The sequence below is a fragment of the Rhinichthys klamathensis genome, unplaced genomic scaffold (assembly GCF_029890125.1).
Source record: "Rhinichthys klamathensis goyatoka isolate OS25496 unplaced genomic scaffold, OSU_Roscu_1.1 h1tg000295l_1, whole genome shotgun sequence".
NCBI lineage: Eukaryota > Metazoa > Chordata > Actinopteri > Cypriniformes > Leuciscidae > Rhinichthys > Rhinichthys klamathensis.
In genome coordinates, this window is record NW_026606814.1 from 190,755 (window position 1) to 687,685 (window position 496,931).

At 38.9% G+C, this 496,931-nt stretch overlaps 26 protein-coding genes and 8 non-coding genes across 51 annotated transcripts; 21 read left to right on the forward strand and 13 right to left on the reverse strand.

Annotated features, from left to right (window-relative positions):
* Window positions 1–2,554: 2,554 nt before the first annotated feature.
* On the forward strand, window positions 2,555–8,219 carry mfap5 (microfibril associated protein 5). Of its 3 annotated transcripts, none has more exons than XM_056269961.1 (7): window positions 2,555–2,639; window positions 4,090–4,174; window positions 4,293–4,322; window positions 5,376–5,414; window positions 5,490–5,577; window positions 5,690–5,763; window positions 7,703–8,219. In XM_056269961.1, the coding sequence occupies exons 2-7, from the start codon at window positions 4,129–4,131 to the stop codon at window positions 7,804–7,806; spliced, it is 381 nt and encodes a 126-aa protein (XP_056125936.1). In that variant the 5' UTR covers window positions 2,555–2,639; window positions 4,090–4,128; the 3' UTR covers window positions 7,807–8,219. The 3 variants fall into 3 exon arrangements, with proteins under 3 accessions (XP_056125936.1, XP_056125938.1, XP_056125937.1); XM_056269963.1 differs by having other exon boundaries at window positions 5,690–5,799; window positions 7,703–7,792; XM_056269962.1 differs by lacking the exon at window positions 2,555–2,639 and adding an exon at window positions 3,180–3,297.
* Window positions 8,220–15,820: 7,601 nt separating this feature from the next.
* Window positions 15,821–18,584, reverse strand: aicda (activation-induced cytidine deaminase). The gene is made up of 5 exons (XM_056269959.1): window positions 18,519–18,584; window positions 16,906–17,071; window positions 16,501–16,780; window positions 16,281–16,396; window positions 15,821–16,019 (listed from the first exon to the last, which is right to left on the reverse strand). The coding sequence occupies exons 1-5, from the start codon at window positions 18,536–18,538 to the stop codon at window positions 15,969–15,971; spliced, it is 633 nt and encodes a 210-aa protein (XP_056125934.1). The 5' UTR covers window positions 18,539–18,584; the 3' UTR covers window positions 15,821–15,968.
* A 4,715-nt stretch (window positions 18,585–23,299) lies between these two features.
* nat14 (N-acetyltransferase 14 (GCN5-related, putative)) lies at window positions 23,300–25,770 on the reverse strand. The gene is made up of 3 exons (XM_056269954.1): window positions 25,634–25,770; window positions 25,108–25,193; window positions 23,300–24,428 (listed from the first exon to the last, which is right to left on the reverse strand). Exons 2-3 carry the CDS (start codon window positions 25,186–25,188, stop codon window positions 23,667–23,669), a joined length of 843 nt encoding a protein of 280 aa, XP_056125929.1. The 5' UTR covers window positions 25,189–25,193; window positions 25,634–25,770; the 3' UTR covers window positions 23,300–23,666.
* A 676-nt stretch (window positions 25,771–26,446) lies between these two features.
* Window positions 26,447–35,585, reverse strand: znf628 (zinc finger protein 628). 2 transcript variants are annotated; one of them, XM_056269942.1, is made up of 7 exons: window positions 35,274–35,585; window positions 33,502–34,046; window positions 33,277–33,349; window positions 30,789–31,874; window positions 30,367–30,709; window positions 29,973–30,127; window positions 26,447–29,092 (listed from the first exon to the last, which is right to left on the reverse strand). In XM_056269942.1, exons 2-7 carry the CDS (start codon window positions 33,876–33,878, stop codon window positions 26,834–26,836), a joined length of 4,293 nt encoding a protein of 1,430 aa, XP_056125917.1. In that variant the 5' UTR covers window positions 33,879–34,046; window positions 35,274–35,585; the 3' UTR covers window positions 26,447–26,833. The 2 variants fall into 2 exon arrangements, with proteins under 2 accessions (XP_056125917.1, XP_056125916.1); XM_056269941.1 differs by having other exon boundaries at window positions 35,120–35,585.
* A 1,335-nt stretch (window positions 35,586–36,920) lies between these two features.
* Window positions 36,921–43,544, reverse strand: il11a (interleukin 11a). The gene is made up of 6 exons (XM_056269960.1): window positions 43,121–43,544; window positions 42,351–42,511; window positions 39,245–39,337; window positions 38,791–38,952; window positions 37,856–38,041; window positions 36,921–37,814 (listed from the first exon to the last, which is right to left on the reverse strand). Exons 1-5 carry the CDS (start codon window positions 43,125–43,127, stop codon window positions 37,868–37,870), a joined length of 597 nt encoding a protein of 198 aa, XP_056125935.1. The 5' UTR covers window positions 43,128–43,544; the 3' UTR covers window positions 36,921–37,814; window positions 37,856–37,867.
* A 38,552-nt stretch (window positions 43,545–82,096) lies between these two features.
* On the reverse strand, window positions 82,097–96,188 carry rasip1 (Ras interacting protein 1). The gene is made up of 16 exons (XM_056269945.1): window positions 95,853–96,188; window positions 94,682–94,803; window positions 92,943–93,391; window positions 91,359–91,619; window positions 91,035–91,264; window positions 90,607–90,768; window positions 90,004–90,208; window positions 87,948–88,246; window positions 87,476–87,637; window positions 86,520–86,560; window positions 84,654–84,808; window positions 83,995–84,107; window positions 83,616–83,904; window positions 83,304–83,467; window positions 83,047–83,188; window positions 82,097–82,581 (listed from the first exon to the last, which is right to left on the reverse strand). The coding sequence occupies exons 2-16, from the start codon at window positions 94,801–94,803 to the stop codon at window positions 82,403–82,405; spliced, it is 2,973 nt and encodes a 990-aa protein (XP_056125920.1). The 5' UTR covers window positions 95,853–96,188; the 3' UTR covers window positions 82,097–82,402.
* A 2,066-nt stretch (window positions 96,189–98,254) lies between these two features.
* Window positions 98,255–105,316, forward strand: LOC130103667 (cytochrome c oxidase subunit 6B1). The gene is made up of 4 exons (XM_056269965.1): window positions 98,255–98,330; window positions 98,833–98,959; window positions 99,384–99,484; window positions 105,023–105,316. Exons 2-4 carry the CDS (start codon window positions 98,854–98,856, stop codon window positions 105,074–105,076), a joined length of 261 nt encoding a protein of 86 aa, XP_056125940.1. The 5' UTR covers window positions 98,255–98,330; window positions 98,833–98,853; the 3' UTR covers window positions 105,077–105,316.
* A 4,777-nt stretch (window positions 105,317–110,093) lies between these two features.
* slc2a3b (solute carrier family 2 member 3b) lies at window positions 110,094–119,881 on the forward strand. The gene is made up of 12 exons (XM_056269952.1): window positions 110,094–110,202; window positions 110,975–111,116; window positions 114,987–115,088; window positions 115,179–115,339; window positions 115,439–115,679; window positions 116,904–117,066; window positions 117,230–117,417; window positions 117,997–118,101; window positions 118,296–118,397; window positions 118,586–118,645; window positions 118,763–118,963; window positions 119,053–119,881. Exons 2-12 carry the CDS (start codon window positions 111,093–111,095, stop codon window positions 119,308–119,310), a joined length of 1,605 nt encoding a protein of 534 aa, XP_056125927.1. The 5' UTR covers window positions 110,094–110,202; window positions 110,975–111,092; the 3' UTR covers window positions 119,311–119,881.
* A 3,440-nt stretch (window positions 119,882–123,321) lies between these two features.
* ephb6 (eph receptor B6) lies at window positions 123,322–184,971 on the forward strand. 2 transcript variants are annotated; one of them, XM_056269943.1, is made up of 19 exons: window positions 123,322–123,461; window positions 142,883–142,947; window positions 144,327–144,599; window positions 146,698–146,861; window positions 147,146–147,441; window positions 161,906–162,061; window positions 163,082–163,353; window positions 164,932–165,013; window positions 165,880–166,004; window positions 166,498–166,660; window positions 167,353–167,467; window positions 167,766–167,821; window positions 169,445–169,561; window positions 169,737–169,984; window positions 170,972–171,190; window positions 171,372–171,521; window positions 182,365–182,549; window positions 182,632–182,787; window positions 184,342–184,971. In XM_056269943.1, exons 1-19 carry the CDS (start codon window positions 123,398–123,400, stop codon window positions 184,445–184,447), a joined length of 3,012 nt encoding a protein of 1,003 aa, XP_056125918.1. In that variant the 5' UTR covers window positions 123,322–123,397; the 3' UTR covers window positions 184,448–184,971. The 2 variants fall into 2 exon arrangements, with proteins under 2 accessions (XP_056125918.1, XP_056125919.1); XM_056269944.1 differs by lacking the exon at window positions 182,632–182,787.
* Window positions 184,972–189,520: 4,549 nt separating this feature from the next.
* On the forward strand, window positions 189,521–196,699 carry trpv6 (transient receptor potential cation channel, subfamily V, member 6). Its single transcript, XM_056269948.1, has 17 exons — window positions 189,521–189,604; window positions 190,156–190,316; window positions 190,654–190,751; window positions 190,836–190,958; window positions 191,064–191,204; window positions 192,061–192,159; window positions 192,259–192,434; window positions 192,545–192,691; window positions 192,871–192,950; window positions 193,683–193,818; window positions 193,913–193,999; window positions 194,116–194,192; window positions 194,572–194,737; window positions 194,830–194,896; window positions 195,621–195,889; window positions 195,974–196,080; window positions 196,173–196,699. Exons 2-17 carry the CDS (start codon window positions 190,186–190,188, stop codon window positions 196,423–196,425), a joined length of 2,157 nt encoding a protein of 718 aa, XP_056125923.1. The 5' UTR covers window positions 189,521–189,604; window positions 190,156–190,185; the 3' UTR covers window positions 196,426–196,699.
* A 101-nt stretch (window positions 196,700–196,800) lies between these two features.
* si:dkey-26c10.5 (uncharacterized protein LOC563797 homolog) lies at window positions 196,801–202,214 on the reverse strand. 3 transcript variants are annotated; one of them, XM_056269958.1, is made up of 7 exons: window positions 201,971–202,214; window positions 201,625–201,738; window positions 199,568–199,678; window positions 198,402–198,521; window positions 198,131–198,282; window positions 197,933–198,033; window positions 196,801–197,001 (listed from the first exon to the last, which is right to left on the reverse strand). In XM_056269958.1, the coding sequence occupies exons 1-7, from the start codon at window positions 202,074–202,076 to the stop codon at window positions 196,878–196,880; spliced, it is 828 nt and encodes a 275-aa protein (XP_056125933.1). In that variant the 5' UTR covers window positions 202,077–202,214; the 3' UTR covers window positions 196,801–196,877. The 3 variants fall into 3 exon arrangements, with proteins under 3 accessions (XP_056125933.1, XP_056125931.1, XP_056125932.1); XM_056269956.1 differs by lacking the exon at window positions 201,625–201,738 and having other exon boundaries at window positions 201,971–202,212; XM_056269957.1 differs by lacking the exons at window positions 201,625–201,738; window positions 201,971–202,214 and adding an exon at window positions 199,764–199,881.
* A 394-nt stretch (window positions 202,215–202,608) lies between these two features.
* zgc:92606 (uncharacterized protein LOC100000242 homolog) lies at window positions 202,609–208,036 on the reverse strand. Its single transcript, XM_056269964.1, has 5 exons — window positions 207,961–208,036; window positions 205,908–205,997; window positions 205,437–205,515; window positions 204,444–204,562; window positions 202,609–203,084 (listed from the first exon to the last, which is right to left on the reverse strand). Exons 2-5 carry the CDS (start codon window positions 205,995–205,997, stop codon window positions 203,019–203,021), a joined length of 354 nt encoding a protein of 117 aa, XP_056125939.1. The 5' UTR covers window positions 207,961–208,036; the 3' UTR covers window positions 202,609–203,018.
* Window positions 208,037–209,460: 1,424 nt separating this feature from the next.
* Window positions 209,461–226,233, forward strand: leng8 (leukocyte receptor cluster (LRC) member 8). Of its 2 annotated transcripts, none has more exons than XM_056269946.1 (15): window positions 209,461–209,756; window positions 210,709–210,847; window positions 212,766–212,912; window positions 213,360–213,434; window positions 213,543–213,963; window positions 214,046–214,223; window positions 214,431–214,601; window positions 215,031–215,249; window positions 217,890–218,054; window positions 218,159–218,453; window positions 218,625–218,726; window positions 219,880–219,948; window positions 220,028–220,157; window positions 223,529–223,736; window positions 223,832–226,233. In XM_056269946.1, the coding sequence occupies exons 1-15, from the start codon at window positions 209,716–209,718 to the stop codon at window positions 223,992–223,994; spliced, it is 2,523 nt and encodes an 840-aa protein (XP_056125921.1). In that variant the 5' UTR covers window positions 209,461–209,715; the 3' UTR covers window positions 223,995–226,233. The 2 variants fall into 2 exon arrangements, with proteins under 2 accessions (XP_056125921.1, XP_056125922.1); XM_056269947.1 differs by lacking the exon at window positions 209,461–209,756 and adding an exon at window positions 210,195–210,361.
* Window positions 226,234–229,287: 3,054 nt separating this feature from the next.
* On the reverse strand, window positions 229,288–244,891 carry tpi1b (triosephosphate isomerase 1b). Its single transcript, XM_056269955.1, has 7 exons — window positions 244,730–244,891; window positions 241,898–242,021; window positions 241,666–241,750; window positions 236,786–236,918; window positions 236,626–236,711; window positions 236,432–236,519; window positions 229,288–229,418 (listed from the first exon to the last, which is right to left on the reverse strand). Exons 1-7 carry the CDS (start codon window positions 244,839–244,841, stop codon window positions 229,300–229,302), a joined length of 747 nt encoding a protein of 248 aa, XP_056125930.1. The 5' UTR covers window positions 244,842–244,891; the 3' UTR covers window positions 229,288–229,299.
* Window positions 230,571–230,626, forward strand: LOC130103682 (U7 small nuclear RNA). Its single transcript, XR_008809387.1, has one exon. It is a non-coding gene; the product is annotated as a U7 small nuclear RNA (small nuclear RNA).
* LOC130103680 (U7 small nuclear RNA) lies at window positions 231,074–231,129 on the forward strand. Its single transcript, XR_008809385.1, has one exon. It is a non-coding gene; the product is annotated as a U7 small nuclear RNA (small nuclear RNA).
* On the reverse strand, window positions 232,410–232,465 carry LOC130103686 (U7 small nuclear RNA). The gene has a single exon (XR_008809390.1). It is a non-coding gene; the product is annotated as a U7 small nuclear RNA (small nuclear RNA).
* Window positions 233,521–233,575, forward strand: LOC130103684 (U7 small nuclear RNA). The gene has a single exon (XR_008809388.1). It is a non-coding gene; the product is annotated as a U7 small nuclear RNA (small nuclear RNA).
* Window positions 234,588–234,643, forward strand: LOC130103688 (U7 small nuclear RNA). Its single transcript, XR_008809392.1, has one exon. It is a non-coding gene; the product is annotated as a U7 small nuclear RNA (small nuclear RNA).
* LOC130103681 (U7 small nuclear RNA) lies at window positions 236,098–236,153 on the forward strand. The gene has a single exon (XR_008809386.1). It is a non-coding gene; the product is annotated as a U7 small nuclear RNA (small nuclear RNA).
* On the forward strand, window positions 239,004–239,055 carry LOC130103687 (U7 small nuclear RNA). The gene has a single exon (XR_008809391.1). It is a non-coding gene; the product is annotated as a U7 small nuclear RNA (small nuclear RNA).
* Window positions 244,892–246,030: 1,139 nt separating the features above from the next.
* On the forward strand, window positions 246,031–246,084 carry LOC130103685 (U7 small nuclear RNA). Its single transcript, XR_008809389.1, has one exon. It is a non-coding gene; the product is annotated as a U7 small nuclear RNA (small nuclear RNA).
* Window positions 246,085–247,488: 1,404 nt separating this feature from the next.
* On the forward strand, window positions 247,489–277,258 carry lpcat3 (lysophosphatidylcholine acyltransferase 3). Its single transcript, XM_056269921.1, has 13 exons — window positions 247,489–247,646; window positions 249,162–249,269; window positions 252,332–252,438; window positions 253,075–253,168; window positions 253,873–253,907; window positions 255,530–255,711; window positions 256,799–256,907; window positions 260,966–261,052; window positions 262,330–262,496; window positions 262,619–262,766; window positions 274,056–274,211; window positions 274,340–274,467; window positions 275,779–277,258. The coding sequence occupies exons 1-12, from the start codon at window positions 247,562–247,564 to the stop codon at window positions 274,457–274,459; spliced, it is 1,398 nt and encodes a 465-aa protein (XP_056125896.1). The 5' UTR covers window positions 247,489–247,561; the 3' UTR covers window positions 274,460–274,467; window positions 275,779–277,258.
* A 534-nt stretch (window positions 277,259–277,792) lies between these two features.
* Window positions 277,793–299,744, forward strand: clstn3 (calsyntenin 3). 2 transcript variants are annotated; one of them, XM_056269929.1, is made up of 19 exons: window positions 277,793–278,050; window positions 278,937–279,003; window positions 281,379–281,501; window positions 282,310–282,520; window positions 282,634–282,842; window positions 284,556–284,705; window positions 284,832–285,017; window positions 285,365–285,652; window positions 286,325–286,437; window positions 286,602–286,761; window positions 288,442–288,501; window positions 288,673–288,821; window positions 289,071–289,219; window positions 293,722–293,948; window positions 294,970–295,131; window positions 296,567–296,712; window positions 296,881–297,016; window positions 297,427–297,611; window positions 298,214–299,744. In XM_056269929.1, the coding sequence occupies exons 2-19, from the start codon at window positions 278,937–278,939 to the stop codon at window positions 298,361–298,363; spliced, it is 2,871 nt and encodes a 956-aa protein (XP_056125904.1). In that variant the 5' UTR covers window positions 277,793–278,050; the 3' UTR covers window positions 298,364–299,744. The 2 variants fall into 2 exon arrangements, with proteins under 2 accessions (XP_056125904.1, XP_056125903.1); XM_056269928.1 differs by having other exon boundaries at window positions 277,794–278,114.
* Window positions 299,745–300,719: 975 nt separating this feature from the next.
* pex5 (peroxisomal biogenesis factor 5) lies at window positions 300,720–318,609 on the forward strand. 4 transcript variants are annotated; one of them, XM_056269925.1, is made up of 17 exons: window positions 300,720–300,981; window positions 302,678–302,835; window positions 303,357–303,395; window positions 303,510–303,627; window positions 303,705–303,848; window positions 307,256–307,346; window positions 307,749–307,839; window positions 308,801–308,923; window positions 310,061–310,171; window positions 310,944–311,027; window positions 311,139–311,258; window positions 313,643–313,786; window positions 313,916–313,986; window positions 314,113–314,334; window positions 315,521–315,686; window positions 317,431–317,588; window positions 317,666–318,609. In XM_056269925.1, the coding sequence occupies exons 2-17, from the start codon at window positions 302,722–302,724 to the stop codon at window positions 317,904–317,906; spliced, it is 2,037 nt and encodes a 678-aa protein (XP_056125900.1). In that variant the 5' UTR covers window positions 300,720–300,981; window positions 302,678–302,721; the 3' UTR covers window positions 317,907–318,609. The 4 variants fall into 4 exon arrangements, with proteins under 4 accessions (XP_056125900.1, XP_056125898.1, XP_056125897.1 ...); XM_056269923.1 differs by lacking the exon at window positions 310,061–310,171 and having other exon boundaries at window positions 300,721–300,990; XM_056269922.1 differs by lacking the exon at window positions 310,061–310,171 and having other exon boundaries at window positions 300,722–300,981.
* A 509-nt stretch (window positions 318,610–319,118) lies between these two features.
* Window positions 319,119–323,906, forward strand: cdca3 (cell division cycle associated 3). Of its 2 annotated transcripts, none has more exons than XM_056269968.1 (7): window positions 319,119–319,232; window positions 319,416–319,560; window positions 319,752–319,854; window positions 321,330–321,922; window positions 322,702–323,041; window positions 323,475–323,554; window positions 323,660–323,906. In XM_056269968.1, exons 2-7 carry the CDS (start codon window positions 319,423–319,425, stop codon window positions 323,750–323,752), a joined length of 1,347 nt encoding a protein of 448 aa, XP_056125943.1. In that variant the 5' UTR covers window positions 319,119–319,232; window positions 319,416–319,422; the 3' UTR covers window positions 323,753–323,906. The 2 variants fall into 2 exon arrangements, with proteins under 2 accessions (XP_056125943.1, XP_056125942.1); XM_056269967.1 differs by having other exon boundaries at window positions 319,120–319,232; window positions 319,409–319,560.
* A 1,704-nt stretch (window positions 323,907–325,610) lies between these two features.
* On the reverse strand, window positions 325,611–334,204 carry gnb3a (guanine nucleotide binding protein (G protein), beta polypeptide 3a). Its single transcript, XM_056269972.1, has 9 exons — window positions 333,956–334,204; window positions 331,931–332,070; window positions 331,656–331,801; window positions 330,779–330,842; window positions 329,485–329,647; window positions 329,266–329,332; window positions 328,936–329,137; window positions 326,496–326,712; window positions 325,611–326,386 (listed from the first exon to the last, which is right to left on the reverse strand). Exons 2-9 carry the CDS (start codon window positions 331,985–331,987, stop codon window positions 326,280–326,282), a joined length of 1,023 nt encoding a protein of 340 aa, XP_056125947.1. The 5' UTR covers window positions 331,988–332,070; window positions 333,956–334,204; the 3' UTR covers window positions 325,611–326,279.
* A 3,928-nt stretch (window positions 334,205–338,132) lies between these two features.
* On the reverse strand, window positions 338,133–345,080 carry p3h3 (prolyl 3-hydroxylase 3). Of its 2 annotated transcripts, XM_056269969.1 has the most exons (16): window positions 344,733–345,079; window positions 344,339–344,523; window positions 344,046–344,204; window positions 343,225–343,411; window positions 342,933–343,064; window positions 341,559–341,701; window positions 341,306–341,395; window positions 341,137–341,189; window positions 340,974–341,053; window positions 340,741–340,868; window positions 340,544–340,639; window positions 340,287–340,437; window positions 339,592–339,709; window positions 339,131–339,206; window positions 338,494–338,634; window positions 338,133–338,407 (listed from the first exon to the last, which is right to left on the reverse strand). In XM_056269969.1, exons 1-16 carry the CDS (start codon window positions 345,019–345,021, stop codon window positions 338,240–338,242), a joined length of 2,196 nt encoding a protein of 731 aa, XP_056125944.1. In that variant the 5' UTR covers window positions 345,022–345,079; the 3' UTR covers window positions 338,133–338,239. The 2 variants fall into 2 exon arrangements, 1 of the variants encoding a protein (XP_056125944.1); XR_008809384.1 differs by lacking the exon at window positions 338,133–338,407 and having other exon boundaries at window positions 338,498–338,634; window positions 339,131–339,201; window positions 344,733–345,080.
* A 3,738-nt stretch (window positions 345,081–348,818) lies between these two features.
* On the forward strand, window positions 348,819–364,018 carry usp5 (ubiquitin specific peptidase 5 (isopeptidase T)). Of its 2 annotated transcripts, none has more exons than XM_056269926.1 (20): window positions 348,819–349,137; window positions 349,629–349,757; window positions 351,315–351,381; window positions 351,507–351,634; window positions 351,860–352,005; window positions 352,127–352,311; window positions 352,954–353,048; window positions 353,153–353,346; window positions 354,195–354,266; window positions 354,589–354,679; window positions 354,848–354,973; window positions 355,063–355,216; window positions 355,344–355,518; window positions 355,599–355,687; window positions 357,335–357,520; window positions 357,861–358,004; window positions 358,098–358,240; window positions 363,028–363,178; window positions 363,274–363,358; window positions 363,499–364,018. In XM_056269926.1, exons 1-20 carry the CDS (start codon window positions 349,030–349,032, stop codon window positions 363,590–363,592), a joined length of 2,562 nt encoding a protein of 853 aa, XP_056125901.1. In that variant the 5' UTR covers window positions 348,819–349,029; the 3' UTR covers window positions 363,593–364,018. The 2 variants fall into 2 exon arrangements, with proteins under 2 accessions (XP_056125901.1, XP_056125902.1); XM_056269927.1 differs by having other exon boundaries at window positions 348,820–349,137; window positions 357,335–357,463.
* Window positions 364,019–364,733: 715 nt separating this feature from the next.
* On the forward strand, window positions 364,734–369,655 carry cd4-2.2 (CD4-2 molecule, tandem duplicate 2). Of its 3 annotated transcripts, none has more exons than XM_056269932.1 (10): window positions 364,734–364,830; window positions 365,914–365,963; window positions 366,088–366,249; window positions 366,337–366,468; window positions 366,589–366,816; window positions 366,904–367,145; window positions 367,489–367,591; window positions 367,931–368,106; window positions 368,192–368,259; window positions 369,283–369,655. In XM_056269932.1, exons 2-10 carry the CDS (start codon window positions 365,927–365,929, stop codon window positions 369,413–369,415), a joined length of 1,281 nt encoding a protein of 426 aa, XP_056125907.1. In that variant the 5' UTR covers window positions 364,734–364,830; window positions 365,914–365,926; the 3' UTR covers window positions 369,416–369,655. The 3 variants fall into 3 exon arrangements, with proteins under 3 accessions (XP_056125907.1, XP_056125906.1, XP_056125905.1); XM_056269931.1 differs by having other exon boundaries at window positions 364,780–364,830; window positions 367,973–368,106; XM_056269930.1 differs by having other exon boundaries at window positions 364,782–364,830; window positions 368,195–368,259.
* Window positions 369,656–371,645: 1,990 nt separating this feature from the next.
* On the forward strand, window positions 371,646–390,255 carry cd4-1 (CD4-1 molecule). Its single transcript, XM_056269918.1, has 11 exons — window positions 371,646–371,784; window positions 380,213–380,328; window positions 383,008–383,101; window positions 383,202–383,369; window positions 383,454–383,597; window positions 385,601–385,849; window positions 386,237–386,611; window positions 388,738–388,977; window positions 389,064–389,170; window positions 389,290–389,336; window positions 389,796–390,255. The coding sequence occupies exons 2-11, from the start codon at window positions 380,305–380,307 to the stop codon at window positions 389,824–389,826; spliced, it is 1,479 nt and encodes a 492-aa protein (XP_056125893.1). The 5' UTR covers window positions 371,646–371,784; window positions 380,213–380,304; the 3' UTR covers window positions 389,827–390,255.
* A 24,893-nt stretch (window positions 390,256–415,148) lies between these two features.
* cxcr3.1 (chemokine (C-X-C motif) receptor 3, tandem duplicate 1) lies at window positions 415,149–420,209 on the forward strand. Its single transcript, XM_056269920.1, has 3 exons — window positions 415,149–415,237; window positions 416,860–417,243; window positions 419,318–420,209. Exons 2-3 carry the CDS (start codon window positions 416,863–416,865, stop codon window positions 420,047–420,049), a joined length of 1,113 nt encoding a protein of 370 aa, XP_056125895.1. The 5' UTR covers window positions 415,149–415,237; window positions 416,860–416,862; the 3' UTR covers window positions 420,050–420,209.
* A 24,642-nt stretch (window positions 420,210–444,851) lies between these two features.
* On the reverse strand, window positions 444,852–447,631 carry cxcr3.3 (chemokine (C-X-C motif) receptor 3, tandem duplicate 3). The gene is made up of 3 exons (XM_056269919.1): window positions 447,465–447,631; window positions 446,608–446,961; window positions 444,852–445,628 (listed from the first exon to the last, which is right to left on the reverse strand). Exons 1-3 carry the CDS (start codon window positions 447,474–447,476, stop codon window positions 444,882–444,884), a joined length of 1,113 nt encoding a protein of 370 aa, XP_056125894.1. The 5' UTR covers window positions 447,477–447,631; the 3' UTR covers window positions 444,852–444,881.
* Window positions 447,632–481,470: 33,839 nt separating this feature from the next.
* On the reverse strand, window positions 481,471–484,222 carry cxcr3.2 (chemokine (C-X-C motif) receptor 3, tandem duplicate 2). Of its 2 annotated transcripts, none has more exons than XM_056269940.1 (3): window positions 484,193–484,222; window positions 483,257–483,382; window positions 481,471–483,173 (listed from the first exon to the last, which is right to left on the reverse strand). In XM_056269940.1, exons 2-3 carry the CDS (start codon window positions 483,290–483,292, stop codon window positions 482,061–482,063), a joined length of 1,149 nt encoding a protein of 382 aa, XP_056125915.1. In that variant the 5' UTR covers window positions 483,293–483,382; window positions 484,193–484,222; the 3' UTR covers window positions 481,471–482,060. The 2 variants fall into 2 exon arrangements, with proteins under 2 accessions (XP_056125915.1, XP_056125914.1); XM_056269939.1 differs by having other exon boundaries at window positions 481,471–483,166; window positions 483,247–483,382.
* Between the last annotated feature and the right edge of the window lie 12,709 nt (window positions 484,223–496,931).

The following is a 496,931-nucleotide window of genomic DNA, read 5'->3' on the forward strand; positions in this document are numbered from 1 at the left end:
TCGTGGGTTTTGTTTTCCCTGTTTTCTGTTATAAATAAACCTTGTGTGTTTGCATATTGTCTGCAATTGGGTTCATCCTTCCACCACATGACAGAATGAACCGACCATTACAGAACCCAGCAGACTGTATGTCTTTTTCTGCTATTCAAAAGTCGACTGACCAGGAATTATGGTGGCAGTCGGCTATCGCAGACAGCAAGTTAGGCAAGCTTCCTTTCCCTCCCCAGGGAGAGAGGTCCCTGAGGAAATATGCCCAGGCCATGGAAGCAAGGAGGCTTTTCTTACCTGCAGATCCTCGCCAACCGTTACCTCATCGCGGGTCTCAATGTTCCCCCTCCTCTGGCTGAACGGGAGAGGCTGGTCCGCCGCCCGTTCCGGGACATGGTGGACTGTTTGTGTCGAAAGGAGTCGCAGGGGCCCACCGTGTCGTCACCTCCTGCCAGGCTGTCTGTGATCCCGGAGGGTCACGTTTTAGCCATGGTAACGCTGGGGAACCAGGCTCCTTCCCCCTCGACTCCCGAGGCGTCGTCCGCACCAACAAGTCTCCCCGGCAAACGGGGAAGACGTGTCTCGTGGGAGTCGGCATCAGATTCCTCCTCGACGGAGTCCTCCTTGTCTGCGGTGGTTTCTCCAACACCAATTACGGTCTCCGCTGAACCTTTCCGCCCGGTCACAGGTCCGGCTACGGCCTCTGCCCCGCGACCCAGGAGAAAGAAGAGGAGGAAGGGAATCGTCTGTTCTCCGTGTCAGTCTTCTCCCAAGTCCGTGTTGGTTCTCCAACCCGCCGCTGCAACAGAGAAAGCTACTTCTGAATTTGCTGCAGAGAGAACTGTCCCCGAATCCGCTGCAGAGAAAGTGGTTCCTGAACCTGCTGTTCTGGAAGTCGTTCCTGAGGCTGCTGCAGTTAAAGGTTGCTCTGAGTCTGCGGCAGAGAAAGCTGCTCCGGAGTCAGCTGCAGAAGAGGCTGTTCCAGAAGTTTCCGCTGTTATCTCTACTTGTGAATCAGCTGATGTGAAAGCCGCGGTCGATTTGGCGGCTGAAGCTGTCCTGCAGTCTGTATCGGCCCGCCAAGAAATGCCTGTCGTCATTGTGGCCAAGACTCTGTCCGATTACCTCTCTAGTTTTGTCAAGTTACTAGAAGTTCCTGTCATACCCTCAAGTCCTGTACCCATAGCATCCGAGAGTGCTGTCCCTGAGTCAACTGCAGGCAGAGTTGTCACCGAGTCGACTGCTGAGAGTGCTGTCCCTGTATCAGCTGCAGAGAACGCTGGGTCCAAGTCAGCCTCAGACAACGCTCTTCCAGAGTCGGTTGCAGGCTACGCTGTTTCTGAATCTGAGATGGGGAGCGTCTGATGTGAAGAGCGCTGGTACTGGTTCTGCTGTAGAGTTCGCTGACCCCGTTCCAGCTCCGCAACCAGCCGCAGCATCATCTCTCCATGTTCCACAGTCGCCTGTATCTCCCCCTGTCATGCGCCTAGTCCCCTTACCTGCTGTTCCCCTGGTCAGGTTTCCCATTTCGCCGCCCTCTGTACCCCTGTGGGTTTCCCCGGACGCCCCTGTCACCACTTCTCCCTGGACTGTTTCCCCCAAGAATGTTCCTCGTGTGTCTCCATCCAAGTCCCGCCAGATTCTCCGTCCTCAGCCCTCGTCCCGAAGACCCAAGACCCCCAGTCCACCTATTCACCATGGATTACCCCCTATGGACTTTGTGTTTCCCCCACCCCCTCTTCCTTGTTTGTTGTTTTTATTGTTTCACCCCAACCCTGTAATTGTTTTTTCATGTTTACCGTTGCTGTTATTTGTTATGTTTTGTTGGTTTGTGTCTTTGTCACAGTCAGTCATGTCCCGTATTTGAAGTTCCCTTGAGGAGCGTCTGGTAGCCGCTCCTTAAGGGAGGGGTTCTGTCATGATTCTGCCCTTGTGTCTTTGTATTTCTCTAGTCTTGAGGCAGGATCATGACAGACCTATGTTTTGTGTACAAGCACATGGCCATTTGTTTGGGCCATGTGCTTGTGTTGTCTCGTTACATTACCCCGCCTCCTTGTTATCCTCGTCTTGCCATTATTGTCTAGTCCGCTTCACCTGTTCTTGTCATTAGTGTCTCCCTATATCATCCCCTTGTGTTTGCTGTCCTGTGTCGGTTCATTGTCAATCAATGTGTAACCTGCCTGTGTTTGTATCATTGCTGAGAAGTCCTTGTCAAGTAAGAGTTTTATGTCTGAAGAGTTGTATGTAGTATATCCCAGTTCTTAGTCTAGTTATAGTCTTGCTTGTGAGAAGACCTTCCTTACCTCTGTTTTACCACCTCGTGGGTTTTGTTTTCCCTGTTTTCTGTTATAAATAAACCTTGTGTGTTTGCATATTGTCTGCAATTGGGTTCATCCTTCCACCACATGACAAACAGGGCCCAAGACCAAATTATAAGGTCAAGCCCCCATACAATTATTTTTATAAAACCATATTATCTATAAGGGCTACAACTCCAAAATTTGGATTAAAATGGGAAGAGCGAATGAGCAATAGAGAGAAAGAGAGAGAGACAGGCGGAGGGATGTTGAGGCGAGGGAAGAGAAAGGGAGGGGAAAGTAAAAGCCAAAGGATTCTGAAAAACAGAAGGAGCAACAGAGGTTTGGAAATTTGTAAGTATTATAAAAACAAATTCTTTTTAGAATATTACATCATTACCATCATATAACACATCATCTAGTCATTGCTTTTAACATGCACACAGTAAAACAGAAGATATGCATTCAGAATGTGGGTAGTAAAGAATCTTAATTAGATGAATATGTAAAAATCTGCATTACTCTTGAAAAAACATGCAGCGGTATAAGAAATACACACTTTAAATGAAAAATAATGCCGAATGTGAGTGTAAACTGTGTGTTGATGCATGCACTCTACATTTGAGTTGTCAGTTTATGAATATGGAATTGATCCTTCAGGCGAAACTATGGTCTGAGGGAATGCATATGAGTGCATATGTGTTTATGTATGAGTTTGTATGATTTTATGCATCTGTGTGTATATGTAAGCATGTGTGTGTGTGTGTGTGTGATTTTGTTGAGTCCACAGGGAGGGGTGGGAATGCACATTCTTTAGTGTGAGCTCATGTCTTGGACACCGAGAAATACAGGCTTAAAAAAAGACTTGGGGAGAGACAAGGAAACAGACAAAGCTGGACGGATGGAACAGCTGTAACTGATATCTTTAATGAGGGATTGAGAACAGAGAACTTATGTTCTGTGACATCAATAAATGAGAATCTGCATGAGTCAGAGGCAAATGGAAATCTAGGTTGGTCTGCCTTCTTCTCATACAGAATTCTTTTAGAATTTATATATTTTGTCCAAGTCTTTCGAGGATGCCTATAAATGGTTATATTTTGGAAGTGCAACAGGGCCTATCTGTTCTGCCGGCACACGGTTAGTGACTGGGCTGAAAGGTTTCTCAAAACAAAATAGGATATAAATAATAAGTGCTGTTCTTTTGACTTTCTAATCATCAAAAAATCTTGGGGGAAAAATTATCACAAATGTCCACAAAAATATTAAGTAACACAACACTGATAATAAAAGGGAATGTTTCTTGAGCAGTAAATCATCATATTAGAATGATTACTGAAGGATCATGTGACTGAAGACTGGAGTAATGATGCTGAAAATTCAGCTTTGCATCACAGAAATAAATTACATTTTAAAACATATTAAAATAGAAAACACTTATTTTAAAATGTAATACTATTTCACAATATTATTGTTTTTACTGTATTTTTTATCAATAAATGCAGTCTTGGTAAGCATAAGAAAATTATTTCAAAAAGAATCTTACTGACCCTAAACTTTTGGACGGTAATGTATAAAAGCGGATAAAAGCGTCTGCTAAATGAATAAATGTAAATGTAAATGTAATGTATTAATTCTTACTATATCTCAACAATAAACTTATAATCTTAGTTTATTTTATTTTTTACTCTGAAGATGAAACAGTCTTCCATACCATCCACTTTAATTTTGAATACTCTGAAAGCTATTTCGGGGTTGTTATGATAAACATGCTCATAACCGTTGATGCTCTCTCTTTCTCCAGGCCCTGAGCTGTGATCGGACCCCGTAAAGACCCTGAAAGATGGGCAGCTATCCAGTCTCTGTGCTGCTATGCTGTTGTCTCTTTGGTAAGTTCATCAAAACAACCAAACAGAAGCCAATTCATTTAATTAATATGAATGAATGATTCCTTTTGAATGCCCAGCCAACAAAACTTTTCTGCTTTTTTTTCTTCTTCTCTCACAGTACTTGTTACTGTCCGGGCACAACAAGCTGGTAATTCACTATGACACTGTTTTGTTAAAATGATTGTGTGTGTGTGTGTGTGTGTGTGTGTGTGTGTGTGTGTGTGTGTGTGTGTGTGTGTGTGTGTGTGTGTGTGTGTGTGTGTGTGTGTGTGTGTGTGTGTGTGTGTGTGTGTGTGTGTGTGTGTGTGCTTTTTCAAGAGTAGTTTGACATTGGTTTCAAACATCTATTACATGTCAGGGGCAAGTTGTCATGTTTTATCTGTTGTCATTTAAATAAATTTTTTTTTTTTTTGCTGTTTCATGAATAATTAGTGTTTTACAATAATTTAAATGTATTGTTATTTTTTACCAAAAGTCTAAAAAGTAATAAAAAAAATCAAGAAAATCAATCAATAAAAAAAAGTCAAGAAAATATTTCTAATGAACGTATATATTTATTTCGAGTTATGTCAACCTCTAAAAATATTTCATCTGGTAGAAATTGCTATTTGTAAGTAAAAAAATAAAATAATTAAAACCTTGTAATCACAAATGACTAAAAGTCATATAAATTCATTGGTAATAAAAAGTGTAAACCCTAAAGAACATTCAAAAAGATTATTTATATATTTTATTAAATCATTTTAGTTAAATATTATTGTTATAAATTTAGCCTAGTTTATAATATTAATATTTCATTAAATTAATTTGTAATGCCACTCTTAGTTTTAGTAAATTTAAAAAAAGGATGAAAACTGCTGTTTGTAGAAAATGGCTCTCTTGTCTAAAGATAAAGTATTTTATTAATTATTTCTATTATAAATCATATTTCAAAAAAGGCATTCTTCTCATACTGCCTCAAAAGTCCTTGTTGTGTCGACTCACCCATTTGCCTGTTAAATGAACTGTATCTGTTTCCTTGGTCATAACGCAGAAATGTTCTTCAGCGTTTTTGTAGCCAAGACTTAAAGTATTAAGTATTAATGTGTCTTTACACACACTGACTTTCAAAAATAAACCTACCCTGAGTCAAAAGCGTGATAACTAGCCCTGGTCTCCCGTACACGCTTTTAGTTTGCTGTGTTTTTCTTTTTCTTGCCAGAAACACAGGACATTGATGTTTCTGCTTTGCCACCACCAGGTGAGTTTGTATATGCAGTATATGCGAGTACGCCATTTGTATCAAGACAATAACAGTCTTGCTTCTGTCCCACAGACTGCAGAGAGGAAACATACCCCTGCACCAGGATGTACTCGGTTCATCGACCGATAAAGAGATGTATTCACTCTCTCTGTCTCTACAGGTGACTAACACAGAACTCTCTTTCCTGCTGACATTCTCCTCTGCTGAACATACAAAACGAGATTTTTATTTGACATGGTGCATATGAAATAAATGACATCTGTTTCCTCCAGTCTTCCAAGAGTCTATGTGATCAACAAAGAGATCTGTGTGAGGACCGTGTGCCAGCAAGACGAGATCCTGATGGGTGAGACAGTCACAAACTACAGAACGTCCCACTAATGTGAATTGGAACTTGTGATTTTTGAATGGACCATCTTGTTATATACACTCACCTAAAGGATTATTAGGAACACCTGTTCAATTTCTCATTAATGCAATTATCTATTCAACCATTGCATTTAGGGGTGTGGTCCTGGTCAAGACAATCTCCTGAACTCCAAACTGAATGTCAGAATGGGAAAGAAAGGTGATTTAAGCAGTTTTGAGCATGGCATGGTTGTTGGTGCCAGATGGGCCGGTCTGAGTATTTCACAATCTGCTCAGTTACTGGGATTTTCACGCACAACCATTTCTAGGGTTTACAAAGAATGGTGTGAAAAGGGAAAAACATCCAGTATGCGGCAGTCCTGTGGGCGAAAATGCCTTGTTGATGCTAGAGGTCAGAGGAGAATGGGCCGACTGATTCAAGCTGATAGAAGAGCAACTTTGACTGAAATAACCACTCGTTACAACCGAGGTATGCAACAAAGCATTTGTGAAGCCACAACACGCACAACCTTGAGGCGGATGGGCTACAACAGCAGAAGACCCCACCGGGTACCACTCATCTCCACTACAAATAGGAAAAAGAGGCTACAATTTGCAAGAGCTCACCAAAATTGGACAGTTGAAGACTGGAAAAATGTTGCCTGGTCTGATGAGTCTCGATTTCTGTTGAGACTTTCAGATGGTAGAGTCAGAATTTGGCGTAAACAGAATGAGAACATGGATCCATCATGCCTTGTTACCACTGTGCAGGCTGGTGGTGGTGGTGTAATGGTGTGGGGGATGTTTTCTTGGCACACTTTAGGCCCCTTAGTGCCAATTGGGCATCGTTTAAATGCCACGGCCTACCTGAGCATTGTTTCTGACCATGTCCATCCCTTTATGGCCACCATGTACCCATCCTCTGATGGCTACTTCCAGCAGGATAATGCACCATGTCACAAAGCTCGAATCATTTCAAATTGGTTTCTTGAACATGACAATGAGTTCACTGTACTAAAATGGCCCCCACAGTCACCAGATCTCAACCCAATAGAGCATCTTTGGGATGTGGTGGAACGGGAGCTTCGTGCCCTGGATGTGCATCCCAAAAATCTCCATCAACTGCAAGATGCTATCCTATCAATATGGGCCAAATTTTCTAAAGAATGCTTTCAGCACCTTGTTGAATCAATGCCACGTAGAATTAAGGCAGTTCTGAAGGCGAAAGGGGGTCAAACACAGTATTAGTATGGTGTTCCTAATAATCCTTTAGGTGAGTGTATATTGTTATGATATAGTGTATTAAAAAATTAGTTGAATCTTGTAACTTATAAAAAACATTGAAAATTGCTTAACTTATTTTGATGAGTTAAAGCAATGTAAAAACATATGTTGTCAACTTATTGATCATATAATTTTTTACAGTGTGATATTAAGAATTGCTGAATATTAAAAATAATATTTAGATATTATTCATATTAAAAAGATTAAGATTATTTTCAGAGAATGTAGGCTATCTGTATATTCTTAAAGTCGCCCTGTGGTGAAAACTATCTTGTAACCAATCACGTTAACATGTGATCGTCAACAAGTGGATCTATGAGCTGGTGTGAGTGAGTGGAGGCGGGTCTAACTTTCATACTCATAGAACCGCATATACTAAATGAGGCAAGGGTGTACAGTTACATTTCACAGAAAAAAAAAACGTTTAAATATGTAATTTTGGTGATCAAAGGTGAGTTTAAAGGGATAAAATGATTGACTACAGGGAGACTTTATTATCTTACACTACCATTCAAAAGTTTAGAATCAGTAAAAAAAGATTTTTAAAGAAGACTTCTATGCTCACCAAGGCTGATTTATTTGATCCTAAATAAAAACACAATCTTATGGTGGTAAGTACTCTCTCTCTTTCTCTCTCTCTCTCTCTCTTTAAGCTGAACTCTGTAGAGAGAAATCTGGGTGGCCAAAACGCCAAAAGAGGACAACTAAGAGACACTGTCGCCGTGGCTACCCAAAAAACTGGGCAAACAAGGCCTAAAGTCAGATGGATGACAAAGTCAGAGAGTAAAAGAAGAGAGTTCTGGTTCCAACAAATACAGCTATATAAATCTGAATGTTGATTTCTTTAATGTTGTGTTCCTAAAACAAACGAAGCGGACACAATCATTACTGTTCATTATCACTTTTCATCACCTTTTTATCATTTTAAAGTTTGTGCTTGGAACTGAAATAAGCTTGGCTGAATGTCTCAGAGTTTAAGTTTTAAGATTGTATTTTGATAGGATCACAAAGGGCATGACAATGCACAGCTCTGGTGCTGAATGTTAAAGAAGCCCACTGTATAACCACTATATGTGCTTTATATTCTTCTAGTATATTGTATATGTCCACACCAACCACTGTAAGTAAATGACAACATCCACAATAGCAAATAAAAATGTTTATATGTTTAATTTATATATTTCAGAATTAATGTTTTACTCTCAAAGATCAGACTAATTTGTTTTGGACTTTCCTGTTTTTATATGTCAGGATGTAATTGTTGTGTTTAACATGGGATTTTAGGATAACCTGTTATTATAGAAAACTACCAGAACAGATTAAATATCATAATCATGTATTAAAAAAAAATGATGTCATGGATAAATCACTAATCTTTTAAAGTTGTCATGAAATCAAATTTACCCTATTTACTTTGTTAGCACATTGCTAGTCTTGTGGTGAACAATTAATCCGTGCAAGTTAATTAATACTCAAAAAATTGTTTGACATGGTAATCATGAAAATCTGAAATTTGCTACTGCTCTGGAATGGCGTTCCTTCTCTGATGACATCAGTTTGACGGCTTGGGTTGAATATCCTTACACCTCTCCTCCAACCATCAGTCTGATATGAGCGAGGGATGGAGAGGAGGTGCGCTAAAGTAAAACCCCGCCCTCTATTCAATATTCAGTTTCACTTGGGCTGGATCCCAAATGGCACACTCCGGACTTGTGGACCTCCTTCGAGTTCACACTTGGTGACGTCAGGAAGTGCAGACCTAAGGGGCGCTGGCCTCGAGTCCAGGAGGGCACGCGAGAGTGTATTTTGGGACAGGCTTGATGGCATCATGCCACCGAAAGTCAAACAGCCACGAAACTCCTCCCCTCATTTATCTGATTGGGCGTTCGCAATGATTCCTGGGTAGGTAACTCGTGCAGAGGGTGCGAAAGTGCGGCGCTCGTGAGCACACTTCTGAGCACTGAAATGGCGAATGGGACACCCTACGGATTCGTACACTTGGCGAGCACGCGCAATTTAAGGCCACGAAACCGCAAATTCACATGAAGTGAAATAGCCTTGGAAATAGGCAACGCATTCTCATCCCAAAGCGTCATATACTGACGCCTTTGCCAAAGCGTCTACATCCGACGCACATGGCACCCTTTACGCCGCCTTCACACTGGCAGTTGAAATCAGCTCCGTAATACGCAATACGCCCCCAACGGACGTTGTACTACACAGTGAAAAGCGTTGGAAGCGGGTAGAACAAAAATGGCGGAGAGATTAGACAGGTTGATTCTGTCAGTTCTGTATGATCTCTCTGATGAGGGTTATAGAGATATTAATAGGAAGGCTGCTGCGTGAGGAAAGTTGCTCAGGACGTTGACACGTCAGGTCGGCTAAAAAATGTGATATAGTGGTATAATTTATACCACTATCACATTTAGTTCGATGTCTGCCTACAATTTAATTGTATTAACTGCCCTAATAACGTTAGAAAATCATGAAAATAAAAAAATGACATGAAAACTAAAATCATTATTTATTTTATTAAAAGTTAAGAATTCAGGTTTGTTTATCAGTATCATAGCAACGCTAACTTCCGCTGGAATTGTCGGATAGGAACTGTCCGTAGCTTTTCGCAAGAGTTCAATTTTTGAACGCATCCGGATGACCAACGGACACGATTTTTTTCGCACCGCACTCGGTCGGACCCATTTCGGACCCATTCGCATGCGGTCTGCGAATCTCCAAAGGAAATGAATGACTTCCGGTCGTTTCGGAGCCGTATCGGAGCTGATTTCAACTGCCAGTGTGAAGGCGGCGTTAGGGTCAATATAACACGCTTCGGTTATGGGTAGGTTTAGGTCTGGGGTAGTGTTAGGGTTAGACCACTAGGAGGCGCCATATATCTGCGTCTCATATTGACGCTAAAGGGTGCCATGTGCGTTGGATATAGACGCTTTGGGAAAAGCGTCAGTATATGACGCCTTGGGATGAGAACGGGCTGAAATAGGTCACAATGAAGTAAAGTCGTTTGCAACTTCCGTTTCACAGGGACTTTAAAAAATAAGAATGGTCAATTTTGATTTCATGGGGTCTTTAACAACAAAGAGGCCCATTTGCATGTAGTATCATATAATGTTATAGATAGATCAAACAGTAGGGGGCGACAGACATGATAAAAAGACTGCTGAAAGCAACTTGCTGTGAATGAACACAAGACCTGTCCGGGAAACAAAACATCTGTGATACAAGTGTATTCTCTGAGTAATTCTTTGTTTTGATAAGTGGAGATAAATAATAGAAATGATGTCATGATTTTATTCATGGCCTGTGCCTGCAGTGCCTGAAATGGTTTACTGATCTCACTGTGGTCATGAATAACACATTTTTGAGACAATATGTTTACTGATTTGTAAACAGATGGAAGACAGAAATCTTTGTTACTTTGTTCTTTCTCTTCTTCCTGGTTTTGAAATCATAATCACTGGAAATGCTTTATAAATGCGATTTGTACCTTTCTACACCCGCAGTGTTTGAGTAGTTTCGTACATTATATTCATGAGACAAAACGACAGTCTTTCATTCAGGTTGAAGAACTTTTTTACTTGCCATTAGATCCAGACTCAGAGCACAATGCAATTGAGTCACTCATGGTTTCCACAACAACATGGATGGGAAACAGATCCCTCTACTGGACACAAGGGAAACAGGGATACAGAGGGAACTGTGTGGTTACCTTTATCTTCTCAAATTTACTAGAATTCTCATCAGGCATATTTAAATCAGAGTGTGTTTTCTTTTTGACTCAAAGACCTCTTTTGTACAACACAATAATTCGGCTAAGACATTTCCAGTATTTCTGCTGCAATTATGACAACGCTGCTTATTTTCAAACCTTGGTATAATACTGAGAGTGTTGACGTATCAAATTGAATAAATTACCCATTATTTATTTAGTGTTTCCAGAAGATCCAAAATTCTGATTCTGTATGATCTTCAATAAAAAACAATATTTATTTAAAGTTGAGGAGAGAATTCAGTCTATGCTGTAAAAAAAAAAATATGATCAATAAGTTATGACAACATAATTTTTACATTACCTTAACTCATCAAAATAAGTTAAGTAATCTTCGACTTTTATAAGTTTTATAAGTATGTATGTGAGTATGTGAGTGTGTGTGTGTGCGTGCGTGCGTGCGTGCGTGCGTGCGTGCGTGCGTGCGTGTGTGTGTGTGTGTGTGTGTGTGTGTGTGTGTGTTTTAGACTACATTGTGAATTCCTGGTGGTTTATGCTGAATTTGTAAGCACGGATGTTTCAAGAAAGCAACATATGGTCACTGTCCAGAATCAAGAAATGTTGATAAACTTGAGAAAATGTGGGCAGAACTGCATAAAAACGTTGCACTATCGCCCACACAGTAGCCTAACATACCAGCCTCAACAATACACATGATGTATACGCTGTGTAAACAACTGCTGTATATAAGAATTTCACTGAGTTTACCCAATTTGGTCAAATTAGGATGTTAGGATGGGTCTCCAATCTTCAACCCCCTGGCCAAGGACCTCTTGGTGTGTGGAGCCATAGATATGTTTACATGTGTATCTATTGGTGGAGCAGTGACCCCCTGTTACGAAAATGGTATATAAATAAAAAACCATATTCATGAATTTACACAGGCATCACGTTTTGGTCCACAAAGAAGAAGGTTAGCATGCAAATAAAAAATTGCTTTAATAAATTAAAACAAAGGTATTCCAAACACAACCAACACCAGGAATTGAACACAAAGAACTGAAAATCTTAAATACACAAGATACGAAACTGAAGGCAAACATGTGATCTATTTAATGAATAAATAACCATGGAAACTAACTAGTGGCGGGAAAATGAGAACAAAAGAAAACTAACTAGAGGAATAAGGCAGGCAAAACAGGACCAAAACACAGTGGAAATTAAACCAAAACTGAGCTTAAACGTTACAATAGGCTACATTGTTATGATACTTACACTGCAAAGCAATTCAAATTATCATTACTGATGTTCAAAGTTATATACTTGCACATTTCATTTTATATAGTCCCAGACTAAAATGCATGTTTGAGCTGTTTTAACCGAAAGCAACTTGCATAATCTTAAAATAGGCTACATTGGTTCCATTGTTTTTTCACAAGATGCACACCAGTAATGTTTTTTTTAAGGCACATTTATAAAAGCTATAAATGTCCTAATTGAACTAAGGCCTAATCCTGGCTTAGTCTAAGCCCTGTCTGTGAAACCAGGCCTTAACCTCTTAAAGGGATAGTTCACCCAAAAATGAAAATTAAGTCATTAATTACTCCCCCTCATGTTGTTCCAACCCCGTAAGACCTTCGTTCATCTTCGGAACACAAATTAAGATATTTTTGATTAAATGTGAGAGCTGGATCACTGCTACATAGGCTTCCTAAGGGAGTGAAACTTGACGGCCCAGAAAGTCATTGAAGAAAATGTTTAAATAGTCATAGTGACTACAGTGGCTCAACTATAAGTTTATCAAGCGACGAGAATACTTTTTGTGCGGAAAAACAAACAAAAATAATGACTTTATTCGACTATTCCTTTTCTTCCTTGTGGGCCTGAGACGAGAGTTCAAGAGATTTCCACGACACATGCGCGAGAACTGAGAAGAGGACGTTCTTCTCATAGACAGTAAAAGAAATGGACAGAGCGATCTCATTGGAACTCAGTTGAGACAGTTGAAGCCCACTTTTAGCGATTTTTGAGCACTTCCGTTCCTGACGCGCAGACTCAGACCGACTCAAACTAAGCTTGATGACGTGAGCAACCTGTCTGACAGACGTTAATCTTCTAGTAGCTGTGCGTGAAAACTGCCAACGTTAATCTTGCAGAGACGGGGAACTTGAGCAAAGAGTTATTTGGCGTGAGTGAGCAGGAGTAAGAATTCCGTTGCTTTTATGGACTCATTATCTATGGGCTTCTCCCTTGACGGGACGTCCTCCCGATTGCCTGCGAGCTTCTCCTGCTGTCTGTACGGTAATTTCTGTACAGCGCGACAGAGAGTCGAGTGGTTATGACGCAATCGTTAGCCTATTTTTACTAAATCTGTTTCTACGGGGCCATAGTGTAACATAGAAGGTAATGGAGCCCTTTATACATTGTCGTGTTTCTTTAGAAATAAATAATGGACAAATGGAGTCTTTAAACGCCTCAGATGTAAAGTTATTCGTTGTCAAAGTGACGCAAAAATGAATGGGAGTCAATGGAAATGCTAACGCAAGTGAAGTTCTGCTACAACATGGCGGCACCCGGCGGGCTTCAACTTCCGGTCGATGGATTACCCCCTTGGTTCTTCTTCTACTACTTCTTGTTCAGTTCTCGCGCATGCGTCGTGGAAATCTAGGATTTCACTGTCTTTCTCAGTGTGTGAGAAAGACAGTGTGTGTGTGTGTGTGTGAGTGAGTGAGAGAGAGGTAGAGAGAGACTGTGTGTGTGTGTGTGTGTGTGTGTGTGTGTGTGTGTTAGGGGTGTGACGGTTATTATATAACCGTGAGACCGATGGTTATAGTTGAACACCGTCATTAGAACTCTATAACCGTCAAAACCGTGTTATTAAAATATTTTTTTACAAACATTTTTTTATCAAAGAGATCTGTTTAAATACCAATATCAGCTTACGTGGGAAACGAAGTTAGTGGTGCTTCGGAGGCTGAGTGCTGGAGATGATTCGGGAGAGGTCTGTGCTCCTTTACCGATCAGAGCGCGTGCTGACACGGAGTAAAGATTTGTTTATACTCGACGCGTCAGCACGAGCGCGAAAGTGCGCGCGGCAAAAATTACGTTGGGTGCCCAAGACCGGCAAGACCGATATGCTACTTTACTGGAGGTCTAGCAACCCAAGTGCAAGCCACACAGATAGTTGCGTGTTCTCAGTTTAAACACAATCAGAGCGTAAAAATACGGGATATTTTACGGGAAAATACTAAAACGGGAAGACAGCGGGAAAAGAGCTAAAATACGTGAGAAACCCGGAAAAAACGGGAGAGTTGACAGCTATGGTAAGACATCTAGCCTTTATTATGGATATCTATGGTTACATCCACCAGCTGGAGTACCCATGATCTCCACCAGCTGGAGTAACCATGATCTCCACCAGAGGGCACTCCTCCCGACTCCCTTGCTTTCCCATAACGAACTTCAATTCCCATAACCCATTGCCTGGACTCATAATTGTTTGATCACTTCCACCTGTGTCTCATTATCTGGTTAATCTCTGCATATGTTTTCACTCTTTCATGGCAAAGTCTTGTATGTTCAATGTTACACTTGTGACGGCCCAGGGGCCTCTGCCAGGGTATTTGTGTGTGTGTCTCTGTCTGTGTTTTGTTGCAGGGTGAACAGCTGGCCACTGCTCTAGATTGCATAAAACCTGCCCCTTCCTGATTGTTGCGGGCTGGACTGCTTGTTCTTTTGCTGGTCCCCAGCACGGCGTTTCCTTTTGTTTTTGCTGTGTTTTTTTATATATTTTTTTATTAACCTGCCATTATTATTTCCCAGCCACATTCGTTAAGTTTTAAAAATGATTTGTTATTTTGGTTAAACTAAATTACTTTTGTTAATAAACATCCTTTCCTGGTAATCCCTTAAGTGTGGTTTCCTCTTTTTGTTGTGGCCTTTGAGCGGGGCCATAACAAATTGCAACTCTGAGGCCTTGTAGCTATCCTGGTTTCCTGTGTCTTAGGGTATGTTTACATGACAACAATATACTAAAAACAGACAACAATGCTGTCAAAAACGATCCCGGTTCACACGGATCTGCTAAAAAGGCTGTATTATCTATCCCAGGCCAGTAGTTGGCGATGTTACTTTGTGGAGAAACACTCCGCGAACATGTAATACGCATGAGCATGATGTCACCATTTTCACAAATTCACATTTTTGTTGTTTACATGGATATGGTAAAGAGCAGGGGCGGCCTTACCTATGTTTCACCCGTTTCAATTGAAACGGGCCCCGCCCCCCAAGGGGGCCCCAACAGACCAGCAAAATCCCATTCATTTTCTCCGTAGGATATTGATTGAGTTACCCTGCGTGAAAGGGCGAGGCTTATTCCAACGTAAAACGCTGTATAATTCTATAGTTTTAATCAAATAAGGTTGGATTATTTCTATGTTGAGCTGCCTGTTCATGAAGCTGAAAGTACACGTAATAAAATAATATACCATTGATGCAAACCAACAGGAATCCTTGCTTTTTCTGCTCTATTATGTTTATGTTTTATGTGGGTAGGGCCCCATATTAGTTATTGAAACGGGCCCCCAGATGCTTAAGGTCGCCACTGGTAAAGAGTCGACATCATTTTCAAAACCTTGCACTTTGAAACCCGTTTTCTACAGCTTGCGTTTTCAGGCCCTCAAAATGCCATTTTTTTAGTAAATGAATGGCCAAAACTCATTTCTTATTAATGTTTCTTCTTAATATTTTTGTGGAAATCATGATCTGTTTTTCCAGGTCTCTTTAATGAATAAAAAGGTCAAAAGAACAAAATTTATTTAAAATATAAATCTTTTGTAGCAGTCTAAATATCTAAAATCAACGCTTCCTTGCTGAATAATTGTAATAATTTATTTAAAAATACAAAAAATCTTACTGACCCCAGATTGTAATTTTGAACTGAATGAAACATAGTGCATGCATTCCACAGACAGTTAATACTAAAAAATAATACTGGATTATAACAGATAAAATGGTAATGCCAAATAACGGCTTTTATTTTGACATCCAAAATAACCACATTAATGCTATACAGTACAAGATCAGGTCAAATTCAAGTCAAAGGATTCAAGTCTCAGGTAATACAGCTCCATTTCTCTTCATCCCAGTCGGTTCATATCTCAGTGTTCATTGATTTGTGAATCTCATATTTGTGATCATAGCCCGAGTAGAGTAAAAACATCCCTCAGATCCTCAGTCTCGCAGGGCTACAGTGAAAAAGAAAGGAAGTAATTTAGCACTGACAAATATGCCATGACCTCTGACCTCATCAAATATTTACTTATATATATGGATCGCAACCACAAAAGCTACCGTTAAATAAAGTGAATACAAGTAAAGTGGGGCACTTTCTTAATGACTAAATATTGCTATAAATGGCCACATCAGTGTCATCTAGTCAGAGTGATATGATTAAATTTAGTATTCATTATAATCTTGTGTCGTATTAAGATTATTAAATTTGTAACCTGCAGGATCTGATTGAGTTTTCGAACGAGTCGGACAGAGTTTTGCTGAAGGTCATCCCAGGCTTTAAATCTCCTCTCTCTCCGTGCAACAAATGTTTGCCAGCAGTAGAAATAGTCTAAAAACAAAACAGAATCTAATAAAGAACAAGAGTGTGGCATGTAATTTGCCACATTGCATCACAAATATTAAACACGCCCCCCTTTGTTCCCTCCCATTTACCTTTATACGTCATCACAGAGATCTGCACTCCTGCCCTCTTCAAGTGTCGCAGTCCTTCCCTCTCCAGGCTGTCCTCTTCATCACAGAAGTAAAGGCGTGACACAAAGATTCTCAGACGCAGGTTAGGCGTCTGCGACAGGAAGTGGGCAAGTTGTTGAGCGCATTTAGAGCAGGGCGACCAGGAGCAGAACCAGGTCACTGAGTAACATATTCTCGCACCGTCCACACTGGAACCACACAGGCCCGGACACAATGCACCCAAGTGACGCAGAAAGAGTAGCTTGAGATGAAACAGGAGAAAAAGGTTACAGATGGAGAAAGAACGAGTAAGAGGAAAGTTATTATCTCTATAATAATGCCTTTATGATCATATCTTTTCTCATTATCAGTTCATGTTCCCCTCACTTCTACATGGCAGCCGGTGCGATTCCGCAGGTGTCCGAAGTCAAAGGAGAGGGAGTCTGGGCCGGTGCGTCTCTTTACTACAAAACAAAGGTACGTCTCGTGTCTCCCTCGGGCCCAGCGCACATTCTTATAATGGAAGATGAATTTCCTCTGGGTCATGAGAACACTACAGTAAAACATGACACTCTGTTATTTATTTGCATCACATTTGTCATTAAAAATAGATAATGGAGTACACTGCAAAAAATCTCTTTTTTAACCCTCTGGTACTGTTCGCGTGTCGAAATTTCAATGAAATGATTCAATATTTTGTATTTTTGGGGGATTTTATGGTAGTAAATTATATTATTATTACTATATAATTATAGTATTTATAATCCATTTATTCAATTTCTGAGCATAGACCTGAGCATCATAAATCATAAATGCTTTGGAGCACAGACTTCAATTGCTCTCTTTTTAAACACGACACGTGGCAGATGTTTTAAAAAAGTGAACTTGGAAAAAGTTATAAAAATTGTACATTTATTGTTATGAAAAATGCACACAAAAAATAAATTTCAAATTTTTATATGAAATATATATTTTCCAAAACATGTTTTACTCTAAAACTGGAAATCTAAACAAGTTGTGTTCCAAATGTGAGGTTGATATCTAAAAAAAAATTGCTTTCAGTAAGAATTTGTCTGTGCACAGTACCAAACGTTTCCAATAGATAAAATTATTCTCCCATTCATTTCCAATGCGGTCATTAGACTATTTTTTAACCTTTTCGAATCATGTGCATTATTTTTTTGTGTTCACACAGCACCAAAACCTTTACCAAGTTTCGTACCATTCTGATGAAGTAAAAAAAAAAAAAAAATAAACGTACAAAATTTTGGTAAAAAATGACCAAACGGCAGCAGAGGGTTAATTTCCAGTAAAAAAAAAATATATACGTCTTTTAAAAAAGAATAAACATAATTCAAGATACATTCTCAGAAAACATGTCTTTATACATAATTCCAATTCTCAAATAAATGACTTGCAAATGCAAGGATTTTGAGATATTTGTATTGTAAGAAAAAATACTGTTTGAAACATTATTAATAACTGTAATATTGTGCTAAAAATAGTTCTTAGTTACTTTCAAATGTAACAAATCTAAAATGTAATCACATTAAATATAATCATAAAATGCAATCACATCAAAGGGAACTTTTGCACCTCAATCATATAGAAATTGAATAATTCAGAAACTCCCATGCAGCATCTTGTAATGATCACATTGTTCAGCATGACTGGGACACTTGCAGTCATTTGTAGTCGGTTGAGTTAAGACTTGGTTCTTGTGCATGTAAAAATAGACATGCATCGAATCATTCCCACAATCACACAAATAACTATCAGTTTCAATTTACACCTTCTGAAACTGGAGAAAGTCTGAAAACAGGTCAATGCCCTTGCATGTCATTAAAATGCATGAACTGAATGCACCAATGCATTGATTTATTCCTTTATTAATAAGTTCTTATAAAGATGGGTAGATAGTTGGCTTTATCTGCACACAGCATATAGACAAAAAAATCCCCCCCATGTCTCTCACTATCACTTGTTTTGTTTTCACTTACCTGTCCAGCTTGCTGATCATTCCGAAAGTCGAAACTTGCTAACTCATTTAGGCACATCAGTGAGAGTTTAAAAATGGGTAGAGGAAGAGGGAGGTATAGAAAACTTATGACATACTCATATAGCTGTTAGAAAGAGGGTCCCTGATTGGTTGAAAATGGTTTTCAAACCTGTTTGGGTGGGTGAGGTGAATTTAAACAGTGACACGGCTCAATAATCAGTGTATGTGATATTTAAAGAGATATGTAAACGAGTTACAGTCTTAGTTGCACTAAAAAAAAATACAGTGTAAATCAGAAAAGCAAACAGGCTTTATGTTACACAATATGACACAATATGTTAAATTGTGAACTGGCATGATAGAAGGATGCATGCATTTATTATCTATTTTTTAAACTCTTCATTACTCCCCCAAGTTTCTACAATTGCACTTGACCTTGTCTTAACCGCATATTAGTCTCTTGGACGTTTGACGTGTTTTCTAACCTTTTTGCTCCAGAATGTGCGTCAGAAATTGCTGCCAACAGCATAACCAAAGCCAGTTGGAAAATTCCAGATCTCTTGCACCCAGTCAGGGAACCCTCCGCTTCATTTTTCCCACACAATTTCAAAGGACAACCCAAACACTCCCATTTACCTTCTCTCTCTTGCTCAGATTTTCTCCATCCGCACCCTTTCCACTTGTTTAGTTTTTCCCACAGGGAATAAAAGGGGGGGGTGTTTTACTACAGGAGGTCACCACAACCCAAGTGTTTTTTTTCCAAAAAGCCACTTAACCTTCACACAAGCAAGCACACCAGCGCACAGGGATAGCGAGAGGGCCCGGCAAATCTGCCTGGTTAAGGAAGGAGAGTAACACATCTACTGCGTGCTAAATTAATTTGTTTCCGTCTGCAACTGTCTTTGACTCTTTCCTGGTGACTTTAAAGTTGGCATCCCGTGTGTTTGTCTGTCTCCAGTCACTCTACTTCACCCTCTCATGCACTCTGCGGCCAGGGAAATCACCGCTCCTCAATGAGCTCCCTCTCTAAGTGTGTGTAAGTGTATGTCTGAATTCGAACATCTGGAAGAGATCTGTCTGCTCCCATGATTTACCTTCCGACCACAAGTCTTTCTGAGGTCTTACCACAATGCGCTATGTGTGTAGAACTTGGGAAAACAGAGAAAAGAATATACTGTAGGTCCTGCTCCCATTAAAGTTGATTCTCATGATTTTTTTTTAATCTGATAATAATTTGCTTTAATGTGCATTATCAAGAAAAGACAAATATAAATCTTATAAAATACACTGACAATTATTATTATAAAAGGCCAGTTTGGCCAAGAATGAAAGTTCTGTCATCATTAACTCATCCTCATGTTGTTACAAGCATGTCTTTCTTCTCTGAAGCACAAAATAAGATAGTCTCAGTTTGTTTGTCAATACCTTGAAAGTCAGATGGATCTGATGTTGTTTTGGACCCCATTGGACTTTCATTGTGAGGACAAAAACAGCTAAAAACGTTTTTCAAAACATCTTCTTATGTGTTCCGCAGAAGAAAGAACTACATGAATTAAACGATGACAGAATTTTTAACGTTTGGTTCTCACAGGTGACCCAAAGCCCACTTTCCTCCATCTCTTGCTGATGGTGGGTAATGAAGACCACCACATTGTGTCAAGGGGCACAACACATTAATCGAATCTTGGTCGGAAATGCCAAGTCATATTTTCCGAACACACACACACACACACACACACACACACACACACACACACACACACACACACACACACACACACACACACACACACACACACAGACACACACACACACACACAGACACACACACACACAGACACACAGAGTGAAGCCCATCGTGCAGACAAACTCAACCACAACTCCAAACACACTTACTTTCCAGTGTCATGAACTCACATCTGTTTCCTGGCGACAATAATAGTTACACATCAGTTAGGGGGATATAGTAGCAGGTGTTCAATTGCCTGAGCTGCTCTGTACATTATAACAAAAGCTCCTCCACAACAAACCAGCCACTATGACTTGCAAAAGCTACCAAAAGGAAAGATGAAGTAATTGTGCTCATTAGTTGACTAACACAATTGCAGCCCATAAAATCTTAGTGGCTGGTACTAAAATAGGTTTTTACATTAGATTTGTACATGTGCATGACAGACACGGCACTGTCTGAAGAAAAAATAGCGTTATGGATCTACTTCTATAGATTCATTTAGATATCTCAATGGGAAGAGGGTTCGATAAAAGAAAAAGGTTTCAGGTAGCAATTCAAATCATCCTGAAACTGTATTAAAAACCTAAACGTGCATAATACTGTGTACTGTAAAGTAATTTCAAAACCAGAAAAATTAGTAGGCCTACAACAGGCCTACATAGTATTCAACATGTTTTATCACTTTACATTGTTTAGTTGGTTCAATAATCTATTTTAATAGTTAAAAGTCCCATCTTGTAAATATGCTATTAAAAAAGTGTGCGTAATTGTATTGAATGTGCACTTGTTGAGTAGTTATTTTTTTTTTAAACTGTACTTAAAGATAATATAATCTTAATTAAATAGAATTCTACATAAGAGAGCACATTTTCACTACTATCGCTGCGTCCGAAATCGCATACTGTCTGAGTTATTTGAGTTTTAATTTACTACACGGCCGTTAAATAAGTATGTTCTATACACCGTTAAATAAGTTTGTTCTATACACTATGAATGAAATTCGGACGTACTACATCCGCCATGTTGTTACTGTCACGCGACCTATACAGCTTCAGTTTCATAAATCCTCTCTTGTGGCCTCACGGGATGGTAAAGTGTCCATCGAATGCGCACTTCATAATACAGAAGTAGTATGTCATCTGGGGATTTTTTGCCTAGGCCTACTGTTTTTCGAATATATGTTGCATCCCAATTTGTGTACTTAAGCACTATTCTTTGACGTTTTGTTGTATAGTGTGTGTTCAAACTGAAAGTTGAGTGACAATATTACCTTATAAAATAATAAGTGCACTTTTGACGTGTTGACTAAAACACGTGAACTGTAGTGTTATTCGATATTATATTTCAAATGAATATATTTTAAATGTACTAAATTGCAACTTACATATGTATAATTACAAATATATTTAAATACATTAGATAAAAGTTTCAATAGAAATTACATCAAAGCATATTTTAGTTTACTGCAAATGCTTGTCAGTACATTTGACAGTACATTTTAGTTTAAACATATTTCAAACAGAATTAGGAAACTATATATACGTATTTAAATGGGTCAGAAACGCCCTCTAAGTTCAGTTAATTGCATTTAATATAAATTTTAACTATAATAATGTTCATTAAATTGCTATTAACATTGCATTGTTTAACTAAAGAATATTCTTTTAAACTATTTTATTTCCCTATTAAGTATTCTTTTTAAAGTGTACTTCTTTTTCACAGGGATGTGCTTTTAAAACAATAGTAAAACAGGTTTAAATTAGCAGCAAAAGCCTTAAACGTGACAGTGCAGCTTTCTGTTGCAGGTGAGCATCAAGCCGACCACACAGTGAACTGTATGAACATCCGGTGGTGAATAGCAGCCTTACATGCTGTTGGGTAGTAGTGTGAGTGGTTAAGGTAGAGCTGGTGTTTTTAAGCTAACCACACAGCATGAGCAGCTCTTAGTTTCAAATACACTCAGCATCACAAAACTGTATCCACCCACACACATTTAGAGTAGCATGCGGGAATTAACTGTACTTGCAATGTGTTTTGCAGCAAATTTAAAGTAATCGGGCTGGATATGAGATTGAACTCAATTTGCAATGAGTTTGTACAATGTGTCTAGGTTTGCTTCTGGTGAAATTTATCAGAGCATTTTCAGTGCAGCTAAACCACAGATATTTTGGTATAGAAAGATCGGTGAAGCAGAAAAACAGATAACCATGCCTGGTAGAAACACATTAAAAGGTTGTACACCTTGAGCTTAATTTTATTCAACAGTCAAGGGAAACAAACAAAATGTTTTCACAAAACTCAAATTCACTTATACAATATAATAAATAAGGTAAACAAATAAGGAAAGCACATGTAAATCACTTGTCCAGTTAAAAAAAAGCCTACAAAAATCTCTTCAAAAGCAATTCCATGCTACAAACAACAAGATGACTGATTGTCCTTTCAGCCAGACTGACGCCTTCATGGCTCTGGCTTTGAAACCCAGTGATCATTCTGTAATGTTCAACATTACAATTCTCTTAAGCAACAATATAAATGATTACTAGTGTCAGTGATTCGCTGGGACGATATGAAAATGAACAAATCCATTTATACATTTGAAATCTAAGCATTTTCAAAGGAATATTCCAGGTTCAAGACAAGTGATTGTGACAACTGACAGCACACAATGTTGATTACCACAACAAAACACAACAAGGGACAAGTCAAAATATCCTTAAAGTTGCCATTAGATGAAAATCTATTTTGTAAATGCATGTTATTGATCTTGTTGTGAACTAATCAACAAATCCTATTCACTAACAACTAAGAAGTCCCCAACATTAACTAGTCTTTTTCGATAATCTGTAACACTAGGATGTACGACACAATACAGAAGAAAAGATGTCACTACTTCTGATCCATGACGGCAAAAATCTGGGTTACAGTGAGGCACTTACAATGGAAGTGAAGTAGCCCAATTGTAAAATATAGTAAAATACTTGGTTAATGGCAAAATACTCACTGTTTCAATAGTATAGCCACAAGATGTAAACAGCATTCATGTTAACATGATTTTAGTGTGGGAAAAAATTGCTTACTAACCTTTTCTGTATAAAGTTATATACAACTTCAACTTCAGGTTGAATGTCCAATGACTATTCAACTTCATCAACATGACAACATAACTCCATAAAACATAAAAGACTGTAAAAAGGATTATTTAAACAACTTTACAGCTCACATTATACACATTTTAACAGAGGAATTCAATTGCTTTTATAAAATTATTAGCTTCACATTTTTACCTTTAAATCAAAAGTCAAAATTATTTTTGTGGTCGCATTTAACATTAAACCACAGGTTGATTGAGCTTAACTTGTATTGAATCCAGTATATTCCTTTGTTTATCTGTAAAGTCTTTAGTTTCAATGACACTTATAGATCCTTAACAAACACTTTAGTTAAAGGGAACCCTAGCCAACCCTTCTCTGGCTCTTCATAATCCTCATCCTCCTCCTCTCCCTCAGTCCCTGCAGTCTCACCCTGCAGACGATAACCCAGCCTCCTGAAGAAAGCTTCTCCCACCCTGGAAGGAAATGGCACGTGGGCGTAGACCCGCCGTATGCCACTCTGCTTTGTTTTGGACTCCAGGCCCTGCACCAGCAATCTGCCCAGTCCCTCTCTGCGGTACCAGGACTGGACCACCAGCCTGCAGATCCTACAAACACCGTCCCGACTCCAACCGTCTCTAGCCACGCATCCCATTATCTCCCCGTCAGAGTCTGCAACCCACACCTCTCCAGCAACCTTTGCCCTCTCCTTCAGCTCATCCTCATCCACCTGCTCTCTCTCGTTTGTCTTCTTCTCTTTGGCTTTTTTACGGCGTCTGGTTTTCTCCTGGTTGGTGATCAGTTTGGCTCGGTTGAAGTAAGGATTGGGTAGATCTGGCTCGGTGTCTGTGTGGTAACTGCTGCCCACGTAGTCCCAATACGGCCTGCTGGAGCCCAAGATGCCCACCGATCGCGGGATGGTGAGCTTGAGGTAGATGATGAGGATGAAGACGGGAATGACCAACGCCAAGATAAAAGAGTGCAGCACACAGCGGAGGATGGAGGACAGGGTGGCCAGCATGAAGAGAGCAAGCGGACGGGTCAGAAGGTGAAGAATCAGGCGGTTCTCCATCCCCTCGCATCCTTCCTGCAAACAGAGATAGAATGAGAGGAGAAAGAGCGATTTGAGAATCTCTAACTTTTTGCAGAATCATTTGTCCACTTATCCATTTCATCATATAGCATCAACAAAACACAAACACATTATTTTTAACCATATTAAAAAAGATATTTTCAAATTACAGTATATATTTAAATCAATAAATCATGTTGTATTCTTGCTTTAACAAGTCTTTTAAACAACAAAGACTGTTAACAAGTCACTGTTTCAGTCACTTCCAAAATCTATTATTGTTTTTTTCAGACAGTGAATATTTCATTAAAGCTGAATAATTTAATCTTTCACAATATATAAAATAATGAAAATGTATTGCTCTCTAATAAACGACAACAAAAACACAACAGTCTAATACTAAAGGATTTAAAAGCATTGATAGTGTGCAAATATCCAACAAACATATTCAATGTTGGCTTGTTTAATATACTTCACACTGGTGTAGAGAAATAACACATAAATAACCCCTCAATGGTGTAGGCCTATCTCCTATTAATTTCTATCTGTGTAGTTCTTATATATTGCTAAAATTAAGAGATTCTTATCACTGAAAATTGCATGTGGCCTAAGATGAAATATAAACTGGGAGAAATGACAAATGAAGAAGGAGGAAAAAATAACAGCCCATGAGGGATATCATGTTGAATCGCACCTTGATGAGAGCCTTAACAGCTTCAATGTCCTTCTCCTGCATCCTCTTCAGGACTACCTCACCAAGATCCAATCTAACCATCTTACCTAAGAGACATTATCAAAAAATAAATAAATAAAACAGTCATGCCTTATGTTAAACATTAAAATAGGGAAATCTGAATTCACTCTAGATTTTCATTTTATTTCAGAGAACTCAACTGCAAGAAACAGGAAACTCTCGTAGGAATATGCAAATAAAGACAAATTTAAAGTGATAGACTTGTGGTTTATGTATGACTTCCTTATGGGTAATTACATCTCCAAAATTTATCAAAAATAAAAAAAAACTCTCATGGCTTGTTTGTCTTTCAGGTTGTGCAACTGTTCATGAAGCATTTAACAGGTTTAAGTAGAATGCTGTAACGTTACCGTTAGCTTGCTCCGTCAACCCTGGTGACACAATTTAAACCCTTATATGGTAAACGACGCCTTCTTTATTGCTCTATCTATGGCTATCATATATAGAGCATGCGTGACCTACTTACCTAATATTCAGAGACGCAGGGTTTGCTTTAAAAGAAAAGCAATACCCTCCTCTGTAGTCGATGTTTCTTGTAGTGTTTGAAGGACTTAAGGATTCAGCGTTGTCTTCCCGCATGGAATGTAATAATTTCAACCAATCCCCATCCGGGAATACGAGCCTGCGCAAACTGCGTAGTGTGGATGCGAACGTAGCGGTTTAACCTTTCGACGCTAAAGCGCATGCGCACTGTATGGATTGATTTGACTTGAGGCGTTATAATAATAAGGATGATAACAATAATTCATCACATTTATATTGAGCTTTTTTCAGCACTCAAAGCGCTTTACATGGAAGGGGCATCTCCTCAACCAACACCAATGTGCAGCATCCACCTGGATGATGATGGTGTTGTTGTTACAGCCTTTATTGAAAAAAGTAAAAGTTGGCAGCTCATCTCTGTCTGTAAAAGAATTTTCATCCTTATCAAAATGGAAAATTAAATGTATTCATTAAATCTAACCAAAAATGTACCTACATATGAAGTAATCTGAATATACTTGTAAATTCTGAGAAATTAATAAAACAGCAAACACAAATAATGACATTCATACCTATTTTTATTGGTAATTGTCATCTAGTACCAATATTAAGAAACAGAGTAGACATATTTACAAAAGTTCACTTTGTACAGTAACTGTCAACATGACAGCATATCATATTTCATATTAGTTTATAAATTCTTTTTTCAGTGCACCCTGGATGTAGAAGAACACCAGGGATTTTCTTCATTTAGAAACCATTGTTTTTGATTGGGCTGAATTCGATGATTACGGTTCTCCGTAGGGGCCAGGTGAACAACCGCTATGTGCTTTATCCCCACAAAGTGCAGTCTTGGGGGGACAACAGCTTAAGAAGAAGACACGGTGGTGTTCTAAGGATGTCTATGTATGCAACACACAATTCTCAAATGATTTATGTAAGATTAACATAGGTCCTGTGTCAGTCCTACAGCTACAGCACTGTCATCAGCTTCCTAATCTTTAAAACCATTATTCACAGTTCAAAAAGAAACACTTTAGAATGACAGAACCATTACTTGAAATTAAAACATTTGTATATCTGGTAAACACGTGTCACTTGTAGTTTTGCATGTGAAACAGTGTCATGAGGTGTGAATTGTGTTAAAGCCAGCTCAAATATCAGATTTAATCCATACTCAGCCCTAAATTCCAATCAGTCCCATCTCTGATGATATGCTCTCAGCCTCAGCAACTTTTGACTCTTCTGACATTACTTCCTCTCGTACTCCTTGTGCATCATTATTTTGCTTTTCCTCAGTTCCTTCCACTAACCTATGACCTACATCTGCTGCCTCTATTCCACCCTCTCTCAAACTGCTGGTGCTAACTTCAATTATAACAATGCCTTCTCCTCCTTCTAATTGGAAGATTCCCTCCATTTGCCCAGAGTTTGCCCCAACAGCACTTTTAAAACTGCCCCTTGCCCCAGAACCGTTGCCATCATCTTCTATCAGTGCAATCATTTGAACACTGTCCCCTGGACCTGTGCTTCCATCAATTTTTGTTTCATCACCAAGCTCAAACACCACATCCTGCCCTTCCAGAGGCACCAAAGCTTGATCCGGGTGGCAAGAAAGGCTGAGATCCTCACCTGGGCATCCTATGTAGCCTGAGCCTGGTTGAATGTTCTCCTCACCCGGAGACTCTGTTTGGAAATGAAGCACAAATGACTTCTCTACTTCAACATTTACCTCAGTATTTGCAGTTCCATGCCCCTCACTCTGTCCAGCCCACTCTTGAAGTAAGTTAAGAGAGACCATTTCGGTCTTCTCTTTTCCTGCATCACCCTCGCATTCTCCCTCTGTCTGAAACCGGAGAACATATGACTTCTCTCTTCCCCCACTATTCCCTCCCTCTTCTCCCTGGCCCTCACCTTCGATCTGTAAGACATAAGACTGCCCTGCATCGTTCCCTCCCTCCATCTCCACCTTCACCTCCATCCCACCCCCCTGATCTCCATTCTCCATTTCTTTCTTTAGGCACAGAACAAAACGCTCCCTTGGAATTTCTTCGACAGCTTTCTCCTCGACTGGAACACTCTCAGGATCACCGTTCAACACAGCGGAACTGTTTGCTAGTGTAGAGTTTTGCGTCACCGACATAATGCTAACTGCAGGGACAGAAGGATTTTCAGGTACTTGGCTATTGCTGACAGGCGACACAGTCAGTGGATTGTTAGAATTAAGCTGCGGGAACTCGGTCTTTACAGAAGCAGCAGAAGTGGCACTGGATATCGTAGTAGATGTGGGAGTAGCAGCTGACAACATAAATGGTTGCTTGACTAGTGTAGTCTGAACAGTAGGAGGGGATTTTGGGGTAGCAGCTTTAGGCTTCCGTCCACGCCTATTTCCACCTTTCCTGCTACGACCGAGGCTTCCTAAAATCGGACGAGTCATCGTCGATGTGCTTTGAGGCTGGGCAGTGATGAGGGGAGCATTATTATTGGTCAAAATAAATCTCTGCTGTGTCTGAACTGGTTGAAATTGCTGAATTTGAGTTTGGGGTGCCGCCAAAACTTGGGGCATTGCCTGAATGGTCTGCAGCAAGGGGAGGGTCTGTGGTTCTGAAGAGGTGGGAAGAGTGTTTGTACCGGATGCTGTGGGGACCAGGATCAGACTAGGCTGGTTACCATTGTTAGACTGGCACTGAAGTAGCAGAAAATTCTGTGTCTGTGGAGGTGGTGGGGGAGGAGGGGGTGGTGGAGGAGGGGCTTGCTGTGTTGGAGTGGGATTGGAGAGTGGGATTAGTTGCAGCCCTGAAGTTGTCTGGATCATAAAATAATTCTGTGATGTGTTTGGAGGTATGTCAAGATTTGGGGGTGAAAGAATCAACGTGGAATTGCCATCACTAGGAAACAATGAGGTAAGCCCTCCAGGTACATTCAAGTTTAAATTTAGCGTTGCTGTCTCTGAAGGCCCAATACCTTTAGCCACCTTTCCTGCTTCCTTTGTACACGCTACTGCACCCCCAGAACTGTGAGTTCTCAAGTGCCTCTGCAGGTAGGAGAGCATGACAAACTCTTTTCCGCAGTGTTGGCACTTGAAGTCCTTGCGCGAGGAGTGTGTGCGTAGGTGCAGCTGCAGATTAGATGAGTGGGTGAAGCTCTTGTGGCACTGGGAGCACTGAAAGGGCCTTTCTCCAGAGTGTGTCCGTTCGTGCTGTTTGAGGTTGGAGGTCTGAGAGAAAGCCTTACCGCACACAGAGCAAGCATGTGGACGTAGGCCAGAATGGAGCTGACTATGGCGACGGAGACAGCTGGTGTTCTTGAAAGACTTTCCACATTCCTGACATACATATGGCCTCTCACCGGTGTGCTGGCGAAGATGGTACTGGTAGTGTGAGCTCCATTTAAAGGTCAGTGGACAGTAGGGGCACTGAAAAGCCCGCACACCTGTGTGGACCTATATGGGTTAAGAACAATTTTCAAGATGTTTTAATATTTATCTTGGTTTTTAGCTGATTTTGAAAACATCAACAAAATTCAAGTAATACTTCCCCCCAAAATTTTAATTATGTGAATATCTACTGGTCAATTGCCATGCACTTAAAATTAAGTGGAACTTTTCAACTTAAAAACACACAAAAGCACCATAAAAGCATAATAAGTGTATAATAAATTAAGTTTTATGACTCGTTATATAGCTTAAGAGATACAAAACGAAATAAGCTTTCCTTTAGTGAGCTGCTAACTGCTGCAACCAAATCATTGTGTCAGTAAGTTGAACTTGTGAATTGGATCAGCCCATGAATTAACTATTCAGACCTTTTTTTTTTTAAACCAGATCAAACGATTGTAATGCAAAAGATATAACTGGTTGACGCCAAGGAGAACTAGTGTGTACGTCAAGGATGTGGATGTTTTTGTATGTTTGTTTGTTTAGCTATTCATGTTTATTTCTGATATTAATTTCTTATTTAATTTTATTTCTATTACAAAATTGGTACTATAAAAGACTTGTACTATACTGCACAAGTAAAGACAACTTTTAGGATACTTTCATGGTGCCTTTGAAACTTGACAGATCCATTCCCTTTTTATGACATGTATTATGATCAATAATAAATGAATTCTAAATGAACAGGGAAAAAATTAAGAGTACATCAAAACACATTCACATTTGTGTTCCATGCAATTTATTTAAAAATATTTAAAATGTAATTAATGTAGCAAATACATCACAGTTTTGATTTATTAATGCAAAGTATACTTCTTTCTTTTTTCTGCATTGCTCTTGCGCAGAAACAAATCAAAACATCAAGTTGAAAAGCAGCTGTGTTTACCCTTTGGTGTATGGAGAGCAGTGAGGACCTTTTGAAGCTCTTGCCACACTCTGTGCATCGATACGGTCTCTCCCCAGTGTGATCTCTCATATGGTACCTAAGTCCTGATGAACCTTTAAATGACTTCCCACATTCAGAGCAGCGATATGGCCTCTCTATAGGGAATATAATCAGAAACATCGTCGTGAGATAAATATCACGTTGTGTGAGACTATGTCTCATGTATCAAATGGGTGTTTTTAATACAAAGATGTAAGGTCCTCATATATCAAAAGCTTGAGAACAAATAGCATAAATGTATAATAAATGAGAATAAATAAACCTCACAGTCAGAGAAGCCAGATTTTGAATATAAACCAAACAAATGGTTTAACATCCACTGCAGCACCCTTACCGTTATTTGTGGCAGATGTCTTGCTACCTCCACCTCTCCTGCTTCCCTTCCCTGATGCTTTGGCAGATGGCTTCACAGTTCGTCTCTCTCCCTCCTCTGTGACAGCAATTAGACTGACATGGATCTCTCTCTCTCCATCTTCACCATCTCTTTTTAAGGAGGGCAGGGGCAGTGAGAGAGAGGGACAGACGATCTCTACTTCCGCCTCTGCCTCAGCAAGCAGCCTCTGCTCGGGAGTGTGGGAGTGCTGGTGGTTGAGCAGAGAGGAGAGCAGAGGAAAGGAGCGGTCACATGCCGAGCAGTTGAACTGAGAACGCGACTCAGACAGAGCGAGAGGATGGGCCTTGAAAAGAAACAGATAATGAGAAATGGAGGGAGTTTCTTAAAAAGCTCTTCTTTGACAAGAATTTCTTTGGTCTTACCTGAGCCATGTGTCTGGTCAGTCCACTGCTGGTCTTGAAACTCTTCCCACAGTAGGCACATTCTGTAGTAGTTTGTGCAGTTGAGATACTGGTCTCAGTGGACATCTGATTCACAGACGCGGTGAAGGTCTGAAGTAGATCATACTGTGCCTGTCCTGACTCATTTCTAACCACATCCAGACCAAGTAACTCTGCCCCCTGACCGCTATCTGCAACTGCGGTGGTTTCAACAACCTCTTCAAAGTCTGCCAACAATGGTGTAGCCCCCACCAGTGACACCCCACCTCCCTCCGTGCTATTTTCTGTAACAACCTCTCCACCGCCTGCTGGACCAAGGCTATCTAGGTGTAGAGTCTGATGTGCCTCAAGGTGACTCTGTGTTGAAAATGTCTCATTACAGCTACCACAGCTAAACAGCAAAACACTGGCACCCGTGTCGGTCTTGCTCATGTGGATATGCTCTGTGCCCGTGACAGTGGAGGAAGTTGGTGTGAGCGTCAGCTGTGGCAGAATGTTCTGATTGGCTGTGCCTGAGGTAGCAGGCGAGGGCGTACAGTGAGACAGGAACACCTGTCCGACTCCTCCCTCCTGTCCACCCACGAGGCCCACCATTTCAGAAATGCTCATCCCAACAGTGTTCAAATCCTCCGTCAGGACCACCTCCATCTCTCGAGTTGCTGACTCTGAACCGGCCCCTCCAGCCTTCCCAGCACTCTTCGCCTTCCCTTCTTCGTGAGAGATGCGATGCAAAGCCAAGTTGGATGAATGCGTGAAGCTGCGTCCACAATCCCCACAGATATATGGACGTTCTCCCGTGTGTATGCGCATGTGCTGTCGCAAATTAGTGGACTGACTGAAGGCCTTAGTGCAGACGTCACAGACGTAGGGCTTGAAGCCCAGGTGTACATTCTTATGGCGACGCAGGCTGCTGGAGTTCTTGAAGGCTTTGGAGCAGCTGTCACACGGGTACGGACATTCACCAGTGTGCTGGCGAAGGTGATACTGGTAGTGTGAGCTCCATTTGAAGGTTAAAGGGCAGTAGGAGCACTGGAAAGTGCGAAGACCTGTATGCACACTGCGGTGAATCTGGATATATAAACCATTGTGATAAGAAGTCAATCAAGTTGCTACAATTGTTACATTTGAAGAAAGTCACCTTTAAAGTGTTAGTTCACCCAAAAATGAAAATTATGTCATTAATGACTCACCGTCATGTCGTTCCAAGCCCGTAATGCCTCCGTTCATCTTCGGAACACAGTTTAAGATATTTTAGATTTAGTCCGAGAGTTTTCTGTCCTTCCATTAAAAATGTATACACGGTATACTGTCCTTGTCCAGAAAGGAAATAAAGACATCATCAAAGTAGTCCATGTGACATCAGTGTGTTAGTTAGAATGCTTTGAAGCATCGAAAATTCATTTTGGTCTAAAAATAACAAAAACTACGACTTTATTCAGCATTGTATTCTCTTCCGGTTCTGTTAATCCGCGTTCACGAGTCCGCAGTGACGCTGATGACGTAAGACGCTGCTGACGTGTTATCTGGTGTGTCCGTGTATTCGGGTTCAAATAAATATGGCTGGGCAAAAAATATGGCTGGTCTTCCTCCGTGTCGAAATCCTTAGACATGTTTGTGAAGATTGTTTTGTTTACAGCGTGCGTCTCCCTCAGACTGTAAACGAAGCTCGGGCGCACCGTTTTACACGTCAGCACCGTCTTACGTCACCAGCGTCACTGAACGCGGATTGACAACAGAATCGGAAGAGAATACAATGATGAATAAAGTCATAGTTTTTGTTATTTTTGGACCAAAATGTATTTTCGATGCTTTAAAAAATTCTAACTAACCCACTGATGTCACATGGACTACTTTGATGATGTCTTTATTTCCTTTCTGGACAAGGACAATATACCGTACACATTTTCAATGGAGGGACAGAAAACTCTCGGACTAAATCTAAAATATCTTAAACTGTGTTCCGAAGATGAACGGAGGTCTTATGGGCTTGGAACGACATGAGGGTGAGTCATTAATGACATCATTTTCATTTTTGGGTGAACTAACTCTTTAAGACCAAATATATTCATAAATTCTCAGAATGAATGGTTAAAACTACAGTAAGGGTGTACATAATAATCTCCAGCTATCAGAGGGCTAGGAATGCTACATAAAACATAATCATGAAATCAATTATCATTTTCATTTTTAAATAGAAAAAAACCAAAATGTTCAAAAGTTTGGGGTCAGTCATAATTTCTTTGGAAAGAAATTAATACATTATTTGGCAAAGACACATTTTATTGGTCAAAAGTGACAGTAAGACTTTTACATTGTTACAGAAAATTCTATTTCAAATAAAAGCTGTTCTTTTGAACTTTCTATTCATAATCAGAACCCTGAAAAAATGTATCAGTTTGATTTATCTGGACCATAAAGATATATATGGTGACTATATATGGTGACACTGCTTGAGATTGGAATGGCTCACCTGTAGAAGAGAAGAGCGTTTGAATGCTTTACCACAGTCATCACACTTATAGGGCTTCTCTCCAGAATGAGACCTTAAATAACATACAAACCAACTTTATGAAGTAAAAATTGTGGTGAACGGAAGTAATAAAACAAAAAAAAGTAGTCAGCACAGAATCACATCTTACATCGGGGTTTGTGACCTGGCATGTCAACCCAAATCTAGAATCATTTGACCTCTCACCTCTGGTGGTATAGTAGGGCAGATGAGCCCTTGAAGGCCTTAGGGCAAAGGTTACAGCGATATGGCCTCTCGTTGTTATGGCTTCTCTGATGATGTGCCAGTCTGGATGACCACTTAAAACTCTTCCCACAGTCCAAACACTGGAATGGATGCTCTGGGTTTTGAGCCACCGTTGCAACGGGGGGTGATGGTGATGTCACCATGACACCTGTGAGCCCGACTGTTACTGACTCTTTGCCCTCTTCTTCTCCCCTCTCTCCATCCTCTTCTCCGTCCTCTGTGGAGGGGAGGAGGGAAGGAAAGGGAGAGAGGGAGGAGGATGTTTGAGAAGGTAAGAGTTCGGCTTGGACCACCAGAGTAGCAACAGAGTTGGCCATCAGAAAAAGTTGGGCTATAGTGAAGGGATCTCAGTTTTGCAGTTTTGCTCTAATTATGGCAGCCATGGCTTGTGTTTGATGGAGTTTTGGCCAGTTTTCTCAGATTTCAGCCAGGGAATCTTTTCTGAAGATGAAAGTCTTCTGTCGTCTTCTCCTTAGTTGATAGAGCTGTACACATTTAAATACATAAATAGATTTAAGATGTATTATATGTATGCAAAAAAAACACAAACAATAAAATGCAACTATACTTATAATCATGAGTGCAAAGGATAATAAAATAAATAGGCATATCAGATCCTCATATTAAAAATATGTTCCTCGTATGATTTGTTTAAGGTATTTTGGCTCTCGGTGGAAGCAAGTCAACATCAGCTTGAATAGCATTTCCTTATTCTCAAAAACTATGAATACAAGTGCAAGGTAAAAGTAAATATGACCCAGACTACACTTAAAATGAGGATAAACATGGTTTGTGCTATGCAGAATGTGTTTTGAACTTTGAATTATGGTCTGCCATGGTCAATTAAATTCAAGAGACATTTAGAAACACTCAAACTATTAAGACAACCCTATTGGTCATCAGAACACGTCGCAGCAAAACATTAAAACAGTTTGAGGTAATATTAATGTGTTAAAATTTAAATTTCTATATTTTGTTTTACTTTCACCCATTAATTTTATGACTGAAGCAAGAACAGATGAGAAACTCTGATATATTGTAAATAAAAATATATAATAGAATGTGAGAATACACAAAAAATCTGATTTAAATGCAATTTAAGCCTGGGAAAAAAGTTTTAAAATCGGTCATGATGCAAAATTAATAGGATACATTTAAAATTCCGCCCTATTTCTAGGACACTAATCAAGTAAATGTGTGACACTGATCATATGCTTTGTACAGAAGGTCAAATGTTCTTCCATTGAGTGCTATTTCATCTTTGGATCATTCTCAAATCATGCAACAAAACTGTGGAGTGTCGTTAAAGCAAAAACTAAGACTAACCAAATACAAATATATTCTAAAAATCTATGAAACTATGACATTTATGAAACTATTATTGCTAGTCATATAATTTGTAATGGAAAAAATAAATAAATTAGATTGCCCCAGAAATTAGAAAGCCTTTAGACAAGACTGCATGTTATTTTAACAAGAATTATTTTCCAGGAGTAATTGTTTCTGATCATCAATGTATCTCATCATCAGTAAACAGAGCATCAGAGAATTGACCCACCTTCTCCTTTAAAGTTCCTCCTCCTCCTGTTTCACTCCCCCTCCCTCACCCGCTATCTATCTGTGTGTTCCTGCCTTCTTGTCCCAGGGTAAATGGGGAAAAAACTAAACACAAAATGAAGATAAAAGGATTCAATTGGCCAAAGCGCACTCACCCCTTACTTTCTATAAAAATCAATAGTGGATCGTTTTATCGGCTGTTTGTTGAATTATTTGTGATATCTCGATCCGGCCTTATCGAATCCATTTCAGTCTTGTCTTCGTTCCTCAAGCGTCGCAATATTTATCGGAATAGGTGCATTATTCAATGCATGTCTTATTCCTCTGGTCCATTTCTATGAAATGGTCGTTTTTGATGAAATTATATAAGGCCGAAGTCCGCAGTGTTAGTCCACACAACCTTAACAATAATCTAGAGCACAAACTAACCAGCAGTCGCCCGTCTGTGACCGCCTCTCAGTAAAGTCTTCGCCTATTGGTTCGCTCTCGTCCCCTATTGGTTTGTCTCATTGGTCAAAAACATACTGCGACGAACTTTTAATTAAGATGTGCGTAAAGCGTCCACAGTTTTGTTTAAAATTAACAGGAAATAAACCCATTAGGTTATTCTACAAACCTCGCATCCTAAACAAGTCTCAATTCTTGATTATAAACAAAGGAATTTCATGTTATGCACTGATTTGGCTCTGCGCAAGGATTTGTGGGAAATGTAGTTCAGCCCATACGTCATCGCTTTCTCAGTATGTTCAATACACCGCTAAGCCTACAACAGTAAGAAAATGTGCATGCCTACTGAAAAGTAATGATTAGTTATTATGATTTAAAGGTATTCCTCTTTTTAATTTTAGCATTCATAATTATAGCCTTCCCTTTTAGACAATGGACAATAACAACAACATTTAAAAAATGTAGGCTACATGTAAATTCCTTTATTGTCTCTCTCACAAGGCACACAATTGAACACAGTCAGCCAGTTTTTGCATATTTAGTGCACATACATGTAGCAACTTTGAGTCTATGTAGACACAGAAACCGACCTAAACAGAGATGATTGGCGGTGAGTAGTAAAAAAGTACAACACATGACAGAAGTCTTGCTTCTGAATAGCAAAAAATAATTTAAAAATAATTAACATTTTTATATTAATAATAACATTATAATAATATCAATAAATAGTAAATACTGTATCAAAATCCTAAAAAATAGGGAAGGAAAGGGAAAAAATTATGTTAATATTGCAACACAGTGATAGAGCACTGGACTTATACGTACAAACAATATTATACGTAAACACACATTGTATATACCAGTTTACATTCGGGAACATGTATGTACAGCTTTACAGTACCAAAGTATCACAATACATAGTATTTTAAGGCTTAGGTTGTCTTTTTCTCATGTTGCTTGAAATAAGGTTTATCAAAACATGTTCCTGAATCACAAAACCAATAATATATATATATATTAAAAAACAACTATATAAACCCCAATATGCTGTGCAAAAAATAAAGACAACAACATAAAATAAAGACTAGCAAAGGTCAGTGCTAGTCCTCTCTCCTTCAGCACTGATGTACGTTACACTCCCAAAATATTGCTACATCTAGTGGCAGAGAATTGTAACCTAGGTAACAGTGAAGAGGAAATTAAATTGTATAAAAATACAATCAGTTTAATAAGAGACATAAAAAAAAGCTGTCGTGTGTGTGTGTGTGTGTGTGTGTGTGTGTGTGTGTGTGTGTGTGTGTGTGTGTGTGTGTGTGTGTGTGTTACAATTGAAGCTGAAAGATAAAATAAGAAAGAGTACACTTCTTGACTTGCAAATGAAAGAATGTTGACAATGTTGACAATGTTGACGTGTATCAAGAAATCAAATAAATAATATCATCAAATAAATAACTAGTCAATAAATAAATAAATACATAAATTACGAATAGTTCTGAAAAATTGAATTGTATAAAAAAGAAAAGGCAAAGGAAGGTTTACGGTTAAATGGAGCGTCAGAAGCAGGATGTCGACTGGAGTGCACTGTTATTTTCAGGTCGGACTCCTTCAATGATCAGGCTTCAGACTGCGACAGGGATGGACTGGGACTAAAAATAAATGGGCCTGGGACATACAAGGCCCATAACAACCCACCACAGATAATCGCCCACTACAACATCGCACAAAGCATTGGGGGATGTTTAAATCTTTCTCACATGATTCAACTTTTGTCCAATATGGTGTCAAATGATTTAATGTGCCCCTTTTTATGACTCAATTTACCCCTATCTTGGGACTGGGACTGGACCTCATTTTTTGAGAGGTCATACTTCTATGGCACTACATTTCAGCTGATAGAAAACATTCTGAAATAAAATTAGGCCAAATCAATTATTGTCTTCCTGGTTCCATATGCAATATTCATATTGTACATGACTGGAAATGCAGAATTGTGTTAGGCACAGATTCACTCTCATGCTTATACTTGGTTTGGTAGCGAACAGTAATGGAGGTTTGAATGAGACTGAACAAGGGTAGGTTGTAAATGGGTAGTAGAGAATAAGTTGAAATATTCAACTTCAGTCCTTTCATTATTTTCCCACAAGTCGACTCAGCCCACTGGGAAAAGTCCCGTTGCTCCCTATGGCCAGTCCATCCCTGGACTGTAATAATGATCGAGTCCTGGCCTTTTTTGCTGTATTGTAAAGAAACTGGTCACCGCTGAGGTTTTTTTTTTTTTTTTGCATGATAGCGTTGAGGTTCCTCATGCTGTTAATCTAGATTTAAGGGTAAGGAACACTCGTGAGGCCCAGTCACAGAAGAGCCGGAACTGCTGCAGGAGTTCCTGAGAGGACTGAACCACCTCCCAGTGAAAGACGGGATTAGGTGGAAGTGAGGGAGAAGGAACGGGGATCCGGGGAGCCTCTGCTCTGGTCATCTGAAATATATAATAAATAAAAAAGTCACAATCATGAATGCACTGATGATATTTCCATGTAACAATAAATTATATATATATATATATATATATATAGTTTTAATATATTCTATTATACACAACTGTTCAAAAGTTTGGGGTTGGTAAGATTTTGTTTTTGTTTTTGAGTCTCACCAAGGCTGCATTTATTTGATCAAAAATACAGTGAAAACAGCAATATTATGATTTTTTTTTTTTACAAATTAAAATGACAGTTTTCTGTTTTATTATATTTTAAAATATAAATGATTGCTGTGATGGCAAAGCTGAGTTTTCAGCATCATTACTCCAGTCTTCAGTGTCACATGATCCTTCAGAAATCCTTCTAATGTGCTGATTTGCTGCTCAAGAAACATTTCTAATTATTATCAATGTTGAAAACAGCTGTGCTGCTTAACATTTTTGTGGAAACCATGGAAAACATTTTTTTTTTTTTCAGGATTCTACGATCAATAGAATTTTCAAAAGAACAGCGTTTATTTGAAACAATGTAATGTAATTTTGTCCTTTTTGATTAATTTAATGCATCCTTGTTAAATAAAAGTTTACATTTCTTTTTCTTTTAAATCTTACTGACCGCAAACCTTTGATTGAGTATTATACTTTATATTTTTACTACATTTTGTAGGTTTTATAAACAAGAATTTAGTAATAAGCCAATCTTGTAACAGTTGTATCGTTTGCTGAGAGATGTGCGTCTGAGCACGTACCTGACGTTGTAAGGAGTTTATGAGGCTCTTAATGTGGGAGATCATGTCAGTCAACTTTGGTACTGAGCTGTGGTGCTGCCTGCGTGTTATTCTGTTCAGCCACTCAAAATGGTGCTCGAAGGACTTCAAGTCCGCATGGAGCTGAGAAAGAGTAGGCTTGAACTGCAAGAGAGAAAAAGAGAAAGAGCCAAAAAGAACATTAGTAAAAGAATTCAGAACAAACAACATGATAATGTCATAGCAAACTAACCAAAAAACTACATTGTACAAGCAGACAGATAAAGGGCCATCCAGGGCAGTGCAACTGGTGCGACCCATGCATTAGGGAGTCCCAGGGCCCGCAATTATGAATTGACCAATCGGGACCCCCTTGCTTGGGATGGCTCTGTACTGTTAAAGAGGTAAATAATGAAAATAAAGAGCAGCACGAAGCCCTATTTGTCCTCATACACACCTCCAGAGTGGTGAGGTCACTGACTCTGCTGCTGATTGCTGGAAGAGACTTGAACCTGTGGTGATCAATCTCTGCACCAAACACCGGGTCTTTCTGAAAACAAAGGAAAAAAGACAGAACGGGCATCAATAAAAAGTTAAAAACTGCATATTGCACACACATTCTGAATGGAAACGTCATGGCACTTTCCTCTAGTCACACCTAAGTTCTAGATCCGCAACTTTGAACTCAACAATCAAAACAAAAGAGTAACAGTTGAGCCAGAAATGAAACGACTGGCATCCACTAGCAGAACCACCGCAGAATTACAGGGAACGGCAGTCACCCAGAGTTCCCCGAGCTTTAACTTCTGAACCTAGACAATTCAAGTTCGTGACCTGAAGCCACAGGATGTTTTCTAGAGGAAGAATAACAACATAAGCAATGACTAAGGAGTTTAAAGTGGAATAGACAACACTGGGCTGCAGGGAAACTCCAGGGTCAGGACTAAAAAAGGTGCCATGACGTATGGGCCGGTCCATGCCTTGCTGCACTGTCATCACGTGGCACTAGAGGGAGACAGAAACAAACTCAGGTGTTTGTAAGATATCATAAGGGGCATCGAGTGACCCTAACTTGCTCTCGTCCGTGTTTAGACAATGCGTTACAATATCTGCGGTTCCTAATGTGGCCGCCACGTGAACGAAGCAGGGACTGTTTACAAGTCATCCGAAGGGTTGTTTGTGAGCGCTAATGAGTGCTGATAAAATGACAGGTGTAATGCTCCCTTTGTGTCTTTCAAGCCCCGTCAGAAGAGGAAAACAACATTGCAGACCAATCAGAGGTCAACGTGACGAAAATAATAGCGTGCTCAAGCCAGCTTTCTGTTTGGAATGATGTGTTTTTTCCTTGGTTTGTTGTTGTTTTTGTGCTCCCTCAGCTCTGCATCCCTCTTTTTTTCTCTATCTAGGCTCTTAGTATCAGCCAGATGATGACACATCCATCCTTTAGCTCACTGTCCATCTTAGTGGGACTATCATCACACACATGAGCACTTGTTGTGCGTCTCTCATCCAGAGTGCTCTCTGATCTCTTTATCTCCTCGGTCGCATGTCCCCTTCTCCGTTTGGATCATGACCTCACTCGACTGATTCTTGTGCCCTCCCTCCTCCCGTCTTCCTGAATGCAAATACGGGAATGTGATAAATCGGAGTGATTTTTATCAGGACACTTTGCTGTGGAGACCGAAAGCTAAACAAGCAGCCCCACACCTACACAGACCACAAGTATTTACAACATGCACACTCTCACCGGCACGCACACACGGTCATACAAACATCGCATGTATACACACTCTCACCACCTCACACAAGTAACAGTAACACATTCTGTACATACACGCACACACAGAGTTTTATAGCTTTCTTGTGGGGACTTTCCGTCGACTCCCATTCTATTTTTCTTTCCTAGCCTTGACCCCTGTAAAGTGGAACTCCATGCAAGAAGAAAAGAAACCAAAATAAATGCTTCATGTCATTGAAAAACTAACAAAATGTTTTTCAAAGTGTGTCGGGCCCTTTTGTCACCAGTGGGGTCTTTGATAGAGTTCTCTGCTGTAACATCTGGTGCACATATACAAGGCGGCAGACGCAAAACACCCTTATATACAAGACGCACACACACTCACAACCAACCATTATTGTGTCTAATTGAAGCAAAGAGCTGGAAGAGGTGGCATGGGATTTTGGATCCATAAGTGATGGATTCAGATCAGGTGGTTCTCTGTGCTGAAAGGAAAATCTGTCCTGTTCGAGATGAGTAATCATTTGAGTTTACAGATAATATCAATGAAAACTGGAACCAAAGACCATGCAGGGTCAAAAGAGCAGCAAAAATACCTTAAAGCGGTAGAAATGAAAATGAAAGATTTACTCTCTCATGTCGTTCCAAAACGGCATGACTTTCTTTCTTCAGTGTAACACACAGCAACAAGATATTTTAAAGAATGTTTAAAACATTCCAATTTTATTTTAGTTTCATTTTTATAGGCCTACCATCATAGTTTTATTAACATTTTGAATTAGATTTTATTTTGATAGTAATTTTGTTGTATTCATTTTATATATATATATATATATATATATATATATATATATATATATATATATATTTCTAAAACATTTATTTTTTATTTTCTCTCTTTTTTGTGTGTTCCACAGAATAAAGTCATACTGGCAAAATGAGGGTGAGTAAATGATGACAGAATTGTCTTTTCTTTTGTTGAACTATCCCTTTTAATACGAACCCCAATGATCTGGAATCGTATTCCAACAAATAATCAAGTCTCATCCTATGCCATTAAGCAGTACATCTGTTAACATTTTCATTTACAGTGGAACTACATAGAAGGCAGCACTGTACTTTTCACCTTTCTGTGCCACGTGCTTCACCCATGCTGGTAAACAGGACTTCCAAGTAACCATGGGAACAAGGATCTGTTTATGTTTCCGAGGTAGGAAAGTGAGGCCTCGGAGAGGTGAGGGGGGCAATGTGGGTTCAAGACCCTCAAAGTACAGATCTCCATCACATAGCAACCACAAAAACCCGACTAAAGCCCACAGCATTTCACTCTCAAATGGTCTGAGCGCTGGACACAAGCACAAGGCTCGTTATGAGCCATGCAGATCGTGTTTAACCCCCATCCCGTAGGTTAAACCCCATCTCATTAGGTTGAAAGTTTACGAATGTTACATTGCGATCTTTGATGGTGTCTGGGATGTCAGCCCTGCTGCTGGGCCTGAATCCAGGGATCTGTTTTTTTTTTTTTTTGTCAGATAGAGGCAACAGTAATGAGCCTTATCTGCTCCCACATGGACTCAAAGCTACCGCAATCTGCTATCTCAGCTCTAATATGAGCCAGCTGAATAAAAAGCCGATTGACGGGTGTGTGCGCATGTTTGTGTGTGCGAAAGCGCCAGAGATAAGCCAATTCCTGTCCACAAATCGTTTGCAAGGAGCATTATTGTAGCCCAGCTGTTCAGAGCCTCGAGATCAAGATCTGATCATCATCAGCATCTCTGAGTACAGTGTGAGCTTCCTCTCCTGGTGTCACAGCAGATCAACTCACCAGTAGGTCCTGAGTCAGCTTCAGAAGGTGTCTGGTCTGATTGGTCAGCTTGTCAAAGTCAGTTTGGATCCTCCGGGGGTGGGCAGGGAAGGCAGATGCTAACAGATGCAGTTGAGCCAACAGCAGCGAGAGGAGCAGCGATGAGGAGGAGTCACCCAGCACTGCGGAGGAGAGCAAATCATTGATGCACAGCAATAAACAACACTCCAATGTTCGTCCCAGGAGCCCGTGCCACTCTTATAATGGGACCGTGTTACCACACGTCCAAAAAGCATATCAATAGTCTCAACCCAGAGGACACTTCTTTCATCTTTTTGGGAGAATCGCACATGTTGCATCACACTAGAAGAAGAAGCGGTCCGCTGAAGCTGCTGTGCGCCCTGAGCGAGTAACACTTGATCCATTATTACTGTCGACATGATAAATACTTCTCTAATGAACTAACCGCGAGCGCCTCGAGCCATTATCCTGTCAAACTAACGTTACACATTAACACTAACATCCCGAACAGGTTTCCATTAAAAAGTCCCGCATTTATAAATCACATTAAAGGCTTGTCAGTTCAATAAATCAGTAGGCTATGCTTAGTTACATAGTTTTATCTTGGGCGGCATAAATTAGTTAAACAGAGGGGGTTTTAATAACAAAAGGCGATTAGTTGAGTTAAAGCAACAAGTGTCAATCGCAACAGTGGAAATAGCAATTTAGTGACGGTGATAAAAAAAGGGGGAAAAGTAACAGAGCGAATGTATAAACAATTTGACACTTACATTTCATATTTGTCCAGGTCCTTGTTTTAAAAAGCAGATATGTTGCAAATAAATACGCAGACAAATAAACAAACAAACGTATAAAATGAATAAATAAATGAAGCTCCAGATGTTGTCACGTGCTCCAAAGTTCGTCTCTCTCTCTCTCTCAGTATCCGCGCGAACGGCTCGCGACAGTAGTTTACAGAGGAAGAGCGTGAGGTGAGGAAGAAAATGAATGAATGACAGAAGTGTAGGATGAACAAGAACAAGAAAACAGCACCAAAACCTGACTGTGTCCAGTTCCAATAGTTGTTTAGTTTTAACAAACGCGAGTGAGGATGGAAAGAGACACGGCGAGGGTCAGAGAGGTGTATGGAGGGAGAGACAGAGAGAGAGAAGGATGCGAGGGTAAGTCTAATTTTTCGCGAAGTGAAATGTTTAGGCTTGTTTAAAACTTCCTTTATAAAGACGGGGGTATGACACATCCTGAGTCACCACTTCATTCATAAAAACACTCTCACACACACACATTCGCCTTCTCTTCAGAGCGCGCTTCCCGCCCCTCGGCACTGTCTGTCTCCTTTTGCGAATTTTTAAAAGAAAGAAAAAAAAAAAGTTTCTGTTTTTTTTTTTTTTTTTTTCCTTTGGCAATATAATATTCTCTAGGTCTGCCTATATCTCTACTGCTATCTCTCTTCCTCTGCACCATCCCGCTATGCGATCTATGGCAATCAAATCGTCTATCTCTTTATCTTTTCATCTGCAGATCTCTTCCCCTCTCTCCCTTTATCACTGCAAAAGTTTAAAAAGCCCATTGTTTCATTTTATATCAGTCAATCTGAGTTTGATAACTCTCCCGTTCTGTCTTTCTCTCAGCCCCGTTATATTAGGGATAAATAAATAGGCTGCATTATTTGCATGTAATGTAAAGGGGGACGCTGCATTGCGCATATTTACCATATACACACCTATTGAAACTTCGCTCCTGAGACAGCAGTCTGTTATTTCCACCCTTTTCGTTCACTGACGCTCCCTCTTATTTCTCTCCAGGGTAAAGGAAAGAGTGAGAGAAGGAATAAAAGAGAAAGGTGTTGCATAGTATGGCCTGTAAGTGTTGCATAGTAACAGTTAGGGAATTTGCAGAACATTAGCACTAACCCTTCAAGAGCGAAAAAGAGAGGCAGGCAGAGTTAGAGAGAGAGGGAGAGGGGGAAGGTTAATTTAGCATATACAGAAACCAGTGCATAGCACTGGAAACACAGAGTCACATGCAATAAAGCATAGCACAGTGTTGCAACAGAAGCAGAGAGGAGTTTCCAGACAGAGAGAAAGTATGGCTGAGGGGTTAATGCAACCTTACATACACATGCGGCATTAATAGCTGACCTTTCCATATTCACAAAAGTGAAGAAAAACTCACTCAGGGGTGTAGGAACGACTCCAAATGTGCGGGGGATGAGAGGGGGGACATGTTAAGGTATGGGAATGATTATCTGACAAAAAGTGGGGGAACACTGGATCTATGGCACAGTGCAGGCACTGGGGTTTAAATCCGGCCTGCATCCTAATCTCATTCAAAGTCCTCCATTTTCTTGGCACTTTTGATGGGTCATAGGTCAAATAAATGACAAATAAGAGTGCCCACAATAAAGAAAATTAAAATCTTTTTAAACACATTTCAAGCTATAGAATTAAAAATATACTCTTTATATTCATGAAAAATCGTATACCTTTTTTCATGAAGCTTACATTTAATGACAGTATGTTTAATGAAACGTCACCCCAGTTTTGATGGTTGCAGCATCCTCACTCACTTATGCATACATAAAGCCCTGTTCACACACAAGCATTCATTTTCCCACTTTCTCATACACTCTCACACGCACACGCACACAGGGTGTGTGGAGGTAATGTGGTTGCAGGGTCACATTTTGGTTTTGTTGGGTCAGCCGTAAAGAAAAAAGGGAGGAGAGAGGAAGAGATGGAAGGAAGGGAAATGGATGAGTGTGCAGGAGCGATGGAGGGATATATTGACACACTCGCTCTTTTAATTTCCCACATCAAAGGGCCGTTTGAAGACACAGCTGGGAAAAGAATAAAAGAAAGAGTGAAGTTAGTCACTCACCGACTCTCTCTGCCTGCATGCCCTGATGGGGGTCTCTTGGGTGGTTGTTGGTGAGTCTGTTTAAGTCCCTAATCCAAAGGGCGTGTGTGTCTGATTATGTGTGTGGGTGTGTTAGCGGGTTACCAATCAGTGGTGATTGCTTTGCTGTATGCGTGTGTGTGTGTGTGAGTGTGTGGTCCTGACGTTCAGCCCGTCACATCACCGATCACTGAACGCACCAGAGGAAAGACCGGTAGTCTGAGCTGTCCGGTCACAAACCTCACAGACATTACACCAACTCCCACACATTCGCACACACTCCTCGATCACGGGGGAAGTGAGACACAGGTGGGGAGCAATAAGAGTCCAGACATCCTGGTACCTCATTACTGTAATATCCCCTATTATGAGACACACACACACACACACACACACACACACACACACACACACACACACACACACACACACACACACACACACACACACACACACACACACATTCATTATGTCCATGTTCACACGCTGCCAGATCTCCCCTCCTGAAATACACATACACTGCAGCACGCAATAATACACACACTGTTTCATTGGCCATCAGGCTCACAACTCAGAAATGGTTTTTGTTGTCTTTTTTAATAGCTTCCTTTGATGTGTCAGCACCCTAGGCAAGAGGGCAGAAGCTTAATTGGAACAATTAAGGCACTAATGAATTTCAACAGGTGGGTAAAATGCTGAGTTTAAGAACTACTGTTGAAAAGCTGTTTCCCCCCCCCCCCCAGGAATGGGCAGTAGGCTTAGTGAGACTGATGGTTAAACTCAGTAAAACAGTTGAACTCAAGAATGAAACTTAAAAGTTCTAGAAAGAGTATATTCTTTTTCGTTTCATTTCACAGATAATGCAAATATTTTGTTTCAAAGGAACAGTGATTTATTATTGTTTATGACTTTCTTTTGTTTGTGGAACACAAAAGAAGTTTAGCAGAATGTCCTTGCACTTCACCATACAATGAAAGTGAAATGGGTGAAAAGTGTAGATGCTAGAATAGAGGAGACAAGTAACTTAGATTTCAGATATATAATGACACTAAAATAATGCAATAAACCTTAAAGGTGACATATTATGCCCCTTTTCACGAGATGTAATATAAATCTATGGTGTCCCCAGAATGTGTCTGTGAAATTCAGCTCAAAATACCCCCCCAGATCATTTATTATAGCTTGTTAAATTTTCCGCTCTATGGTTGTGAGCAAAAATGCTCAGTTTTTGTATGTGTCCCTTTAAATGCAAATGAGCTGCGTCGCCCCGCCTTTTAGTTTGTTTCTCTTTAGTTTTCTGTTCCCTTTGTTCTAGTTTCCCGCTAGTCATTAGTTGTAGGACACTCTTTCAATCATCACACCTGTTCATTATTTAGACGTCATCACTGTGTTTAAGTGCATCTTTGTTCTCAGTTTAGTTGTCCGGTTCTATCGTGCGTTTGTGGCTACATGCACACTGTTATTTTGCCTGCTCTTTATCTTTGGATTACCTTGGTTTGTTTTATTTAATTTAACACTTTTTGTTATTTATACTATTTTTGCATCTTTATCATCATCCTCTGGACTAAGTGTGACAGAATACTGGACCTACAAAGAAGTGAAGATGAAGATTGCCTCCATTAATGTAGCTCCCACAGGGAGCTTGCTCAAGGCCAACAGGGCTATGATTTTTATCTCCTAAGGGGAAGAGACCTGGAGGAGTATGTGGAGGAATTCGTCGGGGTCTGCCACCTCACCTATTGCATCAACATCACGCTCATGGAGGGGTTTTAGATCGGACTCGACAAGGAGATCCGGTTGGGGATGCCAGGAGGAAACTCCTGCTGGACGCTGTCCAACGGATCTTCTTTTGGTGTAGGCAAAGAGGATTGAAGATTCCGCGGCCAGCTTCCAGCCACACTCTACATTAGTCACCACCCCAGAGCCAGACCCAGCACACAGATCAAGCCTGAGGCAATGCCGGCTTAGGAGTCAGAGCCAGCAGCCACATCCGTCCCGAAGGAGAAGCAGTGTGTGACCAGGTGACGAGGTGTGTGAGACGGCCATGACATCTGTGACAGTGGGGGTTTTAGTGGATCTGGAGTCAAAGGAATGGCTAATAGACGGAGAGACTGACTGGGAGACGGAGGTAATGCTTACCACCCTATCCGCCCACAAACCTTCTCTGCCGCTGGTCCCTTCCTGCACTAATGTATGTTAGTATGTATCATTATGTTAGTATCTATCATTATTGCCACTGGTCTTGTCAACCCCTCGTTCGTTTTCGCCACCAGCACCGTCCATCACAGTGTGTTCTTCGTCACCACTATCATTGTCCAGCACCTGGTTGTCTACGTTACCACCAGGACTATCCATCACAGAGCCTGCTTCCACACCCAGTCTTCCTCTCCTGCACGCTCCACCGAAGCCAGCCATTCCCTCGGCTCCACCACCTCTGACTCCCTTTAGCCCCTCAGCTCCACCATCAGCCCTGCCATGTAGCCCTGATCCGCCTTGGGTCTTCCGGTCCAGAGCTCCGCCTCGTCCCTCAGAACCAGCAGTTTCACCTCGGCCCGTCGACCAATTGCCTGTCCCCTGGCTCCTGGGCTCCACATGGGACCATCGTCCCTTCGGTTCCATTGTGCTCCCTCATCCCACAGGCTCCACCTTGGTCAGTCGTCGCCCCACTATCACCACGGACTTCCTGGCTGTCTGCTGCACTCCATCCATCTACCCCTATGGTTCTGTCAGGCTTCTCCATTCCTCAGGCTACACCGGCGTCGCTTCAGTCCTCCGGCCCCCTGGCTCCACTTCAGCCACTCGTCGCCGGAACTCCGCCTTGGTCTCCCAGTCCTTCTGCGTCACTGGGTCTCTCGGCCCCACAGACTCCACCTGGGCTTCTACATCTCCAGGCATCATTGCTGTCATTTGGGCTAAAATTACTACCTTGTTTCCTCCATCCATCACTGCCACGGTGGGTCGACTTCCTCATGGCCGTCTCCTGGGTCACTCTGGGATCTCGTCGGCCGCCCGTTCTTCCCTGGATCCTTCCACCATCCTCTCCTCCATAGTTCCTCCCCTCATCTCCTTCATGGCTTCTTCTGCTGTCTGCTCTGCCCTGGTTCTTGCCATCTGCCCCCCTATGGGTTTCCAGCACCTCCCCGGTCCCTCGTTCTCCTCCTGAACCTCCACCCTTCTTCCCTCAAGCCATCCATCTGTCACGATCTGTCACGATCTGTGTATTAGTTTCATTTTCATGGACTTTTAGTCTGTTTCTAGTAAAAGTTTCCTCTGTTCTAGTTTCCTGCTAGTCCTTACTTGTCATGGACACTCTTTCAATCATCACACCTGTTTGTTATTTAGTCATCATCACTGTGCATTTAAGTTCTTCTTTGTTCTCAGTTGAGTTGTCCAGTACCATTGTTATTATTTGTGTTATTATCCGGTATTATTTGTGTCTGCACGCTGCTACGTTGCCTGCTCTTTATCTTTGGATTACCTGAGTTTGTTTTATTTAAAAAATCCTTTTTGTTTTTTAAACTCTTGCATCTTTATCATCATCATCCTCTGGACTAAGACAATATTCATTTGTGATGTGTCATGCAGGGACTTCTAGGAACGTCCTGTACCGTTTATCCCCGTAAATTAAATTAATTAAATTATACATTAATTCATAGTTTTTACTAAAAAAAAACATCATACATTTTACAGTAAAACAATAATGCGAATAACCAGTTTTTTTGTTAAAATAATTTTACTGTACAAATTACAGACCTTTTTTAGTGTAGTACAGTGTAGTTGTTGTTTTTTTCATGGCGCTAGTAAAACTAAAGTCATGGATTCAGTTCCCAGGGAATGTGTGCCAGGAACTGAAAAAATATAAGTACACTGTATTGTAAGTTGCTTTGGAAAAAAGCACCTTCCAAATTCATAAATGTAAGTAAAATATATATTTTTAAATGTAACTCATATCAATATTTCATCTCACGTCTGTACTTAATTGGTAACATTTGATAACATTTTGCACTGCATTCATAATCATAATCACACTTTCATTTCCCACACCAAAACCTCAAAACAGTTCACCATCATTTGGCTTTAGTCTACTTTGTTTTTTACTGCCAAACTGCATGCGCAATTACAACCATATATTTGTGGAACCATTTAGTTTTCTTAAATGGAAAACTCCTTTAGGAATGCTAAATGTTTTAGTTTAACAATATGCATGTTGGGGATGAATAATTCTAAGTTTATTAGTCAGTGTTACGGAATAAGTTTATACCAGTATAAATAGGCAATAACATGATTTGATCAAAGTGAGGATGTTTAAATATACTTAGCAGCAAAATAAATCAAACTTTGTTTAATATTCTGTTCTCCAGTGTTTTAGGCCATATTATGATTGTTCCATGCAGGACTGCATATCACCGCCTCAGTCATGAACACACAGACACACACACACACACACACACACACACACACACACACACACACACACACACACACACACACACACACACACACACACACACACACACATTGGGTTGTCATGTTTTATGGGGACATTCCTCAGACATAATGATTTTTATAATGCACAAACTGTATATTCTATCCCCTAGCCCTAAATATACCCATCACAGAAAATTGTCTGCATTTTGACATTTTCAAAAAACATAATTTAGTATGAGTTATAAGCTAATTTCCTCTTGGGGACCAGTGTCCCCCCCCCCCCCCCCCCAAAATGTCCCACAAGGACAAGATATTTCAGATATTGTCATCTTTGTGGGGACATTTGTCCACAACATAGGACATACCTGAACCACGCACACACCAATATCAACAGTTGGCAGAGCAGCATATGACACTAAATACCTGCAAAAACATGATAATTAAATAATTTCTCTACCATCTCATCAAACCCCCAAGGGAATTTCATAATGACAGAGGTGTTGAGAAAGAAAAAGAGGGAAAAAAGTGAGAGTAAGATCAATGTGTGTGCGTGTGTGGGAGGATGTATAAATACAGTGAAAAAGACAGATAATTCTTATGACAGGATGTTGTTCATGTCCTTTGACCCTTGCTGACTGCTCCCATTCTTTGTTTGGCAGAGAAGAAAGAGGTGTGTCCAGACCAACAATCTGGCAAGCCCCCTTCACCTTTCCCAAACCGTGTGCCCCTCTACAGACGTCAGAGAGCAACTGAGTGTGTTAATGGCTCTATGAGAAAAGCAAAAGGGGGGAGAGAGAGAAAGAATGACACACTGCAGGAAGATAATCATTGGGCAATAAAATGACGTCTCAGAATCTGTCTCACAATGCTGCGAACAAGCATGTACGAACACACGTGCACAGGAAACCACACACAAAACTGCTGGATTACACCTCTGCCAAATGATATTCAGTCACATGGGGGAGAACAATAAATCTGTACAATCCAATAAGTAGGCTATATTCAAAATATAGATTTTTTGATTAATCTTCATTTGATTTTTTAAAATCCCAAGATCTTTAACTCTATGCCTGTGTTTCCTGTTTCACTTTTTTTCAGCATTGCTGCACCCCTGTTGCCGAATCTACAAGCACACTGCAAAAGAAGTCATTTTTAACAGAGTCTAAATTAAATATAAGCTAACAAAGGATGTGTACGAGAAAGTAATGGCAAGAAAACACTTCTCTCTATTGAGTTGCACTTGTAGGCTCATGCATGACCAGTGTAGTTCAATTCACATTTAAATACTCTCATGAACTGTTTTTTTGTTTGTTTTTTTGTTATTTAAAACATACATCAAAAAACAATTTAGTCTAATTCACTATCAAATGACTCCTATGAATTGGTTCTTGTTTGTGAATCAAAACATGTAGCTCAGCCAGCGTAGTCTCTAGATCATAAAGAAATTACTCTTTTGAGTTGGTCATTTGAATAATTGAACTCTTTGATTTTTTGGGTGGTTGAGTTGATTATTACATTTGTTAAATAAATAAAAATAGAATTGCATAGTTCAACATTCATCTATTTAACAGATATAAGTGTGTTAATAAATAAAATAAATAAATGGTAAATGGTAATGGTAAATGGTAAATGAACTGCATTTATATAGCGCTTTCACAGACCCAATGGCCACCAAAGCGCTTTACATTTTGCCTCACATTCACCCATTCACTCACTCATTCATACACCGACGGCGGTGTCAGCCATGCAAGGCGCCATCCAGCTCGCCGGGAGCAGCTAATAAACTAAGTAAATAAACTTAATAAATAATAAATTAAGTTAGATAAACGAATACTTTTTTTTAAAATTAACATTCCAAGTTACAAGGTTCCTGTAAAATTCACAGCAATACGTGAGAAAGAGTTTATAAGCAAAATGAGCATTGTAACAAAAACACCCACATAAATCAAAATCAAATCAAATCTGGAAACATGTATCAATACCCAGGCTTATAATTCACCACATTTTGTCACCACACACACAAAGGACAGTTCATGTAGCTAACTAAGCAAGTGTCTTACGCACGCACGGACACACACACACACGTACACACAGAGTTGGATTACAACTAACTCACTTTGAAAGTATCTCTTAAAATCTGACGTATTGGAGTGTCATGATATTTTATTTCCTTAACACACACATACAAACACTGGCTCAATCTTGTTACGAAAATCCTCCTAAATGGTAATAAGTAGTTGTAAATCACGCATGACAGTAGCTTACTTCCGGTCCTTAGAGCTTGGCAGGAGTGTGCCGATATACGCACACAAAAACACACACTGATGCAAGCTGCTTGCTGGAAGACATTAAGATTTGACATTAAGAATGAGTGTGCACTGTGGTTAGGTCAGTAGGTGAAATAAAATACATTTTTTAATAAAAATGAGGAAAAGAAATAAAAGTAACTATTTCTCCTTGCTTAAATCATTTGTATGAGGTTGTGAATTTTTAATTTGTATTTACTAATACATTCTATATTTTTAACATGCACTAGAATAAAGACTTTTGAATGAGCAAAAAGGTCAGAGAGAGACCAAAGGAGAGAAAGAAAGTAGGAGAACAGAATGAAGATGGAGAACAACCCACGCAAAAAGTACGATTTTACAGTCTTTCCATACTCTCTGCACCCTCTCTCCCCCCTCTTCTTGCGTCTCATTTGTCCATCTCATGAGCATGTTAACATTTTGCAGACTTCAGTTCAGTCTGTTAAAGCACGCGCATACAAACACAGGAATGCTGACCGTCCCGCTCTTAGTCTGCTTAAACATTCTTTCCTCACCTGTCATTGTATGTGTCTTGTCTATCTCAGACCATCAATTTCCCAGTCTGTCTCAAAAATAATTTTGCTCAGAATTTTTTTTCTTGTTTTCCAGTTAAACATCCTTATTACTTGAGAAGCAAAATTTTGCACTTGCATTTCAGACACTATATCTTGATTACAATTTGTATTACTCTTTTTAAGTTTATTTATGTACTTTTTTAAAGCATGAATCGAATAATGTAATACGTTACACGTGACGTATATTCTTTGAAAACAAGTCATTTTTACAAACCTAAAACCACCTTTTTAAATAAAAATGTATTTATAAAGGACTATACATATAACACAGATATGTCTTTTTGACCTCCATCTCTTCTAGGATCTCTCCATCTTTCACCGCCTCTCCATCTCTCTTCATCTTGGCGGAAGAGTAGGTGTTAGAGGAGAGGGCTAAACATAAACCGGGGGCTGCTAAACAATAACAAAAACAAGCGGATGGAAACAGGAGTGAAATATGTAAACAGGTCTGGTCACTAGTATGGTATGTGTTTCTCTCTCTTTTTGAGAAAATTAATCAAGGACAGCTGAAAAAGAACTAAAGACTGATGAGACAAAAGGAAAGACAACAAGCGTGAGTGGGGCTATTTTTAGCACATTCTTTGTAGCTAAAAAAAGACACCCGGGAGACATTGGGCATTCTCAGTGTCTTCGTCAGTCTCGTCTGATAGCTTACAAGAGAGCAGCGTCACAAGCGGCCAAAGGCCAAACTCATCACCCTCCCCTTTACTGGAGACCTTCTGTTACTCATGAACTGGACCCTCCCCTTACTGGACCCCCTTTTGCTTCCCTCCTGCGTCACAGAGGGCTAACTGGAGGGCTGTGTGTTTTCTAAGGAAGGAATCTCACGGCTCAAAGACAGAGGAAAGGAAGAGTAAAGATAAAGAAAGGGACGTGGAGCAGGATAAGATATGATGGACGGCTGATGTCGGCTGATAGAGAGAAAGTGGGAAGGCGAGAAAGAGGGTGAGAATGTATCGGAGACTAGAGGAGACAAAAGATCTTGGAATGCTCCAACGTCATCGGATTGTCACACTGACTGGGCTTTCATCGTGACCCCAGTGATATGAAAGAGGGAAACCTTTGGAGGGCATTCTCATGCTCTTGGTCGTGTGACTAATGCCAACCAATATCCGTACTGCTTGCAAAAATGTGCCATTTAGTCCCACACTGAATCGGCTCAAAGTACAAAGACCACTAATCTCCACTTTCCAATAACTTGGGCATTTCCATTGTGCTGTTAAGCAATGATCCTCCTTATGTCTTCCTGTCTAAGAGATTTCCAGGAGACTTACATTCATTCTTACTGTGTGAAGTAGCCTATAATTACTTAATATAACACAAACTACAGCAAATAAAAAACCTATCTTCTTCTGTACAAAATGTATCATCATAGTTCTTAGTAAGCAGTATAGGGTGGGACAATCTCCCCTGGAGTCATCATTGTGCCCCTCAGGGGGCCATTGTGCCACTACACCCTGCTTGACAGCTACCTTGTTTGCCAGTCTTTTCATTGGCACCGTTATAGAGTCTTTGGTAGACCAGGCTGTCAGCAACTCATTGTTTAGTAACTCATGTTTTGTCTGGCTAGCTGTAATCTTGTGGGGTCTGATGCCACCCTCATGGTGGTGCTGGCTCTTTGCCTGTGCTTCCACAGATTTGCCAGTGGTTCTCAGTGCTGGACATGGATGTGTGTCCCTCCACTACTGTAGCTCAATGTATTTAATTTTCAGTTATTTTCTTGCTCATCCCTTACAGACTGGAGCTGCTGAGGGAGATCCATCAAAGAAACGCCTACTCACCTGTCAATCAATCATACATTGAGCTAAAGCAGGCAATTTACTTTTTAGGTGGGGCTTTTAAATAAAGCATGTATCATGGCAAAAAAAAATTCATTCTTCACTTACGGGTAAAAAGAAGTTCAAAATTTGCAGCGTTAGCCTATACTGTTAGCGAACATCCCAACACCACACACACTGCTGGGAGCATTGTTTAGATCAGTGGTTCCCAAACGTGAGGTGAACAAAATGCTGAATTTTTCCATTCATTTAATTTTACCCCACCTTAAAATAACACTAAAACCGAGCATGCATGTCTAACTGTGTTAAAACAGGAAAATGGTGGTGTTGTAAAATGTCACATACATGACATCCAATCAAAGTAGGCCTTCCTCATCTTAATTTGAGGTCAAAACTGACTGCATCCACACAAGCAGCGTGCATATGTTAGGTTGCGTGCAGAATATGCTGCCTTAGCAAATCGCACTATAGTAGCCAAGTACTGCCGTTTTTGTACTTTTGTAAAAGTGGGGTTTAGCACTTACTAGCATGAAGAGAAAATATAGACACAAACTGTGCATAGAGATCGATTTATGGCCCAGTTTACACCTGGCATTAAGATGCATTTTGGTCGATCGGATCACAAGTAGATGACGGTAAATACAGGTGTAAACGGGGTCTAAAACGTTTTGAGCTTGTCCACTTTCAACCACTTCCAGAGGTAGTTGAGAACGCATTTGACCGGATTGCTATATTGTAAACGCTCATGTGGCTGAATGTATTCGATCAACCGCAAAAGACCGACTACTCTCCGCCTACTGAACTAATGAGTAAACATTATGGGAAGTGCGCTAGCCAGATGGGATTTAAACTTTGTCGGCATTAAGACCCAAGTTTGATGTGAAAAACGCACCAAGCACAATGTTCTCTCACCATTACTGATTTCTAACACACTCACAGCGTTCGGCGTCGTGTTGCAGTTATCAGAGCAGAAACGAAAACTGATGTTCTCCGTAGTTTTTCCGGTGTAGTGCCGAATTATGGGACCCACCAAATTATGTGACCCTATAGGCGCTGTAGTGACGGATTAGCGCAATACAGCGCCATAGGGTCACATGATTAGGTGGGTCATAGAATTCGGCACAACACCGTCTCTGTGTTTTTCAGTCGTCCCCGGTCACGTTCATATGTAAATTGCACAAGCTAATTTCGTCCATTAGATCTAAATATCTGAAAAAAAACATGCATTTACCCGCCCATAGACCCTCCCCCTCGAAGAAATCAGGACAGAAGTGATTGAAAGCAGACAAAAGTGATGGATTAAAACACCAGGTGTTAAATGGGTATGTGTCTGCCTCGTCTACTTGTGATCCAATCGACTAAAATGCATCTTAGTACCAGGTGTAAACAGGGCCTAAGACTCAAACTCTCTTCGATAAAGAAACATATCCTGTGTGAGTTCTTGTTAGTAATGTTGATGTGGCGAGCAGGACGAGGCCGAGGGCCGTGAGAGCGGTGCGAGGCCGGTGGTGTGATTGATAATGAGCGACACCAGTCTCGTATCTCTCCAGGAGGAGCGGAAGCATAAATGAGGAGCGATGACAGTGAAGATCGAGAGAGGAACAGGCCTGAACTTATGTTGTGTTTTATTATGTGACAGCAGTCGTCCGTGAGGGGCTGCTGTCTTTTACTTTCGTTTTGTATTTGTTTATTTATTTATTAAAATGTGTGTTAAACGTTCGCCGGTTCCCACCCCCTTCTTCCCACAACATCTAACTGCGTTACAGTAGATAATATATTATATTAGCATGAATGCATCTTTCCTGAATATCCACACGATTGCAAATGTGACATTGATTTTCAACAAACAAAAACATTAAGTGACATACATTTTTAAATACAGTATTGTCAATATTGTTTGCTCTATTTTGCAATGAAATAATAGTTCCAACAAAAGCCACAGCAGAACTATTGTGCGTCTCCAAGCAACACACAGCAGTGTTTTGTTAGTGAACAAATCTGCGGCTTTAAATGTATTGTGAGAATCAATGATTCAATGAACCATTTCGTTTGATTGAAATTATTTGGTATAGTTTAAAGGGAAAATTCTGTCATCATTTACTCACCCTCAAGTTGTTGCAAACCTGTGTGAGTTTCTTTCTTCTGCTGAACACAAAGGAAGATATTTTGAAGAACGATTGGAACTTTGGCACCATTGACTTCAATAGTTTTTTTTTTTCTACTATGGAAGTCAATGGTGCCAAAAAACTGTTTGGTTCCAATCGTTCTTCAAAATATCTTCCTTTGTGTTCAGCAGAAGAAAGAAACTCACACAGGTTTGCAACAACTTGAGGGTGAGTAAATGATGACAGAATTTTCATTTTTGGCTGGAGTATCCCTTTAATTTATTGCAGTCTAATAGAAATAGTGGAATAGAGGGGGGTACGCAGAAGGATGTTAAATGCCTCAGGGGGTACGGAACCACTGGTTTAGATGAATATGTAAATATGTGCTGAACGCCTTACTCCCAATAACAAAATAAACATTAAGAAAGCATTCATTAAGAAAGCATAATATCATAGCTATGTGCATTTGTTTGCACAAGCTCTGCAATTCGGTTCAGCAGTCAAGTCACATCACCTTTATTTATTTAACACCTTATACAATAGATTTATTTAAAGCAACCAGCTTTACAGTCTAAAAACATGAAAAAACAATGTCAATGGAATTGACGATTGGAATTACAACTTCAATTGTTACTATAAAGCAGCTCTCTGTATCTCTGTTCATATCTTTACTCACATCTGAACAGAAGAAATTAACTGGAGAGGATTTCCACTTCAAAGAAGGAGGGGCCTCAGAGTACACTTAGGCTATATTGCAGAATCGCACCAGACTATGGTAGTTTGATGTGTAGCAGCCGGAGCTGGTTTTCCGGAAAGTTCACAGTGGAACGCTGTTTTTTTTAACTCTCAAATAAACACCAAACAAACTTCGTTTTGGTCTGATTTTGTTCTAAATGATGTCACATCAGATTGCTCTTAGGTTTCGCTTAAAAAATATGGGGGCCTTAAGATTTTCTTTCTTAAGTGTTTTGTCCATACAATAAGAGTCAATAGACTTTCAGTCTTGCCGCATTTAATTTTTGAAAACGAGGCTGTGAGGGAAAGAAGTGCAGTGTGTTCATTAGATTGCACTGTTTTTTAACAACATACAAATTGTTCAGTTGACATAAAAATAAAAAATAAAAGTATTTCAGTAGAAAAACTTCAAAAACAGTTGTGAGACGGCCTATCCCTCACAGCCTCGTTTTCATCAGTGTAGAATTCAATATGGCATCTACCCTGACTAAGGATCCAGTGTGGTTTTGGGCCCCATTGACTTTCATTATATGAGTAAAAACTGTCAAGTCATCATCTTTTGATGTTTGTTCTCAGGTGTGACATAAGCATGGTTGAGCATATTTGATGTGCTCTATGTATGTGTGTCACCAACACACACAACGAAGAAGATAAAGATCCAAGACAGTCTTTAATAGTATCCACCGGTAAAACCAAACAAAGGCAGGCAAGCAAACCATAACATTGACAAGACCGGACCAATGAGATCTGCAAACACTGGAACTTATTTACACAGATCAACCAAGGTAATTAATAAGGAACAGCTGAACAGAATGACGAAATCAAATCAGTCACCATGGTGACAAACTCAGGCGGGAAACCGTGAACCGTGATAGTGTGTTTATCAATGTTTATGTGAATAAAAGCCTTAATTATATCAGATTTTTTTTACAATTTATTTACAGTTTTTTTTATAATTAATAATATACAAAGTTTTGGGGTAATGGACTTTCAACAGAAGGACAGAAATTTCATAAAAAAAATATCTTAATTTGTGTTTTGAACAAAAGTATTATTTGTTTAGAACAACATGAAAGTCAGTAGTTAATGAGAGAATTATAACTTTTGTGTGAACTATCCCTTTAAAAGTACCCTCTGAACTGAATAAGGGCATATACACGTCACCGTTTCAGATGGCCTTGAAAAACAAGCGTATTACTTAAAGATCAGTCTCATGTAACAGGAAGTCAGAGTTTACGGTATGAATGGTCAGTTTCAAATTCCGAAGCCAAAACAATCCCACTCCATCTTACTCAGTCACTTTCCCTCTCAGTGTTTGTCACTGAAACATACAATGTTATAATGACCGCTCTATATTTATACAATTGTTAACATGACCAATTAACCTCCCACGGTCAGAGGATCAATGAAGTACAACATCCTCGTACTAAAAGCTCCTCTAATACCACCCACTCAGCGCCTCTCTATCTCTCTCTCGAGACGCTCCATTAAATCCTTTCATACACACACACTCCCGCACATTTGATCGTCTTATCCTTATAGGTATGAAAGGAATGTGAGGAATGGCAGAGTCATAGATAGAGGGAATTTCCCTGAAGGACAGCAGACGTGTAAGAAAGTTTGATCAGAGACTGTGGGGAAAGGGGGGCACATGGAGGATGGGGTGAGGAGTACAGCAAAGAAGAGAAAAAGAGTTGAATCTTTGATGAAGAAAACAGACACTCAACGGTACAGTAGGGCAGCATTACTCAAACACTTCTGACTGGATCAGTCACACCACCTCAGCATGACTCAACCTGAACTAATCCTAGATCAGTGTGACAGCTCTTCTAACACTCTGTTTGTCTGTCACCAAGCTTACAATGTTGTCAGATCAGAGCCTTTACCTGTAATAAACAATTCACTGGACTTTTACTGCAAATCACTTTGAGCTTACAGGTGACTCCCGCACCAGTCGTCCACCCTGACCTCAAGTTCATTGAATTACCACAATTTCACAAGGTTTTTAAAAGCCATTTTACAAAAAGGTTTTAACAATGTTTCAATGTAGTGTAAATATTAAAAACTAGTAACATATTTTCCTTTCACCTTGAATCATCATTATTTTCAAAAAAAGTTTTAAAGTATACTTATCAAGGTAAAAAGTATTTTTTATTCAAATATCATAAATGATTAATTTATACATTTCAAGTCTTTGGGGAGTCATATTTTAAATTACGAATACAGTCAGTTTTAAATACACACTCTGCAGAAGTAATTTTGGTTTCACTTTATTTTGATGGTCCCTTAAACACATTCTGTTGACTGCAACGTTGCACCTACATGTCCACTAACTCCCGTGTTAATAGACTGGTAGGGTTAGGGTTAGAATAAGTTGACATGTACTTGCAAAGTTACTTATAGTCAGTAGAAAGTCTGTTGGAGAACCATCACAATAAAGAGTGAGCAGATATTAAGCAGACAGTTTACTAATACTCTAATGAGAGTTAGTTGACATATAGTTGCAAAGTTACTTATAGTCAACAGAATGTTCAAAAGACCATCAAAATAAAGTGTTACCGTAATTTTTGACTTTATGTTCACTTTTTGACTAAAAATATCTAAATGAATTGTAATTCAAAAATTAAAAACATGTTCATTACAGAACAGCTGTATTCAAGTCACTGCATATATGAATTGCATTGCATGTCTGAATAAATTAATAGATCTGGACTAAAAATTAGTGTCAAGTAATTGACCCAGGCTTATAATAAAATGACAAAATATAGGCAAGAACGAAAGCAAAGAAGAGGGATCAGATTACAGGACCGCCGGGGTTGATTTCCCCCTGTTTCCTGGCGTTACATCATCATTTGAACTGTGCCGGGCCTTAAGCAAGCACATGCCATATGCCTCCCACCCAGAACACACACAGTCTTGACAAAAGAGGCATCAGTCTCTCTATATTTGGGCCGAATGTGTATAGATCAGCTCTGGGAGGAGTCTGGGAAAGGATAGAGACTGATTCAAAAGCTGCCGTATGATTAAGTCTCATCTGGATAAATGCAAAACGGGCATGAGTGAGAGAGAAACAGAGGCATAATTTCCATACCCTCCTTTAGATAATGCAATATTGTTGAACAGAATGGGAGGAAGAAACAGCTATGTCATCCCCTGTTAAGACTTAAAGGATGAAAGCAAGAATGAAGGATCTCTAATGTTTTCTTTACCCTAGCAGCCACTGATGTGGAGAGAGAAAGCTGTTGTTTGGCTTGGTGTCAAGCTCCACCCACTGAATGATTTACAAATGGCACGCTGTAATTTACTTGAATGAGAATGCATCACTGGAGTTTAACAGGTGATGTCAGAGGGCTTTCCAAGATATCACACTGAGATGATGACACACAAACACACACACACACACACACACCCTACTGCCTTCTGCCAATCGCACAGAGTACTATTGAAGGGATCTTTGATAGATTATAAAACAATGCTATAAAACGCACAAGTATACACAAGTTTTTTTTTGGTTATGGCCACAAAGATGAAGCGTACCTTTAAATGTTTAAAGATTAGCTCATCTCATTTCACATAGGAATTACTGTATACAGTGCACCTGCTTTACTGCTTACAGGCAGAGGTGTCAAAAGTATTCACATTCATTACTCAGGTAGAAGTATAGATACTACTGTTTTAAAAAGACTTCTGTAGAAGTTGAAGTATCAACTCAAGCTTTTTACTCAAGTAAAAGTGTCAAAGTACTGGTTTCAAAACTACTTAAAGTATAAAAGTAAAAGTAACGTAAGGAAAAAAATTCCATTAAGGACAAAAGCTTAGGTCGCGTCACATGGGCCCATGTGCACTACCCCAACTCCTCAAAAACAACACTGGCTATGTCCTTGCTGGAGTGTGACGTGATTTGTGTCATGTACTAGCCTGGTTAAAACCAGACCATTCTCAGTTGTAACTGAGTTATGGTCTGGCAAAGCGTCATAGACAAATCATTTCCAGAGGGGCGTCACCAACGGACGTCGCGGATAGACCTAAAACCAGTCAGAGCGATGAAGGAGATGACGTATGCAGAGCGGCGGAAAAAATCTCCGAGTGTTGTTCTTTGCTCGGTTTTTAACTAAAAGGAAACGTTCAAATCGTTTAAAACAGATGCGATAGCTGATTCGAACGAGTGATGTTCGACGGCGGCATCCATCTCTGTAATGTAGGCTACAAAATCTGCTTCAAAATCCCAGCGCTGTCGTCATCGTGTAAAGCCCGCCCCAACGTTTCTGATTGGTGCCTCGATTTCGACGGATTGGAAATGGGCTTGAATGAGCTCTTTGCCAGACTAACTTTCAGAGCAAATCTAAATTTGCCTGGAAGTTGTCTGGGTTTTCCCAGGCTAGTATAATTATGTACAGGTGCGATGGATCGCGTACAAACCAACAGGGTGTCGGAATGGTATATGTTTATACTTCTCATCCAACCACAATCAAATGCACTTATCTAAATAGTTTTGTTTGTTTTTTTTAACGATGAAAAGCCGGAATGAAAACAAGCCGAAATGAAATAGGAGTCATGATGCTATTTTTAAAATGTAAGTAGTAGAAGTAAAAAGTCAACTGAAAAATAATTACTCCAGTAAAGTATAGATACACAAAATTTCTACTTAAGTAAGGTAACGAAGTATTTGTAATTCGTTACTTGACACCTTTGCTTACAGGATCATTATGATTTAAAATACACTGTGAAAGAAAAGCATTGTGAACTGTTATAACAGTAATAAAGACAGATTGTATGTTTTGCACCGCCAGCATGAGTGATAGGGAGTATTGGCAGACCTTCCTTTCACCATGTGAATTTTCTTCATCATTACTCCAGTCTTCAGTGTCACATGATCCTTCAGAAATCATTCTAATAGATTTGGTGCTGAGGTTACATTTCTTATTGTTATTAATGTTGAAAACTTAATGTTGCTTAAATGTCTTTACTTTCAGTTTAAAGTTAATGCATCCTTACTGAAAAAAAAGTATTACATAAAAAAACTGACTTTGAATATATTCTCTGCCTTAAAAAGCCTTAAAATCTCACGGTTTGAAACACTGGTGCCAAACTGCCAATGCATGTCATCAAAATGATTGACTACTATAACCTTCCAGAATTGTCTGATACGCTGTTACTCCCAGATACAAGGCATCTGCAGCCAATCACTAGCAAAAAAAAATTGTCAACCACTCTAAACCACAAGTTATTTATTAGATTTCATTTAATAGTGGCTTGCCCAGTGCATGCCTACAACATCCATTTCTATTTTGCAGCAATTTCCCGTGGGATGAAAACACTGCTCAGTTCGCATAATGTTTTTTCTACATTTCTATTCGCAAAAATTAAATTCGCAACTGCCATCAGCATGTTTGCTTTGATTGGTCATACCATTAAAGCTCACTGGCCTGAATTAAAAGAGAGAGAGGCCAAGCGCCTGTTCTCAGACAGTGAGTGATGCCATGAGCTTCAAACACAGTGAAGAGGTTAAGTACCTATTATGGGATTGTGGAGGCGTAATAAGGGTTGATGGAGTAGACGCAGGCTTGCCACCACAGCCAGGGCCCAGAGATCCCCACACTCTCTGAAAAGAGAGCGTGAGAGAGAGAGAGAGAGAGAGAGAGAGAGAGAGAGAGAGAGAGAGAGAGAGAGAGAGAGAGAGAGAGAGAGAGAGAGAGAGAGAGAGAGAGAGAAAAGAAAGAAAGAGTGAGAGCACCCCTTCTGTCCCCTTTCTCCCCTCTCTGACACTAATATGGAAAAAAACATGTTTTGAGTGAATACGAATGCAAATATTATTCTTCCTGACTATTACCACTGCAAGCACCTCTGCGCGGGCAGCCAAAGCGTTGGACAAAAAGGCCAAAGACTTTCTCAGTGCCTTCAAAGAGAGCCTACATAAAATAAACACCGCCATCAGATTACAGCCGCTAACATGGCTCAGTGTTAGGCCGAGGCTGGGCGCGCAACTGCCCGGTAAGTGTGGGGTCCGCTCAGTCAACACGATGACGCAGAACGGAACAAAAGTACGACAGAAAAAGCAGGTCTGTCGGAACACAGCCCCAACCCGCAGCACCGCTGACCCCACCGCCACTGCCCAGACCCAGAAGAGAGGAGAGACGAGGGGATGAGAGGAGCGTGGAGGACAGATGAGGTGGGATGGCCAAAGGGCTTGAGCCGGGAGTTGAGGTGTGGTGTGCATTTTGGACGAGACCCCTAAACCCGAGACCAGAGCGGAGACTCCCAGTGAAGGCAAACCTGAAAGAGAGCAAATATAAAAACAGAAGGAGGGGCAAGGAAAGGTGGGGAGAGAAATGCAGAGCAAAGGTTAGGGTGGAGTGAGAGAAGCTGGATGAGAGATGTAGGGAGAGGTAAAAGGGACATCCGAGTGGATGATGTTTAGAGACAGACAGAACGGGAACGGGAACGTCACCGGTGGATAACCTCTCGGTATGACATCACAGGGCTCTTCTAATACGGTGGGCAGCGATGATGTAATCCGCCTGGCAGCAGGAGAAAGTGAATCGGTCCCAGAGGAGGGCTTGGGTGTTTCACTCGTCCCGCGTCTAACCTCAAACCTACACACAGTCTCTCTTTCCCATGAACGCACACACACACACACACACACACACACTGACTACACACACGCAGTCCATTTCATATTTCTCTTTTACATATCAAGGATTCGTTTCTTTAAGAATGTAAATGAACACCGACACGTGTTCACTCCCTCTCTATTCATGGATAGAAATACACGCAAATATGCAAGGATAGATTTTCTCTCTCATACACACACACACACACACACACACACACACACACACACACACACACACACACACACACACACACACACACACACACACACACACACACACACACACACACACACAGACTTTGTCAGAGCAGGGTAGGAAACTCAGGGCAGCTCAACCTCACTGACCGCACTGGCTGCAGACACATGCGCACACACGTCTCCATTTATACTATTCACCATCTTTTTGCACTAACATAATGTAGATTTTTTTTCTTTTTTTTAACTCTTAAAGTTTTCAATACATTCCTCAGATTGGATATTTCAGACTTAAAAATCTGAATAGATAGATAGATAGATAGATAGATAGATAGATAGATAGATAGATAGATAGATAGATAGATAGATAGATAGATAGATAGATAGATAGATAGATAGATAGATAGATAGATAGATAGATAGATAGATAGATAGATAGATAGATAGATAGATAGATAGATAGAACAATTCTGAAGAATGCATTAACAGAGTTGCACTTCTACTATACAGACTTAATTACAGAAAATAGTAGTAAATATGAAATATTTTTCGGAAAAGCATGCTATACTAATCCACCAACAAGATCAGCACCAAATCAACATACAACAAGACCAGCATACAGCCTGGACTAAACATTCATGCCAGTTGGTCTTTTCTGCAGCGTCAGTAAAATATCTAAAATCAGGGCAATTCCACTTTCTCAGTGAGAACTTTAAACTATATGCTATTTTTGTTTCATGTCTGTTTTGTATATTTTGTTTAGTATTTTAGGCCTATGTTTTGTTACCCTTGAACAACAGATAAGGAACATCAGCTGAGGAACAGCTGGTGGCCTTGAGGTTCAGGTTATTTGGGTCGCAGCCTGGAAAGCCCCAAATTGTGTAATGAAGGCAGACCTCAATAAGAACAGGATTAAGACTATCAGACTCTAAACATGTGCTTGCGTCAGAATTTTTTAAAAAACGTGAACATCCAATATTATATGTGCCGGAGACAAGTTGTACACGCTCAAAGACACAGCTAAGAACACACACACATCCCGACATATGAGACCCTCCCTTTCTCTCTTTCCTGACTCAGCAGTTTTGTAGGAAACCTGTCTTGCTTTGAAGAGGCAAGAATCTATCATTACTTGAGAGATGTAGAAAAAGAAAGCAAAGTGAGAATAAGTGCTCCATTGTCTACCCCTCACCCCTCCTTCCCCCTCTGCCTCCGAAAAAATAATTGTGTTGTCCTAATTACAGAGAGGAACTTCAACAGGTGCGGGGAGCAGCACCTGGAGGAATGGGTGTATATCTTCGCTCAGAGTGCATGTGTGTGTTTTATGGCCGGCCATGTGAGCAATACAGACACACACTTTTAAGGACAGGGCAGACTGTGACACAGAAAAAGGATGGGGAGGCTGACTGTTCACATCAACACTGGCATCATTGACCCATAGCTGTATGACCAGTACTATGCCTGAAAAACATCTTTACTGCTTTAACTCAAATAATAATCATCAATTATTCCATGATGAATGGATGACAAGTTCAAAACAGCCCAAGAACAGTCTCGCTCATAAACCACACAGATTTGCAAATCAGAAGTCGTATAGTAACTTAATTGATTAAATTTCCACCACAGGGAGGCTGAATCATGACTCACACAAATCTGCCACCGACTTGAGACGATGACATGGCGCGGGTGATGGGGTTTAAGACAAACGAGGGCTGGTGCCGTTGGCTGGACAAATTTAAAATCCGGAGTGATGTAAATGGCTCTCACGGGATCGCATTCTTACCGTAAAAACGGCATAATGAAACAATTGACCGGAAGGGACGGAGATCTGGCACGTTGTCAAGATACAACGCGGAAAAGACAACACAGATTTACAATAAGTGTGAATTAAAGACTTCACATGACGTCAGTACACGTCTTGGGAATTTTTTTTTTCATATCCTCAAAAACATGTAAATCTAAACAAATGAAGCAAGGATGGGCTTGACGCCACTTCCAGTGCTTCGTTTGGGTCAATAACAGTGTGTTTATTTTCGAACGTCACTGTGAGTGAGAAGGTTGTTTTATCACGAATAAGAAACTACAAACAGCAGCCTGTGTTCTCCGTCACAGATAGCTCTACAATAAATATATACATCAAACTACACTTAACCCTGGGCGACGTTTTAGTCTACCACTTTTAACCCTGGGTTAGGATACCTATAGCATCTTTTGAGGACTGAAATAATGCTTTTCAAGTGATTTTCTACGGAGCCCCTAATGGTGGTGGGAAAAATATATGGATAAAAATAATTTTTCAATGCTTTTACGTTCTCTCACAAATGTTGCGTTTCTAAATTTCTCGGGGGAATGGAGTTTCTTTGCGTTTCCAACGCATAGTTTCACTGGGAAACTTAAAACATTTGCATTTGCGAGCGAACACAAAAGCATTGAATTATTATTTTTCCTCCCATCTCCTTTTTTATTCCACCATGAGGGGCTCCGTATTTTTCCCAGTAATCACACGCTAGAAGTTCGTGTTTGACCAGAGATGGTCTAGGGAGAGAGAGGAGAGGGTCTGTATCTCTTACCATTGGAGAAAAGTGTAACGGCTAACTTGGATCACACACACGTCATGAGGCACCACAAAGTCCACCATAGTGTAGGCAGCCGTGACTCCGTGCACGCAGTTTAACATTTTATGACAGTCAGTTACAGTTTGAAAAGTGGGCTAATACTAGTCACTGCAGGGCGCAAAAAAAAAACTACATTTAAGATTACACTAAAACTTAATAGTAATTTACTACATTTAATTCATTAAAATTATATGTATTTTTACCATCATTCATTAAAAAGCGTTATATCGTCATCATTAGGCACACAGTAGTTGACACAACACTTCATGTTTTATTTTAATTAAACAACATACAATATAACACTAGTATGTATAATTAAATTAATCATTTTGTCTTTATTCATTAAAGTGCATATCAGCGTCATATAATATGCATACATGCAAATATAAATTACAATTAAAGTCTTATCATAACTGATAAAACCTGAAAGCCAAAGAAAGAAAACATCGGTATTTTTTTATTTCTTTAGACAATATACAATATCACTCAATATTACTAGGGTAATGCCGTAAATGAGTCCTGTCAGTCGCGACATTACCTTCTCTGCATTCCCTTATAACCTTTTTATCATAGAAAAATCTACATAATTATCGTTCCCAACAAAAGTAACGTTATTGTTTAGCGTAAAACATGTTGAGGATTAGTGAACAGGCCGTCGATTACTTAAATTATAAGGTTTCCTCACAAAAGCGGTTTATTCAGTGTAGTGAAGCCTCCTCTCCATTGACAACCATTCATTAAAAAACGGCCTCTCCTTCCCTGTGTACCAGCGTTAGCATTAGCTTTTTTGGCTAAAGGTTGCAGGCTTGTCATCAAGTGGCTTTGGTTTGACCGTTCGCGTCTGCAGCATCTCGCGTTCTGAAAACTAGTTAACTATTTCCCTGCCATTGACGAGTTAACTGAGTAGCCCCAGAGTGCAGTCTGGACGATGGGGCGGGGCGACACTTTTAGGTGGGGCGACACGTGTCGCTCCGCCCACACCCAATTTTATTGGTTTATAATACCGCAATCTTATTGGCATAGACGCTTGAGGCACGAGCATGCGCATTCCTTTATGTCCGAGTTTATGAATTATCTATGACGCTATTTGCCCGTACTATATTAAGATATTAAGTGATAACCATTGCGATTTCAGTAACGATCAATTGGATAATGTTTTGATGAACTTACGAATGAAGTTAGATGAAGTTACTGTCAAATGTATTCACAATTCACATCGTTTCAAAGCAGCTTTACAAAAAGTCATATTGTAAGCATTAATATTGAGCAGTTTTATTGCTTGGGGATATCACAAAATATGTTGCTGATAAATAATACACTGTTTGAGATTTAGCCTAGCTATACTATATTAATTTACCCTAGATAAGTCAGTGCCACTTTTGGTGGGTAATGAGCATGACTGCATGAAATTACTGGCAGATCAAAGGAGAGATCATTTCTATGTGGGCTGATTTAGACAATATTTTTCCGCATGTCATGCAGAGCTCCTTAATTTTACATCATTCGTTTATGCTTCTTCGTTTTTCCAGTGGGATCATTGAATAAACATAAACTCGGGATTTTACACAAATTATGATAATTCCCTGTATTTCAGTAAAACAAGGATAAATCCGAAAGTGTGTTTTATTTTATTTTTAAGCAAAACCACGGTGACAAATAAGACAGGCTACCAAATAGCAAGCCCTGGCCATTGGGTTATGTGCGTACAATGGGAATAAAATCCGTGCAGCGCTGCAATGTGAAAAAAAAAAAAAGTTTTTTTTTTTTTACTAAAACAGATGTTATGTTGATCTATAGCAAATATTATAATGTAGGCTATGTGCTCAAGAGCGTATTTAAGCAATTGGCCTACATGTTCATATCACTTCTCTGCTGGGTGTTTTATTTATTTTATTACAGCCTATTATAATTGCACAGATTTATAGCAGTGTGTGTTTTTTATGGTTATGCAGCTAGCCTATGTGTTAATAGTTGTAACCATTTTTATCCAGTAGCCTACATGAAAGCGCAATGCGATGGAGGATGAATAAACAATTGGATTTTTATTATACCTGATGTCACAGTCACAGGTAGACAGTCGTAGGCTACATAACCGGTTGACACTTATTAGAAAACATGAATCTTTAAAAAATATAACATAGGGCTTTACAGAACCAATAGGCCCTCATATATGAACAGGTAATCAACCAGGAAACGTGTTTGCCATTAAACATTTTATTTGCACTTTGTACCAAATAATGCAAGCATTGGACAATCTCGTTAAAAAAATGACAACAAAAAACGGTCATGCTTTAGAATTTAAAATCAGCTGCTTACATTCTTACAGTCAATTATCATCATTTGCGTAAAATCCCGAGTTTGTGCTGATCCACCGATCCTGATAGAAATATGAAGAAGCCAAGTGAATGACGCACTAATCTAATGTAAAACATCTCCCTGAAGTACAAGTAACGTCACCAAGCGTTCGTTTTTAAACAATAACTTAATCTATACTGTGTCTTAAGTATATAAAGTATTAGCCAATAGATATTAACAAAAATTACCATGGTAAACTGATAATAAGATACAATTAAAGTTAGCATTTAATATTTCTTTGATACGGCCAAATCATTCACAAAATCGTACATAAAGGAATGCGCATGCTCAGACCTGAATCGTTTACACCAATAAGATTGCGGTATTATAAACCAATTAAATTGGGGGTGGGCGGAGCGACACGTGTCGCCCCGCCTAAAAGTGTCGCCCCGCCCCATCGTCCAGACTGCACTCTGGGGTACTACAGTTAACTCGTCATTAGGCCTATCAGAAAACGCTTCTCTGCCAATGATTTATTAATCATTGATAACAATGATTAAGTTATCAAGGTAGGGGGCGCTAACTACGCTTCTCCTGAACGAGTACAGATTGAATCTCCAGATCAAAACCCCCAAAACACAGGTAATAAAGAAGCAGCTGAAACGAGCGATCTCAAATGTAAGTATGCATATGACAAATAATGCGATAATCAACAATAAACAACATATAAATCAAAATGGGCTAATGTTACTTAATGAAATGCCGACCCCGGAAGTGGTATGACTGTGCAAGAATTAGGGGTGTTGATGGACTCGATAGGCTACTCAATAGACTCAATCTGTGTTTTGATCATCGTTCTGAATACGATCCAGATGTAGGCTAGTCTTTGATAAAAAAAACAGAACAAGGTTTTCTCAGCTTTTTGCTCAAATTTGGCTTTTTTCCCCCTTAAACTTACACACGTTTAAGTGTTGGTTAAAAAAGAATGCATGAAGATAGAATAAAACAGATGTTTTGTTTAAAAGCAGATCGAGGGTCTCTTTCTTTTGATATTGCATGTTCAGATATTCATTCAACAAAATATTCTGCGGCCCATGAAACTTTTGTGAAAATGACCAAAAACGCTGGCGTAGGCTGGTAACTGGTAAATAATAATAAAGAAAACACGGGCGGGGAAGGGTTAAAACATTTCAACATTTTCTTTAAAAAAAAGTCTATAGACCTTTTGTACATAACCTATTGGTTAGGCTACCTTTTTTTTTTTTTAACTTTTTATAAACATTTCCCTCACGTTTTTAAATGCAAAAAAAAAAAAACATGTGGATGACATACTAGACTGTTACAGCAGTTGTCTAGCAACAGGCAGCTAATTATAAACCGTATCAGTGCTTACCTCGTTAAAGCTGCATCGTAGCTTTTTTGGGTTAAAAATTATCCAAAATAAAATTGAGCAAGTACATATCCAGCCAGTGTTCAAAAACGATCTGCTTGCCTTAGCTCGATTCAAAACGGTAATCTTGTAATAATGTTTTTAGTTCCAGTGGTACTGGTGGATTTCCGCGGGAAATTCGAGCATGTCTTTGCGTCATTACGTCACATCTGTACACATAAAGAAGGAGTCTCGGCTAGTAGGCTATATTGCGTGTGAGGATGTTGGAGGTGGAGATTTATAGCCTTTTCTCACAGCACTTGATATAATTAAACTTATCAATTTGATGGCGGATCCAGAAAGGTTCAAACGACAATCACCAGTGACAACAGATTCACCCGCTGTAAAATGCAAAAGACTTTGGACTTTGGAGCGGCTACAGAAAAAAAGAGACTGCAACCGGGCCCATGCGAAAACAAGGATACATATCGGAAGGGCATTAAATGTAGTCACGCAATACTGATGTTATCAACATTACAATTTGAGAAGAAAGTATAATTTGCACGGTTTTACGTGATATGATAAGCGATCGTTATATTTAATCAGCGCGATTTACTGCAATGCTTTTTTTCCCTTAGTTGGTCAGAACAAAAGTGGATGTTACTTGTTCAGGTGACATTTTCCGGTAAAAAATTATTATGTTGGTCATACTTCCAAAAAGTATAATCTGTGATTCTGAATGACAGTATCCACACCGGCGCGGTGACTGACAGCCTCACATTCTCCTCAAAACATTGGATTCATCCGCACTGTTCCGTGCCGAGGCACAACTCACGGTAAATTGATAATTCCGCGAATAACTGCAATTGCTGATTTCAAACAGAGATGACGACAAAGAGGAAAAACTGCGGACTGCAGCTTTAAATATTCAATCGCAGAAACTTGAATGCACTGTTTTGTCTCCATATCTGGAAAAAAAATTGTTATATGAGTGAAGACACTTGGCTTTATTGTTTGTGTGTGCTTTTCTAAATTGTTTGTGAGGTAACAGCCAGAGCAGATTTAGGCTACTAAGTGGCGAACTTTTCAGAGATGGACAAACAGGTAATGGACCCGTCATGAGCTGCATTCGCCCAGTCACTGTTGTTGACCTCATAAATATGTAAATTAGAACGTTAATCCTGGGTTTTATTGTCGGAAACCCTAAAACCATGCATTTCGGGCAAATTCCAAACGGTGTTTTTACACTCTTAAAGGGCACTTCGGAAAGGGGACGCCATTTGTAGGGTCGTGAACATAAGTGCAAAGCAGAAGTTGTTGTTTTTTACAAAAATCATCAAATTGCAACAAAGCGGGAGGGCATGCACTATCCTCCAAGTCACCTGTGAGTAGAATAGGTTTGGAGATGGAAAAGGAGAAAAAGTGATGTGATGTGAAGGCCAAATATGGTAACCCATACTTGGAATTTGTGATCTTCATTTAACCCACATGTATATACTGTTAATATTAGTATACTTGTTTTTTTTTTATTATAGACTGTAATGATTAATACATTATAAAAAATATTTTAAAAAATTTAATTAGGTCCCTCTCCTCCCTGCACCATCCATCATATGATGTTTTCCCTACATCTCTGTTGGTGGCACTGGCATTGTTTGTGAAAATTGACATGCCTCTATTAGCGTCTACTAACTATCATTGCTTGCATTTACAATGTCACATGCCTGCACGTTGAACACAATTTTTCTCCAATGAGGGGCAGGAGGAGGGTGGGTGTGGGAGGATGAACAGCACTTGTATTATTGCACTGATTGGCTATTAGCTGTCATCATAAGGTTGAATCCAGGGCTGCGTTCAGCCCTGACAAAAAGTTACAAAACGTTTTTTAAACCGAAACGGTGGTGCGTTGAACATCCTGAGTTGCAACTATGGCAGCTGAGAAGGCCATTCTTTGTGTTCTTTTTGAAGAATTTTCGGAGCCTGATGAAATCGATATAAATACGTGTTTAATACTGCAAAATGCGCTCAATGTTACAGTCACTGCCCTTGCCGTCCAGAATAAAAGAGAACATCCCAATTGAGTGAAGGGATTTGGGGAAACTGTGGTTCCTAATTATTGTTATCCAACATTTGCCTCGCATTTCAGGATGAAAAGACAAACATTTCAGGTGAAGGATAATCCACTTCTTACCGCCGAGACTGTGTTATGATCTATATGACCTTATTATTTTTATTGAGTATTAGGGCTTATCGTTATTGCTGATCACTGTTGATATACTATATTTTTACTATAAAACTCTTACGACAAACATGTCTTCTAATATCTTCAATTGTTCCGTATACTGAGCTGCAGCGGACCCATTGTGCAAGCTGTCTCTTTTATACCGTGTGGTTTATATACATGTTGCTGCTGATTGGGCTGACATTTTTGACACACCCACCAAACAAGAGAAAACGTATCTCAAACCCCGTTGCACATATTTTCCACTGTAGCAAAACGTTGCACACCGGTTTGAGCTTGAACGTGCCCCAGTTAGCCTTAGACAGCTATTTATTGATGCTTTTCTGTTCTATCTTGAATAACGTGATGCTTCCATATGTGTTGTTCCCATAACAGAGATGTAAAGCGCTGTTTCTCTGAAATTTCCAAAGGCTCATAAAATTTAATACTTTGTCTTGGCTTGATATACAGTCTAATGGTCTAACGAAATCTTAATTTTAAACCTCTTAATGTACCAATTTAATGGGCCTAATACTTCCTATTTGAGCCAATGCAGATGAATGAGCAAAGTTATTTCAGGGCATGACCGCCCTGATTCTAAAGCAAATCATGATTGGTTGGAGTGAGAGAGTGCTATGATTGGTCAGAGCAAATGGCTGTTATCTGATTGGCTTAAGTAGATGGTCATGGTGGGTGGAGTGAGTCCACATACTCATGGATTTGTCTGCATGTCTTGACACTAGAAGGGTTTCAAAATCTATAAATGCAAGCGGGGATCAACAAATGCACTGGAAGCGATCCACAAATGCATGCAGCGAATCACAAATGTGCAGAAAGCGATTCACAAATGAGTTCCAGGCAGAATTATGTTTGTGACATAAAACGTACTCGGTTACTAACGTAACCTCGGTTCTCTCTAGAGAGGGAACGAGTACTGCGTAATAGCTTTACGCTAGGGGAAAAACTCTTTTCCACGAGATATTGAAGCCAAAAATTATCCTTAATTTTTTATTAATGTAAAACGCTTTGCAGCAGCAAGCAGACATAGGCGAAACAGCTCGCGCGCCTATTGGTTGCTCTGCAGCAAATGCAGCAGCCTATCGAGAGAGACTCTGCGTGACGTAATGACCAATGGGGGCAATTCGCGCCCATATCGTCACGTCCCGCCAGAAGGGGCGTGGTCTCACCCTATAAATATGCTCGTTAGGCTGGTACAAGCTGGTTTTTATCGCTGAAGCGAACCAGAGCGTATTCCAAGCACGGCAAGATACGCAGTACTCGTTCCCTCTCTAGAGAGAACCGAGGTTACGTTAGTAACCGAGTACGTTCTCTTACGAGAGTATCTCTCGTACTGCGTAATAGCTTTACGCTAGGGGAACACAATGCAACACGCCGTGCGTACAGGGATCCAACACCAAAGTCCCGAGGGCCGAAGCCCAGGGCTCATGTAGTGCATAATCACCATAAACTCACATAGAGTGGAGGAAGAGAGGCTGGAAGCGTCATTCCCTATAAAAAAGCACCCAGCGGGGCTATCATATGACAATAAAACGCGCAGCCAGGGTGAAAGCTTTCAGCCTGATCTGGGTGGCCATACGTGTGTCAACACTCATGGGGCTGCAGTAAACTCAGCATCTGGGCCGCACAGCGGGGCAGATAGCACTGAATTTTAGACCGCCAAAAGCTTAGCTTGTAAGGCGGGTGTCCAGGTTATAGTATTTTATAAATGTAGACGGCGAGGCCCAGCCCGCTGCCGTACAGATATCTTGCAGGGAAACCCCGCTCGACCAAGCCCACGAAGAGGCCATGCCTCTCGTGGAGTGCGCTCTGACACCCAAGGGGCACTGTAGGCCCTTTGCAGAGTAAGCGAGCGTAATGGCATCCACTATCCATCTGGATAGGCTCTGTTTTGAGGCGGCGAGTCCCTTGGAACGCCCGCCAAACAAAACAAAAAGCTGCTCCGTCTGTCTGAAAACAGACGAGCGTGACACATAAGCTCTCAATGCCCTGACGGGGCAAAGGAGACTCGCATCCTCCTCCTCACTGAGAACCGGAAGGGCGGACAGGGAAATTACCTGGGCCCTGAACGGTGTATTGAGGGATTTCGGGACATACCCGTGCTTAGGTTTGAGAATGACCTTCGAGTCATTAGGCCCAAACTCCATACACGACGCGCTTACTGAAAGCGCCTGCAAGTCCCCTATGCGCTTCACTGAAGCGAGAGCCATGAGAAACACTGTTTTGAACGACAGGTGTTTCATGTCCACCAGCTGGATTGGCTCGAACGGGGCGCCTTTCATGGCCTCCAGGACCGTGGAAAGGTCCCACGTCGGGACTGAAGGGGGCCTGGGAGGGTTCAGCCTCCGAGCTCCCCTAAGGAAACGCACGACTAAGTCGTTTTTCCCCAGCGGCTGGCCAGACACCGGTTTTGCAAACGTTGCTATGGCCGCCACATATACTTTGAGCGTGGATGGGGTCCTGCCCTTATCCAGTAGCTCTTGAAGGAAGGAAAGCACTTCCGAAACCCCGCATTCCACAGGTGAAAAGCTCCGGGCTTGACACCATGCAGAGAAAACAGACCATTTCGAGGAGTAGAGCCGCCTGGTAGACGGAGCTCTAGCCTGCGCGATCGTGTTTAACACTCCCTCCGGGAGGCTAGCGGGTACCCGTTGATAGCCCATGCGTGCAGGGACCACAACTCCGGGCGAGGGTGCCAAATCGAGCCCTCCGCCTGAGAGAGGAGATCTCTCCTCAATGGTACAGGCCATGGGGCAGTGCTGGTCAGCTGCATCAGGGCAGGGAACCACGTCTGGTTTGTCCAGAGCGGAGCTACGAGCAGCACTGGGCATCCGTTCTCCCTGATTCGTTCCAAGACCTGAGGCAGGAGCGAGACAGGAGGAAAAGCATACAGGGGGCAGCGGGGCCAAACATGAGCCAGCGCGTCCTTGCTTTTCGAGAAAAACTCCGGGCAATGAGCGTTTTCGTGGGACGCGAACAGGTCCACCTGTGCTCTGCCGAACGTTTTCCACAGCAGCTGGACCGTCTGCGGGTGCAGCGACCATTCCCCTGCTGGAACATTGTTCCTGGACAGTCTGTCTGGTCCCACATTCAGGTAACCAGGCACGTGCGCTGCTCTCAGTGAGAGCAGGTTGTGCTGAGCCCAAACCAAGAGGCGTTCCGTCAGCCTGTGAAGGTTTCGTGACCTGACGCCGCCCTGGCGATTTATGTACGCCACCACTGACATGTTGTCCGACCGGACCAAGACGTGGTGGCCTGTTAACTGGGGACAAAAACGCCGTAGCGCTTTGTCGACTGCTATCATCTCCAAGCAGTTTATGTGAAGGAGCTTTTCCCGTTCTGACCACAGGCCAGCTAGCGGTCTGCCCTCGAGCAGTGCTCCCCACCCCGAGGTGGAGGCGTCCGTAGACACCACCTTCACACTCGAAGCGGTCCCCAGACTCACACCTGACTGGTACCAGTCTGTTATTTTCCAAGGTTCCAGAGCTGAAACACACTGAAGGTCGACCCTGAGGCGAAACAGACCCGCTTTCCATGCCCTGGGTGGAACCCGCGCTTTCAGCCACATCTGCAGTGGGCGCATGCGGAGCAAGCCCAACTGGAGTACAGAGGCTTCTGAGGCCATCAGCCCCAGCATTTTCTGAAACCTTTTGAGCGGAACTATCGCGCCGTGGCGGAAGGATTTCGCGACGCGCTGAATATTTAGCCCGCGCTCTGGTGACAGGCGTGCTGTCATGGACAGCGAGTCCAACACGGTTCCCAGAAAGGAAATTTTCTGACTGGGAGACAGTGAGCTCTTCGCCCAATTGACTGTGAGGCCCAGCTCCTCGCGGTGCTCGAGTAATGCGGCCCTGTGTTCTATGAGCTCCGATCGTGATCGAGCTAGAATCAGCCAATCGTCCAAGTAGTTCAGGACTCGCATGCCCTGAAGTCTCAGGGGTGCGAGCGCCGCGTCCATGCACTTCGTAAATGTACGAGGTGCTAGGGACAGGCCGAACGGCAGGACTGTGTATTGATATGCCTGGCCCTCGAAGGCACTCTCAAGAATCGCCTGTGATGGGACGCTATTTGTATTTGGAAATAGGCGTCTTTCAGATCTATCGACATACACCAGTCCCCGTGGCGCACTTGCGCGAGGATTTTCCTGGTCGTAAGCATTCTGAACTGGCGTTTCACAAGCACTCTGTTCAGCTGTCGTAGATCTAAAATGGGTCTGAGACCCCCTTTTTCGGTACCAGAAAATATCTGCTGTATAGGCCCCCTTCGCTCTGAGCCTGAGATAAAGGTTCTATAGCCCCTTTGCTCAGTAGTTTCGCTATCTCGGCACGAAGTAGATGAGACACTTCGTTTTTCACCGTAGTTTCGACACGCGCCGTATAACGGCGCGGGCGTCGAGCGAATTGTAGCGAATAGCCTCTCTTTATAGTGTTCAGCACCCATTCTGATACCCCGGGAAGCTTTGACCACGCATCTGCGTGAATAGCTAGAGGCAGAATGAAATCCGGGCTCTGGTCGCGGCAAAACGGCAGCCCGAGAGCCCGGGCATACTGGGAACACAACACCGTGTTTACAGCGTTCGAGGCGGGGGGCGCGCTGATCACAGCGGGCGGCCTGGCCGCGCTCAGCTTTTTTATGGCAGATTGTGCAGAAAAAGCGAGCGGGGGAGATCCCGTAGGAATCGGCGTGTCTGTGAGAAAATGTGGGCGCGGGGCTGCGGGCACATTTATTACACTGAAAACATTGTCGGTCATGGCCGACTGAATGTGTGTTGGTTTCGTTTTTACAGAAACCAAGGGACACGCAGCATGTAGTGTGAGCGGGCATGGTGACATGGGCGCGTTTACTACATTGTTTGCACAATCGACCTGAGTCGATTTTATTTGTGCTAGCCCTGCACCGTGGCGGGCTGTGTCTGGGTGAGGGAATGGGCACTGGGTGGGCATTCTTACAACACTCATAACACCATCGGCCGTGGCCGGAACACCAGAAAATGCACTCTTTATTGGATTTATCTGGGTAGCCGTAAAAACGGCTTTTGTGCGCAGGCAAACGGGCTGAGACACCGGCTGGCTCACTGCGAAATACACTGGGACAGTCGCGATGTTTGGAACTGACCGAGCGAGAAGTTTTGGTGGAAATCCGGCCGCAGCGGGATCTGAACACCGTCGCTTTCCTAGAATGGCTAGGAAGATTTTGAGGCCTCGGGCTTGATCTCAATCCTCGGCCGGGGCCCGCGCTGAGAGGGGGCGGCGTCCAGCAGAGCGAGAGCGCGGTCTTTGGTCTCGGGCGTGGCGGCGCTGTGAAGCGAAGAACTGCGAGCAGACGGCTGTTTTGAGCGGCCTGCAGCGGAGCTCGAGCGCTTCGGAAGGAAGTGCTTCATGGCCTGCGAAGTCTTTTGCACCTCCACGAATCTGTCCGCGAAATCTTTGACGGCAGATCCGAAAAGGCCCGCTGGTGAAATGGGCGCGTCGAGGAACACAGAGCGCTCGGCTTCCGTCATCTCGGACAGCGTCAGCCATAAGTGTCTCTCAGCCACGGTGAGAGAGGCCATGTTTCGTCCTATGGCCTGCGCAGCGGCTTTAGCAGCGCGAAGAGCGAGGTCTGTAGCGCTTCTCAGGTCCGCCACGCAGATCGCTCCGGGTCCTTCCTCGTCCAATTTAAGGAGAAGGTCGGCCTGGAAGATCTGCAGGATAGCCATAGTGTGCAGCGCTGAAACTGCTTGCCCGGCGGCAGTGTAAGCGCGTCCGTGCATGGCTGACGTCACTCGGCAGGCTTTAGATGGTAGCGTCGTGTGAGCGCGCCGTCCAGCGGAGGGCGGGCAGAGATGAGACGCTACAGCTGGTTCCACAGGAGGAACGGAAAGGTATCCTCTGTCCTTCGCGCCATCCACCGAGGAGAAAGCAGCAGAGGCAGAGGTACGCAGCCTGGCGGAGAAGGGGGCGTTCCACGATTTAGTCACTTCCTCGTGAAGTTCCGGGAGGAAGGGCGCGGGCCTTGACTTTGACGGAGCCTCGTCATTTCCGAGAAAGCGTCCGTCCAGTCTGTTGGGCGGCGGCTGCGCGGGCGCCTCCCAATCGAGGCCGATGCTTTCCACGGCCTGAGAGAGCAGACGCATCAGCTCAGTCTCAATGCCGGCTCTCTTACCAGTGGTCTGGCGGGAAACGCTAGCGGAGGGGAGGTCCACGGAGCTCGCCCAATCCTCGCTATCGGATGCCAGAAGAGAACACGCCTCGGTGGGTTCGTCAAACTCGTGGATGGACGCGGCGGCAGGCGGCGGCCGTTGTCCGTCAGTGAGCGACTCGAGCGAAGCCGGCGGGCGAACCGGCGAGCTTTGGCGGGCTGGAGAAAGCTCGGGAGCGCGCTGGGCGCGGCGCTTCTTGCGGCGCGGCACCACGGCGGGCTGCGGTGAAGGCTCGGAGAATGATGCCAGGCGAGTCCTCAGAGTCACCATAGGCAAAAGCTAGCAATGAGGGCATCCGCCGTCAGCGAGCGCGAGAGCCGCGTGATCCTCACCCAGGCAGGAAACACAGATGACGTGGGAAGGCATCTTTAAAAAAAGACGCAGCTCTTTTGTGAGAGAAGTGTGAGTCGCGTCAAGTAAGCGAGCAAACACTCTCAGCAGAGTAAAGATACACAGAGTATAAAAAGGATATAGAACGCCGGAAAGCGCAGCAGGTACGGCAGTTGAAGGCGGCGAGGCCAGCGACTCCAGAGCTCGTCCCGCTGAAAGGCTTGCTTCGACGGCGCGGCTTCTCACTCCGGATCCAGAGATGCGTGTGCGTCGCTGAAGAGATAAAAATCAGCTTGTACCAGCCTAACGAGCATATTTATAGGGTGAGATCACGCCCCTTCTGGCGGGACGTGACGATATGGGCGCGAATTGCCCCCATTGGTCATTACGTCACGCAGAGTCTCTCTCGATAGGCTGCTGCATTTGCTGCATAGCAACCAATAGGCGCGCGAGCTGTTTCGCCTATGTCTGCTTGCTGCTGCAAAGCGTTTTACATTAATAAAAAATTAAGGATAATTTTTGGCTTCAATATCTCGTGGAAAAGAGTTTTTCCCCTAGCGTAAAGCTTTTACGCAGTACGAGAGATACTCTCGTAAGAGAACACATTTGTTATATTTGCAAATCTTTTTTTTTTTTTTTTGTGAAACTCTTTACATTTATTTGTGGATCTTAATCTATTTATTTGGAATAATGCAACAATTCTAACCCCATAGTATATACTCATGACGGGGGAGGAGAGAGAGTGAGCAAGAGGGATATTTGAAGAAAGACTGTAGAAAGCAAGATGGCTGAGAGACATTACAAAAGAGAAAAGGTCAGAGTAATATTACTGGAAAAAGAAGGGTTAGGATCAGGCAAGAGCTTGAGGACCCGCGTTATTATTAGAAAAGCTTTCCAGCGCTTGAGAGATAAGCGGGAAGGTCTGAAAACAGAGGTTGCGTTGTTTCTGCTCCATACATGAGTAACATTGGTTTCGAGTGTGTGCTGCTGGTGACTAACAACGAGCTTGTATATACTCATGTACTGTATGGTCATTTTTGTTCTTCCTTGTCGTTAGTTCGTCATCTTTGCTTTATTTTTTGCAAAGCTTTATTTTGCTTCGCTCCTGCTCTAAAGAGACATCCACTCTTGCATTGCATGTTCGTGCATTATGGGGTCGGAGAAATTAAGGGAGAGGTGTGTGTGTGTTTGTTTGAGTTGATTTCAAATATCATATTATTAATATATTTACAACAATGATTCTCAGAAATCGCGTACTGCACCTTTACCTTATAAAGTTAAGAGCAGATCGGGAACACACACACATACATATAAAGCGTATTTTAAAAACTTAATTATAAATGTACATTTATTTGTATCATATTAACACCAATAATAAAATGTTCCTGTTGTCGCTGCGTTGTCTTTGTAACATTCCATGTGAAGCTAATGAGGAAAATTACATTGACTTTCGTTGCTCCCTTTACCAAGTGCGTTCCAAACGGCTTCATGAAACACAAATGCTCCCTCCAAAGTCCACACTTCAAAGGCTCTGCCCTTCGGAGTGAGCAGGACATAGGGATGCGCACTTCCGATTGGAATTTGCCCTTACTAGTAAACATCAACTAGGCCTATATGAACAGTATCACAGAAAAAGATAACCCTTAATTATGTTTACCCAGGGTTTACCCTGGCTTCAAAGTAGTAGAACTATCAAAATGCTATATTACCCGCACAAATATTTAGGAATATATCTTTGTAAACATTGGTTCCATGGAAACTAGAGTTATTACTGCAGTAAAATTGTGATAACTTGGGATTAGTTGAACCGTTATCAAATTAAAAATAAATCCCCATATTAATTTATTATGGTTTTCAGTAGTAACAATATCTATAGTAACTGTGGTATTTAGGCGTAAACTAGTATGTGGTTGCCCTGGTAAATGTTTGTAAGGGCACCTGCAAGTATCAGTATTTCCACTGTAAACACATGGCATATAACAAGTAGGCTATTTAAAATTCAAAACCCTTCTAGAATCCCAACATAAATTTTCAGGATACTGATCCACGACAATATATGTCATAAGTGATTTGCCTTTTTAGTGTACTGGTGGTTTAACTGACCAGTGGTGTTTCTCACTAACTAATCGTTGAATCCATTGCGATCATGCCACCCAGTGTTGATTAATAGAACAGCAGGTGGCCTCCACAGACTCTTACAAAAAGTATGAGAATCCATTAATAATAATAATAATAAAACATGCCAGGGGATATATGTAATTTTATTTATTACAGAAATACAGCTTTCACACCTGCCTTGTTTAGTTCGGTTGAATCGCACTAGAGTTCGTTTTCCGAATTGGTGCGGTTCGTTTGGGTAGGTGTGAAAGCAGCAATCGCACTCGGGTGCGCACCAAAAGCGGACCAAACAAGCGTACCGAGACCTCCTCGAAGAGGTGGTCTCGGTACGCTTTCAAACGAACTCTGGAGCGGTTCGTTTGTGGTGAGAACGTGATCCGAACTCGAACAGACCCAACTGTCAGAGAACTGCGTATTTTTGGACTAAACCAGCTGCCGTAGTCAGCCGCGCTGTGTTTTATGGGATGAGGAATAATGTTGACATTTTGCACTAGCATGCAGCTCGCGGACAAACGTGGAGTTCTGAGGAGGTGCGACTTCGCCGCGTGCAGTGCATTAAAACATTTTGTTCAAGCCGCATCCTCGATTCATTATGAAATGTAATTGTTTGCCTAAAGTAATATACTATGACCAGGGATACTATCAGCCCACGCAGTCGTAGACTCTCCATAGTCAAACGCTGTCTGCCGGATTTTCCTCCTCTTTGTTTACTTCCGGGAGCTCTGGAATTTTCCCGCACGTTGATTCTGACCAATCGAAGTGCAGTTACCTCTGGCCAACGAGTGATGTGGATGTTGTCACGTGACTGCATTTTGGTTCGTTTCATCAACTCATCATCTGATTCGGACCAGAGCAATCAGTGTGGTGTGAAAAGGAACCAAAACGCCTGAAAATGATACAAAGTATCATTTTTCGCCCTTAGTCCGGACCAAATGAACCGAACTACAGGTGTGAAAGCACCCCACAGAACATTAGAAGACTGTAAAATAACAGGCTGGCATTTATCATTGCAACCAGGCAATGAATTTCCTGTAACATTAATCTTTAAGGTAACCAATGCGATTAATTATACATATTCATAATTAAGCCAGTGTATTTTCTTTCAAACCAAACAGATGTGCTTGATAGGCAAAGAAAGAAGGAATGTCACCTGAACTGAATTTTACATGTACAGGCCCTTATGTAGCCTACTATATATCTGTATCTAAAGACTGATAGTTTCTCTATATGAGAACTAGATAATGTTCATAATTTCACAACTGGAATGAAATAATGTTACAGTCTAGTCCTCTGATTAGCAGGAAGTTCATCCTGGTCGAGCCCCCACAGGAATGTTCGCAGGCGTGTCACTTCCTTCAGTAGATCAGGGCTTGGGATTGGCTGAGTCAGGTCCAGGCGAGGTGTCTCGTTAGGCAGGATAAGAGGAGGATGGTCCAAGAAACTCTCAAAAATATCTGAAAACATGTGAATAATATTATTACATTATAAATATAAGCAAGAATGCATTTATTTATTCAAAAATACAGTAAAATGTTTAATATTGTGATATTTTTGTTATGTTTTTGAAAGAGGTCTTTTAAGCTAACCAATAATGCCTTTATTTATTCAAAAATACCGTAAAAATTGTAATATTATGATATTTTGTTACAATATGAAATAACTATATTTTGCGAATATATTTTAAAATGTAATTTATTCCTGTGGTGTTGAAGCTGAATGTCTTTACTGTCCCTTTTGATCAGTTTTTAATGCATCTTTGCTGAATAAAAGTATTCATTTCTTTTTAAAAAAAACATTTACTGACCCCACACTTTTGAACAGTTGTGTATGTAAAAGAAGCTGATGTAACCTATAGTTTAGGGGAGTATTATCATTACTTTTTAAAAATAAGTTGTTCATTTATTAAGGTTGTTACTCACCACCTCCAAGCTCGGTACCGAGAGGCGGAGCCCATGAGGATGGTGGGGCTCTCGTTGGTCCAAGTTTATAATGAGTGAGAAGATGGTGAAGCTGAGAAGGATTTAGCAAGGAATGTTCTTCCTGTAAACTTGACCAGGATGACTGAAGGAAGAGAGTGGAAATTTATTGTCATGTGACTGAATTATGGATGTTAAATATCATTGTGCTAGTATTTATTTTCATATTCAGCGCAGAGTGTTTGTTCTCAGACTCTCACCTGAATAAGGCGTGTCTTAGGTATGCACAGGAAATTGACCGTAACTGATAGTTTCTTTAGAAACTCTGATGCAATATCTCCAAGGCCTGCTCCTTGTAGCCAGTCTAGAACCAGGTCCAGATTTGTTCGAATTTGAACCGCACGTGACCAAGAGAACAGACTGTCTGTTGAAGATGGAACGAACAAATCATTTTCAACATCACACTGCTGGTCCAGCCATAAACTCATTGCCATCACAAGTCAGCTTCTCTCATTGCTGCTCGAAACCATGCGCAAACACAACTGTGTTTATGAAAGATTGTAAATTCTCACCTCTCTCCAAGAGTGTGTTGAGAAGAGACGTGTTTGTGAAGAAGAAGAGGTAGCCAAATGTTTGGGAGGTTAGCGGTGGAGAGAGGCAAGCTTCTCGGGAAAGCTGCAGAGAGCAGCGATACACTTCCACCAGTCCAGCCACGGTGGGCGGCAAAGTGGAGACGTCCTCTTCCTCGTCTCCTTCACCTTCACTACCTGCTCTGTCCTTGGCGCCTGCTTTTCCTTTCTTCTTCTCCTCACTGGAGAAGGGGTTAGTGTCTAACAGTGCTGGGAGGAGGGAGTATAGTGTCTGAAAGAGAGAGGAAATGAGATAAATACATATAATACATTATATTAAAAAAATGGGTCATTCAAGCAGCACTGATGCACATTCTCTCACCTTGGTCAGATGGTAAACACATTGCTGAAAGGTGTGCATAATGACGTCGTCCAGCTGTGCCAGCGCCTCAGAACAGGTGTCCATGTCAGCCGAAAGCACAGGGTCACCCGGGGCTACAGATTAATGTGAGACAAAACTTAACATGTCCATAAAATAACATGGAGAAATAGTCAGACCATCCCAGGTGTGACAAAGTAGCTGATTATTAACATTGATCATTTATAATCATTAGTTTCAGCATATTCATTCATTGACAATAAAATGTTATTTTATGAGCTCATCTTTGAAAGAAAACTTGCTGCTTGTTGACAATACACAATATGTTATCACATGACGAGTACATTTTGACATTTGGCAAAGATTTTAACGTTTACTCCATGAGCTGCTTGAATTTGAGTTGTATGAGCCATAAGTCAGTAGGTTGAATTTATTCTCATTGTAATTCTTCTCAAAGTTCAAGCCTATTCCGCAGGTCATGATGTTTGCTTAGACTAGCAATTTTACCAAAAAGGACAAGATGGGAAAGTTAGAGGTGAGAGAAAACTGATTTATTTGAACAAAAGACATAACACGTCTACAGCAGAAGATATGGCACATTGTGTAATACAAGTATTTTTGGTTTTCAGAAAACATGCTGTAATCGCTGATCTCTCTCTCACCTTCAAATTCCCATTCTTTTTCCATGGCTTCGACTTTGACCTGAAAGAAGTTGAGGAGCTCCGTGGCGTTGGACATCCAGAACATGAGAGGTTGAAGGTCAGATGAGAGCTTCTGCATGCTTGGGGGAGGAAGTTCAACCTCAGCTTCTGCTGGGCTGAACAACCATAAAAAACATTATAAAACTTCTGCATTGTGCACAAAATGCACACATATATATTGATACATTGCTCTGTTTGAATTATTTGTTTCAGACTGTGTTGTTAAAATTTGGTTACATGGTTGGTCACCATCTGACATTTTTAGCTTGTGGCATCTAAGAATAGTTTTATAATTTCTAAAGTTTTCAGAACTCTTAAGGCCCGTTTACACCAAGAACGATAACTATATTAGCGACCACACCAGCGGATGATATCATTCTGTTTATTCTAAGTGCGCACTACAGTTTTGCCGTCTTTCTACCGCTTCAAATGCTCAAGTTCTTTAAAGCAGGATGGATTCTGATAGGCTGTCATTGTTTTCATCACTTCCATCAGCTGGAAAAAAAATCTGAAAGTGATTCCAATGACATTGTTTCTCTGTGTCATTATCATTATAGGTGTGGTCTGGATTCTGCTATTATTTGATATTTAGAAAGATTTTTAGAACTATATCTTTATCGTTAGCATTATAGTTATCGTCCTTGGTGTGAACGGGCCTTTAGAGGAAAATGTTAGATATACACAGATGAGGCCAAAAATTATGACCAGGCACTGGTGAAAAGAAAGAATATCTTTGATCATCTCCTAATAAGGCCACATATTAAGGTCTGGGTAGATTAGATGGCAGTCAGTTCTCGTAATCAACTTGTTGGATGCAGGAGAAATGGCCGCCTTATGGCAAGGTGACTAGGTCAGAGAACCTCTGAAACGGCAAGGCTTGTGGGCTGCTCCTGGTCAGCAATGGTGAGAATATATGTGAATATATATAAAAAGTCGCCGTTTGGATTTAAATAGCGAAATGCTTAAGAGTCAATGATTGGATCGTTATTGCAGTGCTTATTGTGTTTCTAGCATGTTATATGTTTGGCAACAGTTGTTTGAACTAATTGATGGAGTGTGTAGTTTTTTTTACATTTTTTAAACAACCATGTAGGAAGACACTTATGTAGACTTTACTGAGTGCGTGACTCTTGCATTGTCAATACAAGATCTTGACCAAAAATTGATGCACCTCTTGATGGAAATAAATGTTGTGATCTTTTTTCCATCAAGAGGTGCATCAATTTTTGGTCAAGATCTTGTATTGACAATGCAAGAGTCGAGCACTCTATAAAGTTTACTCCAGCACATCCCAAAGACTTTCAATGAATTTAAGGCCTGGACTCAGAGGTGTTAATTCATGTGTGAAAATGATTCTTCATGCTTCCTCCCAATCATTCTTTCACAATTTGAGCCTGAGGAATCTTGTCATTGTCATCCTGAAATATGGCCATGATGAAATAAAAATCTGCACACTCCATCAATTAGGGTTAGAAGAACTGTTGCCATACAGTATAACATGCTAGAAACATAATAATCACTGCAATAATGATCCAATCATAGACTCTTAAGCATTTGCCTATTTAAGTCCAAACAGCGATTTTTTTTTTTTTTTTTTGTCGGGCAGTGTATATAAATTTATTTTTGTGTAATATTATTTCAATAAATGTATACAATTATTTTTTATACATTAATTATATATTTAAACACTAAATACATAAAAGCACAACACATGCTCAGTGCTGGGTAAGGTGATAGGAATTCACTGTTTACAGGCCTGTCACTGAGCAACAATGTTTGAACAGTGTATACAGATCTACAGCATGGAGAGGTAGTGCAGGTTCTTACTTTTGTGTTGGATGTTTGTCACCGAACTCTTTAATTTTGTCCTGAAAGATGAATAATGGAACAGAGAGAGAGAGAGAGAGAGAGATTAAAGCAGACTCGGATGAATGCATGGGTGGGAGTGTTTGGCTGATGTGTCCGGACAATGACAGCACATTTTCCAAACGGGTGGAAATGACATCAGTCAACCTCTGTTTACAAACTACGGCGAAATTCCAATGAAAGCCTATCTGTGTCTGCAGCTGTGGCTCCTCAACCACAGTTTAACAGTGCAGAGAGAGAGAGTCCATTTTAAGACACTCCCGTTCAACACTCTCAGATAAACTATTAGTGTTTGTTGTGTGTTTTAACTGTTACTCCAGTTTTATCTGTGCCTTAGTTTGACAAAACAACTTTGCATGAGCCAAAGAGGAGAGAAAAGGTGTAAGGAACAGTGATGGCCTGTTCAAATCATGTCATGTTCAATATCACCTTAATAGCCGTCTCAGTGCCGTTACATAACAGCCCAACCCTGTGCTTCACTTTACTCTTAATAAAGGTTGTGGTTTTACACTTTATGATATCATGATATTTCATGCCATCTAGACTAGTGGTTCTCAGCCTATTTTGTCCCACTTCATCAACATCGCATCTGACATAATGTGTTCACTTTTACTTATATTATACTGTACATAATTTAGCATGATTATTAATATTATTAAAGTTACTATAATTACAATGATTCACTTAAAACCATATCTAAAAATGTACTGTATTTTAAAAAAAAAGACTCAGAAGTATTTGTAATGTTAAAATTCCATTTAGTTTGATATTGTTTTGATTGGTAAAAGCACAAGATTAATGCTTAATTCAATTGTTAAAATAATAATAATGATAATAATTTAATTATTTAATGTATATATTAATTTAAAAACTGTTTTATAGTTTAAAAAAAATAAAAAGCACTTTTGGACTCTTACCCAAACAATTCCTTTGATCTGATTGGCTGCCTTTAAAAGCAGTTGTGGTGTTAATTCAGGATCCAGATGTTTAGAGGCGTAGTCAATCATGAGCGACAGAAGATAGGCAGGTGCTAAGGCTCCGCCCCCTGAATCTGGACTGGAATTCTTCGAAATAATTTCCTGAAATTAAAGTAGAAGTAGTAACCGATTTGTATAAATAAATATTATAATGCCATGGCAAACCTGAAACTACTGCAGTATTTGTTACACCAGTGATTATATTTTTCCTAAATTAAGTTTCATTGCAACACTCACTAAGTATGCCGTATTATAAACCTGTGCTGTGATTTTTAAATAGCTGTAGTGTACAGATTTCCGTTCAGTAAATCATTATGATAAAATCCCCCTGTCAGAACTCTGTATTTACATGCACTACTGTTTGTTTATGACAGATATATCAGAAGGAGTATTCGATCGTATCAGTGTTTACCTGCAGCAAGGCATCGGCATGTTTGGCCTGGAATCTCAGTAGTGATTCTGTGGACCCCAGATACTGCCGAAGCATTTCCTGTCTATCTGTCATCCCACCTGGGCCGTAGGAAGTTGACATGTCACCTTGCCATGGTGGCGGTAAGGCCAGGGGCGGTGCGGGGGTCACACGGGGGTCACGGTAAAGGAAAAGGAAGTGGCTGCCAAGACCCAACAAGTCTCCTGGCTTTAGGGCTGCTTCTCTATAAAGTGGAGCTCCATTAAGAGTGACAGGTCCTCCTCTGAATGGACGGGCCAAGGCTAAGGAAGAATGAGAACAAGAAGCATAATTGCAGACAGTATTGGGCAAGCTATTCAAAACATGTTTCTAGCTGAACTAGCAACAGAAGAAAAATAGCTAAGCTAAGCTAAAAGCTACAGTACATTGCAAAAGTAGCTTGCTATGCATTTAAGCTATTTAAATTTTTAACAAATATGAAATATTTAAAATAGTAAGCTGTAATTTTATCTAATAGCTTACACGTTTAAACCGAATCCCCAAAAGAATTAAAACAGAAAACTATATTGCTAGTTGCTGTTTGTGCAAGATGAATAATTACCATATTCATGAACAATGGTATTTGTTTGGTACTCCAATATACCACAGTACTACCATGGTACATACAGAACAAAAATACACAGAAACACTGTGGTATTTAAGTGCTTTTGTGTACTGTTAATGTTTTGATAGTTTTTTGTTTGATGAATGTCTTTACCTGCATCGTTTCAAAGCATGTGAAAGAGTTAACCATGAAATTAAAATGGACCTTTTTTTGGAATATTACAGTATTTATTATAAATGATTTATCCATGCACATTTTTTTTTGTTTTTTTTTTGTAATCTTTAATGAAAATAATTTCCCCTCCTACTTGCAGCAACATCTCTTATCTTCTCTGATGATGTGTTTACTGGCGTGAGGGCGGAGAAACCTGTCACTCACATGACATCACCGCAATAGCAAACCACAACAATCCAATCAATTCCCAGTGCGCAAAATCAAATCCCGTCCTACATTTTTTCTTGTTTGAGAAGCTGTTTCACTCAGATATATGTCACAATAGGGAAGAAAAGACTATTGCAAACTCTATTTCAAGTCAACTTTAATATTGACCTTCTTCGTCGCTAGCAATATAAGCTAGCACAACAGAAGGACTTGCATGTTTGTTTCCATGGGTTGTCACTAGTGATGCAAAATATCTCTCGAGCATCGGAGATGCATCGGTCTTCTCTCACATTGCACATAGCGACTATCACGGTGACCTAGCACAGATTTGCCTCTCATTTTGGGCTTTTGTCGGCAATATCCATTAACTGTTTATGAAAATCAGGGCTATCGTGTAGGGTGTGGGCGGCATTAGCAGACTAAATATCTAGACCTGTCTGCAGTCCAAGTCCTGTCATTTGAAATTTGTTTAGAATGAAACTGACATTGGCGAGGACCGACAGTTGTGCAGTGTAAAAAGAACAGAAATCCGACAACCTTGGAAGTCTTATAGTGTGTGGGCAGCAGCATAAATACCTCTCGGGCATCTGCAATGTATTGGCACTTCTCTCAGTTTCTTGCCTTTGAAAACTGACACATAGTGATCGTCAGCTGAGGTCATGATTGAGTGCAGATTTGCTTCGGATTTCTGGCTTTTGTTGGCGATTTCCATTAACTGTAGGTGAGTGGAAAACCAGGTCGAAAATCGGGCAGGGTGTGGGCAGCATTATAAAGAATCAAAAAAGTGAAAAAGTAATGTTGCAGAGTTTGTCTGCACTATTTAATCAATAAAATGGCTCAAATGCAAAGATGTTTAGTTAAACCACCCAACACTGATTGCAGTGTTTCTTCACGTCAGTACTGCCTGTTCCTGTTTTATCACGAATGTTTGAAATCCTTGGTGCTGCGTTATTGAATGCAAATGTAAAAAATGATCATAATCAGAGCCCAGGTGCAACAAACCCCTTACGTTTCGTTCTGTGAAATGTTCTTCACTGCTTTTATCTGTCTTTTGTTAGCTTGGTGTCAGGGTACCTTGACCGCGTGGTTGCTCTGGGACGGCTGTGTCTCTTCTGATCAGGAGGTGTCGGGCAAGCAGGTCAGGAGCTGAGAGGTAAGTGTCCACTTTTAGAGGCCTCTTCCCCTTCCTCTCTCTCTCCCTGTCCATCTCACGCTCACGGAATGTTGGCTTCCGCCCAAAAACATGTGTGTGACCCGTCATTATGTACAACACAAAGTCCTGAACAAATAATAAACAAGAAAGTGAGAAGGAGAACAACGAGAGTGGAAAAAAGCCGTTATCATCTTCATTGTGGTCTTTACTACAATCTGTGCAATCTCCTATCTTAAGTTGCAGAAATACAGCGACGATAAGGAATGAAGAGTGTTACAGTTTTCGACAATATGTGCTTGTGTGAGGTCATTGTGCAGAGATGAAGCAGTAGACACAGCATGCTTGTGTTGGTATTGTGCAGCCCGTGTGTGTTTATAGAGCTTCTGTATGGCTGTTTTGTGCAGTTTGTTCAATGGCCATTCCACTCAAAGGTATAAAAGCTTTGATGGTATGTTGTGATTAGAGGAATACAGGAATGATGTCATGGGATGGCTGCAAGATAAGTGAGTTTATGCATGTCTAGCCTTGCTCTGGTCATAGCCCTGCAGTAACAGGAAGTAAGGCCGATCTGTCGGTGGAAGGATCAGACTCTGCGACATCACTTCCAGGTCACAGGTGTCTTTCTCTTCCTCTGCTGCACGAGTACGTCTGTCCGCCTCACATCCACCACCTCTTGACCCAGGGACCTAAAAGAAATCACACAAGGATAGTACTGAGAATGGATTACATGCATTTATCATGACACACATATTACATTGACTTATGTTGTGCCATATTAGGTATATATGACATTATATTGGGGAATATTGGAAGGACAAGTAGAAATCTGAACTACTGGCCAAAACCGGCCAAGCAGAAAAAAGTCCTTATTGTTGAGCCCTGCGTTATTAATTCGATTTCACATTATTGAGGTTGTACTGTATTGAAAAGTTGGTCTATATCTTTATTTTACCTCTTCACCTTCAGATGCCATCATGCTCACTATGTTCTTTCTATCCTGTCCATTGTTTGAGGCATTTCCAGAACGCCGAGGGTCATTGCTAGCAGTGTTGCCCTGACGACGTCTTAGACTCAGGTTCATATCACTAATACTCCTCCTAAGTTCTGTGTTCCGCCCTCGATGACCTCGTTCTTCTTCTGGACCACCCCCAGAAGACATGCGGCTCCGCCTCCAACGTACACCTGTTACCACAATAGTGTTTTCCCACAAATGAATTGCCACACTGGTAAATACACTTGTAAAATCTCTTACAGTTAAATACGAAGATGTTCCAACCTTGATAGCTCTCTCCATCCCTCTCTCTCTCTTTCTCTTTCTCTTTCTCCTCCCTCTCGTATTCATCAAGGCGCTGGATCTCAAACCGTCGTTCAAAACCATCCTTGGGTCTCCACATATCCACTAGCTGTAAGGGGCATTCCCAGGACGCCACGCCCCTTCGGCACTCTGTTTGCCATTTAATGGCTCCATCTGGCTGTGGAATGGTCTTTCCAATGACATCACATAACAGGAAGTCCTCGGGGGAATATTTCTGGAGAGCTGACCAGGTGAACAGGAAGTAAGGACATTCAGAAGGGAATGATACAATAAGTGGGTAAAGCCTAATTTCCTATATATAATCTCTGATGTCTCCACTCAAATGCACATTTAATTATCTGCAGCTTGCTTTTGATGTTTTATTTTTCATCCATTACAAGACTGAGATAATGGATGAATGAACCCAATATGCTGCAGCGGACCCGTATGAAACTGCATAAATCGTTATTTAATCACCCTCATGTCATTCCAAATGTGTTAGTATCGTATTTCTGAATAATCTTCACTTAATTCTTTACATACAACAATTCAAACACCACATATTGACATTGCACTATATTCCAAGATTTTTTGTGAGGAACGCAATACACTATTCTTCAAAAGTTTGCCGTTAGTTTCAAACTAAACAAAAAAAATCCAAGAATTGGTATTCGTTTGAACAGAATTTCTTTTTTATCATCGTTTCCACAGAAATATTAAGCAGCACAACTGTTTTCAACATTGATAATAATAAGAAATGTTTCTTAAGCAGCAAATCAGCATATTAGAATGATTTCTGAAGGATCATGTGACACTGAAGACTGGAGTAATGATGCTGAAAATTCAACTTTGCCTTCACAGGAATAAATAACTGTTTAAAATATATTCAAATAGAAAACAGTTATTTGAAATTGAAATAATATTTAACAATATTACAGTTTTTTACTGTATTTATCAAATAAATGCAGCCTTAGTGAGCATAAGAGACTTCTTTTTAAAACATTAAAACAAATCTTGGTCATAACACATGAAAGGACTGATGGCATTTTGTCTTTAATGAAATCAAACCTGGCATGCCATTTCAGAATCTGAAAGGGGTTCGCAAATGAGATTTCAGAGCGACAGTGGAGGTCAATTATCAGTGAAAAATGACTTAAATTTCATGATATCTGTGACTAGTGAACTATATTTTACTACGTTCATTTGCATTGCACAAAACAATTTGCATTATAGGGCACAAAGACATTTTTTGGATACATTTATGGTGCTTTTGTCTTTTTTGGACAAAATCATCTGTGCCCACATCAATTGCATCATAAATGTATCCAAAAAATATCTTTCAGACTTGTGAAAGACACAAGACTCTTCAGGCACAAGTCTGAAAGATATTTTTTGGAAACATTTATGGGGCTTTTGTCTTTTTTTGGATTTTGACAGCTGTGCCCACATCATTTGCATCATTTTATGGGACTGTTTATGTTTTTTTTTTTGTTTTTTTTACAAATGTACACATTAGTGACCACAACAACTAACTAAACTGGTTGACCATTACAGGGAATGAAATACCTGTGTCTTCACTCTCGTTCTCTCGTTCTCTCTCAGTGTAGCGGGTGATGACCTGCTGAATGAGCTGGCGAGCAGTGGAGTGTATATTTGCCAGGAGGCTCCGATAGTTAGCACCACTGGACAGGGCATCTCCATAGATCTTGACCAGCCCAGGGGCATTAGAGGAAGCAGGAGGCAGGTAGTGATGTGATGAAGGGGTGGCAGAATGCGCCCATATTTCCCTCTCACGTTCTCCAATGGCGCGGTCTCGGTCGCTGTTGGACCGGCCTCTCAGGAAGAGGTGAGACAGCCTTTTGGTCCTGGACTGCTGATTGGCTGGGCGAGGGCGGAGGAAGGCAGGAGAAGGGGATGGAGAGGGTGGGGCAAGAGAAGGGGTGGAGTGAGAGAGGGAGGAAGGGACTGATGATGGGGCCTCGTGCAGGGAAGCGGCATCTGAGCTAGTCGTGGACCTGATAAAATTAAGGAATAGGAAGGAGGTGATTTACAAATAATTTATTGTCACATACAATTGTTTCAGTAATGTGTCCTCATTATTTGGAAGGAGGAATGTTAACACAGTGACAGTAAACATATGTCACTTACTTGTGCCACAAATGTAGAGAAAGTAGTAATTTTTTTTGTCCAGATTAATTAATTGATTCAAAAATACAATTAAAAGTAGCCTGGCTAACGTCAGACCACGTCTCATTGACATTGAGACGTGGTCTGGGAACCACATGTTCATTTTCTCGTATTTGAGGCGTGGTTTACGAATGCCCAGAGCCGTTTATTGGGTGCTACGAATGTCTATCAAATGTGCCTGTACGTAGCTCATAGCCAATCGTTTCAATTATATCAGATGACGGATGTAGAACGAAAGAAATTAGACGAGGAAGAAGACGATGGGTCAGAGATTTATTTGCGTTCTAAACTACTTAGAACAGTATCTAAGGCTGCATCGAAAGGTAACTTCGCGTCTGCTGCCATGTTTGATCCATAGGTATAAATAAACTGCTTCGGTGGGTCGCATAAACGTCGTCATCGTCTTGCTGCTCCCTCCCCGTTCTGTGATTGTTCTAATTTTCTGAATTAAGATTCGTTTGAATCTTTTTGAGTGGCATAAATTCAAAACTATTTGGGTGATACAACTGTCCTCCTGATATTGTAATGAAGAAAAAAACGTATTAAAGTATGAAATTATTGGAAAAAGAACCGTATTAAGTAGTTTGGCATAATCGTTTCTTATTATTTTTTAGAAAAAGTATTGAATAAATATTTGAAAACTATCAAGGTCATGTGGTGCAACCAACATACAAACCGATATACAAATGAATGAATCATGAACTTATAACGAAGCGAGGGCCCTTGCAGATTTGTTTTAAATCTGCACAGGTCAAAATAAGGTCATAAGTAAAATATATTTTTTCTTATTGACCTTGAATGTGTGTCAAGGTCATAGTCTCTAAAAATATTAGATCATTTGACTTGTTTATGACAAGGCAAGTTTAGTTTATAAAATATCATGTGGTGCGACTCCCCCAAAACTTTGTGAATTATTAATTCATGATATTTATTTTAACACCAGACTGATTTAGAGTATTTAAACTAAAACTTTTGTTTAAAATAGTTTAAAAGTTTTTCCATATGAAAATAACATGAATACATTTCTAAGAACGTGGCTTTTTTTTATTCTTTACTTTATCAGGGACACTCTTATTTGTCATTGATCCAGAGAGTAAGAGAAAGTTCAGAACACTGACTTGACTGATGCTGCACTGGGCCAACGAGCTCCCAACTTGGCAAAGTGTTTCCGTGGAGAATTTATCCACAAGCCCACTGGGAAATGGAGCTTCCTAAATCGGGGACTGCCAGACTCCTCCATCTGAGGGAGTGAGAGAGGGAGGTGAGGGTTGGATGGGAGTGTGGAGAATGGAAAGATAAAATGGACAAAAATAAATTGAGAAAGGAAGGATCAGGATAAGTAGGAAAAAGCAAGAAAGGGAAATGTCTTAACAGTCAGAGAAAAAAAGATGCAGAGAAACACCAGAAGAACATTGACATAAGATATCAATATTAGCCGTCGTGCACGACTTTAAAGTTGTAAAAGATTTCATTTCCTGGGTTTGTGTCATTGATATGTATTCCTGTCCAAAATCAGATCTCGGCAGTGAATGACATTCAGTAGACAAATGGCAGGAAAAGCTAACGTCTCGTTGAATAATCAGGACGTGCCGTGTCATACATTCTTCGCCATCTAACAGTCTGTGAGTAACAGAGCATTAACGCGGCTTGCAGGGAATGCCACAAAGTTGACGGCAGGCGGTGAATAGTTATGGCTCTAAGAAAAAGATTTATTTCACATTCATGTCTACATGTCTAATGAAAAGCAGAGGTTTGGCACTGTTGCTCCTGAGCTAAGCAAACTCGTGGAAGTCAAGTAAGAGTCAAGTGGCTTCGCCAAGAGGCCATGACGAAGATATCAACCAACATGAAACTATCACTGCTGAGGATCAGCCATGCAGCCAAACCACATTCTATGAATATCATTCTTTTTGTACTTTGATTAAAAGCGCTGAACGTCGGCTATACATAATAACATACATGTTTTTGTCCTCCGCCCTCACTGTGGACTTCACCTCCATGTATCCTCGCAGACAGACGGGGAAAACCCCTGAACAGACCCCCTAAGTGTCAGCTGCCCTCTGTCGATCCTCAAAAGTGAACTTCACTTTTAATATGTTGACTCTGTGACCATAATTGATTTCATCACATTCTACAAAGTTAATGGTGGATGTAGAACAACCAAGACACAAAATTTACTACATTTGGTTGGGAAAGGTTTTCAGGATATGCTGACTAAAGCTCCAAACCTGTCATTTTGCATCAGTAAAATGGCTTTTCTCACCAGCGGATGATCTGAATGCGACTTACCCACTGTGACGGGCTTCCTCTTTATAACAGGATAAATCTTCGGAATGGCTGTTGTTGTTTGTGAAGTGTATTATAATAATATAAAATAAATACCAGTGGAGGTCGGCTCTGTCTCTCCTTATTCCAGAATAATTAGGCTTAAATAGTCCATTTTCTGCATGAGGCCTTGCTTAGCTTTACCGGAATCTGTCCTTTCACACAGTTTTTAGCATGTCTTTTTCATTTTCGATGTAAAAGTTGTTCTAGAAGGGTCCTCTAGTCCTTATTCTTGCTTTCTATTTCTTTCTCGTTTTCTTTCTCCCCTTTTCTGCGTCTATAGATAGAGAAGCAGGCCCATTGTTCTAAATGACAGAATTTCCTTCCTCCCCAATGGACAACACCTATATCCTGAGAAAAAGAGAGAGAGAGGGAGACAGAGAGAGAATATGAAATATACACATAAAGCAATGTCAAAGAAACTGATGTAGGCCTATGTACAAAACGCAAGACAAAAAAAATTTAATAAGCACTCGTCAGGATATTTAATAGGCCTATGTCCATACAAAATCAAAACGGCGACGGAAATTGTCTGAGAGTAGAACTCTTAGTCAGGGTAGACGCCATATTGAATTTTACTTGGATAAAAAAGATTGGGGGATAGACTTACAGTATTTACAATGGTATTCGCTGTATAAAGGGCCTAGATCACATGTCATTTTCAAAACTCAAAATTGTTTTATGGAGTTTCGTTTGGCATGCTGTTGAACAGCACTACAGTCCATTGAACGTACTTTACTTCAATCCCTCACAGCTTCGTTTTCATTCCTGTCAGAAATTAAATATGGTGCTACCCTAACTAAGATGTATGGGGACAATCCTCAGGAAATATAATACATCTGAAAGAACTGAAACAGTATATATGTTTATTACCTAAAAGAATGGGCACAAGATTAATTAGCACTGGCCTCAGCATGTTTTAGCCAACGCTCTTTGGTTTGTGTTGTAGGGCTTTTGAAAAAAAAAGAGGAAGCAGGAAACCTGGGACAGGATGTCAAAGACAGAGAGGCACCTGTAACCTTTAACCTTGTCAACAAGAGAATGATGTGTCAGGAAAGAAGAAGCATTTGTATCCGTATATGTGAATGTGTGTATATCCTATTTGAGTGTATACAAGAATAAGAAGCATTTGTATGAATATACCAATACTTAGCCATTGTTCTTGTTTAAAACCCAAATCTACGTAAATTTAGTGAGGTTTATTCACGAAACAAGAATAAAATAGTAAAATAACTATTGTATATAATTTAGCTTTTCAAGTAATTTTTCTTTCAAGGAACATTCAGCTATAACAATTTTTAAAGTGTAAAGCAATTATGCTGTTCTACGTAACATAAATACACACACACACACTCACATGCACCGTGTCAGACCAAAAGCTCTAAGAGCAGTTGGTCTCTCAGACAGGAAGCACTGACAGCAGGCTGTGAAGGCTCCTGTGCGTCATTCAGACTTGTCCCTCCATGTTTGTTTTTAGTGTGTAAGTGAAAGCTCTTCCTGGCTCCTGGTCAGAGGGAATGGGTTTGGAATGAAGTGTGCATACAGTAGCACACGCTTTCTTTGGTAAAAAAAAAAAAAAAAAAAGTTCTTATACATCTCTCTCACACTCCAACTCCAGCTCGGGAATGAGAAGATGGTTTGGTAGCCAGCAGTGCCCTACAAAGGCAGAGGACAGTACTACACTGCGTTAAATTATTGTTCCCTAGTTAATCTAGGTGCTGTGTGCACAGATTTCTTAACAGATCATTATTGGTTTATTAAAGCTACAACTGCAAAAAACAATACATTTGTCAGAAAATAATAAAGAAAAAATGCTCCATTGTACACACAACTACAACACAAAGCTCACAATATATAAAATATATTCAGAAATAAATGAATGCCCTGCTCCAGACAATGGATTGATTACAAAAATATATAAATACTAAAAGAAACATTCTTTACAGAGATGGAAAGGTTCTGACCATACAATGGTATGCTGAAGGCCTTTTTCCACTTTATGATTTACACACTATTCTTATCATGCTCTTTTTTTAGCTTCCAGTGTTAAGTCTGCTAAAATGGTAACTGGTAAATGTCAATGTTAGTTTGTCATCAGTTTAACGCCCCCATTTTTATACTGTATATTGCAATTATTATTATTTTATTTATATTAGGTACTGACTGACACATTAGTGGCCTATTATTAATATTATTTCATATTATCGTTTCATATATTATTATTATTTTATTATCTTCATATTACATCTAAAGTTTCGAATAAACACTAGAGGAACGTTCATATAAATGAATTGTCTAAATAATAAATAGGCCTACTAATATTGGTCTCGTAAGCCCCGCCTTGCCTCATCCTCGTGCTCCCCTCACATACTTTGACTTCCCACAATTCAGTGCGCTTAGAAAGTCTTTCGAGAGGACGTTACTATAAGGGCACCGCAAAAGGTAGGCCTCAATATTTATATTTGTTTAGTCCACGTTTTCGTGCAATTGTTCATCTTGTGTAAGGTTTGTTGAAACTCTTTACTTTTACTCTATTGTCAAATTAATGAAATATCAACGGGTGGTTAACGAGAACGGTTCATTTGAGTTAGCGAGTTAGCAAGCGGGCTATTTAAGCCGGCTGACGTTACCAAGGTTATGTTACTTGAGGTAATATATCTGCTGTTTTAAACCTATTTAACGCGTTTAAAATTTCACTATTCCTTACATTTACTCTGAAAAATTAAAAGAGCTCTTTTGAAGTATAACAAGTTAGTTTTAAGCCTCGTATGATGAGACTCTGGCTGGCGTCAGTTCAAACTGTGACTGAATGTCACTCTCAAATGTTTTATTGCTACACTGGCCATCTACGACATTTGAGCAGCTCAGGCCCCATTGTGTACTTTAATTTAGCGTTACTTTGGTATGTTAATGTTTTCGATCTGTGAATGTTTATGTCACGCAGACCCATTATCTGCGACTGAAGATGGCTGATGTTATTGAGGACAAGATCAAGAACTACAGAACGGCTCCATTCGATGCCCGTTTTCCAAACACTAACCAGACGCGAAACTGTTTCCAAAATTACCTAGGTAAGTACAGTATTATATTATTATATGAACCATATTTGTACACAAAATGATGGTAAGTGCTTTCAATCTATAACCAAATGCATCATTAATGAAAGCGAGAAGTGCTTTAGACACAGACCTGTACAAAAGCATCAGAATGACTATGAGCCTTAGATGCTTTTCAACTGTGATTATTAATAATATACTGATCTCACAAATAGTTCCCTTGGAACACCCTGGATTTAAGAGTTTTAGTCAAGGTCACATCGGCGGTAAAGCTGGCTGGGTAGCAACAAACATCTGAAGTTATGAGCTATAATGAATCTATTGATTGTTTGAACACATTATGAATTGAGTAACTTGTGGCTGATGCCTTGGTTGTAGACTATTGACTATTTCTGGCTGATTTCAGTGCAGATTACTTACTGTTGTTTCTTTCTGTCAGACTTTCACAGGTGTAATAAGGCTTTGTCAAGCAAAGGGCAGGAAACGGCTCCCTGCGACTGGTATCAGAGAGTCTACAAGAGCCTGTGTCCAATGAGCTGGGTGAGTCTTAAAATAACCAAGTTATAACACTGTAGTCAACATCAAATCCAGATTGAGTTGGCTACATTCATCAGTGTGCATTTCATTCAAAACAATAATAAATATTGTTTTGAAATAAATGTCCTCTTTGCTGACATCACCAACCCCTCTATTTTTATTATAACACGTTTCTTCTTTTTAAATATATTTTTTTACAATGTATTTAAATACATATTGTAAATACACAGTTGTTTTTATAACTCCACATACTTTTTTCTATTTGCATAGGATTGACAGTTCAGCTGTGTCATTTGGAATTATAAAAGAATATAGACACTTTTTAGATAGGTGGCCACAACTAAAAAGGTGAAACCAGCAGGGGTGTGCCATCACAAATGGACACTTACCAATCAAGAATTTCATGTTGTAAACTACCATGAGAGAAAATGCCACACCATTATAAAGTGACACCTACCATTCCAAAATGCATTATAAAAACTGGCACCAACCATTCAGAAGTGTGCTGGACCTTGACACCGACTCTTCACAAAGCAAGAGTAATGTAGGTCTGTAGATATATTATATTATATTAAACTAAATGTCTATTATAATGTGGAAACAGCAAGTCAAGTACTTTATCAAAACATTTAGGCATCTCCAGAAAGAATGCATGATCATAATGTTAAAAATGGTTTTATTTCTTATGAAATAATTCCATAACATTATTTGCGAAATATTAAAGCCATAGATGAGAACCACTAACCACATATTAGGGATGTCCCGATCCGATACTCAGGATCGGTATCGGCTCCGATACTGCCATTTTTGCGGGATCGGGTATCGATCAGCATCGATCAGACGAGGCCGATCCAAATCCGATATTGTGGGTATACTATTATGTGTTATTGTTAAGCCCCACAAAAGGCACAAAAACATTCTAAAGTACCATAACGTTTTCGTGCACTCTATTATAAGTGTTCTGAAGCCATTATGTGAGATATAAATTAATATTTAAGTCATTAAATTCAAGTTCACGTAAACTTTTCCCTCTCGCGGCTGTCAGTCATTCTCCATTCAGCATTCAAACAGCGCGTCAATGATGAAGTCAATGATACAGTCAATGATGAAACTATCTTCAAGATGATTCAATGTTAATACTATTATACTTGATCTGTAAGATAAAGGTCTATGTTTTCGCATAAAACAACTTTATCTTGCTGGACTTTATTGCTGTAACTCAATCGTGTTACTCTCTACCGGGTGTCGGACGCTGTCGGTTTGATCACAACACTAGAGTCAGAGCACTATAATTGTTCTTCACGCGCACAGTAACTGAAATTTAAAACTGTTAAAAGAAAAGGCTCAATAAACGATTGCATAGATAGATACTGTATAATACACTGTCCATCAATATGTATCTCCGTTGTGCTTTGAACTTTTCAAAGCGGACTCGACGCGCTGCGTGCTGTAACTCCACGTGGCTTCAAGCGCATCATTCTCCGCTCGGGATGCGCATTAGCGCTTTGTGCCGCACTGTATTGGAGCCTTTCATATCATAATGCAGTGACGCAATTAAAGCTTATTAACATTAATAATTATTAATGTTGCTGCCTCATTAAATGGCTGTGCAATACACTTAAAACACGTCTTAATTTTATAGCAGATTTAGCTATATCTAAAATAATTATCTTTTTCATTTTTGTTATCTTGTTTTTCATGAATGTATTTTACAACAATAAAAAGAGCCATGTGTATTATCCACTAATCTAGTTTATAATAGCATTTTTGTCATAGATTATGATCATATATTTTGGGGATTTGTTGTTTATCTTTATAATGAAGCTGTCTGTATTAAGTAGATTGTGTTTAACACACACAAGAGTGATAATCAGTTTAACACACAGTTATAGAAATTCTACTTGATTTAAAAAACAAAAACTGTACTGGTATTTACAATGTAGAATGCTGCTGTTTAAATTGTTTTAACTTTAAACCTGTTGGTAGCTAACTAGCTTTAAGTACTGAAGTACCTGTATTTTCTTTCATTTATATATTTCTTTATTTTTTTTGTAGTGTTTGAATAAAGGGTGGCAATCTTTCATAATCAACTGTTGTTGTGGACTATATAGGAGGTATATTTTAGCTGGCTAATTGAGAAAATTGCTATATTTTTTATTAGTTTAAGAATAAAATAAAAATATCGGATTAATATCGGTATCGGCAAAAGCCAAAGCTGCGGCATCGGTATCGGTATCGGAAGTGAAAAAGTGGTATCGGGACATCCCTACCACATATTAAATTATATCTATATTTATTTGGATCAATATTAATCTGAATAATTTGTTTTTGCTTCCGTCTAACTCGCAAACAAATACACCACCTGTGTACTTCCTCAACTGTTGTAAGTTTTGGTTTGTCTTGCGCTGGCCAATGTTACACTTATACTGCATGCAGCATCATGCAAAAATAAAGGTTTACAATAACTCCAATACAGATGTGCCTCAAGCTGACTACATGTTTGAAAAATATTTCCGATTTGTAAATGCGTTTAATTGATACTTTTTTTTTCTTTTTTTTTAATCACTTAATTAGGATATTTATTTAAGATTTTGTTACAATTACATTAGTATAGCTGCTCAAATCAAATCTGTCAGTCACTACTGGAGACATGTTCCGCAACATGATGCAATCCATCGGCACGTCACAAGTTTTACTTGATTTTAATGTAATTTATTCCTGTGATGGCAAAGTTTAATTTTCAGCAACCATTACTCTAGTCTTCAGTGACAACACGATCCTTCAGAAATCAATTCTTCTTCAATATTTTGTGTAACTATGCATTTACAGGATTCTTTGAATAGAAAGTAAAAAAAAGCATTTGAAATGGAAATCTTTTGAAACAGTGGTCTCATTCACTAATAATTGGATTGTGGATTATACACATTTATGCGCACAGAATAACTTCTCACAAATAATTTCTGCCTAATTCACAACACATGTGTATGCACATGAATTTGTTCTTAATTCGTTGTAACATTAAAGAATTTTTCTAGGGGGCCGTTTACACGACTCCATTTTCAGCTATGAACGGAAAACTTTTTATGCATTTTGGTCTTTCATTTACACAATAGCATTTTAAGGGCCTGAAACCGCACTTTGGGAAACTGGTTTTAAAGTGCAAGTTTTTGAAAACCATACCGCTGTTTCCATGAAGAAAAAAAACAGTGAATTTGTGAAAACAAATTGTGACATCATGAGTATTACATGTTCAGTCTTAGACCAATTTCGAGCCTACGTCACAGCGCTAGCTGGAGGCAAAACAAACGGACAACTGGAGGCGGCCAATACAAACCAGCACATATTCGGCTACATAATAAGAAGCTTAAATTATTATTATTATTATTATTATTACAAAATCATCTTGTTGTGTTGTTGGGTGCAAGAATCGATGAAAAATGAATATGCTGTATCTGAAATTTTTATTTCTAGAAAATATTCACATCATTAAAATTGCACCGTAATGTCACTCTTTACATTGTCGTCTTCTCAGCGCTGGCTCGGCAGAACTGCGGATCGTACCACACAAGTCTTGAACATGACCATTCAGCACATAGTTATAGGCATCTAAAGATTTATATGCCCTCAGTTTTTCTTTAAGCTCGGTTTCTCTATCGCAGTGGTTCTCAACCTCTCCTGCAGGGACCCCCTGACACACCATGTTTCTGTTTTAACCCTGAAATGGCACACCTGATTCAATTAATTAAAGGCTTAATGAGTCATTATTAGAGTAGGAAGTAGGAATTAGTTAATTGATCAATTAGTCAACTACTCATTAAGCCTTCAATTAATTGAATCAGGTGTGCCATTTCAGGGTTAAAACAGAAACATGGTGTGTCAGGGGGTCCCTGCAGGAGAGGTTGAGAACCACTGCTCTATCGGATAGGTGTAGAAGTCAGGCCACTCAACCGAAGGTAGCGTTAGCGTTAATCCTGTCAGATCGTCCATCCATTGAGTGAGCGTGTACAGTACAGGTCAGCCAATCTGGTCCCGTCCGTTAAAATTAACTTTTGCAAATAACAATTGCGGTCCTGGACACTGAGTGACCTTGCACATTAAAATAAAATCGGATTTTCTCCAGTCATTGTTAAAAAACAAGCTAACAAAACTTGCAAACTAGCGTTAGGGAAGCGGCCAGAGGGATCGTTCTGCGGCCACCTAAGCTCCGCCCACAAAAAACGTCACCATGTTTACCAACTGAAAATTGGTCTATAGGTGCGTAGTTTCTTTCTTTAGTGACCTCGCCTAATACTTGACTGGCATGATCTATATCTATGTATAAAATGTTATGTAAACATGTTTATAAGGCCACCAAAAGTATTTGATGTTTGCATACAAGTGTTTTTAGTTGTTCCTACATTTTTTCGTAAATTTAGAATGTTTTAGAACGGAAGTTGATTTGTGTGTATATGGTTAGTGAATGAGACCCAATGTCTTTCTCATTTTTGACCAATTCCTGAATAGACACTTGTTAAAGTCTTTGTGTAAAAGTATTAATTCATTTCAAACATTTGAATGGTAGTGTGTAAATCATCCACTTATATAATACAATAACTACAGCAAGCAGAGAGTTGCTCAGACATAAAATCATAAGCAAATATCTTGACTGTCTTCCATTTCATTTTTTTATTTTTATTTTAAATCTTTAACATTATTTGCAAGAAAAGAGGCTGAAAATGAGTTCACCTGCATACTATTTCAGAAAATGAAGAAAATAAACCTAAAGGAAGTGCCTTCAACTCCACAAAATGGTCTTTCATACATAATCTGTCAAGTGTGGCTATGACAGGGTATTAGCCTTTAAAAAAAACGTTTTAGTACATGAAACATGGTAAAGTTTGTCTCTTTAAATGTACAAGAACCTCCATGACTCATTCTGTTTTTACCCTTTCAAAATGTGGCTGTGTAACAGCATACTTTGAAGAGGTGTCACTAGTGTAAAAATTCTTGTAGCCATACTTGCAGACAACAGTGTTACTGGAGATCCATCCAGTAGTTTTGGTATTTCACCATTATTAAGTAGATGAATGTTGCCATCGCTGCAGACGTTCATTAGTCACCAAAATATTGAGAGACTCGGATGTAAACTTTTTTTTTTTATCAGTCAGATGTCATTCTGCCTGACTGACGTCAGGTAATAACTAGAAATGCATACAATTATTGGCAGCAGGGGGTTCCCATCCTGATCATCATAATGAAATGGCCCTTATTCAAAACATTAGGAGTGTAGAGAAGCAGCTTAGTTTAAGTAAAGAACACTTACGGTAAATGACATAATGGATGATACATCTGAAGTCACAAAACACAAAATCCTGAAATTTTAGGGAGGATCATAAGTCAACAGTTTTCTAATATATAACCTGATGTAATTGCTCTTTTCCTTTCCTTTTATGCAACAAGACACAAGCAATGACTGTGAAATGTGATAAGATATGAAGGGCTGCGGCTGGGATTATATTTAAAATACAATGTCTTCTTGTTTTTGTTCTGTCCTTTCTTCAGGTGGAGAAATGGGATGGACAGATTGAGGATGGAAGCTTCCCTGGAAAGATCTAAATGTTCGCTGTTACCTTAAATTCATGAACTCCCCACCTTTTTGTAGAGTACCTCATAATATATGATCCTATTTTGATGTCGTCTTTTGCCCGCTGGAGGATGAAAGGTCATTCAGAGTGCACCTCCGAATCATGTGACCTTTTGTCCTTTAGCATTTTGAGGTCCTACATAAGCATCAGCTTTGTCGCTCTACAACTTACTGTTAAAAATTACAAAATAAAATCGCACAATTCCAATTGATTTCAATGGTTTATTTGTGTGGTTTTTTTTTTAAATAAGGTGCAAACGAATTATAGTTTATACTGACTATTTCTAAATTAAACAGTCTATTAACCAGCATACTAAGTCTGACCAGTTGAAAATTGAGTCATTTGGTGGCTTTAGTAAGGTGTAGAGTTATGTGCTATTGATGTGGTGGTGTTTTTTTTATTTTATTTTTATGGGTGTATATGTTTTTTTGTCAGATTGCACAAAGTTTAAGTTTGCAGATAGTTGATGACCACGGTCCACGGTGAATTCTGTTCCTTCCACATTCCTTATTGAATTAACACAAGTATTAAGATACTGGATTTAGGCATATAGAGTTCAAGCAATGATACAAAGGCTAATTCAGTTTGAACAGACAGGATGAGGTTAAGTGAAATCAGCTTTACAGTCTATGTTAAGAAGTTAGGAGGTTCTATATAAACCGTTTTAACAGCTTTATTTAAACGGCTGTTTAATCCTGCGGCTTGAAGTCATCGTGCTCTCGGCTTTTAAAACACCAGATGTCGGTAAAATAGCATGAATTGGTACTTACTGTGACGGCAACCATTACTAAGACTTGTGAAAATGTAGCAATTGCAGTGACAACATACTAATTGCACAGCGTAGGCTACCTAGAAATTCCTCTATTTCTATATCTTTAATATCTGATGCAAACCATGAGGGCAAAAGGACACACTGGAAGTGTATAATCAAGGTGAGCTTCAGTTTTCTTGTTCACAATGCAGTGGATTTTGAAATTATATTGCCCAAAATAGAATATCAATTTAAATTTTTTTTAACGTTTTTTAATTTTCAGAACGATATTGTAGATAGTGGTGTGTGTGTCTATTTATACTGAAAAAGATGATCAAATATTTAGACACTTCATATACAGGTCCTTCTAAAAAAATTAGCATATTGTGATAAAGTTCATTATTTTCCATAATGTAATGATAAAAATTAAACTTTCATATATTTTAGATTCATTGCACACCAACTGAAATATTTCAGGTCTTTTATTGTTTTAATACTGATGATTTTGGCATACAGCTCATGAAAACCCAAAATTCTCAAGAAGTCTAAAAAAATTAGCATATCATGAAAAGGGTCTCTAAACGAGCTATTAACCTAATCATCTGAATCAACTAATTAACTCTAAACACCTGCAAAAGATTCCTGAGGCTTTTAAAAACTCCCAGCCTGTTTCATTACTCAAAACCGCAATCATGGGTAAGACTGCCGACCTGATTGCTGTCCAGAAGGCCATCATTGACACCCTCAAGCAAAAGGGTAAGACACAGAAAGAAATTTTTTAACAAATAGGCTGTTCCCAGAGTGCTGTATCAAGGCACCTCAGTGGGAAGTCTGTGGGAAGGAAAAAGTGTGGCAAAAAACGCTGCACAACGAGAAGAGGTGACTGGACCCTGGGGAAGATTGTGGAGAAGGACCGATTCCAGACCTTGGGGGACCTGCGGAAGCAGTGGACTGAGTCTGGAGTAGAAACATCCAGAGCCACCGTGCACAGGCGTGTGCAGGAAATGGGCTACAGGTGCCGCATTCCCCAGGTCAAGCCACTTTTGAACCAGAAACAGCGGCAGAAGCGCCTGACCTGGGCTACAGAGAAGCAGCACTGGACTGTTGCTCAGTTTTGCATGTCATTCGGAAATCAAGGTGCCAGAGTCTGGAGGAAGACTGGGAAGAAGGAAATGCCAAAATGCCTGAAGTCCAGTGTCAAGTACCCACAGTCAGTGATGGTCTGGGGTGCCATGTCAGCTGCTGGTGTTGGTGCACTGTGTTTTATCAAGGGCAGGGTCAATGCAGCTAGCTATCAGGAGATTTTGGAGCACTTCATGCTTCCATCTGCTGAAAAGCTTTATGGAGATGAAGATTTCATTTTTCAGCACGACCTGCCCTGACCTGGCACCTGCTCACAGTGCCAAAACCACTGGTAAATGGTTTACTGACCATGGTATTACTGTGCTCAATTGGCCTGCCAACTCTCCTGACCTGAACCCCATAGAGAATCTGTGGGATATTGTGAAGAGAAAGTTGAGAGACGCAAGACCCAACACTCTGGATGAGCTTAAAGGAGAACTCCGGCGCAAAATGAACCTTTGGTCTAATTACACATTGTTACCTAGTCAACCGTTATCTGAGATTTGTTTTCATGATTATCGAATGTAAATAGTTTTATCTCTAAAAACAGTTTAGCCTATAAAGCTAGTATAACGCTAGTATATTGGGCATGGAGTAATGACAAATAAAAATCGCTTGTTAATACCACTAACAAGGCTCAAAATAGCCCCACACTAGCACGGTAGCATAATGAGGGTCCCTACCTTCAAACCGAAGCATTGAGAACTTTGTCAGTGTCCAGACAGTTAAATAAGAAGATATTTTATACATACAGTCAACTTCGCGTATACAGGCAAAAGCCATCGTAGATCAACTTGTAGAGACTGTTTTTCAAAGAACGCCAATCCAAGTGCGCTGGTGAGATGTGAACAAGCTATAAGTTGTGATAAGGTGAGTGCGAACAGCAGGCTTGGATCGGAGTTCGTAGATCGACTGGTAGAGACTGTTTTTCAAAGATGGCTTCTGCCTTTATACGCGAAGTTGACTGTATGTATAAAATATCTTCTTATGAAACTGTCTGGACACTGACAAAGTTCTCAATGCTTCGGTTTGAAGGTAGGGACCCTCATTATGCTACCGTGCTAGTGTGGGGCTATTATGAGCCTTGTTAGTGGTATTAACAAGCGATTTTTATTTGTCATTACTCAATGCCCAATATATTAGCGTTATACTAGCTTTATAGGCTAAACTGTTTTTAGAGATAAAACTATTTACATTCGATAATCATGAAAACAAATCTCAGATAACGGTTGACTAGGTAACAATGTGTAATTAGACCAAAGGTTCATTTTGCGCCGGAGTTCTCCTTTAAGGCCGCTATCGAAGCATCCTGGGCCTCCATAGTCTCGCGTAGCCAGACCTTCAGACTGACGGCTGAAGGTCTGGAACTCATAGCAGCTTTCTTTGGCCAAGGCCCGCCCATAAGGCCGTTTGACCGACATGTCAAACAACCAATTACAGTTCGTTTCGTTCAGCCTCACGTTTCGGTGCGTGGAAATGTCCCCACAACAACAGACCGGCGTGCAACAAGTCAGTCAGCATAGAAAATCAAAGGAGAAGAAAACTTCAAGAGTCTATGCTGTGAACCTCGCATACTTTTGAGAATCCTACGTTTAGCTGATCTTGATAAATGCTCATTGTCACTCATGTAAACACAACAGTTTTTCTTCCACAATCACACGTCTGCGCTTTGTTTCCCGGCGGACCGAAAATAAACGCGACACTCGCGCCCCCTGGAAATCCGATAAAATTCAACCAATCAGATGACGACTTCGACATTCCTGAAGTGTTTCCAGTTAAGTGTACCATATGCATCAGACGTTTAGCCAACGTTCCGTGGGCGTGACGTCTGAGGCTGAGACTAGGGCCTCCATAACACCTCAGCAGTGCCACAGGCTGATTGCCTCCATGCCACGCCGCATTGAAGCAGTCATTTCTGCAAAAGGATTCCCGACCAAGTATTGACTATTGAGTGCATAACTGAACATAATTATTTGAAGGTTGACTTTTTTTTTTGGATTAAAAACACTTCTTTTATTGGTCGGATGAAATATGCAAATTTTTTGAGACAGGAATTTTGGGTTTTCATGAGCTGTATGCCAAAATCATCAGTATTAAAACAATAAAAGACCTGAAATATTTCAGTTGGTGTGCAATGAATCTAAAATATATGAAAGTTTAATTTTTATCATTACATTATGGAAAATAATGAACTTTATCACAATATGCTAATTTTTTGAGAAGGACCTGTATATGGGAAACTTGACTTTTCTGCCCTTTTTGTTTGCTATTGTAGGTTTTGATTTCAATTTACATAAGCATCGACAGTCTGTGATGCTCTAAGGATCGCTATAGCCTACAGGTGTACTTTTTTAAACAAGTGATTAAAAATGGCAGGCTCGTGGAGAATTTGTCTTGAAAAATTCAGAGTGTGGGCTACTTCATACTTAAAGAAAACCACTTGGTGATCTCAGTTCTCAAAATGTTTCCTGTTCCTGTTGTCTGTCTTAACACAGTCAACTAGTCTAGCGTTGTGTATTTAATTTGCAATGCCTAAAAGACAATTTCACTGAACAAATGAAAGCTACCCTGAGCGTAGGCAACGAAACATTTGTTATCACTAGATCACACACTTGTATGAAGTGCCAGCAAACCCCGCAAATTGTCTAATCTCGGAAGAGAGAACTACTTGTTTACAAACAAAAAAAAGACGTACTTTTCTCACAGAAACACTCACATGACAACAATGACTATTGTCAGACAGCAGGGTTTTTTTTTTCTGGTGGGATGTTGCGCGAGAGAAACAGAGGCGCGATTCACCTCCAGTCTACTGTGGCGATAACGCGCGAGTAACCAAATAAGGACATAAAATAGAGACGGCTCTCAAAACATCATTAGCTGCCTATCTAGAAAGAGTTATTAGGCATCATAGGCACGTTCCGATTGAGAGCAACTGCTCGCGCCTATGATGCGGTCTATGTAGGTTGCTCTAGTTTTTGAGATACGGACAGGATTTCCAACGAAAGGATGTTACGTGACGTGAGTGACTTAAAACTATGTTCTCGTTAATTTCTGTGACTCAAATATTACAGAAATAGGGGGAGCATGGCTGTGTGAGTGTGACGACAAAAAAGTGCAACGTGCTGGTGCTCATGTCTCACTCAGCTTAAAACCCACGAGCTCGAGAGCGTTTCATCACACACCAGCAAATACCTGATCGACGCACGAGCTCTGCAAGCATAAACGTAAATATTATTATTTTACATTATCCTTACATAGAAATATAACATACTATATGTAGCATTGTAATGATCTTTTATTACAATATTGACTAAAATATTGCTTCATATCTACACGTTATTTAAAATGTTAAAAACGTTTAATTGTTGCCTTAAATCTTTATTAAAATAACCCTGAAGTGAAGTATATTATACTTTTTTGTTCACATACAGATTTATTATTGATGAAGAAAGTAGAGAAACGTGTTAGTTGAAATGACAGAGATTGCTGTGACAAGTTAAAGGGAATGATGTTGTTTTTACAATTATGAAAAAAGTTTTATTAATATAATTATAAAATAAAATATAATACTGTGTTTGTATGAAATATATGATGTGTAAATGCAGCTATAACTTCTTGTGCATAACAAGCAGATCAAATGTCTTTAATCAAGGAACTGCATGAAGCTGTTATAAACTAAAGCAAGATTGATTTTATTCACTTGTAGAATGTTTAAAATGTCAGAGTAGGAATGTCACTGAAACTGTGTTAACCCATAAAACCACATTTGATCGATATAGAGAGGGACGATCTTGAGCTGACAGAGATGCCTCTTATATTTGACTTCCACATTTACATTGCACAATGCTGATGCTCAACTGTCATCTCAACTCAGCAGACATCCGTTGTAGGAAATCTACTTTTTTTTTGTGGTGGTTGTTTATGAAAACATAAAAGGTTTCATTCCTTTGCATTACTGAAAACGATTCTTTGTATTCTTTTTTTCCACCACACTAGAGACCTTTTTCAAATACGGATTTGTGTTTATCCATTTAAGTTTGGTTTCGCTGCAAGAAGAGGAAGAACAGACAACCTCCGTCTCAGTTGCATACTGGCTTTCGCAACAAAGAGCAGAATGGAGAAGATGAAAGACAGTAAGGTAGAGGGTTTTTTTCTGTCAGTGTCATTATGTACAGAACAAGTTGTGATGTTTAGTTTTCTTCTTTATGATTGATAAGAAAAGGTTTTACTATCACAATGACCCTTATGAAATCTATCTTTTTTTAACCAGTTTTCAATACATCCCTTGTAAAAGAAGTGTGCTTAATTGTTTTGCACTTAACTTCAAATCTTAAAAGTAAAAAAAAAGTTCTTGCAGATAACATTAATGAACTAAATGGCCACTTAAGTGTACTTAAAGAGAGAACACTTTCAGAACACTTTATTTTACAGTGCCCTTGTTACATGTTACATGTAGTTACTATAGTAATAACTTTAAATTATGCATAATTACATGCAACTAAGTCTAAACCAAACCTCATCCTAACCGTAATAATTAATTAATATTACTCAGTATTTAAAAGTATAGACTGTAACAATAAGGACATCTTAATAAAGTGTAACCTACTGTTTCTTAACACACTTAAGTAGTATTTTTAATAATTATGTTTAAATAATCTTTTGTCATGCTTTCAAAAAGTACATTTATTATTTTAGTTTACAAATCAGCACACTTTAACCGTATTTCAAAGACAATAGAAGTACTTATGACATATAAAGATACTTAAGTCCCTCTTAAGTGGGTCAGAAAAGCCCTCTTAAAGGTGCTCTAAGCGATGTCATGTGTTTTTTAGGCCAAAACATTTTTTGTCACATACAGCAAACATCTCCTCACTATCCGCTGGCTGCCTGTCCCCTGAACACACTGTAAAGAAACGCGATCTCTGTAGACAGCCCATGCTTCACAAACAGCACCAAAAACAAACTGCAGCGACCCGCTCCCCAAAACATAACAAACTGTTCCAGCCAATGACCGACAAGAAGGGTTTGGGGGTGTGGTTTGGGGGGTTAGTGTGCGGATGAGGAGGAGGGAGGGTCTAGCTAGCCTCCGTTTTGTTTGACAATAGTTCGAACGTCAACAAGAAGTGACGTCACCCAGGATCGCTTAGAGAACCTTTAAGTTCTGCTTATTGCATGTAATATAAATTTAAACTATAATACATTTTCATCTAATTGCATCTATGCAACATTGAAGTATATTCTTATTTCCTAAAATATATTTTTTTTAAATATGCTTTAAGTATACTTCTTTTTTACAAGAGATTACATGCAGAAACTATGGTCTTTTATGTAATATTAACATCATCTGCTTATTATATGGCAATTTTGTAGTTCCTAGATGTGTTTAGGCTATTATTTTTCATAATATGTGCCATAGTTTGTAGTATAGATAGATACCTCAATTCTAACCATGGTAATGGGAAGCCACCCATGTGGTTCCTTTGGTGTTACATATTCACAGACACAATAAACTGTGCTTACCATGCAATAACTGTAGTAAATGTTCAGGGGATGACAATGGGCATCTGGGTTTGAAATGTAATGTGTTTTTATTGTAGATATACTGTAGCTTGTTTTAATTGCCAGTAGCCTGTGATTTATATACTTATTGTGTAATGTTTGTGTGTCCTGTCAGTTTTAGCGATAGCTATTCTTTTATATGTCTGTTCAGGCTATTAGTGTTCAATTGATTTGATTTGTCACCTAAATAAATATGACGTGTAGCTGTAGTGAGACATTTTTTGGCCTGCTTTGTCTTTGGAGGCTGTTTGGACCAAATCTCAACTGACTCTGATCCTAGTTCTAATCAAGGGAATCATCCTGGAATGTATGAGCCAATCTTGGATTTATTTCTTAGTTGGAATAACCGATAGGATTGCAGCATGTGAATTAAGAAACCGAGATGTGCAAAGCAGAACGATAAGGAGAAATGACTGTTCAGAGCAGGGTTTAGATGGCATGTTCAAACTTGAGCATAATATGAACAACATTCTGACTGGTTCTTACTTGTTTTGGAATGGACAGACAGAATGGAAATTCCCAATCCGAGTGTGCAATTTTGCATCCACTGGAGGTTATTACAAATCTATTAAGTGGGTCACTGAATGTGTTGATTTAATTAATAAGTGTGTTATGGAGGGGGTTCATGGTGGGATGTGGGGGTGCAAATGTGATCTGGTCTATCCTGATCAATAGAGATGAAAGATGATGGATCGCCCTTTAGCTCTGGCTCCTTACAGATCACATGATGACACCCATTTCCTTGTTCACTCCTCCAGGAATCTGCCGCTGTTTGTGTGTGCATGTTTGGGTCTGTTTAAGTCTGTATCATCACATCAGACTGCAGAAGTTCCTGTGCATGGGTTTTTTGTAACAGACATTTGCCAAATATTGCATGCAGTAGTGAGAAAGTTAATCACTCCACTACAGATTACCATTTACTTCATGAAAAACGACATTACAAATTACTTAGTAATAATAGTTAGTAATTTTAAGTTACTCTCTAAAAGGCCCTACAAACCTATAAAAATACAAATGTCACCCAATTGAACAGGCCATCAGATTATTGTTCTTTCTGACCCATTATTTGCTGCTGTACGGAAGTAACGCAGCTCACAATTAGGTTGCTATTACTACTTTTAATTTGACATAAGAGGGAGGAACAGACGTCAACTATAGAGAAGCTATAGAGTTTGAGAACCACGGTTAGGAAAGAAAATGACACATTGGGACATATTCCAGTTATGTCAACTGATTTATGCAACTTTGTTGTTCCACTTTCATACATACCCTGGGAAATTACTGAAATTACTATTATGTAATATATGGTTATAAGAATTTGTGTGCCATTCAGAATTGAATTGAGAATGATATTTAGATTTCTTCCTCTTGAATTGAGGTAGCAAACAGGATGCCGAATCGCATTGTGAATTTGACTGTATATTACTATTTCATAGCTGTAATTTTTTTTAAGATATGTCAGTGCAAGTTGCTTTCCGTTAAAACAGCTCAAACATGCATGTTAGTCTGTGTCATGAAAAAACAGAAGGAGACTGTATAAACATTTTAATAATTTATTGATAATGTTTTCTGTGTTTTTGTTTTTCACAATCTGAGAATATTTATTTTCCAGTTAAATTGGTTCATTTAAAAGTAGATATATCAAGCTTTATATATATATATATATAAATATATATATTATCATGTCTGTGAGGCAAGTATACACTGAGTTTTGGTTAGTTTTGTGTCTTGACTGAGACCAAGATGGCAGAAAGCGCATCCTAATTGTTTTTATTATTTTACACAAGCACAACGTTTTGTTGTTATTGTGAGTTTACAGAAATAAAAGTAAACCCTTTAAAGTTTGCATTTTTCTATTCTGTATGACCAAAAAATGACGGAGTATTTTAAGTTAAATGCAAGTCATGGCACCGGCGCCTGTATGTCATGCAGTAAACGCACTCTAGTCTCCACACAAACACTTATACGCCTAATAATAGGGCACATTTGTCTAGGTTAACATTAGAGCGAGTGGACTTGTTAAGTTTCTGCTACTTACATGTTTTAAGTGATAAGCCATATTTGATGTCGATGAATGATAGGCAAATGTTTGAATTTCCTGCCATTAACGATTGGTCCATCACAGATTGTGTGATTTCGCCACATCCTGTGGAGGGGTTTGTAGCCTACACATATATACTGAGAATAAACAAAAGAAACATACAGATATGGTTGTCCATACAATCAAATAATTAATCTCATGGTTTCCAATCAGTCTTTAGAAAGCAGAATAAAACAGTAATATTGTTAAATTTTGTATGTTTTCATTTGTATATATTTTATTTAATATATTAAATAATTTATTATTATTATTATATTTTCTCTGAGCCCTTTTCTGAACATTGAAGAGAAACAAAACTCTACTAAATGAAATATTATAATAGTATGTGTATTCCTTCTTTTTGTTCAGGGGAAGAAGGTGACATGCTATCTGCTGCTCTGCGTGTCCACGGCCGTCATCGGCTCGTTGCAGTTCGGCTTCAACACAGGAGTCATCAACGCACCCGATGACGTAAATGTTTCAATAAATGAGTAGCATTTTAGACTTAAAAAAAACAACGCTTCATCACTTACTTCTGTCTGTCTCTCTGTCGATGATCAGAAAGTGAAGAACTTCATCAGAAACGTGTCTCTGGTGCGCACTGGAGAGCCCATGGATGAATCCACACTCACAACAGTGTGGAGTGTCGCAGTTTCCATTTTCAATGCTGGCGGCATGATCGGATCTCTTAGTGTTGGCGCTCTGGTTGACAAGCTGGGGAGGTGAGAAAAGAGTGACCAAATTCAAAATCACACAATTTATTTGGACATAAAACAAATATAAAAGATCCTCTTGTTTCATCTCCAAAATTCTCTTTACAGACGGAAATCAATGCTGCTGTCCAACATCCTTGCTCTGATTGGTGGAGGCCTGATGGGTTTATCCAGCATGTTCACCTCCCATGAGTTGCTGATATTGGGCCGTCTGGTGATTGGTGTGTTCTGTGGTATGTGTACAGGACTGACACCCATGTATGTGGGTGAAATTTCTCCAACGGCACTGCGAGGGGCTTTTGGCACCCTTCACCAGCTCGGGGTGGTCATCGGCATCCTGGTTGCACAGGTTAGATTTTCCTATGGATAAATGTAAATAAGAGATTAAAGGGATCCCTCAAAAATGAAGATTAAACTAACCCATAAGGGTTTGAAATTAACACCCGCCAAATGCGGGTAAAATCAACTGTGGTGGGTAATGGGATCACTAGCCAATTTGACGGGTTACTTATTATGTTTACTTACTTTGCTGGGGAAGTTCATGTAAGCCAAATCTCTGCAGATTTAGCGCAAATACTCAACTCGTGAGTCATCGTGATATATTAATTACAGCATATTGCGCAGAATCTGTTACTTGAACATATACATCCCTACGCAACACATAACGGTGTGCTTGTTCATTTGCATTGAAGCAATAGCGACGATTAAAAAGCATTTGGTTAACAGAAAAGACATTGTTATTTTCCAACATCCTACAGTTTTTAATGTTCTTTGTACTGTTTTGATCTGTCCACCTAAAATACATTTTTGGTAATGAGGTTGAAAGAGGAAGGCTGGAGGATTTTATATATATATAAAAGATTTGACATAGTTAATCTGGTTTATTTTTATTTTTAATAATCTTTGCTATATAGAAGGTCTGAATGGCTGGCAACTTAAAAAAGTTGTAGCATAATTGGCTGGTGAATGAAAAAGTTAATTTCAAACCCTTTTCTTTTTTTCATGCAACTATAATGACACCAAAGCTTCCAAGCTGAAAAAAGATTTAAAAGCACCATACGAGTATAGTACAATTAGTCTATACAACTTGTGTGCTAGTATAGTCCTCTGAAGTCATATGATAGCCATGTGCAAGGGACAGGTAGAAATTGAAGACATTATTCCCTAAAAATCATATTCCCAAAATCAAGATATTTTCAATGAGCTCATTCACATCACAAAACTGGTCTGAATGATTTGTTCATGAATTGAACTGGTTCAGTTCACAAGTTCACTGACTCATTCACTAATTTCAGTTAATAATAACAAATTACTATCCTTTTCTCATAAAATGATATTGCATGGCTTCAGAAGATAATTTGGATCATTTTTATGATGGTTTTGGGTCCTTTTTGAAAGTTGAAAGCTTCAGTGCTTCCTTATTCGTTGTATTTTATGGAAAGTTTTCAGAATTGATCCTTTTATATTCTACAGAAGAAAGGAAGTCGTCTGGTTTTGTAACATACTGATTATACACTTAAAAATTCAATTGCAAATAGTTATAAATGGGTCATCTTTGTGGATTTTATGGTAGATTTTAGGTCTGGAGTCATTGCTAGGGTCTCAGTCTTTGTGGCCGTTGTTGCTGGCTCTGACGACGCTGCCTGCAGTGGTACAGAGTGTTATGCTGATCTTCTGCCCAGAGAGCCCTCGATACCTGCTGATCAGTCTCAACCAGGAGGATGAGGCACGCCAAGGTGAGACTGCTCAGGAGGACTAAAAAAAAAGTCTTTAGAAGCATCACATTTGGATCTAGAAAGAGATCTAAGAGACATGCGCAACACACCATTTAGCACTGCCTGAGCAATGTATTTACTCTTCCATACTGACTATGTTGATCTTTCTCTCTTCTGCTCTCAGTGCTGACACTTCTTCGTGGGCATTCAGATGTGGAGGATGACATTCGTGAGATGAAGGAAGAGGCCATGAAGATGTCTATGGAGAAGAAGGTTTCTATTCCAGAGCTGTTCCGTAACTCCGCCTACAGACAGCCCATTATTATCGCCATAATCCTGCAGCTGTCCCAGCAACTGTCCGGCATCAACGCTGTGAGTCTCCACACTTCCCCCATCAGTTACATAAAAAGTTTACATAATGATCTTTGATTAGCACATGACATCCTGTTAAACATCTTTATAGCCAGCAGTGCCTTGTTTTCCCAGGTATAAAATACATCTACAGTATAAAACAATATAAAATATATATACTATATATACCTTGTGAATAAAGTATATATATATATATATATATATATAAATAATGTCCATATTAATTTGAGTTGATTTGCTCATTGGCAAATTTTATTTTTCAGTCAATGGAATTTTTTTCTTGTTTTAAGCATAAACCTAAAAACTTTTTATGCTTACAACAAGAAAAACTATTTGCCAATGAGAAGTAAAATAAAGTTAACATTCTCTTTAACAAGTCATACACGAATGTATCTTGTTTTAATAATGTTCAGATATTTATTTTACTCGAAAACAAGACAGAAATACTGATTAATGAGTGTTTGTTTGAAGTGTTTGTCACTTTGTAAGAAATCCTTCCATATTTTCCCCTTGTCAACTCCCAGTATTGACATGAACTGTTCTAAATGTTAAACTGCTGCATTTCTGTACATTTTCCAGGTAATTTATTACTCAACAGAGATCTTCAGAAGAGCAGGTATCACTGGGCCAGTCTTTGCCACCATTGGAATGGGTGCAGTCAACACCATCTTCACTGTCATCTCTGTGAGTTTACACAGCTGAGCAAATATACTCACATAAACAAACATTTGAAAAGAACTGTACTGTAGGTAAACAGTTGTCAAGTTTATTTCACCACCCTTGAATTTAAAATGTCATGCCCTTATATCCGTTCAAATACTTTTGTGAGGGTGTCCTAAAGAACAGTGTGTTGATGTTCCCACTGCTTTGCTCAACAGCTCTTCCTGGTGGAAAGGGCAGGGAGAAGAACACTTCATATGATCGGACTGGCTGGAATGACTGTCTGTGTTCTGCTCATGACTATTTCTCTTAAACTTGTGGTGAGTTTTGATATACAATATATAATTAAATATATATGATCATTAAATGGGCCTACATGATAAACTACTGATCTTCAGAAGTGAATGGGATGGATTTAACAAGGGATTCGTTCATTTAAATATTAGAGAATAGAGACATAACATTTTTATTCATTTTTAAATTCATTCTCTTTTCTGATCTATTGAAGCCTGAAGTTGTTATACTTGATCAGAATGGCACTGCTATCTTCGAATCTGCATCTGAAGGGGTCAGTGTGTGATCTTACTAATGAACGCCAACTTATATTTATGTGAGATTTCATTCACTGAAGTGTACCATTGCTCTTTTTTTTCTCTCTACAAATGATTCAATTTCTGGCTAGCAGGGAATTTCACCAATCAGCATTCTGGCCATTCTGGCAGTTTTCGGATTTGTGGCCAGTTTTGAGATGGGACCAGGACCGATCCCATGGTTCATAGTGGCAGAGTTATTTTCTCAGGGTCCACGTCCGGCAGCCATTGCTGTGGCGGGATGCTGCAACTGGACCGCCAGCTTAATTGTCGGACTGTCTTTCCTACCACTATTGGTGAGAACCTTGTCACAGAATTCAGCTGTATCACATTTTGTATGGACACAAGAGCTAAACACATTATTATGACCATGCTTCCTTTCTAGAAACTGTGCGGCCCGTATGTGTTTATCATATTCCTCATCCTCCTCATCATCTTCTTCGTGTTTACGTACTTCCGGGTTCCCGAGACCAAAGGCCGGACGTTTGAGGACATTTCCAGTGGATTTTCCAATGCCGCAGGCTCCAATGCTGCCAGCTACACGTCTCCAGAGGGTGCCATTTCTCTGCCAGTGTCCCCGTCATCAGAGAAGTTTCAGATGACTGAGCTGACTGGACAGGAGAAAAGTGGAACAAACCTATAGAGAAACCATGATCTACACACTAAATGGACTCCTACAGCGGACAATAGAGAACAGATGCAGCTAAATAATGGGCATTATTACAAAGGAAATAGCTAGTACGATGGTGTTGAAAGCCTTTTTATAATTGGCAATTATAAAGTCATTATGAGGAAATAAGTGTTACATGTGGTTGCAGCTGCCTTTTGCTACATTGAATGTTTAGTCAGATATAGAGTTGTTGCATTTTTAAGATAACTTATGTGTGAGCACTAAGCACTTGTCCATAATCATGTGGAATATTAAACTTATTACTATGACTTATATTTAAATAGTTATTTAACAAATTTCTCATATTGCCCAAAGACTTAAATCAGACTGAATTTACGCACTAATCAGACTCACTGATAGCCTTTTAATACTTGTGCTGTTGTGGCTACTATTCAGGTCATGAGCATCTGGTCTTTTGTGCAAAGTAGTTCACATGTTCAGTGTCAAAATTCTGATTATTGATTAGTGACCTAGAGACAGAATCTAAAAAAGAATCATCAGTGTTTAAATGGTGTTATTCATCCCTAAAGTATTTCTCATGACGGTTGTCTGACTGAATGAACACTACGGACACAGGATCATATGAAAGTTAATCATGACAGCCCAGCAATCACAAGAACACGTTTATTGTTTAACATGGACCTATGTGCATCTCATATTTTCAGTTTTTAGTTAGACCCCTTTGTGGGGTAGTTAGGACTCTTTACTGTAAGTATTGCTCAACTGTGTAAATATATATATTGGTTTGTTTACATTTATTACTGCATTTTGTTGCACTCTGACTGCATGATTGAGATTTCGGGATTTTTTTCTGGATTTTTACCAATATGTACCAACGGTTTTTTTTGTTTTGTTTTTGTGAGTGTGTTTTATATATATTTATATATTTTATTATATTTATAGCTTATTAAATATAATTAATTTTGTTACCAAATTGTGATGTTTTTACATTGTTTTAACTTTGCTTCAAGCACAATGTCCTAAAAATGAGTATATTTAATACATTGAGCACTTGGAAGCATATTTTGTGAGATTGACCAGATCATTCCCGCATGATTTGATTTGACTTGCATTTGTGACTGTTTGCATCACAGGAACTCTGTACATATATTTTTTAGATGACTGTCATGTGTCATAACATGCATCCCTGTCATGAGACGTTGTATTATCCAGAAAAGTCACATATCAATTTCTTTATTTGTAAGTCAATCATGATGATAGTTTACTGTAATCTAATAATAGCGTCTTATTTATGTGAGGCTATTCAAATGCGTTTTAGAACCCTATGTAAAAGCTTTGTTCAAAATTAACTAAATATAAATAATGAGTAAATAAATAATCCTATTTTTGTTTTTAAATAAATCAATCCTTTTTCCAAAACATGTTTTTGTCCCTAATTCACTAAGTGACGTGACGTAAAGGCCAAGTATGGCAAACATGGAATTTGTCCTATGCATTTATCCCATCCAAGTTAGTGCACATTAGGAGCAGTGAGTAAGTTAGTGAACACACACACACCCACACCCAGAGCAGCGAGCAGCCAGCCATTCACCTCGGCGCCCGGGGAGCGAACACACCTGAACAAGTTTAGTGAGCCAAACTCAGTGGCCCAAGGCTGGATTTGAGGAACCATTGATGTGTGGGACCGGGAGTGGCATGGGTAACTTTGTCACAACGAGCAAGAAAGGTGACATGAAGCACGTTAAATCTCAAAACTTCGTGGAATCTCAGGTTAAAAAACTATGACAGAGGAGATGATCTGAGCGCGACAGAGCTCGTAATAAAACGAGAATCAACATTGGCTTGCCTTGCTGAGGGATTTGAAATGTTGTAAAACTGCGACGCGGAGATGGCGGTTAAAAACTGCATACATTTTGAGGAAGAACATTGTTTTGGTTGTGCTTCGGCTCTGTGTGACTGCGGATGGATATGGTAACATACTGCTCATAAAACATTCACTAGCCTACTAACTAGTTCAGCTTACCTGAAGACGGACCCGTCCCATACAGAGTTGTGAAGATATTTCATGGTTGTGTAGTGCTATGCTGGGTATTATTTTCAAAGAAGTACCTATAGCTTCAGGGTATGGGTCCGGGATCTCCCAGTCACGTGACCCCTAGCCGCGTGTCAGCCATTTTGACGGAATACATCCATCGGCACCTTCTTAGGCCCAATCCCAAATGGCACACTTCATGTGCACTTTCGGTCTTGTGGACTTACAATGGCTGCCGCGTGCGCGTGTCCGTTAAGTCCATGAGACCGCAGTGTGTCCCATTTGTCATTTTTAGATCTCAGAAGGGTGCTCGCGAGCGCCCCCTCTACGGTCAATTTGCGCCCTTAATGCGCACTTTTGCCGAGCCCGCGCTGATGCGGACTCCACAGCAGACTTCTTCCCGACATTCAAAGCGGCGTTACGTCGCGAAAGTGCGGACTCAGAGGAAGACCGCGAGTGCTTAGGGTTCCATTTGGGACAGGGCCTAATACTGTCTATGATCGGCACTCAGCTAAGCTGAACTATAGTAGGTTAGTGAGTAGTGAATGTTTTATGAGCACTGAGCAGTAACTTACGTTACCATATACATTCTCCAATATGCAGTTTTTAACCGCTAGTTACATATAGCCTACCTTAAACACTTTAATTAGACGTAAAAAATTAAAATCTTGAATATGTGGTTGTGACATGTCGTCATATTTAATTTAATTTAATTTCACTTCGCCTGCTCATCCAGTCCTTGGAAGGTAAACGAATTTGGATTTCATTGAAGGACAAGCTCGCGCCCGAGACTCGAGCTTCAAGCTAACTCCAGTCCCGACTACGGTCAATTATAATAAAAGGATAAGATAGGGGCGAAGAGGAACAGCGGAATGACTGTCAGAAAGGCAGGTGGCTGTAATATGCGCTTGTCGTGTGATAATTGACAGGACGGAATGATATTTCACAACAGGCTGTTATGAAAGCCCATTTTCGCCACATAAAAAAACGTGTTTTTCCTAAATAATAAATGTCATTAAAAAGTAATATTTATAAGAAGAAAAGTTGGAAATTAAAATAAAAAGTCGAAATTATGAATTAGTAGATTAATCTTTTACTTTTTCTCATTATTATTCCTAGGCTATATAGCCTAATGTATTTTTATGTATTTCTTGTCATATGACTTAGTATGTCTTAGCATGTCATAATTACGACATTATGTCATAATTGTGACCTTTTTATGCCATAATTATGATTTACCAAAGCAAAATTCCATAGTGTGTCCAGTGCACCACCAATCTTCTGCAGTCACTATGTGTCCACCAGAAGGCGCTGTTTTAAAAGAGTTAATTATACAACACTAGTATTCAGGAATACAACAGCCTCTATGTGCCCGTCTATATTGAAGAACCTTTGTACGTATATATATGTGCGTGTGTGTGTATGGAAAATGAGAAGCGACCAAGGCCAAAAGAAAGTATTCAAAATATGTATTTTTTTTCCAGGGAAAAATGCAGCAGTTGAAAGAAGAGAAGAAAAGAAAACACACAGGCAGGTTTCCAAGCTTCTTTTACTGAGTGATGCATATTTCCAATCTGGCTCGGCGTGCCCGATCAGCATGCCAAACCAGAGCCTTCACCAAATGTGACTGTGAAAGCGCCTGTCTCCTGCGTGTCTAGACACTTTTTCTGCGAACTAGCCCAACTCGTTTTAGGCTTTCCATCACAGTGAGTAGCTAAAGTCAGTTTACCGGTCCCTTCATCTCTCTCTCTCTCTCTCTCCTTGTTCTTTGCTCAGTGACTTCTCAGTCATAATCATCATCATACATAAATACTCCTCCCTGCTCCCCCACCCCCGCTCTTTCTCTCCTCTCTTTAATCTGAGATAAAAACGAGTAGACAGACTCCTCCTCCCTTCTCTCTCTCTCTCTCTCTCTCTCTCTCTCTCTCTCTCTCTCTCTCTCTCTCTCTCTCTCTCTCTCTCTCTCTCTCTCTCTCTCTCTCTCTCTCTCTCTCTCTCTCTCTCTCTCTCCTCCTGTCTCCCTCTCCTGTGTTCTTCCCCTCTGGACTCTTCTTGTGTGTTGCTCTGATGGAAATGTGGAGGATCTTTCTGTCTGTCTCTCTTGTGGTCCAGCACAGTTCAGCTGAAGAAGGTATGAAACTTCCTTTGCTCCCCCTGGTGCTCTCAGACCCCCATGTGTGTGTGCGTTTTGGGGGCTCCTACTGTCCGGTCCGGTTCAGAGTGTGTGTCAACATGTGTATGAGTCTCTGAATGAGTTTGTAGGTCTGTTTGCGGTTCGAACAGTTTACTTTCATTAACATCTGCACATGTGATCGCTTTGGTGCATGTGTTAGTGTCAGTCTGAGGCTGAAGATCTGAACAGACCCTTGTACTGTATAATGAGTCGCTGTTTATGAGTTACTGTGAATTGAAGAGCTCTCTGTGGATCCTGCCAAGCTGCGTTTATGCTTAACAAAAGGGTGTAGAATAGAGCCAGCGGAGGGGTGAATAATTTGTTGTGTAACCTTTGTCTCTCTCTCTGACCCATGCAACCCCCCCTTCTCAACTCTCTGCCCCCTTTCTTTCTGATATTATAACTGTTATAAGCTCTCTCTTTCCCCAGCCCGTTCAACCCTGTGATAATACAGACACCCACTCACTCAATTCACTTCACAGTATATCTCTTTTTCTTTCTTTCTCTCTGTCTCATTTTTCTATTGGCTAAATGGTGGTTTCAGTCAATGCGTTGCAGACATGAGCCGTTTAAATATGGATTGATGAAGTTGGCATCTCATAGTGAGCTCTTGTGAAAAAGCTCTCAGTGACTCATTTTGTGTGTGTGTGCGTGTAAGGTATTTGGAATGCCAGAGTCTGTTATGAACATGCTTTTTCACAGAAGCTTATTTACCAGGTTTTTTTTTTTTCTAACTTATCTGAATCTGTTATTGTGCTTTGCATCTCTGCTCATATTAAAAAACGATATGAGACTGTATTCATTGTATAAAAAAAGTCAAAGGAACTATATCTACCTGATCTGACTGTCAAAAATTACTTTTTTGGTGAAACCAAGGAACATTGCTAAAATCGCGTTGCCCCAGGACTTTTGGTGATTATGAGCCCCTTTTCTCTCAGGTTCAATTGGTAGACTACCCTGCATAGTACTATATAGTCTTTTAGTGGGACACACACACACACACACACACACCCCTTCTACACAGGTAGTCAGGTTGATTCTATCTAGTTTCACTTGCATAATCACTGTTACCAATTGTTGTTAATAAATAAATTATAGTTTCAAAGTACTTTATTGGTATGATTTTTATACAATATTGCCAAGACATCAGTGCACTGCACGCACACAAAAAAGCAGTGACAAAAAAATAAAAATAAAAATAATAAAAAAATAATAATAATAAGGTGCCAGTTATGGTAGGTAGGAACTAGGAAGGTAAATAAATAACACTTTTATTCAGCAAGGTGATGAACATTTTATGTATAATGTTCAACACTGATAATAAATGTTTCTTGAGCAACAGATCAGCATATTAGAATGATTTCTGAAGGATCATGCAGAATTTATTGAAAACTACTTATTTTAAATTGCAATACATTTCATAATATATATATATATATATATATATATTTTTAAAAAAAATCAAATTAATGTTTTTATTAAAAGCATTATCTTCCATTAAAAAGAATTTTATAAAAGAAATATCTTCCAAAAGGAAGATATCTTACCAAATTGCACTAATTCTATATTAACCATAACACAGACTCATAACTCTAATGATTCTAGGTCGTTCCCTCAAGGCCATAACTCTAAACTAATTCAGCAAACCCCCTTTACCTGCTCTCCTATAGCCAAATTCTATACCTTTCATCACATTTAACTAGTCCACAGCCATTCCCTCAGGCCCATAACTCTGAACCAATGCAGTTGTACCTGCTGTCCTAGAGCAAAGGCCTGTACCCTTCATCACCTTTAATTAACTCAACAGCCATTCACATAGATGCTTCCTGTCTATTCACATAGAGTCCCCTGCTTTCAAGATCTCCGGAAGGCTTTTGTTGGTCTACTAGCGGCAATAATCACATCAGACACCGACGCTCTAAACATATATATTTAGCCTTTTGTAATTAAAAAAAATATTATAATAATAAAGTCACTGGCCATTGGCCAATACATATAGTGACACCTAGTGGTGTGAATGCAACATCAACAGCAGTTATCAGTTACTGATGCCATTGTAAGGCTGTTTGTAGTCAGCAATCATTAATTTATTTTGTAAGCAAAAGTGTCAGGTAACAAGGGGGTACCAAGATAAACCAGGGAGTATTTAGCTGATCATGTGATCTTAAAATTGTGGTTTTATAAGGCCCCCATAAGGTGACCTGCCCCATGTACAATAAAATAGCTTTTATAGGGCTACCAAGTCTTTCAGTCATATGATTTCAAATGTAGTTTTATGGAAGCTTGTTTGCGCCATGGAATAAAACCATTTAAAAGATAATTGCGACTTTTTATTCTCACAATTCTGACTTTTTTTTTTCAGAATTGCGAGATATGAACTCGCAATTGCGAGTTATAAATTCAGAAATCCAAGATATAAATTCGCAATTCTGACTTTATAACTCGCAATTCTGACTTTTTCTCACAATTGCGAGTTTATATCTTACAATTTGGACTTCATAACTCGCAAAGTGTTATAATGTCAGAATTACAGGTTATACGGTTTTTATCTATATATATATCACGCAATTCTGACTTTATAACTCGCAATTGCGACTTTATATAAATCAATTATGACTTTATATATGCGAGATAAAAAGTCACAATTAGCCTACCTTTTTATATTTTTTATTCTGTGTCAGAAACAAGCTTCCATAATCTTTTCAAAATTACTGAATGCAAAAATAATCCCTACTAGACAACAAATGAATCCTACCCTACCGTTTAAAAGTTTGGGGTCAGTAAGATTTTTTTTGTTTGTTTGAAAGAAATTGAGACTTTTATTCCACTAGCAACCATGCATTAAATTGACCAAAAGGGACAGTACTTTTATAAGGTTACAAAATATTTGAAATGCTGTTCCTTTTAACTTTCAATTTTCAACATTGATAGTATGTTTCCTGAGCACCAAATCAGCATATTAAAATTATTTCTGAAGGATCACGTGACAATAAATGCTAAGGTAATTCTGATTTGCCATCATATATTAAAATAGAAAATAGCTATTTTAAATTGTAATATTATTTCGCAATAATATTTTGCTTTATTTTTGATCAAATGAATGCAGCCTTGGAGAGCATAAGTACGGAAGCGTATTGCATTCACTTGAGGAAAAAAAATCTACTCTGTTTTTCTGAATTAACAAGTTAATTATCTCAGAATTATGAGAGAATTTTTTCTTGAAATTTCTTTTTTATGAATTAATGAGTTACTCATAATTTTGAGATAATTAAGTAATTAATTCAGAAAAACAGAGCAAAAACTTTTTTCCATTAAAAATGATCTCGTAATTCTGAGATAATTAACTCGTTAATTCAGAGAAACAGAGTAGATTTTTTTCCTCAAGTGAATGCAATACGCTTCCGTACATAAGAGACTTGTTTAAATAAAAATAAAAATTCTTACCAACTCCAAGCTTTTGAGCAGAAAATTGCAACAAAAAAATCCTTAAAACAATATATTTTCTTAAGATAATAAACAATTTTTGAGAATATATATGCTTACCAAACTGGCATTTTTGTTGTTATGAAACTTTACTAAATTTGATAGCTTTATGATTAAAATAAGAAAAAGGTGGGGTAAAAGAGTCTCTACCAGTTGATCTACGAACGCCGATCCAAGCCTGCTGTTCGCGCTCACCTTATCACAACTTATAGCTCGTTCACATCTCACCAGCGCACTTGGATCGGCGTTCGTAGATCAACTGGTAGAGACTCTTTTTCAAAGATGGCTTCTGCCTGTATACGCGAAGTTGACTGTATGTAAAAAATATCTTCTTATTAAACTGTCTGGACACTGACAAAGTTCTCAATGCTTCGGTTTGAAGGTAGGGACCCTCATTATGCTACCGTGTTAGTGTGGGGCTATTTTGAGCCTTGTTAGTGGTATTAACAAGCGATTTTTATTTCATTACACTATGCCCAATATACTAGCGTTATACTAGCTTTATAGGCTAAACTGTTTTTAGAGATAAAACTATTTACATTCGATAATCATGAAAACAAATCTCAGATAACGGTTGACTAGGTAACAATGTGTAATTAGACCAAAGGTTCATTTTGCGCCGGAGTTCTCCTTTAAGGTACACTGTAAAAAATTATCGGTATTTTAACGGTAAATGACTGTAAAAATGCTACAGTGAAAAACTGTTAATTGGTTAACAGAAAGTTTCCTTACTAAATACGGTAAATAACTGTGATAGATCTAACGGTACATTTAATGTCATTTTACTGTAAAATACCGTTAAATTTAGAGTTTTTGAAAGTGAAAAAGAACAACTCATTGTATAATTTACAGTGAAAAACCGTAAATTGACATTCCCACAATTCCCTGCATGACACTTCACATTTGATGTATTTTTCTTGAAATAACTGTTTCTTCTTAGTTTTCTTAGTTATTTTCTTATCAGTTATGTACATTAGAGTTTTATGTTACATTTAATGTTGTTAAATGAATGTTTATTGCATTTTTTAAATTTCATGTGTTACCATGATGCTGTTTAGTGTTTGTGCGAATGACACTGTGCAGCTTCTTTATTTTAGTATTTACTTTCATGTGGAAGAGTTGCTTGTGATGAGCATTGATTTATCATGTGACTTTCATCACTGCTGTAATGATTGATGTTTGTCAGTGTATTACAATGGTACAAAACAGATATTAATACATAAATAGGTTGGTAAATTAACATAATATCAGATATTGAAATATGGTTTATTACTGTAAATTTTAAGTTAAGTCTGTAAAACCAATAACGTCTGTACCATATTTTTGACGGTAAAGTTCTTGTAACCACAGCTGCCGGTATTTTACCGTAAAAATGGCATTATATTCTCTGACCACAAGTTTTAATCTCTCCAAGTAGTCTTGCTTTGAATTTTTACTGAAAAACTGAAAATTCCAAATAGAGCAGTCAAAAACACAATCTAGCTCAGCTTGCGCGAGAGAGTTTATCCCTGCTGCAATCTTGTCAGTCTGGACTGAAGACAGTGCCATAGGGTCAATCCCTGAGGTCTGCTTGTAAAATCGACTGTGCTCTCCTTTAGTGGTAATTAGCCTCCACTTGACTCTTCAGGGGTGTTGTGTTGAAAAGGAGATTGTATGTGCAGACAGGGCTGAGTGTAAATGCACACAGCAGGGTGTTCCTCACTGAGAGAAACAGAACGGTTTAAAAGCCTCACATTCTGGTAAAAGCAGCTTTTACACCCACGCCCCTGTGAAAAGAGGGAGATGTGAAGGAGGTGAGGAGGATGGAGAGGTGCAGTGAGAGAGGAGAAGAGCAAAGTTTCATGTCATGTCTCACACAGGGCCATGAAAAGGTCCCTCATGCGGCACAGCTTGGGCTTCGCTGAGTTCCCCCCCCCCCCCCCCCCCCTTATTGCTAGCCCTGTTTCATGTCCAGCTCTTCTCAGGTTGGATATACAGTATATTTGTGTGTGTACGTGACGACCTCATGAGGTATCCTGCTGTCAGTATATTGAGTCACGCAGCTGAGCTCTCCGATCTGTACTCATCCAAGCTCAAACTGTTGCCCCAGGCCAAAATGCATCACCCTGCTCTGCTCCATCTTCAGCTGCAATACCAACCCTTCCCCTAGCCAGCTTCCGTCGCTCACACCTTAAAAGTAATTTGATTACTAAAAATACTGATTAAATATGTCTTCTTTTTTTCTTTTTTTTGCAGTGAACTCTCATTTGCAAGCCTGTAATATAAAGATAATGTATGAAGTCATAATTGTAATTGAAGTCAAAAGATATAAAATCGATTTAAAATCACAATTTAAATGTAAAAGAATGTAAAAAAAAAGAAAAAAAAAAAGATATAAATTGCAATTGTGCAATACTCACAAATAAATGACAAATAAGACACAATGTTGCAAATGTGAAATTAAAAGTTGAAATTGTGAGATATAAAGTTCCAATTATGAGAAATAAAGCCCCAATTGTAACATACATTATGAAGACACATTTATGAGAAATAAAGTCGCAGTATATAAAATATAAAATCCCATTAAGATATAAATTGCAATCATGTAATATAAGGTTGTAATTTTAGGAATAAAGTTTAATTGTGAAGTTGCAGTGGTGAGATATAAAGTTGCAATTATGAGATTAAACAATCACATTGTGAGATATAAATTGCAAGTGTGAAATATGTCAAATAATGTTGCAATTATGAAAAATAAAGTTGCAATATAAAATCAGTCTGTGAGATTGAAATTGCAATTGTGAAATATTAAGTCACAAAAGATATAAAATCACATTGTGAGATATAAAGTTGCACTGGTGAGATAAAACCATATAAAGAGATATAAAGTTACAATTAAAATAAATAAGATAACTGAAATTATGAGATGAAAAGTCACAATTACCATAAATAAAAACTGATTTTTTATCTTACAGCTGTGACATATAAACAGGCAATTATGAGATATAAAATCGCATTTGGAATTATAAATTGCAATCGTGAAATACTAAGTCAAAATTATAAAATAATGTTGCAATTGGGAAATATAAACTTGCAGTTGTAAAATATAAAGTCATAATTGGGAGAAATCAAGTCTCAATTGATATAAAATCACATTGTGAGATATAAAATTGTAGTCATGAAATATTGTCACAATTATGAGAATTAAATAAAGGAGCAATTGTGAAATATAAAATATCACATTGTGTGAGATTTAAAGTCTCAGGTATGAGATAAAAAAAATGGTGCATATGGTGCAACAGCATTTCAGGCGACCTTGTGGTCCTGTCCCTGTCCTGTTCTTCTCTCCTCCCCAATCACTTCCTGTCTCTCTTTCATTATACTGTTGAATAAAGCCCCAAAATACAATGTGCAGTTGTTACTTTAACACAATTTTTTTACCTGATCTGACTCTAAAACCACTTATTTTGGTTGTTTCCATATAAAACCCATTTTTGAGTACCTGGCAAAACATTACAGTTTAGTCTATGCAGCAAAATTGTGGTCTTTAACGGTCGCCCCATGGCAGTAACATGCTGGATGCACAACAATCACATAAGAAGCCCTTTGTACTGCAGAAAAAAGAGCGGAAAAGTCAGCCCGCTAAGAGCAAAGATGGCAGAACATCATGAGCTGTTTATTACTGTACGTTCCAACATTCGGCCTCCATCGCTGCAAGGGAAGATTTTTAGGACACCGGATAAAATGCGTGTTGTGCTCAACTCGACTAACGTGGCTAAATAAAGGCAGGATACAAAAGCGAAAAGAATAAAGCACTTCACGCTTCCCTTGTGAATTGGTGTGTGCACAGGTCAAGCCATTGATGAGATCAAGCAGAAAAATACAGCGCGCCTCTAGGGCCAAATGAGAGCCGTCCAGGTCCAGAGCTGCAAGCTATAAGAGAAGAAGGGTTCTGCCAGTGTTCTAGTGAGTCATAAGCAGCGTTTTGTGGAGAGAGACGGACCATATAAAAGCTTCAATCTAAGATAAACCCGAAATGGGGAGTTTTGATAACATTCACTGACGTGCGTGAGCTTAAATCTGGAATTGTGCTAATCCCTGTCTCACTCTTGCCATCTCTCTCTGTGGTTTGGTGGTAATGAGAGATTGACTGTGTGTGTCCTGGGGTGACTGTCTGTACACAGAGACATCTGGAGCAAATTAATGAGAACCTGCCAAGTTACATACACGAATATGCATGAAACACACACACTGCAACCAAAAGAACACTTTGCAATGTCACATTATCACTGTCATGCCCATTTGGATTCATGAGTGTGCTGAACATATTTTAAAGATGTTAAAGGGATACTCCACTTTTTTTGGAAATAGACTCATTTTACAACTCCCCCAGAGTTAAACTGTTGAGTTTTACCGTTTTTGAATCCATTCAGCCGATCTCCGGTTCTGGCGGTACCACTTTTAGCATAGCTTAGCATACATCATTGGAGTGGACAAGACCATTAGCATTTCTAAAAAAAAAATGACCAAAGAGTTTCGATATTTTTCCTATTTAAAACTTGACTCTTCTGTAGTTACATCGTGCACTAAGACCGACGGAAAATGTAAAGTTGCGATTTTCTAGGCTGATATGGCTAGGAACTATACTCTCATTCCTGCGTAATAATCAAAAAACTTCACTGCCGTACCATGAGAGCAGCAGGCGCAATGATATGACGCAGCGCCTGAAAATAGTTCCGTTGTGTTGACGGAAGGTGGCCTATTTTCAGGCGCTGCGTCATATCATTGCGCCTGCTGCTCTCATGGTACGGCAGTGAAGTTTTTTGATTATTACGCAGGAATGAGAGTATAGTTCCTAGCCATATCAGCCTAGAAAATCGCAACTTTACATTTTCCGTCGGTCTTAGTGCACGATGTAACTACAGAAGAGTCAAGTTTTAAATAGGAAAAATATCGAAACTCTTTGGTCATTTTTTTTTTAGAAATGCTAATGGTCTTGTCCACTCCAATGATGTATGCTAAGCTATGCTAAAAGTGGTACCGCCAGAACCGGAGATCGGCTGAATGGATTCAAAAACGGTAAAACTCAACAGTTTAACTCTGGGGGAGTTGTAAAATGAGCCTATTTCCAAAAAAAGTGGAGTATCCCTTTAAAGTTTTAAAAGAGTTAGAGTACATGTGTTTGAATGCAGATAGATCGAGCAAGTATGTGTTTCTAATGGCGCTTTTCCATTACCAGTACCAGCTCGACTCGACTCGACTCGCCTTGGCTCGCCTCGACTCGGCTCGCTTTTCGCTCCGTTTTCCATTGCAGAAAGTACCGCCACAAATAGTACCCGGTCGTCATAGCGACGCATTTCGTTCCTCGTTGCCCCATCAAGCTCTCGCTGGATCCTCTCTTCGGCAACCAAACAAAGGAATGTCTGCACCTCCTCGTTTGACCACGGCGTATTCTTCCGAGTTGCCATAATAATAGTAGTAAGTTTAGTAACTATCTCTGGCCAAACTATTTAAAAATGGCGGGGTTATGCTGGATACTCCATCTGGCGCGTGCAATGATGACGCAGATTCTCTGTGACCAATCAGCAGTCGGCATTGTTTTCACGTCACATTTTAGTATCGCCTTAGCTCGCCTCAGCTCGCTTAGAACCTCGCCGGAGGTGGTACGAAAAAAAGTACCCGAAAGCAGGTACAGGTACAACTTTTACACAGTGGAAAACCAAACAAAGGCGAGTCGAGCCGAGCCGAGGCGAGCTGGTACTGTGTAGTGGAAAAGCGCCAAAAGTGTTTCTTCAACTACTGGCTCTTGTGGACATACAGGCCTTGTCCACACTAATACGTTTTCGTTTCGTTTCTAATCTTTCTCTCTCTCTCTGTTTTGGCCTTCCGTCCACACAGAGAAGGCATTTTTGTCCTGCGAAAACTGAGCTTTTTATTCATCTTCGAAACACAAATAAAGAATGAAATCTGAGAGATTTCTGTCCCTCCATTGAAAGCTACGCAACTACCCCTTTGACGCTTCAAAAGTTCACATTGAGAGCGTAAAACTAATCTATATGAATCGAACGGTTTAGTCCAAATTTTCTGAAGAGACACGATCACTTTATTTGATGAACAGATTGAATTTAGGCATGTATTCACGTATAGACATCGTTCAGAAAACATAAACAGAAGCTCAACTGAGCATGCTTGACACGCAAGGACAAACTTCCTTGGTTTTTGTGGAAGCTCAAACTTGCTTCGTAACACATGAGAATGAACCTCATTGGTTCTTGCATGTCAAGCCAACATGCTTGAGCTTCTGTTTACCATAGATGATGTGTGAGTTGATGAATATTTAAATGTGAATAAAAGCCTAAACTCAATCTGTTCATCATATATAGCGATCGTGTCTCTTCAGAAAATTTGGACAAAACCGCTTAATTCATATGGATTAGTTTTACAATCTCTTTATGAGCTTTTTGAAGTGTCAAAGTGGTAATTGCATAGCTGTCAATGGAGGGACAGAAATCGCTCAGATTTCATTACAAAATATCTTCATTTGTGTTCCGAAGATGATTGGATGGAATGACATGAGGGTGAGTAAATGATGACAGAATTTTTATTTTTGGGTGAACTAACCCTTTCATGATGTGACCTTCATATAACAAAAAGTTAAATCTGTTTGTTTAAATAAAAATCAGCCATAAAACCGCATAGTTGAAGAAAACATTGCTGTGTGTTTTTGACCAACAAATACATTTTGCTTGCATTTGATCACACCTATGAGCTAAAATCTTGCTGTATGTGCGCATGCAGTATGTGTGTGAGAGGCTATTCTAGAAAAGTGTTGGAATAAAACACTCACACCTCACTACTACCGCAGGATTAACATTGTAGAGAGTTGTCTTGAGTGAGACTGACTAATCAAGCGTGAACTAGCACAGCGCGTTAACACTTCTGAGAACCAAGAAAGCCAAATACATGCATACTCCAGCCCTATAAAAGAACAGAAAGCATTACCCTTTCATAAGCAACCACATATCCCAGAGTGAGAGCAAGCATGAGCACTCAAGTGAACAACTCACAGAGACACACCACTGCTAATGCAGGACACCCACACATCATGTTAATACACAGCACACAAAGGCAATGATAATAAAGGACTGTTTATATATTATATGTCTGCTGAACAAGGTAGGATAGACTCAAGTTACTCTAAAGCCCCTATTCGCACTGGATTAGTATTATCTACGTGTGATTTAGAAATTACCCCCACACACACACATCTGAATTTCGTGTGGCGCATTCGCACGGGATAAGCAAAGCCTGTGATTTTACTCAAATTGACTGACTTATCTCCCGGATATGATGTCAATAGGCTATTTCTTGGAAATGTCTTGTAGTTATAGGTCTAGGTGTATGATATATCATAAACAGAATAATGTTCCTTACCGCATGCTGCTATGTAATTCATCTCCATCAAATTCTTTTTGTTTTTGCTCTTCTGATTTTCAGCTTTCTCTTACTGCAAATTGTATAGTTGTATGGTGTAGCCTATAGCGATATGACCTAGCACCCAAAATACTATCAAAACACTCCATTATTCGCGAAAGACTGATAAAAAAGCGCACAGGAAACAAAAACATTGAAAAAATTATATACGACCCCGCAAAATCACAGAGATGCCGATTCGCACAGAACTAATATTATCACAGGACCTCGGTGTTTGGCAAAATATGGTAGGTCATTTGCGGAGGAATTATTACTTTACAAATTACAGACATGGCTGATTCGCACAGGATTAAGATCACAGACAACCTCCGCAATTATTACAAATGACTAGAGGTCACCAGGTAATACTTATCCCATGCGAATAGGGCTTATTACTCTAAAACTCTTTACTCCAATTGATATTTATCAGGGTTGGTTTATATACTGTACATGTCAAACTACCGGTATATGGGGTAAGTTGTCACAAAGACAACCAGCCATTAAACAGACTTTCCAGGCTATTTTAAACTGTAAAACAGTTCAAACAAACTGTTCTTTAAAACAAACTTCTTTAAAAAAAGAAAAAAAAATGTTGGTCCAAAATCGGCAATTACTTTGTCTATTTTCACCCTTCCAAAAGTGTTTTCGACCATTGTGCATCTCAGAACAAAACACAGTAGCGATGTTTTAACCCTGAATAAAAATGAGTAATTTTGAACAAATCGGTTGAGTGATTGATTCAATGATTCACTCATAAAGACAGTGACCTACTGGCATAATGGTTTAACCTGCAGAAAGAGTGAAAATCCCCACTACTAATGAAAATTCAAGGACCTGAAATTAATGTTGTATAAAGAAAAATAAAATGTTTTGGCCAACATTAATTGTAATTAATAAATTGTATCTAACCCCAACATATGAAACAAATGTGACATCTTGGCCCAAATTGATAAGAAATCAACTTGCCTTAGGAACACAGTTCAACCAATTATATAATCAATTATACAGATGGCCCTTGTATAAATATATGCAAATAAGATGATTTATGAATTTGGAGGGGGAGAAATGTGCCTCTGGTCTCCTCTATAGGTCAAAAATCACTGCAACTTATCTCTTTACCCTCTCACACGCACCATCTGTTATTATGTTTCTGTCTCTAGCTGCATGTCTCTCTTTCAGTGCTCCTCTGTGTCTCAGCTTTTTAAACAAACATTGTCTCTCTCTCCCTCTCTCTCACATCAATAATGTAACTAAATGTATCTCTGTGTTTAAACTCTGACAGGCCCTTCTGTCACTTTCCTGTTTAATAATAAACACAAAAAGAGGGGGACAGAGAGACAGAGTGAAGGGGACAGTGTGTGTGTGCAACACAGGAATGAGAATGATATGCCAGTGGAGTGCATTACTCTAGCACTTACTTACTTGGTTTGGCCCACACAGCAGTTTTTGCTTCCATCAGTGTGCAAACAGCCCCATCTCTCTGCATCACAATGGACCCACTGAGTGCAGCCCGGCACTTCATACATGTCCACGCTCAGGGTTACGGGCTACCTGAGAATCTATTTAGGAGTTCGGGTCATACACTTTTAATTACAGTTAGAGAACACGGAACAAGTCAAATGGGGGAAAACCCTGGATGAAACCATTTTAAACTGAGATTAAACAGATTAGTAAATAACAGACTAAAACTGTGAGCAGGGTTAATCTTGTTGTAGCCACTGCTCTGTGTCTTTCATTTCATCATGCATTTTTGTGAAAAACATGGAAATATCGCTATCCCTTTGAATAGCACATGCGAATCTCCTTAAATAAATATAATTATTTGGTTAAAATCAAATGAAAACATATCTTGCATTGTGTGTAAAAAGTTGCACTTCTCAGAATATAATTAGAAGAAATCAGTGGTGTAAAGTATTTGAGTAAATGTAATTAGTTACTGTATTTAAGTATGTTGTAGTCCTACTTAAATATCGAACTGCCAAAGTCATATGATTTCGAATGTTTCCTTAATTTCAAAGGTTTGCCGCTAGAGGCGACGATTTCTGTGAACCCTTGAACCAGCGTCTGTACGGTTTTTACCTGATCTCGGATCAATTTAATAAATTTGTAGACATTTGATGACACATTTGAATAGTAAAAAGGAGGAGTTGTTGTTAAATGTTCTCTTATTGGTCTGATTAAGCAAGCTCTCAAAAAAAATAAAACTAAAACATTAGTTAAATTTATTTAATTGATTACACCTTCAATAAAACATATGTAATTGTTTTGTAAAAAGGTGTTTTTATGCATGTTTGGGCTGAGTTTTCATTGCATTTACAATGTTCTAAGTAGCAGGGGTCACCAGTGTGTGGAATTTTGAGCGCTTCAAAATTTTGCGAAGGATTTGGTTCAATAGATTCAAAGTTTCGAAAAACTTCATTTCTGCCATCACTTCCATCTACAGGGCATTGAAGGTACTATGTTTTGTGCGTTTCGCGCTTAGTCACCCTAACTATAGTTAACAAGCTGCTTTACATGAATGTGCATTAGCAGGTAGTTGTTGAATCGCAGTGTTTCATATGTGAGATGAGGATGTGGCTGCATCCATCCGGTGATGAGGTCGAATCCATCCGCTATGATATCTTTATGAAGGATATTGGTTTACTTGTGCCCTTTTTGAGCACTTGAGCTTAACTGAGACCAATTGTTCCCAACCTTTTTCAACTCGCGGCCAACACAACCAAACACGTAGGTTTCCGTGGCCCACCGCTAGAATTTGAACAGACATTTTAACGGATTTTTAAGTTAGTTCAGTATTTCACCCAAAAATTAAGGTCTCTCAGAGGTAACTCTTCCACCAGAACTAGACTTGCGTACGGCCATTACCGGAAGCCAGTGATTATAGTTTAAAAATGTATAAATATGGATATTTTTCTCACAAAAACGCATCGCTTCGCTCCAGAACGCCTCACGCGTACGTGACCGTTAATCAATGAAGCTGTCTACACTGCACAATAAATCTCTTTACATCATGTCTACACTTTGTTCAAACGAGAGGATTCTTAAGCTTGCATAATTCAGCACCGAACAAAAACTGTAGTGTTTTGAATGGTGAATGGATCGACTAACTTAATCACCTCTGATTAGCCATTGCGTTCAAGAAATCAACAGAGATGTCTGTGATTGGCTGCACTGCTCAACACTGCAAAAGCACGTTGTAAATAGAAACATTTGACGTTCTCCAGATGCTGGGCTGGAGAGAAGAAAGTTGCACTACTGTATTTTCTTCGTTTAGCTTTATTTTTAGTCTTTTTGATGTCAAGTATTAATGAAGATTTATCTTTACTTGTTGTAGATGAAGAAACATATGCATTTGTCCTTTTCAGCGACCCTGTTGATAACCATTTATCCATGTTTAAATCTGTTTTACCCTATAGACTACAATTGGTCATATAAAATTTTGTCCCGTCTCTGTGAATTTCAGTAACAGCCCTGACCCAGAATCATCCCTCTGTTCATTCCACACTAACAGATGGAGAGACCATCTGTAAATGATGATTTGGAGTTTCTGGAGACAGTTTTAGATCCTTTTAGCACTGTTGACCTGTTAATGATATAAATAAAGCCTTAAATTACCTTTAGAAGCCATAGTTGTGTTGGACTCTGATTTCAATTGCGAGACGTTTTTAACAGATTTGATCATGTTGAATTTGCCAGTTGAAGAATCACATTCACTCCCCACATATACGTAAATTTCCGTATAAAGATCCACAGTATGGTTTAATTTTACAGATGTTAAAATACAGTTCATACACATTATATGTGCCTTACTTGCATGTATAAAGGCAGATATAAGATAATTAAATTATTATAAATCATCATGTGTATAATGAGGTCAAAAGGTTTGTGAGTGTGTGTGTAGGTTCTTGAATGTGTTTCAAAGAAAAAACTATATTATATAGCAAGACCATTAGAAATTATTGTTTGGAATTGAGGATTAATGGTGCATTTATATGTCTGTCTGCATGTCTTTGTAAGAAAGTACTTGACAAAAATGTGTGTAGGCATTCTGTTTGCATGTGCTTCTCAAAGCATAGCTTCAAGGCCCAGATTTACAGTGGACATCAAATGGTGAGCGAAAAAAAAAAAGTCAGAACAGTTTATCGTATAAAAATGACATAAATGTTAATTAAAATCAAATAGTAAAATGTATTTACGAAGTCCATTTGGCCAACAATACAAAGTAACTTGACTAAGTAGTAAAAAAAACAGCAGAAGCTTACCATCTTACATGGAATTAACACTAGGTCAAATACTGTTTTAGTAGAAGCCATATTACCAGAGACAGATGCTTTTTAATAAAGGTCTTTGACGTCAACAATAGAAGATAAAGTACCATTCAAGTTTTTAATGTTTTTGATGGAAGTCTCTGGTCAACAAGGCTACATTTATTTGATCATAAGTAAAAACAGTAAAATTGTGAAATACATTATTTAAAATAAATGTTTTCTATGTTAATATATTTAATTCAGAGGAATAATGTATTTTAATCATGTGAAGCTGAATTTTCATCATCATTACTCCAATCTTCAGTGTCACATGATCCTTCAGAAATCATTCTAATATGCTGATTTGGTGCCCAAGAAACATTTTTTATTATTATCAATGTTGAAAACAGGTTTACTGGATAACTGGATAACCATGATACATTTTTTGCAAAATCTTACTGGCCCAAAACTTTTAAACAGTATAGGACGCATTTCTTTCCTCCCTTTTAAAGGTTAGGTTTATTTTGCTATCCTAACTATGCACAATTATATGGAGAATTACATTTCATTATTTTCATCTAGCATTGTTTTCCCCCCTGCTGTCCCTGATTAAATATCTTTATGAACAACATCATGACAATTGTAACGCTAAGTGGGATTCCTTGTGGCTGTCCTCTCATTTGACACTAATCGACTGACTAATTACCAACACCAAACTTAGTCAGTTAAAATAATTAAATTGTTCTGCAACATTCATTATATTAGTTTGAAAGGATGCATGAAATGCCTGAGAGCAATGTACTGAATGCTGCTTATCCGCTAAGTGGTCAAGACTCAATATTCACTAAAACAATTAACATGTCACATCAGCATGAATTTCAACTGCTTTAGGGAAGATTGCATTCAGGAAAAATATAGACTTAAAAAAAATGTACTTTACAAAAAGCAGAAGAATCCAAAATAATTTGCATAGTTAATTAACATAAAACCTTTATGATAATAGTGATTATTTTTAAAGTCACCATGAAATCACAATTGACGATTCTTGTTTTTTTTATGGAATAATGCAGTATTTATTATAAAAAATTTATTTTCATCATTTAAAAAAAAAAATGTGTACGTATGTACGTCACAATAGGGAAAAAAATTACTTATGTTAAATATTAAGGAATACATAATACTTTAAAAGCACAACATTTTTAAACACACTGTTATAAAGTGCCCTCTTTTCAAGTTCACTCTGTACTAAAGAAAAAAAAATACAGTAAATCTCTCCCAAATCCCTGTCCTCCACGCTCCAAGTCATCACTGTCTTCAGGAGGAAGAGAAGCTATGGATAAGAACCCAATAGAGAGAGAGACAGACAGGAGGGAAATGATAGATTGGCAGAGAGATTTGTAGGGTCCCCATCTGTGAACATAATCTAAAAAAAAATCTGTTTACGCACAAGCGGGAGAGAGAGAGAGGGTGGATTTAGTGTAAGCCACATAATAATATCAGTTTCGTGGTTTTAAGGGCAGATAGAGGAGGGAGGGGGGAGGCAGAATTAAAAACACTCTCATCCTCAGTACTGTATATTCTCCAGCTGTGTGTGTGTGAGGCTTAGACCTTCTGTGAATGTGTTTTATATGACTGCGCTTGTTTTGTGTTTGCTCAGTTTTGTTTGTTCAATTTAAGACTTTAGGTTCTTTACACGAGGGTTTGACCCATTTCACGCTACCCCAGAGGAGCCAGAGCTCAGCCGCCCCTCATCTGGAAAATATGTGGTATATTAAATAAACATGTACTATTTCAGAAATAATTCATTTGTAAATGGTACAATTGATTCCAGATAAGAATTCACTCGCTTCTTTTATTCCTCTTTTCACTCTCTCTCTCTCTCTGTCGGTGATAAACAGTTCATTAGATGAATGTCAGGGCAAGCATGAGATTATGGGAAAGGAAGCTTAGATGCCCGATTCCTGTCATATCAACCTTTGGTGTATTATGAATTTTGACATAAGTTATCCCTGTGGCTCATTTTTCATATAGGAAGTTGACAGATGCATTCCAGTGTCATGCACATTTTAGCAGCGCATTCCTGGTGACGGTCTTGTATTTTCCTGCTGGCGCAAAGCTAAGTCTGTGACCACTGGTAAAATGCTTCTATTATTTATTTAAAGGGCCCCTATTATGCTATTTTAAAGCTTTCTAATTTTGTTTGGGAGGTCTCCTAAAATAGGTTTCACCAACCCGATCTCACGGCAATTCGTACAAATTTTACGAGGTGGCTAATACGTACGAATTCATATGACCTCACTCGTACTAATTAGTACGATTTTTGCTAAATCGTACATATTTTACGAGTTGCCCAATTCGTATAAATTTGTACGAATTACCTACCCCCCCTAAACCCAACCATCACGTGGGTTTAGACAAATCGTACGAGTGAGGTCGTACGAATTAGCCACCTTTTAATCACTCGTACGAATTGGTCGTGAGATAGCGTTGGTTTCACTGCACCCAAGGTTGAAAAATCACCTAATTTCTCAAAGAGTCAGAAAACAGTTCTTTTGAAGATTTAGTCTCTCTAAACACATCCTTACCGTCATCCTACTCTGCTCTGATTGGTCAGATGGCCCAGTCTGAGTCTGTTGTGATTGGTCAACTGGTTACAGCACGTGTCGGAAATGAATCGCCTATTACCAAATCTGAATTTCAGCTCCGTAGGCTTCCTCAGCGCTTGATACACATTGATACGAACGATGGTGTTGGTTTTTCCATATCAGTTCCAACACGAGTCCTCATCCTTTAATGGTAGTGCATGCAAAGTTGATTTGCAGTGCTGAAAACAATGTCTTCTCAACATGTCGACAACACGAACCAAACTCTTCCAAGCCTCAGCTACAACTACAGTGTTTGAGGGCGGGTCAAATCGATTCTTTCTTTTAAGAGACAATAACTTTATTTGCTATGCACTTTGATCTTTAAAACATTTTTCATTGACAAACAGCTATTTTACACACTGCATGAAAGGTAATATTTGGAAAAGTATAATGGGGCACTTAAAAAAAACGAATTTATCTATGTTTTCAGTGTTAAAGGGATACTCCACCCAAAAATGAAAATTAAGTCATCATTTACTCAACCACAAGTTGTTGCAAACCTGTATGAGTTTCTTTCTTCTGCTGAACACAACGGAAAATATTTTGAAGAACGATTGGAACCAATCAGTTGTTCGGCACCGTAGAAACAAAAATACTATGGAAGCCAATGGTGCCAAAGTTCCAATCGTTTTTCAAAACATTGTGTTCAGCAGAAGAAAGAAACTCATACAGGTTTGCAACATCTTGAGGGTGAGTAAATGATGACAGAATTTTCATTTTTGGGTGGAGTATCCCTTTAATCAGTTTTGGTCCTAACCAGCCGTGATAGGGAATTCTAGAAACGGTTTCTATTTCTGTAATGTCGTGGCCAGAACTAGAAAAAAAGTTCTGATATCTCAGGTACTCATCATTTCCTTTATTCAATGGTAAAAAAGGGTTCATGTCCTTTATTTAATGGTAAAAAAGGGTTCAATGTGTGTTTAAATATCATTTTGCATGACCTTTATTTCAATACTAAAAGGACAATGGACCCTTTTTACAGACGGTGATGACTTGGTAAATCTAGCAAAGTTTTTCATATTTTCATGTTTAAAAAACCTAATGAATATTTATAACACTAATTTATATTTACATTAAATTACACAAAACTAGTTAAAGTTGGCATGAAACTGAAGTTGCGATTCCTATTGAAATGCTTTCTTATTGTGACTGTTACGAGTGAAACAGCTTCTCGGACAAGAAAAAATATAGGACGGGACTTGATTTTGTCCATTGGAAATGGATTGGATCGTTGGACGATTGTGGTTTGCTATTGCTTGTGATCTCATGTGAGTGACAGGTTGTCCCGCCGGTGAACATGTCTTCAGAAAAGAGAAGAGATGTCGCTGCAAGAGGGAGGGGAATGTAAAAAAAAGAATGATGTGCACGGATAAATCATTTATAATAAATACTGCAATATTCCATTAAAATTAAAAACAATAATTGTCAATTTTGATTCTATGGAATCAAACTGTAATTTGCTGCTATTAGTAAAATCATCTAATAAACTGTGTCGCTATCTGTTTCTCTTTCTCTCTCTCTCTACTTCTCTGTCCTTTCCTGCCACTCTCAGTTATGCTGCTGGACACAACGGAGTCCACCGCTGAGCTAGGCTGGACAACGTATCCTGACACTGGGGTAAGATTCATGCATTAGTTTAGAAACGGCAAATTATGTGTATCTGAAACAGACGGATCACACTTTAGAATATTGTGAGGTGATTGATTTTGTGTGTGTGTGTGTGTGTGTGTGTGTGGCACATTGATGCCCTCTTCCTTCATGTTTTAATCCCGCCTTTCTGAAAACACAGGAGATGAAGCATATTTAACTTCCTTCCCTCAATTCCTTCATCCTCTTCTGTGTGTATTCGCTGTCAGCTCGACCGTGATATATTTGTGGCCCTGGGCAGCGCAGAGACTGTGACCTACTGAGAAGAACTGAACTCGGTCCTCTACTTCCTGTCCCAGCTTCTCTTGCCAGACCTCAGTTTCTGTCTCTTTCTGTCTGTCACTTGGTCTGCATACATATCTCTGTTAATCTATCCATCTGTGCTTTTCTGATTCCCCCCCTTTCCTTCGCTCATCTTCTCATTCTCTCAAGCTGTCCACCCCATCTTTTTTTCTCCACGTTCAAGCCCATTTTATTATTTCGTTCCCTTTTTAGTTCCCTAAACGAATGTTTTCATTCCTCCAGCAGTCCTTTCATGTTAAGTTTTTTGATGCTGTGTTTCTCTCCGTCTCCTCTTAGTCACTTGTCTGTTTGATTTATTTTCTTCATCCTCTGTCTCGCTCTTTCTCAGCGTGGCAGTTGTTCGCCGCCTTTTTGTGAGTCAGTGAGGGTGTGTGTGTCTGTGATTTCTGTGTTGTGTATTTCTGGAGAGATTTGAGGTTTGTCTGGGATTTTCAGCTTAAACCACCTGAACCAGGAAAGGGCAGGGTATTTCTCTGATATAATCTGTGTCATTTTACCAAAAAAATGCATCTTTAATTTTTTTCACAGAGCTGTAGATTCCCATTTACATGCAATAGTTCTCCTAACATTGTATTTATTTTATATTCATTGCTATTTACATATTTTACAGTACAGCACAAATCTAAGTCCATATTCAAATGTGTGTGTGTGTGTGTCTTTACTATATATATATATATATTATTTAAAAAAAAATATTTTTTGTATTTTCAAAATACAACTTGGACTTATGGACCACATTGTACTTAAATTTTTTTTAAATAGCAATAAATATAAAAAATGTATTATATACAGTATATGTGTATGTGTGTGCACAAACACACGTATGCATATATTATATTAACAAACTTTTTTGACAGCACTATATATATATATATATATATATATATTTTTTTTTTTTTATATATAAAAATGTCATAAAAAATTCCAAAAGGGAAATCAGACTTCTGGACCACATTATATATTTTCAGGTGCATGAAAATGTTGTGGTTGTGCAGTATTCATGCCTCAGGCTCATTTTTATTCTCTAACATTGTTCCTCCTCTCAGTGGGATGAGGTGAGCGTGTTAGATGACAAGGGGAGACTCATGCGTACCTTTGAAGTCTGCAATGTCAATCAGAACCCCCGTCTCCAAGACAACTGGCTGGCCACACCCTTCCTGTACCGCCAGTCAGCTCCACGGGTCTTTGTGACACTGCGTTTCTCGGTTCGTGACTGTGCCAGTCTACGCTCACCCTCCCCGACATGCAAGGAGACACTGACACTGTTCTACAAACAGGCTGACTCCCAGAGAGAGTTGGAGAGAACCTGGGCAGCTGAGGTGAGTGGCGAGGGATTATCTCACTTTCAAGGCCCGAACCTGCGATTATAATGAGATTAAGGAAGGATTGAGCAATTTGTACTAAGCTCAATGGTACATGGGTCAGTGACATAATACTCACAGGTCAATAACATAATAACACAAAGTTAATTCATGTTGTAAAATCACTGTTGTTCGTGTTGTTTACAACTGATAATTTTTTTTTTTTTTAGTTTAGTTTAGAGTTTATTTAATCCCCGTGGGGCAATTAGTTTGAGTTTACATGGCGCCTCACATAAAACACTGAGCACATACATTCAAATACATAAAAAAAAAAGAATAAATAATACAATTAATTAAATTAATTAATAAATTAAAAATAAATTGTCCAACCTGCACCTTTGGGTGTTTCAAAAACCATGAAATATTATTATAATTAAATTTTTTTCAGTCAACCTGCACCATTGGGTGTTTCAAAAACCATGAAATATTATTATAATTAAATTTTATGGCTTGGAGATATCTTGAGGTCATGTCTGTAGCACAACTTAAGTCTTACTTTCCAATGATCTCCTTTCTGCAGGACAGTATAGCATCATAAAACTAACATGAGTGTGTTAGCCTGTTATCAAATGCTGGTTTGTTGGATACCTTGTCCTACACCCACACACAGACATCATATGAAGTATTATGCCAGCATTCAGTCTTGTACCGTTCTGTTTTGTTTGACTGACTAAGATGTAGCCTACTTGTAACATTTGTTATGATGGAGCCTGAGGATTTCTTTTAAAGAAAATAAGACCCTTGTGCTCTTTGAATGACTGTATATTGTATGAACTACACTTCCCCAGATGAATCACTCAGAAGAAAAGAAGAAAACTAAACTACATAATACCTCTGACATATCACTGCAGGCTTCCAATGATATTAATGTAAAACATTAAAGCTAGAATGGTATCTTTCATCGCTTAAGTAAAATTTTTTACATTGTTCAATTTGCAATGTGTAAATCAACATCTTTTGACCGTATACCTTTTGACATTTCTAAGCAGGGTGGCTTCAAGAGATATACAACTTCTACAAGTGCAATTACCAGGTCATGTTTGTTAAAGGAAAACACACAGTGTGGTTTTAAGACACCATTATGTGGAGTCTCAGCAATATGTGTGGTTTATTACTCCTCGGGGGAGAAGATAATGCTCAAAACAGTAAATAAAAGTTGTAGTTATTCCTGTGGGAGTGTAATGTGGTCTATCGTTGTGTAAATCAAATACTTTTCTTCTAGTTTTGCTGGTCTTCGCAACATCTCAGTTACATAAAGGTCTTGTCATCTCTTTTTTTTTGCCTTCTCGTAGTTAATCTTTTAAATGCAATGCTGCCGCACTAAAAATAGCTCCTTGAAGGAATAGTTCATACCAAAACTGAAGCTCTGTCATTATTTAGTCACCCTCATGTTGCTTCAAACCCGTATACTGCTATTTAGTCTGTGGAAGGCCAGAGTTTCCAGGTTTCAGGGGCACATCTGATGGCATTTTGTTTTGAAGATTTCACTAGAATGGATTGCAGACCACGGCAGCTGGGGGAAAGCAATAGATTGGCGCGTGTGTCCAAGATTGCGATGTTGGCTTCCACCACTGTTAACAGCTGCAATAAACACTCAGCAAGACATTAAAAATAACAAATTCCAGTGCCGGATCGACACTCATTATAACACAGACTAACAATGAAAAACTCTGTTCAACATTTGGAGCTGCTTAAGCTGTATTATATACATCCCTCCCTATTTCAAAAAGCAAAGTGATCAGGACAGGCCCCATCCACCCATAAATAACACCTTTAATATACTATATACTGCTATATACAGCTATACAGTATATATACTATGGACAACTGCTCCTTTGAACTGTCACTGTAGACTAGAGGGGTGTGCACATTCTTCAAAATGTCTCCTTTTTTCGTTCAGTGGGGGGGGGGGGCTTATCACAGCTTTTGAATTTAAAATGACTTGAGAGTGATTAAATAATGATAGAATTTTAATTTTGGTGAACTATGCCTGTAAACATGACTGACTTATTAATAATTAGTTTGATAGCTCTCTCTCTCTCCTGCACCGTTCCAGCCTTCCAGTGGAGAGACGAGAGAGGGCTGGGTGAAGATCGACACCATCGCAGCAGACAAGAGTTTCAGCCGTGTGGAGCCAAGCCTGCCTCACCAGTACAAACCTGAAAACGCACGACGCATCAACGTCAAAACCCGCAGCTTTGCTCCTCTCACACGTAAAGGGTACAACAACCTTTTTGCCTTGCCCCCATCTCCCTAAAACCCTTGATGAATGATGGTCACTGTGTGCAGATGAAATGAGGATCCCTCTGAATGTGGTCAGTCAGGATCAGGCAATTCTGCTGAGTAAATATCAGCCACAGTGTTAATATTTGCCAAGATATGGTTTGAATATGAAAACAAACAACAGTTATTAGTCTGTCTGGTCTCAATGGATGTTTTGCTGGCTGTTAAGCTTGTCGTCTGTCTCTTTTCATCACCCTTTCTCTTTTTTCTCTCTTTTTTAGGTTTGTGTTAGCAATAGTAGACAGTGGAGCATGCGTGTCACTCATGGGTGTTTCCGTATTTTATCGTCGCTGTCCAGCAACCAGTCGTTTCCTGGCTTTCTACCCAGCCACGCCCTCAGGGGCGGAGCCAACGTCTCTTGTTCCGGTGACTGGGACTTGTGTACCCCATAGCCAATCACAGGGTGGGACAGCACCAAGAATGCACTGTAACACAGAAGGCGAATGGCTGGTGCCTGTTGGAGGATGTACGTGTGATGGGGGATATGAGCCCAATCATAATGGCTCAGCCTGTTTAGGTGAGTCAACAAAGCATGTAGTCTAATGGTGGAGATTTTGATTCATCTCAGTGAATTGAATCTTTTGAATCCATTTTCCGAAAAGATTTGTTTAGATTTGTTTACTGATTCATTGTGATGGGATATGAGCCCAATCATAATGGCTTAATTGGCCTGTTTAGGCAAGTCAACAAAACATGTAGTCTAATGGTGGAGATTTTGATCCATCTCGGTGACTCAAATCTTTCTAATTCCTTCACCAAAAAAAAAAGATTTATTTGTTCACTGATTTAGTCAGTGATGGATTATAAACCCAATCATAATGGTTTAGGCTGTTTAGGTGAGTCAAAATATGTAGTCTAATAATCTTTTTAAATCTATTTGGCAAAAATATTTGTTCACTGATTCAGTCAGTGATGGGATATAAGCCCAATCATATAGGCTCTGCATGTTCAAATGAGCCAACAAAACATGTAGTCTAATGGTGGAGATCTCAATCTATTCACCAAAAAGTTTTGTTCAGATTTATTCACTGATTCATTCTGTGACTGTTTCTGCAGGTTACAGCAGTAAATCATGAAAAATCTTTCTTTATATTTTATGATTGAGTCATTGAATCATTTACCGAACTGATTGGATAAAAAAATGTTTGCGACCGAAACAAGGTCTTTATTAAAATTTGCATATCTCAAATACTACTAGAAGACTCTATATTATTAATATTTGCATGTCTTCAATACTACTAAGAGACCCTAGAAAGAGTCTTTAAGCATTTTTCTTTAAGCGCGGTTCCCCAACAAATTGCGAGTTTTCAAAAAAAAAAGAAAAAAATGTGGGACCGGTGCAATGAATTGAACCGAAACATCCTAAGCCTTAGATCACTTGGAATCTGCTGTGGAGCTGATTTATTATTTACATTTTTTCCCCTTATTAATTTGTTTGATGCACCATTCTATATGCCTATAGGTATGTCTAAAGGTGAAGTGGAACACACCTTAAATCAGTGAATGGAACTGAACAAAAACAATTTGTTCATGTAAATAATTTGTTCAAAAACGCTGATTCATTCATGAACGAAGCGCTGCTAATGTAGTCATATGGTTTCTGTACACTACACTGACATGAATGAAAGTATTACCCAGCTGGATGTATATTTAGATTTCCCAAGGAACTCTGCATACAGTGACCTGAAAATGTATTTGGACATTTAAGTCACATAGTCTTTTAGTTACAGTAAAAAAAAATCAAACCACATGGCATTTGGAAACATGATGAATTAGCTTCAGTATTTATTTATTTTTAAATGACTTTTAACTAATTGGTGTCAACTTTATTTTTAGTGGATGAAGTCAGTTAATCTCAGGTTCACACTGGTCTCCTGTCAGTATTTTCACAGGTATAGTTTATCATATTTACTATGAGTATGATCCACTAACGTTTGACAACCAGAAAGTGTCCAAATACTTCTAACCACCACTTTCACTTACCTTATCATTTCATTGTGTGTGCATCATTGTTGTGTCAGTTATCTCTGAATCAGAACTCTGTGGGCTTCCTGTCATAGTAATTATGCACAAAATTTGATGGACAAAAAAATACACACGGTGTATTCAGACAAGCGGGAAGGTGCCCATAGACATAGATCTAATTAAAAACACAAAAGACAAACGCTGCATTGCATGCAATGTGTTTTGTGATGCCGAGTTACAAATTTGTCTCCTCAAGTTAGCTAACGAGGGGGTGTCCTCATTTGGAAAAATATTCAAAAGTTAAATAATGATTCTTTAAGTGTAAATATTAGGAAAGTGAAAATTCAAATACCTGAATTAATCTGAAAATTCAATACTTGACCAAATAATAACTGATCAAAAGTGACAAAAGTGACAGTGTTTTCACAAACATATTCAACAATGATGATAATGTTTCTTGAGCTTCAAATCAGCATATTAGAATTTCTGAATGATCAAAAAGAAAAAGACTTGATTAATGATGCTGAAAATTCAGCTTTGCGTCACGGAAAAAAATTTCATTTCAAATATATTAAAATAGTAAACAATTATTTTAAATTGTAATAATATTTCACAATATTACTGTTTTTACTGTATTTTTTATCAAATAAATCCAGCCTAAAACAAATCTTACCAACCCCAAACTTTTGAAGAGTAGTATAGATTTATATATGAATATGAACAAATGACTGTTGTGGGGATATACTTTTTTTTTTTTTTTAAATGGATGTCCCTAGGCAGTTATTCTGTAGTATTTATAATTAGCTTTACATATAAACAATACGTTTATTTTTGGGTCAGGTTGTGTTGACCTGAAATCAATATGGTAGCGGCCAGTATTTGTGTGTGTATATCTGTATTTTTCTTGTAACTTTGTCAGCATAATTTGCATTTTCAGTATTGTCTTTTTCCTTTATTGTCTGTTGATTAGCTGACGGAAGAGAAGCAAATAAAGAATTTAAGAAATGTTTAAGACTAACTCATCTTTATCATCAACAAGTTCTTCCTTTTTGTCTATATGAGCAATTGAGGTCAGAGAGGAAGAGAGAGATGCAGTAGAAGTGGAAGAAAGTGGAGTTGAAAGGCACTGCATTCACTGAAAGGGGTTAATTTCTGAGGGCGATGCGAGTAAATCAGACAAGAAGTTTTGAGATATCTTGAAGACGAAAGTAGAGTGGTGGGGAGACGGAGAGAGAGGGGGGATAAGAGAGGGTTGTGACACATTTAGGTCACGGTGATGTAATGGCCATTCAGCTGAACAAGTGACAGAAACCACAGGGAAGAGGAGGGGGAAGGACATGGTAGTGGACAGGAGTTAAAGACTAGAGGACTGAGATAGCAGAAATTCCTGATGTATTTTCTTGAGTCAGTGCAGGTGTTCCAGAATCTATATTTCATTTAGATATCGATTTGACGATTTCAGCAGCAAACTGATTTGAATTTCTCACTTTTTGTCTCCTTTTTGTATTCCAATCAGGGCTTGGCAAGAATGTGAGTTATGATTTATGATCTGAATTTATGACCAGTGAGAGATGACAGTGACATATGCACTGCAAAAAAACAATCAAAATAAAATAAATAAATAAATTTAACTTGATTAGTATTTTTTTTGTCTTTTCATTAAAAAATAATTAACAAGATAAATTACTTTAAAATAAAAATTACAATATTTTAATTTACTTAAAACTATTTTTTTTTCTTTTTACTTAATATCTTAAAGGGGTCATATAATGGTACATGCACTATTTCAAGTTGATTGTACTGAAATGTGTGTTGGCGGTGCCTGTACACAACCATCTTATAATGATAAAAATCCATCCAGTGTTTTTGTTTTAATCTCCTTATATGTTTTCCCCTGCCTCAAATCGAGCCGTTCGTTTTTTGTGACGTCAATAAAACGGACGCCCCTCCCACGATTGTTGATTGACAGCAGCGTTTCAACACACCCCCGCCCTGAGCGAGCGATCATCATAGTCCGTCATTGTTGATACGCTGGAGCAGAATGGCGTCTAAGTGATTGTGGTGTTCTGTTCTTGGGTGTAATAACGAACACAGAGTCATTTTGATGTTCCTAAATCCGAACCGCTGAAGACGCAGTGGCTGAGTTTTGTTTTCGAAGGGAATATTCCCCACGAGCAACGTCAATGCTTTTATGTTTGCGCGAATCATTTCTCACCAGACTGCTTTATAAACTAGGGTCAGTATAAAGCTGGTTTTGCTAAGAAGCTGCTCCTGAAAAAAGAATCGGTACCAACTGTTCATGTCCCTGCTGCACCTCCAGAAGAAGTGAGTGTAAAATTTTATATTTTATATTAATCTTTGCAAATCGCTAGCTGCACGCTTCACGATGAATGCGGCTAAGGTTTACACTCAGGGTACATTACGGCATGTTTTCTATACGACGTTCTCAATATAATTCATAATCCCACGTTTATAATGAACAACGCGTTATGGTTATTGTGTTATTACAAACTGAGTACGTATACATCAGTAAACACATAGCGTTCGTACATCTCACTAAGTTACTCTAGTCTAGTCTACCCTGCCAGTACATACAAAGATAGATCAAAGTGACATTATGTTAACCAACCACAAACTTCTTTGAGGCCGTCATCTTGTTCTGGGTCCGATTCCGGTTCAAATTGATACGGTTGCACAGATGTGTCCCCAGAGACTCCCGTTGTCATTCTTTCTCCAAACTCTCAACTGTTGTCAAGGCAGCACTCCACGTGCGTTGTCAAAACGGCCCGGAACAGAGGGGCGGAGTGAGCGAAGCTCATTATCATTTAAAGGCATATGCACTGCAACGGCGTGCTGAAAACAGAGCTGTTTTTGACCAGGTAAAATTAGTGTTTTCTTACAATACTAATGAGAATTTTTAATTAAAGTATATTACAAACTTTTCATTTAGACCCTAAAGAATCAAATTAACTTGTATGAAAATGGCATTATATGACCCCTTGAAGGATAAACCTCAAAATAGTTTGTTTATTTATTTACCCATGTTGCTTCTTTGCTGTCTTTTTGCATCAGCTTTTTTCAATTGCCAAAATTAATAAACAGCTTAATTAAAGCTGTTATTGCTGATAAATGATACATGGTCAATAATACAATTCTTTAATACATTACCTTAATAAATTAGAAATAAAACACTTAAACTAAAGTAATTTTAAATGCTACTAATTTAGGCGTCACAACATCATAATGTGCAAATTACATTTAATAGTGTTATTAAATTAATGTTTTTAAAGATTAACTTGATCATTAGATTAAAGTGATCATTAGGTGACAGAAAAGCTCATCTAAATGTAAACAATAGAGTAAATAAGCATTTAATTAAATTTCCAGTATCTACCAATGTTGATGAATAATTATAATAATAATAAACAACACATTGTTATGTATGTGTATATATATATATATATATATATATATATATATATATATATATATACATACACTATATATATATATAGTGAATTCCATATTTTCTGGACAAATGTGTTGATATACTGTATCAGATTTTAGGCCTTGAGCTTTGAGCAAGTTGTGTGCTAAAGAGCAAGTCTCAACGCCCCCATAGACATGACTGTTCTTTTGCTTTGCCCTCACTTGTCCTTCAAGATTGTAGTCACCAAAGCACGACTGAGCAGATGAAACAATTACACCTGCTCATCCACACATGAAAACTTTTTTAGCATAGTGGACAGCTCAGTGTCCATCTTTTCATCCCATGCGTGCCTAATATCAAATGTCATTTGCAGAATCTTCCAGATTTTGGGTATAATTAACCTTTTCCGTTAGATTTTCTGGTGTTTATAAAGGCAGAATGACTCATTTTCACTCCTGACATACTAATATTCTAAACAGCAGCCTTGAAAGGAAGGGTGACGTTGATTTGCTGTAGGATTTATATCCTCCAAGTTATTAAGGCCATTCAGATAGCAGAAAGGCACACTCTGGATATAAAATAGTATGACATTTTTAATTTGCATGTTGATCTGTGTCGTTTTGCCCGATTCTCTGGGATGAATAGGATGGAACCAAAATGTAACTGGTGACTACTAGGTTGTTTATAGTCTCTACCTCAGACGTCATGTCCACAGACTGTTGGCTGAACGTCTGATGCATAAGGCACACAAAATGGAAAACACTTCTGGAGTTTTGAAGTCGTCATCTGATTGGTTGAATACTACAGGATTTTTGGGAGACGCATGTGTCACGTTCTTTAACGGTCAACCTGGAAACAAAGCCGTCTTGTCGCCAAAGACCCTCATGGAAGAAGAAAGCCATTGTATTTACAACTGTGGCATTGAGGGCTAATGAGGATCAATTAAACTGTGGATTTTCAAAGTATGTGAGGTTCGCAGCACCATTGTTGCTGTAAACTTGCACAATATTCTTGAAGAAATCATTTAATAGATGCACTCCGGTCTGTTATCATAGGTGCTTTGTCTTTACATTTTCATTCCCCTAAACATGATGTGAAACAAAACAAATTGTCATTGGTTACTTTACATGTTGGTCCGACGTCCTCTTGGCCAATGAAAGTTGGAGTGCAGTTCTTCTGCTGTCAATCTGAAGTTCTGGCAACGCGAGAGGTTATTTATAATGTGCAAAGGGCTTTTTGATTGTGGTACATACTTTATATTGCCTACTATAACCACGAATACTAACACATTCTACAATGACTGAACACAAAGTGGATAGCGTTACTTGTCAAGCTGTGTATTTCCTGCATTTCCATAGGCTGCTCCAGTGCACATGTTGAATACGTTTTGTTGTAATGCTTTCCGAAGGGAATGCAGAAGAGGGAAAAGCCTTGCAAAAAAAGTTGTGTTTGACTTTTTTTTTGTGCAAGCATGATTTGGTTTTATTGTACTGATGCAAATCATCCACTATCGAACGACCGTCCGCCTTTAGATAGGACGTCCAGGAACTTTCAGTCTCCGGTTCTCCCAAATCTAATCAACGGAAAACAAGCGTATTGTGAAATGCCAGGAGCCAGCAGAGCATTACAAGCAAATAATTTCACATTAAATGGGATAATTATGGAGATTAATTAGAGAGAAATGTATTTCCTAGGGTGGTTTCTATATCGGTTTGAGAAGCTTAGCTCAGAGAGAGAGAGAGTACTAAATAAGTGCATACCTTTTTATGTCCCGTTTTTGAAGTTGTGTGTCAGTCACTGTGTTTGTTGTTTGTGTGTTTACGTGTGTTTGTGTTTGTGCATCTGTGTGCTTTAGTCAGAACGCTGCAAGCCAAATAAAGAGAATGAGAGCAACCACGAGAGGAAGAGAGAGAGAGAGAGAGAAATTGGGTCAGCGATCTAAATACCAAGTACGATGTCAACGGCAAATTATACACTTCACTGAGGTCTCTCGCTCTCTCTCTGCCCATTTGCTTTTACAGTTTTCCTTCATCTGCATCTTTTTCAATGTCTTTTTCACTGCTTCTCTGAATATAACTTGCTTCCTAATTTTTCATCTCAGTTTTGTTTTTGTTTGAGGCGTGCTCTATTTAAACTTGAACAGCCCCTCCCCCACCAATGCCTTTAGCTTAATTCTCTCTTGGTTTCTCAAACACTCACATAAACCTGCTCAGACTAACATACACTTTCAGTAAACTGAATATATAATATAATGTAATAATATAAAGTATAAAGAAATATATATAAATAGAAATGAATATTTTTTATTATAAAGTTATATTTGATTGTATAATAAATAAATAAATAAAATGTGGTTTTATACTGTATTATAAAGTTATATTTAATTGTATAGTAAAATATAATTTATAATATAATAGAGTTTTCTGGTTTGACCAATAAGTAACAATCCAAAGAAATTAAATCTATTCTAACATTGTGTGTGTGTGCGTGCGTCCATGCGTGCGTGTGCGCATTTGTGCGTTTGTTCAGGTATACCCTACATCCCCACAAACATGGCAATATCTGGAATCCTTTTTGGGACTTTTTTTTGTTGGTCCACATGAGAAAAATGGCTTATAAATAATACTGAACTTTAATAATAATACAATAATACTATACTTTGAAAATACAGAAAGTTTTCTGTGATAGGTAGGTTTAGGGTTAGGGGATAGAATACAGTTTGTAGAGTATAAAAATTATTATTATGTCTATATAATGTCCCCATAAAACATGACAACCCAACATGTCTGTGTGTGTGTTTATGTATATGGATGGATGAATGGAGGGATGCATTAAATTGATGAAAAGTAACAGTAAAGATAGTTATAATGTTACAAAAGATTTCTAAAATGTATCAGGTTTTAAAATAAAACTGTTTTCAACACTGATAAAAATGATATACTTGCGCACAAATTTCCTTTTGAAAATATTTATTAAAATAGAAAATGGTTATTTTGTTGTAATAATATTTCACTATATATATATATATATATATATATATATATATATATATATATAAAGATTGTGATTAAATTTGATAGAAGACTGATAGAATAATCTATGGAAGTAAAATAATCCCAAATGTTTTTGAAACAAAAAGCCTGTTGAATTGTACTACTTGAAAAAAATATGCATTGCATTAACCCTGCTTGTATTTTAATGCATTGTATTTTTAGGGCTTGCATTTTTATAGGCTGAAATTTAGCATGGTTGAATATTTAAGCTGTGAATATTTCAAATCAAATCATTTCAAACACATTTTCATTAGTAAAATTTCAATAATCCATTTTCACCTTTCATATTTCACATCCCAAATATTCAAACTGATTAAAAATACAACCTATAATATTCAACAGGCGGTTTTCGGTCCATTTTATTTCGCTTTGCAAATTCGCTTCCACAAATTCAGTGGTTCAAATTCGACAGTAAATTCAACATTGACATCCAGGAGCTGCAGGAAAAGTAGTAGATTACCGAGCATAATCTCCATCGGCTGTTAGTCGACCACACCAGCAGGGGGTGCAAGCGCGTGTTGTTGACGAAGACCAGAGCAACAGTTAGTGCAAGCCATTCATTCATAAAAACTTATTTACAAAAATGTAAGTGTATTTGTGATTATTATGACGTCTGTTTTATGTGAAATTCAGTGTGTTCACGATTACTTTTCCTGTGTAGCCTACATGCATCTTTCTCTACCATGAACGATAATGTTATTCCCCCGATGCGGATGTACAGATCCAGTGTTACATTTGACATATTTCTCTTGGTTGTTTAGTTGCCTTAACCTTATATTGCAGCGATGTGCTGCATGCAGTACTAGGGTTTCCCTCAATATGTCAGGATTCCCCTGCTGGACATAAACGCTTAACGTAGCTTAATGGACATAAAAGACCAAACTCGCAGGCTAGCAGATGGACTCAGAATATGAATTTAACGCGCAAAGTTTAATGCTGAGCGTTTCCCAGTGATATACTGGCATAAATTTGGTTTGACATTGGACATTCGCACATTTAGGGACCGTCTCTAAAGTTACATACGAAATTGGTATACACGTTTCTAACTTAAATACCATTTGAAAAGAACAACTTACAGTCATAAAACCAACTGTAAAGTGTAAACTCAGGCATAAAACCAACTGTAAAGTGTAAACTCAGGCATAATGCGCAATTTATTCAAATAGATTGAAGTTTGCTATTGAAGTTAGAAACGTTTAGGCCTATAGGACTTGTTACTTTAGAGACGGTCCCTAAATGTGCGAATGTCAACCCAATTTTACATTTAGTCTTTTAGCTGGCACTTTTATCCAAAGCGACTAGTTAAACTAACAATATAGAACAACAATATGAAAGTGCTACTTCCCAGTTTAATCTAATGCAGTACATGTACAATACATACTTTCCAAATAAGGTGCGAGTTTGGTCTTTTATATCACTGTAGTCCATTAAGCTACGTTAAGCGCTTTGTCCTGACGGAATTCGGGGAATCTTTGAGTATGATGATGTATTGAGGGAAACAGATTATAATCCCGTTCACTGTAGAAAAGGCTGATAACATAAGGCTACACAGGGAAAGTAACAATGAATGAAACATAAAAACAGCTTTTGTGCCTTTATCATCTTTTCCGCATATATACTGACCCAGATAATCGTCACAAAAAACATAATGCATGCTGAGTTTTTATGAATGAATGGCTTGCGCTAACTGTTGCTCTGGTCTTCGTCAACCAGGGTTTCCGCGCGGTAGTAAAAGGTAGTAAAAGGTAGTAAAAAGAATCTACCAAAATTAAGGCCCTTGAAAAGTAGTAAAAGGTAATAAATGCAATTTGACTTGGTAGTAAATTTTTCATCACCACCACAATATGAGTTTCCATTTTTTTTCCAAAAAAATAAGGCTGTCTATGACGTAAATGTGTCTTATTAGTGGAATATTAAACGCAATATAGTAACATTAGCTGTGGTGCGCGAGCAGTGGATTGAGCGCGCAGCGGCACAGACGCGCGAGCTGGTCGAGCTCGAGCACGAGCACATCCCTTCAAACAGACATCAGTGGAAAGTTTGTAGTTCATTCGGATGTCAATGGCAAAGAAGATTAAAACGAGTCATCTAGCTTATTATTTACGTTAACTGACGAGAGAAAGAGAGAGAGAGAGCGCGCGCGCGCACTTCTGTTGAATGCTCCTGATCGTTCACTCAGCACGTGTTATTTGAATGAAAACTAAATCGTATATGTAAGTAAAGTAAAACATGACCTGTTACCTGATTTATGTATAACAAATGGTTCCCTACATTATTACTGGACGTGTGCAGGTCAAGAAGTTCCATGAACGCAAACATCCAAAGCGCGCTCCGCAAACCATCGCCTCAGCGCGCGAATACTGAAAATTGTCTTTCACATCACGTCACAAAATTATGTAAAAACGCCCGTCTTGGCGAGTATCCTAGTAAACAAAGTTGGTTATATCTCATGTGAACGTCGCCATGTTCAAATGTGCGTTCGGTCTTAAAGGGGCAGCACTTTAATATACTTGCTACTGTGTTTTAATGTTAATCAAACAAAGGACAAATAAATTACTCACTGCTCTTGACTAAATGGTCTACCCTTTTCAACTTTACAAAAATATCCATCTAGATTTAAATTTATACAATAATGAATATGCAATTTTTTTTACATTTGATTAATGTATTCAAATGTACCAATCTACCCGAAAAACTCTAAAAACACTGTTTATTTCATTTGTAGCTTTTCTTTGTTCTATTGTATTTATTTGTCCTATTTGTAATTCGATTATTTTTTCTTATTTTGTTACTGACTGCTTACTTTTATTGGGCTGGTAGTTTTTGTTGTAGTATCAAAATTGGATTAAATAACTGGTATTTCACTGGTGTCAAAACATTTGTACCACTGACCCAATCTCAGCACTGAGCCCTGCTGGAGCAGCTCTAAATATGTGCTATGCTATTAAATGCAAGATAAAATATGATAGAGTAATAGAATGAACAGTGACAGAAACAGAAGCATGCTTTTTAGAAGGATTAATTAAGCATGAAAATATCTAAAGGAAATATATATTTGATGAACAAATTAAGCCAACTAATATGATTTATATTCTTTTGGTTTATCTATCTACTAATACATTTAAAAATTACAAATGCAGTGAAAATTCAGGGATCGGTTACGGTATCGATATCGGCGAGTACCACAAATGAAAGTATTGGTATCGGTCTCGTTCTGCAAAAAGTGGTATCGGTGCATCCCTAATTGAAAATATTTAACGGGTGAGGGTGAGGGGGGAGCAGCTCCCTATTTTGTTGTTTTGCGATGCTAGCAGCACTACACAGATCATGGCAAATCATGCCAACTTAAGGTTAGCTGTCGTCGCACCATCTCAGCAGCAAACCAGTGCAATATTTGAAGCACATTTAGAGATGTGATGAAATAAATTGCTGTTTTGGGATAGTAATTTCACTGCTTAAGTCTGCGTGTGTGAGAATGTGTGTTTGTGGGTAAGTGTGTGTGATGTGACACACTTTTATTATAATTTTTTTTTTTAATGTTTATTGTTGTTAAGTGTCATTTGTTTTTAAGAAGTGCCAAGGTTTTTCTTCACCTTATTAGGCCTAAGGGCTAACGTTATGGTGAGGATAACTCGAGGGCTAGGGTTAAGATAAGGACAACTGAAACTCAACTCAACACTAATATTGTCATTGTCAATTATGTTTTTTTTTGTAATGATCACAATTAAACATTAGTGTACCTAATATGTATGATGTGTGTGACAGTGTCACACTTATACCTTATAGTAAGTAGTAAGTGGTGCTTTGCATACCCCTCCCACACCCCCCAAAAAGGGCTGCTGATTGATGTCGTGTTGGTAGTAAAACATATTCTGGAGGTAGTAAAAAAGGTAGTAAAAGGTAGTAAATTCATCTCTATGATTCCTGCATAAACCCTGGTCAACAACACGCGCTTGCACCCCCTGCTGGTGAGGTCGACTAACAGCAGATGGAGATTATGCTCGGTAATCTACTGCTTTTCCTGCAGCTCCTGGATGTCAACGTTGAATTTACTGTCGAATTTGAACCACTGAATTTGTGGAAGCGAATTTGCAAAGCGAAATAAAATGGACCGAAAACCACCTGTTGAATATTATAGGTTGTATTTTTAATCAGTTTGAATATTTTGGAAGTGAAATATGAAAGGTGAATATGGATTATTGAAATTTTACTAATGAAAATGTGTTTGAAATGTTTTGATTTGAAATATTCACAGCTTAAATATTTAACCATGCTAAATTTCAGCCTATAAAAATACAAGCCCTAAAAATACAATGCATTAAAATACAAGCAGGGTTAATGCAATGCATATTTTTTTCAAGTAGTACAATTCAACAGGCTTTTTGTTTCAAAAACATTTGGGATTATTTTACTTCCATAATAATCAGCATTCTTACTGAGTTAGATGGCAGCATCCAAGCCAGGCCACCCACTTTGTTGTGTGATGGAAAGGGATAACATACTGTAAACAACATTATGATTAAATATTTCAAACATTTACTGTCAGCACAGTTATTTCAGCCTATTGAAAACACTTAACCCCTTCAATCTGCACTATGGATACAGCGGCTTTTCCTCAAGAGGTCACAGTCGGTTTATCATAGTTCATGATAGGACACATCTCTGAGATTAAAAAAAATACTATATGAATTAACTAACATGAACTAACTAATTAAATTAACTAACTAACGAACTAACAATGAGCTACATATTTTCACAGCACTTATTAACATTTGAATGTGTTAGTTAATAAAAATGTTCATGCTAGTTCACAGTGCGAGATATTATTAACAGATACAATATTTGAGTGTTGTTCATTGTTAACTAATGTAGTTAATTGTTAACAAATGAAACCTTGTTGTAAAGTGTTACCAATTATACTTACTCCAATGCCTAGCCATGCATGTCATAAAAACACCTTTTGTGTCTTCTGCCGATCGACAACTTCTGAATCAAATCAATGCCATCTCATTAATTAATAAGAAATCTGGGCCAGTTAATAATGGCTATAGATGTGTATCAATTATTTTTATGAGGAAAGTAAATGCCCTGTGGCTAAATAGTGGCCACTAGAGACATAAATGAGAACCTGTGATTGGCTGATGAGTGGGTGAATGGGGAGTGTGAATAGGAGAGAGGGAATGTTGAAAGGTGTTGGAGATTGTCTTAGGAGTGAGGAAGGTTTGTAGCTAAAACCTGTCTTTTGTCACTGCTATAGGAGAACACATTGGATAATATAATCCAACCACATGAAAGATAGATGGACAATGCTCTCTTTCTTTTCTCTCACTACGCCCATCTTTCATCCGTCCTTTCTCACTTCTCACAGTAGTGTTTAGGAACGAATATCAAATCTGACAGACAAGCGAGAACATAAAAATCCTTTTAGCTTGCTGAAAACTGAAATCTTTCTTCCTCTCTCTCTCTCTCTCTCTCTCTCTCTCTCTCTCTCTCTCTCTCTCTCTCTCTCTCTCTCTCTCTCTCTCTCTCTCTCTCTCTCTGTCTCTGTCACTGAAGTGCTTAAAATGTGTTATCTGTGCTTGACCTGTCTATTCACATGGGGACTTGTTAGGACTTCAAGGCTGACAAGGATGAGATCGCAACTCTTAGCTCAACCGTAATTATGATAAAGCGTTAAATTGTCACAGGTTTTCTATGACAAAGCACTTCACCAAATCACAGCATTACTGTCACAAGTGTCATAACATAACATGAGCTCTTCTGTGACTCAGCGATTTGTATACTTTGATAAGCCTGATGCACTTGGACATTTCATTGTGGATTATGCAAGCATATTGATTCCCGATGTACCTCATATTGTGTTTGTTGTGGTTTGTCCCGTGGCCTCACAATGGAAAGCATAGAGGTCATTGCTGAGCTTCAAGCTGGGTCACAATCAATCTCCAATGAAAGGTTGACATGTTTCATAGCTGCAGAGCATATAATAATATCCGAATGCAACAGTCCAATGAGGCAGTGTTTCCTGCAAAGGACTCAAATTAACAGCCAATTAGAGGTCACAGGGTTGTAGCATTGGTTTTGGGTGGCGAGTGATTCAAGCAGCTTCAGCTGTCTATTTCATGGGGCATGTTATGAAACTAGAAGCGATTTCTCATTAAATTACATCCTGTCAGAATAACAAGAATCGGGATGAGCGTTTTCCCTCTAACAATGCTTTTGCTCTTTGTTTTCTTGGTAATTATACATCTGAGTAAATAAATCAAGTGCCTGTGAGAACAATAAGCCTTGCCTATTAAATTTGCACCCACTAATCGAGTGTGTTTGAAACAAATTGATTTTCCAATTCTCTTTGCAACAGTTTACGTTTCATTTGCCAGTCATTGCATCCAATTGGATCATTATATACCCCTTCTGTATTCGGCATCCAGTTCCTGGTGTAATTGACAGAATTCCAAAGCAGGAATCGGGCACTTTCCAAACAGCTTGAGTACATGTTGTGCTGTAATTGTAATGCTTTTCTTTCTTTTCAACAGCATGCTCAATCGGGTCCTATAAAGCAGTGGCCGGCTCAGTTTCGTGCACTGAGTGCCCAGCTAACAGCAGAACCAGTTCAGAGGGGTCTAAACTTTGCGAGTGTCGGAGTGGCTACTACCGCGCACCCACCGATGCCAACACCACCGCCTGCACAAGTAAGAGAGCAACCAGCTATATGAAAGAAGATAAGACAATGAATAGACAATCCTCATTTATACAAAAAACATTTATTTGAAAAACAGCCTGTCACTGAGGCAGTACCCTTTAAGGGACAACTTTATACCTTATCTACCTCTAAAAGATGTGTATTAGTACCTTAGAGTACCCGTATGTACCCTTGAAGACCTACTATGAAGTTTTTAGGGGTAAGTAAGGTTAAAAAATGTCCTTTTCGGGGTACTGCCCCAGTGGCAATCTGTTGTACCCCTAAATATATATATATTTTTTTTGCTGATTTTTGTTTTCTGGGAGTGTAAGTCAATAAGATGACACTAATAATTTGTCCGAATCTATTTATTTATTCAAAAATACATCATTTAAAAAATGTGCGGGTGAAACATCTGCCCTGATATCATAATGAAGCAAAATGCCATTACAAAAATAACTATATTTTTGAAAAGAAACATTATTTCTTGGGGGTAAAAAATATTTCCACAAAACTGGTTAATTGCTTATCAGTTTGGGAAAAACTTTTGTCTGCCAAACCAAGTCATTTTTCAGATGATTCAGACATGATTTTTTTTATTTGACATTTTTATTAGGCAAGATTCGTGGTACACTGTCATGTGGTGTGACTCCCCCAGAACTTGATATTCATTAATTGATCATTTATTTGTAAATAAATAAATATTTTTACTTTTAGAAAGATCAGAACATCTGTACACGGGGTCTATGCAAAAGGTCTATGCAAAATATATTACTTATGAATACAAAAATAATTTAGTTGAAAATGGTATAAGTTTTTCAGAACCATATCAAACCAATGTGAATACAAAGTACGTTTCTAAAAACATTTAAAAAGATTTCCTTTTCTTTATTGTGGGCAGTCATTTGTCATCAACCCAAATTCCTCAAGTTTAAATTCTGCTCTGGTTTATAGAGGGTAATCATTAGACGGTTCAGCAGCTGGTGAGCACTAACAGTGTTTGTGAATAACTGCAGGTTTTCTTTCTCAGGCCCTCCGTCAGCACCGGTGTCTTTATCATGGGAGTATGAGAGTTCAGAGGGTGGGGTTTCGTTGCGCTGGAGACCTCCCACGGACATGGGGGGTCGGAGTGAAGTGTGGTATGGGGTGGTGTGCCGAATCTGCCCGTCTGCCACTAGCACACCACCCAGCATGTGCTCCTGGTGTGGAGAGACTGTCACTTTTTCCCCTTCTCAAACTGGCTTAAAACAGACAAGGGTCACCCTCAAAAACCTGCTCACTAGGGTCACCTACCTCATACAGGTACTTACATACAGCACTTTGTTCATATAGAGCCAGAGCCTATAGAATTCTGAGGAGTCTCATTCTGGAAGTACAGTAGAGACAAGCAGGAATCAAATTTTGGAATGTTTTCTGGATTGACTTGCGCCATCAGTTGGATTTCATAGTGAACATCATACTTACTTACTGATTAACCCTCTGCACCTCTTCGTTTAGGGGTCACACTTGGCTCCTTCTCGGTCAAAAGTGACGAAGCCTTGAAAAGTAAATTTTTCTGTTCAATAATATTTTTTAATTATTATTTAGAATTTTGAGAGGATTTTATGATACTATGCAATATTTATAACATTTTTATGAGCTATTTTTCCATTAGAATATTTTTTTTTCAATAAATGCAAAATTTCACATTAATATACAATGAAGGCCTTTAAAATATTTTTTTTTTAAGTGATAACTTAGGTAATAAAATCTTGTCGTGTAACCACCTGTATAGCTCCCTATATAAATATACAGAGAGGCTTTTGGATTCCCATTGGGTTTTTTTAGAAATAATTTCTATTATCTATTATTAAAGTTTTGCATTTAGATATATATTTAGACATTGTAATGTCTACTTTTTGTCTTTTTAGATATTGTCTAGGTTTAGATATTTTTTGTTAGATAAGTATCAGTTTTTGCATTATGTTTACAATCAAACATTAAAATTTTGTTAGAAAGAGAACACATGGAAAGCATTTTTGTTTCTCAGTATTTGATCAGTAAAAAATCGAACAAAATAAGGAATAATTTGGTTAATGCAGTTTTTTCTGTGGCTGATTGTAGTTTGTTCCACCAAAAGATTCTCTGAGTTTTCATATTTGTTCGTATTTCCCATTCATTTCTATGTCGGTCATTTTTGACCACAAAGGAGCAAAGTGTGACTTTTTTTTTTACCCTTTGTGTGTTTTCACAAATGAAGAGGCCAAGAGGGTTAAATGAGAGCATGATATACAGTAGGGGATAATATAGGGGAGACCCAGACAAGTTGTCACAAACTGTTGTTTGATATTTTTTATATTTGATTTAATATTTTTACTGTGTTATGAATCGTGTTAAATCTTTCTTGTGTGCTTTGTCAATGTTTTGCTGTGAACTTCCCCTGCTGCTGATCATTGTTTCTTAAATGAATGGTTTTATAACAATAATAGCATGCATGTTTAATAGTTTGTTTTTCATAGCTAATACCATTCAAAAGTTTGTGGTCAGTGCTTTTTGTTGATGTTTGGCAGGGATGCATTACATTGATCAAAAGTGACAGTAAGAATAAATTAGATTTTCAAATATATTAAAATACAAAATACCTATTTAAATTGTAATAATATTTCACAATATTACTGATTTCACTGTATTTTTAATCAAATAAATACAGCCTTGAAACGTCTTTCAATAAACATTTAAAAATCGCACCAACCTCAAACTTTTGAATGGTAGTACATGTTCCTATACCGAAATTGTAAAGACAGAGTATAAGTGTCTTTATAAGTATAACATTATTATGCCTTAATGCTGCTTATGTGCATGTAAGAGCTTTGTTGCAGTGAGCTGTGTATGATTTGACAGGTTCAAGCAATAAATGAAGTGTCCGCGCTGAGCCCTTTTCCACCTCAGTTCGGCAGCATCAATTTCACCACCAGCCAATCAGGTATGAAGAGCATGTATGCTGGGACCATCCGCAGTACGCGTGCGCACCAAACTGTTTGCACAGTGTATCTATGTCTTACTTCGTCTGTCTCCAACCATCGCTATGTCTAGACATCCTCCACCCCTATCTTTCTGCTTCCTCTCCCCACGGTCAGCTCTTTCCATCTAAAACTCTTTCCCTTCATAATATTTCACCTTCTGCTATCTGGACCCAGGTGGCTTTGGGTCACTATAGGCTGTCATCTCATATAATGGTCAAGAAAGCAGCAAGAGAGACGGAAAGAGATGAAAAATGGAGGGAGGATAATCAATGTGGCAGCCCACAGAAACTTTGGAAACAAACGGTGCAATTCAGATGTCCCTCTCTCGGTCGCTGTCTCTCTCTCTCTTCGTTTTCTATCTTTAGTAGTAATTCAAGCTCAGATGGATTCTGCAGACCTGTATATGATGAGTTTATATAACTTTACCATTATTTAAGCTTTGGGTGCTGCTGATTGAATGGGATTGAGTTACCTTTACAAGCACTTCCACATGACTGATTAACAGACAGAGACATTGGTTGAGACTAAGGGGGTCGGGGGCTGGAACAGGGTGGGAGAGGAGAATGGTTAACTCATGACCTCATTAACACGGATGAGGCTTCAGCAATGTCTAACTAACCGTCAAACACGCACCAAAGCATGATGCAAATGGCTTATTTGGGCCTACATGTTAATCCACGTGTGTATTATCGCTCTATAATGCTCTTTTTCTTTATAATGAGGAAGGCATTGAATATTCATTCAGAGCAGTAGAAAAGTAGGCTTCCTATTGTGAAGGGATGAGCCACCATGTGGTCACTCGTATAATTACATGTTTGTGTCTCAGTGCCTTCTGAGGTTCCCATGCTGCACCAGCTGAGCAGATTTCAAGACTCCATCACGCTGTCCTGGCCTCAGCCTGACCGGCCCAATGGTGACATCCTGGAATACCAGCTCCGATACTACGACAAGGTCATAACTGTTATTTATGCAAAATATTAAAGGAATAGAGCACACACACACACACACACACACGTATATATATATGTGTTTGTGTGTATATAAATGTATGTGTGTGTATATATATATATATATATATATACACACAGACATACACACAGACATGCGCACACACACAGAGAAATATATATAAATATAATAATATGTATATATACACACATGCGATTAATCGTTACTTAAAACTTTTAATTTTGCCTTGGCAACTAACTGAAACAAGTTCAAGTACTAAAATTATTAAAACAAAAATAAATTAAAGCTAAATAGAAATGGCAAAAAGCACATAAAACTGGAAACAAAATGAGTAAATGATTACATAATTTTTTTTTTATTTGGCGAATTATCCCTTTACATCAATATAAAACGTTGTGTATGATGATGTGTAAATAACTTCAGCGAACAGATGGTGCCGTATTGTCACAGAGATGGTGCTTTCTCTCTCTGGCAGGGGTCTGATGAGGACAGCGCTGTGAGCGTCTTCAGTGAAACCAACACAGTGACAGTTGGAGGTCTGATTCCAGGCTCCATCTACGCCTTCCAGATCCGTGCTCGAAATGAGAGAGGCTACGGACCCTACAGCCACACCATTTACTTCAGCACTCTAGCAATGGGTAGGCCAAAAATATAACGCGTTATGTCACACGTAATTTATCATTCTAGCTAGCATATATGCAAGCTTACTCATAAGCTATTAAATTTGCAGTCTCAGTAACAATGGTGTCTTCTAGCTGTGTATTTAGTAAAATTGCCCCTTACAGGATAATTACAGATTATGCTCTTCAGAGTTCATTTCTTTTCATTTTTCAGTCTAAGTATAATAATTTCAGTACAAAAAAATAGATGCAATTTTTCTTTTCTATGGCTTCAGTACGAAATGCTGCTTGTTTAGTAAGCATATGACCTATGCCTAGGTAAATATACAGTAGCTCAGAGATTTCAGATGAACTCCTTTTGACTTATATTATTAATTTAAAGTGCCCCCCAAATTTAAGCAATTGTCAGTAAATATAGCAAATTTTACAACATCCTAACGTTATCATCTGCAAATATTTAAGAACTAATATTTTTTTTTAATTAATACTTTTATTCATCCATTTTAAATTGATTAAAAGTGACTGCAAAGACTTTTATGTTGTAACAAAAGATTTCACATAAATGCTGAAAAAAAATCAGTTTCCACAAAAATATTTTCAGCGTTGAACTTGATAAAAAAAAAAAATGTAAACATCTTTTTGTGTGTGAATATAATAAAATATTATTTTATAAAAAAAAAAATTTTGTATTGCCATTTTTCTCTTTGTAGAGGAACAGTCAAAGCAGATTCAAAATCGCCTGCCCCTTATGATCGGATCAGTAATGGGCGGAGCAGCATTTCTATTGGTTGTGATAGCGATCATCATTGTCTTTGTGTTTCGAAGGTATGTATATCAATACCCTTGATCTCAGCTATTGTGTAATATTTTTTCTATTAGTGCTGTCAAAATCGATTAATCGCGATTAATCGCATCTAACATAAGTTTGTGTTTACATAATATATGTGGGTATATATATCATTAAATTTATGTATATTGTATGTTTGTGTGTGTATATACTATACACACACACATATATATTTATACATTATATATTTATTTCTCACATGTTAGATTAAAAAAGGGCTGTTTATTGCATATAAAATTACAAAAGAACCTAAGTTATTTGGTCTTTTTCCTCTAGGAAAAGGAGAGAGAGCCCTTATAGTGACAGACTTCAGAGATATATGAGCAACAGAGGTGAGAGCTTTATGTCTTGTACCTGTGAACTGCAGTGAAAACTTTGCTTTTTGTTCTCCAACAGTCACTTCATATATATGAATGAAGAGAAAAAACACATTTTCACTTCATCTATTAAAGTGGGGTGTATTCCGACTACTTTGTAATTATTGCTATTATGCAATAACTGTGTTTTAGTCAAGTCTACACCACAAGTGTAGAGTTTGTCAGTCTGAAAACTTGAGCACACTGGCAGCATGTCTGTGACAGAACGGGTCATTAGAAGGGTGAAAACCGGTGTAGTCGGGGCCATACGCACGTATGCGCCGTATACTTAATTTTTGCCCAGGGCTGTTTGCGTATTAAGACTTCTAAGGATCAATATTTGCGTGTACCCACTTGTTTTGTTTTTTTTGCTTCGAAACTCCATAGTCTACTGTCATGTTAGCTTCCCCTTTAACTGTGTGTCCAATGCTGTTGTGTAAACTCGCGATTTTTTGTTGTAATTGGTACATGCCATGCATTAGCACTTCTATCATTCTACCTTTTCCCGCCCATCATCGACTGACGGTGCGTGTTCGCGCTGCAGCGAGAGAACTCCGCTCAACCCCTAAATAACCAAAACCGGCAAGTACTAAATAAATATTTATACCATAGTTAATGGAAACATATAGAATTACGATATTAAATAATTATATACATCGCACACGCCCACTTTCAGAGCTTTTATAAGCACTAAGTTCCCATACGAACTGAAAAGATAATCAGCGCAACATGACTGAAGCCCGGTTTATTTAATTGTGCATGAAAAATTATATGATCAATAAGTTATGACAACGTGTTCTTACATTGCTTTAACTCATCAAAATAGGTTAAGCAATTTTCAACTTTTTTAGTAAGTTAAAAAGATTGAACTAATTTTTATTAAGTCAGTTTCATGTAATTTAAGTTGAATTGACTTAAACAACCAAGTGGATTGTACTTTTTTTTTTACAGTGTCCTCTGAATCTTATCACACCTCAAAAGTGCGATAAGATTTCCGCGAGCCCTTCGTGACATAGATGATAAAATGTGCGACCCATTTGAATTCTATTGAGAATGTAACACTTTAAAACGCTATAGAGAAAGTCAAACATGACTTAGAACAGCCATAAACTAAAAAGACTGATGAAAAGAAGACAAAACATAATCTTGTGCCAACATTTATTAGAAAGCTTTTTAAACTATTTATGATCACCCTTACTAGAATTTATCATGATTTATTGAGGTAAATTTTTACTAACTTGTATAATTTATCATTTCTGGGCCTGATTTAACAGACAGGGTTTAGATTAAGCCAGGATTAGGCCTTAGTTAAATTAAGACATTTAAGTAGCTTTTATAAACGTGCCTTAGAAAAAAACATTACTGCTGTGCATCTTGAGACAAAACAATGACACTGACATTGTAAAATATATCAGTGCAAGTTGCTTTCAGTTAGCAGCTCAAACATGCATTTTAGTCTGGGAGTAGACTTAAGCCTTGTCTGTGAAACCGGGCAATAATCTGTTCAGGGAATAATCTGTTAGGGAATAATACTTAACCACTTTTTTTAGGACTACACCACTGGGTGAAACGGTGTAATGTGGATGTTTTTTCATTCAGGTGGGGTGAAATATTACGTGGATCCCTCCACTTACGAAGACCCCAGTGAGGCAGTCAAAGAATTTGCACGAGAAATCGACCCTGCTCACCTTAAGATCGAAGAGGTCATTGGTGCTGGTTAGTACATGTGTGAAAGTTACTTTTCCAGAGTCAAGATAGCATTAACTTGACATACAGCATATAAATCAGATAAAACAAGCATTATGGATTCTATGGCTTTTATTCATTTTGGTGATATGTTTAAATGTCAGTTTGAAATAGAACAATATAATGACTGGATTTCTCTTTCTAGCTCAGTTTGGGGAGGTGTCCCGTGGCCGGTACAGGCCACTAGGTCGTAGAGAGGTGTTGGTTGCGGTTAAGACTTTGCGTTGGGGAGTAACAGACCATGAGAAGAATGTGTTTCTCAGTGAGGCAGGAGTCCTTGGCCAGTTTGACCACCCCAATGTGCTGAAACTAGAAGGTGTGATCACACGCTCCCCTCCTGAACGTCTTATCACAGAGTTCATGGAGAACGGCCCTCTGGATGCCTTTCTCAGGGTAAGAAGTGACAAGATGTTATATTCAGTTTTTTTTTTTTTTTATATATATAAATGAAATATATTGTTACATTATATTTAAAATATGACAAGATGGAAGTTCAATTATCAAAGAGTTTATGAAGAATGACCCTTAGATGCCTTTCTAAGGGTAAGAAAAAGTGGCATTTTTAGAAGGCAGCTGTCTGTCTCTCTCAGAGAGATGGCGAACGGGAACATGGTTTGTATAACATTAGCAACACATTATTAGCTGTTTGGTGATCTAGTCAAGCAAAAGGCTAATCATATCAATTGCCGTTATGTGTCCGATGTTGTAGAGAGCTATAGATAAAACGCATTACATTCTGATACATCGACTTGTAGACAAGCCTGTATAATTCACTCTTCCACTTCTTCTGAATCAGTTTCTGGTTCAAACATATATGGCTGAATGAAACCAATATTTTCACTTGCCATTGTGTAGCCTTTACTACAGTAATGTTGACAGAGTGGATCAGGTAGTATGAGCTGATCTGATGTGATTGAGTGGAGGTGGAGACTAATTTGCATATTCATAGCTTCACGTATACTAAATTAAGCATGGGTGTAGAGTTCCATTTAAGCTATTTTAAGACATGTAAATTTACACAATAAATTGTTTTCACAGGACTTTTTTTTTTAAATATGTCATTTTAATATAGTTTTAAGAGTTAAAATTATTGACTGCTGGGGAACTTTAAATTAAATTATCACAGAATTTATGGAAAATGGATGCTTTTCTCAGGGTAGGAAAAAAATGACAAGAAAAATTTTATTATACAAAATAATTATACTACTACTAATAATAATATTTTATTCATATAAATTAAATGTATATAAAAATATAATATTATAATATACTAATTAAAAATTACATTAATACGAAATTATGAAAATTACATTAAATCAAAATTTAAAAATGTTACAAATACGATATTATATATTTGTAATTATTTGTAATTTTTTAAAGGAAAATGAGGATCAGTTCAGCGTGTTGCAGCTTGTAGGCATGGTGAGAGGTGTTGGAGCTGGAATGCGCTACCTTTCGGAGCGGAATTTCGTCCATCGTGACCTTGCTGCCCGGAATGTTCTGGTGAATTCGAACCTGGTTTGTAAGGTGTCTGACTTCGGCCTGTCACGTTTAATGAGGGGTCTGGACCACAACATGCCCACCTACACTGCTTCACTGGTGCGTTATGGGAAGATTTCTGTAAATGTGCAATACAAAACAAAATGTTCAAAAGTGTGGATGTGTGGGAATTCCTTTCATTTTCAATTCCTTGCAGTGGTGTGTCTGTTTTTAGGCCTAGACAGCTTTGTTAATTAGCGCTGTCATTGCGTTTGCTCCAATTACTGTCTCTGTCTTTCAGGGGAGTAAGATCCCTGTGCGGTGGACAGCTCCTGAAGCTTTCCAGCATCGTAAATTCAGTTCAGCGAGTGATGTCTGGAGTTTTGGGATACTCATGTGGGAGGTCATGTCATATGGAGAACGTCCGTACTGGGACATGAGCAACCAAGAGGTGAGCATTATAGATTTTACAGTCATGCTTGCTTTACATCCCATGCAGTCACAAAGCAATTATATAAACAAAATGTACACTAGAGGGAGTTATTAGACTGTTTGATGAGCAGTTGCATAAACAACCCACAGTACAGAGTGTGTGTGCAGTTCACTGGTTGGGATTGAAAGTTTTCAGCAGTACTGTGAGCGTGTGACATTAAGCGGAGTTTACAGGCAGCTAGAAATTTCATGACCTCATTCGGTGCGCTTTCACATGTCAACTAAAATACAACATTTAATGACTATTTTTTCAGCTGCTTTAATTCCAGAGGTATTTTTCCCAGTCTTTTTCTTCGTAGGGATTTCAAAGGATTATTCAATAAAGAGCTCTAAGACATGAACTAAGGTGACTAGCACTAAGACTTAAATTTGCAGCAAAAACGTATTTGAATGTTTAAAGGTACTACTTCTCTCTGTTTATGTATATGATGAGTCACGCAGGTACTGGGATACTCTGCAGTGGTTGGCGTCTGGGATTACATGAAGAAGCTGAAAAAACTGAGACAGACTAAATCCAGAACAACTGTGGCAACGTCTCCAGGATGCTTGAAGAAACCTGCCTGAAAAACGTCTCGGGTTACGACTGTAACCCTTGTTCCCTGAGAAGGGAACGAGACACTGCTTCGATGACGATACTTTGGGGAATGCCCCCAGCGTAGCACGTCTGAAGCATGAATGAAACTATTACAATCCTGATTGGCGTTGCGTCATGACATAACATGTGACGGCATACACGGAAGCTACAAAGAGACGCCGGCACTCAACAGAGTTAGCTTTTGCAATGAAGCAAGTCGCTCCCAGGCAGGGGAAGGCGTGGCGAAGAGACGCAGTGTCTCGTTCCCTTCTCAGGGAACAAGGGTTACAGTCGTACAGTCGGGAACTCAAAAAAGCTACCTTGAAGGAAAGGTTCTTGGCCTCAGCCGACTCCAGAGGTTTGAAGGGGGCCTCAACCAGCCCTTCGAGAACCACTTCCAGGTCCCATGTGGGAACTCTGATACGAGCCGCCGGTCTCATCCTCCAAGGGGGGCCAGACCCACAGTTTCCACAGCTCTGGTCGAGGGTGAAATATTGAGCCCTCTGCCTGCATCAGCAAGTCCCTCCTGATGGGAATCTCCCATGGAGGGCCATCCAGGAGCGATATTATGTCTGAGAACCATACTCGGACCGGCCACAATGGGGCTACTAGCAGTAGACAGACACCATTGCAACAGACCCTCTCCAGATTTCTCCCAGGAGCAGAGCGATCAGGGGAAACACGTACAGACGCAGCCTCAGCCACGTCTGCACCATGGCATCCAACCCCAGCGGGGGTGGATGCGTGAGGCAGAATCACAGTGTACTGTGTGTCGTCTCCTGAGACGCAAACAGGTCCACTTCCACTGGGCCGAACCTCTCGCATATTAACTCCACCACCTCTGGGTGGAGTCTCCGATCCCCGGACATCAGCCCCTGCCTCGACAGGATGTCTGCTCCCTGATTCTGGTCCCCTGGGGTGTATGTTGCTCTGAGAGACAACAGTCTCTCCTGGGACCACAAAAGGATCTGATACGCCAGTATGTTTATCTCAGAACCCTCTGATGATTTAGATGATTTAGGTTCAGCTCCCTCCTACTTCCACTCACTACTACAAGTCTACATCCCTACCAGAAGCCTACGATCGGTCAATGAGCGACGGCTCGTGGTACCATCACAGCGGGGCACAAAATCACTCTCCAGAACATTCTCATTCACGGTTCCATGCTGGTGGAATGCTCTGAGAGACAACAGTCTCTCCTGGGACCACAAAAGGATCTGATACGCCAGTATATTTATCTCAGAACCCTCTGATGATTTAGATCGGACACCCCTGACATATTGTCTGTTCTGACAAGAACGTGGTAACCCTTGAGGTCTGGCAGGAAACTCCTCAGAGCTCGGAAAACCGCCAGCATTTCCAGGCAATTTATGTGCCGGGGGAACGATGGTCCTGCCATAGACCTCTCGTAAAGCGGCCGTCCATCATGACCGCGCCCCAGCCCGTGAGGGAGGCGTCTGTCGAAGCGGCTTTCCGGCGACATGACGCTCCCAGCACGGGACCTTGGGACTGGAACCAAGGTTTCTTCCACATAGATAGGGAACGACGGCATCTGCGCATAACCCTGATCATGTGGAATGGGTTCCCCCTCCGGGAAAACCCTTTGGTTTTCAACCACCACTGCAGGGCCCTCATGTGCAGCAGGCCGAATGGAATCACGTTGGATGCTGCTGCCATGAGCCCTAACACTTCTCTTTTTTGAAAATGTTTTACAGTGATGGCCTGGCCTAGCTTTACCCTGGTCACATGGCCAGGATGGGCTCGATCTGTGCAGGAGACAGTTGTGCCCTCATCGTAACAGAGTCCCACACCACCCCCAGGAACTTAGTTCTCTGGGCAGGTGCCAACACACTTTGTGTTGAGTCTCAACCCCAAGCTCTGGATGTGGGCAAGGACAACATCTCGATGCCGAACTGCCAGCTCTTGTGACTGGGCCAGCTACTGTGGGATCATCTGGTTGAAATGACACCCAGCTCTACCTCTCATTTCAACCAGATGATCCCACAGTAGCTGTACGGATCTCAAGCTGTCTGGCGGACATCTCGGCATGGATGAAGGAACATCACCTGCAGCTCAACCTGGCAAAGACTGAGCTTCTCGTCCTCCCTGCCAATCAGTCTCTACAGCACGACCTCACTATCCAGCTAGATTCATCCTCAATCACCCCATCAAGGTCGGTCAGAAATCTTGGAACCTGCATGATCGAGCTGTCTTTGTAATGTGGTCTGTGAAGGTCAGCTGATCATCAAAGATGACTCCAAGATTTCTGACCGACCTTGATGGGGTGCATCAAGGTCGGTCAGAAATCTTGGAGTCATCTTTGATGATCAGCTGACCTTCACAGACCACATTACAAAGACAGCTCGATCATGCAGGTTTGCTATGCACAACATCAGAAAGATCAGGCCTTTCCTAACTGATCATGCAACACAACTTCTCGTCCAGGCCCTGGTCATTTCTAGGCTTGATTACTGCAATGCTCTTCTGGCTGGACTTCCATCATGTGCAACTAAACCTCTACAAATGATCCAGAATGCTGCAGCTCGTCTTGTCTTCAACGAGCCCAAAAGGGCCCACGTCACTCCTCTGTTCATCTCTCTGCACTGGCTACCACTCGCTGCTCGCATCAAGTTCAAGGCTTTGACGCTTGCTTACAGATTGACCACAGGTTCAGCTCCCTCCTACTTCCACTCACTACTACAAGTCTACATCCCTACCAGAAGCCTACTATCGGTCAATGAGCGACGGCTCGTGGTACCATCACAGCGGGGCACTGTCATGTTAGGCAGAAACACAGGAAGCAATCGCGAGTATAATACAATATTTATTTGAAGCACAAAACACACAAGTCCAGGGTGCAGTGAGCCAGGTGGAGATAGGTGACGCAGGGACTTCGATGGTCAATACCGGTGACGTGCAGACAAACGGTGAGACGATCCAAATCCACACGGAAGACGACGAACAGGAAACACCAGGCAGGAACACGAACCAGAAGACAGGGGAACATCAAACAACGATCTGACAAAGGTAAGAGAACAGCGGTGAGTTTAAAAAGCGTGGTGAGATGAACTGCAGCTGGTGATTGTAATGATGAACAGCTGGAGTGGATCAGGTAATGACATACAGACACGCCCCTTGCACACGTGCACTCATACAACAACATAAACACAAGACTAGAAGGAACCAGCGAATACATCTACCGTGACAGTACCCCTCCTCCTAAGAACGCCTCCTGGCGTTCTCAGACTCCCTTACCTGCCGATTGTAATCATCGATAAGGGAGTGATCCAGGATGTCCCTAGCAGGAACCCAACTTCTCTCCTCCGGACCGTAACCTTCCCAGTCCACCAAGTACTGAAATCCGCGTCCCCTCCGCCTAGAGTCCAGAATACGGTTGACCGAATATGTGGTCTCCCCATCTACGAGCCGCGGTGGGGGAGGAACCGGGACAGGCGGATTAATGTGAGAATGAAAAACGGGCTTGATTTTAGATACATGGAACACGGAATGAACCCTCCTGTACGCAGGAGGTAGTTTGAGGCGGACTGCCACCGGACTAATAATCTTGGTGACAGGAAACGGGCCAATAAATTTGGGAGCAAGTTTATTAGAAACGGTGCGAAGAGGAATGTTCTTAGTTGAAAGCCACACTTTTTGACCGACGACGTATACGGGAGGCTTTGACCGGTGGCGATCGGCCTTGGCCTTGGTGCGCGCCCCCACCTGGAGTAGAGTCTCCCGGGCTCTAGTCCAGGTGCGGTGACACCTCTGGACAAAGGCGTGAGCGGAGGGAACCGCAACCTCGGATTCCAGACTGGGAAAAATTGGTGGCTGGTAACCTACACTACACTCAAACGGAGATAGGCCCGTCGCTGACACTGGCAACGTGTTGTGTGCGTACTCCACCATAGACAGTTGTTGACTCCAAGACGAAGGATTTCTGGAAACCAAACATCGCAACATTCTCTCCAAATCTTGGTTGGCTCTCTCTGTTTGACCATTGCTCTGGGGATGAAACCCAGATGACAGACTAACCGTCGCCCCCAGTAATCTACAAAATTCTCGCCAGAATTTGGACACAAACTGGGGTCCCCGGTCGGAGACCACGTCTATCGGGAGGCCATGTAACCGAAAGACATGATCTACGACCGTAGCCGCTGTCTCCTTAGCTGAAGGTAATTTGGGTAAGGGAATGAAATGTGCTGCCTTCGAGAATCGGTCCACCACAGTTAAAACTACTGTGTTACCCTGGGAGGGTGGGAGGGCGGTAATAAAATCTAGAGCGATATGGGACCAAGGTCTCGAAGGCACCGGTAGCGGTTGAAGTAGCCCATCTGGAGGTCGATTGGAAGACTTACCCGTGGCACAAACAGAGCAAGCCAAAACAAAATCGCGAATGTCACGAGCCATAAGTGGCCACCAGAATCGTTGCTTGACTAGAAATCCAGTGCGATTAATTCCTGGATGACAAGCTACGTTGGAGCTGTGACCCCACTGGATAACGTCAGACCGTAAGCCCTCCGGCACAAATAATCGGTTCGGTGGACACCCGGGCGGAGGCGTTACCCCTTCCAAGGCCTCTTTGACCTTCGCTTCGACCTCCCATGTGAGTGTTGAAACAAATACGGTTTCGGGTAAAATACACTCGGGAGTGGACGGGCGACCGGAAAAATCAAATATACGAGAAAGTGAGTCGGGTTTGATGTTCTTAGAACCCGGACGATATTGGAGAGAAAAATCAAAACGACCGAAAAAAAGTGCCCACCGAGCCTGCCTGGAGTTCAATCTTTTAGCAGTTCTGATATATTCGAGGTTCTTATGATCAGTCCAGACGATAAAAGGTACCCCCGACCCTTCTAACCAGTGACGCCACTCCTCCAACGCCAACTTGACTGCCAACAACTCTCTATTACCAATGTCGTAATTACGTTCGGCTGGAGATAAACGATGGGACAAAAACGCGCAAGGATGCATCTTGTCGTCTACAGGTGAACGCTGAGATAACACCGCCCCTACTCCCACCTCTGATGCGTCGACCTCCACCACGAACTGACGTGATGAATCAGGGGTAATTAGAATGGGGGCTGAAACAAAGCGGCCTTTGAGTTTCTTGAACACAGTCTCGGCTGTGTCGGACCACCTGAACGCAGTTCTGGGGGAGGTCAAGGCAGTCAGAGGCGCGACCAGCTGGCTGAAGTTGCGAATGAATCGCCGGTAGAAATTGGCGAACCCCAGAAACCTCTGCAGGGCCTTGCGGGAATCTGGACTTGGCCAATCCACCACAGCCTTAATCTTCTCAGGGTCCATCCGCATCCCCTCAGACGACACGATGTATCCTAAAAAAGGAACAGACTGTGCATGAAAATCGCATTTCTCCGCCTTGACAAAAAGCCCATTCTCTAGCAACCTCTGAAGCACTCGTCGGACGTGCTGCACATGCTCCTGGAGAGATGCAGAAAAAATCAATATGTCATCCAGGTAGACATATATGAATTGATCGATCATATCTCGCAACACGTCATTGACCAGTGCCTGGAAAACTGCTGGGGAGTTGGACAGCCCAAACGGCATGACCAAATATTCAAAGTGCCCCCTAGGGGTGTTAAACGCAGTTTTCCACTCATCACCCTCCCTGATGCGGACCAAATGATAAGCGTTACGTAAGTCCAATTTGGTGAAGATGGATGCTCCCTGCAACCTCTCGAAGGCTGAAGACATCAACGGCAAAGGATAAGTATTCTTTACCGTGATGTTATTCAGCCCTCGGTAATCAATGCAAGGTCGCAGAGAACCATCCTTTTTCCCCACAAAAAAGAACCCCGCCCCCGCTGGAGAAGAGGAAGGGCGAATGAACTTGGTTGCTAGAGAATCAGAAATATATTTCTCCATAGCCTCTCTTTCAGGAATCGAAAGCGAATATAACTTGCCCTTAGGCGGAGACTTACCTGGGAGTAAATCTATTGCACAGTCGTAGGGACGATGCGGAGGGAGAGAAGCAGCACGAGACTTACTGAACACTTCCTTCAGGTCCAGATACTCCGCGGGCACGTTAGACAAATCCCCTGCTTCCTCCTGAAACACAGAAACAGGTACAGACGAACAAGCAGACACGAGACAAGACCTATGACATTCCTGACTCCACTCCAGCACAGATCTATGTATCCAGTCCACTCGGGGGTTGTGTTGAATGAGCCATGGGTGTCCTAGAACAACGGGTGCCAGGGGTGAATCCAGAATAAAAAATGAAATAGTTTCCGAGTGATTGCCAGAGGTGATGAGAGTGATTTCTTCAGTGGATAATGAGATGGTGGGAAGTTCTTGTCCGTTGAGTGCATGAACTGCAATCTGCTGTGGGAGGGGTTTGATGGGAATCTGAAATCTGCGTGCAAAATTATGGTCCATGAAATTACCTTCGGCCCCTGAATCCAACAGTGCTTGACAATCGTGCTGGTGGACTGACCATCTTAGTCTTACCGAGAGGAGGGTGGAGGTAGATCTTGTCGTGGATGAGGTCTTCCTGGCGGAGATCCCACCCGATAGTAGCCTCATGTTTACTATCGGGCTGGGCCTTTTACCGGACAGTTGTAGGCGTAGTGTCCGGCTCCTCCGCAGTACAGGCAAAGGCCCTGGGACCTCCGCCTCTCCCTCTCCTCCCGGGAAAGCCGAGCTCGACCCACCTGCATGGGCTCGTGATCGTAGACGGGGCTGACCACGTCCCTGCCGCTGGATCGTAGCCCGTCGGCTGCCTCAAGTGTGCGGGTGGGCGTGGCTCGACGCTCGACTCTGGACAGCCGAGCGTCCACCCGCAGGGCCAGATCAATGAGTCCGTTGAGGGTAGTGGGAAGATCCAGGGCGTAGATCTCCTTCTGGACGTGGTCAGCCAGCCCATGCAGGAACATGTCCCACTGCGCCTCCTCGTTCCATCCACACTCCGCCGCCAAGGTCCGGAACTCGATGGAAAACTCGGACACTGATCTTCTTCCCTGCCGTAGCTCGACCAATGTTCTGGCCGCCTCTCTTCCAGTGACCGCACGGTCAAAAACCAGTCTCATCTCGGCGGCGAGGGTCTGGAACGAGGCACAGCATGGATTTTGGTTCTCCCACACCGCCGTTCCCCAGAGTGCCGCTCTCCCAGTCAATAGCGTCAGCACAAACGCCACTTTGGCTTGCTCGGTCTGAAAAGTGTGAGGTTGCAGGGCAAAGTGCATAGAACATCGAGTCAAAAAAGCTCTACAAAATGACGGTTCACCTGAGTATGCCTCTGGGGTGGGTAGCCGGGGTTCTGACTGGGAGGGGCTTCCTGATGGTGCGGGAGGAACGGCCGGTGTGGGTGGCGCAGTGGGAGGTCGTAGGCGCTGGATCTGCTGGGTGAGCTCGGACACCTAAGTCACCAGGGCTTGAACTGCACGGCCCGTATCTCCAATCTCCTTCTCTTGCGAGTCCATTCTACGGATGCTGTGATGGATGAACTCTTCGAGTGAGGATGACGAGGCGCTCGCTGCTTCCATACCATGGTCAGATCGTTCTGTCATGTTAGGCAGAAACACAGGAAGCAATCGCGAGTATAATACAATATTTATTTGAAGCACAAAACACACAAGTCCAGGGTGCAGTGAGCCAGGTGGAGATAGGTGACGCAGGGACTTCGATGGTCAATACCGGTGACGTGCAGACAAACGGTGAGACGATCCAAATCCACACGGACAGGAAACACCAGGCAGGAACATGAACCAGAAGACAGGGGAACATCAAACAACGATCTGACAAAGGTGAGAGAACAGCGGTGAGTTTAAGAAGCGTGGTGAGATGAACTGCAGCTGGTGATTGTAATGATGAACAGCTGGAGTGGATCAGGTAATGACATACAGACACGCCCCTTGCACACGTGCACTCATACAACAACATAAACACAAGACTAGAAGGAACCAGCGAATACATCTACCGTGACAGGCACAAAATCACTCTCCAGAACATTCTCATTCACGGTTCCATGCTGGTGGAATGATCTCCCCACCCTCATCCGGAATGCAGAATTCCTGACAGCATTCAAAAGACAACTGAAAACTCATCTCTTCCGGGAGCACTTAACATAAAAAAAAAAAAAATCCTTTCCTCTGAATCCTCGCTTGCCTGGCTTATGCTACTCCGAGCTATGTCTGAACTTTGTATTTTGAGCACTTCTTGCGTTGTTTTTGCCTCTTCACGATGACTCGCTTGGTTTAGTCCTCAGTTGTAAGTCGCTTTGGATAAAAGCGTCTGCTAAATGACTAAATGTAAATGTAAATGTGGGCCATAATAAGCCAGTCGTCGATATAGTTGAGCACCCTGATACCCTGAAGCCTCAGCGGCGCTAGAGCTGTATCCATGCATTTGGTAAATATGCGAGGGGAGAGAGCTAGGCCGAACGGAAGAACCCGATATTGGAACGCTTCGCCCCCGAAAGCGAACATCAGGAACCTCCTGTGAGATGGAAGGATGGATATGTGGAAGTATGCGTCCTTCAGATCTATCTTGACAAACCAATCCTCTGATTTGATCTGACTAACGATGGTGTGGAATAGTGAGCATCTTGAACCTGAATATCCCTTGAGACCGATTCAAGTGTTTTAGATCTAAAATTGGACGCAACCCCCCATCCTTCTTCGGAACTATGAAGTAGCGGCTGTAAAACCCGGACTCCTTGTCTGGAGGAGGAACACGTTCCATTGCCTCCTTTATCAGCAGGGAGTTTACTTCTTGTTCCAATACCCAACCCTGCCAAATAAACTCTGCCTTGCCGCAAGCCTGTGTGGCAGACAGTGCAGCATGCATTCACTGGAAACCGATGTGTCCCGAAGCGCACCTGACGGCGTGATACAGACATCGATTTCCTGAGGGCTCCCTAGAGGGGACACTCCTTCGGTTTAGTTCTCAACACCCTGAAGCGGAGGACCGACAGGGAATAATCGAAAATGAATTTCAGTGTGCGGACACAAACACTGCCTGCCCGCAAGCCCTTGGGGCGGACACTGCAGCGTGCGTTCGCTGAAACCCGATGTGTCCCGAAGCGCACTTGACGCTGGATACAAACATCGATTTCCTGAGGGCTCCGTGGAGGAGCGGTTCTCGCTCATCTCTCCCTGGGGGGGACCGCCCTGCTATTTTCGTCTCGTTTTCAGTACCCTGAAGCAGAGAACCTGCAGGGAATAATCGAAAATGATTTCCGTTGTGCGGACGCGAACACTGCCTGGCCACAAGTCATTGGGGTAGACACTGCAGCGTGCGTTCTCTGGAAACAGATGTGTCCCGAAGCGCACTTGACAGCGGCATTTAATCCGGCATTTGCACTTGACAGCATTTAATTCATCAGAATTAAATGATTTTAATTAATTAAAATGTTAGTTCATCAGAAATAAATGCAGCCATAAACACAAGAAAAGTGAAACAAAGTCTGAATGATAGGTTTAGTTAAAATATCTAACTGCTCTAGCGAGATAATATTCATTTAATTAACCGGCCTCATAATCTACACTTGCCTCGCATCCAAACAGTATCACACACCGATCATACAGTCGGGAACTCACACTGCACCGATGACGCAGTGTGAGAAAATAGCAGGGTGGTTACCCCCCCCCCCTCCCGAAGTTTAACGTGGGCAGGAAGACACATGCTTTCAGCTGTGCTTATTGGTAACAATTCAAGTTCCTACAGGACAAACAACACCAAATAGGACAGACAGTTGACACAGAGCACCTGCTTCATCGCAAAAGCTTACTCTGTTGTGTGCTTGCGTCCCTTTGTAGCTTTTCATACAACGTTGCTGCAGTTCTTCTGGATTTAGTCTGTCTCAGTTATTTCTGTTTCTTCATGTAATAACTGATGGACTCGCTGATGGTGAGATCAGCTCTCTGTGTGGATCATACTAGCTGTTGTCAGACTCCTGTGCATACAAAACTCTCACTGAAATATTAGAATTAATGGCAAAAGGAATGTTTGGAAATGTAAACTGATATTTCATATGTATATACTGAATGAATCATATTTGTTTTGAATTGTTGCACTCTGTTACCAAGTATTTCCATAACACCTTACTAAATTAGTTTTATTTCTCATCTGATTTCTCTTTTCTTTGCAGTTCTTGCAGGTTTCTTCAAAATCATTGTCCATTCCTTTTTCTTTTTTTTTCTATGTGACTCATACAATGAAACACTGCTCTATGTGTTATGTTTTCCCTAATTCCCCTCTCTAGGTGATGAAGGCAGTGGTCGATCAGTACCGTTTACCTGCTCCGAACGGTTGTCCCCCGGCTCTTCACTCTCTAATGCTGCAGTGCTGGCAGGCCGACAGGCAGGACCGGCCAGGCTTTGACTCTCTCCTGTCATCCCTTGACCGTCTCATTCGCCACCCTGCCTCCCTAAAGGCAGAACACAGCCGGTGAGATGCTCAAAACTACATTTAGTTTTCATTATTAGGCAACATTGTGTTTCATCTTTTACAATATTCTCCTCTTTCTTAGTCCCACCCAGCCACTCTTAAGCCCCACCCCTACTGACCTCTCATCAGTGTTAACAGTCGGTGATTGGCTAACAGCTCTAAAGATGGACCGGTATAGGGATGCGTTTGAGAGAGCACAGTACCACAGTCTGGAAAGTGTCAGCATGCTCACTATGGAGTAAGTTTAAACACACTTTTCACACTAGTTTTTCCACTTACAATGTCCAACATATTACATATTACACACTGGTGCTGGTTGAGGAGAGACCCCCTGATATGATTGTAAAGCGCTTTGGGTGTACAGTAGTACATATGAAAGCGCTATATAAATGCCTCATTCATTCATTCATATCTGTCAGGAGAATGTACAATTTTTCTTAATTTTTTCAGAAATAAATATTCTCAGCACAGTGCCCTTTCCACCATCTCTAATTAGGCGCCAATGACCGAAGGTGCGGAGGCACCTATTGTATCCGTTGGTGTTATTATTATTATTATTAGGGGCCAAGCACTGAAAGTGCGTAGGCACCTATTGTATGCGTTGGTGTTCTTATTATTATTATTAGGGGCCAAGCACTGAAAGTGCGTTGAAAGTTTGGAGTCTCTAACTCAATCCCTCTAGCGCCACCAACTGTCCAAGTCTCACTCATGTTTATGCCAATAACTTTTGAACCGTAAGGGCTAGAAACAAACTAGATTCGATTGCACCCAATGACGTCATTTTCCGTCATGAAAATTTGTCTGCCATTTCGCACTCCTCCTAGGCCGTTGCTCCGATTTTCACGAAAATTTAACCAGATCATCTTCACACCATGCTAACAAAAAGTTATGGAATTCAAGTCGATTCGTCAAACCGTTCTCGAATACCGCGCAAACTAATTTTATGTAGCGCTTGCAAAAACAGACGTAAGGCTGTATCTCCGCAACGCTTTATCGTATTCAGACCAAACTTGGTACATGTCATCACACGCATGACCTGAGACAACATGCTGCGTTTTGGCGCAGTGCCACCTACTGGTCCGGATATACGAAAAATTGCTATTTTTGCATATAACTTCTGAACAATTTGTCCAAGAATCATACGTGGTTTCGTTACATTTGGGGCGTCATGCCGAGTCAAATGATATCCAATTTTCCCATATCGGCCATTTTGGGCTTCAGCCCAATTTAGAATTTTGTACTAAAATGCTGTATTTTATAAACGCATAAACGTGTCATTAAAAAACTTGGTATGGTTCATTGGCACGATGCCCTGAAAGAGTCTGAGAAGTTTCAGACCAGTGCCACCAAGTCTTGAAAAAAAATATTTACATGCTTATAAATTTGGCTTATTTGTCAATGTTACACACTCTTGGCTTACTCTGGCTATTCTCTGCTGTCTCAGACGACGATATGTTTGTCCCGTTTTAGCCACCGTAGCTTCTTCGAAAGGGAGGGGTAAGCAGTGGGCTGAGCCCTTAGTGCAACTCGCAACCGAACCGCTAGATGCCGCAAAAAATCACACACTGTACCTTTAAAAAATGAAATATTTGGTGTATTTTATTTCCATTCTTTGTTTAGATTAGTTTCTAACAGGTAATTAGTCTTATATATTAATACAACAAATACAAAATTTTATTCATATTTTAAGATTAAATGTATGGATCTGGGACAAGAGTAATATAATAAAATCTATACATAAAAAAAAACGTTTTAAGTTGAACTTTTCTATGTTTCTCTCTTTATCACTCAGGGATGTTCAGGCTCTCGGAGTGAATCTTCTCGGTCATCAGCGGAAGATCGTAAACGCAGCGAAGCAGCTCAGGACACACCTCACTCAGGGACATGTGGAGGTCTAATGCTTCCTACATTGTGTTGACACAGCAGTGAATGCTGGGAGATCTATCCCACAAGAACACTGGAATAGAGACGAGGACGACAAATGAGCCTTGAGTGAAAAAGAAGAGTTTTATGAATTATTCGCCCATCTGTTCCACCCCTTGCTGAACTGTTGTCTTCCACATTCTTCTTTTGCTTACAGTGTTGCACTACCTCTCACTTTCTTACTTATCAGTTCATTACTTGATGCCATTCAGTATGAACTTGCGCCTTAAGAACACAAAAAGAAAGCTCCTTCACAATCAGTTGCGAGGACAATCGGACACTTTAAATAGAAAGTAATTGACTGTTATGTCTTTGTTGGCACTTGTGGTCAAGGGCACTAAAAGTTTTATTTTTAACTATACAACCTAACAATACTCATATTGGTTGATAAACTGAAAACCACATAAAAACCACCACAAGGCCCTCGGTACACTGTTTAAAATCATGTTTCTTATCAGTATTTTGCAATGTTTTCCAGGAAAAATATATTCAAAAATATATATATATATGTTGACAGCTTGTCAATTATTTTGTCCCCTTTAAAAAAAAAAAAAGCGTAAATATTTCTTTCAGAAAATACACACTACCATTCAAAGGTTTGGGTTCTGTAAGATATTTTAATGTTTTTGAAACATTATGCTCAGAAGGACTGCAGTTATCAAAAAAATGCATTACACAAATTAATATTGTGAAATGTTATTAAAATATAAAATAACTATTTTCTATTTTAATATATTTTAAAATGTATTTTATTCCTGTGATACAGTCTTCAGTGTCACATGATCCTTCAGAAATCATTCTAATATGCTGATTCGCTGCTCAAGAAACATTTATTATTATTATCAGTGTTGAAAACATTTGTGCTGCTTAATATTTTGAGGAAACCGCGACACATTTTTCAGGATTCTTTGATGAATCAAAAGTTCAAAAGAGCAGCATTTATTTGAAATAGAAATCTTTTGAAACATTCTAAATCTCTTTACTGTAACTGGTTTGATCAATTAAATGTGTCTTTGCTGAACAAGTATTAATTTCTTTAGCTATTAAAAAAACTATTTGGCAATGGTGTAAGAAAAATAAATAATATTTTCTCAAGATATACAAAAAAAATGCTATTTTGTTTTGAGTCAATCCATTTTGTGTTATGGATGTTATTTTTACTGGAAAACAAAATTATTATACAAAAATAAGACATTTAGAAAAAATAATTGCACTGTATGCTAAATGTATGGCTGTATAATATACAGTATTTACAGTAAGTTATTCAGAGACAAACAGTAAAGTTTTTGTATTTTGCGAGTATCAAACATACACAAGGCCACAGTAGTTCACTGCTTACCTATGACTAAGACTTGTGACGTTCCATCTTCTCACCTGTGATAATCATTTCACATACAAAAGCACATCTGTGCTACTGTGAGCCCATTTCCCCTCACCCATCCTAGTCCTGTCCACACCCCGCAAATGATGTAGCATTAAGAGACACTGTAATATATGAGCATTGTGAAGTAAGTCTTGCAGTAAATGTGATCTACAATTGCTGGCTGAAGTGAAAGCGAGAGGTGTGTGTGTGTGTGTGCGTGTGTGTGTGTGTGTGTGTGTGTGTGTGTGTGTGTGTGTGTGTGTGTGTGTGTGTGTGTGTGTGTGTGTGTGTGTGTGTGTGTGTGTGTGTGTGTGTGTGAGAAAGAGAGAGTGACATTTACATTACGGATGGAACCGGTTAGTGCTGCTGAAGTAAATAAAATTGTGTTTGTGTGTGTGAATGGATTCATCTGTAAAGAAATATGTAAAAAGAGAGTGTGGTCATGTATATTTGAATCTGTTTGATTGTACAGTTGTTCACCACTGTTCCACTACTGTCCAATTTTGTAAAATATATATGATTTTGTTTAAAGATGACTACTGAATTTGTTTGTATTATCTTCAAGCTCAAAAAAGTCTTTTCTCATTACGCGGCTGAAATGTCCCTCTTGTTCCCCATAAACAGCACAGAGTCAGTCAGCAAAATGACAGCTATCAGACACCAATCAGTGTGTGTCAGCTTTACCTGGAGGTGGATGAGATACTAAGAATGAGATCAGAGTATGATCTGATAGGGGTAATGGACACAAAATTCACACATACACAAGTTAACTACTTTAACTGAAAGTAGGTTGGTTAAACATGCATAAGAAATTAAAACTTATTCAGCAAGGATGCGTTGAGTCTCAATTACCTTTTGTATGTTTTTTATTCCGTGGCGGAAATATGCTTCCATATTAAATTAAAAGTGACAGTAAAGAATTTAACATTATTACACAAAAATTCAAATAAATACGGCTCTTTGAAACTTTCTATTCATCAAAGAATTCTGGAAAAAAGCATTACATTTCCACAAAAATATTAAGCAGCACAACTGAAAACTTAGGGGAGAAAAAAAAAGTCCTTCATTTTTTTAAATAGTCCTTATTATAGTACGTACTTTATTATGCATCAACCATTTCTATGTTGCGAAACAAAAACATGCACCCACTTGTTTTTGTTGCTAAACAACACCTACACTGTAAATTATTGCTGATTATTCGAAATATCGCACATACTGTAGCATATAGGTTTGTGAAAAGCATCCTGCAAAGACTTAAGTGCAAAAATAACCAAAACTCTAGATTCATGCTACGCTTTGACCTTATTGAACTTAGCTGAAACTATTCATTAAATCAATGCAACAAAATAAGTTGTTTGCAAACATTTGTGGTAGGCAGGATGAAATCACAATAATTTGCACACAGAAATCTTACAACATCTTAACATAAAAAAACAACAGTTGTAACTCCCAAAAGAAGTCAAAGTAAAACACATGCCTTGGTTATCAGGCTGTTCTGAACCTCCAAAATAACATCTAGCAAATATGTGCTTTTTAATGCAAAACAACACATGACTAAGATAACTGGAAGAAGAAAAAAATAACATCCATTACTTCACAACGTGCGGTCCAACTAACATTCTATAGATAGTATCCCATAATGCGTTTTTGAGCCCTTTACACAAGCCATTTAAAACACTATTGACCAACCATTATGACTCATGTACCTGACCATCAAACATTTGTCTTTTACACTATCAAAACTCACCTGAAACTTATTTAAATTAATCAATAGCATTTAGCCAAATGTAAAACCTTTTGCAAATGTATACATTCAAAGTTGATGTACAAAATATATCAGGTTTCATTTATGTCCCCACTGACACTGTTCTCGTGGTTAACCAAAACACTTATTTCTTCTTTGTGATGTAAACATACAATTAGGCCTTGTTTTTTCTTTTTACGTCTAGTGTTTGACCACTATGTATTATGCCTTAAATGACCCTTTATTACACATCCACTCTCTGATGTTGTTTTTGCCTATAATGTCCTCTTAATCCCAAATTTTATCTGAATGCTAAAAACGTTTAAAAAATGTTAGTAAAAGTGTGCTTTATGGACACAATTGTAAGCAGTAGGAAACTACATAATCATACATTAGTAATCTATTGCTGGTGCCCTGAGGGGGACAAACTGGAATTAAACTGGTCACGTGACTATTTACTTACATCATGTAAAAATGTTCACCTGAACTCAAGACCATTTATTAAAATAAATAATAATAAAAAGACCATTTATTTTATGTGGACAACTTTTTGCAAAATGCATCAAGAAATCTTTTTAGATTAACTCGAAAGTAATTTTTGGTCATATGTTACCGGTGAAATTATATAGCCTACCGAAAAACAAACGAAATATGTGAACTCGATGGTTAAAACAGTAGCCTACACCATATTTTACGTTAAACTAGACATGTGTTTCGCTCGTTCTGACAGCTTGACGGACTTTTTTTGGTAGTTACCACATGAAAACGTCTGCTTTGGAACGAAAGCCTACGTGCAAAACATTAGGCGACCTTTAGTGCGCCAAAACATAAGTGGTCTGTCCTGTTACGTTGAAAGACGTGAAAACAATTACGAAAACCGGTTTATGCCTTGACCTGGTGGGGTGGTATCTGTCTGACCAGTCCTTCACCACATTACTGAGAGAAGAAATCTTGTAGCCTATCTGTCACTGGCCAACAACAAGGAAGACTCTTTGGTTTTATGTGGATTTATGCCTGATCCAGTGTTCAGTGGAGGAGAACAAACGCTCATTGATCGCACAGTGATCGGACGTTGGGCCCTGCACCTCAAAACCTACTGCGTTTCCATTAAGGTGAATGTTCCGGCCACTGAAGGTTGTTTTGAATCATCTGGAACATCCTGGTATACCTCAGCTGGTTTGGAACAGGTTTGCTGTACATTTATCCGACTCAGTGTTTTTAAAAGTGTTGACTGATATGGTTTTGTTTCAGGTAGCTTACTCAGTTAAAGATGATGGGTGAGGACCGGAAAATATGGACCACGGACCAATCTCGAAACTCCATAGAGGTACATAGTGAAAGCCCCTTTAAGTTTATCTTTAAACCCAATCAGTAGACTTAATAAAGTCCTAAGAACGTAATGTTGAATATTAAAGGATTTGTTTAAAGCTAGTATTTAGAGGGATCTTCACCCAAACATGAAAATTCCATCATCATTTACTCACCCTCAAGTTGTCCCAAACCTGTATGACTTTAGTTCTTCTGCTGAACACAAAAGAAGATATTTTGAATCTTATTTTGTAATCAAACCGTTGATTGACCCTATTGTCTATCGTTGTATGGGAAAAAATACCCCAAGTCAATGGGGTCCATCAACTGGTTACCGACATTCTTCAAAATATCTCAATTTGTGTTCAGCAGAAGAAATAAAGTTATGTGAGTAAATGATGATCATTTTTGGGTGAACTATCCCTTTAAGTTGTTAACATAACATTTATATTAACTAAAAGCACAAGTATTTAACATAACTGTCCCAGTCTGTCCTGAACTATTGGGTCACTCACTGGGCTCCTAAACCTCAGAGTCCTCTTCTATTGTCCACCTGTGTGAGTTACGTCCTCCTCCCTCCTTTCTTGGCTCAGCTAAAAGTATAAATACTGATGTCAGACTGCTTATTTTTCTATTGTCCACTGACATTCAAACAAACATGCTATACAGCAATTACCAAAAATAACATTGGAATAACGTATTTAGGATTTTTGTAAGGTAGGTGACTATTGCTTTGAATGCAGGCATCTTGTAGCAAGTGCATAAATAACTGATTGTAATGTTATGAAAGTGGATAGTCTGGTAAGTGGTTGTTTTTCTGCATTTTTTATTAAATTTGGCAGAAGAATTGTAAAATAATGTTAACATAAAAATGTGCTTTGTTAATTTTGTTCTTTTCAAAAATATTATTATTATTAGTTGTAGTAGTAGTAGTAATTATTATTTAATTAATATATTAATATATTTTCTTGAATATATATATATATATACACACAAAAGTAATTTAAGTGTTAGATTACATTGTACAAAAACAGTTAATCAAAGTTTGCGTGATAATAATTTTTAAAAGAATCGTTACATTTAAAGGATCTTTTAAATTATGATGATAAAGTATACTGATTATAACTAATATTGAATGAGCCGATGAGCAGGGAAACCGCTTCACCTGCATGTTCATTTAAATATGCAGAAATTCCTAATGCATTTTTGAAAATCACCTTTTTCTGTGGTTTACTTTTTTGGTAATGTGGATTTTTTTTCCCTGTCAGTCTTTTTGGTCTGACACTCCTCCAGAAACCATGACACCAGCCATCTCCAGAACTGCTGCAGGAGAGATCAATCACTGGTGGAGCCAGCTGAAGTTCCGCCTTCAGCATAGAAAAGGATGGAATGAAATGTTGGATGAGACCTTCCTCTTGCAGAACAAAAAGTGAATAACTAACTATTATCAATATAATAAATTAGGCACTACATTTGCATTTTGATTCTATAAATATATGTAATGTCTGTAATAATTTAACAGTGTAAATCAAAAGGAGATTTAAGTTTAATCTTAAATCTCTTAAAAAAAATTCTAAATTAATTATTTACTAAATGTTTTAATGAAGTCTGGATTAATTACAGAAATTAAGTAAATTAATGAAGGAAAATAATTGTAAAAGAATATCAACACAGTTCTGCTGCCTTGCAAGCACTAATAACGGGAAGAGATGTCCTGATCTCAGCTCCCACCTACGGTTGTAGTCATTTCTCTTTCTGTTCTGCAGAGTAAATGACATCCCCCTGTTTTCCGCCACTAAGGAGAATAATGCAGCCTGCATAAAGAAACTGCTTGACTGTTCATCTACAAATATCTTTGAGAGAGGTAAACCACAGTTTTTGCCATTCTTTTACATTATAACCGGCGCATTGAATGACAAATACATCTGACACTGTGTGTGCGTTCCAGGTGAGCTTGGAGAGACGGCTCTGCATGTTGCTGTGATGAATGATAATTTTCAAGCGGCTGTGGCATTAATGGATGGAGCACCTGAGCTCATCAACGAGCCTATGACCTCTGAACTCTACCAAGGTCGTTGTTTTAAAAAATCGAAATGTTCCTCAAACATTCAAAAACACAATTTTATAACTATTTGTGCAGCTAGAAGATCTCATGGATGTATGCTGTGATTGACAGGTTTAACAGCCCTTCACATTGCTGCAGTTAACCAGAATGTTAACATTGTCCAGGAGTTGATTACAAGAGGGGGTGATGTGGCAACACCCAGGGTCACGGGCATGTACTTCCGCAAAAGAAGAGGAGGACTTCTGTACTTTGGTGAGATGGATGTTTCTGTTCTATTAATCGTTTTTAGGAATTATTTTTGCTTCATCCAAAAATTAAAACTCTCTCATCATTTACTGATGTATATGACTTTCTTTCTTCAGATAAACACTAATGACATTTTTTTGAAAGATTGCCACTCCTTTGATGCTTGAAAAACCACACAGTAATCGTGACGTTAATCCCAGTAGGTGAATGTTGAAGTGATAGATGTAAAGTTGTGTGTAAGAAAAATACTAAGTCATTGTTTCCAGGCTACTGTCATACGAGACTTCATGATGTAAGTGTGTTGCGAAGCTCACGCGAGAAGTGGCATCCTCTGTTCTTCCGGGCTAATTTAACACACTTACTTATATTTATGTCAAGCTGAACTTGTGAGCGCGCCTAGGACAGTTCGCCGGAAGCGTTGGTTTATAGTTAAAAGATTTGAAAATATTAGTACTTTTCTGACACACACCTATCGTTTCACTTAACTATGAAATTTGATTTCTATTTTTGATTTGAATCAATAATATAAATCAAATCAAGATCACTTCAGAAGACATTGATTCATCCACTGGGATCGTTGTGTCTGGTTTTTTAAGCATCAACCTATCAGCACCCATTCACATATGGACTCACAGAAATCTTTGTTTGTGTTTGTCTGAAGAAAGAAAGTCATAAACATCGAGAATGGCATGAGGGTGTGTAAATGAGTACATTTTTATTTTTGGATGAACTATACTTTTAATTATAAATATTTTAAGTTGAAATGTGGATAACCATCAAGAGAGATGACTATTACTATTTCCCATGACTGTTACATACATACTTACATAGAAACATTAATAAATAAATTGTGTAAATGTAGGTGAACACATCCTGGCATTTGCAAGCTGTGTGGGTAATGAAGAAATTATGTCCATGTTGATAAAAGCTGGGGCTAATATTCGGGCCCAGGATTCCCTTGGTAAGAGAAAATAACTTACTGGCCTAATTAAATATGTTACTCCCAATTTGACATGTATATCTGCATATGTGTGTGTAACTTTCTTTCTCTCATGAACAGGTAATACCATCCTGCATCTGTTGGTTTTGCAGCCCAATAAAACCACTGCATGTCAGATTTTTGACATTCTGATGTCACACGATGCAGATCTGGACCCCCCAATCCCACTAGACATGATTCCCAACTACAGAGGCCTCACACCATTCAAACTCGCTGCCAAGGAGGGCAACCTTGTGGTGAGAAAGAGATCTTTTCATGCATCTCTTCCTTTTCTGTCACAGGATTGCAAAGTAACATTTTGCAGCTTTTAAAGAGCATGGGCTAATGTTTTTGTGATGCTGCACAGGCTTTCCAGCACTTGGTTAACCGCAGACGCATTATTCAGTGGAGTTTGGGACCATTGACCTCCAACCTTTATGACCTTACTGAGATTGACTCCAGGGTGGATGACCTCTCAGTGCTTGAGGTTATTGTCAGCAGTCCGAAAAGAGAGGTGTGTAAATGTGTGCAGGACACACTACAGCATATCAAACAGGCCTTGACAAAGAAGAACAGGAAAAACTCAACTTAAACATTAATAATAATAAATAACAGACAAAGCCAAAGTGCTTTAGCTGGGGTGTTGTTAGTTCATCTCTTAACTAAGTGCTTTGTGCATCGTCTCTGTCTCAGGCCAGAAGGATTCTTGAGTTGACTCCAGTGCGGCAGCTCGTAAGGCTGAAGTGGAATCTGTATGGGAAACATTACTTCAGGTGCCACACTATCACATACTATAAAAACACAGCATTTAGAAAGTTTAATTAATAAACTATAAATAATTACAGCTGTTTCAGGGTACGTTTACACGACAATGATGTAATTGAAAAAAAAAAAAGCTGTATTGTGCTGTCAGGCCAGTAGTTGGCGATGTCACTTTATAAAGAAACACCATACACCTATTGTTTTCACAAATACAAGTTTTTGTAGTTTACACAGAGAAGATAACGGTATCTTCAATCAATTAATTACATTTTGTGATGCAATTATTATATTATATTATGCATTTGTTTATGCATAATTGTACATTTGTTTTTATCCAGATCTACTAGCATTGTAGTCAAGATACAAATTTTAATCGGTTCATGCATTCCCTGGGAATTGGTGCGTGCTTTACTGTTTGAGCTACAAATTATAGTATATTATATTAAATCAAATGTAAAATCATGAAAACATAATTATGATATAATTATGTCCAAAATGTAGTGTAATGTGACATGTGGAGGTTTAAAGGAACATTGTTATGTTGTCATGTAGTAGTCGTACCTGAATTGTTTTTCTGCTGACTGTTAAAACAGCTTCAAGCGTTTCCACATATTCAGCATGATTTTATCAGAAAACATTTCACTTTAATAGCAGTAGTGTGCTATGAATCCTTACACAATATAGGAAATTATGTTTAGAATTTCAGTCAAACTAATGATGTTGCTCTATTAATCTGTTTACAGGTTATTAATGCTGGTGTACCTGCTGTATATTAGCATATTCACTTTGTGTTGTATATACCGCCCCCTGAAGGACATTCCTGAGAATTACACCAAAGCAGACAACGACAACACCATAAAAATACAAAAAAGCTTCACGGTGTGAAACATTATTATTTTTATATTTCTGTATGTCAAAGCACTTTTATATATGTTTGCAAGTACCTAATTTCTCTCTGTGTGTGTGTGTTTAGGAGAGCTATCAGTCCTATAAAGATCACCTGCGTTTAATTGGAGAAATTATCAGTCTCATAGGAGCCATCGTTATTCTGCTGATAGAGGTCAGCTAAATTTCCCCACACAACTCAGTCTGACTTTAAAAACATTATGCTATGAAATGTAAAGTATTATTGGTATTATGCCAAAATACTCATACCTTATGTTGAATCATTTTCAGATTCCCAGTATTTTGAAAGTGGGGGCTAAACGCTACTTTGGCCAGTCTGCACTTGGAGGCCCCTTCCATGTCACTTTGTGAGTTTATCTTGTTGTAAAGTCTATTATCACAGGGATTTTCAAATGGGGTCCAAGAACCCAAAATATATCACAATATACTGTATATATACATACATTTGTTTTGTTTTTTTATGTAATTTAAATGGCAAAGCTGAATTTTCAGCATCATTACTCCAGTCTTCAGTGTCACATGATCCTTCAGAAATCATTCTAATATGCTGATTTGGTGCTCAAGAAACATTTCTTATTATTATCAATAATAATAAACATATTGGGGATAATCATATTGGAGGGTTTGGCATCAAAATATTTGAAAACCCCTGCATTTTTGTTGAATGAAATCAGTTTGACTCGCATCCATTCTCTTACACTGAATTTCCTTGTATTTCTGCGGCAGGGGAAGCTACGCGTGTCTGGTTGTGATTTTGTGTGTGATGCGCACCACTGGAATGACAGGAGAGCTTGTGCCGATGGCTTGGGCTCTGGTTCTCGGCTGGTCCAATGTTATGTACTTCGCCCGAGGTTTTGAGATGCTGGGACCCTATGTGATTGTGATTCAGAAGGTGGAGCATTTTGCTGAGGCAGCCTCTCACTGTTGTTGGTTTGTAGAACCAGCATAGCTTAATAATGTATTTGTGTGGATTTTGTTTTGCAGACAATATTTGGAGATTTGACAAAGTTCATGTGGTTGTCTCTCATCTTCCTCATTGGATCCTCAACCGGTTAGTTCAAATACAGTTGCATCTTAATGCGCAGTGCTGGGTAAATTGCTTACAAATTGTAGTCTGTTACTGATTTCAAATTACATGACGATACAATACAATCAGACTACTTTTAGATTACTTTTGAATAGGATAAACTTGTACCAATTTGATATAAAAATACAAAGAGAAAGAAAATATGCCATTATCATCAACAACATTAAACATTACATTACATAATGGTTTTCTGGGGTTTGTGAAGGAACTACAAGTTGATAAACCTATTAATTAATTTATAAAAATGTAAAATTATAAAACTTTCCAAAGGTATACTGCAGTAAGTTTTTTTTAGAATTACATTTTTTATAAAAAATAAATTATGAACAATTTACTGCATTTTGTGAATCATAAAAAAGTAACTGTAATCTGATTATTTAATCTGATAATTGTTATTTTAAAACATAATAGACCTTAGTCAGGGTAGCCATATTAAATTTTTGACAGGAATGAATATGTGGCTGTGAGGGAGAGAAGTACGTTGTGTGATCTAGGTCCTTTATCCCTCACAGCCTTGTTTTCATCCGCATTGAATATGGCGTCTATCCTGACCAAGGTCTATAATCTAATTACAAGTATTTAATTTTTGGAATCTGATTACGTAATACAAATTACAAATGATCAGTTACTACCCAGCACTATTGTGAGTTTGTAATGTAAATAATGACTTCCTTGTCTCCTTCCTCAGGCTTGTGGGTTTTCTACATGACTCAAGACTCTTTAGCTTTACCGCCATACCGCTCGTTCCCCATCACCGTCTTCTCTCAGTTTGAGCTGAGCATCGGCCTGATAGACTTGCCAGTGGACCACACTCTCTACACACATCCAGTTGTGCACTCTGTTCACATCTGCTTCAGCGTGGTCTCTTACATCCTCCTGTTTAACCTCCTGATCGCCATGATGAGCGACACACAGTGGAGGGTCACCCAGGAACGTGACGAACTCTGGAGGACACAGGTTGCTATTGTAGCTAGACTAGTTCAGGCCCACATTTATTGTTCTGGAAGCATGTTGGGTGAACATGGGTTTCTCTCTTCACAGGTGGTGGCCACTACTCTGATGCTGGAACGGAGGCTATCACTGCGCTTGTGGCCAAGACTGGGTGTCTGTGGCCTGGCCTTTGGCCTTGGAGAATGCTGGTACCTCCGGTAAGGACACCCAGAATCACAAATTCAATACAAAAGCATCACGAAACACTCTAATTTTTCTCTTATTCTTTCATAATATCTCATGATTCCAGAGTGGAGGATCGCAATGATCTATTGGTGCAAAAGATGAGACGCTATGTTAACGCATTCTCTAAGGATGGAGAATCAGCCAAGGAGAAGGAGGAAACAGGCAAGAGTGACACTGGATATGATCCAGTACAAAGCCATTTTACTGAGAGCAACATGGCTAAAACCAAAAGGAGGCCAAGGCAATGCTGGCAGCTCATTCGCCAGAGTATAGAATGTGAAAAGGAAGAAAATGTGGATTCCCCTGATTTCAAGTAAATCTAAAAATGGCACAAGATCAAGTAGTAATGTTTAGGTGAAATGACATTCCTAATATTTAAATGGTTCCCGTTACATTATTCTGTATTATTCTACTGTTTAATAATATGCAAACATATAGGTGTGCACCATCAATATTGTTACATATAAAGGTGGAAGTTTAATTAAGAAATACAAAAAGAGACATTTCAAAAAGAATGCATGCGCAATTCAATACATTATCATGTAAATATTAGCCATATTTAGTGCAAATAAACAAGCTTTGTGTAAATGATCAGTACAGTTAGAAATGAGTGCAGTTGTAATACAAATAAAACTGTTCTAAAAATGTATTTTTAGCATCTATATGCCCCTATTTCTGATTTTTAGAGAAAAGATGATTAGATTAAGTGTTGAGTTATGATATCCAGATGTATAGTTGGTTTTGATTGGTGTAGTTGATCTTCTGACATCTAGACCTTCTGACAGATGTACTGTAAATATAACTTGCAGTGAGATGGGCGCCAGCTCCGTTCAGGTGGTTCATTTGCAGCCAGAATGGCACAATCTCCAGGAGAGGAATCATCTTCCCAATATCTGTGTGCATACAGAAGAAGCATAGTCAGTCATTAGCTACTAAATCACATTTAAACAAATATATTCATTTTACAATACTTGTATGTTTGTGTAACCATATGATGAATTATTTATGGAGGCTTGAAGGACAAGGTGTAAAAAGTGCCTCCTTGAGTTTATTTCCTATTTTTAATTTATATTTTTCTGCTGCAACAACAAAAAAATAGGCAATACATCCCTGAATTACATTTTTTAAATTCATATTATTATTACTGTCCACTTAAAACTTAAATAATGTTGTAAATAAACTTAAACATTTTGGTAACACTACAATAAGGTCTTATTTGTTAACATTAGTTAATCAATTAACTAACATGAAATAACTATTAACAAATATTTTTATAGCATTTATTAACCTTTGTTAATGTTAGTTAATAAAAACATTCATGTTCTTGTTAGTTCACAGTGCATTAACTAATGTTAACAGATACAATGTGTATTACAAATGTATTAGTAAATGCTGAATTAACTAATATAAATATATGCTGTAGTAGTATTGATCATTGTTAGTTTGTGTTAACTAATGAAGTTAATTAATGTTGAAACTTGAAACCTTAAAGAAACCTTATTGTAAAGTGTTAAAAAAAAAAGTCCACCTTTTCAAAAATCAATGATCGCCCCCTCCAGGCCAAAGTTGACACTGCATGCTATTTTTTATGTTACCATTGCAGGGCACCTCCAGTGTGTAGGGAAAAGCAATTCAGAATGACACAAAATGGATAGAATTTTTTGTTCTTTTTTTTTTTTTGAAAATTTTAAAAATCATTGGAAATTTTTTGCCAGCAAAAAAAAAAACATCCTTTAGGTAACCAACTCAGGTAGTCAAAAACAAACAAACAAGCATTGTTTTCACATTGCCCTTCGATGTGTTTTCAGTCACATTCTTTCCCACCTCACTGTCAATACAGTGTTGTTAATCCATGTCCATTCATTTGTCCCCACATGAGTTAGCCCAATCCAGTAGTGCAAATTCCCTTTCCCGCTCAGATACATCTGCAGAGATGAGATATTGTCGAAAGGCATAAAAATACATTTAAATGAGATTCACTCCTGTTAGTTTTAATTTGACCATATTTACAGAATTACTGACCTGCACACGTGGATTAGTAATGACGGCAAGATCTCCTCCCTTCCTCTGGCATTCCTCCCTGCTCTGCTGCCAGGTCAGACGGGTTTGAGACAGGAAGTAACAAGTATTCTCGAACCTCAACCAGCCCTTGGCACAATTACTGCACAGATGCTCTGCACACATACATATAAGTGGGGAAACAAGAAAATTCTGAAGTGACGTAAAAATAAGAAAAAAATTAAACGGACATAACACTTTTAGACAACTGTATGTCTGTTGTTCACAAACTCACGAGTTTCTCCAAAAGGTTGTTGGTAAACCTCTTGGCATTTCTTCATGCTGCATTCCTGTTCTGGTGGAGACCTGTTCGTCTCCTCTACCACCTGACATGGCTCAGTCCCTGTCCCAGTCACTGTTTATAACATAGTGGAACAATGTTACAGCACACCTGACCTCTAAATAAATAACCATTTCCACCAAAATACCATAGTTACTAGACTTCTTTTTTTTTTTTTTTTACTGTAAAGTCATAATAATGTAACATCGAGATCTTGAAACAAGAATTTAGTGCAAGTTTTTATAATATTTGTCATTTTGTGTAACTTTTCTTTTTTGATCACATTTTCTTTGTACGTAATCATTTTAACCCACCTATATTGTTCTAAGATCTGCACCCACTTGTGATGCATGCAAACATACTAAAAAACATTAAATTAAATTATTCTTAATTTTAAGGAAAATGTCTGTTTTTTTATTTTTGTATCAAAGTGTATTATGATGATAAAGTGGTTTTAATTCAATCATTATGGAATAACACAATTTAATTAAAAAAAATAATGTTAGAGAATTTCGGATACTATGGCAAAAAAAACTGACTTTTCCTGTTTTTCTTTTGGCCTTTCATAATGTTACAATACAATACATTATATAGCAGCTTCTGTATTATTCTGGTTATTAACAGGTTTATAAACAGTGTAGGCCTAGCTGTTAGTTTTGTGCAAGGAGAAAATGACATCCATGCATGTAGCACCATTGTCCCCTATCAGGAAACAGTGTGTTTTAAGGGTTAGATCCTAGAAAAAAATGCTACATATTTTTCATTCAAATTTCATTTGAATTCACACACACACAAAATACAGTTGCATAACATACTGTAAGGTCAAAGGCCATAAGTGGTTCTTCAACCTATAGTCAAACACCATGACCACAGATTGACCATTTATTGAAATAGTTATTATTAGTATTATTAATAAAAGTTATAATAATATTAACAATAAAAACTAAAGTGGGCTTATATTTTGTTTGTTTAGATATTGTTGACACAAAGCTTGTTAATATCAAAAACCATGTAGCGTATTTTTTTACCAAATTAACCCAAAGACAATAAAAGAGTTAAGTCACTAAAACAATAGCCTAGGTTCCGAGTTCTAGGCCTACAATAAAGATAGTTATACTTACACTTAATTAACAGTACAAAGACCACAATCAGCAACAGGAAGCAGATGACAAAAAGAACCAGTGAAATGATGCGGTAAACGCGAACCTTCCGGTAAATATCAAGTGATCCATCTGGAGAAAAACATAATACACTTTATCGTTTCATGAACCGTCAAATAACAGAAGTCAAGATATATGTAATAACATCATTTATCACCTGAATCCGGCTGCAGCTTTTTCGGCTCAGACTTCCCGTCTGCGTACTTGCCGAAATTGCACAGTTTTACGTACATGTCTCTTCTAACGCAGCGTCTACACGAGGTTTGCAACTGTTATGCGCACTTGACCGCACCTCGGCTCTTTAAATGATCGAGCTCACACACACACACACACACTACGGGGGGGATTCGACCGCGCGCAGGGGCTTTGAAGACGTTCATCCGTCACTGTAGCAACATACAGTCTGATGACGACGCTCCGTAACACAATCACGGCTCTGTGTCCTCGTGTGCCCTTATGAGACCTTGAAGCTCTCTCCGGACAAAATAAGATACCCGCTGTCCTTCAGAGAGCACGATATGCAGCTGTGTCCCAGATATGGGTTTTACATTGTGAACTATGGTCATACAAAAGACTCTTATCAAATTACAGAGCAATCTATAATTTATGCAGGCTTGCGGCGCCATGGTAACAGATGTTTCTAACGAGAAACCACTTGGGTTGAGTATAATCGGATGCTTATGAAGCAACTGTTTCGTATTAAATTAAGCACTACTCACAATGTTCCCACAGATATTTTTTTGCACAGGTAGCCTACATAAACTGTAACTGTACAATGTAATTTTAAAGAAAAAGAATGCTGTAAAAACGTGTATGGTTAACTGCAATGGCAATTCACATGACACTTTATGTAGTTGTCACACACCTCAACGGCACTACACTTCCCAGCATCCCTCATCTTCCCCACCTGCACACTATAGACCATCACCTGATCACCTATCACCTGCATGTCATCAATCACCATGGACACTATAATGTTCTTCACAGCTGTCTGTCATTGCCTCGGCATCATCTGTGTATTTAGTTCCTGCTTGTGTTCAGTTCAGTGTTTGTGCGTTGCACGCTGTTGGTTGTGTTCTGAGAAACTTGTTACTTTTCAATGATCTCCGTCTTCCTTGGATCTTATCGTGACAGTAGTCCAGTAAACTTTTTTATATTTAAACTAAGCACTACAACTCTCAATATTCCCCCAAATAAGTCCATCAAATAGTCTTTGCAAAGGTACAGGAAATAAATCTTTGAGTTGGTTCTCCCAATTTGCTTGCAAAATTGAGCGAATGCATAGTTTCTTGGGAACTCGAAATATTTTGCACTAGAACGCAAATGCAATGAAATATAGCTACGCTTTCTTCCCATCTCATTATTTTCCATCATGTTTCTTTTAGTGCTCCAGGGAATTCACTGCGAAAGGGGACAACTGATTTATGTTTCCTTTAAGCTTTTTATGTTCTAATCTACTGTCACCTGAATGCCACTTTGATGCATGTAACAATAACATAATACATGATTTGGTTTTGGTAACCACTGCTACTTTTTACTGTAGATTTAAGCAGAATTTTATTTTTTTACAGTGTAGACTATGTATGTACATCTTCTGCATACCCTTTTATCTTGAGATCAAAAATAATATTTGTTGCTGTAACTGACCACTGCATCAGTTGTTCTTTTTCTCCATCTGCTTTTGTTCCTCTTTTTGGCCTTTTTTCACTTGTCTAGTTTTAGACCAAATAGACAGCCATGGACTCTCGATCACACATTTTTGTAACTTTTGTAAGATATCATACAATGAATATGCACATGAATGCCCAAAAAGAATATTCATTTAAAAAATACAGCATTGTTTTGAAAACTTCTGTATTTCATAATTTAAACATATACACAAAACGTTAAAGAAATCAAACTCCTGGCATTTTTTATCATTAAATGAGTGCTTTTATTCACTTTATTAGCAATTAATTGGCCTAAAATGTGCAGTAATAGGAAAATTAGTTTTGATGATTGAATAAAAAGTGTTTTACCTTTCTTGACTGTAGAAGAGCGGTTTGAAGAGGGCAAGCCATACACATGTTCAGATGGGTTAGTGAGAGAGGAGTAAACATTCCCTTCATCTACGTCTTCCTCGGCGATGTCAGTTGGAGACAATGCAGTTAAATAGAAGAACAGTTAGATATGAGAAGAAAACAAGAGAAAAGGCTTTGTGATTTGTATGTATAATGACTGGATCAGAGAAATTTGGTATTGCCCTGCTCACATGAACGCACTGTGAACGCACTGTGAAGGTGGAGATGTGTTCTTAAACTTTAACAGAGCTAATAACAACTTGTCAACTGCTTATATAAAAAAATATTTGAATAATCATTTTACCTTTTGTCTCCTGCTTCTCCTCATCCTTGTTTTCCTTGTTTTCCTTCTCCTCCTCAGCCGTTGCAATCTCCTCCAACTCCACTTCTACTTCTTTCTTGCTCGCCATGGCTTTTTTTTTTCCTGTCTGCCAATTCCCTTGAGTTTCGTTTTCCTGACTAATTTGTCAGAGGTCCCAGTAGGTGCAAGCTCTTTAGCTACTTGTTTAATCTCCTATTGTCTCAACTATTCTGAGGACAAATGACACAATAGTTACAGACAAGCTTCACATTGAAATGTGCTGACCTGATGCAAATTCTCTCACACCAGGATAAATCTGAACATCACACATGATCAGTTGTTTTCCCGCAAGTTCCTCATTACACTCCGCCAAGTTGCCACGATATCCCTCACTTCTCTCTTTTTCGTACTGTCAGAATGAATCAAACCACTAATCATGTCTCATCCTAATGGAAAAGAAATTCAAACATATCAAACACGAGCCGTTGGTGTCTCTTTAAACCTTCTAAGTTTAAGTGTTAAATGTTAAATATGTCTGAACAGGATAAATAGTGGACAATAATGAATGAAATCTGTACTAAAACAAATGCTTTAAAGTTGAAACATTATGCACAGACTCATAGACAAGAAAGAGGCTAAAATATTGTAAAGATTTTTATTATATGCACAAAAGTTATTGATAATACTTTACAAAAAAAAAAAAACCAAGAACAAAAACCTATGTGCATTACATACAAATGATGCGCTCCTGGGAGAGAAAGAGAAATCAATACTTGCTTACTCTACTACTGTGCTTGAAGTTTATCTCTGTTTTGACCTTCCATTTTCTCTCCTTCTCTTTAGTGTCTCTAAATTCTCAAGTCCCAATACTTTACTGCCAAGAATCTGTTTAAAGAAACATATTATAGTTTCCCCCCAAATACTGATAAATGCAAACAGCACCCTTTAGTCCCCATTATGAACAATGCGTAGGTAGGTACAATGTATTGAATGTGGGATAATAGTGGTAAAATAATGTATCATCTTTCTCTCTCTTCTTTCTTCCTCCATCTCAAGCACCGTAAACACTCTCATTACTGTATGTCATGTACAGGAACAGGTCTTCCTCCTGGTGTTCCTAAAAACAGACAGAGGTGGTCAGTTTAGATCAGAAATCATATTTTTAAATTGTTTGGTTAAAATTGTAAAAGTTAAAAAGTGTGTGCATATAGACCACAGTTCAAAAGTTTAGGGTCAATAAGATTTATATTTAAAGAAATGTATACTTTTATTCACCAGTGACACATTAAATGGATCAAAAGTAAGTAATAGTTAAAAAGTGTGTGCATATAGACCACAGTTCAAAAGTTTAGGGTCAATAAGATTTATATTTAAAGAAATGTATACTTTTATTCACCAGTGACACATTAAATGGATCAAAAGTAAGTAATAGTTAAAAAGTGTGTGCATATAGACCACAGTTCAAAAGTTTAGGGTCAATAAGATTTATATTTAAAGAAATGTATACTTTTATTCACCAGTGACACATTAAATGGATCAAAAGTAAGTAATAGTTAAAAAGTGTGTGCATATAGACCATAGTTCAAAAGTTTAGGGTCAATAAGATTTATATTTAAAGAAATGTATACTTTTATTCACCAGTGACACATTAAATGGATCAAAAGTAAGTAATAGTAAAGACTTTTACACAGTTTACACATAAATGCCATTCTTTTTTTCTTTTCTTTTTTAAAAATCAACATTGATAACAAGAAGAACTGTTTCTTGAGCAGCAAGTCAGCATATTAGAATGATTTCTGATGGCATGAGACACTGAAGACTGGAGTAATGATGCTGAAAATGGAAAAAAATATATATATATATATATATTTAAAAATATATTAAGACAGAAAACAGATATTTTTAATTGTAATAATATTTCAGCATATTACTCTTTCACTTTATTTTTGATTAAATAAATGCAGGCTTGGTGAGCATTAGAGACTTCTTCAAAAATCATTCCGATCCTGAAAAAAACAAAAACTTTTAAGTGGTAGTGTATATATATTTGTAACTATATTGCCTTTTTTAGCTTTTTATTTTTTTTTATTCATGACTTTATTTATTAATCATGTACCAATTAAAATGAACATTATATATTCAAGGCCATTATATGATTTTAAAGAAATATATTTCGAATTTTATGAAGGTCAGGATTATGTTCCGTTTAGTTGTTCCAGTCACACGCATTTTATTTAGTTCCTTTTGTTTTCCCAGTGTATTTATATCCCTCAGTTTTCTGTTCTCGTCTGTGCTTAGTGGTTGTGTTTCTCCTGTGTGTTATCTTGATCTCCTGAGTGTTGGTGATGTATTGTTTATTAACAGTTTCCTGCTGCACTACATCCAGCTTCAAACTCATGCTTGCTGCAATGAACACCCTTTGCTAATAAAATTGAGTATCTTACTCTGCACTAGTGAAGAGGGGTGCTTGAGTTACCTCATACACTGCAGACAGCGGGGAGCTGGATGGAGGGAGGGAGTTTTTAACGAAAAAGAAGAGCGCTTCTTCCGGCCTCATAGACACCCGCTGTCTGATCAGGAAGCAGAGCTGGCCGACTGGAAGAGAAAGTTGAGAGAATGTCAGTCAGATTAAAACTTTACAGTTTGTAAACGGTTTCATTTCTTCCTCAAAAGGAAGACTGGAATAGGGAAGTTCAGGGTCAGAAAGAGTCTCAAAAAATTCAAAGGCCTTAATTTACTGCCATATTACGCAATGCTGACGGGCAATCATGAGTTGAGTTGAATTCCCCTGTAAATTTACAGAAATTATGATAATACACTGCCCGGAAAAAAAATAAAATAAAATTAAGTTTGGATTTAAATAGGGAAATGCTTAAGAGTCATTTATTGGATCGTTATTGCAGTGATTATTACGTTTCTAGCATGTTATATGTTTGGCAACAGTTGGAGTGTGTAGCTTTTCATTTTTTAAGCAACCATGTAGGAAGACACCTCTTGATGGAAATAAATGTTGTGATGTTTTTTCCATCAAGAGGTGCATCAATTTTTGGTCAAGATCTTGTATTGACAATGCAAGAGTCGAGCACTCTATAAAGTTTACTCCAGCACATCCCAAAGACTTTCAATGACTTTAAGTTCTGGACTCAGAGGTGTTAATTCATGTGTGAAAATGATTCTTCATGCTTCCTCCCCCAACCATTCTTTCATTTGTCATTGTCATCCTGAAATATGGCCATGATGTGTCTTTCATATGGTTGTTTAAAAAATGAAAATCTACACACACCATCAATTAGGGTTAGAAGAACAGTTGCCAAACATACAGTATAACACGCTAGAAACATAATAATCACTGCAATAATGATCCAGTCATAGACTCTTAAGCATTTGCCTATTTAAATCCAAACGGATACCTCTTTTTTGGCGGGGCAGTGTATAATGTTGAGGGCATGTATGAAATAAGAGCTGTCACCTGTGAGGTCTGAAGGAACAAGGTATTTCTTTTTGTCAAGTTCAGGAGCTCGTGACCTTGCTGCTCTCTCCACAATTATCTAAGGAAACAAACAAACAAATAAATATACAACTCTCCAAAAACCTTCCTTTCAGAGCAATATAATATTAGTTGAAAATTCTGTCATCTCTCATGTCATTCCAAACCTGCAGGACTTTCTTCTGTAAAACATAAAGAAGATATTTTAAGAAATGCTTCAGTATTTTCTTGTCCATACAATGGAAGTAAATGGTCACCAAAACGGTTTGGTTACCAACATTCTTCACAATTTCTTTTGTGCACCAGATGACAGAAATACAAGTTTGGAACAACATGAGGGTGAGTAAATGATCCTTTTTGTGTGAAGTATCCCTTTAAAGCTTTGAACCGTCCTGATAATGTAACTGAAATGGATTATTTTTTGTTATTATGGTTTCCAACCATGAAACTGACTGGAATTTTATCCGGATGTTTGGCGCGGACTCTCTCCCCCTCCGCTTTCCTGATCTCCAGTGGAACACTTCGCTGATACTGGCTAGACATCTGAGGGCCAAACACACATGAACAATAACATCAACATAAAAATATAACTAACAAAACATTTCAGGCTTCCTCATTTGATACATTAATTCATCTGCCTGATTAGTTATTGTCATTCAAACATGGGCAGAAATAAACACACTGTCATATCTGCATATGATCATTAATAAAGTATATTTATTCTATGAATCAGTCATTCATAAACACAAGATGTAACAAATTGTTTATCTTGAAATGCTCTGGTCATTCTTCTGCCACCCCACCATAGGCTCTTCCTCTCCTTTGCCCTCAGTCCAGATGTTGTTCACATATGTTAAAATTCAAACCATGTGTACATTTTCTACAATCCTAACACAATACAACAGCTAGATTTTTTTTAAGTCACCATGAAATAAAAATGGACAATTCTTGCTAATGAAATATTGCTAATAATTAAATTATTTATCCATGCACATTATTTTTTTTAAATTCCGTTCCCATTATAATCTTTAATCGAAATATATCCCCTCCCATTTGCAGACACTTCTCTTTTCTTCACTGATGAAGTTCATTGGCGCGAGGATGGGGCAAACCTGTCACTCACATGACATCACAGAAAAAGCAAACCACAACCATCCAACGATCCAATCAATTCCCAACGGACAAAATCAAGTCCCGCCCTACATTTTTTCTTGTTCGAGAAGCCGTTTTACATGGATATCCATCATAATAGGAAAGAAAAGACTACTGTAACTTCCATTTCATGTTGACTTTAATAAATAAACTGTCCGCACACTAAAATCCTTTAAGCAAATTGAATCACCAAGCTTTCGGTCAAAAGACCATCCTCAGGGCATTGAGGCATTATTTTTTGAGATCTTTAGTCTTGTTTGTCTGGCACCTTGATGATCGTGAGTGCGGTGTAACTCCTTCAAAACATGTTGACTAATAAAAATAAAACATTTTAATGATAACTAACTATAAAAGACTATAATATAGAAAAGTCAAAGTTACACATTGTCTGCATTAGTTCGTCGTCCGTAACTTTACATTATGTTCTGCCATTTCATTGAAGGTTGTGGAAAATGCTTCAGAATATTTTATTACTGTGGAACTAGGCAGACTAGTTTGTTTTGTTTATATTCACTCAACCATCCACTTATGCCCTGCAGAGGAACATTACATAATACAGACATGCACACCCATCAATTACAACAGAAATTAAATACTCGGATATGACATTTTAGCATTCCTATTTACTCTGACGTCTGAATAGCTGAGTGTGCAAAAGAAAATGCCAGAAAATGCATCCAATACTGTAGCAGATGATCATGTATGCCAAAAATGACTCTGACCTGTGGGTGTCTTTTTTCTGTGCTCTAAATAGCTTCATTTTACTGAGCACTGCAGTTAGCCTTGCACTATATTTCTCACAAACATGTATTACAGTAGGTTTACTACATTGTTTTGGACTTGCACCAAGGTAATTACATGTGCCTACTCGTGTAAATACCATGGCATATGCATATTGTAGTTATTCACTACCGTTGTATTATGTAATAATAAGAAGCCAACACGCTTGTTAGTTGTGATTCTTGATGGTGTTGCGAAGAAGACGAGTTGCCACATGGAGTGCTGCAATGCGAAAACATGTCCTCCATAGTACTGCCCGCTCCTGAAACACTCACTATTTAACACTCATAAACAATAATAATCTGCTCCCGTCAGAAAGTGCATGATACTGTGAGATAACTGCGCCCATAACAACTGCTGATGACGTAAGGCCGCGAGCTCACATGATATGATATGACCTGCTATTCCGTACAATCCTTGTTCAGGGAACAAAATGAACTTAATGCGGGTAACCGCGGGGTTGGTGTCTGAAACTTTGATCCAACACAAATCCACGACCGTTTCCACCATGAAACTACATTAACCTTATCCACATTAAACTGGGAGTATTGGTCATTAAACACACAAAACATACCTTGGACGGCTACTGATAGATTCAGGAAGAAGTTAAATGTAGCGCCCGTCTTCCCCGCCTGGACGAAGATCAGATGCCCGTATTATGTTGCTCTCCAAAAATCAATAACTTTATATTATAATTCGCCTTCTATCTTGAAGATGTCGACTGGCCCACTTCTCCCACTAAAACAACAACAAATAATGTACCGCGTCATTCTGTAAAGTAACCAATGAGCATTATATAAATAGACTGACAAAACGTCTAGTCATTTAGAGGAAAGAGAAGGCGGGATTTAAATGTGTTGACAGCGCTTCTATTGGCCAAAGTGAGCTGTCGCTCACGTGTACCCCTAGGTCAGCGGAACCAATCAAAATAAAGCATAATTAGGCCAATGAAGAGAGCTCTAAAGTGTTTCTGTGTTACGTGTCTGACGTGTCCTTTTCTAGGCAAACCCAGCAGCATGTGATTCTGGTAGCAACCCAGGACAGAGACAATGTTTTTCTTAAACAGTTTTAAGAATGGCATTCGTTATTAACTTCTTAATTGTCTTTTTAGCAGATAGATAAATAAATAAATAAATAGATTTACTATTAATAAATAGTTAACTACAACCATCAAACCCGGCGAAAACAAAGAGACAAAAGTAGGCTAGAACACAACTATACAATATACAGATGTATACAACAATACTTGTATCTGACCAATGATTGGGCTTCATTATGCAGTGGCTCTACAGTCAATACAGTCATGACAGACTGACCCAGAAAGTGATGCACACAAAGAACATCCGGGGTGATTCACGAAGGAGCAATAGTGGATATAGTTCTACAATAGTGGATCTCGAACTCAACCTTTTGACTTTAAGGCCCATTCATTGTCCACAACAACATTTAAAGGCCCCACCCCCACCCGAAGCATATTCGTTTTAAAAAACAAAATACTAATATCTTGTTTTTATAGTTGTTTTAGCTTATTTCAGTGCTTGTTTTAATCTTTTTTTGTTTTGGTAAAGTCATCTTGAGGTCCCCTCAGAAGTTTGTTGAAGCCCACTGAGTTGAGAACCACTGTTCCCTCCTCAAGTTAGTATCAAATTTTGAATAAAGTTCTACAATACTTATTGATATCAGTTTGCTTGTTTTGTATATTGTCTGTAATGTTTATAATTTTTCTTTTTTATTGCAATATATCCTGTGAATTGTGAACCTTGTTTCTGAAATGTATACCTTTTTAATGATCTGTATATTGTACTGTATAGAATAAATCTTGGGGCCGCTAAGGTAGCCTCTATGGAATATATATATATATATATATATATATATATATATATATATATATATATATATATATATATATATATATATCGGACTGATCAGAAATTAGTCTCAATTTCAATTTATTATGTATTGTTTTATTATGTTAGAAATACCAATATTTGCCTTCTCTGTGTCATGTGCAGAACATTCTGTCGTCCAATGAGAGACGCTGGCAGAATTTCCGGCGTCACCATCATCATCTCCAGCCATTTTGTTAGAGGTGTTGACATTCAACCATCGAGTTCAACGAAGTAACGTTAGTTGATATGGGCTCCATTATATTCTTTATATCAACTGAAACTTGGTTTGTTTAAGGTCTTCGGTAAAACAATATTAAGCAGCTTTTGTACGCGAATTTCTACAAGACATCCTATATCAAACGTTAGAACTATTACTTTTCTCATATTTGCGTAGAATTTTCGGACGAGCTAACAGTAGCTAATTCGTTAGCTCTGGTCAAATGGCGGCGAAGTCGGCACAGCAAGCCCCTACATCGAATTGGTAAGATTTCTACACATTACAAATCTTTACCATCATTATATATGTCGTTCGCCACATCATTTTGACTGTTAAACAGTTGCTTTTTACAAATGGAAGACATAGTAAACATATACGAGGTAAATTGGTGTGTAATTAAATATGCGTAACGTTAGCTATCCGCCTCGTTCTTTCTAAGTAACGTTAACATTATGTAGCGAATTCTTTTATTTCACAATCACTTACGACGTAGTTATTGGTTGAAAATGTCATTCAAATTTTTAGTTTAAATTATATGTGAAAATTTCGTCCACATTAGAATTTGACTAATTTACGTTTGGCCTGTGTAACGTTATAGACTTTATTCACATCAGCGCCATCTTTGATTTTTAACGGAAATGAAAGCGAGGCTGTGAGGGATAGACGTAAGTTATATCTCTTCGGTGGGTTGTTGTATACTGTTATTTAATCTGTGTGTTTGGATTGTTCTGTTGACGAAACACTGCAAAAATATCTTTCCAAGAAATTTCAGTTGACAAAAAAAACTCCCGACAGTATGAGCTGTGGAAAAGTTTAAGTGATCTAAGAGCTTTATACAGCTTTTTACAGCGGATGCCTTTGAAAACACGGTAAGTCTATCCCTCACAGCCTCGCTTTCATACCTATCATGTCGCTGCTCTGAATAAGGTCTATTAGAGGCCTCATTTCTGGCTAGCCAGTCTAGATTGTAGTCTTACCTGTATGGCTTTTACCAACACACTTTTGTGGCATTAATAATGTAAGCTAGGCGTAGTATGGTTAATAACTGTTAACAAAATGTTCGTGACTGAATTGCAGATTTAAAGTGTACATATATTATAATGTTATGAACTGGTTGCTGTTACAGTCAGTTTTTATTTGTAAGTGATCTCCATGTTTTGCATGGGTCAGAGTCTTGTGTAGATGCCTAAAAATGAACATACATTGTCATTCACAGGCCGTATGGTAGTAATTCAGGTGGAGAGGGCCCAGTCCATGAGAACCCGGAATGGGAAAAAGCCCGACAGGCTCTAGCCTCCATTACTAAAAGTCAGAACTCAACCAAGACTTCACCAACCAATCGCACTACCCAACAGGTTAGTGTTTTATATAGGGATGCAACGATACCGCTTTTCAAAACCGATCCGATCCAAAAATTCTGAGTATCGGCCGATACCAATACCAGCATAGTTTTTTTTTTTTTAAATCAAGTAGAATTTCAATAACTCTGTGTGTTGAACTGATAATCACTCTTTTCAAAAAGATCAATTATTATATATATATAGCCTAGTCTACTATAAAATTGAGACTGTTTAAAATGTATAGCACAGCTGTTTAATGAGGCAGCAACATATGATAGATAGGACAGAACAAGAAAGGCTATTAATAATCTTTCATTGCGCAAAAGTATTATGATATGAAAGACTCCAATACAGTGCTGCACAAAGCGCTTATGCGCATCCCGAGTGCAGAATGATGCGCTTGAAGCAACATGGAGTCACAGCGCGTCAAGTGCGCATTGAAAAATTCAAAGCACAAAGGAAATGCATATTGATGCGTAGTGTTATCAATATGTTATACAGTAGGGCTGGGCGGTATGACGGTATATATCGTTACCGCGGTAGAAAATGTCAACCGCAAGAGATTTTTTTATTCACGGGTTGCCAGACATAACAAAAAGAGCAAAACAAGCCCCCTTAAAAACGCAGTGTATAAGCAGACATGGCAAAAATGTACCGGGTAACACATTTAAACATAACACGTATTACTATCCTACAAAATTAAAAGGAAGTAACTAATTTATTATGAATAGAATAGTTCAATATAAAATATTCAGATATTATAAACTGATTGATGAAGTAAAGCATAACATGAGATTGAAAAATTATTCAGCAACACTTTATTTAAAGTTTAATTGCACCTATGAGTTGTATTTAATATCAATCAGTTGGGGGAAGTTCATATAAAAGTTGATGAGTGTGTTTTGTTTACTATATTTAGCTATCAAAATAGTTTACCAAAGAAATAATTTACCAAATAAGAGAAAAAGAAAACAATGTGAAGTACTTTTCATTTCTAAAGTATTTGGGTTTATTTATTATACAAAGCCCTTTTTGTCGATTTTTCGAGAATAACTACATATATAAATAACTATATCGTGAAATATATCGTTACTGTGAAATAAAATTAGTCATACCGTGAAATAGAATTTGGTCATACCGCCCACCCCTATTATACAGTATCAATATGTTATACAGTATCTATCTATGGAATAGTTTGAGCCTTTTCTTTTAACAGTTTTAAATTTCAGTTACTGTGCGCGTGAAGAGCAATTATAGTGCTCTGACTCTATTCTAGTGTTGTGATCTAACAGACACCCGGTAGAAAATAACATGATTTAGTTACAGCAATAAAGTCCAGCAATATAAAGTTGTTATGCGAAACCATAGACCTTTATCTACAGATAAAGTATAATAACAGTAACATTGAATCATCTTAGAGAGTTTCATCGTGTTGACTGTCGTACCCGAACCCGTACCCGCTGTTTGAATGCTGAATGAATGACTGACAGTCGCAGCGGAGGGAAAAGTTTACGTGATCTTGAATTTAATGACTTAAATATTAATTTATATCTCACATTATACTATATAATGGCTTCAGAACACTTATAAGATAGTGCACGAAAACTTTATGGTGCTTTATAATGTTTTTGTGCCTTTTGTGGGGCTTAACAATAACACAGAATAGTATATAGGCCTACGCACAATATCAGATTTGGATCGGCCTCGTCTGACCGATACCCGATCCGGCAAAAATGGCAGTATCGGAACCGATACGGAGTATCGGATCGGTGCATCCCTAGTTTTATATATATATATATATATATATATATATATATATATATACATACATACATGCATACACACACGAATTTTAGTTGCATAAACGGTGTATGTCCATTTTGTGTTGTGTGGTTAAATGGTTGATTCTGTTCTGTTTTCTATTATTTGTTAGGTTGGACAGTATCAGGCGACAGTTACAGACTCCTCTACAATGCAGCAGCAGCAACAGCAGCAGTACTATCAGCAGTGGTATCAACAGAACCAACAACAGTATGCTGGTTACCCATATCCCTATAACTACTACTACCCCATGCCTCCGGTAAATAAACGCACCCCTTCATATTCTTACAGCATGTACCTGTATACAGTCTATTTGCGCTAAGCACGGGTCAAAGTAGACGTTGTTCGCTGGCAGCCAATGAAGACCATAGGCGGGCATTATGCAAATGTTACCACGTTACGTATGCGGGTCACAGAAGTAAGACTGGAATTCCTGATGAGTCATTTAGGTGGTTCAGAGTCGATTTTCTTTTGGGAGACAATAATTTAATTTATCGTGCACTTTTGACTTTACACCTTTATAGACCGTTTACATTCACAGACAGCTATGTTACACACTGCATGATGACAGGTAATGTTTGAAAAAGCATAATAGAAGCACTTTAACTATAAAGTATAATAAACCTGCCACTTAGCCCAACTTTTAACATTTACAGCTGTTCCTTTTTGTGCAATTTCCAATATTATTATTTTTTCACTCCTCCAGTATGGAGGATCATATCCTCCAGGACAGTATGGTGTTCCAGGGGGCTACCAGACACCTACTACGGCCACTGGACAGGTATAGACTTTCATATATCATTGTGAGCTTCTGCTGCCCAAATGTAGATCAACTAGTTGTGTAAGTTTTAAGTTATTCATTCATTCTCCCTCTCTCTCTCTCTTTCAGACCCCTGCCATGCCTATGGCAGAAGATCAGTCCTCCAGCTATCCCTCCCAGCCCCCTCCTCCTGCAACCCCTCAACCTCCCCCTCAGAGTCCTACGTCCACTGACCAGCCCCCACCCCCTCCACCACCTCCCATACCTCCTCCACCCAATGCCCAGTACCCTCTTCCACCATCCCAGACCCCCTACAGCCCCATTGGTACCCTGCCATACAGCCCTACGGATTCTAACCCCATGATGCGGGGCTACAATCCTGGGCAGATTCGGCCAGGGTACCAGGGTTACCCAGCACCTGCATATCAGCCCCCTCAGCAGCAGGCTCCAGGACAAGGCCCATATGGAGGTGCAGGCATGGTGGATTCTAAGAAGCCTAACATTAGCAATATGAACAAAGGTGGACAGCAGCTGTGGCAGCGCATGAAACGTATGTGTCTCTGTTAGCTTATGTGTGCTAAACATGTCATTTTAAGTATATCCTAATGTTTTTGTTTTTTCTTCTTCAACAGAGGCTCCTGGAACAGGTGCTGTAAAATTTAACATACAAAAGCGCCCGTACGTCATGTCAAGTCAAAACTTCCCTTCAGCTGAGCAGGCCCCTGGATTGGGATCCCTTAATGTGACAAACCAATCTCCTGGGTCTGTTGTGGCAACATCTACAACTTCAGCTGGATGTTCCCAAACTCGGTAAGCACACTGGCTAATATTTAAAATTAAAAGGCTGGTTGGAACATGCTTGTGTCTCAGTTGCAACTGACCGCATTATCTAGATTAAACAGATCATTAGAGCTGTGCTAATTTTAATGCATTTTATCCCCCATATAAGTTTAGTAATATTAATTTAATGTAAGACATCAATGAAAACAACAACTTTTTTTGGGGTGGTTCTTGAAGGCCTCAGGACTGGCCACAGGCCATGAAAGAGTATGTACAGCGTTGCTTCACAGCCTGTGAATCTGAAGAGGATAAGGATCGTACAGAAAAAGTACTGAAAGACCTTCTGCAGTCCAGACTACAGGATGGCTCAGCTTATACCATCGATTGGACCAGAGAACCGCTGCCAGAGTGAGTTGCATTTTGTTCAGTTCAGCATTCCTTGTTCTATAAGTGGCTTGTTCAGATCTCTTTTCAGTGTCTTTTCAAGCTACTTAACTATTGGCACTAAACATATGAAATAAATCCTAGTATAAAAAGATTTCTTCAGTAATTTCAAATCTAGGTATGATCATGTGTTTATTAGGTGCCGGTTTGGTCATTCAAGGTTTACACTTGGACTGGACTGTTTTTAATTTGAATAGACAAACATTTTTATGCAGAGACGTGTTTAACTGATGTATTGAAATGATCACCTGAAATGTATTTTAGAAATTTTATCTTGTATTACTTGAGTCTTGTCTTGTTTTTTTTTTGTTAAATATAACTTTTGTTATTCACATGGTGTATACATTTTTTTTTTTTATAAATTGGCACTAAACTACTGCTTTTTTTTATCAGCCTGAAGCAAAAGCAGTCTCGCTGGGAGGTGGTTACTCAACGCTCTCAGGAGAATGCTATTGGGAGAGGTGGAGCCACCCGTGGCAGGGCGGGAGCCAGGCTGGGTAACTACAGAAATGTATTTTCTCAAAGAAGCCCCTCCTCCAGCTCGTCCCACTCCTCATCGCGATCCCCATCCCCTCACAACCGACACAGGGACAGGAGTAGACATCACCGCAGGTAATGCGCAGGATTGCAAAGTTACTTATCTAATACTTTAAAAAAAAAAAAAGGTGCAGTTTAACTGTGTCGATTAACCGGCAAAAAACCGGAATGAGACAAGGACGAGGATTCATTAACTGCAGTAATATACCATTTTATAAGGCTGCATGATATATTTCAAACCATTTAAAAATCATAATATAGCATAGTGCTATTGTGAAATTAAAAAGTCTGCAATTCAATTAAATAAGTATATGTGCTGCCGGTTTCAGAGTAAAACAACGCTTTATTTACATGCGTGCAGGTTACATAAAGTCTTGATGTGCTTCTTAGCGAAGTGTTGTGCTGTTTTCATTTACATGATTGAGCTGCTCAGCAGCTCTCCATCTCTGCATATGCTGTGAGTTTGGGTTGCTTATAACGTTCATCTGGGAACTCAACGCGTGACATTTCACCAGATTATTAACATAAATCACTTAGAAACCTACACCAACACAGGAGAATACATCAGTATGTTTCTAAATATGTGAATTGTTGTTCATTGTGATTTCAAAATAAAAGTTTAAACTCTCGCTGTAGCATTTCTATCGTAAAGAAGTGGCCAAGTATTAAAGATTAAAGGGATAGTTCACCCAAAAATGAAAATTAGCCCATGATTTACTCACCCTGAAGCCATCCTAGGTGTATATGACATTCTTCTTTCAGACGAATACAATCGGAGTTATATAAAAAAATGTCCTGGCTCTTCCAAGCTCCATAATGGCAGTGAATGGCTGTATGTCTTTGAAAGTCCATCAAAGCGCATCTATTCATTATTAAAGTTCTCCACGTGTTAAGCCCTGAAGTGAAGCGATGCGTTCGTGTAAGAAAAATATCCATGTTTAAAACTTTATGGACTTAAATAACTAGCTTCCGGCAGATGGGCGTACGCATCGATTTACACTTGTGTGTCAAGTTCAAGGGTTACTCTTTTTGCGTAAATCGATGCGTATGGCCGTCTGAATTAAATGTTGTTTTGACAAAATTAAACAAGTAAAATAACAACAACGATCAAGAGGGATGCGTTTCCCAAAACCATCGTAAGCCCAAGTTGATCGTTGGTGGCAATTGTTTTACGATCAACTTAGGCTTACGATGCTTTTGGGAAACGCAGCCTGGCCGTTGGCGCCCTCTGCAAGCATTTGATACGTAATGTAGTTAAGTTGTTTGTTTATATTATGTATATTACATTGTGTTTTTACAGTGTTGTATAATAAAACCATATGATTACTTGCATTTGATTAGGGATGCAACGATACCGCTTTTTCAAAACCGATCCGATACCAAAATTCTGAGTACCGGCCGATACCAATCCGATACCAGTGCAGTTTTTTTTTTAATCAACTAGAATTTCTAGAACTCTGTTTGTTGAACTGATAATCACTCTTTTATGTTTTAAACACAATCTACTTAATACAGACAACTTCATTATAAAGAAAAACAACAAATCAAAAAAATATATATGATCATAATCTATGACAAAAATGCTATTATAAACTAGATTAGTGGATAATTCAGCAGTAAAATTTAGTCTTGAAAAATCACGAGTGCACAATAATTGTATAAAATCTGAAAATTTAGTGGGGAACAAATAAGAGACAATAAGTGTAACACTAAATCTGGTAAAACGTTACACATTGCTCTTTATATTGTTGTAAAATACATTCATGAAAAACAAGATAACAAAAATCAAAAAGATAAATTATTATATATATAGCCTAGGCTACTATAAAATTGTGACATGTTTTAAATGTATAGCACAGCTGTTCATTGCGTCACTGCATTATATGAAAGACTCCAATACAGTGCAGCACAAAGCGCTTATGCGCATCCCGAGTGCAGAATGATGCGCTTGAAGCAACATGAGTCACAGCGCGTCGAGTCCGCATTGAAAAGTTCAAAGTACAAATACATATTGATGCGTAGTGTATTATACAGTATCTATCTATGCAATAGTTTATTGAGGCTTTTCTTTTTTAACAGTTTTACTTTTCAGTTACTGTGCGTGTGAAGAACAATTATAGTGCTCTGACTCTACTCTAGTGTTGTGATCTAACAGACACCCGGTAGAAAGTAACATGATTAAGGTACAGCAATAACGTCCAGCAAGATAAAGTTGTTTTATGCGAAACCATAGACCTTTATCTACAGATCAAATATAATAACAGTAACATTGAATCATCTTAGAGAGAATTTCCTCGTGTTGACTGTCGTAACCGAAAACGACGCGCTGTTTGAATGCTGAATGAATGACTGACAGTTGCAGCGGAGGGAAAAGTTTACGTGATCTTGAATTTAATTACTTAAATATTAATTTATATCTCACATTATACTATATAATGGCTTCAGAACACTTAGATGTTTTTGTGCCTTTTGTGGGGCTTAACAATAACAGAATAGTATACGCCTCGTCTGACCGATACCCGATCCGGCAAAAATGGTAGTATCGGACCCGATACCGAGTATCATTGATACTTTGCATTAATCATCAAAATAATCGACCAATTACTTGATTACCAATATAATCATTAGTGACAGCCCTACTTTAAATCATCACTTGAAGTATGATAGAAATTGGAGATCAGCAGAATTTGAATGGTGACTGTCTTCCTTCTGCAGTGATTCTGGCTCCCAATCAGATAGCAGCATGTCAAGTGATCCTCGCCTCCCATTGTCCCGGCGGCAACAAAAAGGTGGCCGAGGCCGTGGGGCAGAAAGGGAGCGAGGCAGAGGAGGTGTGGGAGAAAGAGGCAGAGGAAGAGGCAAAGCAAACCGAGGGCGGAGGTGAGATATCATTGTTTGTACACCAAAATGGAATGCCATTAACAAGTTTTTAACTTTAGGGAATTACTAGTAGCCTCATTACCTTCTCCTCTGACTTCTATCAGGAATATGGAAGACCTAACGGGTGGAATTGGTAAAAAGCGGAAAGGTGGTAACGCAGGCCTTGACTTTCACGACCCGAATCGTGAAGCAAAGAAGCAGAGCCGTGCAGCACGCTTCCACACTAAATTACGCACTGAGCCCCTGGTGTTAAACATCAATGTTTTTGACCTCCCCAATGGCACCCAGGAGGGGCTGAGTTGGGATGAATGCCCCATAGTCGGCACCTGCCAGGACATCACCAAAATCTACCTGCGCCTCACATGTGCTCCTGACCCTGCAACCGTCAGACCTGTACCTGTGAGTGTTTCTCAAAGTGTTGCTTTTCTTTAGGGATCTGTTTAATGGTTATAGTTCTTTGGTTAACACTGGATTATGTGTCTTATTCATGGGTTGTACTCAAAAGTGGTCTCTAGTTGGTAAATTAAGCAGTTTTATTGAAGATTTGTTTTGAATATTTTCTTGTTTCAGGTGTTGCGAAAGTCCCTGATTGCGGTGAAAACTCATTGGAAAACCAATCAGGATTATGTGTATGCATGTGAACAAATGAAGTCAATACGACAAGATCTCACTGTGAGTTACGCTTACTTGTACTAATTATCGTATTTTCCGCACTATAAGGCGCACTTAAAAGCCTTTAATTTTCCCAAAAAACGACAGTGCGCCTTATAATCCGGAGCGCCTTATATATGGATGGTGAACACACGTTCACCAAGACGGGGAGACAGCGCCGGGCGACTTACGCCACTATCTGCCAATGGATCGTGGATGCCTGGGCTGATATATCAGTCTCAACTGTGATCCGAGCTTTCACGAAGGCAGGAATAATCTCTTTATTCAGCCAGCTCACATACCCGTATTTACTTCCTGTTTTCGGCCGAAGTCCACAGTAGTTGATTGTCGAGTTCGCGCGCGATCAAACCTCCTCCGTGTGTTCAACATCTGATTCGGATGAACTATCCATTTGAGCTGATATTCTCAGAACACCACACAGCACCGTCATCGGCTGACAGCTGACAGTCTGAGTCTCCACTGTTGCTTAGTTACCAATGATCGCGCGCGCACTTGACAATCGCCTACTGTGGACTTCGACCGAAAACAGGAAGAAAATACGGGTATGTGAGCTGGCTGAATAAACATCATTTTTATTCATATCTTTCACATTTAACGTTACTGGAGTCAGATTCACCGTGTTCACTCACATGGCTGTGCGCTTGTAATGACACATTAAGGTTGTTAAGAGGCTAAAAGCAGGTTTAAAACTTTTCCCGTTTAAGTCAACAGGCTGCAAATTTTAAAAGGAGGATAACACGGTGTAGGCAACACCGGTTTTTGTCGTTGTTATCTGTACTGACAGCACTCCAAATGTACAAAAAATTAGCTCAATGTTAAAATTGACCGGAGTTTTCCTTTAACGTTTGAACAACGTTACCATGGGAGTGAACGGAGTTGTCAGAAAGCTTAATAAAGTTTGACTTTATCTGACTTTTTTGTTGACATTTGTTGACATCTAGTGGACGCATAACGCAAACCCAGTCAAACGTTTGACTGCAGTATCTTATGCGCCTTATAATCCGGTGCGCCCTATATATGAAAAATGTTCTAAAATAGGTCATTCATTGAAGGTGGGCCTTATAATCCGGTGCGCCGTATAGTGCGGAAAATACGGTACCTGCCGTACCATTTTCTCATGTAGTGTCTTACCTTGAAATCTTGTGTCATTCAGGTTCAAGGTGTGCGTACAGACTTCACCGTGGAGGTATATGAGACTCATGCTCGCATCGCTCTGGAAAAGGTATGTGATGTAAAGTCAGCTCTGATTAAAAGGCACTTTTATTCTTTTTGGACTAAACGCACATTTCGACTGTTATCAGGGTGACCATGAGGAGTTCAACCAGTGCCAGACCCAGCTGAAGGCGCTGTATAAAGACTGCCCATCGGACAACATTGGAGAATTCACTTCCTATAGAATTATCTACTTCATCTTTACTAAGAACTCTGGAGGTATAAATTGCTTTTTCTGTTTAATCTCTAGTTTAAAGGGCATATTGCAGGTTAGAGGACCCAACGAGTCAATGTATAGAAAAATAATGTAGGAACTAGATTTTCTTTAAAATATACGTATAAATACGCTAAAGAAGCTTCTGGAGTCGTTTTTGTGAGAAAATTTTACTTCCGCATCTTAAAATGGGCGTGGCGGGCGTTGTCGATTCAAACAACAGGAAAACAATGGATCGCAACCAGTGGAGAACAGGGCAGGTGTCTTGGTGAGAGAGACCAGTGTTAGCTTATAGATATATACACATTCGCTAACGATATACACTGTGCTCACAATATTGTACATATTATTACCATCGTATATCAGGCCAGCAGACATGAGTTTGTTTAAGGGTATATACTATTAAATGTATAAACTATACTTGAGTATATTTGTATTGTACTAAAAACATAATCAAGTACATTTTTAATACATATTTTTCACCTGGGTTATAACTAGTGATGAGCTGTTATCGGCTGCGTTAACGTGAGACTCTTATCGGGCGATAAAAAAAATATCGCCGTTAATCTATTCTCAAAGTTGGGTTGGGAGCTGGGTCTATACTACGCAAGCTATGATGACTTTCACCTTGATATTTTAGCGCAGATGTATACCTAGCCGAATTGCACTGTAGGGGGCATTTAATACCAATATATTGAAACGTCTGTTTATCCAAATTCCCTTAATAAAGGAGTCCAGACATTAAAAAAATATCAGTCTATTGGATGAGAGCAGTTGACCAATGTAAGCTGTCCGGCCGGACAGCCTACATTGGTCAACTTCTCTGCGGCTGTACAGCCAATAGAGTGAATGGATTTTTTTCATTCTTTTTTCTATTCCTATTGTTAGGATTGTATCGATCGGTCGATTAATCGAGTAATCGGATAATTTTTTTGTGTGTGTTTTTAAACAACCAAAACAAATAATGCATAACGAAAATGATGTGGCTGTAAAATGATCAAGCATTTGGCTTTTATTTCTCAAAAAACAAACAAACAAAAAAACTGGTATTTATTTCAACTCCAACATTTGGCTCCAAAACTAAGCCTATTTATTGCAATTTTTACCCATTTAGTATAAGTGCCAACAATGTTCTATGCTCAATTACTTTGGTAGCCGATTAAAATGTCTTCCCCAAAAGTACGAGTGGATTTGGAGAAGCAGGCCGGGGAATTTCATTTTTTGTTGTTGTCTGTAACTATTTGGAAGTCGTGACATACAAACAAGGTCTCGCACAGACTGCAATACAATATTTGTTCCTCCATCACGTCGCGGTGTATACAGTGAAGGCATGCTGAAATTATTGTTGCGTGGCTACATAAAAGTTTAAGCATATGTGATGCATTGCCGCAATTGATATGACTGGCGCGTGAGAGAGACGAGGGTGTATGCGTGTGTGTGTATGCGTGTGTGTGAGTGAAGGGGTTCACACACCGAACGCAAATTTATTTATTTACGCGAGTAGATTACATACAAAGTCAATGCAAAGACGCGAATAGACGCATCATTCGCGCCGGGCGTCGCGAACGTCTTCCACACACGTTGAAAATTTTTAACTCGAGCGAATGTTTAAGTGTCTAACTAGACGCGATAGACGCGTATTTGACGCTCTATTCGCGTTCGGTGTGAACACACCATTAGGTTACCTTGTTTCAGCGACGCTTGGTGAAACAGCATGTAATGGATGTTTTCGGTTCAGAATGCTGATTCATTGCGGTCGTACTGTTGTGGTATGCCAGGTATACTTTGCAGTAGACACATTGCACCTTGTTCTCTTCCTTTTTAAGTATGTAATGATCCCAAACTTTAGACATTCTCTGCCGTTTATGGACATCTTTACTCTCCGCCATCGCGCCAAATAAATTCAAAATGTATCACGCGCTATAGTATAGATCCGCGTATAGTGCGCGTCATAGGAATTTAACGAGGCTTCGAGGCAGAGTTTTTGCCTCGAGGAATTTTTGTAATCGAGTAACTCGAGTAGCTCGAGGAATCGTTTCAGCCCTACAGACAAAGATATATTATAATAAATAGATAATCACGACACGGAGGCGCCGGCGCGTGAACAGGAGCTCGTCTTGTGAGTCATAAATCAACCAAAACACAGCGTATAAGGTAGGCCTACTTGCCTCAGGAGTACAGTGGGTGCCATGAGGTGCGAATGTATAATGTGGAGAATAGTTACGAAAATGGAGAGAAAATATAAATCCGGCGCATTAAAAAGAAAAGAACGAGATAGTCTTTGTGTTTTATTTAACATAAGCTACTTGGCTCAAGTGACACATTATTACATATGCATTCATCAGATGTTTTACTTTTTTTTTTTTTTACGGTTTTAATTTTAAAATGACATGGTAGCAGAGGGCCCCATGATGAAGCTCCGCCCCCACTGTACTGAGAGTCTAGCTCCGCCCCTGCCCATCTTACAAACTACCTGCGAAGTTATTTATTTGGGTAGCACACATATTCTGAATGCCTTCGGCCGAATTCAAATGAGCCATTTTAATCTAGATTAATCTATATTAATTCCAAGATTACAGTGAGGTTAATCTAGATTAAAAAAATGATTCTATGCCCACCACTAGTTATAACATAAACAGAAAATTAAAGATTTGAATATTTAAACAATCTGAGTAATTTTGTTTTTCAATTACAAGTTGCCTCTAGGGCATGACTACCTATATCACACTATTTGATACCATTTGTACAGTATACGACGATCAATATTCTTGCTTCGGCATCCCATGTTGAACTCCATCATATCGCCGGGATGATAATACTCCGATCTGAAGTGAACGCTACACACGACTGCGTTTCTCGAAGCCGATGCGTAAGAGAAATCCCGTCGCTTCACCTGCACAAACCGCACCCAGGCACGAAAGATATATAGCACCGTCCCTTTTCTTATGGAAACCTGTGGACTCTGTATCCTGACAGGCCGGAGTTTTTGCAACCTCCACAAACAATAATTTACCATGACGATGATAAATTGAAATACAAAAACTACCGAAAACACACTGACTGACGACCGCCCTTACTGAATACCAGCCTCCTCTGCACTGAGCTGAGGCTCCCTGTCGTGATGTAAAATGACGCAATGTTGGGGAAAAAAAGCCGTTTTTACGAGCAGTCAAAGAAACGCTCACTTTATCTACTAAATTAGTGCCCTTATGTCGTTTTAAAACATTTTAAATCCTGCATTAACTTTTCATATGGTATTTTCATACAAGGTTATATATTAATTTAGATTTTTATTTTACCTGCAATATGCTCTTTAAGGTTTTAATCTCACTATTTTGCACTCCAATTTTTATTGCCCTTGCTACGTTTATCATAGACTTGACCACCGAGCTTGTGTACCTGACCCCTGAGCTCTGTGCTGATCCATGTGTAGCTCATGCTCTTGAGCTCCGTACTGCCTGGGCTCTTGGAAACTTCCACCGGTTCTTCAAACTCTATCGGAAAGCTCCACGTATGGCTGCTTATCTAATAGACAAGTTTGTGGAGCGTGAAAGAAATCTAGCACTAAGGGCCATTTTTAAAACGTGAGTACACATGCCAGGGAGATTGATTTAAAAATGATGCTATTGATGATTTGAAGTCTAAAGTTTTCCGTCTTGTTTTCCCTTCTCTGCTGCAGGTTCAGGCCCTTTGTGCCGGTGGAGTATGTGCAGTCCAGCTTGGCCTTCCCAGATTTAGACTCATGTTTAGCATTTCTAACAGGGCTTGGGGTTACATTCACCCCCTCTGACCCAAGCAAAATAGACTGTAAAGTCAGCTCAACCTGTTTTACAACCTCGTAGTTTGGGGGAAAGGGTTGGGGGTGACCAGAGGATTTACACTTATAGAGCTTATAAAGACTGTAGATAAGGGACCAGATATCTGCATAATAGACACACATTCAGAGTCTAGAGCTGATCATATATACGAGATTTATCTCAGATTTTTTTAAACTCTTGTAGAGTGATGGACATTCTGACAGATGGACAGTTGACATCCATATACAGAGACTTAGGTGCCATTTCAAGACCCAGTATAGCCTATTCCCACAGCCCATTTAGTGAAGTATCAGGCAACCAAATACTTGCAGATTATCCCTTACACCAATAGAAAAATGAAACAGGGGGCAAAGATCTAATGGGGTCAGGTCAACAGGTCATGTCAGGTCCCACATCATAGAGCTCAAAAAGCATTTTCAAGCTAACAGTGTTGTGTTCTCATGTTTCTTTCCCCTCAAGCAAACAGCCACAAAGCTCAAGACCTGATATCATCACAGTTAATGCTGAATATAGCCTAACGTGAGCCAGTTCCCACCAACAGCGTACCAGCTCAAGTCTGTGTGAAGGCAACAGATCCTTCTCCAAGATTTTTGTCATCTTTAATGGACTTTAAAGCCATGTGCAAGTGCAATCCTTCAAGCAAGAAGAGGATGGTTTGTATGCCCTATCTTTCTCTTTGCCTGAGATGTCTTCAGTAAGTCAGTGGTGGAGGCACTCCATTAGATCTCCTTCCTCACTTCATCTCTAGGATCCGAATGCTGATAGCCTATAATATTTGGACTGAGTTATAACAAGATCACCGTCAGAAATGCAGATTAGGCCATATTTTCGTCCCATCACCAGTTCTGCCCCCATTTACCACACAGTTTCCTCTTCCGCACATGGTGTTCAACACTCAAGAAGCTGGGCCTCATTAGTCATAGATACCATCCTAATCGTTCCTCGACACCCAGGAAGCACAGCTCAGTGACTTTCACTTCCACCCCAGCTGTGATCGGAATAGGCCCAACCGTTTTAAAGTCATCCAGGTCCACCTAGGGGATTCATTCACCACTAAGTTTTACCACCAGCCACTGAAGAGCCAAGTCCCCTCAAGCACCACCCAGCATAGAAGGTCTCTACGCCCAACACGCAGTCAGCCTGACCAAGTTCATTCATTCAGAAGGAAAAGCAAGATCAGTTTTCCCTCACACCAAGATGGCGGTTGTATCCTGTCTTCTCTCCACTGGCCACCTCATTCCTGCAAGGGCATCCACTGTCCTGCTGGAGTTTGGCAACACATGGGTTTGTATGGCTCCTTAAGCTTCGGCCACATCTAATGGTAATGGCTGGTAAGAAGGACTTGATGTTTTGAAAAAGCGTGGTGGATCTTCATTCAGCTTGGGTTGAGGTGTTACCACTGTTGAACCACATGCTTGGCTTGATGTCTTTTAACCCTGCTGGCAGGTTGTGAATTTGCATATCTCATTTTGAAACGGGCCTAATACTGAACCCTGTTGCACCCTTTATCTGCAAGATTGGCACCAAAAGATCTGTATGAAAAAAATCAAATATATCTGCTCATTTTACATGGATATTACTGTGATGCAGTTGTAAATCTCAGAGATTCATATGGCATCATGGTCTTAATCTAGCCGATTGAAACATGAATGCGTTATAGTAAAAAAAAAAAAAAAGTTGTACCAATTCAGTTTTACAAAGTTCATCTAATGCTCCTTGATCTCTAATGGACTGCGTTAAAATGGTTTCATTGGAGTCGTAACCCAAACATCACCTTCACTGCAAATGAGTGAGGAGCTTTTTAGCATTTTTGCTGTTGAAGTAATCGGATTTATTAAATGTGATTAACATTCATCCAGCATGGATAAGGCTTGGGTCTGAAATATGTGCTTTAGCTAAATGTGCTCAAGGCCACTATGAGCAGAAAGCATCCCTAACATCTCGTCTGTAAAATATGTACATATGTTTTCATGCAAATAATGTGCAAAGTGAAATTTATTTTTCTCTTATAGTACTTTGGTTTATTATAGTTTATAGTTTATTTTTGTTTGTACAATGGTAAGTGTAATTTTGATTTATACAGTAATTTTGCTGGCAGGTTTTAAAGTTTAAATATAATGGGTGGTAAGCATGTGCACATTGATATGAGGTTTAGTTAAAATAAGTGAAGTTTCCCATTAAAATATAAAATTTCTTGTTCCCCTAGACAAAAATTAAATAACATGTTGTAAAGTAAATCTCTTACAATCTACACTTGTGAAGGAGTCATATACATGACAGTATATTGTCATGAATTGACAATATAATGCCAAATCTTTCCCTTGTTGATAATTATTTAATATTCCCAGGCAGTTAATTCTTTCCTGTATTTATTTCTTTGTCATTTTAACTCTATGCCTTCCTTACTGTTTTGTTCTTCCTCTTTTCCTTATTCAGCTTTTGTTGTGTTCATATCTGTAATAATTGTCACTTGTTAGACACCAAAGTATCTAACAACAAGAGAAATATTTGGTTTAAGCACAAATTTAACACATATGCTGTTTGTCTAGATTTTGTTCTTCCAAAGATATTGATCCTTTAAATTGTAACATGTCCTAACTGATGTGACTGAGGTCAAATTAGTACCGAAGACTACAGTATATTGAAGTTTGGTTAATGTTTTTCTTTTCTTTCTTTAAGTTCATTTTGATTACCTAGGGCATAATTCGGTTTGGATGTTTGTATTTGATTGTACATTGTAAATGAATCATTTGCTACTGGTTGCCACACTGACTTTGCTCTCCTCTCCCTCTCAACCTTCAACCCCTCCCACCCCTTGTTCTCCTCTCTCCTCCTGCACTCCTTTATTACCAAATTCTTTCTCTTCTTGCAGTCATGCACAATCGGAGCAAAGCAAGAGATGAAAAGATGAGGGCAAAACTAATCCAGAGGCACACTGGGAAATGGCCATTGAGACACCCAGACATCAGCCAATTGATTCCTCATTGTGCCTGTTGGTGTCTGATGCATTTGTCATTCTAACGAGAGCTTGCTTTCAATTTGCAATGTTTTTCTTTTCTTTTCTTTTCTTTTTTTATGCCAATATCAAAATTTCTACAAAATGACAAACACCTTGTCAGTCTAAAGATGATGTATGGATTGTATTTCAGGATTGGCTCCATATAGTGTTTGGTAGAATTGCTGCTGTATGTTCAGGTGTGTCTTTTGTCTATTCTTAACATTGCTTTTTCTTTTTTTTTCTATTTCCTAACTATATTTTTAGTTTTTCTTTTATATTTTTCTTTTGCAATTTTTTTGTAGTTCTTTACTGACATTTTGTGTTTTGTTTGTGGACTGAACATGTTTCTGATGTTTAATATAAACCGTAGAATTGCATACTGCACATGCCTGGACATACAGATAGTTATAGACATTTTATACCCTTATGTAAACTTTAGATATCTAAGCAACAGGTTCGAGAGATGCTCAGTTAATGTTCTCAGGTCTTTAAAGTTCACTGCAGTTTCTAATGATAATGGTTACTGACTGCCCATAATGAATATTACTTACGGATTGTCCAAAGCGATGTTAATCTCAATTGATGGCACTTTTTTTTTTTTTTTTTTTTTTTTTTTTTTGAAATGTGTTTTTAGCCCTTGCTGTTGTAGTTGTGTAATATTTTCACAGCAGTATTACTAACGGTCTCATCCCTCTCTTCAGATGTTGCCTGTCCTCTTCTTAAAACATCCCGTTTCTTTAACTTCTTTCCTCTGCATCAGATCTTTTTAGTTCATATTGTGTGTTGTACTTAGATTTGCCTCTGTAAGTGTTCTTACATTTTCAACTTTATCCATTGACCTTTTACCTCGTCTCATCTTTATTTTTTTTCCAGCCATCTGTTATTCTTTCTGCATGTTCTTCTGTCTCCCTCCTCTTCCCTCTGTATTGTGTACTATAATGCAATGTTGCGATTGGTTTATATTTGGTCAGTGCTTGGCAGTAAGTATTTCGACAGGACTGTGCTTGTGTCTGTTTCTTCTTTTACAGCTCCACCTCTCAATGCCCTAATGTGTCTGCCCTGAAAGAAAATACTGCCATTTGTAGATGCTGATCTGTACATTATGTACATAATCTTTTGAGAAAAAAATAAAGAAAAATAAAGAATCTGATGTACAGATTGTGATTCAGTATAGTGGAAACTATTAGAATTGTCTTCTAAATATGAAGTTACAGAGGTTCCCATGTATAGTGTTCTCCTTCCTGCTTTGCTTTTTTATTTTGCTTGAAGTTTGCTGTATGATAGTGATTTATGCAATGCTGGTACACTATATTAAAACAGTTTAGGGTCAGCAAGTTTTTTTTTTTTTTTTTTTACAATGTAATACTTTAATTCTGCAAGGATACATTCAATTGATCAAAAGTGATAGTAAGTACTTCTGCTTTCTTGTGGAAAATTTCTGTTTCAAATAAATGCTGTTCTTTTGAGCTTAAAATAATCTGAAAAAAAGGTACCAAAGTTTCCACAAAAATATTGAGTATCACCTCACAATGGTTTTCTTGAGCAGCAAATTCACATAGAATGATTTCTGGAGGACCATTCCACAGACTGGAGTAATGATGCTGAAGATTGGGCTTTGCTATCACTTGGGTAAATTACATTTTAAACTATATAATACAAAAGTTATTTTAATTTATAATATTTCTGTATAAAAAAAAAATCAGTCTTGGTGAGCATAGACTTAAAAATATATACATTTTAACCCCCCTCCCCCTCCCAAAATTTTACTAACCCCAAACTTTTGAAAGGTATGTGTTGCTACAAAAAGTAAATTATGCAGAATGTTCCAGTAAAATAACTTGAGACAACAGTAAATAGTTGTACACTTCTGAAACATTTATTATAATATTTCCGTCTTGTCCTTTATATCAAATAACCATGGTTATTACATATGAGCAACTTTGCCACAGGTCAGTCGGAGAGAGACTCTTTGAGGGACAGGAAAACATCAGGACAACCACATTAATGGAAAGTAGTTTCACTTGAATTAAAAAGACGCTGAGGTTGATTGACTTCATCCTAGATTTTTGACACCATGTACACAAGAATGTTGGTAAACATTATTCAAGTAAAGGCGTGGGCCCTAAAGCCCCATGATGGTTCTCATTACAGTCCTGTACTTCACTACACAAATAGGAGGTTTAGTAGCACACGTTTCAGTGGAATAAAACCCTCGAGTTTTTAGTTTTTCAAGCCGTCCATTTATAATAACAATACAAAACTGAAACAATTCCAACAAAACCACAATAACACTTTCTAAAGAAGAACAGGATTTGGGATGGTTTCAGCCCTTTATGCTTTTGCATTAATAATCTCGATAAACTCTGGTTTCAAGGAAGCGCCGCCCACCAAGAAGCCATCCACGTCTTTCTGGGAAGCAAGCTCCTTGCAGGTCCCTCCAGTGACAGACCCTGAAACAGTGGACCATAAAAAAAAGGTTAAATTTTCACCAGGACTTCTTTTTATATATAAAGAGCAGCACACATAAAATATATTTATTGCTGAGGATATTTGGATCTGCTGTTGCTTTGAAAACGTCTCTAAATCTTCCAAAAAGTAAAGCAAACCATTAACTAAGAGCCCTAAAATATGCACAGCTTCATCAGTTTATAGTAATAAATTACACTGGTATCATGTTGGAACGCTCTCAGAAAAAAACAAAACAAAAAAGCAAGCTGTCTCTGGGCCTGTACCCTTTCAAAAGGTACACCTTTGTACCTTATTACCCCTAAAGGCTAAATTAGTACCTTAAAGAAACAATACGTGTACATATTAGTACCATTGTGAATATATGTATTATGAATGCATGACTACCCAAATTAGATGTCATTTGCATACCCATAATTGTAAAAAAACTTTCATGCGTAAATTCAACTGATTCGGTCACTACCAGTGAGGTACCCAGCCAAAGTGATGGATGTTGACTCAGCGAATTTTGCTCTTTTAGTATTTGAGAAAAGATTGATGTTTTGAGTGCTTTTAAAAAGTGCATTTTGGTATTTTGACAAACAAGTATACTACAGTAAAGTTGCATTTCGGTTTATTATAGGGTTGTTTGAAGTACTTGATTATGATTGGTCAGTCACAGCATCCAACGGTCAGATGATTAGCTGTTGCCCATCTGGTAACAGAAACTGGTACTAGTTTCACATCTCATTCTCTGAGGACTCTCTCGCCGAAAAAAATCACATCAGAGGACTTTGCAACAATGTTATAGTAATATTAAAACGGTTTAGTGTTTGTCCTGTTGCTAGGCTCATAGTTGTTGATATTTTTAGAGGAAGCTTTAAGATTGATATACTAGTAATAAAATAATTGCTTCAGTCACCTTGGGTGACACTCACTCGCAGTGATGGGGCGCTTCACTGCAGCCTGTCCATAACAGTACAAAGAAAGTGAGCACGTTTCTAGCTTTTTATTGTTCACTGAAACTGTCCCATCAATTTGAACAAGTATCTCACTCATGGTGACTGAAGAACACAAGATTAAGTTCAACATGTGATTCACCATGAGTGAGATACTCGGTCAAATTGATGGGACAGATTCAGTGAAGAATGAAAAGCTAGAAATTTGCTCTTTTAGTATTTGTCCAGTATGTTTTCTATAAAAGAAAGCCCCTTCATACTTGTTAAAAGGAAGATAGATATTTAGAAAGATTGAACTTGACATTTTAATCTTCATGGGTGAGATACTCACTAACACTGATGGGGCAGTGACGCTGCACAGTAACTGGCTAGAAATGTACTTAGTGTTTGTCCAGTAGTTTCCTTTAAAATGAAGCCTCTTTATAGCTGTTGAAATAAAAATACCAAGCTCAAACTTCCTCAATCTTTTAGTGAAAATTGTATATCTCAGCTCTGTGTGTGGTGTTATTATATCTCATTGCTGATGTGTCATCATAAAAACTTGTCCATAAACAGTAAATGTAATTAGTAGGTAACATTGTTGGGGTGTTTAAATTTGCATAATGCCTTTCACAAGTTGAACTTAATCTTGTTTTCTTCAGTCACCATGAGTGAGATGCTCTTTCAAATTGATGGGAGAGAATCAGTGAACTATGATTAGCTAGAAATTTGCTCTTTTAGTATTTGTCCAGTAGGTTTTCTATAAAAGAAAGCCCATTCATGTTGGTTAAAAAGAAGATACTTTAAAATATCATGTTTGAGCTCTCAAAATATTTCAGAGTAAAGTATTATTACAGTTGTATAAAGGGTGTTACATGCTGTCCAGAAATAATAAGCGTACTATATTTTGATTGGTCAGTCGAGGGTTTAGTGGTCAGAAGTTCCTTAATATTTACCTCCATCACCCATCAGAGTATAAAAAACGGCACTAGTTTCACTTCTCTCGTAATACACTGCGGATTCATCCTTTCTTGTTTGAGGTGATTTTCAATACAATTGATTTCACATAAGAGGTGTTTGTGCTGTTACTTGGCTGATAGTTTTTGATACAATATTTTGAGGAAGCTTTAAGATGATATACTAGTAAAAGTACCGGTAACATAATTAGCATAATAATGCCTTGCACAATTTCAACTTGATCTTGTTTGCTTCAGTCACCATGAGTGAGATACTCATTTAAAAGGCACTGTTTACACCTGGTATTAAGATGTGTTGTAGTCGATTGGATTACATGGGTTGACACTAAATACCGGTATACACGGGGTCTACAACGTTTTGAGCTTAGCAATTGTCCAATTTTGACCACTTCCAGAGGTTGTCGAGAACATGTGTGACTGAATGCGTTCGAACAGCCACAAAAGACGCCAACTCTCCGCCTACTGACCTAATGCTTAAACATTATGGGAAGCGTTTTTGTCCAGTAGGGTTTCTTTAAAAGGAAGCCACTTCATAACTGTTGAAAGAAAGAAGTCTTGAACTTTTGCTTAAGTTTGATATTTTAAGGTGAAAAGATAATACAGCACAACATGGTGTTATTTTATCTAATTGCTGATGTGCCATCATAAAAACTCTTGTCCAGAAACCGTAAATGTAATTAGAAGCAGGTAACATTGTTGGGGGGGGGGGGGTATTTGTATAATGCCTTTGAAGAAAACAAGATCAAGTTCAACTTGTGAAAGGCATTATGCAAATTTAAACACGCCCCCAGCAATGTTACCTCCAACTAATTACATATTGTTTCTGGAAAAAAACAACACCACATATAGAGCTGTGATATAGTGCCATTATAAAACACAAAGCTCAAACTTTCACAATCTTTATTATTTCAACAGCTATAGAGGGGCTTTTCCTTTTCCTGAAAACCTACTAGACAAATAATAGAGTACTACTCACTTATTGTGCAGTGATGCTCTCTCTTATCAGTGTAGGTCAATTTCTCACCCATTGTAATTATGTCAAGAACAAACTTTCAAATTATCTTCTTTTAAACAAGTATGAAGAGGCTTTCCTTTATAGAAAACCTACTGGACAAATACTAAAAGAGCAAATTTCTAGCTAATCTTAGTTCACCGAATCTCTCCCATGATTTTGAATGAGTATCTCACTCATGGTGACTCACAAGTTGCACTTAATCGTGTTTTCTTCAGTCACCATGAGTGAGATACTCGTTCAGATTGATGGGAGAGATTCAGTGAACTATAATTGGCTAGAAATTTGCTCATTTAATATTTGTCCAGTAGATCTTCTGTAAAGGGAAGCCCCTTTATACCCATTTAAAGAAAGATACATTGCCATGAAATATTATATCAATGTTACAGAAAGCTTTAAAGTGATATAAAAGTATCAAACAATTGCTTCAGTCATCATGGGTGCCACACTCATTCACACTGATGGGAGAGCGTCACTGTACAGTAACTGGCCAGAAATGTACTCTTTTAGTATTTGTCCAGTAGGTTTAAAGGAAAATAACTTTTATAGCTGTTGAAATAAAGATTGTGCAAGTTTGAGGTTGGTAATATGTAGTGAAATAATATTACAGCTCTATATTACCTCGTTTCCACCAAAAAAGAACTGGTTTGGAGCTGGTTCAAAGTTGGTTCAACTTGCGAACCTTCTCAGAACCGGTTTGTTTTTCCACTGACTAGAGAGTCCAGCGAACGACGTCGTTACGTCACTGTGTACGTCGCCATATGTCTTAGCTTTCCCATTCCCGTCGTGTTGTTGTTCACAGTAACCCGCCCCGAGCCCCAGACGTAACCATGACGTTGGTGCCGCTTTGGAACCAATTTTCCTGGCCGAGAACCGGTTCTTTGGCTGTCGAAACACAAAGAACTGGTTCTCGAGTAGGCACCGGCTCCGAACCGGCTCTTAAAATGCTTTGATGGAAAAGGGGTATATATGTGGTGTTATTTTATCTCATTGCTGATGTGCCATCATAAAAACTCTCGTCCAGAAACAGTAAATGTAATTAGTAGCAGGTAACATTGTTGGGGCGTGTTTAAATTTGCATAATCCCTTTGACACATTGAACTCAATCTTGTTTTCTTTAGTCACCATGAGTGAGATACTTGTTCAAATTGATGGGACAGATTCAGTGAACAATGATGGGTAGAAATTTGCTCTTTAGTATTTGTCTAGTAGGTTTTCTATAAAAGAAAGCTCCTTCATGCTAGTTAAAAAGAAGATATCTTAATATATAAAAGATTTAGAAAGTTTGAACTTGACATTTTAGTCAATATGGCTGAGATACTCACTAACACTGATGGGAGAGCGTCACTGCACAATAACTGGCTAGAAATGTACTCTTTTAGTATTTGCCCAGTAGGTTTCCTTTAAAAATAAAACTTTTTCGAGCCGTTGAAATAAAGATTGTGAAAGTTTGAAGTTGGTATTTTATAGTGAAATTATATATCTCTATATGTGGTGTTATTTTACCTCATCAGTGATGTGTCATCATTAAAACTCTTGTCCAGAAACGGTACATGTAATTAGTAGCAGGTAACAAGATACTCGGATTAATTAAATTTGAAGAAATAGTTTTAGGACTACAACAAACGGCTGGTAGGGACTACACGACATTCCTCCCGGGTTATTGACTTCACCAACTCTAAAATTTACATAAACCCTGCCCCCGGAACACGATTTATAGATGATCAAGACAAAATATGCTAATCAATGACTAGAAGATAACTACACATAAGCTACATAAATTCATTAACTAACCATTCAGAAATGTCATTTCTTCTTGAGTCTCTCCATCTTTGTCGGACTCTGGTTTGAACATAAAAGGCTAAAAGTTTTTGATATTTTCAGTGCATGTCTGTGTGAGGTAAAAGGACATGAGCTCTTGAAGCTCCGCCCTCTATGCCAGGAGTAGCAGCTCATTTGCATTTAAAGGGACAGCCATAAAAACGGTGCGTTTTTGCTCACCCTCAAAAAGTGGCCATTTTAACATGCTATAAAACAATATCTGTGGGGTATTTTGAGCTAAAACTTCATTACACGCTGGGGACATCAGAGACTTATTTTACAGCTTGTGAAAAGGGCATTATACCACCCCTTTAAATTTGCATAATAATGCCTTTGAAGAAAACAAGATCAAGTTCAACATGCCAGTCACCATGAGTGAGATACTTGTTCAAGTTGATGGGAGAGATTCGGTGAACTATGATTAGCTAGAAATTTGCTCTTTTAGTATTTGTCCAGTAGGCTTCCTATAAAAGAAAGCCCCTTATACCTGTTAAAAGAAAGATTGTTTTGAAGTATAACATTATTACTGTTGTAATAGATGTTACGGAGTCATTTATTATTAGGAATGGACGATACTTTTTAAGATACGATCCCTCTAAACTGAACTTTTAAATTTTTACATTTCTTAAATTATTGAATTACTAAGAGTTAAATGGGTAATAATACCCACTTATTATTTTTGAAAGGCATTTTAACATTCAATACACCTTAATTGGAACTTATATTATATTTTTGTTAACACATGGTTAATGGGATAATCGAATGAATTCTATTTTAATGGGAAATATGGACCTTTTTATGTACATAGTGACAATTGTGATTACACTACTGACTGTTGTTACTATACACTTCAGATTTGTCAGTAGCGTGTTTATGTAGTTGTGTGGCATGACTATAATAAATCCCTACATAATGTTTCTATATAAACATACTGAAGTGAATATAAACCAGAATGAACCATAAACCTTCCCAAACAGTAATACACAGCACTAGCATCATGTCAGTATGTGTATGGGTTACATTTGCACAGCACAGTCCACCATGAATTCTCCAGGTCTTTATTTACATTCTTACACATTCCTCGTTTTTTTTAATAAGCAGTGGGTGGGGGAGGTGAAAGCATTAAAAGAGACGCGTCTAAATTTGCACACAGGATGGCTTTTACATGTTTCAAATGCTTTTATAATTATTCAATATAAAATAATGGACTAGTATCAAGTGAAAGATTTGATTTAACCGGTTTAACAAATATTTAATTTAAAAGCAGCACTAAGTAGGAATTCCGTTTTTGTCAAACAGCGACCCCTAGAGTCGCTGTGGAGTACTTGTACTGTCGTGAATAGCACTCACGCAGAGACGGCTCGCGCTCACGGCCGGATCCCCTCCAACCTGTACACCGGTACCTGTTCAGTAGGGCTGTAACGAGTGGAAATAAGGTATGGCCCCTTTAAGAGCTGCGCGCGCCCTGTTTAGCTGTCGGCAGTCTGTATTGTATGTGCGCCTCGAACACCACATGTATACGGCGCCGGGTTATTTCTGTTTGATGCTCATTTTATCAGAATTTTATCAGATCTGTTTTTTGCTGTAAAGCAATTCGTTACCTCGCGAGACCTGATATCACACAATACTTCCTAACACTGAGGCCGGCGGCCCGCCGGCCCAAAGTTGCAAGGGTGGTTTTGCGGCTCACAGGCACCAGGGGGGTGCGAGACGACCACCATTCAACACGAAATCAGTAATATAAATATTACAATGACTCCAAAGCTGTTCGGTTAAGGTAAAAAAGTTACTTAGTTCACCTTTTACCAATCAAATGTTGGTTACAATAAATTTGTATAACTCCTTTTATTGTTGAACTTAATCTTGTTTTCCTCAGTGACCATGAGTGAGATACTCGTTCAAATTGATGGGAGAGATTCAGTGAACAACAATTAGCTAGAAATTTGCTCTTTTAGTATTTGTCCAGTAGGTTTTCTATGAAAGAAAATCCCATCAAACTTGTAAAAAAAAGAAAATGATGTATTAAAAATCTAAGCTTGCCATTTTGTAGTAAAGCGATATTAAAGCTTGATAAATGATGTTTCTTTGTCTAGAAATAGTATGAATAGTTAGTTGTGAATGACATCACTGGGGGTGTTTAAAATTTTCATTAGGTTCATATCAGTCACCATGGGTGAGATACTCACTCAAAGGGATCGGATGAATTCAATTTTAATAGAATTGTTGGTATTTTTCTATGGAAAAAGGAAAAAAATATTTAGAGCACTGACCTCCATAGATGATCCTGACGGAGCTGGCAACAGTCTCTGAGACGTTGGCCTTCATCCACTGCCTGAGCTTGTCATGCACCTCCTGAGCCTGTAAGAACAGTAGCGAGAGACTCGTCACTGAGTTCAATGAAACCAGGGAACATGTTTGAAAAAAACCTCCATGTTCTAATCCATTCCAAACATCTCGTCTGTACCTGTTGGGGTGATGCAGTTTTCCCAGTGCCAATGGCCCAAACAGGCTCATAAGCAAGGACCACTTTGCTCCAATCCTTCACATTATCTAAAAGAGATGATAGTTTTATTTCTAATACAAGGAACGTTTTATAATACATACAACACTAAATCGAAAGATACCTGCAATGAACTTGGTCTGTGCAAAAACCACTTTCTCCGTGATTCCGGCCTCCCTCTCATCCAGCTTCTCACCAATGCAGGCGATCACACTCAAACCGCTCTCAAGAGCATGAGCGACCTTCTGTCCAATCAACTATCAGAAGAAGAAAAAAACAGAAAGTTCATACGATTTAAGTGAAATGGTGACCGATTATCTTTTGTGAGACCATTATATGCTTTCAATTTTAACTTCAATTTTAAATTTGTTTCTTATTTTTTTGTGGTTTGGCATGGTAATCATATTCATTCATCGGTTTTCTGTTCAATTCCATTATTTTCATAAAAATGCTCATTCAGAGACTATGCAGATTTAATTAGCTTTGCTAATTTGTATACCCATAATAGTTGACATTTTAACCACCAAAGTAAAAAAATTAGATCACAAGAATGTTGTAATTTTTCTGTTCAAAATAATGTTATACTACATTAAATCAGCTTCAAACTCAGTGCTACTTTTATTCCATTTCTTACTGTATACATTTTTGTCCAGAGATGGTATGAACAGGAGTTAAAGGGGTCATGAACTGGCTTTTTAAAATTTTTTATATTGTTGTCTGAGGTCAACTTATGACGTTCGCTTGGTTTTTACATTCAAAAACATCAAAATGAATAAGTAATAGGCTATTTTCTACCCTAGTTTTGAGCCTAGCTCAAAAACGCTCGGTTTTTATGGGCGTCTCGCATTGAATACTTGGAAGTAAACGCCCACTGCTGTGAGTGGATAACAGTTTTGCATATTATAATGAGTTTCGTGTAATGCGCGAATCGGTGGGCGGGGCTAAACCGTCCGTGTTGAAGTAGGCGTTGATCTTCTTCTGCGGGGGTGGTGTTTTATCCTCTTTGTCGTCATAAGTCCCCACTTTGAAAAAGAGTCGTTTGCTGAGCCTGGTGTCAATAAAAGCTTTTATTGGACTAACAAGGACGTTTTCAGTTCTGAAACTTAGAGGATATTCTTATAATATGATGACCTCTTAGATGTCAAAAGCTCAAGGAAAATTTGATTTCTCAGTTCATCACCCCTTTAAGGCTGATTTATACTTCTGCGTCGGACCTACGCCAGAGCCTCTACGCTGTAGACTACGCGTTGGTTTTAATTTATACTTCTGCGTCATTGTCCGCGTTGATGCACGCAGAGGGAACGTGAAACCCGAGGGAGCGGTTCTAGCAGACCAATCACATCGCTTGCGTCCGTTGTTACATTAGGCTTGTTTGAGATGCGCCTTGCCTCGCCTGAAATGTATGCGAGAGTAGGCGGCTGCAGTGAGGGGAGGAGTGAAAAAAGCGCAGGCAAGCCGGACAGATCTCGCTTCTCGCAGTGGATCAGACACCTGTGAGATCAAAGGTGGATATCGCGGGATTCACGGGATTCACGCTCGTGCATGGTGTTGCTAATAAAGTGGATGTAATTTAAGTTGTTGCTTTTATATGAAAATATAATGAACAAGACACCCAAAGTACTTATTTAATTCCATTTTAAATAGGCCTACGTGTTTATCAATAATTTTTTCTTTAATACAGACATGTGTTTTTATTAAAAAAATAAAATTACATCACATAGATCGCACTGTCAGAGAGTTTGGGAATATCCACACATAATTTATACACATAAAACATGATGTCAGAGTTTTAAAATCAAACATTTTAAAAGAGAACAATACATCACGGTTGTTTAAACCAATGAGCATTAAGCTGTGCCGTCAGCAAGTCGTTTCCCATCATGCTTTTGATCAGCGCAGTCGGTGGAGAGCAACTGCGCGCGACTGCAGAATCCGACACGTGCGCTTTGCAGTCGCGAGAGTTTTTTGACATACGTCGGCATGACATCAGAGCAAGGCGGACCGCACTCGGACACATTTCTAACCGGCATGCATCTCGCGCTGATCACCGGTGATCGGTTCTGCGCAGATTTTGCTCATCTCAAACAAGCCTATTTTTGGAGAGGTGCACGTCAGGGTACGCGCGCTACACACAGCCTATGACGTAGCTACGGCGGGAGGTCGACGCAGAAGTATAAATTGGGCTTTAGAGGGTGAGAGGATTGTATGGCCTGTTCAAATTTGAATACCCATAATGCCTTTCAATTGTTCAAACGCTGCTAAAACTTATGCAAGAAATAGTCACCACCAGTGAGGTACCCACTCAAATTGAGGGGAGATCTTACAGCAAATATAGTAGTTAGAAATGTCTCTTTTAGTATTTGTCTAGTAGGTTTTCTATAAAAGGAAGCCCCTTCATAACTGGTAAAAGAAATATGTCTGGGAATATTTTAAAAGTGAGCTTGAGGTTTTATAGTGAAGTAGTATTATAGCCCTACTCGTGGTATTACTTTAATTTATTATGTGCTGTAGTAAACATGCTTTTTCAGTTCAAGATGAAGTTGGTGGTTTATATTAGCGTAAAAATGTGTTTCACATGTTTAAAGTGCCCCTATTATGCTTTTTCGAATATTACCTTTCATGCCATAGCTGTTTGTGAATGTAAAAGGTCTGCAATGTTTTAAAGATCAAAGTGCACATCAAATAAAGTTACTCCAGAAAAAGATGTAAGCAATTCCAGTCTTTCGTCCTGTTAAATATCTATGAAACAAAATAACAAATTTGCATAATGCCAGTAAAAGATCTTTATTAGCTTCCGCAAACAATGTCTACTTTGACCCGGAAGGCTTGGAAGAGTTTGGTTCGTGTTGTCGACATGTCAGACATTGTTTTCAGCACTGCAAATCCACTTTGCATGCACTTCCAAAGGATGAGGACTCGTGTTGGAATTGATAAGGAAAAACCGACACCATCGTTCGTATCAATTTGCATCAAGCGCTGAGGAAGCCTATGGAGCTGAAATTCAGATTTGGTAATAGGAGTTTCGTTTCCGACACGTTCCGTAAGCAGTTGACCAATCACAACAGACTCAGACTGGGCGATCTGACCAATCAGAACAGAGTAGGATGACGGTAAGGATGGGTTTAGAGCAGGGGTAGGCAAGTCCGGTTCTAGAGAGCCGCTGTCCAGCAGAGTTTGGCTCCAACACTGAAAAAAACCTCTGCTGCCTGCGATTTTTTTTTTTTTTTTGCAGGGTGGTAGGGGAAGACTCATTAATATTCATTGGGGAACTAATCCCTGATTGGCTCGCCGTGACGCATCTCTAATGAGATGTGATAGAGAAAACAGACATCGTCTCCTTCGTGACAACAGACACTTTCACGAAGGTAAGGCATACCTGTCAACATTTGGTTATCCAAATCCGGAAGATTTGTGCGGAGACCGCTCACGAACTTTGCAAACTTCTGTATCTTTGCGGGGACACCGTCTTGATCTGCCATGTCAATCTGAGTGACGTGTGACAGCGAACCAATTGCGTATTAGTTCCCCAATGAATATTAATGAGTCTTCCCCTACCACCCTACAAAAAAAAAAAAAATTTCGCCTCCTTGCCTATAGCCTTAGTAATCCTGAAGACATTGATTAGCTTGTTCAGGTGTGTTCTCTAGGACCGAACTTGCCTACCCCTGGTTTAGAGAGACTGAATCTTCAAAAGAACTGTTTTCTGACTCTTTGAGAAGAAATAAGGTGATGTGCAATGTATATAATGAGAAAATTAAAGTGTTTTTTGAACTTTGAATGCATGTAAACCTATTGTAGGAGACCTCCAAAACAAAATTAGGAACCTTTAAAATGGCATAATAGGGGCACTTTTACTTCCATTCACCTTGTTTGTTTCAGTCACCATGAGTGAGATACTAATTCAAAGAAATGGGTGGGATTAACTGCTAAAGGAATAGTTGGAAAAATTGCTCTATTAGTTATTGTCAAATAGGTTTTCCCCCAATATTTGTTTAAAAGAAAACAGACTTTTAAATTGTTTATGCTATGCATATATTTTTTGCTTGTTTGTCTAAATAGAAGGTATATATAGCCCTAACCAAGCACTATGTTTTTTTTATAGTATGTTATACATTGATTACACTTATGGCGCTATTCCACTGCTGGTTCGGCTCGGCTCGCTTCGCTTTTCCACTACGTGGTACGACTCGGCTCAGTACGGCTCGGCTCAGTACGGCTCGGTTTGCTTTTCCACTGCAGTTAGTACCGCTTCAAAGTGGGTGGGATTATAGTCTGATCTAGTTTATCCGCTCCTCGGCAACCAACGAGAGTGCAACAAAATGTTGCACTTCATCCACAGACCACGATTCAGCCATTTCTTTTTTGGAAGTTTTCTTTCTTTTTTCTTCAAGCAAGTCAAGCAAGTAGTTTTAAAACAGGTGTTACAGCGGTGGCTGTTACTGGCTATTTAAATCTAGCGGGTTTGATGTCTCGAAAATACAATGACGCTGGTAGTGACGATTCTGTCTGACCAATCAGTGATCTGCAGTGTGTTCACGTCACATTTTAGTATCGGTACGGTACGCTTGGAACCTCAACAGAGGTGGTACCATTTAAAGCGAGCCGTACCGTACCGTACCATGCAGTGGAAAAGCGCCACAAGTGAGCCGTACCGAGCCGAACCGTACCATGCAGTGGAAAAGCGCCACAAGTGAGCCGTACCGAGCCGAACCGTACCATGCAGTGGAAAAGCGCCAAAGCGTGCCGTACCGAACCGTACCGTGGTAAAGCGCCAATAGAATTTGCATTTGCTATGAACAGTACAGCTGCTATAAATCAATCTACACACAAGGGGGCAGTAAAACACATGGTTTGAGTATCATTTCCAGTCTCAACACATTATACTGACATCAAAATTACACCTAATGAAATATATTTTAAAAAAATGCTCAGAAAACACACTACAGCTGCTGATTTACTCTAATAAAAATAGGGTTTTCTATAACGTGTAAGGCACTAAGTTACCTCATCACTCTCTCCAAACACATGGCGTCTCTCAGAGTGTCCAAGAATCACCCATTTTACTCCACAATCCTTAATCATTGCTGGGCTGAAACAATACAATGGATCTTTCAAGGGACAAATAGGAGTAAAAATAGAAGGAAAAAACAGCCATAAAATGTGAATGAATTCAATATATTTTAATTTTCCTGAATTATTTACGGTGTTACTGGACTGTAAACGGGATTATATGTACCTGATCTCTCCGGTGAAGGCTCCCTTTGCAACCTTGTAGCAGTTCTGTGCTGCCACATCAATGTTAGGTTTCAGCTTGGACCTGGCAAAGTCGAGGTAGATGGGTGGGGCACCACACACAACCTCTGTCAAACAAGCAAACGGGTTAAAAAAACAAACAAAACTCGGAATTGTAACTGCAGTGCTTTTTATGTGAAAGACCACCATGGCAAAGCACTGCTTTCATGTCACTAACAAATCGATGTTAGTGTCCTGAACATTTAACCATTCAGATTACTGACAAGACAACTTGGAGTTCTTGATAGTTCATTCTTTTTTTTAGCAAGTAAAAAGGCATTTAGTATAATTGTAAAAATGTCCACCTTTCGGTCATGGAACACGTGTTTTTTTGCTGTAAAAACAATTTTATAAGTAATAAACATAATAAGTTAACATTTATGTTCTTATGGATATTTCAAGATAAACATTTATGGGACAGTCTAGCAACTTAAGTTTACTTTACTCCATACATAATTTTTTTTGTTTTGTTTAGAAAATTCATGCATCATTTATGAAACAACAGTCTTTTGAGGAACATTTATTTGTACATCTCTCAGTCTCATCAATTGCATTGCATTATAGGGCTGTCAAAATTGCTCAAAAATGACGTTCGAATATTCCCTCTAAAAAAACATATATTCGAACTATTCGAATATCTGGTTGCGCATATTGTCAATGACGCGCATTACGTTAATAACAGGACAAATTAATACAAGAGACACAACTACTTGTATAGGTAGTTTATTTAAGTTTAAACATATTTGACAACGTATTAACTTACACAAAACCAAGTAAATCAACTAATGGCCAAGACCGCAGACCTTACTCTCTCTCGCCCTCACGCTCTCTGCGCATAACGGTTTAAATGAACAACAATAAACAAATGTTGAGTGGTGATCAAGAGTTTTGTGCAAGCAATTTAAGGTCGCGACTCTTGTCCTAAATATAGCAGGCTTCATTCGGTGATTGAAACAAATATTATTAACATTAATTGAAGTTTTACAGTATATAGAACCGACATTGAACGCTCCGAGCGAGCTGTGCTGTGGTAAACTGCTGGCTGCTAGCCTGCTACTATGGCTATTTCGAGGGCGTCTGGCTACGCCCCCATTGGCGGGCTCTGACGTGTCTGATGTAATGCTAGCTCATTGGCGCACACGTTGGAGGCGCCCGTGCCATTGGATGTGCAGTTGACGCAGCACAGCCAATGAGTGAGCCAGACACTCAATGTGTCTGTGCAGCTGGAAAATGCGTTTTACATTTTAAGCTTCAGATTTTGCCACTCGCAAAGCAGACAGCCGCGCCTCTGCTACCGCGGTAACCGCGGGCGTGTTTTTCCTCATGATTCGAATATTAATTTTCACCTTCGAATTTCTGTTTTTTAAAACTATTCGAATATATATTCGAATTTAGAATATTCGTTGACAGCCCTATTGCATTATATGTTTTGCACCCCGCAATAAAAACTACAGAGCTTTGATGATAAAACTAAGCATTTAAATATCATCTTTCTAAAACATTATTGGGAGATACACAGACAACTGATATTTATAAGCATTTTATGCATATAGTCTGCATACGGTTATAAAAATCTTGATTCACATTACAAGCTATCAGAATTTCATCTTACTTTGCACCAAATTGCAAATTTTTGCTCAGTTCGGGCCTCTGAATAAACTGATTTTTTTTTTTTCCTCAAGTGTGAGTTACATATTCTCATCATACTATATTAGTGATAAAAGCCTGAGGAATGAAATAAGCTGTTTTATGTCAGTGTTTTTATTATTTTTAAGGCTAGGCTGTATTCCCATTGGACGTGGCATTTATACTGTAAAATTAGCTTGGGTCAGCCTAAATTAAACTCACTGTAAAGGGCAGACATGACTGGCGTCTCGGCCCCCTTGATAAAAGGTCAAAGGAAAAGTTACTCATATGACTGCATACTACACAGGCCACGAAGTAAATCGAAAAAGGCAAAAGCTTTGCGCGTTAAGCGCTTCTCTCGGGTTTCAGACCATGAATGAAACAGGCGACGCACAAGCAACGTGACTTTTGGACTTTACCAATTCAAAGTCCACAGTTGTGTCATTGACACGGCAACTCTGTCTGGAAGATTCTCAAATACAGTCGGACAGTGATGCAGGTTTACGTCACAGTGAACAGCGGAAACACCGCGCGATCAGAAATCACTCAAAACGCGTAACTGTAGCAACTATCGTTCTTTTTCCAGGGTCATATTTTTTTTTTTAGAGAAATAGGGTGAACTAATATAGTACAGTTTTGTTGATAAACCGAGCATCCTAATAATCCTGTCGGTCATTTGATTTTACATGGCCTTGAACATGCACACGGTGGAGGCTACGTGCTGGAAATCACACACCCATTTCCAGCATTAACCCTTGAATCACGACACAAGATGAGCATCATTCATTCATATCGAAACATGACGGGCAGTCCACTCTTTTATAAATCGAATAAAGTTAGTTCTTTATATCGAATTTTAACAGAAACTGGTTTAAATGTTTCTGTCTGGTTGCTGCTAACGGATTAATCCAGATGGTTACAAGCAATAGATTGATTTACACTGTAGAAAACAGAGCTGTTATCTTATTTAAATAACTACAACGAGAAAGAGTCTGTAAATGATGCACTTAAAAGGCGATGGCAGCTGTCAAAAGTCCCGCGTGAATGTCATTTCAGGGTCAATGCAGTGGGTTGCACACCCCGAAAAGGCCTGTGTTTGCAATGGCATGTGATTGTGCCTGGTGAAGAGGAAATTGGATAAAATACGCACCGGCGTCTGGGTTGAGTTTAGCGTTATTCAATGTGTTGGCGAGCTCTTCAATGCTCTTTTTATCGCCGTTCATTTTCCAGTTGCCACCGACGAAAAACTTCCTGCCAGACATGATTGCAAAAAGTGTTACTTTCACCAGAAAAAATTGACGACAGAAACAAACGGGACGACCTCCAAACGAAGAGACAGCGAGGAAACACAGTCCGCAGGGATTTATATAACGCTGGCTGTAAGCTCCGCCCCCCGGCCCTTCCCATTGGCTCAAGACAACACGCCTGCGAATGTGCTTTCTGTGATAATAGGAGAGAGATACGGGTGCATTCACTGTTCTTTTGTGTTCATTACCTACAAATCACAAACCAACTGTGCTTTGAAAATGTTTTATCCGGTTCTTTCACTTATGGCATGTTTATCATCATAGGGAATATAACAGGAGACATAACATACATGTAAATGTGGAGAATAAACCCTTTTCTAATTTTTAAAGTCAAAAGTTCAACAATACCTAAACCAATATTAAAGTTTGAAAAATAAGGAAGCAAAAATGTGTCAATATTTGTAAACATTTTAGTGTTTCATTTAACTTTTAATGTCCATATTTTTTTTATTTTTTTTTCCATACGTAACCACTGAATGTATTTGTAAATGTTTAATATTTGCACTTGCAATCTATTACTTTTGATAGACCTAATTGAAATAGGAGAAAATGGATCTATCGGCCAGTAGAGGCTGGCACTAAAGAGACTGTTCACCCTAAAATGAAAATTCCGTCATTGTTTACTCACCCTCGAGTTGTTCCAAACCTGTATGAATTTCTTTCTTCTGTTGAACACAACTATTTTGAAGAATATGGTACCAGTTGTGGGGCACCATTGTCTTCCATAGTATGGGGGAAAATACTATAGAAGTCAACGGGGTCCATCAACTGTTTGATTACCGACATTCTTCAACATATCTTCTTTAGTGTTCAGCAGAACAAAGAAATGGAAACTGGTTTGATGACAGCATTTTCATTTTTTGGTGAACTATCCCTTTAATGTGTATTTGGAGGTGGGATTAAATTTGCATTCCCACAATGCTTTTCGCTTATGTCGTCTATATCAAAGACGGTTTCTGTTATTTTAAGTTATTTAAAGAAAAACATTGCATGCAGTACACGAACGTTTGTTAATAAAACAATCATTTCAGTTTTAATTAGTCTTCTGATATCTTTATAAATTATTCTACTCCAGTCATGTGGTCACCGTCATCGATATGCCTGTCGAAAGTAAGCAACCAGGTTCATCATACGATGTTGCGTGGAAATTTGCTCTTTTAGTATTTGTCCAGAAGGTTTCCCTTAAAGGGAAGCCCACCATGTAAAGTATGAAAGATAGAGAAAGTGCGAGAATGTTTCGATTTTGACATACCGAGACTATGCTAATGGCGTCAAACGTAGTTTGATTCGCTATGAGGTTATATTGAAGACGTTGTCAAGACTTTTGCAAAGTGTGCATCAAACACGAAATAGGCTATTTAATTAGAAATTATTATTTGTTCATTTCAGTATTATTCTATTCAATTAAATATATATTTATATTTATTACAACGTCGTATGTTAATAAACATCAGTATAAAATGCTCATTTTGAAATTGCTCGTTTTCATTTTTATCCGTAGTCCCATGCACGTCACAACAATGACATTATTAGTAGTGTGTGACAATAAACAGATACAAATTCAATACATAAATGACAGCATAGCCCACACAAACACCATCCTCAAAAGAACAAGTTACTAAGTTCTAAGTTAACTTAAAAGTGATTCCAGATCTGGTTTGTTTTATGCCATTGTTTAAAACAAACCACGTGAATTATTGTACACTTGCGTATAATAGATATATCAATTATCTATTATACAGTTGTTTAAATATATATATATATATATTAAAGTTAGTGCTCTAAAAAGAAAAGATGCCCAGAGTAATAGTGGAAAATAAAAAAATAAAAAACTTTCTTTAGTATCTCTTTATTAACTCTTCAAAAACAAACAGACATTAACATTGTTAAAAAAAAAAACAGGGTAACACTTTATTTTAAAGCAAACCAAACCCTAATCCTACCCTAACCCTATAGTAAGTACATGTTGTTAATTGATATTACTCAGTGCTTATTTGTATAATTACACTGTAACAAGGATGGACACCTTAAAATAAAGTGTAACCAAAAACATTGTTAAGTTGGGCGGGGGATCAATATATTTTGCAAGTAATTTATATTTTATATTTTAAGGCATTCCCTTTTTGAAGCAGCTTGAAGGATGTAAATAAAATGTTCAAAACATTTTTAAATGCTACAAAACTTTGAGCTGGAAACAATCCAAACAGTATGCAGAGCATGATGTGCAACAGGATAAGTGCAGCAAGGCCGTTTGGTTTGACAAACACTAGAGGGCAGTATTGTGAAGCTGCGTTATTTTTTTCAAGACACTTTTTTTTTTTACTGTCAAATTGAACAATAATTCAGTTTCTGCGTATGTCATTCGTTCTATTTGTTCTTTTACTACACAAACCCAGTCTCGCGGACTAATAATGTTTCCATTATTCTAAACGGACTTATGCACTAAATAAACAATCTCATCCTCGTTTCGCGTCATTTAGGTGCTTGGCTATGAACTGAAATGGCATAAATATTGCGCAAGGCGTTTGCGAAAGCCGAGATTGAAGGTTCACTGTGAATGGTGTGAGAGGTGGCGAGAGGAGGAGTAGCAAAACGGAGTTAAGGAGCGCGCGAGACCTCACGAGCGCCACACACTCACGGAAACCCAACCGCAGCTACTTCCGCCCACACTAAAGATGGCGGCTCCCTTCATGGAGAAAATAGCCGAATATTTCGGTTCGCCCGAACCGGCGATTCGATTGATTTTGTCTGTCTTATTAGGTAAGTGAACGGCGCACAAGTGAGATCTTTTAGGCTCTGTGGAGAGCTTGTGATGAGTGTCGTTAGGAGTCATTAGAAACGTGGACAGGTATGTTGTTGTAGTTGTATTTGAAGTCTGCTCAAGTCACACCTCAAGTCTAACCTGTTCCCAGCTGCACTAAAGACACGGAACCAACACCATTTCTCTCCATTCACACCGACTCTAGCCAGAATCAACTGTCGACAAGGGTGACCTACATGTCAGGCGAGATTTCACGGTTAACTCCACACATCTGCTAGGATTACAACTAGTTTAATTCGTTAGACCTCCATCTGACAGCTGTCTTTTCATTTTGCAACTGTATTTGAGTGCTTTGACCTACAGTTAGCTGTAAGGATCCAATGCAAATGAAGCTAGGTTTCATGTTACAGGTTGATAAGAATAGGGTTGTGAGAGCAGATAGCAGGGTTATTTGTACTTTGGCCAGGTGCATTGCAGTGGACTGGACTGCTAAACCACTTCAACCAGATGAATGACATGTGGGCTATCTGACTGAGCTGGGAAAACATTTGCATGATTTCGATGGAATGACTGTTACAGTACTATTGAAGTCTTTCTATAGCGTTTCATGTGTTTGTAATATATATATAGTGTTAATACAGTCCCTCAACAGAGTTTTTACCATATGGATAATCAGAATGAAGCCTGCTAAACATCCAATTTCAACCTGTGCATGATACATATGTTGATGAAACTGTTTTCATTGTAAAGCTGTATTTAACGAGGATGGTGTGAGGAAAAACGTCATGACCAAAAGTTGAAAACATTTTAACTTTTTACTATGGATGCACAATATATTCCAGCTATTTTTACATATAGATCACCTTCAGCTGACACTCACCTAAAGCAGAGTTGTTATTGTTGAACAAAACTATAAATATTATTTAAAACATTTTGATAATTGAAATGAAGTTAAATGAATGAATATTAGAATAATTAGACTTGGCCACTAATACAATACATAAGTGCTATAATTACTAAAACTGAAATAAAAATAAGCTAAATAGAAATAAAAAAACAACAACTAATGATACACATGATCAAAGCAGAAATGAATCAAAACCTGAGAATGTAAATAATATCAATTTTTCATACTGTAGGCCTACATTATAATTAAAATTCAGTTGCAGTATTAAAGCTATAGTGTTTGTTTTTTTGTCATTTGTTTTGGAGACCAATTAGTATAGAATTTTAAGATCGGCCATATTGGTCGGTTATTGGCCATAACATGAAAATATTCATCAGCTTATTTATTTTATGATTATATTATTAATATTTAATATTGGTGCATCCTCAAAACAGATCTTACACATTCCTATCTGTCAAACGCTCTCTCTAATGTGTCGTGCCCTCAAGAGTACAATTTAGCTTGTCAAGTTTGTTATGTGCAATGACACACGTTCATGAAGGAAGCGTTTATCTACAGTTGCCACACATTATATGCCTAATCTGTTTCTCTTTCTTTTCCCCTGTAGGTTATCCCTTTGCACTGGTCTACCGGTGTTTTTTATTTCATCAGTCTGCGACAGTTGTTCATCTCTTCCACACATTCTCCGGCCTGGCACTGGCCACGTTTAATTTTGGTGAGATAGAGAATGAGGCAGTGAAGGAGTGAGGAGCTGAAAGATCTGATAACTAGTGTCTTTACAACTGTAACATGTTTAAGTGAGACCTACTAGCTTTTTTTTAGCAGTTAAACACTACTGGTTATTTTTGCGTGAATGTCAGTCTTATGATCTATGGCAGGGCAGTTACCATCTGTCAGCCCATATTTAGACTGGAGCATTTTTCTGCCCATAGTTCAGTTTCCCTAGTTACCCGTAATCTTGAACTTGCTCTGTTCACACCGATTCGATTGCATCTTATCTAATCACACAAAAAGAGTTGATTCTAGGTGTGCTTGCAACATATGTCAGCAGCATTCTCAATATTGAACCTCATTAAAGGGGGTTTAAGCAATGTTTTCTCACTGAATAGGAGTTTATGCTCACTGAATAAGATTTTTTTTATTAAGTTTTAAAAGTATTATTAATGGAATATCACAGTTCTGTTTCCAACATTTCATTTGCTTATGTGGTTCATTTTTGTCAAAGATAAGGGCTTGCCGCAGATCTTTCTCAGTGTCCTTATTACAAAACAGTTGCTCTAAAAATACTACACTACCGTTTAAAAGTTTGGGGTTGGTACGATTTTTTTTTTATGTTTCTGAAAGAAGTCTCTTCTGTTCACCAAGGTTGCATTATTTGATCTAAAATACAGTAAAAACAGTAATATTGTGAAATATCATACAATTTAAAATGATTGTTTTCTATTTGAATATTTGTTAAAATCTAATGTATAGCTGTGATCGCAAAGCTGAATTTTCAGCATCATTACTCCAGTCTTCAGTGTCACATGATCCTTCAGAAATCATTCTAATACGCTGATTTGCTGCTTAAGAAACATTTCCTTTTATTATCAGTGCTAAAAACAGTTGTGCTGCTTAATATTTCTGTTGAATACAAAGTTCAAAATAAATCTTTTGTAACAAAGTCTTTACTTATACTTTTGATCAATTTAATATGTCCTTGATAAACAAAAGTTTTCATTTCTTTAAAAAAAAAAGACTGATCCCAGATTTTTAAATGGTAGTGTATGTTTCTCATCAGGGCTTGACATTAACACTTGCCAAATGCGGGTGGATTTCAGCAGTGGCATATAACGCAGTCACTCGGGTTGAATTTTTATATATAATATATCAATTTTTCAATTGTAGTCTTTTAAAAAGGCATCTGAAATAATACAAACCCGTTTCCCCTCATTCACTCGTTTCATTTGCTCTGGATGAATATTGTTGGTGTTACAGGGCTTGAATTTCCGTGTGGGTTTGCACGTATTGCACATCATTTTACGTATTCCCGCAGATTTTGTGCTCACAACCAAAGTGCGCACGTATAAAGCTGCCTCTCAGTACTAAATTTAGTTAGTTTTCGCTGCTTATTGCCATTAAACAGTCAAATACACACAAAAAAAGGTCAAAATACCGGTCTTGGCGAGTATTCACATAAACACAGTCCGTTGTGTTTTAAGTGAACGTAAACACGCATGTATAGGCTAACAGTAGAATGGCTCCGTCTCAAATTATGAGAAAATATAAAAAAATATCTATATGGCAGTTTTCCCCATGAAATCTATGTCAAAATTGTGGCCACTGAAAATACTGAGTGGCTGATAACTTTGGAAAACCACTAGTCACTGTGGCTGGTGAGCAAAAAAGTTAATGCCAAGCCCTGTTTCTTATTATCATAAAGTTAATAAACACAGAGCATTAAGGTTTTTATTTTTCATGATAACTTGTTAGTTGTCCAGTGAAAGTGCTTAATTATTTACTTTCGGCCCCTGTCCGATTTCCTCTTGAGGTTGTTCTCTGTAAAGTTATTTACCATTTAGTGTCCTTGAGAATAATGGAGGGAAAATGAAAGGTATCCTGACTAACTGCTCTGCAGTCTGTGGTCAGGATTTCCTGGTGACTGTGGCTTTAAAGAAGATTGTGACAGAGAGACATGAGGTTTTGTTACCATGGCAATAACCCCTGGTGGAGAGAGTGTGGTTAATGAGAATATGAGTGGCAGGTTGAAAAGCAAGCTAATGAAAACAGAGTGTTGTGTTGGGAAATTAACTTGTGCTTGTATTCTGTGTATTTGATTTCTTTTGTGCTGCATTTGGATCTAACAGCAGGTCTGTCTCTCTTTATCATTATCTGTGACATTCTACTTTTGTTTGTCATTGAGTCTGAAATCTGTCTTTCTCTAACTTTTTCCTCTGTTTCTGTTATTTTTTTCAAGGGATAGTTTGCCCAAAAAGCAACATTCTTGTTCTCATTATCATTTACTCACCCTTATGTTGTTTCAAACCCACTTGACTTTTCTCCCGTAGATCACAAAAGAAGAATTTTTGAAGAATATCCCAGCCACTTTTTTTCCGTATAATGAATATGAATGGGAACAGGATCTGACAGGCTCCAAAATGTCAAAGAAATGCACCACAAAAGTATGAATTATCATATAGTCCATACTACTTGTGCACCATATTTCAACCCTTCTAAAGTCATACAAAAATTTAGTTGTTTTTCCCTTCCACCTTTCAATGAAGCTTTACAAATGTACAAAAAAGTCATACAGACTTCAAAAATGGTACATCATACTCCGTTGGTTCTCATGCGCAAGTCTTATTTATGGCATATTTGATTTGGCAGTGAATAAGTTTAAAATTCTGGTCCGTTCCAAAGCTGATGTATTTCTTCAGAAGGCTTAGAATATAGCTCACTTTTATAGGCTTAATATATAGATCACTTTTATGATACTTTTAATGGTGTTTTTGTTATTTTGGAGCTTGACATACCCAGTACTCATTTGTTGTCATGATATGGAAAAGAGAGACCGTCAAAAATATTACTCATTCAATTACGAAAAAATTCTCCTTTTGTGCTCCACAGAAGAAAGAAAATGACACAAGGGTGAGTAAATGATGACACAATTGGCATTTTGGCTGAAGTATCTTCTTTTCTATTAAAAATCTTCATATTGTAGATAAACTGTTATATAGTTTTGTGATGGTCTGGTTCTGCTGGAATGCAATAACTCATCTCTCCATGTCCTTCTCTCAGGGTATCAGGTCGGTCACTCCTTCTTATGTGTAATCATTCAGTTCTTGATGCTGAGGCTGATGGGAAGGACAGTCACATGCGTTCTGAGTAGCTTTATATTTCAGATGGTGAGAAACACACGCACACACATTCACTTTTCTTTATCTCTTTATCAGTTCATGTGCTCTTGACGTGATCTTGTGCATGAACTTCTGTAAGCTTATCACTACCATATTGGATCATGTATTTAATGCTTATTTTAATAGTTGGGAAAGTGCTTAACATTGCTCTGCATTGCATGCTTAACATTGAAGTACCAGACTGATACGTCATGACTTTTCTTACACTTATGAACTTATTTGTCATGGAGGATGGCTGAAGCATGTCATGTTATATTTTATGTCAGGGTCACACAGACCCCAGTTAAAAAAACAGGATTAAATTCACATGATGAGATTTTCTGCCTGGTGTACACACTGCGAGAGATAGACTCCTGCCAGTTTTCTGTTTTTTAAAGTGGTTTCTGGAATGTCTACCAGTCATATTTCTGAAAAATGCTTATCTGTTGTGGTAAAATAGAGCGAAATGCGAAAATCTTTTATTAATGAGACCAGAGGAACTTAAAAGAATGTGAAGGGAAATTAAGTATTTGTAAATTTGTAAAGTTAACACATCTTTAGGATCTCTTTAACCCCAGACATAAAAACAGTAAAGTCAATGTCAACAGAACCTGAGGCTGTACACTGTCTCTTTTTGTGTGGCAGATATATCTGTTGATGGGTTATTACTACACAGCTACAGACGAGTATGATATCAAATGGACCATGCCTCACTGTGTCCTCACACTCAAACTCATCGGTATGACGCCTGCTTTTAATTACCATCTCTTCCTTACCTATTATTTCCCTGACTTTATATATTTACAACTGAATTCTGTTAAACTATTTATCACAAGGCAATTACAAGGTAAATTAACCTATAGTTACAAAATACCATAGTACAGTAATGGTTGAAATGTGTGTGTGTGTGTATATATATATATATATATATATATATATACACACAATTCTTTTTATGTTGTTGTTGATGACTGATAAGTGGAAGATGTTGAAATGATGTTAAATCCTACAAGTGAATTTAGGAATCACATTATTATAATATACAGTATGTAAATGTTTTACTGTGTTATTCAATTATTAGTGTTTTTAAAAAGTGCAAGGTAATGTAAACATAAAAATAGAGGAAATTAACATGCACAATAAATATCCATCATACTGATAGAAAACGGATATGGTATGTGTTGTAAATCCCTACTGTAGATGTACCTAGGTATGTTATTACCATGTCTGCAAAACCAGGGTATTTTTTACTTTAAAAAAAGTGTACTATTGTAATTACCATTGTTATTACTATTTATTTTATACTTTATCACTATTTTGAAAATTTCCACTATATAAAAGACGTATTGTCTGTAAAAATGTTGTTATATGAGATCATGAGCTCATCCAGAGCTAGTGCTCATGTCATGTTAGTACTGATGATGATTCATTTTCTCATTGCAGGTTTAGCGCTTGATTACTATGACGGTGGAAAAGAAGTGAGTTTGACTTTATGAGCTGCTGCTATTATCTTCCACCATTTCTGTCTTCCTTTGCTCAGTTTGTTCACCTTTCATCCTCTTATCATTATCTCACTGCTTTTCCTCTTCCTGCATCACTCTTTGTATTTTTATGCATGATTTGAGCACAAGGAACTGATGAGGAACCACAAAGTATCTTCTTCAGTTGTGTAGCAGACGTTCTGCTAAATGGCCATTATGGATCAGTGTAATGATTCCTGGCAAGGTGAAATGTAGTGAAGTTCCCTAATATGTAATTGTGTAATCTTTTAGCTCTATACTGCAGTGATCTCATCTTTGGCTCATATTAAACGCCTCTGTCTAAATATTAATCGTAGCCGTGGCTTGACACAGTTGGCATCTTCATGTGATTGTGTGAAAGGTTATATCTATTGATCTCTCCCTCTGTGTCAATAACTAGCCACCCTAGAAAGAAAATTCTTACTCCTCTTAAAGCAATGTTTTATTGAGGGTGTAAAGATTACCTTATGACCGAAAATAGACCGTTTACACCTGGTATTAACATCCATCTCAGGTGATTTGATCAGTCAGACAAACAGATCGCTGTTTACACCTGATATCATGCGTCTCCTTTGACCAGCTGTCACATCACTTCACATTACATCAATTATTCTCTCAAATACTGTATGTTTGTCATTTAAATCAAGTCACAAATGTGATGTTTCACCCTCAGAATGTGGTTTAAGTGAAAAAAATTACTAAATGTTTTTGACCCTGTATTAAATACTATCCACTTGAGATGGATCTCGGTACCAGGTGTAAATGGGTACATACACTTTTCTTTGTTCACTGGCATGACTATAGTGCATTCAAAACAAGAGTCTTAATTACACTACTGTTCAAAAGTTTTGGTCGGAAAGAAATGAATTATTTTATATTTAGGCAAGGCAAGGCAAGGCAAGGCAAGGCAAGTTTATTTATATAGCACATTTCATACACAATGGTAATTCAAGGTGCTTTACATAGAAAAATCAAAAGAAATAGGAATAATAATAATTATTCCTATTTCCTATAAAGAAATAGGAATAATTTAGCAAAGATGCATTCAATTGATCAAAAGTAACAGAAATCTTTTGTAACTTTATAAATGTCTTTACTGTTCTTTTGAGCTTTCTATTCATCAAAGAATCCTGAAAATTGCATCACCTTTTCCTAAACAAAGAAGAAGTCTGTTTTCAACATAATAAGAACTGTTTTTTGAGCACCAAATCAACATATTAAAATGATTTCTGAAGGATCATGTGACATTGTGAAGTCTGGAGTAATGATGCTGAAAATTCAAATTTGTCATCACAGTAATACATTACATTTTTAAATATATTACATTAGAAACCCGTTATTTTAAATGGTAATAATACTTAACAATATTACTGTTTATTCTGTATTTTTGATCAAATAAACGCGGTCTTGATTACTATAAGAGACTCTTCAAAAAATCTTACAGACCCAAAACCTTTAAGTGGTAGTGTATATCTGTTATCTTTAAAGATTTCAATAATTTTAGCAATTTATCTTCTGTGGCCAGTTCCTATTTCCCAGTTCCTCTCTTTTAATTCATTTACTCATTTTCTTTTATGTAGCAATCTCAGATAAGCGCAGAACAGAAGAAGTCTGCCCTCAGCTCTACGCCGTCTCTGTTGGAGATCTTCGGTTTCTCATACTTCTATGGAGGCTTTCTGGTAGGGCCTCAGTTCACACTGCGAAACTACCAGATGCTGGTGTCTCGAGAGATGTCCGATGTCCCCGGACAACCACCCAATAGGTAAGTGCGCAAAATTTCACAAGCACAACAATACTAGCTTAGCTAAAGTCTGTCAAACCAATGATTTTACTTTCTATAAACAGCCAAAGTGATTTGCAGGATTCATTTGTCCATTACAAGGACATTGACTTCTTTCACTTGCTCAAGGACAAAGTGATAATGAACAAGTCTTAGTAACTCACTCTTGCGACATGCCTAATCTTTGTGTTTGTTGTAAACCTTTAAGCTATATGCATTCATGTAGACACTGGATGATCTAATGCTATTGGATTGCTGTACAACAGGCCCTAGTTAGAAAATTTGGTCACACTTTAGCTTAGGGTCCAATTCTCACTATTTACTCTCACTTTTATCTCAATAAACTCCTAATTACTGCTTATTAATAGTTAGCAAGGCAGTTGTTGAGTTTAGGTATTGGCTAGGATTAATATGTACATTATAAGTACTAATAAAAAGCCAATATCCTAGTAATATGCATGCTAATAAGCAACTAGTTTATATAGTGAGAATTGGACCCTAAACTAAAGTGTTACTGGAAATTTAATTACAAATAAGACATATTACTGGTAAAAATAAGATATCAATCCATTTTGACAAGAAATCAGTTTTATCACTGTTAAAAATGAACATTCTGTGTTTTGTTGTTTGTATATGAATTGCATTACATCATACCATAAAGAGAAGATAAATGATTACCAATGCATGAAAAGTCAATCAGAATGCAGACAGATTGTGACATGCTTTTCCACACATAATTTTTTTTATTATATCCCTGAGACAAATAATATAGAACAGCAAAACCCTTCACAATAACTTTATACTGAAAAATAGCACAGTACTCCCATTGTCACATGGTGTCTCTACTCGTTTGTATAAAGTTAAGTTTTTCTCAACTTTGTCGAATTGCTGGGCTCACCCATATCATGACTCCAATTGTCGCTTTAGCTGGAAATTGAAAATGAATGATATGCATTTTAGGCAGCACTGCTTTTGACCACAACTTATCTAGTACTGACCCATTATAATGCTTATTATAGTCCTCTGTTAATGAACTATTTAATCGAACAAACATTTCTTCCTCTTGCAGTGTGGTTCCAGCAATGAAGCGATTCGGTTTAGGTCTGATCACCCTATCTATCTTTGCGATGGGCGGGCCGGTCTACCCAGCTAGCTACTACTTAACAGATGAGTTTGGGGTAAGTGGATTGTGACTGAACATACACAGTCACAAAATGAATGTTTAGTATTTAAAGTTCAGTTGTTTTTAGTTCTGTGATCTTTTCAATGTGGCGCTGATGCCACAGAAAGCTCACAGTCTGAATGAGAGCACTCTTTAAGTCTGTCAGGTATAGTCTTGGTGGCTATTTATATATACACTCACCTAAAGGATTATTAGGAACACCTGTTCAATTTCTCATTAATGCAATTATCTAATCAACCAATCACATGGCAGTTGCTTCAATGCATTTAGGGGTGTGGTCCTGGTCAAGACAATTAATTACAATTTGCAAGAGCTCACCAAAATTGGAGAGTTGAAGACTGGATAAATGTTGCCTGGTCTGATGAGTCTCGATTTCTGTTGAGACATTCAGATGGTAGAGTCAGAATTTGGCGTAAACAGAATGAGAACATGGATCCATCATGCCTTGTTACCACTGTGCAGGCTGGTGGTGGTGGTGTAATGGTGTGGGGGATGTTTTCTTGGCACACTTTAGGCCCCTTAGTGCCAATTGGGCATCATTTAAATGCCACGGCCTACCTGAGGATTGTTTCTGACCATGTCCATCCCTTTATGGCCACCATGTACCCATGGGCGTCGGAACCATTGTATATGAGTGGGACAAGACCCACCCACTTTTTAAGACCAATGATATTGGACCCACTCACTTTTACCATCTCTTCAGCGCATATGTCTGTTCGCTTTTCAGAGCGCCGTCAGTCAAATCCATTCCACTTGAGAAAAGCCCTAGTCAATTTAACTCCATTTCTGCTGGATCATTATATGTCAACGAGCCGCAACTGACGAAAATAGCCGCCCGTTGTACCCTTCCAGTCAAATATGCGTTGCATGTAATGACCAATAATAATCAATAATGGCAAATGACCATGGTATCAGCGGGATAATCCACGGATAGCTGTGCATTAAAATGCACCAGCAGGGGTTAAAGTGGGCCGGAACTGAGTTCCGGCACCTCAGATAAATGAATAAATAAATAGATTCATTAATCTCAATGAATCTCGCTGGTCCCGATATGGGCCGACCGACCGACCAACCTCCCTTCCTCCCCGCTGAATGCGAGCGATTGCAAATGCGTGAAATGCACTCAGGGTGATTGAGCGCGGTAAAGTTAGTTTTAGATTCGATATATTTCGCCCGACATTTGTTTTCCCTAGCCACTGTTCTATAGGGTCTTACAAAGAGATCAATAGCAGGATTAGTTTTAACATTATGTAACCATTGTATATCGACATTAAATATTCGTTCAAAATCACCTACGTGCATTAATGCTGCATATTTATACCTGAGAATGCTTTGACGCGTTTGCACAGCGCATGATGAGGGAACGTCTGCCAATTCCACCAACTGCGTTAAACGTAGCCTATAATTTGTATTATTTAAAATTACTTATCAAATTCCAAAGCTTGTAGAAGGTGGCAATACTGACCTGGTAGCCTTGAGTAAATTAACTTGTTTAAGATAATGATTCATAAAACATATAATTATCAGTTAAGCCTATGTTTACTTTCTTCACTGACACAGACGAAAATGAAAAGACTATCAGTCAAAGTTCAGCTTTAGGAGGGGAAGAAATAGGGCAGGATAAGGAGACTGAGAGAAAAAGAAAGATGTAGAGGAGGAGAGAGCAGGTATTGACAAAATAATCTAAGGCCTTCAAAAGTCTTAAATTGCACATATGTAGGTCAGAGAAATAAAAAAATTCTCGGGGGAGCATGCCCCCCCAACCCCCCTAAATACCTCACATTTTAATGCACATGTCTGTGGGTGTGGGTGGGGCTGGGGATGATAATGTGGGCTGGCGTGGCTACAGTGCCAGGGCTCAATTTTTGTCCCAGTGTTAAGCAATTTTAACATAGTATCGTCATCATATCAGTGTAGATGGGCCAAAATAAAACCATTAAAATATCAAGTAAATAAGTGATACTTGGTGCCACAGCAACGCTCTTGACCCAAAAAGTATTGCTATACCACGATACTCAATATGTTGTCCCACGGTGAGTCATTTTTCCCTGTTGCACCTACACAAAATTTGAGTGTTCCCCCACCTGCCAAATCCCACTTTAACCACTGGGCACCAGTATACATGAAATGGCATTTACTCCAGTAACATTTTCTGGGGGAGGACCCACCCACTTTTTTTTTGCTTCCGACGCCCATGCATGTACCCATCCTCTGATGGCTACTTCCAGCAGGATAATGCACCATGTCACAAAGCTCGAATCATTTCAACTTGGTTTCTTGAACATGACAATGAGTTCACTGTACTAAAATGGCCCCCACAGTCACCAGATCTCAACCCAATAGAGCATCTTTGGGATGTGGTGGAACGGGAGCTTCGTGCCCTGGATGTGCATCCCACAAATCTCCATCAACTGCAAGATGCTATCCTATCAATATGGGCCAACATTTCTAAAGAATGCTTTCAGCACCTTGTTGAATCAATGCCACATAGAATTAAGGCAGTTCTGAAGGCGAAAGGGGGTCAAACACAGTATTAGTATGGTGTTCCTAATAATCCTTTAGGTAAGTGTATTTTGGAAATGAAAAACGGTTGCTGCGAGCCAAATAACTGCATTTTGACTGAGGTTAAAATGCAGAGGAGCAAGTTAAAAAGAGTTCACACAAACAGTGAAAAGATTCATTGTTAGGGGTGTTATCATAACCAAGACTCTGTTATATTAATAAAATCAGTTTAGCTTATCAAATTTCAATTAATACATTTTAGCACAAACGAATGGAGGAATCATTCAAGCAGTGAGCTAAAGCTGTAGCTTGCACTGCATGTTACATGCGTATAGAGCGCATGGCTTGTGTATTCTTGCCCTGTAAAAGTAAAGTAGTCTTGATGTAATCAGGTGTGGGAGCGCTTTACAAACAACAATTGCGTTTACTTCAAACATTGCGTGTTAAAGGGATAGTTCACCCAAAAATTTAAATTCTGTCATCCTTTACTCACCCTCAAGTCGTTTCAAACCTGTGTGAGTTTCTTTCTTCTGCTGAACACAAAAGAAGATGTTTTGAAGAATGTCGGTAATCAAACAGTTGATGGGCCATAGAATGGAATAAAAATATTATGGAAATCATTGAGGCCCATCAACTGTTTGGTTACTGACATTCTTCAAAATATCTTCTTTTGTGTTAAGCATAAGAAAGAAATTAATTTACGTTTGGAACAACTTGAGGGTAAGTAAATGATGACAGAATTTTCATTTTTGGGTGAACTATCCCTTTAAAGTACAACATGACAACAAGCACCACAATCATATTGTTACACACTATACTTTCGTTGTGTGCTGTATTTTTGCATATTTTACAAACTATACAATACAATTTTATTGGACAAAGAGTCATATCTGTATTTTCTATAAATATTATCATTATTGTTTGTAACATAGTGAGTTAAACTAACCTAAACCTAAAACAAAACATTGATTGATTTAACATTGCTCAAATACTTAAATAAACTTCTGTTTATTTAATACAAGGTAAATATCTTGCAAACAATATTTTAATAATTTATTTTGGTTTTAGAACAATGAGAATATTATTTAATTTAATTGCATTTTTTTTTTTATTATGTTTTCAAATTTTGAATAATTACATACAATTACTTTATACAGTAATATCACACTATTCTTAAACGGAATAATTGGTCTTTATACAAAAATTAACAAATCTATTTTAACTAACATTAACAAAGATTAATACATACTGTAATGCTCAATGTTAGTTTATGATAGTTAATACATTAATGTTAACAAATGAGACCTTATTAAAGTGTTACCGTTAGTTTGAATGAAAAACAAGTATGAAAAGTCTTTACATCCCTATTCATTTATCATTTGAACCTCTTTCTGCAGAAAGACAGTAATCCTTTGATTGCTGTACGGGAGGCAAAATAAAATGAAAACATACTATTTTTGAAAATGGTTTTATAAGGCTAAATCATGTTTAAAAAGAAAGATTTTTCATAATGCATCAGAAGTGATTCATTTCTTCTTATCTGTGATTCAGGCACATCCGTTCTGGTACAAGTGTGTGTACATCCTAGTGTGGGTGAAAGTAAACCTGTATAAGTACATCAGCTGCTGGCTGATCACGGTGAGTAAACGGCACAAACACAATCCCCATTAAGAGCACACTTGTGGTAATTGAGAGTCATTACATTTCATGCTGTGCACCCTGTCAATGAATCTTTACTCTCTTCTTAGTGAGGTGTTAGCTGTGTAAAAAGTCAATTACATACAAGACGTGGCTTTCTTTTTCTAGCTGAGAATGTGAAACTGAACCTCCGTAAGGGTTCGCCAGACTAGAAGTACAAGCCACACCTGATCAGGTTGAGAGGATGCTAAACAGGTTTTCAGGCTTAAAACTTTCTGTAGATTGTGAGTTGTAGCTGTGCTTGCATTGTTTTAATTGTTTTCTTGATGTTTGGAAAGGATTCATTGACATTCAGTGGGCCAATTGTTATTGTATTTTACTTTTTTTCTTTTTCTTTTTTTTGAGACTTAGGCCACACTTAAAATGTCTGAATGCCTAAATAAAGTCTCAGTTCTGAACAGCATATCTGTTGTTTTATGATTTATAACCAAACAACATCATATATAATTCCACTTAGTTTGATATTTTGTATCAAATCCAAAGACATTCATACAGTTTTTAGATGTAACTTAAAGGGATAGTTCAACCAAAAATGAAAATTAGCCCATGATTTACTCACCCTCAAGTCATCCTAGGTGTATATGACATTCTTCTTTCAGAAGAATACAATCGGAGTTATATAATTTTTTTTTTATATATATATATAAAAGCTGAATAATGGCAATGAATGGCCGTTTCTGTTTTGAACATAAAAGTGTGTCTATCCATCATAAAAGTGCTCCACACGGCTCCGAGGGGTTAATAAATGCCTTCTGAAGCGAAGCGATGCATTTGTTTAAGAAAAATATCCATATTTAAAACTTTATAAAGTAAAATAACTAGCCTCCGGCCAAACGAACATACAGATTCGACTTGACTGTAAAGTGCAACTTATGCGAGTAATGCGACTTACTGCTGATATTAACGCTACGCCATGACGCACTACGCTACTTCCAACGTTACAACTTGCATAAGTTTCGCTTTAGGCGCAAGCAGACTGCGTATGTTCGTTTGGCCGGAAGCTAGAATTTTACTTTGTAACGTGATGAATATTAATATTTTTCTTACACAAACGCTTCGCTTCAGAAGGCCTTTATTAACCCCTCGGAGCCGTGTGGAGCACTTTTATGATGGATAGATGCACTTTAAGGGTCTTAACAGAAACAGCCATTCACTGCCATTATATAGCTTGGAAGAGCCATAATCATCCCTAAATATATATGTATCTATATTCTTAGGAAGGTGTGTGTATACTCTCCGGGCTGGGCTATAATGGGAAGAACGAAAAAGGGGAGCCCCAATGGGATGCCTGTGCCAATGTGAGGGTGTGGCTATTTGAGACCACGCCCCTCTTCACAGGCACCATCAATTCCTTCAACATCAACACAAATGCTTGGGTGGCCAGGTATGTGCTTTTTTAAAATGTATTTGACATTTATTCACATCAGTGACTTTCAAAATTGTATTGTTTTTCTTTTCAATCTATGCGTCAATTCATTTTCTCTCCATTTCTCGTCCACAATACAGGCATGTGTTTAAGAGGTTGAAGTTTTTGGGTAACAAGTTGTTGTCTCAAATGTTCACATTGTTATTCCTGGCTGTCTGGCACGGCTTGCACTCGGGGTACCTCATCTGCTTCTCCGTGGAGTTCATCATTGTCAATGTGGAGAAGCAGGTAACCATGGCAACATTACTATACCAGACATGAGGCGAGAAGTTGTTTCGAATCTAGATGTCTAAAGTCTTTGAGTCACTTACTTTCATGCCAACAGAAGGCAGATCTGAAAGTTTACAGCTTTGAAGATATAGTGTTTCTGAGTTTAGTATCTCACTGAGTATTTATTTGAAATTATTGTCTTAATTATTGGCTCCGATATAAGTCATGGAGCAAAAATAACTGCATTCTAGAATCCTGATATATCAGTTAACAAGTTCAGTTAACTTATCAAATATTAAATCTATTTTGAATGGCTTACATAGGATACATTATACACACACACACACAACACTACTACTGTTCAAGAGTGTTTTATGCTCTTCATGCTCTCCTCTTATGCTCACCAAGGCAGTATTTATTTGATAAACAGTATTTGAGAATCAGTAATATTGTGAAATATTAATACTATTTAATATATTTTAATATGTTTTAAAATGTAATTTATTCCTGTGATGGTAAAGCTGAATTTTCAGCATCATTACTCCAGTCTCCAGTGTCACATGATCTTCAGAAATCATTCTACTCTGCTGCTCAAGAAACATTTATTAGGTGTTCAAGCACGAAGTGCTGAAAACCTATTGTAATTGTAAGGATTTTTATTATTATTATTATTATTATTATTCTTCTGCCGTAAAACGCATCGTGCAGACCAAACCGTAAGGGCTAGAGACTTGAAACTTTGTCAGATGGTAGTACAAAAATCGAGGAGAGCTTATCAAATTATGAGCCCGATTGGCCCATAGGTGGCGCTATAGCAACCAATTGCGCAAAACTGCTCATAACTCCTAGACCGTAAATCGTAGGCTCAAGTGTCTTATATCATTGGAAAGCTGGACTCCTGACTTAAAAAACGTATATCTCCGATTTCATTTCCGTCATGATAGATTTTCCGCCATTTTGAATTTTGTCAAAAAACGACTTTTGCGAACTAGTCCCTGATTTTTTGCCCGATCGGAACCAAACCAGTGCACAAATGTTCTGTGGAGTCTGAATATAAATTATAATCGTAAAAAAGTTGAAATTTCGATTTCCGGTCGCTAGGGAGCGCAAAAAGAACGTTGTGGGAGGAGCCTATTTTACTAAAACGACTATAACTCCAGAAGTAAATTAGGTAGGTTCACCAAACTTGGTACAGTTGTGCATGAGTTCAATCTGAGGTCACAGTAAAAAAATCGCGACGATCGAACACTAGGTGGCGCTATAACATGAAAAAAACATATAAAGGACTGACCGTTAGTCCGATTGACTTGAAAATTGGTATGCAGTGTCTTGGTCCAAGGCCCCATGTATGTCTATGAGGACATTGGCGTATCTCAAAAAACATGGCCGCCATTGACCAATGAAGTTTGAGCCCCTATGAGACGAGGTTAACGGAGGCCAATCGGAACGAAACTCGATGGGCATGTTCGACTCATGGCCTAAGAGGTCTGTAAGAGTTTTGAAAGAAATCGGCCACTAGTTGGCGCTAACGAGTTTCACGGCTCTGTAATCACGTGGTGTTGCACACATCCCCCCAAAATGCATATCATTTTATAGATATCCTCATGGTGAACAACTTTGCCTCTAGAACCATTGCTGTCAATCAAATCGTTCATTAAATATTCACGAATATGTTAAAAACCTACTTTTGCGAACTAGTCCCTGGTTTTTCGCCTGATCAAAACCAGACCAGTCTAGGACAATTCTCTGGACTCTCTAGATCAATAATTATCAAAAAAAAGTTGAACTTTGCCCTTTGGTTCACTGTAACAGGGTCATTTAGAAAAGGGGCGTGTCAAAATACACTCAAAAGCCTATAAATCATAAATGAAAACTCAGAACTTGACAAAAATTGATGAGCATATGTGTCATGCCATGGTGAGGAAGCATGCAAAGTTTCATGGAGACCGGACCATAGGTGGCGCTATAACTGTTAAAAAGCTTTAAAACCATATATTTCCTATGGTAAATTGCCTGTATTGACTGTAAATGGTCTTTTCCATCTATGATCGTAAAATTTTCATATCTTAATGTTTAAAACCAGTGCAGTACAATTATCTGGACTCTCTAGATCAATAATTATCAGAAAAGGTGTAATTTCTTCATTTGAATGGCTGTAATAGTGTAAATTGGATGGCCATAACATTTTGGATGGCTATAACAGCCAATAAGTGGTATTTTACTGCCCCCTGCTGTCATTTCATCATACTACTCCCTAAAATTGTTATATATAATTGAAATTTAGACTTTATTAAATCATTATTTTAACATTTACAATCACATTTTGTCCAAATTCATCTATTGCTCTGTACTCTCTAGAACAATAATTATCAGAAAATGTATAACTTGTAATGTATAACATTTGGATGACTATAATAGGGTCACTTCAATATGTAGCCTTGACCGAAAGCCAATATCTTTTCAATGAATGCTCATAGCTTCTTAAAAAAAGGTCAAGCATGGCTAACAGCCAATAAGTGATATTTTACTGCCCCCTGCTGTCATTTTCATCATACTACTCCCTAATATTGTTATAGTTCATATTTAGACTTTCTAAAATCATTATTTTAACATTTACTATCACATTTTGTAAAAATGCATCTATTGGAGTATTATGGACTGCATTTATTTATTTTATTTATTACTCTTTACAATTGTGTCACAGGAAGGCTGAAAACGAAAGTTTTTATTTATACAACTGTTTATAGTCTGTAATACCACTGTTGTCCAATAGATGGAGCAGCAGTATTATACAAATGCTGAAGGAGTATTGTTCATTCTTAGTTAATGCTAACTAATGTAGTTAACATTAACTAAGAATGAACAATACTCCTTCAGCATTTGTTAATCTTTGTTAATGTTAATTTCAACATTTACAAATACTTTATTTAAATCTTGTTAACATTAGTTAATGCACTGTGAACTAACATGAACTAACAATGAACAGCTGGATTTGTATTAACTAACGTTAACAAAGATGAACAAAAACAGTAACAAATGTATTGCTCATGGTTAGTTAATGTTAATTAATACATTAATGTTTAATAAATTAACCTTATTGTAAAGTGTTACCGACATTTTTAATCTTTTTTTTAATCAGCTTTCAGCATTGGCTAACAAACAAATGCTTAAAGCTATTTTTTTATTAAAAAAATACCAAAGTGGTATTTTACTGCCCCTTGCTGTCATTTCATCATACTACTCCCTAATATTGTTTTATAATTCATATTTAGAATTTCTAAAATCATTATTTCAACATTTACAATCACATTTTGTCCAAATTCATCTATTGGAGTATTATGGACTGCATTTATTTATTTTATTTATTACTATTTACAATTGTGTCACAGGAAGGCTGAAAACGAAAGTATAACGTTGGGCCACGCCCCCCAAGGACAAATTCACTCATAACTCGAAAACAGAAAGTCGCTGCACGCTCAAATTTTGATGGTAAGGTTCTCTCGGGGTTCTTGATCCAAATCTATCGTCGCGGGGCTCGGGAACGCCCCCAATCTTTAGATAATTTTTTCATTATCTCGTTCCCGAGATATAAGTGAAAACCAAATTTCCATTCATTTATTTCAACTGTATATAGTCTGTAATACCACTGTTATCCAATAGATGGAGCAGCAGCATTATACAAATGCTGAAGGAGTATTGTTCATTCTTAGTTAATGTTAACTAATGTAGTTAACATTAACTAAGAATGAACAATACTCCTTCAGCATTTGTTAATCTTTGTTAATGTTAATTTTAACATTTACAAATACTTTATTAAAATCTTGTTAACATTAGTTAATGCACTGTGAACTAACCTGAACCAAAGAGTATAGAAGAACAAGAGGCGAAACTCCGATGCTTTTCTGGTAACAGCCACTAGGTGGCGCGGCCGCCATTTTGGGGTGAAAATTCCAACTGGAGTTACTGGGCAACAGCACAGATAACAGTTTTTTAGGTAGTTTTTCTTGCATTTTTATGCAACTTTACACATTTACTACTATTATTAGTTACCAACTCCACTAGGCCTGAAATATATTTTGTACGTTTTAATCCCCTGGATCGTGCTACAAACATGATGATCTTAACATGATGCATTGGTGTGTCCGTTATCTGTGTTTTTTTGTTTACATAGGCTTGCTTTAACGGTCATTAATATAAAATAGTACTGCAAAAAAAAACAGTTTACTGTAAAGCTATTCTATTGCTGTTATATATTTATTGTCCAACATTTACATTTTAGTACAATTACATTTATTTGCTGAATTCATTTATTTCATTGAACTTATTTTTGTATGTAAGGTTATGTGTACCTCCTGGGAAACGGTCTAACGTTATAACTTTATGAACTTACATCACTTTATTCTTCTTACCTGTCAAACTTAATGTAGAGATTAATATAATTAATTAAATCCTTGAACTTCCCTGTCTCAAGTTATGTGGGGGAAAAGCCTAGTAGCAACTTCTTTTTAACGGATATAACGTTAACTGTTGTGAATTAAAATAATCACCTAATTATTTCAACCTAAAAATGACCTCTGCACTGGACTAAATATATGTATAATATATGACTGCCGAGTCGCTTTCACCCCAAAATGGCGGACGCGTAGGGCTGCTGCTGGGCGCTTGTGTTGCAATGGAACGTTCTATTGGCTTTCACTTCTTGTCAATATACGTTCTTTGCCTGAACTAACAATGAACAGCTGGATTTGTATTAACTAACGTTAACACTAGAAGTGCCAGAATTCCATAACTACTAGAACTGCCACAAGCGGTCATTTTGACCGTTAGATTGCAAACTCTATATCTTTAATGATAAATACCCAATTGAGAGATTAATGCATTTGTTGTATTAGGATATCTTTTAAAAACAAAACAACACCAAACTGTACATTTTAAAAAGTTTAATTATACATTTATAAATAATAATATCAGTAGCCCGTAATTATCGCATAGGGCCTATTCACAACAGAGCTATATTTCCATATCCCTTCAACATAACTCAGAACAAGATAATAACAACTAAAAGTATCTTATTTAGATATTCTTTTGACAGTGAGAGAGACAATGTCACGGTTTATGAATTCGCTGTCTCCTTTCTCGTCTTGTTGTGTGTGTGTGTGCGTGGTCGCTGATCAATGCAGCTGATCAGCACGCACGCTCTGATCAAGGCGCCAGCTGCAACTGATCAGCGATTCGACCCTTTTCAGTGTTACTGTTCTCGCCTAGTCTTTGGGTGTTTCTCAAAACCAAGAATGCAAAGAACGGACTTGTGTTCTTGGGGAGAACGCTCTTGCTAGTTGTTCTTGGAAGAATGAACTCACAAGCTAACGAGCACACAGAACGCTGCTGACAGTTTGAGACGATGTGTTCTTGCTGGTATTGCGCAATAATACCCCCGCACAGACACCGTCTGCAGTACCCAAACATAACGAGAATTATTGACGATAACAGCCAGGCTGCAATGGTCTCTTGGCTGTGGGGAAAAACGAGTCTGTGAGCAAACTGGCCGGTTGGCTCGATAGCTAACGTTACACCCGCAGGCGCTTATGGAGATTCTCACTTCCGAAAACGTTTGAGCACATTTTCGATTAGCCATACATTTTCGTAAAAATGCCAATATTTGAAATCTACACAGTTGATTTCTCGCATCAAATGTTCTCAGAAGTGAATTTAGTGATGAAATAGTGTACGTAATTGTAGAAAAACGAAATACTGTATTGACCTGCCTCTCCTTCCTCGAATGCCGAATTGAATGCTGGGATATTTCTGCCGTCAAGTCAACACAAGTTACCAACCGATGCATCCTCGGTAAAATGGGCGTGTCAAGAACACATCCGGGATTTTTAACTGTTCTTGCCAAAATGCAAACTTGTGTATTGGGACAGTACTTGGGCCACAAAAGATGACGTTTCACAAGAACACAAGGACACAAGTACAGACAAGAACACAGATTGAGAAAGGCCCTTTGTCAGATCGTTGTGGATTTTTCCTGCGTGTTTGTTCCCTGCCTGTATCCGTTTTCCGTGTGTCATCCCGTGTTCAGCACTCCTGGTTCAGCACTCACTCCAGCGTCCCTGTGCTGCCAAGGGCTTCATACCGGACATTTGCACACCTTAACTCTCCCAGCATCTGACCAGCTCTCAATAAACATATCTGTCATTTTGCAATTGAATCTTCTGATTATTTCCTAATAGACAAAGGTCAACCGCGAGAAATGTAACAAAAGAATACCGCGAAATTCAGTGCGGTCAATATGACCGTCTATGGCCGAAATAGGTAAATATGTTCATTTGTTTGTTTGCCTTATGTGTAATTTATATTAAAAACATTTTAAATGAAAATACAGACACTTTTAGGAAAAGTCAGTTACCAGCAGGATTTTATTTATTTTTTCAACAAAGTTATTGCAGATATAAAATTTAAAACAGTCAAAATGACCGTCGTGGCCGTTCTAGTGTTAACAAAGATGAACAAAAACAGTAACAAATGTATTCCTCATGGTTAGTTCATGTTAATTAATACATTAAATAATGTTTAATAAATGAACCTTATTGTAAAGTGTTACCGACATTTTTAATCTTTTTTTATCAGCTTTCAGCATTGGCTAACAAACAAACGCTTTAAGCTATTTTTTTATTAGTTTTAATATAGTTTTATATTATTACATCACAAAGAAATATGTGAAATGCATGCTTATACACAATTAAAAGAGATTTTCACAATAACATATCCCATGTGTGTGTGTGTGTGTAAGCATATGTCTACATATGAATGCAAAAGCACTTGTGAAAACACTTTATTAATAAGTACAGTGGCCAGCAGAGGGCAGTAGAAGACCACTTATTGGCTCACTTTCATTTTGACTTACTTGATTTTCACCAGTTTTCTGCACTAAAGCAAACCAGTTTTTCCATGTTAACTATTATAACACAATCATATTTTGTTAAAGTTTATCACTTCATTTTTATTGACACTTCACATTAATGCTAGCAATATGGTGCATCATGGTAAATCACAATAGAAACATGGTAAATCATTGTAAACAATACTATTACATGGTGTATCATGGCAAATCATGCTACAATCCTGCGGTAAATCATTCTAGAATGTGGTATATCATGGTAAATCATCCTATAACATGGTAAATCATGCTAGAATCATATTAAATCATACTAGAAAATGTGCAATTGTGTTAAATCATGCTAGAACAGGATAAATCATGGCGAATCATACTAGAACTTGGTATATCATGGTAAACTATGGTAAATTATGCTAGATTGATGGTAAATCATACTGGAACATTGTAAATAATGAAAAATCACACTGAAATGTGGTATATCATGGTAAATCATGCTAAAACATGGTCTATTCTATCTATGATCTCAGTGGTTAAATGCTTGCTATATACAACTTAATGTCTTTTGATGCTTTTGTGCTTAACGGTCTTAAAGGCCTTAAATGCTTGAACACCGCTAAATGCTGCTTGCAGCTTTAATTTTTATTGTTATCAATGTTGAAAAATTATATGATAAATAGTAGTTCTGTCAAATCGATTAATCGCATCTAACATAAAAGTTTTTGTTTAGTCAGTCAGTCAGTCATATTTATTTATAGAGCACACTTAAAAACAACAGCTGTTGGCCAAAGTGCTGTACAAAGTGTAAACAAGTATCCATAATACCACAAATAAACAATGCACAAAACAATGCAATACCATTACAGCCTCTTATGACCATAAGCAGCAGTAAATAAGTGGGTTTTAAGCAACCATTTAAAATCAATGTATGTAGGTGCAGTCTTTATGTAAGATGGCAGATTGTTCCAAAGCTGTGGAGCGGCCACTGAAAAGGCATGATCTCCTTTTAATTTTAGACATGTCCTCGGAAGGAGGACCCAAGTCTTACGGAGGATAAACGAAGGTCTTACGGGTTTGGAACGATATGAGGGAGAGTAATTAATGACAGAATTTTCATTTTTGGGTGAACTAACCCTTTAATGTCTTCACTGTCACGTTTGATCAATTTAATGTGTCCTTGCTGAATAACAGTACTAATTTCTTTTTTTTCTTCTTTTTTTCTTATACTTTACCTAAACTTTTTAGCGGTAGTTTGTATAAAGAGGGTACAGATTAATTGAGATGACTGCTGAATCTCACCATCTGTTTCAATCAGTCAATGACAGTATGGTACTTTAGAGTAGGGCTGGGAATTGATCCAAAAAGAATCGATTCGGAAGCGTTGGGAATTGAGTCGATTCTAAATATTGGAATCGATCAAAGAGAATGGACTCCTCTTTAAGATCCCTTTACAGTTCAACAGAGCTAATCATTAAAGGGGTGGTATAATGCCCTTTTCACAAGATGTAAAATAAGTCTCTGATGTCCCCAGCGTGTGTATATGAAGTTTTAGTTCAAAATACCCCACAGATATTGTTTTATAGCATGTTAAAATTGTCACTTTTTGAGGGTGAGCAAAAACGCACTGTTTTTGTGTCTGTCCCTTTAAATGCAAATGAGCTGCTACTCCTGGCATAGAAGGCGGAGCTTCAAGAGCTCATGTCCTTTTACCTCACACAGACATGCACTGAAAATATCAAAAACTTTTAGCCTTTTATGTTCAAACCGGAGTCAGGCCCCATCCACACTACTGCGTTTTAGTTTAGAAACGGATAATTAAAACGAATACGATCTCCGTCCACACCAGCGTTTTAGCTGCGTATTAGAATTGATCTCCGTCCACATTAAAACGACTGAAAACGTGGATCACGTGACCATTCACCAACACTGGGCATGCGCGTCCCGGTGTAAACACAACTTCATTGATAAAATTATCCCACCATGCTCTGGATTAACCACAAACCGACGCTCCGTACGGTCAACGCCGCCGCTGCACATGGGAATTGTCACAGATCACTCGAATAATAGCTTGACTCCGGCGCATGTAGGCAGTTATAGCGTTGTAAAATGCAGAATTTACTTGTACAACAGCTGCTAGCAAAGATATACGCCATGACTGATGATGACACCCAATCATAGAGCCGAGCCTGAGCCTCTACTACGTCAACGTTTCTAAAGTCCTCCGTTTTGACCCGTCTACACTAAAACGCCCTCCGGAGATTCAAAACGAAAAACGGGTCGGCAGCGTTTCTAAACTTCTCCGTTTTGGGTCTCCGTTTTTGCCGTTTTAGTGTGGACGGGAGGTGCAAACGTAGCAAAAGGTCTCCGTTTTTAAACGAAAACGCAGTAGTGTGGACGGGGCCTCAGACAAAGATGGAGAGACTCAAGAAGAAGTGACATTTCTGAATGGTTAGTTAATGAATTTATGTAGCTTATGTGTAGTTATCTTCTAGTCATTCATTACCATATTCTGTCTTGATCATCTATAAATCGTGTTCCGGGGGCAGGGTTTATTTAAATTTTAGAGTTAGTGACGTCACTAACCCGGGAGGAATGTCGTGCAGTCCCTACCAGCCGTTTGTTGTTTGGACAAGTTTGGTATTTTACACTTAAAGCCCTGTTTTAAGATCGTTTCTGATGAAATAGAACGGTTAAGATTGAAATTTGGACACATGCTGCTGGCCCGAGAATTTTCGGTTTCTGTGGTAAAGGGTTATGTTGTCCACAATGGTAGGTTTTGAGTGCCGCTCAAACTATGAGATAATAGATGCATGACGTGAGGGTCTTTACTTTCATTTAAATAAAATGCTAGGTTTTTTTTTTTCTATCAGCCAATGATCATTCTGAAAGAAAATCATTAACTGTGTCCGAAATTGCATACTGTCTGAGTAGGTACAACATTTGAATTTGAATTTAATTCGCAACCATTGAAAAAAGCACGTTCTATGATGGTATAAATATGGGTAGTATGAATGTAATCCGTACTACATCCGCCATGTTGTCATTATCATGTGACCTACCAGCATCAGTTGCGTCCCTTCACCTCCATTCATAAATCCTCTCCCGTGGCCTCATGGGATAGTAAAGTGTCCATTTGCGCACTTCTGAATCTCGGTGGTAGTAGTAGGTCATCCGGGGACTTTTTGCCTACTGTTTCTTTGAAAACTATATATTCGGACATACTACTCTGTTGGCGTACTGTTTTTCGCATACTATATAGTAGGGAAGTATTCGATTTCGGGCACAGCGATTGAGAGCATAGATCATTGGCTGAGATTCTTCTGTTTCTATAGTGTTGAATGCAACTTCCACGCGTATCTAATTGACAGATATACCACACGCTCTTTATTTCAGTGTTGTTGTGGTTGTTTCAGTGTACGGTTTACTTCACACATTCTGTGCAAAAGCATACAGTTAAAGTAAACTTCATCATTCAACTGAACTGTGCACATGCATTTTAGACACGTCTTGTTCCATCTATGCAATAAATGCACATGCTTGAATGAGCGTATTTACTGCTGGGCTATATGACCCATTTCAGGGGAAGCCAAAATTATAATTTAGAATCTATCAGCGATATAGAAATGTATCTGCATATTACAAACAATATTTCATATAACGAGAAGGCTACTTTCTACAACCTTTATATCCTGTGGTCATGGTGAAATTCGGTTCCTCCAATCTTTCATTTTAAAAAAAAGGGAAAGAAAACAACGGTGAGGAGGTCGAAGTCGATTCCCCAAATTTCTGAATTGATCAGAAGACTGTTGCAGCTGTTTTGAGTATCCATCTATTCTTGTGCAACACAATCTTACAGGTTGAAGACAGCTGTGAGTATGTGAGGAGGCATTTCGCCCTTGTAGTCCTACTTTAAAATGTGAGACATCATTAAATGAAAGTCAATGGAACATTTACAATTGATATTTTCCTGTCTGAGCCAAACACATTTTTTTGATGAATGCTGATGGTACAGCTTGATCATTAACCTTCTCAGGAGAAAAAGAAAACAAGTTGAAATGTAATATTTTTCAGGGAACTATGGCTCTAGGCAAGATTGAAACATTGTGCATGTTTACTTGCGGTATGTGTCCACCGGTGCGGAGTGAGCAGAGCGAAGCGCTTTCGCTTTATTTTTTATGGGATCTGAGTGACAGGCTCATATATGGAAACTTACATTGAGGCAAAGCAAGCAATGTTTTTTACAGCATTTATTAATGCTTAAATACTAAATGTATAATGTTTTAACAACTTGAAATTATAAAAAATGCATTAGCATTTTGGGTAGAATATTGAGCGTTTTTTCCACATATGTCGACACATGCCATTACACAAAGGCTAAATGTAATATAACTGCTCTGTAAATATTTTTGCAGGCTCAAACACTGGTGCGGGACAGTCCTTTGCTGACATCCATCGCTCAGAGTCATCTGTATCCACTTGTATATGTAGTACAGCAGTTAATTCACTGGCTATTTATGGGATACCCTCTGGTGCCATTCTGTCTCTTCACTTATGACAAGTGGCTCAAGGTGTGTAGATTTGTTCATCGCTCAAGATTTGTTCATCATTAATCTGATGTTGGATGTCCATGTTCCTAACCACCTTTATCAAAGTGTTTGCTATTGTCATTTACATTTTGAATGCATTTGTTTTCCAGGTTTACTCCTCCATTTATTTCTGTGGTCACATCTTTTTCTTCGCTGCCTTTCTCGTCCTGCCATACCTCCGCAAGGTGTTCGTGCCTCGAAAAAAAGGCAGTGAGAAAAAGGAGGATTAATTAAAAGGGTAAATTTAGCATCTGTCTCTTCTAGACTCTCTTGTTTGTGCTACCTGTCTGTTCTCACTGTTTTTTGTGTGTGTGTGAGTGTGACATCTATTCTTTCCTGTGTTTGCTGTCTCCTGTGCTTCACATCATATTAGTAGTTGCATGAACACCGTCACAATGTCTGTATTACCAGTTTGAAACTCAAAGATATTCTTTGGCTGTTCTGTTTACATGGTATTTACATCTATCCTTTGTGAGCCGGTCTGACCGATCACAGAAATCATTTTAATATGCTGATTTGCTACTCAAGAAACATTTCTTATTATTATCAAGGTTGAAAACAGCTGAGCTGCTTAGTATTTTGGTGGAAATCATGATTGTTTTTTTTTACAGGATTTATTGATTAATACACAGGGCAGCATTTATTTGAAATAGTAATTGAAATAATATTTGAAATAATATTTTTTGGTAATATTATAAATGTCTTTTCCTCTTCTACTTTTGCTATTGATCAATTTAATACATCCTTGCTGAATAAACATTTTATGCCCAGTTTAATTTCCGACCCAAAACTTTTGAATGGTAGTGTACGTCACTTTATCCATGTTACTGCATGTTGATAAAGCACAAAAGAAATTCTAATCCAATGTAAAAAATGTAAACGAAGGCATGAAAAAAAAAATCAGCGCACCATTCTTCCAAACCGTGCAAATATTCTTGAATTTTGATCTCACCCTAAGAGTGATATTTCGAGCAGAAGTTTGTACATACTTTGTTTAGTTAAGATCAAGATGAATGTATAAAACGTATTTTTTCTTTCTTGAATTCCACTAGCCCAAAAAGAAAAAAATCCCGAAAGTGACAAAGAGAGATTTGCAGTTTCCGTGTCCTTTCTATTCTGACCCAAATCGCTTGAACCCACATCACATCTTAATTACGGCTTCCGAACACGTACGTAGGATCTTCCCAGGAGGACTTATAAGCAGCATAATCATACTTCATTAGATCATGACTGATGATTCAGTTAGGATAGGTGTTACCATAAGCCATTTAATTCCAGTAGGAAAAAATGTATCATCCTTCTGTCTCAAAGCTTTTCACTGGCGCTGTGGCAATGTTTCATTCATCCAGGTCTTCATAAAATGTCTTATTTATTTGTTGCATCACCGTTTTTTCCCCCTCTCATCCAAGCGTTTTGTTTCGGATCATAATGAGGCTGTACTGATAACTGACAAAACCTTTAGTAATCTTTGACTAAAAGTGCTTTAGAATTAGTGACTGTGTGAAGAAGTAAAATGATCATCCTTTTTCTTCCTCTTTGTCTTACACAGGTTTGTTTGCGGCCATCTAAGTTTGACTGAAGTGAACTGTGACTTTTAAAGAGCACCTGAAGAGGACAAATTTTAAGGCCTTTAGTAATATATTACTATTTACATACAGCACTGATGTATGTGTACAAATGTTAGTGCGTTTGAAAGTTTTCTCATTCTTTCTGACTCTAATGAAAAGGGTTAAAAGTTGCAGAAATGCAAGCATTTCTGAGGTTCAATATTCGTTAAATAAGATTTACTGATGTTTGGTGGCTGAAAATAATTATATTGTATCTGCTCATACCATTGCACTCATTACTCACAAGAAAACAGGAAATGAGACCATTACTAATCAGAGAACTGGCTTTTGCTGTCGCTGAGGTCATGTGTGCACTTTTAGAGGGAATGTAGAGCATGTATTTGAAAGATGGAAACAAATGAGACCTTTTTAATTGTTCTTTGCTAGCAACTTCCAACTTGTGTACCTTTAGATAGAAAATAAGACACTGAAATGTGAAACACACATAAGAGTGAACAGTGACTGAACATTCACCATCGCCTGGCATTATAAATGAATGTTTGTCATTTTTATAACCATTTGTTTTTTCTTGTGATCAGACAACTTCTGATGGGGGACCTTCTCTTTTTTTTTTTAGGAAGGAGGTTTATGGTAACTGCTTTTTTTCTTTTTCTTTTTACACGCTTTCATAAAAAGGCTCATCATTCTGTCATCTCATCCTCTCACTCCATTTAACACTGTCTGTCCATCCATCTGACCTTTTCTTGTTCACTCCATTTTATCCAGTAAATCTTTTTGTCCTGTGTATGAGCACAAGCAAAACAGAAACACATCAACACTAAACACCGGAATCATATATATATGAGGGTAAATTTGTGTCAATATTATTTAGAGCAGAGTATTATATATTTAAATTATAAGTATTATAATGAGCAATGAACTAAACTGTGCACATCAACAACACAAAAACTGCTGTTATTTAGATTGATGAAGAGTGTGTGTATGTGTATAGTCCTTAAAAATGTTATTTTGTTTCATTGCACAGTGAAGTTATTTTTATACTTATTCTTTCGTTCTCAACACTTCTCATTATACATCAGGATCTTTTTTTCTGTGTGATCTGCTCTCAGTAATTGCTACACATATTTGCCTTCATATCTGTTCTGTATATGACATGACATATTGAAGATCCTTGCCACAAATGTGCATCACTCTTCAGTGAGGACCGATTTTTAAAACCTGCACCCAGATTTAATCCGAAGGAACAGAGGCTCACTGTAGCAACGGAATTGTTTTATAATATTTATATATGTGGTTGCAAATTTTAATGATGTAAAAATTGTTTTTGGGAAACAACTACTACTGCCTTACTGCTACCAAATGTACAAAAAAAAAAACAGAGAGAGAGAGAAAAAAAATACTTTTAAATGAAAACGTTTTTTGTAATATTCATTAAAAAATGCTGGATTTTAATAAAATTTGCTCCAGTGTGTTGTGGTGTTTTTGAACTGTGGTGTCAGGGTTTTGGATCTGTCTGCTGTGGGAGCCGATATGACGTCATCTTGCAGTCTGGGCCCTATAGAGCTGAAGCACAGATAGTGATAGTGGGGAGTTCAAACGCATTCACAAATGTCCTTCGTTTTAGACTCGAAGTGGGAATAAATGTGTAGGTTGAGGATGAGTAGTAGTTGTCACGAGCCCTCCAGATGCTTCCCTCCCAGCCAGATGTACCTCACAGCCAGCCATCGCTAATCGGGATGAAAAAAAATGTTTCCTACTATTGACAATGCTCAGCTTATTAATATTAAATAGTTTATGGTAATATCGCTTGGTAACTTCCTATAGAAACGGTTTGGTTGTTGCATATTAACTACTCCGCTATAACATCCTCCAATGAACACGCCTGGCTAATGAATATTAATTAGCTACGTTTTGACCTTCCAATGGCGGAGGGTTGGACTATGAATATTAAGAACCAAGCCTTCGTCGCAGTAGGATTTGTAAATTCGTTTACCGGGGGTGAGTCCTGAGAGCGAGAGAGACGCAGTGTGGGCGGGTTAAGAAACTGCGAGAGGGAGGAGATATAACACTGTCTTTTTTTCTCACGGCGTCCACCGAAAACGGGGGCATTGGTTTCTTAGTACATAATCTTAATATTCTTTCAGCTTCGCTCCTTTTCACAGTTCAAATCATTTCGTGAGGCACCGGAGGCCCCATCGCTCCACCCGTTGCGTTCGCTGCGCTCGTGTGTCGGCGGGCATCAGGCTGTCATAGGTGTGTGTGAGTGTGTGACGGATGCTTAGAGGAGACTGAGCAGGGTACCATCTCACACCTCACGGTAACGTGCATTTCATCCTAAAATAATATTTCTAATTCGATTCGTGCGCTTATGACGGGTTAACACCATCTAAACTGCTCTCTGCTTGTACATATGTAATGATATGGTGATTTCAGGTCGCTTGAATTTCTTTACAGGCTTGAAAAATCGATTCATGTTTGTCGCATATGTGTTACAAATATGAGTGAGCTGTAGGCTAACATTTTAATAATGCGTTTGAAACACCAGGTTATATCACATCTTCCCGTCATTCAAGTTGGTAGCTTTTAAATCTTCATTTATTTAAAAAAAGAATATTGATGTAGGCTATGCAAATGGTATACATCTTTTCAAAACAGATGTTATTCGATCACATTTGATATTCTGTTAACAAACCTGCCTATGTGATATCCGCGTCCGCGCGCACAGCCGCGAGGATACACCTGCATGCGCGTGTAAACGAGGATGCGCAGACTTCTCACTTTCACGCGCACTCAAATCGCTTAATATGTAGGTTTTATTGATTGTTGATTGTCACTAGTAAATATGAAATATATATATATATATTGACACACTGTATCTCAGATGTAAGCCATACCTACTCGGCCAAACTAGGCCATAAAGATGATGTCAAGGGTGTTATATCATATTCACATGTACCTAGAGAGCTAGTATTAGTCTTTATGTTTCCGTTTAAAGAAATCCAAGCAAGGAGATATATGTCTGTCTCTCTGTCTCTGTCCTTGTGCTTATCTGTTTCTCCTCTGTCCTCTATCTTAAACTGCTTTATATCAGGTTAATGCATGTTATTTCCCTCTGTCCTTCCCCTCCTTCCTCCCTCAGATGGCCAGAATGAGTTTTCTCTCCTTTCTCCTCTTTTGCTTGACTTCGGTTGCCCATGGCAACAAAGGTCAGTCTCCTCCATCCTTTTGAATGTTGATATTGAGCATTGTGTTGATGATGAAGTGCGAATGAGTGTGTTAACATTTTCGTTGGCAGCTTTTCGGCACATACAGTCTATTGAAACCAGTCACTTGATTCATTTTGCTGCTGTAAAGTATGAAAACATGTCAGTTATTTAATATATGCCTCCTGTATGAATGACAACTTAGATTTTGTAAAGATCACAAAAGGTAGGCCGCATCTCAAGGTGACATGGGAAGAGACAACATTGAAAAAAGTGAAGAGACATGGAATGACACTCTGGAAGATAGGAGTGAAGAGATGAAAGCTAATGACAGAGATATGTAGACTAACTGGTAGGAGAGCAAAATTTGGAGGAGGACAGAGAGGATGCTTAGATATATATTGTAGGATCTCGGTGAGAAAGAGAGAGGGAGTGAGAGGTCGACTCTTGTCCTTGAAGAAAAGGGTGAAAGCTTATCTATTCTTGTCTCAGCTATTTTTAGAGATGTGGGAAACCGGAGATGCTGTATTTCTTAATTTACGGCTAACGCTTCTCCCGTGTGTGATCACAGACATGCGTAGCTCTTTCTATCTATCCTCCGTCACAGCTGTTGTCAGAGCCGTTCAAAAAAACGCTCTGGTCAGTCAGTGTGTGAAAGCGGCACGTGTGATAAATGGAGGTAGATGCAAAGCATCTCTCAGTCTGTAATCCGAGGAGTAATCCAGTGGTCTGATGCTCAGATTAATGTTATATGGCTGAGTGAGGGATGAGAGGGAGGAAGGCAGGCGTGGCTGGGTGGGAGAGAGAGGGATAGGTAGAGAGATAAATGGCAAAAAAACACAGACTGACTTGAAATATGAGAGCGGGGTGGTCAGCATGCAGCCACACATGAAAAATCCTTACATGCAAGACTGGTCCATTGAGTTAGTGGTCAGCACACTGTCTAGTATAGGATAATATCATATGACCATTCATTTTAATCAAGTAGGGGTCAATAATAAGGATTATTAGTGATGATTTTTACTTGCCTTGCCAACGTTTTTACTGGCACAACCAATCGCAAAATAATGATTGATTTTTATTTTTAGCAATACGTATTTGCTAAAAATTATGTTTTGTTTACAAAGTTCGGGAGGAGCAGGATTTTTTATTCATGTTTTAGTTTTTTTTTTTAAGTTCATTAAATTGATATTTGTTTACATTTATACTGATATATTTAATATATAAATATACACTACCATTCAAATGTAGGGGTCAGTAAGATTTTTTAATGGTTTTGTTGAAGTCTCTTATGCTCAGTTGCTCACTAAGGCTGCATTTATGAACCGTAAAAAATACCGTAAAAACAGTAAAACTGTGAAATATTGTTACTATTTAAAATAGTATTTTAATATATTGTAAAATGGAATTGAATCATGTGACGGCAAATCTCCAGTCTTCACTGTCACTGATTCCTTAGAGATCCTTCTAATGCTTTTTTTTTTTTGTGGATACTATGATTTTCTGAATTCTTTGACGTAAATCAAAGTAAATTTGATGTAAATTATGCTGCTCAATATGAAGTTTAATAGAACAGCATTTATTCGAAATAGAAATTGTTACAATTTGTTACAAAATGATTGGTTTGCAGTTTTCAACACATACTTATGTTTTTAAGACAAGCTAGATAACATTATCTCATTGACAAATCTGTGGAATTTGCAACAATAATGCAAAATACATCAAAGAAAACCAAACGTTTAAGCCAAGGCATAAAATGGGAAATTCAAGATAATGAATGTAAAGATAAAGATTTTCAGTAGCAATGCAGCAGCGACCAGAAAGACCCCAGGCTAGCGGGTCACCCTTATTGTTGAAGATTTCTCTTTTTCAGGGAGTTTGATGTAGGTTTGCATGGTTCGGTCTTTCTCTGAGCGTTCACAGAGAGCTTTCTGTCTGTATTTGAGTGATAGGCGCAATATACCTCACGGTGTGCGATCAGGCCAAACATCTCCACATCTAATTACTCTGCAAAGCAGCGATGCATATCGTTCTGTGTGTGTGTGTTTGTGTGTGTTTTGTGTGTGTCCATCACACAGTTTTGGTGGATCCCCATATGGGTATGTTTATAACTTAATGTGCAAGTGTTATGCATACGTACAGCTGGCCGAACCATTGCACCATCTGCCACTTATGTATTTCAGCACGACTTTTTTATTTGTTGCACATTCCTTTGACTTGGTCTGCTTGTGTGCGTCTTTGAACCTCTGCTCACTCACCTTCATAACAGCATGTTATAAATAGTCTTGTCAGAAAAAAAATAGCCATTTGCTCTGAATCACAGTTTGTTCCTGTGTCTCTCACACCTGTCCCTTGCTTTTGTGATTGTTTTTTCTCAGCCAATAAACACAAGCCATGGATCGAGACGGAGTACCAAGGAATCGTCATGGAAAACGACAACACCGTCCTCCTCAACCCTCCTCTGTTCGCCCTGGATAAAGATGCACCGCTGCACTATGCAGGTAAAAATGCTGATAATGTTGCACGCTTACTTGTTATAGTCATGCTGTGATGATTAATCCACTTAAGGTTACATTTGCAAAGTTTAGTGGGCAAAAATGTCCATTGTCTATTGTCAATAGCACAGCTCACACAGAAGTCACTTTCAAACCAAGCAGTTTTCTGTTGGTCAACGCAGCGAATCCATGTGACCAACCATTGCAAAATCAACTTGGGGAAATCTATCGCCCTCACATGAAATTCTTGACCGCATAGATTCCTATTAAAATGCCTGGATTTCACTCCTGAAAATTCACAGAACAATGATGAATTCGCACCTTTAGTCGGTAGTTATAATCTTTTAGGCCTTAAGTGTGAAACGGAAGCAATAGTTGTGCATAATCATATTACTAGTGTACTTCCAATTGACAGGGTCTAGTTAGGGGTTTGGTGCAAGGGTTATTTTGAAGGGGAGGGAGCAGCTTTGAAGCTTCTTGCAGCTAGTTCAGTACCGCGGTAAGTAATTACATGTTATGTTTACACAAATTACATGAATTACACAGGGATTAAGGCTGACAGACCTCCCCCCTCCGCAGGCTGAGCTAACATTCACAGTGGCGTGTCATTTGTGACAGCACTTCCTGAACACAGACACGTATTTACTTCCAGAAGAACACTCAGCAGCACTTTTCACGTCATTTCACACATTAATGTTTTTTTCACTTGTGTAGTAATGGCGCTTTAAATTAGGATTTTGGAAACAGGTTGTCACGTACAAATATATTTTTTTCAAATGTAATCAGTGCAGACTTCTTTTTCTCTTTTTTTTAGGGGAGATCTGTGGGTTTAGGGTTCATAACGGACCAGGTGGTTCTGGTTCGGCACAGTTTGAGGCCGTGGTGTTGGACCGCTCCACTGGAGAAGGTCTGGTTCGGTCCAAAGAGCCTCTGGACTGTGAAAGCCAGAAGGAGCACAGCTTCACCATCCAGGCGTATGACTGCGGTGAAGGTCCTGACGGCACCAACAGCAAGAAATCCCATAAGTACGAGATTTTTTTCCATTTCAATTCCTGGATTTGGCAAGTTCATGAAAACAACTGTTGTGGTCATCCATTTTGGATTCTAAATTGCACTCTTAACCCCTTTTTTCCCCAAGGGCCACTGTGCACGTTCGTGTAAATGATGTGAACGAGTTCTCTCCTGTCTTTGTGGAGCGTCGGTATGAGGCGTCTGTGCCTGAGGGTCGTCTGTTTGATCGTATTGTGCGGGTGGAAGCCGTGGATGCCGACTGCTCCCCACAGTACAGCCAGATCTGCTTCTATGACATCATCACACCCAACGTCCCTTTCACCATTGATAACGATGGTGAGAACTACAACTGCAAAAGTTTTCTTAATACAATATTGTTCTATATTTTAGTCTGGTGTTTTAAGTTTTGATGTCTTTAATTTCAAACTAATATCTATTTAATCTCCAGGTTGATGATTAAAATTTAACATGAATAAAAGGTTTACACTGTCGCCAGTAGCTTCCATACAAGATTTGATCAAGGCTGTGAGGCTGAAAACTGTTGGACTGAATTGAACAATTAAATCTTTTAAATGCATGATGAACATTTTTTTCTCTGAAGTATGTAGGCTGAAGGCTGTTTTTTACTACTTTCAACATATTTTAATAAAAAGGATTGAAAGGTATGAAAAATCTGTATAATTTTCCTTTATGTCCTTTTAAACCTGTATGACTTTATTTTTTCTCTGGACATAAAATACAAAAGAAGATAGATTTTGTTTTAAAAAGAAGTATGTCAGTATTTTTTGTCCATACAATAGAAGTCAGTGGTCTGTTTAGTTCTATAAAATATCTTCCTTTGTGTTCTGAAGAATGACTAAAGTAAATAATGACAGATTTTTCATTTTTGGGTGAACTATACCTTAACTCAGAATAATTATAATGTAGGTCCCCATATTAATGTGAAAATTATTGAGCATTATTAATAGTGCAATATTATTAAAGTGACAATATTATTACTTTGAGATGCTTTTTTTTATTTAAGACACATTTGATTCAAATTATTTCATTTTGATGATGGTGATACAATTGCCTAAAACTGCTTTTACATTCACCCCATAATATTATTGTATTATATAATATTATAATCCTTCCCGTGAAGATCATAATTTTATACAATTGTTCCAAATAATTGTTTATCTCAAAAATGAGGTGGCATCTCAGTGTTAAGCTGTTTTTTAGGGTAACATCCAAGTTCTCTGAACATCCCAGTTTCTGCAGTGAGACTGAGGGATAGTGACTCTTCCTGATCATTCAATGCAGATCAGAGCACCCATTGACAGACTGAGGGGGAGGCGATCAATAGCCGACATTTTGTAACATGACAAATGCTGATGAAGAAAGAACTGGCCAATGGAAAGAAAACGAAACAACGGAGAAAGATACAAAGAGGAAAGCGCACAAGGAAGAGAAGTCATCCTTTAAGCCATGACTTTGCAGATTTTTCTGCTGTAGTGTGTGTGGTTTGGTTTCGTAATTTGGGTCAGTCTGACTCAGGCTGTACCAGACACCACTGTGTGAATATCCTTTTATTTATTGTGCCACTTCAATATCGTTATTTTACTCTCTCTCTCACTCTCTCTCTCTCTCTCTCTCTCTCTCTCTCTCTCTCTCTCTCTCTCTCTCTCTCTCTCTCTCTCTCTCTCTCTCTCTCTCTCTCTCTCTCTCTCTCTCTCTCTCGCTCTCTCTCTCTCTTTCTCTCTCGCTCTCTCTTTCTCTCTCGCTCTCTCTCTCTCTCTCTCTCTCTCTCGCTCTCTCTCTCTCCTCCAGTTCACTGTTGGCCTTCACCTGTCGCTGTCATCTTTCATTGCTTTGTTTGTTTTTGCTCTCATTTTCAGCTGCTTTTGAATCTTTTGCTTTCTTTATCATATGCTAAGTGTCCCTGGCAGTAGTCAATCTGTTTTATAATTTACAATCAGTCACCAAAGCCTCTGGCTTTCAAATATTGTAACATTCTATGTGCCTATCTAGCCATATAAATAAACCTCTCTCTATCTCTTAAAAATCAAGGGAACATAAAGAACACTGAGCCTCTGGACTCCAAACGCCAGCGTGTCCACAGTTTCTGGGTGACAGCATTTGATTGTGGGAAGAATCGAGCTCAGGCTGATGCTCAAGTCATAGTCACAGTCAAACCTTCCTGCAAGCCAGGCTGGATCGGTAATTATTTTAAAATTAATTTAATTATACAAATTTGGCTATGAATTCAACATTATTGAAAATCGACAATGTTATGTCTCAACATTTGTTATTTTGTATTATTAAATGTGTGTGTTTGAATCACAGGATGGACAAAGCGCATCGAGTATACTCCTGGTTCCGGCAGTATCCCTCTCTTTCCGAACCTGCACTTGGAGACCTGCGAGGAGACGGTTTGGAACATCCAGGCTACTGTTGAGCTTCAGACGGGTCATATTGGGAAGGGCTGTGACAGGGACAGCTACTCCGATCGATCTGTGCGCAGACTCTGTGGTACGTGTGTAAACGGTATAAATTTCTGATCCGGGAAAATTGTTCATTTTTCTGATAAATTGTCTACAGTTTGAATTTGATGATGGCAGACCCTTGTTCATTAGGATTAGACATGATTAGCGGACAGAAAATTGAGGACTTTGGAGTTTATCTGTTGTGCTCTCTGTCGCCCAACTGTTCATCTCATTTAGAGCAGATGGGAAAATGTCCCAAATCATTCCGTTCTCCTCAGATTAGCAGCAGGATGCAAATCCCTTCAAATTAGGGTTTACTTCATAATTCCATAGTTCTTGCTGACACCAGCCTTGTTTTCAAATCAATAATGTGTTGGCTTTTAACATTTTCAGGTGCTGTGAGGGGTGAAGTCGACCTCCTTCCACCTCCATCCCCTCCAACCAATTGGACTGCCGCGCTACCGACTCTACCATCCTCTGATTCATCCCTGGTCTTCTCCTTCAATGGCTCCACCCATGTTGCTGTAGTACCTGATTCAGTTGCTTCAGCAGTATCCGGCGATCACTTCACCCTGCAGCTCTGGATGCGAAGAGGAGGTGCCAGCACTCAACCACCGGCCAATCAGGCGAGGGGAACCCGTAAAGAGGAGGAGACTATTGTCTGCAGCACTGTAAAGAATGGTCAGTCTGTGCTATTTCAGTAGTCGATACTAGTGCCAGTAAAATTCAATACCACAGAAAAAAGAAGAGTGTTGTTCAAACTCTTTTATTTAAAAAGTTTTAATTCTGTTCAAAATGATTGGGGCCTGTACATTTTTTGTATTAAAAATGCAGTAAAACTGTGAAAAATTGTTACAATTTTATAGAACTGTGTTCTTTTTAAATATATTTTCAAATTTGTTTTTTTCCTGTGATGGCAAAGCTGAAACATTTCTTATTATTATGTTGAAAAGTTGAAAACAGTTGGGCTGCTTAATATTTTTGTGGAATAATTATTTTTCAAAAGAACAGAATTTATTTGAAATAGAAGTCTTTTGTAACATTATACATGTCTTTACTGCCACTTTTGATAAATATAATGCATCCTTGCTGAATTAGTATTCAGTATTAATTTATTTGAATCCTACAGACCCCAAATGTTTGAACGGTAGGGTACATATTAAAATAAAATAAAAAAATGAAATTAAAAACATGGAATGTAGTCTTGAAGTATTTAAACACATATCAGATGTGTTTACATTATTACCAAGATCGTTTTTGACCATGAAACTTAGCACTGAGGTACCAGTAACTTTGACATCCCTGGTCATATTTGAGCTGCTCTACTAAACAGTGTTATGATCTCATTTCCAGATGACACATACTCTCATTACTCTTTATCGGTACATGGCTGTCGTCTCTCTCTTTTCTATTGGCCGGATGTGTCCGCTGCAAGACCCGTCAAATTCCTTTGGAAACTGGAACAGGTAAACTAACCGTGACAGCAAATCTCAGTTACTTGAATTCTGTCACACACAGTCTGTCACAGGAACTAATAGAGATATCTTGTTTTGGATCATACAAACACACATCTGGATGTGTACACCTTGTTTTCAGAGCTTAGCTGAACTTTGACTTCTGTCTCTGATAGGTGTGTGACAGTGAGTGGCATCACCTGTCCCTCAGTGTGCAGTTCCCCTCTGTCACACTATATGTGGATGGTGTGACCTTTGACCCTGCACTCATCCATGACAACGGAGCTATCCCCAACCCTGCACCACACCAACGGCTGGTCATCGGAGCATGCTGGGGTAATTTTACAATTAGTCATATGTGATAAATCTTCAATTGGTGTGAAGATATCAGCAGTAGGTGGAGCAGAAATCTGTAGTACTGTTCTTTTCTGAGTGTTTCAGCTATTAATAGACTCATATATAATTTAGCTAAACAGAACCGTTCTTACACACTGTGGCTCTCATTTAGAGTGTGTGTGTTAGAAAGAGGCTCAAGCTTTCATTCTCCCTCTATTCTGCTTTCTGGGTCACCTAGTCTTTGTTCATCACCTCTTAAGATAATGTTTTGACACTGAGCTGAGGCTTTAAGTAATAGTTAGCCTAATAATGACAGTTGATTTATGCCATTATTTACTCACCCTAATGTCATTTCAAACCATGGGCAGTAATTATAGTTTTCTGAACCAATCAAAATTGAAGTCGTTATACACTGATAATTTTCACCTCCACCAAAGTTTGTATCTAACATGCATCCTAATTAACAAAAGTGGTGCATTCATGACTAATGGAATGTGTATGGCTTCAGAAGCTTTAGAACAGCGGTATTCAAATGGCGGACAATGGTCCGTTTCTGGACCCCGGCTTCGTTCCATCTGGACCGCTGGACATAATTGCACAATTTTACCGTTTCAGCAGATTAAAGTGAGCAGCCCGTCAAAACAACAGAGCGGTTCACACCGCTAGCGCTCAGGGTCGTTTACAGTAATACTCTTTCGGCGGTACATCCTCTAATATTTCTATCTAGAGCCAAATGCACTTAAAGTGTTAGTTCACCCAAAAATGAAAATTATGTCATTAATGACTCACCCTCATGTCGTTCCAAGCCCGTAAGACCTCCGTTCATCTTCGGAACACAGTTTAAGATATTTTAGATTTAGTCCGAGAGTTTTCTGTCCCTCCATTGAAAATGTGTGCACGGTATACTGTCCTTGTCCAGAAAGGAAATAAAGACATCATCAAAGTATATATGTGACATCAGTGGGTTAGTTAGAATGTTTTGAAGCATCGAAAATACATTTTGGTCCAAAAATAACAAAAACTACGACTTTATTAAACATTGTATTCTCTTTCTAATTCATTTCAAATAAATGTTGTTCTTTTGAACTTTCATTCATCGTAATCTTTAAAAAAAATCAATACTTTTTCCACAAAAATATTAAGCATCACAACTGTTTTCAACATTGATGATGATAAGAAATCTTTAATGAGCACCAAACCAGCACATTAGAATGATTTCTGAAGGATCATGTGACACTGAAGACTGGAGTAATGATGCTGAAAATTCAGCTTTACCATCACAGGAATAAATTACTAATACATTAAATTTTTAATGTATAATAAAATATAAAAAACACTTTTGAACTGTAGAGCAATTTATTTTCATATCATATACATTTATATATATTGTTAGATGTATGGTTTAAATACAGTTTATAACATTAAATATGAATTTTAATACATTCAAATAGCAAATAGTTATTTTAAAATATTTTACAATATTACTTTTTTTTACTATATTTTTTATCAAATAAATGCAGCTTTGGCGAGCATTAAAGACTTTTGAACGTTAATGTAGGTTTCAAATGACATGTTAGTGAGTGAAGAATGACAGTTCTTTCCATTTTTAGATGAACTATTCCTTAAAAATGAATGAATACAGCTTTTTATTTACTTCCTTTCCCTTATTCCTCCCTATAGAGCCAGAAGAGAAATCGAAAGACATCGTGAACAACACCATGCCAGAGAGTAAAGACACAGGTGAGGAGAACATGCCTATGTTTGTGTGTGGATGAGGGTGTGCAAGTATGTGTTATTCATGAGCTTTCTGGGATCAATAGAGATACTCGGTTAAATGCCAGCATGTGTTTAATGTTCTCAAAAGAGTCTGTATCGATTGATATTTATATATCTTCTCATTTTGGTCCACAGGGAAGTTTGTCAGTGGTTACAAAGGGCTTTTGTCAGGAGTAACAGTGCGTCCAGGAAATGTGGAGCCACACAGTGTAGTGGAGTGCCTGTATGCCTGTCGAGAGGGCCTTGATTTCGGAGACCTTGAGACTTTGGGCTCAGGCATGAAGGTACATTCAAACTATAACTTAAAGTTTGATAACTTTACATTTTTCCCATAACACAGCCCAGATTTCTTCCCAAAGGCCCATTATGGCTATAAATGTTCTGGTTTGTTTTTTGTCTAACTGAGATGCAAAATTGTTTTCTGTAGTTATCTGTCAATAGAGCTTAATTTGCATTTAACCTGGAAAATTCCTGTAACATTTAAACAAGCTTCATTTTATTTTATTTTACTAACCCTAGTTTATTTTCCTCAGGTGCATGTGAACCCTAGCCAGTCTGTACTGGTTTTAGAGGGAGACGACATTGAAAGTTTCAACCGTGCTGTTCAGCAGGTGACATACAGGAACTCTCTACGATTTGCCACCCCTGGTGTCCGTCCTCTCAAACTCACCACCTCTCTGAGGTACGTGACAACCCACAAGCTGAAATAGGGATCTTTCTTCAGCATTTCAAATTAACTAACATATCTAAAGTCTTAGGAATTTAAACTCAATATTATTAGTCATTTTGTCAATTTACTGCAGTGGACAAGTAGGTTAGTTTGTGTTTAACTGCCTAAACTGAAATTAAAATACTGAATTAAAGATAAGGAGATGATATACAATCAATTGCTAAGTGCAGAGTGAAGAAAATCTGTAAAGATGTTGAGATATCAAGTCAAGGGGTCGCGGTGAGCAGCTGTATATGGAAGTAAAATAATGGCAAATGTTTTTGAAACAAAAAAGCCTGTTGAATTGCACTACTTGAAAAAAATATGCATTGCATTAACCATGCTTGCATTTTAATGCATTGTATTTTTAGGGCTTGCATTTCTATGGGCTGAAATTCAGCATGGTTGAATATTTAAGCTGTGAATATTTTAATTCAAAACATTTCAAACACATTTTCATTATTAAAAATTCAATAATCCATATTCACATTTCATATTTCACTTCCAAAATATTCAAACTGTTTAAAAACACAACCTATAATATTCAACAGGCAATTTTCGGTCCATTTTATTTTGCTTTGCAAATTCGCTTCCACAAATTCAGTGGTTCAAATTCGACAGTAAATTCAACATTTCCATCCAGGAACTGCAGGAAAAGCAGTAGATTACCGAGCATAATCTCCATCTGCTGTTAGTCGATCTCACCAGCAGGAGGTGCAAGCACGTGTTGTTGACGAAGACCAGAGCAAAAGTTAGAGCAGGCTATTCATTCATTCATAAAAACTAATTTACAGCAATTTAAGTGTATTTGTGTATATTTTATGTTAAATTCAGTGTCGTCACGGTTACATTTTCTGTGTAGCCTACATGCATCTTTCTCTACCATGAACGAGATTATAATACAGTGATATAAAAGACCAAACTCGCAGGCAAGCAGATGGACTCAGAATATGAATTTATGATATTGCCGTAAAGTTGGCTTGACATTGGACATTCGCACATTTAGGGACCGTTTCTAAATTTACGACATTGGTATACACATTTCTAACTTCAATAGCATTTGAAGAGAACGGCTTACAGCCATAAAACCAACTGTAAAGTGTTCATGTAGGCGTCAGGCATAATGCACACCTTTTTGATTTTTGATATTTATTCAAATAAATTAAAGTTTGCTATTGAAGTTAGAAACGTGTATACATAGTTCCCACAGGCCAATTAATGTCACGTGACCTCCCCGGAGACGCCATCTTTGAGGGCATAAGCTGCTCTGTTTACAAAGTTTTACAAGCAAATTTCGAATATTTCTTTCAGTTTATAATGTTACGAAAATCATGAAGAGACAAAGTGGCAGAGATTATAAAGAGACTCTATTAAAGCTATGGTATACGATTTTGAAAATCGGTCGAGAAAGCCTGAATTTTTTAAAAACTCATCCCGCCCCTCCACACACACACCCCTCCCCTCTGTGCTACCTGATCCCTCCCACCGGGAAACGAACTGAACTACGTCACTCAGTCAAGCTGTGATCACCGGTAGTAAACATCGGAACTGAGATGTAATGTCAGTTCATGTAATGTTCAATCTAATGACCTCGCTAAAGACACATCATATGTAAAATTGCCTTTAGACTCTTGAACTTAGTTGCTTCATCAACAATTCAATGTCACGTTTGAGTTCACGTCAACGCAAGATTAGCAACACATGAAATGTTCTAAACTCCCCACCACCATTAGTATAATACTAATAGTATTGCTAAGGTTTTCAGTAATTGTTATTGCAGCACACAGCGCATCTTGTTCAAATTTCGATCGGCTCGAACAGAAACCCGCTAGGCCTACTGAAATATATTCAAGTACTTCAAGAAATATAATTACTTTGACCCGTGAAAGGCGATGCTAAACGGCTAACATTCCAATGCCGACCGACAGCATGAGCAAGTTGTCAAACTGATAAAAAGCTATTTTTGTAACACGTCCATAAAAGTATAAATAAATGTTTACCTGCTCAACAAAAAGTCAGCCGTGTCAGCGACCGCGTCGGTCTTCAGTCCCAGATCTTCCCGAAGCTTCCTCCAACGGTCAATGGTGGACCCTATATTTATCCTACTCAAAGTTCGGCGTTCTTCACATTTTTTTTTTATCTCTGCTCGTTCCTCTAATGACTTTCTCTTTCGTCCTTACTTTACTGTAGGGGCAAGCAGGGGACGCTTGCTGCTGTCTTTTTTTTTTTTATCCATTGCTGATATGCTACTTAGCTAGCTACCATAGACTGTCAGCTGCTTGCTCGCGCAATTTCATGTCGCAGGAGGGGGGCGGGGGCGGGTACGGTGGGGTGGAGACGCGAGCGCCAGGCGGAGTTTCAGTGGAGCTGGTGATTGGATGAGAGCAGTTGACCAATGTAAGCTGTCCGGCCGGACAGCTTACATTGGTCAACTTCTCTGCGGCTGTACAGCCAATAGAGTGAATGGATTTTTTTCATTCTTTTTTCTATTCATATTGTTAGGATTGTACTATATAACCATAACCAGCATCTAAACGAGGATATTAATAATGAACAATCTTTGAAATCGTATACCCTAGCTTTAACACAAGACAGAGAGAGGTACAATGCGAAAATTTCAGTCATAAATGGTGTGGAGGAATTGATTATGCAGCACTGATTATGCAGCTTTGCCTCATACAGTATTATCATGTGTAACGTTACCATTATCTGGTATTTTATACACATGTGAGCAATTCCGAGCCTGGAAATCACTGGAGGCGTACAATCAGTTTGTCGAGGGTTGGGTTGGTGATGTTTGCTCAAGTGCAATCAATGGAAAAGTAGTCATCATAGCGAATGTATGTAGCGTGATGCTAGACTATCTATTTAAAAGCCATAGCCTTCATAATAGCCCTTATAACAGTCATCGGTGCTTTCTGTAATATGCATGTACTTATTTGTACACTGAAGAATAGGGTTGGAACGGTACATGTATTCGTATTGAACCGAAACTGTACGGGCGTCACGGTTCAGTGCATGAATATACACGGTATAAAAATAAATAAAACTCGCGTGCAAATTAATTAATGTAATGCGGAACTACTTTATACGCGGGTTCTTTAGGGACATAACGGACATAATCTGAGATTGCAATGCCTGGAGTGAGTGTGTGTGTGTGTGTGTGTGTGTGTGTGTGTGTGTGTGTGTGTGTGAGTCGCGCGCGCGATCGAACAGTGGAAACTGTTGTTTTTAATACCTCGTCATTATGTTAATACAGGACATCTTTCAAACTGCAAAGTGTTAACTTGTTTATTATCCTCGCAGCCATAACCTCCGTTGTTGTTCTGACAAAAGCTTAGTCTTCTCACATTCATGAAGTCTAAAGACGGGTATACTGTAAAATCCAAATTTAACTGAACCTCCGGCACGATTTGAACATCCATTGACCCAGCAGGAGATGACCATTTTCACTTTTTTATCACGAAATTAACTCGTTTCAGCTTCTTCTTCTAATATTCTGCCCGAAACATGCCCACAGAAATGGCGCCGGGTCGGCAAATGCCCGTATGTTGTGATGTCATGTGGGAACTATGTATACCAATGTTGTATGCAACTTTAGAGACGGTCCCTAAATGTGCGAATGTCTAATGTCAAGCTAATTTTACATTTACATTTAGTCATTTAGCAGACGCTTTTATCCAAAGCGACTTACGGTTAAACTAACATTAGGACAACAATGTGCAAGTGCTATGACCCTTCCCAGTTTAATCTAATGCAGTACGTGTAGGCATACTTATATATATATATATATGTGTGTGTATATATACTGTATATAGAAGAGAAAGTGTTCATATTAATTGATCAAGTGTTGATTTTATGCCAGTATATCACTGGGAAACTGCGCATTTAGTTCATATTCTGAGTCCATCTGCTTGCCTGTAGCCCATATATAGTACAGGCTACATCCCCAATAAGGTGCGAGTTTGGTCTTTTATATCACTGTATTAGTCCATTAAGCTACGATATCCTTGAGTATGATGAGGTATTGAGGGAAACCAATTATAATACCATTCATGGTAGAGAAAGCTGATAAACATGTAGGCTACACAGGGAAAGTAACAAGGAAAGTTATTGAATTAAACATAAACATAACTTTTGTGTCTTTATCAACTTTTCCGCATATATACTGACCCAGATAATCATCACAAAAACTTAATGCATACTCAATTGCTGTAAATTAGTTTTTATGAATGAATGGCTTGCCTGTTAACTGTTGCTCTGGTTTTCGTCAACAACACGCGCTTTTCCACCAAATAAAAATATGACATTATTATAGAAGACAAATCAGCCTAAAGCATTATTAAATGTGTTAGCTTTTAACACATCATAATCATAAAGCATTCCAGCAAAATGACACAAAATATTTGATACTTTATTCTCAAGTATCTAAATATTCAGTTTAAATCATCAGACTTCTCTTTGTCCTTCTGCAGGTGTTTCAGTGAAGAGAGCTGTCTCTCTCTCAGACAGCTGGAGGGTTACCTGGTCGTGCTCCAGCCTGACGCCCCGCAGATCTCTCTGTCTGGGGTGGGACCCCACCTGGCCCGACCAGCCGCTGAATTTGAGGGTCCTCAAGGGGTTCCCTTGTTTCCTGAGCTCCGTATCGTCTGCTCCTTGTCTCATGCTGTGAACACAGCTGCTCAGGGCATGGAAGGAGGGGGTAAGCTTTGAACATCTCACCTAAAACTGTGAACCCACAGCTTGATGGATGACCTCTGTATGGGTTTTTTTCTAATCAAAATGGATTCTTTTTATTTATTTCTGGAAAATGATCTCTACATCAGACCCTGTAATAGCCAAGAGGCTCAACTTGATGAATAACTAAGAACAAAAGATCTGCAGTCTAAAGCCCTATTCGCATGAGATAAGTATTACCTGGTGACCTCTAGTCATTTGTAATAATTGCGGAGGTTGTCTGTGATCTTAATCCCGATCTTAATAATGGAGTGTTTTGATAGTATTTTGGGTGCTAGGTCATATCGCTATAGGCTACACCATACAACTATACAATTTGCAGAAAGAGAGTGTTTTGATAGTATTTTGGGTGCTAGGTCATATAGGCTACACCATACAACTATACAATTTGCAGAAAGAGAAAGCTGAAAACCATCAGAAGAGCAAAAACAAACAGAATGATTTGATGGAGATGAATTACATAGCAGCATGCGGTAAGGAACATTATTCTGTTTATGATATATCATACACCTAGACCTATAACTACAAGACATTTCCAAGCAATAGCCTATTGACATCATATCCGGGAGATAAGTCAGTAAATTCGAGTAAAATCACAGGCTTCACTTATCCCGTGCGAATGCGCCACACGAAATTCAGATGTGGGGGGGTAATTTCTAAATCACACGTGGTCCCCAGGTGATACTTATCCCGTGCGAATAGGGCTTTAGAGTGTGTTTTGGTTTTGTCTGGAGGTGGTGCACCATAGATGGACTTTCTATTAAAGAAGTCAAGATCTATCATCAGATATTTGCAAGTTAGTATGCAATGTGAGAAAAACTAGCAATGGAATTGCTTATCTACTTATAGGTTAACTTGTACTCAGTCTGTTATCTGTAACTTTAAGCTTGTGCAATGCAGGAGACAGAACTTTGCTCTCCTCTCACTTCAGCATTATGGCCAAAGGCTAGAGAGTTATTCAGTCTTTTTCTGTCTCTTTTTTTCAGCACTGATGTCAGATGCTGTGGCTCACACTCTGGATGGATGTGAAGTCCAGCCCTTGGGGGAGGAGCTAAACCCAGAAAGGGAGGAGCTTCTGGTTGACATGGAGGCGTTAAGAGAGAGAGGGCTGGACATCATTAACACAACGGCCTACATTGCCATCACTGGTAATTTTTCATCATTAACTTAACAGCTTACATTGCCATCACTTGCAATAAAGTTTGTCTCAATTTTGAACAATATATATATAAATTGTTTTAGAAATTGAAACATATTGAAAAATATTTTGCATGAATAGTTTTGTGCTATTGTGCTAGTTTTTGTACTTCTTCAAAATAAATGTCACTTGGTTTAATAGTCTATTAAATAAATTTAAAACATTTATACGTTTAAGTGTTACTTTAGTGTCCGGGTACTTTTAAGACTGTTTGTGTGTTCAAGTCATGTCGTCAAGATCGTACCCAGCAAGCAATAGCTGTCATTTCAACTCTGTCTAGATTAACTTTAGACCTGATATAGTCCGGCTATGAGTAACCCACTTCTAGCCAAAATAATCTTGAATTTGGTTACATGTCGTTTTTGCTAAAATAACTTGCGAGATGTATGATATTCCATCATGTAAGTAAAGTCGACAGTGATTACAAGGTGTTTGTTTTCATTTCTTTGACATGTTCTATGGGTAGCCTAGCCTGTGCTTCTATTCTTGGGCTATGGTTTTCACTGACAGCCCAAATTTTGTCTCGTTTTAGCCTAGACGTCAGGGCTGTGTTTGGACGTGGCTGTCTTTGTTCTTCATTTTCTGGAAGTAGATTTTAAGAACCTTGCTGTATTTTTGTGTAATTATTAATTAAGAGAAAGTACTCCGCCATTTTACTCCGACGAAAGTTCCCACCTCGTAAACACGAACTTCCCAGGAGCACATGAACGCACCATGTAAATGTAAATCATGTACACTATTGTTCAAAAGTTTGGGGTCAGTAAGATTTTTGTTGATGTCTTTTTAATTAAGTCTGCACAATATATTGTTTTAGCATCGATATCGCAGGATGTGCAATGTCAAGTATAGGGATCAGCTGCTCCCTGGGTAGGAACTCGATTGATTTGCCATCATAGAGTGAATGTTTATCATTTGCATGTGTTTTAAGTCCTGTCAGTTTAAGCATCAAGCGCAAAAAGACTGGAACTGGTTTTCTGTGTGCGCACATGGAGCCTCGCAGACAGCACTTGAATGCCGAATTCAGTTCTCTTTCTCTTTCTCTTGAGCTTGAACAGTCACGTGCATGCAACATGAAGTCAAAATGCCTGTTTCGGCAAGTCTCCTCGTAAACACAGTCGGTCATGTGTTGTAAACAATTGAGTAAAAAAACGGATCCGTATCATTATATTTGATCCTTGCTTTAGTCTTAAAGTGACAGCAGCCTAATATACCCACAGATGCTTGTCACCAATGTTAATCAACCAAAGAGAAAGAGAAAATCACTTTTGTAGCTTTAACAAAGATCATTTTGTTTCAAAACCTTATTTTAGCAGAAACACATAATGAACTCATTCTTATTTATTTCACAGGAAACATTCTTTAATCCTTCCTTTTCTCTCTTTCAGGAGCGGAGTCTATCTCTGTGTATGAGGATGTGTTGCGCTCCATTCGCTATCGCTTAGCAAAGGGCTCTGCTCGTTTTGAAAGAAGATTCCGTCTGTCGTGCTCAGAAATGAACGGCCGGTACACCAGCAACGAGCTCACGCTGGAGGTAATGAACACCACTGAACACACGCGACACTGATATGGATCCTTCAGCCTGACCTACAGCACACTAACCTAGTACACACACTTCTTGACAAAGAACACCATCGAAAGTTCACACTCTTAATGTTGATGCATAATTAACACACAATCTCACTGTCTTTGTCTTGCTCAGGTGAACTTCCTGCATTCTCTGGACAGTCTGTACCATCCGTCTCACCTGCTGGCGTCTCAGCAGCAGTTCCTCCACCCATCCCATCACACTGGAGAACTGAGTGGACACACACTCCCCAGCCCACACCGCAACTCAGGTACATGTCTGAAATATGTAAACACAAATATTTACTGATATATCTAAATAGGATTAAAAGTGATTAAATGGTTAGTAAAGTTATTAAAGGGTAATTTAAGCTCTTAAGGTCAATTTATAATGTTAGTAAATTGTCTTTTTTTACTGCAAGAGTTTTGAGTTTTGAAACTTACAGTATATTGTAATAGTATAATAAAATCATTCATCTCAAAAGACAGTTTTATTCCTCATGATATAACCCTTTAAAAAAGTATAAACTATAAAGAATAAACATAATGTCTCTCTCTCTCTCTCTCTCTCTCTCTCTCTCTCTCTCTCTCTCTCTCTCTCTCTCTCTCTCTCTCTCTCTCTCTCTCTCTCTCTCTCTCTCTCTCTCTCTCTCTCTCTCTCTCTCTCTCCTCATGCGTAAAGTTGTTCCAGGAGCTGCAACTGTCATCATCATGGTGTGCGTGGGTTTCTTGGTTGTCATGGTGATTCTTGGTGTCTTCCGCATCCGTTCCATCCACCGTCGTGGTGACGGAGCAAGAGGCGGAGGCAAAGAGGGCAGTAACCAATGGGATGATTCGGCCCTCACCATCATTGTGAACCCAATGGAGGTATGAATCCAAAAGTAGATACATATACTACTTTTCAAAGGTTTGGGGTTGGTAATTTTGTTTGTTATATTTTTGAGAAAAATAAATGCTGTATGCTCACCAAGGCTGCATTTATTTGATAAAAAATACGGGAAAAAACTGTACTATTGTGAAATATAATTTAAAATAACTGTTTTCTATTTGAAAATATTTTAAAATGTCATTTATTCCTGTGATGGAGTCTTCAGTGTTACATGATCCTTCATGAAATCATTCTAATATGCTGATTTGGTGCTCAAGAAACATTTCCTATTAATATCAATGTTGAATCAGCTGTGCTGCTTAATATTTTTGTGGAAACTATGATTCCCCTTTTCCCAGGAATCCTTAATGAAAATGAAAAACAACAATTTATTTGAAATATAAATCTTGTGTAACATTATAAATATATCTTTACTGTCAGTTTTGATTACCGTAAGTAAATGCATCCTTGCTGAATTAAACTGTTATTTTATAAAAGAAAAAAATCTCTTACTCACCCAAACTTTTGTACTGTAGTGTATCAGCATTATTACTGATATGTGTGGTATCTTACACGTCTCTCTTCATATTCTCTCTCTTAGACATACGAGAACCGCATGGGTATTGCAACAGATATTGAAGGAGAGTGTGATGATGAGGAAGAAGTAGTGGATTCGCCCGATGATACCAGTGATGACCAACGAATCATCATCAAGAAAGAGGGAAGAGACTCCGCCCCCAGACGCTACTGAACCAATTAGCCATGCCCACATTCTAAAACTCCTCCCACTCATTTAAAATACAGGAATATACACACACAGACGCACCATCAAAGATAATGAAAAAAGTGTCTAAAACACCTGTGACACAATTATAGGATCTCAGCCTCTGTGAATGCAATGCTTCTCTCTGGAATGTACGCTCCCACAATGCACAAAGCATTCCCTAGTCACCACTCTCGAATCAGATCCCAATATTTATTAATGGCACAATTATGTTCATTCATCCTACAACCTTTCCAATTGATGTGCTCACAACACTGTATTAAACATAAGGAAAACACTAATTGTCAACTCATATAAACTAATTGACTCAGAATGTTTCAAATTACAGCCCTTTGTAACTAATATAATGTCTACGTACAAAACGACTTCAGAAGCTGTATTTCCTCTGCACAATCTGTCTCTTGATACATTCCTTGAACAAATTCACATGTACAGATATAGAGGACTAGTCAGTAAAGGTGTTTCGTAATAGTGATAGACAGCAGCTAGGTATGCAAGTGCTTTCTTTTAAGCATCACAACACACACGCACGCACACACAAATCTTTTGTGCACCTCTTCTCACAACCTCACGAAAAACACAGTACAGTGCAATGCCCTCTGCTGTATCAGAATGTTAGCTCAACCTGGGCAGTTTTGATTGTACTTAAATGTGTGTAAATACAAATGACTACTACTATTATTATCATTTTTTTGTTTCATTATTTGCGTTAATTTTCAGTCTTTGCACTTTCAGATAGGCTAGGCTTGGAATTTTTTTCTAATATCTCTACTGGTAATATACAGTGACAATGACAATAATAGTATTAGTAATAAGAGCGGTAATGATTGGCTTGATGAATGTCTATTTATTTGTGTGTTCAATTGTGTAATTTAAAACTTGTTAATATCTGATTCACAGTGAAACAGAAAGGCATATTATTGTAATGCCTAAACACTCCCACTCTGCCATCATCCTCCCTCTCTCTTTTCTCCCCCGTCCTTTCTCTATCCTTACACTCTTTAGATACTGCCACTGCTTTTTTGGGTTTCTGAATGTACAACTGTGCCAACCCTTCCTCATTCCAGCTCGCACTTCCCTCTCTTTTCCCGTGACTATTTCTCTGTCTGTGTTAGTGTACAGTGGAAACCTGTCAGTAAATAAAGGCCTGTTGTTTTTGCAGTGTGATATTAAGAATGGATAAATTTGCATTAATAAGCTATATTATTTCAATGGTTACCATTGGGAAAATTAACTATACTTATAGACACAATGACATGGATTATATGGATTGATTGTTATTGATAACCGTCTGAAGAAATAACCTGTTCAAAAAATTCATAATAAAAACACACGGATGACGTCAGAATGTGGTCTCTGGTTTTTTCATGTTGTTCTTGAAAGGGGATAGTTGAATACAACAGTCAGAATGGCATAAACAGTCAATTTACAACAAGAAACATGAAAGGCTCAAAACATCAGAACCAGACCAAATCCAAATCAGAAAAGATTAATAAATATATTTAGGGGGGAAAAACGACTGCGCATGTTAGCAAGGGCTTCTAAAAATGGTTTCATTGATTTTATAAATATAACAAACGGAGTGGGGAGAGGGAAGTGGTAAGGAATCTACATTTATTTATTTTGCCAATATTATAATGCTATTAATCAAATAAAACAAAACACGGCCGTCTTTGGTTGTTCCATACATTCTATTTTATAAGGTGAAAGTAAAGTATCAGCAACCACAGCTTTCCTGATTACTTTGAAAAAAGGTAACAGCCAGAATAAATAAAATGAAAAAATAAATATATATATATATATATATATATATACACAAACAAACAAATAAATAAATATGGAACAGTTTTTTTAAAGAAAGTGACATTAGCAAGACAACAACTGTACAAATGAAATGGATTTAAAAAAATCACAGAAATCTGAACAATATTATTAAAATTGCAACAAACTTGTTTATTCCCATCCTGTTGGGCAGCATGTTCATTTTCTTGCCATTGTGTTCTATAAATTAATAAAGCAAGAGCTTTACAAGTTTATATTTCTGTTCTGGTTGGCAGCCGTTATAGCAATACTCCCCTAAATTACAAATTACACGTATATTCATTTTCAAAAGTTACAGAACTCAAAAGGTACTGCACAACAGGAATGAATTTAAATCCTTTAAAGCACATTTCCCTTGATGTTGAAACAATGGGTTATCAACCTGTCACTCAAGGCATGCGCTGTCACTTTAGGAACTTTACGTAACTTCAGCGTAAATCTCGCTCCGCCCGTCTTGATGCTCAGCACAGTTCAAAGCGCTTGTCTTTACGCAAACTGCGTTCGTGAATAGCCGGAGCGTAGCGTGTTCGTCTGGCTGGTTCGCTCATGTTTCAGTGGGCCACACGGGGAAGGTAAATAAAGACAGGACGGTCACCAGCGCAACATTTACCCGCCAGGAACCGACAACCAGGGGGCCGTTAACCTCAGCCGTCTTTTTTAGGGCCTGCTTCGTTCTGTCGTGTTTTGCTTTTGTCAAAACTGCATTACTCACGGGATAAAAGGAGAAAGAGAGGAGAAGAGAGGTGACAACATCGCCTGGGCAGGTGAGAGGAGTGAGTTTATTTAGCTTGTAAGCTAACTGTCTGCAGCATAGTTGACTTAGTTGACCTGATAGCTTTATTGTTATCATTCATAGCTGTTGCACAAACAAGGCTGCGAATAGCTAACCGGTTGTGGTCTAACGTTAGTACGTTGGGATGTTCAACTGCCATTTACACTTGGAAAAAGCGACACTTGCCCTCAGTAATGTTTCTGTGCTGAAGCCAAACTGACAGCAGACAAGAACCAGATCTGAGCAGAAGAGTTATGCATGTATGTTTTCATAACAGTGATCAGATGGCCAATTCAACCGGTGGCCACTCTTGTTCATCTCAATGGTTTTTCATCAGAGGTGTCATGCACGAGGGAAGCAGGCTGTTTTGGAATTATTGCATAAGGACAGCAAAGTAGACCTGCACTGTTTGTGCACGTGCAATCTTGGTTAATTGTTAATAGTCTTCAGGAACAATGGAATCTGTGTAATCCTTCTAGTCTGGATAAGCTGATGGAACATATGTTTATGTCAGTGGAAAGGTAGCTCAGTCCACAGGATTAATCTCAAGTCGATGATTCATTGTCTTCCAGGCTCTGTTTATAGCCTCACGATGAGCGCAGTAACTTTCTATGCAACTAGGGCTACAACCTTTCTGATACCAGTCTAGAGGTTCTCTACCAGGGGGCTGAAAACTTATTTTAAATGAAGAGAAAACAACAATAAGCTTAAACAAAATCCCATATCATTTTAATTTCTAGACTTGGAAAAGTAATGTAAAGGATTGAAATGGACATTTTATAATGAGCATACATTTTTGATTTATAGCATAACATGATATCTACTAACATGTGCTACATGTTCAAATAAAGTTGTGATGTCAAAATGATACATGATTGGTATTTATCTACTCCGTGAATAATTAATTATACATACCTTAGTATATAATAATTATTATTATTCATTACATTTATATTTATAGATTGGTCTGAACAAAAACTGCAGACAGGCTGAATGAAAATGTAAATCCACTGACAGTAGGTGGCACTTATGGAACTGCAGAAAAAGAGCCTCTAAAAGTTCACCCTAAAATGAAAATTAAGTCATTATTTACTCACCCTGGTGTTGTTCTAATGCCGTATAGCCTTCCTTACTTGTATGGACTACAAAAGGAGATTTTTTTTTAAAAATGTCCCGCTCACGCTTGTCATATAATGTGAATCGCGACCAGCATCAAGCTTTTTAAAATAGACGCTACAGTATCACAGAATGATTCCATGCGACTCGTGTTCTGGAGGTATATGATATGTGTTTGTCGCAACAAGAAGTTATCGCATTCACCTCTGTCACCTGTCATTCTGACTGTCACCTGACAGCAGAAGTTCTGGTCCGAAGGTATTTAACTATTTTTGGGATTTCTAGGCATTGTATTTGTTGTCACTTTGTCGTTAATACTTAAACTATGAAATGTTAATACTAACCGTCTGGTATTTTATCGTGGTTTATCGTCAAACCGGTAACAGTTTCATCCCTCACATAAATACTGATGAAAGCCTAAATGTTAATGCCATTGAATATTTTCGAAAACAAAACTAGGGCGGACAGTGGTGGGCCTTGGAGTCAAAAAGGTTGAGAACCACTGATCTAGACCCTTAACCACTTCACTTTTATAACATGCCACTTAATGATGATATTTCACTTACTTGTAGATATCTCAAGGTGTTAGTTTGATCCAGCCTCACAGTGTGTTGCCATGGCGATGCGGGAGTTAGTGGATGCGGAATGTGGGGGAGCCAATCCCCTTATGAAACTGACTGGTCACATGACCCAAGAAGGAGGGGCTTGGAGACATCGATCAACACCCACTGTAAGTTACTAAACTTTTTTTTTTGTAACCGGGGCAAATGTTTAGCTCCAGCCCTGATAAAACACAACTGAACAACTAATCAAGGTCTTCAGGATTACTACAAAGCTACAGGCAGGTCAGCTTGATCAGGGTTGGAGTTAAACCCTTCAGGAAAGTGGACCTAGAGGGCCAGAGTTGAGAACATCTGATGTAAATACACTGATTTGCCAAGAATGTGTCGATTCATCATACTGTTTACAATCATCCCTAATGATGGGGACTCCGGCTCTTTAGCATGCTGAAAATGAGACTTTATCCCAAAAATCTTGAGTCTGATCATCAAAAGTTTGGGAATTAAATTTTGTTTTGAATTTTGTTTTTTGCGGGCATGACAACAGCATTCTATAAACAAACCTGCAAATTATAGGACTCGCAACCGCATTAATATGCGAATAATGCAAATAATCCTCATTAGTTGCAGCCTTGAAAATAATAAAATATAATAATTAAATTAACATTAAAATCTTTTTCCCCCACCATAGATTCCCCCTACTCCAATCGAAATAGCCACGGAAGAGGAGGTGTGTATTTTGATCTTTCAATTACAATGACCTGATGTTTGTGTCGGGTCAAGTAGTCTGTGATCATGTCCCATGTTCTTAGTGTAATGACATCCTGTTGTTTTTGAAATCCAGCTGGTCAGTGAGTTTCTACAGGCCCCACAACGGCCTCCTCACAGTTTTGATATGGGTCAACTGCTGGAGGAAATGCAGCAGATAGATCAACAAAACTACAGACAGGCTCCACAGAGAGGTAGCGTGCACAAACACACATCCAGACAGATTTCAGCATGTTTCAGTGTGATATAACTATATGTTTTAATTTCTCAGCTCCTGATGTGGCTTCTCTGGCGCTGTCTGGCGATTGGGCGGCAGAGTTCTTGTCCACTGCTGACTCCGTCTCTTCTTCTGGACAAGCTGGTCTTGATCCAGCTGATGCTGATTGGACCAGAGAATTCATCAATGAAGTTGCAGGTTAATAAGTGTGTGTGTGTGTGTGTTTATATATATATATTAGTGCTGTCAAACGATTAAAATATTTAATCGCGATTAATCGCATTAATGTCATAGTTAACTCGTGATTAATCGCAATTAATCGCACATTTTTATCTATTCTAAATGTCTCTTGATTTCTTTTTGTCCCATTCTTTTTTTCTCATTTTAATGCTCTTATCAACATGGAAAAGTGGATCGGCTTGCTTTGTGCAAATTTTTTTTATTGAAAACAACATTGGCATATACTGTGTTCAATTTCACACTAACATTCTCACTTGGAGAAAATAATCTCTCACACAATGTAACACTGTCCATCAATAAAAGGAAATAAGTGAAATAAATACTGACGAGGTCCTGATATTGATGAGGGGGCAGAGAATTCGCATCAGCTGTGTGTGTGGTTGGCCATCATCAAGTGGTATTTCAGACTGGACGTGCTGCGATGATGATAGCTCAGTTCACAACGACAAAACACACAGATCACTTTGCTCTTGTCAATGGAACCATTTGGCAACTTTTTAAAAGTTATCCTTCCATTCAGAATCTTATTGGCATCCATTTCGGCGTCTCGCGCTCGTCATCCACTCAAAACATAACTTTAACCAATTATTTGGCCGGCTTGCAAGCCTAAACAAGTGTGTGCGACGTTTGTTGTTTTGTTTCTGGTCTAGCTATATCCGCTTGCGCTTTGGTCGACGAAGCAACAAAACGTACTCGCCGCGTCCTGTTGCAAAAGCATGTGAAAAAAACTACAAAGTTTGCTAGGCCAAAAAGACCGTTAATCGCGCGATAAAAAAATTGACGCCGTTAAAATGGGTTTGCGTTAACGCCGTTAATAACGCGTTTAACTGACAGCCCTAATATATATATATTTATATACATACACACACACACCCAACAAAAGTTTTGGCAGTGACATCAATTTTGTGTTTTGCAAAGTTTGCTGCTTCAGTATTTGCAGATAATTTTTTCACATATTTATATGGTATACTGGGAAACAATGATAAGTATTTAATACGTTTTAAAGACTTTTATTGCCAAAAGCATTCGATGCAATATTTACAGTGTTGACCCTTCTTCATGCTGGAAAATGCATGGATCATCAACAAATCGCTCCTGGATCATTGAGAGAAGTTGCACTTGCAGGATGTTTTGATACCATTCTTTATTCATGGAAGTGTTCTGGGGCAGAATTGTGAGAGGCCACTACCATGGATGAAAAGCAACCCCACACATGGATGGTCTCAGGATGCTTCACCGTTGGCACGACACAGGACTCATGGTAGCAGCCACCTTTTCTTCTCAGGAAGAAACAATAAATTTTCCAGATGTCCCAAACTTTCGGAAGGGGCCTTAAACAGAGAAAATAACTGCTTCAGTGTTCTGCTGTCAAATCCTTGTACTTTCTGTAGAATTTCAGTCTGTTCTTGATGTTTTTCTTTGGGAGAAGTGTATTTTTTGCCGCCCTTCTTGACACCAGGTTGCTGTCCAAAAGTCTTGGCCTAGAGATGCACTCACACTCACCTGCTGCATATACTGAGCAAGCTCTGCACTGGTGCCATGTGCTGATGATATGATGAGTGAAATGATGTTAGCTGGTCATTGTGCCAGGGCCAAAAAACTAGAAAATTGGGTTTTTGTTATAAAGTTCTTTTTTTCTTTTCTTTTTTTACCAATGATGCTTTTTGCATTTATTTAAAATGCATCTGATCTGAATCAACACAACAACTGAGGCAGCAAACATTGCTAAACACATTTTATGCCACTTCCAAAACTGTTGGCCATGACTGTATGTATATGCCATATATTATATCCTTTTTTAATTTAAAGCTGCAGTCCGTAGCTTTTTTGGGGTTAAAAATGATCCAAAATACATATTTGAGAAAATACATAACCAGCCAGTGTTCAAAACTCTCTGCTTGTCTTAGCTTGATTCAAAGCGGTAAGCTTGTAATAATGTTTTTAATTCCAGTGGTACTGGTGGATTTCCGCGGGAGATTCGAGCATGTCTTTGCGTCATTACGTCACATCTGTACACATAAAGGAGTCTCGGCTAGTAGGCTATATTGCGTGTGAGGATGCTGGAGGTGGAGATTTATAGCCTTTTCTCACAGCACTTGATATAATTAAACTTATTAATTTGATGGCGGATCCAGAAAGGTTCAAACGATAATCACCAGTAACAACAGATTCACCCGCTGTAAAATGCAAAAGACTTTTGCATGAATACAAAGACTTCGGAGTGGCTACAGAAAAAAAGAGACTGCAACCGGACACATGCGAAAACAAGGGATGCATATCGGAAGGGCATTACATGTAGTCACGCAATGCTGACGTTGTTAACATTAACAATTTGAGAACAAAGTATAATTTGCACGGTTTTGCGTGATATGATAAGCGATTGTTAGATTTAATCAGCGCGATTTACTGCAATGTCAGAACCAGAACAAAAGTGGATGTTTCTTACTTGTTCAGGTGACATTTTCCGGTGAAAATTATCATGTTGGTCATACTTCCAAAAATAATAATCTGTGATTCTGAATGACAGTATCCACACCGGCGCGGTGACTGACAGCTGCACACTCTCCTCAAACATTGTGTTCATCAAAGTGTTCATCACTGTGCTGTCGAAGTACAACTCACGTAAAGTTGATAATTCCGCGAATGACTGCAATTGCAGATTTCGAACAGAGATGGCGACAGAGGAAAAACTGCGGACTGCAGCTTTAAAGGGATAGTTCACTTTGAAATGAATTGTTGGTATGTTTTAGCTTACCTCAAGGGCATCCAAGATGTATATGTCTTTGTTTCCGCAGTAGTTTCAATTTTGATATTTTTAGGTCAAACCGTTCTTGTCTGTCAGTCATATAATGCAGGTCTATGGTCACCACCTCAAAGAGCATGCACAGAGAAGTCCAAATTAAAATTAATTCTCACACAAACCGCTTGTTTCGTGTCTTAGGCCATCAATGTGTACTTACATTTACGAGTCATTAAATCATGTTTAATTTGGACTTCTCTGTGCATGCTCTTTGAGGAAGTGACCATAGACCTGCATTATATGACTGACAGACAAGAACGGTTTGACCTAAAAATATAAAAATTGAAACTACTGCGGAAACAAAGACACCTACATCTTGGATGCCCTTGAGGTAAGCTAAAACATACCAAAAATTAATTTCAAAGTGAACTATCCCTTTAAGATGCTATTAGATGTCATTAAAATATCATTAGATGTCATTCAATGTCATTAGGTGACAATTGACAATTCTGACAAATCTACACTCATCTTTGTTCAGCCATCCTTTCATTCGCCGTAGCTTTACTTTTTTCTGTCGTCTTTTACTATACATACACCACTGAGTTCCCTTCCTCCTGTCTCATAGACCCCGGCCGCTGGGCTGAGGAGTACCTGGAGCAATCAGAGGAGAAGTTATGGCTTGGAGATTTGGGAGAAAGAGAACAGGACAAAGAGTGGTATTTTAGGTTTCTTAAAAGGAATAATATAGAGAGACTCGGCATAAGAATATTATGCACTATCGTTTTATGTTTCGAAAGAAGTCTATTATATTCACCAAGGCTGCATTTATTTGATCACTAATACAATAATTATATACAGCAGTTGTGCTGCTTAATATTTTTGTGAAAACTGTGATACATTTTTTTAGGATTCTTTGATGAATGGAAAGTTCATTAAAATTGGTAAAATTTCTTTCCTGTCACTTTTGATCAACTTAATGCATCCTTGCCTAATAAAAAATAATATTCAAATATTTGAATGGTAACGTACATAGATTATACTAAGGTCAGATCAAGAGTAATAGATGTTTACAGAGTCCTGATCCTATCCTTACTTTAATGTATTTTTTATACTATCAGGACACAAGAATACCAGTCAGGTGAAGAACTACGTCAAACAGCGAATGAACTCCTTGCCAAAGTGGACGACCCTAAACTCAAGAACACAGAGGTGAGAGCAAAAGGAAGAGTCTCCCTGCTATCGGTGTTGTTTAAGTGTTCTTTGAGCTGCATCTGAAACACTTTACTCCAAGTCACCACATGCATTGATATATTAAAACACAAATTGTAAACCAATAGTTCCACTTCTAAAAAATATCATTTTAATATGAATAGTCCGTTCTATATACTTAAGTTGCTACCACAAACTGCCTACGGTTGGGTTAAAAAAAAGGGTTTTATTTGATAGAAGAACTGTTTATTCTGATAGCTATTAATAAATACAATTTACCATAAGTAAGGAATTTTCTTGGCAATCCACCTTGATAAAATCCCTTTGACACATGGCTTTTTATGACATATTGCTGCAGCACTGGAACTTTGTTAACATAAGTTTATGAAAAATGTTTTTTGCTAGACATTTGACTAAAGTGTATCTATTTCAAAATAAATTTGCTCTGCTTTCACCCATGCCACATCACAGAAATTATCCATCACAACCGATTCCTCAAGTTAAGATAAAACCATGTTAATGTTGTCTCAAGGGATCATCCCACTTGCATCCCCCGAATGCACTTCTGGGTTATATTTAAAAGGTTAAGTAGTACATTACTGACCACAGATTCTCCATGGGATTAAAATGATTATTATAGATTAATTTTTGCCTTGTGGTTGATGAGAAAGTGATGTGACATCGTTCACGTTTTCATGGTCATTTCTTCATTCATTCTTCTTCTTATTCATTCTCTCTTTTTTCATTTAACTCTGCTCTGGCTTTGTCATATAATTTGGGATATGTTATGCTTTTGGCCGTTACTCCTTCCTCCTTGTGTCCGACCATAACTGTCAAGAAGAAACCACTGATGGACTGATGTGTGTGTGTGTGTGTGTGTGTTCAATGCATCGCCAACGTGTTTCCTGTTAGCCATAGATGTGTAATAGCTGTTGTTGTTGTTGTTGTTGTTATTGTGTAGTTCCTGCGGTTCATTAGGCAGATTGGCGATGGCAGTGTGACTGTGGAGGACAGAGCAGGAAAAGAGCACACTGATAAAGCACAGGCCAAGGAGGCACAGCACTGGGCCTCAAGCCTTAACCAGGTACGAGCCCTTCCCAGCTCCTCTGATAGAGGAAGCACTGTGAAGGGTGACACTGCAGCCCTTTGGCAGCCATCTTGGCTCTTCTCAAGCTGTAACTACATGGCATACTGTAAATCCTTGCCGATTTGCACTGCAGGGATTTAAATACTAACCCATGTGAAAATACAGTTTTGGATAGTTTAATTTGCTTTAGAGACTGAATTATCTACACACAGTGGAGACTAAGACCACATTTACATTTATACTACTGTTCAAAAGTTTGGGGTCAGTAAGATTTTTTTTTGTTTAAAGAAATTTATAGTTTTATTCAGCAATGATGCATTAAATTGATCAAAAGTGACTGTAAAGACATTTATAATGTCAAAAGACTAAAGATTTATATGTCAAATAAATGTTGTTCTTTTGAACTTTATATTCATCAAAGAGTCTTTAAAAAAGTATAATGGTTGTCACCCAAAATTTAAAATATAAGCATATAAGACTTCTTTAAAAATATTTAAAAAATCTTACTGACCCCAAACTTTTGAACTGTAGTGTAATCTATTTTCAAAATCATCTATCTAATTATTTTTATTATTTAATTATAAACAGATTAGTTCATTATAAACATATTAGTTAAAATACTTCGATTTAATAAAGTTTATAACAAAACATTATGATGTAAATTGAATAAGAAATATTAAAGATTATCCACTATTTCTAGGTCATCAGTCAAATTTGTGGACTTAATGCAGCTTGAGTTTTCACTCAAATTGTTATGCAGATAATATAAATATGGATTAAATTAGAAACAGTATTTTCACTTGTGGTCACAGATGTTTGGACCCCACTGTAGATCTAGCCAAGTCCACGTTTTTTTTTTCAAAGGAAAAATTGTCGAGGACTTGGTTTAGGTCTTGGAAACTGGCTCCTGTTTCTAAAAAAGAACTTGGTTTTATCCCATGGTTCAAACAAGCAGTAGTTCAATATTTCCTTCTTCCTTCTGTCATGGACAATCATCATGACATGATCCCTACATTTTAACATTTTAACCATCCATACCTAAATTTTCCCACTATCCCTAACAATCCCACACCAAACGCACAATATCCATAAATACCCCCTACCTGTACCCTCTGTCCCTAACTGGCTGCCCAGTTCCTGGAATCAAGGGAAGGGACTGTGGAAGTGGAAACCCGAGAGGGCAAAGAGAAGATTGACAAAGTTAAAGCTAAACAGGCAGAGCAGTGGGCTACTATCGTCAGGCAGGTAGGACCCTGATCACCTGGCAACAGTGATGCAGTAGTCCTGCTATGTGTTTTGCCTGTGTAGGCTTGTCATGTTCATTATGTTAACTAGCTCCTGCTGTCTTAAAGAGAGCAGACTGTTGCTTTAGTTTAATAGTGCTTTTAACATGGTTATCGCTAAAAGACCTGTACAGCTAAAACCCTGCTCACACTGCTTTTCACTTGTGCCCAGCTACTGAAACCACTTTGACTTCCTGCAATAGTGAAGGTACACTGAGCATTGCTTGCTATTTTTAATATAGAGAGGAAAGGAAAGATGGATGAATGAGGGTGAGTTTTTTTCTTCTTCTGGTCTCTCATGCCCTCTTTCTTTTTCCATTACATCCTTTCTTTTTTCCCCCACTCTCATTCATCACAGTATGTTGTCTTTTTTCCCTTCACCTGGGTATTATTTAAAGGTGTAAGCGATTTTTGAAAAACGATGTTGAAAGTGGATCGACTGAGCACCACAACAAACTTGTAGCCAATCAGCAGTAGGGGGCATGTCCACTCATTATGGGAGAGGAGAGAGAGTGAGCAAGAGGGAGCATTATCTTGCTTCGCTTCTGCTATAATAAAAGAAACACTCTTGCATTTTGGGGATGGTTGTGTTTGTTTGGGTTGGTTTCAAATATCAACAATGTGTTCAACAACGATTTTGAGAAATCACTTATTGCACCTTTAAGCATTTGCAGGCTCTGTGATGTGTTAATATGGAGGCTGTTAACAGCCTGGCATGTCGCTGTGCTCGGTAGGTTTCGGCAGATTCTGCAGAATCATGGGTAGATGAATTCGCCACTTATGGGCCAGACTTCCAGCAGGCCAAAGCAGCGGTGGAGGTGAGCCAGGCTGCACACTTGCACACATATACATGAACTTGAGTGCGATACCCTTGAATTCATTGGTGCTTGTGTGTGTGTGTGTGTGTGTGTGTGTGTGTGTGAGTTCAGAGTGATGTTGATTTCTGGGAGAAACTCCAGCAGGAGTGGGAGGAAATGGCGAAGAGGGATGCTGAAGCTCACCCTTGGCTCTCAGACTTCGACCAGATGCTCAGCAGCTCTTACGACAAGGTATCTGGATATACACCTGTGCCCATTTACAGCATGGATACTTCCACCTAACTGAAACCTTGAGCCCTTTCCCAGGCTGTTATCTGTGCTTTATTACAGTTTATACAATGGTTAGTTCTAGTTTTGATTCTGCTTTGGTTTCACATGGAAATATGTTCATTGACGTAGTAAAAATAGACAAAATAACTGGCAATATGGTGTCTAGAATGTATGTTACTTAATATTAACCTCTTGTTGAACTGTTGTATAAGAGCAATATCATACTCTCAATCATGCTGTTACCTGTGGCCGAATCTTTTGTTCTGATATTCGGAAGGACAGCATCTTAAAGGTTGCATACTACATATTCACTCTTTTTAATACTCAGTTTAAATTTTCTGCACAAAAATCATTTGACAGCTTTCTTTTCTTTTAAGTAGATTTTTTTTATTGTTCAGATTCCAAATACACTACCGTTCAAAGGTTTGGGGATGGTAAGATTTAAAAAAAAAAAAAGTAACCCTTGTGCATCAACTAAAAAAAGTTACACATAGGTCCATAGTGGACAAAAATGTCCGTGTCAAAAAACTTGAAACTTGGGAGCACAGACTTAAGTTTGGTCTCATTTTAAAGAAGACCCGTAAAAAAAACTTTATATAGGTTTATCCGTACGTTCACACCGCCGCCGGCGAGAGCGGCAAAATTCGCTCTCGCCGCCCTGCCAGCGACGCCGTGGAAAGATTCGTGGACGCTCTGATGCTCTGACGTAGATCGAATGCGTGATCTTTTTTAAAACTGTATTTACAGGGGCCGCAAAGCAAACAAGCATGACGATCATTATTTTTGCAGAAAATTGATCGATGGAAAGAACTTAACAATTATAGTGACATGTTTGCTAATGAAATAAACAAATTAAAAGCCATTTGTGTGGTGTGGCTTTTGTGTTCATGGTTAAGTGGTATTATAATTTGCATTCCCGCTGAAAATCTTGCCTATAAATAGTGTTGCGCGCCTTCTTATCAAATTCAAATGATCAACCTCCTCTATTTTGCTTGGGAACTAATGTGGTCGGAACCAAAGTTTACAGGACTGCGTTCTCTGGAATCCTCTCAAACGGAGCACTTCTACATTCCGATTGGTTGCCACCGGTTGCCGCCGAACCGCGTCATTGCTTATTACCATAAAGTTGACCTGACTTCAACTCTCCTCGCCGCTCTCACCGTCCAAGACGCGCCGCGCCGCCCTCGCCGGAGCGCACAGTAAGTTTAAAAAAATGATTTATTATTTTATATAAAATTTATATTTTATGAAACATGTTGAACTCTAAAACGGCTAGAAAATCAAAGCCATAAATCTAAACAAGTTGTGTTCCAAATTTGAGGTTGATATCTCAAAAAATGAGCTTTCGGTAAGATTTTGTTTGGGCGAGTTTCTCTCTCAAACACACACGCACATACGCACATATTTTTTTTATTACACACATACAAACCACACTCTGACATCCATACCAACACACCCAAACAATTATAGTTGCATAATTTATCCAATTGGCTCTATAATATGCTGAAGCAGAAAACAGGAATAAAGCGAGTATTTGCTTTGTAGGCCAAACTTGAGAAAATGGCAACATCTGGTTAAAATTTTTCAATTTAAATAGTGAAGCCTTACCAACAGAATGAAAGCCTCTTAACAAAGATTGCATCATTTTATAGTTAAACGGCCCTGGGATTAAAAATTGCAGTTTTAATGGGTTTCAATGGGAACATCTTTGTCCTAAAGTCACTGAGAGGAAGTATTTTGTGTACGGTACCTAGTGCAAAATAGATTTTTTTTTAAAGGAAATGGGGGTGAAATAGTAAAATTCCAATAAAAATACACACCTGTGCCCAATTGTATGCAGTTAGCATTAACTCAGGTGATCAAAAAACAAAACTGAAAAAGACAAAAATGTCCATAAGGATGCACAAGGGAAGTCTCTTGTGCTCACCAAGGCTTCATTTATTTGATTAAAAATATAGTACAAAATTGTAATACTGTGAAAAATTATATCAATTTATACTTTTATATATATTTTTAATTTATTATTAAACTGAATTTAATTTAACAGCAACCATTATTCCAGTCTTCAGTGTAATCATTCAGAAATCATTTTATTCCACATTTTCATATTAAGATTATAAAGGCCTTTACGTCACTTCTTATCAGCATAATACAACTCTTGCTGAGTATTAATTTCTCACACACACTAAAAAAAATCTTACTGAACCCAAACTTTTGAACAGGGGTGTATTTTATTTAGGTATCTAAACTTTTTCAGAGAATGGCAAAACATTTTTTTTATTTTTTTATTTCATGTTGTTGGTCCCATTAAAATTAGTGTGAATATGCCTTTACTCTTCTCTTAGGGATATCAATTTGAAGAAGACAACCCCTACCTGTCCCACGATGATCCGTTTGCCGAGGGTGTGAAGAGGATGGAGGCGGGGGACATTCCTGGAGCCGTACGTCTCTTCGAGAGCGCGGTTCAGAAAGAGCCAGACAACCAGCTGGTCAGAGCCTCATACGTATAAACCCGACATCCAAAAACCGATGATACATTTTGTCTCAAGGGACTCTAACTCTGTTCTACTTTCTTGCTTGTCTTTGTGAAACGCTGACTGTGTGTGACGATACTGCAGGCTTGGCAATATCTGGGCACCTGCCAGGCTGAGAACGAGCAAGAGTTTGCTGCTATCAGCGCCCTCCGCAGGTGAGAAGTATAACTGCAGTCTTACTGTGCACATCAATTAAATTCTCCTGACTAGTCTATGACAAATATGATTTATTAAAATACTGCTCCTGCCTTTTAAATTCAAGTCTCAATTGTTGTTTTCAGATGTATTGAGCTGAAAAAGGACAATCTGACGGCTCTCATGGCTCTAGCTGTGAGCTTCACCAATGAGTCACTGCACAGACAGGCCTGCGAGACGCTCCGTGATTGGTTGAGGCACAACCCCAAATACAGGCCTATCCTGGAGCAGCATGAACGAGAGAAGGAGAGGGAGGGTGTGAGAGAGAAGGAGAAAGAGAGGGAGAGATTTGGATCTCTTTTGCCAGAGTAAGAGGATTCTTGAATGCAGTAAAAAAAACATTCTGGGTTCAAGGTCTAAAAAACTGATCCTGTTTATTTCCATTGTAACTGAGTGCTAACAAGATGCAAGCTATTAATGGCATCTCTTCTTGTTAATCAGCTGCGATGAGCAACATTAGATTTTGTTGATTGCACCGGGTACAGGTTTCGCTCCTCATGTACACTGCCGTTCAAAAGTTTGGGTTCAATAAGATATTTCTGAAAGAAATGAATACATTTATTCAGTACTTTTATTTCAAATAAATCCTGTTCTTTTTAACTTTTGATTCATCAAATAATGCTACAAAAAGTCACAGTTTTCTTTAAAATATTAAGCAGCACAAGCATAACTGTTTTCAACATTGATAATAATAATAATAAGAAATGTTTCTTGAGCACCAAATCAGCATATTAGAAAATTCAGCTTTACCAAATGGTTATGGCACATCACTGTAACCATGTTATCTGCTTTAAAAAAAACTGATGAAATTATTTTACCACAACTATGCTAAAAATCTTAACTTTTAATTAGACACAGAATTCCGTTAAATCTTATTCATGATTGTACAGCACTGTGGATTGATCAGATGTGGAAGAAGCCTGTTTTCATGCCGACACTGGCATGAGATATTCATAAGACACTGGACAGGGCATTGTAACCAAGCAACAGATTTACATTTGTCACCAATCATAAGCGAGCAGTGCTCTAAAAATACATCTAACACAAACACAGGTAGGTGAGTTCCATCTAAGTTCCATCCAAGTGTTTTAATCTTTGACAGTGCAGATATTTAAATTCTTTTTGTATGACTCAAGAATGATTATGCACTGTCTTTTCTTCATTAAAGAATATTTTCTTTAAGTAAAATCTACTCACCATTTTGTTCCAAACCTGCCTGACTGGCTATCTTCTGTGGAGCACAAAAGGAGGGTTTTAGAATAATATTCTGGCCTAATGAAAGTGAATGAACACTTGGTTTCTTAAGCCATAGAATGACAAAAATCACCATGAAAGTGTCATATAATTGACTGTATTCCAAGTCTTTTGAAGCTATATGATTGTTTTTTGGTCATGCGGGCGAGTAAATAGTGAAAGTATTTAAGTTTTTTGGGTGGACTATCCCTTTGAGCTACACACTAATCCAGTTCTTTCCTTCTTTCTTCTTCCTCTTAGGGCACTGTTCAGTGAAGTGCAGACGTTGTTTTTGAGTGCAGCGGCCGCTGACCCCGCACGGGTTGACCCTGAGCTGCAGTGTGGTCTGGGCGTTCTCTTCAACCTCAGTGGAGAGTATGACAAGGCTGTGGACTGCTTCAGTGCCGCCCTGTCTGTGATGCCACAGGTTGGTTCATTCACACTTAAAAGTGGGGTAAGCGTTATTTGAAAAACGCTGTTTGGAAGTTTGTCGGACCGACACACGAACAACAACAGCAAACGTTTATAGCCAATCAGCATTAGGGGGCGTATGACGGTGGAGGAGAGAGAACGAGCAAGAGGGAGAAAGAAAGACTGCAGAAATAGAGATGAAACACAATACAAAGGAGAAAAGCTCACACGAAATCACTGGAAAATGAAGGGTTACTTATGACTGGGCAAGAGCTTTAGGACCCGCGTTAATATTAGAAAAGCTTTCCAGCGCTGGAGAGAGCTAAGCGGGAAGGCCTGAAAACAGACGCAGAGGTTGCTTTGATTCGCTCCACACATGAGTAACACTGGGTTTGAGTGTCATTGCTTGTCTGGAGCTGTTGGCTACTAACAATCAACTCTTGTTTTTAATTACTATTGTGTACTGCACATTAATTGTTTTGTGCTTTCTTGTCATTTGTTCATCATCTGCACTTTATTTTTCGTGAAGCATTATTTTGTTGCGCTTCTGCTATGATAAACAGACATCCACTCTTGGATTGTGTGTGTAACGGAGGCCAGCTAGAAAGAGTCTCGCTGACAACCGCTAGAGAATGCGGTGTTTAGCGTCATTGTTAGTGCACTCGCATGCAGGAGGATCGGGGTTCGAGACCGACTCGAAGCAGGGCGGTTAGGATTGGAGGCTGAGTTTTGGAGGCGGAGCATTTAAGAGAGGGGTGTGGTTGTTTGGGTTGATTTCAAATATCAACAATGTCCAACTGTGTTTTTTGAAACATAGCTTACCCCACCTTTAAAGCAGTGACAGACCAAGAATGATAACTTAAACGATAAATGTAACTATAATATTTTATTAATTGTTCTAATTCTATGAGAATAGGAAAGTCCACACCACAGCTAAATATTATATAGTTATCAGCATTCTCCCATGGCTAACCTGGAAGACCCTCAACAGACTACGAGCGGAACAGGGGAGGTGCAAAGCACTTATGAAAGCATGGAACCACCAGACAGATGACGCATGTAGCTGCGGAGCAGTACAGACAATGTCCCACCTACGAGTGTGAAAACGCCCCCCAGTGCAGCCCCCAGGACCTGGCTGAGCCGACCCCATCACCTGTGACCTGCGCCAGATACTGAAATTGCAACGGACTCGACGACGACGAGCTAGTTATCATAACGACATAGAGAAATTATATCATTGGAATCATTTTCAGAATTTTTTTTCCAGCTGATGAATGATAAAAACATTGTCAACCAATCAGAATCCACCCAACTTTAAAGAGCTTGAGCTTTTAATGTCGGCATGAAATCAAACATATTTTCTTCCCTATTGTGATGGTGTAGGACGGGACTTGATCTAGTTCATGGGGAATTAATTGGATTGTTGGATCGTTGTAGTTTGCTATTGCTGTGATGTCATGTGAGTGACAGGTTGTCCAGCCCTCACGCTAGTGAGAAGAGAAGAGAAGACGTTGTATTATTCCATAAAAAATTACATTTGGATTTCATGGTGACTAAAGCAGCCAGCAACAAAACTGCAGCATGTGCTTTATAACAAACAAACAATGTTAATTTGGATGCAAATATAGTTAATCATTATAGTTACCTTTATAGTTATTGTTGTTGGTGTGAACGGGTACATTGTTATATTCTACACATTTTTACACATTGTTCATTAGTATTTTAGTTCACATTCTTCCTTCTCTCAACCCTATGTGAAGGATTATCTGCTGTGGAACAAGCTGGGAGCAACTCTGGCAAATGGTAATCGCTCCGAGGAAGCGGTCGCAGCTTACAGACGCGCACTGGAGTTACAACCTGGATTTGTACGCAGCCGATACAACCTGGGCATCAGCTGTGTCAACCTGGGTGCACACAGGTTAGTAAAAGAAGAAGGTTTCATTGGGGTAAACTAGCAAACAAAAAGCTAAATGCCATTTGTCGTTTCTCCATCAGGGAAGCAGTAGAGCACTTCCTGGAGGCCCTTTCTCTTCAGCGACAGGCCGCCGGGGATGGAGAGGGAGGCGCGGGGCGAGGGCCAGGTGCAGCAGTGACTGTGATGTCAGATAACATCTGGTCCACCTTACGCATGGCACTGAGCATGATGGGAGAAAGCTCGCTTTACTCAGCCGCCGACCGGCGAGATCTGGACACGCTGCTGGTGCACTTCTCCCCAAGAGAAGGAGAGACAGAATGAAGGATGGAGGAGTTGAAGGAGCGCATGAAGATAGAATGTGAGTGTGGAGAAGCCTGTTTTGGAGAGAAACATCAAGACCCGTGATGTACATTTCAACAAAGCGGGACATGACGTTGCTACAATGTGAGGAGAATAAAAAGAGTGAAACGCCCATTTAGCTCTAACACTGCATTAATGGACAGACAGATGCCTGAGAAAAAGAGACATGTTGAAAAGCCCATGATACAGTTTAAAAACACAACATTATTCCTATGGGTTGTCACAAGTTTACGCTTACAGAGAATCTGTTGTAATTTTTCCATTTTGTTAATCTTGACGATTACTGTTCTTTCCATTGTCCTTATCAAAATGACAGTAATATTTCTCTTATGGGGAAAATAAGGTCCCAGCACTGTGAGCTCAAGAGTACTTGCCTCTGTTTGACAGAGAAGAGGGATGTGTTGTGTTCTACGTCACTACGGCTCCTGTACAAAGTAACAGTGATTTGCAAGCCTTAAAGTTATATTGGCAACTTAATTCGTACGCGAGACTGAAAGACATGTCTCTAACACTCTTTCTTATCGGATATTTGCTCTTGCTGTAAAATTATTTGCTTAATTGTAAATTCCACTTGCCATATTGTGTATTGTACCATAATTATTAATGTTTTGCATATAGCCAATTCAAATTGCTATTACTTCAAGCAATAAAGCTTTGACAAAGATGCTTAGTAACTTGAGGAAAAATATTCATATTTCCAAGCACAAGTAAATTATATCATTTTATGAGTATATAATACATTTTATAATTACATGATTTTACAGATTTATCGATTTTCTTTGTGGCATTTTATTCAGAGTTTGCTATTGGCAACAATCAAAATACTAAAACATACTTATTTTAATAGTAATTCAATTCGCTAAAGTAGTTTTTGTAACAACAGAAGTGTGTGCAGGTTTTTATCTTTTTCTTTTTTTCTGTTTAATTGACTGTTTAACTACACAAGTATAAAGAAGGCGTCAGCATTCAACCAGTCAACACGCGGCTGTATTTCAAATCGCCGAAACACGCCCAATAACATGTATTCACCGTCTCGGCCAATCAGAAGCGCCGAGGCAGGGACTCTCGCGTTCTACTATTGGTCGGTTTAAAAATCGCTGCAAACACAGAACGATCCATTTAAATGCTCTCGCTCGAGTCACAGGTAGTTTGGATTAGAAGACTGAGGCATTTCTTTGTTAATCTGCTTTATTACATGTGCATTGAACAGAAACATTCAATCTGATCTGGTGTAAAAGATAAAGGGAATATATAGTGAACTGAGCGTGGAAAACTTTGAGCTTTAAGGTGAGTTTGATTATTGAACAATAACTTTTTGTTGGTACACGATGTGCTTGTTTATTTAATGTATTTTTTAAAAAGCATCACCTTATGGGTTTAACTACTCATTACCTTATGGGTTTAACTACTTTCTTCGCTTCTTACCATACAAGTTTTTATAAACCGTGCTGTTTTCTGAGTAGAATACAGAGTAAACATGGGATCCAGTGAAAGCAAGATGTCTGTGGCATCAACACCTCGGGTAGATCCGAGCCAGCGGCCGAAAGCAGCGCGTGTAGCGAGACTCGCAGACCCGCGTTCACCGTCCTGTGCTATCGACCGCACACCTGTACAGGTACAAACATACAGTTTAACAACGCTTACTTTTATTACAGTTTCACCAGTTAAAGTGCTAAATAATTTAGTTGCTTATCGATAAGCCGGACTGTGAGGTGAATTTTGGCATTTCTCAGGTTCCTAATGAGCTCAGCAGTGAGCAATGGACAAATAAAATAGTTGATTTTTTTTTCATGTATTTTCCTGTAGGTGGGTGTGGCTTACTCTCCTCTGCCTGTGGTGGAGTCAGTTGGGCCTGGATTTGTTGACCCCCGATCACCCACGGCTGGCATTACGCGAACACCAATAAAGGGTAACGTTAAGTCAAGTGTTCTCCATTACGAGATCTGTGTTTGTTTCTGCATTTTTCATTCACAATATTTAAACCCAATGAAAGAAGCTCAAGCTGAGAGCAATTTTCATTAGCAAAGCCCTTTAGAGTGTTCAGTAACTTCCAGCCCACTTCTGGAAGTGTTTTTCTTCCCCTTTCCATAAAGAGTTAACGTCACAGGCCATAAACCAAACCAACCATCTGTGAGTTGAATCACATTTCTCACCAGAATTCATGCAAAAAATAATTTTAAATAATGCAGTATGATGATTTCAACAAATGCATATACTGTTGATTATCAACCTCATAGCTCAGGGTAGATCTGTCTTTAAGGGTTTGTAATTTATTTACTCGATGTCCTCAGCCCTTAAAGGTTTAGTTTACCCAAAAATAAAAATTATGTCATTAATGACTCGCCCTCATGTCGTTCCAAGCCCATAAGACCTCCGTACATCTTCGGAACACAGTTTAAGATATTTTAGATTTAGTCCGAGAGCTTTCTGTCCCTCCATTGAAAATGTGTGTACAGTATACCGTCCTTGTCCAGAAAGGAAATGGAGACATCATCAAAGTAGTCCATGTGACATCAGTGAGTTAGTTAGAATTTTTTGAAGCATCAAATAAATTTTGGTCCAAAAATAACAAAAACTATTATTATTACTTTATTCAGCATTGTATTCTCTTCCGGTTCTGTTGTCAATCCGCGATCACGAGTCCGCAGTGACGCTGATGACGTAAGACGCTGCTGACGTGTATCTGGTGTGTCCGTGTATTCGGGTTCAAATAAATATGGCTGGGCAAAAAATATGGCTGGTCTTCCTCCGTGTCGAAATCCTTAGACATGTTTGTGAAGATTGTTTTGTTTACAGCGTGCGTCTCCCTCAGACTGTAAACGAAGCTCGGGCGCACCGTTTTACACGTCAGCAGCGTCTTACGTCACCAGCGTCACTGAACGCGGATTGACAAAAGAACCGGAAGAGAATACAATGATGAATAAAGTCGTAGTTTTTGTTATTTTTGGACAATTTATTTGATGCTTCAAAAAATTCTACCTAACCCACTGATGTCACAGGGACTACTTTGATGTCTAATTTTAATTTTTGGGTGAACTAACCCTTTAAAGTTGCGATTGGTTGATGTAGCGACAAATTTTTTCTTTGTGACATACCTCCGAGTGACCAGGTGATCGAAAAAGAAAAGAAAATGCAGGGTGAGGATTTAGATATGTCCATCAGTTGTTGATGGATGGATGCAGATGATATGAATGTGAGCTTTTAGTTGATTGTTAGAAAGGGGTGTTGGAGTTTTGATAAAAAATTGCGATGCCAATTTTTACAATAGCAATTTAAAAATGAAACCTATGCATGGATTAATAGTTCACAATAAGATCAATAACAAGCATTTAGAAAATAGAAAGGGTGACTCTTTAATCTCAAACTCCTTTGTCTCCTTTACAGTGAGCGTCACATCTCTCGCTCGGCGGCTGAGCACCTTCTTTCTCAATGATGTCAAGTCCGGTGGCGAGACTATTTCTCCTCTTCCTCCGGTCTCCTTTACCAAACACCCCAGGCTGCCCAATGGGGCTCGGCAAAATGATTCCGGCCCCAGAGAGCCCCTTCTCCCTCTGGTAAAAGCTCAGAACTCCGCCTCACTCAGGGAACGCACCGATGCCGTGTTCACCCCTGCGGTGTCCTCTCCTTCACTGGGCTACGGCTCCATATGCAGCAGCCCGTTTGTGTTGGTTGGAGACACGCTGATGGAGGTAGAGGTGGATCCTGAGGCCTCGCTGGAAGAGGCGGAGGAGGCTCTGCTGCTTGGTGCTTCACCATTAAAGAAAGAGCTCAGTTTGAGTCTTCTTGCGTGTCATGAAGGTGTTTACTCATCTTCTCAGGAGGAACGTCCTCTTACTCCTCTTCCTCCTGTTGAGAATGAAGATCATTCCTACACGCTCTTCTCAGTCGCCCCAGCATCCACAGAGCCTGAGCCTGTTGCTGAAGCTGTCGTGACCCCGGAGGAAGCGGAGGTCCCATCCCAGATGTCTGACGAACAGGTTTGTTTTTGAGATTGAGACACCTTTCAAAGGTTTGAGAATATATTGTTTGACATTTATAATGTTGCAAAAGAGATCCATTTCAAATAAATGCTGTTCTTTTGAAAACATGTAAAATGGTTTCCACAAAAATATTAGACGACACAACGGTTTAAAATTGATAAAAATGTTTCTCAAGCAGCAAATCAGCACATTAGAATGATTTCTGAAAGATCATGTGACTCTGAAGACTGGAGTAATAATACTGAAAATTCAGCTTTGCCTTCACAGGAATAAATTCTATTTTAAAATGTATATCAAAGTAGAAATGTTATATTAAATTATTATATTTTCACAATAAGTACTGTTTTTTTTTTACTGTGTTTTTCAACAAATAAATGCAGCCTTGACTTAAAAAGAAATAAATCTTATTGATTATCCAATTTATTATATTTTATATATATATATATTTTAGTTTTTGTTGCCTTTTTTAAAATATCCTGCATAATTATATTAAAGTTTATTCTTAATAAATAAATAATTCTAACTTATTGCAAATTGATCAAATCATTTGATACATATATTTTTTTAACTATGTTACGAAATAGGGAAAAATACATTTGTTAAAGTTTTACTTACCGGTAAATAACTTTAAATGGATATTTTTGTTTGTGTTGTGAGCAATGAAAACTTCAGGGCAGGTGGGAATCTGAACTATTTTATAGGCCTGTTTTGGCATCAGAAACAATCCATACTGTTCCCTGTGAGAGACTAAATGATGTGTATCTCTCCTCCATCAGGTCACACCTGCACTTCCTGAGTCACGCCATGAGCAGCCAGAGGTGAGCAAACCTCTCTCGCCTCAACCGGCTGTTGCCTCCAGCAAATCCAGCCCAGTGACCAGCGTCCAGGTCGAAACGGTGCAGTCTGGCATCCGTTGTCTGAAGTTTGACACCCGCAGCCCCAGTCAAGCCATTTTTAAGCCCCAGTGGTTGGGGGTAGGATTCGGGACCGCTGGTGTCAGAGCAAGAGGGGTACAGGGACGTGGAAAAACGTTTGTCTCTTCACCGCTCTCCACCAAAAACACAGCCACAAACGAGAATAACAACATGGTTGTGCGCGCCAAACAAAGACCAAGAGGTGAGAGTGTCTCTTGGCCACATGGTTATGCGTCATTAATCGTTCTGCTAGTTTCTGATGCTACTTCCTCCATCCACTTTATTTTTCATCACAAATTTTCTTTGAGTGTGCAGGACTTCCAGTTCATTAGCCGCTATTGGTAAATAACTGGAAGAATGGCCGTGCAGTAAATGTGCAGCAAAACAGTATGTTTATGATTGATGAAGTAATATTAAAACAAATACCAGTTTGCAATATTAAGCAGCATAACAAACTGATTTTTTTACCGCGTAAATAACTGAAAGCAATGACAATGGAAGCCTTGCCTATTCAAAAAAGTAAGGTGGATAGAAGACTAACACAAGGATACATGTATATTTAAGGGTTTTTTAAATTCACTTTTTCTCTGGTTAGAAACTAGAAAATTGAGGTATTTGCTTGTTTAATATTACAGAAAAAGTTCTGATTGGTGAGGGCAGATCGCCTCTGCAGATCCTGAGGGAAGCTAATTCACCCAGAGACCGCAACTCTCAGGTAATTACACCGTTCTTAGTCACTACTTGAACCTCAGTGCTCCTTTTACTGCAGATGTCCATGTTATGCATGTAATCACTCGTGGATCTTCATGTTTCTTGTCAGATGAAGCTGAAAGTGTCCACCCCAGAAAAACAGAGATTCACCCAGATGGACAGGAGAGCTCTGACTCTATCACTCAACAAGGAGAACGAGTGAGAAACTGGGCTCACCAGGATGAATCCAGCCAACACTATGTATATACTACAATTTTAAGCCTTAAACTACATGATCATTCTATTTTTCCTTTTCTTTGTTGTTTCTTTGTGTGTTTGTAAATAAACTGTTTTTAATGTAAATAAAATTTACACTTAATTTTGTTTCTTCTTTTTTGAGCTTGTCTGAGGACATTGGATGAAACTATTATTCACAAAAACACATGCTTGAACAGATTTAAATCTTTGTCATTGCTAAAGACTGTTCACAAACCAAGTGAGGTCTGGGAACTCATCATTGACAGGGCTCAATCTGATGGGCGGGATAAACGGTTGTCTTTCAAATTCTCTCAGCACGCAATTGGATAGCTCTACAACCAATCAGAGCAACGAAGAAGGGGACGTAGTCAGCGGAGCAAGTTGATATATTAAACTTTTACCGTATCCAGTCCATAGCTGTCAACATTGAACATTGAAAATAAGGGAGATCTCCAGGAATCCATCCCCAAAATAAGGGATTTTTTTTGTTTTTTACACGACCCACAAACTTTAAAAATAAAACACTAATCATTAAAAGTCTAAAGAGTTTATAACTAGCCTATGTGTGAGAGAGAAAGAGACAGTGTGTGTGTGTGTGTGTGTGTGTGTGTGTGTGTGTGTGTGAGAGAGAAAGAGTCATTAAAACATTTTTTGTCATTAAAATAATAATATCATAGAGAATGTTTAAATACTAATATCAGCTTACGAGGGAAACGGAGGCGGAGTAGTGGTGCTTCGGAGTGCTGGAGATGATTCGGAGGTCCTTTACCGATCAGAGCGCGCGCTGACACGGAGTAAATAAAGCCTTTATACTCGACGCGTCCGCACGAGTGCGGCAAAAATGACAAGTTGATCGTTTCGCCACAGCTTTTTTGTAACAGCGCCGCATCCGAGGATGAATGACTTCAAACCGAATATGTCCGAGCTTGCTCTGACCGTCGCAACTCTGCCGTCATTGTGTTAAGCCCGCCCACCAACTCTATACACGATGTGATTGGCCTGACCAGTTTTTGGTTTTTCCAGCTAAAACGTCTATGGAGAGTTGCTAGACCAGCTCTTCTGCACAATTTTGTCATGTCTGTTAGTCATCAGATATTTGTCCAGGATCAGTGTTCTGCCTACCGTTCAATAGTTTGGGGTCGGTAAGAATTTTTTTTTTGAAAGTCTCTTTTGCTCACCAAGGCCTATTTATTTGATTAAATACAGTAAAACAATAATACTGTGAAATATTCAAATTTAAAGACTATATACTTTAAAATAGTAATTTATTGCTGTGATGGCAAAGCTGAATTTTCAGCATCATTACTTCAGTCTTCAGTGTCACATGATCCTTCAGAAATTATTCTAATGTTCAAGAAAATGCTGCTTAATATTCTTGTGGAAACTGATGCATTTTTATAGGATTCTTTGAATCGAAAGTTCAAAAGAACTGCACTGTTTGAAATGGAAATCTTTTACACTTTTTGTTCATTTTGATCAATTAAAAAGATTAAATTTCCTCATATTATAGTATATTATATACACAATTTTAGTTTTCAATTCCATCAGATATGAAAGCTTGTTTCTGCCACAGAATAAAACATTTTAAAAGATAATAGGGACTTTTTTTTGCATCTCAATTTTTACTGTTTTCCTCAGAATCTAAGCTAAAGTCTATCTTAATTCTGACTTACACAAAATTGCGACTTTATATCACGCAATTCTGAGATAAAAAGTCCGAAATGCAAGATGTAAACTCGCAATTACCTTTTTTAATTACCGGAAATAAGCTTCCATCGATATGAGATACAATTGTATAGGGGGAAAAAGGGAAAAGAGTCAAGTTTGTCGGTAGTTTTTATTTTATTGGCCTGAATAAGCAGAAAAAGACATGACACTATCAGTGAAAATCACAATCAAAAAAATCTAACACTAAACTTGAAAGAAGTTTCAATCAGACAATCTCACTAAAACTCATTTCATCTATCTATAGTTTGTAAACCACATTTTATAAAAGTGAAAATTCTGTGTAGACTGAAATTGTATACTCGATCTTGCGGAACTATTTTGGCAACCTCTGTCATGTAGGTTTGATAGCACAGGATGCATTTAGATATCAGTAAGCTTGATTCAACTAGTGTTGAAGACTTATTTCATATGCTATATTGATAATATGCTGTAACACACCCTCGTGTTAATGACCCTATCCAAAAATTACCTAAATCACCAAATAGGTCATGGCTTGGTAAATGCCCACTTTTGCAGTTAGCAGTCCCTGAAAAACAGTTTTCTGTTATTACATGGTTTCTTTGACAAGACTATTCTACAGATCAAGCCCGTCTCTAAATGAGGTTTTCTTATTCACAATCTTTCTCGTTCTGACGGCACAACAAACACATCTCTTTCCCTCCCTACTTATACAACTATATCCCATAGTCCTGTTTCAATTGTCCCCTTTACATTTTACCCTGTCTTTGACATATTCTGATTTTGCCTCTTTTTGAGACGGCGTTTTAGTTCCAGATCTTCAGAAAGCTATCCCATGATCCTGTGCAGCAGGCCATCCCATCAGGTGTCACGCCGATACAGCTCACTCTGTTGTCATGACCAGACAACACTCCTGTAAAAGACAAACACTTTTTTAATACAGATATTTTTGCATCTGATATATATTTGAAGCGTTCTCCTGAAGTTCACATCCATCTTTGTATCTCTTTCCAGTGACTCACCCACTCTCTCCGCCTTAAGCGTGTCCCAGATGTTGCAGTTGAAGTCGTCGTACCCAGCGAGGAGGAGTCTTCCAGAGAGAGAGGGAGCGAGGGAAGTCACTCCACACATGATGCTGGAGTCCTGGAACGTGATGAGCTCCTGGTCTGAACGCAGGTCGTACAGCTTGCAGGAAGCGTCGTCTGAACCTGTGATCACTGCATTGCCGTTGGGGAAAAACTGAAAAGTGACAGAGAGAAAGATGTATATATTGCAAATCTCGCTGCCACTATGCTAGAGCGTGCTATGTGGTGGCTGTAAGGAGTTTTGAGAGGTTGTTAGTGTGTTGCTATGCAGTTGCTAGGTGATTTCTAAGTTGTTCTGGGTGGTTGCTTCCTGATCCAGGTCAAAAGATCCCATCCCGATGGCTGCATCCGAAATCGCATACTTACCTACTATATAGTAGGCTAAAAAGAAGTATGTTTGAATTCACAGTACTCATAAAAGTGTAGGCAGAAAAAGTACCCAGATGACAGTTTACTATCCCACGAGGCCACGGGAAAGGATTTGTGCGACGTAACTGACGCTGGTAGGTCACGTGATGAGGGCAGCATTGCAAATGTAGTACGTTCAGATTACATTCATACTAAACACACTCATGCTATAGATAAGTAATTACTTATTCAAAATAAGTACCTACTAATAATAAGAGTATGCGATTTTGGACGCAGCCTAAGGGGCAGTTTACACGTCACCGTTTTTCTGGTCAACTAAAATCAGAAAACTTTTTATACATTTTGGCCGTTCTTTTACTCAACAGCGGCATTTTGGGGGACTGAAAACGCAAGCTTTTGAAAACGGGTTTCAAAGGGGTTTTTGAAAACTATATTGTTATCGTCTCTGTGTAAAAAAAGAAAAAGCGAATTTGTGAAAACAGTGACGTCATGAGCATGCATTTTACATGTTCAGTCAGTTTCTAGGCGCATAGCTTTTCTTTACAAAGTGACATCGCCAACTACTGGCCTGGCAGCATAATACGGTGTTTTTAAGCGTTTTCACAGATCTGTGTGAATGGGATCATTTTGACAATGTTGCCATCTGTATGCAAAAAAATGCAAAGGAAAATATTTTTCTGTTTTTAGTACATCATTGAACCCTGAAGCAGTTAATTTAGGGTATGTTTACACGACACCATTTTCAACTGAAAATGGAAAACTTTTTATGCGTTTTGGCTGTTCATTTACACGACAACTGTGTTATAGGGGCCTGAAAACGCAAGCTTTTGAAAGCGATCCCTTAACTGTCTTCGTGTAAACGTCATGCGCATGCATATTACATGTTCAGGCATGCAAATTATGTGTTCACGGGGTGTTTCTTGACAAAGTGACATCGCCAACTACTGGCCTGGCATGCATAATACAGCCTTTTTAGCAAATCCATGTGAGCGGGGATCTTTTTGACAAAGTTGTCGTCTGTTTTTAGTATTGTCGTCTAAATATACCCTAAGATCTTCCGGAGCACTTATAATGATAATTACAGACAGGTGTGTTGGATCTCTGCATTTAGGTAGATCTCCAGGAACAGGATTGGGCATCCCTGCTCTAGAATATTTCTGGTCCCAAAAAATGTCTTGAGCTGCTTCCTCAATGTAAATCTATGGGATTTTTGCTTATTGTGTTAATGAAGCAAAAGCATCTCTCCAACAAACCGCACAGTTTAATGAATTATTATTAAGTACCAATGGTGCGAGATAATCTTCATATCAACGTTAAATACATTGGTTTAGGGCAGTCGTTCTCAACCAGGGGGCCTCAAGATGACTTACAATTGTTTAAAATAAGACAAAACAAGCATTAAATTAAGCTTAAACAACTAAACATAAAGATATTTCTTATTATAATTCACTCCCTCAAAGACTGTCTTTGTAGAACCAGCTGGACTCTCACTGTCTTTGAAAACCTGTATATACAGTATGAGGTAGTCTAATTTTAAATGTGTGATTTCTAGACCTGGAAAAGTCATGTCAATTAATAAAATAGAACTAAAACTATGAAAAATGAGTGAAATAAAGCTGAAATCAAATAAAATATAGCCATTTGAAATATTAGAAAAAAAACAAAACAAAAAACTGAAATAAAATAAGTTTCATTTGAATAATTTAAAATGAATAAATAAATGACAAAAGCCTATAACAAAATGACAAAACTTTGAACTAAAATTTAAATAAATTAAAAAATATATCAAAATAAAAGTTAATAAAAAAAAATTATAAATACTATAATATTATATATAATACTAAATGGGCATTTTTATAATGTGTATACATTTTTCTAGATATCAAACTAAAATATTGTATTGGTGGAAACGACTTATCCAGTAAATTGTATAAGTAATATAAAAAATATATAAGGCATTTTCGTATCCAGTCGACAATGGGGAGCCTTGGAGTCAAAAAGGTCCTACCCCAATGGCGTTGATGTCACTCTCATGGCCTGCAAAGGTCTGTCTGCACTGTCCGTCACGGATGTCCCACAGTTTGGCTGTGAAGTCACAAGCTCCTGAGATGAAAGTGTTGAAGTCAGGAGCAACACCCAGAGACATACAGTCTCCCAAATGTCCAGCGAAGACCGTCTTCTCTGTTCCTGTCTCAATGTCCCACATAATACTGGAGAAAGGTCAGAGGTCATGTCATTTAAGAAAGTAAGATCATGTGCTGATCTGAATACATCATTTGTAGCAAAATGTTCTTTGCTCTTTTAGTTTATAGCTCTTAGAAGTCTAAAGTGAATGTACCAGGTACAGTCTCCAGAGCTGGTGATGATCTCACTGTCACTCAGGAAGCGGCAGCAGGACAGGTAACCTGATCAACACAAAATCATATACATTAAAAAAAACAGACTTCAAGACACAGCTAGCTGATGTAAAGCATCTCATGGGCTAGATATTGCTTGTGTGGATTGCTAACTGGTTCTTAAATCGGTCTGCATGAGAAGTATTTGAAGTCATTCTCACCTGTGTGTTCTGCGAGCTCACGCATGACCTTCACGTTACCATCTTTAGCCTTCAGGTTATAGATGGAGCACATGTTGTCAAGTCCTCCACATGCCACCATGTTTCCTGAAGGTGCGTACGAACATGTCATCACCCATGAGGACTTCAGGGGGATTGCATGCACCTAGACCACAAGCAGAGACAATAGTTTGTTAATATTCTACAGATTAAGTTTTTTTTGGAAAATGGTTATATGTACATTAGGCCTCATTCATGAAGCTTCAGAGTAATTTTCAATGATACTTATTTATCAATCATTTCTTTCTTCTGCGAAACACACACACACAAATATATATATTTTGAAGAATGTTGGTAACCAAACAGTTTTGATTTCCATTGTATTTTTTGTACATATAATGGAAGTCAATGGGAACCAAAACTGTTTGGTTACCAACAGTCTTCAAAATATCTTCTTTTATGTTCCAGAGAACAAAGTCATAAAGGTTTGTAACGACGTAAAGGTGAGTAAATAATAACAGAATTCAAACTTTTGGCCGGACTACCATTTTAACTAATTAATTTTGTTATATATTATTATGGCAAATAGTGTTATTATTATCAAAATGAAGTGTCATCAGTTATCTTAAAAGAACACAAAATGGTATGTAATGTTTTTTCGTACTAACTATTTTGAAAATATGAACACTTTAATGAATCTGAAAATTTATATCAAAGGTTTTGTGAACAATTTACATAAAAATTCTACTCGTTTTTCATGAATGAGGTCTAATATTTCACAATGGCAACTTTCATTTGAGACTTTATTTTTCATAATAGCTATGATTGTCATGCACCATACTTTCTCATAAGTGTGCCTTTATCAACTGTGAGATTTAAAGTCACAATTAAAAGATACAAAGGTGAGTCAATTGTGAGAAATAAAGTTGCAATAGCACTAAATAAAATCAGAATGACCTTAGTTTATCATAAATATGTTGCATAAAGCAGCTTCCATGTTTTCAAAAAGAACTGAAAGCATCTCAGCCCTGCTTTAGTGCTTCATGTCATTTAAATGCGTCTCCTCCCTCTTGCACACAAATGTGACCACTGGCAGATTCTGATTTTCTTAATAGCCTTCACCAGAACTGATTTGCATTTAAATGTACGTGACAGCAGCTCCAAGTTAAAGCAACAGATTATGTAATTTATTACATCTGAAACAATTAGTAATGATAGGTTCAATGATTTTTAGCCTTTTTGTAGTTAAGTTCTAATATCAGACTGAGGAAAATTGAACTGAAAAACCTTCCAATACCTTATTGGTGGTGTAGCTGTCCCATACAATCAGTTTACCGTCTTGAGATGCACTGACACACAGCCTGAGAGAGAGAGGCAAAAAGAAACATCAGGTTAGAAATTAAATATTTTAGGGGACCACAACACTGTTATTTTAGTAATATTTATATATTATTTAATAATATTTTGAATTGGCTTTTATTTTAGTTTTAGTAATTTTGTTATGTGCTTTTGTCATATTTTTATTTAGCATTCATTTATTTTTTATTTCCAATGTTACCAAAGCAACATTTACGTATTTATATATACATTTATGTTTTATATTTATATTATATTGTATTTAAGCTTTAATTTAAATATCGAAAACCACAACTAGTGGAGACTGCTGAAGGATGTCGCTAATATCATCAGGGTTATAGTTTTGATTCTAAAAGGGATCTTGAAGGCTACATATTAAATACTTATGACTTCTTTTATTTATTATACTTATTCATACTTATGACCTAAACACAATGCATAAATGTAAATGTATGAAAAATAAAAGTTTTGAAAAGACTTTAGCATTAATTCAGTGTTTATCTCAAGTGAATTTACTATCACACAAAAGATCTGATCCTTTTCCAGGTATTGGTGCAGGATTCTAATTTCTAAGTCACTTAATCACGATTCAGACCAGCCTCGTTAATGTCAGAGATAAAGAGCCACATCTTTTTACATGTATCCATCTGTTCATAATAATTTATCATTAATTTCACTTATCTTTGCCTAATTAAAGCGCAAGTCTATTAAAAATGACATATCAGTATCATGTAAATATGTGTATATCGATATCCTTGTAGACTAGTACATGTGGTAGAGCCTGTGTTGCTTTTATTTGCATATATTATTGTGTTTACTTTGAATCTGTCCCCCAGTGCATGGCATAGATTTTGGCCAGATGTCCTCTCAATGTCTTCCTGGTCTTTAGCTGGACACGTCCCACAACAGCTGTCCCCGCCACATGATCCTGCAGCGTCAGGTCCTGCACTGCTTTACGGGCCGCCTATAGAGCACAAAACATACAGATATTACAGCTGATCTATAACTGAGAGTGAGTCTGTGATGTTCTGTAAAGTTACGTAAATGTTAGTGAAGTTATTTAGGGGGGGGGGGGGGGACTATAGACACTAACAGTGATGTCATCCTTCAGGCTCTCCGCCTCCTTTCGCAGTTGCTCCATTTCACCCATGGCAACGGTTGTCAGGCACGATCACCCACAGACACAGACAGGAAGTGAGGTCAGTAGATCCAAGAGAATGCTGGGGAAAACTCCTGAATGTGAATATACATTTAATTGTTACAGTAATCATGACAGTGCAATTTATTTGACTGCTTGTGGGAAGAGCTTGTTGTTGTTGCTTTCACTGTGATATATCTTCAGTTGCCTCTTCAACAGCTATTTGCAATTCAAACTCCCTTCGACCTGGTTTGCAAATCCTCACAAATAAGGATGCATGCAAAATTTCACTTGTACCACCACAAACATGCAAGGGCGTAATGAGTCAGAGTCAAGCACACTGACGTACACCTGCTCTCATTTATTCAGATATTACACACATAGATAGTTTAGTTCATAAATATATCATATATATATCTATATCTATATCTATAGTACATTCATTTTTTGGTTAAGTCCAACTGCTCCCATGAAATAAAAGGGACTTTACTGTGTAACAATGATAAGTGTGACTCTATTAGGACATTACAACTGCTTTAATTTGCCCTCAGAATCAATGAAGGAAAAAAAACAATAAAACCTTTTTTTTTCTGAAAACACTGAGATCCATGTTATATATTATTGATGAGGTTAAACTCTCTCAGTATTGTCATCTATAATAATTTTGCCCTTCATTTTGGATAGTTAACCTATAATTAGTGTGCAGTCAGTCATCTTAATGAAAATATATTTTGCGAGTCATAAAGCATACCTCTTAAGTTTGAATATAATGTCTTACCTTACAAAAGAAGATTAATACAAGCTATTTCCTTTTGTCGAATTCTTTTTTGAATCTTTGTGTATCTCCCGAGCTCTCATGACCAAATGACTTTTGCCTAAAATTTGTTTGAGAGGAGAAAGCGAGAGAACAAGGGTGTGGATGGGAGAGAGGTGGGCCGGTGGGAGGGAGCTGTCCTGTAAAGGACATCAATAAATAGTCCCTGTTCTAGAACTAGAGTTGAACTTCATACCTAGAATTTTTGTATTTGACATCAGTGTGAATTAAACAGCTAGAAAATGTGATTACCAACAAGACCGTGAGCACCAAACGCCATAACCAGAAAGAGATAATGAGAGAGAGAGAGAGAGAGAGAGAGAGAGAGAGAGAGAGAGAGAGAGATAGAGAGAGAGAGAGAGAGAGAGAGAGAGAGAGAGAGAGAGAGAGAGAGAGAGAGAGAGAGAGAGAGAGAGAGAGAGAGAGAGAGAGAGAGAGAGAGAGAGAGAGAGAGAGAGTTTAAATCCACACTGCTGAGATTTTAAGGGAGGCCTTTTGAATCAAATCTGCTCTCATCCGATTATTGACTGCTCTTTGCATCTGGATAAGAGCTACAGCAGAGATGGGGAGGGGGGTAGATGGATAGAAACAGAGAGAGAGAAAGAAAAAACTAGGAATGGGTGTGAAAGTGTGGCCTAGCCGTCATTTGAATTATTACTTTGTTGAAAGAACATTCTTCCATATTATTATTCAGTAATTTACAAACTTTTCATGGTTAAAAAGTCCTATAACTATTTATACAGAACCTAAAAATTATTAATAATGTCTAGCTGATAATTTACATTCATTATACTATGATTAACTATTAGGGCATTGGAAATTATTTCATTTGTTTAGAGCATTCTTTGTAATGTAGAGAAATTATTATTCCTTTTGTACCAATATCCGTTTTATTCAATAGCTTGCCTCTTCTTATATCTTAAAAAACATTAATGCGGACTAAAAATGGCAGACCAACAAAAAAAAGTCAATATTTTTATGGATTTAAAGCATAAAACTGATTGACACTTATGTTACGGTTTGGTTCTGACCTGAAGTGGACATTTCTGAGTGGAATTCATTATCATAATCTTAACTTTGCCATAATCATAAGGTAAAACTAAAGCAACAGAAAATGAACCCAAAATATACCATTGAATAAGTGAAAAAAAAAACCTCTCACTTACCCGTTCCTCTTGGTCGTTTCTCCGCTCTATTTGTAATTCTTATACCTTTCCAATTCTCTATCCACTTGCCTTTCCTCGGGACAGTGTTCATTCAGGTTTTCTGCTTTACGCACCTTCTGATCCCTCTCTCTCTCTCTGTAAACTCTGTGATGCCTTTGTGATGGCTAGATGAGGATTGGAGGGGATGAAGTGAGATCAGGGCTGAAAGGATAAATCCTTGGATGGAGAGAGCGAGAGGGAGGGAAATCTGTTAGGAGAGGAGAGAACAGAGAGCAAAAGACAAGAGAACTAAATAGTGGAGAGAATCAGGTCATGGGGTCACATGACAAAAAAAAACAGGTGTGTGGAGGGCCAAGGTGAAGGAACAGTAGATAATGGAACAGTAGATAAACAGAGGATAATTTTACTTGTTTTCTTTTTTTTATCTTTTTTTTAATTATTATTATTTTTATTTATTTTGTTCAGAGAATGCATATCCATTCATTTTCCCTGTTTAGAAAATAGCAATGCCAATGCTGGCTAAGTTTGCTTTGAGATGAATAGTGCTCATATAAGGATGAAAAACCCTACAATAAAAAAAGTATGGGACAGATTTTTCCAGACCTGATCCTAAAGGCCTTGGTGATACATCCCTAAACTCTGAACATAGATGTCCCAGAACATCACCACTTTTTTAGACGAGGGTCATGGCTAAAGAAGCCTATTAGTCACGAATGAGCAGGCAGAACATCCACAACATTCTCACGTGTCATCGTGATGCAAGGAAGCTGAAAACAGTAAATAATGGATTGAGAGACATTTCTATGTATGGAATGATGAACGGTTTCAGATCACTGGGAGTTGGTGTTGCGTACACCTTGGAAACTGTTTCAAAATGAGTGATATTTATACTTTGAGATGAGCGGAAGACTACAGTATAATTAGGCACAAGGTACAATACGTTTTATTCCTGTAAATGCTATTGTAACAAAACATAAAACACATTGTTTTGGGAACAGAAATGAGTGGGGATGAATTCTGTGGAGCAAAAGAGCTTAAAAGCCTGTGAACATTTAAGGCTTTGCTTAAATCAATTTTAGTGTCCTGATTTAGAACAGACAAACTATCATTATCATAAATATAACTCGTCCTCCCCCACCTCACTGAGCCAGACAAAACATCACAGCATGGTGGATAAAATCATCACCCGATTTACCAAGAGGGGGGACAAAGCGACCCATGGGTGGATTATATTCTATTAGGACAAAAGGGAATGGTTTACTTTCGCATGGATGAACATTGAGGAAAAGTTATGTGCAGCATTAGGTTCAGTGTCATGTAAAAAGCCCTTTGTTGTAATGTATAGTTATGTCGTGTGTATTCATATAGTGTGTGTGTGTTTGTGTGTGTGTGTGGGTCAGGTTTTACCTACATCATGGGGAGCAAATGTCTCCACATGGATATTAGATCTTGAAAACAGCTGTGGAATCAGCCAACATGTACACAAAGAAAACAGCTTATTAAACATGCAAAATTTGTTGGTTTAGGCCGGGAGTTAAATGGGAAAACAAACATCACTAGCGCAATATAAAACAATAGAAGTTAATGGAAAGTCCCACCATAAACAATGAAACTTCAGTTTTATGTTTGTAGATTTTTTTAATATATATATATATATACATATATATATAAATCTATTTTTTTATTACTTACTTTTATATAGGTTAGTTCCTGCCCTTGAATTGGATTGGTCCAGCAGCTTTCCAATCTCGGCAGAAGTAGTAACCTCATTAATAGTTTAATAAATAGTAATGAATTCGCTTTTCACATTTTTGTTGTGTAATTCCTAGAGTGTCAGGCTGTGAATTTTAGTGGTGGGAATATTTCAGAGAGGTTACTTACTAGTGTTTCCACTATACTGGAATCTCTAACTTCGATACGATACCTTGAAAAATATCGATATTCGATATAATTTTCGATACCACTGGGGAAAACTACCATAGGCTATCCATAGGCTATACAGATAAATTATCATCTCAAAATTTTTTTTATATATATATATAATTTGGGTAATTTTGTTGTAATAGCTTACACACAGCACAAGGCTTTATTTAAATCGTTGAACTAGATTTACAAAAAAGACAAGTAAACAGTCACAGTAATATCAACCGAAGCGAATGAGAGGAGTGAGAGGAGACGGGTGTGTGTCAGTTCGCCATCGGAGAGAAGAGAGAGCGAGAACGTATAGCTGGTAACGGTATCAATACTGCAGAAAAGTAGTATTGGAACCATTTCAGAATTGATGCATTTCGAAATATCGATATTTTTGACAACACCAATTACTTAGTTACGACAGTAGGTGGCGACGTCTTTACGAATGATTTATTGAATCAGCCATTTAAACAAATTGTTGAACAACACTGATTTGTTTAGGAATTAATTCATTTGTCTTTATAATCTTTAGTTCTGCCCCACTGGAAAGGCGTTCCATGCCCTTAATAACGTGTTTGGCTGCTGTGTCACTCTCTGTCCTTCAACCATCGGTCTGCTGCGAGCTAGAGATGGCAAAGAGGTGCACTAAAATCAAGCCCCACCCTCTATTTTTTCCTCATTCAGAATTCGGTTTCATTTGGAAATACGTCACAGTAGCCTACTAAAGTCGTTCACAACTTCCGATTCACACAGAGTTTAACTGTTATAAAAACAACATTATCACACTCACAATGGTAAATCCCAGCTCTCATGATATTGCTCTCAATGATTGTTGGAATGTAAATAGACATTGAAGTGGAATCTGACTGTGCAGTTTCACACTTAACTTTCTTAATACAGAAAAACACCACAATTTCATGTAGCCATTGTTGATCGATTCTTGATGTGTCTAAAGCATCGAGAGTAGCCACTTGGCAAAAAATGGACACACACTGTGAAAAACCTGGAGCTGTGTGATTACATTGAGAAATCCAGGTTAAACAAATGTCTTACTCTGGTAGGCCTGGTTAAATGTATGAGAATGGAACATTAACGTTTCATTATCACTATTAATATCCATGCTCTTCAGCTCTGGACAAAATCCTGCATAACACCAACATGTTGTGTATGTTACCATGAGGGAGAAAGGGATTAGGCCTATTCATGAACGCATCTCAGTGATAGTCAAAACGTCATATGGAAACAGGTCAGAAGGGTCTTAGTCATTTACCTAAGAGGTAACTTCATATATCTGCATTGCTCATAAACTCTTAACTGTTTTCCAGGCCTAAGGATCCGACACATAGGATCACATTAACACCTTTTGCACCATTAGCCATGCTGCACTCTATTTTACAGCACAATGTAGATTAACGCATACAGAGGATCAATGGCCGTTGTAAGTATGGCAAGAGTCTGCTTGTTGGTGCATTAGAGGAGGTTCAGTGATATTAGGGTTTGGATTTAATGGAAGGGCGTCATGTTGAAATGGGGAGTCGGGTATGAATGATTACATGATTTCTTGCCTGGATTATTATTCCATACTCTAAATGGGAGATTTGTAAGCTTCATAAACAAATGCACTCATTTACGAGGGATTATCTATAATCTCGGTCTCCGTCTCTCTCCCACTCCCTCCCTCTTTTTCTCTCTCACTCGTTCCATCAGTGCTAATGTGGCACACCTCCCCTCCTCCCTCGCTCTACTCACTTGTTTTAATGTACCGTCGTCTAGATCTATTAAACACTTGAACCTTCTGGGTTTTTTTCTCTTGGTTTTGATTCTGTGAAACAATAATTAATTAATGATGAATGTGCAGACAATAATTTTTTGTTTGCTGCATTGATCGATATGACAGTGGTTTTGGATTTATACTGACATCTAGTGGTGTGGATGCAGTTTCACGCAAAAACCCCCATTAGCCAACCCGCGGCATGTAAAATAAATTAGCGTTTATGTGGTTATGAATGTCTTGTGTGACAATAATTTATTATTTTAAAAATACTATTAATTTTTGATAAGTAAAAAACAGAGGAAAAAATTAGTAAGTCTTTAATACTTAATAAATAATGATTATAAAGAAGAATAAATTACTCCCTGAGTTACATAATTGCCGCATTTGCTGCTTCTTTATTCTTTGATTTAAAAAAAAAAACTAACCACAATCAAAACACAAGACGTACTGAAACAAGGGGGGGGGGGGGGGGGGGGGGGCTCACACACACACACACACACACACACACACAGAACAGGTTCATGACAGGATGAATAAGCAGCATGGCATTTCATGTCCATGGATGTCTATTTTCTGATTGGCTCATTCATCTGTCATTCTTACAGTTCATCCCGTCTGCCTGTCACTCTATCTCTCTCTTTGCTCCTCTCTTTTCCTTGGCTTCTCCCACTGCGAGCAGATTTCAAGGCGCTCTCAGTATCCCCCTTCTCCTCTTTTACTACACTCTGTCCATCAGCTGTCCATAAGGCTTCAGCTTCCTCACGTTCCTGAAATGAAGTTAAACATATAAATAAGTGCACATAACATCTTTCCTCTTTTAGCATCTCTTGAAGGTGCCATAACAGCCCCATACCATATCTCTGTGGAGCTTTTCAGTAGTGAACCAGAGTGCCAGTGCACATCGTCGACCCTCCGTTACTGCAGTAACACCGTGTGGATTGACAGGTCCTGATGTAAATCCAACAAGTCGCCCACAGCTAGGCTTAACCTTTGCCTGAAAGAGAGAAAAAAAGACAGAGAACGTCTCAGGCAAATAATTGGGTCTGAACGTGAACACACAAATTTGGGCATTAAATCTACGTAGAAATGTTTTTGCGAGAAGCTATCCTGTGTATACAAGTAATATAGAAGTAATCCACAAAATGATTAGTGAACGAGACTTTTTTAATGTTATTCAGGAGATTATATTAAAGGGATAGTTCACCCAAAATTTTTAATTCTGTCATCGTTTACTCACTCTCAAGTTGTTCCAAACCTGTATAAATGTCTTTGTTCTGCTGTACACAAAGGAAGATTGTTGGTAGAATGTTTGTAACCAAACAGATCTCGGGCCCCGTTGACTATCATAGTATTTTTTTCCTACTATTGTAGTCAATGGGGCTCGAGATCTGTTTAGTTACCAACATTCTTTAAAATATCTTCCTTTGTGTCCAGCAGAACAAAGACATTTATACTTTTTTTTTTTGTGTATATTGGGAAATTAATCTTACGGTGACTGTTTTGGTGTCTCGATCAGTGAAGAAGAAATCACCTCCTTCAAAATCATCATTCAGGTAAACAACTGCACTGTGAAGGCAACAATACAAACAAATCACAGTATGTGCATAAAAGAAAAGTAAAACAACAAAAAACTATTAAATATATTTTAGGGATTTTCATTATTTTCCAGATGTTTCCTTTCTATTCAAATGAGGCTCATTTTAGAATAAGCTGGATGCACAAAAGTCAGTGCTATTTCCCTAATATAAGGTAAAAATTATTTTACTAATTTTGTGTGTAAGAAGCTTGAATTTCTATTCTGAATTTTTAACCACACACTGTCTTTCATCATCTGAATCTTAATCTTCTGAATTTATTTTTTAGTAAATAAATTTATGCTAATGAAGGAAGCTATCAGCAAGCCTATTCGTTCTTAGTGAATTTCCTGTGTGTTTTGCCTACATCTGTGCACCTGAGATCTCGATGCGTGAAAGCAGGAGCTTCTCTCCAGCACTGCCTGGTTTCTGGCTCCAGGATACAGTTATCCACATGAACTGGGTGAGAAAGATCTGATCTCCCCTCTTGCTGTCCTTTGTACACAAAGTCATATATGCACTGAGCAAGACGTTCAAATAATGGACCTCATTTATAAAACGTGCGTACGCACAGATTTGATCTTGGAGTGAGTGTATGCAAAAATCCATGCCAATGTTAATATTTATAAAAACCGGTGTTTGACGTGGAAAAGTGCTTAGCGCCATGTCAGGGTCTAAGCAGACGTCACGTACTCACTGTTCCTTGTGGCAGAGAGTCGGAGTACTGCAGGTATTTGGAAATAATTCTTGCTGCTCGCCATTCTCAAATAAAGAATTTAGACGTTGACTGGTGATCTTTTATATGTTAATGAAATTAATTAGGTGGCATTTACAAGGGTGGAGATCTGAAACAATTTAGCTGCGCACAATTTCAAATCTGGAAGAGAGGCAGACGCACGTTTTTTTTTGTGCGTGCATTCGTTCTGTTAATCGCTCGTATGCACATTTGAGAAATTACTGTAAGATCAAAAGTAGGACGGTTTCTACGCAACATTTTATAAATGACGCCCCATGTGTTTATGTGTGAATAATTGTTCCTGTTTACACAGTATAGCACTATAGAGCGTTGTACCTGGGATGGCGGAGCGGCACACCAAGTGTGTGTAAGCAAAGTAGAGAGGAGAGTGACTTCTGAAGTATGAGTCCATCAGAACTTTTACGGTCTCCCCGATCTCATGCAGCAGCCTGGCATCTGATTGGTTGACCTGCCCATCCTGGGCCAACTGGAAGACAGATATTTTCTAGTATATTATCTACGACATTTGATGTGAGAATGTTTATAATTTTATGAATCGTTCTAGTATGTGTCATGAGTGAGTAATATTTCACCTTTAGTGCTCTGAGAACAGTCAAACCCTCAAACTTCTCATGCGGCGTGTGAGGAGAGCGTCGCCCCCGGTAGCCATCACCCACTGATGCGGCAACCTATAATCCACACATGCAGAATGTGAGGTGAGACTCTTTCAGCTGCTCTCTGCAACAGTAGTTCACATGGCAGATTTTTAAATGATTATTTAAAGGCTCACGGCAGCCAGCTGCATCACACGATCACATTCAGATTGGGATAAAACTCCATCCAACACCACACGGTTGGTCCCGTTCAGCCCCTGATCATCCATTGTGATTGTTACGCCAACCACAGGAACAGGACCACCTGAGTCAAATTTTATATATGTAATTAATTCAGTTCAATAATTATATTACATTACATATTATAAAATGATGGAAGGAACAAGGTGGACAGAAACAGTGCTTGTACCTGCATAAAATCCACTTTCATCCACTTCTTCCACTTTCTGGCCCTGCTTCAGTTTTTCATGAAGCTGCTCTTTCTCTGCTCTGAGAAGAAGACAAGTTTGAAGCTGCCAGAAAAATTAATTTCACCCTTTCCTTTTTGTTATTTTTCTATTTCCCTGTCTCACCTCCAGGTTTCTCGCAGAGCTTCGGGCACAACGTCCTCGGGTGTCCACAGATCCTGATGAGGACAGAGAGTGAGTGAGACTAAGGCCTTTTTTGGCTAGTTTCAGAAAGGGGAACATAAGGTGAGAGGTGAAAGACAAAAAACTCCAGCAACAGAAATGAGGCATATACCGGGTCACTGAATTTAAAGTCCAAGTTTGCCATCCCAAAGTACAGCAGTCTCTTCTCTTGCAAAGCTCTGCTGACATACTTGGCAATTTCCTTTGAGAAAAAAAAGATAAAATAGCCATTTTAAAATCTGTATTGATTTTACTCATTGACCATTCATCCATCAAACAGACACACCCATCTATGAATGCAAACATTATTCTTTCTACCCCATCTCCCATGTGTCATAGTTACTCCAGCAGTCCATTCATCATACCTGCATAGGGCCTGTTTCCCGAGCCTCCGTGTCGCCCTCTAGAGTCTGAGAGTAGAGCTCCAGGTTACTAAGGGAGTCTGAATCAGTGGGGTAAAAGAGCAACAAGGAGCGCAGGGTCTCCACCGCCCCCTTCAGGTCACCAGCTGCGGGACACCAAAGAGTGGTAGTAACAAGAGTTTTTTGTTAATGAAGTTTCTCAAACTTTTCAAACAGAATAGTATTTAGATTTTATTTAACTGAGGTACTCTAACTGTGACTGGAGCTTGAGAACAGTCAACACCACCAATTCACCAGTGTTGTTATTGTTAACTAAAACTATTAAAAATAGTTTTGGTTAATTGAAATAAAATATAGCCTAAACATTAGATGAAAAACTTTAGAAATGTTGACTTATAACTAACCAAAATGAAATAAGTTTGAAGTACTAAAATGACTAAAACTGAAATAAAAGTAAATTAAAGCTAAATATTAATATTAAAAACACGAATAAAAAAAAGGGCAAAAGCACATAACAAAATTACTAAAAACTAAAAATTAAAACATAAAAATAGAGGCTAATTCATGTAATTAAAATTGAAACATGTTTATATTTGTAGTATTGTATTTACTAATACTAGTATTAGTATTTACTATTATATTTAGTATTATAATATTTAGCACTATGTTAATGTTTTACAATGGTCTCCTTACATTAATATTTACTTTATTCAACCAAGTGCAATAGAGTTAAAAAAATTCCACTTTTTCAGCGGTGCTGGTTTCGGAAGTATTTTTTCTCCCATACGGATTTAGTTAAAGTGTTTTAAGCTGGGAACCAAGCCAAGCAGCAACAAGGTGAATCACAACATTACAAAACTTTGATTTGAAGCAAAAAAGTATTAAGGGAAAGAACTACAATCCCATGAGGCATTGCAAAAAGCATAATCCAATTAAAAATGACGGAGAAATATAAAACTACTCATTTAAAAATGTTGATTTCATATATCAAATATTTTAAGTATTTTGAGACCATTTTGTGGCCCGAGAGTGGGCAGAGCTAGCAAGATGTTTTGGGTCTGATTGGTGTCATTTTCTATACAGCATCATGGGTAATGTAGTTTTTCACAATGAATTCTGCTGTTACACAAGATTATTTTAATACTAAGCTGAAATAATGCGGGCTATCAGCTTCAACAGAAGCAAATACTATCGATTAACAATCTCATACCTCACAGTAAGGCTGTCTTTAATGGTTTATAAGTTATCGTTAAAATCATGATTTACTTTTGGATCCTGACTGTTGATTACAAAAACACTGGCATTTGTGAGTAAACACGAGCAGGAAATATAAGTGCTTGTGTATTAATAACATCTGACCAATAAATGACATCTGACCTTTAAACTGTGCAATATGTAGATGCTCGAGCTGTAAGGGCAGAAAGTCCTCCAGAGCAGAAACCCTTCCAGGTCGCGTTGACACTAAGGTCACGCACATCTGTTTGCATGACAGCAAGGAGAGAGAGAGGTCTGAAGAGACAGAGAAAGACTGTTATATAATAAACAAAATGTGCCATGATGGTGCAACATATTATTTAAAATATTCTTTGCAAACAAATTATTGATGTTAAACTACTAATAGTGCCTGCAATAACTTGATAAGACTTTGTAAATAAAAATCCTTTTTGACCTGCAGCTCTCTCGTAAACTCCCTGTGCAGTGTCAGGCTCCTCCGGAAAGACCCGTGACGCCATCACACACTGAGCTCTGCACTCTTCCGTCTGCTTGAGCGTCTCATTCACACACTCCTTCCACTTCTTCACCGCCTTCACCCAATCAGACGAGCTCTCAGCCAGGATGGCTGCATCATACATCTCCTAAAAATGATAAACAATGTGAAAAAAGAAGGTAGAGAAAGGGGTATACAGAACAGCTAACGTGGTTAATTTGGAAATTTCATAACTTTTATCATTTAGTTTTCATAATAGTGGTTAGGAGAGAGAAAAAGAGATGAGTGAGGACAGTGAGATGCAGAAGAATACAATTTAAAAGAAGTTATCCACATATCCAGCTCTTAAGACAAAAGATGGCCTGGTCAATGTGGGAAGAAACTGCCAAAATAACAGCCTGCACAACACACTAGAAAATCAAAATAACTATTATGACTCACAACACTACTAACAGTCTTGAGAGCTGCTCAGATGCAATGCAATTAAAAAAATAAAATAAAATAATTTGGTGGTGGTGAGATTGGTGGTGTTATTTTAGTTTGGTTATCATCATCAAGATTTAGTTAGGTCCTCATATACAGTTTTCCATAATCAACATAATGTATATTAACCGGAAAAGGTGTAGGCTGAAGCCTTAGCTTATTTTACCTACCCCTTTTTTCATTATAATTCTATTCTGTTCTATTAAGGTTCACGCCCACTGCTAAATTTAATCTATACATAGTTTTAGTTGTAGTTATCAATAAAAACCCAGACTGCTTTTCTCTTCTGCTGAACTCACCCAGTGTTGCTCCTGCTCTCTCTCTCTGTCCTGGAAGGATTCATCTTTCACTCCTATCATCCTCCTGTACTTCTCAATGTTGTTCCTCATCTCCAGGTGACTCGGATTGGCCACAAAGAACGTGTGAGCAGCTGAAGCTGCTTTGTCCATTTTATCCAACTATACAGAGGGGGAAGAGAGTTTAAACTTACAAAACAAAGGGCAGGGTTACTCAGACCTTTCCAGGTGTTGTGATAAACGTGTCTTATTATTAGCCTGATTTCATATATAATCATTATGATTACTGATTTTACCTTATAGTAGGTGACTTGCAGGTAGTTGTAAGGGTTGCGTGTTCCAAATTCATACTCGATGTCTGAAGATACTGGGAGCAGAGCAGCAGGAGAAACACTTCGACCCATGCAGAATCTCACACACTCGGCCCGCAACTGCATCCAGTCTAGCACCCCCAGGTCCCAGAGACTACCATCCGCTGTGTCTACACACATTAACATGCAGTCAACAGGAAAAGTCATGGAAAACTCCAGTCTCCAGTTTGCAGGGCATGTTTCGTACTGCTGCATTAGTTGGACTGTGTTTCAAGTACAGTAATTGAATGAGTTTCCCCATGTCATTGGAACACTCACACACTGTGATGGAGATACGCAAAACATACTTTGTCCATCTGTACATAAAGTTAACAGTTACCTAGTTTGGAGACTTTTTCATCTCCTGTTGTTAAACACTCGTCGTGACATTTTCGTCTGGTCCGCAGGAGCATGTCTCGCGTGGAAATGGATTTCTCCAGGAACTCCGCCGCGCGCTCCCAGTCCTCCCTAAAATACGCCCGAACCCCGCGGTAATAGAGCTCATCGTAAGGGGATAAAAGTCCGGATGAACTCTCTGAAGATAGTCCACTGCCTGCAGTTATAGATACATAGTTGAGAATAAAGAGGAACGCCACGTATACAGGGCTTGTGTTTGAGTGTAGCGCCATAATGCAGGGACTGTGGCTGGGATGAAGGGAGGGAGGAGGTCCCACAGAGGAATGAGGGGAGGAATACGTGCCTGCTGGCAAGAAATATAGGTACAGCACGAGAGAGGAAACGTGTGTCTGTGTGGGGACATATTTGCTTATAAAAATAAAAATAAATATTGGTTCATTATTATTTTGTGTTTAGTACATTAATTCACTTAATGTTGTAAATTATTACTAAAAAAAGTTTTAACTGGAAAGGTAAGGTTAGGGTTAATCTAATTACCTAAAAACATATATTATAGGCTGTACAATATATTTTTTAAAAACCCTGTGGTTTTAATGTTGTTTCTATGTCTGTGGTACGTTTTTAATATGCTTAATTCATCAATCAACACTATGGAATGCCAAAGCTGACTTAATTAAAAATAAATAAATAATACATAAATAAATATACGAAGAAATGTAAAAAAGCAAAAATACATGAATAAATACATAAATAAATATACAAAGAAATGTAAAAAAGTACAAATAAATGAGTATTTATACTTTTATTTCCTTATGTATAATTGTATTTTTTCACACATTTTTTATTTTTATTTATGCATTTATTAATTTATTTATTTCCACTTTTATTTATTTTCACATTTATTTATTTCTACATTTATTTATTTCAACATTTCTTTGTCCGTATGCTAATGAGGGGGGCGTGTTTTACCTCAGACATCAGCAATCGAGCTCAGAGTGGCAGTGCTGAAGCTTTGAGGCCACAGTGACACCTTGTGGTGTGTGACCAAACGAAACGCAAGAGGTGTGCGGACAATATCACATTTTAAGTCATGTATATCACCCTAACTGTATGTAGGGTAGGCTATATAGGGTTAACACACATAGCACACATGAACAGAAACGGGTCTGATAGGGTCTCAACGGGTCTGGTAGCAGACACTTGGACATGGAAGCGCATGAAAGTATCCACTATTAATAACAATGTATACGCGGTGGATAGGGCTGATAAGAGCTTGCGTTTATTGTCGATGAGACTCGCACACCAGCGCACATTTCACTGACTCCTACGCAAGCATATTGATCAATGAGTTTGAAACGCGACTCAATACACGGTTTACATTCGCGTTTCATAATTTCGTATGCATAAGAGGTGACAATTCAAATGCTTAGTATTTGAATGAATCGGTCTGAATTAATGATATGACTCACTCGTTTAAGACAGTGACTTACCGCCACCTACTGGCTGTTTTAGTTTCATATTTAAACATACAATTTAATTGATTCCATCATTTCATATTTCTATATTCATTTATTTTTAACATTAATCTCATAACGAATTTTATGCAATTGTAACTGCCGTGTAAAAGCATTCTCCTCTGTATTAAGATTTTGACTTTTAATGACTTAATGACTTTTGTTAATTTAAATAGTGCCTTATTGTAATTATAACTGAGTAGTTTATCGTTTAATATTAAGAACTTGACATATATGATGATGTATAGCCTACCTATTTAATAAGGTTTGGGTAGATATAAAATCAATTTAGGGGGAAATATCGGTAACGCTTCCTTTTACAGTACAGTACTTACGTGTACTTACAGTGTACTTACCTAGAAAGTACTGGCAAATATATAAACATGGGTTAGGGGTAGGTTCAGGGTTAGTACCTAGTTATTACCCAGTAATTATAATTACTATAATAAGTACATAGTAAGTACATGGGTAACAGGACTGTAAAAGGAAGCGTTACCGAAATATCACCACGACCATGGGCACGACAGGTGCTGTTTGAATGGGCATGATGATGCTTTTGTCCTTCACTGCACGGGGTCACGGGGTGAGATGCGTGGCTCACTAGCTGCGTTTACATGAGCCCCTTTTGTTTGATTTAAGAATAATTCCAAATTGATGACTTGTGATTAATCAGTATCTAAGAGCAGCATCTATGAAATATGGGTTGTGTTTTAAGCATTTGAATTGTCACCTCTTATGCATACGAAATTATGAAACGAGTATGTAAACCGTATATTGAGTCGCGTTTCAAACTCATTGATCAATATGCTTGCGTAGGAGTCAGTGAAATGTGCGCTGGTGTGCGAGTCTCATCGACAATAAACGCAAGCTCTTATCAGCCCTATCCACCGCGTTTACATTGTTATTAATAGTGGATACTTTCATGCGCTTCCATGTCCAAGTGTCTGCTATCAGACCCGTTGAAGTGCAGTTTCTGTTCATGTGTGCTATGTGTGTTAACCCTATATAGCCTACCCTACATACAGTTAGGGTGATATACATGACTTAAAATGTGATATTGTCCGCACACCTCTTGCGTTTCGTTTGGTCACACACCACAAGGTGTCACTGTGGCCTCAAAGCTTCAGCACTGCCACTCTGAGCTCGATTGCTGATGTCTGAGGTAAAACACGCCCCCCTCATTAGCATACGGACAAAGAAATGTTGAAATAAATAAATGTAGAAATAAATAAATGTGGAAATAAATAAATGTAGAAATAAATAAATGTGAAAATAAATAAATGTAGACATAAAAGCATATATACATAAATGAATGTGGAAATAAATAAATGAATAAATGCATAAATAAAAAATAAAAAAATGTGTGAAAAAATACAATTATACATAAATAAGGAAATAAAAGTATAAATACTCATTTATTTGTACTTTTTTACATTTCTTTGTATATTTATTTATGTATTTTTGCTTTTTTACATTTCTTCGTATATTTATTTATGTATTTATTTATTTTTAATTAAGTCAGCTTTGGCATTCCATACAACACCACTGCTGAGTATTTCCCCACTGCAGAGTCAAATGACGACCAGCTCCTCCTCTCTGGAATTAGTCCAGCTCCTCGGAGGGATAGAGTTGTGGGTAGGGTGTGGTTGAATATTTTAGCTCCACCCATTAGGCCCAAATTACATTCGCTTCTCCTCGCCAGAGATCTAGCTAAGAGGAGCTAGATATAAGCTTCACCAACCCCCGTAGTCGACCTGGGCCTGCCTGTATAATTCACTCTTCTTCTGAATCAGTTTCTGGTTCAAACATATGGCTGAATTAAACCAATATTTCCACTTGTAGCGTTTAATACAGTTGACCGAGTGTGGATCAGTTAGTCCACCACGTGTGACTGAGTGGAGGCGGAAACTAATTAGCATATTCATGGACCACGTGTACTGATTTATTTGTAATTAATTTAAATTAATAAACAATTTCATTTAAATTTTTATTTAAGTCTTAAAAATTACTTTTAGAGAGGGTTAATTAAGGCCCATTCACACCAAGGTCAACTGTAACAATAGTTAGTTTTAATAATCGTTGTAATTCTATGAGAAAAGGCAAGTCCACACCACAACTACAAGGATAATGACAGGAACGATATTGGAATTTCAAAGAGACTCTGATTCATCATCTCATAGCCTACTTTTTAATTTACAATCTGATGCATAACCTTTGCGTGGCCGCACTTACACTCCAAGCCGCATGAGGCCAGTATTGTTATTTACATGAGGTAGAATTTTCCGCTTTCTCATTTTGTCAACTGTCATGGCTTCTATATTACCGTAATACACAAGATACATGAGAATTCATAATACAGTTTAATATTTCTCCTCTGTGATAATGTACTAAAGAAAGTATTTGTAACGCCAAGATTACTATGGTGCATTAAACGATCATTTAAATCCTCTTCCATGAAAGACGTTAAACAAACATGCATATTTGTAAAAAATTAAAATGTCATTTAAAAAATTGTGCGCGCATTTTAGACACTTTACGGTCAAGCATTTGCGGCTGTAATGCGTGCATTGCGAGTGTGTGCAGCGCCCCTGGCCTCGAATGAAACACACTGGATCATCATCATCATCAGCAGCAGCTTTCATTGAGGGGAAACAGAGAAAGAAGTGGCTGTCAGAGACTTCAAGTGGACTGTATTTCAGGAGCGGGGGCCAAAAAACCCAGGCGGGCAAGCGTGTAGGCAAGAAGGCAAATTGTGTTTAGCCAGAGATGACGGAGGTTAGCGAGATATTGATGTCGGTTCTGTCTACGATTCGGGTTCCGAGGCCCGGAGATCGTGTTCACAAAGACGAGTGCGCCTTCTCATTCGCCAGCCCGGTGAGTTCAGCAGACTGCACAGTCATCGCGCACTTTCGGGATTTATTTATTTATTTGCTTGTTTGCATAAGGTTGCTGTTTTGCTTTTGTCTTCTTACCAGCTGTGAGATACCGGAATGTTTGCTAACTAACGTTAGCGCTCATTTAGTGGTCAAGTTTGCACTATTTTCCTTCATTAGGTTACGCGAGTCATCATTGCACTGTTGACTCTGCACTCTTTGGTTACATCTCGACTAACGTTAAGCCATTCATTTTCTGTAACTCTAAATTATCCGATTATATACAACTTTAGCTAGCTGCGAGCTAGTTATAACGCTAACTTGAGCTAGTAACTTAGCTGCAAAGTTTTTTTATCTTCAGAAGCCTGTGTGCTTCATGTATCATGCGCGTGAATGTTATTTGGTCATTGCGCGCGTGAGACAGTCTCATTGCGCACGTGGTGCTGCTGACCAACAGTTTTTTGTTATAACAGTTCTTTCCAATTGTTTCAGGAGAGTGAGGGAGGCTTGTATGTCTGTATGAACAGCTTTCTCGGCTATGGAAGTAAGTACGTAGACCGACACCACGCCAAAACTGGTCAGAGAGCTTACCTGCACATCACCAGGACCCGGAAAACACAGGTAAGCACAGAAACGCATGACACATCATTCAGTGAATTTATTATTAATAATGTATGGTTTGAGTACATGTTCAAATCTTTAAAGCCACTTTAAAGTCTCCATTCTCCAAACGTAATTTTAAAAGAAGAAAATAAAATGGATTGATGTCAAACAGGTTTCCCTAACACTCCTCCTGTCTTTCATTGGCCAGACAAACAGAGTCCCGCCCTCAGACTCACGCCATTGGTTTAGCCAGTGTTGCTGTTTCAGGCTGGGTGGGACAAAGCGTTTATTCATGTTAAACATTTGGGTTGGGAAGTAAAAAATCGTATACATTTTTCTCCTTAGGCAAATTGATTTTTAATGATAATTTAATAACCATTAAAGCCAGACTTATTGTGAGCTACTACTAGGTTGTTAATAAATTATATATTGAACCCATTTGTTGAAACCATCAGGCTAGATTTTTAACTAATTTGTTTAACAGTGGAATTCCTGTTGAATAACTACATTATTCATGAATGTCCAAAGAAATCTCCACCAATCAGAGAATCGTGACAAGCAAATCATGCAGAAACAGCTCTCCATGATGATCGCCTACTTCAATAAAGCACTGCAAATGTTGTAACAGTCAATCTCCTACACTCTCAAACTAATTAAATATTTTTATGCATAACATAAATTGCCTATATGTATGTAGTTAACATTTGTCAAATTTGTCATTTGCAGTGCTTTATGGGATTGTAGTGGGATTGTAGTTCAATAAAGCCATTAAGGTCGGCATGAAATGAAAATTCATCTTGTCTACTTTCTAAGTCCATGTTATAGATCTAATTGAGAACAATTCATGCCTATGTTTCGTTTAAAGTTTTGAGCTAGTGTTTAATCAAAATAACATGTCCTTCCTGTGAAAATAACAGGCTTTTCTGCAAGTTCATGTTCATCCGCCTCCACTTTTGAATGCAACACCCACATCTTAAAATCCACATAAACCAATGCATAGAACCAATAATTTTTTTTTTTTTTATGTTTTGTTACACTCAGATATGTATCACAATACTTAATATAAGATCTGTCCCTTCTGTTTCATCGCGACTTCAATTACTCTACACAGTCTTGTACCTTTTGTCTGATTTTCAAACACTTTTTTGCTTCATATCAAAATTTGTAATGTTGTGATTCACTTTGTAGCTGGTTGGTTTAATTCATGGCTTATAACTCTTAAATTAAGACTTAAAAAATCCCTATAGGAAAATTAAATGGAAAAAATGACGTAACCAAGGCTGCAAAAAAAATTGGGTGGGCACTGTATAGCTTGCTGCACAGTTCTTAGACTTTTCTGGAAAATCAACATACACGGCATGTTGCTTATTTATGTCTCTGCATATTAATATGGTATAGAATAAATTATTTTAATGAAAAATATGCTTGAATTTTAATTCACTGTAGTTGATGTGCGACTCGTCATGTCATTGGTTTTGAACTAAGCAAATACGAATTGTACAACCAAGTTTTGTAGTGTCTCGTTTCTTGTGCTGTTCTTCTGGCAAATGTAGACTAATCTTGTCTGTCTATCAGAAGGAGGATGATCCCAATTCTGGATCCGGTGATCCTCCAAAAAAGAAGCCCACAAGACTGGCCATTGGTAAGCACCTGCTTTCTTTTCTCCTCAGTGTTTGCTTAATATTTTAGTTCATGCTAGTTTTTATTGTTAGTAAGCATATTTTATGAAACATAAGAGGATGTAAAGCTTTCATGTTTTTCTCGTAGGAATTGAGGGAGGGTTTGATGTTGATCAGGAGCAATATGAGGATGAAGTCAAGGTGGTTTTGTTCCCAGACCGACAGGAAGTGACATCAGATGATCTAGCCTCCATGCCAGATGTCGTTCGGGAGCGGGTGAATATCATTTTATTTTATTTTATTTTTTAACATTATTTTTCACTATTTAATAATAACAGACTTGTGGATGGCATGTTAATTTTCTTATTAAGCTATGATACTCCGTTTATAGACTGTTAACTTTTTATTTATTTACCAGATATAATGCTTTATAGTCATAATTAAATGTAAGCTGAATTTTTTTAACTATCATTCGCTGGTTGGTGTCATTCTCGCTTGCAGGTGTCTCTGTCAATGGCGGGGCTGCAGGCAGCAGACTCTGTGTCACACGCTATGCAGGTGCAGCAGTGGGACGGTGAAGTGCGACAGGAGTCAAAATACGCTGCTGAACTTAAACAACTCGACAATGGGGTCAAAATCCCTCCGAGGTATACACGTGCAAATGTTGTTGACACATTTGATATGTACTGCTAAGCTCTGAGAATATGATCCCAGAGAAATTTACAGTAATTGATTGTTTGCATTTAGATGCTCCTATCTTTCTTTTAGTGGTTGGAGGTGTGAGGTTTGTGACCTCCAGGAGAACATCTGGATGAATCTGACAGATGGGAAGGTTTTGTGTGGGCGGAGGTATTTTGATGGATCAGGAGGAAATAACCATGCCCTCTTGCACTACCAGCAGACTGGATACCCATTGGCTGTCAAACTCGGCACAATAACACCTGATGGAGCAGGTGAGATTGTCACACAAAATCTACTGGAATCTAATTAAATCATGTTGTTGTTGAATATCTCAAGCCAGTAAAGTTGAAGGAAGAGTTCACCCTAAAATTAAAATTAAAAACGGCAGTAAATAGCGACCAGCATCAAGCTTTTTAAAACCTAAAAGTATCACAGAATGATCCCATGTGATGCGTGCCGTATGTTTTTGAAAGAAGTCTCTTCTATAAAAAAATTACAGTAAAACTATAATATTGTAAAATTAAATTAAATTTCAAAACATCTTTGAATATATTTTAAAATATGATTTTTTTCTTTGATGGCAAAGCTGAATTTTCAGCATTGTTACTCCAGTCTTAAATCACATGATCCTTCAGAAATCATTCTAACATGCTGATTTGCTGCTTAAGCAGTAGTTAATGTTATCATCAATGTTGAAAACACTTGTGCTGCTTAATATTTTTGTGAAAATCATGATACAAGACAAGTTTTTCAAGATTTTTTGAATATAAAACATTTAATTAAAATAGAAGGCTTTTTTTTAAATCACCAATGTGTTTATTCTCTCTTTTGATCAATTTACAGTGCTCTTTTGTCAAACTGACTGACAGATTGTGTATATTTGATGACATTGTGTGCTGTGTCTGTCTTTGCAGATGTCTATTCATATGATGAAGATGATATGGTTTTAGATTCTAAGCTTCCAGAACACCTTTCTCACTTTGGCATCGATATGATGACTATGGAAAAGGTACATTCATTCCTAAAATCTCTGCAAGATGCGATTTCATTCTTAAAGTGCTTATGAAGCTGTTAAAAAAAAGCTGGTGTTAAAGTGTGTTCCTCCTATGTCAGACGGAAAGAACCATGACTGAGCTGGAGATCGCAGTGAACCAGCGTGTTGGAGAGTGGGAGGTGATTCAGGAGTCAGGCACCACTCTGAGGCCCATGTGGGGCGAGGGGCTCACCGGTATGAAGAACCTGGGAAACAGCTGCTACCTCAACTCTGTCATGCAAGTGCTCTTCACCATCCCAGACTTCCAGACCAAGTTAGTGTCTTTCAGAGTGCTTGTGAGAATGTGTGGGATTTTAGTGTTTTTGCCATGTTTGTCATTGTCACTAACGTTCAAAAGATTGGGGTCAGTAAGATTAAAAAAACAATTAAATACTTTTATTCAGCAAGGACACATTAAAAGTGACAGTTAATACATTTATAATGTTACAAACTATTTCTATTTCATATAAATGCTGTTCTTTTGAACTTTTTATTAATCAAAGAATCCTGAATTTTTTTTTTTCAAAGAACTGTTTCTAACATTGATAATCAGAAATGTTACTTGAGCTCCAATTCTGCATTTTAGAATGATTTCTGAAGGATCACGTCACGTGACACTGAAGACTGAAGAGTAATGATGCTGAAAATTTTAATTTACCATCACAGGAATATATAACATTGTAAAATATATTAAAATAGAAAAACTTTATTTTAAATCTTAATAACATTTCACAATATTATATTTTTTTATTGTAATTTTATTAAATAAATGCAGCCATAAGAGACTTATTTTGAAAACATAAAAAAAATCGTACAGACCCCAAACTTTTGAATGGTAGTGTATGTGTATTAGACATGGATGTCTTATATATTTTTAAATATATATAAGTTAAAGGGTTAGTTAGTTCACCCCCAAAAAAATGTCAGTAATTGTCAGTAATTACTCACCCTCAGATTTAATAAAAAATATCTTAATTTGTGTTCCGAAGATGAATGAAAGTCTAACGGGGTTGGAACAACATGAGGGTAATTACTGACAGAATTTTCATTTTTGGGTGAACTAACCCTTTAACTATTGAAATAAAATGCGTCTTTTGTTCCTCTCACTCTTTGATTTGTCAGATACGTTTCCAACATTGACAAGGTCTTTGCTGAGGCGCCCAGTGACCCTACCCAGGACTTCAAGACTCAAGTGTGAGTACCTGACCCACAAACCTTTAAGATATGGGTGTGTTTAGTGATCGTTAAAATCTTTTTAAACAACTTGAAGTTGAGTAAATGATGACAGAATGTTCAGGATGACAGGAACTATCCCTTTAATCTCATATATCCAGCAGAGGGCACTATACATCAATTATCTCTGCTATCTGAAAGAAAGCAGGGAAAAAAACATGAACATCTGCTTACATCCTACAAAAATATATATATTTTTTTCAAAAAGCTTAAACACTACAGCAATTGATGAAGTAACCAAAAATGTTTTCTTTCTTCCTTCCTTTTCACTCTTTAATATCAGAGCAAAGCTGGGCTATGGCCTTCTGTCAGGAGAGTACTCTAAGCCGGCCCCGGACCCCGGAGATGACCCCAGTGCCTCCACCGAACCCAGGGTACACGCGCACACCCACCTCTTAACAATTCTAATTCACTGGGTCTCATTCAGAAAAGATGAGCTGAATTTATGTGCAAATCCTTCATAAATTGTCTTTAATGAAATGTCATTCTGTTTATGTTCAGTTGTTGAGATAAGCCATTCATAAATGATTTTGTTTGTACAGGGTGACCAGGTTGGGATAGCACCTCGCATGTTCAAAGCTCTGGTTGGACGAGGCCACCCTGAGTTCTCGACCAATCGGCAGCAGGATGCGCAGGAGTTTCTTCTTCACTTTATAAATATGGTGGAGGTAATGATGACGAGTTGACTTTCTCCTGCTGTCTTTGTTTTTCTCTATTTGTGCATTCGCTCAATTCAGCTTTTCTTTATGTTGGCCAGAGGAACTGTCGGTCTGGCATGAATCCCTCAGAAGCTTTCCGCTTCCTGGTGGAAGAGAAGATCGTATGCCAGCAGTCACAAAAGGCCAAGTATACGCAACGAGTGGACTACATTGTCCAGCTGCCCGTTCCCATGGACCAGGCAACTAATATGGGTTAGACACTCATTGGAATGTAGTTTACTTACTGGAAAGACTGGATAAAATAATAATAGTATGTTTCTGTGTATCCATTCCATTTTATTCTTCCTCTCATTTATCATCTTCTCTTCCTGTTTATTAGAGGAGCTACAAGAAGCAGAGCGTCGCCGTGATGAGGCGGAGTCATCTGGAGCCCCTCCCCCCGCTGTGACACGTGCTCAAATCCCATTTGCTGCCTGTTTGGCTGCTCTCAGCGAACCAGAAACACTCACGGATTTCTGGAGCTCTGCAGTGCAGGCCAAAACCACTGCCACAAAGTAATAATAATATTAATATTAATTTACTTTTCATTCAGTCTTTGGGTTTCTTCTATGTGTTTATATATCTTTGTTTCCAGGACCACTCGCTTTGCTTCATTTCCTGACCATCTTGTTATCCAAATCAAGAAATTTACTTTTGGCCTGGATTGGGTTCCTAAAAAACTAGGTGAATTCTCTCTCTCTCTCTCTCTCTCTCTCTCTCTCTCTCTCTCTCTCTCTCTCTCTCTCTCTCTCTCTCTCTCTCTCTCTCTCTCTCTCTCTCTCTCTCTCTCTCTCTCTCTCTCTCTCTCTCTCTCTCTCTCTCTCTCTCTCTCTCTCTCTCTTATACATACATGCATACATACATACATACATAAATACATACGTGTGTCTATATATATATATGTACAGGGGTTAAATTGGGATGTATTATGTTGGGGGGGGGGGGAGGAGGAGGAGGACCCCCCCCCCCCCCCCCCGAATTGTTTTTGAAAAATAAACCATTAAATGGCACTTTCTGGAGAGTTTTGTGCAAAGAAATTGAGAAATTGAGTCTTACATATTTCTTGTATTGACTTCTTATATATGTGAAAAACTGCAAGGTTAAGAGCATATACTTTGCATTGTTGTAGTATCAACAGGTATTAGGACATTTAGGATTTACATTACTGTTAATCAGTCATCACTTGATTACACATTGTATTACTTTGTCATGATATAGTGACCCATACAATGTGCTAAACATAATGTGCCACATGAAGAGACAGTGCAGCATATGACAGTAGCAACAGCTGAGAAGATTTGGGTCTGTGGTGACCAGGTCCACCTCACACAAACTTCCTTCTCCCATTCTCTCTTTACTACTACAACACACACACACACACACACACACACACACACAGCCTACTCTGCGTCATTTCAGATCAAGGTATGCACAAGTCACAAAAATAAAATCAATCTATCCTTGTGGAAAGGTTGCTTGGTAGCTAAAAGTAGGTCTAGCAAGTCTTATATTTCTGTAATTCACACAGATCAAACACAAATATGCTGCCTGAATAGATTGCTAGTTTATTTTGAGTAGCCAGCTAGCAGTTCTCTTGGCAGTTTGCTGATAATCCGGTGTCTGAAGTAAAATGCTCAAAACATCTGAGAAAAATCACATGGTCAACCTAGTCTTGGTTATTTCATTTTGATTTAGTCTTATTTTCCTTACCTTGTCATTTAAGGCCAGGGCACTTTTTGTACATTTCTGGAACTTTTGCGCGCTTCCACATCCCGCGCAACTACGGATCTCCCAGGAACATTCATTATATATTGCTGCGTACATTTATCCGTGTCACCTAGATGCGCATGCACGAGCGGTGCGTGATCATGGTCGACTGACAACGAGATTAAGCTGCTGAACAAGAATACGGCCGTGTTCCGATTGTTCTCAACTCAGCTCCGCCGAGACAAAATAGACATGCCATTTCAAAAATCTTTCATTTATTGTCAGAAATATGTTTTCAAAAGCATCACTTTCATCAAATTTCCAGTAGGCAACTGACTGCAAACCGGCACATCAGGACACAGACGAGCAGAGCCCCGGCCCAATTTAACCACTGCATATATACATATATACATGCATACGGCTATATTTGATACTATAACACATAGTTCTTCAACCGTGTTCCTGTGTTTTCAAGCGATCCTTGTAGTAGGTCCCCAGGAGCAGAGTTGAAGACCTCTGCTATAACATATTCATTCTGTACAAATAAATCTATAAATGTAAATAATTCAGTTTGAATTGGTTGACAGCCATAGTTTGAAGACTAATATATGATCATTTTATTAGATGTGAGCATTGACGTTCCTGACACGCTGGATCTGAGCGCGCTCCGTGCCATGGGACAGCAGCCAGGGGAGGAGCTTCTACCAGAGGTGGCCCCGCCTCCTCTCATGACCCCCGATGTGGAGGTTAAAGGTATCCTGGGTTCCCACGGCAACGAGGAGGATGACTCTCTCTACTCCCCACTGCTGTGTCAGTCTGTCTCTTTTCTCCTCTTTCCAACTGCATCTGTCTTCACTTGAGCCTCTTTCATTCTTTTTCTTTTTCCTTTGCTTTCTTCTTTTTGTCTTTTTTTGTTCATTAAATTTATTTGCTTTAGTTCAAGATAAACACTTTTTTAATGTGGTGCTCTCTGTATACATGATGTATCATACAGCCTCAGTATTTAGTTTTCAATTAAATGGAATTTGTCTTGGATTTAAGCAGTGGTTAAACTTTTTCAATTTAATTTTGATTAGCATTCAGTCTGTGTAATGATTCCTTGTATCAAACGCTGTGTAGACCACTCTCTCTCTCTCTGTCTGTCTCTCAGCTCCGGTGTTGGATGACTCCACAGTGTCTCAGCTCTGTGAGATGGGTTTTCCTCTGGAAGCTTGCCGGAAGGCCGTGTACTACACGGGCAACACTGGCATCGACGCTGCTATGAACTGGGTGATGGGGCACATGGACGACCCTGGTAAATGCATTCATCAATGAGTGTCAGCTGTGAATATGATTTAAAACAGTATGCAGATTTAGAGTAATAATTCTGTGTGTGATTTTTCTGCAGATTTTTCCGCGCCTTTAGTGTTGCCTGGCTCTAGTTCTGCTCCTGGCACAACACCCACTGAGAGTGTACCTGAGGAACACCTTGCAACCATCGTTTCTATGGGCTTCAGTCGAGACCAGGCCACTCGTGCTCTCAGAGCTACGGTGAGAGGCAAAAATATATTGATGCATAGATCAGATTTTTTCCCAACAATGTTTTATAGATAAACCTACTTATAGCTGCTTTGTACGTAATCGGTTTCCTCAAATATGGTACTTTTTTAAAAGAATTATTAGATATGTTAGAAAATATTTGGGGTAACCACCGAATAGTCGAAGATTCGATGCTTCGATAGGAGGAGCCTGATTCGACTACCAATCTCACGGTCGAATCTTCGCAGAGGTGTTATGAAACGAGGATCATGCCACTTTGGCTATATGAGGGTGCTCAATGTCTGATTTCATATAGAACTACCGGTTTTCTGTCAATACATTAATATTCCGCCTATTATGATAATGCTGTAGATAAAAATGTGTGAAGAAAGAAGCTTTTAATAAATATTTTTTAACGTGCGTGAACAAATCCAAACACCCTGTGACAGATTTAAGTTTCACTTTCGATCTGTGACCGACAGAGGAGGGTCTCGGCAGCAGGGATTTAAATCTTTAAAAATATCTGGGATAAGAAAATCTAAAGTGTGGATGCACACCATCAGAAAGGATATTCTCCAAGGCTGGATTTAGCATCAAGAAACCATGATCGCACTTCTGCCGGCCAACGTTAACAAGTTGGTTTTCCTCGGGACATTCTAAAATGCTTAACGTGAAAAAAGCAATTAAAAAGCTTAAAAGGCACTTTAACGTGGCTTAATATATGTACACAGTGCACACCTTATTAAGAAACCATACTATGTGCAGATAAGCAGATGAACCCAGAATATGAACGCAACGTGTTCCTCCTATAGAAAGTCACGTAGGCTAAAGCGTTTTCTTTAATAACGTTTTCTGTGGGAGGAAAATGCTTAACGTGTAATTAAACGCTTTGTGTTTGTATTCTGGGCTCATCTGCTTTTCTATAGGCTATATAGTATGCTTTATTAATAAGGTGTGTACATTAATTTGATACTTTAACTGTTTTAGGACATTAAGCCGTTAAACGTTTTTCACGTTAAGCGTTTTAGAGTGTATTTTATCCGCGCACACAATATGAATAACTCAAACGGACAGACAGAGTGAAAGACTGGATTTTGTTTCTCGATCAGGTATGGGTAGTAGGGTACAAGTGATTTCAAAACATTTCAGCCGGTTCTAATTTGATTTTTGGATGCTGTGAACATTTTTAGCTAAAAAGACTGCCGCTCCAGTTTAGCATTTATTGTTTCTGCATGTAAAAAGACAAAGTAGAAAATTCTGGCTACTTTGTTTTGTTATTTTAATAATTTCTTTATTTTAATTTTATTTATTGATCTGTCAGGGTTATTTAATTTAACTATTTGTGGCTTGTGTTTTGAATATATGTTCCCCTGCACTTTAGGCATTTGCTCCTCATCTTGTGATTTGATTCTGATTTATTTCGTTTTGTATTGTTATTTATTAGAAAGGTATATTCTGTTCTAATTTAATTCTGTAAATGAATTGTTTATTTTTTCGGTGCATCGATGTTGTGCTGTACTTAGAGCCTGCTCGCCAGGCAGTTTAGCCGATTTAATTTGATTTGCATGTGAAATGCAAATCCTATCTACAGTGTGGCCTTCTGAAGTTATTTGTGTTATTTCTTAGTTTTATTGATCCAAAAATGTTTTTATACATTTTCTTCTATATCTTTGTGTGATGTTCTGTACATCGCGGCTTTAAAATGTTAAAGCCCCGCTCCCAGCCCCACCCCCACACACTTGACTATTCTGATTCGACTATGAAAATCCATAGTCGGGGACACCCCTAGAAAATATATATTTCTGTATTGTTAAGCCCCTTTCAAACAGAGATTCTGGAAAATACACTGATAATGTGTCCCGGTATTTGTCCTGGAATCGTTTGATTTTGGTTCATTCACTGCCAGTGATTTTTTTCTTGAATCTGTGCATGTGTTCACACACATCCCGTAAAGACACGTGACATCTGGATGCGACGTGTAATGTATGCGTCAAAATTGCGTTAGCTAGTGTTGCACCCTTAGGGCATTGGTCCTGCCTTTTGTTCACACAGGGCACGTTCCGGGACTGATCCCAGCAATGTTACTAGGTCTCCATCCCACGATCAATCCTAGGACGTGTTTCTGTTCACACAGAAGGCACTCTAGCAATTCTATGGCAGTTTTCTGGGATCAACGCTCCATGTTAAAGGGGCTTTAGTTACTGTAAGAAATATTTAATCTTTTTAATAGTTTTCACAACAAAAAGAAATTCAGTCATCTAATTTAAAAGCTACTTCTATATTGTACTGAACAATTAATAATATACAACAATACACTACGCACAAAAGTTTGGGGGTGGTTACATTTTAAAAATATTTTTTTTAATGTTTATGCTCACCAAGGCTGCATTTATTTGATGAAAAATAGTCAAAGACAGTACCGTATTTTCCGCACTATAAGGCGCACCGGATTATAAGGCGCACCTTCAATGAATGACCTATTTTAGAACATTTTTCATATTATAAGGTGCATAAGATACTGCAGTCAAACGTTTGACTGGGTTTGCGTTATGCATCCACTAGATGTGCTAAAGGGAATGGCGCGGTGCCGGAGGCGAGGCGTTTATTAGTAAGCGTGAGCGTGCTGGGGCGGGCACGTAACTTACATTCGCAGCCTGACTCATATGAGTATTCATGTGCGGCGGCTCGCTGACAGCAACAGCTAACTGTTTTGACTGAGACGACCCGGTTACTGTGAACGGGGAGCTCTAATTACGCGTTTATATTAATAATCCATAAATCGTAATAACAAGCCTTTAATTGCCTATATATTACTAATCAGCGCTGAATCGCATGCATAATGCGTGCCACAGCACACCGGCAAACGTAATGATTATAAGTGTGTATTATGACTCTGATACCATCTCCGCAGTAGTGGACGAGCCTAGATGCATATATGCACGTTTCATAAGGATTATTACATAATCTGAGAATATTTATTTTCCATTTTAAGTGGTTCATTTCAGTTGATATTTCAAGCTTTCTATGGATATATACTGAACAAAATTATAAACGCAACACTTGTTTTTGCCCCCATTTTTCATGAGCTGAACTCAAAGATCTAAGACTTTTTCTATGTACACAAAAGGCCTATTTCTCTCAAATATTGTTCACAAATCTGTCTAAATCTGTGTTAGTGAGCACTTCTCCTTTGCCGAGATAATCCATCCACCTCACAGTTGTGGCATATCAAAATGCTGATTAGACAGCATGATTATTGCACAGGTGTGCCTTAGGCTGGCCACAATAAAAGGCCACTCTAAAATGTGCAGTTTTATCACACAGCACAATGCCACAGATGTCGCAAGTTTTGAGGGAGCGTGCAATTGGCATGCTGACTGCAGAAATGTCCACCAGAGCTGTTGCCCTTGAATTGAGTGTTAATTTCTCTACCATAAGCCGTCTCCAAAGGCGTTTCAGAGAATTTGGCAGTACATCCAACCGGCCTCACAACCGCAGACCACGTGTAACCACACCAGCCCTGGACCTCCACATCCAGCATCTTCACCTCCAAGATCGTCTGAGACCAGCCACCCGGACAGCTGCTGCAACAATCGGTTTTCTTAACCAAAGAATTTCTGCACAAACTGTCAGAAACCGTCTCAGGGAAGCTCATCTGCATGCTCGTCGTCCTCATTGGGGTCTCGTCCTGACTGCAATTCGTCGTCGTGACCGACTTGAGTGGGCAAATGCTCACATTCGATGGTGTCTGGCACTTTGGAGAGGTGTTCCCTTCATTTTTTATCCTGGTTTTCACTGTACAGGGCAGATGGCAGACAGCGTGTATGGCGTCATGTGGGTGAGCGGTTTGCTGATGTCAATGGTGTGGATCGATTGGCCCATGGTGGCGGTGGGGTTATTGTATGGGCAGGCGTATGTTATGGACAACGAACACAGGTGAATTTTATTGATGGCATTTTGAATGCACAGAGATACCGTGACGAGATCCTGAGGCCCTTTGTTGTGCCATTCATCCATGACCATCACCTCATGTTGCAGCATGATAATGCACGGCCCCATGTTGCAAGGATCTCTACACAATTCCTGGAAGCTGAAAACATCCGAGTTCTTGCAAGGCCAGCATACTCACCGGACATGTCACCCATTGAGCATGTTTGGGATGCTCTGGATCGGCGTATACGACAGCGTGTTCCAGGTCCTGTCAATATCCAGCAACTTCACACAGCCATTGTAGAGGAGTGGACCAACATTCCACAGGCCACAATCAACAACCTGATCAACTCTATGCGAAGGAGATGTGTTGCACTGCGTGAGGCAAATGGTGGTCACACCAGAGACTGGTTTTCGGACATCGTTAAAATAGTCCAAGTGACTACAGTGGCTCAATCTTAAGTTTATCAAGCGACGAAAATACTTTTTGTGCGCAAAAAAACAAACAAAAATAACGACTTTATTCAACTATTTATTTCCTTCTCTGTGGGCCTCGAGTGAGTTCACGTAGTGTAACAGCGCAGCGCTTCTGTGTTGTACGTCACACCATAGGCTCACTATTGGCTGACGCTGGTCATGTGTGTGATGCGTGTCTTTCATGTTTAAAATAGAAACGCACACAAAATCACACAAATCGGGGTCTTAAATTTTGGTAATAGGTTACAAAAATTGCAAACCTCAAATAAAGTGAACAGAAAATAAAACCGTCAGTATGTTATGAATGCTTTGCACTTTCTTTCACAGGCCATTTGTTATCACTTTCTTTTAAGACATTCAAGCCCATATTTTATCAATTTCTGTGTTTGTAGAATAATGTTCTAGAGCGTGCTGTGGACTGGATCTTCTCTCATCTGGATGATCTGGAGTCCATGGATGTGTCTGAGGGTGGACGCTCAGAGGGAGGAAGTGAAGCCAGTCGGGAACCTCCTCCAGGACCACGTGTCCGTGATGGACCAGGAAGTAAGTGTGTTTGTGTGGCATTTATTAAATATTTTTTCTTAAATATTATGCTCTCTTCTAATGATTCATATTTTTCCCATGCTTTTATCCTGAAGAGTATGAGCTTTTTGCGTTCATCAGTCACATGGGATCGAGCACAATGTGTGGTCATTATGTCTGCCACATCAAGAAGGACCAACAGTGAGTAAAGTTCTCTCTCCATCAGAGGACTCCAATCCCTCTATTATTATTCATATGCAGCTCTTGTAATGCAATATCTTCTCAGAATTAATTTTCTTCTCAGTGATTTTATATCCAGTGTCTGTCTTTGTTTCTTTCAGGTGGGTAATCTTTAACGATCAGAAAGTTTGTGCCTCTGAGAAACCACCTAAGGACCTGGGCTACCTGTACTTTTACAGGAGAGTGGTGGAATAAAGTAGACTAGAATAGCATCTTTCTCTCTCTTTCACCCAGACACACACTCACACACTTCTCTGTCTGATCTACTGGAAAAGTAGGCGACAGACTCCTGCTTCTGAACTGATGCGCCATTTAATAAGTCAAAGCACTTCTCCTTCGAATTTATTCACTACCGAGAGAAACCAGACGTAAAAAAATGGAAGGGGAAAAAAAAAGAGATGTAGGATGTGCGGATTAGAGTGTTCTTACTCGAAACGCCCATATGTTGTACAACGCCTCACCACACACACTTGTCTCTTTCGTGCCTCCCCCTGATTGGATTGTGACTATTGTGACATCATTGCTTCTAGAGCTAAGCTCCACCTTCCCTCCCTTTATGTGTTCCAGAATGTTTCTGCAAAATGTTTAATGACAAGTAAATATCACTAAATCACAAAAAAACAGTTAAATATTATATATTGGAATTTTAAATTTAAAAAAAAAATTAATGCAAAAGGTATTGTGCGGTTTCACTTTTTTCCTTATGGTTTGTTCTCCTTTTTTGGGGGAGGAAAGAATTAATTTTGTTCTTTTTGCTTTAAAATAAAAAAATGTCTCTTTGCTTCTTCTGACTCTGTGTATTGTGATTATGGGTGTGTATAAAGTAACTATGTTAGCAGTATAATGATCGTTTTGTACAGGAAGCAACAAACTGAAAGTGCAAAGATTTTGATAAATGTAAATGCAATGAAATCAAATGCATTAAATGTAAAAACGGCACGAATAACATTTAATTAAGCATATCTGGTTAACAATGGAAAGTTAAATCGTCGTTTGTCTTACTGCTGTCAAGCTTTGACGGTAAGTAAATTACAAAGCTCTTTGAATCTTAAGTGAATCTACATAGCATATCACATTTGCAAGCGTTAACTGTACTGAAATGCCAATACTTAGATTAATGTGCACATGCTATTTAGGCCTGTTGATGTAGCTGTAAAATACTAATATCGATTAATTATTCAACGTTTTAACCATAATTCTCAAATCTATCAAGGATTTCCCACCGCGAAGTAGGCCTACATGTGAGAGGCGGTTTCTGCTCTCCAAACACACTACTTTTTTCTTCTTCCGCTCTGTTACCTCTTTTGAGTTTCTAGTGCAGGTTAAAGGTTTCCTATCGGCTGGTTTCTCACACGCTTGTTTTTGCCAGTTGGACTAAAGGCGCATAAACTTCTTAGAAACTTTGTCAACAAAACAGAAAACGGCATTCAAACGTGAGTATAAACAGCAGAGCTTTCAAATATGAAATCTATTATCTAACTTGTCTTGCTTACGCGAAGGGTTTTAAATAAAAATTTAAAAAAAAAAAAAAGAGATCCAACTGAATGATGGGTTTTTGCTGCATGTGGTCTAAGTAAAGATAAATCTGTCTTCAATTCCTAAGTGAGATACAGATATATTGTTTTATAACCAAAAGAGGATAATATTTCTTTAACACTCGATCATGATGCTCTTTTTTTTTTTATCTTTTCGTTGTTTCTATATAGGCTTTATATATTTTTGTTTTTCTTTTCGTTAACTTTAATACTTTTTAAATATCTAGTCATATATAAGGACCGACTTGCACTAATAATAAATGTAACTTAAGTAAAAAACAAAAAAAGTAACTTAAAAAGTAAAAAAAAAAAACTTATATAATTTCTTATTTTAAGAATTCAAAAGTAGCCTATACGAAATAAACGATTACAAGATTATACCGTAAGTACAGTATTTTGCAGGATTTATGAAAATATTTCAGCTTGTCATAACCGTATAGGATAAAAAAACAAAAATATGTAATAATAACAGCAGATTGAATTAGAAATTCTTATTTGCTCCACAAACACTGTAAGGGAAATGTATATTAGCCTACTATGCATTAGAGATACGTTATAAAGCTTTGATATATATATATATATATATTTAAAGTAGGCTACAATAAACATTTTTATTCATTCCCCATCCCCCACCCCCCACGTCTACCAATGTTTGTGTACACGCTTAATAGTGATACAAGTGTCTTGGATATTTATCTCAAATTATTCAAATTTAATTTTAATCTGTTAAATTAGGACTGTATTTACAAGAGAGAATGAAACAAAATTACCGAAAACAGTTGCACTTGTGGCTCACAGCCACATATGTTGTTTTCCTGTTTGCCCCTTTTTTTCTTAGTTGTAAAAGCATTGGCCTCTTTTTATATACAAAAAAACCCGTCAGACAAGATTTTCTCATTGAAAAGAAATTCAATATAAATTTTGAAATTTTGATTTAAAAAGAAACTTTACTTTTTATTCAATATTTTTTTTTTTTTTTAGAAAAAGGAACAGAATGCCAACTTGCAAGATCCTCTTTTTTCTCCTTCTTGGTGAGCATAAATAAACTCATAAAGTGCATTGTAATTTTCTCAAGTACCTTTTATATATAAAACTCTGCCTGCACAGCTTTTCTCTCTTTAACCCCACCTTATTCTCCAACATTCTCTCCTTCAGTACTGTGTACATCGTCTGGGAAATGTGATGAGTTATATCAGCAAGTCGGGGGTGAGGTTTCCATGAATTGTGGTGTCTTACATCCGAACAGTGATGTAGAATGGAAATTGAACGACATTCGCATTATTACCATTAGGGGGAAAAGTGGAAGTAAAATGAAAGGTATCAGTTTATTCTCCTTTTTATACAAATATGATTGAATATGAAGTATTGTGAGGAGTCACACTATAATTGATTTTATTTTTAAAGGTAGTTCCCATGTTAAGGATAAAGTAAAGATAAATGATGGAACTTTGAAGGTTCCCGACCTGCAGAAAGCAGACTCTGGAGTTTATACCTGCGTTCAGACAGGGAAACAACACACTCTGCATGTTGTGTCAGGTGAGAGACGACAGCAGTGGCGAGAACCTAGATTTGGCTTTTTTTTGTATGTATTTATTTATTTTTTAGAATGATTGTATTTTTTTTATATATTTGCTCCCTTTTCTCTCTCTCTCTCAGTCTTTGCTAAGCCAGGCCCAGTGCTGGTGCAGTCTAGTAATGCAGAGCTGCACTGCGACATTACAGGAAAACCAAATGCTGAAGTACAGTGGCTGAATCCCGCTAATGATCAAACAAATTATAAAAAACAAGTGATTGAGCTGACGTCTGTGACTTCAAACGACCAGGGCCAGTGGACATGTGTGGTCAAGGATGACTTGAAGTTCAGTTTAACATTGACTGTTGTCGGTTGGTGTCCCTAATAGTTAATAAAAGTCATTATAATATTTCACATTTCATCATGCTATAAATGACATTTGTCTGGGTCTCCAACAGGTCTCCTGACCAAAGCTGTTGAAGTTCCTGAAGGGGGCAAAATAGTGCTGCCCTGTTCTCTTTCTCAGAGTGTATCTCAACCTGTTGTGGGTGGGAAGTGGACGGCTGACCAACTCCCAGACTCTTTCCCAACCCTGGTGAAATCAGACAGCAAAGGCTTACACTGGAAGGGCGAGAATTCAACAAAAGTCACATTTACTAGTGGACAACTCAGCACAAACTATGATGTCACATTGATAAATGTGAATACCTTACACTGATCTTGCTTTGAATAAACTACACCTATTACATTTTCATGTTACACTCTTAAAAAATAAAGGTTCCAAAGTTTTTTGGGAAAAAAATAATTTGTATAATATAATTTGTATCATTTATTAGTATAATTTGGGTTCCTCAAAGAACATTTAAGTGAAGAGTTCAGATTTTTTTTGTGTGTGGATAATTTGATAAAATGCATAATCAAGAGCTCTTAGTGCAATGAAAAGGTTCCATTGATGGTTAGGGTTCTTCATGGAACCATAGATCATGCCAATAAAGAAGCTTTATTTTAAGAGTTGACAGTCATTTCCTCTCTTATTCTCTCAGGCGGAGCGTAGTGATGAAGGGGACTATGTGTGTACAGTGAAGTTCGAGGGAGGAGCAGTGCTAACTGCAAAGACGAATTTGACGGTTGTGGCCAAACCTTCAGGTGAAACAAATCTACATTTCACAACTTTACAAAATCAGTCTCGTAGGGATGCACTTTATATATTAGAAGCACATCAGTTATTGACTGCCGATGTTAGTGAGCAGTCCATAATTAATATATGTTGGAATTAGACATTAATTGTATATGCTTATTTCCCATACTTTTATAATATGTTTGCTGTCATCGAAGATTTCTTATTGGTATCAGGCAGGATTTTAACATCGCTGTATAGGAATGAATATAATTTCACAATAGAAAGGATGCAGTTTATGTGCATTGCGCACTAAGCAAAATCCCAGATCAACAGCGCAGTCTTAGTTTATAATGATCATTGAACAGGTGGACAGGAAGTCACTAAAGTACGAGGGAAAAAACCTGCAGGTGTGGGAACATGGACCAAGGAGATGTTTGGCTTACAGCTGTGGGTCTGGATTGCCATAGGAGTCAGTTCTGTGGTTCTGATCGGACTTGTCGTTGTGATTGTTCTCGTCCAGCGAAGGAACAAACGAATTAAGGTGAGAGAAAGAAAAGAAGAAAACCAGCAAGCAAGCGAGAAAGGAAGTGGCTCATTTAATGTTTTTTTTTTCTTCTATTATCTAGAAGAGAGTGAAAAATCGGAGATCCATGCGGCAGCCTCTTACTGCCAAAGACTACTGCCAATGCAACAGGTACCTCCTCTTCCTTTACATGGTACTTGTATTACTCAGTCAGGCTTACTGAACGTTTGTATGGTCTTTATGTTGCTTTAAAGGGATAGTTCACCTTAAAATAATTTGTTTTACACAAGAAGATATTCTGAAAAATGTGTCAGTTTTTTGTCAATGAAAGTCAACGGGGTTCATATCTTCAAAATATCTTCTATCGTTCTACAGAAGAAAGAAAGTCAAAAAGGTTTGTTATGACATGAAAGTGAGTCAGTGATAGCAAAATGTTCATTTTTGGATAAACTCCCTTTTTCTAATGCTGCCATTTCGTTATATATTCTCTTAAAATTAATTAAGTTTTACATTGTTATTTTTAATTTATCAGTTAATATTGCTTATTTAACTGTCTGCTCATTTCCCTATTGTTACATTTAGATTACCATTGCATTTTTCATACTGTTCATAATTACTATACCTAAATTCACTTCCAAGCATTTCAAGAGATTTATTTTAATATTTTAAATATATATTTTTTTACTTATTTGGACAAAATAGTGTGGAATTTAAATAATCTGCCATTTATCTGTTATATGAAACAAATATAATTTTTATATCCATGCATCCCTATTGTTTACACCACATCGTAGTTGCTGGTATAATGTTGAAATGAATAAATGTAGGGAAGTTATATTCATTGTTTGGTAAAGCTACTTTTAAAAGCAATGCTTTACAGTATTGCATTAATCGTTAAAAATAACTAATTACGTGACAAGTAATACGTAAAGTTACATTTGCATTACTTTTTGTCACGGCTTGCTTGCTTGTTTGTTTTTTAATAACAAAGTAATTTGTTACTTTTTGATTATTTAACTCTCATTACTATAATGCATTACCCCTAAAACTGGTTATATTTACACAGTTACACATTTGGTTAATAATATTTACTTGTTCGTAGTTAATAATTCATATCAGTTTAAATAAATGAACTACAGTGTTAAAGCAATCATACAGTATTACAGATGTATTACAGCATTTGTTTGTTTGTAGAGCTAAGACAGAGTTTGAGGTGTTGGGACAGCAAGACAGACCGCTTCCAGTGCCCAGAAAACAGCGCAACCTGCGTACACATCCAGCAGGCCAAAACCATTCAATCGACAAGAGCAAAGAGCAAGACTACTGAGAAAAAAAAAATCATGCCATGCTGGGCCTGTGCTTTTATATGTGCTTCTTGCTTAATGATGCCAAAAACACAAATGAATGAATATGCCCTGATTAGGCTACTGTACTTTTAAATCAAATCATGTGTATTTTGCAGAGTATATAATATAAATGTTTTCACAACTGTGCTTTTTGAATGACAAGAATGTTGAATGTTGCAGTTTTTCTTTCAAAAATAAATTTTTTATATTCTTTTAACATGCTTCTGCTGTACATGTGTGGGCTTCTCTCTCTCTTTCTCTCTCTATGTGTGTGTGTGTGCACTATAGCTTTAATGAACAGAATTAAACTGGTGCAGCTGGATTTTTTTTTTAGTTCACAGGTGTCCACACATGCACAGCTGTTTGCAGACGTCAAAAACACCAAATTACTCAAATGCTAATTTTTGTGTAATTATATAGCCTCCAGCAATTAATAAATTATACTTCCATATGAAGAACATTCATCTGTTTTTTAGTACAAAAGTGTGTCTGATTTTTGGCGTAGGATAAGATAAAAATGCACTTTATAAAGAAAGTCAAATTTCTTTTAACGTGAGCGCAACGTTTTTAGAACGCAGTGTCATGCGCGAGACGCTGCACAAGACGCGAGCTCAACGGTCAACACACACACACACACACACACACACACACACACACACACACACGTCCGTCTAGCGCAGGGGTCGGCAACCCAAAATGTTGAAAGAGCCATATTGGACCCAAAAAAAATAAAAAATATCTGTCTGGAGCCGCAAAAAATTAAAAGCGTTATATAAGCCTTATAATGAAGGCAACACATGCTGTAAGTGTTATATTAGCTTTATTAGTATCAAAATGATAAGTAGGCTACAAATTAGAGCTTAGAACGGCCCAAAAAATCAAGCCCGGCCCGGCCCGGCCCGACACATTAAACGTAATTATGAGCCCGAGCCCGATTTTAACCCGACCATTTTTTAATGCGTGGGTCGTTATAACTGACGTTCTCAACTTTCTTTCTCCCGCCCGCAACATTTGTTTTGTCCCGCTCCCGCCCGCAAATACACTTTTTTCTGTACCTCCAAATACTTTCAAGTTAGCCTACGTGTCGCCACCATACATCCTCCTGATAAATTATTTGTTATTAAAGCATTAAAACACAAACCACTGTTAATTTAACATGAAAGCAAGCAGTTTACTGCGTGCATGGTTTGCCAAGACTGAATGCGCGCAAAGTGCGCTCTCTTAATAATCCGTAAAAAGATGACAGTTCATCGCGATCTCACACATCTCTGTTATTATCAATGAAGCTGACTGCACAATGAATCTTTCATAATATCCACACTTTGTTCATTATAATTAAAGGATTTGCCAGCATACAGAATTCAGCACTGAACAAAAACGTCAGTTTCGAGCGATGAGGGGAGTCTATCTTAAATGCTTCTGATTGGCCATTGCGTTCAAGAAATCAACACATATGTCTGTGATTGGCTATATCGCTCAACGCTGCAAACATGTTATGAATAGAAATTCTGCCCTGTAAATCGTTTCTATTTTGTTTTAGTAGAGTGAGTGCATTACCGCACGCGCCCGCGCTCGCACTCGGCCATCAAATCTAGTCCCGCGCCGCACTCTATTGCGTTGGGAGTGCTCAGCTATCTTTCTCTTTTTCCCCTTGGGATCCATGGCCCATGACACACCCGCCGGTTTGTTTGTTTGTTTGTCAGCCACCGGTCTACCATCACGCCGATCTGACAGACACGTGTGTCACAGTCTATGACGTAAATTCTTCAGTGACAGAAATGTTGAAATTAAATATTTATCATACACATTTTTACAACGTTGAAAAACTTTAAGAATATTTGTCATGTTTTTCCTCATACAGAAATTATATTAAAACAAAAAAAATATTTTTTCCATTTTCAAATTTTTGAAAAAGCTCCAGGGAGCCACTAGGGCGGCGCTTAAGAGCCGCATGCGGCTCTAGAGCCGCGGGTTGCCGACCTATGGTCTAGCGCGTTTACAATAGAAAAATAATGAAAAAGTAGCGCACTGGGATGGAAAAACGCGTTCTGTGTGAACGGCCCCAAAGACGTCAGAATGCAAGAGAAAAGAGCTTTAGGAAAGGCTCGCTGATGCAGACGGAAGGCCTTTGGTGTGATAAATGATGTGTGGCACTGATATAGAGGTAAACTGTCAAAGTAAAAACAAAGGCATATGCTACGATACCACATGAGCGTAGAGCTGCGCAAATCACGTTGCAGTTTCCTGTCCTATGTGTGTGACTGAGTGTGTTTGGAAGAAAATGTCAGTGTAGCTCTGAGATCCTGAGCAGAACACATACACACGCACACACACTCATTTCATCAGAACTGTAAGTATTGCTCTGTTACTATGACAAAGACAAACTATGCTTTTTGTTATTAGTCTGCATGCCTGATAGATATGTGTTTACTCGTATAAAGCTGTTTTGTCTTCAGCTAAATGTCTGACACAAACGACGAGCTATCAAATATTCCATACAAAATGACAGTGGTGGAGTTCGTTAATGATCTTCTTTACAAGCAGCTAGTTTTGTTCATTAAAATAATATGGTCCTATATAGGCTACTTAAAAAAAAAAAAGTATTGTAATGTGAAGTTGTAGATGTTTCGGATGGCGATCTGTTGTTTTTGGTGTGCTGTCTGTCTAGCAATAAAAATACTCAATATCAAAAGTTTAATAGCTGAATGATAACATGAATAACCAATTCAAGAGAGATTTTAGGTGTATATTGATATACTGACATAGTTTACTAAATATTTTGGGTTGTTTTTATTTTTTGGAAGTCTTGCTGCATAATAGCCTAAGTTATCTTGTGTCAATGTGCATTTATGTTTTATTACTCTTATTGTTGTAGACATACAATAGGCTGTTTAAATGTGTCAGCCTTTACTGTGCAGAATATTAACAGATATTAGACATCGTATTAAGTCACTTCTGTTTAATTCTAACCGTAGGCTACTGTAGGCCAAGGCCTAAATACGGATCATTACTTAAAAATTCACAATTATTTGTTGTCGACAGACAAACTCTTATAAACTGGGTGAAGATTAAGTCAAAGACTTTTAAGTACTATTCAGGTTTAGTCTTGTGTGATAAGATGAAGGTTTTGTGAAGTTTCAACAGTTTCGTAATACGTTAAATGTTCACAGTCCGACTGAGGTGTACTTTTTGCATTTGCTACATTTAATTTAAATCATTTGAGGTCACTGACACATCAATATAAACCTAAAACATGTGTATATTTAGGTAATATTGAACAGAAACAGCAGATTTTCATAAAAGTCATTTACAATATTAGACATTTTTACATTTAAATTCGGAAAAGGGTTCATGTTTAAGTCACTAGTATACCTATCACATAATGTATTGCTTCAAAATTTCAAGGTATGGGTTGCTCTAAACTACTAGCCTTTCCCTGTTTGAAACAAAGACTGTGAACAGCTTTTACACTATGAATTATTTATTTTAATAGACACCATCCTCATCCTCCACCCAATTTTACTAACGGAAATCCATCCACATTAATTGCAGTTTATCAGAATGTATTCAATACAATTCCCACTTAAAAATGAATGCCATTGCATTAGATAGAAAATATCAATGTAAGCGTCGTCTGCAAACAAAATGCTGCTAGAGCTATCCTCAACTAACTCCTGCAGCTCAGACAAGGCTTAATTCCTATAGGCCTGCATGAACCTGATAAAATGCAATAGAATGCAGTGTAAGTTGTTTTGGATGAGAGTCTGCCAAATGTATACTTTTAAAACTGGTATTAAGATGCTTTTTATTGGATGTATAAAGTCAGCTCCCCAGTTCACACAGGTGTCCAACCAGAGTAACCACAAGTAGCTCATCACATTAACTCGTCTGACAATCCAAAAGTATCCAAACACTCTTCTTGTCTTAATTTGAACAGTAAATGTATTGTTTTATCACTTAAATAGTTTGCTTGAAAATTGTGCGATTAAAAAACAACAATAGCAATGCCATTTAATATGATATTTTGTTATCGAATGCAATGGTATTTATTTGTTTAAGTATGGCTTAGGTGTCCAAATACGTTCTGAGGCCACATTGTGTTCTGCAGGGGAAAGGAGTTATGATACAAATACAAACAGATTCCCGATCATAAAAAACAACTATGCGTCATTGTCAGACATCACTGCCTTTTGTTAAAGATCTCTTTTTGTCTGTGTATTGTTGAGGAAAATCACATACAAAACATAGAAGTAGGTCTGCTATCCCTCGTGACAACATCAATATAAGATTTTTTTTCAAGAGTCCAACATATTGCGTTCCCTTAGGTGAATAAAACGTGTCGAAGATGTCATGGAGAGATTCTGTTTGTCAGGGTATATAGCAATGTAGTCGCAAATGTCTGAGTATGGTTATCGTACATGCTTTTTTTATCATGCTAATTTTATTATGAAAATATCATTCCAGCATAACTGACTTTACAGATATGCACTGACTTTATGCAGCAATAAACTATTCTCATGTTAGCGGCACATATAGAGAAGGCTGTACGAGCTTTATTATATTTTTCGACTTTGTCTCGTTCTGTCAAACGTCTTTCCAAAATTCAACCCATTAAAAACACTTTTGACCTCAGGTGCAGCTCAAAATGCACAGTGAAAAAATGTCAAATAAACGATTGACATTTTTTTAATAATCACCTTGGGTTACAATTTATTTTGAGGTGAGATTGTTACAGGGTAATTACACAAATAAGTACTACATTTTAATTAATTAACTTCACGTACTTACTAAGGTTTGTCTTAGTTGCTTGTAGTTATGCATAATTTACTGTTATTACTACAGTAAGTACATGTAACGTGTAACTACGTCACCCTAAAAAGTGTTACCTCAACTTGGGTTGTCAGTGGTTATAAATAAAGCAGTATTAATGATCACAGTATAAAACAACAGATTATAGCAGTGCATTTTGTCTCTAGCCGTTTGGTGTTAATGCAGCGGCCTGTATTTGTGGAGTGGCACTTGTTCAGTGATAGAAACAAATCTCTGAAATAGAGAACAGACAAGTTCTTTAAGATACACTAACACAATGACAAAAATCTGAATCAAAATTATTAAATGAGCACAATCATCAGTTTGCACAATTATTATGCATTACAATGTAATTATGCATTACCCATTGTAATGCCAAATGCATTACAATGGGTAATGCATAATGCAAAAACAGGTTCATTTTCTCAGACAAGGATTTGTTTGGCCACTGTCTTTCGTTATCATTAGCCATTATAAATAATGTATATAATATGATATTTATATACATACATACACTCAGTTCAACTTTGCGCATGCATGGATTTCAGCTTATGAAAGAGAGTTTGGTCAATGTACAAGCAATATGTCACACATGAATAATCTTTATTATAATAGACAAATTATGTGGAATGAGTCGTTAACTGCACAATGATGTAACATTTTTTAACATTATTTCATTAAAATCTAAAGAACATTAGGTTATGACCTTTTTCCTATGTTAATTATTTCAGTAGCTTGGATTTTTAGAGTCGTTCGGTATTATCAATATAATGAAAGTTATGATTGGTTTAAAATATGTTATGTACTTTTAAAAAAGATCACTGGACAACATCTCTTGATCTTCTGAGAATTCAATCTAGCATCCTTCTCTGACTGTAAAGGACGATAAATAAGTAAATAATTAAAGGATATACCCAAAAATGATAATTCTGTCATCATTTACTCACCCTCAAATTGTTCCAAACCTGTATAAATGTATTTCTTCTGCTGAGCACAAAAGAAGATATTTTGAAGAATGTCGGACACCAACCGGTTGATGGGCCCCATTGACTTCAATAGTATTTTTTATTTCCATACTATGGAAGTCAATTGGGTCCATTAACTGTTTGGTGACCCATATTCTTCTAAATATCTTTTTTTTTTTTGTGTGTGTGTGTGTGTGTTCAGCAGAAGACAGGTTAGGAACAATTTCAGGTTGAGTATCCCTTTAAGTCAGCATCCTGATTCCAGAATACATATGTGTTTCATAGATTCTACACGTGGAATTAAAAGAATAGGATAAGTGTGTTTTAATAGTCAAGGAAACAGCCTTTTTGGATGGTCAGTGTTACATAACAATGGGCGTGACCCTTCATTTTCAAAACTGCAACACTTGACCTAGGAGTGTGTAACGGTGACCTCAAGTTTGAAAATACAGAGTGAATCTGTGTTTGATTTTGTTGTTAGAGTTCTGCTTTTATGAAGGAGGGAGCGATTTTCATAATGAGAGCAGGATTCCCTCTTTCACAAAGTGTGTCATACAGACATTTTTCTTTGTTTCTCATCCTCTCACTTATTGTCCCACACACATACCACACAATTTGTCAGAGTGTTTTCCAACCTGACCGGTAGTTTCATTCTGGAACAGAAAATGTAATTCATGAGAAAGAAGACAACAAATCTGTCTTTATAGATGGTCTGAGTCTACTGTTATGGAAGAGGCATTTAATAGGCAGCATTTTTTTGAATGTTTAATGTTTTTTAATCCTCTCAGAAGACACTGAGGATGACAGGTGATTCATTCACCTCAATAAAGTAAACAAGCGTCATCTTAACCAGATTGTATGGCAGCCACAAAAAAAATAATTTGAATGTATATTGTGCATTCAATGGAACTCCACTTGAAAATGAAAATGAGAACAAGTATATAGGAAATTACACTATAGATGACAGATTTCTGAAAATATGTATGACTTTTTTAAGCATTTCTGTGAAAATACATTAATAGAGAGGGCCATTTACAGGTAGGCCCGTCAGCAGAAAAACACAGCATGATGCGAACGCAACAATTACGCAATGGAACAGAATCATCATCTATAGTGTGAGGTTTCGAAATTTGCAGTCTAAAATATGATCTAATCTTCTGTACATTAATCTAAAAATACACATTTTTGTAAGCCTCACACCAAATGTCAGTAATCTCTCGTTCTGTCGACATCTCTTTCCACTGACATTTTGCCATACTTGCATTTCAAACCTACAGGACTTAATTAAATGGAGGAGGTTTGCAACTAAAACTCAAGAATGAAAGCGACAAATGCAATATGTCTTTCTATGTCATTTCCACTCACTTTTCCAAAACAGCCAGCTCACCATGTGAAACTCTTACACTAGAAAACCCAGAAGCTGTTGCCTGCAATGGCGTCCATCTTAGTCTTCTTCAGCACTCTCTGCACTCCTCAGACTTCTTCAACATTTCCTACAGCCCACAGTCTAAGCAGATGTATGTGAATCACTAAACGTTTCTGAAATTTCAGATCTGGTAGAGGATCCCCCGTTAGTCACGCAGGCTTAGCGAATCTCTCACAAAACAGTATTACAATTATCGCTAATTTTAGCATACCAGACAAAGATTGTAGATAAAATGGCAAGACAAAAGAAAAGTGTTGATTATTTGCCCCAAAAAGTCCTTCATACTAGTTATAAGGTAAGATGTGTGGGAGACGAGGACAATATCAGTCCTCTTCAGTCAAGTACACACAGAAATGACTTGCTGAAGGGGAAACACGTAACGAAAACCTGTATGGGACATATTGAAATAAATCGCCCACTTTTCTTGCTTTCTTTCTTTCAGTAATGATTATGTTGGTGTCTCGACACCTTTTCAGTCTGTGTGAGTAATGAGGGATCCCTCTAAAATGGGTCTTTCCTTACAGCTTCGAAAGAAAAAGGAGAATCAAGAAGAATGTGGAGATAGATGGATAGATAGAGGGAGGGAGAATAGTGATCGTTAAGAACTACATGAAGCTAAAGGTATTTTTTGAAGAAGATGAACTGAGCACGGCAGGAAGAGCGAGAATGACAGAGAGGTGAAACCTCAGACACAGATGTGAGGCAGGCAACATGTTTGTTTCAACCTTCATGTGGTTCCCCTTAGCAAACCACTCCTGTTCATACAGCGCTGAAAGATGCTCTACAGTACCTGTCGCTTTTCTTTAAGGCATTTATTCTTTTACAGCAGGATGCTTTATTCACTCTTAAACATGTTAGAGTTTTACATACTGATGTCGTTGGACAGTCTTTGAAGTTCCACAAAGAACTTTTTCAGTGTAGGTCTTAACAAAACTGAACAAAATCAATGACTTGTGCTTTAAAGAACCCAGAAAATACTATGCTTACCTGAAGTACTCATAATGCAAGATGAAGATGTTCCTTCATCTCCAAAGAAGCATAGCCAAACCTTACAGCGTTGGTTCCTATTAAGAAGAGCGTTCTTTGCCAAACCCAATGTGCTGCAAAAAACGCTTTTCTTAATAAGAACCAACGCTGAAAGGTTTTTGAGTTGGCTATATGCTTCTTTGGAGATGAAGGAACATCTTCATCTTGCATTATGAGTTCTTCAGGTCAGCATATTCGTTTCTGGGTTCTTTAAAGCACAAGTCATTGATTTTGTTCAGTTTTGTTAAGACCTAGACAGAAAAAGTTCTCCAACGACATCAGTATGTAAAACTCTAACATGTTTAAGAGTTTCTTATTAAGAAAAGCGTTCTTTGCAAAACCCAATGTGCTGCAAAGAACGACCGAAGAACCGTCGTTTTTAAAAGCTTAATAGCTGCGTATGAAGACTTGTGAATTGCTGGGGCTTTCTAAATCACCTTTAATGCAAATCTAACACAATAATCAGAATAAGAATCAGAAGTCATTGAGGCTTATTTGGGCTTATTAGGCATTTGATTTCGTGAGTTACAAACTATAAATGTAAGATATAAATCTAAAGAGAAGAGCGAGATCTAAAGAGAAGTATTGTGCAGAAAGATGCTGACTTGACTTGAAAAAAAAAAGCATTTTTCTCTTTTCCTAATCATCCTTTAGCTTTTGTTTAGTTTGTTTTCCTCTGAGGAACCGCATTGGTCATCTTATAGCAGAAGTGATACATTACAGAGAAACCTTTTAGTCATTAAAAAATAAAGTAACACAGCTGAGATCAGTCCATTTTTAGAGGAAGTTGGGTTGTGCTAATTTATTTGAATAATATAAGAAACGGCAGTCTATAGTTTATCCATGACCGTGCTTCTTTAAATGATCTATATTTGAATGCATTTTAAATTTCATATTTGCCTCATAATTGCATATTACATAATGAAATTATTCTTTTTTACTTTTCAAATAGTGTTCCTCTTTTGTGTTATTTTAAGAAATAACATTTAAATTAATAAAAAAATCCTGTAATTTACAGAATAGGCATCTACATTTTATTCAAGTCAACATATTATCAAGTCAAATTTATCTGTGAACGACATACAGCTAAACATTTTAGTCTGTATATGTGGTGTTATATGCTGATTTAGCAAACTGAGAACATTTGTACAAGTTACAATTTTTAAAGTTCTTATACAAATTAAACTGAATTATCTGTTCATACCATGGTGAAAAAACCCCTAAACCAAAATGTGTTTAAAATACATTTATTAGACATATCGCTTGACACTGATATATATATATTACAAATAAACTTCATTTGGAGTACTTCTTTATTGCACAATGCACATTTCTTAATATTAAGCCTAAAATGTGTTTTAATATCTCTTGTAAGGATAGTATGATCATTGTATAATATCAGTCTTTAAATGCAAGATATTTAAAGTGTACCTCAAGTATACTTGCAATAGTTCCACTTTGCACAATCAAATATACTTAAGTATATCTTTAGTTGGATTTCAGCACTTTCGGATAACTAAAGTACAAAATAAGTTGTTTTAATTTAGCCGACTTAGTATACCAAAAGTGCAATTATAGGGTTTTATATTAAGTACATAAATTTGTAAATGTATTTGAAGTATACTTAGCATAAAATAAATGTAGCTATTTTTTAAATACATTTTGGTGCATTTATTTAGTACAGTCATTATATGTTATTATATTCAACTCATATTTGCTCAAGCCGCGTATGCACTCGAGTTCCAAGTGCGGGTTAATATGATTGTTAGACATCGGATCTCTTTGAACAGATGATAGATATTAAAATGTTAAATATTTGTCCCACCAGCAAAAATATTGTAATGTTATGTAATGCATGTAAAGGAAAAAGGAACCCCAAAAAGACAAAAGAGGAATAGAAATTGTTAGAGTTTATTCTTTTGGGCTCGGAGCGTCGCATGCTGATAAAGATGTTTATTCATAATAAAAATGTTTTGAAATGGACTAGATAACATCAACAGATCTAAAACTCTGGTTACTAATAGAATACTTACATTTAAAAGTATAAATGGACATGACTGAGTCAGTTAAAATATGATGCGGTGGAAAAAAAAACTACCAAACAGAAAAACTTAAATATAAAATAGGCTGTTCAGAATACATACGGTTACAGAAAACATGTTGTCCTTTATATGAAAATATTTATTGGAGACTAGAAAAAACCTACTCAGAACGTTTTTGGGCGTAACATTTTTCTGGTTATCTTTGGAAAACTTAGAAAACTTTAAAATTTTATCATTTAATTGTTGTCACTGAAACTTTTCCGACATTAATCTGATTAAAATTTCCCTACGAATTAGAAATTTACTGTGATTTATTATATTGTTCTAACAATCATGTTTTAGAGGCAGAAATTATGCGGTTAGAAAAGTAATTTTCGTACACATTTTCAAGTGATAACTCAGATTTTCCATGGAAAAAACAGAAAAATGTCTAACCAAAATCTAAAAAAAAGAAAGAAAAGAATTTAACAGCTTTATGTAAATAACCGGACGTCTTCTTTTACCTCTCAGGCCAATCAGACAGAGGGGAGGCGTCAACGGAGGTTAAATAGAAATATTTTGGCCTGTAAGTGAACACATCCGCTGCAGAACTTTGAAGAGGAATGATAAAGTATTTCGCTCATAAGGTGAGTATATTTACACAAAGATGTACATCTAATTATAAAATGTTTTATTTGCACGTGGCAGCTTTAATCAGTTCTTATTATGGATGATTTAATTTAATCTGTTTTTATGCTTCTCTAGATCAGAATAGCGGATAAATTCCTTTTTCTACCTTTTTTTAAGTTATATTACCTTAGAAGCAAAAAACTAAATGAAGCTGCATTATTTACTGTGAAGTCTATATTACTGTAGAATATGCTGAATTACAGAAAGCAAATTTAACAGAAATTAAGCTTTGCATTCTTTATATTTTCATATGTTACATGGTTAAAAACTTGTTTCATACAGAAACTAGAAAACTTTCCAATACACAAAATTTAGCAAGACATCAGATGCACAAGGGATCTAAAACAGACGTATATTCTTCTGGTGAATGCGATGCTGTGAAAATGAACTGAAGGACTGTCTTTTGACTTCTGAAAGCTTTGTTTCAAGTTCTTGGTCTTACTAATGTTCCCCTCCCTTCTCCTCCATCTCTGTGTGTCTGTTTACTGTTTAACCTCCATCCTGACCACAGCCCTGATCATCTGTCTTTCTGGGTTAGTTGTTCAGGTGCAGTCTCTGGCTGTCTTTATCTCTACATCTATCGTTTGCGTTTCTTTGTGTGCTTCTTCTCTTCTTCCTCTGTTCTGTTTCTCATTCTTCATAGACTTTTCCCTCATTTCTTACACATTTCTTTGCTCTACTAGAGACTTAAAACATTCATCAGATTACAATTGCTAAGTTCACTATTAGACAGTTTGGTAATAATTGGCAGCAAAAATGAAGGAACATTTAAATTCAGATTCAGAGGAATAAACACATTTGGACCTTACGTACTGTGGTAGAAATACCTGTGTCGTCTCCTGATCAACGCTTACAAATTTATCTTCTAGAAAGTCGCCCCACTCAGCCGACGTCCCGTACTATAACTTGAATAAGATCTCTAGTGTCCTATAACCTGCTGCGCAGCAATAATTAACCAGACTCCAGACAATGCCTTCGAATATGCTTTAATCACGGCCGGAGGACCTCATACCAATTTCAGAGAGAATCCCACCAGCAAAAATATTGTAATATTCGAACATGATTCAGACATACACACACTGACTTTGGCCAAAGTGTTTGGGAACATTTAGGTTTCAAAAGCATATAAATGTTATTCCTGCAAGAAAAAGAAATGTTAGTTATGGTTAATTAAAAAATACATCACAGTACAAATAGTTGAAACTATTATAACGGCATGTCTCAATTAATGGTTTTAAATTCATAGCAGTTTTTTATTCAAAGCAACTTAGATTCCCAGAATGCAACGCCTGCGTTGAATGATTCATGATTTCATTAGCCATTGATAAGACAGTGTGCCGGTAAATGTTCTATTTATTTATTTGAAAACTGCTCTTTTTCATACTGAAATAAAAAATTTAAGCCATATCATATATGCATAAATAGCCTTTACCACTCCGCATGAACATGTATATTCCATATGGCTAATTATTTTGAACTATACGTTGTTGGATTTTTAGTACTTTTAATAAAAATGTAACTGCCATTAACAAAAGGTCCAACTGTTCTTTGCAGTATACTTTTGGTGCTCAACTATATTGGTGCAAATTATACCAGAAGTTATATTTAATAAACATTGACTTTTTTTCAAGAAAGTCCTAGTTTTTTCATAATAGCCTCAATAGCCTCATTGTTTTATTTTATATATAAATTCAATGCATCAATCTAAATAAACTGAATCTAAACAGCCACTTTTTGTTCTCAGTGGTGGACAGGCAAAAATAAAAATAATAAAACATAATTTTAAAAGCAAAATTGTGAAAAAAAATCAAGTTGGAACAATATCATTTCCTGGTATATAATTAGATTTTCTTAAATGTGCATTCATGTTTGAGCTTGTTTATCTTAAAATAGTCGTAATTTACATTTATGTATTTGGCAGACGATTATTCCACAGCGACATGCATTGCATTTAACGTAGGCCTATATTATATTTTTATCATTTTCATGCATCCCTTAGAAATCCAACCCATGACCTTGCCGTTGTAGAAATATAAAGAATATGGCAAATTAAAGTCAAAAACCAAAGGATTTACAGAGCGCACATTGTAAAAAATCAGTCTGCATTTTTTTCGAATCATCAATCTCTTCAGAAGGAGTAAAAGGAGAGATTTCGGTGTATCTCATGCACAAAAAGAGAAAAAAAGCCAAGATCAGATAAAACAGACATAATGCACACCACACTCCAAGCTCAGCGACAGCACCAGCAGCGCCATGTGGTGTTTTTTTTCTGTGTGTAAGCGTGGAGAGATCCGCCTTTCGTGGAACAAGGGAGGAAGAGAGGGGGTGTTTTGGAGGAGGAGGTGAAGAGGTGAAAACGAGAGGGATACGGATCTACTCCCTGCACAATCTCAGCCCACCACAGACACACCTCTCTGCCTCTTTGTCTCGCCGTCTTTCTAGCTGTTGTTCTTTCATGTTTCTTCACTGGCACTTGTCTTCCTTTATGTCTGTAACCCAAAGCCCACCACAAAGCTTCTGTCTCCCCCTCACCATCCTGCACTGTTTCAGTTTCTCTCAAACAAATCTGAGCCCACCACAAGCCCCTTCCTTCCTCTATGCTATGTGATGCATTTCTCTATGGCTATGTCTTACAGATCACCATTCATCCTCTCTGGCTCTGCTCTGAGGACAGAATGATGTTTAGTTGGATACTAATATCGCTGCTTGTTCGATTTCTCAAAGCGCAAGGTAGGTTGCAAATATCTTGACAGTTGTTACATGGCGAAGAGCATGAGATGCAGGCTGTATAAGCATTCTTCTTCTGACCGATGTGTTCTTCTATCATCAGAAAGCCCCATAGTAGTTTACGCACAGATAGGAGGGACTGCTATCCTACCTAGAGATGTATCGGTAATACCAAATAAAGAATCAAGTTTTTATGTGAACTGGTACTGCGGGTTAGACCAAACTAACCAACCAACTATCTCCAAGAACCCTCAGAGTGGGATCCAAAAAGGTGAGATGCTTACCGTTTTACGCCACCATAATAATCAGGCTACAGTGTTTGATATAACTGCACATGTATGTTTGTCTTTTGTAGGGAAAGATGTTAAGACACATGCCTCTCTGTTATCGGATTTCTCTCTCCAAATCTCACCAGTACAAGATTTTGATTTTGAAGTTTGGCGCTGTGAACAGCATGTATTAACGTCTAAATTCACCAAGACCTACAAACTGTACCATGGTAAGACAAAGTACAGAGAGAGTGTGAGTGCGAAACAAAAAGTAGAAAAATATCCAAATTTTACAGTCTCAAAATCTCTTAAAGCAATAGTTCACTCAAAAAATGCTTCATTATGTCATTCCTTGTTTTTGTCCATACAATGAAAATTTTCATTCAGTTTAATTTTAGGACAAAAAAAAAAAAAAAACACACACAAATAAATAAATCTTCTTTTGCGTTCCACAGAAGTCAAAAAAGTTTAAATATTGACAAAAACATGAGGAAATGACACGTGGGCCATTCCACCGAATGGGTGACATTTGCTTGTTGTAACTATTCAAAATTAAACTTTCTTTTTAAATTTTCTTCAACACTGAATCTAATACTACACATATTTAACTATCCAAAATGTGTATTGGTCAATTTCAGGTAAATGTATTTCATTTTTTACAAGGTTTCTAAGCAGAAGACGGATGCATGTTTTCTCAGTCCTGTTCCCAAAACTCATGTGCTATTTAAAAAGAATGTTCAAAAGCATGTCAATTAATTCCTTGTCCCCCCCCCCCCCAAGAAAGTGTTTATTTTAAAGAAATGGTGGGTTATATCTTTAAATAATTTATATTTGTGAAAAAAAAAAAAAAAAAACATCATATAATAAGACAAGGTGTATTTTAATAAAAAAAAACACACAAAGTAATTTTTTTTCCATTTTAATGAAGACCGAAGCCTCAAGTTTAACTTTTTTTATTATCTAATTTATTAAACAATTGTATTAATGATGGACCAAACAAAACTCATAAAAACAGTGGTTTAACTTTATTTGTTAAAAAAAAAACCGATTAGTAACTGGAATGAACACTTGGTAACAGAAATGAATACTGGGTAACAGGAATGAGTGTCCATATGTGCGTGTGTGTGAGAGAGAGTGTACAAAAAGGAGGGAAAAGAGGGTTTGCGGGTGTGTTTCGCTCCTTCTCTTGGAGCATGCCATGGGTGGGTGTTTCTGGCACCTGCATAGTTTGGGTTCTCTCCATCTTCTATATAGATAAAATATTAGAAAGATGAAGACAAAAAGTTTAAGTCACTTTGTGGTCGACTGGCTCCCTGTAAGTCTACAATTTAAGTAATTGCAACTGTAAAACTCACAAATCAGGTGAATAGTATTATATCAACTAATATTCACACTATTAAATCAATAAAACAGAGGACACTACTCACTACTGTTACTTTAACTCACTCCTGTTATTTTTCATACTGTATGAGTAACAGGACCGAAAGGAACAGGATTGAGTTTTTAAGCAAAAAGTCATCAAATACATGACATATGGCCACATAGCATGCATGCTAATAGCATGAGGACACTGAGCAAATTCTAGTGACTTACCTAAAGTTAATATTTTTCAATTAAACACAAGAAATCATTTAGGTAACAGGACAGTACGTTGAGATACACAACAATGCAAAAAAAAAAAAAAGGGAAAAAAAGACGATTTTCATGATTATATTTCATGATAAAGGTTTAGATGTAACAAAAGCTACTTTTTAGAGGTCTCAGTATTTTTTTAATAAATGTTTTAAATGATAGATTTTAAATTTGCAGTTATATTAATGTTCAGGACACTTGTATTTTCATGCATATTTATACATACAAATACATTCGGTGGAATGGCTCACCTACTGTTGAGCTCAATTCAGGATGTACACACTGCAGAAGTAGTCTGTCTCCCTGTGTCATAGGGCTGAACTGCAAAAAAATAAAAACTGCATGAAACATTAATCTATGAGTGTATTCTATAATCATCTATCTCCATACTACACTCATAAAGGCAATGGTTAAGTCGAAGAATTTAACCACTAGAATGACTTTAATCTAAACTGAATATTTGGCATTATTAACAGGATTAAATCGGTTATTCCACTTTCATATACACTTGGATATTTTTGGCTATAACTATACACATTACATAATAAGATTCTCCAATGTTGCCATATTCCACCTTTCACCACCTTTTTCTCTGTTTTAGTCACTATACCCAAGGTACCGGCCGTGATGTTTGGTGACCCTCTGTCTCTGGAATGTAAACTGGACGATAGTTCAGTTAAGCCCAGTGTAACATGGATTCCACCTGAAAACTCAGATTGTCATCAAAACAAGCTTTACAAAAAGACAATTTCCATCAAAGATGTGTCCAGGTGTCATAGTGGTGTTTGGACATGCAAGGTGAAGTATGATGGGAGAGAAGCTGAAGCAACAACAACTGTTTCTGTAATAGGTGAGACTCCATGAGTTAAACACGCAGTGTATCTATCCATTTACTGAAGTTTTTACATTCTGAGAGTTGCTTACTAAAGTAATAAGGAATGTATAATACACGAGAAACATAAAAGATAATTAAAGTCAATGACAAAAATGGTGAAATATGTCAAATTTAGCAGAATCATGATGGAGCACTGATAAAAGTTTTTTACCCTTACCTTTTTTGTAATGCTAAATGGAAATAGATAAACAATATATTTAATATAATTTCAATATAATAATTATACAACTGTTGTTTTATTTATATTATGTTATTATTAATTGTTTATTTTATGTCCAAAGCAGGTACAAATTGCTAATAATAATAGTGATCATTTTCCTTTTTTCATCTCTTTTTCTCTAGACCTCTCCCCTTCTCCACCAGATCCCATTTATACCTCGGCCTCCCCGTCCTCTACAGTCAACATTCCTTGCTCCCTGTCTTCTAACATTCCCTGGTCCGTGTTAAATGAGACTGGCCTTCGGGGTGGTAGCTGGAACTTCACTCCTCTCAGTGACCAAAAGCAGCAGTCTCTCCTCAGCCTCAGCATTGGTCCCGTGGTCAGATGGGATATCACACCGGACACAGACAGCAAGGTCCAGGGAAGAGAGTTAAAAGACCAGGATCTATCGTTTAATAATCTGCCTGTATCAGAGAAGATCAGGGGGGAGTACAACTGTTACCTAAAGTTCTACAGCAAGACCCTCAGGAGTAAAGTCAAGGTGGAGGTTCTGCAGGGTAGGTAAAAGACAATTGTTGGGGGTCTAGTCCAGGGGCGTAGCCAGAATTTTATTTTTGGGGGGTCCCGTCTTTAAATGAGGGGGCAACATATATATATAGGATATATATATATATATATATATATAGCCAGAATTGTATATACCTATTCTGGTGATGCGGTGGCGACTCATGTAACATGTAAGGGTGGCGCTGCCAATAAAGTACCTAAAAGCTGTCACAAAGAACCGGCAAAAGTAATGATTATGAATATGTAAAATATAGCAAGGAGATATTTTAATTGTTTATTAATAAACAAGTGTTTTCTTTGTCGGCTAAGATGAAGTTGACGATGCTGACTCGCGATCTTCAGTAGTGAACGCGCCAGAGAGAAATGCACATTTCATAAGGATTACATAAGCAGTCTGTTTTCTTTCTTTTTAAATTGTTCTGTTTAAAAGTAGACATGTGAGGCAAGTAGGCTAAGTTTCGGTTCATTTATGAGACGAGCTCCAGTTCACGCGCCGGCGCCTCCGTTTCTGATTAGGCTATCTATCGTCTGCTATATTTACTTCTTATTTATTAAATCCAGGCAATTTGGTTGATAAAACATTCATTAAAATTTAGATACAATTACTACAAAACGAAATTCAGGTTAAAGAAAGGGTTTGTGCTTTCTGTTTAATGTCTCTGTGAAAGTTTTAAAGCATCTTTTAGTGCCGCTTTCAGAGCGCCCATGTCCGTAAAGGAGAACACGTCCGTAACATTGTTTTTTCCTCATAAATGCGAACACGAAAAATAAAATAAAATAAAATGAATATTTTATGTAGGCTACTGTGGAGACTGAGAGGAAACCCTTCTTCATCCGGTGGGTAGTAGGCCTATTACTTTGGTTTGCGCAGTGTAATTCACATAATCACTAAAAAAATATTTTGCCTCCTAAAGGTTTTTTTTTTTTTTTTTTTTAAGCAATCAGAAATCTGAGGGGCCGGACATGTAAATGAGGGGGCCTAGGCCCACCCAGGCCCCCTCGTGGCTACGCCACTGGTCTAGTCTAGTAACTAACCACGCTACTTGGCTACTTTCAGTCAATATTGTGACAGCGCTTCCATAATGGCGTAGCTTTACAAAGTTACCTTTCAAGGAAAGTCTGTTCACTCTGCGGCCGGAACACGTCCGGACAACTACTGTATTTCAGGCCAAGACCAAGTCCTATCTTCTTGAATGGGGATATCCTGAAAACTCACAAAAATGTTTGCCGTACTCACATTTAAATAATTTCCACTCAACAACAAAAAAATTCTGACATGTGACCTGTCCCATAAATGTTGTTTGCTTAAAGTTTAAATTTCAGGCTAGACCAGTCAATGTGCATGCAGTCTTATTGTCTACACCTGACATTACAATAAATAAGTCAAGATATAACAGAAATCTTCGACTTATACTGACACCTAGTGGCGTGGGTGTTTTCAGTTTTACTAGTATTAGTTCATACAACAAGTAAAAGTGTGCATTTAGGGAGTTCAGCAGGTTAGTATTAGCTACTAATATTAGTCTGGTTATGTGATCTCACATAAAATAAATCAGCTTTTATTAGAATACCCCCCGGTTTCAGAAAGGCTTAAGCCTAGCCGCAGACTAAAATGCATATTTGAGCTGTTTTAACGGAAAGCAACTTGCACTGACATTTCTTAAAATATGTCAGTGCCATTGTTTTGTCTCAAGATGCACATCAGTTTTTTTTAAGACAAGTTTATAAAAGCTACTTACATGTCCTAATTTAACTAAGGCTGAATCCTGGCTGTGAAACCGGGCCTATGACTGTAGTTACCACATATGTGAGTACATGATTTGAAACATATTTTCAAAAATGTTACTCAAAGTAAAACTTTTTAATAAGGTGAAAAGTACAGTGTTCCTTTAAATTACGAGTAACTTGCAGCTTCAGGCTAAGTTGATTCCCAACAAAAGTGACACTGGACATTGAAATGACTTTGGATGAATAACGGTTCACTGTGCGTTAATTACTACAAAATTTTGGCTCGAAACCACAAATGTTTACGTTTTAAAGACTTCATAAATCCATTTACAATGCAAACGTTTCTTGGCTGGTTCATTCTGAACTCTGGAATTTCTCCTTCTCTTAGTTTCCTCATCTGGAGGTCCTCGAGTTTATGTAGGCCAGAGGGTGAATCTGACGTGCACATTAGGACATCCACATGCCCCTGACCTTGAGGTGAAATGGAAATGTCGCTCCTGCTCCTCTCTTCACTCTTCACCTTTTCTGTCCATCCCTGAAGTGACAATGGAACACAGTGGCCAGTGGACATGTGAACTCTGGAAAAATGAGAAGAGGTTGACATATGCTGTGCTATCATTAAAGATTGGTAAGAGAAGTGAAAGAAAGAGGGAGAGAGTGATACATGTGCAATAAAATGTGTAACATGTCTGCTGTCAATCAATTGTTTCACAGAGAAAGCTCCAGTGGACATCTGGCTTTGTGTTGCCATCAGCAGTGGAGTTGTGGTCTTCATCTTGCTCCTTGTTATCGCCATTATAGGCATTCGCAGACACAAACAGGTAAATGTTCACTGGGATACTCAAGAGTAGTTTTCATTCAGTTCAACACACTGCTGTCGTTCGTGAAGTGTTTGAAAGGTGAAAATCAAATGCCTTATGTCTTTCATTCTTCTTAACAGATTATGATGTACAGACGACGAAAGACCAGATTCTGCTGCTGCAAAACGTGAGTTTTGTGGTTGTTAGATATGCTAGACATGCTAATAATAACGTATTTGGACATACACTTAAAACATATGAATGGCATTTCATTATAGAACAAAATTTCATTTTTATCAATTTTATACTTTTTTTTTTCAAGTATAAAACATTTCACAAAATCAGTAGATTTACTGTTCAAAATTTTGATACTGACCGTTTTTGGTTGAATTATGACATGATTAATTACACCTGTGATTACTCTGATAGCACACCTGTTTGAACTTGAGGGGAACTGAAACTCTTAGATAAGTCTGTTTAAAATAATCACAAAAATTGTTCAGAAAGGCCTAAAGCATAATTTGTTTGCAAATAATACATTTAGCTAATGCACTGATATCACGTTTACATACTGCATTTGTGGTTACTGTAATTATGAACATGCATCATCCTCATCCTCATGTTTGGTTGTCTCTCTCTGTCTCAGTCCTCAGCCACAGGGATTCTACAAGACCTGAGGATCCTCTGCTTTTCAGTTTTATTACTGATTTAAATCATGTTAATGTACAGTTGCCTGAACAAAGCCTCTCATAACAGAACTGGCTGTCTTTATTGTGCAGAGGATGCTGGTATTTCTTTGTTATTGTGTGAAATACTCTCATAACTACACTATATATAATTGAACATGCTTGATAGGAACCAATATTATATGCAACCCAATATGCAGTATCTCTAAAGGTGTAAATAACATGACATATTATAAAGCTTGTCTGGAAGATAAATGTGCCTAGAATATATTGTTACAATAAGGAACATATACCTGTACATTTTATATTAAAATTGCCCAAAGTGCCTCCTTATATTGTGCTATAATTTTTCATTGACTTCTGTTTACTGATCTTTTTATCCTCTGAATGCTCTTTTGCATTTGCAAATATACTCCCCCCCCCCCCCCCCCCACCCCCCTCCTCTTTTTTGGTTAGGCCTATATATATCTTTATTTAAGAAAAAATATTGATAATGCAAAATAAAATAAAAACATGAAACAAAATTGTATGATCATTCTCACTCCAAAATGTCTTCATTTAAAGCTGATAGAGAAGAGTGATTGTAATATACCATTGAGAAGAAGTACCTTTGGCCTGTCATCATTTTTTTTTTCAGAGGACCCCATGACTATAGACTTCAAACAGAACTAAAAGTATTAAAACATATAACGTGTCATTGTGGCTTCTCTAGAAAGTTGAAAATGTGGTTGCTGTCAAATCAAAATTGAGAGCATTTGTAGAGATTCTAGTGTGGTAATTTTGTATTTGTGTGATGACATTTTTGTATTTTTGTAAAGAAATTTTTGCTTGTTTGTTTGTCTTTTTTTTTTTTTTTTTTTTACATTAACCTGCCTAGGGTCTAAAAATGAAAATCTGTCCCATTGTACATTTTTTACCATGTAGTATTAATGTGTAAAGTGATTAAATAAACCAATAAACAACAATGTTGTGATAGTATTTTCTTCCCCGTTGTGATTAAAGGTTACGAGGACATATTCATTTGAAATAAATATGATGTGCACAGATAAATCATTTATAATAAATACTGCAATATTCCTTAAAAAAGAACAAGATTTTTCAATTTTGATTTCAATGTGACTTAAAAATTCCATGCTTGCTCTGATTTGATCCACTAATGTCTGCAGTCTCATCTTGTTTATTCGTGTACAGTAGTGGCCAAAATTGTCCAGCCTTAATTGGAAAATTGGCATCTTCACCCTTTATTCAAATTTTATTAAAATTGGGTTAAAGATTGTGTTAGCATATTGCGCAGTTGTGCTAGATTTAATTGTTTTATTTGCAATCAACATTTTTGTACAGGCTGTCATGCAAAGCAATTATGAACACATACAAAAACCAGAGAGAACCAGTGAAATATTGTTTACAATCAATGTATGCTTTTTCATGTGAGCTTTTGTTTTTTTTCTGTGAATTTTTTGCATAGTAAAAGAACACATGTAGTTTGCCCCCTTTTTTGCCAATTAATTTGTCAGAAAAATACCTTGACCAAGTTTAGTGTTTTGTTTTTCCCTTATATTTAGAATATTTAATAAAACTTGTAGGGTCATTAAAAACAAATTAACCCTCCAGACATCACTTTTGGCAACTACAGTAGTACATAAACATATATATATAATATCCTATACATATGTATAGCAATAAAAGTATAGCAATAAAAGCAAGAGTTACCCTGATTTATAGCGAATGGATGCTTAATGTCAAATAAATAACTCGTGTGTGTGTGTGTATATATATATATATATATGAGTTATTTATTTGACATTAAGCACCCATTCGCTATAAATCAGGGTAGCTCTTGCTTTCCTCCACTAGATGGCAGCAGAGCCAATAAAACGCATTTATTGCTGAGGTTTAGAGAGAAATACTGGGACATCCTGAAACCAAACAGTTATAAAAGCTGCAACCTCACATATTATTAAATATATCTGTTTTCAGTGATTTAGCTGTATTTGATCATCTTTAACCATTCAGAAATGTATCTACAAAAAAGTAACACACAAGGCCTGCTAACAATATAGCCTGCCTATTATGATCTTAAGTCAGTGATGAATCAGCAAAGTCATTAAAATAAGTGAGAATAATGAATACCAAATATCAAAACAGAAATCAATTCAGAAGCTTTCTTTAAAGGTACACTATGTAACTTTTGGCCCACGAGTGGGTAAAAAAACCCAAACTGCATGCATTTTGCGGAAGAACATTCTTGTGTGCATACGAACAATTTTAAGAACAAATCAAGATTCACTAAACATTTCGTAATGAAATCTATTAAATTCTACTAAATTTACGAAAAAAATACAGTTAAAAACTGAAACAACACGTATGCAAAAAGTACTTCTACTTCTACTTTTGCCCTGTCCAATTACATACACTTGCGGTTTTTCCACTTGACCACCTGTCAACTTACATGACGTACTTCCTGTATTTGTCCCAAGTGTTCAAGTAGGCGTGAAGACTGTAAGTGCACGTGCAGAACTGAATACCGGATGGGACTCACATAGTGTTGCATAAAAATGCAAGTTTACAGAGCTTTTTTTTTTTTAAAATAGGCCTTTGCATTTTAAAATAAACTTCAGTTAAGTAGTCGCTATAACTAACAGAAACCACAATTTTAAAGCTGTGGTGCTTAATGCCTAATTGATAAAAAGCAGTTGCAAATGATGCACATTTTATTTGTGCACAGATAAGTAGGCCTACGCAATGTGTATTTTGTACAACACTTTATGTTTTACTTCCAAATTATATGTAATATCAAATTAGGAATATTGTCCTTGACATCTCGCACTTTCGGGGCACGCGAGTTCCCTAACATAATGCATGATGAATACGCTTAGCCTCGAATACCGCTCTGCAGCGGTTTTCAAGATAGTGTGGGTTTAGTGTGCTGTAGGCCTACTTTGGCATTTTTAAGACATGACAGTCTTGCGCACTTATATATCATGTCATGTGCAGGCGCTCTCAAGTGGCCAAGACCGCAAGTGTGGGTAGGCTATTTGGACGCGGCATCTGTATGGCCTTATAATTTTGTTAAGAACTTATATTTCATCCTAACACAACTCTATTATACTGAAGAATGTTCCAATTACCAAGATCAGAGCCCTCTCCCTGGACAGCACGCCAAATACGTTTACCAATTTAATCTATCCAACTGATTTGTAAGTGTGAACTCGTGAAATATATTATATATAATCCATATATAAAATTAAATTATATAATAAAATGCTTAAAGGTTCTCTAAGCGATGTCGGGTGACGTCACTTCTTGTTGATGTATTGTCAAACAAAACGGAGGCTAGCTAGACCCTCCCTCCTCCTCATGCGCGCACTAACCCCCCAAACCCCGCCCCCAAGTCCTTCTTGTCGGTGATTGGCTGGAACTGTTTGTCATGTTTCGTGGAGCGGGTTAGCCCAGTTTGTTTTTGTCGCAGTTTGTGGAGCATGGGCTGTCTACAGAGATCGCGTTTCTTTACAGTGTGTTCAGGGGACAGGCAGCCAGCGGTTAGTGAGGAGATGTTTGCTGTATGTGACAAAAAATATTTTGGCCTAAAAAACGCTTGACATCGCTTAGAGCACCTTTAATTTAATTTTAAATAGGCCTACATTCCATTAGATCAGCTGCAAGGTTTCTCTGAATAACGAGGATTTACGCGTATGTACAGTTAGCTAATGAGAAATGAGGCTAAGATAAAAGGTTTTTATTGTGAGAACTGGTCAGAATGGCACACTTGGCTATGGCATCGCTTGAGGATCGGGCGAGGCCGCGTCTGCAAACAGCGGTAAGTTTGGTGAGAGAGCTGAGGAAAGCCCTTATATGGTGATGTTTGGGAGTGTTTTATGCAAATGACTAATCTCGTGGACGCGCCGCTCAGAATACTCCAAATTCACTTACATCAGAAGGATGTTAAGAACACCTTTATGTGCATACGAACTTGTTGTGAATTATGCGGAGATGTTTCATGAGAAGTTCTTCTGTGCGTACAAATACGAAATCATCCACGCAATTAGTGAACAGCACTGTTTTGGTTGTGCATCGACTCCTTGTGACTGTGCGATGAATATGGTACTGATCATAAAACATTCACTATAGACTTAAAGGTGCAGTGTGTAGATTTTAGCGGCATCTAGCGGTTCGGTTGCGAGTTGCACTAAGGGCTCAGCCCATTGCTCACCCCTCCCTTTCGAAGAAGCTACGGTTGCTAAAACGGGCCAAACAAATTGTCATCTGAGACAGCAGAGAACAGCCAGAGTAAGCCAAGTTTCTGTACCACAGTCCATTATAAACCACATCATGGATAAAGTTTACAAAGCCATAGTAAGGTGAGGATCAAGGGTCTTAATATATAATATAATAATAGTAATCAGCTGATTGTCTCACAAATGTAACCAGCACATTTCTCCCCACATAGCAAACCCATAATACAGCGAGGGAGAAGAACCACATGAAACTATCCAACTACATATTTTTTCTAAGAGGGTAGTAAAAGTTTAGCTGGCTAATATGAGCTGTTATAAAAATATTGTTTTTTTCTCTGGTTTTGAAAACTCTTCGCGATCGACTTGTCGACCGCGATCGACGGGTTGGTGATTCCTGTAACATACTGTTTTACGGTCAATAGTACTAATCAGCTGATTGTCAAAGCCATAACACAGCGAGGGAGAAGAACTAAGTTACATGAAACAATCCAACTACATATTTTACACCACTGACAAGGGAAAAGTCACTACTCACGGTGTCTATGGCTAGCTTCTAGCTTTCTGCGGCTTCTCTTTCAAGGTATGAACAAAACGCGCTCTGTAGCGCTGTTTGTTCGCATTCGGCTACGGTAGAAACATGACGTCACAATATGTCGACCTTCATAGAAGGGGGTGCCCGCGGCTATGTAGATATAAATGTCTCATTCTAAGGTAATAAAAACATAACGGTTCATTGAGTAAGGTCTTTATACACCACTGAACACATAGTTATGGATCTTATATTGCATTTCTGTCAATAGATCCTCAGAAATATTACACATTGCACCTTTAATGTAACTCTACACCTGTGCTTAACATTGTAACATCATAATTCACCCGCTAAATTGATAAATGTATCCGATTTTTCATATCAGCAGAAAAGTATACAGGGATAAGCTGGGTTCTCTTGAGCAGAGTTGGGTTCTTTTTCCACAGCAGTTTTAAGGAGAAAATACTCAGTAATGGTGTTGATTTTGCACATGGTTTGTCATATTAAATATTTTAATCATATAAAAAACCACATAGACAAACAACATTGAACCACCGTACATTACTACCCATTAAAAGACACTGTACCTCCTTGAAAATAAATTCCAGCACAACTGAAATCCCTTATGCTCTGTTTGAGAGCTACATTTGGCAATTTATCTGTTCAATAAAATACCATGCTCACATTTTGAGTAATAGAAATGCCATGTCCGTGTTACTTAAAACATAAATCGCCCTCTCTGAAAAACCAAGCCAATGTTGATTCTCGTTTTATTACGAGCTCTGGAGTGTTCAGCAAACTTTTTGTCAGCAAACTCTCTGTTCGGCGTTTTTTTTTAAGTGCGTGATTTCCCTGAAGTTCGAGATTTAGCTGCTCCATGTCGAACTTTCTCAATTGTTGTGACAATTAACCTGCCACTCCCACACCATACACTCGTCAAAGCCGGAGCAACTTTTCTCTATTTACGGATATGACGAGACACGCACGGGTGAGTGATGTGTGTACGCAATTTCCCGTGAAACCATCCCAACAGGTCACTTAAAATAATCCCAATATAAGCACTAATAAAAGGCTTGCCATAGTGAATCAGGGTAAGACAAAAACACATTTTGGAAGAATGATTGATGATGTATTGACTCATTATTTACATTCTGTTCATTCTGAACTATGTAACGGTTCACAAAATTCACAGTTCGGTTCGATACAGTGGTGTTACGGTTCGGTACATTTTTGATACAGGAAAAAGAAAGAAATGCAAGAGAAATTTCCTATTTATTAAAAGAAAAAATATTTTTAAATAAGTTTGAGTTTTCCTACATCTTGAAACGTTCAGGTTTATAAATGGGGGTAAACTTTGAAGGATGAACAAATAATGTTTTGGTCATCACATTAAAAATAACATTTAAATATAGGCCTATATTTATATACATAATATTTAGATAATATTTGAGTTTTGAAGTGCTGGAAAAAGATGTGTGAAGTACTTGAAAGCATTTCACTATTCCAGCCAAACTTCCATGGTTACAGTTAGTGTTACTATATTAAATCCATGGTGAATGTTGCTGATCTGTGGACTTAAAGCCTACAACTAGATCATTCACGGCACAATGTTTCTCCTGGTTTCCACGTCAGCGCTGTTTGATCTAATAGAGATCTACGGTTAATAACGGAGAAATTTGAATGCTTCTCACTAGATCTCGCAGCGATGTTATTACTTCAGTGGCAAATTCAAATGTTTTTTTCACTGGATCTCTTAGCGCTGTGTAGTAACAGTGTCGCTTGATCAAGATCGGCTCGCGCTGCACAGATGTTGCTGGTCCGAACTGATAAATGGTCCGTGAAGCACATAGACAAAAAAAAAATGGTCCCTTTAAATGCTCTGAATGTGTGCTCACGTGGAACGCGTGTCAGCGCCATTTGCTTCTGGTGTGTTTACGTTCTAGAAATAAATGACACGCGCATTCGTGTGCTCCATGGGAGAAGTTGTCTCTTGCAATTTACTGCAATTTCCACACTGGTGACCCCGACATTAGTCTGCTGGACGTATCCAGAGACACGACACGACCTTGACCGCGAACGCTGTCCCCCTTAAACTCCCCGAATTCTGGGAATCGTCGGCATCTGCATGGTTCGCCCAGACTGAAGCGCAGTTCGCGTTGCGTGAGATCACCGCGGATACAACGAAATACTACTACGTTGTGTCGGCTCTCGGAAATTCAACGGCATCCAGAGTGGTGAGCCTTCTTACAAATCCTCCGGAAAATAAGAAGTATGCAGCACTCAAAGCCCACCTGTTGAAAACATTTGAACTGTCGGACACTGAGAGAGCCAGCAGGCTTTTCTCACTTCATGGACTGGGTGACAGCAAACCGTCTGAGCTCATGGAACGTATGCTGGATCTTTTGGGCGAGCACAGACCCGATTTTCTATTCATCCAGCTTTTCCTGCGTCAGCTACCTTCCCAAGTGAGAGCTGCATTAGCCAACACCACAATCACTGACTGTCGGAGACTGGCTGAGGAGGCTGATAAATTTTTCCTGGCGAGTCAAGGACATTGTGCGGCCGCGCTTTTTCCCGCGTACTTCGCTTCGGTGACAAGGGACGATTCCACACTCATCGCTGCAACCACTTCTCGTCGGCAGCAGTCTTCTGGCCCCCAACAGCTTTCAGGCTTGTGTTTCTACCATGCAAAGTTTGGAAGTAAGGCTACCAAATGCCGTTCACCATGCAGTTTCGGCGGTTCGGGAAACGAGCACCATCTCGCCACTACTGGTCCACCCGTCTACGCCCGTGCTCGGCGCCTCGACCCGACCAAGTTTGCCATGGCAAAGGCTGAGTTTGCTAACATGGAATGCCTGGGCATAGTCCGCCGATCCGACAGCCCGTGGGCGTCACCCCTCCATATCGTCCCCAAACCGGGTGGCGGCTGGCGCCCGTGCGGCGACTACCGGCAGCTTAATGAGGCAATGACACCTGACCGATACCCTGTCCCAAACATACAGGATTTTTCAGCACACCTGGCTGGCAAGGTGATTTTTTCCAAAGTGGACCTCGTCCGGGGATACCATCAGGTGCCGGTACACCCACTGGACATTCCCAAAACGGCAGTGATCAAGCCGTTTAGTCTGTTTGAGTTTCTGCGCATGCCGTTCGGCCTTAAAAACACCGCCCAATCTTTTCAGCGCCTCATGGACTCTGTTTTGCGGGACCTGCCTTTCCTTTTTGTGTACTTGGACGACATCCTGGTAGCGAGCACATCCAAGTCTCAGCACCTGGCACACTTTTTGAGCGGCTTAGCCAACATGGATTAATTGTCAACCCCGCCAAGTGCCAGTTCGGTCTCTCCACCATCGACTTCCTGGGACACTAAGGATGGGGCAGTCCCTCTCCCATCAAAGGTGGAGGCAGTCACACAGTTCCCACGCCGGCTCACTGTCAAATCCCTGCAGGAGTTTCTTGGCATGGTGAATTTTTACTACCGCTTCATCCCTCGAGCCGCTCAGCTCATGCGAGCAAGATGTGGACTGGACTGATGGCAGGGACAAGGCTTTTGCTGCCACTAAGGCTGCCCTAGCGAACGCCACCATGCTGGCACATCCTTCTCCTACATCCCCCATCGCCATCACCTCGGACGCCTTGGACTACGCCGTCGGTGCTGTCTACGAGCAGTGGGTTGGCGGGGCCTGGCAGCCGCTGGCTTTCTTTAGCCATCAGCTGCGCCCCTGTGAGCGGAAGTACAGCACTTTCGATCGGGAGCTGCTTAGTTTAGTTTAGTTTAGTTTATTTGTTTAGCACGTTTAGTACAAGTACAGAACAATGCAAGGAGGGAACGAAGCCACTCTAGGCTTGTACAGAGTTCCACTCCTGCTCCTATTAAGTCATGAGACATGCAAACTAAACATCAAAAAAGAATAATAAACAAAACTCACAATAAAAAACAAACAAACAAACAACAAACGATACAAAGTAATTCAATACAAACAAACAATGCCTAGAAAAGACTACATAAAGGCGTCAGGCTAGCAATAGCTGCTGGGTCTCTACCTCGCCATCAGACACTTTCGTTCAATGCTGGAAGGCCGACACTTCACTGCTTTTGAGGACCACAAGCCACTAACTTTTGCCATGGCCAAGGTGGCTGAGCCGTGGTCCGGCCGCCAGCACCGTCATCTGTCCTACATTTCAGAGTTCACCACGGACTTGCAGCACGTTGCTGGTAAGAATAACCGCGTAGCGGACTGCCTATCACGGGCTGTGGCAGGGGCAGTCCATCTTGGTTTGGATTACGACCGCATGGCGGCGGCTCAGTCCACAGACCCGGATGTGCAACTCCTGAAGACCTCGAATACAGGGCTGCAGATCGAGGACGTGGTTTTTGGTGATGCTGGCACTACGCTCCTGTGTGACATCTCCTCAGGTAGTCCTCGGCCGGTCGTTCCCTCGGAATGGAGACGACAATTTTTGATGCAATCCATGGTCTCTCCCACCCAGGTTCAAAAGCATCACAGAGACTGGTTGCAGCAAAGTTCGTTTGGCACGGCCTCAAGAAGGATGTTAGGGACTGGGCTAACACCTGTGTTGAGTGCCAACGGGCCAAAGTACACCGCCACACTAAAGCCCCGTTAGAGTCTTTCCCGGTTCCTGAGAGGCGTTTTGACCATGTAAACGTGGACCTGGTCGGTCCTCTGCCCTCCTCTCACGGTTTCACGTATCTGTTAACCATGGTTGACAGGACCACTCGCTGGCCTGAGGCTGTGCCACTGACGTCAGTGGCGTCCGTCGAGATGACACGGGCATTTATTGGCACCTGGGTCGCCCGTTTCGGCACCCCTTTGGACTTATCCTCTGACCGAGGTGCGCAGTTCACGTCTGAGCTGTGGGACGCTGTTGCACAGAGCCTCGGAGTGTTACTCCACCGCACGACCGCATATCATCCGCAGGCTAACGGACTCCGTGAACGCTTTCATAGGTCGATGAAGGCTGCCCTGCGTGCCAGCCTCAAAGACAGCAACTGGGTCGACAAGCTCCCGTGGGTGATGCTGGGCATCAGGACTGCACCAAAGGAGGACCTTCAGTCCTCATCCGCGGAACTTGTTTATGGACAGCCGCTGCGGGTGCCAGGGGATTTTGTCCCTAGCACCACGGTTCCCTGGTCTGCTACTCTCTAGCGGTCTACTCTACTGGACAATGCGAGGCTTTTCGCACCTGTCCCTACTTCCTGTCACGGACTCCCTCAGTCGCACATCCCCGCTGGTCTTCAGACGGCTGACTATGTTTTCATTCACCACGATGCCCCACAGGGGACCGCTACGCCCGCCCTACGAGGGCCCATTCCGGTTTCTGGAGACGGGGGACAAACATTTTGTGGTGGACGGGCGGCAAACCAGAGCGACTCTCCATTGACCGCCTTAAACCGGCTCACTTGGACATAGCTAGGCCTGTTGACCTGGCTCAGCCCCCACGACGCGGACGGCCTCCTGCTCTGCCCCCACCCCTTGCACCCCTCCCTCCCACACTCCATGCCCCACACCCGTGTCATGACGGGACACAGGTTGCAGTGGGGTCTCCTCGACCTCCGGCACAGCGCAGCCGTTGTGGCCGGCTGATACGCCCACCTCCCCGTTGACTGTTTGGTTCTTCTTCTGATACGGTGAATTCTGGGGGGACGTGTGTGGTGAACGTGAGATACATAGTTCACCCTTGTTGTTGTGTAGTTCTATACACTGTTGGTTGTAAACGCAGCACTTTGTTTCTTCATGACTGTTCAGGGATCGTGGTCCCTTTAAATGCTCTGAATGTGTGCTCACGTGGGACGCGTGTCAGCGCCATTCGTGTGCTCAAAGTGAGAAGTTGTCTCTTGCAATTTACTGCAATTTCCACAAGACTATTTTACTTTTTATCAACTTTATTAATCCGACAAGGGGCAATTAGTTAAGAGCAGCACATGTATACAACAGTACATAACACAGATCACACACATTTCTCACAGCATACAAGCAGTCAACTATGTGTATCGTGATGCATTATTATTCTGCTATTAAAAATGTATTATCATGCAGACAGTAACTTACAATATTGCTCTGAAATGTGCGTGTGACAGTGATTCGTGCGCATACATGTAAGTCAGCATGGCATCGGACGTCAAGTTCGCAAAGAGCTTTATTCAGTCCATTTTAAAATCTGATTTTGGCCGCCTCTCAATTTCTCAGATGGGTTAAACCAAAGATATTACCTCAGAAGTTCAAGTAAATGAACTAGAAATCCACGCTCATTTAAGTGTGTGCATCTATTGCATGGACGGAGAGAAAGCACTGACACCAGCAGGATTTCATCTGACGGTACTTTTTATTTTACACTAAAAAGTTAAATAAGCATATCTGTTCCGTGAGAGCAACAGTACCGCATAACGAGTGTGGTCTCTATATCTACAGACGTTTTTAAATCTAAACTCTAAAAAGCAATGAAATTGTCAGACATCCTTTAGTGCATGCGAGGGAAACAACTGGAAATACAGCGCTGGTTGTTCTCTCCATACTCGACAACGACGGAATCCAACGGCGTGCATGGGCGAAGGTATAATATGTGTATTAAATTGTATGAAATAATCCCGAAAAAACCACAAACACAGCTGAGGGTGACGCTAACAGACAGCAGACAAACGACTAGCAGTGACAGCAGCGGCAATCCACCTGTCAATCAAGTGGCCACGCCCTAAATTATGCAGAACTTTAAGGCTTAATATAATTTAAACAGATGAGTTGTAAAAAAATTCACCCCCCTACAGTCGTCATGAAGGGCAAAATTAGCTATATAGACCAAAACAACTATTTGCCACCAGGCTGTAAACATATTTTTTTCTGCTGTGAAGTTGGGCATTTTAACATGGGGGAGATACAGATTTGACTCCCTTTTGCTGTCAGCCTCAAGTGGCCAGTCGATGAATTGCAGTTTAATTCACTTCCGTGTTGGTTTCAAGAGAGAGACGGGGAGGTTGCCGCTTGGTGAAGCACAATATAATGAGTAGCGCAGTTTCGTTCCGCTTTCATTACGTTTGCCATTTGATGTTGCGCAACGTTGTGGTGGTCGCGCCAGCGCGCCAGCGCGGATTTTGTCGGCAGGAAAAATGGTCCGAGAAATCATTCGGTTTGTATGCGTACCGAACCGGAAGCCTCGTACCGAAATGGTTCAATACGAATACATGTACCGTTACACCCCTATTCTGAACAAAGAAGTTACATAGTGTACCTTTAAATAAATTGCACATGGCTTCTTTCAAGCAAAAAAATCTCTCAATCCAAAAAATCTTTTAACATTTACTCAACATCATGTCTGTCACGGAGTCAACTGAACCATCACTTCCACCCACAGCACCTGATCACTACACTCCGCCCACCCGATCACGGTCACCTGAATTCTAATTACCTGCACCTGCACATCATGATTACACTCCTTTTATCAACCACAGCTCCCTTCACTTCAGTGTATGATCTCGTCTTTACCTGACCCGACTATACCTACCTGTAGTGGTGGGCAGATCGAGGCTTCGTGAAACAATGAAATAGTTGAAGCAAACGTGCTATTTTGTTTCGAGGCTTCGAATCAATCCGACACCCGTCTCCACGGTGACACCTAGTGGTCACTTGCAGGTGTTGATCTGAAACAACTTTGATTTTTAATACAACGAGCCAATAAAAAAATGTTTATTTTTTATTTTTATTATTATTGTATTTTTCTAATATATGAAGCTTGTAACCTGTAGTCTCTTCACAGTGCATAATGTTATTTTGGTAATGAAAAATGAATATTAATAAAAGAAATCAAGCCACAATGTCTCACTTTCTTATAGATTTTTATTCAAAAATATCAATTTCTCTGCTGTTGAAGGACTTAGCCTACTTCTTTTTTTACAGATAATTTCTCCAGCCTTTGAAAAGATTCTCTCACAAGAGACACTTGTTGCTGGCATGCAAAGATATTTTTTTAGCAAGGACATAGAAATGAGGAAAGATTACTGCTCTCTCTTTCCAGTAAGTTAGGGGATCATGAGTTCTGGGCAAAAACGCATCATTGAGGTATTTTTCACTTCCACTGTGGCATCAGCTGTAGCATTGTGTATCATCTGGGTTTGATGGATACGAGTGTCAAAAAGTTCCCATAAACTGTCCTGTGTTTCTACTGGTGTTGATGATGATGATGATGATGATGATGATGGGCCTGATGTTGACATTTGTGGCTCTGAATGAAAATGAAAATCTATTATATGCATCTATCTATTAATCTATCTATCTATGAAACACTCAGAAGCTTCATTTAGCCGTAGTCACGTGACGTGACGTGTGTGTTTTGAACACTGACTGGATAGCTCATGACGTCCTAAACAGTGAAGCCACCGCGCCGCCATATTGTGATTCCCTAGTGAGCTCACGCGTTCTATTGAATCAATAACTTGTATGATTTGACTGAGAAAACATTGCATAACGAGACACCGTCTTTAAATCTAAAGTCTCCCTGAACAGTCTTACAACGCAAACATCCTAAGCATTTAAATGGGTATTTGTTTAAAGCCGGAAATTATTCCTGCTTACTAAAAATTAAGTATATGTGAATTGTGAACTTAAAATTTAGCTCTTTCTGATTGTGTTTTACAGATAGATCAGTAGTCTGCTCAAGTATTTGATTAGTTAGCAAGAACATGTCCAGGAAATGCATAATACAAATTGTATGGGTTAATGTACACCTGTTTCACCTCTTATTTACCCCTTATTTACACTGCACACGTCTGCGGCGCGTTACAGCTGCGACACGGCTAACGTTACCGGAGCTGATCGCGCCCAATCGGCAAATCACGTTGAAATGCTCCCGGTGTGAGTTGACACCGCGTGAATGTAGGAATAAAACATTGTCGGAGCCGTAATGCGCCGCAGATGTGTGCAGTGTAAATAAGGGGTTTACACATAGGCCTACTCAGTTTGCAGTGCATATTTTTTACCATACCCATGTCAACAGGTTGGAGCTTTCACTGCACGCGGATGCCTGTCAATACGTTCCAGGTGCGGTGCGGATACAGCAGTGCAGAGATCGTTTGTGCTGCAGGCGCTGAATTAAAGTGACAGCGCATGGTTCGTGGTCAAACTGAACACGGATTGACATGAAAATATTACATATATGCATTTAATTAAATTTATAAGAAGTAATGCATTGAATAATACGTTTATTGGGTTTAAACTTGAATACGTCTGTGAAAGAATGCATAGTAGGCTATACATTTTTTTTAAACAACACGGAAATAGCGACAATTGTGCATATAAATTACTATATATGGGCTTAAAGTACAACCTGTGAGCAGTTTTTCAAGATCCTTTGGTGATCTTCGTTTTACACTTGTTGATGCGCAGCGGGTCATCTTAAAAGTGCCGTCAGAGCTACCTATCGCTGTATAACGGCCGTTGGGGCCCTCTGCTGGTAGGGAATCGTAAGATGGCCGCTCGAACACTTCCGGTGGCTTCACTGCCTGGTGGCAGTTTAGAACGTCATGAGCTAATGGGTTTCGAATCATCTGCGCTTCGGGATCTCGGAAAGCTTCGGAACGACTGTTTCGCGTCAGCCATCCCTACCTACCTGTCTGACCAGGAATCATTATGGCAAGCCGACGTCCCTGTTACAAGGTTGTTGTCAGCATTTCTCACCCACTTCAAAGAAGTTTTCAGTCAAACCCATGGGCGTAGGTTTGGTCTCAGCTTTGGTGGGGACATCCCCCACCCCCCCCACCCCGGGAATTATTTTGTTGTAAGATAACAGTGCTTTAATGGCGATTTCCTTTGTCATTTCAGACTGCTGGCAATACAGAATATCACAATACAGAAAGTGAATCTACTTCATCTCATTATATTGTATCCTGACCCCGATACACCATCCTGTATACTGTCAATAAAGAGCTAGTATAACTCTATAATCTCAAAAATGCACTCTCAAAAAATAAAAACCTGAGACTGTGTAATGCTGAACAACCAAACATTTTATTTAACATAAATTATTATGTACATTAGTTTCCGTGCTGCACACTCCTAATTAATCCTCCTAACCTTGAAAGATTGCAGAAGTTAGGTTTAACTGTAACAATATCCTGGGTAACCAGGATCACCAGTTAATACTATTTTCCACAGTAGAATCTGCATTTGAAAGCCTGGTCAGTCACTACTACTGATAGTTATTTGTGTGGCAAGTTATTTTGCCTACTTACACTCTGCTTTATGAAAAAGCTTCGTATGTCCCCTTTCTTCTTCTTGGGTGACAGACATAGCTGATCTACAAAGTACAAAAAGGGGCAAAAAAACAGAATATTAAAATGTTTTACTCTGGCCTTTGTATATGGCAGGCAGAGAGACAGCCCTGGTAACTTACCGTCGGCGTCGTCACGCGCGCACACACGCACACACCACCTGCTCGCTGCCAGTGAGTGCAAGCACAAAAAGTAGTCCCGGCCCGCGCGTGTAGCCTGTCAGATACCCCGCCGCCAATCAAATTACGGCGTATCTTGTACTGTCGTCGTCCTGGCCGTTGGAATCGATCCAAATAGCAGCGCAAAGATCCAAATGCAGCGCAAATATCAAAATAGTTCAAAGTTCAAAAGAGCTTGCTAAATATTGGTGGGGACAAATTTGTCATCTCAAAATATTGATTGGGACTAGTACCTAGTGTCCCCCCCTAAACCTACGCCCTTGGTCAAACCACTTCAACGCTATCTGTCCATGATCAACTTTTTCACCTTAATCAAGCTAACCAATCGGTGAGTTCATAATCTTTATATTTTCATACACTTGCAGTAGCAAGTGGATGGAATGAATCCGCTCTACTCACAGCCTATCGTCAAGGTCTAGATCCTGAGATTCGCCAATTTATGGTTATTGATGACAATATGGGATTAGAGAACTTCATCCAGAAGTCTATCCGAGTTTCTCAACGACTTTCTGCGTGCTCTCTAACAAAACCCGCTTTTCAGATTAGAGTCCAATAAGAAGACGGAGATTCCTCTAGAGTATCTGGCGTTCCAGGATTTGTTCAGCAAGCGGTTGGCAACGCAACTACCACAACATCGGCCATGGGACTGTGCCATCGACCTGCTACCTGGGGCGACTCTTCCCAAGGGTCGAGTATATCCACTGTCCATACCGGAACAGAAGGCCATGGAGGAGTACATCAAGGAGGCCGTCCGTCAGGAGTTCATTCGCCCGTCAACATCCCGTGTTGCTTCCAGTTTCTTTTTTGTGGCAAAGATGGACGGAGGCTTGCGGCCATGTATTGATTACCGGACCCTCAACTCACAGACCATCAAGTATAGTTATCCCCTTCCTCTGGTCCCTTCTGCCTTGGAACAGCTTCGTGGTGCCTGTGTCTTTTCCAAATTAGATCTTTGAAGTGCTATAACCTGATTCGTATCCGTAAGGGCGATGAATGGAAGACGGCCTTTGTAACACCTGGGCACTACGAATACTGGGTTATGCCATATGGTCTGTCCAATGCTCCTTCAGTCTTTCAGAGTTACATGAACGAGATATTCAGAGACTTCCTTCATCGCTTTGTCATTGTCTATATCTACTACAGTGGTGTGAAAAAGTGTTTGCCCCCTTCCTCATTTCCTGTTCCTTTGCATGTTTGTCACACTTAAGTGTTTCGGAACATCAAACCAATTTAAACAATAGTCAAGGACAACACATGTAAACACAAAATGCAATTTGTAAATGAAGGTGTTTATTATTAAAGGTGAAAAAAAATCCAAACCATCATGGCCCTGTGTGAAAAAGTGATTGCCCCCTAAACCTAATAACTGGTTGGGCCACCCTTAGCAGCAACAACTGCAACCAAGCGTTTGCGATAACGTGCAATGAGGCTTTTACAGCGTCCTGGAGGAATTTTGGCCCACTCATCTTTGCAGAATTGTCCTAATTCAGTTACATTAGAGGGTTTTCGAGCATGAACGGCCTTTTTAAGGTCATACCACAACATCTCAATAGGATTCAGGTCAGGACTTTGGCTAGGCCACTCCAAAGTCTTCATTTTGTTTTTCTTCAGCCATTCGGTGGTGGACTTGCTGGTGTGTTTAGGATCATTTTCCTGCTGCAGAACCCAAGTTCGTTTCAGCTTGAGTACACGAACAGATGGTCGGACATTCTCCTTCAGGATCTCTTGGTAGACAGCAGAATTCATAGTTCCTTTTATCACGGCAAGTCTTCCAGGTCCTGAAGCAGCAAAACAGCCCCAGACCATCACACTACCACCACCATATTTTACTGTTGGTATAATGTTCTTTTTATGAAATGCAGTGTTCCTTCTACGCCAGATATACTTGGACACACACCTTCCAAAGAGTTCCACTTTTGTCTCATCGGTCCACACAATGTTGTCCCAAAAGTCTTGGGGATCATCAAGATGTGTTGTGGAGAAATTGAGACGAGCTTTGATGTTCTTTTTGCTCAGCAGTGGTTTTCTCCTTGGAACTCTGCCATGCAGGCCATTTTTGCCCAGTCTTTTCCTGATGGTGGAGGCATGAACGCTGACCTTAACTGAGGCAAGTGAGGCCTGCAGTTCTTTGGACGTTGTTGTGGGGTCTTTTGTGACTTCTTGGATGAGTCGTCGCTGCGCTCTTGGGGTAATTTTGGGCGGCCGGCCACTCCTGGGAAGGTTCACCACTGTTCCATGTCTTCGCCATTTGTGAATAATGGCTCTCACTGTGGTTCGCTGGATTCCCAAAGCTTTGGAAATGGCTTTATAACCCTTTCCAGACTGATAGATCTCAATTACTTTCTTTCTCAATTGTTACTGAATTTATTTGTGTCTCGGCATGATGTGTAGCTTTTAAGGATCTTCTGGTGGACCTTACTGTGCCAAGCAGCTCCTATTTAAGTGATGCCTTGATTGTGAACAGGTGTGGCAATAATCAGGCCTGGGTGTGGCTAGAGAAATTGAACTCAGGTGTGGAAAACCACAGTTATAGTATGTTTTAACAAGGGGGGCAATCACTCTTTCACACAGGGCCATGATGGTTTGGATTTTTTTTTCACCTTTAATAATAAACACCTTCATTTACAAATTGCATTTTGTGTTTACTTGTGTTGTCCTTGACTATTGTTTAAATTGGTTTGATGTTCCGAAACACTTAAGTGTGACAAACATGCAAAGGAACAGGAAATGAGGAAGGGGGCAAACACTTTTTCACACCACTGTATATCCTGATATTCTCCCAGAATCTAGATGACCACCGTCGACACGTGAAACAGGTCCTACAGCGCCTCCGGGAACAACATCTCTACTTGAAGTTAGAGAAATGTGAGTTCCACACATCCACAGTTCAATTCCTCGGTTACATCATACACCAACGAGGCTTCCAGATGGATCAGAGGAAGGTGGAAGCCATCCGCACCTGGCCTCAGCCATCACCATCAAAGAACTACAGAGATTCCTTGGATTGGACTTCATCATTACCTACCGACCTGGACATAAGAATTCCAAAGCCGATGCTCTCTCCCGTCTTCATCAACCTGATCTGGAATCCGCGACTCCTGAAACCATCCTCCCTCCAGCCATGATCGTCAGCCCCATCCTCTGGTCGTTAGACGAAGAAATTAGCCAAGACACCCATACCGAACCTGCTCCATCGGGAGGTCCAGGAGGGCGTATCTACGTTCCATCCTCCTGTCGCTTACCCCTTCTGGACTGGGGTTCACCGGAGTTCACATCTCCGGGCTCTGGACACCCAGATAGCCAGCGAACCCTCGCACTCCTCAGCCAACGCTACTGGTGGCCGTCTATGACCCAAGACGTCTCCCGATACCTCAAGAGCTGCTCAGTCTGTGCCATCACCAACACTCCCCGTAGACTGCCAGCAGGCAAACTGGTTCCTCTAACCATTCCTCATCGTCCCTGGTCCCACATAGGAGTCGATTTCATGACCGATCTTGGTTCAAATACCTGCATCTTTGTCATTGTCGATTGATTTTCCAAAGCCTGCAAGTTAATCTCTCTCAAGGGCCTGCCCACAGCCTTCGAAACAGCCAAAGCACTATTCCATAATGTTTTACCGTCATTTTGGCATTCCAGAAGATATCGTATCCTACCGAGGTCCTCAGTTTATCTCCCGTGTCTGGCAAGCCTTCTTCAAGCTCCTTGGAGTCTCCATCAGTTTATCCTCCGGTTACCATCCTCAGACCAACGGCCAGACTGAGCATAAGATCCAAGAGATCGGGAGGTACTTGAGGTCATACTGCCACCACCAGAACCAGAACAGCTGGAACCGGTTCCTTCCCTGGGCGGAGTACGCCCAGAACTCTCTGTGCCAGTCTACCACCGGGCTTACTCCGTTCCAATGCATCTTGGGATACCAACCACCCCTGTTTCCTTGGTCCGGCAAGCCATACGCTGATTTCACGTAGCCGGCATTTTGAAATGGCTCCGGTGGGAAGAAAACCGGAAGTGTCACCTTTCGCGAATGCGATGGCGTATTGTTGTGTTTAATGTAGAAATTAGTTATTTTAAAAATGTACATACATTTCTTTCATACTTTAGACTATATACAGTGAAATTCATTTATAAATAAAATATTTTTTTTATATACAATTCAGAATGTAAAAAAAGAAGCAGGAACGAACTATATACATATCCTATATTGGATATTAACATCCAATAGTGTAAATCGCGGCAGCAGCTTCAGGTTGGTAGTCCAAGGCACTGTTGTCTATCTGTACTTCCAGGGTTCTTCCCACCGGAGCCTCGCTTTCTATTTCAAAATGGCGGCTGCGTGAAATCAGCGTATTGGAGGTTCCAGCTGTTCACCACTGGTTCGAGCAGAGCGAGAGGGTATGGGACTCAGCTCATGTACATCTAGCAGGCAGTGCGAAGACACACCGCTCAGGCCAACGTCCGAAGATCCGAAACGCCACAGTATCAAAGTATGGTTATCCACCCGTGACATCCGTCTTCGCCTGCCCTGCTGCCGTAAGCTGAGTCCTCGCTACATAGGTCCTTTCACCATCCAGAGGCATGGTCACCTACCGGCTCAACCTCCCAGCACAATACCGTATCTCACCATCCTTTCACGTTTCCCTCCTAAAGCCTTATTCTGAACCTTTGTCTCCTCTCTACTCAGAACCTGGTGAAGCTGACGTACCTCCTCCTCCCGAAGAACTCATCTACAGAGTACAATCCATAATCAACTCGCGGCGATGGGACAATCGACTAGAATATCTGGTAGATTGGGAGGGGTACGGTCCAGAGGAACGTTCCTGGGTAGCCCGAGATGATATACTCGACCCCTCCCTTTTGACCCAGCTTCACCAAGAGGTCGTGGAAAATATCCATCAACTTTTGATGTTTACAAGTAGAGAATTTGAGAAATTATGTCCTTTGTATCAAGGGTGCTCAATGGTGATCTACCACTGAATAGTTTTATTTATAATTTTTTTGGATGAGTTTGACTCGAGTGGGAACTATGGAATTAAAGAAAATCATAGTTTATTATGCAAAGTATTTGTAGGAAGTTCAAGAGTTAACACACATTTACCGTATGCTCTGAAAAGGGGCCAGAGGCTTAAGAAGAAAAGTGATATTTCCTGTCTGCTGATTTTTGTTCTCGTACAGCACAGGAAACCACAGAGGTGTAGTGGGCATGGAGACTTAAACATGTCTTTAAAAAAAAAAAATGTAACAGTTGTCACTTTTGTCACAGTAACAGTTTAGAGAGCCCTACAGAGCCAAATATACTCATCATTTGACAGGTTTAAAACAGGTCAGATTGTGGAGAAAAAGTTTGTTGTGCGGTCATACACACTGCCACAGTTCTTCCATCCCACCTTTCAAAATGGGTGAGAACGTGGTAATGTGGTGGTGGGCATATTCTTCTCATCATGTATATCGAGGAAGTGAGGGGTTTTTGAATTATCAATGTGGCAATGTTCTTGTTTGTTTCTATGATTGTATTTTAAGTTTTTCTGAAACTGCATTTCCCTACAAAAACATTCAGCTGTCATAAAAAAAAGAAGCATAACATACTTAATAACCAAACCCATTTCCTATAAATATAAACAGCAGTTTTCCCTTAGCCTCAGCAATTCCCTCTCTTTCCACTTCTCTATTTTTTAAAAGTCAGGGGTCTTGCTGTTGCACACAACCTCTTTAACCTTGCGGTACAGCTTTTGTCATGTGCCTAACTACTAAAAACAAACAAACATTATTCTTTGAGCAGCAAAAAAACAGTGTTGTTTCTGCAGGATATTACCTTGACAATACTGTTGCGTAAGAGTAACAATTACATGAGAGTCTTGTTATAAAAGTAGTGCAGTGTCATGAAAATTACTTATCGTCTTCGTATTTTCAGTTCCTTAAATGAAACAAGACTATGGCATCAACACCTGCTGCACTATTATTTTGTTTTGCATCACAGAACAACCCATATGGACATGATATTTTTATGGAAAAAAATAATATATATAATTACTCATTTCCTATTCATATTGTATAATTCTTTTATTTGCTGTCAAACAGTCCAAAAAGATAAATTTTTTATCAAAGTCAAGTTTGTGAATGAGATTTAAAATAAAAAAGAGCTAAATTTACCCTGAGTTACACAAACAATAAGTTACTTTTTAGTTTTAGTTTCTTTTCTGATTCTTAATCTAACAACCTCCAGAGAGATTTACTTTTCAGTGACTGACACACATGCAGTGTGTAAAGTACCGACAAGTACCGACTCACCAGTGCCACAATCCAGAATGTCATCAGTATAGCCTTCAGTTTACTAGCACATTCTTTTTAACCTCTAAAGTAACATCATGTTTGCAAGTGTACCCTTATTTGAAATGCTATTAATGTTTTTTTTATTATTATTCATTTTATGTATAGGCAATACTACCACATTATACTTAGTATTTTAACACAGAAACAAACATTTTAAAGGGGTAGCCTACATTTTGATATTCATAATTTGTTGCTGCAAAGTTTCAGCTGCAGAATTAGGTCAGATTTCCTCTGACTGCAGGTTTAATTACTCGGATGTTGCTACTGCTAAAGAGGTTAGTGGTAGCAAACACCATGTGAATCCTGTTCTGCTGTGTCGTCATGTATACTTGGTCACCACTTAATGGGTACACTGGCTTGATAATACAGATGGCCAGAAAGCTGTCATATTTTCTGGCCATCTGCCAGAAAAATCGGTACATGCTTGTGAACTTATAAATCATGTCTCACCTGACCCTCTTTCTAAAGGGAAAGTTCACGCAAAACTTGATATTATGTCATCATTTACTTGTCGGTCCAACCCTGTATAACTTTCTTTTTTCTGTCACTAAAATAAGATATTTTAAGAAATGTTTTAGTGATTTTTTTGTACCACGCAGTTTCCTCAGAAGAGGCAAGCAAGGCAGTGCCTCTTCAAAAAATTGAATGAGAAAATAATCCACAGTACAAAAATAAAACAATAAATAGCCTATTTCAAAATGTAATAATAAAAAGTGTATAAATCACACTTTTTTCTCACAATTTTTCTAAAGTGACACTGTCCAAAAGTGACACCAGCAGTTAAGGTTATAGCGTGAGGCAGCGTCTCGCTGGCCTCCTGTGAGACCAATTAAGTTTTAAAGCATCCTGTGGGTTTGGCGGGGGGTTATGAATGGGCAAAAGTCGCGCTATGGTTGTCTATTCACGCAATAAATCCCACCTCTTGTTTCTGTGTGCGGGTTCCACGTCTGCAAATCAGTCTGAATGAACAATTAATAGTGAATAATTTTTAAAAGTATTTAAACAACTCACCCACTTGGATATTTTTACTTGATGTCAAGTCAAAATCACTTTAAGTTACTAACACATTTTTTTTAGTAAGCAATCAGCTTGGTAAAACTCTCAGTAAAAATGTCTGAGATCATCATGATACTTGCACCGCTTACCGATCCCTGAAGTTATTAAAAAGAACATCTGAAAATCAGTTCACAAATAAAATATACATCAAATATTAAATGTGTCATTTAAACTTGATGAGAAATATACTTGGTTTTAATAAATAAATTAAAACATTACATCGTGTAAAAATAATTGTTGTTTATTTATTTAACCTGTGAAAGATGTTAACAGTAAGCGTAACTGCAACATGAATTTACATTGAATTAATATATATATATAAAGCTGTGAGGCCTCCTCATTTCAAAACACCACTGAATGCCACTGTTTTGTAGGGGAAAGTGGGGCAAGAATAGAAGTGAAATGTTATTACTTGCCCAATTGGTGGGGCATGTTGTAACATGACCATATAACAGCTTAAAATGTTATATGATTTATTTGTTCAATGAAATACAATAATAAACATTTGCCATAAAATAATGGCTTTTAAAAAAAATAAAAAATAAACAAAATTTGGAGTTTGACAATGAACACTGCAAAGCACAGCTATAGCGCATAGTTCAAAAACAATGTGGGCAAATAGATGAAGAAACACATTCAGACGTTCAGATTAACACGCAGCTGAACACAACACCCCTGCCTTCCTTTACACACAGCTCTCACAGAACAGGACACAAAGAGACCAGTACAATGTTGTAAAGTCCAAGTAAGCTTTACAGATATATTTATTGGAAAGGGTTTAAAAAAATGTCTTTTTGTGATGGTTCAGTGAACCACAAACGGTTGTTGCACATGCACCTGTGGAACAGTCCTTATGACACTAGCAGTTTACAGGCGATAGACAATTAAGGTTTAATAGGACATTACTGACTCTGAAAAACACCAGGAGAAAGATGCCCAGAGTCCCTGATCACCTGCCATAGTCCTGCTGAAAGGAAGGCACGGGGACTGCAGAGGTGAACAGAACAATAAACTGCAATGTCCGTAATGTACGTGCGCTACAGGGAGACAGGAAGGACAGCTGCTCGTCCTTGCAGTTCTAAACCACGTGTAACCCTATTTGTGCGAGTGGAGTAACATCTCACAGCAAGAACTGGCAAACCTGGCGCTGTCCATGAAGATGAGATGCACTGTAACACTTAAAGCTGGTGGACACACCCTTATAATGACTGCTATACTTTTGACATTGACACCTTTGTTCAGGGAGGGACTCGTTAGTTTATTTCTGTTTATGTAATTTGTTCAGTTTATGTATCAGTTGTTGAATTATATTCATATAAATATTTACACATGTTAAATTTGCTTAAAAAAGCAGTTGAAAGTGAAAGGACTTTTTTTGTTGTTGCTGAGTTTATGTGTGAATGACATCGCTAACATCCTAGAATAGCAAAGGAGACAGTGTATGTTTAGTATTTTAAAACGGCTTTGAATTCAGCTCAGCCAATCATAATCAAAGACCTCAATTTGAACCTTTTTTATGGACGACAGAATTTCTATTCTTTAAACAATTTAAAAGTGATGGAAGTCCTATGAAACAATTTGACTAGGGCACTATAGTAAGGTTTAAAATTGGTTTCAAAAGTGACATTTCCTTATAAGAGTGTGTTGCCCTGTTTATACCAGCGAGAAGTTTTTGGTTGGTGTGGGTTGGTATTTCAAGGTCTGAGGCTGTTTATATGGCAAGCAAGTATGGCAAAAATTGACACGTGGTACCTCATAACCCAATGTGCAACTTCAACAGTATTTGACATATAGGTCTACTGTCTGTTTAAGAATTGAATATTTAGTCAAGATTACCAGTCTTTATCTTTAGCTATCACCACCCTCTAAAGCTATGCTCATCGTCTCCCGGTTCCCTTTTCTTCTGCTTAAAAGAAATCTGCCAGATTTCTCTTCTCCATTCTCCTTCAAACATTTTCATTTGTAGCTTTCACTTGGCCTTCAATAGTGACAAGTACAACCTGACACAATAGCGAAATCTCTGCACATAAGGTAGAAAACCAAAACCAGACAACAAAAGTACAAATTAATACGTGAGCAGCGATATGTGCAAGTGAGAATGGCAAGAAACGAAGAACAGGACGTGGTGTAAAGGTGTGAAAAAAACATCCCGTTGCATGTGCATCTGTGACATAAGGATGAAACAAGTAGACGGAACATCTAATTTGCAACAAGTTTGCTTTGCAACAATTACTTTAACAAAATCAGCTTCATACTGATGGAAAACAAACACAAAAAATATCTGTAATATGAAAACAGATAACTGGTAATAAAATAACAAAGTTGGCTTGATTGGATTGTTTTCTGATTGAAAAGTTGAAAAAGCTTAAAATTTGCAAATACACAAGACTGAAATATTATCAATTAGCATACAGAACAACAATTACAATTTCTCTGTAGTTGTCAAGTTTTTTTTTTGCTAGACAAGATCATCTTTAAGAATGATGAACAATAACTAATGAACATGTCAAATCTTTGTTTGCCAACTTGTAACATGCATCCTATTTCTGCATTTCCCTGAGCAAAACATTCATTGAGAAAGCAAAATGAACATTTGAAATAGAATTGTGAATGAGTGACAACTGATCGTTATCATATTTCCTCTTTTAAACCCTGGTGCTCCCTGCCACTGTCTCCTCCTCCTCTCTCTCTTCAGTGCATCTGTATGTCGTGACCTTTAGGTCTATTAATGAGTAACTCTCAGAGTGTCAATCATTTCAGCGCCTCTCAACTACTGTGAGATCCTTCACTTACACGGGTACGTTTTCTTCCTTCCAAATAACCATAGATCGATAATGCTCACATTGTTGCTGAAGTTAATGTTTATTGTTGTATTAATTTTACATTTGAAGATTATCAGTGATCATCTCATTTTATTTCATTATTATTGGATTTATTTCTTGCCATAATATTGAGTACATTTTGCTTCCCTTGTCTTGATATGCACTACGAAAGAGTATCGAAGGAGCTTCACTTCCAATTACGATGAATGATTTTAAGACTTACATTTGTAAAAGTTAAATGTATATTTCCAGCACAAACAGACTGACGTTATTGTGACTGCAGGATGATAAAAAAGGGAAAATACCAGGGGGTGACAAATATCCCCTCCGGAGATTTCAGGTTTCAATTACCGACATTCAGAACATTATTGTAAATAACATGGTTTCGCATAAAGTGTAGAGATCAGAAGACTATACTATACACTCTTAAAAATAAAGGTTATAAAAGGGGGTTTTTGCAAACATTTGGGGGTCCCCAAAAACCGTTCATTGAACAGTTCTTAAGAGCCTTTTTTTTTTCTTAGTGTGAAGAACATTTTAATAGCCTAATCTAAAGAAACTTTTTCCACTAAGAACTTTTTGGGGAAGGCAAGAGTTAAAGGTGGATAAAGAACATTTATTTTTAAGAGTGTATATCCAAACTACCCACAGTCTCATTTTCAAAGAAATGGTGTTTTACCAGGAATGCGCACGCAGGGAGGTGTTAGACCAGTTCGTCAGAAACACACCTGAAGGTCATAGTTGATTCAGCTTAGTCTCATCAATGATGAAAATCTGAATTGCATTATGACTGATAGACATCAGTGATGAATGCTTTGTGGCCACAGTGTGGTTTTTCATTTTCTCTTATCTGTTCAATCGAGTGATTCACAGAATATGAAAACACTTGATTTGAAAAACAACACGGTGTACCAGCCGCTGTAAATTCACTTATAAAATCCTGGATTTGGCAGTGCAGGAATAGAAATTAATATGAAAAGACTATGAATTAAGCCTATCAATATACAACAATCGGTTACATCTTATTTCAAGTAGAAAAATTCCTTCAGAGGATTACAGGAGAAGATATTTTTATGAATGTTTAAATTGTTTTGTCCATACAATAAAGGTCAATGGGTCCAAAAATCATTTGACCCTACTTTCATTTCATGGACAAATCAAACAAACGAACAAAAACCCAATATCTTCTTTTGTGTCCCAAAGAAGCAAAAAAGTCATAAAGGTTTGGAGCGACATGAGGGTGAGTAAACAATGACAGAATTATTATTTTGGGGCGAAGGATTCCTTTAATTTGAGCTTTTTAAGGCTTTATGCCTGCCATCATGTCTCATCATTGCCCCCTTCTGGCCAAAGTACGTTACTTAAGAAAAAGTTACTTCTTCAGACGTAAACTATAAACTGGAATAAATGTAAGGCTAAATTGACATTTTACCCTCAGACTTTAAACCGCACGTTTAGACAAAATGCTGCCAAACACACAAAATAGCACATTCACTAGTTTAACGTCGCACACTTGAAACACTCATTAAATTAAATAAATAGATAGACTACTGTATTGAAAATAAATGATATAAATGTAGGCTATGTTTCTTTGCAGAAGATGAATTCTGACAAAAAGATCACCATGAGCATACAAGAATTTACTTTCTCTGATGATTACGACAACTACACAGGGATGTATGACGGGGACTGCTGTGGAGAAGGACTTGTGTGTGATCAGGACTCAAGCATGCACTTTGATTCCATTTTTATCCCGGTCCTTTACTCTCTGGCGCTGGTAGTGGGGCTGCTGGGAAACGGACTGGTTCTGGTTGTACTGTGGAAGAAAAGGCAGAGCTTGAATGTTACAGACATCTTCATCCTTCACCTGAGTTTAGCAGACACTCTGCTGCTGATGACGCTGCCCTTCTGGGCTGTAGAGGCAGTGAAGGGCTGGATCTTCGGCACAGCGCTCTGCAAACTGAACGGAGCTATATTCAAGGTGGGCAAAATATTTGTTGTTTATGTTGTGTTTTTAAATGTTTATTTTATGAAATGATTCGGTACACTGCTTCTCCATTTTATTGTTTTACGCTTACATTCAGTGATGAAACTGTATGAATGACAATAAATTCTAAAATAGACATTTTACTCTGTAACCGAAAAATTATAACATCTAAATTAACTCCTTTTTTATCAAGTCAAAAATATTATTTAATATTGCTGAATCAACATAATGCATTAAAGGGCCCCTATTATGGATTTTTGAAAATGACCTTTCATGTAGTGTGTAACGTGTGAATAAGTGAATGAAAACATCCTGCAAAGTTTTAAATCTGAAAGTGCACCGTATATTAAAGGGCAAGTTCGGTATTTTACACTTAAAGCCCTGTTTTAAGATAGTTTCTGATGAAATAGAACGGTTAAGATTGAAATTTGGACACATGCTGCTGGCCCGAGAATTCAAAAAACGTAACGTTAGTTTTGAGTTTTATATTGTGTAACTTAGGTCTCCTGCTAACTGGCTTACTCATGTTATCACTGTCTTACTGACATACCTAATCATTTGTGGGACACTATTACCTAAAACTGTGTCTATTAATGCTGATTGTCTGTCGTTCTTCTCACTAACGTTACTTTAAGGAAATATTTGTTTTACCAACGTTTATGTTAACTTAAGTTACATCAGATCATTCACTCTAGAGCTCGCTAATTGCAACAGTTAACTAACATAACTTACATGCACTGTTATTGATACAGTTTCCACGTGTTCACTGCAATATATTAGAAAAATACTAGGTAAATAAATTAGTACAACTAAAATAATCGGTTTGTTGATGAACATGCACTTGTCAATGCTGATGGTGAGGAATTGGTTACAGTTGCAATATCTTATAATGTACCTCAAACGGAGTACCGGCAGTGTATCACTGAGAAACGTCCTGCTCTACTCGTCCTTGCGATGGAGGTTCGGGTTGAGCAACGAGCTCTTCCAGTGTTTAATCATCGGACTCGCGCTCGCATTGATATGGTCAAATCGACGTGATTGTTCGTTACTGTGTAGGAAGCCTCAGTCAGGACACGCAGAGCTGACGTTGTTATGGCAATGGGCGTTTTTATTTTCGACGCACGCGCTGTACACGGTAGGCCAATCACAACAGACTGAGCTGTCTGGCCAATCAGAGCAGAGTAGCTCGCGGAAAGGAGGGATTTAGAGGGATTCATTCATTTGATGAGTCGTTTGAGATTCATTGAAAATGTGATGATGTCTGATGTGCAAATGTATATTATGAGGAAATTAAACAGTTTTTTTTTTATTTAATTTTTTTTTAACCTTTGATGCATGTAAACCTGTTGTAGGAGACTTCACAACAACATTAGGAAACTTTAAAATAGCATAATTGGGGCCCTTTAATTTATACTAATACAATTTACTTTTTATGGGTTAAAACAAGTAAAAAACAGCTCTTTAATGTAACAATTGCAGCTTACCTTTTACAGTAAAGTTGGAGATAAATTATACATTTACATATAATCATAGCAACTTACAAATGAGAGTAGAAGCAATCAAACCAACAAAAGGGCAACATGTAAGTGCTGTGACTGTGCTGTAAGTCCCAGTTAGCACAGTACACTTTTATTTTTAAATAAATAGAATATAATAGTAAGTGTTAGTATTAATGGTAGTATTAATGATCTACTCTTTTGACACTATAAAGAACCTTTTGTGCAATTTATTTTTATTATTTATTTATAGATTATTTATAGCTTATTTTTTCATATGTATTATTATTATTTGAGCTGCATAGCTGTTTAAATCATTTACATGGTAATAGTTGAAAAATTGTCTATAACTTTACACAGAAATCATATTTAAAATCATGTTAACATATTGTTTACATCTTGTGGCTATACTATTGAAAAAGTGAGCATTTTAAGAGATTTTACGGATCAGCCCCATTCACTTCCATTCTTTCTCAATGTAACCCAGATTATTGCTTTTTTATAAATATTATATATTACTTTAAGAATCAACTTTAGGTTTGCAGCCTCTCATTGTCACGTTTCTCCATTAGATCAATTTCTACTGTGGGATTTTCATGCTTTCCTGCATCAGTCTTGACCGCTTCCTGTCCATCGTCTATGCAGTGCAGATGTATTCTCGTAAAAAGCCAATGGTGACTCACTGTTGCTGCCTGATGGTCTGGGTCTTCTGCATTCTGCTCTCAATTCCTGACTGGAAATTCCTTACGGACTACGCGGACAGCAGACGTCAGGATAAAATAGAATGTGTTCCGTTTTACCCCTCTGATAATTGGCATCTGTACTCTCGTCTGCTGTACCATATTTTGGGTTTTGCTCTTCCAGCAATAATGATGTTGTTCTGTTACTCTTGCATCCTCCTGCGGCTGCGACGTGGCTCTCAGGGCATGCAGAAGAAGAGGGCCATCCGTGTCATCATAGCCCTCGTACTGGCCTTCTTCATCAGCTGGACACCCTTCAACATCACCCTCATCATTGACACCATAAAAAACAACCTAAAAAACAACCAAACCATCAGTTACCAAAAATCCTGTGACAGCACCACAGCATTGGATGTAGCTCTTACAGCAACTTCCACATTGAGCTACTTACACTGCTGTGTCAACCCAGTGCTTTATGCTTTTGTGGGGGTGAAATTTCGCCAGCAATTGCTGGACATACTGAGACCGCTGGGCTTCAGGCTGAAGGGTCCAGCAGGCCTGGTGTCGCGGAAAAGCTCTGTATGGTCAGAGTCAGTGGACACATCACACACGTCTGCTTTCTGAAAGATCAAACTATGTACAGTCAGTAACCATCTCCTCTTTTTCTGCAACCTGTAACATCTGTATCAGTATTATGTCAGAAGAGTTTGGCTTTAAGTACACAAGTGTTTCTGTTCACACCAAGAAGGGTATCTATTAATCATTCTAATTCTGAGAATAGGGAAGTCCATAAAGTCCAAAAAAACTATAACGATAAAGACACAGAGGAACTATATCATTGGAATCACTTACTTTCCTACTTTCCCAGCTGATGAATGATAAAACCATTAACAGACAATCAGAATCCACCCAACTTTAAAGATGAAGTATGTAAGATACATTCTCTTAACCCAGTTTATTGTTCATTGACTACTATTGTTATGCCATTCATGGGTTTATCTCCCATAAAAGGGTGAACATTGAGCCTCACAGGCACCATTAAAACATTGAGAGTGGTCCACTCAAATCCGTCAATCTCTTTCCATCTCAATGTATAGCGTGAGTTTGTGGCGTGGCTAGCTACTGAAACAGGAAAATACATTCAGCTTCAGAAGTGCAAGCCTTTTATTCAGACCTAATAAACAGGTCATGAAAGCGACAAAGCGAACTGGGCATTGCGATGCTACGCGCTACAATGGGATTTTCAGTATCATACAGCATCATCATGCACTCGTTCAGAAAGACAAATGTACCAATTTAAAATGTTGACTTTAATTTGTCCAGTGTAAACAGCCTCCAACGGTTTACATGTCAAAAATTAGCCCAGGGAATCCTGAAATCTCAAAAACTGTTAGCTGAACTTGCATTTAAATAACATTTTAAATCAGCAACAAAATCTGACATGAACTGTCTAATTGTTGATTCTTATGCTCAAATAGTGTTAAAAAAGCTTATTTTCAGGCTAGACCAGCCAATGTTTTTTATAGATTTTTTTATTTTAGATAAGAAAGTAGTAGGACAGACAGGAGGAGGGAATTGGACCAGGAGAGGGCCCGGAGTCGGGACTTAAACCTAGGTTTCCTAAAGTGTAACCGCACCATGTGTCGTAGCACTTGCCCACAGGAACCAGAGCTTTTAATGGCAGCTGCAGTGATGCAAGGACTTTACCAATCAGCGATCGGAATTTTTATTCAGAATGAGGGACTTATTCTGCCATATTGCACATTGGACTTTCTCCCATTCATAAGTAATATTAGGACACAATCTTTTTATATCTAAAATCTTTTGAGATACGTTGGATGGGTTTATTATAAGCAAGGTGCTTGGGTTTGCAGACAGAGTGTTAACCTCCTCATTTGCTTCCTCATGACACATAGCAACAAAGTATTTCTATATGTTTTATTGAAAGTAGCATACTTTTACTCGTTGAGACATGCTTTCACAAGACGTTTGAGTTGGGGCAGGCGCAACTCGTGAAAATATATTTTTGTAATTCTGCTAGGTGCCACTAGTGTCACAATAACTATACTTCACCTTTAAAGCAACACCAAGTAACTTTTCCTCTGCGGTCGCCCTACAGGTTGGAAGCGGAATTATCCATTTCAGCTGTCGTAAATAATTTAGCCTGCAGCCTACTGTCGCACTCACGCTCGTTGTTTATCCAGCACCGGCTTTGGAATGAACGATGTCCACAGACAAGGTATATGTTGCATGATTTCATGAAAGTATGATGTATTGCGAACGGCATCGGAAACAAAGAAAAACAAAATAATGACTATTGTAACGCTTGACGTAAAGCAAGTCAAATTTGTAGTTTTCTTATGTCTCATTAGAACTACAGAAACTCGACCTGATCTGGCAGTCTTACATAGCGTGGTTATAGCAGATATAGGACCGCAGAGCGGAGGCATAAGTGCCTTTCACCCTGTTACGACTTGATGAACCACTGAAACGATTTTGGAAACATTATTTTAAGGTAAAAAATCTTACTTAGTGTTGCTTTAAAGCAAGAGATGACAAAACTATTCAGAATGTTATCATTCATTGGTGTGGACGCTACTATTTATCTTTAAACTTGTCTTTATACGTTAGTTATCGTTCTTGGTGTGAATGGGTCTTTAGTCTCATGATTGTGCTGATTAGCTTGCATGAATATATAGAAATCTTTATTTCTTTTCTCACATGTGGCAGCTATTGTAGGTTATGTTTTACATTTCTCAAGCATACTTGATTTCTTGCAGCTCGCACATTTTGGAGAGAGATAAAACAAGTCGCTATTATGTCAAAATTGATCACTCTCTTAATACAGATTTGTCCAATGGATCATACTTTTGAAAAAGTGTGAACAGCTGAATTTTACTGTTATACATTTTGAAATTATTGTAAGTTATTGTAAAGTGTCTACAATTGTTCCAAATGTCTTATGTTTTTATTTTTTATGATGTTTTTAAATATCGATTTGCTGTAAATATTTAAAACATCTTGAAGGCCTACTTGTCATATGAAGCAGAACTGCAAATGTGTATTTTTTTGTGTACTGTCTTCTTATATTTTGAATATTAAAGGTTAACTTTTGTTGAACCTTTGTTTTTTCAGTTGTGTTAGCATAAAACTTGCAACTACAATGTGAGATGTCTGTCTCATTAATACTGTAAAACTGCAATACAATAAAATAGAAGGAAATTACATATACACAGTATATGACTTAATGCTATTATGCTTTTTCACTTCTTCAACTTTGGTTCCCTATAATATAATATATAATAGCCCTATGACAGAGCGGCGTAACTGCGCAAACCAATCGGTGCGAAGCCCGGCATGCTGAGCGCAGAGCCCGCCACAATCTGCATCTGCCTATAAAAGACGCTCGATTTTGCCATGGATTTATCTCCTTCAGCGACGATCTTCGGACCTTCGCTGAACTCCCTTCTACGAAGCCTTCACCTTCTTCGCCGAGACAAGTGGAGCCAGCAGCAGAACAGCGAGCGAGCCAGCGGACTGACTGATCCAGCGCGCTCAAATGCGCCGGCGATCAGCGAGCTGTTGTGCTGTTTCCCTGTGCTCTCCGGCAATCTTCGGTGTATCATTTCTCTTTTTACTTCTGTGTCTAAAAGAGTAGCGACGTTGTTTCAAATGTTGTGCCACGGCTGTGGCAAATGCAGAGCCCCTCTATGTCAAGCTGCTCTCTCTGCGAGAGTATGCCGCCCTCATCTCTCCGCTCTCGGATTGCGTTCTTTTCAGAGGGTCAGAGTCAGAGGGCTGAGTACACGGAAACTAGTGAGCTCACGCCGGCTCACACCCCGCGTGCCACACTGTCTCCGCATAGAGAGATCTCGCGGCTTCAAAGGCTGAGGAATGGATGGGCTCTGTAGAACACCCCGCCCTCTTGCCGTCTAAGCAGCGCAGCGACTCCAGGGCTCGAATTGACGCAGAGCTGATCCACGTCCTTTTCAGAGCAGTCGACAAGCTCGGTCTCGACTGAGCCTCGCCTGAGGAGCCCACATGCAGCCGCCTGAACGAAGAGTTCCTGATGAGGCACAAACAGGCTCCTCGCCAGAGAGCCGCACCATTCTTTACAGAAGTTCACGAGGAACTTACAAAGTCATGGCGCGCCCCCTACTCTGCCCGCCTGTGACTTTCCACCTTAGCAGCGCTCTCATGCATCGACGGCGTCGAGGAGAAGGGCAATGATAAACTGCCCCCCCTCCCCCCACGGAAGAAGCCGTGGGTGGGCAGAGATGCGCAGGATGGAAATCCAAAGTGGCTCATCCATCCAAGCCCTGCAGGACGACCTCAGCCCTTTGCAGGAAGGGCTTATGCATCCTCTGGCCACGCAGGCTCCACCCTCCACTCGATGGCGGTCCTCCAAGTTTTCCAGGCCAAAGTCCTCTGCTCCATGGATGAGTCTGGACCAGATCCACAGACCTGGCCCTGCACGCCACAAAAGCCACCGCACAGGCCATTGGCAGAGCCATGGCCAGCTTAGTGGTGCTGGAGCGCAACTTATGGCTTAACTTAACAGAGATCAAGGACGAGGACAGAACCGCCTTCCTAAATGCTCCCTTCTCCTCCACTGGTCTCTTCGGCCCCGCGGTGGACGGATTTGCTGAGTGCTACATGACGGCACAGAAGGCATCGCAGGCAATGTGACACTTCCTGCCGAAACGCTCCAGCTCTGCAGCCTCGAGTCGCCAAAAGTCCACGCCGACTCAGCAGCAAGCGAAACCAGCACCTGCAGCTGCTCAGCCTCTCCCAGCGCCTGAGCAACGGTCAGGCCAAATGCTTCCCACCTAATCGTCAGGGACCCCGGCCTAGGATTACGCTGGACCCCAAACCAAAGAAGCAGTCCTGATCTGCAAAGCAGGAAGAGGGAAGGGCTAAGTCTCGCTGAGCCCGGACCGTCTTTCAAAAAGCCCCGAGTGTTCCTCCAAATGCCCTGTTCATTTCTGGCCAATGGAGCAAATGTTGCAATTGCAAGCAGTTCAAGTTCACGCCGCACGACCGCCATTATAGCAAACACAATAAAAAACAAAAATTCTTGGCTTTCCCCTTTGAGGCAATTGGCCCTCATTCTCATTCTCATTCTCATTCTCATTCTCATTCTCATTTCCAATAGGAGGCGGAACTGAACTCTCACAGATATGTGCTCCTCAACCATTTAGAATGCCTAGGACTAATAAATACAGCCAAGAGCTCTCTGCTTCCCAGTCAGAGGATCTCCTTCCTGGGTGCACTTATAGACTTAGCCCAAATGAGGGCGTGGCTATTGAACGAACGCTCTCTGGCTATTCAGTGACTCGCAAGCTCATTCAGAGTGGGGACCAAGAGACCCCTCAGAACCTTCCAGAGGATGCTAGGCCTCATGGTCTCTACATCATCAGTACCTCCGCTGGGTATTAGGGGTGGAACGGTACATGTATTCGTTTCGTATTGAACCGAAACGGTACGGGCGTCACGGTTCGGTGCACGAATTTACACGGAGAATACACGGTATAAAAATAAATAAAACTCGCGTGCAAATTAATTAATGTAATTGGGAACTACTGTTAGATACGCGGGTTCTTTAGGGACACATAATCTGTACCCCTGGCTTTGCTCTGAACGCGCGTTCACCTCAAACGTTGGCTTTTATACGCGCGTCCTATTCGCTTTGGTCTAGCGTCGAACTAGACTTGAATTTGACGCTCTTTTCGCGTTTGGTGTGACCGCATATTGAACAGGCTGCGATGTCAAGATTGCAATGCTGGAGTGTGTGTGTGTGTGTGTGCGCGTGCGCGAGAGAGAGACAGAGAGGCGCGGGCACGATCGAACTGTGTGTGTGTGTGTGTCAGTGTGTGTCTGAGAGAGAGAGAGAGAGAAAGAGAGAGAGAGAGAGAGGCGCGGGCATGATCGAACAGTGGAAACATAAAAAAAACATACTCCGTCATTTTGTTCATACAGATCATTAAACCTGCAAAGTGTTTACTTGTATTTGTGTACACTCGCAATAAAACACAACATTGTGCTTTTGTCACACTGTAAACTCTTGTCAAACTGTAACCTACAACTGTCACCCAACCAAAATATCACACACACACACACACACACGCACTGTTTTCAAAGCGAAAAATATTGATCCAAGCCCATTTCAAAACTGTGGGTCCCATCTTTTGGACATTCATTATATTGCATTGGTTTTCATTTCTTGTCCTCAGAGCACTAATCTGTTTATTTTTAAGTTACACATTCTACATTGCTTAAAAAAGAAAATCGAATGTTTTTTTAAATGGTAGTATTATTTTATACAGAAATCAATAATTTATAATTCAGATGAGAGTAACAGATGAGAGCTCTTGGACGAGCACGGAGGGACGGTTGCATATCAACTGCCTAGAATTGCTGGTGGTTTTGCTGGCCCTCAAAACCTTCCTACCACATCTGGCAGGTCACCATGTCCTGGTCCGTACGGACAACACGACAGTAGTGTCCTATATAAACCGCCAGGGTGGGCTCAGGTCGAACCGACTGTCCGAACTGGCCAGAAGTCTCATCTTATGGGCAGAAAACAACCTGCGGACGCTGAGAGCAACGCATTTTCCCGGCAAACTGAACCAGGGAGCAGATATGCTGTCCCGGGGCAGCGTGTCCCCAGGGGAATGGACCCGCCATCCCCAAATGGTTCAAAAGATCTGAAGTGTTTTCGGGAGGGCAGAGGTCGACCTCTTTTCCTCCGAAGACAACTCTCATTGACCAATATTTTCCTCGAAAAACAGGGATGCGCTGGCCCACGAATGGATCCAGCCTTCCCCTGTATGCTTTTCCTCCAGTCTCACTCCTCCCTCAGGGCATAAAAAGGATCAGGCAGGGCAGACGCTCAGTCCTATTAGTGGCCCCTGTAGCGTTTATACGCACGTATAAATATAATTAATTATTATTCATAACGGATTATGATCAATAATTAATAATTTAACTATTTTCAGAATTTACTGTAGCAGAATCAATAGTATGATCATTTGATCAGTTCATCCAATGAACGGAAAGCATAAACAAGTATTAATTCTAGGAAATATAATATCTTCCTGGCCAAGAAAGACTAATTCCCAGCTAACAGCTAAATTAAGAAATAATCAAGGGTAAAAGCATAGGTAGCTTTAGATCGCAGTTCAAGACAATAAATCTGTAAGCACATAACACAAGTAATGCTTCTCTTTTCAAATACAAACAATACTTTATTGATTATAAGCCTATGACTAACAAATAAAACTAATATCTAACACAAACACACGCACACGCATTCATACAAGTTGAAGAAAGAAAGAGAGTGAGGAAGAATGGGTTTAGGAGTCAGATGGTGAGATCCCAAGTTTCTATATGCACTTAAAAGACATGACCTGAACGAACCATCAATAATTAATTTCACCCTTTTATCGTTTCTTAGGCGGGTAATTCAATTTGATATTAAAATACACCAGTTCAGCTAAGAGTCTGGAGGTTACTTGCTTGTCCTTGCTTTGGGGTTCCCTTTTGTCGGTGTAAAGCGGTTTCCCGGGTCCGTGGTTTGGCTGGCGGTCTCCTCGTGCTTGCTAGATCTTGGGCAGCCAGTCACGTGGTGTGTTGGCGGATGGATGAAAGTCTTTGAAGTTGGAAGCGTGTTGCAGTCGAAACGTTTAAACGAAACTTTGCAGCAAAACTTAACTTAGAACCGAGACTTTTAACGGAAAAGAAAACAAAGGAAAGAAAGGAAGGTGAGACGAGTTAGATGGCTTGAATAAATCTGTTTTAACTGATCTTGATTTGGGTCATTTGTCTCTGCGTCTACATGGTTAGGCTACTATAACCATCGTCTGCTCCACCCGACTTGTTGTTCTATTCTTCTAGCGCATTATTCTTCCGTATTATTCTACTGCATTATTCTTCTGCATTATTTTATTTTATTTTATTTTTTCAGTTCTGTTCGGGTCTAAGGTTTTAAACTCCAATGTTTTGTCCCGCCTCCTGGAGGAATTTGGAATTCGGACAATAAGATACTATATGGTTATTTGAGAATATAGTATAGTAATATAGTAATATAGTAATATAATATAGTAACCCCCCCCCTTCTCTCATCGTGTATCATGTGTTATCTGTGGTCTGCCTGCTCGAACAGAGGATTCAGTTTAGACATAATTTCCATTTTAAGAACATAAACATTTTTTCACAGATTTCAATCAAGCCACCTTCTGAATTAATAATATCTGAGCATAATGATAGGAAACACGAACCCTTTCATTCCAGCATCTCATAGTTATAACAATTACATGACTTAGATGTGATCTAAGCAGAATAGACATACAGGGGTTGTAAACACAATATATAATTATGTTATGTTATATAATTTTGATTATGGGTCAGTCAAGAATTGTTCTGGGATGAGTTTTATGGATTTTGATATGTAAAGTGTGTTGGTGTGTAAAGTTTCTGGGGTTTAAGAAAGACATTCCAGTCTGAGGTCACGGCTAGTTCCTGCTGAAGTCTTGTTCTGTTCACATATCATGAGACCTTGGTTCTTAAAGAAAGGCTAGTCTGTTTAGTCGCAGGGGTCAGTTGACTTCTTGTTAGGGCCTCTTGTTTCACCATTTCTGAACAGATCTGTTCTTGCCAAATTATAAAACATTGACAACGATCTTCCTTTAGTTAAACAACAAAAGGTCTTTTGGCTTCAGCGCCTGGGGGTAATCTGGAATATGCCGCCTCTTGTGTTTGATTATGTATGAAAGCTTCACTCGTGTGGGTTTCATTCTCGTTATCGCTACACCTATGGAAGTAAAATAATGCCAAATGTTTTTGAAACAAAAAGCCTGTTGAATTGTACTACTAGGGGTGTGCCGGTTTCAGAATTGGTGATGACGGTTATGACCGGTTCGTAACATAACCGTCGTCGGGGGGGGGGGGGCTAAAACAAGCAGTTAGGATAAACAAGCAGACACTGATTAGCTACTGGCGTTTATTTAACATGAACAGCAAGACAACTAGAAGTGAATGTGCTTTCCATTAAATGTATCACACAGTGAACAAATCATTAACAAACAAACGTTGCAATGAACGTGCTTTGTTTTAAATAAATCACACACAGTAAACAAAACTTTAACGAAAAAACTTTGGAATGAACTTTGCAATTTAGACGCGCAAACTGCGTACCGGTGCGGTGAGACGTACATGCTCGGGCAGATTCGGCTTGAAGTCGGTCATCCTCGGACGCGGTGCCGCGCGCGCTGTTAGAAAAAAGCCGTGCACACACAGCCAAGCCAAATGGGGTCTTGCCGGTCTTGCGCACCGAACGCGTCATTTTTGCCGCGCGCACCTTCGCGCTCGTGCGGACGCGTCGAGTATAAACAAGGCTTTACTCCGTGTCAGCGCGCGCTCTGATCGGTAAAGGGGCACAGACCTCTCCCGAATCATCTCCAGCAGTAGCAGCCTCCGTTTCCCTCTTAAGCTGATATTAGTATTTAAACATTCTCTATGATAAAAAATGTTTAGTAAAAAATATTTTAATAACACGGTTTTGGCGGTTATAAAGTTCTAATGACGGTGTTCAACTATAACCGTCGGTCTCACGGTTATATAATAACCGTCACACCCCTATGTACTTGAAAAAAATATGCATTGCATTAACCCTGCTTGTATTTTAATGCATTGTATTTTTAGGGCTTGCATTTTTATAGGCTGAAATTTAGCATGGTTGAATATTTAAGCTGTGAATATTTCAAATCAAAACATTTCAAACACATTTTCATTAGCAAAATTTCAATAATCCATATTCACCTTTCATATTTCACTTCCAAAATATTCAAACTGATTAAAAATACAACCTATAATATTCAACAGGCGGTTTTCGGTCCATTTTATTTCGCTTTGCAAATTCGCTTCCACAAATTCAGTGGTTCAAATTCGACAGTGAATTCAACGTTGACATCCAGGAGCTGCAGGAAAAGCAGTAGATTACCGAGCATAATCTCCATCTGCTGTTAGTCTATGGGGTAAGAATTCGTTCACAATTCTGCGCGCGCAAGATCACATTTTGAGCGCGCAAAATGACATTTCGCACGCGCGTGAACTGAGTTTTGAGGAGAAATGTTCGTCTCGCAGATAAGAAAATATTTCGAGCGAACGAAAATCAATTTTGCATTTAAAATAAGTATTTGGATGTGTTGTTGACGAAGACCAGAGCAACAGTTAGAGCAAGCCATTCATTCATAAAAACTCAGCATGCATTAAGTTTTTTGTGATGATTATCTGGGTCAGTATACTGTATATGCGGAAAAGATGATAAAGGCACAAAAGCTGTTTTTATGTTTCATTCATTGTTACTTTCCCTGTGTAGCCTTACATGTTATCAGCTTTTTCTACAATGAACGGGATTATAATCGGTTTCCCTCAATACCTCATCATACTCAAAGATTCCCCTTCCGTCAGGACAAAGCGCTTAACGTAGCTTAAAGCTGCAGTAGGGAGTTTTGAGAAAACGTTGACTTAGCCTGAAAATTTGAACAAGCACAACTTCCAGGTCCCACCCCCTCGCTCTCTGCTGCGCTACAGCCCTCCCTCCACAGCTCGCCCTCCACAGCTCGTCCTCCACAGCGGAGCCTGTCGTGAACGCGCAGGCTAGTAAACAGGGCCACCGATGACGGCGGATAAAAAGTTATATGGCACATTCACTAATAGGGACTAAACGTCAATAATATCGTCGCTGTCGGGCGGAAACCTCGTATGTCCAAATTTGGTCAATTTAATATTTTTTCACAAATCGATGCTATTGGTCAGTCTCCACGTGGGTCTGTTATTTTTTACAAATTATTAACCAATCGAAAGTGTTGAAAATAGCTTGTGAGCAAACCTCTTAACTCCATTGGACACTTCAACTGTCTGAGAAACCTCGTAACTCCACCCCTTCTTCACTTGGCGCCGCCGCGCTGGAGCTTCGCGGCATTTTTTCTCCTCAAGATTGGAAGTCGCAATCCTCGTTGAGCAACACGTCCTCTGAGGTAAATGTCCTTATTCATGATTTAGTTATATAAATTATATAATAATAACAGTTTATATATTATATATAACAGTTTTATCTCGATCGAAGTAATGGTAGTGCTAGTTTAGTGTAATGTATCATTTCTGAGGATGCTAGATTTTTCTTTCTGCTATGTCTTGCATTGGACGGTAAGTTAGCTAAGTTAACTTATCATGTTGATTGAAATCTTCCATGGTTTTGTTTCTGACGAGGACATTTTATTTAAACCGCAAAAATTGCCTGTCGTTGACTTAGTTAGCCGCTATGTAACGTTATTGGTTTTGTCATCATGTTAGGTGAGATAGGTAGCTAACGTGATTTTCGTGGGGCTTAAATAAAAACCTCTCGACCCCCGCTAACGCTAGTTCTGGCACTCATCTGAGGAACAACATAATAATTTAATGTACTATGTCAGTATTGTAGCTTACAATGTCAAGGCATTCCGTCATGTTCAACAAGTAGCTACCTTTTACGTCATGTTCATCACTTTAAGCAAGCTAGCTGGCTTCTTGCCTTGTTATCATACGTAAACATGTCGTATAACTTAGTGAAACGATCATTTGACCTTTATTTATTTTATTTTTTGCAGCAACCATGTCTGTGTCCTTAAAGGAACTCTGTCAGATGGTCAATGTGCCATATGATCAGGCAAGGGCCCTATTAGACAGTGAGAGCTCTGATGGAGAGAGTGTAACGTTAGAGAGAGAGGAAGCAACAGTGGTGGAGGATACAGTGGTGGAGGATACAGTGGTGCATGCTGGTAGAGTGAATTTCTGAGAGATAATCATGATTTCACATGCCAAAATGAATGAGTTTTAATGCAGATGTATTTCACAACAATAGAAATAATAAAAAAATCACACTATTTGTATGATGTGTTTGAAAAGATTTCTCTGGTGGTCTGGAGGAAGAGGAGGCCTCACTGCTGGCTCCAGAGCAGGTGCAGTTTGACACGGGTAAGTTTGATGCTTTTCTACATTTTCTCATTAAATTGGATAAGGTCCTTCAACTATAGCCCTCACTGTTGACAGTTTATAAAGATGTAACTCATTCATGCACGTTTGGTTTGTGTGTGTATTTTGAAGTTTTCCATGGTGGAGGCGATGAGGACTCGGATGCAGAGCATTCATGCTCAGATGCTGAGGAAGACGCACCTCCAAGGAAAAGACTGAGAGCTGAGAACACCTGGAAGAAAGTCATCAACAAGAAAAGAAGAATGGTTGGAAAGTCATACATTGGAAAACAGAAGCAGAAGGAAACAATGAGGGAGCCACGGGCTATGGGGCCTAGATGTTCATCAGCAGCATGTGCCAGGTCAGGTAAACATCACTGCAGTGCAATCGGCGAGCCTGAGAGGAATAGTGCTGGGTTTCGATTCAAATTTCAAGAATCGATTCGATTCCGATTCTCAAGATCTTGAATCGATTATCATTATTCGATTCGATTCGATTCGATCCGATCCGATCCGATCTTCGAGATTAAGATAAGTGTTTTTGAAAAAAGCATATTTTTTTTCCAGCTGTTGAATTACAGGACTGTAGTTATGCAACATATTGATACAATTATTATAGACATTTAACTGCAAATTAATGGAGTATTGATGGTTGTAAAGAACAATCCCCCTTCCAGAGTGTTGATACAACTGCTTTCACAAACTTGCACTGGTGTAGACGACAGAGGACGCAGAGGTATCAGCAGCAGTAACCGCAGAGGATTGCAAGTAACCGCAGCAACCGCGATATTCACGTTTTTTTATAAGGCTATACCCTTCTTGTTTTGAACTTCATGCATGTGTATTGAATGTTAAACAAGTTCATAATGATAACAAACAAGACTGTTTATCGTGGTGATGTGTAGCCTACAGAGGCTTCGCACAGACAGTGAATGAGAGAGATCGGCAGAGCGCGTGCGATTACCTGCGTCTGTCTTTGAAGTCATATGTATTTGTGAAAAAGGTTGCCGTGTCAAAGGAAAGCGAAATATTTGTCGTATCATCCTTTTAACGTTCACGTCACGGGTATTTACCATAAATGCGCGTCAGCAGCAGCGCTGGTCAGCATCCCACTGCGCGAGGAAGCCGCGGGGAAATAAAATCAGCGAGTCACGCATTGAATCAATGCCATATTGGTCTCTAATAAGTGAAGCATCAGCTTCAGCGTTACCCATGCGACGCATTGCTGCTCAGCTGAGCCTTGAAAAGTGGAACTCAAAGTTAAAAAATAATTAACACCTTGTTTCATTACATCTCTTTTAATGAATCAGCTTTTTTGAACGTGTTCGTTGAATGAACGGTTTAATGACTCACTCAAAGCCCGTTGTCGTAACAATGTGCGCGCTGAGTGAAAGCCTTTCAATGCGCATACAGGGATCTCCCAGTCGCGGCAAGTTAAAGTTCACGGGGAAAATGTAAACCTATTAAAATCGATCCTCTGAGTTACGGATCGATCTTTAGAAATTAATATGAAAATCGATTCAGAATTGGTGAATCGATTTTTTCAACACAGCACTAGAGAGGAATACGATTTTCAATGACTTTTGGCAACATGTGACCTGGGAGGAGAAGAGAGTCTATGTGCGTGGTCTAATTGATGTGGTCCCCGTGCAAAGGAGAAGGGGGGCTGAAAATTCCCGAAGATCAAATTCGCTGTTGTTTTTTTTACGGGTCAGCGGGCAGAGAAGACGCGTCTGCAAAAGTATGTTTTTGTCTACCCTAGGAATAGGCGAGTGGTCTGCTCTTAACTGGGCAAAGGAGGGACACACGCAAGCAGAGACAGAGGGACAAACACACAGCAATGCACGTCGTTCAGTGGCAGGCCATGAATTCATTTGCAGTTTTTTGCACGACCTCCCAAAGGTGCCCTCACACTATTGCAGATCCACAACATCCAAACAGTATCTGGAACCTGTGTTTCAATCGATGGCTGATCTGTATGCAGTGTATTGTCATGCTGCTGCAGAGAAGAATGTAACACCTTTGTCAAGGCAAGTGTTCACAAATGAGTTCAAGCGTCTCAACCTAGGCCTTTACCACCCAAAAAAGGACCAGTGCAACATCTGTTGTGCTTTCAAGACCGGCAACTTACCTGATGACGAGTGGCAGCACCATCTCCTTCAAAAAGAAGAGGCCCGCGCCGAAAAGTTGTCCGACAAAAGCAAGGCCAGCAACAACACTATGGTCTTATGTATGGACTTACAAGCCCTCCTTTTGTGCCCAAAGCTAAAAGCCTCTGCCTTGTATTACAAAACAAAGCTTGCTGTTCACAATTTTACCATGTACAACATGCTGACACACAGTGCCACATGTTATGTCTGGCATGAAGGCGAGGGATCCCTGTCTGCCAGTGAGTTTGTTTCATGCATTGTCGACTACCTCTCTGCACACACTGAGCCTGACACATTTATTCTGTGGAGTGACGGCTGCGGGTATCAGAACCGGAATGCAGTTCTAAGCAATGCACTTCTTCTGTTCTCCATGAAGAATAACAAAGTCGTCATTCAGAAGTACCTTGAGAAAGGGCATACTCAGATGGAATGCGACTCCGTTCACAGCGTCATCGAGAGGCGTCTGAGGGATCAGGATGTTTATCTCCCAGCAGAGTATGTTAACCTGATGAAGAGGGCCCGTGTAAAGCCTCATCCATATGAAGTCAAGTACATCGACCACACCTTCTTCCAGGACTTCACCAAGCTGAGGCTCTGCAAGTCTCTGCGCCCTGGAGGAAGACCTGGTGACCCAACTGTCCATGATATCAGAGCCATCAGGTAATTACCAATGCAAATCTTATGTCTTACCAATATACTCATGACATTATGATGTTGCATATTGTTTTATGAAATCTTACAGTGATTATGTTGTTGTGTTATATTTTGTGCTATTAGGTACAACAACAATGGAACGATGGACTTCAAAATCAACCACTCTGATGACTGGCATTCACATCCAAGTCACCAACTCCGAAACTCCACCTCAGACAGCCACACAGTCACCCCACTCTATTCAGACCGCCTGAAGATCAAAGAGCTGAAATTCAAACACCTCCAAGACCTGAAGGAAGTCATCCCAAAGGACTTTCACAGCTTTTACGACAATTTACTTCACTAGCTTAATATAGGATGCAGTATTAAAGGAGAACTCCTGCACAAAATGAACCTGGGGTGTAATAACACATTGGTACCGAGTCGACCGTTCTCTGGGATTTGTTTTCATGATAATCGAATGTAAAGAGTTCTATCTCTAAAAACGGTTTAGATTATAATGCTAGTATATGTTGGCATATAATAAGTAAAAAGAAATTGCTAGTTAATACCACTAACAATGCTCAAAATAGCCCCACACTAACACGGTAGCATAATGAGGGTCCAAACCGAAGCACTGAGAACTTTGTCAGTGTCCAGACAGTTTAATAAGAAGATATTTTAAACATACAGTCAACTTCGCGTATACAGGCAGAATCCATCTTTGAAATACAGTCTTTACCAGTCGATCTACGAACGCCGATCCAAGCCTGCTGTTCGCGCTCACCTTATCACAACTTATAGCTCGTTCACATCTCACCAGCGCACTTGGATCGGCGTTCGTAGATCGACTGGTAGAGACTGTATTTCAAAGATGGATTCTGCCTGTATACGCGAAGTTGACTGTATGTTTAAAATATCTTCTTATTAAACTGTCTGGACACTGACAAAGTTCTCAATGCTTCGGTTTGAAGGTAGGGACCCTCATTATGCTACCGTGTTAGTGTGGGGCTATTTTCAGCCTTGTTAGTGGTATTAACAAGCGATTTTTATTTGTCATTACACTATGCCCAATATACTAGCGTTATACTAGCTTTATAGGCTAAACTGTTTTTAGAGATAAAACTATTTACATTCGATAATCATGAAAACAAATCTCAGATAACGGTTGACTAGGTAACAATGTGTAATTAGACCAAAGGTTCATTTTGCGCCGGAGTTCTCCTTTAATACTGGTATGGCAGTAAAATATGATGGCAATGTAACAACACACACAGAGCCTCACAGATACATGCACACAGACAAGGGCTAACCATACTCACAAACACAAATACACAAGACTTAACTGTGATTTTATTATATTATAAATATTATTTTATATTAATATTATATTTTTTTTATTGTTAAACTATGATATTAGTTATTGATGTATTTTAAATGTCTACTTATTACTAGGCTTATTATAAATGTGCATTGAAGTTTTAAAATGTATATAATATAATACTTGAATTGAATGTTTTGGATACCACCATTAAATTATTGTTTTTATTATTATTTTACTGACTCAAAGTTCCCTCTCTTGGCACTGTGCATGTAAAATACCCCAATTAGTGTTTTTATGGGAGAAAAAAACGGCTGTCTACTGGCGTCGAGTAAGCCTATCTTTGGATAACTCTGTCTGTTTTTTAGGTAATAACGAGTGAAAATAGTTAGGTTAGATACATTTGAGTAGGCCTGTTTTGTTAAAGATCGAAAGCTGTAATCGAAAGCAGAAGGAAGCCCGTGAGCCACAAAGGTAAGTTTGGGCTAATTTCCGCCTATTAGACAGCCTAGTCAGCTCGTTTTTTTTGTTGTTGTATTGCATCACTTATAGCTCATAAACTTTTAAAATAGAGTTTAGGAAGATATATGTAACCACAACCATAAGCTTTGATTAGCTCTTAAAGCCTTGTCTCGTCAAAAGGCTCAACGCGACCGCGGACTTTAATGAACAATGCTGGCAGCAGCGAAGTCTGCGTCCGTTCCATTCTTATCAATGACAGCGTAAACTCGTATCTCCCTGCTCCCAAGTCATAAACCTCGTATCTCCGATTAAACATGATTTTGGGGAAATGTTGTGTTAATGTTGGTACACAACAGTATATAATTGCAATATAATGTATAATACCAACTTTAACGATACAATGTTTAATAACTAAAAAAATATGCAGTTTTTTTTATTTCCTGAAAAATAATGGTTTTGGAGATACGAGGATTCCGCCCGACAGCGACGATATGCTTTACATTGACTATGGCCTGCCCATACTTTGACTACAAACTTGGTCCTCAAATCATTATGTATTTTCCAATAGCCTACATGTAACTTTATAACGTTGCACTCTTTCTATAAGTAATAAATAGCTAGTAAGATAAAGTTAATATAACGGTAACTAACGTTACAGTATGCAAGTAATTATTCTAGCGATATATAATGCTAGATAAGGTGTGCTAGTACATTATTTCAGCAACATGACAAGCCAGTGAATTAGCAGGTTTCAATTGTTGCTTAGCAGAGTGCGTGACATTTTATCTACAAGTTATGCGGCTAGAGTTTTGACACCGAGTCAATGGGCTCTGTGTAATTCTTTCTTTTTCGCTTGTTTATCGTCATCCGTCTTTTTCCTTTTACCTCTTTGTTTTATGAGCAGGTGTCACTCGAGAATTGGCAGTTTGTTTCTCCGTCATAAGCACAGCTGCAGCACGCCGGCAATCTTGAGTTTGAACGACGGCTCGCGCTCCGGCGCTCGCGCTGTGCAAGAGAGGGGTGTGATCAGCGCGTACACGAGCGTGACTGACACTGCTAAGACATGCCTCCTGGCTCTGATTGGTTGTTTCTGACCGGGAGCGTGGATCTCTTGCAAATGGCAATAGGACCACTGGGAGGAGCCAGAGGAGCTTGATTTTTACACAGATTATCTGTCTCATATTCTACTGTCAGGACATAATGACAGTTTTAGCAAATACATGTTTTCAAAAGTTACCTACAGGAGCTTTAAATAAAGATACTTATTCACAATTTACAGCAATAGCACAAATAAATACATTAGAACAAAGATACAAATGAAATAATCAGATTTCAGGAAAGTCTAACAGTATTAAGGTACAAAATACTATAATGTATAAATGAAATATATATTAATCTTTACTAAAGCTAAAGAAGTTATTCAGTCATGATCAGATTTGAGCAGAGTTTTATGCTACTTTCACTTTAATACCAAATGCACGAATCTGATTTTCTCCCAACTGTTTACGTTCATTAAGACTTTTTATTTTAACTCAGTTAAGACTGGGCTTAGGAGGATACTCGCCAAAATGGCCATTTTGACGAGTTGTGAGAAAATGGGACACGTGCTCCATGTGCAGCAGTGACAGCACAAAGAACACAGGTAACAGAGAAAATTACTCACTGCTCTTGACTAAACACTTGTAGCTTTAATTTCTGTGTAATTCCTAATGTCCTTATTCCACAGGTAAATATGCATTTATTATGGGCTTATGTGAAGTGTTTTTGTCACAAACTGCTACACTATGAAAGCAATCCAGTCAAATGCATTCGACTATGGAAGTTGTTGAAAGTGGACAAGCTCAACATTTTAGACCCCTTTACACCCGTTTTTAGTATCCACTTTTGATCTGATCAACCAAAACTCATCTCCAGGTTTAAACAGGGCATAAGACAGAACAAAGCAGATTATGTCAAACAAAGATGAGGTCATGCCAATGCAGCACAAACAATACTATAAGACTCCCAGTAGACACTTGAGGTTACAGGTTGGTTTATTTTTTTTCAAAAACAAAAGCAAACAGTAAATGAAGAAAACAAGGCAAAGTACACAGCTATGACTTCACTTGATGCAACAACCTCAATAAGCCTGGAGATAAATGCTTATTTTGAGTATTCTGAGAATGCAGATGTGTGGGATCTTGAAAGCCAGGCTGGGCTGACTGCATCAGACTCATAGCTTGAAGTGGGATTTTACTGGGTTTCTCCAAAGGTTTGGAACCAAGACTGGAAAGAGACATGCAACTTGACTGCTCCGTCTTAGGAAAGACCTGGAATCTAGACTGTTGGGACACAGATTGGTAAGCGGCTTGTGCTGACTGCAGGCCACTGGGCTGGGACACAGACTGGTAACGGGCTTGTGCTGACTGCAGGCCACTGGGCTGGGACACAGACTGGTAACGGGCTTGTGCTGACTGCAGGCCACTGGGCTGGGACACAGACTGGTAACGGGCTTGTGCTGACTGCAGGCCACTGGGCTGGGACACAGACTGGTAACGGGCTTGTGCTGACTGCAGGCCACTGGGCTGGGACACAGACTGGTAACGGGCTTGTGCTGACTGCAGGCCACTGGGCTGGGACACAGACTGGTCACGGGCTTGTGCTGACTGCAGGCCACTGGGCTGGGACACAGACTGGTCACGGGCTTGTGCTGACTGCAGGCCACTGGGCTGGGACACAGACTGGTAACGGGCTTGTGCTGACTGCAGGCCACTGGGCTGGGACACAGACTGGTAACGGGCTTGTGCTGACTGCAGGCCACTGGGCTGGGACACAGACTGGTAACGGGCTTGTGCTGACTGCAGGCCACTGGGCTGGGACACAGACTGGTAACGGGCTTGTGCTGACTGCAGGCCACTGGGCTGGGACACAGACTGGTAACGGGCTTGTGCTAACTGCAGGCCACTGGGCTGGGACACAGACTGGTAACGGGCTTGTGCTGACTGCAGGCCACTGGGCTGGGACACAGACTGGTAACGGGCCTGTGCTGACTGCAGGCCACTGGGCTGGACCACAGACTGGTAACGGGCTTGTGCTGACTGCAGGCCACTGGGCTGGGACACAGACTGGTAACGGGCTTGTGCTGACTGCAGGCCACTGGGCTGGGACACAGACTGGTAACGGGCTTGTGCTGACTGCAGGCCACTGGGCTGGACCACAGACTGGTAACGGGCTTGTGCTGACTGCAGGCCACTGGGCTGGACCACAGACTGGTAACGGGCTTGTGCTGACTGCAGGCCACTAGGCTGGACCACAGACTGGTAACGGGCTTGTGCTGACTGCAGGCCACTGGGCTGGGACACAGACTGGTAACGGGCTTGTGCTGACTGCAGGCCACTGGGCTGGGACACAGACTGGTAACGGGCTTGTGCTGACTGCAGGCCACTGGGCTGGGACACAGACTGGTAACGGGCTTGTGCTGACTGCAGGCCACTAGGCTGGGACACAGACTGGTAACGGGCTTGTGCTGACTGCAGGCCACTGGGCTGGGACACAGACTGGTAACGGGCTTGTGCTGACTGCAGGCCACTAGGCTGGGACACAGACTGGTAACGGGCTTGTGCTGACTGCAGGACACTGGGATGGGACACAGACTGGTAGCGGTCCTGTCCTGGATTTTGCCGACTAGGCCAGACAACAGACTGGTATCTAGCTTGAGCGAACTGTAGACCAATGGGCCAGTCCACTGATTGTGAGCCAGTTTGTGTAGGTTTTTGGAAACCAAACTGGGGCACAAACTGGTAGCTGGCTTGGGCTGGTTGTTGGATGCCAGACTGGTCCACAGACTGGGTGCTGGCTTGAGCTGGTTGTTGGATGCCAGACTGGTCCACAGACTGGGAGCTGGCTTGGGCTGGTTGTTGAATGCCAGTCTGGTCCACAGACTGGGAGCTGGCTTGGGCTGGTTGCTGGAGGCCAGTCTGGTCCACAGACTGGGAGCTGGCTTGGGCTGGTTGTTGAATGTCAGACTGGTCCACAGACTGTGAGCTGGCTTGGGCTGGTTGTTGGTCCACAGACTGTGAGCTTGCTTGGGCTGGTTGCCAGATGACAGACTGGTCCACAGACTGGGAGCTGGCTTGGGCTGGTTGTTGAATGTCAGACTGGTCCACAGACTGTGAGCTGGCTTGGGCTGGTTGCCAGATGCCAGACTGGTCCACAGACTGGGAGCTGGCTTGGGCTGGTTGTTGAATGTCAGACTGGTCCACAGACTGCGAGCTGGCTTGGGCTGGTTGCCAGATGCCAGACTGGTCTACAGACTGGGAGCTGGCTTGGGCTGGTTGCCAGATGCCAGACTGGTCCACAGACTGGGAGCTGGCTTGGGCTGGTTGCCAGATGCCAGACTGGTCCACAGACTGGGAGCTGGCTTGGGCTGGTTGCCAGATGCCAGACTGGTCTACAGACTGGGAGCTGGCTTGGGCTGGTTGCCAGATGCCAGACTGGTCCACAGACTGTGAGCTGGCTTGGGCTGGTTGCCAGATGCCAGACTGGTCCACAGACTGCGAGCTGGCTTGGGCTGGTTGCCAGATGCCAGACTGGTCCACAGACTGCGAGCTGGCTTGGGCTGGTTGCCAGATGCCAGACTGGTCCACAGACTGGGAGCTGCCTTGGGCTGGTTGTTGAATGTCAGACTGTGAGCTGGCTTGGGCTGACAGCAGGCCACTGGAATGGTCCACAGATTGAGAGACAGCTTGTTCAGAGTTTTGGCTGCTGGCTTGAGATGACTGTTGGAGGCTGGGCTGGGCCACAAGTTGGTATCTTGCCTGTGCTAGCTGCACACCACTAGGCTGAACTGTGGAACCATAGCGTGAACCATATCCAAAGCTGGCTTGCCCCAAATGATAGCTGGGTTGTGAGTACTCATTTCTTTGCTGCAAAGGCTTGACAAAAAAGCTAGAACTTGAAGTCTGGACTGGCCTGGTACCAGAAAATAACTTGGAAACAACTGGAAGTCTACTTCTCTGAGGCTTGACAATGGGCTGCACTGCAGACTGGTAGCTGACTTCTAATTGGCCACTGGACTGGGAGCTGTTCTGCACGATTTGCTGGCTACTAGATGCCACAGACTCATTACCAGACTGTACTACAGTTTGATAGTTGAGCTGTGTTGGCTCAGGTAGAGACTCAATGCGCACTCTTGTACCTATTGCAGTGGTCACAGAACCAGAAACAAGACTGCCACTACCAGCTGAAGATATCAGAGATCCTTGAAGTTGACTACTAGCATCAGAGTCAGAACCAGGCTTATATACATTAGTCACTGGTCCAAAACCAGAAGAGCCATTTTGAGGACTATAGCTTACACTGCTATACACACCCTTAACTTGTGCAGCACTGTAAGTGTTACTCTTGGATCTTTGAGGACTGATGGGATTTGATACATCAGCACCATACCAGCTGTAAGAACTACGTGGCTTCACATCCTGCATGGGGAAATCAGCCTTATAGTATACAGGAGAACCACTCCTGACAAAGCCACCAACTAGAAGAAAATAAAGGAGAAATAAAGAAAGAGACATGCTAGCAAACATGAATTCTAGAATTTGCCTGGATAAAACTTACCACTTCCAATATGGTCACAGACACAAAGACTGAGAAGTGCCAAAGAAAAACTGTAGACGAAAAAAAATAACTTGTTAGATGAATGCCACTTGTTAACAAATACTACAATTTATCAGCATACCTTAAGAGTCGGCTAGTGGTACCCTCCATGGCCCAACAAAAATGCAACAACTAACCACCTCAACAACACCACTAAAAAATCATACAAACTTGATCTCCAATACAAATTAGTGTTGCCTAACGGGACATTTTATAGTGCAGGCAACTACCATTTACCAATTATTTATTGACAATCAGTTATCATGGGGACATGCAATACTCAATTATTAGGTTCAGGTGTTTCAACTCTTGACACCTGCCATTTCATTCAAGAAATTTGCTTTTTTTATACTATGATTACTGGACAAAAAGACAGGTCACAAAATACCTTTTTGGGATTAATTAAAATACTTAATTTTTTTTTTCAGTGAGAATAAATGTTATTATTTAAGGAAGCAGTAGTATGCTCACTGTTCAAATGTCTTATAGTCTACTACATGTGAAGGGAAATAAACTGCTGTACCCAAAATAACCACACGATGTCACTATTACGGCAACCATTTTACAGTGCATTCAAAAAATATTCAAGTCCATTTTCTTTACATTGTTACAGGCAGCCTTATGCTAAAATGCTTAAGGAATTTAAATAATTTTTAAAAAACAAAGCAAAAAGGTAGATCTGTGATAACTTTGAAAATGTAAATTTATTAAAAAGAGAAAAAAAATATCTTCGTTGATAGGACACAAAATTCAGCTCATCTCTGAATCATCTGTGAAATGTTTCTACACTTTAACTGGAGTCCACATTTGGCAAATTCAATTGATTGGACATAGTTTTAAAAGAAACACACCTGTCTGTCTATAAACAGACTGAAAGCTGAAAATGCAAAGAAAAATAAGCCATGATGAGGTCCAAGGAGCTACCCACAGAGGCCATATGTGGTCTTCAGAATATGTTTTCCTTTTCATTGAAGCCTCTAGGGGGCACATTAATATGAACTCACTGCCATAACATTATTGGTATCATAATAACCTTTAGATTTATTGTTAATTTGCTAATGCTATAACTGTGTTTACCTCTGTTTACCATAATACCGGTATGGTTATAGCTTACACACATGACCCAGTTCTCAAAAGTTGACTGACCAGTTACACCAAGACATGTCAAAACAGGTCTGTGTAAACAATTATTGTAGGCCTAATGAAACTCGTGATGTTCAATCTATTCAATCACTCTCAACCATCATCTACCAGGGTTATGACAGCACACACACTACTTTGTTTGGTATGGTCTGGCTAAAAACAAAACAAACAAACAAACAAACATTTCAAAACTGGATGCAAAAACTGGGCAAAGAGCACTGAGTCTGACTATCAGTCCACACTAGAAAAAGAGATGAATAGAAAATTATCTACATGACTCTTAACAATATTGTTCTTCACAAATGTCAGTAAAAACTGTCATCCGCAGTCACACAAACACAACAGGACAGGAAATTAACACAGAAACTTGCAAAAATGCAAGTTCCTCATATACCGAAAGTGTCTATATGTTTATAATGTTTAAATGTTTATGAGATTCTCAAAATCTCAGGTATATATTTTCAGTTTGTTCAGTTTTCTTAATGTAATGATGTAATGATGACTCATGGGGAATATCCGATGAATACTGATGATATCAGATCGCATGACAGTGCAATCATACTGTCTTTCTACACAATAATGCTCACCACATGTTCTTTTTCAGAAAAAGGAACTGAGGAAGGTGAGACGCATGTGGTTATTTTTGTGTGTATACCAGAAATCTTACCATAAGTCTACCATAGAACGGTCAAATTTCACTACCTTCATAGAACTTTCTAAGAAAACTGTCTATTGTAAGTTCATATGTTGACAAAGTCATTGGGGTGGATCACATGTATTAAAATGTGCTTTGGCAGTTTACGGAAGTTAAAAAAAATCTTAATGTTTTCTCTGTGTTCTACACACAGATCTTTCTGTTGTTCAAGATGATGATATCCTTAAAGTATTTAGAAGAACACTACACTGCAGTACATTACAAAGACTAGAGCACATACAAATCCCCCTTTTTCTTCTCTCTGTCATCATTTTCTGTCCTTGGGGATATTCCACTCATGAGAAGGGAAAACTATTTATGCCTGAAAATCCCAACAACGGTCTTTCCCAATTACCAATTCACCCTGTAAGTGCTATGTATATTACACAGTAAGAGGGTACTTCCCCCCAAAATATTTTAGAGGCAAACTTGCTTATGTAACATGGGAAAAGAATCTTTCATGACCCCATCTCACAGGAAACTACAAAAACGTCAAATCATTATTCCTCATTTGACGAGCAATTAATAAACCAAAATTTATTTCTAATATTTTTTTCTTTCATAAACATTTACTTGATATTTTCAGTTTAACAGAAGTAGCAGAACATTATCTTTCACTTCAAAGTGAAGATAAGAATTTGGGACATTAAAATAGCACTGTGTTCCTTCATGTACTTCCTAACACTCATGTAAGTGACGAGACCCACCCTTATAGAGACCACTGACCTAAAGACATTTAAAAAAAACATGTCATTGTTAAGAAACTGACATGACTTCCTGTCATGAGAGCAGAAATGATATCTTGTTCATCTACAGACCCGCTGATGCAGCGTGGTGATGAAATTCGGACACATTTCAAAACTATTTCTCCCAAATACAGCAGACTTTATATGAAAAATAAATGTATGGTTCATACATGAATGCATCCAACACAGTTGACATTTACATGGTTGCAATGCCAATATGTATTATCCATTGACAAGGCTGATTTTGAAATTGACAAGTGGAAATGAACAGTTCTATTATCAAGCACCTTATCGGCCAAAATGCCAAATATTGTTTCGGAACATTATTCCAAAACACTTACAGAAAAAATAAATATCACATTGGACAGAGCAATAATCACCAGTATGATCATTTTACTGAATTAGAAGTGCAAATGAGTTGGCCAGCATTTCTTAATAAGAGCATAATGTTTTACTTCATTACCTAGTACAATGGAGAATTGACCAGAATGCATGTACAAAACCCTCTGGAGGACTCTTTGTCGTCCAACATTATTATTCCATACCTAGTAATGTCAATTATCTAATGCCTATGTGCTATGTTAAATAAAATATTCATAAAATACATTTCAGGAATTATGAGATTCAGAGCATCCAGCAGTCAATTATTGTTTTCATTGTATTCATGTATCATAATCCTGTGTTTTTATTGTTGGTTTAATGTCATTCATAGGTTGAAGTGAACCTTGTTCCTCTTGGACAGAAGCATTAACGTTTACTCCACTAGAGTCCCAAAGCGAAACCTCATTACTGTCTGTTTTACAAGCACTGAACTTTATCATAGTCAGTGCGCGTCGCCGGAACTCTTTAGAGAGACAGAGGTAAATAACAGGATTGACAATGCAATGGAGAAGCCCAAAAATGGCCGTTATTTTGCTAGCTGTCCACTGCCTCCCTTCACACTCATCTGCCTCTGCTGAGGAGACGCTCTTCACTGGCTGAGCCGTGTTCACGATGAAGGTAATGTTGTAGGGTGTCCAGCAAACGAAGAAAGCCAGCACAAGGGCTGCAGTTACAGCTGTACTCCGGCCCTTCTTCTTCTGGCATTTGGAGTCGTGCCATAGCTTCAGCAGGACGAAGAAACAACAGAACAGCAGCACGAGTAGAACAAAGCTCACAAGATGTGGAAAACGAGAGGCAAGACGCCAGGAATCAGGTGTATAAAAGTGAATACATTCCCCTTTACCCTTTGGCTTCAGAAAGATCCAATCAGGGATTGAAAGGATCAAGCAAACGATCCAGATAAGCAGGCAGCAACCGTAAACCAACCACCGTTTTTTACAGGAAAACATCTGTACTCCAGAGACGATGGACAGGTAGCAGTCAACACTGATGCAGGTCAATGTGAAGATACCACAGTAGAAATTGATCTGAAGAGATTTTAAGAGAGAATAGTATTTACAATACTATAGCAGACAGTAAATAGTATTTACAATACTATAGCAGACAGTAAATGACAAATTAGAATGCCCACAATACAAAAAAAGGAAATACAATTTAAAACATATGTTAGTTTCATATGGTTTTCAAAAACTTTCAAGAAAGGTTTACGTTTATTGATTTTCATAAAACACACACACACACACGCACACACACACACACACACCACGCACACACACACACACACACACACACACACACACACACACACACACACACACACACACACACACACACACACACACACACACACACACACACACACACACACACACACACACACACACACACACACACACACACACACACACACACACACACACAGACCTTATAATCAAAATACAAGCAAAATATTAAGGGAAAAAAACACTAAATTGTTGGTCACACCAAACAACTTAGATTCAGCAGACAATTTAAAAAGAATGATATGAAATATAGTAAAGATTTTTTTTTCTTCACCGATATCAGTATTGCTGTATCACCATGACATTTATGACTTTATGCCCCCAAAAATATCAAAAATGGATAAAAACATGCTTATTATAGAAGAGGTGTATTCAAGTAATTTAAAGTATACATTTTTAATATATTTACGAATAAAATAATAGATAATTAGCTCACGTCATAGCCTCATGTCACTGTTAAAAATAAGTTCACATTACATAAAACTTTATTTGTTCTAAAAACAACAGTCTCTTTACCAGATCCCATCAGAAGATATCCATTTTGTCTGATATCTAAAGCCTGTCATTCCAATCCATACTATGCTAACCTGAATTTCAGAGTCTCATTAACTCTTCCAAACATGTCTGATCTTGTAGCTGTAGCCGTTTATACAATAAAAATGGCATTCAACCCAGTGAAGTCTACAGACTTATCAGAGCAATCCAGAAGCCTACAGTAACTCACCTTGAACAGAGCACCAGCAAGTTTGCAGAGCCCTGTGCCCATGTTCCATCCCTTAACCGCATCTACTGCCCAGAGAGGCAGTGTAAGCAGCAGCAGAGTGTCTGATACACTCAGATGAAAGACGAAGATGTCCATCACACTCAGATTCAGCCTCTTAAGCCACAGTATTACCAGCACCAGTCCGTTTCCCAGCAGCCCCCATAAGAGCCCCACAGAGTAAAGCAGGGGAATGAAGACCGCCAAGGCACCAGAGACTGTGCTGGACGGGCAGACCACCTCCTTGTACTCATAATCGTAATAGTCGAAGGTTTTGTTATCCTCAAACAGTCCGTGCAGGTCTACCTCCATGTTTGACTAAAAAAAAGAGAGACTTTAAGGGTCAATGACAAACTGTAGAATGTCTGATGGCAGCTTTATGAGTGGACTTGTAAAGAGTGGTGAGTGTTAAATATGCAGTCACATGCTGGGTTTTCACATGATGTTGCAACAATAGCGAAATGGAAAGTAAAAGAGTGGGTGGGACAGCTGACTGCCGTGTAGAGAAAACAGATGAGATGAATACGCGGGCGCGCGCACAAATAAACCGAAACCTCCTGCTTTGACATTGAGCTGCTGATCAGCTGAGTTTACTAATGCATTCAGATATGTTTGGGGTTTTTAAGTTTGCAAAAACTTTAAGGTGCTCTCAATCTGTTAAGTTCAGAGAACTACACTTTTTTTTTGTTTGTTAAATGCGGTTCTGTTGTCAGTGATCCAATAATAGCTATGGCTATATGTAGGCTACAACAAGGTTTGAACCGAAGGAGACAGAATCATAAAACTGTATAATTAGGCTACAAGGGCTGAGATCAACTTACATGTGTTGCCATGTTCTTGATTCTCTTTGTCTCCTTCTCTTCCTTTCTATACAGTCCGCATTTTCTTTAGTTTTATGTAGCCTAATCCATCTGCTGAGAATCGTATGTTTGCTCATTGCAAATACATGGTTAGTTACCGTGCACGCGCAGTGTGAAAGAGGAGGAGGAATAGGTAAAGATGATCCTGCCCTTGTTGTTGTTGTTTTCTTCTTTCTTCTTGACTCATCACTTCATAGCCAAGGTCTACTTCATCCGCATAGCTATCTAGTTCCCTCCTACACTCTACCACGTGCACTCTTGCCCCTCTCCCCAACTGGTTAAAGATATCTCTCACAGAACACACTTTGTAATCGAGTCGTTTGCGGTTTGCCACCTGTTTACCACCCCAAATCTTGTTTCGCCAATCGCCACCATGCGGCAGCTAACCGTACGACATTTACAGACTAGGCCTACGTGGAGTAATGAACAGGATCACACTGGATCAGTCATATTCAATTTGAACTGAACTGGCTACGCCCTACAGGAATTTGATATGTAGGATTCTATTTTCTCAAGCTTTTATTCAATAGTTCTCAATACAACTATTATTCCCAAACTCTGTCCATTAACACAAAGGAGATTTGATTTTTGCATACAGTAGCTAGGCTACCACAAAAGGTTTTCAGATAGGCCTATCTATTAATAAATCCAATGGCCTGCAAGCACTTTCCCGCTTGAGTTTAGCTCCAGCCCTAATCAAACACACCTGAACACCAAGCTAATCAAGATCTTCAAGCTTAGAAAGTAACTATTCAAAATACTTACAAGTGACAAAAGGCTATTTCAAAATTCAATATTCCCACCTACATTAGGCTATCTAATCCACTTGAAGGAGTGAATTCGGACACGAGTGCACGAAGGGCTGCCGACATAGTTTGTGCTTGCTGTTTTTTTTTTTAATTGAATTTTCAAAATTACAAAATTCAATATCAGGTTGTTGAAACATTACACACATTTTCACATTTTTTAAGCATAACTTGAAACACAACAACAATAATAAAAAAAATTATAATAAGGAAAAAGCCCTTTATTTAAAATAAAGGGCATCACAAACATGTAAAATTCATTTAGCAGAAATACAGATATTTGGGCTTTTCGATTTTTAAAAAACTTTACAGACTCTAAATACATTTTTAAGGCTGCTTTTAAATGAGACAACTTGGATTTGGAGTTACTCCATTTATTTTGATGAATATAAAATTTTCCTAATAACAAAAACAAATCGATAACATATATTTTTCTTTTGGAAAAGTCATATTCATTTGTATGAAGTAAGACAGATGACAAATTCAAGACTAGGTTGCAGTTCATTTTAACACCTAGAAATTGACACATCTCATAGCCTACCAAAAAATTGATGAACAGGGACACAAACTGGCTGCTCCAATGGAAGGCTAATGAAAATATGTATCTTGAAATCTGTCATGGAAACTAGAATGTTTAAACCTTAATTAAACAATTTAATAATCGATTAAAAATCAATTTATTCCTCTGATATTATGCTGTAACCACATTTTGGACCAGCGGGTTGTAAATGGATGCATGGATGATTCAGCTGCTAGCGCCATCTTCTGGCGAGACGCGGGAATTTATTCGGCATGACTTGATGGTTACAGACACCACAAATGGCTGTACCCTCAAATAGTGTCTATGTAAGGGTACAGGGGGCAATTTCAGCATAGCCAGTGTTTGATGGGCTGGAGCGCTTTGCTGGAAAGTGGATCTCGAGAGCCAGAGTTAAGAACCCCATGTATAATTAAGAGAAATAAATATTATATATCCAGTGAAACATGCACCAAATAAATGCAGAAGCTGCCTGAAAGTGTTTTTTTGTTTTTACATAAAAGGCCCACTTATAAAAGTTAAGTACAAAAAGTAGAAAATTTGAAATCCCATTAGATTAATCAACGTTTAACAATCCCTATTGCTTGTTAAAGCTGCAGTCCGGCGTTTTTCCTCTTTGTCGCCATCTCTGTTCGAAATCTGCAATTGGAGTCATTCGCGGAATTATCAACTTTACGTGAGTTGAGACACGGCACAGCGCGAATGAACACAATGTTTGAGGAGAGTGTGCCGCTGTCAATCACCACGCCGGTGTGGATACTGGCATTCAGAATCACAGATTATTCTTTTTGGAGGTATGACCAACATAAGAATTTTCACCGGAAAATGTCATCTGAACTAGTACGGTACTTTCCTGTTATCCGGACCCCACCATATACCATTTCGGAACTATAGTCATCCCTGATTGGTCTTAACCCTAGTGACGGGTAGGTTTAGGGGCGGGGTTAGGGGTAGGCCATCGTCCCTGATTGGTCTTAACCCCAGTGACGGGTAGGTTTAGGGGCGGGGTTAGGGGTAGGCCATCGTGGGGTCCGGATAACAGGAAAGTACCGAAGAAGAAAGTACCGAAGAAACATCCACTTTTGTTCTGGTTCTGACATTGCAGTAAATGGGCTCTATGCACGGCGGTATTTCCGGTGAAGGTCTAAAGATGCTGGATTACTTCCGCCGATCGTAGTCCAATGCTATACCGAGAATTTATATTGGTTTTTATTCTCTATTGCTATACTAAAGAAACGTTAGTCACAAAAACAGACAAAACAGACACTCCTCATTTTGTTTATGCTTCTGTGTTTATTATATTAAATAAACATAACTAAAATTACATCTAAACGTATTAAAGTTTCGTTTCAAAGACGAGAGGACAGTAAATTTTGAAGACTCTGCCATAATACCGTTTTCCTCGGTTTTCCTCCGCTTTAAATCTCCCCAACCGGAAACGCACGAGCATCCTTGCGTCAAACGCGGAAGTTATGCGTGCATATAGCCCATTGCGCTGATTAAATCTAACAATCTCTTAAGTTAGTTATCATATCACGCAAAACCGTGCAAATTATACTTTGTTCTCAAATTGTTAATGTTAACAACGTAAGCAAGCATATTCATTTGGTTATTCATTTAAGTTCTCCATTCTATTAAAATTGGGGCTACTCGGGGAACAAACACTCCTTGCAGGTGAGAGACCCAGCAAAGTGAGAAAAAAATAATAAGTAACCCACCAAATTGGCTAGTGATTTGACAGTTACCCGCCACAGTTGATTTTTACCCGCATTTGGCAAAATGAAAAGCTGTTGATTTCAAACCCTGATTAGCTTTATATTAGAGTTAATTTTAAAGAAAATTAGTGGTCTACCCCTAGTTGTAATGAGATCTACCTACGCCCTTGTCATTAGATTTATAAAGTCCCTAAATGCATATTTCCCTCATTTGAAGACTGTCCCAGATTACCCAAAGCATGCTATCCCACATTCTCAATCATATTTGATAAAGTGGGACAAAAATGTTTGAAAGAAACAAAACTGAAACACATTTTCAACACTTTAATACATATTTTGTTGCTTTGGAGAATAAGAATTAAGGTAAAGAATTAAGTGTGAAACCACCAAAAAGTCTTTTAAAGTAACACTATGTAGTTTTTCAACCTTCATAATATATTTCCAAGACCCTTGTGATGGTACATCGACTTAAAATAAGTTAAATGACACGTCTGCCATAGCCTGACGTGGTCTGTATCGCTTTTACTGGCACTATGTAACTTCGGGTTTCGGGTAGGAACCCGTGCACAAAAAGAACTACAAAATTCGACTGCTTTACGGCTGTATCCGTCACTTCCTCAAATTGTCTGTGCCATTGCAGACATTCCAAGTCTCCCGGGAGTCTTCCGCATATTGATAGCGTCTCCCTGATGCCCGAAAATTAGTTAAAATCTGCCGGAATCTAGAGCGCGCATGCAAGACAGAACATACTGCGCGCATAACATACATAGCGCGAGCATGGCAGAGAGCGAGAGACCTTGCGAGAGACAAAAGTTACACTAATACACTCTTAAGTCTATTACTGGTGTGATTTGAAGTGTATTACAGATGTAGTGCGCCCTCTAGTGTTTCATGATCTAAAATGCAGCTGAATTGTATGAAATGGTGCAATGTGTAAAAATTTGGAGTATCTATTAACAGAAATGCAATATGACATCCATAACTATGTTTTCAGTGGTGTATAAATAACTTACAGTACTCAATAAACCGTTATGTTTTTATTACCTTAGAATGAGACATATCTACATAGCCGCGGGCACCCCCTTCTATGAGGGTCGACATTATTGTGACGTCATGTTTCTACCGTAGCCGAACGCGAACAAACAGCGCTACAGAGCGCGTTTCGTCACTACCTTGAAAGAGAAGCCGCAGAAACCTGGAAGCTAGCCATAAACACTGTGAGTAGTGACTTTTCCCTTGTCAATGGTGTAAAATATGTAGTTGGACTGTTTCATGTAACTTAGTTCTACTCCCTCGCTGTGTTATGGCTTTGCTATGTGGGGATAAATGAGCTGGTTAAGTTCGTGAGACAGCTGATTAGTCATTGACGGTAAAACAGTATGTTACAGGAATCACAAACCCGTCGATCGCGGTCGACAAGTCGATCTTGGAAGCATTTTAAGTCGATCGCGAAGAGTTTTCAAAATCAGAGAAAAAAAAGCCTATTGTGTGTAGTAAATGGTGTCTAGGGGATGCGGAGGCGCGCGCGCTGTTACAATCACGTCATTTTTGCCACGCGCACCTTTGCGCTCATGCAGACGCGTCGAGTAGAGGGCTGCCAAAGCCCGTCTACGGAAAGCCTGGCCACTCCCTATTAAGTCCTATTGTACCGACTTTTTGGTTGTAGTTCCACCAGAGTTCCACTGGGGGGAATAGTCCGAGTGCAAAATGAATGGGAGTCTATGGGACTAAACGGCTAAATTTGTCTTTTTCACCCGATTGTCATTGAGAAATCTTAGATTTGAATGTAGGTTTTGCAAGTCCAACATGGGTTATAGGTCGAAAGTTGAATGAACGAGTGCTTATGTCCTTTCGATTTCTTACAGGTTGAGTTGTTGTTGCCCATAACACGCTAGCATTCTGCTAATGAACGCTGATTGGTCAGTGAAGGACTGATTACGACCAGAGACACCGCTTGATGGCATCGTGGCATCCGAAGGTAGTACCATAGATATCTATATAAAGCATACCTGTCAACATTTGGTTTTCAAAATCCGGGAGATTTCTCCGGCGGCGGGGGGGGGGGGGGGGGGGGGGAATAAGGTGTGGCCCCTTTAAGAGCTGTGCGCTCCCTGTTGAACTGTCGGCAGTATTGTATTGTATGTGCCTTGGGCCTCGAACACCCCTTTTACTGTCAATGCGAACACCCCATGTATGCGGGTAATTTCTGTTTGATGCTAATTTTTATCTTATTTTGTTTACTAAGTAACGATGTGGACAGTAGAACGTGTGACAGACAGTTAGGCTACACGAGTTAGATTTGGGAATAAAGTGCGAGTTGTGAGATGCCAATCGCCTCCGTGTGTCTGTCTGGCCTCTGCATGCAATAACTTCAGTTGTGAGCTATACTAACAGTAACTGTACTTCAGTTTCATTGCGGGGACACCACCTTCACCTGCCATCATGTCTATCGGCTCGCTTTCGGGTTAAACTTTCCGCGACTGCGCAACTGGGTTATAGGTTGCCAGGTTGAGGTGACAAATGGGTTGAAATTGTAAATGGTCTGTGGATTGTGTGAATATAATGCATTTAATACAATCTGGCAACTGGTCAACATTAGACAAACATATTGGTCCGATTATTCATAAAGGAGTTTGGGCCATGCAAATTACGGGAGTTTCCCGGGAGAAATAACAAACCGGGAGGGGTCCGGGAGATAGGGCTAAAAAACGGGAGAAACCCGGGAAAAACGGGAGTGTTGACAGGTATGATATAAAGGCTAGATGTCTTACGGCGGAGTCACTTCCGGCATCACCGTTCGGCCATCTTGTCACAGGCAGGCTCTGATGTAAAGTGAGTGATCAGCATGAACACAAATCCTCTTATCTCGCTGAAATCTTGACGGATTTACAAACGGTTTGGTTTCTTATTAACGTTATTAATGTGGGTATAATACTAGCCTATATAATGGATGTTAACATAAATAATACATAATTATCCATAAGTGTTCAGTGTCATAACTACGTCTCTGACGTTTATAACGAACCAACCCGTTTGAAAATCGGTAGAAAATTGAGCAAGTTATGGTTATTTAAAAAGTACATGCACCATAAACACAATGTTACGAGTGAGCGAGCAGCCTGTGACAAGATGGCCGCCAGGTGCTGATGTCCACCACCATTGGCCAACAGCGCGGACGAGACATCTAGCCTTTATATAGATATCTATGGGTAGTACCCCAGAGTGCAGTCTGGACGATGGGGCGGGGCGACACTTTTAGGCGGGGCGACACGTGTCGCTCCGCCCACCCCCAATTTAATTGGTTTATAATACCGCAATCTTATTGGTGTAAACGATTCAGGTCTGAGCATGCGCATTCCTTAATGTACGATTTTGTGAATGATTTGGCCGTATCAAAGAAAAATTAAATGCTAACTTTAATCGTATCTTATTATCAGTTTACCATGGTAATTGTTGTTAATATCTATTGGCTAATACTTTATTATACTTAAGACACAGTATAGATTAAGTTATTGTTTAAAAACGAACGCTTGGTGACGTTACTTGTACTTCAGGGAGATGTTTTACATTAGATTAGTGCGTCATTCACTTGGCTTCTTCATATTTCTATCAGGATCGGTGGATCAGCACAAACTCGGGATTTTACGCAAATGATGATAATTGACTGTAAGAATGTAAGCAGCTGATTTTAAATTCTAAAGCATGACCGTTTTTTGTTGTCATTTTCTTAACGAGATTGTCCAATGCTTGCTTGCATTATTTGGTACAAAGTGCAAATAAAATGTTTAATGGCAAACACGTTTCCTGGTTGATTACCTGTTCATACGAAATGAGGGCCTATTGGTTCTGTAAAGCCTTATGTTATATTTTTTAAAGATTCATGTTTTCTAATAAGTGTCAACCGGTTATGTACGACTGTCTATCTGTGACTGTGACATCAGTAGGCTATAAAAATCCGCATTGCGTGTTCATGTTCATGTAGGCTACTGGATAAAAATGGTTAGGCCTACAAATATTAACACTCACATATAGGCTAGCTGCATAACCATAAAAAAAAAACACGCTGCTATAAATCTGTGCAATTATAATAGGCTGTAATAAAATAAATATAAAAATAAAATAAAACACACTTTCGGATTTATCCTTTGTTTTACTGAAATAAAGGGAATTATCATAATTTGTGCAAAATCCCGAGTTTGTGTTTATTCACTGATCCTAATGGAAAAACGAAGAAGCACGAATGATGTAAAATTAAGGAGCTCTGCATGACATGCGGAAAAATATTGTCTAAATCAGCCCACATAGAAATGATCTCTCCTTTGATCTGCCAGTAATTTCATGCAGTCATTCTCATTGCCCACCAAAAGTGGCACTGACTTATCTGTAGGGTAAATTAATATAGTATAGCTAGGCTAAATCTCAAACAGTGTTTTATTTATCAGCAACATATTTTGTGATATCACCAACCCATAAAACTGCTCAATATTGAAGCTTACAATATGACTTTTTGTAAAGCTGCTTTGAAACGATGTGAATTGTGAATACATTTTGACAGTAACTTCATCTAACTTAATTCGTAAGTTCATCAAAACATTATCCAATTGATCGTTACTGAAATCGCAATGGTTATCACTACGGCCAAACAGCGTCATAGATAATTCATAAAATCGTACATAAAAGAATGCGCATGCTCGTGCCTCAAGCGTCTATGCCAATAAGATTGCTGTATTATAAACCAATAAAATCGGGTGTGGGCGGAGCGACACGTGTCGCCCCACCTAAAAGTGTTGCCCCGCCCCATCGTCCAGACTGCACTCTGGGGCTACTCATCCGAAGCGGGACCACACATGTATTTACCTGTGTCAGTTGTGTCAGTAGATGCCTCGAGAGAAAAGAAAGTGCAGAACGCAAAAGCATAGACATAATAAATACATAGACGCCCTATTGGCCGCTTTGGAGCGTTGCTGCGATAGTTTTCTTATTGTGGAAAAAGCATTTTCTGTGATTGACCCGATTTTAGCAATAACAAAGATAACTTATGGATCCTTTATCTATGGTAATACGATATGGTACAACTACAGTGCAGTGCAAATAGTAAATATAAGATAAAGTGAGAAGTAATAGTAAATAGTTTAGTCAATAAAATAAACAAACAAACAGTACAGCAAATAAAATAGTAATGAAAAGGCTATATAAAATATAGGCTATATAAAATAAAATGACACAACCCTGTCTATTTTTCAGTTTTATTGATCAGTAAGAGACATTATAACAGTATAAGTAGCCTAAAAGGTAAGAAGAGTTATACAAGACAATAAAGTAAACGATTCAGACACAGCAGGATACAACGTTAAAATAGCCACAATATAAAGTTATGAAACTTCACTTTGCCGTCAGCCAAAACGATTTGCCAGGGAACAAGATTAATGAGACCAAAGATCGCCCGTTAGATATACACAAGACGAATTATATGTCATGTTTAACCACAAACGTCAGAGGCACTAACCGAGTAAACGCTGTTCCAGGCGGGGTGCAGAGCGCTGAGACCCCGGTAAAGGCTTGGATATCACAACTCCGAAAACGTCAGATAAAATTTTTAAATAAGCGCTATCTTTATAAATAAACCACATATTTGAGCTTTCAACAACTACATTGTCGACTGAAAAACTATTAAAACTACATTTCGTGACACAATAACAGTAGTATTTTTAAATTTCGCGGCTTCTCTAGTCTGTCTATGCGCGAAAGCACCAGTGACTGAAGGATTGCCGTAAAGCAGGTCTCTGGTCGTACGATGTGTATGACGTCATTGACATTTTAAAAGACTTTTTAAAGCAAATAAGTGACTCTAAAAAATCTAACACCCAGCAATGTGTAATTTCTTTGCATCTTCTTTCGAATACAACATTCGAATTACTAGACAAAAAATTATATCCTGAGAAAAGTGGATTTTTAGGGGTATTGCTCCATAGACCTCCATTCATTCTGCACTCCGCCTGTGAGCGCCCTCATATGGACCTAGAGTGGAACTGCAACAGTTCAGAACCCGGAAGTTTAATGTGAGTGGGAGTTCTCCCCATATTAGACATTCTCTGGGGCTGCATTGGGATTGAGTCCCGCCGGGTCCCGCGGGACCCAACGCAAATCTCGCGGGAGCGGGCGGTTTTAACTTTGCTGCGGGCGGGAATGGGCGGTTAAAAAAACCAACTGCGGGATCGGGAGATAGCCTAGCGACATGATGGAGATGTCAATGATGTGGAAAAGAACCTCAAACGAGGTATTTGCAGCACAAAACCTAAGCAAGGCAAGTCTGACATTTGGACTACTATTCATCTTCCTGATCAGTGCGTCAAAATACATGCAGGCCAGGGAAACGAAACAAACAACCCCATGAATCTCTTTAATAACCGCAATACAAATACGTGTTTTTTCCTGCGGGACGGGAGAAGACACAAAGTCAATGCATCTCTATTATTGTGCGGGAATAAATTCTCAGAGTTTTGCGGGAGCGGGCGGGAGTGTAACACATGCGTCGCGGGAGCGGGCGGTAATGGTTAGAAATTCGGCGGGCGCGGGCGGGAGCGGGATGAAGAAAACAGTCCCGCGCAGGACTCTAGCGTCGAGTATAAACAAGGCTTTACGCTTTAACCAGCTCAGCCACAGTAACAGCTCATATTTAGTCAGCTAAACTTTTACTACCCTGTTAGAAAAAATATATAGTTGCATAGTTTCATGTGGTTCTTCTCCCTCGCTGTATTATGGGTTTGCTATGTGGGGAGAAATGTGCTGGTTACGTTTGTGAGACAATCAGCTGATTACTATTATTATTATATTTTATATTAAGACCCTAGATCCTCACCTGACTATGGCTTTGTAAACTTTATCCATGATGTGGTTTATAATGGACTGTGGTACAGAAACAGTGACAATGTTACACACTCTTGGCTTACTCTGGCAATTCTCTGCTATCTCAGACGACGATATGTTTGTCCCGTTTTAGCCACCGTAGCTTCTTCGAAAGGGAGGGGTGAGCAGTGGGCTGAGCCCTTAGTGCAAACTCGCAACCGAACCGCTAGATGTTGCTAAAAATCACACACTGCACTTTTAAACATTCTCCACCGTGTGGTGGCTGGAGAGCTGACCTCAGACAAGCAATTTGAGTTGTTTTGCCTATCAAAAACATAACACATTTTATTGCCATTTCTTTTCCACTTGTAAATTATCACTCAAACTGTGAAGCATCCATCCATTCTCCAAACCTCTTGTCGATGTACTTAGGAGGAGCATACAGCAAGACATATGGGCCTCGATGTCCACTACTGTCCTGGAGAATTTAGCTCCAATCTAATCAAACACACCTGATCTAATCAATATTTTCATGATTTCTAGAAAGCTGCATTTGAGTGTAATCAGGGTTGGAGCTAAACTCTTTAGTAAAGTGGATCTTATGGAGCCAGATCAGACTCATTAATAATTCACGCAAAAAATACGATTCACACATGCGTAGACAATTTCACATGCGTGAAACCTAATTCACGTACACACAAAAAAAATTCACGTGCGTGAAAAAAAAATATATTCACAAAAAGCAATTCACATGCGCAAAATAAAATTATATATTCATAAAATACATTTCACAAATGCAAAACACAATTCGTAGATATACAACTGTGCACAAAAACCTTTGAATCTTTAAAATGAGTGTGTCCTTGAATTTGAATGTGCAAATCGTCATTCACATACGAATCGCCTTGGATGTGTGTGTGTGTATTTTTGAGACTTTCCTGGCAGCGCTTACTCGTAAAACAGAGCAGTCGTACTCTTCAGCCAATCAGATTTAAGCTTATCAATCGACCAATCAGTATCACATGAGGGCGGGCCTACCTGCATGTTACGTCATCAGCTTTCGACCAGTTCATGGCTGAGCAGAGGTAAGTGCAGTTACTCGTTCATTTCTGTGTTAACTGAAGTTAAAGAAGCTTGAGATCAGTTGATGCAATAGTTTATTAACTGCTGTTCAGTCCACATGTGAACATAAACATTTATTTTTAGTATTGATTGATTTTCATGTCCTGTCCACCACACATTCAACTGATGATAATGTATGTAATGACGTGCATATATAGGAGACATGTTTTGTTTTAAGCATCATATATTATGTAGTTTTATTGTTTCAGATTTCCGAGACAGATGATGTATGAAGTTGCAGACAACCAGAACTGTGATCTTACCATTCCTACTGTAAATCTTTGAAAACAGTCATGTTGCAAGCCAACCATTTTGACAGTTGTTTCAACAAGAGGTTGAAAGTGATGCATTGTTACTGTATTCATTTGTCTCCTGCGGACTATATGTACACGCTCTAGGAATACAGCCTTGCTATGCATGCATTATTAAATGTTCTTGTCAGAATGAAAAGATTCAAAGACATAGTTCAATTTGATGTACACGTTTTATTAATTTTAACGTTTCCGAAATTCTTTGGGAATAAAATATATATAAAATGACTTCATCATGATTAATGTTCCTGTTACATATGAAGATCATGAACATTCAGTACAGAGAAATATACATCTCTTCCAGAGTTGTGAGATCCAGTCAGAGTCTACTGTTACGTGGAAGTGTATTTGCCTTGTGTTGTTGGGGAAAACAGTGTAGGTTTCCCTGGTGTGCTTTCTCTCTCGTTTCTTTCTCTCACTGTAATGACTCACAGGTGGAGCTGCTAACGAGTGACCTGATTGGTGACGGGATTGCTTGGCGCTGTATTTAAGTCTCCTGAATCATGGATCTACAGCTCCCCGCTCTCATGGCTTCCTTGATGAAGAGATGTGTTACTGTGATCTACTAGTACATGTTAAAGACATTTGATGTGAACCACAACCTTATGTTAAGTTGTGATTGATTATGTTAAACCCTTTTGGAGCATGGTAGGGAGGTGGGTGCCTCTTTTATTTATTATTTGTTTTCTCCTGTTTTTGATAAGTAGGGAGGGAAGTTTTTGTATCTTTTGTTTGTTATCTGATTTCCAGGTTAGTATCCTTAAATTAGTTAGCTTTGTTTTGTTATTTGTTTTGGCTTTTCCCCCTCCTGAACTTTGTGGCTCTTTAGCTACTTATGTTAATAAATATACTTTTTGCACTATAAGACTGTTCCGTTGTTTCTGAAGCCTTGGGAGTGAGAGCGGGGACTCCAGGGATCTTGTTGATCAGATCCCTGTTAATTGTTACGGGTAGTTTTGTTCTCTTTGAGTAGAGTTAATATTGAATCCGTAACAAATGGGGGCTCGTCCGCTTGTTTTTTTGTGTTGATTTAACGAATGGATTTGTTTTTCCTTCTCTAAACTTGTTTTTTTTTTTATTTAATAAGTGGAAGTGTCCGCTTGTCAAATTTGTACGTGTACTAAGTCTAACGAGTACCACTTCTGTCATCTTGGTGAGTAAAATGTACTCCTATTTTGTCTTGCTGATTTAAAGTGTAAAGCAGTAACGAACATTAATAATGGAGATAGACGTAAGATCATTTATTGCAAAACCTACTATACAGCAGTTTCATGCATTTCGAAAGAAAGATCTAATAAAGATTGCTGAAAGTTTGGAGGTTTCTGTATTAAGCTCTGCACCTAAAAAGGTTGTTAAAGCTGAAGTTTATGCTAAACTGGTTGAGCAAGGTTTTTTTTCTGTTGATGAGGATAGCGAAATTGAAAAGAGTGATGTTTTAGAGACTGCTGAAACTAATTTGGCATCGCAATCAGATCCGTTGCTTGTGTTAAAATTAAAAGAAATGGAGTTACAAATAAAACGACAAGAACACGAAAATCGTATGTTACATCTACGTGAGCTAGAGATGGTGCACAGGGAAAAGGAAAGAGATCGTGCGTTTACTGCTGTTCCACCTGTTGTGACTCCAGTGCATGCTTCATCTATTCAGTCTGCTGCTGTTAATTTGTTTGATCCAAGTAAATACATTAAGCTCGTGCCTCCTTTTCGAGAGTCAGAAGCCGACGCTTATTTCATTGCATTTGAGCGTATTGCTGCTAAACTTAACTGGCCTAAAGATATGTGGGGGTTGATGTTACAGTGCAGTTTAGTTGGTAAAGCTCAAGAGGTATGTTCTGCTTTGCCCATCGAGGAGTCTCTTAATTATGATTTGGTGAAAGTTGCTGTTTTGCGAGTTTATGAACTTGTGCCTGAAGCGTATAGGCAGAAGTTTCGTAACCATACCAAATCGGCTAAACAAACTTTTGTGCAGTTTGCACGTGAGAAGAGAGCTTTGCTAGAAAAGTGGTGCGCCGCTTCTAAAACGACTACGTTTGAGCAATTTCAAGAACTGATTCTGTTGGAGGATTTTAAAAACTGTTTTTCAGACAATTTAGTGATTTACCTAAATGAGCAAAAGGTTAAGTCCCTTTCAGCTGCTGCAGTGTTGGCGGATGAATATATTCTGACACATAAGACTGTATTTTCTTCTGCTGCTAGCTCGAATCATAGTAGTGTGATGTCTTCAAGTGTGGAGAAACCTTTGATGTACACTCGCTCAACGAGACCTATGATGCGCTCTGCAGTGCAGGGTAAGGAAGATAGCAAGAGTGTTGAGAATAAAAGAGTTTGCTTTTATTGCTTGGACCCAAATCACCTTATTGTTGATTGTAAAGCTTGGAAGAAAAAGAATGCTGCCTCTAAACCTAAAAGTGTAGCTAATATTGTTCTCGAGCAAATGTCTGATGTTGAGAATTTCTCAGACAGTTCTGCTTTTACTCCCTTTGTATTTGAGGGTGGTGTGTCAGTTTCTCTTGATGATACTATGAATTCGATCTCGATTTTGAGGGATACAGGGTCAGCTCAATCGTTTATACTGGAAAGTGCATTGCCATTCTCAGATGTGACTTACACAGGAACTGATGTGTTGGTTCGTGGAATCGAATTGAACTGTGTTAAAGTTCCTCTTCACACTGTGTTTTTGATCTCTGATCTGGTTTCAGGTCCTGTAAAAGTGGGAGTACGCTCAAGACTGCCTGTAGAGGGCGTTAGTCTAATCTTGGGAAATGACCTGGCCGGTGCTAAAGTTTTTCCTCACCCAATTGTAGCGAAGACTCCGTGTTGTGATACGGAGCTTGCCAGTCGATTCCCTTCGACATTTTCAGCATGTGCTGTCACTCGTGCACAGGCACGTAAAAATGAGGATGTGATTGATCTGTCTGACACTTTTCTTGTTTCTCTAGATTTTCCCTCTGAGTTAAAGTTATCTGTATATTCCAGTATGGGTAATACAGATAATGAGAGTCCTGATAAAGAACCATCTCTGACGATGGGAAGAGAACAACTTGGTGAAGCTCAAAAATCTGACCCTTCTCTAACATGCTGTGTTGATGCTGTGGAGGGTAAAGTGAAAGGAGGTAATGCTGATGGGGTACAGTATTTCTGGGACCGAGGCGTCTTAATGCGTGAGTGGCTGTCTCGTAATGCGAAAGAGGCTGGATTGAGTCCAGAGTATCAGATCGTACTACCTTCTGGTTATCGAAAAACTGTGCTTAAACTTGCTCATGACCATCCACTGTCTGGTCATTTAGGCAGTACTAAAACATTCATGCGAGTGGCTAAATATTTTTATTGGCCTGGGTTAAGATCTGCAGTGTCAAACTATTGTCGTTCATGTCACGTGTGCCAACTTGCTGGTAAACCCAATCAAATAATTCGTCCAGCTCCTTTGCAGCCTATTCCAGTGATGGGAGAACCATTCGAGCGACTCATTCTAGACTGTGTTGGTCCCTTGCCGAAATCGAAGGCGGGTTATCAGTATATTTTAACGCTAATGTGTGCGGCGACTCGTTTTCCGGAGGCAATACCCTTGCGTAACATCAAAGCGAAAACCATTGTGAAAGAGTTGATTAAATTTTGTTCAACGTTTGGGTTACCTCGTGTGATCCAGACCGATCAGGGAACAAATTTTAAATCTAAGGTATTTGAGGAAGTGTTGAAAGGAATTTCCATTAATCACGTAGTGTCGAGCGCGTATCATCCGCAGTCGCAGGGAGCTCTAGAGCGATTTCACCAGACGCTCAAATCAATGATGCGGGCGCACTGTGTAGAGGCTGGTAAGGACTGGGCTGATGATCTCCCTTTGCTTGTATTTGCGATTAGGGAAACCGTTCAAGAATCATTAGGGTTTAGTCCTGCGGAGCTCATTTTTGGACATACGGTTCGGGGTCCTTTAAAGTTATTACGCGAGCAACTTGTTAATGATAGAACACCGCTTGTTCTCGTATCTGAGTATGTTAGCTCTGTTCGTGAACGTCTTCGTAGGGCTTGTGAGCTGGCGAAGAAAAACTTGGCTGAGTCGCAGTCTGAGATGAAGGAGCATTATGACCGTAAAAGTGTCGCTCGTTCTTTTCAGCCTGGTGAATCTGTTTTGTTGTTAATGTCAGTGCCAGGGTCTGCTCTGCAACCAAGATTTTCAGGTCCTTATAGGGTGACGAAGAAGTTGAGTGACACGAATTATCTGATTTGCACGCCTGAACGTCGGAGGAAGTCGCGGATGGTTCATGTTAACATGTTAAAGTCTTACGTGACAGACGAGTCTACCCTTGTTGTCAAGCCAAGTGCCGTTGTGTCTTCTGTAGCAACCGAGTTGGAACAGGATTTTTCTGTACCTTGTGGTCGTTTGTCGAACTCCGTAATTCTAAATGAGTTGGAGTCTCACTTAAATTATCTAGCTCCGAATCAAAAGAAAGATATCGTCGAGTTAATTGAGAGTCATCATTCACTCTTTTGTGACATTCCGTCGCAGACTACAGTACTTCAGCATGACATCGATGTGGGAGATGCGCAGCCCATAAAACAGCATCCTTTTCGGCTTAATCCGAGAAAGCGTGAGTTAATGAAAGCTGAGGTCGAGTATTTACATCGGAATAACTTTGCGAGTCCCAGTCTGAGTGCGTGGAGTTCGCCTTGTTTGTTGGTTCCCAAGGCTGATTCGTCGGTTCGGTTCTGCACTGACTATCGAAAAGTCAATGCAGTAACTAAACCTGATTCTTTCCCACTTCCACGTATGGAAGACTGTATCGATCGTGTTGGTCCCGCAAAGTTTGTTACGAAACTAGATCTTCTTAAGGGGTATTGGCAGGTTCCTCTTACTCCTCGGGCCTCAGAGATTTCAGCGTTTGTGACCCCTGATGATTTTATGCAGTACTCCGTTATGGCGTTTGGGATGCGAAACGCACCGTCAACATTTCAACGCTTAATGCGTATTGTACTAAGTGGAGTGCAGAAGTGTGATGCCTATCTAGACGACATTATAATATATTCTTCTAGTTGGGAAGAACATGTGAGTTCTTTGCGTGAAGTGTTTTCACGTTTTTGTGAGGCATCTCTGACGTTAAACTTAGCCAAATGTGAGTTCGCCAAGGCAACAGTGGTTTACTTGGGGAAAAGAGTGGGTCAGGGTCAAGTATGCCCAGTGGATGCAAAGATTGCATCTGTTATGAATTTTCCAGTTCCAGTGAATAAAAGAGAACTGCGTCGATTTTTGGGGATGGCAGGGTACTACAGAGGGTTCTGTCGTAACTTTGCCAGTGTTGTATCACCTTTAACCGATCTCCTGAGCACAGCTCGAGTATTTGTGTGGTCTCCTGCTTGTGAGCAAGCTTTTTGTGCAGCTAAGGATTTGCTGTGTAATGCTCCTGTTTTGGCAGCCCCAGAGTTTACACGCTCTTTCAAGCTGGAAGTGGATGCATCTGCTACTGGAGCTGGCGCGGTGTTACTTCAAGAGAGTGAGTTGGATGTTGATCACCCAGTTAGTTACTTCTCGAAAAAGTTCACGTTATGTCAACGCAGATATAGTACCATCGAAAAGGAGGCTCTTGCGTTGCTGTTAGCGTTGCAACATTTCGAGGTGTACTTAGGTGGGAGTTCATTTCCAATACTGGTTTTTACCGACCACAACCCACTCGTTTTTTTGGCTCGGATGTCTAATTCGAATCAACGATTAATGCGCTGGGCATTAATAATTCAAGAGTTTAATTTGGATATCCGGCATAAAAAGGGCTCGCAGAATACTGTCGCGGATGCGCTGTCCAGAGTCTATGGTGCTGAAGTGTAAAGGAACTGCTGTTGTGCAGCGTAGTAGATACTAACTTCCTGTTAGCATCTTTTTGGTGGGGAGGTGTTACGTGGAAGTGTATTTGCCTTGTGTTGTTGGGGAAAACAGTGTAGGTTTCCCTGGTGTGCTTTCTCTCTCGTTTCTTTCTCTCACTGTAATGACTCACAGGTGGAGCTGCTAACGAGTGACCTGATTGGTGACGGGATTGCTTGGCGCTGTATTTAAGTCTCCTGAATCATGGATCTACAGCTCCCCGCTCTCATGGCTTCCTTGATGAAGAGATGTGTTACTGTGATCTACTAGTACATGTTAAAGACATTTGATGTGAACCACAACCTTATGTTAAGTTGTGATTGATTATGTTAAACCCTTTTGGAGCATGGTAGGGAGGTGGGTGCCTCTTTTATTTATTATTTGTTTTCTCCTGTTTTTGATAAGTAGGGAGGGAAGTTTTTGTATCTTTTGTTTGTTATCTGATTTCCAGGTTAGTATCCTTAAATTAGTTAGCTTTGTTTTGTTATTTGTTTTGGCTTTTCCCCCCTCCTGAACTTTGTGGCTCTTTAGCTACTTATGTTAATAAATATACTTTTTGCACTATAAGACTGTTCCGTTGTTTCTGAAGCCTTGGGAGTGAGAGCGGGGACTCCAGGGATCTTGTTGATCAGATCCCTGTTAATTGTTACGGGTAGTTTTGTTCTCTTTGAGTAGAGTTAATATTGAATCCGTAACACTACTTTGCTTTTAAAGTATATAAATATAAGTGCAATACATCAAGTGAAAAGTGAACAAATGAATTGTGTTCAATCCAGTCATCAGTAGACCTCTCTGTTAGGACATATCAGATTTTGTCCTGATATTTAAAATAGTAACAACCTATAGTACGAGAGGTGCAGACAGAGGACGTGGGAAATTAAGTGATGGTATTTGAATAGAGTTTACTGAGTAATCTTAGTCGCATAATCTTAATTGCCTCTCTATGACAAGTACCTTTGTCTTATCAGCACAAAATCAGATTTGCCTATTTTACTAAGCAAAGTAAAATTAAAGCTTCACAATATTGTCCTGTGAGACCTTAAGATGACAATAAAAAACCTTATTTAAAAACCTTAAGATGACAATACAGCACAAAACATAAGGAAATGCATGTTGAATATTGGTAACACTACAATATGGTACAATAACATTACTTAGTGTATATTAACTAACCATGAGCAATACATTTGTTGCGGTGTTTGATAATCTTTGTTAACATTAGTTAAAAATATAGCTGTTTATTGTTACTTTACAGTGCATTAACTAATGTTAACAAGATTTTAATTAAGTATTAGTAAATGCTGAAATTAACATTAACAAAAAATAATTAAAGGCTGTTTACGTGCAGTTCATTATTAGTTCATGTTAACTAATGAAACGTTATAGTAAAGTGTTACCAATTAAGACATAAAAACAAAAGTATAAAAGAGAATAAAGAAACAACATGGATTAAGATGTTTGTGACTGCTATCCAGATGTCACACCAAAGGTGAGTAATCCTGAAAAATGCAGGGAAACAAGTGTTAATAATAATTTAACAACATACACAAATAGCAAATAAACACTGGGTGCTCATTAAAAAGGTCTATTCACCATTATAAGAACAATCTCGATGAGGCCAGTGCTGAGAGAGCTAGGGTGGGTATTGACCACAGATGATTGTTTTGCAATCATTTGCGTGATGATTGTAGCTGAGAGCTGTCTAAAATACAACAAAACAAGCATCATCCTTCTTCATTTTTGACACGATATGGGACATCTGATTACAACAACACTTGCTTACATCAGTTAATAGTTCATAAACTATTGCTTCAACTGATCTCTAACTTCAGTTAACACCGAAATGAACGATTAACTGCACTTACCTCTGCTCAGCCATGAACTGGTCGAAAGCTGATGACGTAACATGCAGATAGGCCCGCCCTCACGTGATACTGATTGGTCGATTGATGAGCTTAAATCTGATTGGCTGAAGAGTACGACTGCTCTGTTTTACGAGTAAGCGCTGCCAGGAAAGTCTCAAAAATACACACACACACATCCAAGGCGATTCGTACGTGAATGACGATTTGCACATTCAAATTCAAGGACACACTCGTACATTTTAAAGATTCAAAGGTTTTTGTGCACAGTTGTATATCTACGAATTGTGTTTTGCATTTGTGAAATGTATTTTATGAATATATAATTTTATTTTGTGCATGTGAATTGCTTTTTGTGAATATGTTTTTTTTTCACGCACGTGATTTTTTTTTGTGTGTACGTGAATTAGGTTTCATGCATGTGAAATTGTCTATGCATGTGTGAATCGTATTTTTTGCGTGAATTATTAATGAGTCTGATCTGGCTCCATAGTATCTGAGTTTCTTAGCCATTGATGTTAGTGTTTACATTTATGCATGCATGGCACACATAGGCCTACCTTTCTGGAGCATGTTGTAGACTAATTGAATCCAAGACTGTTCTACAATAGTAACTGTAAAAAATTGTTTCATAAGTGTTATGGTATGTTTTATTTTATTATGATTACTTACTGAAGTCATAACAGTCAACAAGTGTCTTGTGTTAAATTATTTAAAATACTGGTATGGCAATCTTTTCAGCATATTAGCATATTGTCAGCAGAGCTCATGTTTTAATAGTTTGTGCAATCAATGATTTAACAATGAGTTATTATATAGTGACTTACGGTCTACACTACAGTGAAGAAAATAGCTAGGGGATCTACCAGTTTTATTTTAGGCCTCCTGGGGTCTCATTTATAAAACTGTGTAGGATCCTCACTAAAAGTGTACGTGCATCTGAAAGCCAAAAATGGCGTACGCAAACAAATGTTCTGACTTATAAAACCGTGACTTATTTTACTGTTATTGTGAACATATTTCACAGAACACTGTATTTATGATTATAATGAAGATTTACGGTTTTAGATAGGCTGCGTCAGTTTCACTAAAGAACAAAGGGATGGATATTTAACAAAGGGATGGATGTTTGCTTCATGTGATAGGCTTGGTGAGTGAAATTATATTTGTATTATCTTTCTGTATACTGTAGGCCTATGTATAATTTTCTTTAGATTTTCGGTCTAAAAGTGACCAAAAAGACATTTAGCTACAGCTCACCATCGATGTCGCCAAACTGCTCCGTCTCCAAAACGTGCGTACGCACTGCTCAAAGTTTGCTTAAAGGTGCGCACATTCTCCCGTCAAGTTGTTTTTTTATAGATCACAACCTTTGCGTGGAAACTGGCGTACGTACGTTTCCAGCCCCGTTTTGTGCGTATGCACGCTTTATAAATGAGACCCCTGGGGCCTCATGTATAAAACTTTGCGTAGATTTCATCCTTAAAGTGTGCGTACGCACATAAGGCAGAATTTTTCAAAAAGTTTTCAGATTTATAAAACCGTTCGTACGCCAGAACCTGCGCAGAATTCACTTTATAAATCCCAGTCAGCGGAAGATTGTGCGCACGCGCGTCTCCTCCCCGAAATAACCATATATGGAGCTTACAACGCCTAGTTTTACTATGCATATCCTCATCTGCATGTCATTTGCATATGATTATTCATCCACGTGATACCATGTTTAACGGTACGAAATACGGATGTGCCGTCACATTATTACATTCATATTTTTTTTAGTAGCTTATATCCTTGCCTTGTTTTTGAATAAATAAATCAAATAGTGTAAAATACATTTCAGAGAAAGTTTTTCTCAATCTTTTCCACTGGCCAAATAGTATTTTTAATTGATTTATATTTTTAATGGAAACAGATTTGTTGTGCATTATTTGCACGAAACAATTTCCCCAGACAATCTGCTATTAGCTATCATTTAAAACATTAAAACACAGCATGGAAGAGAGAAAAGTGTTCAAAAGCATTGCATCCACAATTTCCACAATCCACAGGTCTATTTCTATTTATTGAATATATATTTTTTGTAACTTCTCAGTAATGATTTCATGTAGCTAGTTTAAGTGAAACTCCATTAATGAGAATATTTAGTCTAAATGTTTATATCAGAAGTAACAGTTTAAATCATTCTTTTATTTATTTAAAATGTTATTGTGAACACATGCTTCTTGACGGTTTTGTAATGAACACCGTAGTTAGGACCGATGATGAGTAGCGATTGTGCTTCATGACTGTATTTGCAGACTTTGACATTTTATGATATATGTACATTAAGGAAAATATTTCCTTTTTACACTGTGTTCTGCAGTTCTCTAATAAAAGGGTATTTCATGCTATTCTGTATCACATGTAGTCGCGCCATGTCCTCCTGCGCTCCCGTTGTGGACAATGTGACTGTAAAGCAGCGCTGATTATTATTATTATTTTTTTATACATTTTGAATTACGTTTGGATTTTACTAGATGTATATAGCCTAAAACAATCGGCACAAATAACACTGTTGGATTTAATCTTCATGATAATGTGGATATAACGTATGAAATGGAGTGAAAATTAATTGTCATTAGTTCTTATAATCGTTCTTCTCACATTTATTTTCTACAATCTAACTTCAGTTCACTACCTCACCATCTGTGTCGCCAATTCCCTTTGTCTCCAGAATGTGCGTACGCACGGTCAAGAGCATCCTTACGGTGCGCACTTATTTACGCCAAGTTTATTTTTTATAAATCCCGATATGTGCGTGGAAAAATGCGTACGCATATTTCTATGCCCATTTTGTGCGTACGCAACGTTTATACATCAGGCCCCTGGTCTGTTCAGTCATTTTTGACCATTGTTTATTTAATAAATAACAAAATAGTTAAATAATGTGTTTTCTTAATCTGGGTGGTTAAAAACTTTGGTGACTTTTAGATATGCAATCTGAACAGTTTATTGCAAAATGGCACTTCAAAATGATTTTAAAAATGAATACTAAACTAAATAATAATAGTTGGAAAATGTCGAAAATGTAGAATTCGTTCACAGCAAGTGGTGTCGTGGCAGAAGTCAAGAGTCTCAAGTCAGGAGTTCCAGGTGTCAAAAGAATTGACTTTATTGTTTCAAGCAATGAAGGCGAGATGCCAGCTGATCATCTAACCCTCTCGTTTAAGACATCTCTTCTTATACAGTCTTAACACTTGTCTACAACTTGAGCATTAATTGGCGTATATTTAATTTCTATGAACCCATCCTTCTTTGTCCGGTTTAATTCATTCCTAATCTGTTTTGGCTTCTTTTTAATGATGGTGTGTCTATTTAAAAAAAAATAAACATTTAGCAACTTATTATCATTATGGTGTAAGCTCTTGGCAAGTTCAGCTTAAACAGAGGCCTAAGATCATGGTTTCAGTCATATCATTGTGCAGGCTATAAACATATCTTAAACCCCCCCCCCCCCAAAAAAACCCCAAAACAATAGAAGCTGCATAAACGCTTCAGCTATCTACTGGCCATTATTGTCATAACATTGATTTTGACCTGACCTGACATGAAGTCATGTTATTTTTCTTTTTTCACCAGATGGCAGCAAACTGGCACAAACTCAAAGCATAGGCTACATGTAAAAAAGTAAATTTTGTGCATGTTACACACTCAAATTGATTTGTTTCGCTATATTGTGTGGCCCCCCTCCCCCTTCCTTTTTTATTAATTCAAGAAACATTATGTAGCAACATTGAGAATGTACCAAACACGAGGGAAGCGTTCGTACATAATCAAACACAAGGGGCTGCATATTCCAAATTATCCCTGAGGCTATGAGCCAAGAAGACCTTTTGTTGCTTAACTAAAGGAAGAATGTTGTCAATGTTTTATAATTTGGCAAGAACAGATCTGTTCAGAAATATTGAAACAAGAGGCCCTAACAAGGAGTCACCTGACCCCTGCGACTAAACAGACTGAACCATTCAGGATCCCGAGCAAGTTTTCCCCTCATCAATTATTATAACTCCTTAAGGCTGAAAAAGTGGACTTGCATACAAAATACCCTTTGTCTTGAAGACAATTATTGCGAACTGAACCCTCACGTGGTAAACACCACGGATGCGACGCTGACCATAAGGATACACACACACACATAAGGACTTTCCTCCAATTCTCCAATACCAATAAAACTCATCCCAGGACAATTCTCGATGGACTTTGATTATATGTTGTTTCTACAATATATGTGTGTGTCTCTCATATGCTTAAATGCCATACAAGTCATGTAATTGTTTTGAATATTAGAGATACTGGAATGAAAGTGTCGTGTTTCCTATCATTATGCTCGTATGTTTTTAATTCAAAAGATGGCTTGATTGAAATCTGTGTAAAAATGTTTATGTTCTTATAATAGTAATAATGTCTAAACTGTTGCCTCTTGTTCTCTCTGCTAAGGCCTGCAGAACAATGAGACCACAGATGACACATGATTCGCGATGAGAGAAGGGGAGGGGGGGTAGAATAGACCCCCTTTTCAAATAACCATATAGTATCTTATTGTCCGAATTCCAAATTCCTCCTGGAGGCGGGACAAACATTTTGACTTTAAAACCTTAGACCCGAACACAGAAGCTCTCTCTGAACGCTCTGGTCTTGCTCTCTTGTGATCCTCTCTCTTGTGATGCGCTCTTGCGCTCTTGTGATGCGCTCTGAACGCTCTCGGGAAAAGCTCTCTGGACTCGCTCTCTAAGCTCTTGTGATGCCCGACGCCGGGTGGAGCCGACGATGGTTGTAACCATGTAGACGCAGAGACAAATGACCCAAATCAAGATATGGGTTAAAACAGATTTAATTGAAGCCATCTCGTCTCACTTTCCTTTCTTTTCTTAGTTTGTTTCTTTTCCGTTAAAAGTCTCGGTTCTAAGTTAAGTTTTGCTGCAAAGTTTCGTTTTAACGTTTCAACTGCAAAACCAGCTTTCAACTTCAAAGACTTTCATTCATCCGCGCCAACACACCACGTGATTGGCCGCCCCAAGACATCTATCCAGGCACGAGACAGCCAGCCAACCAACGGACCGGGAAACCCCCTTTACGACAAAAAGGAGAATCCCCAAAGCAACGCAAAGGACAAGCAAGTAACGCCTCCAGACTCTTAACTGGTGTTTAATATAAAATTGAATCACCCGCCTAAGAAACGATAAAAGGGTGAAATTAATTATTGATGCTTCGTTCAGGTTGTGTCTTATAAGTGCATAGAATCTTGGGAATCTCACCATCTAACTCCTAAAACTCATTCTTCCTCACTCTCTGTCTTTCTTCAACTTGTATGAATGCGTGTGCGTGTGTTTGTGTTAGATATTTGTTTTGTGTGTTAGCCATAGGCTTATAATCAATAAAGTATTGTTTGTATTTGAAAAGAGAAGCATTACTTGTGATATGTGCTTACCGATTTATTGTCTTGAACTTCGATCTAAGTTACCTATGCTTTGACCCTTGATTTATTTCTTAATTTAGCTGTTAGCTGGGAATCAGTCTTTCTTGGCCAAGAAGATATTATATTTCCTAGAATTAATAATTGTTTATGCTTTCCGTTCATTGGATGAACTGATAAACTGATCATATTATTGATTTTGCTACAGTAAATTCTGAAGATAATTCAATTATTAATTATTGATCATAATCTGTTATGAATAATAATTAATTATATTTATACGTGCGTACTATCGCTACATTATTTATGGTGGAGAATGCGGGCAGTTTAACCTAAATTGTAAGCATATACGAAGTAATTTATCTTTTCATATTGTGCGGATGCAAGATCCGAACCTGCGAAAGTCTGTGTGTGACGGATGGAGAGCGCGCAGCGCGCGCCCTGTTTGAATGAATCTGCTGCTTGAGAGACGCACCCCAGAAAGAGCTGTTAATCTGTCTGCCTCCATATATGTTATTTTTTCAACTGCAGTAAAATAACCCAAGATATAAAATATCACACAACAATAAGGTGAGAATTGAGCGTGTTCCTCAATTTCTGAAATACCTTGATTATAGCTTACTGACGTCTGCGTGTTCCAGCGTCTGTCAAAGCTATACATGTGTGTGTATCAGCCAGAGAGCTTAACAAAATTATACTGCAGTAATTAAAATAACTATATAAGAACGAATATTCTCCTCACAGAGCGATGAGCGTGTTCCTCATCTAACGTTATATATTTTTATCCGACTCACAGTGCGTGTTCCACTGCGACCCGTGATAAACATAGAAGCAGTTATATTTATCTGATTGTCAATGCGTGTCCCATTGCAATCCTAGTAATAAACAGCTGTTTGTCTATGTTTGCTTGTATGTTGGTGCCTGTTCAATGAATTCTCGGGTAAACACTGCGTGTGTCCGAATGTAATTGAATAAGAGTCATTTTAAAATTGTGTTCAAGTAAAGCTTGACGTGGAACTTAACCAACAGTTAACGTGAAGAACCCTGTTGTTCATGTGCCCAGATAAACTTGCACAGAGACGATCTGCCGAGGTCGTCATCGTTCCATCTATTATAACGCAAAGCTGTCGCTTGCTTAAAGTTAATATCACTCCTAATAAACTGAGTGAACCCCACGTCGTAAAACCAGCTAAAGCTACGAGTGGTGTATTTTTGTACAGTTTGAAATGCGCCGACATTTCCCGTAATATGATCGACTGTTACTGTACATGCATATTCTATGAACATTGTTGAAATGCGCCGACATTTCATGTAACATGCGTAACTGTTTCCTAACTGTTGCAATTCACATGGTTGCCCACTAGAGTTTGTTTGGTCGCTATAGTTACGATCGTGACACGGAAGTCTTTACCAACGCTTCCGGGGGAACTCCGACCTCTCGCATGATCAGAGCCACAGTGTAAACAAACCCTTTTGGTGGCTAAGCTAGCTAGCCCTTTGCCAAGCTAACCAAAGCAGTTGTTTACAGTGAGGCCTATATGCTAACGCCTTTAGCATTATTTACGGTTATCAGTAGTATTAACCTCAATGGTTAAATAGTGTCTGTTTGAACAACGTTAAAGTGATTTAACCATTTAAACACCTTGACTTTACACCTGTTGGTCTTTTCTTCTGTCTTATTTACCTTTCCCATATCTTACTTAACCCATATTTTCCGTGAAAAGGAAGTCGTTTGCAATTATTAATTCCTTTACCTGCATTTTACTTGCAAAAGAAAATACTGGTTTATGATTATTAATTGTCAAGTTCGAATTTGATTTTTTTTAAAGGGAATTATTAAATTAAAATTATATTTTTCTTAACAGGTAATTTCTAATGATTTCTCGATTTATTTTGAATAAATCTAATTTCATAATTTCTAAATTTCTCTTTTAGATCTAATCACAGGCAAATAAGTCTTAAACTTTGAAAGTTAAGAACTTATTCCACCAACATTTTCCCTATTACAAAATATTGTTAGACTCATACTTGCTTCTTATTGTTATTGCGTTGTATCCTCCTTTTCTCATTTATTTCAGTTGTGGTTATAAACTTAACCAATCTATTTTACTTATTCATTTACCCCCTTTATTTAATTTTCCTTTCTTATTTTGTCCACTATCATTATTACTTTCTTTCATCTTCATTACCTCTTCCTTTTTGCTTGGAAGTGACACACCTGAGCCTCAAAAGGAGACATTGGTATCTCACTACGAGTTTCAAATAAATCAGAGATAACCCTCTCTTACAAAAGTTTATTTGTGAATGTTTAGTTGTTTGGCAACTGTCAATTCTATACTCGTAGTTCGACAAAAGGCTCCAGCCATTTGTGGATCCAATCTCCTTCCCTCCTTCCCTTCTCACATCTTTCCTGTGCTGTCCTGCTTTACTCCATCCCATTCTTCGCACTTGTAGGGAACATACCTGGGAGAACCATCAACCGATTCAAAAGAAAGAGAAAGACAATCTTTCCAAAGAAATCATTAGGTATTTGATTTTTTAATCAAACCCCCTCTGTTCTCCATACTCTCCCTGCATCTATTTACGCAATTTACAATTTGACATCTCATCCAAGATCAATTAACAGAGACAAGTGTTGAGCAACCGTCGCCTTCAAAGCATCCCTGCTGTAAGCGGTCCAACTGACGGTGTGTGGTGTCAATCCTGTCAAACTCAGAAAAGAGGTATCAGCATTATTATTGTATTATTTTTCGTTGTAAACATAAACAATAATATTGTTTACCTTTCTGGAAACAGATTCTCTTTGATAGGAAGCATTTACGAGATAAATAATATTTCCCTTAGTTAAGAATTTTCTTTCTTGTTTTTTTTCTCTCATTGAAATTGGTTAACTTTTCTCTCTTTTTCCCATACTCAGTTGAGTGACGTAGTCCTCACATCACGAGCTGAAACCAGCTTTTCATTGATAGAAAATATTTAGTAAAAATATTTCTCCCATTGAAAAAAAAAAACCCTTTACAAATTGAGATTTGTTTTAACCTTTTTCTCTCTCTTTCCCTCACTCAGTTGAGTGACGAAGTTTCCCCATCACTAGCCTACCTGTCTACACTGAGACCAACACGTAGACATTACAACATTTCACTATTAGTGTATCATCACTGAAACGACACTTAGCTGTTCAACCACATATAGGCTTATACCCCACACAGATCTGTGTCAGTCTCTTCACCCAGCGTGCCAACATGTCATGGACGACGAACCCCAGTGCCCAAAGGGATGACGTGGACGCCTGGCTCAGAGGCATTACAGACTGCCTCACACCAAAGACAATTGAACTGTTATTATTTTTAATAATAATCATAATTCTGAGAAGATTCCTGACACATGATTCAAGCCACAACCACAACCACGTGGAACTAACCAAAATAACCTGTTCCTTAAGCAATGCCTTCACAGCCCAGCTGAAACTAAGCGACAAGCACATCACCCACCTTCAGGAGGAGCTGACACGTGCCCAGAGCCGCATAGACAAGCTGGAAGTGAAAGTCCAGGACGACTTCAAGTGTCAGACCACTGAGTTCCTGAGAGAGCTGATGCACACTCAACACTGCACAGACCAGCTCAAAGCGAAAGCTCAAGACAAACTCAAAGTGCCTGACGAAGCGGAGCAAGAAACAAAGAAACAAGTTGACAAGCTCCAAGAAGCCCTTGCAGTCACTGAACGTGACAAACTAGAATTAAAGACTGTCCAAAAGCACCTGGTAAACCAACTGCAGTCTGCTGAACATCAGCTAGAGAAATCCAAAGCTGACATTAAAGATAAGAACTCTGAAATTAATGCTCTGAAAGACCACATGGAAAGGTGCAGCGCTGAAATGGACCATCTGACCCAACAGCGAGATGACGCCAACGACGAGCTCTACGCGGTCAGAGATGAACTCCAGCACATTTTCCAACAGAAACCAGAGCCAAGAAGGGAGAGACCTCCCTCAGCATCACCCCTGCTGAGCAGAACAGAGTCCTCCATCCAAGAACTGGCATACAGTGAAAGAAGTGAATGGCCACAACCAAAAACGTCACAGGCCTTCACCCCTGAACTCTTCCCTGCTAACAAACGAAGAGAGCTCATCCAGGCAGACTCCAAAGCTGCACAGGGGATGACCTTTAAAGATCTCAACCAGCTGGTGAAGAATATCACTCAGTTCAACCCGAACTCCACAGAGGGTCCCGACATCCAGACCTACATCAGAGATATCAACTTCCACCTAGAGGTGAGACCACATATGACTGACAGAGACAGATTCTACCTCCTCAGATCCACATCCAGTCCAGAGGTACGAAGCTTCCTAGACCGAAAACCTGCTCATGTCAAGTCAAACTACCAGCTGCTATGTGAGACACTGATTAAAGAATTCACAGGCCCAGAGTCGGAACACGGTGTGTTAATCGCTATGGAAACCAAACAAGGTCGACAAGAGACTCCCCAAGCCTACTACCACCGCTTTCGACAAGCCTACTTAGGTGCACATAACAAACCTGAACTTGAAGAGGATGTGAACTTCAAAACCTTCTTCCTGAGAAACCTGCACCCCGGATTGAGTCATCATCTTGGCATCATGGCCTGCCCAGGCACAATGACAATTCAACAGCTACGTGACCTGACACACAAGGCCTACATCAAACAAAAGATGAACTCAAAGAAAGGTTTGAAAACATCCACAGTGTCAAACTCCATCAGCCAAGACACAAGCCTTGCACTGGAAGACACCCAGTGGCATGACAATACCACAGTCCTTCGTAAGGAGCACAGAGAACGTGACTCCCATGTCGCTGACACCTACTACACTAACCGCATGGAAATGCCATGGGACCAGCCACGCTTCTCAAGTAACCCACAAGAAGGAAACCACTGGAAACCTAACTGGACATCCAAAAGCCATCAACCAAGGCATCCAAAAGCACTCCATGTGGGTACTCAACAACGAAACCCACCTTGGCACCACTCAGTTAAACACAGCACTGAGTATGCCCAAGAACCAGACAGTTTACCCTCAGAAGACACGGAGCAACTAATGAGGCAACTGAAAGTTTTCATCGGAAATGAAGTAAACATGGATGACGAACAGGATGGCGATGGAACGGAAGACCACCGTTTCATCTGATACACCTTCATAATGAACATGAAGACCACTTGCTCTACAACAACACAGAACAAAGTGGCCTCTCACAGTCAACCACTGACAAACACCCAGAGGTACCAGAAAACACCATCCTGGCTACCCATCACTCATAAAGAAACCACCAAACGAGCTCCAAACTCAAGAACCACGTGTGTGCTACAGCAACAACAGTATGCACAGAAGGTCAGAAAGTCTGTCACAACCAGAAGGCATCATCGGAGGAATGCAACAACGGAGACCAAGTTTCGCACTACATCTTCACACATCCGTGCCAAACTACCTCCCAATGTCTGCCAGAGAACTTCCTGCCTTACTGGATTGACCCCCAGCAGATCACAGAAGAGCCCTTTTCCAAGGCAAAGATGCAACAAGCTCATCAAAGCTAAGCCATCAAGCAAAAGGGGGGGAGCAAAACAGACTGAGACAGATCTGACCATACATACATACATACATGCACTACACGACACCCCTAACATACCCACTTACATACAGAAGTTAACCACCTCTACCGTGCAAAACATTCAACAAATATGTTTTCCCCCACAGGTAGAAACTAACTTCAGAATCTAGCTTAACAACTTAGCTACACTTACCATAGGAAACATGGTAACTACCCATCCAACAAGTACACCTGAGAACACCTCTCACTACATCATGATACCTGACACCTTAGCTGCGCAACCGTAGTTATAAATCATATCAGGAACACTCAACTGCTTTGTTTTGTTTTACTTCTTCCTTCCTTTCCTTTTTCTTTTATTAGGTAAAATGCCTGTCCACCCCATAAGGGTCAAGGTCACAATAATAGGATTGACACACCACTCCTATATTTGTAAGTCACCTTAAAACGAATGTGAGCCAGAGAACTCCCTGCATCATTCGTATCACAAATTGAAAGGTAAATTGGTCTAAACCTAGAACAATTTAGAAGAGAATAAAACAAACAAATCAAATTTAGTCACAAAGTTGATCAATTACCGTACCAAAACAAACTAGAATAACGGTCCTAAAATTGAACTAAACTTTATTCAACGTGATTGACTATTTTGAGAGAGTGAACCTGTTTAGGCCTAGATAATCTAATGCCCTGCACCAGTAAAGTGACCAGTCATGGAGGTGTTGTCTTGTTGTTTGCTGTGTGTGTTTGCTTCCTCTACCCGTTTCTCCAGCGTTCAATGATGTCTTCTCCTCAACCCATCATCGACCGAAGGGGGGATATGTAGCAACATTGAGAATGTACCAAACACGAGGGAAGCGTTCGTACATAATCAAACACAAGGGGCTGCATATTCCAAATTATCCCTGAGGCTATGAGCCAAGAAGACCTTTTGTTGCTTAACTAAAGGAAGAATGTTGTCAATGTTTTATAATTTGGCAAGAACAGATCTGTTCAGAAATATTGAAACAAGAGGCCCTAACAAGGAGTCACCTGACCCCTGCGACTAAACAGACTGAACCATTCAGGATCCCGAGCTAGTTTTCCCCTCATCAATTATTATAACTCCTTAAGGCTGAAAAAGTGGACTTGCATACAAAATACCCTTTGTCTTGAAGACAATTATTGCGAACTGAACCCTCACGTGGTAAACACCACGGATGCGACGCTGACCATAAGGATACACACACACACATAAGGACTTTCCTCCAATTCTCCAATACCAATAAAACTCATCCCAGGACAATTCTCGATGGACTTTGATTATATGTTGTTTCTACAATATATGTGTGTGTCTCTCATATGCTTAAATGCCATACAAGTCATGTAATTGTTTTGAATATTAGAGATACTGGAATGAAAGTGTCGTGTTTCCTATCATTATGCTCGTATGTTTTTAATTCAAAAGATGGCTTGATTGAAATCTGTGTAAAAATGTTTATGTTCTTATAATAGTAATAATGTCTAAACTGTTGCCTCTTGTTCTCTCTGCTAAGGCCTGCAGAACAATGAGACCACAGATGACACATGATTCGCGATGAGAGAAGGGGAGGGGGGGTAGAATAGACCCCCTTTTCAAATAACCATATAGTATCTTATTGTCCGAATTCCAAATTCCTCCTGGAGGCGGGACAAACATTTTGACTTTAAAACCTTAGACCCGAACACAGAAGCTCTCTCTGAACGCTCTGGTCTTGCTCTCTTGTGATCCTCTCTCTTGTGATGCGCTCTTGCGCTCTTGTGATGCGCTCTGAACGCTCTCGGGAAAAGCTCTCTGGACTCGCTCTCTAAGCTCTTGTGATGCCCGACGCCGGGTGGAGCCGACGATGGTTGTAACCATGTAGACGCAGAGACAAATGACCCAAATCAAGATATGGGTTAAAACAGATTTAATTGAAGCCATCTCGTCTCACTTTCCTTTCTTTTCTTAGTTTGTTTCTTTTCCGTTAAAAGTCTCGGTTCTAAGTTAAGTTTTGCTGCAAAGTTTCGTTTTAACGTTTCAACTGCAAAACCAGCTTTCAACTTCAAAGACTTTCATTCATCCGCGCCAACACACCACGTGATTGGCCGCCCCAAGACATCTATCCAGGCACGAGACAGCCAGCCAACCAACGGACCGGGAAACCCCCTTTACGACAAAAAGGAGAATCCCAAAAGCAACGCAAAGGACAAGCAAGTAACGCCTCCAGACTCTTAACTGGTGTTTAATATAAAATTGAATCACCCGCCTAAGAAACGATAAAAGGGTGAAATTAATTATTGATTCTTCGTTCAGGTTGTGTCTTATAAGTGCATAGAATCTTGGGAATCTCACCATCTAACTCCTAAAACTCATTCTTCCTCACTCTCTGTCTTTCTTCAACTTGTATGAATGCGTGTGCGTGTGTTTGTGTTAGATATTTGTTTTGTGTGTTAGCCATAGGCTTATAATCAATAAAGTATTGTTTGTATTTGAAAAGAGAAGCATTACTTGTGATATGTGCTTACCGATTTATTGTCTTGAACTTCGATCTAAGTTACCTATGCTTTGACCCTTGATTTATTTCTTAATTTAGCTGTTAGCTGGGAATCAGTCTTTCTTGGCCAAGAAGATATTATATTTCCTAGAATTAATAATTGTTTATGCTTTCCGTTCATTGGATGAACTGATAAACTGATCATATTATTGATTTTGCTACAGTAAATTCTGAAGATAATTCAATTATTAATTATTGATCATAATCTGTTATGAATAATAATTAATTATATTTATACGTGCGTACTATCGCTACAATTAACATTATAAACCTTCGTCCAAAGAAAGAAAGAAAGAAAATCATTTCTCAAAGAGTTCCAATATATAGCATAGTAACTTTTTTTTCTTTGAAAAAGAGTGTGTATATCTCTATTATTATTTTTGGAGCATTGGAGATTATTGACAATAAAAAAAGAAATAATAAAAATATCAAATGAGGTCAATAAAAAAACAATATTCATAATCTTATTTCTTCTCCATTGTATAATAGCAAGAGGTTTTTATTCACATAAAAATGATACAATACAATATGCAAAAATGGTTACATATAATAGGCCTACATAAATGAATATTTACAGAAACAGCTGACAAGGTAGCATCTCAAAACATACAGAAAGGTTTTGGGTCATTTCATCTCATATTCATACAGTAGAAGTTAAGGAAGACTAAACTATTGTCTCTATTAATTTAATGGTGAAACTCAGCAATAATACTTACTCAGAAAAACAATAATAAAAAAAAAGAGTAAAGACCACAGCTTTCTGTCCGGCATTTTCTTTATTGAATCATGACATTTGGGTGTGATGAATCATTAGGGCTTGGCTTGGCCATTATTTAACAGGCAAAAAGGCTTAAGTTTATGTCACTCCAATGCCAATGAGTCATGCTACTTGCTATAATGGGTTCAGAGTTTGGCTGGTTAGCAGAAATTGACATTAACTAACAGCCACAGAAGGAAACTTTTAAATCTTCAGAGCTGTTGCTCAGCAGATACAAATGCTCTCAGCCGCGGTGCTGAATCTCCAGACTTGCTTTTAGCTAAATCCTTATACTCATACCGGTACTCATATATACTCATATACTTATATATATATATATATATATATATATATATATATATATAACGTTTTCATGTCAAAAATTTACATTTATTTAATTGTACTAGTAGTAAATATAAACACTTACACAACGCTCTGTAAAAGAGGTCATTTTAATAGCATTGGGAAAAAAACACACATATTGCTCTGTTTCCTTTGTGGCTGCAGTCATTCTCAGAATAAAATGCATCTTCAGAGTTTAACATCCTCCCAATCTACAGCTGAACAAGAAACATAAAGGAAGTGAGTCACATAATCTTTATTACAATTTTAATGGAACCTACACTTTATCAGAGGAGGCAGCACAGTACAAAAATACCAATAAAAACGTTTTACAAAAATTACATTAGGACAAGACATCCTGTCATGATGTTCCTCTTCTTAAATCTCAAAAAACAGATTAATAAAAACATAAACAAAGCTCAATTTGATGTTACAGTATTACATGTTAAGAGTATTTATAAAGAAAGAAAAATAAAGAAAGAGGATATGGAGTCTGAAAACATGTTTTCAGTTCCTTTTTTGTAACACTAAACCCAGACAACTCGGGATGATTCACTGTCATTTTTACAACCACCAGGAAAAAAAAAGCAGATTTGCTGATGTAACAAAATTTTGTAAAAAATGTATGACAAAGTCTCCTAAATCAAATGGATTTTAAAATAAACGTGCTGATGTATTAGACAATGCAATGCTTTTAAAAATGAGAACATGGAAAGGTTCGGTTTTAATATCACTCAGACTATACAAACTGAAATCGGGGTTCCTTTCCAATTCCAAATAAAAACAACCATCACTTCTTCTCTTGTTAATGTCACTTGCTCTCTTTTCAGGCCATGACAGAGAAGTACGAGGTATTCTCACTGTCAACTGAGCTGAATGATCCAGTAGGCCTGCGGTTGGTTGACCCCCGACCGTTTGCCCATCCTGCTAATCCGAGGCAGCCCTGGGGTCCTAAAGCAGCCTTGCACATATGGGCGAGCTCACGACGGAACTTTACCCCCACAAGGCCGTAGAGTAGTGGATTTAAAGCGCAATGTGCCAGCCCCAGGCTTTCAGTCACCAGAATGCCCACATCCAGCACCTTGTTCAGCCCACAGCTTTTCGCAATGACCCCGAGCGTCTGCAGGCTGTCGGTAAGCCGCAGGGCATTATAAGGTGCCCAACTGACCACAAACACAATAACCAATGAGACGATGAGCCTCAGAGAGCGCCGTTTCTGCCTGCGCGTGGCGTGACACAGTGCTTTGAAAATGCGAAGGTAGCAATACAGCATGACCAGTAGGGGAATTACGAATCCAAGAATCAAGCTAACCAGCTGCATGCCGATCTGCCATTGCTGGAAGCTCTCTTGTGAATACACTATCTGGCACATCCACCTATTCATTCCATATATTTCCACCACTTCCCGGTAGAGCATGTCCACCATGGCCAATCCAAAGCAGACGACCCAGATGATGGCGCAGGCCAGCTGAGCGTGGCAGGTCTTGCGTCTCCAGCTGATATTGATGGCATGTACGATGGCCAAGTATCGGTCAAAGCTGATGCAGGCCAGGAATAGCACGCCACAATAGACATTCAGCGAGAACACCGTTCCAGCTAATTTACACATGAACACGCCAAACACCCATCCGTTGATCCACTCGACAGCGAAAAATGGCAACGTGACAGCCAGAAGGAGGTCAGAGATGGCTAAATGGAGCAGGAAGGTGTCTGTCAGTGAGAAGGAGCAGGGACTGTGTCGAGACTGCCGATAGCGGCGGATCACACACAGCACTAGAACGTTACCAACTAGCGCCAGGATAAAAACTAGGATGTAAGCTATAGGGGCAAAGCGACCAAGAAACTCCCATGTTTCCTTCAGACTGCAGGGGGCAGCAACGGCATCACCATGGACATCGTCTCCATTGAAAGAACTGTTTTCGTAGTCATAATCTGTGTACTGTATAACAGAGCAAAGGACTTTTCAATATTTTGTTATTTTCCTAATTACTTGCTAGTTTTTTGATGCCAACTATCACTTACCCAATAGTTGTCTGTGGATGCTGTGATGTTCTTCATGATGTTCTTCAGAGAAGTGAGACATGCAAGTAAAACAGTGGGCACGAGATTCACTCGTCTCTCACGCTATCTTGTATATGTCTCTCCTTTCTTTTGGGAAAATGTCAGTAGAGAAAAAAAGAGGGATAGAGAGTGAGAAGTCAGACCACAGAAACTGAATCCTACACTTTTGTATAACCACTGCAAACGGGAACTGAAGGCTGAATCAACAGAGAAATAAAACTCTTTTGATTACAAATAAACATTGAAATCCCCAATTTGCTGAGGGCAGACATAATCAAAAACTTTCTCGAAAACATCTGGCAATTTCGTAAACTAAAAACAAAATTATAATAATGGAAAGTTGGTTGTGACAGGTTCGTAAACCTGAATAAAAAAAAAAAATGTTATGAAAAATGTTGGGTAATTTTATGGTGCAAAAGCGGGAATAGTGGAGTACAACTAGAGGGAACTGAAAGTGCTGAAAATTAACATTGCATAAGTTTGCCATATGCAATGAAACATAATATACAATTATGAAAAATAATATTTTTACCATTATGTGCCATTAACATATGTATTTTATATTGTATTTTTGGAAGAAGTGAAGTTTGAAGGAAAAAAAGAGTCATTAAAAGAGCTAGAGTTTTGAGTCATTAAAAGACAAGGAATTGATTACTTGAATCAAGACTGAATGAAAAATAGAGAAAATATTCGTATTTGTTGCAATTCATATCAAAACCAAAAGATTTTCATACTGCAGTGAATCTTTTGTGTGTGTATATATATTTAATTAAAAAATATTTAACAACATATAAAATACGTACGAAACATTTTCAAATATTCATATAAAATAAACACTAATCTATTTTTTAAAGACTGAGTTGTATCAGAGTAACAGTAGAAGTAGAAGTCTCGTACCTGTCCTCTCTGTGCTGTCTATTCACGGGTTGTAGATCAGATGGTGGTCTGATTACTTCTGAAAATGTTCAGGAAACACGTTTATCTTAGTGCTTCCTGACTTTTTTCTCTCTTCCCTTTTTGCTCTTTCCACAAAAACATAACATACTTTTTAAACATCAAATATGTAATATATATTAAAAGTGCCTGTAAAAGCATTTTTTGGTTACATTTTTTTCTCTTTTACTGCTCAGTTATATAATTTTGTTTCCCTTTAATGATATTCTTATTAGTCTTTCCTGCTAATAAACAGTAAGCTGATGCTCTCCGTCTGTTCTAAATCTTTCAGTCTTCTGTGTGTCATTGTCTGCCAGTCTTCAGTCCTCCAGCCAATTCTCTTCACTACCTGCAAAAGATAAGACTTGATGCATTGTAAAGCCCGGCTAGATCGGCCCAAAGTCCGGCATCCGATCAGCGGGTGAAGGTCTCTGCGTGTTACTGTCTTTTCTCGTGGCAAAGTATTTTTGATTAAATGCAATACATTTCTCATACTGTATTTATTCTCTCGTTATTTCATCTGACTCCACAAATGAAAAGGTTTTTTAATAATATCTTCAATTCAAGACATCATTTGAATTGATGTCTTTTGACTTTATAAAATTAATCTCTTAAACCATCTGGTTCAGCCAGTGCTGTAGTTGTTCACATGTTTAGTGGAGTTAGTGCAATTTTTCACAGCAGATGTGTGTTGACACGTTCTCAGAATGTTAACCACATCCTACACATAGGCCCAATATAAATGCGAAAGAGTTAAGCATAGCAGCCAGATTTTTACTATAACAGTATAGGCTGTATAGGCTATGATCTCTATTTTTAACAAAAAAATAAATAAAAATACAGCATCTGCTCTCAACAGAATTAAATATTCCACTTCCAAAATGATGAACTGAGGTGAAAACAAAAATATACATATATTTCTATTTCATATTCAATTGGAGTTTTCAAAATTGTGGTTTAAATTCAGTTCACAACCTCTACCAATGTGCAGCTAAAACCAGAAGAGTGTTTTTTTTTTAGGTTTTAAGGGCTGTCATTAATTAGGCAAATTAGCCTAATATTTTCAATTTAATGTGTTAAAAGTATTTTACCCAATTAACACATCATTTGGAACAGTTGGTATATCATCACACTGATATCACTGTAAAAAAAAAATCGTAAAATAACGGTAAAAAGACTGGCAGCAAAGTTGCCAACCACTTACCGTCAAATTACAGTAAAAAAACGTAAATTATTTTACGGAAAAATTTTTGTTTTTTGAAAACGGATATTTACCGTAATGATGTTCTGTATTTTTACAGTCATACTGCTGTAAAAAAAAATCTCATAAAAAAATATTATGTTTTTATGAGTTGAATGTTAGACGAATGTATAAATCTGTAAAAAAAATTAAAAATACTGCAGAAATACCTTAAAATTACATAATTAAACCAAAGAATTCTGTTTTATATATATATATACGATCAAACACCTTAACTGTAAAAGAAATCCCATAAAAAAGTGTCAATGACTGTCAGCAATGGCTGCCATACAAAAACCATCAAATTAATGTAAAATATCCTAATTTAAATAAGTGCAAAAGACTTTTACAGAAATCTTCATTGTGCTTTTTAACAGAAACACAGTTATTTCACATATATTTCCTGAGTTTTTCACTAAAAAACATGCAGTTAACTACATGCATGATTTGATGCGACTAAACGTCACTGCATCAGCTACACAGTTACTGTCTGTTAAATAAAGCAACACACAGCAATTCATCAGTGTTTCTCTGCTTATCCTGGACTGAAGCACAGGCTCTACTTTTCAACACAATGGTGACACACAAAACACACCATAGCCTACAGAAACACTTTAAATCCCAACAGAACATTAAATACTAACAGATCTCTCAAGATCTCCGCATCCTCACTTATTACTAGAGGTCGACCGATTCATCGGTTTGCCGATATATAGGTACAAAAATCCACACCGATAGTTCCCTTTCGTTCGGGAACTTCTACGTCTCGTCGGAGGAGTTTCCAACGAATTGGGATCACACTAGGGAGACCAGTTGCCTTCGAGTGAATTAAAACGAGCCAATGAATATTGGCATGCAGGACTTGCATTCCGCGCCCCGCATGCCAGTGCGGGTATAAAGCAGAAGCGAGCGCACACACATATGCTTTTAGCTTCGGAGCCGACCGGTTGTGTCCTCTGAGTGGATGAGCTTCAAGACTAGTAATTTATCTTCACGCTCAACGAGTCTGCTGTTTTCTCCGAGTCCGAGATCTCTCTGTGTTGGTGTGACGGCGCTTCAGCGATCTTCGCGATCTCCCGGGTACCAGCTGCTGCTTCACGCGATCTGGTTTTTTTTCTTCCCAAAGAGCTGTTGTCACGGCTGGTATTCGGTTGAGTGCGCACAGCGGGCTTGCTGTTTCCCCGCTGTGTTGCCGCGTTTATCCCTGTGTGCTTCAGCACAATAAGAGAGCGTTTTCTGTGAAAAGAGCAATACGGGTGAAGATCGCGTCCTTTTCAGGATGACGTTTCACCCGTGTGTTTCTGGATGCGGTCGTTTCCTGTCCTCATTTGACGGCCACGATCACTGTTTTACGTGCCTGGGCTTAAGCATGATGAGACTGCGTTCCTGGGTGGTTTATGTTCTCTCATGAGAGCATGACCACGTCGGCACGTTGTTCGTCTCCCCTTTCTCGTAAAGGCTTGAGCCGCTCAGCGTGCCGTGTGCCGTCGAGCTGCCGGCTGACAGCGCGGGTTGTCACGGCAACCCAGCGCGCGTCATTCGGCGCTCTAGATGCGCGGGCGAGACTCAAGTGCCTCAAACGAGGTGGAGTCCCTTTGCCTATTCCCCGATCTAGTTCCTCTTCTGGTGGCCACCGGAAAAGGGCTACTTTGGTTAATAGCATTGGTGATCTGAGGATTACAGTGAGCGTTCTCCGACGAGACCACCTCCTCGGACCCCTCACTCCTCCAGTGGAATGGAATTTCTGTTCCTTCTCATGAGGGACCAGCTATTTCATTCGGGGCTCCAGGGGAGGATCAGATGTCGATCGCTGCATCGGAGAGAGGGCTGTTACACTCTGGAAATGATGATGCTGAGTCAACTGTAATGGTGTGTGTACTCATGCTGAATCAGATTCAGACTTGACAGCCACACTTCCCGGGCTACTCTGGGGGCGCAGTGCAACACGTAATCGCCTTGCCCCGCCCCCGTGCCTGCCTGGATGTGTGTGAAAACTTTTAGCAGTATGGAAGCATGTTGGTGCTGTGGAAAGCCAAACGTGCCAAAATCTGCAGAAAAAGTTTTTTCCTCTCTCACTACCCTTGGTGGTGGGGTGGCTTTGCTAATGGCAGACCACCTCTTCCCCACTACAAGTCTGTGTGAAGCCAAAACACGCAGTAGGCTACACAAGGGTAGTTCTGAGTCGGGGTTGAGCTGTGCATGCTGTCTCCCTCCACCCTCAAAGTGTATGTTGCCACAATAGCCGCTCATTACAATGCAGTAGAAGGTAAGTCACTAGGAAAGCATGACCTGGTCATCAGATTCCTTAGGGTGCTAGGAGGCTAAATCCGCCTCGTAATCCGCACCCCGTACCCTCTTGGGGCTTAACTCTAGTGCTCAGAGCACTCCAGAGGCCCCCTTCTGAGCCCTTAGCGACGGTTGAGTTAAATATCCTGTCTATGAAGACAGCTCTCCTGTTGGCTTTGGCTTCTTTTAAGAGGGTAGGGGATCTGCAGGCATTTTCAGTCGACGAATCGTGCCTGGAGTTCAGACCGGGTCTTTCTCACGTTGTTCTGAGACCCCGGTTCGGATATGTGCCCAAGGTTCCTACCACTCCGTTTGTAGATCAGGTAGTGAACCTGCAAGCGCTGCCCTCGGAGGAGGCAGAGCCAGCCCTGGCTTTTCTCTGTCCCGTACGTGCTCTACGTTGTTACGTGGACAGAACGCAAAGCTTTAGGACCGAGCAGCTCTTCGTCTGTTACAGAGGCCAGCAGAAGGGGAAGGCTGTCTCCAAGCAGAGGTTAGCCCACTGGCTAGTGGATGCTATCGTCCGGGCTTATGAGTCCCAGGACGTGCCTTGCCCACCTAGGTTGACGGCACGAGAGCGCTCAGAAGAGACTGCTGGCATTATACAGAGCGAGAGCGGCCTCTAGAGGACAAATAACAAACTATCACTGGCTGAGTTGTTTACGTTAACACATGAGGCTGCGCGCAGGACGGAAAGAGAACACGCAGCACAGAGAGCGCTGACACTTCAGATGCGCGTTTAAAACAGACAGCGAAACGGTATGAATACAGAACACTAAAGTACATATTGCCATATCATTATAAAGTAATTAATTTATTGACTAGATGCTGCATTAGCAGAGAAACAACAGCAGTATGTTTGCTGTCGAGTCTGAGAGGAATAACATTAGTAACGGCTACCTCAAGCGATTAAAGCAATGTCACAAAAACACACGCAGACATGACCCAAATGTTTTATGTCGCAATTGTTACCATTGTCACGGGGTGAAGAATCACACGACAAGGGGAGCTCATGCAAAGTGCCCAAGAGTGGATTTATTTACAACATGAAGAAGAAAACAAAGAAAAACCCGGTGAAGTGCGTTGCCTCTTCCTTGTAGTGCAGCGAGTCTGAGCTGTGCTTCTTGGAGGCTGAGCTGTCAACTGCTGCTTTCTGGAGAAAGATAGAGAACAGGCATTAACGTTCTGTCTCGCGCAGAGATCTCTCTCCATTTGACAAAGTCCATGTGGCTTATGTAGCTGTTTGCTTGATGGAGCACGGCTGGGGCCGATCAGCCTGTGACGAGGGCATGCAGGTGTTCCTCATCTGTTTCCAGGGCGACGCTGATGAATCCTCTGGGTGCCCGTCACACCATCTATTTCCATTAGTTTAAATCCGGCTGGTCGCTTTTATGCATTCATTAGCCGGCGAAGTTGCATATTTAAAGCTAGTGACGTGATAGCTTTCTCAACATGTTCATCCAGCCGACAGAAACATAAACAAATCAGAAACGCATTCGATTTCAGTTATTTTTTTATCACTTAAAGTCCCTGTAAAGTCAAAATTAAGTATGTGTTCTGAGTTTGGCACACCACAGAAAAATGTGTTATTAGCCACCCAGCCAAATTTGAATGATAAAAAAAGCCGGCAAGTAAAGCATCCGGTTTCGTTTTGGGGAATATGTATTCAATAATTCATAATTCATAATTAATAATTATTCATACGGGTTTGAACCAGATACTTATACATGTTAAATCGCCCAAAGAGGGGGATAATATGTTACCTGCATCTGCATTCATATCTATACATCGGCAATTAACCACAAAGGATTATGATCAACTACACATGTACATATTGTAGCGACTGTTAATGGCTGTGCGGCTGTCAATCAGCTATGTGTAACCCCGGGCGCGCTGTTGGTTGGCGGCCTGGGGAGAGGGGGGCGGGTCCCCCTGGGGTTATGGGGGTGGAGTTGAGGAAGTTCTCGGGTTATGAAGCTGTTCTGAAGCTGTGTTTGAATGCCTGCACGTTGTGCTTCTGTGAATAAACTAGTTAACCGAACTCTGGCCTCATGTGAGATGCTACACTGGTGTCAGAAGTTAAAACAATAAATTATCGGAAAAGTGATTCACGTTACGGTAGATAGAAGGTGCACCCTGCACTAATAGTTAGGGACCAGTTTAGTTAGTTAAGTTAGCGTTAGCGAGACCGTGTCGCTGCAGCGTGCGTGGGGAGATGAGTGACGGAGAAGGAGCCCGAGCCGCGGAATGGACGTTTGGTGATCTACAAAGGGAGCTGCGACGTCTGGAGGACAGCAGAGGCCGTCTTAGGGGCACGATGGAAGCAATGGCTTACGAGGCTGGCTTTGACAGACGAGGACAGGCAGGCTTCGCTACCCGTAAACCAAAGTCGGAGGGGGGCGCAGACACCAACGTCACCTCCGGCGCGGGAAGCTCAGAAGTAAACAACAATGGCGGCGCCCAGTCCAAAATAACAGTGGTAGCGGCTAGCTCCGTGAAAACTCCAAAGTACAACGGGAAGGTGAGCTGGGAAGCTTTTCATGCGCAATTCGAACTGCTTGCTAAATCACAGAACTGGTCACAAGAGTCCAAAGCGTTACAATTGGCGATGTGCCTTACGGACGAGGCTTTAACATGCTTGCTACTCTTAGATGTAGAGGACAGAGAGAACTATGTCGCACTGGTGGGGGCTCTCCAGCGACGGTTCGGGAATTTTACAGGAGCAGAGCTCCTCCGCAATGAACTGAATAACAGGTACAGAAGACACGGCGAATCGCTACGGCAACTAGCCAATGACATTGAGAGCCTTACCCGCAGAGCATATAGCAGCATGCCCACGATGATACAAAGTGAGTTAGCCCGCGACCGGTTCATGCAAGCCCTCTCACCGCCCGAACTGCGTGTGGAGGTACAGCTGACACACCCACGGTCCCTGCAGGAGGCGTTGGAGAGGGCGTCAGAGAGAGAGACGGCCCGCGCCTACGTCACAATGCCTACACAGGACTACAACAGTCCTCATGTCAGAGCAGCGGAGGTTCAGCAAACACCAGCATGGGCAGTGGAGCTGACAGAGCTGGTGCGCGCAGCCTCCCTGGGCACTCAACGACGCCCTGACCGCACTACTAGACTGTGCTGGGGCTGCGGGGAACCCGGTCACTTGGTACGCTCATGCCCGAAAGCAACCAGACACCGGGGAAACGACCTCGGGTCCGCAATGTTTTTCAACCATTTTTCAACAGACTTGCTAAAATCATGAAGGCCCACCCCTAAACCAAGCCCACAGTGGATTACAGCAAATCGGGTACAGCGGTTGAAAATGCCCATTGTGGTTTGAAAACGCCCCACTGATTGAGAAACACCCACTAGTGTTCTGCAGAGATACGCCTGAATGATCTTGTGCTCATCAACTACAAATCACTGTTAGTTCAATGTCACTGTCTCCACCCATGTGTGTTGTTGGCTTTCATCAAAATTTCAATGCTGATCCAGCACACTTTAAACATTGAAATGTCAATCTCAACCAAAATGATGGTTTAGATCAAAACTCAACATTGTATCAATGTCACCATGCTATATATCCTCTGGCCACGAGGATTAACTTTCCTGTTCTATGAACAAAATACTATTTAAAGTATCTTTAATTTGTAAAGCTCGTAGCTTTTTGATCGAGGCATTAAAGGGACTTGGATATGAGCAAGAGACAGAATCAATAAAATTAATATTGAATTTAATAAAGCAGTACACTACGTATATTACTAACCTTACAGGAATAAATGTATACAACAAATAACACGGAGAACACCAAACACTGAACGAATCTGAAAGTGAAAGGGACAGGGAGAGAGTGAGAGAGAGTCTGGAAGGATCGGTGGCAAATTATAATGACTTTACAACAGCTGTCCGGCCGGACAGCTTACATTGGTCAACTTCTCTGCGGCTGTACATCCAATAGAGTGAATGGATTTTTTTCATTCTTTTTTCTCTTCATATTGTTAGGATTGTACTATATAACCATAACCAGCATCTAAACGAGGATATTAATAATGAACAATCTTTGAAATTGTATACCATAGCTTTAAATAGAAAAACAATGTAAACAACATGATCTTTTATCAGATTTATTTTAGAGTAGAACTTTAAAACTTTAACTCTTGTACTGAACCATTAATTCTTCCACGGAATAACAAAAACATGAATGTTGAGTAACATATTACTCATCATTACACTTTATGTAGTTTGCAAGCTCAAGTGTGTCCTCACTCTCAGTACTCCAGGGTTGAATAAATCATCAGTGCATGTGATGGAGGAATGCACAGTGCATGTAGGGGGCGTGGCCTCAGTAGCCCTGCAGTGTGCATGTGATTTAATCTCAGAGATATTTAAGTGTGCTGCATTAAATCTGCTTGTTTTAGCCAAGATTATGCTATACATTATATTTTCCTCAACTATATTTAAGTTCCTTGTTAAAGGAATAACCTTTCAGTTTTGTAAATTCCCATTAATTCCCTTATATTCCTGTTAACTCCCATGGAAATTTTCCAACTTTGAAAATTCCCAGAATTTTGGAACCCTGTTCATTGGCTTTGATAACATCATGAATTTATTGAGCATTGACTATAGCTTTTAAGCACAGCACTGTGCTGCAATGCTAGGGCTTTTCACCAAACAAAAATGATAATTGGCTTTATTGCGCAAATCAATATTACCTGTGTGCACTTGAGAACACAGTGATATTGGGGCCAGAGTGTCTGGCACTGAGTTCATTCTCTCAGTTGGTGTTATCAATATATTTTGAAATGAATATTGACATCAATTGGAGGGCCCAATTAATTCGAATTAGGTTACAAAAAAACAAAACAAAAATTGATGGGATTTCAAAGGGCCCTCTCCCTAGACGGGGCCCTGGGTAGTCAGCAGGTCCACTTTTCCCCCCACTACCACGCCCCTGGGGAAGGCGATCTGTGTGTGTGTGTGTCATGTGAGCCTGCCCAGATACTCTACAACATAAAATAAGCTATCAAAATCTTGAAAAAATGCTCTCAAACGCTGGGGGCGTGCCCGCTGGCTGCGCTGAAACCACGCCCACTCACGGGAAAGCAGCCGACGGTGATATTAGGTGATACTGCTTTCGGGACAGGACGGGAGGATGAAGGCCGTGGCTGGAGATAGTCGGTTCGGCCCCATTCACCAGTAACAGCGGATTATCAGTGAATCCGGGTTGTCTCCGACGAAAGTTAACTATCCGTGTAATATGATCGATGTTAACCGTGTGCTCTCAATGTGCATTATGTTTTGTTTTTCTTTTTATTATTGATTGATATTTATGTATGAAATGAATGAAATGTCACGTGATGAATAACGGGGGTGTGTACATTTTTTTGATGGGTTGTTTAATGAATAAAATCACCTTGAGTGAGCCCAGCTGTAGCTGTGTATGTGTTGCAAGTCAGATACGTTGTTGCGTTTACTCTGTGAACACAGCGGATTATCAGTGAATCCCAGTTGTCTCCGACGAAAGTTTATAAAACTATCCGTGTAAAATGATCGCTACAGAGGTGGGTGTTGGCGGTGATCCTCAGCTCTCCATCAAGGTTGGCTCTTCACAAAATTAATCCACCTCTTCTTGATGTGATCGTTTTTAGGAAATTTAAATAAAGACACCGATCTGTTTTGTACATGATCGCATCCAGGTAGTAGCCTACGCATTTCCGTGTCGAAGGCATAGCTAGCTAGCAAACTGTAGGCTGTAGTAACTAATGGCGCTTTTCCATTACCAGTACCAGCTCAGCTCGACTTGACTCGGCTCGCTTTTCGCTCCGTTTTCCATTGCAGACAGTACCGCCACAAATAGTACCCAGTCGTCATAGCGACGCCGCAGGAAACTGCCGTGACGTAATCTTATACGAGAGTATACGAATCTTATACAAAGGAAAGTCTGCACCTCCACGCATACCACGGCGTATTCTTCCGAGTTGACATAATAATAGTAGTAAGTTTAGTAACTATCTCTGGCCAAACTATTTAAAAATGGCGGGGTTATGCTGGATACTACATCTGGCGCGTGCAATCATGACGCAGTGAATAGTGACAATTTTCTCTGACCAATCAGCAGTCGGCATTGTTTTCACGTCACATTTTAGTATCGCCTCAGCTCGCTTAGAACCTCGCCGGAGGTGATACAAAAAAGTACCCGAAAGCAGGTACAGGTACAACTTTTACACAGTGGAAAACCAAACAAAGGCGAGCCGAGTCGAGGCGAGTCGAGTCGAGCTGGTACTGTGTAGTGGAAAAGCACCATAATAGTACTGACAGTAACTCGCGATTGAGCGCCAAACTGATGCGAATGTGCTCTATTGTTAGGGAAGGGACCAGCCAGCCTCAGTGGCCTCAGTGCGTCATCAAGTAGGGGCGTGTCCACGAGGTCAGGGGCTCCAGTGCGTCATCGAGCCCCCGTTTTAGCCCCGCCCAAAAAATCCGGAAAATAGCAATGGTGAAAAACTGTTTAACGGTCTAACTCCACAATTCAGTAATTCACAGTCTTTGTAATATGTTTTAGCAATACATTTCTAACATTTATAATGGGTTTAAATTTTTTTTAGAATTGCCTTTACAGGGACTTTAAATATTGTTATTTTGATTAGATAATCATCAAGTGTTCTAAAAGAGAAGCAAATAAAGTGAGAGACTATACATGTAATATAGGTCTACATTTATGTAATTTTAATGCTATGACCTTTGCAGTTATTTAAATATGGCCATCTTTAAGCATGACTCTTTGGATTTATATGAAATGGTAACACTTTACAATAAGATTCCATTTTTAATGGAATTATTAGGTTAATAAGTGTTGTAGAAGTATTATTCACTGTTTGTTAATTTCAACATTTAGTAATACATTTTATATTGAATTTTAATTTGATCTGTTATTACCTTAGTTGATGTACTATAATAAACTAACATGAACGTTAAAGGTACAATTGTATTGCTCAAATAATAATGCATGCAGTAAAACTGTATATTGTATATTGCATAATGCTAGTTCATGAAAGCTATATTGCATCCTTGTTAACAAATGGGACTTGCAAAGTGTTACCTATGAAATTTACAAATGTTTCTAGGTTATAGCTAAAAAAAAAAACATATTTGACCTGTAATATTTTAATGTTTAAATTATTTTCTGCAGAGTTCGTTCTGTAGAAGTTCTCATTTTAATATATTCATTTTTATATATTTATTTAATTTAGCACATTTCAGTTCAGCACTGTTTTACTTGGAGTGTTATGTTTGTTTTTAATCCAGTATCCATTGTAAAACATATCGGTTGAATAATCGGTTATCGGCATGCATGGTCAAACCTAAATATCGGTAAAAACCACTATCGGTCGACCTCTACTTATTACAATCCAGACTTTATTTCTCTCATACTAACATTCTTATTGAGAATTAACAGAGGTTTAGAAGTTGATATTTTATTGAAAATAATAAAGTCACCATGATGGAGATCAGTGTTTGCTTTAGTTGGGCTCTTGACCCTTTAGTTTTAACATTATTTTTCCTCTGGCTGCTTCAACTGTGTGTCTCTGATACATATTTATTAATGTAGGAATCCGAGAGAAACTCAGATCAAATGGTCAGTCACTTATTACTGATAATAGTCTTCATGCAGTTGCCTGCTTTATTGATGCCACCTGAAGTGTAATATCTGATTAAGACGTTAAATATTAGTTGTTAATTTTGCATCCCAAGAAAATCCTGCAGTGCTGTGATACTCAAATTTGATGAAGTCATTATGCAGAAAATGTTTTGACAGGATCATATAGACTCACCCAGGTATCAAGAATCAGTGTATGAATCGCAACAATGGTGACAATGAAAAAAAATTCTGATCAACTCTGAACTATTATAAAGTCACAAAAAGGCTTTGTTGATTGTCACCATTGTTGAGATTCATATGTTGATTCTTGATGTCTCTACACTCCTAACAAATAAACCAGCTCATAACATTTTCTGTATAATATATATTTTAATTTAAATTTCAGATGGTTATAATACTGATGCCACTATATTTCAATTTCATGAATTTGAATTTGAATTGAATTGACTCCACCCTACAGGAAGTTGAATTGGAATTGGAATGACAGGAAGTGGAATTAAATTCGTGGCAATTCAAAGAAATTCCACACAGTCACACAACAGAAAGAATGTGTTGAATCTCACATACATGCAGTGTTATGAAGGTTACTCTGGAAATGTAATTGCTTACTGTTTTAAGTTACCCATTATAAATGTTGTTTGGATTAATTTATTTGGATTACTTTATCAATGTAAAGTATTCCTTTTAATTTGATTAGTAACTAATTGAATTACACATTTTACCTCAGTAATACAACTAAAATTACATTCATTTTGTAATTTAATAACATAATTTCATTACACATAACTAGTCACTCTTCAACCCTGCATACATTTTGTTCTAATATATATATATATATATATATATATATATATATATATATATATATATATATATATATATATATATATATATATATATTAGGGCTGTCAAACGATTAATCACGATTAATCGCATCCAAAATAAAAGTTTGTGTTTACATAATATATGTGTGTGTACTATGTATAATTATTTTGTATATAAATGCACACATGTATATATTTAAGAAAAATATGTTATTTATATATAAAAATGTTTATATTTATATAAAATATACATTATATATAGGCTACATTCAGTCTATATACAGTATATACATGCAAATATTTCTTAAATACACATGCATGTGTGGGTATTTATGTATCAAAAATAATTATACACAGTACACACACATATATATTATGTAAACACAATGGATGCGATTAATCGTTTGACAGCCCTAAATATAAACAAATGTCCACCTCAAATTGTTGTTTTTCTTTCTAAAGATTTACTAAAGTAATTCTGGGAAATGGAGTCATGTTCCATTATGTTCCACAAAATTACAATTACAATAAATCAAACTTAATTATTTGTTCTGTGACTAGAGCTTTTAACATGCATTGCTGGGGGAAAACATTTACTGTTAATGTAATGTAATCTATGTAAAGTAGTTCAAACTACGGAGCCCCCCTAGTCCCACTTTGTCAAAAAAATTTATTATAACTATCTCGTGGCCTCAAGAT

What these genes read in the sequence shown, in the direction of transcription:
- mfap5 (XM_056269961.1), top strand. Translation starts at nt 4,129, where the DNA reads ATGGGCAGCTATCCAGTCTCTGTGCTGCTATGCTGTTGTCTCTTTG. An exon ending in GCTATGCTGTTGTCTCTTTG is followed by an intron (nt 4,175 to 4,292) that starts GTAAGTTCATCA and finishes CTTCTCTCACAG; the next exon opens with TACTTGTTACTGTCCGGGCA. An exon ending in GCAAGACGAGATCCTGATGG is followed by an intron (nt 5,764 to 7,702) that starts GTGAGACAGTCA and finishes TCTCTCTTTAAG; the next exon opens with CTGAACTCTGTAGAGAGAAA.
- aicda (XM_056269959.1), bottom strand. Translation starts at nt 18,538, where the DNA reads ATGATCAGCAAGCTGGACAG. An exon ending in ATGATCAGCAAGCTGGACAG is followed by an intron (nt 17,072 to 18,518) that starts GTAAGTGAAAAC and finishes GTTTTACTGTAG; the next exon opens with TGTTCTCATGACCCAGAGGA. An exon ending in AACTCAATCAGATCCTGCAG is followed by an intron (nt 16,020 to 16,280) that starts GTTACAAATTTA and finishes TTTTCACTGTAG; the next exon opens with CCCTGCGAGACTGAGGATCT.
- nat14 (XM_056269954.1), bottom strand. Translation starts at nt 25,188, where the DNA reads ATGGTTAGATTGGATCTTGGTGAGGTAGTCCTGAAGAGGATGCAGGAG. An exon ending in CTGTTAAGGCTCTCATCAAG is followed by an intron (nt 24,429 to 25,107) that starts GTGCGATTCAAC and finishes CTCTGTTTGCAG; the next exon opens with GAAGGATGCGAGGGGATGGA.
- znf628 (XM_056269942.1), bottom strand. Translation starts at nt 33,878, where the DNA reads ATGGCCAACTCTGTTGCTACTCTGGTGGTCCAAGCCGAACTCTTACCT. An exon ending in AACGCTCTTCTCTTCTACAG is followed by an intron (nt 31,875 to 33,276) that starts GTGAGCCATTCC and finishes TTATATATCCAG; the next exon opens with ATTCACCGCAGTGTGCATAC. An exon ending in TGACCAGACACATGGCTCAG is followed by an intron (nt 30,710 to 30,788) that starts GTAAGACCAAAG and finishes TTTCTTTTCAAG; the next exon opens with GCCCATCCTCTCGCTCTGTC.
- il11a (XM_056269960.1), bottom strand. An exon ending in AGCTGACTCAGGACCTACTG is followed by an intron (nt 39,338 to 42,350) that starts GTGAGTTGATCT and finishes CTTTGTTTTCAG; the next exon opens with AAAGACCCGGTGTTTGGTGC. An exon ending in GTGACCTCACCACTCTGGAG is followed by an intron (nt 38,953 to 39,244) that starts GTGTGTATGAGG and finishes TCTCTCTTGCAG; the next exon opens with TTCAAGCCTACTCTTTCTCA.
- rasip1 (XM_056269945.1), bottom strand. Translation starts at nt 94,803, where the DNA reads ATGGAGGAGTCTGGCAGTCCCCGATTTAGGAAGCTCCATTTCCCAGTG. An exon ending in GGATGGAGAGAGCTATCAAG is followed by an intron (nt 91,265 to 91,358) that starts GTTGGAACATCT and finishes TTGTGGTAACAG; the next exon opens with GTGTACGTTGGAGGCGGAGC. An exon ending in ATGCCGATGCCTTGCTGCAG is followed by an intron (nt 87,638 to 87,947) that starts GTAAACACTGAT and finishes CTTTAATTTCAG; the next exon opens with GAAATTATTTCGAAGAATTC.
- LOC130103667 (XM_056269965.1), top strand. Translation starts at nt 98,854, where the DNA reads ATGGCTGATGTTATTGAGGACAAGATCAAGAACTACAGAACGGCTCCA. An exon ending in CTGTTTCCAAAATTACCTAG is followed by an intron (nt 98,960 to 99,383) that starts GTAAGTACAGTA and finishes TCTTTCTGTCAG; the next exon opens with ACTTTCACAGGTGTAATAAG. An exon ending in GCCTGTGTCCAATGAGCTGG is followed by an intron (nt 99,485 to 105,022) that starts GTGAGTCTTAAA and finishes TCCTTTCTTCAG; the next exon opens with GTGGAGAAATGGGATGGACA.
- slc2a3b (XM_056269952.1), top strand. Translation starts at nt 111,093, where the DNA reads ATGGAGAAGATGAAAGACAGTAAG. An exon ending in AACTGTCCGGCATCAACGCT is followed by an intron (nt 117,418 to 117,996) that starts GTGAGTCTCCAC and finishes TACATTTTCCAG; the next exon opens with GTAATTTATTACTCAACAGA. An exon ending in TGTCTTTCCTACCACTATTG is followed by an intron (nt 118,964 to 119,052) that starts GTGAGAACCTTG and finishes CTTCCTTTCTAG; the next exon opens with AAACTGTGCGGCCCGTATGT.
- ephb6 (XM_056269943.1), top strand. Translation starts at nt 123,398, where the DNA reads ATGGAAATGTGGAGGATCTTTCTGTCTGTCTCTCTTGTGGTCCAGCAC. An exon ending in AGAGAACCTGGGCAGCTGAG is followed by an intron (nt 144,600 to 146,697) that starts GTGAGTGGCGAG and finishes GCACCGTTCCAG; the next exon opens with CCTTCCAGTGGAGAGACGAG. An exon ending in CTTCAGCACTCTAGCAATGG is followed by an intron (nt 166,661 to 167,352) that starts GTAGGCCAAAAA and finishes TTCTCTTTGTAG; the next exon opens with AGGAACAGTCAAAGCAGATT.
- trpv6 (XM_056269948.1), top strand. Translation starts at nt 190,186, where the DNA reads ATGACACCAGCCATCTCCAGAACTGCTGCAGGAGAGATCAATCACTGG. An exon ending in GACCTCTGAACTCTACCAAG is followed by an intron (nt 190,959 to 191,063) that starts GTCGTTGTTTTA and finishes TGTGATTGACAG; the next exon opens with GTTTAACAGCCCTTCACATT. An exon ending in TCAGCAGTCCGAAAAGAGAG is followed by an intron (nt 192,692 to 192,870) that starts GTGTGTAAATGT and finishes TCTCTGTCTCAG; the next exon opens with GCCAGAAGGATTCTTGAGTT.
- si:dkey-26c10.5 (XM_056269958.1), bottom strand. Translation starts at nt 202,076, where the DNA reads ATGGCGAGCAAGAAAGAAGTAGAAGTGGAGTTGGAGGAGATTGCAACG. An exon ending in GGAGAAGCAGGAGACAAAAG is followed by an intron (nt 201,739 to 201,970) that starts GTAAAATGATTA and finishes CATTGTCTCCAA; the next exon opens with CTGACATCGCCGAGGAAGAC. An exon ending in AACACTGTATTGACAGTGAG is followed by an intron (nt 197,002 to 197,932) that starts GTGGGAAAGAAT and finishes GTATGCACACAG; the next exon opens with ATATTGGGAAGATGATTCCT.
- zgc:92606 (XM_056269964.1), bottom strand. Translation starts at nt 205,997, where the DNA reads ATGTCTAGCCAGTATCAGCGAAGTGTTCCACTGGAGATCAGGAAAGCG. An exon ending in TGTTCCTTCAGACCTCACAG is followed by an intron (nt 204,563 to 205,436) that starts GTGACAGCTCTT and finishes TTTCTCTTCCAG; the next exon opens with TCGGCCAGCTCTGCTTCCTG. An exon ending in CGCTGTCTGCAGTGTATGAG is followed by an intron (nt 203,085 to 204,443) that starts GTAACTCAAGCA and finishes GTCTGTTTTTAG; the next exon opens with GAACACCAGGAGGAAGACCT.
- leng8 (XM_056269946.1), top strand. Translation starts at nt 209,716, where the DNA reads ATGGCGGCGAAGTCGGCACAGCAAGCCCCTACATCGAATTG. An exon ending in ACCAGAGAACCGCTGCCAGA is followed by an intron (nt 214,602 to 215,030) that starts GTGAGTTGCATT and finishes TTTTTTTATCAG; the next exon opens with CCTGAAGCAAAAGCAGTCTC. An exon ending in CAATACGACAAGATCTCACT is followed by an intron (nt 218,727 to 219,879) that starts GTGAGTTACGCT and finishes TGTGTCATTCAG; the next exon opens with GTTCAAGGTGTGCGTACAGA.
- tpi1b (XM_056269955.1), bottom strand. Translation starts at nt 244,841, where the DNA reads ATGTCTGGCAGGAAGTTTTTCGTCGGTGGCAACTGGAAAATGAACGGC. An exon ending in GCCTTCACCGGAGAGATCAG is followed by an intron (nt 241,751 to 241,897) that starts GTACATATAATC and finishes GTATTGTTTCAG; the next exon opens with CCCAGCAATGATTAAGGATT. An exon ending in TGTTTGGAGAGAGTGATGAG is followed by an intron (nt 236,919 to 241,665) that starts GTAACTTAGTGC and finishes TTCTTCTGATAG; the next exon opens with TTGATTGGACAGAAGGTCGC.
- lpcat3 (XM_056269921.1), top strand. Translation starts at nt 247,562, where the DNA reads ATGGCGGCTCCCTTCATGGAGAAAATAGCCGAATATTTCGGTTCGCCC. An exon ending in ACTTAACAGATGAGTTTGGG is followed by an intron (nt 256,908 to 260,965) that starts GTAAGTGGATTG and finishes TCTGTGATTCAG; the next exon opens with GCACATCCGTTCTGGTACAA. An exon ending in CTTATGACAAGTGGCTCAAG is followed by an intron (nt 274,212 to 274,339) that starts GTGTGTAGATTT and finishes TTTGTTTTCCAG; the next exon opens with GTTTACTCCTCCATTTATTT.
- clstn3 (XM_056269929.1), top strand. Translation starts at nt 278,937, where the DNA reads ATGGCCAGAATGAGTTTTCTCTCCTTTCTCCTCTTTTGCTTGACTTCG. An exon ending in GCCAGAGAGTAAAGACACAG is followed by an intron (nt 288,502 to 288,672) that starts GTGAGGAGAACA and finishes TTTGGTCCACAG; the next exon opens with GGAAGTTTGTCAGTGGTTAC. An exon ending in GCAACGAGCTCACGCTGGAG is followed by an intron (nt 296,713 to 296,880) that starts GTAATGAACACC and finishes TGTCTTGCTCAG; the next exon opens with GTGAACTTCCTGCATTCTCT.
- pex5 (XM_056269925.1), top strand. Translation starts at nt 302,722, where the DNA reads ATGGCGATGCGGGAGTTAGTGGATGCGGAATGTGGGGGAGCCAATCCC. An exon ending in GCTATCAGCGCCCTCCGCAG is followed by an intron (nt 313,987 to 314,112) that starts GTGAGAAGTATA and finishes TGTTGTTTTCAG; the next exon opens with ATGTATTGAGCTGAAAAAGG. An exon ending in TTTGGATCTCTTTTGCCAGA is followed by an intron (nt 314,335 to 315,520) that starts GTAAGAGGATTC and finishes TCTTCCTCTTAG; the next exon opens with GGCACTGTTCAGTGAAGTGC.
- cdca3 (XM_056269968.1), top strand. Translation starts at nt 319,423, where the DNA reads ATGGGATCCAGTGAAAGCAAGATGTCTGTGGCATCAACACCTCGGGTA. An exon ending in TACGCGAACACCAATAAAGG is followed by an intron (nt 319,855 to 321,329) that starts GTAACGTTAAGT and finishes TCTCCTTTACAG; the next exon opens with TGAGCGTCACATCTCTCGCT. An exon ending in CCCAGATGTCTGACGAACAG is followed by an intron (nt 321,923 to 322,701) that starts GTTTGTTTTTGA and finishes CTCCTCCATCAG; the next exon opens with GTCACACCTGCACTTCCTGA.
- gnb3a (XM_056269972.1), bottom strand. Translation starts at nt 331,987, where the DNA reads ATGGGTGAAATGGAGCAACTGCGAAAGGAGGCGGAGAGCCTGAAGGAT. An exon ending in ACAGCTACACCACCAATAAG is followed by an intron (nt 329,648 to 330,778) that starts GTATTGGAAGGT and finishes CTTGTGGTCTAG; the next exon opens with GTGCATGCAATCCCCCTGAA. An exon ending in GTGACATCAACGCCATTGGG is followed by an intron (nt 326,713 to 328,935) that starts GTAGGACCTTTT and finishes GTCACTTTTCAG; the next exon opens with TTTTTCCCCAACGGCAATGC.
- p3h3 (XM_056269969.1), bottom strand. Translation starts at nt 345,021, where the DNA reads ATGGCGCTACACTCAAACACAAGCCCTGTATACGTGGCGTTCCTCTTT. An exon ending in ACTTTAAATTCAGTGACCCG is followed by an intron (nt 341,190 to 341,305) that starts GTATATGCCTCA and finishes TGTCCTCATCAG; the next exon opens with GATCTGTGGACACCCGAGGA. An exon ending in CTGTTCTCAGAGCACTAAAG is followed by an intron (nt 340,438 to 340,543) that starts GTGAAATATTAC and finishes TCTGTCTTCCAG; the next exon opens with TTGGCCCAGGATGGGCAGGT.
- usp5 (XM_056269926.1), top strand. Translation starts at nt 349,030, where the DNA reads ATGACGGAGGTTAGCGAGATATTGATGTCGGTTCTGTCTACGATTCGG. An exon ending in ATATGATGACTATGGAAAAG is followed by an intron (nt 353,049 to 353,152) that starts GTACATTCATTC and finishes CTCCTATGTCAG; the next exon opens with ACGGAAAGAACCATGACTGA. An exon ending in CAGGACTTCAAGACTCAAGT is followed by an intron (nt 354,267 to 354,588) that starts GTGAGTACCTGA and finishes CTTTAATATCAG; the next exon opens with AGCAAAGCTGGGCTATGGCC.
- cd4-2.2 (XM_056269932.1), top strand. Translation starts at nt 365,927, where the DNA reads ATGCCAACTTGCAAGATCCTCTTTTTTCTCCTTCTTG. An exon ending in TTTAACATTGACTGTTGTCG is followed by an intron (nt 366,817 to 366,903) that starts GTTGGTGTCCCT and finishes GGTCTCCAACAG; the next exon opens with GTCTCCTGACCAAAGCTGTT. An exon ending in GAAGGAACAAACGAATTAAG is followed by an intron (nt 368,107 to 368,191) that starts GTGAGAGAAAGA and finishes TCTATTATCTAG; the next exon opens with AAGAGAGTGAAAAATCGGAG.
- cd4-1 (XM_056269918.1), top strand. Translation starts at nt 380,305, where the DNA reads ATGATAAAGTATTTCGCTCATAAG. An exon ending in AACAACTGTTTCTGTAATAG is followed by an intron (nt 385,850 to 386,236) that starts GTGAGACTCCAT and finishes CTTTTTCTCTAG; the next exon opens with ACCTCTCCCCTTCTCCACCA. An exon ending in TGTGCTATCATTAAAGATTG is followed by an intron (nt 388,978 to 389,063) that starts GTAAGAGAAGTG and finishes ATTGTTTCACAG; the next exon opens with AGAAAGCTCCAGTGGACATC.
- cxcr3.1 (XM_056269920.1), top strand. Translation starts at nt 416,863, where the DNA reads ATGAATTCTGACAAAAAGATCACCATGAGCATACAAGAATTTACTTTC. An exon ending in TGAACGGAGCTATATTCAAG is followed by an intron (nt 417,244 to 419,317) that starts GTGGGCAAAATA and finishes TTTCTCCATTAG; the next exon opens with ATCAATTTCTACTGTGGGAT.
- cxcr3.3 (XM_056269919.1), bottom strand. An exon ending in TTGCTGGTGCTCTGTTCAAG is followed by an intron (nt 445,629 to 446,607) that starts GTGAGTTACTGT and finishes AAATCTCTTCAG; the next exon opens with ATCAATTTCTACTGTGGTAT.
- cxcr3.2 (XM_056269939.1), bottom strand. Translation starts at nt 483,292, where the DNA reads ATGAAGAACATCACAGCATCCACAGACAACTATTGGGTAAGTGATA. An exon ending in CAACTATTGGGTAAGTGATA is followed by an intron (nt 483,167 to 483,246) that starts GTTGGCATCAAA and finishes TACAGTACACAG; the next exon opens with ATTATGACTACGAAAACAGT.